Here is a 521,852-nt window from a genome sequence, read left to right on the forward strand (position 1 = left end):
GAAGCACTTAAAGTTCACTTTTTACAGGGTTTTATTTTAAGTGCTTTAAAGATTTAGAAGCTAATTCTCATTTTCTAAAGGGATGCCTGAATTTAGCAACTTTGTTCAGTATCGTGGGCTTTGCTGTGTGTGAGAGGGCCAGGCCCTTGCAGTTTGGGGGTTAAATACCAGAAGCTGAGTGTCTCAACTCTGGGACTTTCACAGGAGCGTAAGGAAATTGGAGCCAAATCCATGTCAGATTTTAGGATTTCAGGGGTCCGTTTGCTGAGGGTACTTTGAAAATCCTTAGGGGCCCACAGATCCCTTAGCTGTTGAGTCCAGCCAAGATTTTATAATGCAGAGATGGGTCCTTGATGTAAAGTTGAAGTGCTATTTTTAATTTTTTTCCTGAGTGGGAGAGCTGGGCTCCATCTCTTCTTGGCCATTCTCCCTGGATAGTTAATGCAGCTCTACTGCCTGTGTCACATCGGGGTCAAGGCAGAGGTGATGGGGCAATGTGCGTGGTTAATGCAGAGGTGACAGAGCAACGTACATGGTATGAACGTTTCTTGTAAGGTGCAAGCAGGGAGGGGCTGGGGCAGGCCTGAGCTCGCTGCTGGAGTACGCAGAAAGCACCAAGAAGCTTGGAACCACTTGGTGTTTGTGCCCTTGGTGATTTATGTTAGGGCCCTTGACACTGGAGAGAGCTGAATCTTCTTTAATCTTCACTCATGTCATGTAGATCATGTACTTGCATGGATTTGCACTACAACCAACTGCAGGGAAAACTGTGGAGAAAGATTTTTGCCCCAAAATGCCAGTGTTTTCCTTCTGAGTTTGTCAAAGAATTTAAGGGGAAAAGGCAAGGAACGAGCTTCAGTTTCCTGGCATTGGTGCTGCCTCCTTCCTGTGCTTCTGTGTGATCCTGGGTGCTGCGTGCCCCTGGAAGGACGCAAGTCCTGGTGAGAGGCTCTTTACAGTGCGAAGGAGCAGTCGGACCCGTAAGGGTTAGCTGGCATTTCATATAAGCCCCGGTCCACCGTGCTTCTTGGGAGCAGAGATGGGAAGAACAGACTTGAAATATGCAACTGGAGCGTACTGGAGCATAGACATGCGTGAATTTTTATATTCCTGGTGGAGTGAGAGTGTAGTGTTTTCTGTAAATCAATCGTAGGGATTAAAAAACACTGCTCAGAGAGCTGGAACACAGCATATCAAAAGCAGAGTGAGCCTGAGGATCAGAGGGACTTTGCTGGAGCTTGGCAATGGAGCGCGTTGGTACTCGGGTCACGTTTGTGGGTAGCTGGGGAGAGCAGCGAGCTCAGAGAGAAATGTGGGTCTTCAGGGGAATAGGGTACTGTGGGCAGAGAAGCGGCAGCTTTGCAGCCTGCAAAACGAACAAGAAGAAAGTGAAGTGCTACGTGTTAGAGTCTGTGTGAAAAAGCCACTGTATTTTGACAGGAGCTGAGGGCCACCAGGCAGTAAGTCAGAACGCATGTTCTGCTTTTCAGAATGGAGCCCAATTGGTGAGAAGGCCGTTTCCCCAAGCCTAATTACTATAGTTTCTTATTCTGTCAAGTGTGCTGTCCAAAAAAGGAAAGGTTTGTGATTTTTTTTTTGCTTTGAGCAAGGCAAATTTCTATAAAACTTTGCCTTTATACTTCTCACATGAAATTGATAGTAGGTGTAAGATCAATCAATTACCACTTTGGAGGAGAAAATGAAAGTATCTACTCCCTGCTGCAGTGAGAATTCCTCCATTTCCCAGCTTTTATTCTTCTCTCCCACTCATGCAGGAGTATTTCAATAGTGATCCCATTCTGTCAGGTGTATTTTGTATTATAATTTTGCATTATTAAAGAGCAAGCCTGTTAGTTTTACTGTGCTGGCTGTTTTAAGTATGTTTGTGTTAGGTTTTTTTTATCCATTCCAAGTCTGATTCTTGGGCTTCGCTAGCATTTCTCCTGCCCTAATTTGGACAGCCGGGCACGTTTCACCTGGCAAGGCAGATAGACTCAGTTTCCTTTGTTAGTTGTTCCGTTACCCAAGCGTGAGCTGAATGAGGCAGGATCATCTTCCTTCAGCAAAGCGACTCTGCTGTGTGATTTAAAATTCAGTTGGTTTAACTTCAGCTGTTTGATATGAAAGTGCAAGAGGGGAGAAACAACAGCTGGAAGGTGACGTTGGCCTTAGCCAGAAAGCAGGAACGAGTAGTACAGCCCCTGTATGGTGTGGGTACGCCCGAGACATGGGGCTCCCTCCTCCTAGAAGCCAGACCTTGTGGTGTGAGTGAAGAGTGAGTGCTTCAGTAACTGCACCTGTGATTTCTGCCACAACCCTTTTTAGATGGTTACTGAACCTTAGGTCAAATGTTTTGAGAACTTTGGCTTGAAGCCTGTCCAGTATCAAAGAACCTGTAGTGTGTGTACAGCGTAGCACACAGCTGCCTCAGACTGAGTTTAACAGAATAGGGGCAAGGTAAGGAGTGTTCATCTTGAAATCTGTTAGGATTTAGTCTGTTTAACAATTAACTTCTCAGGTGACATTGGGACAGCACTTTGCAGAATGCTCCAGGGTGATAAAGAGACTCTGAATTCCTAACTTTGTAACTATACTTTCCTCTGTTTGTTGTTATTAGGAGATGTAATCTCTAGGTCAGGAGAAAATGAGTTACTTAAATCCCTTTCTGATGAAATGCGATTTTCCTTCAGAACACAGAGATATCCCATCTGACACAAAAAAGAACAAAGAGATGCCAGGGGATGTACAGTGTATTACTTGACTCAGGTAATTAATTTGATCAAACAAAAAAGTCAAAATTTGAGTTTAATGTTAAGTTTAATCTGAACAAATTGATTTAAAAATACAGTATAAATAATTCTTAACTTATATAAAACTTGATTAAGAATTAATTTTTTGGTTTTTGGTTTTTTTTTTAACTAACTTTACAAAAGAGCATTACTGAACATAGAAGCAAGACATTTTAACTGTGGCCTTTTTGTTAAGACATAAAATATGTACACACTCACAGTACTTTTCTTTGTGCAAAACATGTACTGACTGATAGACTGTACCTTTCTGTACAAAGACAATTTCAGCTTACTTTGCATAGTATAAAAGCAACACAAAAAACCACTGGATACATAACTTTGTTGCTACAATACTTCAGGTAAACCTTTTGTAAAAATTATTAGACATAAAATTTCTCCTTAAGAGCCAGTTTTAATTCTAAAGCAATTAATAAAGGATATTCCAGTATAGAGATCTTGCCAATAATGTCCAGAGCACACACTGTTCATCATACAATCCAAGATGTGTGCAGTGTGATATCAGTAATTATGGCTGCTGACAACATTCAGCAATTTGATATTCCCAAATTAGTCTTCTGACACTTCAAGTTTTCTTTGAGGAATATACAGAGTTCCTTGAGAGACTTGATTGGCGCCATCTGAATTTGCAGATGGTGAAGACACTGTGTTTGGCCCTCCCGGTGTGCGGAAAAAGTTCTCTGTAACTCTTTGGGGCTCGTGGGATTCCTTTGGAATAGAGGGCTAGAGAGAAGAGAGAAAATCACTTTCATTTAAGGGGAAGGAAAAAAAAAAGTGAATTCTAGTTTTAGGTTTCTCCAGGACATTAACAAACACTTTTTCCCGAAATTTAAAAATGGAAAAACTTTTTATCAATAAGAATACACCTGTATTCCTTGATATATCTATAAACATATATAGATATAAATAATTAAATAAAAATATTTTTTAGGTCCCTCTTAACTCCTTTTTTAATACAAAGAGATCTTGGGCAATAAAGTATTACACAAAATACACAGAGAAAGTACCTTTTGAAAAAAAATATTCTTTGAAAATCCTCTACAATCCTATTAAAAATCCCTAACATTAAATGCAAGAACTTGGGCAGATTAGGAAGGAAAAATCAAGTAACACATGGATAATTTGTTAATAAGTGTCATCTCAGATCTATGCCAAATCCTCCCTCAAACAGTTGTCTCTTGGTATCTTGTAGTCTTCCAGCTGGCTCCACTTCCACAAAAAGCCACTTGTTCTTCCTTTCTAACCTCCCAGTTATATTGTACTAGTGCCTGGCCTTCACCACCAGCTCTTTTTGGGCAGTGCTCATTTATAGAGATTTAAAAAAAAAAAGTTTCTTTGAAAATTTTACCTGCTGTAAAGGAATTACTGCACTATACTTCCTACTCATTCCACCGTGGTCAAGAAGTTGCAATTTATTTTTATTTACCTCTTCTTCCTGCAAGTTTGTGTTTTCTGAGCCATGGCTAACACTTTTTGGTTGTGAAGAGACTGGCACGTGCTGAAGAACAGGATTTGCAGGAACTTGCACACCAGCAGGTATTAGTCCTACGTGCTGCAGCGTGAAGTTCAGAACTGACGAACTTGGACTTTGGGCAGGGCAGGTATTACTCGAATTGAGACAGGAGTTGCTCAGTACAGGTGCAGCAGCTATAGAAGTTGGTGACAGCATTATATTCAAGGGTGTTACGTGAAAAGCAGGAATGTTAACTGCTTTCAGTTCAGACGCTGGCACTGGAATAACACCTGAAACAGAAAAGTCAAGGGTTGAAGCGGTTAAAGAAACTGAGGCTCAAGGCATTGCACTGTAATATCATGAGCTCGGTCGGATGAATCTGGCCTGTGACCCCTGAAGGCAGACAACTGTATGCCTATTCTACGTAATACTCACCGGTAATGGGTGAGCTGTAGGTAGTGTGCTGCACTGAGCATATCCCAGCTTTCTCTTTGTTAAGAAAGCCTGCCTTGTTGCCCTGGGTGCACTGAGTAAGAGGAATAAGATAACCAGATGGAAAAAAAGTCTGAAAAAGAAAAAGACAATACAACTTTACCCCAAACATGTAATAAAGAAAAAAAAAAAATCATCAAGGTTTTCTCCAAAGTTGCACCCCCCTTGCCTGCCTTGTTCTTATTCCATGCCTGTACTACTGTCTGTGTGAAATTAGACCCAAGTGACTCAAGGACACACTCTTGATAGTAATACTGCCCTACTGCACTGAAATCAGTTGGCTCCACTTCCAACTGATATCCTCAGTGAAGAACTGGAAGTCTATCTGGGATTAACACAGTGCAATTAGAGCAGACTAAAGAGAAATCCTGATACTGAATACTCTTCCCCCCTCCCCCCCCCCCTCCCCGGAAGAAACATCTGGACCCAGTAATCATCGTGTCACCTCATTCTTAGATTGTGTTTTTTTGTAAAAAAAATATTTGAAGGCAATCCTTTTGCATTTACAAGTTCTGGGTTTTTGTCAACAGAACTATTCTTCATTCAGGTTCTCTATAGTAATAAGTTTTCACTGCAAAATGCCGAATTTTATTGACGAAGGGAGTTTCATGTGATTCTGTTTCAAAGTATTTGAAAGTAAATAAACACAACGGATGGACAGGTAAGGGATCTCAACGTGGCCTTATTCTACTTAGTCTTAGTTGCAATCATCCCAATTGAAACCTGAAAGCCACTTTCTGTCCTCTTATTTCTGTATTTAATGCAGAAACAGAAGTCTTACATTCCTACAAAATAAGGTTTTAAAAGTGCACTAAAAATAATCCAACTAAAGACAATCTATGTATGTGTACTTCATTATAGCTTTGTTTCTTTTGCAAAGACTGTAACTGATGTTTTCCCAGGTAATGGCAAGATGTGCTTTAGAGTCTGACAAAGCTTACCTCGTGAGCAGGAATGGCAAGTGTTACAGGTATGTCTTGTTTAGTTTGGATTTTGTCCTCTCCTTCCAGAACATCTTCTCTTTTACACTGGTCATAGCAACTTGCCATGTTTTGATCTAACGTTTCAGTTTTGTTCTGTCTCTCTTCCTGGACATTGTCCATTTTGTAATTCGTTTGTGAGCTACTGGAAGATGGTCTTTCATTTTTCATGGATACTCCCTTTAAAAAAAGTAGATATAAAAACAAAGGCAGTCATTGTAAGACTTAACATTCTCAATTACAGGTCTACAATGATATTTATACTTTTAAAAAATTCGGAAAGCAAGCTTTCTCATTGCTCCTGATTCCCAAGTTTGTGTTATAAAAACTTCAATAAGACAACCTGTTCCAGGTTATCCCCTCTCGCTCCTTTACAGCTAGTGGATGTTTGACACCACGTTGTCACAACACGCTGACAACATTTCACAACTGTTTTGGCAAGGACAATTTAAACCAGCCTAATAATTTAAAGAGACGTAACGCATTCAACAACCAAGGAGTAGGAAGCGATCCAGACCCAGTTTCTCCATACGCATCAAGTATATCTGAAAGTCTTATCATCTTCATGTGCTACATTATTGTACACCAATCCAACATTAACAGTCTGCAACTGTTAGAAATACTTAGAAGGTATCAGGATTTTGGGATGTTTCATGTTCAGCGACTTTTATGTGTCCACTTTCCCTCCTGACACCTCTAAAGCAAAGTATGAACGCCAGCAAGATTATCAACCTGAACTGCTCCGGAATCACTGTATAAATAGGTGAGTCTTGACACAATGTTCTGGGAGTTGTTTTACTTCGACTAACGTGTACATTTTGACATGTCTTCTTGGAAATAAATATATGAAAGAAAGATAAGGGAACAAGGAGAAAAGTACAGCCTGATCCTAGGTTGGTGTTTCAAAGGTATGTTATATTGCATACTATATATTCTGCCTGATGTTTTCATATACCAGTGAGATTATGTGAAATTTGAGATATAGGTAGATATATGTGTGTAAAAGAACAAAAACCAGCCTCCCGAACATCAGCAAGAGCAACAAACGAACATCATCCTTTCAAGCATGATGTTATTTAAAACACCTAAATGCAGTGGTAGACTCCTCAATCCCTTTAAAAATGAGTAGGTGGCCACATTATTAAGCTATAAAATGGCATTTTAAAGATAATTTAACTTACCAGAGAAGTATCAAGACTTTCCTCATCGCTTCTATATCTCTTAATTAAATTATTCTCTGGTAATGCTTGTGATCTTTTAAGGCACCGCTGTGAAGAAGTTTGTGATTTTGTACTCGGTCTTTCTTTAGCTGTCAAGGACTTTGTTGGATCACGTGCAGCTATCTGATTGTCCCTTCCCTCAGTGGTTATTTGGTGTAGTACCTCTGAATTAATTCCAGTTACATTAGCACACGGTAGAGGCTGCAACATGATACTGGGGCTGTACGTCGTCACAGTGTGGGCTTGGGAAGGGTGCAGATATATTGCATATGAAACACCAGAAGGAGCGTGAGGTAGTATTACTGGTGAGACAGAGCTGTGGCTTGGAGGACAGACACCGAGCAGCTGCGTGAGAGCTGGCTGCTGAGAGGGGGCTGCCATGCAAGGAGGTTCGTGGCTGGGGGCTACCGCAGGTGAGGACAGACTACATTGCAAAGCTGGTCTTGACAACTTCATCTCTGTTGCTTTCCTAAAGAAAAACAAAACAAAACAAAAACACACACACCAAAACAAACAAACAAAAAAGCCCAAACATCTTTTAATACTTTCCTGCAGAAATTAATGCCTCAACAAAGTATTTGCTGCAATACAAAGCCTTAACACAAACTTGTACTTCTCAATCCACTACAGAGAATATAAGTGGAGGAAAAAAAAAATAGCCTGCAGTATCGGGGATTACCAGTGTTTGCAGACTGTGCCCAGCTCAAGCTGAGCATAGCTTTTATTTAATGGCCAGTGACAAAACAAAGCTTCCCACCTTAACGCTTGCGCAAACTTACTTTGATTGTCCTTCCAGCTGATGTTTAGCGACTGCTGGAAGCTGAGCCATTTTACTTGGGAAGGCTGATAAATTTTGATCCGTACCTGGTTGGCGGGGGAAAACAAAACAAAACTGTTAGTACATCAAAAGTAGAAGTTAAATTTTGTCTTGCAGAGACTACGCTGTTTAATGTGGCATACATAATTAATGAGAAGACATTAAGACTCCATGTTATCTGCAAATAACAGCCATGATTTGATCAATTGGATGGTAGTTTACATGAAACTAATTTTAAAGCCTCTGCTCCACTGTTTTTTTTCCCCTCCGAAGAGAATACCTGAGAACAACATCAACATCGATAGGTAATTTTCTGGCAGTTTTATAGCACGCAGAACTGCTTAGATAGTAAGACCTACAGCACCCTTTTCACAACAAACCAAGGTTGAGGCAGTTCATAAAGATACAATATCCAGAGAATCAGCTATTTTACACAAACAGAAGGTTTGTAGCCAATGAACCATCACATGAAGTCAAAACAGTGATATGTAAAAAAGGATTTCATGTTCTTCTTAAATCCAAATCAGTAATATGCCACTCCTCGTGTCTTTGCTGTGAAAGAGGAGGCTAGAGTCTCCTACCTCATGCAGAATGTAGTCCAGATCTCACGGGATCTATTTCTTTTGCTGCAACTGTACAAGCTGTGACTAGATTTGGTTCCCCAAACTGGAAAGAGCTTCGACTAATCGCAGAGCTTATGCACTGAACACAGATCAATTTAGCTTTGTTTTCACTATGGATCCTGTAAGGCCATAGGATGTACTGGCAAAACATATTTTCCCCTGTCCTGTCTACTTTTGACATGACAGGTTTCTTACCAGCAGGCATACTCATGCATCCGTATCTCCTATGAGAAGATGGCAAACCTGAACATTTAAAGCAAGACTACTTCCAAGTTAAAAACAAACTTAAAAAAAGATACGTACTTGGGCTTATTTTAACTGGACTGGTCGGAGCGGACTGGATCTTTCTTCTGTCATTTTCTATACTTTTAACTAACTTTATTAGAGATGGATGTCGAGTGAAGTTTTGCTTTCCTTTTGAAGGAAAAAGGTTTTTTGAACACTGCTCTTTGGAAGGGATGGATTCTGACATAGGTGGGGTCGTAGAAACTGGTTCAAGTTTTGTATCTGAAAAGCAGAAAAAAACCCCTAAGAGTAAGTACATCTCATATGCAGTCAGTAATTAAAAGCAGTTATTTGAGCCTGGCTTATTATTGAAGTCCTAGCAGCAGCAAAAACGGGAACACGAGAGTCTCAGTACGAGTTCATCTGCTACCTGGAAACAAATGCAGGTGTGCTACGCTGCCACGGAGCAACGGCAGTGATGTGAGTGGCAAAGACTTTCTGCTTAGTTTACTCTGTCTTTTGGTCAAAAAAATTCTAACAGAGAAAACAAACAAACAAATGAAAATTATGATCAGAAAAAAAGTGACCCATACACCTACCCTGAATATTTGGCAAGATCTCAGGTCCTGTCCACTTGAATGCTGGTTTTCTTCCTCTCTCCTCTGTAACATGAACTTTCTTGATAAGCTCAAGGCTACTGAGAACATTCGCTATGTCATAAAGTCTCCTAATTTTGGCTGAAATAAAATGAACAAATGTAAAGTATAGCAATTCTGATGAATAAGTTAACGTATATCAGATTTAAAATGTTGTGATGCCCTTTTAGCAGCTACAAAGAAAAACCTCTATCTTTTCTTTATAACAACAATTTTGTGGGACAGATATATGAAATAACATACCTTATCACAAGATAAAGTTTATGTGTAAAATACTATGACAGAGACAAATCTAGAAAAGAAAATACTGCTAAGTATATTATGCTAAATATAGGGGAAAAAAATATTTTCAAAACAAGTTCTGTGCAGTGACCAAACCTATACAAATTCTGAGTGGAAATAAGTAGCTTAAAAAGGAGGTATGCACATGCAACGGCGAACATGGGCAATAGGGGAATAAACACACTAAAATCCATCAGGACAAATACCCTGCATGTTCTTAACTTCTTAACTGGTTCGAGATCAAGCTGTTAGGGGAAAGGTTTAGGCAGCAGTCAAATTACAAGTGAATTCTGGACTGCAAAGTGAACCTGCTTAGGCCAAAGCTGCTGCTACGGAAAATTTAAATTAAACACTTTGGTGTTCCCAAAGGGAACTTGGGACTGCGCTTGTTAGTTAAGAAGGTGGTAAAACATGCGATACCTGAAGTACAGACATAGGGATGGAATGCCCTGAAAATGCTTGTATTGCGATACAGACATTATGGAGGAAGAAGAAAGAATGAAAACAAACAAACCCCCCAGCTGACTACCCACCCACCCTCTCTATGTTGCCATGATGCAGTGGGAAGGAAATTATGAACTGAAACCAGCGAGGATCAGTTTTCCTTTTGCATAGATATGGTTCCACAAAAAAAAAATAATCTAAGGAGTCTATCTGAGAATCAAGGAAGGGTGCAATTTTCAATGAAATCCACAATTAATTCTTGATCCCTCAAGAGTGAGCACATTTTTGGTTATTACAGATGTACAGGGCTAGACCTAGAAGCGCCTTTTCATTTGAATGGAGAGGACGAGGAGGAAATGTGCAGGGAACTGAGAGCAGGGTAAAAACGAAGAAATAATGGGCAGTTGCAGTATTGGGTTTCACTTCTTCTCATATCGAAGTTATTAACAGGGCTTTTACAGAATTTTTTTAGATTTCCAACAAGTAAGTTATATGACTAGAGCACAGATTTGCATGATACTGGGGCATCTTTGAGGAGATGACGCCGAAATCTTTGAAAGACTGCTTGAGGAAAGAGAAATTGTTACTAATAAGCAGCCTTGTGACATCATTTCAGGAGAGAGGATTTAGTGGACTTTTTCCTCTTATGTGGTCATTTTGTCATTATGTAGCAATGACTACGCACAAGCGGGTCCCTGTTAAAAACCATGCAAGGCGTTCAGTGAGTTTTTGGAGGCTCAAATGTATTTATGGCAGGAAGATGATGGTATTTTACACCGTATGAACTAGTAGTAACATAGCTCATTTAGCTTATGCTTGATAGTTTACTTACTTTTAAACTTGCTTTTATCTAAGTCTTCTAACTGGTCTTCTCCAATCAAGATTTTAGCGGCAACTTCAAGGCTTACTATTTTAGGAGTCGATACAAGAAACAGCATCACAAATTTCTGACTCATCACTCGTAAAGACTTGTCTTTCCTGCTGTTCACTGATGCTGCAGCAGACAGGAGAAAGGATTAAAGCATAAAGTGACTTGGCAGCTACAAATGTTTTTAAAACAATTCCTTTAAAAAAGAAATTTGTCAGTAATAATTATAAGAACAAACAACACAACAACTAGGCAGGGCTGACGTGGACTGAAGTCATTTTTCTACATGGCAAGAATCAGGTAATTAGATAGATACCAAGTCGAACTACAAAGAAGAGGGTGATGTTTCCCCCTGTGTATGTTTCCTGTTGCCTGACAAGTTGTACTCTTAAAGATGCCTAACTGCAGGTTACACAATGTATTTAACAACCCTTAATTAACATTTCTTCCATGAATCAAAGCTAAATTAATAAATAAATGAATAAATTTATGCTTTTGGCTTCTGTAACATTCAATGGTGACAAATGCTGCAACTGGATTTATGTTGGGTATGTTTTGATAGTTTCACCTGATGCCCCCTTGTTCTTGCACTGTAAAACCAAAATCCATGTGAGAGAATTGAACGAATTAGAGAACTGGAAAAGTGCTGTGCACTTTTTCTCACCACAACCAGTTGCGGTGTCTTTCAGGCTGTACCATTTCAGGAAAAAAAAAAGTCCAATAAATATCTATGAACTTGGAAAAAATGGTTATCATTATAAGCACATATTGTTCTTGGCATTATAGAGAATTATTACCAGCACGAAATTCCATTCCTGGGAGCTCAACAAAAGACATTTCTGAGTGGTCATTTGAGCCAAACGATCTTGCCATTTCTTCGTTTCTTTCACCGTTGAGATCAAATTCATGCTCATACTCTCTTTTCTTGATCATCTGTATTTGCTGTGTGTATTTGTTCTCTTCTCCAACTCTTTTCAATGCCTGCAGGGTTTTGGAGAGATTATGTCGCCCGTGCCAAGCGTATTTGTTTTTGGCGAGGCGGCTCACCATGTGTAGGCTCTCTAGCACGTTCACGATATCATATATGCGTCGACGTTCGACATCTGAAAAAGAAAGATTAAATTGACCATAACACATTTTATGTAGTAGAGATGTCATGTCACACGTTTACCTGAAACGTGGTTTGCCCAGAGAAGGGATCCGTTTCCTGTACTCCCCCTCCTCTTAATATACTTCTAAGCCATTTTCGCCAATTCCTCATTACAAAGGTCTCTGAAAACAGCCCTCACAGATCTCACCAGCAAGGAAAAGAAAACCTTCTGGCTTTAAAAACGGAAGAGCTTGCTTGTCCAGTTATACTTGGTTTACAGCATTCCTTCAGAAAAAGAACTTACTGTTGCCAGAAGAGCCATTAGATGAGTTTCAATACAGCTTTAAAAAAACCCAAAGCATTTTTAATTATTCATTGCATCAGTTTTAGATTGCCTCATTAAATAACCTTGGAAACTCCTGGTAGCAACTGTTTGTAACGTGTTTTTATATGTTATTGTATTAACATGCTGTCCTTTTTCTTTTGTTGAATTCTTGGTTTTGACTAGGCATTTTCCAAAAGTTGTTACTTTGTACAAAGTATAAGTAGAATAGACATTTTTTTAATTTGCAAGTCATCCCTCTTCTGTGTCCCCCAACATATTCTGAAGATATGACACCGAAAATTTTATAGCAGGATTATTTATAACTGTTGTCAGTGCCATAATCTGTAGAATACTGTTATGTCATAGTTGTCATTAAAAAACCTTCAGCTTAATGTTAGCAACTTAAAACTCTTGGTAGATCGTTGGTGCACTATAAAAATAGTGATATAAAGTGAGAAAGTTACATTTTAGAGAGCAGAAAATAGTTTCTTGCTTTGATGTCACGACTGGACAGGAAGCTGTGGGTTCAGCTTGAGAAACGCTAGGTCCTGCCACAAAAACCCAACCACTAATCTTAGGCACCACCTCTAGATCCAAAAAAGTGCATCTAGTTATTTGTAGTATCGGCAATAATTGAGATGTTAAATCATAAACAAAATTCAGGGTTTCTCAATTCAGCTCACTGAAGAAACGTTAGCTTTTTAAAATAATTGCTCTAAGAATGAAAAGCTTAAAGCTGGGTTTAAGTGAGTCTGACAGCACTAAGTAGACATTCAGCATTTCAGGGAGCAAAAAAAGTACTAACACAAGTGGTAGGTTATTGGTACATTTGTATGAAGAAATATATAATAGCATATCTGCCAACTTACTAAGCTCTTCAGCTACTTCATCAAGGCAAATGAAATTATCTGCTGCAGCACTGGCGTGATCAGTATATCGAGCTAAGAATTTATGACACAGTAATCCTAGGCTTTTCTCTTTGCGACTCGGTTGAGATTTTTCATATTCATCTCCTGGTAAGTGCTCCTACACGGGAATAAGAAAAAAGACATTTTGAAATCTTCGACAGTATGTAAAGGTAGATATTTAACAGCTTGATTGTGAGCCACTGTCCAAGGTCCAGGGTCCTCCTTTTGTCCTTCACACCTGTGAAATAAAAGCAGCAAAACGCTACCTGTATGAAACTAGAAGATATCCTTAGTTACACTTGCTAAACCCTCCAAAATCAAAACTTAAAAAAACCCCAGTTGCAGTCTGTTAACGTATAACTTTTTCTAGAGAATAGACAGCCTTCAGCCAACTTTCAAAAAGAAGAAGCAAACAAAGATGACACCTTTACAGCGTACCGGCAAACAGTGTTTTGCCTGTAGAATCTGCCTTGCAGTGTTTGACAGTTCCCTCCGCCGCTCCCTGCTCCTGATCTCGGGGCTAGCTGCGCTGATCAGCATTTTCAGGTTGGCAGTGGGCGTCCATGGCTCAGTGGGCAGGAGTTCTTGGGGTTTCGGGGGGGTGGCGAGTGGCTGACAGCCGGGCTGTATCTCTGCCAGCACCGAAGGCGAGGCAGCTCCTTGCTTCAGTGGCGTTCGCAAGGCGCTTCTGCACAGCTCGGGAGGGTGATTTTCCTGTACCGAGAAAAAGGAAAGGGAGATGTTGGAAAGGAGTAGGGCTGCGGTGCACCGCGGGGGGACAGGGACAGCAGGCTGCGGGCAGGGGGACAGGGGCAGCGGGCCGGGGATAGGGGACCAGGGCAGTGGGACAGGGGCAGCAGGCCGGGGACTGGGGACCAGGGCAGGGGGACAGGGGCAGCGGGCCGGGGAGAGGGGACCAGGGCAGGGGGACAGGGGCAGCAGGCCGGGAGCAGGGGTACAGGGACAGCGGGATGGGAGCAGGGGTCTGGGGGCAGCGGTGACTTTTGGGTGTCTGAAGTCAAAGGCCACAGTTTTAGCCTGAACTGACGGATCGGTCCCTGGGACCTTTAGCTTAATTCACCTTTTCGTATTTTATTTTTTTTCGTCTCTGGGGAGGGCGCAGAGCACACGTTAATGTCTGGCAGAAAGCTATAAAGGCCGATGGGAAGATGGGAATAGCTTTGTTAATAAAACAGAGGAGGCGCGGTGGGAGAAAAGCGGGCTGTTGCGTGGCCGGGCACGGCGCGGCGGCCGCGCACGACGAGGGGAGCCGGGCACGGCGTGGGGCTCGGCCGCTCGGTTACCGCCACCCCACGCTTTCACACGCGTCCTCCCGCACCGAGCCCCGCCGCCCGGCCCCGCGGGCTGTCAGCGGCCGCGGAGCGGAGGGATTACCTTGTCGCCGGTGCCCATCTCCCGGCCCGCCTGCTGCATCCTCCCGCCGGCGCGAAGCCTCAGGAGCCGTCGGTCGCCGGTCCTTCCGCGGCGCTCCGCATCGCACGGCCCACCGGTTCTGCGGGACCGGGGCAGCCAGCGGCGCGTTAGCGGGGACCCCGGTGCCGGGCGGGTGGCGCCACCCCGGCCGCTTCCCGCCGCGCTCCTCCCGCCTCCCGCCTCTCGGCCCGCGCGCGCCCACCGCCCAACGGCCCGGCCCCGCCCCGCCCATTGGCCGCCGGCGGCGGCGGCGGTGGGCGGGGCCCTTCCGGGATCCCGTTTAAACATTTGGCGCCACCGTCGCGTCCCGTGAGCTGCCGCGCCGCGCCCGGCCGTGTCTCGCCCCGCCACCCATCCCGCCCCGCGACGGCGAAAGCCGGCACCCACCGGCTGCCCCGCGCGCCCGCCCTGCGCCGCCGCTCCCGGGGCCGGTTTGAATTCGACCCGCTGCGCCGCCGGCGGGGGGGAGGGCGGCCCAGCCAATCAGCTCGCGGCATTCCGCCCAGCGCAGCCAATCGGAGCGCGGCGTTGCCCAGCCGTTCCCTCCTCTCCCTCCCGCCGCTGCCGGCGGGGCTCGCGCCGGGGCCTTTGGCGGGTTCGCGGCGGTGGAGCCGGGGCGCGCGCCGCCTCCTTCCCTCCTTCCCTCCCCGCCCCAACGGCCGCCGCCGTGAGGGGAGCGGGCGGCAGGACCCGGGCCGCGGTTGCTAATTGGATTAGCGCGGTTAATTATCGAATTATTTGCCGCAGGCCGAGCAGATCGGTCGTCCCTCGCGGCCGCTGCGTCCCGTGGCTTTTCCGCTCCTTTAAAGCACCGAAATAACAGCGCCGTATCCCGTCCCGCGGACGGCGGGGCGGGGGATGGCAGCCCGCCCTCACCTGCGGTGGGCGCAGCTTCCTGGGAACACACTGAAGTCACTGGTGTGCTCCGAGCTGTGAGCAAAGCCCTTATCAAACGGGGGGGGGCGGGGGAAGGACCTTGCTACCTGGCCGGCCGCATGGCTCGGTGCGCGGTGGGCGCCCCGGGTGCTCGCTGCCTGGCCGAGGGGCCCCCGGAGATAAAATCCAGCAGCTGCCTGAGATGCTTATCGCAGGTGTTACGACACGGCTGGTTTGCAGGTACGCGTTTGGGACTGAGGATCAGTTGACTCTGGACATTCATTATGCTAGACTTGGGGTAGCACCACGGCTAAACCTCTTGATTTAACTGTAAAATCTTCCGAAAGAAAGTCTTTGAAAGCACGGACATTCAAATCGAGAAGTTGCCCATGTAACTTTCACTCTGGTAGGCTAGCCGCAGGGCAGCTGAAGCCTGTTCCCTTGCAGAACACATATACCTCACCCTAAAAAGTGATGTTTAGCTTTGGGTTGACATTGGCTCTTTCCCCTTGTTTGTGCTTCAATGTAATTTACCGTGCTTTGGCCTCTTGTAGAGGGTGCGCTAGAAGGTGTAGTTGTGTGTTCTGGGAACTTGGAATTGGTGCATCGCTCACAAGAAGTTCAAATCATGAATACTGAAAAATAGTGGTGGGTTTTTCCCCCAGGGATGAACACATGTGATACCATTTTTGCTGGAATCTGAGTTGTTTAAATGAGGAGCAAATACATTTGCGTGTTTCAGAAACCAAACTGGGGGAAAAATAATCGGGCTTTTATATTCAAGCTGTAGTTTGATTATTTTTTTTTCCTTCATGCAAAGCTTTGACAATTACCTTTATCCCCTAATCAAGAAGCCGTTATCTCTGTTCAAACACACTGTAATATCCCTCGTGCCTTTTGCTCAGGGGTGATCTTTCCTAGTCTCAAAGTTAGTCTTAAATCTGTCCTGACAGTATCAGATATTTTAAAGCAAAGGTTAAAAGAACTGCTGACATTATTGCAGTTACTGAGATAATTGTTCTGTTAGCAACTTGTGTGCCTCTTCTGTGGTCTTCCTCACTATGCTACTGCCTTCACCTTTCTGAGATGATAGAAAGACATGGAGCAGCCCATCGCTGTGCTCCTTTGCAGCCATCTATTTAAGCTGTGTTGCCTTCTGCTCTTGCTTGTGTTTCTCTGTAGCACTAGGGATTAGAAGCAGTGCTTACGTTCCCTGCCAGGTACCTTTTTAAAGAGAAAAGCATAAGGATTAAAAATTGTATGGCCCTGATGTGGGAACCAGAGGCACCAGTACCAAGATCAGAATAGCTCTTAATGCATAACCTTGAAGCCTTTTGCCTGATGATTGTGTGCTGTTTGCTAGTTTCAAGTGCTGAATCAAGATACCACCTGATGCCAGAAATCAATGTTCTGTGTGATAAGTCATTTTATCTATGCTAGTTCAACTAAAGAGTTTCTTGAAGCATAGTAATGTGGATTGAAGAGTATGTGTGTAAGTATCCTAGTGGTTTTGCCAAATCTAATGAATGGTAAACTAGGATTATATGTAAGGTGGTTAATAAGTAAAGGATATGTTAATTGAAGTGCTTCTACTGCCTGTATTCTAGTTAAGCATGCCTCCTTATCTTGTCCATACTTTCCTCTTTCAGTAACAGCACTTGCCATTCTGAAGAAAGCACTAATCTGGTTTGCTCTGCACGCTCCGCTCAGAGTTGTACATCTTCTATGAACATCTGTTGTCAATAATGGATTTGTTTCAGCATGAACCCAAGGCAGCACACTTCAACATCTTGAGCTTGTGCGCTTCATGGATGTGGTGCTGTACTTCTGTCAGGCGGAATTGTAATAAATGGCTCACATAAAATCACATACTTAAAGAATTTTACTGAAATTGTTGTTACCATGTATAAGGTCACTTGCAGGCTGCCCAGGGAGATGGTGGAATCTCCATCCTTGAAGGTATTCAAAAGCTGGCTGCATGTGGTCTTGGGCAAGGGGCTTCAGGTAGCCCTGCTTGAGCAGGGGGTTGGACAGGATGAAATCCAGAGGTCCCTTCCAGCCTCAGCGGTTCTGTGATTCTGCAAGATGAATAGTGATTACATCCCTGAATGTAATCTGTTGTAAGGTTGGGGAAGGAAAAAAAAAAATACCTATGGTATGTGAATTTAAAAGATTCTGGTTTGTACAGCCTTCAGAAAATTGACCTTTCTGTGCTGCTGCCTGATTGTTCAGACTATTTTAGGCTGCTTTCCTCAAGGAACTAATTTGTGATAACTCTTTCTAGGACTGGAATTGTAAATTTGTAAACAATAGTCGCCTGTGGGAGCTTTGTGGGAAAGTGCCTCCAGTTAGGCATCTGAGTCCCTTGTTGAAATACTGCTTGTGGGAATCCTTGCTAGTGCTGCTATTTATTGCATGCATCTCCTCCCATTGTCATGTTTTCTTGCAATGTTTCTTTTACTCAAGTGAATTTTTAAGGAAATGGTTATCTTTCTTTATTATACCTTAATTCTAATATCTGATGGGTATAGAGGAGAAACTGCAGTCTTCCGCAGGTCTAGTCAAAAAGTTCATGATACAAGCGCACCCTGGAATATCTCAGAAATCTATCAGTAGACTGGGTTAAATATGTTATTTACTTACATTTTAAGTGTAAATAATGCAACTATTTTATTCAATAGAAATGAAAAGGAAGGCAGAGGAGATTAAGAAGTACCATGTAGTAGTCAGAAACCACAGCTTTTTCCTTATTCAGATGCTTCTGTAATGTTAATCTCTCCAGTCACTTCAAAATTCTGTAGTAATTAGGATTATAATATTTATCCTCATCTTCACTCTAGGTTATGTTGTAATAAAAATATATCTTTTTTGGACCTATGAATAAAGTTTTCCAGAGCATGAAGATGACTTAAGACTCTGCCTCTCGCAGAAGTGGTGTAAGCTCTTGGGTTCACTAGAGGTCAGACTTCTTTTACTCCTTTGTATCTACAAGACAAGACTGCTGTTCAGTCATGGAGATGTGCTTCCTGCCTGTACTCACGCCATGCTATTTACTCAGCAAAGTGACGTGTAATTTTGTACAGTATATAACAGCACTAAATGGCTTTTAAATTATTTTAAAAACCCCCAAACTTATAAAGATTAAATGTATACCTCAGGGAAATGATGGCAAATACAGGGATATGTGGAAGACTAAAAAATAGACAGTGTCTAAAGGTGAGCTCATGTGTTTTTGCCATCTAATGCCGCTGCAGACGGCAGCATGCAGTTTGCATCGCCTGGGTGGTCGGTAGTATCAGCTCTGCAGTAGATGTACGTGGCCTTAGTTGCATGTAGGTACCCAAAGGAATCGCTGCTGCCACTGGCTGCCCCGGGAACTGGTGTGCTTGCAGGGAGAAACGATGGGGGAAGAAATAACTGGCGACCCCAAATCCAGGTGCGGGAGCAGCACGGAGTGGCCGCAGCAGCAGGATGGGAACAGCGCCGGGGGCAGGAGCGGTGGCAGCGCCTGGTCTAGAAGGCACTGGGGAGTGCTTTACTGCAGCCTCACCTAATTTTCTATTCATTAGTCTGCATACAATTAAATTGTATTAGGACATATTATTGAATAAGTTGATTCAATTTAACTTCAGTTTATTTGCTTTCAGTTGTTACATTATCTTTTAATATTAGGCAATTTAAATCAGCTGGTCAAACCCTGAGGTGAAGGGCTGGGAAGGCAACAAAAAAACCCACCCACGATGGAAACCTGAATTCCTAAACAAACAAATGCCTTTTTCAGGCATGCTAATTTCAGGGAATGCTAATTAAAACTTAATGCATGCACTAGAAACTACACTGCAAGAATATTAATGGCATGATACAAAGAAGAATAGAGATGTAGCATTTTGGTGCTTCACTTTTGTTGGTATATTCTTTCTATTAAGATGGATTCCTAGGAAAAGAAGATAAAGGCACATAAATGTGTCTATATTCAAGATTAAACACGTCTGAGGTTCAACAGGACACATTCTTAGAGGTGCTGAGCATATAGGGCTAAGAGCGTGTTTCTACTTCAAATGCTTTCTAATTGTAGTCAAACATTTTACAGGTAATAACATCTAAACTATTTTAGTGTGTTGTAAATTTCATTCCTTCAACGTTTTAGAGACGAGCCATCTCTACGAAGAGTAGAGACTCGTGGCCACCTAAGTGAATCAATTTTTTTGAGGAATGAAGAGGAATTCTGCTTGCATACAGACAAGTCTTTCACTGAGATGTTATTTCCTGATCCAAATCTAAAGTGTAAGTTGGAGCAAAGACCCGTTTCCTTCATGTCCTTGAACTAGATGATTAGATAATTTTTTTTTACTTCCTTGTGTGCTTTTCACTTAATGCACTGAAGTCAGAAATTCATGGGCCAGCTAAAACACAGGGTAAGCTGTGATCTTGAAAACAGGTTATAGTCATATTGACAAAACCCACATTTATATATATATATATACAGGGAAAAAAATAGCATTTCTACACAAGCTGCAGATCCACTGCATATTGCATGCCTTGGTCTTACAGGGAGCTACACTGCAAGCCTCAGTGTCCATCAGCCCAAGCTTCTTTGTGTCAGATATTCTCCCATCTCTGCCTTTTGCTTGTGACTGACAGGAAAATGAGAAGATGAATGCTTGGAGAGGATGAGAGAGAGATGATGGAGAGGGGCAATAAAGAAGAGGGGTAGATAAATGTCTCGGAGATGAGAAGTGTCAGTAGTGCTTGTGTACAAACCAAGCAGTTGTGAAGGGCTGTGCTGGTATCCATTCTCAGCTCGCTGCTATTGGAAAGAGGTGCTCTTTTCATGCTACTTTGATAGTACCAGGCAGTGTTGTTCTAGATAATGTTAGATAGTTATAGATAATGTCACGAGCTCCATTGTGATATTGCGGAGGTTACTGCTGTGTATGGGTCAAGCGCACATGATAGTATTAAGTAGTATCTGATATTACTGCTTGACCGAAAACTCAGAATGATGGTACAATAAAAGAAGTTAATTCCCAGTTAATTCCCTGCCAAAATGTTCTATGTGGTGGAGTAAAAAAAAAAAAAAGCTTGCTATTATATTGTTATCTGCAGGAGCCCTTGGAAGATCTTATTTCCCTAAGTGACAGTGATACTGAAACAACTCTCTTTTGTATTTCGTCTGTTATATATTTATAGTGGAATCTAGTATGGATTCTTAAAGCCAGCCTAAGAAGCATTTTTCTTAAGACCTAATTTTATGAGGCTCTTGCCAATAAGCAGCATCTAAGTTCTTCAAAAGGATTCCTACTGCACAGACACACCCTAAAGTTAATGTTAGTTCAAAACGCAGATTCTTACACAAATTCCATCCTCCCTCAGTGCTTTAGCTGAGAAATGACACATGTAATGTTAAATGGCATGTCAATAGCAGAATACTTTGTACTGTAGGATTAACAAAACAGACTAAACTGACATTGTACAGACATACTTTACTCCTCTGGTTCAACTGAATAGATTCACAATAATCTTCTGTTGAATTATTTAGCTTAACTCATCAAGTTGGAAGAATGTTGTATTCACACCAAGGAATAAATTTTTCTCTAGTATAAACTGACTGGTTTCAGAGAATTTCCATCAGGAATTGATTTGGTTCAAGAATGTTAATAGTATTTTCTATTTGAAGAATTTTCTCCGTTTGAATGGAATTCTCCTTTCCCTGAATTTTTGTACCACGTTACATTTTGGTGCTGTTTTTCTCTGAGTTTGCTCTTCTCATGTCTTGCTTTAAACCTTCTGGCCAGCTCTGCCTTTGGAACTTGAGCTGCCTTTTCAACACAGGGTGCTTCTTGCTCTGTAGGTTCTCTTGCTGTAACTTCTGACAGCTCCTCTGTTTCACACTAGCTCTCTTTTAAGCTCATTTTTGGCTAAGCCCATCCAGAAGAGGTGTGTTCTTGCAGGCTGTCAGGTACCACAGTGACAGGTACGTGACAGGCACCAGCACTGGGACCTGAGTGTGCACTATAGTTATCTCTTAAGTTTGTGATGTAGTGATAAACGCATTGAACAAGGACTCAGCATTCTTTCTTCCTTCTTTCTTCCATCTTTCCAGCTGAAAGGATTACTTACTGAAAGACCTTCTTGCAATTTGAGAACTCTGACTTTTTAAGAGGTACTCAGCACCATATGCCCTGTGTCCCGTCTTCCTTGTAGTAAGTACATCTGAAAGTCAGACTATTAGTCTGTGCTGTGGATTCCACCATGTGGAATGGGTAATAAAAATTCCTTACTTCTTGGAAATCGCATGCATTATGATGGCATAAAGGGAACAGGGACTTCTGAGTTTCTTCCTTGTACTGTTAAAAGCCAAATTCTGTTATGAGTTGAATACAGACTTTTCTTTCCATTACCTAGTTTTCCTGTGTCTTCTGCGTGTAGAGGAAGTTATCCACCACTGCACAGATAACCTTTTTCTTTTTTCCCCTAAGAGGATGCTGCTTGAGTGTGCTAAATCCATGACAAAGCCCATAATATCTGAAATAAACTTTACTTGCACCTGCCGTATTCTGTTCCAAATGCCATCTCTATTGAAACACTCCTCTATATTCTGTGTATAGAATCTTAACCAAGCTGAATCATTTCATCTGCCACAAAGGGATTAAACATGTCAACAGTAATTATCTCTGCCTTATTCTCTGGCAGTTGTTTTTCCTTAAATGCGCTCAGAGGTTCATTATAACTTTCTCACTAAATCTCATGCCACATAAATATATCAAGGTATCATTTGCTGGCATAGCAAGTGCTGACACCTGTGTCCACTCTTGCAACCAGAAGGTGGTCAGGAGGGTTTTACTCATAAATTATAGTCTGTGTTGTTCTAGTTAAAATCCCAGCTGAGCTTGCACTCTGCTTGGAAGCCTGTTGGGCTGCTGCTAGGACGTGATTCTAACTGGGGAGAGGACTCAGGTTTATTTGCAAAGTTTTGTGTTCTTAACAGAAAGTACTCAGTGCTTTAAATTCTAATGACAGTTGAGCTGTACTTGTAACTAGAAGAATTGGCAGAGGTGAGTGAAGACAGCAGGCAAGAAGAATGACTAAACTGATCTTCAAGTTCAGTAGCCTGTTTAAAGATGTACCACCTGCCAGCCATGGGCTCCTGAGCCTCATATATTTCAGTTTACAAAATAACAGAGTAATATTTTGTAGACAAAGTATTTCAACTGCTATTTTTCAAAACCTGTTTGTCATTCTTATTGTTACAAAAGGCTTAATTTGATGTTGTGATTAATTAACAATTTTCATTACTTAAAATGACTGTAAAGTATCATTTAGCGAAGCCTCGCAATGAAGGTTTTGATTAAAATATCACAGAAGTCAAGATAAATGAAAAATGTTGTTAATGTCAAGTTTTTAAGGGTGGGTGGTTTTTTTCCAGAAGATTCAAGCCATGTTTTGCTCTTTTGAAATATTTTTATTGGAAAAAAAGTATGTAGTCAAATATACAGTAAGCTGGAACTGCATGAGAAAATAGCTTACAGCCCTCTATTATTAAAGGACTAATATAAAATGTATTAACTCTTCGCTGTATTCCTGCTGGAAGCCTAGTAATTAGGGCTAATAACTAGACAAATACGTTTAGGGTGCTCTCTGGGCATTATAATATTCCAGATGAGGTTGTTGGCATAGGCAGTATAACGCAGTAATATTCACACTCCTAGGAGGCACAGAGGATGATAAATACACATTGTGGTGTGCCCATCAAAACACAATCCAGTTTGCTTTGCTTGGCAGCCTTGCCAATTCTTCACAGAAATGATAATTCTCTGAGGATATTTTCTTGTGAAGATACAAAAGAAAAAAAGAAACTTAAATGCGTTTGAATATTCATTTCTTAGCTATCTTGTTCTGTTTTGTTTCTTCCCCCTCGGAGAATGCAGGAAAATGTGTGGTGCTCTAACAAAGAGCCTTTTTTTCTTCTAAATTATCTGACACGGGAAGATTTTGCATCCAGTGAAGATTGTGGCGAGCTGGGCTTTTCACCATGAATTCCCTCCTGGCTGTACTCCAGAACTTGGCCTGTCAGTCAGGTACACACGATTTGCAGAGTTTGCTCCTTTTTCCCCTGAAGGGACTGATGCAGTGTTTAGCCACAATGGAGAGTTGTCCATTAAAATGACAGGGGTCTGGAAAGACACTCGGCATGCTGCACTCGTGAGATGAAGTATAATGGGCTGTTAACAGTCATGTAGGCACCTTTTTCAAGGGCCGTTTATCCTGAAGGAAGCTTGCTGTGTGTCCTCTCAAGTAAGGGATGCCTTTTCGTTGTTACTTTCAAAAAGGGAAGCCTCCTCTTTTGAGAGCTTTGTCATGTGAACTGATGCTCTGCGGTGTGTACGTGCACCCGGCAGGTCCAGCTCCTCTGGGGCGGTGGGAGACTGGTGACAGGGTGGGACAGCAGCCAGTTGTTTTTATACCTATTTGCTATTGCCATATCTTGCTGAATTACAGTAGCATCCAGGAGCACCAGCTGAAATAAAGACTCTATTCTGATATTTTGTGCAAAACCATAAAATACACAAGGAAGAATTTTCCAGTAATTAGGGTGCTTATTCGAAAACCGGGCTTCAATTTTCCAAAATCCTACTCAACCTAGTTGATAGCAGACTTTAGATCCTGAGCCTCTTCTCTCTAGCCAAGTCCCCTCCAGCTTCCCAGACACTCAAATAGCTGCCTCTGGCCATGCCTGGGATTATTTTAAATTTTCTGCATGAGGAATATTGCAGATAAGCAAACCTTTATCAGGTCAGAGAGTGAAAAAGAACTAAATCTGTCACAGCACATTCATCTGTGAGAAGGTACTCCCGGTGTCTGCAGTGAGAATTTCACTTAAAATACCTCTGTATTGTTTGGTGTAGGGCAAGAATGGCAGGTGGATGCCCTCACTTTTCAGTTGCTATGTCTTTCTTTTCTAGCCTAATAAGAAGTCAATTATGCTCTTCATGTGAAAGACCTTCAGTGGAAGAATTGGGAAGATTCTCCTGGTGGTTAGGGTCACGCTAGGGGAGATGGGACAGAGAAGATACAATCCCCCTGTGTAGAGAAGGACTTCAGCTATTTTACTAGGGAGGAGTTCCAGTTTGGCTTTGTGGGATGGAACAGAGGTAGCTAATTCTAGAAGATGGTGTAGACTAACAAATCCTGAGGGGAAGATAAGGGTGCTCCTTATCAAAATCACACAGGCCAGAGAGGGGTGGGTATGAAGCTTGTTGACTATGTTAACAGCTCAGCTTTTTGTCATCTTGAGTTTGTAGGAGCAAGAACATGCCACCTTCATGCATTTAGCCAGCATATCCATTGCTTTCTCAGTCTTTCTGAATTACTATTTTTATATCAAGTAAAGGTAGAATCTGGGGTGTGTTTTATCTAGACAGGAAAAAAAAAGCAAGGATCAGGCACATAGTCTTCTTCATTCCCCCAGAATCAAGAAATCCGCGGCAAAACAGAAAAGCCAGCATCACTGCTGTTTTTTAGTTCACTGCTCTACAGCTGGATTTCATATGAAAGCGTGATTAAAGAGAGACTATCAGGTAAGTAAGGTTCAATATTTTTCCTTTAGAACTCACAGTGTGCACAAACTAGCATTGACAGACAAGTTTTAAGCAATTAAATACATGAATCAAAACCAGAGATACCAGGGTTACATCCTGGCTTACATGCGAGGTTTGGGTGGACTCAGAAGGCAGGGTCAGGTTCATTCAATCATGAAAAGACAAAAGCTCCATGTTCTGGGAGCTTAGCGGAAGGGAGATGTGGCTCAGAAAGAAACTGGACTCAGACGATAGATGGGATATTGGCATGGAAAGCTACCGTTTATATTGGGAAAGACATGATGGAAGCTTGGATGTACTGAAAAGTAGGGGCCTCTGCAATGACCTTGGAGGCAGCATGAGCAGTGCCCTGAGTGACCTTTCTATATGGGCCAGATAGCTCTTGGGAATTTTGTTTTCCTTCACGTAATTGCTTGAATGAGGCTGCAGAGGTACAAAGCCAGTTCTCTGCTGTTGATACGGGGATGGTTTGCGGGAATGACTGACAGCCTATTGGGTTGGAGATAAACATGTTTCTCCAGTTGTTTGCAGAAACTCTTGCCTTATGTTAAATCATTTATTTCTGTAGTCAGTGAATCACAGATCAAGATAAACACTTGTGCAGAGTCAATAAACCTGATTTTTATTTTTATAATTAAATCTTAAGAGCCACCTGATTTTGCATGGAACCAAGTGTATAATTTCAGCAGTAAACATCTGATATTTTATTGTAATGAAGAAGCTAAGAATGAATAGAGACACATTTTTGATTAATTAGAATTTTGTTGCCAAGGAATTAATCTGTTTTCCCTTCTCTGTGGAAAAAAACCCAACAACCAACCTCTCTAAAATGAGTTTCTCAGCAGGGATAATTATAGAAATGTTGAGTGAACTCCAGCAGCAGATATGTTTCACCGTGCCTTTATTCTCCTGGATTACGGGGGCTAATGGGAGAAAACAGATGACTCTTAAATGCTGAACATGGCTATTAATTTTCCTGAACATAAAGTAAGAGAAAAAGCTAGCCCTGGACCTAAGACTTCCTGGTCACTAGCTATTTCTGGGTGAGATAAGAGGAAGTTTAACTCTGACTGTAATAATTCAGACCTGTATTCATGTAGAAATGGCTCCAGGGTGGAAGTCTATACTAGTTAGCTGCTGCTGTATCAACTGAGGCGTTGCTGTAGTAATGCCTTATAGGACTATGCTTCCTTAGATGATCCTTTGGACTGATTCCCATCTTCTTCTGAGGCAGTGGAGGTGATGCTAACAGAACTGATAAGCCCCCAAAATGAGTTAACTGTACCGCAGTAAACTTTACTCGGTTACTTGCCATTTATAGATGTGAATGCATTTGTGCACACAGCAAGCTAACATGTAATTTCTGTGGGTATGAATAAATAGAGCAACCACTTAGTATTTTAAAAGGTTGCTTTCTGTCGTTACTTGTGGCGGCAGGGGATGCATTTCATTTCTTCTAAGTTTAAAGGAAGAAATGCTTTTTTTTTTGCTAAGAAAAGCTACCACACTTACGTGATTTGTAATAAGTAATGTGTCAGTTGCCATATTCCTGCTTTAATATGTCTCTTTAGGATGCAGAAAGGTATGTTCAAAGCAGTGATAACCAGACAGCATTAGAAAATTTGTCTCTGTATCAGAAGGGGGATCCAAATGTCGCAGTTCAGGCTCATCAATATTGGTAAGTGTTTTAGATGTGAATAATTGAAACTTGCTGTTACTGTGTGCTTCTAGCAAGGTGTGAAATTGAGGAACCAGAAGACAATACCCAAATGCACAGATGCATGACTGCAGTTTGAATGCTTTCCTTGTGGGTGACTGAAGCATTTTATTGCCTAGTTACAGAAACACTTTGGGTCCTAAACTTCACTTCTTCATTTTACTGTTAGCTAAAAAAAGAGAAAAAGCCCAAAGTCCTGTATAAGACTGATTAATGGTGTAGTAAAATGTTAGGTCTTGCTATTAGCACATTTGAAACTGTACTGATGATATTTTTCAATTACTTTCTCTGGAAGTGGTGTAGTGTAATTTTTCTTGTGCGAGTGATGATGTATATGGATTGAAAACTCAAATATGCTGATCTGGACTATTCCTTAAGAAAATCTTTCGTAGTTAAATGAGGCCTGGGTTGTTTTGTTCTCCAGCTTATGCTAAGCAGTGGCTAAAGAACTCTCCCCACATAGAGGAACTTCTTTTTGAAAATTGTCTCCTCTATTAATCATCTCTCCAGCTGTAGGGAGAGGAATGAAGAAGGAAGGGTCCCTTTTCCCATCAAAAGCCATGTAAAAGAGCGGTAAATAAGTCTGCTCAGTAAACAGACTTCATGTCAATGTGATATTAGTTCTTGTGCACTAGGTTCTTAAATAGGGGATGGAAAATGTAGTATCTGTATTAAAAGGTAATAATAAGGTACTTATATCATAGCTCAAAAAATGAAAACTGTTTTCTGAAAATGATTCAGTGTGCAGAGCCCTTCCTAATTGGGAAAATTGGTTCAGCAGTCAGCATGCCAAAAGAAGGAGGGAAGGAAGAGAGACCATGGCTGAGCTGGGTTGTGTCTGATCTTCCAGTTGGGAAGGGAAATTGGTTCAGCAGTCAGCATGCCAAAAGAAGGAGGGAAGGAAGAGAGACCATGGCTGAGCTGGGTTGTGTCTGATCTTCCAGTTATTTGAGGTAGAAGACCCTGAATATAGCAACCTGATCAGAATTTACCCCCAAAGGTAATTTATAGCTTGCCTATTTGAACCAGCAGCCTATGGTATACTTTTGAGCTACAGATTTTTATGTAAACCCAACTTTGTCTCCTTCTAGGGTAGGCGTAGCTGTTTTTTCCCTGTCTGGTCAGCTACATTTATGTTTCATGGAAGCAGTGAACAAATGTTATTTTGAGTACCTCAATATATACATTTATCATTTACATGAATTGCTTTTTAAAAGAGAATAAAACATTGTACACATACTGGAAATTGCAGCCAAAGCATCTTTTCACTTGAAGAGGAACTAGTGAATACAGTGAATCCAAATTTCTTTGTGTTTCTTCTCTGGTGAGTGTATCAGTTCAACAAAATTCAGGTATCCCACTTAAATCCATAGTCTGCCTTAAGTCTGAAACCTTGTGAATATTCAGTTATGAAGTGAAGCAAACAGTAGGCTGAGCCTGACTGCTAACTCATGGATATATTCTATCTTCTTGCTTGCTGTATCCTACTAGTATCCTACTCTTTAAACAGTGCTGCAAACACCACTGTGACTATATATGAGCTATAATACGAAAGAATGACAGACTGTGCAGGAGGAGGACCTTTTCCATAAATAATTTCCCTTTGCAATGATTCTATTTTCTCCTCTGTAAACTAGTTAGGGAAAAATACTACTATATTCTTCCTGGTACTAATAAGAAAAATCATAAAGCAAAGGAATTCTTTGACTCCAGGCAGTTGTGTTTTATGAACCAGCCCTCAAAATACAAAAAAGGTGTCAGAAGCTTGAATTGGTGTCCCTTCCTGCTTGCTAACAAATCTGCTTCTTTCCCACTTTCATCATAGATATGGGCTTTAACCTTTCCAGTGTTAATATTGAAATTGTGGTTTTTGGTTTAAAAAAAAAAAAAAAAGGATACTTTCAGTGTATTGGAGTGTTAAAGTATCATTTCATTTCACAGCATTCCTCCATAAAAGGTTGTCACAGCAGCAGTAAACCAAAGATTAGTTAAAAGCCATGACAAAATTGTAATTTTATTCTTAACATTCCTATATATAAGAAAACAGGTGACAAGAGCTTTCCACCCCACTGAAAATTCCTGCTCTCTTACATCTTCTTAACTGACACTTAGTGCTTGGATAATAGTGAGAACATAGGAAAAAAAGATTATAGCTATACATTAGTGACACTAGAGTTATGGCTGAAGAGGCACTTTCATTCTCAGCCTTCATTTTCAGGCACTTAAAGCTTTCTGAATATATTACCCTTTGGGCTCCCATTACACATGCTTGCTTTCATCCCAAAAGGTGGTTTGTGGCTTTTTTGTTTAGTCTTTTTCTTTATTCTTTCATTACATTTTTCTTGGCTCTTTATTTGATACCTAACTATGTGGAAAAGTATCTTCATCATTTCATCGATAGTTCAGATTTATTTCCCCCACTACCAGCACATTGGTGTTGACGCTTCTACGGAACAGCTGCCTTTGATACAGCAGAGAAAATTTCTGCTATAGATAACTATTCAAAGTTCTTAAAACCTGCCACTCCTTCTTGTTTTTTACTTCTTGAAATAACCAGTGAGTTTTTCCTTAAAAAAGAATCCTGAAGTGTGATATCATGGTTAAAAATGTAAATATGTACTAGCTTATTCATGAAATTGCTCTGTGTGAATGGTGGCTACACATATCTGAGTAATAAGAATAGATGATTTCTGATGGTTTAGAGCAGGATTCCACTCTCCTTTATGATGTGGTGGGGAAAAAAGCATCTGTTTCACCAACAAATGCCATAAATAAAAGCCAGAGTTTATATACAGCTTCAGTTTCGACTTCCCTAACACTCACGGCCGATCCCCCCTCCCCCCTTTGTTTATGTACAGTTTAGATCAGCAGATTTGATGTGGGAAAATGTTGAAGAACCAGGAGAGTCAAATCCACTGCTATGGCTTCCTGACAGAGCCCCTAGCTGTCAGTCCACAACAATAATAATTTCAGTCTCTTGGCTTTCATTGTGAATGGATTAACTCAAAAGACAAATTAACATTGAGGGTTTTGTATTTCAGTGAGAAACTACTCTGTGTGCCTGTGCACATGCACAAAAAGAATGAAAGATCAGCAAAAAGAACCAAAGATCATTAAACACAAACAAAACCCAAATCCTGAGTGGGAAGTTTCTCTAACACAACCGTGCCTCATCTACAGTCATTCTTAAGTTATTTAAGATGGTGAATGTTGTTTATTTGAGACTGCATATAGGCAATTTATTATGTTTATAAGTAGCATTAGGTGCAGATCCAAAAATACACCAATATTGTACTTCTGAAAGAAAAGCGGTTTTGTACAGAAAAAGCATTTGTAGAAAGCAAATAGTTAATAAGTGCACTGTCTGTGTTCCTAGGGTCGACTTTGCTGTAGTGCTCGTCCCACCTGGTACTGGTAGTAGCATCTTGAAGCAACACACACAAAATGTGTCTGAGCAAGGTCCTCCTTGCCCTCAGAGTCTCTATAAGGCCACAATTTCATGGTGAAAGTAGTCCTGGCGATGCTGGCTGTTGCTAATCTTATTAAGACTGGGAATATGTTTTGGTTGGCACTTCCCCTCTACCACCGCCAGCTTTTTTTTTTTTTGAAGTATATGTGAAGACTTCATAATTCCTATGTCTCAGACAGCAGCCTTTTACTGAAAAGAGAGAGCCCCCGAAGAAGGATGTTAACTGATACTAAGTTTACAGAAATACTGTCTTGTTTTTCAAAGCTGCCATAGGGCATTATAAGGAGAGACAACAGATCAGGGAAAATCCAAGGCTATGTAGCACTGCATGCTGTGAGCAAAATCCTGCAGCCATGAGGCTAAGCGTGCTGTCTGAGCGCCCCTGAAACCAAGCCCTTCTTTGGAACGAGCGTGAGTTACGGTAGAGATGATGTGTAAGTGATGGCCTTGCAAGTGTGTGGCTTTCTTTTAAAGGAAATAGCAAATATGAGTGTAAGGCATAGTTTCAGCCTTTCTCCTCCTTCTTCTCCATCCTTCCCCCCCCCCCCCCCCTCCCTCAACTCTCTCACAATAGCTTGGGCAACAGCATTTTCTTGCTTCATTGGTTTTGAAAAGGACTTGCTGTTCCCTGCTGTTAGATTATTTCCAGGAGACCGTCTCAGGTCAATAGTCATAACATTCTTTGCTCAATTCCCTCTTTCCCCCCCCCCCAGACAAAAAAAAAATATGAAACAAAAATAATTAAAAAAATGGGAAGCGGGAAAGGGAAGCAGTTACTTACATGATTGATCTAGAGTATTTTTGGTAAGGAACCTTCTTTTTCTTTACATGTAGCTGGTCACACACAATGCCCATAGAGAAATTTCTCCTGCGAGGCCTAAGCAGTAGCAGCTAGGTTTCGGTGAAATTGCCGAAAAATAAATGAATCTTCTATCGGTATTAATTTTACTGCAGTCTTCGAAAGAAGATTCCTTGCTCCAAGAACTGTAGAAGACATTGAATCTAAAGAAGAAATAAGCCAAAATAAACATAATCCAGCTGTGGTTACCTTAGAAATTAGTTCTTCAGGTTTTGTTTCTACTGTCCTTCAGCTTTGTTTTAACAGTTTATAAAAAGGCAGAAAGCTGTTCACCTGAGGTGCATGTTGCCACCAAACCGATGCCTCTTTTGGTTCATCCACAGCAGCTGAGCACTGCAGAGTTGTGGTATCAACTGTTTTATATACAAAGGTGGTAGGTGCAGACTTCACAACTGTGGTTCATCTGCAACTGTTCTTCCCCCAGTCTTCTCCTTCCCCTGAAAATATTTTACATAGTTCAAGGTGTCAGGTTAGGCCTGCCAGTATGAAATAATTGTATTAGGTTTGTTTTGCGTGCTGTAAATTTTGGCTCATGTTAGGATGGATTTTCATTTTCTGGAACTGCTTGAACCCATTAAGTTCATGGGAGTAGATACTTGCAAACGAAGTAAAGACAGTCCCTGTTAACTGCAATGAAAATTTGTTTAAGTGGTGTTTAAATAGAACACTATGTGATAACTAGCAGTCATTGATAGTTTTACAGTATACAAAAAGGGAAAAGACTGTAGCAGGTTGATTTGACAACAGCAGAAGCGAACAAGAAGACAACTCAGTATTGTGCTAGCCTGTCTTGGGAACAAACATGTTTCCTTTATTCTTCATGGGATTTTTTGTAGATCTGATTTAAACTCTCTCTGGTGTGCACCTAACATTGCTGTTATTGGTACGTGGCACCGTAGGGTCATGCAGTTAGGCAGCGGCCAAGCTGCACGCCTCACTGAGATGCTGAATGCCTCAGCTTGGACCAAGAACTGCCTGAATTCTACTCAGTCATATTCTTGCTTTTTTGAGTTTGCTTGGCCAGCTTGGGGCACCCAAGGCAGCAGGGGAACTTATAGTGTCCGTTGTATCTTAGAACTAGTGTCTGAATTAGTACTTAGTAGTGTCAGTGTCATGGAAGTAATTAGAATAGAATTATTAGCTCTATGAGTAACACAAGCAAAATCAATGCATTTTCATCAGCTCTCTAGAATTATAGGCTAGCAGTGAAGCCAGTCTTAGCAGTAAATGAACAAAGGCATACTCTGTGGAGCTAGAGCTTGGTTTTGAAAGTGTTATACAAGATAAGGTGTTATTTACTTTTTTCCATCTGGAAAGGTGATCTTCCCAGTATCTGAATGTTTGGATTTGTGAATTTGGTTTAAAGTCTTTTTAAAAAACAAATAATACAGGGAGAATGTGTTGCACTCTGTCAGAGGAAACACTGACTTCTTGGATATAAGTAGCTTCTGTCAAGACAGACGGATTGAGCCATCCTTAGGCTTCCTTACACATTTCTTTTTGAATAGACATTATTCAGTTTAGATGCATCAGTTTAAATACCTTTGCTTCAGTGCTTTAGGGGAGCAATTTTGAAAGTGAAAAACATAGGTGATGGAGCAGCTTGTCAGAAAGTAAGAATTTAGCACTTAAACACTCTAAACGCATTTCCACATATGACAGCGAACAAACTACTGTTGAGATCTAAAAATCTTCTACCTTCAGTGTTTTTCAGCTCTGGGTAAAAAAGCCTTCCTGAGCTGATGGGTGTTGTCTGAGCTCTGTCAGCCTGGGATAAGCAGCATCTTGCCCCAGTTCTTGGGGTACTGAAAAGTAAAATGCTGTGGTGTGTGTATGGCACATAAGCAATACATTGAGAGAGAGTCCAGACAATTTCTAGAAGAAAGAACTACATGTATCTTGATGCTGCACATCATTACAGAGTTTGGATTAACAAGTAAAATTTTACTGTTCATCCAGATCCATTAATAGTAACGGAAATAAATGCCACTCTTAATAGCAATGCCATAGAGAAGATAAAGGCTGTTGCTACTCACGAAAGATAAAATAACCTTCAACTGAGAGAAGCCTGTGCTGAAGAAACTGGAGGTTTAAGCTCTTAATCTGTTAATGATGTGTGTGTGAAGATTTTTGAGATGAAGGCCAGTTTGGCAGCTAAAATTTTGCAGACCTCTCAAACCCTTCCGTGCCTTTCCTTCTATACTGAGATGCATGGTCCCTTGGCGTGACTCGGTGCATCAGCTTTTACTTTCTAAGGCTGTAGGGTAGTTTTAGAGGGATAGATGCAGCTGGCTTGCTACTACAGTGCTGCTATTCCTGGTCAGTCTGCATAATGATGCTGATTTGGGGGCTGGACATTTTTTCAGCTTGCCATACTCTCTACAGAGGTGGAAGTATGTTGCAGCGCAAAGCAAAAGGGAGGATGACCTTTAAATTATGCTCTTCTTTTGAACAAAGTGGTTGCTGGCCAAAGTGACTCAGGAGCGCTTATAGGTGAACACTTGGAATAGTGATCTCCTACAGGGGAAAAAAATTTGCTCCTAGATATTTATCTTGAAGCTTGATTATCATCATTCTAAATAAAGGCTAACATGCACATATTATAACTCAGGTCTTTGCTTTTTATAGAGTGTGAAATGACCTCCCACTTGTAATTGCAGGTATTCTTGACTGATGTGAAGCTATTTTCTCTGTAAGCAGATACTTCCCCATTTCTAGCTCTGTTCAATTTATGAATAATCAATTAAAACAAACTTTGGGAAGAAAAATCAAATTGCAAAAAGGTTCATTTCCTAATGCCCCAGGCAGTAAGAACTTCTGAGGTAGGAAATTACATGCCCTTAACAGGACCTTTGTCTCTTCTGTTGAATGAAAGCCATACACCAAGAGACATCTCTCATTAACGATTACAGCACATATTCTCCCTGGAAGATACAAGGCACTTTCCCTTTGGGTCTTGCTTATGAATTTTTACAGCTTGGAGAACGCAAATATGCTTGAAAGGAAAGTGTATCTGTGACCAATGGAAACATAAAAGGGGAAGAAAAGTTGCAAAACTTCATAGAATACTGCTCACCTCCTGAAATGCCACGTCCCTGTGCATCAAAGGCTATGCTTGCTTTCTGAAAACTGCTATTTTTATCATCGCACATGACATTGCATGCTTTGGGATGAATTCTGCTAAGTATCAATAGAATTATTTATATCTGAAACTTGTCAGGTTAACAGAGGCACAGGAATTTGGCTAGTTATTAAAGATGTGAGTGCATTCTAATGTTTTGTATACTGTGCCTTCCAATAAGTGCCAAGATTCCTTCCTTCTGCCGTGACCTCTGTGTTCAGAGATTGGGTTTGATTCTGAGGAGGAAGGCGTTCTCTAACTACTGGCTTGGTTATTTCATACAATCCTGAATGCTCTAATTTGCAAAGCAAATTCTTTTCAATATAACAGTATTCTGCAATATCTGTTACCTCTATAGGCTGAAACTAAGTTTTACACGTTCAAAACAACCTGGGTTTTTTTCAGTCTGATCTATTCCCTGTTCATTTCTGCTAGTACTGTTATTGTGTCCAGACTGTCTGTATGTATGTAGTAGTAAACACTTCTTAACAATTTTTCCAGTCCTGTGATTTGGCTTGAAGGCACGTAGGATATAAATGAAGAGGAAAATAGTGGATTTTCCATATGGTCTAAGTTCTAGATGAAGTTTTAGGTGCGCTATTTCCCCTTTATATACATTCATCTCTTTGAATTTCAGTCTTTAAATCATTATCTTTTCTCTCAGACTGCTGTGAGACTTAATTCATTAATGTCTATGGAGTGCTTTGAAATCCTTAGATGAAAGAGATTATAGAAGTGCAAAAATGTGAACCCACAACCTCTCTCCTTCTCTCTCTTAGCTCACCTGTTCATGAAGATCTTTGTAATCATATAAACTTACCTTAGAATTGAGGAAAATATGTTTTCTTTTGATGTACAGATAATGTGAGGTTGTAAATGCCCACTTTTTTCAAGAATCTTTTTCATATTAACAAATTCAATGTAAAAACTTCTTAGCAGTGTTTTTAATCTTCTATTCACCCTCTCTGTGCTTCCCCAATTAAAATGTGGTCCTGGTTAAATCCAGCTGAATCTTGCAGGACTGCATCAGTGCTGAAAGATTCATGCTGCTCTCTTCATAGGCTTATATTAGGAAACCAGAAGTTCCTCTATCGGTTTATGTAACTTTAGATTGTAATGTAACTGGCATAACACAATCTTTTAAAAATGTGTAATTTCTTTTCTAGATGGGAACCATCTTCTCTGTCCTAACATCTGCATTGGTTTCTGTAAAGCAGATCCTCTATTTTCATAGGATGATAGGATAATTCAGGTTAGAATGACCTTGGAAGATCTCTAGTCCAACCTTCTGCTCAAAGCAAGGTCAGCTATGAGATCAGACCAGGTTTCTCAGGGCCTTACCCAGTCAGAGAGCATCTTAGCCTACCAACTTCTATCTGGAACTGCTAAATCATCCGCGAACACAGCTGCTTCTGTTTCTGTTACAATCTAAAACCTATAGAAGCCTTTAATAATATTACTGAAATTAATACCCCAAACCCCAACATCCCAGACTAACATTCACAAAAAACTGTTGCAGGTGTTACTGTTGGGACACAAGGAATTCATTTTTTTTCCCCCACCCCACCTTAACAATTTATCTCTGTAGCCACAAGATTGTCTATGGACCTTCCCAGTAATTTCTTTTTCCCTGCAAAGAAAATTGGAGAAGGGTAAGAGCTGTTAGTGAGCCTGCGGGAGGTAAGCCAACAGCCTTTTCAAGACATTGGAATGCTGCACATTTAAGGACAGAGTTAGAATAAGTAAGGAAGGGCTGCCATCTAAGCTTCTTGATTTGGACGTTGAAAGTCCCCCTCTTCTAGCCTGCTAAGATAAGAAATTCCCTCTCTGCTGTAGCCACTAGTTAAAATCTGTAGAAAGTTACTTTTCTCAGGCATTCATGACTGCCCTTTTAATCCATACTGGGCATCCCACACTGTCTTTCACGGTCTCCAAGAGGAAAGGCTCAGTTTCCTGCCTTCTGAGTCAGTGTGAAAAGACTGACCTTATGCAGGTTTCAGTTTTCTCTCTGGTGCTGGTCTTATGGCTCCCAGCAGGGTAATGCTTTGTGTTACTGCAGTCTTTACTGACAAATAGGATGGAGAACTTGTTATCACTGGGGAGACACCCCCCCCCCCCCCCCCCCCAAACCTGCATTCAAAGCTCAGTTACAACATTCATGATGTTGATTGCCCGAGATGGAACAGCTACTCACGTTTTTAACAAGATACCATTGTAGTGTCTCTCATCATCCCACTGGAGTTCATATGAACCTTTCTGACAACAGCCAATGTATTTCAGAGTTGCTTCGTTCTGCTGCTGCTGTGACACTATCCTGCTCTTCCAGTTCAGCCACTTGAAGTCAGTAGAAAACTCTAGTGACCTCTTTGTTTGCAGACAGAGTAGATATCTACAAGCCAATTGTGGAGAGTAGCTAGTTTGAATCTATATTTAAATACTCACATCAGCATATATTTATTCAGATTTCTCTTTAAAGTTTAGGCTCTGAAAGTTTCTCCTGTATTACATATGCATGTGTTGATATGATCTGGAATTTTGAGTTGATTGTAATATTGCTACTAGATATTAGACTAGAGTTGTTTTACCACCACTTCTCAAAGACGAATTAATCATTGACTTAACTAGAATGCTAATATGAATTATGGTGTTGTTATGCATATGTTTGTTTGTTTAATCTTTTCAGCCTTCTAGGTCCCTTCTGAAAACAAGCTAAGCCAACCAAACTTAACAAGCTTTCACTTGAGTGTGTATAAATGTTAAGTAAACAAAATATTTCTGCTGCTTATGCTTGCAGTATTCAGCTTCATTAAACAAGTTTATATGCAGCCTAAAACCTTTTACAGTATACATGACTAACTGGTAAGACAGATTCCATTCAGATAAATGCCAACGTGGAAGATGTGTTCTGGAGAACTTGTTTGAATGTGGGTCTCCTGAGACACTCTCAAGGTGTCTTGTTCAAGCAAAACAAAGGTCTCAAATCTTGAAAAGTGTGCAGTGTGTAACAGGTCAGGCGGGCTTCTTGTAGATGGACTTTGCACCAAACAATGATGCCCATTCTGCACTGTGAAGTTGCCCATGGTTAGCAGTGTCCCCACTGCCAAGGAGGAATCCCCGGGTCACACAGCGGTTGCAGGCTGAGGCGAGCATGGTGTGAGGGTTAGTACATCCCACTTCCTTTGGCAGCCTGAGAAAGGGTTTGTTTCCAATTAGGCGGCCAGGCTTCAGAGGCCAGGGAGACACTAACAGCAAAGAGAATTTTAAGAATGCCACCACATCTGGCAGATGTTCAGGGAAGACCCTGGGAATGCACACAAAATACTGGGGTCTGCTCCTAGCCTCACCTCCCAAAGCAAGGATTAAACAAATGTGATCAAATTGCTTCTTCCTACTTCTGTTTTATCTTAAAGCACATAAGGCAGTACCATGAGTTTGATGCCTTGATGCAACTGAAGTGCTTGACAGTGATGGAATCACAGTGCGGCGAGATGCCACTTTCTAAAAAATTCTGGTATCCTGAGAGAACATACGTGCTGGGTAAAGGAGAGAGAAGGTTGCTTTGGTAGAATGGGAGTACCGTTAAAATCTTGGGACAAGGGCTTAATGCAATTCTAATGCTTGCAAAGTTTTTTTACTGTAGTAATGAGTGACCATGGAAGATGCTGGCTGACCATGGGTACGAGCCACAGGTGAAGTTAGCAGCGACACATTCTAACCATGGAAATACAGTGACAACTCTGAGGAGCTGGATAACAATACTGACAGTTGATAGAGGGTTGTCTTAGAATATTTACGCTGTAAATACAAGGCACTGTGAAGCAAATCCTTAGCTCAGGTAAACTGCTGTAGAGACATGGTTTTGTGACGTTTTACTCATCTAAACAACTGCCCTTGTGAGCTGCGAGTGAGGAATCTACATATTTCTCACCAAAGAAGTAGGGATACCCACCTTTTACCAAGTGCAGGGTGGGTGGACATAATTCTTAGAGAACAGCTGTCCTTTTTCTTTTAAAACTGTCATTTAAATTTAGCATTTGAACTTCCTCTTTAGTCTAATGGTTTTCAGATCACATGAGATGTAAATGGGTGAAGCAGTTGTTGGGATATTATATACCTGTCTTGTCCCAGTGATCAAATGAGCACTTGATTTCATTTGCCAAACCTCAATTTTATTCAAAGAAATCTTTATTATTCAAAAAAACAAAGCAATCAGCCCCCTGCCAGAGAATACAACAAAGAATGGCAGCATCTGGCTGTCCTAGAGGAAACCTATTAGCTATCTCAAGAGTTAAGCTTTCAAAGGTTATATTGGATTTCATTGAGGGAAATAGATTTTCAGGAGGCATTCTATCCCCAAGATCAAAAATGCAAAATAAGACATTTTTAAGAATGCATTGCTTTAAGTCAGAGCTTATATGAACATTCAATTTGATTATCCAAAAGCTAAAAGGTACATAACAGAGCCTGAAAAATTAATGAAAGCTTTGCTATTTTAGTTTAACATCCCTGTTTTTCTGCTCCCTAAACACTCCTGCCATTGCAGCCATCAGTTTCGTAACAGAATGGTTTACCAGACCCTGCAGCAGATACACAGACAAATGAATTCAAGATTGTCCTGAAAAGTCTGTGAAAACACCTCAGGAAATGTTGACTCTTACAGTCTAAGGATCAAAGCTGAATTATCTGAAGTTAAATGATTTAAACTCTTTAGATGATGAATTGTATGTAGCTGTTTATGAATGTTTTGTTTTCTAATTATGAAACTGATATTTCACTTACTATAAAATCTAGTTCTTCAAGAATATGAATAATATTCAGTATTTTTAGGCATCTTTTACTGTTTTAGAACTGAACTTTCAGTGACATTTTGCTGTGTCAGAAAAAAACCACTTTGCAAAAGAGGCCTCATATTTTCAAATGGTTATGGTGAAGAGCGTGATCATGGGATCTTGGCCTTCACAGCATTTAAGTGGCCTTGTATTGCAGTGGTAATTAAAACGCGTTGGGCCAGATCCTGCTGTCTTTGCTGAGATCACAACTTCAAGGCACGTTCAGTATTAGTGTGCGCTTAATCATTGTGGACGTGGTATCTCAAAGTTCCAGCTAAGATCAAGGGCTCATTTTGTTAGAATTTCCGTGGAAATTGTGGTAAAAGGCAATCTTTGATTTAATGCATTTACAATGCATGGCTGGCATTTAGTTTTTATCCTGTGGGAACCCAGCATGCTTCCACAGTACCTGGTGTGAGCTTAGATGACAGTTGACAGATTCAGGAGTCCTGAGTCCCCAGCTGGCGCTCCTACCCCACCATCATTTCATTTCTGTGAACATACTAAATGGCTTTTTCATGGGAATCATATTGGGATTTGAATGACATTATCACTAGACTAAAGGTGTGCATTTGAAGTGTTTTGTTACTGATTTTTGTAGGACAATGACTGTTACCTGCTGGTATATAAGCATTCTTAAATTAAGAGAGAATTATTACTGTACTAATGTCCAACAAAGTCATCAAAATGCTCCTGGTTTCATTTTTCATCACCAAGATGAGAAAGTGGGCTTTGATCACTGTCTTTTTAGAGTCCAAGCCTGTAACTTCACACATGATTACTTTTACCTATCTAACAGGCTGGAACACATCAAAAGGCTAAGTACCAACAAGAGGGGGAATAGCTTGTGGTTAACACGCTGAAGTCAGTTGGGAGACCTGATTTTGGCAAATTCCTCTCAGCAGCTCTGTGCCTGAAATAGACATTAAAATGTTGGCTTTTTAATCTTGCATTTTGTCCTTCCAGATTGTAAGTGTTGGTGAGGGTACACATGTGCAACAGTTTGTACATTAGTGCTTCTTACTATAACTGTAACATTTAATCAACAAAAACATGCCCTAGACTTCTTTGATTGGTAAAATGCTGCATGTCTCGCTCATCTGAGCCAGAGAGGAACATGTATTTGCAGATGACCTTTAACTGGAAAAAGTAGAAGCTCACAGTCCTTGCCTTTCAGTAGGGGAGCATGAACCCAGTGATGCAAATTTCCAGGCTCTTGGCATGCAAATTAACAAAAGAGGTGGCGGTACACCCGTCTTTTCAAAGCTCAAAGCATCACACATGCACAGGAAAAAAATAAAAAAGGTTACACTTCTGTAGTTCTCTACAGTCAAGCATTCTTTCAAAGGCAAAATCCATCACTTTGAAGAATTTACAGAAGAAAACCTCCACAGCAACCAAAGCTGCAGGCAAGCTAGTGAAAAGCAAAATGCAACTGCTGAGAAAAATAAATAAGGGTCTTTACAGCAGTCCCATTGAATTGAAATTTTCCTTTATCACAGACTAGGCTGTTATAATCTTCTTTTCTACCTCTAGCCACATATTTTAAAAGATGATTTTTTAAATATAAAAACGTTACAGCAGAGGCTGAGTTTCTTACTGGTATATTATAAACCATCTCTTTCCGTACTAAAACGCCACCTGAAATTACCAAAGAACCAATTTGGCTTAATCTTTCATTGCTGTTGTCTGCATGTGAAACATTGATCAGATAGAAAAAATGGCAGCTCACGTACCGAGTGACAGAAATGTCATTTTCCATAGGAGCTGGCATTCAGCAAGCACACTGAATGCTTGCAAAGGCCTTAGGGCATGGGCGAGACCGAGCGTCGCGGTGAAGCCTTCTGCCAGCCACGATGCCCTTAAAGGTCCCAAGAGCCACAGCAGCCCAGGTGCTGGCAGCATCTTGTTTTTCCAGGTAAATTTAAGCAAAACCTCAGGCACTGTAAGTTCATAGACTTCTTTTTACAGAGACCACATACTTTAACATTTAAACTAAAGAAACAGTCTAGATGAGATGTAAATTTTATTTACTGGTGTTCCATGTTAGCAGACATCCTGGATACTGGGCTGAAAGCTGTAGCTCTGCTGAATCAGCAATCCTGAGGATAAAGCTAAAAGCAAGGTGAAACTGCAGTCGTATTTTTATCTGGGGGGAGAACTGAATTTTCTTTCCTCAAGAATGAGGTGCCACAGGAGGAGTCACATACAGGATTTGCTAAAGTTTATACAGAAAATTAGGTAAATGCCTTGAGATCTTGGGCTGGTGCCATGATCCTGCTGAATATATCCTCCTGAGGAACTGGGTCCACTCCTCTCTGTGCTGGCCTCTCCCTAAAGGTGGCAGGCAGTAGCCATCCTGGGTTTCTTGGACTGCAGACAGAGCAGGTGGTGAGCCATGAGCGGCTGGCTGCCTTCAGAAATCCATGGTCCCTTGACACTACCCGCTTCCGTGGCCTCCAGCCAGCCTTGACTTTGACACTCCTGTTCTCTAAACACGAGGTGTCACAGCACCGTCTCTCCCTATAAAAAGCACATTTCAGTTTGAGGCCAAATCTCTCCACGTAAACCCCACGTATTTTGCATCGGTGACGGTACCTGGTATTTCTTTTGCTTGCCCCCAGCAGCGGTGTGGCTCAGGCAGGGCTTGCTCAGCAACGGGGAGGCCGAGGGAACACCTCGTGCTGCGGAGCCCTGCCGGGGCCCAGGCACGGCCATGGCACGGCCACAGCTCCCGCCGGGCTGGAGCCTGCCCACGCCTCGGGCTAAACCTACATCCCAGTGGCCTTGTTAGCGCTGGTTCGTTAACGCCGGCAAGGCTCTGGCGCAGGCTGGCTCTGCTCCATGCCATCGACGCACCTGTGCTAAGAGGAGGCTGGTGCCATGTTTGTCACATCAGGCAGTGCCTGGCACCAGCCGTGCCCTGCATTAGCAGTGCAGGGCAAGCTACACTGCCTGGCGCCGTGGCCTCCCTGCCCGTGCACCCGTCTGCCCTCACCGCACCGGGCTGAGGGGGCGGCAAGGCAGGCGATACGGGACAGCCTAAGGGGCTTGCCCGGGGATCGGGCAGCCGCGGCTGGAGCCCGGCGCTTGGCCCGGCCCGGCCACCCCGTCCCGCCACACGCAGCTGGCTCCCGGCCGCCATCTTCCGCCGCAGGGCTGAGGGGAGGGGCGGGGCCAGGACGAAGAGGCGGGGCTAGTGGCAGCCCCGCCCTGAGGGCCGCTTCCCGCCAGGGCGGGGCCGCGCCCTTCTACCGCCCCTCACACCCTGCTCCCGCCTGGGAAGAGGCTCTTCATTGACTTCGCCGGCCGCGGCCCCCGCCTCCCATTGGTCCGCCGGCCCCACGTGGGCACGGCGGGCGCCCTGTGGTTGGCTACCGCGGGCGGAGCCGTGAGGAGGGAGGGGATGAGGCGGAGAGGGGCGGGAGGCAGTTGCCGGGGCAACGGGAGAGTGAGTAGCGGCAGCGCGGAGCGGCGGGGCCGCAGCCGGAGCCGCAGTCGCAGCCGGAGCCGGGCGTGCAGGGGCGGCCCCCGGCCCTGCCCCGGGCGCATGGGCCGCCGGCCCGCGGGAAGAGCAGCGCGCCCAGCCGCCCGCCCCGCCGCAGCAGCGCCAGGTACCGGCGGGAGCCCGCCCGGCTCGCAGGCGGGATGCGAAAGTTTGGTCCCGGCGGCGGGAGAGCCGCGGCCCTCCGCGCCCCGCCGGCGGCGAGGGGCCGGCGGCCGGCCGTGCCTCGCTGGGCTCGGGCCGGTCCTCCCGGTGGGGCTGTGCCCCGGCCGCCGCGCCGCCCGCCCCTGCCGCCGCGCTGGGCGGGAGCGGCTCCTGCGCGCATCGCTCGGGCGGGTGGGGGGCGGCGGGGGGGGCCGCTGCCGCCGCTCCCCCCGGGGGGGGCTCTCCTGGCGGTAATGGTGATGGTGGTGATGTTCATTGTGTGCTGGGGCAGAGGGGTGCTCGCCCTTCCCGGGGAGCGCGGGTGGTCCGTGGGGGTGCCCCCGCGGGGCTGTGTCACCGGCCGGGAAACTTGCTGCTGTGCTTTTATTATTTTCATTATTATTTAAAACCTACGCACAAGAAAAAACAAAAAAGCCCCGAACCCACAGTAACTTGTGGAGAAAGACCCGCGAATGCGTTTGGTATCGCGGTGTGCCTGTCTGCGGGGAGCCCTGGGCAGCTGCGGGAATGAAACGTTTCCGACGCTGCCGGCTTGTTTGTTGTTTTAGGAGGGGAAGGGATGATAACAACGCAGCGGCGGGCCCGCGGGGGGGCTGCCCGGGGGCGCCTGCTCGTGGGGCGGGGGCGCGGTGTTCCCGCGGGGGTTGCCAGCCCGTCCCCGGGGTGTCGCCGCCTGCCCCAGCCCAGCCGGGCCGAGGGTCCCAGCTCCTCGGTGTGTTTTTTCCGGGGGGGGTCCCCAGTCCGGTCCCACCTGGAGCCTCGGGGTGCTGCAGCCATGAGAAAAGGGGGTGCCGGGGTTCTGGGTGCTTGACATTCTGCTGGGTTTCACGTCTGATGGCTGTATGTGGGGTTGGGCGGCCAGCTTTACTCTTTTCTTTTTTTTCCTTTTTCTTCTAAAAGTTTCTATTTTGTTTTTAATGTCTCTTCTGTTAACAAACCCATCTTTGCAAATAGGCATGCCACAGAGATAAAAAGTGAAACTTCTTTTTGTTGGAGGGAATAAGAATAAATTCAATCAAGATACTTAATATTTTGTTTTGTGGCCAGTTTGAATTAAATAGCTTTTCAAGCTTCAGGATAAACTTGAATGTAATTTGTTTTAGACGAAGCTTGGTGTGGCTAACTCACGCAGTGACACTGCATAGCCGGCAATGCGTGCTCTGAGGTTACCGGCACAGACGGAGTGCTGTATACAAGTAGACATTTGTGCATTTCCCCAGAGAGCCTGTCTGTTTCCACGATGGTTAAAGCCATGACATCAAATGCTCAGGACCTTCCAAAGGGGTTGCACTTTCTTCCTTTTTTTATTTTTCTTTAAATTTTTTTTTCTGGTTCAGGAGACCTTTTCACGCAGAGAGACGGCGTCCTTAGTTGCACCGGTTATGTCATGCTATTCCAGCATGGCATTACACGATGTGACTGATGCAGCCTTGTGTGTCACATCACAGTGAAATCACTGGAGGGAAAAAGTTTTCGTTGGTGGGACTTGAGGATATTTATAAAAGTTGGCTGTGGCTTTTTTTGCATTGATACTTGTTGCAAAGGTCAAAGGTCCTTTATTGCCTTCAGGCTACCTGTATGATTTCCATGGATATCGTCAGCAGGTGTGAAACCACAGACCAGGAGGAGGTGGTTGTTCAAAATAAAATTTGAAACATCTTGTTTCTCTGTAAAACAGGTTAATGTGTTTTTAGATCATTCTCAAATGGCAAAGCACAGCAGCAACACTGTGATCAGTCACATCCTTTCCTATACTCGGCAGAAGAAAAAGAACTGCATTAACGACCTACTGCTTTGCTGTGAGGAGCAGTGAAGGGGTGTTTCAAGTGATAGGCAAAAGCAGTATTTCTACCTGTTGTCTTGTGGCTTTTATTTTTTTACCTTGGAATAACAAGGGAATGGGGCATGTAGAGCAAACCTGTTTATGCATTTGACCAAAAATCCCAGTTGGATCCAAGGCAGGTATTTGATGCAGGTATTGAGTTCAGGTAGTGCTGAAGCTTTGTAGAAAGATGGGGGTGGGGCAGAGATATCCAGTTTCTACTGTGTTTACAGAAGCATTCATTTTTCATGCTATCCATCCTTTAGTGATGGGTGAATACCTGATTATTAAGACTGCCTTCTTTTTTATCATCTTCTTTGGTTACATAGGATACTTGGCTTTGGGTTTTTTTGGTGCTTATGACCAGAGCTTGTATCGACAGCATGCAGCTAAGTAGGTGGTCTTAAACCATGCTTGACGAAGGTTGCTAAAAATCTTTTAATATTTAGCCTTTTTTAGATATGGAATCCAGCTTAATAAATGTGCTTTTGCTGGTGCCTGCCTATTGAATCCAGCTGATATTGATCCCACCTTACAAGTTAGCTCGGGAAGCGATTTGTCTCTGTGGTATACTTGGGCTTCTAAGTACAAAACCCCCAATATTATATGGTGGTTGAGTTGCTAACCTGTAATTTCAGGTGCTGCTTTCTTTCCCAAGTGTAACAGTGTAACCCGTTTGTTGATGTATTCCGGTACCCAGGATTTTGGGAGGTGGCACACAATAACCAAATAAAAGAAAGATCCCTGGGTAAGAGACCCCAGAAGAGTAATGAATTAGGCTGTAGATCCAGAAGCTGAATCCTTGCAGGCTTCAGTCGGCATCACAGTAGGCTCGACTCTGATGTACAGTGCTGTCGTTCTGGGGTGGTTTCATGTGAGATGCTCCAGAGGCAAGGTAACATGCTAAATAGGCATCAGAGCATTTTGAGAGGCTTTGTATGTACAAAATAGGCAATTATTGTATCGGTTTTGACCTGTGGCTTCTGGTGGTGGGCAAAGGATATCAGTAGCTCTATGTTTTCTTTCAAGGTGGTAAAAACTGCTTTTTTCCTCCCCTTTTAGGTATTTGGTTGAATACATGGAAGAAGATGACAAGCATGCATGGATGATTTTACGTAATTAACACCTGCTAGATATGCAAAAGGCAATTATCGCTGTGAAGTGTTTACATTGATTTATGGGAGGAAGGTGGCCCAAGAGAGGGATGCTGATAATATCAACACAGTGGATTAAATGCACATTTACACCTTTATTGACATATAAATTATCTGTGCCAGGAATGCACTGAAAAGGCTGCTGATGGAGCAATAATGTGGCACAAACTACTGGGTTTGGATTCAGCTCTGTCATCCTTCTGTAAGGCACGTAAATGGAAACCTTCATCTGAGCTAAAATAGGATATAGAGGCTCACAGAATGGCTGCTTGTTAAGATAATGAGCAGTGATGGCAAACCAGAATTTAGAAGGATGATAAAAAGGATGGACGAGATTTGAAGGAATTTGCTTGCCTTTTTTTATTATTTTTAGATTTTTGTTGTTCATACTATGGATTTTTAGGGAAAGCTTAAAGACGCTGGAAGAGTCCTTGTAGCTGGGAAATGGAACCTGGCTCTGAATCCAGCCAACATCAGAAAAGAAAGCCTGTGACACATGGACTGGAAGATCAAAAAAGGGTAAGTGACAAAAGGCAGAAGCACTTTCTGCTTAACTTGCTGAATGAGGTACAAGTGGCAGAAGAGCTCCTTATAACTCTTTTATCAATTGCAGTTGCTGCATGCCACGCTTAGCTGGCCGTAGATCTCTTTTGGTTATGGATATTTCTTTTTTTAAAAATGTTTGTCTCTCTGTTCAGGCTTATTTCAGTGTGTGGAACGGAGCGCTGAGGGAAGGGAGGATTGTAATATGAGTGAAAGAAGGGAAAAACTGCCAGAATTTTGGATAGTTGTTGATGAAGAGACATACAGTGTAAATGGATGACTGATGTACTGACTCTTACTGAGTCTGGTGAGGTTATTGATTTATTTTAGCTTCAGCTTTTTTATTGGTATCATTAGAGAGCTTAAAATTGCTTTCTTGGGATTTGGTGATTAAATCTGCTGAAAGTGTTGTATGCTTGTCAGCATCCTCCTTGTCCTGATGGTAGCATTCACATTTTACTGTAGTTTCCAGATGTGACTTTGCCTTGAAAACAAACAAAATGCACAGTGGAACGTGCTTAATGTCAGCTGGCGGACCGTATTTTGTACAAGTGCTTTGTGGAAGCTCTGTGTGTCAAGGTAGCATTGTATTATTTAATACTGATGCATTGGTGCATTAAGTTGACCTAAATGAAGTTGCAATCTCAAACTGTGGCTTGTGAACAACTGGGACTTCAAAGTTGTTTTCTTGGCACCAGTCAGGCAAACGGTAATACTTGACATGTTTCTACCGTATAAATCATTTATATAGTTTTCCACGCAGATTTGATGGGTGATAGAAAACAGTGTGTTCAGCTTTGTGTGGCGAGCTCCCTTTTCCTGTAGCTTTCACAGATGATTTTTTTCAGCTGCAAAGTGAGTTGGAACCCCCCCCCCCCTTGACCGCCACCTATTATTTTTGCTGTTCAACAACGCTGTCTAATTTTGGAGAGGGGGAGGTTTGTGTCACAATTTCATCAAGTCTGCTGAAGAATAAAAGTGGTTTCCCTGTCACCCCATTAGAAATCTAAGCAGCTTGGAAAACTTTCAGGAATCGGATAAAATGCAGCTGTTTCCTTGGAGAGAAATGACATTTAGGGAACACTTAGTTGGGGGAACCAAAGAGAAGTCCTAAATGTATTTTAATTGCAGCAAGTGTGATCTATTAACTGATAAGCTGCCAAGGTCTTCCTTTTAGTTTTTTTTTCAAGGAAGCATTTTGGGGCTGAAGTAGATGAGTAAGGGTTGAAACAAAATCCTTCTGTTGACTCAATTTCTGGAGGCTGCTAGTATGCTTTTTTCCCTCCTTAAAGTACACAACCTTATACTACATATAGGGTATGATGGGAAAACCATGTGCGAGCTGTGACACCACAGTATACTGTAATTGTTCTGATGCACCAAAATTAATATGCAATTATGTGTGTCCCTCCTTGCTGATAGGTATAGAAGCCTACATCTCCCATCTGCTCCTGCTCCGGGTATTTGGTGCACATGTAATGTGGGGCCTCTGAATGTATAATATAACCCCAAGTGAGGCTCAGTGGCAGCTGGGATAACATCAATTGGTCATGCTTTGCTGACATTCATTTTAACTTGAACTCTAGCCGTCATGGAGATTATTAAATTTATAATGATATATGTAAGATCCATTTTAATGACTCTGCATGCTTGGGTGATCTCTCTCACTTCTGTTTGCAAAACAAGTCTTAATAGAGTATTACATTTCATTTCCTATAGAATTTTCCAGGGAAAGGTTACTGACGAGAGCTTTGCTTAGACTTGTGTTTACTGGGGAAAATAAGTTTGGAATAAAACTGTTGATGCAACTCGGTCGTTACTGTGGAGTTGAATAGTAGTATAAACTTTGGTGTTCTTAAGCTTCAAAGTCTGAGATTTCTGATGGGGAGAAGTGGATGTGTGATTAAGGACCATTAAAATTAATCATCAGTAGACACTTTTGTTACTGGAAATGTGGCTTGTGCTGGAAGAAATAAGGCCAAGATCATCATGAATTAGGCAAGTGCATTCTCCTTTTTATGAAAATCTATTTTATAAAGTCAACTGTTGTTTAGTGTTTTTGAAGCAGTAAGAAATCAGCATGTATATGTACGCCATTGAAGGATGCATCTGGCCTGTCTTTGCCAAGTAAAATACAGAAAGATAGGTTTGCATTTGTTGTGTACAAATAAAGCTTTATTTGCCCCCCTTTTTTTCTGTAAGTGTTTCTTTAGCTATCTACTTAGTAGCTATATTGCTTAAAGCAAGACAAGATTTAGTACTTTTGCTTACTTTTCAGAGGTATGGAGTTCTGCTTTTCGTGTGTTGGCTGATCTTCAAGAACTAGAAACGGGCTGCGTCTGACATTGCTGAAATCAGTAAAAGCAGGTTCTTTTCACTTGTTGCTGTGTTAGCTTTGCAGGCAGAGTTGAAGAGGAGACGATCTAGTATTAACGTTTAGGATAGCATCACATCTGTCTGCGTAACTGACATTGACTCTGGTGGGAATTACATAGCCAAATTCCATGCAACTTGTAATACATGAGTGAAAAATTTGATCAGGTTTAACCATGTAAGTGGACCATCTGAAGGTAGTAGGATTACTAACGTGAATACTAATGTGAATAACGTGAACAGGCTTTATGCCAGTATATGACCTTGGCAACAAAGTCTTCAAATACAAGAGTGATACAGGTGATGCTATAGACTTGTGAAGTTTTTGTGTAGGCTATTGTTTTGATACCAAAAATGGATGATTGGTCATGGCCATTAAATTCACAGATTATTTTTTTTTCTTGGAGAGGAGACTTGAGGAAATCACTGTAAAGCAGTAAAAACTGCTACTAAAATAGTCTAGTTAGGTACATTTCAGTTGTCCTGTGTCACAAAAAGTGTTCTGATTAAATGCATTTTCTGCTGATGGGTGAAACGGAGTATTTCGTCAGTTGACTTCCGTCCTTCATTCCCACTCTCCCTGACTTCGCATTTGGATCTGTAGTGGGTCACAGTAAAGAAATGTGTATGTGTAATAGTGACAGAAGTGTCTTCTGCTCTGCATAAATGAACCCTCTTTGATTAAACAATGAGTAAAATATAATTGTGAAATGAATTTAGATCTTGGAAGGATCTCTATATGTGTGTGTATTATGCTTATAAATGATCTGTTGTCCAACTAAATTTTTGGCTCTGATAAAACCCCAAAATGGCAAGATAAGCAGAGATTTATGTGTACCTACCTGGTGTATTGGGTTAGTAGATTTTGGGAAGGACTGTCTTCGTCGTCAGCAGTGCAGAAAACAGCATGCTGATACTGCATCTCATAGGACTTAGAGGTGGTTGGTTGCTTTTGTGTGTGTTGTTTATTTGACTGCAGAAAAAATGTCACCCTGGACTTTGAAGTGCTGGTTCAAGCTACCTAGACATGCTACCACACATGCACAGTGGATCTGGCACTGTAAAACCAAACTGATGATGGTCTGCCAGGACTGGGTTTTTCCCCCCCTTCCTTCTATTTGATAGAAAACTTTCTCTTTTTTTCTTTTCTTTCTTTTTTTTTTTTTTCTTTTTTTTTTTTTTTTAAATGAGGAATGTGCAAGCTGCAGTTTCGCAGTGTTAAAAGCAGGCTAACACTTTTTTTGAGGGTGTCTTCTCTCTTGACTTGTTTTTATTGAAACAGTCATCATGGTACACATGACTGAAGCCATATGTTGTAGCTTTCTCTTTGGCTTGTGTTATGTTTTTCCTGGGTTATTATTGATAAGCTTTAGCATCGCTTCAGGATACTTTGCTGCCACCTTTCTATCAAAGTCATTTTAAAGAGCATAAGTGGTCTCGCATGTGTTGACCTTCTCATGTTGAGAACCTGTGTTGTTTAAAGTGGAGTAATGTTGGCCGAGTACCATATTTATTAGTAGATTCATTTTTTTTTTTTCTTCCGAGACATTAATGCAGTTGATGGGTGCTGTGCTGTTGAGCCGGTGTGAGGGCACTCAAGTATAGCCACTTATAAATTGCAGCAAAGCTTACTGTATGAAATTACGGCAAGCTGCAATGTGGTGTTTTGGTAATGGAACTAACTGGGCTTTTATGAAAAAGAAATGCAATAAAAAATCCACTGAGCAAGAGAACTGAGAAAAATGCCATAACCTGTCCTTTGTTTTGCAAATATTGAAAGCCTTCTGTAAACGTAACCATCTGTAAGTGTTTAGTTCCTGGCTATAGGCTTTATGTTTTTATTCTTGTAATTACAAGATTGTTAATAAGTCTACTTTAAACCTGATATTCAGAGAGTCAGATTAGGGAGACTTAAGTGTCGTGATTTAACCCTGGCAGGCAACCAAGCCCCACGCAGCGGCTTGCTCATTCCCCCTCACCCAGAGGGATGGGGAAGAGAATCGAAAAGGAATGTAAAACTCAAGGGTTGAGATAAGAACGATTTAATAGGTAAAGCAAAAGCTGCACACACAAGCAAAGCAAAGCAAGGAATCCATTCCCTACTTGCCATGGGCAGGCAGGTGTTCGGCCATCCCCGGGGAAGCCGGGCTCCATCACAGTAATGGTTACTTGAGAAGACAGAAGCTGTAATGCCAAATGTCCCCACTTTCCTCCTTCTTCCCGAGTTTATACACTCAGCATGACACCATATGGTATGGAATGTCCCTTTGGCTAGCCTGGGTCACCTGTCCTGGCTGTGTCCCCTCCCAGTTTCCTGTGCCCCCCCCCCCCCCCCCAGCCCTCTGGCTGGCAGGGCCCAAGGAACTGACAAGTCCTTGATTTAGTATAGTTATCACCCAGCAATAACTGAAAACATCAGTGTGCTATCAACGTTGTTCTCATGTCACAGCCAAAACACAGCACTGTACTAACGACTAAGAAGAAAATTAACTCTATCCCAGCTGAAACCAGGACACTGAAGTTACACGGATGGGCCCTGGTGATCTGTCCAAGGCTCAGCTTCTGCTTTAATGTCTTAAGTATTCTGCTTTTAATATGCTCTTGAAACCCATTTTGTAGATGTGCTGTCTGTGACTATTATAAATCATTCTCTGTTAAGAAATTGGCTCAAAGAAACAATCTGTTTGTTTTGGTGACACAGATTTGCACCTTGATGATTATTACAAGGTGCTCTGTTCTATTTTCCGTTAAAAGTTCTTTCTGCAAGAGTGAGAGCTGTATGTGAGAGTGTGGTTTCGTTATTTTAGTCCTCTCACAGTCAGACTGTGGTCTACCAGAAATTTCCTGAATGAAGGAACAGGGCTTCCTATGACTGTCAAAAATGTTTACGTAAGGTAAACAGCGAATCGTGCTTTTTGAGCTGACATCTGTTGTAATAATTCTCTAATTAAAGTAATTTTGCAAGCTCTTTAAAATTAGAGGGTGATTTTTTTTTTCCAACTTGTGTATATTTACCTTAGGATGTGATACAAAGGATCTGTGGTGATGTAGATGAGTTGAAGATTAGGCTGCAAGTAGTGAACCTTGAGGTCTCGGTGGTACAGTCTCAGCTAGAATTGACTCACCTGTAATTCAGGCAGTTTTTCATCTCCCCCCCCCCCCCCCCCCGCCCCGAATCTCGGCTACTGAGAAATGAAAAAAGCTTGTGTTGGATTTCTTGAGGTCTTACGCTTGCACAAACTGTTGGGTTTTACCTCTGTCTTATAAAGAGAGTAAACCTTACGCAGCGTATGTGCCTAAGCCGTGACTTGTTAAGCAGCGACAGATACAGAGGTAGATGTATGGCTCCTGAAACAAATAGATGGAGTAGGTATGGATGGGCTCTGTAAGGTAGATGTGCTGGATTATTTATTTCTGTTCCTGTTGGTGGTCAGCTGGACATGAAGACATTTAGGAAGCTGAGTGTTTCCGTGGCTCTGCAGGTAGGTTGCTTTTTTATGTCTGGAAAGCCAGCTTCACTTCAAGTTGAACCGAAGCAGATCTGTTCGTGTCAGGGATTAGGACTGTCGTCGGTCTTATTGTCACACTTGGCGTGCCAGGCTACTTTTGTGACAATCTTCTGTATTGAGTATGATATTTTTTTTTTTTCCTATTCTTCAGTTGTTAATGTTCTGGAGCCTCCTTCCAAACAATTGTCCCTAAAGGACTCCATCCTAAGATATCCTAGATGATGTTAATTATGTGATGTCATCGGAAGGGGAGACTTTAGTGCAGCTAACCAAGTTCAAATAATGACTTCTGCCTGATGAGGAGTGGCTGTCTCGTATCTGTCAGTTGTTCGTATTGCTAGGTATGCAACTTTTGTTAAATGACATGTACATCAGAGTCAATTTAGCTTTAAAAAACTCCTCTACGTTGGTGTATTGGCACACTTCTGTCCTCTCTGGTTGAGAATGCTAGATTGAACTCTTAAATCGTTTTGGCTGAACCAGCACAACACTTCTTTCACTTAACAAGAATAGAATAAGGAACAAAATATTCTGTAGTCACTGAAGGCTGTATTTCTCTTCCTCATAGTGAATGAAGTTTGTTATCTTGAAAATAACTTTGCCTTGACTAAAGGGTTTTTTCTGAGGTTCTAAGGATGTGGAAAAAAACACCCATGTGTAAGCACAATAGCATTCCAAGACAACATAGCGTACCTTTCAAAATCATTTGGGTGTGCTTGGAAAATTCTGATGTTATGGGTGGGTTAAGTGATGAAGGGCAATGTTGGCTCTCCACATGAACACTGACTTAAAGCCTTTGTTAGCGGAGGGAAGTAAAGTTGAACTGGAGATGCAGCTGAGTAGGTGATGAGATAGCTAAACAACTGCTACTTGTGTCGTGGCTATGGGATAATTAAGAATGAAACATTACACTATGAAGGATAGGATTCTGGAAGTCTTTGTTAAAGACATTTATACCATCTTCTACAAGCTTGCTGATGGCACTGTCTTAGCAGAATGCCCACTTCTGGATCTTTACCTTAACCAAGAACAGAGCATGGGGACGAGTTACACCGTGCTCAAATACCCTGACACCCGCTTTCCCCCATGTGTACAAAAACCAGAACAATTATTCTTGTGGGCTTATTCCAAAATCCTGGAAAGCATGTCTCTGAAAATGCTTGTATGGAGGAGTATTTACATGGTAGATGAGTACAGATGCCGTATTTAATGGAACTGTGAAAAATCAGGTAGAAATAATTTCTGTTTGCTGAAACTGTGTTGAACAATATGGAACAGCTGGTAATTTCCAGTCCTAAAGGAGTGAAGGTTAATGCTGATTGGGTATTTTTAAGACATCCTTAATGCTGCTCTTGTCTGCAAGAGAGTGTCCCTGCTTGCGTATGTGTTTATCTACGTAGCATCTAGTTTTAAAGATGGAAAAAAAAGATTTTTTTTCTCTGCCTCTTCTGTGATGGTAGATTAAGAACACACTGGTGTGATGTGCTCGGACAAATCCTACAACAGGCTGTCTAGCATGCTGTACCGCCTGTGGCACTGATCGATATCTGATGTTTCAGAGCTGGAGAGAAACCTAACAATATGATGCATCAGCTGGTCGCCTTGCGCAGAGGGAAGAAATCCAGCCCTTGCTCCAGCTGCTGCTGACAATGGGCTTAACGCCCTGTGGTGTTAGAGACGATTATCGTTCTTCTCTTGAACGACTACAAGTATTAACAGTCAGAAATTAGGGGGGGGGATATTTTAGAATTCAGCCAGACAGCTTGATTCGGTGGAAAAGGTCCAGTTGGTGGTGGATTGTACAGAGGGGGGGTATGCTGCACGGAATGCTGGTGTCTTTAGCTGGTTTGGTGGTTCCTTGTCTGGGGATGGTGAACCCAAGTGTGGGCTGAGGAGCAGAAGCCCCCTGACGGGCCTTGGTGCTGCAGCTGTGTCTCAGTGCGTTAGTGAGCCTGTTATTCTAGTTTTGCACATCCCATGGTATAAATGAGGATTTGATAGCTAAGGTTCTAACTGGGCTTCACCAATCTAATATCAAAGGTGATGAAACCAAAAGGCTCAAGCAGTAAATACAGGTAAGTGCTGTGCAGTATAGTATATTTTCTTTAAAGAACAGTTGTTTGAAAATTAAGTGAATTTCAGATGCTAAGAGGAAAAGCCTGCTATACTAGTATCAAACGTGGATTATAGGATGCTATGGAGGACTCCCTGCCTAATAAGAAAATTTCTTCTGTTACTGGATAGTTTCTATAAAAATTACTCCTGACATGTCAGATCCAACGTGTTCTTGGAAGAGCTTTTTTCTCCAGCTGTGAAATACCCTTTCCCTCTTCTTCAGTGATTTAGCAGAAATGGGTGTGTGTATTTCCCTCATGCTTTCTGTGACTGAGATATAGCAAACCCATGTTTTCTGTGCTATAGGATGCATTTCCCCTGATGCACAGCTTCAGAAGCCAGCCCACTCCTGCAGTCCTTACATGTGTGAACAGTCCAGCGTTAATTACTGAGTTGGAGTGACTTGGTATTGCAAAAATTAGTCCTGTGTGTTCTTCTTCATTTAACAGGACAGGTGCCTCTCTGTCTGTTACATAAAAGGTACAGGTAGCTAAACATTAGAGGTCGTGGGTTTAATTATTTTTATGAAGCAAATGTGACTTTCAGATAATACACGCTAGAACCCATTAGCACGTAGTTTCCTGCACACCTCTTAAGGAAAAATGTTCATTATTATGCAAATGGATAGCCTCTGGCTTTGAAGTAATTGTTATATGGAATAATGTGTGGGCCATGACATAAAGTTCTTTGAAAACTAAATAGCTGGGAAATTCATACTGCACAGTCAGATACTGCCTCTCATGATGCCTGTGCCTGGAAGCAAGTTTGATATCCCCCAGGTCTGCTATCTATTTTGATATTCCTGGTGAGGGGAGTGGTAGGAAATGGAATGGGAAAAAAGGGGAAGGAGTGTAAAGGAAATAGCCTCTCTGATAATTCAGACTGATGTACTTATTTTAGGGCGTATTGCAAAGCTAAGAGTACCTCAAGGGCCTTTCAGAACGGGAGGCATTAGGGAGAGACAGACATGCATTTGTTGGTATTTATTTTTAGGCACCAAGCGTTAGGGTTTTTTCTGGTTGATTATAGTCTAGTTTGACAGATGTGCTGTAGATTTGTTTATGCTTGCATACTACAGCAATTCACAACAACTTTAACAAACATTAGTGACACTTCCCAGTAGCAGTGAGGCTATAGGATATACCTTCTTTAACAAAGAAATTAGATTTCTGTGTTAAGGTATAGATCCAGTATGACAGAAAACTTAAAGCATATTTACTGGTGCTGGTTGTGGCTCTGTAATAGGTTGCAGTGCAGATGAAGGAGCTTCTAGTGAGCATGAGAGGTGTTTGTTCCCTAGCTAGGTATTGCTCTTCAAAAGCATCCTATGTCTGTGTATGCATTGAAATTCATGGATTATTTTCACAGGACTGCTAAAAGGAATATTGAGGATGTAACAGAACCTGGTGGTAAAACAGATGTTACAGATGAAAGCTGATACTTTTCTTCTAAAATTGCTTAAGATTACATTGGTCTAACTGTAAAATAACTGGTAGGAGACTGCTGGACTAAGTTATCTTAACTTATTCTCCTGACCTGTAATCCTCTTGTTAGGGCAGTGTATTACTGTTCTTTGTCACCTAGACCAAGTTGTAATTGCTCATTTATTTGCAGAGAAAAATGGGAAGGGAGAGCACAGCTGGTTGCTTGCCTCTTCTTGCATGGAGGTTTTTGCCCATTGAACAGTTCTCGTGTGATTTCTGCTCTTTTTCTGGCGACATGGAGCACCCCTGAGGTAGGACGTGACAGAACCGTAGGCTGAGATGAAACGGCGTGTGTGCAGTGTTCTAGGGGAGACGGAGCCAGTGTACGTACCTAGACCTTTCTCCCACTCCTCAGGAGCTTGTCACCCCTTCTGATGGGGAGCAGGCCTGTTTTGGGAGCCTCCTGAGGGGCTCCTCTGTGTTCCCATGGCAGTACAACAGTACAAGTTGGTGAGAGCATGGTCTTTGGGGTTTTCTCCTTTACCAAAGTATGTCCTTCGTCCTTTGGAAAGGAATGATGTGGCTCACAAATTAGCTTGTCCTTGCAGCATTAGGAAAAAATAGCACGGTATTGAAGGCTGTGATTCCTTTTCTCGCTAACAGAGTATGATGCGTGGATGTCTCTTGAGGCTATCGCACATTGATGGTAATAAATATGTACTCAGACTTGTGTAGCTATTTTTCAAGTGTTCTGCACTAAAAAAGGAGTTGGATTCAAGGGAGCTGAGGGGCAGGAGAGTATCTTCTGAGATCTGATAATAGGGTGAGTTGAAAAATCGATAGAGACAAGGTAAGCTTGTTATGAAAAACCATTTATAGGTGGAAAATGAGCTCTACGTGCTGCAAGCGTTCAGTTTGCAGTTTATTTTCTAAAGTCTTTCAGTTCTTCATTGTGGTGACAGCAGTGACTATCAGATCTTAGTAACTTGGAGGATTTGTTTTGGATAAACAACATACATCTGATACGACTATTCCAAAAATGTAATGAGGCAGATGGAATTGCCTATGCTATTTCGGTGTCTCTCTTTGAGTTTTTCTAATTCAGATGTCTCGTTCTCTTCATTGATTTATTTTTTTTTTGGTGTATCATGTCAAAGAAGGTAATGATTTTTTTTGAAAGTCTTCGATTCAAATCACTTAGAAATATTCAAAATTTCTAAGTAAATCCTGTAAACACACTAGAAATAGGGGAGATCAGAAAGGGGAGGCACTGCAGAATTGCTAGGCTTTGTGTAAGGGAAATTAGATTGTCGTGAAAATTTCCGAGAGATGGGCAGGAACTGGGCTTTGGTTCCATTATTGTTCCGTTGCTCCACAACAGGAATGTTAAAAAACCCAAACAACACATCAAAACCAGATGATGCTAGTTCAGTTAGCAGAAGCATGTCCTTTCCATATCAGCCCTGATCACAATCAATGTAAGATATTAGAAATGAGTGAAAGTTGCGTCATCTATCCCTTAGTTGCATAAGGTGGTGCTTCAAAGTTATGTAGCAAAAAGCTATATATGATAGCTCACATCCTAGTGAAGGGGAAAATAATCACCAAACACCAGAAAGATCTTTTTTTTAAACACTTAACTTTTGCAGGTTTTAAGTACTTGCAGCACTGCACTGTTGAGAAACTCATGTAAATCTCGTGCTGGGTTTTGTTGTTGTTGTCTTTTTAATTTGCCTTCCAGACAGGCATCATTTTGCTTAATGTGCTGCCTTCTGGAGCTCAGGCTGGGCAATAGGCATAGCCTGTCTTCAAACTAGTTTTCCTCTAACATGCTTGACTACATAAAAGGAAGATTAGTTATAATATGTGTGTGTTAGGACTGGAGTAAAATCTTCATAAATATTTATCAGGTGGGAAAAATAAATACATGGACGCATCCTTTTAAAACTCAAATGATACGACATAATAGACCAGCTGGCGGAGGATGAAAGTTGTGTATGGGGGAGATTTTTCACATTGTATAAAGTGCCTGTGAACTCTGAGTGCCGTGCAGCACATTGAAGTGCTAAAATAGATGGAAGCATGTACAGACAAGGGCCCTTCTAGATAGGCAGATGATGGCTTTCCTGAGAGCTTGGAACTTGAAATCTTGCTGGTGGGTGGTCTCGTGTCATTTCATTGCATTTGCTGTAGCTGAATCTGAAGTGAAGGTGTTTAATGCTTTGACAGAATCAAAATGAGCCAGGAGATAGATACTGCATAATGATAGTGTCGTAACTGTTGCCTGTGTAATTGTGGAGGCAATGTTGCTGAAAGGTAAGGTGTCATATACAAATCTACATAATTCTCTTTGCTCTCCTAGCCCACGATATGTTTTTGTGGGAGAGTTTGTAAGAGAAAGTGTGAGAACATCGCCTCTCGGTCTTTCCTACCTGTAACGTGGGGTCATACTTCACAAAACGTTTTGGGACCTCCAGCTGACAGAGTTGAGTGACGTTAGCACGAAGTCCAGGTTACTTAACATACATTGTAATCAATAATAGCATAAACACAGTGTATTGTTGATAGACTTCTGTACTCAGCTGTCTTTGTTTGACTTAGAGGTCATATTTTCAGCTTGTAGATGTAGCTATTAGTTTTTTCTGTGTGTATAAGCTTGTGTCTTCATAGAGTGGAATATTAGTTTTTGGTGATTGGGAATAACAGGAGGAAAGATGTAGCGCTTCGGTTTGGAGGAGCGCTCGGTCAAGTGCTGAGGTGTGGAAGGAGACCCTAACTCCCTTGCTCACTGCATTGGTGTCACAGCACCTGAAGTGTCCTTTGGTGTTGCCCTACACGGATGAGAATAGCTGAGACAGACAGCTCACGCTATTGGACTTTCTTTGGGTTAAGATAATTTTTGTGTGTGTGTTTGGAGGGGGCGCATTATTTTCAAATGAATCCAGCTGGTAGCATGGTTTCTTGTGGCTTTTGGGCAATGGGGCTCCAAGATCCTGGATTGATATTGGAATCAGGCAGAACGGGAGGGTGATGGACTGTGGGAAGGTGGAGGAGCATTGGCTTGTTCTTGCTTTTCCTCTTGTTCCTGCAAGTTCTTGCAATGCTGGTTTAATTTTTTTGTTTCTTTTGTTGCTATAAATAAAATGGAAGTTAGAAATGGATAATCTATATGAATGATGAGAAATACTTACTCAAGCCTTGCAGACTAGAACACAAGGTAAGCAACACAAAAGCAAATGTAGTGCAAGCATTCGCTTCATGTGAGGAAATCTGCTTAAAGATTCAGGTATATGCTTGTCCTTATTTCTAAAAAAAATAAACCCACAACCAAACCCAAAACAAATCCCAAAACCCCAGCACCCCCCCCCCCCCCCCAAAAAAAAAAAAAAAAAAAAAAGGTTTACGCAGCCTGTAAATGACTGTTACTGTTGTATAGAAGGCTTTTCATTTGTGGATTGAAGTTTTGATGGTTCTGAACGTGGTGGCTGGGCTGAGGGCGATGTCAGGCAGAGCCGGGGGTGTGTGGCAGTGGAGCTGAGTCTGCCCGTGCACCGCCCTGAGCTCTTGGGGAACAGCCCTAGAACTTTCTCTATTCCTCATCACTTGAACGTGTTGTTGAAGATGAAGAACAATAACTGCGCTCCCCGTCTGTTTCTCTCTTCATTTCTTCTGCCTGAAGGTGATGCATCATGCTGAATAACCTGTGCCGTGCGATGAACGCTAGTGCCTGTGAAGTGCAGAAGGACTTCTTTAATGACCAAGGCTTTGGTCCAAGGCGTCTTGAATGTGTCTAAAGAGGTGCATGCATAAACTAATTAAACACACTAATTAGGTTATGAGGTGTCTTCTAAGTAAGCATCTAACTTACTTCATACATTTCATGATTTTAGATGAGGGAGTAGTGTAAAGGTCTCGTGTCCTGCTTCTATGAACTCCAGCAGCACTTAGAATTGCAACTTCTACGGTAAGCCTTTTCAGTAGGTGTACTTGGGATATTCAGAGCAGAGGAATATTTTTTAATTTTAATTTTTTTTTTGTCAGTGAATCTTGTCTGAGTGAGAGGGTCTAAATTAGGGAATGGGTAGAGGAGGGCAGAGTCCATTTGTTTTCAGCCCTGGCAAGTACTGTGTGCGCCACATCTAGTGCTGGTACACGTACTTCATTTCCCTCGGAGTTTCTCAGGCTTGCGTCTGTTCTGGGGTCAGGAAGGCAACCCCCCATCCCTGATGAACCTCCATATATACTATTAACAACCTCACGCTGCATGAAGTGCTCCAGAGTGTATTGTAACTGCTGCCCTGGCTGACCAGCTGAGGATGTGGCTTTTAAAGAGAGGTAATACAAAGACTGTTAGTGTGGTCCTTGGAGGATACAACAGGATGTAATTATGTTTCCTTAAAGCTTGCACATGTTTTTAGCAAACTTAAAAATGTCCAGATATTATGCCCAAATTCTTTTGGGAGTTTGGAATGACTGATTTTCTTCTGAAAGGAAATAGCATGCTGAAATTATGCCATTGCAAGTCAATTCCTATAACGAACTTTAATGATATCTATTGTTGCCAATTAAGATTACTAATATCTAGAGTGCTTTTTACATTATTACAGTTAATTTCTATTCTTATACCCGTTCTTACTAAACTAGAATGTGGTTTTCAATTTAGGATTTTTTTTTGTGGCATCTAAGTAATGAAAACAGCCCATCTTGACTCCTATTTAATGGCTGGATAAACACTGGTTTTATTTATAATATAGCGTCTTCTCCTTTGCAGATAATGTTAAAGATGTGGTAAAACATCATTGTGACTGCTTAACAGGTTAGTTGCATCGTTAATGCTTGAGAGGAAAACGTGACTGTGCACTTAAGCAAATTGTTCAAAATCAAGCCTTAGACTCGGGTGTCTTAACTTACTGCGTGTCTAGAATCCAAGCACATTGTCAAAGTGCATTTCCACATACACTGCGTTGCCAGAGAGCATTGTGCAGTTCAACCCTGCTGACGTCAAGGCTTTGATGAGGCAGACCTAGGCAGTATGTCAGACCTTTGAGTGGTGAACTTTGGAAGCCAAAAACTATTCATAACCATTGATGATAACTTAATATCCATGGGTTCTTTTCTTTTTGGCCACCTGCCCAGATTCTGTAATGATGAGTAGTTATCTTTGCAACCTTTCACATTGTTGACAGTGATTAATAACGTGTTGTGCACACTTCTATTGCATGAAATACCAATTTTTTGGGTAATGGGAAAAAGAATATCTAATTAGGGGACTAATGTAATTCACTTCACACATTATAATTTGAGTACTGCTTTTGAAAAAGCGAGGATATGAGTAGTTTATGATTTTTATGTAGTTAGGGAAGTAGATTATTAGATTGCTTCAATATGATTTTATGTTCATATGCTCATATTTCAGTCACTACACAATGGGAAAAATGATAGAAATGAACATATTTTTAAAGGATTTTACTGCGAGGGAGAAAATCTTCTTTTAAATCACTAGGTGCCTCATATACCCTTTTAAATGTTAAATCTCAAAGTGATAAAGATGGCAAATGCTTATAAAAATGGGATGGCTGCAGCTCAGAAATCTTGTTTCTGTAGGCAAAACTGCTTTAAATTGCCGGTGTCTGCACTGATAAGCACTAGATAATTATCTCTCTGGCACTGTATAGAAAGTGTAAAGCTGCTGATTGGAAATTAAAAGATGGGTACTATTCTCATACTTGGGTAACTTTCATGTGATTACACTTCCTTCAGTTGCTGTAATTCTTTTTTTATTATTGATGGCATTTAACCTGAAGCTTACTACTTTTTTCTTTCTTTCTAATAGTACTGAAGTAGATTGCACCTCAGTGAATCTACTCAAGAGAAACTGAACTGTCAATCAGGTCACTTAGGCTAATGTGTTTTCCACACCAGTTTTTTTTCCTGAAATGAAGTTAACAACAGATTTCCTACTGGTCGTGTAGTTGTGTGTTAAACTTTTTCACCTTTCCGAATTCGGGGGTTTTTTTTTTGTGTTGTTACAGCTGCACTCTTTGCTAATGCAGAGCCTGTAGTTGTTTCATAATTTAGATAATATCTTTATGTATATATTAATTTCTATTCATGTGGCTAAGGCCTGACATATTTAACTGGTATTCTTTCTGGTTTGTGTCATGGTTACTTCATTAACCATGTTGAATTATGCTGTAAATGTTTGCAGGAGCCCAGTCTTTGTGCTCATTCTCTTTGGGGAATTTGCATGGAAATTGATGGGGGATCTGAGTGTTGTAAAGTGGCTCAAGTGGGCATCATCTGCTCTTTCAGGCAGGCAAGCTTAAGTGGTAGAATATATTTATATATTTAACTGCTAATGTACTGTTATGGCAATCAAGGGGATGATTCCTTTGGTGATGTAAGTGATTAGGCAGGATGGGGATATCTATTTACTCGGAAACAGTGGAGATATTTGTCCAGAAAACCTCTGGATAAAAGCAGGGGCCAACAGAGAAAATGCAGGAAAATTTCAGTAAAACTACATAAGATGTGATGGGAAGGATGCAAGTTCAATAAAACAGGATTGTGACACTATAAAAGGCTTTCACTTGCTCCTTCCTCTTAAGTGTTCTGAGCCTACTATGAGTATTGTACTAAAGGTGACATGATTCTGAAAGTTTGCTCTGGAGTTGCTGTATGCTAGGATATATGCTCACATACAGCTACAGGACCAGAGGAAATTACTTTTGAAAATTAAGCAAAATTCACACTACAGTGAAAATCTTTATACGAGGAAGTGTAAGTGACAGGGGAAAATGACATAAATTTGCTCCTTTTTCTCACTGCAACCTTGGAAAGGAAAGGTTGTTGAATAACAAATCTTGTGCCACATGGAGAGAAAGCGCAGTTGGAACAAGTTGGTTTTGCAGATGCACAATAACAGCAGAGAAACACTATAGTGGTCTCATAAAAATGATACAAACTTATTTACTCTTACGTTGACTATTTGGCTCTGACCTGTATTTCAAAACCGTACATGCAAGGGGAATGAAAGCCTGTACTGGATTGTTGAACAATCAGCCTTAACAGTTGGCATCTTTCCGTTTTGTTACATACACAACCTTCATCCTTAGGTTTTTCTGAATAGATGGTAAGATCTCTGGGACAGGAACTCGTTGTGGATTTCTTTGTGATTTCTTTGTGGAATGGCACACAGCAACCTTAAGCCATAAATAAAATTGGTGGTTTTGCCTGGATCTTTCTGTCCATCCTGATTTTCCCTCTCCATTGAGGCTATGAAATCAGAAGCGAGAAGCTTGGTGCAGAACAGCTTTGTGATGGCTTGCTGTATTTTGGGTAGACCCTTTCCTGTTTTCGGATGAGGCAGGTTGGCCATATATACTGCACTACCTCAGTGCTCCACCCAAGACTTAGCAACGAGGCATGATGACTAGTGAAAGCAATGGAAAAAAAGCTGAGGAATTGTTGTTTCGGTTGATTTTCAGTGGAGGGGAAGTGGTTTGTAGTCTTTTTCACAATCTAGTTTGCATTTCACTGGAGACTGCCAGCGGTGATATTAAGGCCTGTGTTATTTCCCTGGGTGTTTGGAATTTGTAAGTCTGAGTTAGACTTTTCTTATTCTGCCCTGACTTTCCCTGTGTGATCACTAGGAGAATTTTTGGTTCAACAACACTAAGGTCTCATGATTATGCTAATACTCTCTAAAGAAAAAATGGATTTTCTCATTTGAGATCTTGCTTAAGGAGCTTTATTTTGCTCTTTGTTCCTTTTAAACTTGTACTTGAAGCATCCTTGCCATTTTACACCCAGGGTAAGATTCTAAAATATACGTAGAGAATGCTGAAGAAGGTGATGCACAGTGGTCATGCTTGCTGAAGACCTGCTAGCATGCAAATAGGAAAAATACTTGCCATAAAACATTAGGGGTTTCCAGTCTTGCATTTCCAAAGCTTTCCAAAGTGTTTTCCATAGCTGCAGTACAGTTGTTTCCAAGTAATAGCTTAGAAGCAAGGAGCGAAACGCAGAATAACAAAGGAAGTCCTGTGAATATCAACAATGAAACAGTGCAAGCGTCTTCCATCAGAAATACTCAGATTTCCATTAAATTGCATGGAGATAAGTACCATTGGTCATGGGAACGAGTCCAACAGTGATTTGGAAACCAGGACTGGCCTACTGCACTGTATTAACAAACTGCACAACGGTCATGTTGCTTTGAAAGTGATACTAGGGGGCTTGCTATCCTTAGCCTCTTCGAGCTGATACTTAGTCTTCGACTCAGTATTAATATTTCAAAGGGTTCCTATCAGATAGTGGATTGCTTATTTGTGATGTTGATGCTGATAACTTTTTTTTTTTTTAAAAAAAAAGGTAATTCTTTGCTTCCTTGGTGACTTAAAGGAGTGGGTGTGATGCCACTGGAAAATGAGCGCCGTGTCTATTGCCAGTTTGAGCATTCAAATGGTTGTACTAGGGGCACCTTTCCTAGTAAAGAAAGTTCAGTGCATCATTATTTGTATTACTTCACCACATAAAGGAATCTCTTTTAGTACTGTGAGTTCACTTAAAATACACCCTGGTGAGAGAATAATGGAAAAGCCAGGAGACAGAGGGAAAGCAGCGCTTTCTACTTGCCTAACCTGTGTAGTTGGAAGCTGAAATACCCGTCTTGGCCAAGAACAACCTGTAGGACTCGTCCTTGAATGTGCTTTTTGAAAGGTAGCCCAAAAGTTTAATCAGCGAGTGCATGTTTTGATCCTGTGCTGTTGTCAAGTTCCCCATCAGATACTCGTGGCTACTCCTGCCTGCTCTAACATGCAGTCCTTGCACCTCTGTTGCGTAGGGGTGAGTTCTAGTGTAGGCATAGGACCAGTGGTTGTGGGCTGGCAGGAGAAAGCCAGGATAAGTAGTTTCTGGGCCATATGTTACATAGCTTGATGCAAACATTGGATATTTTGAGATTAGATTAAAACCTTTACCCCACAATTTCTTTCTTAATTGTATTTTGGTTTTATTGGATCCTCATTCCAGACCTTTGAACAATGGGAATGAATATTTGACTAAGTAGCATGGAAAATACCAGGATGATCATAGAAACTTTTGAGGTTGGAAAAGAGCTTTAAGATCATGGAGTCCAACCATTAAATCAGCACTGCCAAGGACAACACTGAACCATGTCCCCAGGCACCGCATCTACATGCTTTTTGAAACACCCCCAGGGACGGTGACCCCACCACCCCCTGGGCAGCCTGCCCCACTGCCTGGCCACCCTCCCAGTGAAGACATTTTCCCTGACCCCCAACCTGAACCTCCCCTGGTGCCACCTGAGGCCGTTCCCTCTGGTCCTGTCGCTGTTCCCTGGGAGCAGAGACCGACCCCCCCCAGCCCCCGCCAGGCAGCTGTCGGGAGCCATCAGGTCCCCCCTGAACCCCCTCCTCTCCAGGCTGAGCGCTCCCAGCTGCCCCCCATCAGCCTTGTGTCCCAGCCCTGCTGCCCATATCTGGGGATACTCCAGCACCTCGGTGTCTTATGTATATAAAGATACAGGACCATATCTAGAACCACTTTGCCGGTGATTGTTGGCAACGAGGTTCACGGTGTAACCATTGCTACAAGGTTTGAGCCTATAAATAGTCTGAAATTAAGCTTTTTGAGGTACCTCTGAATTGCATGATTGGTTGATAGCTGTCATTCCATGGCTAGGTAATGGCGAAGAGGAACCACATCAGACCTTAATTAGCACTTCTATATCCTTTCATTGAAGCCCAGTAGATGCTTTGTATGTCAGGGTCCTGTGTTCAAGGGGACAGGCTCGTAAGTGCATTTAGCCTGGTTTGATAATGATAGTAAAACTTGTGCATTTGTGAACTGATGGACCGCGTTCCCTTAACCTTTGCATCAAGAGAATTTGACACGGTTCACAGATAGTCTTACTTTCCATCTAGAAGCCAAATTAAGTGCCTTACCTGTCCAACAGGTTTCAGCCAGAGATGTATCTTTTAAAGACTAGAAATGTCAACCACAAAATATGAATGTGAAACTGAATGATTGTAGCAGTTCGTCTGCTCTTGAAGGTGAGTAACGTTTCAGTATGTTGTGAAAACCTTGAGATTCGAGGCTCAGCTTCAGTAAACAGGGGGTGGGGTTGGAAGCAGCTCTTCTGACCACCGTTCTGTGACAATCTGACTGTTCCCTGACCTTCAGTCTGACCGAGATCTGAGCTCACCTTTGCAAAACTTAGTGCCACCTGAAGGAAAGCTCTGGCTCCTTAAGAAACACCTGTAAAGCTGTTGGGAGTGCTTTAATGGCAGTCATCCTTTTCAGAGATGACTTTGTGCTTTCAGCTGAAGTGGAAACGTCTGGCTGGTTTGGTCACCCTAATAGTAAGTGAAGTTCAAAGTTTTGTTGATGAATCTACTTAAAATAGGTCACGACCCATTTAACAGGTTTGTCTTTGAAATGCCTCTTAAAAACTGGAGGTTCTTGTGGAACTATTTCCTGTCCAAAGCTCGAAGGTGGGAATTATTTGGGCTTTTTGGGGAGAGAGAGATCTTTTGTCATTAGGGTGGTTCATCTCTGTTTTCTCCTCTTTTGCCGCTTACAGAAAGGTGGGGGTGGTCTTGGACAGGCCACGTGCTTTTCATGGGCTGTCCTACACGTCCCCAGTTCTCTTCTGTGTCTTCTAATAACGTCTATTCTGTTCTGGTGATCTCCAAGGTGTCTGGCCAAGCTGCACAACAGCTGCTGCCTTCTGTTGGGATCTTTCCTAGGTCTTTGCTTTGGTAGTGAAACTCAAGGCTTCTGTCTTTTTGAGACACTTACTCCTTTTTTTGGTTAAAACTGAACTGAGGGGTTAGAAACTTATTAAGGGAAGGAAGGGTGACAAGCTAGGCTGAGTACATGCTGACAGAAGGTGTCTTCCTGCAAGAAATAACGTGAAAAAATTTTGTTCGGTGGTGCATCCAAATCAGTCAAACTTGTTAATGCTCATCTGAAGTAATGAGATAAGACTGGGAGCTCTTAACCAAACATTGTGTCATTAGGAATATTGTATTTTCCTTGACTGGTGTGATAAGGATGTATTCCTGGAGGGAATGTTGTTGAAAGAATATTTTTTTCAATGGACTTGTAAGAGCAGGAAAACATCTTACTTGTAACTTTCCATTAAAGGGTAAGTTGATAAAAACTGTCTAGTGATACTCATGTAGGTACAAGTAGAAGCCCAAAATTTTGGTTTTGAAGGTTTGGATGAATTTGCAGTACCACAGGAAAAAACAACAACCCTCTTTGGCAACAAATGTCAGTAGAGCCGGGACTGCGTCTTTGGGGCTGGAACCCCTTATTCTCATGGTGAGATTTGACCCCTTGGCCGTCCGTGTTGAAAATGATAAAGAAGGCTGTTCTGAGGCAACTTTGCCAACAACTTGAGGTTTCCCAGGCTCCTTGCAGTGTGCTCAGTGCTGGGTCTCATCCAGAAGCTGAAACCTTAGCAGCAATGGCCTAAGGCAGAGTGGGGTGACACCAAAGTGACTAAACTCAAGTCTTTCCCTCTGAATGCACAGAGGGTCTTGCCAGGCAGCTGGTCTCCATACCCGATGTTCTTCTTATGCTGGGTCCTGCAAGGGTCTCTGCCAATAAAACTAATGATACTTAGCTCCAAATGTCCCATTTAGTCTGTGTTCTCTAGTGTGACTGCATGAAGAGCACATGCAGGGTTGCAGTCATTCCTCCTGTGTGTGGTTTCAGCTGTATCTTCTGAAGTGGTTGATGACTTCTGGTGAAATGTCTTTTTCCTCTTATGACAAAGCACTGCATATCCCTGTGCACCATAAATTGCTTGGCCCATGTAAATTGATTGCCCAGACGAAATTAAAATGGTGGCTTTCCAGAAGAAAAAAAAATGCTGAATTTTCACTTGATTTACATGACTTTATAAAAGCATTTCAAACAATACAAGCAAGTCTTGGAAGCTGTCCGTGCCTGCACAGATGTAGGAGCGTAACAACCTGACGTGGGTGGTACATGCGACGTGTAGGCCAGGGCTTTCTCATAAAGTGTAGAAGATGAAGAAGGTGAATGTGGTAGTCACTGAGGTCTTCTGGGGGTCGGTAACGTGTGGTTCGCCAACAGAGGAACAAGCGATTGATGTGGATGTTACGCAGAACTGGGTTTGTGTGTCCTGAGCGCTTGGGTCTGTATCTGTGGTGTGACTGTGCTGGGCTCGGTGCTGCCTGGGGGGGAGGCTGGGGCTGAGGGGGTCGGGGTTTCGGAGGAGAAGGGTGCGGGGAGTGCGGTACCCGCTGGGCTCAGTGCTGCGGCACGGCGGCAGAAGTGTGGTGGCTTGTGAAGATGGATCTGGGGGGGGGGGGAGGGGGAAGAGTTAGTGGAGTATGAAATGAAATGGATACATTCATAGCACACAGAACTAATGGGTGTGATGTGCACGTATATACACAAATACAAACTGGAACTATAAACTCCCCTGTTCTTTTATAAATATTTGTATGTTTCAGACTTTCATTTTGGTTTAAAATATGTAATCTACCCTAGCAAATACAAGTGTTTATTTTTTTAGCCCTTGACAGACCTTGCCAAATGATTGCTTTTACCAGCCGTTCCAAATAGTAGAAGAAACGATGCGCTTAAAATAAAATAAAATTGGAGCTTGTGGCTTCTTCATTTCAGCATCACTAGAAGATTTGGACAGTAGCTCTGTAATTAAGTACCTACTTTTTTTAAAGGCTATAGCTGCAATGAAAATAATACATTTGCCGTTTAAGTTTGTACTTGAAAATCTCTCACATCCCTTTTGAGGGAAGACGGTCGTCCCCACTCATGTAAACCATATATACAGTTAAGAGACAAGTACTGTCCCAAGAATAGAAAAATGCTCAAATTGCCCCCACTCCCCTCCAAAATGGAAGAAAATCTAGTATTCTTGATGATAGTTTTCATATGCTTCTTCTGTGCAGCTGGTTTCTTGAAGCTTTTTGTTTCCGTTTTATTTAAGATAAGGTTCGCTCCTGAAAGCAGTAGAGCCCACCTTGGTGAAGGCAGGCAGTGGTGGTGTGTTTTCACCTCTTCTTGGCTAGCATGTGTATTCTAAAGGCTATGCTGTGGGGTGTTTGGATTGTGGGTTCCCGAGAGTTTGTGGATTTTTGAAATTTCCTTCCATGCTAAATTAGCCCCTTCTTTGAAATATGAACAACAGCTGTGTTGGTGTTCATTGGGAACATGACTGTAATTGGAAGCCTAGGGTTTAATGTCGATTTTTCTAAGCTTCAAGGTGAACTGAGTCATGTTCTCAGTGATGAAGAGTCACTGCTCATAGCGCTCATAGATGTCTAATCAAATTGCGACGCTTACATACATACATGTACTCAGTTCAAGTGACTAAGTTGGAGAAGTATCTCTAGAGTAGGTCCTTCTTGCTGTAGGCAGTTCAAGGTAAACTATGTATTTCAATACTTTTTTTTTTCCTCTTTCCAAGGAGTTACATATCTTTTCCTGCTGATACTGGTGGTGGGGTCTTTTTTTGTTTGTTTTGGGGTTTTTTTTGTGTTTGTGGTGTGTTGGGTTTTTTTTGGTCCTTTTTCTTTTCGGTTGAGCTTGTTGAGGATTTGCTGGGTGGTTATTTCCCCTGGTATTTTCCTTGCTTGTATTAGCAAAAACCTAAAGGCTGGCTGGACTACTTTGTCTCCTGCTTTTGATGTTAGCCTGTGGTCTGTTGCATACAAAATTACTAGGTGTAGAAACAAACTAATCCCGTCATTGATGGTTTTTGCTAATGGGTTGTGTGTGTGCTTCTTCCCGTGAATGGAAGAAATATGCAGATGCCCGTTGGAAGAGCTGGGGGAATCTGGAAGATAACGTCACTGGTCACTATGTGGGTAACTTGTTTTGGCACATATTTTCCTGGGAAGTTTCTTGTGCTGCAAAGCTAATCTGCTGCTTACAGAAGAGTCTGTCTGATACTTAAGGGAGATCAAGGGGCTGTTTAGGTTTTTGTTGGTGTGCACGAGTCATTTTTTTGGCTAGCATCGTGCTTATTTTCCAGTTGCATTTACATGCAAGTGTTTGCGATATCTTTCTTTGTAGTTTGTTTTTTATGGTTTATGTCATAAATACTTGTAGTAGCTTACACTTATTTCGACCCCCAGCAAGGAGTAAGGGTTAAGAACAGTAAGTCTTGTTCCTTCTGTGAAGAATTCCCAGTTCCTAGGGGAAAATAACACATCTGTTCCTTCCTGGGGTGTCTCTTCCAGATGAAACTGCTATTCTGTATAGATGGCTAACCCTATAAATGAGACTGTGGAATAGGGGCTGGCCTTGAAAATAATTAAAGGATTCAAGTTTTATCTAAAATGCTTCTTCTGTGAGAGAGACGCAGAGTCAGAAGTAGACTGGGGCGATTGTTGAACGTCTTTTATTCTCTTTCCAATATAGGCCGAGTTACGAATTTGAAATATCTTCGGTATTCTTCTTTGCACAACAATCATTGAAAGTAGGGCAGGTGCTCTGCTTTTGTCTTTTTAAGCTTATTTAAGATAAATAGTGCTTCTGTCTGGTATAAGTATGGACTTGAAGATCAAATGCACAGATTGAAGAAACCTCTGCAGCTGCCCTTAAACTTTGTAACTGTAGTTGCTCCAACTGTCAGGTTAAAATAATTATTTCTCATCATAGGAGTTAAAATAGCTTTGGTGGAAAAACTACAAGCAAGAGCGATATAATAGGTTTGGCACCCCAAGGTCTTTTACTTAGTGAGCTTTCCCAGTTTGGCCTCCGCAATATGGCTTATCTATGTGTTAGATCCCGAATGTGCAATGAATAGTCCTTTGTGTAAACACCAATAGATAAAATTTTATCACTTAAAACAGCTATTTTCATGTAGCGAGTTGCATCCAAAATCCAAAACAACTGATGAAGGAGAAGATAAGTTTGAAGATGTTAGCAACAGCTTATGAGCAAAAACGTTAACAGAGCTCTGCAGTAGTGAAGGAAGGACTGTAAGCAATTAGGGTATCCGAAGGTCAAGATAAAGTTATAAAGAAGCTGGAAACAAGGGAACTGGCCATAATATTGGAAGTGCCTAGTCCTGCTGCCTTCCGATGTGTTCTGGCATGGCCTCTTCCTGACGGATTCTTTGCTTGTGTATTTGGTAGGACCCTGGGAACCCTGTTTCTTCCCATCCCACTTAAACGTCTCATGAAGTTGCCGTCCTTGACTTTCTTTTCATGGAGTTTGAACTTACCTCACTTGCAATTTTTAGATATGGTCTCTGTGGTTTTGGTTTTCTGTTGTGGAGTGGTAATATACTTTAAGAGGGCAGTGGTGTGATGCCCTGCACCGTGTCAGTATGGTTTACACCACGCTAAGGCTGCTCCATCATTGGAAGGTCCTGCCTGTTGGTATGAAAGAGAGTGTGGTCAACCCCAGTATAGCCCTAGATCACTGGGATTCTGCTGGCAGCTAGCGGAACATGTAGTTCCTGGGGCAAAAGGCAGTATGATGTGGGACTGTGAATGCTGCTTGAATATCAAAAGTATCTAAGTATCTTGTGCATGTTTACCCCAGGACAGAGATGCACAGGCATCTAGCTGCTGATGCTGGGGGGTAGGTAGTCACTGCTGTGAGGCAGTGTTCAAGGAGGCTGTGAAAGAGGCTGTGGTGTAGATGGTTCCAAAATAGGAATGAAGGCACCCTTTTCCCACCGTGGAACACCTTCTCCCAGTCTATTTTATTTATTCATTTTATTTTCCCCTAGCCTTCCCCCCATCACCCCTAAATAACCTTTAAGCACAGGCTTTTTAGTCAAAGTATAAATAAAGCATTAGTTTGACAAACACCTTTCTTAAAGCGGTTTAATGCTTCTTGGTTCTGTCTTGGCTGTGATGAGGCAGGTAAAAAGTGCAGGTCCTCCAAATGCTGGTACTTCCCTTGGCCTTTACCATGGTCCTTCCTGACTTGGCCCCTCGTTCTTGACTGACAGCTGACAAAGGAAGAATCCTAGAACATCTCAGCATTTAAGAAAGAAACGGGTGTTTTGAGGCATTTTGAAGCTGATGCCAAGTTGCTGTTGAGGATATGTTACCAGAAGCTGGACTCTGCCTTGGGAATACTCTCTATGAATTAAATTGCTGCTAGTGCCTAGTAGTATCTACTACCTAATTGTGCAGAGTAGACGGATAACAGACACCTGAACAAGCATTTGAGACAGAGGCACTTCTGGGTAACACAGATAGCTTTTTCTCCTATTTACCGCCGTGTTAGCTTCTGTGGTTCACATGTGTACACAGGTATTCCCTGTTGAACTGGGTATTTACAGGCCTGTAGAAATATTTGCAAAGCACTTGAATTTGCTGCTCTCCCAACAGCTTGGCGCGAGCCCTCGGGAAACACTGCTGCTCGGAGCAGTAGGTTGCCTTCTTCCTTGGATTTAGTGATTCACTAAATGTCTCAACCTTAAAGTCCATTACAGTAATAGAAATAACAATGCTACCTGGCTTCAAAAATTATTTTCTCTTGTTTGTTTAGTAAATACTACTCCCTGCTTCCTGTGGGTAAACCAAAACAGCAATCCTGGCTCTGTACGAGAAACTTTTCTCCATTTCTTTTCTCTCGTTGCTCTCTAGTTCCTTACTGATTTGTTGGATAGCATGTGGGTCGTCTTAGTCCTTGAGAAAAAAACTTTTTTTTTCTCCTTTAGCTGTTTTTTTTAGAAAATAATGCTTTGCACTTTCAGAGCACTTAAAGCTGTCACCTTCATGCTTCTACCCAATATTTCAGATGTCTCAAGCTTGCTAAGTCTAAAAGCAGCACCTTGCCCTTCTGAGGGAGGAAATTAATGAAGAGCTGAGTAAGTTCAATGGTACTAAGCTGTATCCAAGGTTACATGGGGATGGAGGTTAGACCAGTGCTGAGTTTCCCTGGTTTGTGAGCCCTGATTGCTTAATTTAATTGTGTATGTGTGTGTATATACATGACAAAATAAATTTCTTGATTATAATTAACAAGGCTATACATGCTTTTAAAAATTAACCCCCTCTTTCTTCCCAGAGGTATTTCTAGGTGACTTTTCCCTCTGCAAGGGAAGATAGCCTCAAGCCTAGTCTCATCTCCGAACTTTTTCTCTCTGACCTTTTCTTCCCTGCTGTGTGCAATCTCTTCTCTCCACACTGCCCTTGCTCGGAAGGAAAAGCCCTATCTGAGTAGCTGGCATGATAGCAACTGACTTGACTCTCTCTTGTGTTTCGCTGCCAACGTGGATAATTCAATGTGCTCTGCAGGAGGATATAGAAACCTCTTGGTTTGAGTTGCAAAGGTTGCAACAACAGACCTGCCATTTTTAACCCCTGGCACCACTTAAGCTGAAATTCAGCCCTACTCTGAGACGTTGCTACACTTACAGTTAGATTTCTGCTGTGTTAAATGAGAAGGGGACGTAATCTGTGAGGAGGACTGTGAGTCTTACTGAAGAAAACATTTTGCAAGAAACGGAGCTTTGAAGTGATGGATATACCTTACGCTAAATTATTTGAAGGCAGAACTTAACAAGAGTAGCTTAATGGGAATGTTTTAGCCTAAACACAGGCAGGAGTTTGTGTTCAGTGTCTGGGCTGTAGTGATGCAACAAAAAACCCAAATGTGGATATATCTTATGCGTGTGTGTTATGTAGTAAAAGCCTCCACAGTGTGGGTCTACTGCAGATTTGGAGCATGATGTCTTAGGATGCGGTTTGGGTAGTGCTTTACGGGTCATAGATTGGGTAGTCGGCAGGTAAACTGATAGTCAGCACTCTTCCAAGCTGCTCACACCTGGAAGATCAAAAATGTTATCAGTATAGTTAACAGGCTTGTAGATATTTTGTTTATTTTTGAAAGTAACTTTTTCCCTCAATTTTTCTTGGTACCCACACGTGAGAACAGAATTGGTTTTGCCCATAGCTTGTATTGCCACCGGAGTCCTGACGTTTGAGTAGTTGTGTGTCGGCCACATTCCAGGTAGCTGGTTGTAGTATTGCAGATACAGTCAGAGGGGAGCAAAACAGGGTGAGATGGTGCCCACTGGCAATCTGGAGACCCCCATACAGAATACAAGACAAGGTACATCTGTACACAGTGTGTATCAGGCATTGCAGGGCCTGATACACCTTTTCATTTACTTTGAAAATTCTCCTAAGCTTTTGTGATCCCAGTGTGACGGATGGCTTCTGCTTCGAAACAGAGGCTTTCTTCAGCAGCGTTTGGCAGAGTAACAGCATAGGAAATGTTGTAGCAGAAGGAGAGGGAAATGGGGGAGGGAGGCCTTTCCAGCTCTAGTCCAAGAGGTGGCCCTCGGAGCAGTGTGGCGGGGAAGGCTTTCTCTGCTGTAGGGCAAGAGTGGGAGTTAGACTGCACATCATCTTTAACAAGTTGTAACTTGTTTGGCTTGTGTGTGTATAAAGCTTCATTCTCACAGGAACCGTAAAGCTTAGGTGCACACTGTACGTCCGCTATATGTTTCCTATAGGGGGGTCAAAAGAGAACAAGCAATAGAGAGTCAAAGAGTTCAGCTTTGTATGAGCCTGGAAATCCCATCTCTATCAGAATGCCTGAGCAGTGCGATAAAACCCAAATACAATAAACCCCAAGCTTATCCACCTGGATTCAGGCATCTTTTGTTGTAACTCAACGTGAATGCAATTAAAATGTCTGGAGAGTTTGAAAATAAATGTTTAGGGCAGCTGGTATAGTTGTCTTTGTAAATCAGTGGTTTCAGTGTTTTATACCATGGTTTATGGTCCCTCAGTACTGGAACAACTCTGTGCAGGAAATGTATATTTTGAAAAGGAGTAAACTGGGCGGACTGTGGGTCTCGGTGCTGTGATGGCGTGACGTGGTCAGTGCTTCTAACTGGTGACTAGCTGTAGGTCTGCTCAGAAAGCACATGCCACTGTCACCAGTGGCAGCGTAAAGAAAATCTCGAGCTTGCTTGTTAGTTCGTGGCAGCGTGGACTCAAAACCACACTTGTGTAGTTCGCTTTGAGCAGGTGGCTGTATTGCACTGAAGTAGTGTGAGCTGAACTATCGGAATAGATCTGTTTTTCTGGTTGGAGATCTCACAAGAGAGCCTGTTTCGAGGCACACAAAGCTTTTGTTTAATGACCAGCTTCATCCTCTGTGCTTTTTGTAAGCAGAGTCAATTTCTTAATTAGTATTTCTGCCATTTCCATAAAAATTGGGAGTGAATATTGGCACAGTGTAGACAATGTGAAAGTAGAGGTAGAAATCTCATTAGCAGTTACTGTACTTTTTTTCATCTTAGTACTACGCAGGACTCTGCCTTTATATTCAGGGTGTGTTAAACGCAAATGGGATTGCTCTGTCACCGTTTCAAAGTGGCATTTGTTGTAACTTTTTTATATGGACTTGTAGCAAAATTTGTTCTTTTCAGTTTCTGTCAAACACCTGTGACTTGGAGCAGACCAGCTCGTGTAGTGATGTTTTCTGAAGAGGGAAACCTGTGCTGGCACAGCCCTGGGACGGCAGCACCTGTGTGGTGGAGATTTTCTGATTAGGCAGGATTCCAGCCAAGGTGAGCACTAGGAGCTGAAGTCAAATGCCTTTTAGGCACTTACAGAAATAATGGTATATCTTTGGAGAACATGAAATACAAATCCTCTGTGCTGAGCAACTGCAGTTAAGATGCAGCAGGTAGTTTTCAACAAACTGTGTGCTTAAAATGTTATTAAACCTACTTGGTGTCAGCTCAGCATTTTTGTTCCACTTTAAGGCTGGCAAAAAAAAGCCCTTTCAAGTCCTTGTTTTTAACCTTATAAACTAGACTTTTCCTGGGGCTTGCTGGGTATTTTGTTTTGCATTAGATATCTTGATTTTTACTAAGTCCTCAGCAAAAGGAAACTCTGGGTCATGGTCAGCCGCGCAGCGTGGCTGTTGAAGTTATCAGTGGTGAGGAAGACGTGTGCAAACAGTTGTTCTGAAAGGTTATTTTGAAAAAAAAAAAAACAAACCACCTGAGACTTTTATGTGTATGGATGCAGCACCTGTAAGTAGTGTGCTGTGTTAGGATTTTTCCCGGTAGAATCTCAGACTGCTCAGAGCTAGGAGAGGAAAAAGAAAAATGCAATTGCTCCTTGTTATGGAGGCAACTGCTACACCTGTGGGGTTTTTTGGCTTTTATCTGCTTTTTGGGTTTAAGGTTTTGAAGTTCTTATCATAAATTGCTTTCCAGATGTGTTTGGAATATACATTGTGCTGTGATTAAATTGATCCTCTGCTCTGGAGGGACAGATGAAGGCATTTTTGTAACCTGGAAGCGGGAGATGTTACACTTGTTTTGCTGCAGTAGTGCACTGCTTTTTCTTGCTTTACTGTGATAAAGGGTGACTATGAATTTCAAGAAACTTGTTTCGGTACCTTTTGGATGTTAATCTTACCAAGATATCTAATGCATACTACCAGTTCTCTGATTGCATAGAACAAATCCAGTTGTCCCAGGCTGCCCTACTGGTAATTTGGTGGAAGCAGTTCCGTCTGCCTGTGGTGGCTTTTTTCTCTGGCGGTGTGAGGCTGGCACCCTCTCCTCGCACCGTGCTGCCGCGTCTCCTCTGCCTTGCGGCGAGGCAAACTGAGCAGCTGTAGGGGAGATCTTTCTAAGTATTTCTAACGCCTTTTTTTTTAATGTGTTCTGGGTTTTTTTCTCCAAATCTAGGCTAATATTATTATTAATGACTTTTCCAGGCTGTGTTTTTTGTGGGGAAATCACTTATTCACCTTTCCTGTGTTGGTAAAAGCGTGAGATTGCAGGTTCCCTTTGCTAGGTACTGGTAATCAATTAGCTGTAGGTCAGACACACACAGCAGTAGGGGCACACAGACTGTACTACTCAAAGTAATGTGACTTTTAAGATTTTTTTTTCCTAGTTACTGTGTAGTACTCTTATCTTAAGAATAATTCTTGTCTCTGGAAGAATGATGTGGAGCTTTTCTTCTAAGGATGAGAAGAAGGGCTGTATGTAGAGGGAACCCCCCTCAAACTAGCTCCTGAAATACATGTGCTTGCCTTAATGTCTTATAAAGGAAGGCTTTCAAAAGAATTAGTTACTGAGATGCTCAACTTCACTGAAGGCTCAAGGGACCTAAACCCTGATGGATTTGTGTGGCTCCCAGTAAGGCAGGTGGCAGACTTTCTGTTCTTTTACTGGGATTTGGTGTACACCCTTGGTTTGCTGTGTTTTTTTCTTTAAAATGAACTACACAACTGCCAAGCTAACAAACAAACAAAAAAAACCCCAACAAACCCAAACCACCAAATCTGTGTGAATATATCTACGCTCTTCAAGAGCTTCATTTTGGTCATGCGAAAGAAGGGCTTTGGCATATATTATCTGTAGGACTAAATACTTGCCCGGTCAAAGCATGGACAACAATTGCTGCCTTGATTTTCTCCAAGGCATAGAACAATGAGAAGTTATTTTGCATTCAGAGTATTTGAAAGAATGAGTTTCATGCATATACCATATTTCATATTCACTCCAACTTTCAATTCAGGAAGAAAGTGAGGATGTCAATTACAGATATTCAGTGTATTAGAATTAACACTTTTAATTTTTAGGAAGAAGTTTGGTGTTGATGTTCCTTGTTCACGAAGTGGAAATGTGGTCATTGTTTCCTCCTGTTAAAAGTAAATCTTGGCGAATTGGTAGTCAAAATATAGTGTAGTGAGCTACTACCTCTGTCTTGGTCCCAGTTGTGCTGTAATCTGGTTTTGCTGCTAGAAGCAAACTCGAAGTCTTACCTTCAGCGATTTCTGGACAAAAGTAAGCAGAAATGACACAGTAAGAAAACTCATGCTATAACTTTTAAGGTTGTCTTTTGGTCTGTAAGAAGTGGACTCAAACATGTTTAGATCAGGGGAAAAAAAAGGAAATACAAGATGGAACACAATCTTTTGGACATAGCTGTTAGAGCAGCTATTGTTTACTGATTAGAGGCTTCTAAAATACAAACTTCATTAATGGTAATAACTGCTGAAAAATTGCTTGCTCTCAAAATAACTATTACCACTTAGGTTGATTCTCTTTGCAGATATCTCTAGCTATTTAAGATCAAAATAGCACTTAATGGGTTTAAGTAATCAATAGTCCTAAAGTCTTCTGAAGATCTTGGTACATAAAATATTAATACTTTGTCTTTGTCTTTTAAGAATCAACTCAGCATTGTTAACACATTACAAAGTACTAAGATTGCAAAGTGCTTCTACTAAATGATGTTAAAACGCTCTACAACAAGCACAAGATGCTTGTTTTATGTATCAATGTAAACAAATGCTGTTTCTGTTCTGTTGAAGTACAGAGTTACTTTGAGGTTCAGTGTCGAGTTTGATTTGCCGACAGGCTCGTTTTACTGCAGGATGGAAAGGTACCTCTTCCAAAATGTCATATTTCTGCAGTCTTTATATTTTAAACTAGATAATATTTCTCACCTAAAAGAAGATCTTTGGCACACTTACTGGACAAGTTTACAGGAAAATATCTGTTCAACTCAATCTTATTTAATCCGGGGCAAGAGTAAGGTGTGCGGTTATTACCTGTAGCTGCTTAAGGCACTGTGAGCTGGGCAGGAGAAGTGTCAGCTGCAGTGCAGGCTGATGGATCTCGAGGTGCACTTCTGAATTCCCACAGCAGCCCAGAATTAACAACCTGTTGCAGCTATTAAACATTTCAGTAGAAATTGGAATTTCAAGTGGAATTTAGAAAAGGAGACTGTGGTAGATATTTAGTGATGCTCTGCCAGCCCCTTTGGTATGAGGAAAAGTGGTACCCGCGCGGTAACTTACTGAAACGCAATTTGACTTTGCAGAGACAACTTGTTAGGTGTTATTTGGAACGGTAACAGTCTGCCATTCCCACCTCTTCCGCTGTGTTTTGTTGTTATATAAGCTAAGCTGGCTGGTGTGTGCTTGGCATGTACATTAGCAGGAGCAAGAAAAAATTGTTCTGTAGCTCCCTGTCTCTGTGTGTGTATGAAAAGCAGATGGATGAGATAGCTACAATGACTGCAGAAGAATGGGTAAAAGTGAACTACAGTAAGGATGTTTTTAAGAAACAAATTATAATTGCTTTAGATGAGCAGTTCAGGTGTATCTGTTAGTTTTCATTGGGAAAGGTAGATCCCCTGATGTATTTAAGGGGAGAAAAAAGAAACTAAGAACTTGAGATTGTCAGGAACACGTGTGAATCTTGACCTGCTTGTCTCAGGGAGGCAAGGTTGTTGTAGATCTCACTACAACGAGCTCATTCCTTTCTAGCAACCCATGTCTAGTAAATGAGACTGTTTACACCCTACTAAAACAGGACACACCATTTTCTCTACTGGAGGCTGAACGTCTCAAAGAAGTGTCTTTGTCTTTAAAACCATACGTGCATAAACATTCAACGGAAATTGCTATTGATCAAAAGGGCAAGTTGTTTCTATCTGGTCAGCTTTATGCATTACTAGAACAGCTATTTTAGTCACTTTGGCAGTTTTTATTTAGTGGTCTCTCAATCTTCATGCTCTATACAGAAAATGAAAGTAGTTATGATATTTTTGTTTCATTGATACTCAGCTGCTTTCAAGGTGGAAGTGGGGATGGGAGGAGGAAAAAAAAAAGAAAATTCACAGCTCCTGTCAGACACAGCTTGACTGTGGGAGTACTTGAAGACCTTCACTGGTAGCATATGGTATGAAATTGTGGCTGATAGGGATGTCTGGAGTTTAAGCATAGAAAGAGTCAGGTAATGTCAGTCAGTGGCTGCCAAGAATTGGAATTTAATGAAGCGAGCTTTAACCTGCATACCTAGTGAGTGCCTGTCTCTCAAACATCACCTGCACAGAAGATTAAAGATATCTTTTTTTTTTTTCTAGTGGCAGATTGGTACTGAAATCCAAAAAACCCTTTAAGCTTTACCATCCCCCCTCCCCTAAAAAATTGCATAATATTATTTATATTGAATTGCACTTTGGGAAGAATAGGAGAAGGTGGGTGAGAGACTGTGCCATCCATCTTTCGGGAGCAGTCTGTTTTGAAAGGCAGTCTGATAATTTAAAACATCACTTGACTGTGCAGCAGTCATGATGCCAGGTTCCTTCTGAACAGCTGTTTATAGGAAACTTTAAGGGCACCACTAAATTTTCATCTAATCTGTCCTCTCTCCCCACCCCTTATTAAGGCAAAGAAAGTGCTTGTCTGCCAGCTGAATTTCTGTGTGCTGTAATCCTTCCCTCACTGCTCCGGATTGTAAACACCTGGGTTCTTGTTATCTCCCTCATGCTGACAGTGCCATTAGAGGGGTTTTAAATAGTGCCAGTGCGATGCTGGCGGCTGTTGAGATTCAGAATCCTGTTATGACTGTAAACCGTGAACCGTGAAATCTTGGAGGACAGAGATGGGGAGAATATTCTGCTTGTCTACCTCAGATCTGCCTTTCCTTTTGCTCTGGAAGAAAAGGGGTTAACTCTCTTAGTCGAAAAAGAGAAAACCCCCAAACAATAAAAGGTAGAGGAAAACCCCTGTATGTGTGTGGTACAGAAATGGATTGAATCAAGCCCCTAATAAATTTCCTTTCTTGTGTATTAGGCTGTTTCTGAGTGATGTGCAGAGGAAACACGGGTTTTGGAGCACAGTAGTAAGCGCTGCAATCTATCCTCTTGATGTCCAAGAGCAGTCCTTGTGTGAACCAGTTACAGAATATAACCCCCTCATATTCCTATTTTATATTATCAGAGGAGCTCCCTTCCTTGCTAGCTGTTGCCTGTCTCTACCAGTAAGGAAATAGTAAATAACGCTTAGTGGAGGCCTTGGCTCTTATTTCTGCTGAGAAAATCCTCTGTTTCCTTTTAGGAGGGGTCTATGCAAAAGGCTGAGGTTTGTCTCAATAAGGATTTTTGTTTTTAAACAATATAGTTTAGCTGGATCACTGTGCATCCGCAATTGTGTAATATTTTTTCAACCAGTTGAGCTTTTCTTGATAGCGCTGTGTGTTTCACTTATTCTGCTTTTCTTGTGTTTTCTAATGCAAAGATATCAGCAGTTGCTTGAGCCTCTGCTGTCGAGTTGTCCTGCCAACTTGTCTGGCTGACGAGAATCTCCTTCAGACCAGTTCAGTGTTTGTAAATAGGCTTGATGTAAGTCATGTCACAGTAAAAATAATGAGAAACCCTGTATGAAGTGCTACGCTAGTCCACTGGTCCCGATAAGATCGGTTCATCCCTGCATCAATGTAATTTAGAGAAATAGCTGTGTTGTGAAAGGAATTTAACTAAGAAGTCCCCGCGGAAGAAGGGTGGTTAAATTAAAATGGTGTTTAAATCAGAGTAGCACAGAGAAGACGTCAAATATAAATCAGCTACATTAATGGCAAACAAAGCTAATTTTGGAAAGCCTGGTGTAAGTGGGAAGGTTCTGCCTTGGTTTTCTTTGTACCTATGCATTTGTAACAGTTTTAAACACACTGTAAAACATTTGAATTTTCTCCCTGCGTGGACTTGATGTCAAGATTAAATAACACCACATTTTTTTACGTGTCAAAAGTCAGCTTGACCACAAAACTGAAGAGGTACTATAGTGCAAACAGGGGAGAAAAAAACTCTGTATACAAAGAAACAATAGGCATTAATGCACTGCAGGATCTTTAATTCTGTAATATTTTTTATTTCTTGGTTAGTTTCTTTTTGTATTTGACATATTCTTATCTGAGCAGGGAGGTGACATGAATTGTTTGGTTGTGAAATAAACCTGTACTGTATCTTGAATGTAATATGAACACCCCCACTTCCCCGCTCCAGATCAAAAACAGGGGACCCAGGTTTGCCTTGATTGTTCAGAAGCCAAGTGAGGCAGAGGGACTTGGAAAGGTACGTGGAAAATACCTGCAGCAAGAGAAAGTGTCCTTCGTGTCTGCTGTGACAGACGGCTTGCCGGTCGCTGTATACACCAGATACTTGCACATCGGTAGTGGAGCAGGATGGGGCTGAGGATGACGGTGATGGTGTGCCACCCTGGCAGCTCTGCTGGTCCCTCTGCAGCCCTGGTCCTGGCTTCTGGTTTTATCAGAGAGGATCACAGTCACTGCACATCAACTCTTGCCTCTGCTAGGCTTGTGGAAAGGTCTCTCTCTGCCCGCTGGTTGAAATGGCTTCAGCTGAACCACAGACGTGAGCCAACAAAACTCGGTGTTGATAATTCTGGCCTTGTTGTTCTAAACACAGTGCTCAAGCCAAGCACTGAGAGCTCCAGCTCGTTCCTGATCAGGTCTTGTCTTGGAAGAGTCTAGAAACACTGGGCTGCTGGAGAAAGGAGGCAGCTGTGCACAGTGGGGGGCCCTGGGTGTCGCAGGGCATCTTGGCTCCCCGCTTGAGCCCTTACTATGCTGATGTGCAAAAAGAAATCACGGGGACTACTTTTTAGGCTTCATCTTGCAAGTGATATGGGGTCAACATCTCTGTCAATACTTAGGTTAGTAGATGTGACGGACGCTGTACTGAGGGAGCAGGGGGTTGTGTTCCTTTAGTCCTTTCCCTGAATATTCCTTGCGCTGTGGCATGAGTTACCAGATTGACAGTATCTTACTGACTTGGGGGAGGAAGGGAATGTTTGGTCACGATATAGGTGTAATGATAAGCGGTAAAATTTATTGTCTATATGTAATCAATACCTAGCTCTCCCATGGTTGATTAGATATCCAAATGCTGAGTTTGACTTGTACACGTATGTTATCTCCTGTAGAAGTGCAATGCAGTTGGCTCCCAAATACAAATGAACTATAATTGCAGCTGAAGAGCTCTGAACGTGGATGCTGAATGCACCATCCTGACTGATTTGTTGTGAGAGCTGGGGGTTTCTTTGTTAACCCATCGGGTGACATTTTGCTTTTTTAGCTCTGGTATGCTCAAGACTCCAGGTTTAATAGTACAGCAAGCTAATATTTTGCACTGTGGCCGATCAGAAGCGTAACTTGTCAGTGGGTATCAGTATTTCAGTGAATAATAGTGAATAATAAGACACTCCTTGAGCCTTTCAGTATCTTGTTGGCTCAAAAGGTTTTGTCTAGTCCACTTTAATAGAAGCATTTTTTTACCTAACGATTATTTTTTTTTTTTTTTTGCTAGAAACTTTAGCTAGAAATAGTTGTACTTTTGGAAACAAAGATGCTAAAAGCAAACAGCTGTCCAGGGACTCTTATTGATGTCCTTCAAGCCTGTTACTGATTTATGTATCTCAGTGCATTCGCCACTTCTTGTCCTTGCTGTAGTTTGACTCATTTCTGTCTTCTCACCTTCTCCTGGTTTCACACAGCCAGCAGTGCCTTCCGTCGGGAGCGCCTGTGGTGCCGGTGCCCAGCTGGTCCGAGGGGCCACTGCCGAGTCCTGCTGAGCAGCACCTCCCCGAGGACTGTGGTTCTGCTTCTGCTTGAACCTCTGTGTGCAGGAGGCTTTACCATCAGGTTATATCTGAAAGACTGTGGAAAGCTTTGCTACCATTAGAAATTAAGAAATAAATATTTGACAAATGTACCTTTCTGTAAATCTAATTTGAAGCTCACGCGTCCCGAGTAGCGTAGTGCCTAGAGAAAGGACAATGGGATATGGGACAAGGCAGCAGAATGACCTGAACTACCAGTGGATGCTCTGATGGATCTCACCGTTCATCTTTCAGTACACCGTTTGAATTTAAAGTAAATCAAGAATCTGAATCTGCCTCTTTGGTCTGAGTCCAGAGGATCCTAAAAGCCTTAACTGCCAACAGCAAGAGCGGGGACTGAGGCTGACAAGAGACAAGCCGATGGCCGCTGGCAACTCTTAAAAGGATGGTGGTAACTTGCAGCGTCTGCCCCTTCATTTGTCTTTGGATGCTTTCCCTGTTTGTCTGGTGAAAATGAGAGACATGGTTGCAGAGGATATTTAGGATCATCAGCCTGTCAGAGGTTAAGCCCTGCACAGAGGTTAAAATCTGGATGCTAGCAGCTCTCTGCCCTGAGAGCAAATATATAATGAACAAGCTGGTCCTTCATTTCTATTTAGATGTTTTGTTTATTCGTGAAGACTTCATTTCATGCTTCAGACTGCAACTAGGGGATGAATCCTGAATTGGTGAAACGGCGAAGGTGGCCCTGATCTGGCTGAGGAGAGATTTTTTTGTACCAGTTTTTGGGTGTTTACTCCACTTCAGTTTAAATGGAATCTAGCAATGTCTTCCCTAGTGCATGTCGTGGTGTGCTCCTGAGCCTAAATGTATGAGTTTTGGGTGAAAAAAGCCTATATTTGGCTGGGCATTCCTCTGTGATGCATCTCCTATGGATATGACCTTTTAGATAACCAGAAATATTGCTGTATGTTGCCATCTTAATATTTCAGTCTGTCAAATGGCGATGGATATTAATACCCTTCATTATTCAATCAAATGGTAAAAGTCACTGCAGGAAGTTTGAACACTTGCTGTTGGACCTTCATTTATTCCTTTTAGGAGCTCTCCACCATTTTTCTGATGCTAATCTTGAATTCTTAAAGCCTTGTCAACATCCTTTATGTTTTCGTATACTTATTTACTATGCTTTTCAGTGCATCCAATTCACGGATTTTTTTCAAAGCGAAAGAATGCTTAAATTCATTAAAGCTGTTGAGACAAGAAATATAACTTCAGAAGGGGTAAAAACATAGACAAAAAGCACCTTATGCGTTCAGAGATGCCAGGATGTTCTCCACTGAGGCTGTAGTGTGGCTGTGTAAAAACTCCTCTATTAAGGAGCGATGCCTGAAGCTGTGCCTGGCTGCCGCATACATGCTTTCTAGAAGCTAGTGTTGAATAAGTGTTTCCTCATCTTTTTTTATGCGTAGTGGTGTATATATATAGCTGAAAAAAACTTGTAGCTTAATTCTTTAGAGCTGTTGTGGAAACTTGCTGTCCTGAGTAAGCTGATATGAGAAGCCTGAGAGGTAGGAAACTAAATATGGGGGTTTCTGAGTACTTATGCTAATGCCTTGTTGGCCTTTACTGCAACTCTTGCATTTCTGGGATCTGGCGGTTTTTTATAAACAGTGTGGGTTTTTTTCACGTACTGGAGAGTAGGGACCATATCTTGGCAGAGATTGTTGGGAGCTGTTGTTGAAGATCAAAGTTAGGGCTGGCACCTCCTTTCTGACTGCAAGGATGTCTGCTGGTGCTGTGGATGCTGGCTGAGCCCGCATGTTGCTGAAGAGCTCTAACCGAGCTTTCCCACAGCGATCCGGCAGGATTTTCACTTCATCTCTACAGTGTGTGTTGAAGGCTTACTCGGGAGTGGAATTCAGGGAGAAAGAAAATGTATTAAATGTGCTAAGTGTGTTTTAGTTTGGATGTCATTTAATCACAGTTGCTTCTGCCATGTTTTCCTTTTTAACTTCTGAAAATTTGGAGGAGAAAAGCTCAAGTATAATCAGGAATGACTCAGTCATTGAATGTTCCAAGGCTTTTAAATGTAGGTTTACTGAATTTGGCATTTTCAAGCCTTGATCAAATATTCTTTTCCTCTGACAGTGACCAGTCACCATGAGAACCTTCCTTACATGTTGTATTTTATAAGAGAAATCTAAAATCCCCTTAGTCTCAAGAGCTTAAAGACAAAGGTTTTAAGAGAGAGGCAAGATCCTTCCTTAAAGAGAAGGTCTGAGATCTGGGGAGAGGCTGAGTGGTGTAATTTTTATAAAACTCGTTCTCAGGTGACTATAATGCTGGTGCAATTGAATGTCATCCTGATGTTAATATCTGCCTTCACTATTAGATTATTACTTTTATTTATTTATTTTTTTAGCAAAAAAATTCCTGGCTTAGGAGCAAGGCGGGGCTGGTGTGGCAGTAGCAGGAGCTTGTGCTGGACAACAGCAGTTTAGCAGAGGATGCAGGCAGCGAACATAACTTATGCCAATCTAGATTCCCAGGGGATAAATCCTCGGCTGGTATGAATTACCATAGCTTCATTAGTGCGGGTGAGTGATGTCAGGCTGTACCCAGCTGCTGATGCAGCCGTGTGGCTGTAATACCTTCGGTGGACAATATGGCTTGGGCGGTTGCCTGTGTGTTGGTGTATACACACACTTAACGTATAAAACGTGGGTGCGTTGAACTTGGCATGACTCCGCAGTCGTGGAAGGGCAGCCCGAGGATTTTTGTGAGCAGGGTGTTCACGCAGAGCAGAATGGATGCTGCAGCTCTCCTGGATCCTTTCCAGCTTGAGATACTCTGTCGCTCTTCGAGCCTTTTTGGAAGCTCTAGCTTGGCTGGTGCACTTCTGCTCTTCCCTGGTGCACTGCTGCACCTTTGGAAGAAGAGCCTGGTGCTGTGGCGCTTCAGAAGCCCCCATTTTTGGCTGAACGCTAGAGGAATCAGATTGCTCTGTACACCTGCCCTCTGACAGCACCTTTTTTACTGGCTGTTGCAGGAAACTGCAAAGGGCATTGACTTGCACTTCAAAAATTCAGGCTCGGGCTGTGGCATGGCTCCAGCTGTTTGGGACATCCCTTCTAGGCTCCTGCGACGTGCCAGTAGATAGCACTGAAGGAGATGCAGACACAGATCTAATCTGGCCAGAGCTAAAATGCTTTGATGAACTATTTCCCTAGAGATGAGAAGCTAATGGTTTGTCCACAAAGCCACACAGCTTTTCCCATTTCTTTTGGAAATGAATAGAGCTGGAACAGAATCATATGCTGCATTGTGATAGCCTAATGCTCTTACAGAGCTGTGTGTTATTACCCGAGCTGCTTTAGTGGACAAATTAGACATGCAGAATTTCCAGATTTTACTTTATTTAGATTTTAATTAACTCGGTGTAATAAGCTGTAAGCACATTAATAGCAACAAAATACTTTGTACTGTATCTGTTAATATTCAGATGAAAAAGCCAGAAGTACTGTTTTCATACAAAGACCGGTGAAGCTAGAAATAATGGAGATCTTTTTTAGGAACTTGGAACATGCTTTTGAAATAATCCTGCATTTTCAATGGTAGATCTCAAATAATAGCTCTGCAGCGGAAGGTACTTTTATGGATTTTTTTAGTATCACAAGCATATTTTTTTTTAAAGCTTATATTTTAAAAATTGATAGATTCATTTGCATTCACTAGCGTGGACAGATGGTGTGATCTGTTACAAAATACTCAACAGCATACTAAAAAGGATCATTTCAGCACCTATCCCCTGGCAAGCAGCTTTTGTCCAAATAACAAGACAAAAGCTTTCAAAACACAGCATCCTCATGCAGGCCTTTCTGAGGTGAAAACGTTACCTGGGCACTCGCAGGTGGACGCTTGCAGAGGTCCTGCCTAAGCTGGAGTCCAGGCTGCAGCATCGCTCTTGGTCCCTGCTGTCCGCTGTCAGCGGATGCACATTTGCACCTGCTTGGGCATCTGCATTGGGAAAGGTTAGAAAATATCAGCTGTATTTATTGAAAAACCTTTTTTTGGGAATAGGGATTTCCTCACCTGCCACTGGCATTGTTTCTGGATGCAGCTAACCCTGCGGCAGGAGATGCACAGCACACCGCTGTGCGCAGGAATAGGTAACTGGGGGGGGGATCCGGCTTCCCAAGAGCCTGTGAGGTGCTGAGCACCACTGTGGGTAGCTGTGCTCCGTCGTGTATCCTGACGGGAATGTGGCCATCCTTTGATGAGCTCTTTTGGCTGTGTGTACAAAACTAATTTTATGGAAATGTTCAGCTTTTTTTTTTTTTTAAAGCCACCTTTATGTTCTGATTAGAAGATGAGCAAAACAATATTATATTTTCCACCATCTATTTACGCTAGCATGGTTTACTGGTTTTAACCATCTGGAGGCCATGGAATAACTGTCCATTTGGAACTGGAGCAGTAACCTCCATTCTGTGTCACTTGCATTGTGTCTTCATCTTACAGGGAGACCAGGGAAAGACTTGACCATCAGGATTTTTGAAGAAAATTCGTTGGAGAGGACAATTATTTTAGTAATAATTGGAACTTATTTGAGTTAAAATACCACTGGAATTCTACTAAAGAGGACATCTGTGGTTGCACATTAGGAGAAAAAAAATTTCAGATACTGCCAACTGAGCAAAGCTGCAATATGTTCTAAAAGTCAAGCTGTGTTTTCTCATTTTTGCACATCATAACCAGTAATAAAAGTCTTTGGGGCTAAATTAGGTTTTCTGTTTCGCTTCCGAAACCTCAGTTGCTTTTATATGGTCAGCACCAGCACAAACATAGAAAATAGGATTTCAGCAAGGTTCGGTGCAGGGATAATTACAGAATCACTTGGAAAAGTCCCCACTGGTACAGCACCACTTCTTAAGAGAAATTTTACACCCCTCAAAGCTTCTTAGTACCCTGCAAACAGTAGAGCTTTGAAGCCTCAAAGCATTGTCTGAAAGAAATGGGCTGTTATGTTTAAGGTATGAATCGGCCCTGAAAAGCAGCATACCCAAACAAATGTATGTTTTGGCATCTGTTTTTTTGGGGTTTTTTCTTTTTTTTTTTTTGGGGGGGGGGGGGGGGGGAGGGGGAGGAGCAGAGGGTTAATCCCTAAATATTTATTTTGTGCCACCGTTTGAGGGGAATTAGCAGCTGTTGCTCACCTTCCTGTTCAGCCTGGCAGTTGTGCTGCTGAGCAAGGCATGTCACAACATACCCTACAGAACTTCAGGATGTGCTGGATCCACGTGTGGTGAGGGTGGGACAGGGGAGCTTCCCGGTTCAGCTGGAGCAGCCCGCGCTGCGTGTTTGAGCTGAGAGGTGCTGGCCGGGTTGCTGCTGCTGCAGCTGGGCTAGCTTTTTTGGACGATGGGATTCTAAAAAATAGAGGCAAGTTCAGTGTTTGCCAGATAAGCATCACTAACCAAAGGTGAAGGCTGCCATTGCACAGATCCAGGGGGCCTTTCAGATGGTAAAATTTTCCATTATTTGGGGTGGCTGTTTATGTTCTGTAGTTGCTCGAAGTAGCATTTCTTAGTGGCAGGTTGAGATCAGAATTGTTGTACTTTGTTAGAAAGGAATTGTCTTGGTTAAGGAATAACCACTGGACAGTATGATGACAGCAGTTGTTCACCCATCAGTATAGCTTGCTGGGATAACTAGTCATGGAAATATTTTTTTCATCGGAAATTTTTGAGCAGAAATATTGAGAGCTGGGAAACTGTTGTTCTACAGATGCATAAACCGAAGCATTTAGGTTTGGGGGAGGAAATCTGGAGAAAGGTTTTTATTTGCAGGAATGTGGGTGCAGGTACTGAGGAAGAAGCAGTCTGTAATGTTGAGCAGTGATATGGGGTTGTGTTTGAAAAGTAGTTCAGTGTATATGGAGGGATGACACTTAATCATTTTGTTTTAAGAGAGACAGTTCTGGAGTCTTAATGCTGGTCCTGAAACTGGTTTCATTTGTAACATGGGCTCTTCATAGGTTGGAGGGCTTGATGGGATTGTATCCTAACAAGATGATGATTTTTGCCATCCTGCGGGCTTCTGCTCTACCTCTGTCTTGCTTTCTCCGGCTTTAAGTTGGAAGTTCAGCCACTGGGCTCATCCACAGGTTTGTGCTTGTGTGCGCTAATTGTAATGAACTGCTTTGGCAAAGGAAACGCTTAAGTCGGTGCGAGATACTAATTTATCACGCAGATGTCATCAGCTTGCTGTATGTGCAAATACAAAAAATGAGTATTACGCTTGCTGTGCAAAGACCAGCCTCTCCGAAGTTGTCCCAGGATGTTGGATGCCGTGTGGCTGCTGTGGGGCTTGTCTGAGCTTCCCCGATGGAGAGCAAAAGCCAGCCTTGGCACCGTAGCCTGGACTCAGGGTGACAAATGCAAAGCATTGCGTTCATGCAAAGAAGTCAGATCTTCTTGGTATGTCAAATATCCGTAGAAGAGTCATTTTGGAGAGGGATTGGTTCATCTTTCTGGCTGTGAGACACCAGGGTTGACTGGGAAGGGCTGATGAGAAGGTCCCAGTGCCACCCTGCTGCAGGGTGCCCAGCTCGTAGCATTCGTCACCTGCCTGTGCTTGAGCCTGCTACATGGGCTTTGAGTGTTTTCATTTGAGACATGCTTTTTGTAAACTGTTACAATGGTAATAGGGACTTACGTTACTATATTGCTTAAATTTGATTTATTTACTTATTTATTAAGAAAGGATGTTTTTGTAAATCACAAAAACTGTCGCTTGCGTCTCCGCTGGCTGGCCCTGGAGTGTAGGGACCACTGTGAAGTCTGGGGCACTTAAGAGAATTTGTTTGTAGGGTTTCTGTACTTTGTTAAATGGGTTTTTATATAGAAAACAATACATTTTTGCGACATAATGGTATTTTGTGTGACATATAATTTTGATGTGACATATAATGGTAATTTAATGTGAGAACAAGATACAGAATATAAAGTGATGGAGGCTTTTACTGTGTTCTGAGCCTCTGGTTTCAGCTGGGCTGCACTGGTTCCTGTAAAGATGTGCTGCCTCTCCTGTCTGATGCCAGGCACTGTCCTTTGGGCTTCTAGATGGGAACTGAAACCCAGAGTAGAAAGTGCGCCTAAAAATAAACTTTTCTTAGTAACATCATGTAACCTCAAATTAAAGATGACAGATAGTCCATAAAAATGAAAAATGAGCGTCAGTCATGCTCTTTAGACTAGATTGTATTAAGCTTTTAGACCATTCAGTTAATGAATCCTTTGATTAATCCCTCAATTGCTGAGTTCAGTTCAGCTGGCTAAATGATAAGGACATTTGTTTTAAATGAAAATACCTATCTTTGCCTTTTTGAATTTTTTTTCTACTTGTTGTTTTCAGTTCAGTGTAAGGAACCGGGTAACTCCATCTCCCCCGGAGTGCAGTTTCAGTGTTACGGTTAGGCCAGTGGGTTCAGGGGATCTGGGGCCATTTCTTTCTTCTGTCACAGGCTTCGTGTGTGACTGAATGAAGTGCTTTATGCTCCTGCACTTGGGTTCCCGGTCAGCAATTGCGTACCGCAGCGCTGGCTGCCCTGTGCCTGTGCGTGTTGCCAGCTGGCTGGCCAAGGTACGGGTTGTCACACATTGTCAGTGCCTGATCCCTTCTGACCCCAGCCTGAGACCCCCTTTGCCTCTGGCCTTCAGTACAGCCATGAGCAGGAAAAAATGGTGAACACCACAAATCTGCAACCTACCTGCTTTAGGACTGTCTAGAGTGCTTGGGCACTTGGGCATCAGCTCGCATACTGTATCCTGAGGGGGAAGTACGTTGCTGCTTTTCCCATCTCCCCGCCCCCCACCCCCCACCCCCCTCAGAAAAATACGTTCTTCACTGTTGATCTTACCTGCTTGATGTCGCTGATAAAATCTTTATTTGCGGATTGATGCAATTCTGGCTCACAATGTAAACAAGCCTATAGCATATTGCTTTTTCAGAGTATCTTCTTTGATATAAAGATTTGGTAATCATTTGGTAGTACATTTCCAGGTGAATATATTGAACAGCCCTTAATCTGAAAACCCATCTAGGTAGGCTGTCACCTACTGCTGATGCCCACATCAGTAGTTGTGGGGTTTTTTTTTGCTTTGTTTGTTCCTCTTGATAGCTGCAGCTCCTGAGAAGCATGGTGGGCTAAATGTTCTAGTGCTTCCTCATGCCGCCCAAGAGAAATAATTTTGGACGGGTACAACAAGCTATACTGAATTTAGTCTGAAGGCAGAGCAACTTCTCAGCTTTTGAAACAATGCACCTACAGATGGAAGGATAAAGTTACTGAACACTGCTTCATTCTTGAGTCGTTGAGCTGGTTTTATGGTGAAGTGGTAGATGCTTTAGATGCTCCTGAGTGGGATGGTGGCAATCCTCTGCTGGTTGCCATAGTGGTCCTGCCCCGGAGAGGCAGGCAGCTCAGCCTTTCCCGCTCCCAGGTCGGTGACAAGGCCACCGCTGAGCCGTCATTTCATTTACGGTGCCTGATTGTGACTCAGGTGACACCGGCTTATTACTATAGCGTATTATTATAGCAATAATCGCCTGGTGATTTTGAAACTGAACATTGTGAGATTAATACTTTGTGTGAAGAGGGGCTGTCATGTCAACATAGTATTATAAAGTCATGGTTAGTTTTACTGTTTTCTCTCCTGAAAGGAAGGAGGCAACTGTCCTGGAGCCTGGAGTCATGTCAAAACCCAGAACTCCCACCCAAGGACATGTAGCTTAAATTTGCCATCCTAGTAAGATTTGGAAATAAGAATTCTGTATTGACTAAACAACATGTCAAAGATGGGACGGGCTTTTTGCCTTTTTCCACTGGAAATCCCTGAGATAACACTGCTTTATTCCCTGATTTCAGTGTTAGGTTTCTCCTCTGCAAGCAGTTGGCGAGGTGGGTCTGGTGTGTGTGTGGCGACTTCATTCCTGGCTTCTCTCCAAAATGCACTGTGAGAAGTAAGAGATGCTCAGTGCCCTGTAAAGCATGCCAGGGTCAAAAACTGATGTTAATAAATTTTCAATTGATAGAACGGTTCTACCAGGCAGGCGATTTGGGATCTTTAACTTCTAATTAGTGACCTGGATCTGAAAGAGAACATTTAGGTTAAAATAAAGCACAATGTTTGTGTCTCAAACAGATGGAAGCTGTGCTTATCCTTTCTTAAGGTAGGCAGAGCTTGTTTCTACCATTGTTCAGCGATACAGAAAATGTACGTGTCGGGCTGAAATGCTTTCAAAGCAGCTGGGGTGAATGTAGTGTTATACTTGCTAGTAGCAGCAGAGCATAAAGACTGATTAGAGCAGTTATCCAAGATAGATCCAGATTATTAAGTAATGTATGGAGCAAACGTAAACAAAAATAAGATTAATATCTACAGGAATATCCTGACAGTGATTTATTAGACCCTCAAGTGTCGTCGACTGCTAATAATCTCCCACGGGGTGGTGGTCTGCTCCCCCTTTAGAACATTTACAGGTGGGTCAGTGGCAGTGTCAGCAAATTGGCAGGAGACCTGCTGTCCCTTGTGTCTGCTTGCCATCATTCCTTAACTTGATGCTAAATGGGCTACTAATAAATACTTCAACTATTTTTTCATAAATGTCATCAGCTTGAAAGTAGCCTTGCAGGTGCAGCTATCACCTACAGGTGATAAAACCACAGTACTTTGTTTCTCAAAGACATCCAAAGGATGCTTAAAACGTGTTCGCTGTGTCTTCCGGTAGAAACTGAGAGCCGTTGGAATAATTTTGACTTCTAAACAGTGCATGCACTTTAGCTCTCACTGGCCCTCTGTTTAAGACTCTAAAAATTGTGGTTGAAAAATATGATTTCTATTGAAACCTTAAAAGAGAGTGAGACCTCCTGGTTGGGATTGTGATAATGCTTCTGAATTGTAACCACAGCAGGGATTTTTGTTTCATTTGTAATTACTTACTTTCATTATTATTTTTTTCTTTTAAGAAAATACCTTTTTTAAGAAAATATGGAAGGGGTTTTTGGTGTGGTTCATATCATAAGTGTCATAGTCTGGGCAAGCCTAAGAGTATCTTGTGTTATTTTTCCATGGTAGTTAATGCTTTGACGATAAAATCTTTCAAGATCCTGATGTTTGTGTAATGCAGCATTTTGGTTGTCAGGAAAGTGAGAAATATATCCTATTCTTGAAGGAAACAGCATCATACTCTCCAAAATGTAAGCTCTTCTTGATGTATCAGTAAGGTCCTTCTGTAGTTTGAAGTCCTAGTTAGTGGTGCTCCTGCTATAGAGAGTGGCTGAGGAATCTGAAATTACCTCTTTAAAAAGAACAAGCCCTCTTCTAAACCTCATGTATTAGTAAGGAATGAAGGGGAGATGGACTAATAAATGGATATTCAAAATTGGGCGTAAGTCTTACTCATGAGTTAATCATTGCTGTGATACGGTGGAAGGTGTTTTGGCAAGCTGGAGTGTCGGGTGCTTGAGCTAGTCTGTGGGTAGCATAGCCCACTGCTGGGAGGCTTGAGAAATATTAGGGTGAGAGACCTCTGATGTGACAGACCCTGAGGGAGATGCTCTCAAAAGGCTGATAGGCTTCACGTTCAGCTTCATTTCAGGATGCCTGGTTGACCTTGTCTCATCAGTGCTTGTGGTAAGCTCTGTTCATCTAACTGGGGTGCCGTTGCCACAAAGTGTTGGGTTAGGTTTTTTTTCCCAGGAGGAGGTTTGTGGTTTGAGGCTTGAAGTTGTTGCAAGAAAGAATTCGTAAAATCAAACTTTAAGAAACGTTGGAATATAATACAGGGGTTTTTTTTGTGCTGCTGCTTCTCTGCCAGGGATGTTCTCGTCAGCATGAAGTTTGTTTCCGTATGATACAGCTGTTTCTGCTTTTGGTTCAGTGCAGTAAGACAGTGCTTCTTGTATGGGTGTTCATGGGGTTTGCTTTTGTGGGCTTTCTTCCTTGTAATGTGTGTGTCAGAATTAGGGAGAGTTTTCCTATTTAGTCCATGTTTACCAGAGTGCCACATTTGAACCTGCTCTCATTGGACTTTAATGCAGCCTTGAGGCATCAAAGTCTTCTGTAGCTACTAGTGAGGGAAATGTCATCATTTTCAGTAACATGGTGTTTTATATGTCGTTTTGCTGACTCCTAACAGTTTCTACAAACTAGATTTGATATACATCTCGGTTCTCAGTAATTAAAAAAAAAAAAAATTAAAATATCCAAAACCCCACACCAAATCCAAACACAGAAGACATTCTTTTTTCCTTCACGGAATGCTGTGGCTTAATTCAGGGCGAGATCACTTGCTGTGTTTGCATGCTGTATGTATAGCTAATTCAGCTCGTTTGGGAACCCAGCATGAGGTGCGGGGTCCGATTCCAGTTGCCTTAATTTTCATGTCACTCTCAGATATGTGGTTACTTCTGTGGCTAAATGCAACTCATCGGAAAACAAAACATCCACGTTGTTCTCTGATGGCCGTGTGTGGGCTGACGGTAAAAGCTGTATTTTTGTGTTGCTGTAATTAGTTGGGGGTGAGTGACTTCCTGGAATAAGTAATTTTTCAGAGGGAGAAATGTGAAGTCAGTAGTCTGTCTTGGACAGAAGGTATGGGCCAACTAGCCACGGGCTTGCCGAGGGCTGGAGGAACCCGGACCTGCAGACCTGCTCTTAACTCTAGCAGAGCTGAAAGCCCCTGACCTTTAATTCCCCCTGTCTCCTGCAATGTGCTTTTATTCTCTCCTTGCTGGCAACGTAGCCTTTTTATTTTTTAGCTAAATCTGTCTTGCAAAACACGATGGTTGGGTAAGACGCAATTTTGCTTTAATTATGATTAAATTACTTTATGAATTAACCGGAGGATCTCATGGGACTGGAATCTTTTGACACATGAGAAAATTGCCTTTCTTTAACAAGCTGCTTCAAGCATGCATGGTAATATTAGCATTTTTCAGTTATAGCTTCAGGGGATTAAATAATAAGGGGAAGTATTGAACCTACAATTACATGGTGTGCGTGTGTGTAAAAAGTCTTAAAACCAAGTAGAAACTGAAGGAATCAGTTGAATTGCTGAACCTGTGATATTGCGCAGTCCGAGTGTGAGTAGGGATTTTTTATTTTTCTTTATGAAATGGCTTGTAAGATGGATTTTTAAGAAAACCTGCAGGTATCTGAAGAACTTTAGTTCATAGATTTGCAAAGGTTGGTTATCATTTGAATATATTGAGAATAAAAGCATCCTAAACTCGATACACCTGTTTCACTTGAAGGATAATGACCCGAATGCAATAAAGGGAGTGAATGGTAAATTTTTTTTTGTGTGTGTGTGTGTTTTACTTAGTGGAGGTGGGAATTGTGCTAAAGTCAGTAATTTGATGTTAAAAGATGTATTGCATGATTAAGCTTCTCTTGAAGTACACCTAATAGTACATGCTCTCCATACAGCTCTATATATAATATATATGATACGTGTGATGGGGTCTCCCAACTATGATATTCTTCTCTTTTAATGCCTCTAAATGCATGCATAAAGTTAAGTGTTTTTCAAGGTATGCTGTGTCTGATGGGTTGCAATTGTTCGAGACGATAGAAATTGAGTTGGGTTTTCTTAGGAAAAAAAAAAAGGGAGGTGGAGGAAATAGTACAACAGCTTGTGCCAAATTGAGAAGGAATGGGACAAGTTAAGCTGTATGACCTCTGCATATGTTGTATTCAATGTGGGCTTGCACCTGCACGACCCTATTTGGTTTCAGAGGGTTGCCACTGGCTTGTGGTATCAAATCCAATGAAGTGGAAAATTGACAATAAGGGATTTAAGCTATTGTTGTCCTTGCCCCAGCTGTTCGGTTGTTGTTTTGATGACAGGATTCATTCATGTTCTACACAAATCCATAAGGTAACAGTAATTAGTGGGACCCATAGAAGTTGGGGGGGATTTTACAAGGTTATGAAACCGTATAACAAACAGAAAATGCTAAAGTGTTGCGGCAGTTCTGTTGTTGTAAAAGGAAGGTATGCGCTTAATACGTACTTTATAGGTTAATAAATGTGTGCTACAAAAGGCAAATAATTTGTTTTAATAACAGTCAACGACTGAAACCCAACACCTTCATCTCTAGATGTGAGATGAAACTGTGCCTGTGTAGTAACAACCAAAAGTAATGCTAGTGTATGTAAATGCTCTCAGTAAGGCAGGCTTTTATTCGAATAGATTTGTCATGTCTTATTTTAATTTAAGATTAAATGCGCACTAGCCATTGCAGCTATTGTACCATAATATAACTAGCCTCTCTACATTGACAGTCCAAAGACTAAATGAGGTTGGTAATTTTAAACCTAAACCTGTTCTGTGCTGGCAGAATAGTGCAGTAGGTGACGGTCATAAGGCTGTAGTTTACACCGTTTACCTTACGCAGGCAAGATCCATTCAGTGTTGATAGTCTCTTGATCACATGTGGCTGAACTGTATCTGAAAAATTGAGAAATTCTTTTGAAGATTGCCTGATTATTAGAATTTTTTAATGGTAACTGTGGAGATGACAGAGAAAGTTCACATGGAGGAACAACCAAGCTCTGCACTGTGGTTGCGATGTAAAACAACTTTTTAACTTCTGAATTTCCTTCTGTTTGTTGGTTGTCACTAAAGAGTCAGTTGATGCTGAATGGAACTTTATGCTATGTACAGGTTCAACCCAGGGCTCCAGAAATTTGCAATCAAAAAAGTAAATCATCTGTTACTTTGGATAAGTATTAGCTCTGACAAATTAAAAATGCATTTGTCTGGTGTGCATTACACCTCATCTCACGAAATGATAATTGTTGTTACTGTTATTGCTCATGCTTGTAGTGAGGCGCATCTGTTTCTTGTGTAATTGCTAGTGTTCAAATCACAGTCAGTTTAAAATAACTTTTCAGGACTTTACGGTAGCATATCCAAAACATCACAGGTGTTCCCGATTCATACTTTTGGGCTTTTCTTTTTTGATGTAATTGCATTTTAAAAAAAAAAAAAAAACCCAAACAAAAAACCCCAACAATAATAAAAAACAAACACCAAAAACCCCCCAACAAATAAGAAAAACAACAAAACCCCGAAAAAGGCAGTGGTTGGACTGAGATAGTAGTGCCTTGTGCTGTACTCGAGGGCAGTACTCCGCAGAAACAAGAAATACTCTGAGGTGGTTGAGCTGCCTTTTGCCATCAGCAACTACGCCACTGGCGAGCCTGGCCACAGGTTAGGGAGCCTGGAGCCCACCGCTGCCACTGCCTTAGTCGCTTGAAGGTAGAAATGTGTTAAATGACTTTGTACACTCTTGACATGGCCTGGTGTGAGTTATTGGTGACAAAACTGTTTTTATTTTTTCCTCTTTGACAGTTGATCTTTGGGTTTTTTTCAAGCTGGAATAATCATCTTCCTTCGTACTTGTCCCATGCAGCAGGTGTCCTGCTGCTTTGCTTTTCCATGTCCCTTGGCTGTTGTTTTAAAAATCCTCTTTAGGGTTTCGAGGCTCTGTACAACCAGCTGGGAGCTGTATCTTTTTCCAGTCCTCCTTCAACAGCAAATTCTCACACCTGCTGAGAGGATAATGATGATACAAGAACAGAGGCACCAGTTTTTCCTGCATTCTCCGGAATCAGCATGGGGATTTTTAAACTTCCATTACTGTTGTCATCTTTCCCCTCGTCTCCCATCAATAAAACAAGAAAATGCAAAACATAAAGAATAAAAAAATCTCCATCAGAAGAGATGAAAACATGCCTAATAACCAGATGAGGAGCACTGCAGAGCTGCTGGGGGGATGGGGGGTGGGCTGTGCAGAGGGAAGGGTTTGTTTGTGTCGTCTTCAGAGATTTTCCAGTGGTGCTGTACCGACTGTAGTGTAACTGCTTATCAGCCTTACCTCGGGGTGGGGGGTGGTGGTGGTGATGGATCACCTTTAGCAGGAGTTCCTACATCGCTTTTGGGGGACATCCTGTGGTCTCTGCCCTTCAGGCTTCAATCCGCAGCTTGGCTGCGGGGCAGTAGCCTTGCTTGCCATGACCCCTGGCGCTGCCTGGTCCCAGCAGTGCTCCTGATGCTCTGGCATGATCCTCGTGCCTGCCATGGGCTCCTCTTCACGTTTCCCTGCCTCTTGTGCGACTGTGAGGTCACTTATAACCGCTCACGCCGCGGTGTATGTTCATGACGTACGCCAAATCAGTCCTGGCTGTTTCCTTGGAAGGGGCAGGCATAGCTGCAGGGTCTCGCTTAAAGGAAAAATGCTGTGAAAATGCCACGTTGAGCAAAGGTTTGTTTAATACGGATTCCTCAGAGTGATCTGTGCTCCTGTGCAGTGTATTCTGGTTGGCAGGTTGTTGCAGCAATTCCTTGTGCATTTTTCTGTAGTAAACACCTGAGCTCTATGTTGTTATGGCTTTAGGATGAACTTGTTCTGAGAGATGCACCCTAATTATATTTTTATATATATAAAATATATAAATATTCTATAACTAATAACTCTTAGGCGATCTTATGGGAAAATTTGTACATGTTGTGTTCAGTTTAAGTTTTTACACTGTTTTAGAGTGTGTGTGCGGTACAGGAAGGCAGACATGCATGCACCTTGGGTTTTGCTGCTGATGTGGTGAGAGAGGTGGAAGAAGAGCGGTGGCTGCCAGGCGTGGCTGTGGGTGCTGGGGAAAGCCTGTTTGTGTGAGCAGGATGCTTGACGTGCGTCGTGACTTGGTGGAAGTTCTTTATAAACATGTATTTTTTGTCCACTGTCATAGGGCTGCCCACCAGGGTGCCACAAAAAAAGGAAAGATTGCAACTGTTTGGTGATGACTCGGCTGTGTCACTCGTTATGTTTATCCCATAATGATGCTGGGATTCGGGCTACAGCAGAACTTTTAGCTTATTGCATAACACGTCCCCTCCCTGACCTCTTCTTGTTAACGTTTTTGTGATACCATTGCCTGACTTAATTGGAACTAATAGCACACAACACTTCATTAGGTTTTCAGTAGGAATTTTACGCTTGGGGGAAAAACTGAAGGAATTAAGGGATAAGCTCACTTTTAGCTCCTGCTAACCGCTTCTGAACCTCTCCTGCTTGGAGTTAGGTAGGAAATCTGAAACAGCTGTTCACATCTCCATCTGCAACATCCAGCAGCACATGGGGCATTTCTAGCGGGGGTCTCTGCAACTGTCGTGATCTCTGGTAATGGCCAACAAAACCTTCAGTAGATTTTTGTTCCTCCCTTTCCTCACTGCTGCTTTGCGTAGTAGTGATTACGCACCTCAGCCGAGAAGTCCTAAGAATTTGGTAAGCACATTCCTCAAGTAATAGTCGATACAGTTGTAAGCAGTGATTTATTTTATAATAGGAGTAGTAAGTGGGTTTGATCTGAACGGAATAGGGATGGTTTCCTCCTCAGCCGCATGCTATATGATGGTAGCTTCGTGAAGAGTTTCACTGTTTGCATCTCGCCTAGTGAAAACTAAGAAAAAAAAAAAGTGACACGTGCTGTGTATCAGCTCTCTGGATATGAAACAGAAGATGGCTTTTCTATCAGCAGCAAGGTTTTAGTCACTGGTAGCTGTAAATACTCTTCTCCAAAGTTTGCTGGATGCCGCAGCTGAGCACCGTTGGCTTTAGGTCAGGTCAAAGGGGATAAATAACTTCTGAGGCAGTTACCTTCCTGGCTGTTAAGCGTACAGGCAGGCTGTGAAATCTGTGTGTGCTTTGCTGGGAAGCACAAGGGAGCCTGTCCCAAGCCAACGTGTGGTTCCAGTGCCACGGCCATTGCCTTGGGTGGCAAAGAGCCGCTGGAAATGGGGCTGGGCAGCTCTCAGGTGTGGCATGGCTTAGGGTTGTTGGGGTTTTTTTCATTAGTTTCTTATGCTTCTGGAGCGAACTGTGAAACTTAATGTATGCTCTAAGCTCACGTGAGGTTATGAATTTGTATAAGGGACTTGTGAAACTTTTGTATGAAGCAACCAGAAGCACTGCTTAGGAGACATCAGATGCTTTTAAAATGAGTCCTGGCACTGTGAACGCCGTATCTTTTGTGAGAATATTAAAGGGAGCATTTTTATGGTATTTCCATGGGGGACCCAAGGATAAAAAAAGGTCTTGAAACGTAGCGTGATGTATCAAGCTGCCTGCAAAGAGCCCTTGCCATTAGGACTTGCAACAGAACTAGCCCGTGTCTGGGCAGTGTTTGGTGTACAGTTGTAACTTGGGTGTTGTGTCCAGAGATACTCTCTAGCGTTTGACAAATTAACAGATGGTTTTAGTGACAATAGTGTCATGGTTTCTGGTGGTGGCAGAAAGACTGCCTGGACCTAAGAATCTGTGGGTAGTCTTGAGTCCAAGCCTTCCAACAAACCACAACTTGCATTTTCAAACCAATCACCGCCATGCCAAGTAATGACTCATGTGCTGTTTCACCTGTGCCTAAAGGAGTTCTTCCCTCCTTGGGTTAATCATCAAATTAGGTTAATTATGCTGATTAGGCACCAACCCTGACTCGTGTAACTCATCACTTCCTTCATAACTGTCCGGAATGGGATGATTAAACTCTTTCCAAACTCAGCTGGAACAAGTTGAGATCTTGCAGCACCAAGTCATTACCACATGTTAAAGCTGCCTGGAACTCTAAACTTTTCGTTTAGAAAAACCTAAGCGTAAACTCTGTGTATTTCTTCTCCCAATTATGTCTCCCCTATTAGCACCTTCCTCTATTAAACCTGGTTTATGAAATCCCTTTGCCTCTGCTTGGTTGTGGTGATGGTGATCGGTCCTGGGCAGGCTTTGGTGTTACTGGCCCTGCGCTAGTTTTGAATCCCTGTACAAGAATGACACCTGCAAGCCCACTTGGACAAATAGGAATTATTTTTTTCCCCCAGCCTATGTATGAAAGTATTTTTCCATGTAACTTTGTGTAAAAGAAGGCTCTTGAAAAGCAATTGTTGTATTGCCAAGTCAAAGTCCCCAAGAGATGTACAACGTGTGCTGCTGTTGTGACTGGCACTGGTAGAGGTGCTTCTGCTTCGTTCCGCTGCTGGGCTCCTCCTGGCTGATGCTGGGCTGGTTGCCACCTCCCTTGTGTGAGCACAAGCCACCCTTTGGGGACATATGGAGAATTGGTCTTTGTTCTCAGCCTGTCCGCGTGAACGTTGGTCTGCAAAGGATGGGAGGAGCAGGAATGAGCAGCTGTGGGCTTCTGTAGCTCCCTGTGGCTTTTGCACCCTCGGTGCACTTGTGCCAAAGAAAGGTACTGCTGATGCCAGGTTTTTGAAAGGCAGTGTTCGCAGCCTGTGGTATATCTCACTGTTTTCAGGACTACCACATGATATTTTAACGTTATTTCAAAAAAACCCAACCAACCAGCCAAAAAACTAAAAACAACAGTAACAACAAAAAAAAACCCCACCCTGAGTCCCCAAAACACGCGGAAGCATCCAGAATTCTTTCTGTTTGCCTTCCAAATTGTGAATCACGGGAGTCCTGTGTGTGCCTCCAGGGTCTGAGCTGTGGCTGGAAGGCCTGCGAGCCTGATTCCTAGCTCTGCCCTGGGTGAAATCAAGTGTGTTCGCAAGACTTGGGTGGGGGGAGAAAAAAAACCAAACCATAAAAAAGGACTTTGTGAAACCTTGGAGGATGTCAGGACTTGAACTTAAAATCAGGAGACTTAATGCTAAAGTAACCCAATAGGCAATGAGGCATATTTCCCACATTTTTCTGTGGATTCTCCTCCCTTCTGTGCACACATTTCTTCTACAACTAAAAATCCTTTGTGAAAAGGGAAAAACAATATATGTTTCAAAACCCAGGTCGATATATCTGAAGATTTATGTCTGTGGTATCTGAACTGGGTTCAGGTTATATTGTAAAGCTTTGATATCTAAGTCACTTCAGGGAGGGAGCAGGGAGAAACTGTGAAACAGCCATGCTTTTACAGATGAACAGACTTGTGAAGTGCAGTTCAGTACCTGTTTGGTTCCGTTTTTCTTCAGCCTGTGCGGAGACTTTATGTCCTCCAATTCCTACCCAGTGATCTGTGTCAGCCTTTTGGCGAATTTAGCCTTGATGGGCTTGTATCTTGTCATCTCAGTCTTGTTTTAAAAGTCTGGAGGAATGGAGCTCTAATAAAAGCTACCTTGAAATAAGAGTTCTGTGTGTTTGTCCTAATTATTCACAGTAAAACATATGCCAGATTTCTCTTCGTAAATGTGCCAGACAGGCACAGACTGTTGTTATTTGCGCGCAGGATAGTATCGGGGTATAGCAGGCTGCGTGACTGCTGATCTGTTGCTTGTCCAAAAAAGGTTTCTCTTCGCTTTGTGTCTGTGCCTGGCTGCCCTGGGAAGCGTAATTAATCCAACTTCAATGATCTGCTTTGCTGTAAGTTAATATTCCATAAAGTCAAGTAACAAACAATAGCTGCTCATCTGATGGATGGAGGTAGATCAGGGGGAATGGTTTCAACTTGGAGTGTGGGCATAAATACGGGATAATGGGAAGACATGGGAGACGTTTCGGTTCAGAAAATGCCGCCTGCTTATGGGGAGCACCTTAGGGACTGCTGAAGAGACAAGTCATGGCGTTTCTCAGAGGTTTTGGGTAGTAATTCCCTAGCTCCAAAAAGAGATGCTAAAACTACAAGCCCCTTGCTCTGTTCCCCATATATGAGGCGTAAGTAACGTTTATAGTCTTCAAGACAGTGCAGCATGTGTCTCTCTTCATTTACCTCCCGTGTGTGTATTGGATGGTACGTGACATTGATTTCTCTAGATTAGTTTTACTTTTGGATTTCCTGTTAGATTAATCTTTTTTCCACCCACGCTCCTCTTTCTAAAAATCTCTAACTTGTAGTTGGATGTGTTTTTACTGCTGTGTTGCAGACCGATGTTTATTTCTTCAATAGATAAGTCTTAACGTTTTTACAGCTCATAGCCTCTTGCTATTCAAGTCCATAAAGCAGAGGAACAGCAGAAAGCATCCATCTGGCCTGATGCCAAAGGCTGGTGTCCAAAGGTTGGCATCCTCACTTGGGAACACACGGAACAGGAGCACGTTTGCTCCACAGCTCATGGAGAACGCTGCCAAGAGAGCAGCGGTGATGTGGCTGGCAAGAGCTGCTGTACCAGTTGAGGGCAGCTACAAGGGCTGGAGCAGCAGTATCGTTGGGAGCCGGGTACCAGTATCTATGTACGCCATATGCTGCAGTTGGGCTGCAAGGGGCAGGAGCGTAGGAAAGGTATCGCTTGTGAGGGAGTGGAACAGTTTAAGCAGATAAGCCTCCTCTAGTGATGCTTGTGTGGCTTGCGTGATTAAGAATGTGTCATTTAAGTTGTGGAAGGACTTTTGTACTCTGGTGTCAAGTTTGGTGCAACATGAAACATGAATTCTCATTCTGCCTCTTGCTATTTTATTCTGTGCTGTTGGGTGTAGTTTAGAGTGTGATTTTTTTTTTTAATTTTTTTTTACTTTTCATTGGTTTGATTTAGATTAGGAGGTGTCATCTAGGGTAAGGATATCCTTGGATGTTGTAGACATGGTTGCTCTGGGTGATGGATACAAGATTATTTTCTCTTTAAGAAAAACAGTAATGAGTTTTTTTGTCTTCTGGTGTTCCGTTTGGTATGAATACAGCTTCAAGGCTGAAAGTTTCCCTTCATATCTGTGCAGAAATTACTATTTGGCAGTTAGGTAACACGTGGGTCAAATACAATTTATTATTGCTTTCAGATGGTTTATCTATTCAGGGAAAAAAGAATGAGGGGAAATAGCTGTGGTCCTTCAAAAAACAAACCCACCACTAACTCTGTAGCACTATTAGCTAATGTCCTGTAACACTACTGTTCAATAATCCATAGCATCCTCTTCAAACCATCACTGTTGGTACTTCCAGTATCTATTTTGAGCCCTAGCTTGGGAGGAGTTAGTTGCTCACTGCCATGCGTGAATGGCACAGACCTTGGAGCTGCAGTGAGCCAAAGGAGGGTTTGCGTTGTGGGTTTTTTTTCTGCCCTCCTTGGAGACAGTTACAGTATTCTGTGTTAAATTGGTTTGATTTGTGATCAGTAAAGTCCAAAAGGTAGAGACAGATGATTAATTACTTAAAAAATATTTACAAGAATCATCAACCAAGGGTCAGCAGCGTAGAAGAGCACAAAGAATGAGTATTAATATTCTATGGAAAAATCGTAAAAATCCAAAACCAACAACACCAAAAAGGTGAAGCACCACAAACCAAAAAAAGGAAGGGCAAATAAGATGGTTGTTTTTAACTGAAAATGCAGTTTCTGTGTATTCATTACGTCCTTTTTGCTTTCTGCAGTGCTTTGGAAATGAAGCAGCTGTGTACGTGGATCATACCTAATGCTGTGATAGCTAATGCTGGTAGCTTGATAGTAATCTAAGAATGGAGCGTGTTTATTCATAAAACACCAAAACATATTTTTTCTTTATGGAAGACAGTTATTTTACATTCATAAGATAATAAATTATCTTTTAGGGCCAATACTCGTAGGTCTGAAAGGTAGTCCTGCAGCTCAAGGACGGAGTGTTACTGTTATTTCCCGCTCCCATCATTGTTCTGCCTTTTTCCTTCAGTTCTTCACTACCTCCTCCTCTCATTTACTTTGATATAAATCAGGATCAAGTCTTTTGAAATTGGCAGACTGAGGCTGGTGTAAGACTTGCGTAGGAAACATTTTAATCAGGGCAGGATATGTTGCCTCTAATGGGAGCCCTGATAGTAATAGGGGAGGAGCAGCTGGGACCTGGGGGAGCCTGGTGGCCTGCTCTCCTGCCAGCTGAGCAATTAATCTCGCAGCTCAAAATCTGCCTATTGGATATCTCTGTGAAAGAGGGTAAAGGAGAGTGATGAGCAGGCCAGATATGTTTACAAGGTCTGTGCTGAATTTTTCCTTTCTCGTGTCAACTAATTCTGTTATCCTTTAACACCTCAAATACCTGGATTTTGGAAAAGTGCTGGAGCCGTACTGGAGAGATGTACAGTAACTGATGAAGGCGATTTAGAATCGGGACCAGTAGTGAGGGTTGAGGCTTCTAGGGTCCTTGTAGCTGGATACCGAGTGACACCACGGTGGCTGGCCAGAAAGAGAAGTGCTGCCCTGACTGAAGCCCCTTGTAGACATGGAGGGGACCAGCTCCTCTCCCTATTTGCGGCACAAGAGCCAGAGGAGAAATGTTCTGAAAGTTGCAGCATAACTTGCTAAACTTATGGCCGTATTATCCCTCCATCATCTCTTTTACTTAAGTTCTAAATCCCACATATTCCTGCTGCTTCAGCACCTGATTTCACACATGGGTATTTCTGTGCGTTGTCCCTTCTCTTCCACTCCATTTCTGTGCTAGCTGGCTGGCTGTCCCTTCCCACCTTACCTGTACTCCTTCACTGCCCTTGTATTCTCACCCCTACACCCCGGACTCCTGCAGTTGTAGCTCCCTCTCCCACAACATTCCTTGCTGCTCCCTGGCTGCCTCACCTCTCTTGGATCCGCAAGCCCTGAAGTAAGAGAGCTGCTACCTTGCTTGAGACAAGTGTGACGCTGCAGTTGCTCCTTTCATTTTCAGTCTTCACAGCTGCAGACCAAATAATTAAGGACACCTTGTGTGTGCTTTTTCGACGACTTAATAAAAAGAAAGGCAATGGATCTTCTCCTTGCATCTTGCTGTGTTACATTCCAGTGATCTTGTGTTCAACTTTGAACTTCCAAAACGTGAGCAGAGTATAGGCATTGCCTTTGGCTTTCGAAGCGCGTACTTTAGAGATGTGCTTCCTACATGTGGAGTGTTCTGTCTTGCACTTCTGAACACTGAGCCCCAAAGCCGTTTCTACCAGCTGTCGAAAATACTTTGGCCTCTTTTTCTTTAAACAAAAGCCTGTAATAGCTTAGTTACACCATTTCTTCTAGTCCCCTTCAGCTGGCCTTTGTTGGCTTTGTTTGGAGTTAGCCACTCTGGTGACATGAGACCAGCTTACTTAGGAGGTCCCAAACCCAGCCAGTTTTTAGATGAAGCAGTAGCAATACTGTGTGGGTACCGAGGACGGATGAAGCGCCGTGGAGGAGAGCTCTGCTGTTGGGGTTAGCGGTTCAGTCGAGCTTTGGAAGAGCTCTGGTCCTCACGTGGGAGGGAGTGGGATTGTGCAGCCGGGATGTGGGGAGGCGGCGGGACCTCACCATTCTGATGGCAGCAAGGTAGTGTATCTCAACCCGCTATTAATAGCAAAGAGGGCAGATGAGCCTTCTCCTCTTCTGCCACGTGACCCCATGTTCTTCCCTGTGCCACAGCTAGAACCCATGTACTGCTGAAATCCATGCGGGGTCTTAGAGCGATTTCAGCTGCTTAAGGATCAACCCCTACCTGAATTTTTAAAGTACGGCTGAACTGACCTTGTGGCCGGCTGCTGCCAAAAATGTTGGTGTTGATCTTTCCTCCCTGACTAGAGACTCCTCATAGGGTTTTTTTGCTCCCGGGTAAAAAAACCTGAAGCCTAGTGCTGGTTTAGTTTTTTAAGCTTGGTTCCCATAAGGGTGAGGTGAGAGCACCAGGCACAGGGGAGGTGGGAGGCTGTGGCCAGGGTTATGGGGACAGGACCACCTCTTCTGGCAGCACCCACCTGTTTGTTGATATGAGAATTTGATTTGCTGTCCCGTTAGCCAGCTGCCTAATTTTACTTTGCCGGACAGTTTCATCAAAAGTGGTTGGCTTGTTTCTTTTTCCCTTTCAGAGCTGGCTCCTGCCACGGAGCTGCCTTGCTGGAGCAGGAAGGTTGGGGGCTTTTGTCCTGTAGCCTGCCTTGCACACAGGGTAGGGGATGGACGGGGAGGGTTTTCATTCTGGGCTTGCCTTGCTGCTCTGAGGCGTACGTGCGTGAAATTAGGAAGAATTCAGGAACTGTACATATGCAAATTCCCTCAATCACTTATCTTGATTTTATTGTCTTAGTGTTGTGATCTCATGGCTAAAAATCCATTTTCTCCTGCCGGTATCATTTGTTTCCTCCATGTCAAATGCCATTTATGTGTGGCAGAAAGCCACTAATGCGAGTTAGATGTACTGAACCTGTGAAGAGATAGTATTTCAGGCAAAGCAGCTTAGAATTTATTGGCTTTGTTCTTTTTAGAAACCTTGTTGTTATTTTTCTCTAGAGCTGTCGAAGAGAAGGTGAAAGATTCTGTGCAGCTTCCATGAGCGCGGTCATGCTGAGAGCAGATGGTCCGTTCTTGGAAACTCTCCCAAACGATGGATTACTCATCTGATGCAGAATGATGCACCAGAAAATTGCAGGTTCATTGGGACCACTCTTTGACTCTTCTGAAGCTTTGATTCCTTTAAATTTTCGGGTTTACTTGTCTGCCTGTTTTGTTGCTCAAAAAAACCTTCAAGCCAGAGCCACAGACATTTATAATTTAGAAGGGAAACTAGTACAATGTGTCTGTATGTATTGAGGGGAGGAAAGACTTTGGAAGTATGGTTTCTTGTATTGTGCAGTTGAAAAGAACAACAACAAAAAATCAATTTTCGTTAAGGGTTGCCAGTGAAAAAGAAGCTGCGCCCAAGTATAATAGGCCTCTTATGCACTTGTCAGCGGTATCAATTAATAACATTTCACTTAAACTTACTGCCAGGATCATTTCTTAGGTATGCATTATTTCATGTTTGCATGTGATCCTCGCTTTTAGGCCATGTTAACAGAAAAAAACACGTGTTTGATGAATTCTGATACAGGATGAAGGAATAAAAAGCAAGTCATAAGAAGCTGAGAAGTTGATTGTTATTCATTGTAAATGTATTCAGTGAACCCATCGTTTTGGAAGCTGATGGCTCGGGGTGTTGCAGAAACTAATCTGGCAGGAGTGTTTCTAGCTAAGTCCCTGACTGTTGAAGGATATATATTTATTTTTTTTCCTTCCTGTCTATCGCACTGATTTGTCACATTGTTACTGAGTATTGTCTTCTCTGCAGAGCGCCCCATTCCTACTGCTCACTGTGCAGCTGCCAGTAAAATGACCCTGGATCCACCTCGGAGAGCGCGGAGCTCCCTTTGTCAGCCGCTCCGGTGTCACAGAGTGATGTAAATGGGGGTTTTCAGCCTGATGGAATTATTCCTCCAGAATATATTGAGATTCTGCTGGTCTAGAAGGGCAGGAATCGGGAGCAGGTTTTCATGATAGTTTGATGAAATCATCTAGGCGGTGGAGGAAGCAGCCGTGTAACTCCATATCGAAGTCCAGCCTTGGCCATCCTGTGGTTTGATGGCACTGCTAAAAGCGCTGCAGAGTGGTTGCATGGGTGGGTGTTCTCCTTACTGTGCTGAGCAGTGGTTGGGAGCAGAGTCCTGCGCCCGGCTTGCAGACCCTCGGCACGAGGGGGGACTCTGCTGTCACGGCCTCCTGTTCCGCAGGGGACCGCGGTGTCAGCGCGACCAGAGTTAGTAAGGCTTTGCTCCCACCTTCTTTGTACTCTTCTGCAAAAAACGCTTTCATTTAACAAATCAAAGGTATGAAAAGAGCAATGGTGATCCGGAATTGCTCGGTGTTGGTTTTCTTTCATTGTTTCCCCGTTCATTTAATGGCACCAGTCGTCTTGGTTTTTGGAGACCGACCGATGCACACGAGCGATCACACTGGCCTTCCTGGAAGGATCTTGTTTTCCCAGGAGTGAGGCGCTCGAATGGTCTCTGTTAGCACTGGGGTGACACAAGCTTTGTTGTGCCCACACAAACACCAGCGAATGGGCCTCATTTTGCTGCCATTTACCCTGAGTTAACTCTGTTAACAAGAACAGAATCGCCTCTCTTCTCTGTCAGAAGCAGATTTAACGGTAGTATTTTTGATCCAGTGAGAATCAAACTCTTCAGGCCCATGTATTAATGCCACTCTACTTGATTAGAAGACCCAAGAGCAGAACCACTTGAAATGCCTTAATTATCTTTATCTGTAAATTTTCACAAATGCTTTTTAAAATGAGCCATAATGCTATTTAAAGTTGTAGCTTCATGTTCATCTGTACCGTTCTTTTTACTGTAGTACATGGGAGGTTGAGGCATACGTGTTCATATATTTTATGCGTGTATTAAGTTGTGTGTGAAGAAGCTTTGAAGTCTCTTATGGTTCTTGCTGTTAGCATCTTGGTTGGTTGTGGCGTAGAAAGGAATTGCTATCATTTAATCGAGTTCCTAAATGTTTATGTAGTACTGACTTCATAAATGGGTTTGAGGTGTTAATTTCTTGAAAGAGTGCAGTTCCTTGCGAAGCAGCCAGCAATAGGGTGAGAGCCGGGACAACGGAGCATCCTGCGAACTGTGGGGTTTGTGTTGCAGTGCCTCCACTCATCTCACCTAACATAATTTTCAGTCCTGTTAGTTCACGGGGGGTAAGTGCTGGGGAAGGAATCTGGGAGGTATCTTAACAGCCACTCTATTTAGAATTGTCAGCTCAAACGTCACGACCATAAGCAGGCATGTATTTGAGCAAACATTATAATAATTTAGATTTTTTTAATTAGATGTTGATGAGAATTTTTGCTTTATTTGGTGTTTTGTTATATCCAGAAATCATCCTATTGTAATCCATCACATGCTTATGACCTTGGAAAGAACAAAGGATGGTGAGGGCAAGACTATTTTTCAGGAGTAGGGTATGAGCAAATTTCATCATTAATGTTTGAATCTCTACTGTGTAAGATTATGCATATTGCATGAGGTTATATTACACTGTGTTCATACCGTGCTAGATGCAGAATAAAAACCCTCCAGGACTATCAGAGGGAAGTAAAGCTCTGGTGATACCTAGCAGTGCAGTTATTGGTTGGAGTTACTAAAATCGTGGCTTGCCATCTGTCAGAAGAGTCTTGCCCCTTTTCCAAACCTGATGAAGTATTTTTACTGTTTTCTCTTTCATGTTTAGTAACTTTAAGGTAAGTCAGATCCATTATATAGCCATTTTTCTTCATTTAATTTCCAGTTTCTTCATTAGTTGGATGAGGAAGCGGATCTGGCTTGGGGACGTGGCTCTGTTAAGATCAGAGTCATTGAGGTTGGAAAAGACCTTTAGGATCATGGAGTCCTACCGTAAACCTAGCGCAGCCAAGTCGGTCACTAAACCATGCCTCTAAGCACCACATCTATGTGTTTTTTGAACACTTCCAGGGACGGTGACCCCACCGCCTACCTGGGCAGCCTGTCCCAGTGCCTGGCCACCCTCCCAGTGAAGACATTTTCCCTGACCCCCAACCTGAACCGCCCCTGGCACCACCTGAGGCCATTTCCTCGCCGCAAAGGGAATGGTAACGGTGCAGGTGACTTGGAGGAAAGAAAAAAATATATATTTTTTTTTTCTTTCTGGTGTCGGCACCGCATTGTCATACGTTGTGGTTGAACTAGGACATCTTAAAATCAAAAATGATTATGCGCTCTAAAAGTGAAAGTCATCCAACCTAGGGGGAAGAAACCCCCTGTGTGATGTTCCAATTGAATTAACAACTCTAGCTGAGTTGTTACTACTTGTAATAGTACTTTTAGTTGAGGAACTGCTAATAGTTCAGTTAGGATCTGTGGTGGTGTTATCCACAAAGTGTGGATAAACTAAAATCCATTATTGGTATCTAAGAAATTTATCCTATAAATTATTCATCTGGATTCTTGAACAGAAAAGTGATCCAAATACTGAATTTCTTTTGTTTGGACCAGTTTACTTATAGTGATAATTTAATGAAATGAGAAATGTTTTTCCATGTTTTTCACTTAGTTTAGCCAATATAAACATAAACACAGTTAGTATGTTGTGTTTCTTCTAATGGACTTGCAATCATTTGGTCAAGATGTCGTGGGCTGCTCCAGTCCTGTACCGTTCAGCTCAGTGCTGGGAGCTGCTGGGATCTTTTATGTTAAAAAGAAAAAGGGAATAACCAATATCAGAAGAATGAAAAGACCTGAGTTTATGAAATGTGTGTTCCAAGCTGCTTTTGAATCAGTTCAGACATGGGGCCACATAGCCACATTAGCACATTACCCAAATTTTAGGCACTATTGAATTTTTGTGTATTTAAAGTAAAAAAAAAATAAACCCATTGTATGCTGCTACCCGGTTTCTGAGGGATAATTTAATGAAGGCTTGTTTGCCCAAAGGAGCTATGGAAAGCAAACTGGTAAAGCACAATCCTTTTTGTTCAAAACAGTCTCGTGCCTGGACTTCTTGATCCATACACTGGGCTGAGTGCCCTGCTGCTGACATTGGCGTGTTCTTGGCAGTTTTTGCCTTCTCATTGTTAAACTCAGATCTGTTTCCTTTCATGCTGGAGTGAGAGAGATTGTGACAGCTGAACTGCTGGAGAAAAAAAAAAAAAGAGAGAGAGAGAGATGGCAAAACACGATAGGGTGTATATAAATGTATAATTTCACTTCAGGGAGTAAATGTCACTTAGATCTCTACTCAAGTTGGTTACAGAACCTAATACGTATTAATGTAATGCTGCTGCCCATGGAAGGAAATGTGGTTATAGGGGAAGTTTGGACGTGTCTATGCCTGGGATCTGTAATTTATGCACGGCAGGTAGTAAAGTGAAGCATTTTCCAGACAGATTTAGGAAGATGTGCGAGGGCAGGTGGTACCTGCCCGTTCCCCTGACAACTGTAAGGGGAGGGAGGACCCTGCTCCAAGCACATCTGAGATCCCAGTCTTCTCCAGCTTCTCTCCAGCACCCCTTAGGACACCCTCAAAACCAGGAGCATCAACAGTCTGCTTTTCTTGGCACCTCACTGTGGCAGATCACTGTCTTTTGGAGTCCAAGGACAACATCGGCGTGTAGACCGGTGGAAGTGTTTAGTATTCAAGGACGCACTAGGTGAAGCTTCTGGCTCTGTTCTGTGTGTCGCAGGGAAATAAGTCTTTAAAATCCGTGGTAGTGATAGTGGGATAGAGGGGGTTCTCTTTTGGCTGGTAACAAAGTCAAAAGATTTGGCACTGACAAGGTGAAGATACGTGTATTAACCTTTTCTGGTGCTATGCAGAGTAGTTTCAGTGATGTAAGCGATGCTGAGGTTTCGTCAGTCTTTGTCTCCAATAGCGATGATGGCGTGCACTGTAGTTAAAACAAAACCACAAAACATCTGTATTTTTTTTTTTTTACTTGAAAATGATCACTTATCATAGCAAATTCCTTTGTTAAAGTAATATGGACTTTTCAGCATCCTAACTTTGTGGTTGTTTTCTCCCCCCCCCCCAATTACTTTTTGCTTAGATCCAGGCAGCAGCAGCACTGGTAGGTACTTTTTTTTGTCTGCTGAATGTGCTTCCCTTGTCAGACCAGCAGTTCTCATTCAGCTGTAATGTTGTCTTTAAATATGAGATAATTAAATGAAATAATGGCACTGGTGACCAAGGAAGGGAAAGAAGATTTTGTTCAAGTTGAAAAGAGTTGTTTTTTAATCATAAACAAGTGCACGTTCTCAGGAAATTTCCATATTAAATCCGGTAGTGATTGTGAGGGTTATTAAATTCAACAGCAAGTCAATGTTGACAGTGAAATGTCTAAATAAGTGGGAAGGAAGTCAGAGCTGTCATGTTTGCTGATTATTTTAAACTAAGCCATAAATAAAACCTAATACTTCCTTTCAGCTACCCTGTTTACTTCTCTCCTGATGGGTATAAATTAAAGTCGCTGAATCCCTGCCTGAGCCCAAGTGAGCACGCCTCTTTGTAACGTGCTAAAATGGCCAGCCCTAATGTTTTCCAGGGCTGTTCCTCCTAATGGATGTGGACTTTACATTATTTTCTTCCTTGGCCAAGTATGTTTCCATTTGTGTAAGACAACTGCATCTTTATATGGCTCACTTGTTTCCACTTCCTAAGTGGAGGAGGAATAATAATAATAATAATAATAAAAGTGTCAGTTTTAATCAATATCATCAGACATTATGGGAATTGAATTCTACCTTGCTGCTAATATATTAGGTGTATTCTGCTTTATCTTCTTCTGCAGAATTGATTTGCCACTATTCAGTTCGCTTCACCGTTGTCATGCAAATTTTGGCATTTCTCCCCCATTGACTGCACAAACCGAGATTAGACTTGAAAATCGAGTCTCACTGACCAGCTGCTGCGTTATTTTTCATTTGATTTCTCCTTCCCTTCCCTTCCCAGTCCCCTTCCCTTGTTTTCACCTTCTCGGCTGGCAAGGCGTTGATAATGCCGTCCTGGGGGAGCAGGGTGGGAATCGGCTGCGTGCAGCTGGGGCTGCAGCCCAAGAGCAAGCCGGGGATGCGCTGCTCTTTTCAAGTAGCTCTTGCTCATGGCCCTCTGAAGTTGGAGGGAAGGGGAGAGGGGAAGAGTATCAATGGTTCTTCGTATTACAGTGGGGGGTAGGGGATATTCGGAGCGGCCGGCTAGGTGGCGAGCAGTGGGGTTTACCTTGTCTCCTGTCAGTGGATGTGGAGTTAGGATGTGGAAGAGCTTGCTGTCCTCACTGGGTGACCTTGCATGTCAAGCAGGTCATTTGACATCACACAGAAATGGAAGCTATGGATGCCCCATCCCTGGAAGCGTTCAGAGCCAGGTTGGATGAGTCTTTGAGGAACCTGGTCTGGTGGAAGGTGTCCCTGCCCATAGCAGGGGATTGAAGCTGGATGGTCATTAAGGTCCCTTCCAACCTAAACCACCCTGATTCTAAATTCAAACAGGGGTAGCTGAATACGAAGTAAGTATTAGAACAGGGTCTGTGCTTATAAGTTTATTGTATTTTGACTGCTTTGTCAGAGCACTGATGGCAGTGTTTAATATCAGTGTTCTCATGTAGTGGTTACTGATGTTCAGGGTAGTTGGTAGATAAAGTATTTGGTCTAGGAGCAACAATTACCATAGACTGAGTTCGCTGTGATCTGAGCTTTCATCAGCTCCAAAAAGCAGAGGTCAGTGGTTTAGTGACTCATGACAGTAGATGTTGTTTCCAATGACTGAGACCAGGGAAGGAAGGGAAACCAGGTGGGTTTCTTAATTTACATGCATGTTACTGAGCCCGTTGCAGCAAGAAAAATGTTCAAGTAACTTGAGGAAAGGGGCAGGGAGGAAGAGACTTACAAAAAAGGGGGGGGGGGGGGGGGGGGGGGGGAAAGGCAGACAAGAAGAACAAGCAGGACAGAACTTCTCGTGCTGATGAAATCTTAATTTTAATCTTAGCTGTGTTTGGTTACTTACTGTAACATCTGCACACTGCAGAACCCTTCATTTATTTATCCTTCGTGTTTCTGCAAGAGCAGTAAAGAAATTTTTTTCTCTTACATTTTTTTCTTAAACAGAAGGACAGTAAGATCTGTGCAAACCGGGACCAAATTATTTCCTTTTCCCCCAAAAAATAAAATATTGTAGATCTGAACTGATTCTAGACTTAAAGGTACTTATTTTAATATCAAGTCCTAGTGGAGACAAAGCACAAATAGTTTGTACTTCAATTGTAGTTGTATAGTTGTAGTTGCTTGTCATGTTATCGTTGGCCAGGTTAGAAGTACGATGTATCGTGTATCTCCTTGGGTTTTAGTGCAAAGTAGCAAAGTCAAATTGGATGTTTCTGTGCAGTGTGCTTTCTGGCAGTGAAGGTGCTGTCTAAATAACCTGACTAAGGCTTGAAGGCAGGAGTAGCAGGCAGAAGGGTATCCGCATCTCATGGTGCTCCCCGCTGCTGGCCCAGCCTTCAAGCAAGGTTGACCAGGGACACCCAGTTCACATCGAAGAGCAGGATGTGGCAATACCTGCGACAGCCCTTTGGGCCCTTATTTAGCTCTCTGCTTTCTAGGTGAACTGGGATTCCTTTGGCAATGTATGGACTCAGATCCGATGGAGGAGTACAGTAAGACCTGGTACATACTCGGGTGGTTGCCTGATTCCACCAGTTGTGGCAACAGCTATTCAAGGAGTTAGGGTCTTACCTTGAACGCTCTTCATCAGCACATGTCTTTGCCTTGGTACTTTGCTGTCTTGTACTACTTGTTTTTAGCCTTCAATATTTGTAGTCTCAAAATTGAGACAATGTTCAAAACACTGTTTTTTTCTCTTTTTTTTTTTTTTTGTGGTCTTTTATGGTATAGACATCAGCATGATTAACATAATAGGGATGTCTTGAAGATTTTGCTTTCACTAGTGAAAACATTTCAGATGGGAACAGATTTAAGACCTAATACTAACTTTCACAGAAGACTAAATTGCTGTTAATCATGCGTTTCTGTATACATTTTAAAAGGAAACTCACTTGCTACATACATAGTAAATTTAGAGCAGAGAAGAGTATATATCTTTTTTTAATAAAAAAAAAAATAGCTCTGATCCCTGCATAAAGTATGGTGGAATTAATTCTTACTGAAGGCAGAGCAACCCATGCTTTTTGTAAGATAAATAATCCTGTATATAATGTATTATTACTGTATCTCCACTTTCAGGTAAGTGATGTGTCCCTTAGCTCGTTCTTGGATTTTCTTACAGTAAATAGGTACTTGGGGTGTTAAATGAACGAGTTAAATGAATGAGCAAGTCTTTGTAGGGGTGGGTTGTGCAAGCCCTGGTGACCCAGTGGGAAGGAGTCGTCTTGACCTGGAGAGACCAATGCCCTGCTTGCAGCATCTGCAACTACTTATTTTAAAAAATATTTGGACTATGGTCAGTCTTAGACCAATGTTTCTTTACCCTTCATTCTCCCTAGGAAAAGGTAACCCGGTAGATGTTGGAAGCAAAGTGAGTGGCACCATCCTCTTGCCTGGACTTGCTGCTCCTGAATTAGCAGTCCAGAAGTTGCTTTTCACTTAAAAGATGCTCACTCAGGTTTCTAGGCAACCGAGCCCATTTTCACTTCCCCCCACTGAGAGATAAGAGCTGACTCCTCATGCAGGGAGGCGAGACCATGATGGATTTCGGCAGCCTTTAATTTGAGCTGAAGATAAAATGTAGACCTTGAACGTCAGGGCGAGTCAGCTTTAAAACAAGACAAAACAAACAAACCAACAACAACAAAAAAAACCCTAACCAAAAAAACCCCAAACCAAGCAACAAAAAAATAACCCAGCACAGTGCTGGGAGTGATGAGAAGCAAATTGGCGCTGCTAATTAGGGAGCTGTAAGAGGTATCTGCGGCACTGGTGCCTGCAAGCAGGAGCTGCGTGCTCCTCAGGCCTGCTGCGAAGGGCTGCCATGTCTCAGTCTGGGTGTCCAAGGGAGGCTGGAAGAGAGTGATTTCCTTCCAGCTGGACTCTTCTCATCCGGTGCTTGGATCAAACAAAGGCAACTTTCCTCCCCATCCCTGAAATCCGGTGGCCAGCTGCTGGTGCTCCCTCATTTCTCATGCACCCAAGCAGAAGATGCTAAGACCTGGCTTCCACGGCATCACAGATTAAACAAAAACTTGATAATGGCAGAATGAAAGAGGAGTTTGAGGAGACCTGTGCGTCTCACAGCAGCATTTGGGCAGGCGTGTGATAGATGTTTAAGCAGCTTCTAATAGTCATGTTTGGAAGAAGAGATTTGGCACTGTCCACTGCCTTCGGGAGCGCGGCAGGCCAAAAAGTGGAGTGGGTGTTGGAGGTGTTAGCAATTTTACTCTTGGGGATGTTAAGACAATTCAACCCTTAACTGAAATTTTTCTCTGCCCTGGACTCTGTTCTGTGTACCGGTGCTTCACCCTTAATTCCCATCAATCTGAGACTTTCATTCTAACGTTGTGGTCTTTGTACTTGTCCCAAGTTGCCCAAATTCTGCTGTGTCCCCATGGGCAAAGTGAAGGGAAGCTGGCCTGATTCTCTGTCCTGCCTTCTGCCCAGTGTCTGTGTCTAGGTAAATCCATTTATTATCTCAAACTCCTCGCTGCCTGTGTTCAGTTTATGTCCTGCATATTTTATAAACCCTTCCATAACAAGGAATTATTTTATCCCTGCCAACTGCTGTGTAATACAGCTGCAGTGGTGACAGATATTGGCTTGGTGCTAGCAGCCAGATTTTATGGTGGTTTTTTTTGTTTTCTTTTTAAATTTTTTTTTTAAAGTGCAGTGACCTGCAGGGCTGCTGTGTGGGGAGAGCAGATGAGCGCTGCCGCAGGTGTGGCTGGCTCTGCCTGCTTTAACTCTTCCCCGGCAGCTTTTGCCTGTGGATTAAAGACTTCTGATTCTGTGATTTCTCCTGTTATATGGAAGACAAAGAGGGATGGATGCTGTTAGGGGCAGGGGTTTTGTTGTTCTGCCTGGGCTTGTGTTTGTCCTGGTTTATTGACATATTGGTATTCATTTAATGTCTTAGAGAGTCTAAATTGAGGGCAGAGGGTTAAATGTTATCACAAATTGTAGCTGTGTTCCAGTATTCATCACCCTTCTAAGGTCCTCCTCCACCCTCCCTCTTCAGCTCCCGCTGTTGTGTGCATCCCTTCGGTGGTATTCCTCTGGATGCCTCTTATTTGTCTGCACTGGATGTTCTTCCCTCTAATTAGGAAAACTGTATTTTGGACCTTGCCCAAAATGTATGGTTTAAATTCATTTCGGCGCTGCAAGAAGCAAGACAAAAATAGCTGTAAATAATGTTAAATTACTGTATTGGTAAGCCTTGCAGCCTCTTGTACCTGCAGTGCAAGGAACTGTAGCTGATAGCCTTGTGTAAATGAATTTTTACTGACAAGTGTTATTGTAGCTTTGGAATTAAGTCAGGTACCTTGTTTTGTATAACCTCGTGTGTTTATGTTTTTTGATACTGTGTTGCGAGTGTAATTGGCAAAACATTCACAAGAACATAAGCTATCTTTGTTAGAGAAGTTGGTTTTACTGTGATGTCTTTTCTTGGCTTTAATGTGAATTATATCTTAGTTTTTGAAGCTAAACAAAGCCATTCTTCTCCCCCTCTATTAGTCAGTACTTCATTATGTCTCAGATTAAAAATATTTTCTTGTTCTAACCTTAGCCCCTAACTTTTATTACAACTTGAAATGTGCTTCCTACATCACCTTGTTTTTCTGAGGTTACATTGAATAACTGAGTGAAAAGCATTGATTCTGATACGGTAATTGTATTTAACTAAGATCTTAAAAATAACACTCTCTTGTTAGCAGAGACAGAGAAGCCTATTAGTTTACTTGAATTTTCACAGCAGGAAAGCAAATGGAGTTAGGGACTGGGCTGTGTAGAAAGACTAGTAGGCAAAATTGGGCAATTAAATGCTACGTGTGGGAATTGCTTTTTAGTTACCTGTTTCATGGGTAAGTTTTTTCATATAACAGCGACTAGAGGAAAGTAATGCCAAGGGAACCAGTGTGAGATAAGCTCAATGATATTTTAAATTACAGTGTTTGACACGCAAGATCAGACTCTATGAATAAATAATTTTTCTTGTATTTCAATACTGTTTTATCCTGTTGTCAGTGGTTTTGGTATTGGATGTTGAATGGAGTTGAAATTGTGCGTTTGGTGACAGATGGAGTGATTTTCAGATGTGTATTTCAGATTAGTAGGTTTAATTATTTATACTTACATTTCCAGTACGCGTACTAAATCATTATGACAACGGAACTCCTGCTTTCCAGCATTATTTTATTAATCTTACAGTAAGAACACATGAAGTGGGACTTCTTGAGATGCAAAACTTAATAAATAGCCCTAACATGTTGCATGTGGGGTTGTGGGCAGATGTCAGCCCAAGATGCTCCACTAAATGCAAAGTCTGCAGGAAGAGACAGACGGTTGGGTTTTGTGGCAGGTATGTGGGAAAGAGAGTTAAAAAAATACCTACCTGTAACTCATTAGGACACAAATTGCTGATTTCTCAGAATTGCAAGGCTCTTGTTGAGGCCGATTGCAGTGAAGATTTGATGATGCCCAGGCACAAGGCTGAACAGGTCTTGACTTCCTGGCAGCACCTGGACCTTTTGGCTTCTCTGAATCCCAACTCTGATGTTTCGGTTGGTTCCAGGTTTTTTATCTAAGTTGCAAAATAGGACAAGGAGTTGATTGGGAAAGTTCGGAGTACTTCTGGGCAGCACTGAAGCCACAGGTCATTGACCTTGGCAGGAACACTGAAGTGTTGCGCTTCTGCAAGCTGAGCAAGCGTGAGTAGTTGTGCGACAAAACGCCTATGAAATAGCGTTACAGTTCTCTGCGGTCTGACATGCATATACAATCAGGGTGAAAACTGCTTGTTCTTTCACTTTCTCTCTGCTGCAAGAGCTGCAGCTCTCCCAGTGCCTCTGTCTTGTGTAGCATCAGCATAGATCAACTTGCTGACCATGCTGTTTGATGTGCCTATATGTATAGGCATTTTGCTTGATCGTATATACATAGGTATTAAATACCAATTTAATATGCTATAATACAGTATGTGTGGGTATATAAAAGCCTTTGATTGATGTGGCACTGGTGATCTGATGGTAGTCCTTCATGAAAATGGCTGAGATGCCATTTGATAGAATCGTAGAATCATTTAGGTTGGAAAAGACTTTCAGGATCATGGAGCTCCAGCTATAAACCCAGTGCTGCCAAGGCCACCACTAAACCGTGTCCCCAAGCACCACATCCAAGTGTTTTTTAAACGTCCCCAGGGACGGTGACCCCACCACTCCCTGGGCAGCCTGTCCCAGTGCCTGGCCACCCTCCCAGTGAAGACATTTTCCCTGAACCTCCCCTGGTGCCACCTGAGGCTGTTCCCTCTTGTCCTGTCGCTGTTCCCTGGGAGCAGAGACCAACCCCCCCTGCCCACAGCCCCCGCCAGGCAGCTGTCGGGAGCCATCAGGTCCCCCCTGAACCCCCAGCCCTTTCCCCAGCTTTGTTCGCCCTCTCCGGACATGCTCCAGCCCCCTACGTCCCTGTGGAGTGAGGAGCCTGGAGCACACATTACTGAATGTGATGAGCAGTTTTGTTTTATCAGGTGTGCAAACTAAATTAGTATTTTAAAATTCTTTTTCTGTTCACGTTTTCTTCTATTTGTACCTTTTCCCCTTCCCTGACTGTAGCTATTAAATGATGGGAATTGGAGGTAATATATCATTATCCTGGAATTGCTTCCTTACTCCTTTTCTTTTTCAGTAAATAGAGTGGAATAATACAGAGACGGGGTTTCTTGTGTTTTGTCCCCTTCCTTAAGGTTTTTTTTCTCTCCAGGAATGGTAAATACACACTGGTGCTTTGCTGTTTTAGATCTCAGACCCACTTTTCAAAGCTTTGCCTGAAGGTAAGTACAATTTTCATAGACTTGCTACTGCTAGTGACAAGACTGGCAACAAGACTTCTGCAAATTACCCATTTTTATTTACAGCTACAGAAACCTACCTTTGTGGTGAAAAATCTTAGGCCGTGTTACTTCCAGGTGGTATTCACGTCCCGTTCACAAGAGTGCAATTTCAAAGGCAGTGACCAGAAAAGAAGAGTTTGCACTCTTTCCTGATGTTTTATTAGTGTTGGGGAAATTTTGTTTTCAGCATCTATTATGTTTCAGTTTTCCCTGGCTTTATGAGGTAGGGCTGATGATTCACAGCTTTACTCCTCTCGGTGAAAGCTGGGCTATATTCTCTGCTTACATGAGGCAAATGTCTTTTTTTTTTTTTTTTTTTTTTTCTTTCTTTGGGCAGAGAAAAGCAAGTGGGTTGGTAACACAACACATTCAGCAAAGACCGCAAATCCTATCTGTGCACAATGATAAAACATATCCCTAAAAATGTAAATTAGCCCTCTTAGTCTCTAAGCTAATTTTCATGTGTATAGTGGAAACAAAAACATAATAAGGAAAGATGTAGCTGTTTAACCAGATTATCTTTAAAAAGTGACAGAGATATATGCTGGCTAATAGCCAGCTCCTGGTGAAATGCCTGCCGTACAAAGCACGTTAAGGCCTTTCGTTCTCCCAGCAGCGCTGTGCTTTTTAATCAGGGAAAGACAAAGAGTTTAATTCTGTTTTGTTATGCTGCGATAAACTGGACCGCGCGATTCAGCCACCCTGTTCTTCAGATGCCTCTGGGGGCCGTTTGGCTGCTTGAATGGGAGCTAGAAGAGGTCTTGCTGTGTCAGGACCTCCAATTACAGTCGTGTTAACAAAGGTTATGATTGACTGCTCTGCTTTTTGGACAATGATTTCTCTTCATTCCCTATTAATCAAAGTATTTCTAGACATTTTAAATGTAAAAAGGAACTAAGAGTTCATCTTGGCTTTGGGCTTTATCAACTGGAAAGATCACTTAATAATTTGTTGTTAATGAGGCTTTGACAACTTCTGCGGCAGTTTTGCTTGGGTAGGTAGAGCTATTTTGCTTCTGGTGGAGGTGATGGAGGGATGCTCTGTATTGACTAGAAGAAAGGAGTCTCCTCCTTATAGTAGCGTCTTCCATTTGGGGCTAAAGCTTCATGGTACAGGGGATGGGTCTGATCTAGCCTGGCCTGACTGCAGCGAGCATTTGTGTGTGTGCTGCTGGAGGGGGGAGTAGCTTTGCCTTCCTGGTTGCTTTCTTACGGAGGCTCAGCCCTACTGAGTGAAAGAACCCACCTGCTAACTCCGTATGTGCGTTGCCTCGCCTATGCTGTGTGCTATTACAGTACAGCATGCTGGTATTGGTAACGAACCTATGCTAATCAGACTTACTTAGGAGTAAATAAGTGTGCGAGGGTGCTTTGTCCCACCAGAAGGCAGTCTTTACTCAGAGACGCCGTTATCGTGGTTCTTACAGCCAGCTACGGGCACGGGCCAAGGTCTGCTCCACGACACCGGCGGTGGTCACCCTACAGCTACTGTATGTAAGGGGAGGCAGAGCAAAACTTCCCTGATATAAATTACGCGGAGTAAAGGACTAGGACCAGCTTCTGCCCGTTACATTTGTTAGCTCAGAGGCTCTGACCGTGAGGTACTTTATTTGCTCTGGCAGGTGGATAACGTATTTTGGATCATGTACATTTTAATGAGGCTGGAATGGGAAAAGTACAGGTATGGAAAGGAGTTGGTATGAAGAGATGGTGATGGCAATAATTAATGTTTGGTAGAAGTCTGGCCCAAACTGTGGGGATCTGCATGAACTCACTTGTATCTGAAGATCTCTACTTTTTGCGGGCTTTGCTGCTGCTGGCATTAACATGCTGCTGCCATCGTTCCCCCGCATCTTTCAGGGTACAGACGGTGGAGGACTGAGCTATTAGGATCTTAACACCTTAATTGCACACTACTGTCAGAAGTATGCTAGACAAGGGAAAGCTCAATTTCACATCTTATCTCCCATAATCCTAGGCAATACTTTACCTAGGTTTTTAGGTAATCAGATTGGTAAAAATGTATTTTCGGTGTTATACTTACTCAGATGAATTTTTAGTTGATTTGCTAATTTCCGGACACTTGTGAACTGGTTTCATTTTGGTCATTCCTAGTTTGGGTGCCTTCTTGCAGTACCGCATGCTAGAATGGCAAGTCTGGTTAAACTGAAGAGGGGGTGGAAACCCCCCGAAAGCTTCATACCCTCAGTCCTCTGAATCTGTTGTATCTGTAGGTTGTTAGTTTTGACTTGATCATCCTGACGCTGATTTCTACATTGCCATATGAAACTGACCTCAGTTTAGATGTATTTTTCTAACTTGGTTATTGTAGCTGATTTTTGAACTGAAAGTGGCATAAAGTTGTTGGAGGAGTACTTGGAAGCATGTTGATCTGTAACACTGTGAAAGTACTATGAATGCTAGCTTACATACAGAGTATTTTAAATGCTCATTACGTTTTGCAGATTTTGCACTGCCTGCGAATTCTGTTGCTTTTAAGCTGTCTGTAATACCTTTCTTGCAAAGCAGACTCTACTTGACTCTAATGACTTCTGTAGATCATGAATTAATGACTCAATACTGCTTAAAAAAAGGTCTAAAGCTATTAATGTGCACGTATATTACCCGCATTTATAAACTGGCAAGTGTAATTCTTTTAGCATTTGATAGGCTCTGCTTATAGATTTGCTTAAAAATAGAAAAATTAATGTACTGGAACAATTTTGAAAGGCCCATAAATAATGAGCTGAGAACCAAAAGCTTGAAACATATCTAAGGTTATGTTAATTATGATAAATTACTTCGAGAGGTTTGTTAGAAGCCTTGTAGCAACTATGAACCGTAATTACTGCACATCAGTGAAAGCACAGAGACTACAACTGATGCATCTCTCCCTGGCTGAAGGTTTATTTTTGCAACTTTTGTTGTAATGTGCCTTAAATAGAGTACACACAAGCTTAGTGCCTGGCTGGGGCTTGGCTTAGAAACTCAAATGGGAAAGGTTCCATCGCTGACTCTGTGAAGCTGCTCCAGTCGTGGTTCGCGCGTAGTGGTAGACCTACGTGACAGCTGGTAGTCAAAGACCTTGCAGCACCAGACCAAATTCAGCCTGGTGATGTTTCTCTCTGATCTGTTGTCATCTTCTCAGAGTAAACTGAAAGTACTTGTTTGGGTTGTTTTTTAAAGCAATCAATAGGCATCTTTCATGTGTATGCAGTTAAAACACGATGCAGAAGCTGTGACCCCAGGGGAAAGCTGCAGAATATCAAAACCTAGATGGGTTCCCTGTGATTATGGATGTTCGGGTGGTCTAGAATATGAGGAGAGGAAGAATAATCTGTGGTTTCTGAGCTGTGTTTGGCTTCTGACGCTGCCAGCACACCCTGCAGCCATCAGAGCGGCTGCGTTCATGGTCAGTCAGCTCGAGTTGAGGAAAGCCAGCTTTTCATAGCTGGCTTCATCTTTGCAAAGACTTCTCTTTCCCAAGCTGCGCTATTATCTTCTGAACTAGAGACAAGGCATGGTGCCAGAGACAGTCAGGAAGAAATACAAGAAAAAAGATTCAGAGCTGTCATTCATTATTTAAACAGTGGTAACACCAATCCACATACATGAAGAGCACGACATGTTGTGGTTTTTTTCCTTTTACACCAGTGTTGCTTATCTGAATCTTCACTGGGGAGTTGTTTTTGGTTTTGTTTTTTTTTTCATGAAATTGGTTTTTCCAAACCAAGTGAGTTAAATTGGTGCAAACCCATTTATTAAGCCCTCTTTACATCACTGAAAAAACAGCTAGGATCCTTAGAGAAATTGAAAAGAAGGGAGATAAAGGTTGCATGTGACTTAGAGTGGTGCAGGAATTGTGTAGCGTAAAAATGCTAAAAATTGTACCTGAAGAGAAGATTACTGGAGTCTTAAAATTCACTGCTACTAAAAATGTGATTCACGCATGTGAAACGTTCAGCTAGAGATTAAAGTAATCCCACTCCCAGCTCATGAAATGCTGTTTTCTCCGCTGTGCCAGCACACCTTTCAGGGACGAGGCTATGGATGGTATCGAGGGATCGGCGATGTTTGGCTCTGAGCACGGCCCCGCAAGCACCTCGTGCTCTCCCAGCTGAGGGGTGGTCAGCTATATGTGATCTGGTGGAGGAAAACGGGGTGGGATGAAGGCAGGGTAAATATTTCTTACACTGGTATTACTGCTAAGCTCTTTGCGCTGTGAACCTATGGTTAACGTGCGGATTTGGGTGTAGTTTTACTCAAACTGAATAAAAAAAAAAAAATGGTGATATTGCATACTTAGCGCAAACAAGACGGTTATAAGTCAGCCCCATGGTGAAATGTCAAACCCTGTTTCTGCTCAAAGAAAAGCATGAATGTGATTATATCTTGTTCCATTAAAGCTGCTGTTTAAAGGTACCTATAATACAAAAAAAATTAAGGTGTGCGGTTGCGGGAGGTGGAGTAGTGCAGTTAGTGTTTCATGGGCTGTTGCATGGATGGGTGATGAAGATGGGTGATGAAGCTTCATCTGGAGCTGGATGCTCGCTATTGCACGTCTCTCAGAAAACAGCTAGAAGGAGTAAAGAAAAGTTGAAGAAAATATTCAAAGACACGAAAAAAATCTCTTCAAGAGGAAACTGGTGAAGGTTGGGATGCTTCCCTTTGCAAAGCTGGAAATGGGAGGATCTGGGAAAAGTATGAGGCACCTAACTAGTGGGACAAAAAAAAAAAGTAAGTAGGATTTTCTGTTGAGAAGTAAAGACTGAGAAGCCAGAATTTACCCTTAGAGCTTTTGTTTCTGTAAAAATGGATTAGCTGGTTTAACTTGAGTTGGAATCCAACCTTTCTCCCACCAAAAATAATGGCAAACTTCGAACTTTTGCTTCTGACGTGTATTCGCTCCTATGAGCTTGTTTCACTCAGATGTCTTTGCGCTCTGTGCGCAATTCCCATTAACGTTAATGGGACTTCAACGGGCAAATCCCTTGGGAAGCGCTGTGTTTACAGCCTGTGACTAGATCACCTCTTTGCTAGCCTGTGATATGATGGCGTTTCTGACAGTATTTGGCAGTCTTCTTAAATTAGCGCACCAAGTGACGACTGCATCGCTCTTTGACAAGGTGCCTCCTCGCCCATGGATGAACAGAGAGCAGAGGTAACCCACGGTGGCCCATGTTGCCGTTGCAGCTTGGCTTGGCCAGGGCTGCCTTGCCAGACCCCAACAGCAGTGGCTTTGCGTGACAGTGGGAGCCTCTAAGCAACACATCTGAATCCAGGGAAGGGGGGAAAAAATCCCCCCAGACTTGCTTTGGTTGGGACCGTGAGAGAGAACGTGGCATTTCCCAATGCCATGAGGTTGGGAGATTGATGGGTGTTGGGTGCTGTGGAGGAGATGATCTGCAGCGTTTGCCGCTGCCACCCCAGGATGCTATAAGCTTATCTTCCTTAGTACTGGCAAAAACAAGGGGAAGCACATGGCTGTCGAAATGAGAATTCCCTGAACTGTGTAAGAGTCATTTATTATCATCACCTTTGTGTGTGCATGTGTGTGTGTATATATATCTATATGTATTTTATTATTTTTTTCCTCCTGTTGAACCAAATTCGGTGTACTTACAGTGGTGTTGCTATGGTGACCCGAAATGACAGCTGTTTTGTGCTTCTCAGAGGACTATGTGATAATGATGGCTGTTTTCCCGAGGGGAATGGGTTGGTATTAAAAACAAATCTGAAAATACATTAACAGGTAGTGTGTTTAAGAAAAATAAATAAAAGAATCCATTCTCATTAGCAGTAATTAACCAAGCCCTATAGGATTCTAATGGGGGGGAAATGCCAGTTTTAGAGGAAAATATCTTGTGTTATGTGAGTGTAAATAAGCATTATATTTGGTGCAAGGAGGATGCAAAACCCTTCATGTTTCATTATGGTAATTTTCTGCTTACACTTGACTGCCCAGTCCCAATGTCGGGAATGTTACTCTTTGGGCTGAATCCTCAGGCATTCAAAAACCCACATTGTCATCCTTACAGATGAGGCTGTTTGAAAGAAAAATATTTTTTTTTTAAAAATAATAAAATGTAGTCCTACCGTTTTTGAGCCATAAACGCACATATGTATACTTGCAAACTTTTCTCTGCTTCTCAGGTAGTGCTGAAACTGTTTAAGTGTACAAATTCCAACACATCACGCGACTGAGGACGGAAAGCACTGTTACTAGCTGCTGTGACTTTGTCCTTCTCTTGAAGGAAACCTCAGTATTGACTGGTTCTTGTCTTCCTGCCATTGATTAAGTGTATGTGAACTTTTGAGTCAAAAAGAATCTTTCAGTGGGTAGTGAGGAAATGTTTGATGCTGTAAGCAGCTTTAATTTCAATGAAAAACCCCGCCGTGTTGCCTGCCTGTGCTGTCATTTTGTCACACGTGGTCGCTGTGCACCATGTGCCTGCGGGCTGTCCTGCCGTGCGCTGCCGCTGCCTGCCCCAGTTAGCCCGGTTAACCTGGTTAGTTGGCTGTGCCGTGGTTTTGTGCCTCTCTTGAGCTCCAGCCTCGCCTACGGGCTTTATCTTTTTCCCTGCCACATGGCTCTCCAAGAGGAGTGTCTCTCCTTCGTTTCTCATGGCAGGACGGGCTCCCGCAGGCTGGACCCCCGGCACAGCTCCCCTTTCCCTGGTGGCTGCTGTTCCCATCGGAGGGCGGCTGTGAATGAAAGGGGTGCAGGAGTTGAAAATACCTATTCATAGAATCACAGGGTGGTTTGGGGTGGAAGATCAGCACGTTCCACCCCCCCTGCCAGGGGCAGGGACACCTTCCACCAGCCCAGGCTGCTCCCAGCCCCGTCCAGCCTGGCCCTGAGCACTGCCAGGGATGGGGCACCCACAGCTGCTCTGGGCAGCCTCTGCCAGTGTCCCACCACCCTCACAGGGAAGAAGTTCTGCCAAATATATCATCTAAATCTACCCTCTTACAGTTTAAAACCATTCTCTTTGCTCTTATCACTACCTGCCCTGGTAAAACACCCCTCTCCAGCTTTTTTGTCGGCCCCTTTAGGTACTGGAAGATGCTGTGTGGTGTCCCTGGAGCCTTCTCCAGGTGGAACAACCCCAACTCTCAGCCTGTCTTTACAGGAGAGGTGCTCCAGCCTCTGATCATCTTTGTGGCCTCCTCTGGACCTGCTCCAGCAGGAGTGTCTCCACAAAGGTGGTCTTCATAGCTCGGTCTGACGACTTGGAGTCCGAGATGTTTGCTACGTCACCCTGTATAAATGGGCAATAAAAAGACAAAGGTCTGTATTTATATTTATCCTAATTGAAGCTGGGAATCTGACAACTGTAATAAAACATAACTGTTCCCAGCTGCCCCACATGGGTTACGTTCCTCTGCGCTCCAAGGTGTAACTAAACATTTATACAGCCGTAAGCAGTTTACCTTTGGCTATGGGTATTGTTAAATATTTTATGTCAATGGCGATATCGTAGACATCGGTTTACAAAGGAGTTGGTAACACTGTGACTCTTCACGTAGTGAGGCTATATCAAGCTGTAGCACTATATATAGTACCAATAAAAAAAGGACTTGTGAATATTAGGCTGAAATATTTAGCCCTTCAGCTTTGATATTATGCAAATAACACGGCAGTTATCTCAGTGTGAGGTGAGGAGATAAAAAAATCTGTTCTTTTCTAGCGAACCTGTTAAGTTTTTGGTCAGTGCTGGGGAAGCAGTGGTGCTCGTGGGTTGTTTTGTCAGATAGGTTTGATGTTCTGCCTATCAAAAGGAATAAATAAAGGTGGCTTGATTAGAGTATATTGATAACTTCACTGCGAGAAAATACTGAATAGCAGAAAAGCTGTAACAAACGTCAAGCCCTGGAGACTGAAGCCAGGTAACCGCAGTGTGAAATGAACAGCGTTTTCAAAAGAGAGGGTGTTAAATGTTGCAGAAGTCTTACCGAAGCTGGCAGCACCTCTCTTGGTGCTTGTAATTCCGTACTTGGATGGCTCTGAGAGAGGTCGCTTTAATCTATTACAAGTTAGTGGGCTCAGCTTGAAGCTTACTGGCCACGGTTTGAGTGGGAACACAGAAGGGACAAGTGATCCCTCTGTCCTTCAGCTGGGAGAAGCCCCCTCTCCTCACTCTGGTTTTCTTCCCCATGCTGCGAGTCGTAGCGTGGGTTTTGCTCAGTCCTGTGTATGTGCTTTCTGCCAGCAATTTGTGCTTTCTGCCTCTGCTGTTTCCAAAGGCTGGAGGGAAACTGTGCAGAGCACCATCCTGTTCCGAGGGGGGAGCAGCCGCTGACGGGAGGTTGTTGCTCAAATGGGTATCTTGTCAAGACTGTTCACTGCGTGCTTGTGGAAGGGGAAGTACTTTGTGCTATTTAAAAACAAATGAACAAAAATAGTTCTAAACTCCTGTATTTAAGCCTATGAAAATGAGCCATATAATGATGCTACAAATGTTTAGGCCAAAATCTGATGGGAGAAGTTACAGTTGTCTCCCGGGGTGCAACTGCCGGCAGGTGGTGATGCTCTTGATAATGTGTTTTATGTCCTGGCTTGTGCTTATTAGGCTGGAGTGTGGGTTTTTTGCCTCAAAAAGCACATTTGTTTGAGGTCTTAAGTTCTTGATATCTGTGATGGCACTGAAGGAATTTTGTGGTAACACAACCATTTATGAAGTGTATGTTTGAGGCACAAGCTGTAATGCACAGCTCTAATTTTCTTTTGGTAAGATAGATGAAAAGCTGAAATGATTGGGTTTGGGGTTTTTTTTGGTGGTTTGGTTGGTTCTTTTGGGATGTTTTTGTTGGGGATGTTGTGGGGTTTTCTGTTATTCTTTTTCTGATTAATTTTGTTGGGACCACTCAACAAGTTTTAGTATTAAATGCCTTCTATTAAGATAGGGAATAGTGTTTCAATGGAGAAAAAAAAAACCACCATCAGCTGTGAAGTCTGTAAACTAATGTAGCTTCATCAGTCTGTAGCACTGTCTTAAGTATTTGTGATGGGTGATTGACAACATAAAGTCTTCTCTTAGAGTGCAACCCAGAGCTGACAAGAGGACCTGGGGGTCCCTGTGGCTGAGCAGCAAGGCTGGCTGAGCACCTGTTGATGTGGTGTGCTCATCAACTTCCATTTCTGAACAAGGAGCTGACAACTGCCCCACTGAACTACTTACCAGCACCTCTGTAAAACGCTTTGCTCATATATTATTTTCTTTTTAATACCATGGATAACAAACAAAAACATGAATTATTTGGCATTTTAGAAGGAATAAAACATTGACTTAATGCTATTGAAGCAGAACTGCTTCTACTTGGCAGTGTGTGTGTGCCTAGCGTTGCTTCTGTGCATTACAGCTTTTTGACTTCGGCGAATCTTTGTTGCTTTATGGCATTCACGGTTCTACGGTAACCTTAATTAGGTGTTTTCCTCATTGATTTTCAGTTAACCGGGGGCGTCTGTTTCTCTGGCTGAGAGATGATTTACGCAGGCAGTCAAAAACCTCTTCAAACATGTGAAATTTGCCTGTTGTGCGGCGGCTGCCTGTGAGACACTATCCTGAGATCCGTAGGTGGCAACTTCATAAGTGAGCATTTTACGCTCTATTGCAATTCAACTTTATTGAGCAATTTAAACTAGCTACTTGGTATTTTGTTTGGTTTCACACCTGAGAGGTAGCATTTAATGGGCAGAGCTAAAATATAAAGTAAAAATAAAATTTCACCCTTGACTCAATGTCCAGAATCAGTCACTGGAAACACACGAGATTTTACCTTCACCGAGATGGATAGTTAATTCCTATTTGAATTATAAAACCTCCCACCCTTTTGATTATTATTTTAATGACCGATTAGGTACTTTGCAAATGAGTATGTACAAAATTTTCTGTAAGTTGAAGTAAAGACCATATAAAAAGGCTGAATTGCAGTGAATGGTTTCAGATTTAAGAACTAAATGGTTCCTCAGTGCCAAAGAGGGTTTTTGTATGTTTTGTAATGTACACTAGTGGAAAAAGTTATGAAAACACAAAGAACTGCAAAGCTCATGAGATACCAGGATTCCTCTAGCAAGTTCATCATTGGCGACGTTGCATACACATTCAGGAATTTATGGGAGTATTCAAAGTTGCATGGTATATTGCACGAGATATAAAATAGGGAAGATTACAGTTCCTCCAGGAGCTTCCTAGTTCTAATATTTTAACTTCTCTGTGCCCGATTTCTTCATGTTTATGTTGACTAATATACATTTTTGGTAAATAACTGTGATAAAGATTGACATTTATCATATTTAATAGTCTTGAGGTAATATGCTCAGTAAAGCCTGCGTTGTAAATGCTGAAATTGTTAATAAAGCTTTACTGTTTTACAATTATGAAAGTATATCGCCAGGGGAGAAATAGGTTTTTATTCTTCCTAGCATCTGACTTAAGTAAAAAAATAGTGTGTGGAGCAGAGCACTTCATCCTTTGCCCGGGGAATAGCTTGAATTTTCAGAGATTTAAAGGGACCGCGTAGCATTTAGGATGTTGTGAAGATTTCAGAACGTATTATGTCAGTAAAAGTCTTTTCTGGAAATACACAAAATAAGTGTTGCTGCTAAATTTCCCATATCTGATACATAATGTTATGAATAGCAGCTAAACTTCCTTCTACCTTAGTCTTAACTGAAGACTGTCAAAATGTTTTGGCTCTTACTGCTTGGCTATGGAGAATATGAAAATATTGTTTTGAAATGTGCTAGCTTTTCATACCTTCCTTCAAACAGTGAGTAACGATCTAATTTTCTGAGAATTGCAATGTATGGCAGACATGCCTACTGCATCTCTTAGTATTGGCGGAATTAAGCCCCAGCGTTACCCGGCTGCACTTGGCTTATTTTAAGAACGCAATTCTTTAAGAGGAAAAAGCCAGTTGAGCAAGATGGGCACAGTGTTCCCGGTCAGCTGGGGGATACACCTGGCAGGTTCATTGCTCAGCTGCTAATTGTGGTAAATGATAATTTTCTAGATTCCAGGGTATGTGCTCTATGGACTGCCAGCACTCAGGGGAAATACAGAAGATTTGAAGAAATGTCTTGTGTGTTCGGGGAGAGGAATAGGTGCACCCCAAGCTTTTTAGGGACAACTTTACTCATTTCTGTGATTCACAAATGGTGTTGAGCGTGATGGCAATCACTGCCTACTCCTGCACCGGGTGGGTGGAAAATAACAGCAGTGGCAGACGGTGTGAGGAAAGGGCTGGAATGCAAAGCCAAGCCATGCTGTATCCCTGTGCTCGTCTTGGAAGAGAGAGAAGGCGAATGGGGCTGCGAGCTACTGCACTGGTCTAAAACGAACCTGGGTATTTTCTTTTTCAAGTAGGCTTGCGACAATATTGTGGAAAGAGCAAACAAGAACTCCGTTCTTGTCTTCTAATGTAATAGGCAGAATATGTCCAGGGGAACATCCAAATTTCTATGGTTACAGGATTGTGTCCTGTTGTGGACTGGAAGGATGATGACACGTGGATCCGATGATCCCACACTACACCTGGAATGCCATGAGGGAAGCAGGAACATGTCAGGGGTTTACAAAATCCTTGTTGTCTTGGACCTGGGAGCACCTTGAGAATTCCCTTGCTGTTCTTGGACTATCCTGAAGGAGCTTTTCATAAAGAATATGAACAACTAGAAAACATAGCACATAAATAATAAAAGCTAATAAATGCATTCTTTCTTAAAAGGTCATATTTCTGGTAACTAAATAAAAAAATGTTGAGGTTATTTTGTTTGCTTCTGTTAGCTTAAGTGAAATGAGAAAAAAATCACTGGAAGAAATTATGAAAATGGGATCAAAACCTTGGGAAACTGAAGTTTACTGCCTGCATGAATGTTGTAGTGGTTTCTTAGCCCTCCAAACAGGAATGATCTTTTTTCCTTAGTCTGATAGTGGCATTAGCAATTAAAGCTTTTTTTTATTTCATTCAGTGGCTAGAGTGTTTCAGGGCCTTGGGACAGCTGACAGTGTATCCCCATCGGGTACAATCCATCAATTAGCTCCGTATAATACTTTAGTTCATTTGTCATGCCTAAAATTCAGATGCTATCTGTTAAACTTCCAATTAATAAAGTCTTTCAGACAATAGAGTTCACTGCTCAAATACATGTTTTTTTTCTGTTTAGCTTGAAACAGCATGATTAGAGCTGGGACCCTTCTAGAAGTGGTAAGAAAGAGCCACAAACTGCACACGGCTGTGTGTAGTACCCAGCCCTAGAATGCGCTCAGGGAAGGCGGGTGGGATGGCAGCCCGATGCGGATGGAAATGATCACGATGTAACCTGGTTGGGGAGGATTCAGGTAGCTGTGGTACCCACATAGCAGAAATGCAAAGAATCCAGGGCTGTGTCTGGTTAAAGCTGTGTTTCCCCCTGCCCGAGAGTGTTTTGGGTGAAGGTGGAGAAGACTTCAGCAGCACAAATTCATAGATCACCTCCTCCGAAACCGCCAGGAATACACACAAACAGTAGTAGTACGTAATCAGCTGTTTAGTCCATAAAGTGTACCATGGGGTGTAGCTTTATGGGCTATTTACTACTTCCATAAAAAAAATGAGGTGGAGGAGGAGGCAAAAGAAAGTCAGCTATGAAAAGAAACCCAGTTGCAGAGCTCTTGGCCTCTGAGGAGTGTCTTCACAGTTCACTGATAACCCAACTGAATTTTGTTTTTTCAGTGGAATTAGAGGTGTAACTCAAGCCAAATTACTGTCTGCATGATGCCAGGTATTTCATTTCCTTAGAAACAGCTGGAGAAGTTTAATTTTTTTTTTTACTCCATATAAAACAGAGAGACATGGAAGATGTGCTCTGTCTTTCTAATGTGGTTAAGCCAGCTGCAGATGAATCCAGAATAAAGCCGGATCAAGGGTAGGATTTTTTTTTTTTTTTTTTTTTTTTTCCCTGGAAATAAGAGGTAGTGCTGCTCTTTCCCAGAATGAAATATTGACAGGGTTACAGTGTTGACAGAGGGAGCTGACATGATGCTACCGAGGTTGATTGGATTATAAAGGGCTTAACTAGTAATGGGATTGGAAGATATACTTCTTGAATGAAAAGACAGCTGTAGAGGGTTTTGAAAGGAAGGTTTATAGGGTAGAGTCGGTTCGTGTGGTCATTGCCTTGCCTTCAGGCGGGCGCTGTACGGGGGCAGGAAGCTCACAGTTTGCAAAGCCCCAGAGGTAGAAATACAAGCAAAACCAGAACCTGAGCCCTTTGTTCAGGGGCTTACGTGGACTTCAAGTGTTCATATAAATGCTTCAGGAAAAAGAGAAGTCTGCCCTATGAAGTTTTGTTTCCTAAGCAAGGGTGAAAATGTTACATGCCTATGGTAACGTGTTGCAGAAGGTCTGTGCTGATTGATACATTACCCTGCTTTCACTGCCACCGTTGTTAAACAGTTGTAGTAATGCAAAAAAAATTTATTCCTGCAACAAAACCATAACAAAAAGGAGTTGACAGAGGAACAAGCACCAAAGCACATGTACCATATATATGCTCTTTCCCTCTGAGAAGATTTGTGTGGGGCAGAAATATCTGTGAAAGTTGTAGGTAAGACTCCTTTTACCCTTACCCTGTGCTTGCAGGAACCCCACATGTTTGACCGGGTACAATTTTAAGAGAAAAGGAGAAGGTGGAGTAGGGATTAGATTTTCAAGCACTATAAGAGATTTAAAAGTTTATGGATTCCGAACATGGTCCAGGTGGTGGGATGTGGAAGAGGTTGTGGGGTTTTTGACTGACTGGATGAACAGCTTTAATTGGCACTAATGAGTCTAGCATCAGCCAGATGATAAATCGTGAGTGAGATGACACATCTTAACCCTTTCTGCAGAAAAAAATAGGCAACTGCAGCGTTGGAGAGACCTTGCAGAGAGAAGTATGTGTCTCCTCCTACCCTGTGGTCAATTTTATGGCCAATTGGAGGGAGAAGAAAGTATTTTTGAGTATTTTTAGCTGTTTGAGGCCACAGTCCATTGAAAATGTAAATACTTAGCAGATATGTGAACATGTGCCTTCATTTCGGTTAACAGCTATGAACTTTGTTCATTTCTTTCTATTTTCTTCTTCAGACCAGCATTTACCTTGCATTGATTAAGTTTGTAACCAGCCAGTATCCTCATTGGTCTGCACTGTAAGCTTAGGTACTAAAAAGCGATGGATATTCTCCTTCGGGGAGGTGCATGCATGGTTTTGAAGGAACCTGTCACTGTCTGTTCTCTTTTGGCAACCAGTGATGTGAGGTTCAATTTTTCAAGTCATTTATTGCATTCAACTCAAATTATGGCTTGAAATTGTGGGCGATCTGTCCACTGGAGACAAGATCTCTGCCTTCCAAGGTTAGGGCTCTTTCTGAAATTGCTCCAGTTCCAATCAGTTTTTCAGTACCAGGTAGGAGTTCACACTGGAATGGGAAAAGTGCTCATCTTCTGTATCCTTTGGATACCGTGTTAACAAAATTAGCTTTCTGTCAAGAAAACTCTGCTGAAGAGGCACCTATATTACTGCAGGAGCAGTTGCTGAGAGCCCGTTTCTGTTGCTTATATACTTCCTTCGATAATTCAAAACACTCGAAAACCCTAATTTTCAGTGACAGATGTTTTACTAAGCACAATTCAAGGAATTTTATCATGTCATATTCCTGTTCATTCAAGTTAGCCAACTGGTTATTGGCTATAAATGCTTATCTCTTTTCTTATATTTATTTTTAATAGAGGTAAATCAACTGTGTCTAGCCTGGGAGATGATGAAATGTAGCACCGGATATCAGGTTTTTGATCTCAGGGACCCGCTGTGGAAACAAGTAATATAGGTGGAATTTTTGTTGGAAATCTGAGGTCAGTTTGCAATTTTAGTCTTAGAACTTTACTAAATGTCCCTCTGTGTATTCTCAGAGGACAAGCAGCAGCCCTGTGTGTTGGGCACGAGCTGCTGGGTCTGTTTCTTATCGTTCCCTTCTGGATTTTCTCTTTCACCTATAGAAGCTCACTCTTGCAGAAATCCTTTGTGGACAATTGATTATATATGTTACAATGCTATGGTAAGTTAGAGAAAACGTCTTATTAGTAGTGGGCTTCTGAATGTGACATACAATCAGGGTTTGGTGGTGATCAGGACTGAAATTCCTACCACAGCTGTACCTCAGGCATCGTCTCCCACATACTCTGTAAATTATTTTTGGCTTCGATATGGTGACGTTTTGAAAAATAAAATTACTGGGACCACATCCATGAGTAATTCTTTTGCGATATGTCCTTAGAATACAGAAGAAAAGGCTATGGGGGTGTGATTTAGGGTTGCCTAACCGTAGCAGAGGGGGTGTCTGTACTTGACTGTCATTATTGCTATTAGTGTGACGAACCAAAACAATTATGTTCTGTGGTTGTTATGTGACAACTGAATTTTTGCCACGGCTGGTAAGCTGGCGATAAAACAAAAGGTGAGAATAGCTATAGCCCCCCCGGTAAACATAAGATTTAAGTAATATAGTGGGTATACGAAATATGGTTGCATCAGTGTTTCTGTTCTCTTTCAATATTTCTCTGAATATGTCCTTACTTCACCAAATTATCTTGTTGGGGTTTTTTAATTACTATTTTTAAAAAGTCTGTGGCTTTGTACAAAATGACATTTAAGAATCATTTACTTATACTCCCCATGTATGCGTTGTGGGGATTGTTTTTTTATTTTAACAAATATTTTCGATATTTGGGATGGGGATGCACGCCAATTACAATTTAACTGAAGGCTTTGAAATTATTATTACTATTATACAAATACAGAGTGTGTGGATGGAAAAGGGATGAAAAAATGTTTGCCACCTTTCTGACAGATTGATGCATGTCTCACATAACCTTTAGGCCAGGCAGCTTGGAAGTTTAATGAACCTGAATTATTCAGAAGCCAGTGAAGATTAGTTTGATAGTGAGAGTAAGTATTGATCTGCCAGCATTCTTTCTGCAGTGTTGAGCTTCCAAAATATTTAGTAACTTTTAAAACGGGCTGTTACTTTGACAAAAAAATTTGGCCGGTGTTTTTGCAGAAAAGTTGTGGGGTTTTTGGTAGATGTTTGCTGCATGTGAATCTTAAAAAAACCCAAACCACTTGATTATTTGTTAAAATTTTTAATTATTTTTTTTTTACCAGAGTGTTTAACACCACATCTGACAGTGTCTTCTATCCTTCCGCAACAAGATCCATTTCTTTCAGGCAATTACCGGCTTCTCTTTCAGATAAGATATAGGTTTATTGAGTTTCCCACTGTGCAATTACAGTTCTTGAGAACAGATTACTACGTATGAGCAGTCTGGGTGATGGAGCTGATTGCAGTGGAAAGTAGGAGAAAGGTGCTGCAGCGTGGTGGGTTTTTTGGTGGTGGTTGGGAATATATAGGGAGAAACTTTGGTGGTGTTACTGATGCATTTTACTTCATGGCCAGACGGAGCCAGCCTAATTCTTGCACAAACTAGTGATGTGTGGGGCTGCAAAATGAATTTATTTCTTTAATATAGAAAATACAAAGACCCACCATTAGCTTAAAACACGCTTTCAATTTTCCAGCCTGTAATAGGAAAGACAATGTTCATTTCTACAGCGATTTCTGCAAAATAAATTTTCCTTGTACGATCTGCCAACGCTTCAGAAAATGTTTTTCAGATTTCAGTGGCATTGCATAAAATGCTCTTGCTCCTTGCATTTAGCAATGATTATTATGTTAGGGACCCAAAGAGGGGCTCATTCATATGCAGACACTGTGCTTCTAGGATTAGCATTCCATTCCCAACACCAACCGCACTAGGATTGCCTTGTGGGATTGTTGCTTTTGGAAGGTGAGGACAATTAATTTAAAGCATGTAGCAGGGATACATATTTTTTTTTTAAACTATATCAGCTTAAGTGACTTCTTGGGATGTATATCTTCTTTTTATAATTAATATGTAGCTCTGTGTTTTAGAATAACTGTGTCTCAGTGAAAACTGCTTTGTATTCCCATGCTTAGCCCGTGTTATGCTTGCTCAAGTTACAAGCTTATGCAAATATTTTTCATTCTGTCATTACTCTGCAAGGCTGAAGATTTAGTCAGGCTTTAGAAGCCCAGCTTAGCTGTTCGTGCAGGAGGTATGCCTCTGCTGTGGGTAACTGCAAATTCCAGGGCACGACACATTTTAATATACAGCATTTCATTCGAATTTTGGTTTATGCCCCTTGTCTTAATTAATTACTTGATGGACTGTGGTTTTAAGTGCTGTCGTTGTAGAAAGCAGGAAAAAGGTGTCTCTCTCAGCAAAATGGTGCAGCAGGAGTCTACTGCCATTACACTATCTAAGATGAATCTGTTAGAGCCAAATGACCTTAAATTAATGACCATTTTTGCCAGTAAAATAAGCAAGTCTGGACAATTGTGGAAGATGGATATTGTTCCACAGAAGTCAGCTGTACTGTGCTTTAATTAAAAATAAGCCGGTTGAAGAATTTTATCTTGCGTTGGCACCCTTATTATTTCTGTGTCGTTGAGGCATAAAATAGGTACAAAATCTCTGCTTACCTTTATTACAGGGTAGGAGATATTGCCAAAACGTTGTACATGTGACTGTAGTCAACTGTAAATGTCAAATACAACGACGTTGAATCTGGCTAATGATTCTGTGCCCCTCGACTAAGCAATAATACCGCCTGTGTGAGCCGTAGTGTTGCCGGTGTGCACTGCGAGGGGCGCAGCGGTGGTCCCGTGGTTGGTCTAGCTCTAAGGCAAAGTCTCCTGGGGAGCTAGTGTCTTTGCTAAAAGCACGTACTGCCGCATAGTTCTTCGTGAAAGTAGTTTTGATCTAAAGGAAAGAAAATGGATTTTGTGTAATTAATCCAGTACGTGTATTCTTCTGGTCTACTTGGTTCCACTCGAGTGTTTCATACCACCTCTTGGAGATTCTGGTGGTTTGTAAACCATCCTGGGCTGAGAGAGTTCTCGCTGCAATTGTCAGGGGATTTCTTGGCGTTCTCTTTTTTTTTTTTTTTTTTTAATTATTTTTTTGTGTGTATTGATTATTTTTCCCCATCTTTGTTCTGTACTGTTGGGGCCCAGTGTCTCCACAGTAATGCCTTAACATGAGAGGAAGGTCTAGGATGCTGGTCTGCATTTCTGTAGGTGTGTGCCTGAAGCTGACCGGATGAGCAATTGCCTTTATGAAATACAGTGCTTAAAATTAGATGCAGGCCTTAATATCTCATTCAGTCAATACCTAGTTGGTGGAATTCAAATCAGTAAATACATTTTCTCCTGAATTAGGCAGTATATGTGGTTGAACTTGTTTTCCCTCAAAGTACTACGCTTCAGTGAACGTGGAGAGGGATGCACTGCTGCTCTGCGCGTAGTGCCTTTGTTCGTCACCCACAAATGCTGCTGGAATGGGAGGGATTGACCCTGCAGTACTTGGCGCCTGCTACTAGCTGGACCGGACTGGCACTCCGGATGCCACCAAAATGGAGAAAATATTTCAGTGGGTCTTAGCAGGTTTGTAGCAATTCAAGAGCTGGCTCAGTAAACCTGTCTACTTAAAGAAGGAAAAATTACAGTTGAAGTCTCTGTTACACGCTGCCCTCGTGTATAGAACTTTCTCCTATGCATAGACAGTACATCGACGTGTGTTCTGACTGTTCAGTGCTGCTGGCATCCCCTGAGCATCGGCTTCATCCACTTCCAGAGAATTTTTTCCATTTACTGTAATGATAAAACATAATTATTTGAAATAATCTTGCTGCTTCTGGAAATAGATTTTTTTTTCCATCGATTTGTGAATTTTTGAACATCAGTAGAATATGTGAGTGCAGAGTAAATGATTGATCTGTCAAAAAGAAGTGGTAGAGCTGAGAAGTGAACTTTATGCACCATCGCGTGGGATCCACGAAAGCCCACTGGAGAGAAGTTTGTGCTGTGCAGGGGCAGTGTGACTATTCTCTGTGGATAGTATGGAATTGTCTAAATGCTGGAGATGCTTTGTATTTTTAGGTTCAGCACACGCCACCTGACTCCTGCTGCTGACAAACCAAGCACGCAGGCCGTCTGTATTTTAAATATTAACTGCTCTGAAGTTGGCTATCAGGCCGTTGGTATGTGGCTCTGTGTTCCTCATGATATGTATAATCATTTGAACATTGCTCAAAAGTTTTACTTTGGGAATTTGGCTCTTAAAAGTCCCATTTTATAATTAGTTTATTTGCATTCTTTTTATTCCTTATTAATAAATCATGGTTCAGCAGTTTGAGCCGACTACTTTGATGGCAGTATCTGGTGATTCACACACAGTTTCATTCCCTGTTGGCATTTAAAATGCGCTGTTGTGGCAATGCAAACAAGCGCACGTGGCTACAGTTTGAAGAATTAGCAATTCTGCGTATCGAAACATCCTAATGAGTGACTCGCTCCTGTTCATATGTGGTTGTTCATTAAGTGAGCGAGGTGGGGTCATTAGCTGGCGAATCCCTGGTGGCATGACCTCATGGTGGAGCTCTGGCAGTGGATATCTGTGCTTTATGGCATCTGTTACCATTGTTGTTATTTATTTTTTTTAACTCCAGGAAACATGTTTCAACAAAGGAAGAAGGAAAGAAACTTTTTTCTTCTAGGAAACTGCGATGTGGGAAACGTTTTGCAACTAAGGGAAAAATAGAAAACCAGCAAATAAAGAGACAACTCGTGGGAATCAAAGAACTTAATGAGATAACACTGATTTTTGTTGTATAATTTGACAGCGGCTTTGACTTGTTCTAGGCAGGTATGTTTCAGAGCACTGAAATTTCAGCTGCCTCCTTTTGGACCCATCTTCTTTCCTTATGGTACGGGAAGGAGGTGCTTCTCATCACCTGTGATACATAGGATTGAAACCTCCTCTCAAGCAAACTGGTTGCAGTGGAAGTAGGATGTGTTTATAGTACTGGAGTCTTTGCTATCCCAGTTGGTTCCGCAGAGGTGCAGATGGTGGAAACATCCCTCCCTTTTGCTGTAGACAAGAGGGACCCATCTTCTTAGTATGCATTCTGCAATGCTAGAAGTAGAAATTAATTCTGTTCTTTTCCTTAGATTCAAATGCCACCACTTGCAGGGAAAGAAATCACTCCAGTAAAAAGGTCTCTGTGGCTTGAAATAGTTTAAGGGCTATAAATCCTTAGAGATCAGATTCGTTTACCTGAGTATACTCCATATTTAATAAGACTTGCCTCATAACACTTCTTGCACTTGAGGCAAGAGGAACACGTAGGACTCTGCTACATCAATGAACTTCTGTCTGACCTTTGATGTAATCTTTCTTGGCTATAGCTTCATTGTATATGGAACAGGAAAAATACCAAGTGCTGTGTCTCATTCACAGAAGCACTTTGAAGTTAAATTCCCCATTAAAAAACATTTTTAGATCCCTGGAGGGAAGATGGTAGAGCTGCAAGCTGCTCGTCGCTTACATATTTCATATGTGAAGGAGAAGGGAAATTACATATACATTGTATTATGTACTTTATCCAATGGACTGAGTCTAAATATAGTAGCTGAGCAAAAATGTGTTAGCTCATTATGGCTACATGGTAAAAAACTGGGTTGGAAGTATTTTTTGGAAGAGTTTGAAATGAAACCACTTTGGTATGAGATGCTGACCGAAGGGAAGACCTGAACAAGTGCAGGAAGGTTTGGATGTGCAGACAGAAAGCACATACCTTTCCTTCCCCGCGTTCTGAGTGAAAACTGTTTTCTGCAAACAAGTTTACAAATGCTGTAACTGTATCCTGGTGCCTAAAACCCTAAGAACAAATATTCTCAATGTGGGGGGGGGGGTACATGTCACACCGTCCGTGCCGCAGTTTGGGTTTATAGAGGTATTAGGGCAGTGAGCAGTCAGGAAGGCTGCATCTGTGCTGGATGGGCTTTGTGCATTTGGGGTGACTGGAAAGCCAAGAGCATGATCTGTAACGTCACCCACAGTGTTGCTACGAGGTGCAATGTCTGCAGCAAAAGGTAGGTAGCTGTGCCGGCTGTCCGCCTGAACCGCCTCCCCGCTGGCCCACTGCAGCCGCAAAGGGAGAAGGCAGGAGGAACTTCAGAATTCCGCTCGGTTTCTGCGAGTTGTGTACGTCAGCGGCTTGGCAGGAGGAGCAGACCCGAACGAGCCCCTCTGTGGAAGAAAGGCTCTGTGGAAGAAAAGGGAGGGTTCGGCTGCCAGGCACCTTGTCTGTGCGGACAGAGCAGAAGTCAGGGGCAGGGGCTGACCCGCAGTGGTGTGTGTGCCTGTGCCTAGGGGGGCACACGGCGGGCAAGGGGAAGAGGCAGGGGCACCCACAGCACAAGCCCACACGCAGTACTCCTTGTACAGCTCATCGAACTGATGTTTCAAAGCCTTGAATAGCACGTTCTGTGCACGGAGAAGGTTTTGGAATCTCTGTAGCTGAGTGGGAAGAAAAGCCATCGTGCAGCCTTGGTTTTATCTCCTTGCCTCACTGCTGCGTGCGTTTTAATGGCTTTGAGCGGCTTCATATGTTAATGCTAAAATGAGCAATGGAACAGTACGAACAACTTAAATTTAATTCACTTAAATGATTAATGCGTAATTTGTTCTTGCAATTAACTCATTCCCAGTGGCAGTGGTTCTGAGATAAGGCTTGTTTGTATCATTGAACTGTTGGTGTTTGTTGCCATAAAATGCAGTAAGAGATGATGTGTTCTTGAGTAAAAATAGATGAGCTTGACTCTCTGCATACTGCGAAAGTTCAGTATGGTTGTAGTATTGCTTTCTAAACAGGAACTGGTTCACAAAACTCCAGTTAGTTATTTAATAGCTATATTTATTGTTGGGGAATACAAAAATTCAAGTACTAACAAAACCCAAATAATGATGTTTTTTTTTAAACAGCAATCAATTCAGGATTTTTTTTTTCTCCATCTGATTTCACTGGAACTACTTAAGGAATCAAATCATCTGGTGATAGAAATTTGCCCTTTGGAGGCAGTGTGAGTCCCTGGTCAAACTAAGATGCTGAAATATGCTATAAACCCAGGCCTTGCTGCCCTGCCGTGCAGTGAGAGGAACCTCTTTCTGTACTGCTGTAATAATTCTTTTCACTTACGGAGTGGGACTGTTTTCTTTTTCGGGTTTTTTTTTCCCCTCTTTATACTGAATTTTAAATCTGTTCTTTCCGGTCTGTATCAGGAGAATCTTACTGGTGCCAGCAGCCATTGGCTTCACCAGTGATGAGCTGAGCTGATACGATACCCTGAGCCTTAGCCCTGAATGAATATTGGAGCAAAGGGAAATTGTGACCTATGATAGTTGGTTTTTTCCACTTAAATGATTCTCAGTCGGCTTCTACCAAACCTTAAAATTTCTGTAGAAGGCTTTAAGTTGCTGTCTGTTTAATTGATTTGTGTAGTACCTTGGCGAGAATTCTTGATTTTGTAGGTAAGCATGAAACTTTTCAGGCTGTTGGAGCCACTGCCCTTCCCTTTATAGCATAGACATGTACAACTTTGAAGCATTTCCTATTATGTGCCTGCAGCAAAAAGGGATCCTGTAGCCACAGAAGTGAGAGAGAGCCACATTGCTGAGGGATCACCTGCTTTACTGGAAAGTAGAGGGACAATCTGTGAAAACTGCCGGTATCCTTTCAGTATCCTGGAAATGTAAGTGCCTGCTGTATATATTATATCTCCAAGAATTCCAGCTGGTACAGAAGTAATGTAGGGGAGCGGTCAGCTTTTTTCGTAGTTGTAAATGAAACTAAAAAGCAGATGTGCCGTTATAATGAAAAGAATTTATTAAACCTGCAATGTGGTCATTTGGAGATGGCAAAAATGGATATGCATAATATGCTTGCTCACGAATTCGTGGGTGCTTTCAGCAGGTAAGCATCATCCGTTCTTGTGCAGGAACAGGATGACAGTTCATAGTAACATTTATAGGGAATTAAAATGCAGAACATGCCAGAAGAAAACATGTCCCTCTGATTTGTGGTGCCCATGGGAGCCATTTTCTTCAGTAGGTCATTTTATTTTGTAATAATTGGATGCTATCATTGATTTGAGCTGCAAGCCACCTGGTATCTTACTTAAGGACCACGTTTACTGTCTTGGATGACACAATCTTTCCCATTTGGGCTGCCTGCTGAAAGTCAGCTGGTTAGCTTATATGAGAAAGCACTGCTTATATAAAATGCCTGTGCAGTTCAGTGTTCTCTAAGAAAATTGTCTTTATATAAAAAGCATAAATTTTATGGCTTTAGTCATTCTCGGAATGCTTTCCTTCTACACAGAAATACTGCTCTTGCTCTAATACAATATTAAAAATAAATGAAATAAATCTGCCCTCATCTCAAAGCTCCGCATTAAATAATGTTTTACCTTGGTTGAGCAGTTTCTCCACTGACATCAGGCCTCTGAAGCTTGTCCTTGCAAAGGAGTCCTTTTTCTGAAAAAGGGTAGAAATAAAGATTTTAAAGAAATACTGAGATCAGTAGACTTTGCCGTAGAATCAAATGAACACTGCCTGGCTTGATTTGGTCTGTGGTCCAATAAATGACTTGCTCTTTGAAACTATGATGATGGATGTAGAAAGTGATTAGCCAACTAATTAACAAGCCGTCATACTTATTAATCACAGAAAGACTTAGTAAGTCACCAAAAGGTTGGCTTCATGCTGCTGATGAAAACCAGCATGATACATTTTTTAAAACATTTTTTTTAATTGATGAAGAGTAGGATTAATGTATGTAGGCTGAAGCAGAGGACAGCCACAGCATCTCTCTCACAGCTGAGTAGTTAGGTAGCTGTAGTGGCAATCAAGTCCCCAGATTTATGTGGATCTAAACAATTTCAGGTATGGCCAAATGAAAACTTAATAATAAAAAGGAATTCAGCTGTGAAATGAACTTCCAGAAATGAGCTAAGCCACAGTTTCCCTGCCTTCAGTCCATGCTGCAGCAGCCACCTCTTTCTCTTTGTGTTATAAGTCCTTATTTATGGATTTAAAAGATAGAGACAAGAGTAGATGACCCAGACATGCACACGGATTAGAGGATTTTCTCTTATTTTCCTTTTTTTTATTTCCCCTTTTGCAATAATTTCAGGAAATAGAAAGAAATAATCTTTCAAATGCAACAAACAGCAATATATCCCTTTTACAGGTATTCTCTCTACGGCACGAAGCAGCGTTCAGTCATTGAAATAGAAACCCCTTTGAGCAAAACGAGAAGGAATTACTGAGTTTTGTCTTGCGTAGCACAAACCGAAAGCTTTGTCACTTACAGTGTGCTACAAAGTAAAAAAATATAATTGCAAAATTGTCTGGGCATTTTGCTGAGCTGAGACATAGCGCTTACCCAATCTGGTACTTAAAGCAACTCCTTCCCGTGGCTCCTGCAGGCACTCAAGGTCAGCCGCATTCATTTGATGTTAATGGGCTTTAGAAACCGATGCAATCAATATTAGCTCCCGTGCTTATCTCCTGCCATGGAGTTCCCTGTGCAATTTCCATTCCGTCTTACTTTTCTTGAGCGAGTTTGATGCAAAAACAATACATCTTGTGGAAATGTGGATGCGTAAGGAAACAATCGCTGACTAATTTTGCAGTGATTGTCTGTTGTTTACTGTTCTGATGGTAATCATCTGCTTAACAATGTACATGGCACTGCTGTTTACAAAGAACAAAACCAGGCGGTTGATGCTGCCAGACTAATTTATATCGGCAGCGTTAATTTTTCAGGCTACCTGGAAACTGCTGAGGGCAGCCTTAATTAAAAGTGCTGAGCGTCTTTTTAAAAATACACGTTTAATGGCCTCGAGTATTCAATGCCACGATCATTCTCTTGGCCTGATGCTCTGCCAGCAGGAGAGGACTAACCTATTTAAAACCTCCCAGGGTGTGTTTTGCCTGGTTCCCTCAAGAGGCCCTTCAGGACAAGCTAGGCATGGGGATTTTGCTGGAAGGCTGAAGATCCAGAGGCTGGATAGTAAAGAGCCCCAGGCAGTGCCCAGCGGAGAGTCAGGTTTTCTGGGTAGGTAGAACCTGGGGTGGTCAGGAAGGTCCAGTTCCTGCCACAGGGTTTCTGGCTTTTGTACGTCTACAGAAGTTCCTGACTCTGGGTGGCTCTTACCAGAGGGAAGGATGAGGTGACACCAGCTTAATCTCTACCCACCCCAGCCTCCTGCACGTGGGGCAGATGCAGGTGTCCCTGGCTGGGATGCTCACCAGAGCGAGTTGGGGGGCTGGAGAGCCCCTTACTGCTCTTACCTTCACAGAGGTCTCCATCTTCAGCCTTTTGCTGAAAATAGTCTTTTGCTATCTACAGTGAAACAAACGAATTATTGATGCCCAAGGGTCAAGTTGGACTGGGTTTTTTATAAAAGGAACCAAAAATGATCAGTGGGATGGAGCATGTCTCCTGTGAGGACAGGCTGAGAGGGTTGGGGTTGTCCAGCCCGGAGAAGGCTCCAGGGAGACCCCACAGCAGCCCTTCAGTGCTCGCAGGGGGCTTCTATGAAAGATGGGGACAGAGTTTTTAGTAGGGTCTGTAGCGGTAGGACAAGGGCTAATGGTTTTAAACTGAAAGAGAGATTCAGATTAGATGCAAGCAACATATTTTTTTTACGATGAGGGTGGTGAAACACTGGAGCAGGTTGCCCACAGGGTTGGTAGGTGCCCCATCCACTGAAACGTTCAAGGCCAGGTTGGATGGGGCTCTGAGCAACCACATCTAGTGGAAGGACACCCTGCCCGTGGCAGGGGGTTTAGACTAGATGGCCTTTAAAGGTCTCTTCCAACCCAAACTGTTCTGTGAAAATCTGTATGGTGAAAGGCTGACGGTGGATGTGTCTGGAGTGAGTCACTTGGCTGGAGAAGGTAACGCATGAAATCTGGTATCGCTACCAAAGGTGATTTAGCTTTACGTACTGTAGATGTTTTATTGCAGTATAGTTTTTATATCCTAAATCTGTTAAAATCCTAAAGGGCGGGTGCTGACTACTTGACTAATTTGAGGGTGTTGCAAGGAACATCTCATTGCAGTACTGTGCTGTGTCTATTGCTTGTCTTCCTGCATGGGCTGTTTCAGAAAGCTGGCCAAACTCCAGAAAGACCAAGGTAGGAGTCTGAAGGAATATCTGTTTTCGCCCATGCCATCCATAGAGGCATTTTAGAGGATATTACATCCCTGTGTGTTGGGGACAGACTTGGGCTTTGAGTGGTATCAAGCCCAGTGTATGATGCGGTTGCCTGTCAGTTTGATGCAACATTGCTCTTTTGCAGCACCCTTTCCTACGGAAAACTGCTCCTTGACCAAATTAGTTTCACCTGCAAGAGTTGAAGGAACTGGCTGCTGTGGAGATTGGAGGATAATTTCCTCTTGAAGGGTTTGCTGGTATGTCTACACAAGTATACTACTGTAAAAGCTTCCTTACAGCTCTTCAGAATTTGTGTCTTCAAGATGTTTGACTCCAGGATGCACGACATCCTGACACCGTGCGTGGACATTTGGTCACTGCTCTGAGGGAAACGTGCCATCTGCTGAAGCAAAACCAGTTCCTCCAGGTTTTCTTGATGGTCTCTCATGCATGTAATGGTTGAGTCCAACTCTACTTAGTACAGCACATCTAATGGGATCTGCAGGTCATAGCCTGTAGCAATCTTCCAAGCCCATGTAATTAAAAACTAAACATTTGTGTTGTCTCTAGTTTCTAGTCGCAACTGAGGTGTCAGATTTTCCCTTTCCCTGGTCTGTCATCTCTGGCAATTCCTAAGAACCTCCTAGCCAGCCTAATTAAATAATCAAAAGTGCTGTTTCCCTCTCCGTGGCTTCTTCTCATTCCTTTATTCAGTATTTTCCAGAACTTAACAAAGCAGTAAAAACAGTAATTAGTGCTCTAATTGGTTATAAATAATAATATAACAGACTAACTGTCACAGTAACAACCACAAAGCAATCTGCTCTTTGAGAATCTTTCAAATTCGCAGCACCACGGCATTCAAAGTAGTAAATTATATTACAGTAATTTGCTTAAAAAACCAAAACCCCGTAAATTTATTTTATCCTGACAGCTGTGACAAGCTGCACTCCTAAGCATGTATCTGTTTCAGGTCTGGTTGCTCACCTCTCTCCTGATGCATAGTGCTGCTTGAAGGATCATGTCTGCTCCTAATTCTGTATTTTTACTATTTGAGGTGCATCAAATTTGTAAGCTCTGTGTTTCTGTGATTTTTTTCCCCCGTCCACTTTGCAATCCTGGCAAAAATCTTACCAGCCTTGCCGTAGTGTTACTGGACTGTTTTCTTTGTCTCTCGCAGCTGGTAAATTATTAATGAAGCTGTGAAAGGGGCGCAGGGTGCTCGGGCGGGGCGGGTAGGTTAGCTGGTGGGAGAAGCTGGGCAGAGGGATGTTGGGGGAGCCCCAGGCAGCTGCTGGGGGTGCAGATGGGGGGAATGCACAGATCGGTGACCACCAGGTTTCCCCACATTGAATTTTTTTCCTGCCTTGAGGGCAGAACAAAAGGGTACTTTACAACAGCAGCGATGGAAAGAAAACAGATGGGTGGAATACGCGAGAAGAGCTTGTGGCAGTGAGAATTTGCACTTTATTGGTATCGTTCAGCATTCGTAATCTTTTTGTTCTTACTCAAGACCCTGAAAACTGATGAAAATGTTATTTGGAGTCTCCCCTTACAAAATTAATAGAAAAACAGTGGGGGGAAATGCATCTAATATTCCATACTTGCATGCTGGTTTAGGTGCTGTGTAGTGCTGATGTCTTTTATTGACATACAGCATTCCCTGCGATTCATGAGTGATGATGAGGTAATCTAGGGACGGGTCTCTTTCCGCCCACCCAAAAGTGATAAATACAACCTTTGGCAGAATCCTCAGCTTGCTCATTTGCCATAAACCCCTTGAGAAATCCCTGATGTATATGAGACACAGCTGCAACAAACAGCAATATTATTTTTTTTATTATTTTCTGGTTTTAGGGAAAGGGTGACAGTGCTTACTGAATTATTTAATGCTACAGGGATCTTACAAATTTATAGACCTTCTCGGTAAGCTGCTAAGATTTGATAATGTGTTTGAAGAGGGGGGTTAGTTTAAAAGTATGCAGAGTTTATCGTGCAACCTCCTAGGAAAGGGGAGGGAGGCATTTTTCCCCCCTCAGCACTCCTGTAGGTGCTGGCACTGAATCTCTAGTCATCGTGGCTATTATGCGGGGAGGGGAAGAAAAAAACCAGCAGTAAGTCACGGCTAAAAGGCATCATCTCAGTTTAGAGCTGTTTCTTTTTCCAAAATATGCTGACTGGGAATGAAATGCAAAATGTGCCCACGAAGGTTGATTCAGCTCTTCCTTCTTCCAAGGCAACATACCCCAGAGGGTATCCCATCACAATAGGATTTTATTCTCAATATTGAAACGAAGGTTTTTGTTTGCTTGACATAATCACTGCGACTTGGTGTGCTTCCCAAGGCTTCTGGAAGTGGGAGTCAGAATGTTCTGACTTGTCTGCTGAAGCGTGTGCTATCGCTTTCTGCCCCAGCCTTGGCAGGGGCTGTGTTTCACTAATGCTGCAGGCATTTTCAGGTACTTTGTCACCTTCTTTGCTGGTTTTTGTTGTTGTTGTTTTTTGGGTTTTTTTTAATAGAAGTTACTTCTTTTGGGAATTTGTATGCAAATACTTACTTGAACATTTTTACAAAACTTTTTTGTCAGGCTAAATAGGAGATGATTGCATTCAAAATTACACAATAAACATTAACTCAAGAAGAGAGAGTACTTGCTGCGTGGTGCTGATTCTGGGAGAAAGCCCCAGGCACCCAAAAAAGAAAGATCCAGAGGGGCATGTTTGATCCGGTGGATTTGTCAAACACCTTTGTAATTTCTGTAGCATGCTTTTTCTCAATAACGCTGTTCTCAGGATATTTGGCGCTTTATACATGCGCGAGTGGGTTACTGCAGGCAAAGCCTGGTGAGCAGTGTGTCAGAGGGGAAGTACAAGGCAGGTGACTTGAACAAGTGGGATGAAGTTGCCCTCTTGGTGTCTTGGCTTCCCTCGTGTCCTAGCGCAGGTAGTAGTGTGCAGGGTAGCGCTGGCATAGGAAAATGCCTGTTAAGGAGAGGCATATACCCATTAAGTATTGATTCTGTTTGCCCTCACCACACACACATCCTATGCGTATCTAACTGGAGGTTGTCCTTCCTTATAAGACATGTTCGTTACCTAATAAAAACTCATTAATTGTGATGGTACGTGTCAAAGATGATCCCTTCTTGCTAAAGGTTACGGGGCAGGGGAGTGTGTATATCCTCCATCCTCTCCATTCCCCCCGCCAGGATTTTGCTGAAAAGGACACTTGGTCAATATATTTATAATTAATATTTGGATGCAAAATTTGTCTGTTGATAGAGCTACATCATACAGTTAACTGCATTTGTAGCTCTCGCTTTGGTTTGACTCACAAGCCCGTTGAAGTGGATCTAAGATAAGCAGTTTGTCTTGTAAATCGGCCAGAACGCAGCTGCAGGTAGATACTGGGCTATTAAAGGACATGTTTAGTTGCCGTATTTTTCCCAGTGCCCGTCGGGGTTGTGGATGCTGACCTGCTGGGGGGTTGTTGTCCCGCTGAAGCAGGGCCGGGTCCCCGGGTGGGCTTCGCGGCTCCTTGGCAGGGCAGAACCTGCCCTCTGCTGGGTGCTGCAGGAACTGACACACGGGTGACTCCCAGCTTGGCGTGACGCTAATAAATCAATCGTGTATTTAGCTTTAATCCGCTTTCGCTAGTCTGTCCCAAAGCTCCCGCGTTGTTCTGTGTGTTTCGGCACGCTGACACCTTACAGACGCCTTAAACTAACCCGCTGGTAGTGCACGGGCAAAGGAAAGCACCGTGGTGCCTCACGGGTGGCTTCAGTTGTAAAATAAAGGTTAAATCTGGATATTTGAGTTTTAACTAGAAGGTGCTGAGGGTGACTTGATAGAGCAGGCAGTGGGGAGGCGTTCGTGTGGGTTTGGTCTGGAAGGCGTGTGCAGCGCTGGAGCTGAGGGTCTCTTAGGAATGGATACCGAAACCAACCCCAAGGAGCCGTGCGCCGGGCCTGACATACAGGTGGGGCGTGAGGAGCGAAGGGCCAGCTGGGCATGGGTCTGGCGTGTCCTTGTCCCCCCTGAGGCGCTCTCTGTCCCCTGAGTCGTTTGCGTGAGCAGGTGCGTAGTTACTACACGGGAAGCTGGGTTAGGCTCATTGCTGGGAACGGTGGGTGCCCTTGGAAGCTCAAAGCGGGTTAAAAGGGGAAGGCTGGCCAGAGGCTTGAGAAGCAAATATTTTTTTATGGGAACCAGGTTTTCCTTCAGGAAGGAGCCTGTGGTAGATGGCTCCCCCGTCTCTCTGAGGTGCTCCTTTTCCAGGGGTGGCTGTATCACATCGCTCACTTGCCTTCTAACCAGAAATCACCTTTTGAAGTCAAAACTAAGAAAGAGATCTGGGGAGCTGAACCCAGCCTGGCTGGATATTTAAGGATCGTGACTGAACGTTTGTTTCAGCAGTGGGAGGTGTTATTGTCATACAAACCCTATTTATTTATCAGCCATTAAAACTAGGGACAGAAGCCTGCGCTGGCCCTCAGTATGAAAAAGAAAAATTACTTTGTGAGAAGTGGGTTGGTGATGCATAAGAGGAAGGGGACAAGTTGGGGACACTAGGCAGTATTGCATGGGTCTCAAAACAGGCTGCTTGGCAGAGGGACATGGTGCTTGAATATTTCTTCTCTGTTACGTCGTAAATGAAAATTTTAATTCCAAATCGAACTGCCCAGATAGATTTGCAGTGGGGACACTATTGGCTTTATACTAGGCTTGTTAGATAGGACAAAAGAAATTGAATTGAATAAACCCTAGACCTGTACAAAGTAGCCCAGCTCCTCAGTTTTTGGTTGGCTTCAATAGCTGCCAAGCAGAGAGGAGCCCACGTCAAGCAGGTTTGAGGCGGCAGCTGTAGCAGCAATTGATGTTAAGTAGCTATTTCAGTAACTCATTCACTAAACTCAATAAAGTAGTTTTTAAATGGCTTCTATAACCTCTTACACAATAGTGTCCTCCTTGGTGTTTCACAAATGAGCTTGTTCGACAGATATCCCGGGAAGCAACCCAGGGCTGGATCCTAAAGCCAGGGGTTGTGGCCGTGGTCTGGCCAAACCTGAGGACCTCCGTATGGCAAAGGTTAAAGGGTGTCCTTGTGTGATCTCCTTGACGGGGTTTGGAAGATGTGGCACCTTAGAGGAGAAATCTTCAGTTGTGAGTTGTGTTAAATTAAAGCTCCCGGGGAATTACAGGAGGTTCTGAGTGGCTGAAGGATCGTGGTGGAAGGCAGAGGGGTGGTCAGGGATGCCAGGATGAAGTGGCTTTTCTCGATGCTCTGGTTGTGTGTCACTGGTGCATCGCATCTGAGGTGCATTGCAAGTCTTCAGATTTGACCAGAGAACTTTACAGTGACTTGAAATCCCAGTGGTGCTAGATGCTAAACCTTTTCTAGATTTTTTTCCCCGCTCTTAAATTACTAGAGGAAAAACAACCAAGCAAACGGTACAGAACAACCAGCTGATGTCTGTGGCTAGTCATCTGATTTATGGTATTATGGATTAAGACTTTCCTTTACGTAGAAGATGGGAAGAATTAAGGGCTTTTCTGAATGGATTGTACTTTTTTTTTCTGCTCCTCCAACAGCGTTGTTTGTATTAAGTTTTAATTTAGTTGATCTCTGAAGTGATCTTTTAACCAACTCATTAAATCAGTGTCTCTTCACAATGCCATTATAATTACTTTAAACTGGTGTGCGCTGTTTATGTACGTCTGCCCTTGCGTCTGTAGGGTTCAACGCCTCAGTCTTTGCAGTGATCCATGCAGATGTTTGGCTGGCAATACCTCTTCAGGATGAATGCTCGGCTCTGCAGGACTGAGACAGCGTTTGCTAATAGCAGCACAAATGTTTCTGGTATCTAGCTGTGGGGAGAGATAATAATGATTTCCTCCGCTTGCTTCGGCGTTATTCCCAGGACAGAAGTTAATGACGAGCAAACAGCATCGCAGGGGATAGGGAATGTAGAAGTCCTGCCTGTGTGTCTCTGTTGGGAATCCCATATAAAGCTATTCTGTTGACTTAATTTGATAAATACTTTAGGAAATTCCAATTGGGAAATTACAGTATGCGTAATGTCTCTATGCAACACGCAGTGAGCTGGGTTTGACTCTTTGTCTGCCTTTGGCAGCTGCAGGAACAAACCAGCACCCTCAGCCCAGTTTTCCTTCCCATTTACTGAAGTGTCTCGGAAATGAGATGGAAGGGGCCGCGGGGCAAACTGGTGCCAGAAATACTTCAATAAGAGCATCAAAGTATGGATGAGAAATGGTTTTGAGTGTGATCGAGAGAATGTTTTGAACAGGTAAATTAATTAATATATTGGGTTAAAATGAATCTAGTCAAAAACAGCCCTTTCAGCTGGAAATACCTGAATTTTAGACCTGTGGAATGGTTATAATTAGTCCTGGGCTGGCAGAATTACTGGAGTGGCAGCCGTAAGTCACAAACTGTATTAACAGGTAGTTCAGAACCAGCATCGAAGTCTGTTTTTATTTTATTTTACTTCTTTGTCAACAACCAGTTCCCTATTTTGAATTATGGTTCCCCATCCTGGAAGGAAGCAGTCCTGTGTGCTTCGCTTCCCTAGGGAGAGCGGGGGTGAGTCCTGTGGTGTCACGGCTCAGGGGACCAGGCGCCTGCATCCCAACCGAGCGGGGGATGCAGGCTCCTCGGGGCTGAGCCACCCTCATCGCCAGCTTTGAAGGACACAGTAGCTCTGATGCGGAAACATGGAGGTTTCTTGTTAAAGGTTCTGATTCGTGTACTTGAGCAGGAGTGTGTTAAACTAAGTTGAGTTAAAGGAGTGGTAGTGGGGGTCTTAATAGACATGTCTGATATTTAAGACGATACATGAGGACCCTCTTAGCAGCCAGCCACACAGTTTTAAAATGTAATTTTTCCTCTAAAAATGCACAAATAAACGTGGCCAGCTAATTGATTTGCAGCAACAGCCACAAACCCAGAGGTGTCTCTGTCCCATTGCCTACTTACGGTGTTGTCATTCAAGGTTTCCATCCCAGTGGCTGAAAAAAGAGAAGCCAGCCAGGGACTTGTGTGAATGCTTTCTTGCCAGATTCATCATTCAGATTTTAGGGCAATTGAGATTTTAGGGCCATTCAGACATTTCGCAATTAAAGGTAAGGACTGCATGTAGTCAGGGATACCTGCTCAATTTTCCTCCTCCATCAACCCACCTCTTCCTCTGCAGTAGCTTTCTAAAGTTAGGCTTCCGTGGAGGGACTGATGTTTATTCCGAGTATCAGGCAGAGTTTGCTGTACGCGTGTTTTATAACCAGCAAATGCACAGGGTGAGAGAGCAGGATGATAGCGGAGCTCTTGCCCGTTATGCTGTGGATCTTTTCTAAATGTCCCTTTGAAAAGAGTGTTTCAGCTGAAAATGCATGGAGGGGAAAAATCCTTCCTTCTATGCAAACAGTGGACTCGTACATTAAAATATTTATCCCGTCTCCACTCTGTTTTCTGGTCAGTGAACTAGAAGGTGCTTGGCCTCTGTCTCCTGCCAGGGTTTATTTCAAGATGGGGAAATAAGCACCACAACTGCTACTGAGTGCCAGATGTTGGGAAGGGAAAAATCATACACAAGACCTGGAGCAATTGTTTTCATATTTATAAACATTTTAACAGGCAAAGCCAGAACATGCTTCTTCGTGATACTTCAGATTCTTCCTGTTCTCATGTAAGAAAGCATTCAAACGCAGAATAAACTTCTTAAAAGCAGATATTCGTAGATGAATAGAAAGTAGACATCAGTTGCTTCTCCAACATCATTTCATTTTGTTTTGTTTTCCATGATTGTGTTATTTCTTCTTTTGTTAGGTGCAATTTCACAAAGTAACATTGATCAAAAATCACTGGCCAAAATGCAGCTTGTGAGGATGCTTGTAAGTAAAGATACGGAGATACTAGTCCTGCTCTGGAGCACACGCATGATTTCACAGGGAGCAAGTCCAGTGGCTTTAAAATAATGTATCAGTAAAATTTAGTAGTGTTTGCAGAGAATGGAGGCTGAATACTGAAAGCAAAATAATTTGCAGCTGCTTCCAAGGTGAAGGAATAGTAGTTGAGGGGAAAAAAACCCCTGTAACCAGAAGATATATTTTTGGGCATTGGGCAAACCTTAATTTTTGGGATAGACATAACTGATTCCGAATTGCTCAAGTGGGCTATAAAAAGTCTCCTTTTCCATTGCACCATCTGAAGGCCACAGCAATCCCTGAACCGCATAGTGTCCGCTGCCTGCAATTCATCTGCTCTGTCCTGGAAAGGAGAAGAGCAAATTCACCCTGCTGGCATTTGAACCTGTGGATTTAAGGAATATTTTACTGGAGATTAGACCGCTAAACCATTCCTTCTGGCTGTTTAAACAGTTTTATTCTCAGAAGGACATGGGAGTGCAAATATTATTGTTAACTCTACTTGGAGGTAGGAACTGTGTATTTCTATCGCTGGTGAGTTTGTTTGATCTGCCACTTCGTTTTTGGAGGGATAGAAACGTGTTGGTTAGGAATGCCTTATGGCTGCTGCTTAGATTTTGGTTATCTTTTTCTGTTGGATCATTTTTGATCTCCAGAAAGTTTTCTTTGTCCTTAGGTTTTCGTGCTCTCCCCCAGGTGCCGGGGAAGGTCAGAGTAGCTCAGGAGCTCCTCAGGCTTCCTGGGGTGCCCTGATGGCTGCGGATCTGTTTGTAATCTCCTCAGCACAGGTTGGCTACAGCAAATTTGCATGGTGTGGTGATAGGGAAAAATGTCAGTGACCAATTGCTGCCTTCATTTCGCTTATCAAAAGTGGGATATGAACTCACACTAAGAAGCTGGATGGCTGAACTCATAGCACTGATCTTTGCCTTACTCAGTATAAGCATTCGGAGGTAAAGGAGAAAGCTTCTGAACTTTGATGAAACTGGTCTTTAATTCCTTCAAATATTTTCTTCTTTCTTTTTTCCCTTCCCCCTTTTTTTTTTTTTTCCTTTCCCCTTCCCAGCACAGCTAGTTTTCCTTAATACCCAAAACACTGGCCACTTGGTATACATTTGGTTTCATATTCATGATAATACTTTCCAAAAATAATAATATATCGAGCAGAGAAAATAAACTGCCTCAAACATGCAGATAATAATTCGGGAACGTTTTTCACTGTGCGGCAACATATTCCTAAAATACCTTTGCGGCAGGCTGCCTTTTGTTTTAAATAATTCTCGCTATTTCAGTCATTCGGTCCCGCTGTTCGCCTGTTGCTGCAGGGTACCGTGTGTAATTTGCTGACAACAGGGGGCAGAGCGAGTTTATGTTTTAAAGGATGAGAAATCACTGTCAGAGGAGTCAATGATTATTTTTTTTCAAATGTAAGCCTCATCTTATTGAAAGAGATAATAGCACAAGTACTTCTCTGTTTAAATCGGCTCTGCACAACTCAGGGATGTCTAAGCATTTCAAGGGCTTGGTTGCTATCTTAGATCCTCTTTTATAAAGCAGATAAGGCAGTTAATCTATAAGTTTGTATTTATTTAGATTGATTCAAACTCTTTTTATTAACTGTTTATTTAATTTTAGCCACCCAATATGGCTCTGGCAAGCTCTCAGCATACTTCTGGCTGCCTTGACTGTCTAAAGAGACATTTGGCAGGGTCTTAGGTCTGGGATTTGCACGCTTTTTCCATCCTAACAAGCATGCTTGAGGCGCCTAACCATACTTAGAAAATAAAAAAGGAACAAACTTCACTTAACCATGAAAGGAGTAGGAAGGGAATCTGTTGCTGCCGTTATTACCTCTGCACGCCTTGATCCAATTCAGACTTTGATGCTGAAGAAGTGGCAACCTGGTTTCTGGAGCACTTAAAGAAAGGCACAAAAGTATCCTAAACTGTCTTTGTCATTATTGCTTTATTTTATTTAAAGGGGTAAAGCACAAATTGGAGGGTATAGTTGTCATGTTTTGCAAGTGTTCATAGTTATCTGGCAAGGTAACACGTTGCTTTTGGAATGGACTGCAATACTAGCTTCATATTTTGAAGGCTTTTTCTAAATTTATTAGTTGCTTACTGTGAATTCAGCGCTACTGGCCTGGGTTTCGTATTGATCTGTATATGGATAATCACCAATGGAAAATACTTGCAGGTCCCATCAGAGCTGTGAATTACATCTCACAGATAACTCGGTACTTCACAGCAAGTACGTGGTCTTGAGTTTTCCCTCTCCTGATGGTGCACTTGAGTTTCCCAGTACATCTGATGCGTAGACAGAACATAGACTACTTCTGGTTTTAGCTGTTCCCAGCTGAATTATTAGGGACATAGTTAAGCCAGTGGCTAAGGACTGTCTTCGTTTAGAATAAGACATTGGAAATTCCATGTACATCCTTTATATGGAAATGTTTATCCAATATAAACTTCTGCTTAGTAAAGCAACTCTTTTTCATCTGGACAGTCTCTCCATACAATGCATCATGCCAGACAATAGATGAAGTGTTTTAGTGGTGGTAAGCAGTGTGTGTGTGTATGTGTATACATATTAAAAATATATATTTATATATATTCAACCACATGTGAAATGTCCTTTCATTTCCAGCCTTTTAAGGGGAGATTGTATCACACAGCTACCTAACGCCAGCAGGATGTTTAGCTCCCACGTTCGAACGCCTCAGAGCTCATGTTTGGAAATGGGAGGAAGGCAAATCACCTACATCTTATGAATGGGCCAGTCTATCCCTTAGAAGCTGTAATTAAAGCTCTGCTACGTGTCGCAAAAAATACAGGGAAATCACTTCAAAATGGTGATCGTGTGAATAGTAGCTGCTTAAAATACTGCTACTAATAAAAAATTCCTGAAGACAATATTCATCTAATGTCTAAACTTTTGCAGGGTCTCTTTGTGGCAGCAGACACACAGTGTTGCCCAAAATAAGTTTTACTGTTTCAAATGACTGCAAATAAAAATTGCAAACGCCTTTGTCATTTGTGCTTACGGATACATGCTCAAAAAGATCTATTCTAAAACTATATGTCGTACAACTGCTTTTAGGGATGAAAGGAAGGCAAAGGCAGCACAACAGAATGCTCTTTCTGTAATACTTGTAACTATGATGTAAATAATTTAGTCTAGATTATATTCCAGTATTTCCTTCTCGCTTCAAAGGAGACATAGGAACAGCCTGTCTTCCTTACTTACCACATGCACTGTCCAAACGTGGATTCTGTGTGTTTAACTGTCAAGTTTCCAGCTCCCCGTTTCCCGTGCCGTGAGATGGCCGCCTTGCTGCAGTTCACAACGCCAAGGTACCCAGGAACCCAGATGGCACATGGGCCTTCGTTTTGATCTGTGTATGTATCTACACACAGACACACACACACACATATATATATATATATAACACAACTTAATCAGCGCAACATACATTGACCTGAGGAGTTGGAGCAGCTCCTGCAGCTCAGATAGGGATTAAAAAAATACAAGTATGCGAAATAATGTATGCCCAAGTATGACTGTCTTTGGCATGAATTACTCTGCTGAAGGATTCCCTCCAGAGGGGCTTTTCTCAAATAGAGAAAGTTATCACATAAGGGACCGCAGCGTCTATGCTATAGGTGAAATGGTTCCAGGTGAGCAAAGCCACACTGGCTGTTCAGTGCCTGGGTGAGAGCTGCTTGTCCCATGTTCTCGTTCAGCTGTCATGCCAATATTACTTTTGTTCAGGAAATGCTTTGCAGTTTTACACTCTTTTATTCATGCCTGGACACTGTGAAAATTCAAATGTGGCTTAAAGATACGTGCTGCAAGTGTTACACTCAAAGGGTGAATTGTTGGAATTGGTTCTGTAGAGCCACAGCCATTAGGTGGATCCTTGCTGGTTGTACGTTCAGCTCTGATAATTTTTAGTTCAAAGGCAATGCTCAGGGGGGACCTGATGGCTCCCGACAGCTGCCTGGCGGGGGCTGTGGGCAGGGGGGGTCGGTCTCTGCTCCCAGGGAACAGCGACAGGACAAGAGGGAACGGCCTCAGGTGGCACCAGGGGAGGTTCAGGTTGGGGGTCAGGGAAAATGTCTTCACTGGGAGGGTGGCCAGGCACTGGGACAGGCTGCCCGGGGGGTGGTGGGGTCACTATCCCTGGGGGTGTTTTAAAAAGCATGTAGATGCGGTGCCTGGGGACATGATTTAGTGGTGGCCTTGGCAGCGCTGGGTTTGTAGTTGGAGCTCCACGATCGCAAAGGCCTTTTCCAACCTAAATGATTCTATTAAAAGGTTTCTTAAATAAAGCATTAATATGTCCCCAAATATTAACAAGTTCAGCTGTGAATTTTGAATGTATGCCATTCTAAACAATTTCAAAATGCAGTGTGTAATTGTGCTTTGGAAATAGAAGTGCTAAATGCAACTAGAGGAAATGGAGGGTTTTATTTGAGCGGCACAGTGCTGCTCCTCACGGGCTTCCTTCAGGGGAAGACTAGAAAAGTTCTCATCAAGTTCCAGTTGGGCCAAGTGAGAGCAGCTTTTATTTCTGCTGTTGGGCTCTTAATAGTTATAGTCACAGATTTGGTTGCCTGTATCATTTCCTGGTGTTGGGGTAATTTGAAATAATGAAGTCAAATGCTCAGTGGCACAGGTGAGGCCAATTACCCACGGTTTTGGTACGACCTGTCATGTATTTGGGAGTTTTTGGTGGATCCACAACTTGCCGTGCCGTTCGTTCGGCATGGCTGGTAGATGAGTAAAACTCCTCTGGGCTTCATTTGAAGTTTGTTACTGCATTGTCTTGTGAAGCTGTGGCTGAATCTGGATAATACCGACTTGAAAATGAGCAAGCGAGATGGCACGGCTGTGTCGTGGTGTTCAGGTGGCCCTTGAGCCCCTCACCCCCTGCAGCAGAAAGGATCGCTGCTACGTGTAACTGTGAAAAATGGCTATCGTAAGTGTGAAATGTTTCCTGACGTTCAGTCTGAGCTTTCTTTTTAGTGATTTTCCTTCTGCATACTCTTACACTACACAATTTTTACCTTCCTGATGACCTGGATGCCATTTTTTTGGTGATTCCCTTGGGCTTTCTGCAGCAGCGTGTTGGAAGGTGGCTGTCTGCACCTAGGACTTCATCAGAACATACAGGGAGCTGTAGGAATAACTTGGTAGGGTTGATGTCCCTCTGTGGGCAAACTGGAAAGGCTGAAGGGGTCAGGGGTGTTTCCAGAGCTTCATTTAGTAGCTTCTGATGAGTTGGCATATTCCTGGTTGAAATCTTGATCTGGGATGGACAACCAGCAAAGGCCAGTTTTGTGTCTTACCAGAGCATGTGGTGTATATTGTTTAATACAAAATGTCTCATTTATGACGCTGGGTCTTTCTAAAAATACGGTTTTTTTCAGACAGTGTTTATTGATGTAGATATAAGTGAAAGTCATGCAGCCTGTTTTCACAGCATCTCAAAACAAATACTCAGTGACTGAATCTGACTTTAATATGTGGGTCTATAAAATAATAGAAGAGAGCAAACCTTACAGTATTACCTATTCTCTAGTGTGTGTTTGCTCAGAAGTGTTTTGCAGTCAGCAGGTGGTATATTTTATGCCCTTAATTTTCTCTTCCAATATGAAGGCACCTTGCCATTTCACTTCTACAGCAGTAAATGTATCTTACTGTTGCTTGTGGAAGGTACTGAAGTCACCATTTTCATTTTTACCTTTAAAAAGTCAATGTTCAAAAACAAGAGGCAAAAATAATCTGCTTGTTTGCCTAATACGGACATGGATATTATTAGCCAAATAAGTGATTTAATTTCAGATGAAGTAAGCACCTGTATTTCTGTCCCTGTATTGCTGGGTGCTTTTTTTTTTTTCCCCCCTTCACTGTTTTTATTATTTTCTCCCGCACAGAGAGCCTGGATGCCAACAAAATAGCCTGGAAGGGTATTAATCTTCTTCTCCATAAGCTGTCAGATCCTCAAATATGTTTTATTTGAAATGCAGAAGATTCCCTAATGAAGCTCCCGGGCTGCAGTAGAGACCAGAGCACACCCATGGGTTTTATCGTGCATCCCAGAGGTAGGCGTACGTGTTTGACTTCCTGGTTCTGGGAGCACGGTGAATGGCAGAGCTATGTAAGGCAAAGTCTTAGCGTTGGGCCTTCTGTCAAGGGGAGCTCGCTTGCTTTGGAGCCGGCCCAGCCGTCGGTGTAAACTGCAGCGTGTGAGTGCAGCAGAGGAAAAAATGCATCGCCTCTGCCAGATCTCCCGCTGCAACGAAAGGAATATTTCCCCCCTTCTGTGTCTTGCTCCATGTTCTATCTTTTTAACAGCTTCATTTCCTTTCTTTTCAACATATCTATCAACGAAATGCTTTCCATCATTTCAGGCTATTTTTATCCTCTTATCGTAGTTATTTCCTTGGGTAAATAGTTTCCTGGCGGTGCTGCTGGAGTATGCTGCTGGGAGCTGGAAGGGGCGTTGTGGTGCAGTAGGTACGGGCTGTGTGGGAGGTGAGAGGCAGCACTACAGCAATCCTTGGCTTTTTTTGCCTGCTGCAAATAAAACAGCTCCCATATCAGCAGGATGGTGCCTTGAAGGAAGAAAAAAAGAAAACAAAGAAAAGGAAAGAAAGCCACTAAAACCAAAGCCCAGAAAACCCACTAAATTTTATGGATGTAAAATATATTCAAGGAGTCAAAAGGCAGAATAACTAATTTTTCCAGTTTGTCTGGCTGTGCAATCAGCTGTGTGCTCTTTGCTGGCTTGTAGATATATTCCCCTCCACCCTGCAGTTGATTGAGAGTGACAGATCTAAGTACCCACAGGGAGAAGGTGGCAGGGCATGGAGGCTGTAGCACAGACCTTTGATTACTGTCTTGAGAGATGATGATATTTTGCCTAAAAAAAATAAAAAGTCACTGTAAACAAGTGGGGACTGGCAATCTCCGCTATGCGCAGCAGGAGTATGGAAACCATGGTACCTGTTGTTCAAGCTCTTGCAAGCTTGTGATCCCATACGTGCCTCTTTATATGCCATTTGTTATGAGTGTATTCTGGCTTGGTCTTCTCAGTTCAGTTATTTTGAGGGGTTCTGCATGCTGTCCCATCTGTGAGGAAGTTAATTGTTTCCCCACATGCCTTTTGGGGGGGATTTTTATCAAGATTCCCTGGAAGCATTTGTTCTGTTTTCTTACTGAGGTTTTACTGAATTTATAATCCCTTGAAATTTAATAGGCATATGGAGGAGCGAATTACACAGGTGTCTCTGCACATCACTGGAATGAGCAGTTCTGTAAGTCTTGAAAACTTTTTCTAGAAAATGCTATCGTTTTCCCTAGATTTTAATACAAACTGAACACATGAAGTAGTAGCAGAGCAGGTACTGCTTTAAAACAATGTATATGTTGTCAAACTACTGTGTAAAGGGAAGAAAAATATATAAGTGCTTTTTTAATTTTAAAAAAAGCCCCTGATTTTGTTGGGGCTTATGTTAACATTGAAACGCATTAGCTGTATGGCTTCTTAGCGTTACACTGGAGAAAAGGTATTTTAATCATTTCTGTTACTGGGTCATTTCTCGTGCACACTATATTCAAACTTGTAAATTTAAAATCTTGAAAATACTCTTGCCTTCCTTAAACACACAGAGGATGACTTGAAAAGATGCTGGTGAGTATCCTTAAGACAGAAGCAAGTTTTTTAGGTCCTCTGTTGTCAAAAAGGGCTGCCTTGAAGTGAATACAGACTCCTCTGTCGTACAAGTTCCAAAATGGCTCTATTGGAAACTTAACCTTTGTTGTGTTTTAAATTCAGCCAGTCTGGATACTCCTTTTTTTCCTTCCCTATGTTTGTAGCCAAACGAATGTCCTGGGCCAGTTGAAATATAGCTAGGGCAAACGGGTTTTAGAAGTTGTCTGGTAACTTCCTTGGAGCTGCAAGATATATTTGATATTCAGTGCTGCCTGTGAAAAATGAGTTTCCCAACTGAAAGGCTTGAGTCCAGGTGAGGTTCCCAGGGGCTAGGAGCGGAGCTGTGAATCTCATGGAAGTCAATTTGGTCATGGTTGAATTTGAAGGTCATTTGAAACAATTTGGCTGCAGGTGAAGTTAGAAAAAAATTTAGAAAAAAGTACAGTTGCCTTGGCGGTGTGGTGAGATACTGCTCCGTGACGGCAGGCAAACCGTATCCATATTTACACTGCAGCTTCCCTTTTATTGCCACCTTCGTTTGTAACTGGATGTTAACGTTGGAAAAGTTATGTCGTGAAGCTGAGGAGCTGGTGTGATGCCACTGCAGTTCCCCTGCCCTCGGGGTTCCTCCCCATCAATTCCCACACTGCCAAGAACTCGGTTTCTGGTTGCTTTTTGTTTCTTCCCCTTGATTTGTGCCTTTGAGTTATGCCATGCTCTTACTATTCAAGATTAAGGCTTAAAACTCAGCTTTATCTTTGATTGCAGCATTCTCATATCCATTTTGTGCTTTTTTGTGTTGTTGGCTTTTTAACAATAGGTTTCTAATTTTGTCTTCTATTCTATCAGTTATAATAGCATTTATTACCTGGTTTGACTTAATGAAATAATGATCATTACCTAAAAATAACTCTCCAGTGGAAATGTCTAGTTATCACTTCTTTGCCTTTAGGCACACTGGCATTTGATGCCTCTTTTTTTAAAATTTATTTTTGTATTATTATTCCAGTAAGTTACATTTATTAATATCTTAGAAATAAATGCCATAACATTGTCTTTGCATGGTTTTGATTGCAATAGGATTACGGCTCTGAAAGGTTATTACTTGTAAAATTATACTGCTCTAATTGGCAGTTGGTATTAATTAGTAATGAATGTTAGGAGTAAGAGGACCCTTGGTCTGTTCCCAAAATCTCTGCAGGTAGGTTAGGGTCAAATCTGTTTTTCCTATTAATGTCTTTCTAGTGCAAGTACCGTTAAGGAAGATGAAGGCGTCCTTCTGTCCTGCTGCCTCTTCGGGCTTCAGTAGCACATGAACTGCTCAAAGCTTTTATTTTGAATCCCTGAGCAGGCACTGCTGTACTCGTCTTACATCAAGCTTGTAGGATATTAGGGATCATTAAGGAAAATGTGTGATACTCAATGGCAAGAAACCACAGTGGGGTGCAAATTGCTTTTAATTGAGACTTTCCCCCCCCCCCCCCCCCTCTCTTTTGAGCAGGACAGATCAATTTTAGACAAATTTGAATCAACCACTGCATAAGCATCTACCAACAGCAAGAATTTTGGGTATTACAGAGCTGCTCATTGCACTGAGCACCAGATCACCACCCATGTCCTAGCCCCGGGAGAAATCAAAGATGATTTTGAAATGCTTCTGTGTGAGCTGCACCTGATGATCTACTCTTGTTCAACCTGAATAACCTTCAAATAGCAGTGGGCTTTCTTCTGTCAGGTGACTAAAAAAAAGCTGTGCGTGTTTTTTTACCTGTTTACTGATACTCGGGTGCTTTGTCGTGTATTTCATACCGCAAAGAATTCTCTCTCAAATCTGCCATTTGACCTGAAAGTGTTACTAAAGGGAGCCCTTAAACTTATAAAACAACTTCCCAAATGCATCCTACAGCTCACAGCAGTCACATTTTCACATCATGAAACACACAAGCTAAAGGGCGGTAGGAATAAAATTAATTAGCAGAACTGTGGGGAATTAGATATTTCTTTTTTATTATTTTTATTTTAATTTTTCTGTTAATCCCACTCCAAAACTTTAATTATGCCATGGCTTGCAACTAATGGAGGCTAACTTCCCGGCTTTATCACTGTTTTGCACTAGCATGTGTCTCTTATCTAGGGCATGGAAGACAAATGACACCAGTTTGGAAGAAAGCCAAAATTATTTGTACCATGGGGTGTGAATTAAAGCAGACTCTTTTAAATCGGGGTTGTCAAGTCGGGGCGTGAAGAGAACATTGAGCTTTCTCTTGGGTAAATACATTACTTTAATTCTGCCTCAGAAACCTAAACAAATGATGGTACAACCACCGTTTTTCATAAAAAAAAAAAAAAAAAAACACCAAACAACGGTGAGGTGGAACACGAGGTTGCCTGTCACTACACTAGTGGTTGCTTTCCCAGTCCGCGGGAGAGCCAGGGTTGGATCCCCATCCCCAGGGGATGAGGTGTGAACCTGCATCTCTTACTGGAGTGGTCCAGGAGCATTTGGTTGCAATATTCAGGATAGGGGTTACCTCATCCTCTTTTTTTCTACATCCTTGGAAAACAAACATAAATCCGAGGTGCTCCTTGGCACGAGAATGTGCTGCCTTGCCTCTGGGTCAGTGTTGTAGCCAGCACACACTCGAGCTTCTCGTTACTTTCTGCCCAAAGCCAGGGCAGGAATTTTGTATGAAATGAAATACTGACAAGAGGAGAGGAGCCACCTTGGCATGGGGTAGGAGCTGGCGATTGCGACATGCTGCGGGCTTGGGCAAAGGTTTACTTCAAGTAACAGCCTGGGACGGGGCCAGCAGGAGGCTGAGCTGCAGTGCTGCTGTGGACTCCAAAACCTCTGCTGCTTCAGGTTTTTTTTCTTAGATTTGCCCATGAAAAAAAACCCAAACATGTTTTTTAAATTTATACTGCTTAGTACATTCAATTGAAACTCATTCCCAGGGATAGTTTAACCAAAATTAGGTTTTAATGGATAATTTAGTTGCCGAAAAAACTGTGCAGCTCTGATGATCGGAATTTTCCAGTCATCATTAGGTAACTTGTTTGTGGCAGTGAGGTCTGTGAAATGACGGAATGATGCAGTTGTGTTTCTGGCACTGATATTGGCTACTGTTTTCTCGGTTATCGTGAAATCTGCAGGTATCGCAGCTGTGGGGTGAAAGAGCAGCACTGTGTATGAAGTCTGCATATCAAGGCCTTTTAAAAACTGTCAAGTAATCATGGATAAATAGAAAATGCTGTCGTAGATGGAACATATTGGCCTATCAGGTGTTCTAAGAATAGCACTACAGGAAGCACTACAGAAAATACTATCAATGTTCAGTGGAAAAACGTCTGCCTGTACCTGAACTGATATATTTACTATTCAACGTCACCGAGAGCCAAAGTTTTGTGGTTTAAGACCAAACTTCTGATTTGTAAGCAAAATTATCTGTACATCCTATTGCCTGGCTTTCTAGCAAAATGAGCCGTATTGTAATTAAGCTGCTGCATCAGCACTGAGTAGGGCTTTTTGCCTGCCTTTATTAGCAGCAAGTTATGGAAAATCAAATTAGCAACAATTCTGCTTCTGGATAAGAAATTAATTTTGAAGTAAGTAGGAAGTAGGTAAAGAATAGCAACTCGAGCTGAGTTCTCATGAGTGATTTCGACCTCCTGTGTGAATTCCCAGCAAAATACCACGTAAAGGAAGCACTGGAGTTACAGGGTAGAGATCCCTGAGGTTCCTTACCAGACCAAAGGGAGTAATAGAGGACTTACACAAATGTACTGTAATAATAAAAATGTAAATGGGTTTTCAACACTTTTAATTGACAGCGCTCACTTGATTTGGCAATATATTTCACAGCATTTAATCCCAGGTACAATTTAACGAGTAAGATGGCAGCCAGAGCGGCTGGGCAAACAAGTTGTTAAAGTTCCTGGTTGCCATCGGTGTATTTGTTTTCAAACTGGGTCTCTCAGTCTGTTTCCCGTCACAACGTCCTCAGAAGACCTTGCTCTAGCTTTTTAAAAAAGCTTTGGTATGTGTTCTTCCCACAATACGTACAAGTATTTCCATTAGAGTTAATCAATCAACACCAAATAACAAATGCTTTTACCATTAATGGGAGCAATGGGCCTGCGAGGAGGACGGAACCGTGGTGTAAAGGCAGCACAAAGAACAGGAGGAAGGGCTGGGGGGGATTTTCTGTTTGATAATATCCCAGGCAGGTCTCGTGTCGGATTTGTATGGTTGCCTGTTGAGGTAGAGCTGGATTAGGGGGTCGTAAAATGTGCAGCTTGTCTTCCAGTTATTTACTTAGCCAGGTAATGGAAGTGGGAACGAGATATTAAAGAATTTAGGGATGGGAGGAAGAGAAAAGAATAATTCATTTATCCATAAATAATTCAATTTTTCCATTTATCTATGTAACATACTGGATGCACGTTTTCAGCACATTGCCCCTGTGGTACTTGGTAGTTCAAACAGCAATTTCTGCTTTTCTGGTAGCAGCGGTCAGGTCTGGTGCATTTGCAGATCTCTAATTAAGCATAAGGACATGTGTAATTAGCTGGTACCAGTTCCCGACCTTTTACATGAACCTGTAATTGGTAAAGGGCCGTGACACATGGAGGCCAGCAGGTGCGAGGTGTTTGCTGGGCACTGGGCAGAGCTGGTGGGTGCAGGGGACACCCTGAGCTCCTGTGGGTGCAGGGGACACCCCGAGCTCCTGTGGCCACCCCCAAGTGACCCTTGGTGCCTGATGGTGATGGTTAGCGATGTGAACATACGCAGGTCTTGCCACAGTAGTAAGTAAGGGAAGTAGTAAGTAAGGAAGAGGTGACTTAAAATACATGATCGATGGGTCAGGGGACATCTGAACACGTAGCGGCTGTGACCGGTGACGCGTGTGCTGAGGGCTCCGCGCAATGCCCCGTCTCACCCGGGGCTGTGCCCCTCTGCCTCCCGCCGCCGAAGCCCACGTGGCTGGGCCATGGGGGGGGCCGGCTGGGGAGGAGAGGTGTGTGCACGTGCTGCTCCGCCTGGCGTACGGTGGGTTATTTTTCCAGTCGTGTCATTTTCTCCTCCTTTCTTTTAGCTGAGAGACGCCCTAAGCTACGGTTTGCAGCAGTGAGCACTCCAGCTTTTCTTTGACAGCAGCAAGGTGCGAGCTTAGAAGTAGCTAATTACATATTCCTGGGATTAGGGGGGTTGTATACACAATTAGTGCAAGTTTCTTAGCCTGATTTGTAGGCAGTTGCTCCGCATTGTTGGTGCACAAAGAAAAATGGATCAGTGTTCAGCCAGTGATGCTTTGTTTTTTGCAATCACTATTGTAGCATTCAAGCAAGTATTATGTATTTTTCCAAAGTAGTAATAAACTTAGTGATAAGTAGTATGTGTATTTTTTAGATTATCTGAAGCTAGTGGTAGCTTTTGTTTAAAAAAAAAAAGGTTATCTTAAGAAACACATTTCATGTGTATTAAGAACTTTTTTTCTTGAGTTTCAGTATATAACACTTCACCTTGGGGAAGAAAACTACAGGATTAGACCGGATCTTTTAATTCTATAATCTCCAATTTTAAAAAGTTACAGCAAGTATAATGTTTGGGGTTTTTATGAAACTATGTTCATTTTAATGGAAAATATTAATTTTATTAACACATTTCACTGTGAAATTTTAGGGAGTAATTCAATTGACTAGGTGAATAAGAGTCTTTTCTTCGTTATTTAACCCCGGTCTCAAGTAAGGGTAACGTGTCCTGTGGAGCACTTTTTGTTTCATGTTAAGCTGAAACATCATCTGAATTTCAGGTCCTTTTCTTTTAAGCAAACCCTTGTGTATTGCTTCATGCAGGTGTTCTTATTACAAACTTCCCTTGAACTGCACATGGATGACTTGAATATGTAGCTCCCACATGATACTGTGAGGAATTCCTGTATAATCTTAAACAGTAAATTCTTAGAATGCGATATACAGCATGAGTAAAAAGTCACTGGTGTAGGCTAAGGATAATGGTGTTGCCACTAATACTTTAACTAAATTCACAAAAGAGTGTTCTTACAGCCTTTCCCAATTTAGTTCTTGTTAAGTTTTGGATTAGTGACGTATATTTGGTGCTGTTCACAGCAAATGAAACGTTGTACTAGAGAGGTTTTTCACTTGGTAGAAAAGCAATTGTTTAGGAAAAGAACTACATTTAAAAAACCCACCCAACCAACCAACAAAACTACACCCTTCCAAACTGGGAGTATCTTATAAAGCACAAAAATCTGATTCCTGCTGAGAGCCTTTTTGTTCAGTAACCTTAAATGATGTAGGTTCAAAATATGCTGTGGGCTCTGATGACTGTTTTGTAAATGCATCACACATTAAAATTTCTGGGAGTAGTTCAGATTTATTTGCTTTTTTTGTTGTTCTCAGGACAATAATTCCCTATAGGATAAAACAGCATTATTAATACCTTCAAAGCTATGTTGGCTTTACCAGGCTTCCAGGTGGAGTGAGGGAAGAAGGGAGGAAAATCTCTGCTTTTTCCCCTGTTTTCTTCCTCTGTCTTGCTTAATGGGCCACATACGTTTCAAATCAGTTTTGCAGATGTAAGTTTAAAGAAAAATACACATTCAGAGTATTCTTCAACTATAATTAATAACAAGCATCATGAGTCATTTATTGTTTGCAAAGGCGTTGAGACATTTATTAATGTCACATTTTACTAATGGTTTAAGAAAGGATAAGTTAATAACTCTGAGTTAGGACCCATAGATGATATTGACTCATTTAGTATTTTGTAATGTTGCCTTGAGTATACTTCTGTATGTTAAATGCTCTGGCCTGGATTTGATATAATATTCACACACACGCTTAATTTGGGATGTTATGGAGAGGCTTAATCCTATTCACACATTTGTGATCGCTGCATTTGCTGGGGAACATCACGCAGTCATAATTGGAAGGATGTTCATTAAGCATATTTCATTAATATATAATGAGTGCCATAAATATAGTGACCTTTGAGATAATTGTCACTTACATGTTTTGATTCATTACTGCATTTTCCTCTTGTTTATTCATCAGGCATGAAAATGTGTGAATTCCTTAGCTTCCCGATGCCTAGCAATATATCATGTGTTCTGTGAGAACTTCTACGGGATTTTACGGAGACCCTTGTGCTAGCTCTGGTTTCAGTACAAGAGACGACAGAAAGATGGAATTAAGCGCTTTGGTTAGCATGGCAGTGATTATCCATCACTTCATCTTTATGAATTTAAATGTAAATATGTCAACAGACTTCATATTCCTTGCAGACGTGTCGATGCAGGTAGGCATACCCCAGCCTACCCTGATGCTCCGCAGTGTTCCCGCTGATTGGAGAGCAGCAGCACTAGCACAAGGCTCACGGCATCTCTGCTGCTGCTGGGGCGAATGCCGTGGCCTGTGCCAAGCGCGACGCTGCCGATCGCTATCACGCTGGTGTAAAGCCAGTGTGGGCATGTCTACGTGAGCCGTAGTCGCAGCTTATTGCCAAGGCAACTCTTGATGTAATCCCTGTATTCCTGTTGAACTTGGCAGATGTGTATGTTGTTGTGTATTGGGGGGGGGGATACGACACAGTGACACACAGACAAACAAACAAACCCCCAAACACAAATCAATTTTTTTTTAAAAAAAAAAGGAATCAAGAATATTTTTAGTACATAAATTTCTGAAATTACATTTGAGGTGTGATCCTTTCAGTTTAAGTCATCCTCAAACCATTTGCGAAGCTGGTTCAATTTCCTTTAGCCTTCTTTTCACAATGCATGACATGCGGGGTCTTCTGAAGATTTTGAGGTCAAGTTTAATTTTACTGTCTGCAGATAATTAAAGGATGATCACTAGAAATGCTTTTTATTTTCTAATGAGCATTAGAGATGGCATATAACAGTTGAAGAACGAGGCCTGTCAAGAACGCGAGGCGTGTGCGTAGTATATTTACAGTGAACAGTCAGTTGTGACAGGACTGTTTCTATCCAAATGCAATACTTAGTCACTTCCTCTTAAAAAATTGAATTATGATGCAACAAACCTAAAGGGTGTATCAATTGGTTTGCCATTGCAATGGCTTGAGTTAAAAAATAAAGCTTCCATTTTCTTTTCCCTACCTTTTTCTATTAAGCTTGCATGTACCCAAAGCAGCAAAATGTTCTAATCCTTTCTATGTCCTCTACCCCAACAATTTGAATCACTTCCAAACTATTGATTGATGGTGGATCTCATTTTATTAACTCACCATGTTGACTTTTCCTAATGGAGCACTTCTCCTGATGCTCTGATTCAGCAGTTGCTTCTAATGCACAGGCATTCCTTTGATTCAATTTCTCTGAAATAAGAGGGCAACTTTGTTGGGGAAGGTTTTATGTCTGTCACTCTGGATTTGTACTGATGAGCTCTATGAGAAACTTCAGCTCACAGAGTCCTTTGAATTAATCTCTGGAAGTTCTGCTTCCCTCTTTAGGTTAAGTGCTTTGGTGGACAACAAAGTGGTGTATGCTCTATTTTTGTCAGTAATGCACCCATAAAACTCATCTAGAGTAGCAATCTCGAGTTGTTAAGGGCACCTTCGGTCTGTTCTCTGCTTGCTTGTGGCTGAGAAGAGCCTGGTCCTTTATATGTGTGTGGCTTCTGGAAAGGTTTTTTAGCCTTTTGGAGCTCTCTTGAAATTCAGCTCGCTACACCAAGGAAGCAGTCACACAAACTACAATTAAGATCGTATTGTTGCTGCTTATATCTTCTTTTTTTTTTTTAAAAAAAATAAAGTATGTGCCTAATGCCTAAAATATTAAGCGACAGCAATTTAAATTCTAATATACCTCTTAAGAGAAAAACCCTGGGTGAGAAAAAAGGAATGCAGAGGGACAGAATCCCCAAGAGCTGGCTACCCTAGTGGTGTTTCACACATCTCCAATCTTATTTTTAACTTTATTTGTACCTAAAGTAAGTTCTTCCAGTCTTACTAATTTCCCTGTCCCTCTATACACCCTCCCACCCAAAAAAAACCCAACCCACCCCCAGCACAGAGCTTTCTTGCTTTGAGTTCCCCCAGTACAGCAGCCTTGCCCTTCTTTCATTATTGTTTCTTGTGAGCTTTAATCTGAAAACCCATCACACGGAGCCCTTGGAGGCTTCTTTTGGAGCCATGGAGAATAGGAGTAATTATCAAGCCTATGATAATCTGTTCCAATATTAATAACTTGCATTACAAGAAATAAAGATGAAATTTTGACTCATAGGATTAAATCCTGAGAGGCGGACGGGTTCGGATTGGCCTTTACCCTGAATACAGTTGGCTGTGTTGTCTGGCCCCTTCGGTCTGTCCCTAGGTTGATGACTAAGACAGTGATTCCACTTGCAGTGGGAATAGCAGACGTTTCTCAACAGCCATGACTTCAGAGATATTCCAATAATAGTGTTTTTGTGGTTTGGGTTTTTTTTGTTGTTTGTTTTTTGTTGCCTTTTTTCCCCCTGCATGTCATTGTATCTACGAGAAGGTCTGAATTTTCAGCAAGTAGTCATTAAAATGCTGTTCGTTCTGTGCTTTCATTAAAATGCTGATTCATACCCAGACTCTTAATGAGAGTCTGGATACAATAAATGGACAGAGAACTGCTGGAAGCTGTGACTGGGATGGACTAGCCTAGCCTAGAGTTTCCTGCAGTAAGAAGAGAATTTTCCATCTGAATCAAGGAGGAAGAGAAATGCAAGTGAGATGATACGTTGCATCTTTTATAGCGGAAGACTCAGAACCATACCCTGTTAAAAAAAAAAATTGATTTGCTTCACAGTACCAGGCTACACCATAGCTTTTCTAGGATTTTGCACCTTGTGAAGGTAAATGTTGACTTTTTCTATTTTCTGAAGTCTGTATTCTTGGATAAGCTTGATCACGTGTTGTGGCAACAGCAGGTTTCAGTGTCTCAGAACAAAGCCTTACGGTATCTTCCTACTGCTGGTGATAGCATTTATCAGATGGAAGTGATTTCGAAGTCTAGAGCAGACAGGAATTGTTTTGCATTTGGATATCTTGCCATCAGAAATTTTTATCCCTTAAGCCTATTGCTATGCTAACATGTAATCTATCTGCACACAACTAATATCATCTTTTCTTCACACCCTAATTATTTAAGTTTCTATCAGCATTTTATGGTTGATGGAAAACTGGCAGAGCTAGATCTGGCAGAGCTAGACCAGTTCAAGACTATCAGTTTGCGTGTTTGGCATTCTTGGCCTGTGAAGTGTTCTATTTTACACTTAATACTTCAAGATTAGCGTGATAGATTAGAGTGCTTAGTTAAATGTTTTTACAATTTATGCTCTTATTAACTGTCCTGTTGATCCTAGGAAATAGGTGGGGTTTTTTTCCTGATGGATGTCACCTCACAGTAATACCTCAACTTGTAAATCAGGTGTTGCTTTTTGCTATCATGATGTTGTGTTAGCACCAATTTCAGATGGAAAATACTGAGATATATAGATATATAAACATCAGCAAGTGCAAAAACTCCGTCTGCTGACATGTGATAGAAATTCACAAACTGTTGTCTGCCTTGCAAGCTTTGTTACTGTAGTGTGATCCACAGGCACAACTGAATTTACTGAAGAGAAAAAGAAGGAGCCTGGCAAGTCCAAGAGGCATCAGAGTTCAAGCGATACCAAGAGCTTACGCATCCGCATGCTTAAAACCAGTATGTGTGAAACTCCAGGACCAGGAACAAGCAAGGCTGTTTAACCCTTGGTCTAAAGGCTGTACATGATCTCACACAGATGTGCATATCGTATCTGAGAGCTTGGATGCTCCCTATGATACTACATTCAGGAAGTTCTGAGGTTTATTTTATATATGTAGACACTATACAACATCTATGTTTCTTTTTCAGTCCACGTTCTGGGATATGGTATCCCTTGGAAAGCAGCTGGAGATATGAGAGAATTTTGGATAACACTTCCTTCAGATTTTTTCCCTCGATACTCTGTTTTTCTCAGTTTCCTCTTGTGCCAGTCGTTGGTCCCTCTCATCGCTTCTAGTTAGGTTGTAGAATTGTAGCATGCATATATACACATATATATATAAAAATAGAAAAATACCTGCGTGCATATATATGTCAGAAAACTAAAAGCTGTGCTCTACCTTGGTCTTTTATCATGATCACTGAAGTTGCAGTTCTCTTCCAATAGAAAAAGGTGATCAAATCTTCATTGCTAACTGTATAAATAACTTAGTTATGTGTTTAATGGTTTTCCAGGGATAACCTCTGGCTTGTTTTGCACCTGCTCTGAGCTGGTTAAGTGTGAGGCAGATCCAACCCAAAACTTCTATACAGCTGCATTAGCGTGTTAGCATACCTGAGCTGGGGAGCCAAGGCTCTTTGCTTTGAACTTCAGCTGGCTCCAGCAGATACGGCTCTGAACATAAGCTGAATAAGAAACGCAAACACTGATAGCATAAATCTCACCCTGTGGGCCCAGGGATCATTCTGTCCTCTTTTAAGTGCCAAACACATAAAACTTTTATGTCCTTCAAAAAAATCTTTTTTTAAGCAGGCTTGATTCCAACCTTCCCTTCAAGAAGAATGTTGCTGAATGCAAGTTAAATAGCAATTCTGAGTGTGAAATGGAACGGGAAGCATTGGCGGCTGTGGGTGTCTTTCAAAACGGAATTACTGAATGATTAATTACTGTTCTGCATGAATAATTGCTGAATTATTAACACCTTTAAAAAAAGACAGCTCCACAGATACCAACTTTTTCATGTGAAAATCTCTAGCATGTAGCTTAAAGGTACAAGCTTGTGTAACAGACAGTGGGAGCCTGTGGTTGTACTTGTGCTAGATGGTCCACACCTTGTCATCAGGCATCTGAAAGGTGTGGCCAGCACCCGAAGGGGCTGCATCAGCTACCCACTGATGGCTGGGCTCGCCTGGGTTACTCTCAGTTGTGTAGCAATAAGTGCTAGTGTAGATTAATGCTAAAGCTCTCTGTGGCATTTTCAAAATTGCCCAGGGAAAGAGTTCCCATCAATATATATTTTTTTTTTTCTTTTAGCAGTGATTTTTTTTTTTTTTTTTAACTAAAGATAGATTTTTATGTCTAGGTCTTCCTTAGATGGAGGAACTAAAGATCTTTGTTACAAGGTTAGGTCCTTAAAAGGAACAGATAAATCCTCTAATGAGCGTGGTGTGGGTAGGTATTTGTAAGCTACTTTTTCAGATACCACAGCGAGGGGTTTTGTGGAATTGTGTAGTGATGTTTTCTTTGCTCTCGCCATTCTGTTTGCCCTCCTCCTTTCCATTCTTCTAAACAGTAATTAATGCCTAGGATCAGCATGGTTGCTGCTGCCACGAGAATATACTGCAGGAGGAACAAAAGGATGACGTACACTTTGAAAAGGAGCCAGATAGTGAAAAATGATTACAGCCTGCTTAATTACGGGCTTTTTCAGAGCAGTGTGTTTAGTTTTGCATCACTTAAAAAACTAATAGTTTCATGTCTTTTTGAAAACAAGATAGGGAAAAGAAATCTGATATAGGTTATAAAAAGAGCAGTGATTATTTATTTTCTCTAGTGTAACATCTGGAAAAGTTGAGGCTCAAGAACAGCTTTAAATAAATCGTTGCATAAAAATATCACTTAAAAATACAGAAGATGTGATTTGCTGTTTGCACGCAGCGGGAGATATTTGTTGAAGCCGTGTCGCCTGCTGCTGTGGCAGTTGTCACCTGCAGTTTCAGTGCTGGGGCAGCAGCACCTGCCTGCGCCTGCGGTCCTCCGTCCTTGCCACCTTGCTTAGCAGTCCGTCCTCTTCTGCAGTCTGTGCCTGCTCATCGGGGGGGGGTGCAAGGTGGTCTCACTGCATGCCTCCTCTGCTCAGGTTTGTGTGGGGTTTGCATGGGTTCTGTTCCTATTAGGACACGGCTGTTGGAGGGCTGCTAGGGCATCGTTGCCAGCCAGCACGTTCCAGCAGCTTGCCCATCTTCCTTGCGCCTCAGGGGAGGCTCTGCTGCCCTGGGGCTTGCACGGGGAGAGTCTGGAGTGGAACCAGCCTGAGCTCAGGGAGAGCCCACTCCGGCTTTGGGCTCCTCTCCTGGCCATGCTTCTGTCCCTTGCCTGCTGCCAGTGCCGCCAGTGCCTCTTGGCTCGTGCTACCTCGTCCTTCCAGAAATAACATTTCCTTCAGACTTGCAGGTGGAGCGGGAGATGACGTCTCAGTTGTCTAGCAGATACTCTTCCAAAGTGCTCGATCTTCCTCCCACGCCACAGGCAGGCCAGCACCTGTATTGAACTTGCTTAGGTGAATTGCTTTCCAGATGAGAAATGCAAAAGAGGGGGAAAAAAAGTGCAATTCTTCAAATATAATGGTTCCCAGGTAGAGCTATTCTGATCAACCAGATTAGAGATTGTAGCTGATGGTTGTTGAACTTGTCTGACCTAATCCTCTTGAGGTGGGCTCTTGGGCCTTCAGATGTAACCCATTGTTTGGAGTCAGCTATCAAAGGCATGAGCTGGCAAATTTTCCCTCGTGGAGCAGGTGGCAGCATGAGATAGTACATACAGCGCACGCACAACCCCCCCGATGGGTCTGTATATCGTAGATCAGGTACAACTGATGAACTTAAATGTGCCTTTGTGCATTCAGGTGTGCCTTTCAGAAATACCCTGGGTTTTATTTTTGTAACCGCTTGAGGACATGGAACATCTTCAGTTGTCCTCTTTGAACAAGAAATGTTAAGCCTTATCATTATCCGAAGATGGGTTTTAACAAGTCGTCTTTTGCCAATATCTGAATCCTAAGGTAGCATTCGTCTTATATTAAAAAACAATAGTGATGAATGGAGGACTCTTGCTGTCCTCAAAAGCTGAAATTTTGCTGTTTTATTTCACACAGCTTGCTGGAGTTACGCAGGCAAGCGTCGTGGCAAATATGAAACTACTGATTTTTGTATTGATTGTCTGATCAGATCGATCGTGTGCACTGTGATCTGAACCGAATGGGGTATATTGCAGATATGAGTCAGTTCCAAACTTATCCTATAAATGGTGGGAATTAAATTATCTGAGAGTTGAAAGATTATTTTGATAGCTGTTTCAATTGAGGAATTTCCTCCTGTTTAGTATTAGCATCTGAAAAACACTTTGCAAAAAAGGTTGGATGAGTAAGGAAGCAGTTCAGTTTGTATTTGATAACCTCCCTCAAGGCTTTTCAGGAAAGGTTTATGTCAAGAAGGTTTCTAAGGACTGAGTAGCTAGGCTAGATGTAAAATTGCTGATATTTCTATGGTAAAGGATGACAGAGGGGATTATATAGTATTAATCCTTAAACATAATAAAGGGAATAAAAGTGCAGCATTTGTCCTGTGTCTCTGATGCATTTTTTAAAATCTAAACATTGTTTTAATAGCTTTGCATCTTGTTACCTACTTCTGTCACCATCATGCATGTTTTCATGTATAGGGAAGCCAGTATTTCCCTTGTACTGAATGTGCAGAATTTCTTATTTACCCTGAGCTTACATGAGGTGAATGTCAAGATAGTACTAAGACACTTTCACACTAGTTCTAAAATGGCAGGTTGATTTACATGTTTATTTTTATAATTTGAGTGAAAAAGTAGTTAAACACCACTGTTTTGTATGCAAGAAGAGAATACGTCGTATGCTACGCTTCTGTTATCTGAAAGTGCCTAAATTGCTTTTGGCAAGTAGAGAACTTAGAAAGAAATTGCTTTAGTGACAGAAGTGTTTTGGAAATAAACCTTGAAAGTGAGAATATGAAACCTGTAATTATCTAATGGAAGACAGAAAAGGTTTTTAAAAGCAAACCAAAATGTAAACACTAGAGTTGCTGCAGTTATCTGACCTCTCCACATGCCCTGTCTGTGTGCTGTGGATTTGTAGGGTGTGATGTTTCAGATTCCCGTTAGCCACAAAATGTCTTGGGTGAGGCACTGGGATCACAAAAACAGCGGAAAGCGCTCATGCAGAAAGCGTCCTTGCTTTGCAGGTAGTGCAATTTGTGAAGGCACCAAGTTTTTAGAAGACTTCAGTAAGTTCTTCCTGAATTTCTTTACCGCCTCCGTATTTTTTTCAGTTTTGTGGCCACCCTGTTGACTTTCTGCCCAGGATTGGGGCATGTATTTCACATGAGAGGCTGATGTGTTGCTGTGCTTGGGGTTTTGTTGTGGCTAAACACCCACTGCATGCTCACCGTTGGGCTGGGATGAGCCGCGCTGCTGCAGGGCTCGGTACACCAGGGTCAAACCTGCCCCCTCCACAGGGCTTTGCTGGCGGTCGGGTTTGACTCTTGTGAAAAGTAGGTCACAAAAAACCTGCTGGGGTCACAGGTAAAGAAAGGTGTGAAGATCCCTCTGAGATCTCCAGGACTCTGGGAGCAGAAGGAGGTCTCCCACAACCTGCCCATCTTGACACTTTGGCTGCCAAGCTTAGAGTCCTTTCTTGGTTTTCATGACTGCTGCTCGCCGGTGGTGTCACTGCCGGAGATGAGTGTAGGCCTCTTTATTCGTGAGGAACTCTTGTTATTCTGTACACATAACTTGTGACCTCTGAGAATTTGAATTCTTGGAAAACTTTGGTAAGAAAAGGAACTAGATGGAGAAAAGGTTTGATGGATCCTGTTCCCATTGATGCCCACAGAAATTTGGGATTTTTTTAAGTCACAAATGTCATGCTTGACTGTGATTGAGACTGGATGATGACTTCACCTCCTTGTTACTGGCATCTCAAAAATCCTACATCAGTCAGAGGAAACAAAATAAACATCTTTGCTGTTGCAGCACACGGTTTACATTAATTGCTATGGCACTTCAGCAAACGTGCCTGTTGCTGTGGGCATCTGGCTACATCATGACAAGTTTAGGTCACAGTGTCGGTGTCGCTGTAGGGGAACGGCTCTTGCATATATGCCTGCATAGGAAATATTAGTGTCAGGAAGCTCAGTAAATCCTTATTCAAACTGATACATATAGCTTTAAAAATGACTCTGTAATGTATTTAGTCTCTGAGGGAAATCAGAAGAATTTTTGGTCTATGAAAGACATGAATTTCTTTACTTCCAAAATGCAACTGATTGAGCTAGTGATAGGTTGCTACCAGTGATTGCAATGACAGTGTGTGGCAACACCCAGAATAAAATGTGGATAAGAGAGAGTATAAAGAACTTTGTTAATCTGTTTTGTAGTCCCATCCAGGATAAGGCGGGGATCGGTTTCTGCTGGTACTCTGATGCTGGATTAATCCTTTTGAGCAGTTACAGTTAAGAGCTCTGAGATGCTGCTTTCATGCTTCATATGGTGTGAAGAGTCCCTTTTGGTACTGGAAGTAAGTTCTGCATTTTAAAAAGTAGCTGGGAAGATTTACTTCTCATCCTCAAGGCATCCTGCCAGGGAGGTCGTATGTGACACTGCTGATGGCTGAAAGGACATGTCTGATTTCAGAGTAACTCAAGGGAAGGACTCCAGTGGGTTATTTTTTATTAAACTCTTGACTTTTGTATTCTTTCAGCTCAAACAAAATTAGAAAATAAAAAATCCCAAAAAATACTTCAACTTGCGATTATTATAGCAATAAACGATAGTTACTTTTACCTGGCACACGTTGGCATGGCTGCCAAGAGAAACAGTCCCACCTTCCCCTGGCAACTGGTTCACATTCCTCCACCGGTGCCGCCTCCCCGGTGCCAGCATGAGGGTATGCACAGCTGTGCGTTGACATGGGCTGAGGAACCAGCACAAGGTAACTTTAATCCAGGAGAGGTTGCTGTCTTTTTGTGTTTCTGTTTGATCTGGGGCGCATTAGCCACTGGGGCTTGCAGCCCGTGCCGGCATGGTGGGAGGGAGAACGCGGGGCAGGAGCACAGGATGGAGAGCAGCTTCTGCTCTTGGGGTGACAGTGTGGCACTGCAGGAGAGCTGTGCTGGCTGACCTGAGGGGAGCATAAATAGTTAAAACGTGAAGTTTTTGGATTTGCCACCTTTTAAGTCCCATGTTTTGCAGGACAGCGAAGAGCAGTAGCAACTAATGTGCAAAGTGCCGTGGTACGAGGGTGTGAAGCATTGTTATTTTTCTGCATTTGAATTGTCAGCCCTCAGTGACCTCACAATGCTCCACAAAGGTCTTGCAAGCTATTGTTGTATGAAATAGCCTTTAACATCCCATTTATGGGTAGGTAGTGCACATGGGATCCTGTTATACTGTGGATGCAGCGAAACTTCTCTGTTTTATAGAGGATTTTTTTCAATGGGTTTCCTCCGGTTTGGTTTTGGTGTGTAATTCTCTGTCAAAGTACTTTGCTTAGCGCTGCTGCAATGGGGTTGATTTTAATGCTGGTTTTAACTGCAGTGATGTGTGTACAAAGGTCATCAGAAATAGTTAAGCAAAGATTAATACTGTCTCTGAAGCTGTTTTCTCCTTGGTTGAAGAGAAAACAAAGTGAATTGCATGTGAGTGGTTGTGAAGAAGCTAAGGAAAATTTTCTGATAGGCCTCGATATATGCGTTGGATGTTTGCTTCATTGTGCAACTCTACTGACTCTTATCCAATTCTTTTTTAATCATGAAGTGAACTTGTACAGGCATATATTTATTTATCATAAACAACTTAGGAGCTCTTTTCTATCTGTCATCCGTTTGAATTACGTATCCTTTTCATAAACAACTGTGCGGTCTTCCATACATTGTGCCATAGTTTGCTTATGTAGCTGAACTGAGGACAAAAAGGTCTTTTAACACATTTGGGATGAATGGAAAATGCAGCTTTACTGCCCTTACGAACCCACCTTCTGCTTTTTCTCAACGGCATTAAGAAAAATGATGCAGTTCATGAAGTATTAATTACTGGAGGTGCTCCTGTATGTGACTTGTTCGGTTACTGCTGTTGATGGTGACGGCAGCTTCTGCCTTGCTCCTGGACGTCCCACGCGTGCAGAAGGATGCTTCTCTTCATTCTTTTCCCTTCTTTTCTTTCTTCCCACCTACTGGGCACAGCCTTCCTAAAGACGCCAACACAACCTCCTTTTCCATTCTGAGGCAAAACGTTGTGGGGTGCCTGGGTCCCCTGCAGCCCCTCCATGAGAGCTCTGCTCTAGGGCAGAACTGGGGGGGTCTTGCTCCCTGCACCTCTAGGACACCTTGGTCCCCCTTGCTGCTGTTCTTGTGACCCCCTGGCTCTCTTGGAGCTGCTTTGCAGCTGCAGGAAGAAAGAGGGAGGCCATGAAATAGCAATGGAGGGATGTTTTGTGATGTGTAGAGTGGGAGTTTCTAAATAGGAAAAAAAGAAAAATAATCCTCCTTCTCTCACAAACTGGGATCCCAGCCTCACCTGCTGGCTATTCTAGCCTTTGCTGCGTTACCAGCTTTGATTCCCTTACCTCCAAGGGACTTGCTTCATTTCTCTGACTGGTGTTGGAAGTATCAGTCCAGCTGTTACCTGGTTTTGGCAGACACTTTGGAAAACCGCGAGGGAACCTTGGAGCTGGGAATTCCTCTTCTTTGTATGAATAAACTGCTGCCAGTCAGCTCTTAACGTCTGTTTAAACTTCTCTGTCCCAGTGGGAATTGGGGGCTGCTCCCACCCAGCACAAGCAGAGCACTGCACTGCTCCACGCGCCGTGTGTGTGTTACAGCTTGGGAACTGCCGTGTGTAGTGGTACTGGGAAAAGGTGGGTTACAGTGGGGTGAAAGGGATGCTGGTGGCCTCTTCCCAGCTGTAATCTGGTCTAGAATGTGCCGCCTCCTGCATCTGCACAGCTGCCTGCAGTAAATTTTGAAAACCCATATGAGGATAAATGCAACAGAATGAGCCTTAGTCCGTAACTGAAGAAAAATCTGAGGTTTTAGACCTTTTGTGGTTTATGTCCGTTTAATTAAAAATTCACTTTTAAAACTTGATCTTAATTGTGCTGGAAGCATCTTCCCTTGCAGCAGACGTTCAATAAAACATAAGCTGGGCTTTCAGCATGTACATTTCTGGTTGTGATGTCTTTGTTGTGAAAATGTGTCACTGGTCTGAGCACATCTCTTGGCGAGCCACCTGCCTGTTCTTTTACCCACTGGTTTCCCTTTGAGGTTGATACTGAAAAGCACAAACCTGAAGAAGGCCTCCCTTCTCAAAATTTGCTTCTCACATTGTGTTCTCCTGCTAATGCTTATTTTATTAGCCCCCTTCTTACTCTGGCAGCAAACGCAGTGACGTAGCATTCAAGGCACTGGTCCAAACTCTGAAATTTTACAAGCAGTACACAGTGGAAACATTTACAAATCTGTTCCAAGATACATATACACTCGGTGTATATATCCAAACGTAAATATTCAGATCTGTTTGTTAAGTTTTCAGTTTGCTAACTGCTTAAAGGTTTATGTTCACGTGTCCACGGAGAATCTCTGTGGTCAAAATGACAGCAGGTTTCCTAGGGGGGGAAACAGCCGTTTTCTTATCTTTATGTTCCCCGTGGCTTATCTGGAACCTTCCAGCATCCACGTAGTGGCTGTTGACAAGGAGAGAACTGGCAGCTCAACCAGGTCTGCATTGCTGACTAGTCCTTGATTCTTAGTTATCCATTTGAAGCGATGGGCTGCTGCGGCTCTTTGAGGTGCTGACTTGGGTCTTGAGCCTTTTTCATCTCTGAAGGGGACTGGTTTCAGTTGTTTTGGTAAATCATAACTTTTTTTGAAGGACGGGTTCTTCTGGAGTCCCTCACTTGCTGGATGGAAAGCTGTAGCTCTTAACATTTTTCAGAACAGGAGATGGAGAGGCAGTGGCAGTTTTAATAACTGATGCTCTGTCCTCCACAAGGGAAAAATGATACTGGTTTTCTAACTGTAAGGTTAGATAAGTCTTAATGGTTTAAAATTCAGTTCTTATTCCTTGCTGTAATTGAACTATTTTTTTTTTCTGAATTGCAAGTAAGGTGTTGACCTGTAGGCAAAATCCACTTATGATCGTTAATACCTGGTCAGATTGTCTTGGAAAATGTCATTTTCCAGTATGGATAAATTCCATGGCTGATCAAAGATGGTGATCAAACTGTGTGTCTGAAGAAAACCCAAACCTTGCAAAACTTCAACATTGATGACTTGCATCTAGATTTGAACTAAATGGATTTTTATAAAAGCAAACCTCTCCTAATACTGTAACCAGAAGTTCAGAGTCCTGCAAATTCCTGGTCGTGATTTTTACTCTTAGGTTTATTCCCATTCCTAGGACTTGGTATCGGAGAAATTAACTTTAGCTGATATAAAACCCTTAGGATGTGATCATATTCCAGGGATCATCCCATGAAATGACAGTGAAGGCAAAAGTACACTCTTGGAAGCAAATGTCTTGTTTTAATGATTTAGATATTTATTTTTTTTTACATTACAAATAACTTAATTTGAATCCATCTGTGGTAAGGACATAAATCTTGCAGCATCTAAATAAATGGAACTTGTCAGAAACCCCTTACCAGCGTTGACTTGCTTTTCTGCTTAAGGTTGTTACCTGTTCTGTGCCTGTAAGTCTGTGCTTTAACATTCCAGTGAATTCAAAATCAGATAAACTTTGAAGGAGTTAGAAGTTATATTAACAGTACTGGGCATGTTTTCAGTAACAGTTTCTCAATTTCTGTTTTATATACCGTATTTAATTTGGTAATGCCTTTCAAACATGCTGCAAAGTGTTTGGGGGGGCTTCCCACAGCAGGGTGCTACGTGATGTTGTTATCTGCTTGTAAGGAGGAAAGACTTGGCCATCCAGTGTCACTCACTAGGTCTGTGGTTTCACAGCTGGGTAAGCCCGCTGGAGTGGATGGGCTACCTTTGAGAAAGCTCCTCTGGTTCCTCTGAGGTGGCTGTGCTCTCTCTGGTGATGGTGTGAGCAAACTGGAGAACAGCCTCCCTTTGTCAGGCTGCGTTTCAGCTGGATTTAGTGCCCTTATCTAGCTCATTGCATGAGATGCACAGCTGCTGCTAAGGGCCCTGAAGCGGGGCTGGGATCACAGGATTTGTCTTTTCCTGACAGCCTGCGCTGACATTGACTTAAAATGCTCGTGAAACCCGAGGACCAGTGGCTTTACAACTCACCGAGGGCAGGATTATCCCCCCGTGTTCTGGCGTGATACCTGCCTGGCATGGCAGGGTGATGCTTACACCCCTCCCTGCTACGCACATGCGTTCTGTGTGTCTTAATAATACTGAATGGCATTTTTCAGATTACTCTGTCTGCAATATTATGATATCTGTAACTACAGTAGCAATGGCAACTTACGGAAGTTTGCAGATGCGCTGTTTGAATTCCAGCTCTTTGCCTTACGAAACTATTAAATACATTTGCCTAAAAGAACCATTTGGTATCAGTGTAGCAGAAAAGCATGAAGAGGTCCAAAGGTGTCCTTTGTCAGGTCAGCCAAGCCAGGGAGGGAAATATTGCCCTTGCTTTATGATGGACGTGCCTGTGCCCATTGCTTCCTTTTGAATTGGTATTTTGAGCATATGCTTCACAGTAAGCATGTGTTCAAATACATTCTTGTGCCCCGCGAGGAGGAGAGTGCTCTCTAATTGCTCATCGACCTTCCTAACCACCACAGAAACGTTAGCCTAACTGCCAAAGCACTATTTGGCTTTCCTGCCTGCCAGACAGGTGAATCTTGAGAGTATTCCTTGGAGAAACTGTTGTGGACAAGAGTGGGATGAGGCAGAGCCCAGAGCCCGTATGTTTGGCCAGACATCCCATTGGATGCACTTTTCTTGGTACCTGGCTGTGTTGCTAAATTTTTGCGTAATTTATGCAACTGCAAGCAAGATCTACTTTTTTCTTGCCCTTTTCTTAAAGTTACACGCTGCTGTTGGTCATGTATAAATTCTTACTGCAGCTACAGCTGGTGGAAGACACCGTGAGAAGGCTATGACGCAGGAACTATAAATGAGTAGAAAAGATCAAGTCACAGTAAATAAAACAAGGCAGTATTTTTTACATCAAAGACAAGTTATGCAGAACCATAGCCATTTGGTAGCCCAAGCAACCCAGCTATCTCAACTTAGGTTTTCCTACATCATCGCCATTCAAATTGCCATAATACTTTGTAGTAAGCTTTGGAAATTTTAATAAATTATTTGCAGGAATAAAAAAATGCATCATTAGATTTGAAGGATCAAGCTGAGTCTCCCCAGTTCAGCATGAAACACAGTAAGTACTTGTGTTCCCTGTCTGGATTATTGTCCCTTTACGTGAATAATGAAAGCTGCAGGTGTTTTCATATGAACAAGTAAAACAAGCAGAAAAGTACTGGATTTTGCAGGGTGAACGGCCATAGTTACAACAGAAATAAGGAGATACTAGAATTTTGAGGAACAACCCAGAAACAATTTCTATTGAATTCATCTATATATGAGTAGCGCACAGTCATGGCAAAGAGTATGAATGTACCATGTTCTTAAATAACATTTCTCATTTGTAACTTAAGTGGCTTTTTACAAAGGACTAAAGTATTTCGGCTTTTACCAGATTCAATTCTCAATAAAAACTTTTTTCCTAGCTGGCTTCTGTTCCCCTTCAGTGGCTGTAGTGCCCAACTGTACAGTTGCTGCTTGTGATGAGCAAATCAATAAAGTCTTATTAGTGTGCTCTGCTGCTTCTCATTGCCATCCCCACTGCAGTGCCCGTCCTTTGACGAAGGGATGCTGGGATGTTGTGTTCCCAACGTCCTCTGATTTGTGGTTAGCGAGGCAGGAAGGTGAAAAGGGATACAGGATTGGAACAGTTCAAATATCTATTAAAACAAGCCCTTCTGTGAGCAGCAGAGCCATGAAAGCCTGGTTCCCCCTGGAGTCGTCTCTTGTTTAGATTTTCTGGTGCCAAATAAAACATCAATTTCAGCGTTGCTGGTTTTGAAGCCTTCGTGACTAAATTCTGGTGCCTGGTATCGGTGGTTCCAGCTGCAGCCCTGTCCTCGGTGGGAGCGTTACTCTAGTCCATAAACCCTGTCGGACCTTGATACGTTTGAAGGCTTTGCTAATACAGCAGCTAAACGTAGCTGAGGGCATTCAGAGTTGTTAAAGAAGAAACAAATGCACAGAGTGACAAGATTTGCCTTCCCCCCCCCCCCCCCCCCCCCCCCTTTAATTCAGGCAAAAATTCAGGAGCTGGTGAACTGCTGTGTGTATTAAGGAAGGCTGATCCCAGCCAGCAATGGCTACCAGTGCCAACACGGCCGCTTTCAAAATTTACAGCAAGTTTTGGTTTTATTTAATTTCTTTTAAAAGTTGAATTTTAGATAGAGATCACTTGGGGTCAGACTATCATAACAAATAGCAGAGTATGGTATCACACAGTGACAAATGACGAGAGATACACCTACTGGAAACACTAACAAAAATATGCCTAGTAAAACTAGACACCGTAATCCTTTCTGATAATCCACGTGATCCTAAACCCGTCTATTCAAAAGAAAAACAAATTGCCACTTGTAAATGAAGTGAATCTTAAGATGTCTTTCCCAGACCTTCACCTTTTAATAAATAGCTTCTAAATATAGCATCGGATCAAATACTTGAGCAGAGCATTTGTGTTTCCACAGCAGTGCTGCAAACGTCCGTCTCCAGTGCTTTATACAACTTGCGTCTCTGGGTTGTGCAAAATGCATTGCTAATAACAGTGCTTCTTATTTATGAAATATTCTTGTGGCTGGTCATTTGGCTCTAGTGGTATCAAATTATAATCCCATTTTTCCAGGTGCTGTAGTCAAAGATGCGGCTTACGGTGTATGGCAGGCTTTGCAGATAAACTACCATTAGTCTTGATGGTTGGCAGATTGTTTAACCTGCCCTCCAGGTACAGTATCCTCGGGAAAGCTTGTGAGTGTTGTTACCAAACCAGGGATAAACGGGGTGAGGAGATGTACCAGAATGTGAAGGCTGATGTTTAAAACCAAAATTTTCTGCATGAGATTATGCATTTTAATAGCCTTTGTCTCAGAACTCTCGAGTTTCACAGACGTGCAAATATTTCTAAATGCAAATACAAATGCTAAATATATTAAGTCATTTAAAAGGAAAATGGTTAAAAAAGAAACAATCTAGGGGATATGAAAAAATGAAGTCAGCAGGTAGGAGTTTTAAAATAAGGAGGAGATGATTTCTAGCCACAGTATGTGGTTAAAGTCAGAAACTGCCTGCCGGATGGTGCAGAAGACATCTCTTCAGGGTTACTAAATATGCAGCAAATCCCCCTAGCTCAGGAGGGTCCCTGGTAAGATGGGGAGGTGTGACAGTCTGTTGTCCTGCTCTTGCAGCCTTCTCTGGGCAGCTGCTTTTGGCACCATTTGGGACCCGAGATGGGACCAAACTGCCCTGTGGTCTAACCTGGTACGTCGGCTCTTCAGTGCCTGCGCTGAAATTCTCACTATAGAGAGGGAAGCAGAGGAATGGAGGGGACGTGTCTTTTGAGGTGGTAACTGCCTCAAGACTAATTAGGGAATGAAAACAGCCTTTGTAGTTAGCCTTGGCAGAGCTTTTCTATGTTGTGTAGAAGAGAGAGGTGACTGAAGACCACCAGCGATATGATTGCAGTATGAATGCTACACACATCTTAAATTTTCCCTCCAGTTATCTTCCCATCACCACTAAGGCAGCCGGTACCTGTACGTAAAAAGGATCTTGTTGTTAGTGCTGTTTCAAGGTGTCTTTACGCAATTCTTTAGGTCATTTTTAACATACTGGAACGACAGGCTGAATTATGCTTTGGCCTCTCTTAAAACTCCTGAAATTCTCTTCTGTTTTTCCCTCTCTCAGATGCTGAGTCGTGATGGTGTTTATCAAAACCTTAACTCATTACCTAGAAATCATGTAACTTATTTAGAAATGCTGACTTCCACATTTTATCTGCTAAACTAAGCAAGTACTAAACTGGCCTTGATCAATGTGCTTCAGTCAAGGGTGCAGGCAGTTTACTGGCCCTGACCTTCCCTGTGTGTTTAAGAGACAAGACAGGGAGGGTCAGTGGCAATTACACCATTTAAGAAATTCATGGAGAGTTAGGCAGCTAAATAACTCCAAGGATTTATAACAAAGCTTTATGTACTACTACTACCTTTTTTTTTTTTTTTAGTATCAATATCAGCACTTAGTCAAAGGTTCATTCATTTATGGTGAATGAATAAGGTAGATCTGACAGCAGTGGGTTCAAATAAATAAATAAACTCTGCCTTTGCGCTTCTGAAAATCAACTTTTAGGTCCTCTAGAGAACATTATTAAAAAAGAATTACCTAGTCGGTCAGTTAAAAGATCTACATAACACTAGTACAGGCTGTGATACTACTCTTCATGTATTGGACCAGCCTAATAAAATTTAATCCTGTTTTGTGACTCCAAAACTCTTAACTTTGGCTAACAAATGTTTAAATATAGAGTACGTTGTAAGTGCATACATCTCTATAAAACATTTTTGCAATGTTTAATAATATTGTCATTAGTGTGTGTGAACTAGCATTAGTGTTCCCTGCCTTGTAGGGGTGACATCAGGATGGTTGCTACTTTTTCCAAGTCACTGTGATATTAGCTGAAAATTAACATTTTCATTGGAAATCCTCAGTTAAACGCCCATCTTTGTATGTGATGGGCACGGTCACGTGCGACTGATGCCATGGTATTTAATGTAATGGCATTTTGAACTGTAAGGCATTATTTTTGCCCTGGCTTAGCCCCTGGCGTGGGCGTTGTGTCGTCTCCAGCCTTCTCCATGCTTCCCAGTGATGACAGACTGAAAAAGACAGTCATTATCTTCTGCTCTCCGGGTCCCAGAATGGAGCAGGATTTGCAGCCTGGTGTTTCTCTAAGATGCTTTTGTTCACTTAGAGGACTTTCATCATCTGAATATTCATTCGTGCATCAAATTGCACATTTCTTCAGAAAGATGAGGACTAAAGCTTTTCAGTGCTGTAAATTGAGATGCAAAAATGCGTCATAAATCACTTGAAGAATTTTGTCTTTAAATTCCCATATTGCAGTTTATATAAGAACATGTATTTAAACAACCGTCATCAGTGTTCTTTGACATAGGCCGTGCTTACCACAGTGAAACTGTGAGCACCTGCGTGAGGGGGATGTACAGGAAAAAATGTTTAAGATCATTTGAGATTCCTCTCAGAGCACTGCCCTTCTACTTTGTCGTTGCCTTTGGGTTTATATTTGCAGTGAGATTTTCAGGAGCGAGGAGACCTTCATTTATGTTTGTTATTAGGAATTGTAATGTGGGCATCACCTTCAAATGGTTCGTAAGAAAGTGGTTTGATTCCCCCCTGCCCAAGTTGTGTGGTTCAAGGCTTTCTGCGAGTACTCAGACGTAGAGAGATACATAAATGGATCTCTGCATACCAAATACTGGCTCTGTTTCTATCAACAGTTCCATTCTCATGCCAACATCTGGCTTTTATCTCGAGCAGTGCTGTGGCAGGTTGACCCTGCCTGCAGGCGAGGTGCCCACCAAAGCCGCTCCATCACTCCCCTCCTCAGCTGGATGGGGCAGAGAAAACACCATGAAGGGCTGGTGGGTCGAGATGAGGGTGGGGGAGATCGCTCAGCAACTACTGTCACGGGCAAAACAGGTTTGACTCGGGGAAATTAGTTTATTACCTGTCAAATCAGAGCAGGGTAATGAGAAATACAACCAAATCATAAAACAAATTCTACCCACTGCTCCCTTCTTCCAGATTTCCCTCCCGCCTCCCCCGAGCGGCGCAGGGGGATGGGAATGGGGGCTGCGGTCAGTCCATCCCACCCCACGGTGTCTCCGCCGCTCCTTCCTCCTCACGCCCTGCCCCTGCTCCAGCCTGGGGTCCCTCCCACGGGAGACAATCCTCTACACACTCCTCCGGCGTGAGCCCTTCCCCCGGCCGCAGCCCCTCACCCCCTGCCCCGGCGTGGGTCCCCCCCGGTGGGTGCCGTCCTTCAGGCCCAGCCTGCTCCGGCGTGGGCCCCCCCGGGTCACGCGTCCTGCCAGCGACCCTGCCCCAGCCTGGGCTGCCCAGGGGGTCACAGCCCCGTCGGGCACCCCCTGCCCCGGCGTGGGGCTCTGCCCCCCCCGGTACCCTCCGTGGGCTGGGGGCACAGCCTGCCCCGCCGGGGGCTTCCCATGGGCTGCCGGGAACCTCTGCTGCGGCGCCTGGAGCCCTCCTGCTCCTGCTGCACCGGCCTGGGGGGCGGCGGGGGAGTTGCTCTCACACGGTCCCCTCCTCTCTCCGGCTGCAGTTGTGCAGGCTTCTCCCCTCCTTTTAAAATATATTATTCTCGAGGTGCTACCACGGCCGTTGATGGGCTCAGCCTTGGCCAGCGGTGGGTCCCTCTTGGCACTGGCTCCGTGTGACGTGGGAGAAGCTTTTGGCAGCTTCTGGCAGAAGAAGGGAAAACTCAAGATAACTGCAGCTAGTGTGGTTTTGTCCTCACAAAACATTCAGCTCTGTAACCTCTGTGGTCCTCGAGGTCTGCACCCAGATTTTGGTGGTGTCAGGGTTGGTAGCAGAGGTATCTTTGGGTATGGTCATGTGGTGTGAGCTCAGAGGCAGAGTTCAGGAGCCGCCCTGTGATGCAGGTTACACCGATGGTGTCCTGCTAACTATTTTTCTGCAATGAACTTTTAATTTTTCTTACAGTGAATGGAAAATACTGGCATCTCGTGCAGATGTCAAGGACTAGTTACTTGTTGTGCATACATTTAATTCTACTAAGCTATGAACACTATTTAAATTTGTTTAGAAATAAATTAACTGAGGAAATAATTAACTATAATCTGGAATGATCTGAAAAATGTGCCATTACTGCCAAGACATGTTCTTCGTATGACAAATCCTATAGTTTTTTTGAAAGGGATGATGAAGAGGAGGCAGAATTATTCTGCTCTTCCTTCTTTTATTAGCACTACAAATGCATCTTTCTTATACTAAAATGCTGACAGTGAACTTTAATAAATCAATTTCATGGATGCAGAACACTGTCTAGGGGACAGTGGTTAATGTAGGGAAATGAATGCACTTCAGTAGACATGTGCTTTGGAAAATTGTGACTGGAAAGAGGTGCAGAAGTGGAATCAACTTGCATAGTTCCCTGTGAATAGCAAAAACATCTCGGTGAACCGCGAAAATAACTTAGAGGGAACTCTGAACCCAGTAATTTCAGCCTGATTGGAAATACCTGCAAGTTAATTTGAGGTGATAGTGAAGTTGCTGAAGGAATGAATGAGTGTGCCTGGGAAATCCCTGATGGCATGTCCTCTGGTAGGCACGGCGGGCAGCTGTGCAGGGACTGTTTTCTCTCAAGCCTGTGGGGTTCAGGTTCATTCCTGGCATACATGTGGTGAGTTTTTACAGCGATTGCAGGCAGGGGAGAGGAGTCGAAGCAGGAACGTGCTGCAGAAGGAGGTGTTTTGGAGGAGATCGGTAATGTGAGTGCATACAAAAGACACTGCCTTTAAGGAGGGAGACTATAGGAAAGCATTATTAGTATGTATTTGAGAAAACCAGAAACAGTTTTTGTTGGGCTTTTAAATTTAATTTTATTTTCTGTGAGAAAAAGGTAATTTTATCCCAAAGTGATTTTTTTCCATTTGTTTCCAGATGCCAGTTGTCCTTTGGTCTGCTGCCTCTGTTGAGCTGGCTGGTGTTTTGGGTTCTTCGCTGTTTCTTAAGTAGCATGTTTATTGCCTTTTGCATTACACTTTAAATGTTAGCAAGGGCATAAACATTTAGGTCAGGTCAGGCTGAGGTCTTCCGTTACTGCTTAATATCCTCCCTTGAGTAGTTACATTCTGCTTTTGTGTGCCGTCTCAGAGGAACTTTGTGTTGGTGGGAATGAAAATGAAGCAAAGCCAACACATTTTTTAAAGGAGGTTGATTAGACATAGACAAGAAAACTGCTCTGGGAACTGTAGAGAGAGAGGATTTAGACACGGAGGGATCGTAGGAGTATTGAATCCTCTTTATTTCTTGTAGCCTCATGAATGAAATCTTCACAACTCAAAGCTCGGACAGTAATATTTAATATGCTGCTCTGCTGAACAACAGCCCAGTTCCAAAAAGCAGTATTCCAACTGACATGTTTTGAAAGAGAAATTAGTTTAGCCTATTAATAATCATGAGTGAGAAAACATTTTTCTGCAGTCGTTATGGATTGTAGTCATCAGTTACGGGCGTTTTTTATGTGTCTTCTTTAGCTTTCCCCATGGTAGCCTTTTTTTCGTTCCAAAGTCATGTATTTTAATCTAGGAAGGTGGAACTTGCATGATTTATTTCACTCTGGTCATCTTTTCCCCTGCTTGCCTGTGGTTTCCAGCCTCATTGCCCCAGTCCTCTTCACAGCTTCTGAATCCTCTGACCCATTTTAACCATTATCTCAGCAGTGCGCTGTAAGGTTCTTGCAAGTTTGGTGAATATTACCACCCAGGTGGAAGAGATAAATCAGATTAATTATTTTGCTAACAGAAGATTTGCAGTGGGGAGCCCATTTCCTCTTAAACCTGCAAAAGGAGAAATGCTGTCAAGGCATCTACCACATAAAAACAAGAAGTCAAAGGAAACTCATGTTTTACTAAACTCCAGCAACTGCAACCACTACACAAAAAGCCATAGGAAAGCAGCTTCATTAGTGCTTCATTAGCTCTACTTAACAGACTCAAAGGGAAATGAGCACTATACACGAGCTGAATACTGTTCCACATGCTCCAGATTATTTTCTAGCTTGTAGTTCTTGTGAGCTGTTCAAATTGGCCAACATCTGCGAAGATACTAAAAAATGGTTCTGCTATTGGAAAATTAGAATATTCCCCTTCTGCAACCCGCATCGCTGCTTCTCCCTCTCTTTTACCCTGCTGAGCCGGCTCCCATCTGCGTTTAGGTGATGTTAGCACAATTCAGACTGTCCAGAACTGCTGAACTTTGTCATACATGGTAATCTGTATAACCAGGACACTCTTTCATGTCTAGAGCATTATTTTTATATATATATATATATTTATGTATATATGTATGTATGTATGTATTCCTTATACCAGAACTGTTGGATAGACATGTAATGTCTTTTTTTTTTTTTTCTTCTGCTGAGACCCTTGCATATTTATGGTTGTTCTTAGCTATATTTAGTTTGTATGATTGAGTTCTTTCAATTTAAACAAGAAGTGTTTAGAAAGAAAATGTTCCAAAGTGGACCACGTGCTTTCCTCTTGTATGGCATTTTTGTTCGATTGTACAGCAGCCGGTGTCAGTGGAACTGAGGCATTTATAGAAAACACACATTACAAACTGCAGAGGGTATTGACTTAGGCAGTAATGCTAATGCTTAACAAATGCCTTTCCTGATCACAAGTAAATAGGAATTTTGGAGATCTGTGTGTACTTTCTTGACAACTGCCGAGTGTGTGTGATAGTGCCTCTTTGTCCTGTGCTGAATTTTTATGAAGAAAAGAGCTGGGCTTTTTCAAGGCAAGACATAATGAATTCTGGTACTACTTTACTTTATATTTTTAGATCACAAAGGATAATTTACTTGTCCTTTTCTTACAGCTCTTGTCGGAATTCATGTTGCTTAATCTCCTTGCTCTGCTATTAAAACTCACCTTTGTGTTTTCCGCATGCTAGGATAGACTAATCTTAGCTCCTGGTAATTAGTGCTTATTTAGTTCTTTGTGCTCCATGGGTGGCCAACAAAGGCCTAATACAGAATGTGCATATTTTATCTTCACAGTAAGCTAAGAATCCAATCAATGAAAAGGCTTTTTTTTTTCCTCCATAATTTGTATCTTGCCCTTCCCCCCCCCGCCCCCCCCCCCGCCCCTTACCATGTAGACCTGTGGATGTATTGAGATAATAACGCTAAGAATCAATTTAACCCTGCTGCTGTGGTAAGAGCAAGAAGCAAGAGCTGACACTCAGAGTACTTCTGCAGAGGCCGAGCTGAAGTGTGACAGCAGCGTGTTTCAAAGGAGCAGTGTTTTCAGCTGCTGCCAGAAGGTAGCTCTTCCCAGGGCTGCGTTAAGCAGCTGCTAGCACGACAGACAGCTGCCTTCCAGGACAGCTTTTGAAGAGTACGTCCAAACGGGATGAAGATCCAGCTCGGACTCTTGCTTTTGACACCCCTCTTTCCCCCACAACCCCAACCACATCAGTAGCCTTCTTGCTTTTTAGAAGCTCATCCTGCAGAAAGGATCTGTTCCTTCCTTGAGGTTAGCATGTTAAGCTGGTGGTACCTCCTGAAGGAAGCCAGCAGTCTCACAGTATTTCTGTGGTATTTCTGCGCTCACAGAAGTCTGATGGCAGGTCAGTGGCAGGTCTGCCAGGCAAAACAAAGTGCTGTTGGGGGATGCAGGTGCTATAGAAAGGATGTATATGGCTGACAACCATGTTCAGTGCACCCTAAAGGTAGAGCATGTCATGTAAATTCCTGACTTATGTATGTGTGTCAATATGGTGGGATCATTTTTACTTAAATAAATCCTTCTTAGTTTAAGACTGTGCTGGGGATCTAAGACAGGGAGAATTAAACGGTTCAAGTTGATGCAGTTTGGGAATATATTTAAAGTAGTAAGTTCATTGCTTTTTAATAGGTGATATTCAAACGAGTTAGAAAGGCTTGCTGCTGAAGACTGCCTTAGATGTAGATCTGAAACATAGGTAGGTAATTTTAAGAAAGATGTGGAGGACCACAGCTTTAATCCGAGACAGCAGTTATCAAACATCAGTAATGGCTTCCTGCCTTTAGCAGGGCAGAATGTCTGCTGTGGTTTTCTGCCTTGGAGTTCAAAGCTTGAATGTCTGTGCTCTGAAGCTAAACGGACAGGGAAAGCAGTGAGTGCTCCAGTAGAAACGCTGCTTAAAATTTTGGATTTCATTTCCCTTTCCTGTACAGCTGTGAGCACCCAAAAACATTCCCATTGTTTTCTTGGGTTTGGGTTTTCAGTGGCAGCGAAGGATGAATTGTTTCCTGAGGTGGCTCCAGTACTGCCTTTGGATTGCACGGCAGAGGCATCTGCTGGTGCTCAGAGTCAGACAGACCGATAAGTCATAGATAAGCCCTTGTATTTACTCTTGCCGGTAAGCAAAGAATGGAAATGGTTCTCCTGCCCCTTCTCTTACCGGCGATTGCATTTTGTGATGCAGAATGGATTCAGGAGCTGGACTTCTACTCATGCTGCACCTTGACAAAGACCTGTGGCGTTGCCAAGTTGTGGGATGGCACAAGTCATCGCCTCGGGTACAAATCCTCCCCAATTGATGGGCAGAATTGCAAAGATTATAAAAAGATTTAAGATAGGCACACTTCGCTGTTTCAGAACTGATATGCTTGAATGACAAGAAAGTGTCAGAACAAGCTGAATATTTCCAAGTAAAAGTAGAAAAAACCTGCAAAGTTCCTAATTGCAAATACTCAGATTGAGTGTTTCTGTCTTTTGCATGCATGAAAGTACAGCAATGCATTAATAAATCTGGTGGAATAAGATAGGAGCCGTACTGTTTAGGTCAGTGGCTTTGAAACCTCAGAAAAAAATGTTCCTGAGATAGTTCTGGTTCTTCCAAGCCTTGTGCTTAGGGAGTCTCCCTTCTCATGATGTGTTTTTGTTTTACTGGGAAGTGGTGTGTTACTGATTCACTCTCCCTTCGCTTCCTTTTGTGTATTTAAGCTACTTCCCTAAAGAACTTAAATGTTTTTTGATGATTCCGTTGCTCCTTTTGTCTGCTAGTTCATCTTCTCTACCTCCTTCCAGTACCTTTTGAACCCATTTACCAATTTCTGTAATTGAAGGAACTGTACGTGCATTGAATCTCTACAAATGGCTCAGTGAGGCTAATGAAAATCTCTAGCTGCCCAGAGGAAAGGCGTTCAAACGGAGCCTCTGATGGAGGGAAGTGCATCCTCAAGCTGTGGTGAGAACATTGGAGGTTGTTCAAGAACATCTGGAAGAAACTCTGGATCTTTTAGGGGAAATAAAGATACTCACAGGGAAAGGGATGGCAACAGGAGTAGCAAGGTAGTAGTGAGGTGGTAAGTCTTCAGGAACTTGGGGGAAGCAGGGGGGTATGGTGGAACGAGTGATTACTGGGAATATGTCATTTAGAAGGGCAAAGAGCAAGGATTGTTCGTGATGGATGGAGGCACGTTTATGGGATGTAGGGCACAAATCCACAGGAGATGCTTTCTTGTTCCAGTGTGGGCAGGAGAACTTTCCTCTGGTGGCACCCAATTAATTGTGGTTCTGTTTGATAAATGTTAATATATTCCTGTCTCATAAAACTGCTGTGTTAGCATGTGTCTGGCTGCCATTTGTGAATTCAAACCAGCAGTTTTGCTGTGCAAGTAGGTCTGCTTTTCAAAAGATGGTAAATGAACTCGTGCTGACTTTTCCACTTCAGGTCAGCCTGCGACTGCGTTTGTACAAAAGCATTGTGTTGGCAAATCAAGAAATTAATTCTCTAAACAGTTTGCTGCTACAAAAAAAAAAAAAAAAAAAAAAGTGTTTGGACATAGCTGGTTTTAGGATGTAAGCTTTCTAAAAATATAATGTTCCCTGGAATTATTACAGGTACTGCATCATTCCCGTCGGTTGTACAAATCCATTTTTATATGTCTTCATTGCAGTGGCTGCTTTAACTGCTAAATACTGATTAAAGCATTTTGATATAAAGATGAGCTGCTAGCGAATTGTCTGTATGCAAAAATTAAGTAAAATTAAGCTTAACTGAATTAAAGTCAAGATGGCTGTGCTCAGTCAATTTACATTTGCAGAAAAACTGTGCTGCAGTATGTATTTCTAGAATGTGCTAAGACTTACATATGTTTTATAGTCCAGTAAAAAGAAGTAGCATTTGGTGATTACTTAAATAATTTAATCTGGCCGATTTGATAAATCTTTGTTAATGCTGTTATTTTGAAGCTTCTTGCATTGACTTTGGCAGTCTAAACTAAAAATAGGGCAAACAGGACTTGCAGATTTCAAGCTGCAAGTCATTATGTAGTTAATGCACATAATTGATGAACAAATGGGAAAAGCATACATCTGATAAATAATATATGCATAGAAATTGTAGCCTGCCTACAAAGAACTGTGAAACTGAACTGAATAAGCCACAAAATTGGAAATGTATTCAGTGTTATTTGAATTATTTTTGCAAGCAACCAAGATCAATAAGGGCATATACTAGAGATTAGAGCATTACATTAGTGTTAATAGAATGCCCTTCACTTTATGTTTAAAAGCAGTTGCCATATGGTTATTTCTGAGTCCTGCTGTGAATCTGGTTTTGATGAAGCATATGTTTTTGCTTCCTATCTCCTTTGGTTCAGGCATGCAGCAAACTGAACTGGTTTCCTAGCAGCTGGATGCCTATGGCTGGTATCTCAGCAGGATAGCCTACCCAAGGACTCCTTGTATCACTTGATGGAATCTTCTTAGCTGTTTGCAGATTTTTTTGGTGTGAGCACTCTTCTGAGGATCTGAGTGTTTCTACATCAGGTGAAGAGACCACAAAGATGCCCTTTGCTTGGATGCATCACTCTGTTCGCAGTTCTCGTGCCCCTCATATGTCTTTCCATTTAGTGACCTTTTTCCAGCTGTCCTGGTGGAGGGATAGGTGAGCACAGCTCATTCCAGAATTCATTAGTGCTGCTCCAAGCATCAATTAGTAGTGAAATAGGTGGTGGTTGTGGGGTAGCGGTAGTTCCACAAAATGAATCATTTTCATCTGCCCTAGGGACATGAGGAATTGCCTCCAAAACGCTTCCACTGTAAACTCAGATGAAATCACTGTTCTCTGTCATAGCAGCGTGTTCTGCAGTAAGTAAATCACCTGCTCAGTCTATGCTGTTATATCTGTAACAGTTAACCAAGAGTGTGCTGCTGAGGCCCCGAGTCCTATTGTAAACCAAAACAAAACAACAAAACCCTCTGACAAACCTAGCCTCAAAATAAAGAACACAGATACAGAGCTGCATCTGTATTTGCCAAATGAAAGTGAAGAGCCCTGTAGTTAAATTTCTGCATTTGAAGGAGTATTAGATGTGAAAGCTTGTGCAACTGAGTACAGGAGTCTGACTGACTGTCAGCTTTCGTTTATCAGTCAAAGGATATTTCTCTATTCATGTAGTATAGATCAGAGTGGCTGCAACCCAGGGGGGCCACTTTAAATCAGTCTGGGTATTCATGACAGTAGGAGAGAGTGCTGTGGAGGAATGCTTGTGCTCAGCACGCGATGTGGGTTGGTGCCAACCACTGAAGTGGGGGAGTCTCCCTGGGTCTCCTCCGAGTAACAACATCGTAAAAGTATTCAGAGGAAGAACTTGGGTGTAAATATCTGGAAGTTACAATACTGTATGTTTAAAGTGCAAGCTCTTTTCAATGATGCTGCAGGTCATGCTTCGTTTCTGGCAAACACCAGCATGAATGGTTGGTTCTTCCACTGACATGAGCTTTTCAAGGAGAATGGTTTTCAGGTGGCTTTTCTGCACGTCTCGAAGCACTGTCTGTTCCTTCTGTACCGTGTTTTTCCCATCCCTTGTCTCTTGTGTCTTTCTGTATTGCATGCTGTTTGTGGCAGATAAAAATCTCTCATGAGTGTGCAAAAACCCCACCTGGATTGCCAGGTTTGGCTGGGGCTGCCGAGTGCTAATAAAAAGGCTGATCAGAACTATTTCTGTATATACAGTTGAGGCTGTGGTCCTATGAATTTTCCTTTGGGAGTCTGTTTTCTATGAAGAAACTGTCCCAGTAAAAACAAGCAAACCCCTGCAAAAAGATGCTCAAAAATGTAAATGTGGTTACTTAACAATTTTGGTACCTTCTCAGCAGACTTTGTAGTGAGTTCCCAATAGCGGTCAATGCAAATATGGTTATGGACCAACAGCAAACTCAGATTCGCCCCCTAGAATAAATTAATTCTTCCAGTCCTTCTGGAACACAGTAGGTGATGAACAGAAGGAAACTGAATCCCATTTGCTACTTTCTGAGTGGTTGGTTGATTGGTTTGGGGTTTTATTTTTTGTTTGTTTGTGGTTTTTTTCCCCCAAAAGATACATCCTAGTTGTATGCACTGACAAATTTTAAAACCAAAGTTATCCCCAATATACCTCAATTAGATACAATTATGGGGATTAAGAGGGGCTTTAGTCTCAGCTCGTTAATTGCGCAGTCTAGGGATATATAAGCAGTGTTTTTGTATCTTACCTTCCCCACAGTGTGGGCTGAAAAAGCCTCAAGCTACTCTGTGTAGTAAATGTTGCAGACGTTCTTTAATGCTTGTAACATACATAGAAATCTTGGGCAAATAGTATTTTACAGTATTTTGATGAAAAACTGAATTCATTGAAGTTGTTCCTGTAGTTTGGAAGGTGACAGACTTGATCATAAGGAGAGCTAGGTACAGCACCTGTAGAGAGTAGGTTACTACACTACTACAGTCCTTTGTTTCCTACCAAGAATTAAGAATTATATGTGAGCATATTTAAAAATTAAAAATCCATCAATTAATCAGAAGTGATAAAATATTTAACAAGTGTACTGCAGAGTGCAGATCCTTCAGACTAATGCAATAAATATGTTCACAATATTTCAGTTTTCCTACCCTGCTGAGGATGTCGGGAGGACCTCCGTGCCAGGCTAGGCTTGCCTCAGCACCTGGCAGGGAGGAATTCAAGCTGGGCTTTGGCTGTGGGCCATTTCTCCGCTCCCATGTGTAAAGAGCAACCCCTGCTCCTTTCCTTGTTAAAGTAATGCTCTTTCCCTTTTCACAGCAGAAAAAGCAGCTCAGCACAATAAACCTCATCCCCATCCCAGTAAGGCAGTGGCCCCTGGTGACCTCCTTCCCTGAATCTGCTGCAGAGAAGCTGGCTGGTTGCAGTGGTGAGGTGTGGGAGGAAGAGACAGCCTGACCCGGAGAAGTAGGTTAATGCAGCTTTCCCAGGGAATAGCTCAGACAGTCGGCACGCTGCAGGTGCTCCGGTCACAGCAGCAACACCGTGCCTGAAGGCTGCCCCTGGTTTTCTCCTGCCTTTTCTCCTGCCACTGCTTTTACAGTGAGGAGTCATGTTCTGCTGCAAACCAGCACGTAATTATTTGATCTTAAAAAAAAAGAAAAGAAAAAATGGTCTTGTTAGCATATACTGTAGAACAATAAAATAGTAAATACTCTGCACAGAAAAAAAACCTATAGTAAACAGAAATAATAATAATTTAATCCTGTTTAGCATTAGGAATTTTTTTAAATTACTAGCCTGTTTTGTGACCAGTCAGGAAAATTAAGTGTCTGATCTCTCTCACTGCTGAGTAATGAAATGCCTGATTATTAATTGCTAGAAAGTTTTTGATGGGTCACGTTGGAAAAATCTTTTGTGTTTTGCCATTCATGGTGCAAGTGGGCTTTTAATACCACAAGCACGTCAGTCCTAACAAGTTCCCTGGAAAGTGTTAGGCTTTCTGTAAGACTGAGCTTGGCCTTATAAGCTCTCCGTGAGCTGTAATGCAGCCGGGTGGCTGTAGCTGTCAGGATGTCCCAGTTTACTTGTATATCAATTGGCTATATCCAAGCACCATCTGCTTGAGACCTGCTGCTGCAAGTGGAAGTTTACACTTGAAACGGTACTAGATCAGATCAATGTATTGCTGTGCATCTTGATTGTTAAGTAGTTAGGAAGCAGAAGGAAAAATAGTGGGATATTTTATCTTTGGATACAAATTTGCAGGTAGATGAATAGTAGTCTTCTGAAAAAAAAAAATTGCGTATATAGGTTAAAATACTGTGTCTCTTTTTCAGCACCCTAAAATGTTTGTCTTTTATTATATACTATAATAATTTTTAACAAAGAAATATTGAGATTTTAAAGCTGTATTCTAGGATATGCTGACTGAGAATTAGCCAAAACCAGTGAGATAAAGTGTGCAGCAAACTCAGTTAATCTTCTTTACTTTTTGCTGCAGTGGTTTAAAATAAAAACCCCAAACTATCCCATGATCTTTAAGAAAAATGCTCCCACATCAGGGACTTCAGAAGTAAAACTCTTATTGCTAGCTCACAGCAGGGGATAAACTCCCAGCAGGCCAGCAGGATAATACTATAGGTAAATTGAGCAAATGTCCTTGCCTTTCCAATCAGCTAGTATTTGAAGGGTATTATCCTTGCTAAACTTGTCATCCACTTTAAATGGAAGTTGGACTGCAAATGTACGTACTCAGCATGACTTTTGAGTTGCCTCTGCAGTTTAGGGCTTGGATTTAATTCTTAAGGACATAACTCTGCTGCAGCTTTATTTAATCTCCGTTTCTTTGCTTTACTGTTCTTCAGTGTGTAAGGAAACTACTAATGAATAAGCAAAGTAAATAAGCAACATCTTGGAGGGAAGAAAAAAAGTTGAAAAGCTGAGTATCAATTAGATTCAGTAAATTTATTTCTTAAAGTAGACAGAAAATAACTGTAACTACTGTATGTTGAGGAGAAGAAGTAACCTTTCTGGCATGGAATTGAAGGATTGATGTGCTAGAATATTTAGTGAAATTGTGGGTTGTCCTCTCTAGCCAGTGCATTCCACGTAACTAGAAGTTGAATTGTGAAAGCTTCTGTTTGTTGTTGCTGTTGGTTGCCCATTTGACTCCCCTGTTTTGTCCTATTATAGTCATTTTAAAGGCAGATGAACCCAAATATTTGTTAGTCACATAAATGCCATTGCTTCCTCATCCAAAGCCCAGTCTCCTGCAACCATTAAATAGGAACTGCAGTCTTCAACAGCTTCAGCCATGTTAACTGGTACAGTATACAAGGCACGTTTTCCCCTTTTAACAAGTATATAGTAAATCTCTCTCTAAATAGGTAAATATATACATTATAGATATATATATGAAAGACATGAGTGGAGGAAGAATGCACGGAGGAAGAACAAATGAATAATCTCTAAATCCTGCTGAATTTAATATCTTCACGAAAGTTCTTAAGATTGTCTGAATAGCAGTGGTTGTATTAAACTGAGCTTGTTTTGATCGGTACCAAGTGTGAAATTTTGTCACCCGATAAATACCTTGCTCTGCCACAGGTGTGAATAGCAAAGCAACTGAAAATGTTTCCTAGAGACCGGGCATGTTGTCTCAGCTGCAAACTTCACTATCTTCATGTGTGCTTTTTCTCCTCTTTAGGGAGGAAGAGTCTGATGCTACAGGGAGAATAGCGTTGTTAGGCATGACACCTATAATGAGGGGGGTTGCCCATTAGTTTAGTCTACTTTGAAAGGAAGAGAAGGGAAAACACAAATAATAGCAATATCATAAATACAATGTTTTTCATATCTCATGCTGTCAGCTCAGCCTGAAGGATAGCTGCAGTGTCTGTTGAAGGCAGTGCTGAGGAACTGGAGGTTTCACCTTGTTACACACCAGCGCTATTGCTTTAGTGGTCCATCAGTCTGGCTTGCTTACATGAGGACAGCGCAGATGCTATAGCATGGGCGCCAGTTTCTTAGTTTCTCACTGTCAGAGCAAGGGAGATGCAATTCAGATTATGAATGACCATTTACAGGCCCATTTAGAATATGGAAATCAGTGTAAGGTTTTATTAAAAAAACAACCAAACAACAATGATCTATATCTTTTAATAAAAGTAGTCATATTTTTATGTGAAACCAATGTTTCCCTGAAGCCACAGACAATAGGAGAGAGATACTGTGGCGATGTCTGACATGTTAACTGTATTAAGTCTTGTGAAAATACACCCAAAGGGCAGTACTGGAGACCTAGTAACCTAGAAAATGTAGCGGGTATCCTTTGACAAAGTCAGGAAGTACGACACTGTGTGGCAAAAGGCTTGGAGGTTTTAAAATGAAAAGTAATTGAAACAGACTTGCCCTCAGATGACCTGGCTAACCATGTGTTTGGAAGTCCCTGTTGCTCCATGAGAAAACACTTCCAGTTTCTGACTCTGTGGATGGAGAGGGTGAAGTTTGCAGCTGAGACAACATGCCCGGTCTCTAGGAAACTTTTTCAGTTGCTTTGCTGTTCACGCCTGTGGCAGAGCGAGGTATTTATCGGGTGACAAAAGTTCACACTTAGTACCGATCAGAACAAGCTCAGTTTAATACAATTACTGCTATTCAGACAATCTTAAGAACTTTTGTGAAGATATTTAATTCAGCTGTTGTATGCACTGGCTGAGATAAAGATGGAGCTTTCTAGGAGTACACGTGAGCCTGCATGTGTGAACGGCAGAGGAGGAGAGGAAGGGGTGGCATTATGAACCCCCAAGAGAGAGGGATGAATATCTCATATGGCCTGGACTAGCGTGTGTTTGTCTGGTGTTTTTCTCGCTTACAGGACAGATGATGATTTTCTCATATTCTGTAGGAAAAAATGACAATCAAATCCACAAGACAAAAAAAGACAGCCTGAAAACCCAGATAATTATTTCAAAAAAATTTCAGCGACGTGCAGCTTGCAAGTATGCTTTTGATAGAATGGAGCCCCTCAGACTGCGTTTTCTTAACCGGGTCTATAGAGCTATTTCATAGCTATTATTATAGCTATAGCTGCTGCATTTATGATCTCCCAACAAACAGCAGAGACACAGTATAGTGTGGACAATGAGTTCGTAACATGAACTGGATTTTGGAAAATAGCAGTTGAAGAAGGATTTAGTCTTTGGAACTACAGTGTTCAAAAGATGCTTTCCAGGTAAAGTGTTGGCATTGGATGACATACCATAAAATTAGACGTTACCTACCTGATCAGGAATGAACCAACAAGGAAAGACTTATTGGAGAGAATTTTGTGTGAAGCACTCTCCCTGTCACAGTGCTTACGCAGTTGAACTACCAGATGCCCAATTACAGAGCTTTTAGTCCAGTGCAGGGATTTGAGTTGGGCTTTGTGATATGTCTTCTACAGTTGGCAAAAATCATGCTCACTCCTCCTCTATAAAAATCTCTGCATCTATAAAAGTCGATGCTATACTGTAAGAACTGTTAAGAATTACAGGTGGCTGAGGCAATATCTATTTTTCAGCATTTCTTGCAGGAACATGGAAGCTCAAGCCTAATGAAATTTGTGTTTCTTTTGGATCATCCTTGAGTTTTTTTGAAACGAAGTGACCTTACTTAAATCCATGTAATCTGAATACATGGTCACTCCAAGCGCTCTGGATGATGTCCCAGAACATTTTATCTTTTTGTATTGCAAGAAAAGACTTTCTCATTTCTTTCATTGCTGATAATACTTGTACTGCAACAGTTTGGGAGTATTTTGTTTGATGGAGCCCATGTTTACGTGAGAAAGTTTTGTTAATTTAGTTCACAGCAGATATAATAGTGACCTCCTCCTGCCGAATGTGTACTGCTTCTACTTGTAAAAGCTCTGTGATCCAGAAGCAATGCTCAGTTTATATAGGCAGTTCATTTCTTCTGAGCATCTCAGGTGCCAAAAGTGGCTGTCAGCCTCCGTGCAGTCTGGGGTACTTTTCACGATAAAGTTAACTTCCGTGCATCTGTGGATTTGCATTAGCTTCCAGTATAGCTCCCTGTGACATTTAAGCAGGATTGTTTCCCTTTATATTTAGGTGCTTGGCTGAGAGCAAATAATTCAGTGTGTTACTTCGTGATCTGTTGCTTCTAGAGTGGGTGGATTTAAATTCCTGTTAAAAAAGAGAGGAACCAATTACTATTCAAAATTACTGTGTCAGCCTCTTTGCGGTAGAGCGATGGCTGATGAAAGTACAGCCTTGACAGTCTGAGGTCTGGGTTTGAAAACTTGCAAGTGTTCCTGGGGAGGAAGTCATTATTGCTGGAGGCTTTTTTTTATATCTCTCTACTGTTCTGATTGTGGGTCAACTCTGTTCTCTGTTTGAAGTCACAAGATTGAATGCTGAGCTGAAAAAAACCAGTTTGCATACCACCTTGGGATTGTTGAAAGGAAGTGCTGTAGTTCTCTGACATTTGTATTTTATAAACATTGCAGTGAGGTCAAACGTAGGCAAGTGTGTTGTAAAAATATATGGCAAAGTTTTAGAGATTTCCTGGCAATAATTGTAACATGTCCTGTTTTATTAGTTCTCATGTAGTTGTTTCTCAAGAGATTGCTTCATTCATGCACAGTACTAGTTTTCTATGGATACAGAATTAATTAGGTGAGGATGGTGTAGGAAAGTTGTGTGCGACTTGCTCTTCGGAACTTGTTTTCCTCAAAAATCCCATTATAATACTGTTTTCCTGCTCTGAGGCTTTACATACTTCATTTGGTTTGCATAAAAAGACTTACTGATGTGGACGGTTAGAAGAATGCATCAATAGGTTTTTTTCTTTCTCTTTCAGTTCATGTTCATTGAAACGTAGGACTTAAGCAAAAACGTGGTTTGGCCATCTGGATTTATTTGAAATAGGAATAAACTACTCAGTTTCAGAACAGGAAGAAAAACAGTTGGTATTTTTTTTTCCTTTTTATTATAGGAAAACTGATTCAAATTATTATTTCTTGTGGGAAGGGGTTTTTGTCACCTCAAGGTTTTGGGGCTGTTCTTATTGTGTCCTTAAGTAGCTGATGAGACCCTGAAACTGAAATTAAGCTGAGGCGTGGGATGAGGCTGTCTTTACAATGGGAGCTATTTAACCCAGTAAGCAAAAGTAACTTTGGGGTTTGGAGTGCGAGGTGTTGATTCAGAAGCCAGGTTTTCATTGCTGACCATCGCTGCCTCACTGGTGGGACTTAAGAGTCCCCAGGTCCATCAGCTCTTATCTTCAGATTTAGCACTCGGGGGAGATGGTCTGTTGCTTTGCACTCACACAGGCTACATTTATGCTTCTAAATAGAATTCAGGGAGTGAACTCAGCCATGGTACTGCCAATGTCCATCCTCCCTGGTAGCTGGTCCTGAGGCACTTTATCCCTCTGATGTGCTGAGGCAACATATGCCAGGGACCATTTTTGCCTGGCTCCCTTTGTCCTGCATTGTCCTTTAGCACTACTTCAATGCAGTTGGAAACCCCAGACACCCCGTGATGCCCTTTATGCTACAGCCCAGGGCATGAAACACATATCCCAAAAATCCCTGCCATAAAACTTCCTGGCTGCAATGCAGTCATCGCGTTATTTCAGGCACTTAATTGCCAACGAATGATTCCTGACCCTGTTTTATTTAGCTGTAGTCAAGGAGACTAGAAAGATTGGGCTGCGATTCATCAACAGAGATAAAGCTGGCAGGGTCTGGTTTTTCCTCGTCCCCAGAGAAACAGAAAGCAGCATGAAGTGAATGGGCAATTTCTGGTCAAGGTGGAAGTTCATTGGTACTGAAAAATGCAGCATCACTGAGGGCTTCCACTGTGGCCCTCCACAAAGCAGCCATAGCCATGGCTTTTCCCAAATCATGATCTACCATGACAGAGGTTCATACAGTTTTGGGCAGTTGGCAGTGATTTCTACAAGCAGCCCACGACAAGCTGGGTTTGGAAGAACTCAAAATAGAAATAGGAGCTTGTTGCTTTGTAGCCTGTGCAAACGATGTCAAGGAAATCTCATGTCTGTTTTCTTGCCTAGTATTGGTGTGCTCTCCTGCTAGCCGCTGTCTGGGAATTCCTGGGAATAAGGATTTTGCATGATGTGGCTAAATTCAGCAGAAGCTCCCCAAATTCTTACTACCTGGTACAGCAAAATGTCCCTGTCTCTGTTCTTCACAGGCTCTGAAACAAGAGCACTAGACTTTCAGTTTGTCTGTGTGTGACACAATTTTTAACTCTGGTAAAATAGAAGATATTCTGGTCAGTTCATAGTCTATTGTTTTGAGAGAATGAAAGCCTCTTCCACCCTTTCCTTCCTCCCCAAGTTAGGAAAAGCATAAAGCAAACAGCTTAATTTGAGACAGGCCCTTAGAAGGGAAAAGTCCTTGCTCATGGTAAAGAATTGAGCAGATCCCCAGGCTAAGCTTAGTTAGTAAGCCTGACTTGGTATCTGTAGGCTGACTGAGTTGTCAGAAGGCTGTTTGGTGGCCGTTCATCATTTCAAGGTTAATGCTTTTGATCTGCAGAGGCCGGATGCTTTTGCCTTGTGCAGCATGACAAGTCCTGTGCATTTTATGAAAACGAAAGCATGTGCTGCGTGTCGGCATGGTGACTCCTCCAATGAGTCAGAGGATTTGCTGGTTAACTGACGAACCGAGTGCATGCTGCTCAGATGTTTCCAGTTCAGTTTCTGTCTGACTCGCCTTCCTGAATAATTGTTTACTTTTGAATTACAGGAACATGCCTTAGCATCCAAAAAGTATTAGAGAGAGACAGAGTTGCTGGGAATTAACCAAGCACATGCAGTCAATTCAGTGTATTTTTTATTTCCTAGTAGTATTTTTTAATTGTGCTAGTACTTAGGAAATTTAATGCTTGTGAGAGTTACCAGGCTTGGAAACTCTGGAACCTGGATTGAAACGCATAGCACAAGCAGCAGCAGCAATGTTCTCTTCCCGTTCATTGACCTCATTGTAGAGCTAAGGGCTTCAAGATGGGTGCTGTTCACTTCCTTTAATCAGTCTGTATTTATTATGAGGTGGACAGTTTTGCATTAAGAACTGCATTTATCTCAAAGAAATGTTCAGTAGCTTTCTAGAATGTTGTATTGTTTTCTCCTTTAAGTCTCCTGTTTGTTACTTATTTTGGGAGAGTGGAAATGGTAACTTCACTGAGAGCATTTCCCTGTAGTAGAACCAAGTAATCCAGTTCCTTCCATATAGGCAATTGCCCTTTTTGTATAGTAATACTGTGATAACTTAATTTTTTTAAACATGAGTGGAGATGAGTTGAATAGCTATTTGTATTATTATCAGAAAAGTGGACCCCATTTCCAGTCTCTGGGTAGTAATTTCCTCAGGTCTCTCAACACTGCATAATTTTAAAGAACCTTATGTGATTCAGTATAGAATCTCTTTCAATGAGAAATTAATGCATCTTTCTGTAGACCTTTGCAGTGTAGACGTATACATTTGAACTGATTGCCTTAGGCTCCTTTTGTAGTTAAAGGACAGAAATAAGCATTTTTAGGATGTGATTCACCTGAACTATTTTAGGTACACGCTGTGGGATGAGCTCAAGTATAGTATAGCAGTGCTTTCTCCCCTGTGATGGCAAAGGGAATTCTGGCTGGTCCTGGCTTTCACCATACCGTAATCATTCTTTCTGTATACAGCCTGTGTCCTGTATGGATATTCATTATGTGCAAGGTGATCTTTTGTCAAGCTAACTTCTCGCCCGATACAGCCTTCAAATATCTTGGGCATCTGTTGTTGTGCTTGCAAGTAGAGTAAAACTAGTACTATTTTTCTTCTTCTCTACTTTTTTTTAAAACTTTTCTGCTTTTCACACTTCTTCAGCATAGCAAAAGGAGGATTATAGACCAGCTCTGTCTGCCTTGTATGGCTGAATCCTTCAAGTTCCTTCAAACCATTGAAATTCTAGTGTGGAGTTGCCTTGGAAATAGCAAATAGAGAATGATGTGTAGAAACGGCAGAAAAAATGTGAGAAAATGTCTTGAGTGGTTGAAAGAATTAGTCATTTCAATCAAAAATATGGGAAGAAATTAAGCTTGTGTGGTGCTTTTTTGTTTTTAGTGTCAGTTTTGGCTAGTAACAGCTGATGGTAGGTGAGATGAAATCATGTGTGTGCCTGGGTTGTTGCAGTTTTCCTGTCTTAATCAACCTGTTAGGTACTCCTCAAGTAAACCATGCATTTTTAAAAAGGGCTACCTGGTGGCTTGCCTGTAGGCTGGGGCATCAAACTCTCTAATTCCCTTCTCAGTAGACCTAAAGATCTTACCATGCTCACACAAGTCTGAAAATGCTGTAATTGGTCCAAAGAGGTGGCCCAATAACACTGTTTAGGTTAGGTTGTATTGCAAAGTTTAGATATTTTTTTATCCATGTGTCATGCAGCTGTCCATTGGTTTCTCTGTAGAAGTGCATAGCAGTTCAGCTAGAAATGGTAGGCAGGCTTCTGACTCTGCCCAGTAAAGACCAATGAGGAGCACATGTTGTCTGAGAATAACTAAAGTATTTGGTTTGGCTTTAATAATCTGGATATCTAAATGATGATATTATAAAATGGAAAGAATGATGATAAGAAAATGTCTTCTGTGCATGAACAGACAAGGAAAAAAATTTTTTGCTTTTTATCTGTTTTCCTAGCTAGACTGACAGCTGGCTGAGAGTTGTTGGATGTGTTGCATTGCCACTCTTAATTTCCTTCATCTGAAATTTACAGACTTGTTTATACAGGAACATGTTTCTTCTTCAAACACGGTGGACATCAGTGTTTCTTCTCCATAGAGAGATAGTACATTGTTATATCCCAAAGGCTATAAATATGCTACAGTCTACAGCATATTGCTGAAGCCTTGATTTAGTTGCTGGGTGAGCAAGTCAGTCATCCGTAATGTCTGCATAAGATGCTGTGGCTTGTATTCTGAAATTGGAAAAGAAATTAAATTGTGATATTAATAATCCACTGGCTCAGGTCTGGGCTTAGCTGCCTTTGGCAGAGCAAGGAAACACTGTACCTTGCCTCGTACCCACCAGGTGACTGAGAGAGCGTTTGTCACTGCTCTGACATACCGGCTTCTTCCAGAGACCAGCAGTTCCCCAGGGCCGAAATTGCCAAGGAGCTACTGTTAGTTTAGCCTGAGATTTGATCCTTATCTTTTGTTTGGACTGACCTTTGCTCTTGCATATTATGAATAGGATCTGTTTTAGTCCAGCCGCATCCATGGAGGACAGCAGTAGCGCTTCCATTAGCCTGTAATTGCACTCCCATGCTAGTGTGTTCCTTCAGATACCCTTCTGCGTTTGTACATGCAGGTGAGGTTATGGAGCTCAGTGGATGCAGCAAAGGGGTCAGTCCTAAACTCAGAAAACCTGTCGTGCTTTTTTTACCAGCTGAGACAGAAACCTCAGTGACTTTCGATGTGTGCAGGGCAGTAGCCATTCTGTCTTCTACTCTCTGTTTAAAATTAATGGCTCCATGCTCTCAGCTTAATATAGCTCAGTTTTTATCACTGCACAATCCCAGAATGACTTCGGCTATTGTCAGCCGCAAACACAGGAAATAATCCCTCATTAAGCTGAATTATCTAGACACAGCACAGGCTAGCTAGGCTAGTGCTTAAATAGCATTGTATTGGTGAGGGCTTCCCGTTCTGTGCAGGAGAGCTGAAGCGCCCGCTGTGAAACGGCGGCAGCAGGCCCAGTTGAGGTTCTGTCTCGACTGCTGTAAGGAGCTGTTGTAAAACTCCCCATCCAACAAAAATAAAAACCCAGCTTTTGGGCTACACTGGCAAGAGTTTCCCTTAAGAAAGGTATCCAGTGAGTTGCTCTGTACATGGTGTGTAATATTTTCAGCCTTTTGGGGTTTTTGAGGGGAGAAATGATAGGCTTCAAGATTGCTTCTGCTTTTGCTTAGCAACACAGGCTAGACATTCAGTAAAAATGCGTTAAGAACGTTTACAAGGTGCAGCTAAAAGCTTCAGCGTGTTTTGCTGCAGCTGTGGTGCTCGGTGCTCAGAGATGAGGGAGTAGCATGCTGTGAGGGAGAAGGTGGTGTCACCAAAACCGGGAGTAAAGCTTGTAACTCCATTGCAGCATGAAGCAGCAGGCATGCTCTTCATTTACAGCACTGGATGCAGGGGGGACCGCTCCGCCCGACAAGTCACCCGAGGGTGCACGTTCTATACAGCTACACCATTGCACATTCAGTGTATAACATATTCATTCATGTACAGGGTTGATTCCAAGTTGCTTGCTCCTAACGTAACCCAGCGGGCACCCTCAGAGGGCACTGCCCAAGGGTTTTACCCACTGGGTGGGCTCCCCAGGCGGGGCTTGCCTCTCTCCAGGGCTGTTTGAGCCGCAGATCCCGATGTCCCACTTCCACAATTACCTTTGTCCTACTTTCAACCAGTTTGCTGTGACCTGCAGCGCTTTATCAGCTTGTCTCCTCTTGCGACCAGAGCTTCCTCACTCGGGGGCCCTTTGCTGCGTAACGGATAGCGGCATTCTCTCCCCCATCCATTCTTTGTTCCCCGGCCTTCCTGAGGCTGCCTCCCTTGGTTAGAAATCCCTATATTTTAACAACGTGGCCTAAACTTTGTGCAGTGATTTGGTTATTGTATAGCCAAGCACTAAATCAGAGCTTGGCAATTCGGGAGTGGGGGCCTGCGCACCCAGGCAGGCCTGGTCGGTCTCTGAGAAGATGGCGGACAAGATGGCAGCCGGGCAGGGCTGAGCACACCTGAGGGACATGGTCTCTCCTAAAGGTAACACACTTCACACGGCTCCCTGTGTTTATGTTTAAAGGTGGCTGATCCTGTGCGGTGGTAACGAGGTAGAGGTTTCTCTATGTCAAGGTGTATGTGGTGCTTTGGTTTGGAAGATTGGAAGGAAAGCTTGAGTTTGTTTCTGGAAGAATAGAGCAGCCCTGGAGCAACGCTCTCAGTCATGTGCGGTTGGTTCACTGTGTGGGATGTGCTGTGATCAGGTAACTGTAGTTTCTGAAGAATTTTCCTGCGAGAGGGTTAGTTTTTAAATGGCCATTAACCACCCAGGAGGACAGGGCGGCCCCAGCCCCTCCTCACAGAGCCCCCCACCGCTGAGGGCGCCCAGGCCAGTTCATATACCAAGCCCTGCTGTAGTGGCATGCTGGTGGGTTATACCTTTCTCTATCTCCTTTACGCTGCTTGTTTCACATATTTAGAGCCTGCTGGTTTGAGGCAAGATCGTATTCTGATGAGTGGGCATAACTTCCAGCTGGCCTCCGTGAAGGCGCAGCTCTGTCTCTGCTGGCAGCTGGCAGATGAGATGGTGGACATGGGGATAGGTCTTTCTGCTTCAGTGATGGTTGCAAAACAGTTGCGTTGAGGAGAGTGAACCTGGAGCCTGACCGAATCTGGCACCAATTTGTACTGGCCTCACTTTCTGCAGAATTTGTGGGTGTTTTTTTAGACACGATTTGGGTTTGGTACTTTTCATGTGAGACATTTTGCATGAAATCTCACAATCTGAAGTCTAGCCTTTGCCTTTAAAATCATTTTGGTCATGTACAAACCTGCCAGTAAAAGAGAAATATAAGAGCTTCTAGGTGATGGAATCCCAACCCTTGGGAGATGCCTGTTAGAGCTCTCTGCTCCCCTTTCCAAGGGGGAATCCTGAATTTCTAAATTCAGCTTTTAACCTGTGCTGCTCTAACTTTTAGAGTACATTGGGAACAGAATCGTGAGGTTTTTGGGCAGATCCCACAGTACAGAGGTAGTGGCAGGGGTCAGGAACCAGGGAGGGGTCCCCCTGCCCCTTAGCTTAGACTCTGACAGGCAAGCAAGTGACGCTTCAGCTTCTTGCTCTCCCATTCTGTCATTGAAGAATGGTGCAATAAGTATGTCCTTGATGTTTCTGTATGCGTGTTAGAAATTATTCTGTATGGTTGGGCACTAGAAAAAACGTTCCACATAATCTGTACGTCAAGGCTATGTCCATTTTTTTCCTTACCATCTCTTTGAAGTTGCCATCTCTCCAAGTCCCTGTAGTAACCTGAAAGAAAGGATATTGCTTACTAATGCTAAACATAAGCCTTGTGCATAAGCAAAATTATCATGTTTAAGCATCTAATCCCATACATATCCATAGATATCACTGGTATCCAAGCAATCTGTTTTTATTTTCTTGGCTCTTGCATTATTTATATGCTGCAGAGGTCTCCTGGACAAAAAATTCCACATGGCTAGGTAGCAGCCCACTGGATAAATCACCACAGTTTTGTTTAATATAAACGACTTCTATTTTAAAGCCTAGGATTTCCCACATGTTTTTCTGTTGCTGCTTAGTTCAAATTTATCCATCCCCCAGATCCTTGTGATCCCCTTTAAGGTACTTACACAGCGCAAGAAGATCTCCCCTGTAGCCTTCTCATCTTCAAATACATACGCTTAAGCGCCTCATCCTGTCATCTTAGCAAAGCCCTCTCTACTTTTGGCCAGACTCATACCTCCCTTACAGATTTTCTCTAGAATGTGTATATTGCTTATATGAAGATAAGATGTGCCTAGCCTCAGCTTTTGCCCCAAAATGGCTGTTTATAATGGCATGGTCATTGGATTTTTTTCATGTGTAGAAATCATCCTTTGCCAAGTTGTAGAACCCAGCGCATGGCTCTTCCCCTGGAAGAAGTGTGCTCCAAGGCTGGCTCTGGGGAGTGTGATGAGGGAAGCTTTGCTCACGTGGCTGTCGGGGAGGAAGGAGAAGTCTTGCAAAAAGTGATGGCAGTGATTCTGTCATCCCATGATGAGAAGAGCCATCGACTGACATAGTGACTGCTTTAACACAGGATGCAAGATCAGCTAGCTTCGCAGCAGAGGCTGAGTTACGGTGTGCAAGGTACCTGCCGAGAGCAATATAAATAGCTGGCTAGGCTCAGAATATATGGATTGCAGTGAAGGTGATAGAGAGAAGCCACGCTTTTTGCAAAACTCTAGCAATTAATGTTTTTTATTCTCTTTCTTTCAGCTTGGGGGCAAAAAATTACTGGTATTGAAACGTTTCCTTGCAGTATTCACAGTCTGAATCACTTGACTATTCATGTCTGCCAGGAAGTGAATCTGGGAAGCCTGTTTCCTTTGGACAACCCTGGGTAAAATGCATTGAGGAATAAATAGGCAAACAGTGATGGAGTCTGTGGAGGTGTAATTTGTATTATTGCAGGCCAGGAAAGAAATGTTAGCCCAACCTTATGCCATTTGTTAATGACAGCATGGCATGAGGATCAGCGATTTATCTGGGGATCAAAGAGTGACAGCAAATGGACTAGACATAGGAGAAGACAAACCTGTGTGGTCTGGTACAGAATTGTGGAGTTGAGCTAAATGTATGAAAGAGAGATCTGCATATATTTATCAGTTGTGCCATTTCTAGTCATTTCAGTGCCATGAGACTATCCCTTTAGCATAACATTTGATTTAAAAGCACGATTTAAAAAAAAAAAAATCTTATATCTTGGAACTTTTTTCCTTTGGTTCTTGAACCTTTTTAAAAACATCTTTTGCCTCAGAGGGAGAGAATTGGTCCTGTACAATATCTCTTCTCCTTTGATACCTCTCGTGTTGATCCTGCACTTACCTGATGTTATAGCTAGGTGTCAGCCTCAGATGTGAATCAGAGGCTTGTCAGTCAGGATCAGATTTATTTTTGCTTGTTGTCTCTCCATACGTGAGACTGCACAGAGAGCATGATAACTGGGACTTGCCTCCTTCCCAGAAACATGGCCTAGGAGGTTAATTATTAAATTTATCAGACCCATTAGTAAGGATTTGCTTTTAATGGACTTGGAGGACTATCTATGCCCATAGAAAAGTTGAGTTTTCTGTTGACTTTGCTTTGGAGTCTGGTGGACTTCTTACTTTGCAGGTGATGTCCTCTGCCCATAAAGCTCTGGTCACAGCCCTCTCTCTGAATGCCTTCCCTCAGTAACGTGGCCTTAATGGGTGCCAGCAGCTTCAACACTAGCTCTGCACAGGCTGACGTGGTAAGCTACTGAGGCAAGGACAGTTTCAGACCTGTGACAATGACAGCAGCAAGTGTGCTGGAAAACGGGTGATTCAGCTATTCCAGTAATTTGTCATGGTGACCTGACAGCCTAATAATACAGCAGGTCATGTTTCGGAGGATTTGGGGACATACCAGCTAATGAAGGGTTGTGACTCATGGGGTGACTTATGCTGGGAGCAGTAGAGGGTCACAACTGCAGAACTGGTTTGCAATGGCGTAGCTGAGGTGGACAGGCAGAGGCTGGACCACTGCAGTTCAGAGCAGCACTGATTTTGGCTTTGTCTGTGTGGGGCTTGCTGTGAACTGCAGCAACCTGAGGCCTGTTTTATGGGAAGCTGGAGCCATATGTGCATTAGAGATTGCGCGCACAGCAGGTCCTAGTGACTTGTCAGTCTTTCCAGTGTGTCAGTCCTGCCTGTGAGTCAGCATCATGAGATGGGATAGACATCCAGATTGTTATTAGATTTTCTTGCAAAAGACCTTGGTAAGAAAATGTTAAATTATGGAGTATAAGGATTGTATATCCATTATTAAAAGTAGGTAGGCAAGCATAAAAAGCCCTTGTCTTTCTGTGCTAGCCTTTAGAGAAGACTACTTAAAGTCTGTGTTGCTGGGAGCTTACTGAGTTACTACAGGCATTTAAATGCAGGTGATTACCTGAGGGCTTACTAAGCTCTGGTCCCTCCCTGTCTCTAATGCAGTTCAATTTACCTGATTAATCTTGTTGCCCCATCTTCTCTTTCCAGGAAGGACAAAAATTGAGAGAATTCTCTGCTGCAAGTCACCACGTTTCTTCCCACACTTCAGTAGGTTTAAAGCTAAAATAATTAGCTCCTTAATGCATAGATTTGCAGGATAGATATGGTGATGTATCCTAAAAGTAATATCTTGGAAAGAAAATGTCCTGAACGATAGATTCTCAAGCTTAATGGAACTCGTCACTAAGTGGGGTTGAAGCTCTGTAGCTGCCTTAGAGGAGTCCCACTACGATCTTCCAAATTGTAAGCAAACAACAAAATACAAATCCCAACATGAGAGCTTGCTGTCCAACGAGCTGGAAATGTTAGCTTTTAGTTTGCCCATGACATCACCCATGTCTTTCGTTGCGCTGTTGCTTCTCTTGTTCCCATTAATTTCAGCTGCTTGTCTGCTCACAAATTATTTCAATTTCTGCTTTTGTTGCCTGCCAAACTCAGGGCAAGGAAAAGCAGCAGGTGTAAACACAGAGCTGTCAGCAGAACAAACTCATGGGTGGTATTTTGAATGTTTAGGTGACTTGCTGTAGGAACATGAATATTTTATTATGATTATTTTTGGTTTTGGAGGGACACTTGTCTATTTATTTTTTTTTTTTTTTTTGCCTTTTACAAGAAGACGGAGAGTTGCACTCCTTACTGGGAGGCAAAGATTTGGGCTCTGTGGCTTAATTACTAATATCCTAAAATAATCTTTGTTGGAAGGGACGTTTGGAGGCCATCTGGGAGTGGGAGTGTGCGTGGTAGTGTACTGCAGTGTGCCAGGGCTGTCCCCTGGCAGGGTGCAACCTTCCAGCCCTACTCTGCACAGGTGGCTGGGACGTGGGCATGCAATCTGGTCATGGTGTTCCCGTCTCCTTCCCGTTCACCAAAACTTAGAGCTACTCTGTGCTGCTCAAGAGTGGCAGCAGCTAGACCTCTCTAGTCCCCTTAATTTAGGAATCTCAGCAGATATCAACCCTTTCATAACAGATACAAAGAATGTAAGAGTCCTGTCACTCCGTTGCTCAGTACTTGCTATATCTCATGAAGGACATCTCTGATAAGAGCAATTCCTTTGCAAATACTGAGTCAGCCTTGTGAAGTGCTTCCAGACACTGAGCTAAAAGAACCAATGGAAGCACAAAGGTCTTGATTTCGGTTTTCTATACATCTTCATTCAAATCTAGGAGCTACTGCCTGAGGATTTTGTTTCCTTTTACCTATATTTTAAAATACTTTATCCCAAGGTAAACATGTTATTCCCTAGCTCTTGAAAGTGCCTAGCCTAATTTTGACTGTGAGGCAAGTTAGCATGTTGGTGGTTTTTGTTTTTCTTTAGGAGGCAAGTAAGACGATAGATACCTTTATGGTTAGCAGCCATATTTTGCAGTGTTCACTTATGATCTCCTGCGTTTTGTAGCAGCTACTTTATAGTTGGCACCCGTTTTGGACCTTCATTCATGGCTACCACAACTACACCCAGTATAAATAAAAATAACCACTGGGTTGTCAGAGACATAACTGTATCTAATACCCAAACCCAGGGTAATGTAAAAGATGTTTATTTCTTTCTCACTCAGTGGCTTCTTACTTACTTGAGGTAATGAATGCAGATAATTATCTTACAGAATGCTTAGGATTATTAATAATATGTAACAGGGCAGCAGTTAAAATTCACAACTGACTACATGTAATTTTTGGTGGAAATTCTTCAAACATCTAGGTTTGTGTTAATGTTGGTACTGATTAACATTTGCTGCTATGTCATAGAGTTAAACTAGGACAGCAAACAAGGTTTACTGCTCCGCATCGGTTCACAAATACTGGAAGGATGCTTGATTGTATCTCTGATAGCCAGAGTGAAGTCAGGTGAGGATGAGGGCAATCCTTGTGTAACAGAAGTGGACGGGAAATGCACAGAAGTAGGAGGTTTGGCAATGCCACTCTTGCTTCTGAGTCACTAGTGAACTAAAAATCTGGGCAGTGTGAGGGGGTGTATTGACAGGGTAAGCTAATTGCTGTCACAACAGTTGCCTCTAATCTTATTTTCATGTATTTATAGTATGTAAGATAACATTTTCTCTCAGCTGAGCCCTCTTGCAGGCCCCTTGGCACAAAGGGACCGTTTTCTATCAGCATCTTATGAAGCAATACTCTGATTACTCAAAGGGGATCATTATTGCTGCCTTGCCAGGTTTTGCTGAGTATGTCTTCAGGTTGAATTCAAGAGCTCTAATGACCTTGATTACAGACTAATAATGAGCTTTGGTGCCATGCTTAAACCCTGAGTGGGAAGAATAGCAAGCAAAGAGGGAGCTGAAATATGGGACCATTGGGACAGTTTCCAGCTTTGACTTGTGATCTTTCTTTGTCCTCCCAGGCTTTGCCCTGTCCATGACTCAATTACTTATTTTATACAAGTATGAAAGATTGCTGTAATGTGGCTGGTTCTTTGTTTCTGAGGTCTGTTTTCAGCCAATGTCCTAAGCAATTGAATTTGCCTCCACATTGTTATATTCAGAGATGCCTTTTATTTGCCTTAATTATCTGTTCCTAGCACAGCTCTGCCACACAAAGGTTCATGTGTGTGTGCCTGTATACACACACATTGGAAACCACTGCCCTTTGTGCTCTGACTCTAGGTGGTAAAGTGTAATACGGAAAGGAGGATGAACATTTTGTGGGGTTTTTGGATCAGGAAACAGAACTAAGTTTTCAAAGTTGCAAACAGCATTAGAGTTCTGTCACTCTCCTGTTCAAGGGGCAGGGACTCAAAATAATGAGAGTAAAAGGAAAGATAAACAGTACCTTCCTTTATTTCTTCCGTCAACATTGTTATCTTCATAACCCTCCCCGCTTTTTATCTGATTTGTTTGGGGTTTGGTAGTGCTGTAAACATGAAATCAAAACAGATATTCACATCAAAAGAGAAAGCTGTTATTTCAGACTGATTTATATATTTATTAGACTTTATTTCTTTGTTTCTACTCTTCATTAGCTTGCTTACATATCCCGAAGGGTTTTTTCCAGTGGTTTTGTCTTTTCCATTTGTCAGACTTTGGTCTCTATCCCCAGTTCCAACTGCTCCCCTGTTGCGATTTATACAGGTTTGGAAGTAATTAGAGCCGTTTCCTGTAACTGCTGCATCCATGTGTGTAAGTCTCTAGACAGGTCAAAGAGCCCTTGCTTGTAGACTAGCGTAGAGAACTGATGTTAGCTGTACCCTTCAGGAAATATAAAATCAATGGTTGTGCTCTGGATTTTTTAGTTTTGTCTTGCTAAGGAGCCCAAAACATGACTTTAAACTTTTTTTGTTTGTTTCCTAATTCCAGTTGAGGCTGGTAAAAGATGACACATTTAATAGTCTGTTCTTTACTGGAACAGTTGCTGCCTTTGCCTTCCTTTTGGATTTGCCCACATACCAGTAAAGGCCTCTCCACACCCCCTGTAATGCAGAGGAACTAGACTGTAGGTATGTTACACAAACATAGATCAGCATTAACCACACAGTGGAGATTCCATGTTTAAGTGAAATCTGTATCTGGTAACATCTCAGTATCTGAGGGCCTCCTGTTAACATAGCTGTCACATTTCCCTGGACAGTGTGAAGACATTTTTATCTGGTTTTACAGTTCATAAAAAGAAAACGAAGAAATACATTTCCAAAGCAGCAACTGATTTTACTTGTTTCTATTTTGGGAAGCCTGGTTTGAGGCATTTGCCAAGCTGCCAGGCCAGCTTGCCTACGTTTGCAGGGGAGCTCAGTGGCGGCACTGGGCGCTCATCCCATGCTCTTGACTTCCAATGTCACAACTCTCCTGTAGTTTAAAGTGCTTTTCCTTTTTCCTGAACTGGCCAGATCTGTCATACTCTGTTCTTTCTTTGAAGTTCAAATTGAGAAAGCGTAGCTTGTGTCCTGGTTGCAGACTCTTAAAACGCTTCCTGAGAAGTGCAGCCTGGCCGGTCGCAAGGGCTGCCCTTGGAAAGGAGCAGCTTGCTCACCTTGCAGTGTGGCTGGCGAGGCGCTGTAGATGGCATGGAGCACATCAGTGTCGTCAAGACCGCTGTGATTAAATTGTTGGGGAGATAGGGAAAGCCATCTGCTATTTGTTCCCCCTGCCTGCTTGCTATTCAGAAAGCTGGTGCCAGACATGACTGCCAAGCCTGGCTGACTAGATGCCAGGCTGTCATGTGGAGTAGGCCTGGCTGCTGCTGAGACTGGGTCAAAGGTTTGGTGACCCATTTGCAGGTGACATTGTACGTACGTGTGGAAAAGCCTTGGCTGTCAGTTGATGGAAGGAAGTTGTGGCGAAGGGTGTGATGGTGGCTGGAGCGCGCCTTCTACAGCTGGTGGCTTTGCAGCACTGGGTGGTGATCCTAGCTGAGCTGATAATGTGTTCTCGCTCTCTTCAGATATATGGCTGTGGGAGTTGGTCTTGTGCCTGCTCCCGCCCTGGAGAAGGAGAGGTGTGTGGGACTTATCCCAGCATCGCTGCAAGGTGATGACCTTGGGGTTGCTGCTGTGCCTACACCAGGATGGTTACCAGAGAGGAGGTGTGCATCCCATCTACACTGACAGGGTTGGGGCAGGCTGCAGGGCTGTTTGTGTGGGGCACGGGGGCGGACTGTGTGGGCTCTGTGCAGTTCTGCTGATTTCCCAGGTAGCGAATAGTCACTGTGAGTTTTCTGTGCAAGTGTCCAAAGCTTTTTGATATACTGTCTAATATACATTGGGAAACTGTCAAATTCCTTAATCAACAACAACAAAAGTGTTAAAAGAATATTAGAATCATTGAGGTACTAAGGTTAAGGATTCAAAGTTTAGGAAATGCCAGAAGCAACATCCTAGGTGTCTGTTTTTTGCCATTTGTGATATAAAGTCTTTTTGTCATGATGATACAGTTTTTAAGGGCATGATCATATACTGCTTTTTCCTGTGTTGGACTTATACAGCAGTGAGTTAACAGGCAGTTATTTAATAGTATGTTTTATTAAAAAAGAATGCTATATGAGACTCTAAGCTGCATTTGCTCTGTTTAACGAAATTCTTCTCTAAACACAAAATACTTACTTTCTCTTCCTCCTTGTGCCCCCATGGATTTTTCCGCTTGGGTTCTTCACAGTGAATAGTGCTGATCAGTATAATACCTAAATACTATACTGGCAGTAATGCACCTTCGCCTCATCCCGGGATGAGATTTGGTGGATTGTGGGGATAGTATGACCTCTATTATGTAAATAAGGGACTGAAACACTGGAAAAGTGAAAATGAGTACTTTGCTGCCTTTGTGCATAAAATACAAATCTGATTTTGGAGCATATGCTGTGTAGCATTTTATAGGTTCAGAGCTTCCATATCTTAATATCTTCCAATTCTCTTTTTCATTTGTGGGTGTTCATCCCAGTCCTGTTCCTGTTGCTGGCTCCGCTCTTCAGACCTTCCTCTTTGCAACCAGTTTCCATTTTCACGTTGTTCCTTAGGCCAATCTCTCAGCCCCACTTACAGGTTTCCTCCTTAAACTTTGTTATGTTCCCCTTTTGTTAGGTTCCTCCTTTTGCTCATTCTGCTGTGGTCCAGCTCAGCTTTTGAGTTAGGCACAGGTAGTGTTGTCACCAACAGGAATGTTGCTGGCAGTACTGGGAAGAGAGCGGGGGTTTATATGCAACTACCCCAAATCCCAGTTACAGTGCAGGGTGGCTCTTCTCCTCTCTCTGTGCTGGGGAGTGCCCAGTTCAGCCGTGGGTATGGTACCCAAGCAGCACCCTCACTTCTGGGAACAGTGAGGGATAGTGTTCAGGAGGATGGGCTTGGCAGATCTTAGCTGCTGAATGTCAATGTTCTTACGGAGCATGTGTAAAATGAAGTGTTTTTTACATTGGCTGTGTTTTGTGCATTTTCAGAGAAACCATGTTAAACTTACTTCTGGCAGAAGCATCACTATCTTGCTTAACGGAGAGTTCTTGTTCAAAGTTCTGGAGTGCCAGAGCTTGTTAAAGCAGAGGTCACTGGTGCTTTTTTACGTGGTTGTGTAATGATGTATTGTTCTACCTTGGTTCTGGCATTTTGGCTAAAACGTTTGAAAATTTTCAGCCTGAGGTGGGCTCTGGCATGGTATGCTGCGTACTGGAGTATTAAAGTTTGACGAAATGTTCAGCATCTGACACCGAGGTATTAGAGTGGGAGATCTCAGTCAGCTTTAACAAAATGATGGTGATGTTTACAAAATTTATACCTGATATTTAATTATTCCCTAATGGGGTTTAAAGCTTCCTGTGAGCAACACAAGTGGCACAGGCAACAGTGCTGCCTATCCCAGCGCTCCCAGTGTGTTTGAGCAGCAAGTGCTTGTGGTGGGCTTACAGTGATGAATTCTCATTGATCTTTGCTAATGCAAGGTTAAAGCTTTGGTATTTGCTAGTGCTCTAATTTTTATATGGTATGCTAATTACTCTTTTGAATTGGAAATGCTTGTTCAGCACAGTGTAAGAGATTGGAATTGGCTTCGTGATGCTGTGTTGCAAGTAGTGTCGAACCTTTTCCTGTTTATGTAGAAATGCTGTTCTGGTTTTCTCAGGCCAAATTAGAGATCACCCCGTTTTTATTCAGCTCAACAATATGTGTGCATGTGCACGCATGCATATGCATACGCATACACAGTTGTAATTTTTTATTGTTGTACTAGCAGCGATACTGTCCAGAAGAATTTTTTTTCCTAACAACATGGTGGAAGCATGATGATGATTTTGGAAACAGATGCAGCTGTCTGAAAATGAAAAAGAAAAGACAAAATAGAAACACAAATATTTTGTGTCTGTGCAGAGGGACTAAAAGGTAATTAGCCAAAGATAAATGAGTTAGTTTATTTTGAAAGACCCAAAATGGTGACCCAAAATGTTTTGAAAGGTTTTCTGCATGATGGCATTTCCATGTTCAAAGTTTCAGTCCAGGAACCCTCAGACAAAAGTGATAACTGTTGGCAGGGGAGAGCAATGGAAAGTTATGCCTGTGACAGGAAATCATCCTACTTTTAAAAGTGAACATTGCTATTTCAATTTTTAATTCTCATAATGAGCAGTAGCAGCTCATCCTCAAATTGCTTTTCTAACATTAGGTGGTCCAGAACTGCATGAGGTAACTTAATGTGCCATTTTATCCTGAGTCTGTAATTGGAAAAAAAAAGACAGGAACAGCTAACTGCTATTAATTGCACAAGCTATTTACAGCAACAAAAATTTTGTTTCTCATTTATATACGTATAGAACAGTGTTAGTGCTGCTAAGTGGTGCGCTTCAAAGGTTTTGCTTTAATATTGTGTATCAAATACTAATTTCTGTTACTGAAAGTCTGTCTCTGCCTATACTTCATGTGCATTTAGCCAGAGTACCTCTCTTGCTTTCCAACTTGTTGTTAATGTATTCCCCAGTGGCTGCCTTGCTTGTGTGTCCTTTTACACCCTCCTCACCTCTCAAGTAGATATGGCAGACACCTTGGGTGCAATCTCTGGTATCTTGCTGTGTTCTTACCAGCCTTTCTGGTGGCCACTAATAAGTGGAAGATGCATCAGTGTTTCCTGTCCTATGTTATGCCAACTCTTAACCTGCAGATGAAATTGGGATACCTGAAGAACATTACTGAGAATGCAGTGGGTAGCAAAGGAACATACTGAGATGTCCTGGTGCTACAGTTTACACATATATTATACCCTAGGGTGAAAAAACGCATTGTGGCTTGCATTTTGTGTTGAAATTGCTGTTGATGCAGGCTAGGGTAATGTAAATTGCAAATGTAAGCATCTGTTCACATAAATCAAAGTGATAACACATTTGTGTTTGAGAGAGATGTGGGAGAAGAACTGAAAGAAAAATCACACTTAAACATGTGCTGCGGTTTTCTTCCTAAAATCTGATCTACTGGTATTTTCTTCTGGACCTCCTGCATAAGCATTTGTTTGTGATTGATCAGATCATTGTTTATAGCAGATTTCCCCTTCAGGTTCTTCCAGTGGAGCCCGATGGATATTATTATTTATCTATTTATCTATTATTTATTATTATTATTATTTACTACTACTACTACTATTACTATTATTACTATTATATCTTTTATTTTATTCAGGAATCATTGGGGTAATTCAGATTGGAAGGGCCCTCAGGAGGTCTCCAGTCTAACCTTCTACTCAAAGCAGGGTCAGCTGTGAGATCAGATATGTTATTAAAGGCTTGATTGAGTTGGGTCTTGAAAACGTCCAAGGACAGAGACACAACCTCTTTGGGCAGACTGTGCCACTGCCTGAGTCTCCTTGCAGTGAAAGGTTCTCCTTGTACCCAGTCTGAATCTCTTGTTGCAGTTTATGGCTGTTGTCCCTTGCCCTTCTGTTGTGTAAAGCCTGGTTCTGTCTTCTTGATAACCTCCCCACAGGTAGCAGGGGCTGCTGCTATGTGCCCCCAGACCATATCTTCTCCAGGCTGGATGACCCCCATTCCTCAGCCTCTCCTCCCAGAGTAAGTGCTCCAGGCCCAACTGTCCTGCTGATCTTCACTGGACTCCCTCCAGTTTGTATAGTGAGAGTGGAATAGAGTAGTTTCTTCTCAATTAAAATTAACGTTTCGCTTCTTAGAAATGCAGTTGTCATCTCCTATACTTGACTGGCTCATTAATGACTCCTTGCCACCAGGCTGCTGGGGGGTGTTTGCCTGAGGTCCTTCTGTTAACAAACGGACTTGTGTGGCTCCATGCTGGATTGTGTTTCAGAGGAGGTGTAGTATATGCTTTATTTTTTGGGGGGTGGGGCGTGTGTGACATGGTTGAGTAGATGGATGCCCAGTGGCATTTTCCTGGACAATCTCTTACCGGTGAGATGAGGAGATACAGAGCTGGTTACGCCCAAGGACAGGACTTGCCTTGATTCTTCAGGAAGCTAGAGGTGCAAAGCCTCGAGGTAATTGAAGGTGGAACAGATGTTACATCTATATTGAAACTTAGTTGTGGATCGCTCTCCGAAAAGGTTTATAATTTGCCAGTTATTTTCCAGATGATCATCTTTAATGTGCTGAGGTAGCAGATGTGTTTGTTGTATCCAACTCTTTAAAGTCATTTTAGGAAGTTAAACAGATGGATGCATTTTGAAATTCGGCAGCATCTCTTTCAGCATCTGTAACGTCATCGTTTCATGTGCCAACCGGGATAGAAGGAAACAGAGCATCTCATAAGTACTTTGCCTATGACAAGCTGACCCAACAGCCAATAATATACTAATGTTGTGACAGGAATGATTGACTACTACTGCTTTTACAGCAGGGTGATTTGAGTTTCCAGACAGTTGTCTTTTTTTTTTTTTTGTCTTTTTTTTTTAATCTTTGAGTAGCTTGAATACAGGTTGTTTTACTGCTGGAATAAACAAAGCTCATGTTGATTCTCATACAGGAGGTGATTGTGTCTCAGAACACAGAAAATCATTCCATCAATTGAATTCCATCTGTCTAAAAAAAAGGTTGTTTATTACAATTTTCCTACTGCTAAAATGGCAAGAGGAAATATGAAATACATAAAAATTATCTCTCAGTGCTATGCCTTCTGTTTGTTTTCCAATGGTAAACATCAGCCAGACCTTCCTTGGGGTGATACAGCATATTAAGGCTGGGTGGTGTTTTGACATTGACACCTTCCAAAAATATTCCAAACACTGAGAGTGGCATTATTAAAAATCATATGACAGGCTATGTAAATTAAATGCAATGCTGTTAGATCTTTAAACAGTGTGGGTTCAACTCAGCGTCATGAGTAAAATTCAGGATGGCAGGAAACCTTAGGATGTAATAATATCCTGCCACCTTAAAAAAGTAAAATTGATTAAATGTTGAAATATCAAAGTTGTTTATGGCAACAAACGTGTCATTAATCATTGCACTGGGAAACTCCTTTGTTTTGGTATGAAACAAAATACTAGGACAACATTTAGGGTTTTTTTTAAATGTTATTTTTGGGTGGTGGATATTACAAAAGCTTGAAAAAATCAGTATGAAAACAGTAGGAGGCTAGTTATCAGTTTGCTAATGGGAGAGTGAGAACAAAGGAACTCTAAGGATATTCGAGAAGGGAAGCTTGATACTGCCATGCATGATGCTGCCTGGTGGCCCTGCAGCACTTTAGTTTTGAGTATTCTGTGTTAGACTAATAGAGATTAAAGATTAACTGTTTCCTGTACATTTCCTTGCAGAGTGATCTTTCAGACTTTCTGGTTTAAAACTGAGCATGATGTTTGGCAGGTGCAAGTAAACCCCTTGAATGTACACATGATTTTTAAATATAAAATTATTTGTACTTTCTGTTGTTTTTCCACAGTTCATGGGGTAATCCTCTTCAAATTGCCTTGTCACAGATTATCACATTGGAGATGGCAGATCAGTTTTTTTGGACATTGACTCTCCAGAATGGCCACAGCTGTTGGGCTGAAGGTTGACTGGAGTTATGACTGTGTAAATCTGGAGAAGTTTCGCTGAAATTCCTGACTTAAGAATTTCAGTAGGGCCATTAGTATACCCAAAATTTTAGCCTCTAAGGATGTGCTTTTATTTTCCCTGAAATTCAAATCCTTTCTTTAAAGGAGCTGTGGAGGTAGGCAACATTTGTATCAGGGCATTGTGTTAAGCACTTTCTGTGTTTCCTTTATGTGATTGTGAACAACCTAGGTGGTTTTTTTTTTCTTTCTTTTTTTTCTTTTTTTTTTTTTTTTTGGTAACACATTCAGAAATAGCTGGTGCTTGTAACATTGCAGTTAATCATTGTGACATTATATGGTGCATTGCAGGTGACCTCCAGCAGCAAACCACTCCTGAATGGTTGCCCTGTGGGAACGCTCTCTTTTTTTGGCTTCTAGGGAAGAGCAGCTGCCTGCAGGCTTTGGTTGTGAAGTGTGCTTGGCAAAGCCTGCAAGTGTGGGACGATATTTGTTGTTCTCTGATATCTAGTTGGCAGTTGGTGAGCACCACAACCACTGCTTCCATGGTTCCAGAACTGCACTGTGCATCATCAGCTGAACTGGATGCATGGGCTGAGTATACAAGATGATTTTTTTAATACAAATCGATTGGTAATGTGTACTAATGAGAAGGGAAATAACGTGAGTATAGGATAGGATTGGAATAGTTATCTAAGGAAGATTTTGATAAGTACTTCTAATTTGGAAGTCAAATCCTGATGTTGGCTGTAGAGAAACTGCATTGATTCAGTGCAGGTGAAAATCTGATTCTCACTATTTAGTTTGAATACTGATACTTGGCTCTTTACAAAATAGCTGAAGTTGCTTAATGATAATCTGGCCAATTTGTGTTTGTTCAAAACTGCTGATGTGGGAGAGATTGATGGCAGCTGAGGCTGGGTTGGAATGCTTAAGCAGATCCAGTTGGAAAAAGGGCTTTGAAATATAGCCTGTTCTTCCAATCTGCTTCTCAGATGGTTTCTACCATTAGGCTCTGACAAGTCTTTCAGATGATGGAGCAGGTGTATTTGAAACGTGCCGGTAAGGGACAGTGATGTTACAGAAGGTGGCTACCTGGTGTCGTGAGATTGTTAGCGTGTAAGTAGTGGATTTTTTTCTCCTTGCCACTTCTTGAGAAGGTAGGAAGAATAACAGCACGGGGAAGAGAGCATTTTTTTAGGTCTTTTTTACATATTTCATCTTAACTTGATGGTTGTGCAAGTCAAGAGTAGATTGTGGTATTTGGATCATCATCACCTTCCTTCTGTGATATTCTCATTAGTCACAGATGTTTTCTTTACTTTTCCAAATACGTGAAGCTATAGGTAATGTCAGATGAGGCATAAAATAATACAGAAGCTAGTACTGTTAACCTTGCAGAAACAAAGGACACATGAAGAGATTAAGAATACCCAGATGCACATCTCTGTTGGGGTACGCAAGGATCTTGCTAAAATGGTATTGAAATTTTTATTCCAGGTGCTGTTATTGGCATGGAAAGATGATGTCCCTTCTTATGGTCACAGGCGTTAAGAGATACTTAAGTCAAGGTGAGCTATAGGTTGGCATGACAAGGCTAGTCTGTTAGGAGCATCAAGATTATTCATGCATATATATTTTATGCAGTCGTCACTGCTGTGACCACAGTATAGACATACAATATGCATCTAAATCTTACAACAGTGCAGAAAGCATTAATTGAAATAAGCTTTTGCATTCCTTGTTCCTTTTTACTCCCGATCCTGATGAGTTTAAGTCTGAGGAATGAATTTTGCATATGAGAACAGAGATGGACCTTTTCAAAGCAAATCACAGAACCGCTGTCAGTATGTCAGTCTCCAGCCAGCTGAGCCCAATTTTTATTAGATTCTGAGAAACTGATACAGGTACAGATCCAAAAGCAATGGAAACATAATGAAATCAAAGATGTGGATGATAATCAAAATGCATTTGCTATGGCAATAGAAACTTACGTAGCTTTTGAGTGAAGCACTACCAGAGTTAGTCCAATGATAAATGAATCATGAAATAAAAAAAATGCCAGTCTGGAATGAGGTAGGAAAAGTTATTTCAGTGCAGTTGTGATGCCAGCTCCTACTGTCCATGCTTACATTACAAAACCATGAAGTGTCCTGGTACAGAAACTGGATTAAATATGAGCATTGTTCAGAAGATGCTCATTTAAAATGCTGCCTTTTTGTGTCACCATGTAAAAGTGTCTGCCTGTGTCACTAGTGCACCTAGTGAAACTTTCTATGTATCTTTAAAAATGAGTGTAGAGGGTGTTCTTGTCCAGGTGGAACTTAGCTTGTGTACTTGTTAAAATCTGACACTGTTATAAAATAAGGTGAAATTAAACCCAGTGTGAATTAGAGAAGTGTCAGGGGATTACAGAAGGGTTTTTAGACCAGAATTAGTGTAATGCAGACAAGATTTCTGTGAAAAGAACTGGGAACAGAACCAAGGTTTCCTCCTTTTCTCTCTGCTCTATATAAAGAACTCACATGTACAGATTATAATTGCTGTGGTGAGAGGATGCCAAATTATATAATGCTTCTACCAACATTCCTCTTTTCTAGTATCTACCATTCCTCTTGTGAGAACACAACAAAAAAATTAGGAGTTTGATCCAATGTACACCTTTATGGGCTCTTTCCTGAAATGGTACCGTAAATCTGTGGATGGGATCAGACTTTTATATACTCGATACTCTGATCAGGGACAAAAGATGGATATGAATGTGCAAAATGTCTGCAGTACCAAAAATAGGTCTATATTTATTCCTGTCATAACTTCACTTAAGTTGATGGAATCGCGCCAAGGCTGAATATGCCCACAGTCTATAGGACAGCTGGCGGCCTGGCAGTAGTAAAGTTCGATGAGAATGGTTTTGCAAGATTAATTCTGCTGATACTGACAGTACATAGTGACATTTTAGGACTATTCACCTCAGCTTAAAATGATTTTCTGGGAGATTTCAGACACATCTGTAATGCTTAAAAGACAAGGATAGCATTGATCAAGGTATTTTTGAGCTTTGAGTTTAGTTCCATCAGCAGTTCTGAATCACCAGACCAGTTAATGACGTGTTCTAATTGATATAGTAATTCTACATAGTTTTTTCACTTACACTAATGTAATACTTGGCTTCGTTCAGGATGGATATTAACCACAAGTTGAAGGGAAGGTCTGATTGTCTGATCCTTTGCTACATTTCATAAAGCTTTTAATTTTACTTGCAATACTCACATGTGATCCGTATAGGTATTTTCTTTCCACTTGGGTCTAGAGAGCCTGTTCAGTTATTAATTGTTAGTGTACGAGCAATGAAGGCAGCTTCAATGGTTTCACTGTTCCAGAAACATTCATCTCACTCCATAACGATCATCTGTTCAAGAGCAGTCGACCCTGGTTTTTGTTGTTTACTGCCTTTGTTTTGGGCAATGTGCTGACTTGCCTACAAGCTCTTGAGCTACAGAGTGTTCAAACGTTTTCTACTGATGTGTTAAGCACTCCAGTTCACATGAGTCTGCTCACTAAAATTTTGAAAATATTAAGCCAGTTCTCGACACCGGAGTCTTGGCCCTTGAGATGATGCTACGTGGTGCTCAGTAGCCACAGCTTAAATCCTGAGCAATGGCATCTCCTGAGCTTAGAAATCAGTCCTATGAACCAAGTCACAAGCTTTTTGTGTGTGGTGGGTTGTTTGTTTGTTTTCTTCTAACAGGGAAGCAGAGAGCTTGTTTATAGCATTTTTCCCTCCATATTCCCCCATCTGGGGAGTGGGTGGCTGGATTATAAGCAGATAAGGGGGGATGTTGTGATTATTCAGGCCAAGATACTCATCAGACTTAAAGCTCCAAGGGAATATTCCCCTAGTTAGTGGCTTGTCTGACATTTGTGGCAGGAAGGAATGAAGCTCTTGCTTTTTGTTTAGGTAATTTGCCTGCTTTTTAATATTACTCATCTTATACAGATACAGAAATTTGCATTATTCAAAACAGGGGAAGAGAAACATTTGTTTGGGCTTTTCAAAGAAGAGAAGGAAGATGGGCTTCCAGATCCCATCAGCTGTCCAAGAGAAGTAGTTTCTTTTAAATATTGTAGTCTTAAAACTGGGTTAAATCAATTTACTTATTAAAAAAAAAAAACAAACCAATAAACAAACCAACCACACAAACAAAAAATTAGTCATTTCCAAAGATAGACCAGAACTGATGTTGCCCATCTTTGCAGATATAGCCTGTATGTGGTGTGTTAACAATTTATGACCTCATGGTATGGCTGCACTGCCACTGCATACGGTATGTTGCATTTCAGTGGCATTGTGCTGTAGTATTTGGATATATAAAACAAAATATGCATAACATAACCCCTCCCAGGTATTAGATGACAATTGATAATTAATGCAAACTTTTCTCTTAAATATAGCTGCTCTTTACTGAACTCATAAGAGAAGCAGTAATTCTAGGTCACTCTTCAAATGTGTCATCAGGAATTCACATTAAGCTTTGGTAAAGAAGGGGTCCACGTTACTGATTTGGCGAAATAACTGCAGGGGCACAGACTGAGCGCATTCAGAAGACACCATCTTCATCCTCCCTTCAGTAGGCAGGGCTGCACACCAAGAAATCAAATCGTTTCCTCTAGCTGTGGAATATTCAATCCACCATCAAAGAATCAGGTTCAATAATTGTTAAAGGAGCAGTGGAAGAAATCCTTTTCTTTTGCTCAGATTAACTGTGTGACTGTTTTGGTATCCTGTAACCTAGCCAGTTTTCCAAAATGAAAACAGAACAACAAAAACTGGCAAGTTCTGTGCATCTGGGATTGGTGGCCTGAACCTCATAAAACATGTAAGTGAAGAACAGAACATAAAGCTGTCAATTAGATCTTCTAATAGCTTTTAAACATTACTATATTTTATTACAGACCTAAAATTAGCCTTGTTTTCAGACTTGGATCTTTTTCAAGTTTTTCATACCTCAGCTCAACCTTCTTTTAGCTAGCAAGGCTGAGTTTTCAGCACAGAACAATGGAAATGGTGTCAAAGCATTTGACACATTTCTGCTCCCATAACTACCAGTCCTTTCATATGGTAAATCTGACTTTTTTCATCAGGTTGCAGGGCTTTGAAATTTTCTGTATAGTTGTGTTTAAGCTGATGCTGTGCATGGTGTTACGACAAGGGTGTAAACATTAGAAGATCCATCTCAGCTGAGCAGAGATGTGCAGTTTCCAATCTGAGATTAGTGGATAAAGAGACTAGGGTGAAAGCAGTTACTTGTAAAAACAACAACAACAACAAAAATTACTCTCTTTGAGTTAATACAAACCACCCTGCAGAGCTGGTCTATGTGAAGGCGGATGTGCTGAAAGATCCCAGCAATAACCAAAACTGTGGTTGACGTGAGCTTCATGTGTACTGTAGGAATTTGAGGTGCTCAAATCAGGGCAGTGCTAAGTGAGTGAGGTGGCAGACTGCAGTGACAGTGTGTCCAGACTTTGCTTTTGAGTTTAAATAATCTAGTTAATGTGGGCTATCTGAAAAAGAAAAAAAAAAAGAGGAAAAAAAAAGGGCAAACAAAAAACCCCAATCCAGCAACAACAACAAACTACACCACGTAGTACAGCTAGTGTCTTCTGGAACTGTGTTCTGTTAATGGAGAGGGACTGTTTGACATTGTGATGTTGAGGAAGAGTAGTACTTTATAATGGGTAGAACACAAGTTCTACTTGATTTGATTTCCAGTTCTGCCACTTACTTACTATGTAACCCTGGATAAATCATTGAAGATGACATCTACAGAAGGATGCAGCATGCAGGTCTCATCCGATTTCCATTTCCATGTCCTAAAATGCTATCCCAATCCTGCCGCCTAATCCTGGAGGATTGTAGGTTCAGAAACATCTACATTTCTACAATCCAGAAATGCCTCGTTTTTCTGTCTGAAAGAGTCTCAGGTGTAAAAACCTGGGTTTTGGACATTTAAGTTTTTCCCAAAAGTCAGGGTGTCAAAGAGGCAGGATACAGCTCCCCTTGGAATGGGTCACGGAGCGTGCTTCAGCCTTCCTTCTCTGAGTGCTCCTCGCAGCTTAGGTGGGGCAGGGTGATGGGGCTGTGCTTCCTCTGTCGCGCCGAGTAGCTCCATGCGTTGGAAGCTGAGCCAGTGTGTATTTCAAATATTTCGAGGTTAGGTTCATTGCTTCACTCTGCTTGCTGGGATCGCTATTGTCCCTACCTCAGGCAGTGGGTGAGGTGAGAATGCAGAGCTGAAGGAGGTGCCCCTGCTTGGGGAATAAAGTGATACCTGGGGCTGTGATGAGGATGTGATTTAAATGCACCTTTCTCTTCCACATCTTGTGTTGGCTTTGTGAATATTATTCTGAGGCGCCCTCCCCTCCCTGTGTATAATGTTAAGAAGCCGATGTGGTAGCTCAAAACCTTTGGCTTCCATTACAGGCTACCTGAAAATGAGGCATTGTGGCCCTGCATATCACGGTGCTAAGACCCCGCTATGAGTCCAGAGGCACCGATCTCCTGGTGCCTCGAGTTGCCACGCTGATAACGCTCTGCTGGCCAGGACGGTGCTCTGTGGGCGGAAAGAGAGATACGTGCAGCTCTGAAATGTGTAATGCCTCGCAGGAATGAGGGATCTGGGGGCTGTAACGGATCAGGGCATCTGCAGAGCAGCGTGAGGAGGAACCTGTGACGCCAAAAGAAAGACTCCTAAAAGCCAAGTGTTGCTATAATAGGGCTGGATTACTCACTGCGCTTATTCAAATTCCTGTTGATGCTGGCAGCGGGAGTTTTCCCGAATAGCAACGAACAATGAGTCATCTCCAGGTGTTTTTATTTGAAAGTGCTTTATTTCCTTTTTTTTTAAGAATTTCAAAAAGAAACCGGCGCGCAGCTCACTCCGCGCAGCCCCAGGGGCATCTCGCCACCGCCACAGCCGCGCAGCCCCCGCCGACCCGCGGAGTTCCCTGCCCGCCGCGGGAGTTGAAACCGCTCCTCCCCCTGCGGAGAAAGAGATTTGATTTTTTTATTTATTTATTTTTTTGTTCCTGCTTGCAGCAGGCAGGACCAATCGGGAGGCCGCCCTGCCTGCACCGTGCCGGCAAGGCAGCCGCCCCCCGCCCGGCTGCCCCCCCGCCCGCGGAGCCTGCCCGGGAGAGGCGCAGGATGCGCTGAGCAGCGCATCGCGGGGACCCGCTCCACTGCGGGAGGGGAACATGAGGTGGCAGCTGCTTTCCTTTCCCTCTGACAGCTAAATGATTTTTTTTTTTAATATTGGTTTTTTTTTTCCCTCCATGTTTTCATGATCAGCACTGAGGGAGCCGGGAAATTCTGTGGCCACTGGCATATTTTGATTTAAAATTGCTGTCAGTGGACGTTTCTCCTTCAGCTCCAGCATCGTTGTCCTGTTCACAGCTCTTAAGGCTTAAGAAGCTTGATTCTCTAAGGCTGGTATCCAAGGGCATCAGTCATTAACACACTGAGCTACATCTGCTTCTTGGCTAAGACTGAAGAAAGACATCTTAAGCTGGAAATCCTGCTTGCTTGCTCACTCGCTCGCTCTCTAGTGCATACGGAAGGGGAAGCATATGCAGCAGCAGGTTCGGGTTTTTTTTATTCCAAAAGGCTGCCTCACTTTGGAGATGCAGTGACAAGATAATGGAGTGAAAGTCTCCCATTTCCAGGGAAGAAAATTACAGGAGTCAGCCAGAGAAAGGAAGGAGCAAGTTAAATAACAGCAGAAATAGGAAAGAGGACAGTGGTGAAGAACTGAAAATAAAATTAGAGGAAACAGGTGGAAGGCTGGCATAAAGCTGAGAGATATTTTAGGCTGAAAGTGGTGTGTTGTTTTTCTGTCTGTCTTCTTTTTTTTCCTTTTTTTTTTTTTTTTTTTAATTGGTTTTAAATGCTAAGCTGGTTTTGGAGATCCCTGCAGTAAACCAGGCTGCTTTAGTGTAGAGCTGCTTCCCCAACCTGTGCTTTTCTCTCTCCCTGCCTGCTGTCTCTGCTGGTGCTGCTGCTGACAGAAACGTGTTAGGAAAGCAGAAAGAGAAAATGCCAGCCATCCTGGTAGCCTCCAAAATGAAATCGGGACTACCTAAACCCGTACACAGTGCTGCTCCAATCCTGCATGTCCCAACAGCCAGGACCATCCCGCAGCCCTGTTACCTGAAGTTTGGGAACAAGGTGGAGGTGACGAAGCCATTGTATTCCAGCCAGATTCCTCTCAAATCTCCTAATGGACAAGAAAACGCAGGAGATGGACTCCCACCAAGGAAGAGTAGCTCGGTAGAAAATGGATTTGACACACAGGTTAGAAGGCAGCAAATGTTGGGGAGGTGTATGTGAAGATTTGTTTCTATATTGAATGCGTGCAGCAGGTTTTCTGAGGGAGATAGCAGTGGTGTGAACAGCAGTGAGAGAGGGGGTATAATCTGTGTGTGTGTAATAACATCTGTCTACAGCGGTGGGATGTTTTATATTCCACACAGTGGCATGTGTTACCAAGGGATGATTTTGTAATTTTGTCAGCGTGGTGGAGCTGATGGTGGGGTGGTGAGGGATGGTACTCTCTGTGCTGTTTGCCTGCGTTGCCATCTCTATTGCCTTTGGTTGAACTTGGGGGATTTTCGGAAGGGAGATGGTAGCGATGTTGTTTATGGGGTGTGTTCTTTGTGTTTTTTCTGTAGGTGCTAATTGTAATGGCTGGGTTGTGTGCCCGGGGTGGGGAAAGATTGCTGGTTGTCATGACTGTGTTTTGTGTTTGATCATGTACTGTACTGGAGCATTAGTTGTGTGAACGTTGTGTATTTGTAGTTGTGTGGGGAGTGAATGGAAGGCAGTGTTTGATGTTAAATTACAATATGCATGTCATTCTCCGTGCAGCTAAATTATATAGATCATGTAGGAAATGAACACTCAAGTGGAATTGTCTGTTTTAATGCTGTATGTGCATGACATCGCAGATGCAGCACACTATCAATATGCATTTTTTAGATTTCCCTTTAATGTGTGTTAGCTTTCTAACATTTTTATATATGCTGCTTCCTGTATAGGGAGCTCTTCAGCTCGTTCAATTATTGTCAGCACAGTAACATTTTTGGCATGGCTCGGATTGCCTTGTACCGCTGATGCCCCAGTGTGCTCAACAGCAGTGTAAGCAGATAGTATGTGTTAGCGTACTATGGTGTGAGCAAAGCAGATGGTATGCTGCAGCAAGCAGAATTGATGACCATTATATAGAGATGCTGTATAGCAGCGTGATGCACTTTGGCAACAGCCATGTACATTGCAAGCTGATTCTACCAGTATCTGAGCCCAGTAGAAGGTGATACCATTATACTGGGATAGGGAAAAGATGACAGATACTTTTTTTTTCCCACCCTTCTTCTTTTTCTTCCTCAAGGAATAATGGATCATCCCTACCATCTAGATTTTGATCTGTATGGCCTGGTAACCCTATTTTCTTAAGACAAGTGTGACTACTGATTGGGCATGTTTGGCCCTGTGCCCTGAATTTTAGGATGCGCTGCACTTTCATTGCTGGTAGGCACAGTGACGTATTGGGCTGCTCAGGCCAGATATGAATATGACTGTAGCAGTTCCTGAGGGACTCAGAGCAGGAAAAGGAGGCAGACAAGTATTGGTGGTAGGGTGGTAGCAACAGACAAACTGACCTGTGCATCACATCTTGTTCTTAGAGAAACAAGTATTATTTTTTTTTCTTTGTGCAAGGAGTCTTTCCTTGTGATTGTGAAATGTCAGCAAAATCACATTATATGCTGCTCTTTCTCTCAGACACACCTTGGTTTCTGCATAGAAATTTACATTCCTGCAAAAGTGATTGTTATTCATAAATACTTTTCTGTCTTATAACATTATAATCCAAGAGATCCTGCCTAGTGGTAGCTGTTTGCATCAGTAGGGGGAATACTGTGTTGTTTTTAACTCTTATACAGACATGGAACAAACCCCATTTTTTCCTATCCTGATGATGAAAGGGTCTTCATGCAGACTTGTTATATTTAAAGAAGGAGTGATTCTGGGTCAAAGAATTTCAGATTATTTTGCATTTTGGGTAACTTCAGCAGCTGGAGAAATCCTAAGCTTTGTCACTCTCGGTAACCTCATTTGGGTAGCAGTCTTAGCAGATGACCAGCACCTTTTAAGGTGTGAACCAGTGATATTTGTTTTACTATCCATTATCTTGAATAAACACAGTCCTTTTTTGTTATTCTTATTGATCCAACTTTGATCCCTCTGCCCACATAAGCATGCAGGTTTTTGCCATTCAAGGTAGTAATTTGAAACGTCAGTCTATATCTAAAGGGAGATTTTTCCAGATCAGTTCTGTCAAGGACACTGTTCTTTTCTTTTTCTGCCGTCCCTCCCTCCCAAGGGAGGAGGAACAGGATTGATGGACAGCTGCCAGATAGTATGTCAGCAGCTGAAGCATTTTTATCTTGGAAAACCTTCAGCTACATTCAGGTATAGAGGTGCTTTCTCATAATAAGCTTAGTAAGGTTTAATCTTAGACACTGCACTAGGACTAAATATCTCAAGAATCATAGCATCATTTAGCTTGGAAAAGATCTTTAAGATCATCAGGTCCAACCATTAACCTAACACTGCCAAGTCCACCACTAAACCATGTCCCTAAGTGCCATGTCGACATGTCTTTTAAATACCTCCAGGGATGGCGACATGTCCTATGAGGGTGATCACCTGCTTGTCTGGATATTTTATCTTAAGCATTGCTGTGGCCCTCACCATTTTACGTTGCAGGCATCTGGCATCCCCTGTAAGCGACGGAAGTTATATTCTTGTTGTGGCAATTTGACTTTAGATCTACAGGTTGGACTGATACTGAATGGTTTGGCACCTGTCTTTTCTAGATCTTGGTCTCCACATGGAGTTTGCAGCCCACAAGGAAAGACATAGGGTGTAATATGCTCCTAGGTGGGTGGAGGGAGAATTAAAGAGAGACTGGGATCAAAAAACCGAAGAGAAGAAACAAAAATTACTGAAATCTGTTTAACTTGTGCTGTATTCCTTACTGAGGCTGAACTTGGAATTTGCATCCCCAAGCTCTCTCTTACAGTTAGAGGTATAAGCTCTATCTATCAAAACCAGGGGTGATATCAGGCCACTTTCAACACAAGTGGCAGGGAAGCGTTGCTTTTGTACAACTGCTTAGCGGTTAGAGCATTCGCTCAGAGAGTAGGCTATCTGAGTTCAGATTCTATTTCAACACGAGGGAATTCAGACTCCTGTTGTATCTCTGAAGGGTTTCATAATCAGCAAGCCACAGGATGTTCTGGGAGTATTTTAGGGAGTTACTTTTAATCCTGTTGAAGTTGGTGCTTTGCACTACATAACATACGTTCAGCTGCCTGCACAGAATAAGGAGAGAGAGAGAGTAACTTGACCTAATATTTAGGACATCTGCTTGTAGGGACGGAGGTGGTGGGAGCGATAAAACAGATTATTTGTACATACAACTTTTTCTCTTCCATCATGGTGTATATACATTTCCACTTTGAATTTGTGGATGCCTTTCTCCCTGCACTGTTTACCGACTATTCTGGAGAAGAGGCTGTATCTAAGACGTAGGCCAGAAGTCACAATGTGAAGATGCTAGACCAAATCCTAATGCTGTTTTAGCATGTTTCAAGCCACTTACACACCAGTGCTAGGTTCATGAGCTTTTCTTGGTACCAGGTGGTACCTGTCTTGAGCCTGATTGTTCAGAGAACATGGGTACTGCAGGTGGTATTCATTAAAGTACTCATTTTTTTAAAACCTGCTGACAATTAATGTGTCCCACTTGAGAAATATGGTATCAGTGAAAACTTCTCAATATCTTGCTTTTTGGTGCTGTTGTTCTTGATATGGTTTTACATGTGTAAGCTGGATTTTATAGTAACTGTAAGTTTTGTGCCTTAATGCCATATGAGGGCAATGTGTTCCTTAAAATGCTGTGCAATTTATAAAAAGCATTCCTCAGAGTATTTCAGAGGCACTTTCCAGAGAAAGGTCTGAAGGTTTTACCATCAAACCTGTTGTAAATGCTAGTCGGAAATCTTAGGTTGGTGAATCATGTCTGTATCATTCCTAATTTATTGTTACTGATATACACACTCCATTCATTTTTCCATATTAAATCCCCTGTGTTGTGCCCAACAGTATCCTACTGTTGCACTGGTGCTTATTTTATCTAATTTGAAAACACCGCCAATAAATTGTACCCGTATTTAGAGAGCATTGTTTTGGAAATATTTAACTTTGTTACCAGAGAAACTTCCGTCAAGTAGATAGCAAGATAGTGATCTCTCATATACAAAATGGTGTTTGTTAGTTATTCTGAAAAACTCATATGTATTTGGCTACTAAATTTGCATTAGTTATTTAAGACAGAAGTAATTGCCAATTAGAAGTCCATGAGCATGGTAAAATCGTTTGTGCAGGATGCAAGAACAAAGATACCATTCCAGGAATACAGTCTATTGCCATGTTATGTGGAAGCCACCGAAGGAGATAGAGGATTTAATTACTATCTTTATTACTGCTATGTTGTATTCTCTAGCTTCTTGATTTTCATTCTCTGGAGAACCTAAGAAGTCATTACTGTATCTTAACAAACTGTAGCAGTCCTGAAAGCACCGGGACCTTACCAAGTCATCGGTCCCACCCTTCTACGAAACCTCTTCAAGTTGACAGGCATCTGTGTAACCTGGTATTAAAGTATATGTATTCAGGAGGTACCTATAACTGTCCTTAACATTTGGCAAGACGAGGGGGGACTCATCATTTCTTTGCAAACTTCTTAGCAATATTCATTTGCTGAAAGTTTGACAGTTATTCTCTCCTGGTGGACATGGGAGGCAGGTACTCGCTCGGTGTTAAGTTCTCCCTCACTTCTCTTTTTCTCTACATTAGGCAAACCTAATTCTTTTAACCTTTTCTCTCAGGATTTCCTGAACGCTTACAACTCTTTGTGCTATCTACTGAACTCTTTTCATTTTGCCTAGACCTTTTTTAAGAATTCAGTTCAAAACTGGGTATCTTTGTCTGCAATACACTAGAAATTCAGGAGATTCTTTCATCATTGGGTTTTCATTTAGAATATGCAAAGGGTCACTTGGATGCAAAGTTCCATTCAGTTTTGGAAAATGAGTGAAAAATTTTTTTGCTCTGATTTCACTTTGTGACAGTTCTTGAGTAAAAGAGCATTTGGTCATCATGTAATGTTCCTTCCCAAGTTCAGTACCTTTATTGTTGAATTGCCCAAGATACGATTCCCAAAGATACTGATAGTTGTGCTAATAACGCTGCTGTTGAATTCACCCAAGTTTTTACAGTCCATAGTAGTGTTTTTGAAGTACTCGTTTCATATGACCTTTTTTTCTTGCTTTTGATTTATGCATTTTTTATGCTATTTCTCTGATCTCTGCTAATACTTTATATCTAAGGGGCTTCCGAATTTTAATATACTTAACCTAAGAGCACTACTTAGAGGTAGGGATATTGTTCTTATTTTGTAAATGAAGACCTAAGGCACAAAGAAACTTACTCAAGGTCATAAAGCCTGCAGTGCTATAGAGAATAACTGGCTAGTCCCCTGGCTATCAGATTATCTTTCTCCTTTGCAGCTACTTGTTAATCAGTTCCAAATGCTTATGCATATGGTGTTCATGTTCTCTCTGTGTCCTTGAAACTCTTAGTTTACTCCAAAAAATTGCATTTCTTAAGTGAAAACTCTCTCTTTCTTTGTCCCTGTTTTAGCAAGTAATTTTTATCACCTTCTTTTCTGACAGGAGATGTATGGCAACACCCAAGCAGGACACTTTGGTCCAGCTGTCCTCTAACCAGAAAAAGTTTAATTTTTTTTTATTTTAGTTGTTTTCCTTGCTGTCCCTCCCTGCCTGCTTTTGCCTCCCTGGCTGCACTTGTGAATTTCTTTAACAGCTTTTAGAATTTTGCTTCTTATTCTTCCTAGATGGTTTGTCCATTGTGTGTTCCATAGAACTTCTCTTTCTTGATGCATGTGTTGGGTTTCAGTTCTGTTAGACACTTTGTCTCTGCTGGAGGCTTGTTTGAGCTGAAACTGGCTTCAGTAGAGAAGCATTAAGTTTTTCTACCTGTCCAGCTGGTAGCTGAAATATCTAACTTGTCAATCTACAAATATGGATAAAATAATTTTAATTTGAAAAGCAAGTGTAATGTGAGGAAGCTGAAAGGCAAAAGCATCTGTGTGTGTCATAGCCTGAGCACAGGCACCACTGGAGCTGTGCAAGTGTTCTTAGTGGCTGAAAACCACGCTGGCATGCTTTATGGAGCTCATCAGAAAGTAATTCTCTACTCTTCTGCAAAACACTCTCATCAAAAATCAGGTGATATGAAATAGGAAACCTATCCTAAAGGAGTCTCCTGGAGATGCAGAGAGGGTCATGGATATTAGTAAAGGAGAACAACACATACTGCTCTTTAAAATTCCTAGCACTAAGCCTGAGTTTTACTTCAAAAAAAAAAAAAAATCAAATTGGATAGAGGGGTCTGGTAAACAAAACGTGAACCTTTCCAAAGTTTCAAGCATCTGAGAAGTGCCAAAAAGAAAGAAAATTACCAGACCAAAACCACCTGTGCTCTTTTTTTTCTCTCCAGAGGGAATCGGAAAAGAAAGCCTTTATTTTATTGAGATAGGAAGGGTGGATTGGATTCAGTTCTTAGTTTTGGAAATTGAGAGCTGGTTTTGACTATTTTTTATTTCCTTTGAGAAACGTTGTCTGCTCTGTAATATCGGTTTCTAGATTATCTCACCACTAGATTTAAATTTCTTTAATTTGTATTGTAATGCTTTTAGCCTACAACTCCCTTTTTCCTACCAAGGTGGAAGAAATTAAGGAGGGATTTCAGTCACTAATTATTTTGTCTAATCTCCCCAAACTTGAAACACAGAATAAAGATTGTAAGTGCTGCTTAAGAAGATACAGTTTTGAATGAAGCGATAGCTGGGCCTTTAATGGAAGGATGCGTGTTCTGTCCTTGCATTTTTTTTTTCCCTTTTGCTTACTGCTTATTTAAGCTTTGGGGCAAAACCTTCTATTTCTATTCTGGTATAAATCAAGAGATGCTCTTAAAATTTAACCCATTAATTTATTTTTTCCTTGCAGCAAACACTAGAATTTCATTCTTCTGAGAAGTTCACCTGGCTAAAAATACCCTTCTTGAATATTATTTTTAGAAACATCTATATTTGAAGTATATAAATGGTCAGATTTTATGTGTATTATTAGACATGAACTGTTGGTACATTTTGTAACAGGAAGCTGCTGGTTTTCCATTCACCAAGAACTGGAATTCAGTCAAACACTTGGCACTTACTTGTATGCCTCTAATTTTATCTGGAAATTGTTTTTTTCTGAAATAGTTTGTGGAAACATTCTCAGTTTCTTCAGTTTTGCAAAGCATAGGCATGGAAATAACGGCTAAAACTTAAAACAAATAAACCATTTATCAAAACAAATAATTGAGAAAACAGGTCACTTATTTTAAAACAGGCTGAGATCTGAAGTTTTACTCTGATTCCACCTTTTTTTTCCTCTTGAAAGTATTTTTAGGTGTGTTATCCTTGGATTATTTTTCAATTTACTTTTGGATTATTTTAGAATTGGAAGCAATGTGTGGGAAAACAATACATGAAAGGAAAAAATATCTAACTTCTGGATTTCAAAATACACTTTTACCAGGACTTTTTCCCCTGTGTGTGTTCAGTTTTGGACCATAATACCATCATATTTTGACAATGTCTTGTTTACTCCCATGGCCTCTTAAATTTTACCCTGTGTCTGTCCCTTGTCTTGAAAGTTTTCTTACATCCTCTTTGCAGTCTCAGCTTGTGTGGGTTCTTTCTCTACAGCTATGGTTAGAAGTTGCCATATTATCTCTGTCATAGTTGGAAAGAGTCCCTAAATCTTCATATTTTACCTGTTCTGTCACTAATATTGGTCCATTTCTTCTGTCTTGTCTTTTATGTAATGACCACCGTGGTATAATACAAAAGTGTGTAGTAGTGAGTTCATGTTTGTGGTGTAGATTTCAGAATTGCCTGTAGGTATCAGACAGTAGCAAGGCTTTAGTGGAGGAACTAGTAGCTGTAAAGAGAGTCCATGTGCTGCTTTCCAATAGTAGTTGTTGAGATTTTATTTTATACATACAAGAAGGAACACCTATGGACTGCAGAGACCAAGGAGCTAGGGATTAGCAGGAGCTGGGTTGGTAGCACTAGTGCTATGCCTGACGAGAAAACATGGTCCAGAGTCTGTGAAACATGAACTCTTGGGCAGTAAGTTGATGGATTCATCAGCGTTTCCTTTTAAAGTGGAAGTCTGCCTCTTCATAAGACTTGTAAATACTGTTAGTTGTTCCTTCGAGCTCCAGAAGCTTACAGGAGTGGAGGCTGAGGTACTTGATGTGCTGTTCCCTCCATGCCTTGGGTGGGAGAAGGATGGGTTCTTAGATGTGATGGTCCCAGGGGCATAGAGGACTGGGCTGTAAAGCCTTCTTGGAGAAACCCACAGATGTTGGTCTCGCCTGCCTGACAACAATGTTACTTAGTTATACACATCCAGGCTTTCTCATTAAATAAACAAACAAATAAATAAATAAACAGCCAAACAAAATCCCCCCAAAACCTAAACCAACCTTTGACAGGCAGAATTAGCTGTTGTCGGTGCTCAGATCTTGTTGATCTGCTATACTTTCTCCAAACAGAAGCCCTCAACTGACTTCCTCAATCATGTCCATGTACTTCCTTGTCTCCGTAGTAACGCTGTAGAAGCTGACAAGGCCTTTTTGCTAATAGGCAACTACATTTTTTAGACTTGTATAGGAAGAAAATTTTCTAGGATGGCTATCTGAGGACACCCATGCTTTGTTCTTGGGAGAAGTGGAAGAGGTGTGCGACAGGCTGGAATTGTAATTTTATGTATTATGTGACTGTCATGGAGCTCTTTAGAGGCTTTTCTTCAAACTAAGGGGATTTTGAGTGTGGTTGCCACAACATGTGAGGATCTGTAATTTTTCCTGGCATCTCTGCCTCCTTGTAACCCATTTGAGGGTAGATCTGTCATTTGGACAATAGAGAAATGTTCTCAGTGGTGAAGACTGTTTTAGTAATACCTTTTTGTTTCATGTGATGAGATGAATCTTCCCTGATAAGATCACCTATATTCTACTACAAGTGCTGACCAGAAATTATTTTTATATGGTATTTTTACCATCTATTAATTCCATATACTTGCCCATTGGTAGAACAAAATTAATACCACAGTAGGATTTTGTGTTGCTGGTCTAGCTTGTGTGACATTTTATGGTGAGCATGGATACTGAGACTTCATTACACTTGTATATCTTGAAACAAATATCTAGAAGTGGATTCCTTTTTCTTTAGCCATGTCCACTGTTAGAAACTACAGGTAACTTTAGTACCAATAAGCTAAATACTGCTTTTGTATAAGTAGTTCTAAAAGACTGTAACAGCTGTCTTTCCACGTCATATCTATTTTGGCTGTTTCTCAGATTATGACACTAATTACCAGGAAGTAATTTCTAATCAACTTGTACAAGGGGTCTAGCAAGTCTGTTTCTTCTGGCAGATACGGAACTATCAGGCATAGTATTGTAAAATCAAGCCGATAAAAAGATTTGTGTCATGTCTTTTGGAGTCAGAAATCCTCCTTAAGCTAATGTAGCATGATGAAAAGTTGTATTTCCTCAGAGAAATCTAATCTGAGACCGGGATGTGTATGTGTGTGTCAGAGGTTAAATACCTGGAGCAGTTGTAGAGGACACATTTGCATCCACAAAGATCAGTACGCAACTTTGATGATAGCTGGTAGACACCATAATTAATGGATTGGTCTGGTAAGACAGATTTGATTCAGTTATAAACTGTTCTTCATTTCAAAGAATCTTACGGATATTTAAGTCTTCAAAACTAATTTTAAAAATGTCATGTGTGTTTCAAGATCAAATGTGTATTAGCTATTTGAAGCAATAGCTTAGAAACGCGTTTCTTTTTCTTGCTCAAAAACCATGGGTCAGTCTGCTTCTCAGGACAGCCATATGTATTCCAGACTTCGTGGCTTAACTGGGATGGATTATTTTGGGAAGCAGTATTTTCAGCATTGCTGCATCTTACTCCTCCGGGATGGGCTCTGGAGCACACAGGGGTCTGATCCTCCAGGGTAACATACCAAACAAGTACTGCCAAGGAAAGCTGGCAAAAAGGTGCTATCCTCTAGCATGGAGCTGGAAAGCGGAGGCAGCGGCATCCCATTTATCCCTACACAACCTCACCAGGGGAATTCTAATGAATTTGCTTTAATTTACAAAACAAAACCACTTTCTGCTTTTCAAGAGGGAAGAGCAGCCGTTGCCTGGGATCCTGTTTCCAAGCAGTCGGATCCAAACTTCCCTCACTGCAGCAATGAAGATTTTAATTTTGGTTGCCTGAAAGAGATAGCCTTTTGGCCTTTCACCTGGACCGCATCGAGTGATTTCTGGTGCACACACAGTATTGGGCAGTGGGATGTCATACCACCGGCGGTTTGGTTTGGCAGGTTGGATAGCAAGGCAGCTGTACCTTATTTTTAACTTGAGAATCAGTTCCAGCTGCCCCTTGTTGAGCAAGGTTACTCTCTGCAGTAGGCACTTGAAAAAGGAGAAAAAAAGAAGAGGGGGGGAGCAAAAAAAGCATATGAGAGAACCTGAAATCAAAAAACCAGTCTTTAAAGCTCCTAGACTACTTAATAGCAGATCCTTTACTCTCCTATTGCAGTTTCAGATTTGTGCTGAAACTTAATCTCTTGGCTACATCAACCTGAACTAGATAAGGTTTAGTCCTCTATTGCCTCCTGAGCTCTCTGAGATTCAGCAGAAAAGGGGTTTGCATTGAACAAACGCATATTTTTATCTATTATCTTCATAGTGTAAGAAATGCCTGTTGGTGTGAGACATTATGGTGGGGACTGATGCCACCCTCGGCTCCCCGTACACTGCAGTGTCAGCATTTCTGAGCTGATGGCCCGTCACATTCACTCAGCGTTTATTATACAGCATTAAGCAAAGAGAGATTTTAAATGTAAGTGTTCCACGGCAAATAATGTAATTTTAGAAAATTTTGCTGCGCTTCTTCTCAGTTTATATAAATGGATTTTCAACAATTAAAAGCCTCAGGCTTCCCATGCACATGTGCACGTTTCAGTCATGCAAACAATACCTGTGGTAGAAGGAGTCTCTTGTAAACCATCTTGTGAATAGCTGTAGCATCACTCGGTGCCATTACCCTCCCTCCTTCTTTCTTCTCTGACAGCAGCTGAAATGGCAGGGCTTGGTTTGGCCAGTACTTTGCATCATTTACAGCAATAGTGTTAAATGCTGGGCTGAAACGGATGGTAGCTCAGCTAATTTGCATGATTTAAAATGCCAGCTCGGTTTAATGTAGAGCAGCTGGTATATACTTAACTCCTTCAGGAGAAAACTTAATACCAGCAGATCGCATTATCCAGGACTGTGCTGCGTTTATTTATTTATTTATTCTGTCTCTTCACTGCTTCCTGGAACATTTGTAGAGATCATTTATGCGTCGCCAGGGAAGGGCTTTGCTCTCTGTTGATATTTCTGTGTCTCGCAGAGTTCACAGAGGAAATAATTGGTGTTACTGTGTGACAAGTACTTGTTGCGATTTCCTGAGCATCCACTTACGCTGACCTTAGCAGATAGGACTCTGAATTAAGATGTGACATGATGAAGGATGGCGAGATTAGTTGGACGAGGGACAGGTGTAGAGGCCTGGATTACGTGGATTACTGCATACTCAATTTCTTAGGGTTAAATTTCAAGGTTGAAAATGGCTAATGCCACAATTATGGAATTAGGACGTGCCATGCCGTTCCTCTGGGTGCTGTGCTGGCAGATGGAGTCACCTTGTAAGGGAAGGGAGAGTTGGAGGATCAAATAATTCCTTTGCTCCCCTGAAATAATTAGCATAGCCTCAGTGAGAGGATGGAGGGACCATAATCTTTTAATACCAACCCTTCTCAAAATTGACCTTGTCACAGGCAGATTCAGCTTCTCGCAGAGGAGCAGACATGTGATAGAGTCACACAGAGTCATTACTGCATCAGAAATGCAGGCACAGTATTTCATCTTCTGCCAAAATTCTCTTGTCTTTCCACGGGCAATGGGCCTCGTGTGCCAAAGAGCTCTGCCTTTGAACTAACCGTAGTGTATTGTGCGGTGAGGATGGACTTTTCTTCCTTAAGGCAGTTATGGTGGAGCTTTCTCTTCCTCTGGAAATGTTTTATTCTCTCAAGTCATGACTTGAGCTTAAGTAACAGCAGTTTCAAATGGTCAGTTCTGAAGACCCTTACTAGTTTCAAGCACAAGTCATTAAGCTATAGAGAAAACTTATCTGTTAAGTTCTTCTGACATGTGTAAATCCTTAAATATTGTGTATGAAGTTTAAGCATTTCTATTCTTTATAAACCTTTGTGTTAGAACATACTATGTAGTTACTCAATTGACTTCAGTGTTGTATTTAGTGTATAGGACATGAAAGTCACATTGGTACAACAGAAAGGACAGTTCTTCCCTAATGAAAACTGATTACTGTCATTTTTGTTGTGAAAGGAAAGCCACTAAGAAGATGATGTCCTATAATCATCTTCCATGAATGTAGACAAGATGAATTGCCCTCAGTGATAAAACACTTCATTATTTCATCCTGTGTTGTCCATGTGTAAGATCATTAGCATTCCTGCATGCTGTGGTAGATTATAGCCCTGTATTGTATGGGCAAATCATTTACATTGTAGTGTATGTGTACCATAACTGGGCTCAATATCTGAATGTTTTTGATGTATAATATGCAAATAATTTTATCCATTTGAGGAAAAGGCTTGCTGATGATTACTCTTAAAGGCAGTAAATATATTAAGCAACATGTATCCATCCTTTAAATAGACAAGAAACCATTTTGTGAGGCAGTTCAGAAGGTTCCTTTACAACTGAGGTAGTGTGGTTTAGGAATTGGTTGTCAGGCACTAGGTCAAAACTTCCAACAATTGATGCTATTTGTGTTTATCAAGTCTGACTCTAGGCTCCTGGAACGGGAGCAAATTCGCCAGGTTTTAATTTATGCTGTGTGAGAGCTGACTGCAAGCTAGTAAATCCTCATCAGCCATGTCACTTGAGTGTTTTAAGTATTGTTTGTTTTCTTTTTATAACTAAGGGATAAGTTTATTTCTTTTAATCCTTTTCCATTGGTTAATACAAACTTTTCAGGGATCGAGGCTTGATCTCTAATGCTTATTATTTCATTCCTTGCTATTTTCCACCACATGTATTTTTAGCTCGATGTTTTTAGGACTTTTCCAACTGGTCAGAAGGTTAGGAAAGCCAGTTCCACCAGACTGGACATGCTGTGAAAAAGCTTGAAAAAATGGTAAGACTAGCTTTTCTGGCACCTTCCTTTTGAGCTGTGCCTCCCTGTCAGGAAGGGTTTCAGTCGTCAGAGGGGAGGGAGGATGGAGTGGTGAGTGTGTGAGCTGTCAAGACCCACTGGCCATCAGTGCAGCTTCAGATGAGTCACTTCACTTCCCGCTGCAGTTGGTCTGCAGCAACTGCCTTGTCTCACAGGTGTTCTGCAGAGATAAATCCATTATAATTCCAAGCAGCTCAGGTAAAGTGATACCTGGAGCCATGAAATGACCTTAAATAGCTAACTGTGTGGCTCCTAAGCCTTCATGCCTCGATATGATCTCCTTTTTCCTTATTTTTTTCTTAAAGTAATACTTGAATTAAAGTAAGAGATACTTGATATAAAATCCTTTCCACTAACTATTTATAGATTTTATTAAAACTTGTGAAGATAGAAGGCACATCATTGCTTCTGTTAGAGGAAGGTTCTCAGCTATAGACAGGTATCATTGCTTTTGACTGTGCCTTCTGAAAAAAGCAATTTATCTTCTAATGCTGAAGAGGATTTAAAGAGAAGAACTGAAAAGCTGCACATACACTATTTCAAATTATAATGAGGAGTTGTGGGCTGTGGGTTACCATCTGCACTCCACTTTGATGCCATCTGCCCACAAGGAGAAGATCACCAGCGGAGAAAATAGTAGGATGTCCTGCCATTACGAAGCCTCATAACCACCAGTTACACATGAAGACCTTGGGAGATATGTAATGAAACTCCAAGCCTTCAATAGTTCTGCTCTGAAAAGGAAGAAAGAAGTGTAAAAATGGCCGTTGAGGTTTTTGGAGTGCTGAAAAAGAGGATTTTAAGCCCCATGAATCGCATGATTGACCGTGTTAGTAGAAGCAAGGAATCTGCAGAGTATTAATTCGTACCATGTAACACAGTCAACGGAGAACTCTCTGTGAAGGCTGCAATTATGCTAATTTATGCAGTTCACATTGCTACTGCAGTTTAAAGATAGCTTCTTTTCTAGAGAACTAGAGCTACTGTATTGCTGTGTGCAGCAGGTTGACTTAGTGTTCAGCTTTGCAAATTTTACCGTTTTGAACACAGAGCAAACCCCTACTTACATGGTCTTTTTATGGGGAGGGCCGGCTGGTTAGAAACTGAAAGGAAAATGTTAGTCCTCCTTCTGAGGAATGGTGTAGAAGTATTAGTGGATGCTGTGAATAGCTGCAGTGTTAGGCCTGGGGCTGAATGCCCAGAAGAATAGTTGAGATCAAAGTGTGTTTTGGGTTTCTTGGTATCTGGTTTTGTTTTGCAGAGCTTGCTGCCTGTTGCTCAGATGTGTGGTGCTTTGGAGTACCTTCAGGAGGTAATTGACTCTCCTTCCACCACTCTACACATCACTGGTTTTGGTGCTGATGAGATATAAGGAACAAAAAAGGGAGTGGGGGGACACCTCCACGTATTAGTTGTGATTAAAACCAATTTTCAAGTTGTCATGTTTGAACTGAATTGGCAATGAGTGCAGGTGAAAGTGTGAAATAACAAGTATATTACAGCTGGAGTCAGTGGGTAATTTCATGTTCTGATTTCTTATTTTAAATTCTGATGGAGCCAGAATATATCTTGCAGTTAAAGTCATAATTTAGCTTTATGAATAAAATTGCAGACAGTACTGGAAGTGGTTTTAAAGCCCAAAGCAAGTTGAGACAAGAAGTCCTGGTGTGTAACTTGCATTTAAACAGCTGTTCTTCTGACAAGAAGATGGCAACTGGTTTTACCTACCACAAGATAAATCCTTTACATCCTAAGAATGAACGTGCTCAGTTCTGGAAGTCCACAGTGATGGGTGGAAAGCAAGAAAATAAAATTCCCTTTCCTCCTTTTCTTTCCAACACCTTCTGTTGTCTTCAGTCACATTTTTTTTCCCCAGTCTTGGGATAAGACTTTTGATAAAGTGTTAATGCTTCAACCACTCCCTTGGTTAGTGGACCAGCCTTAACATTTTGCAGCTGGCTTCTTCTCTTTCCCTCCCAGCCAGCTAACAGCTCTTCCTGATTAAGCTGGGTGGGACTGGCTGCTGTTGTTAATCAGCCTTAAGGAGCTGCACATGGAAGTGGGCTGCCTCCCTTCTGCTTCCCAGTGTATCTCCACAGCAGGAAAGTGGGGGAGGGGGGGCTTGTGCTGGAAGAAGTGGGAGGCTTCAGGTAGGCATTCCTTCTGGAGGGGGGTGAGGTCCGAGCTCTTTTCTAGGTCATTGTGTTGTGTGGAACTGGCAGGGTTTTGTGGTTTATCATGTGCATCTGAATTGGTGAAGATCTTGTAGGTGAAGCAACACGCAGGAGAGAGGTTGTCTGTGAGATAGCTGGTTTGAAATAATCAGGTGGTGTGTTTTGCTAAAATGGTTTCTCTAGTTCAGGTCAGGAAGGACTGATAACTCCTGAGACCTGGGTGTTTATGCTGTCTCTAAAGTAGCTGATGTGGAAAGAGATATGGGTGCAGATTCAGCTCATTTAACAGAAGAATCTTAGCAGAGAGTAGTAGCTACAGTGCAAATTATTAAAGGTCTGCTTTAGGGTCATATAAAATGTTTCTTGATTTGCTCAGTGAGTTAATCCATGCAAGCCAGAAGCATGGCTGCTAGGGAAGGAGTGCCCTGTTGATCTTTGTGGAGGTGGAAGTTACTGGCAGTCTTAAGTCACTCAGTGCTCAGGATCATCCTGTAAGTAGGTCTGAAAAGCAGGTGGAGATCAATGACTATGATTGTTGCCTACCTTATTGTAATTCCAAATGGGATACTGGTGAGGCCAGACTGCTTTTGGATTTACAGCATCAGAATCTGGTGTGATGCTTGCGACTATATTTGTGTTTGCAATGGGAATTAATTTCAGTACACCAAGCCACGTCTGCTTCTTGATCAAACTTAAACAAAATAATTGGTAAAACAAGATTATTGGGTCCTAACTCACATGGAAAACCCATTGAAAGCTGAGGAATATAAGCATCCTTTCTGATCTAGCTTTCGAAGTACAGTCCTGGAATACATCTATTGATCTCAGGTCATCAAAAACACCTTCTTTTTCTGCTTTCCCAGGTGTCCTCTGGTTTTGAGCATAGATGCAGCATTTGGTAGAAGTGTGTTGTGTGCGATTACATGAGGGCATGTAGCATTGTTTCATAAGCAAGTTCCATGAAGATATAAAACAGTAATGGTGTCCTGTGGTAGCAGAAAATTATCGAGTGGCCTACAGGTACTGGGAGATTCAGGGCCACACTGTCACCTGTCTGAACCAAAATACACAGAAGGGGAGGTGGTTTGCAGGAGTGAACCCAGCAGACAGCCTGCATGAGGCAGCTATGCCTTCTGCACAGCGAGAGCAGGATTTGCAAGGTTGGAAGCGATTGTTCATGGATTCTCGGGAGCTGTTTAGATTTGACCTAATCTTTGGACTCTCTCATTAAACAGGAATAGCTGTGGTTGTTCTTATTATTATACATGGTTAGTCTGACACCGAATTGAAGTGCTGGCGAATTAAAAAAAGCTCGGGGTAGTGCTGAGTGGCAGGAGGAAGGGCAGGAAGCGGCTCCCGCAGCTGGCGGCTGCTGGGCCGGTTAGCTGGGCTGCTGCTGCCACCTGGTGGTGTGAGCGAAGCACACGGGATCGCATTTTCCTTCGGAGGCTCCAGGTGAGTTTCATGGGATTAAGTAGCTGTTGGGTATCAATCATTATTGTTATAGATGCGCTGTTTTCCCAGATAATTCTTTCAACGAGGAAAAAAAAATCCATTGTATTTTATGACCAACATTTATTTGGGGCATAGAGAGTGTTGTCGAAAAAGATAAAAATAATTCAACTTGAGCATCATCAGTTTCTGAATAGCAGCAAGTTTTGGGGGAGTTAGTTGCTGTGTGAGAGGCGGTTTGTGTGGGCAGCCCTTTGCTGTGTGGGTTGGGTGATGTATGGCACGTATAGCTGTTGTCGCTCTGGCACAGCTAAGGCAGAGATAGGCCAGTGGTTAGCATTTTAATTTCTCTTAACTGTTAATTAAATTTAATTGTAGCAGGTTCAATACTGGTGGTTAGCTTCAGCAAGCACCTGATTTCTTTTTGATTGCCGGACGGGAGTACTTGTCTGGCTGGAAACCCATAAAATAAGCTTGATTTGTGAATCCAGAATCTGCCTTTCCTGGTACAGAGTGACATGACAGAAATCAGACAAGAGGTAACGAAATCTCCTCCCAGCCTCAGAGCATCTCAGCCAGAAACACACTGTGAGTTGGTAGCATATGGAAGCAGAGTTAATGAACATCTCTGAATTGCTTCAGCATGGCCCAGTCACCGCATTACCAGTGCAAATTTGATTTCTGTGGGTGATTAGTGTCTTATTTTGCTGAAATTAGTAGATCATTATCAAATTGTGACTTTTTGCACTTAACATAAGTGACTTAATTGTTCTTTCATTATATAGAGCTTTATTGCAATCCTTCTAGTAGGAGAATACAGATTAAGTTGTAGTTGCTAAGAAAAGAGGAGGTCCCTGTTCAGTGACAAAGCCACACTCTAGCTTTATCTGTAGATTCTCTGTCTCTGCAAAACATCTGCTGGAATATTTCAGAGCTTCGTAACATTCTCCAATGAAGTACTGGCATAGGTTATTTGCTATGAATCTTTCAGGAAGCACTTAGGAGCTAAGGTCATCTTTGTTGCATATGGAGATTTGATCTGAGCTGTGGTAGGGGTCTGACCTAAATGTCTCTTCCCCTCTGTTGTATCTGTCATGTGCTATGCTACAAAGTCTCTACTTCAGGGAAAAATGTAAATCCATCCAACTCAATTCAATTCAGGGCGTACCTCACAGGACTGGGTGAAATAGATGCTTTGGTGTATTTCCATAGATGATATTTTCAAAGAGAGAGGTACAAAATGTAAATGCTGACTTGGACATTATGGAGGACTAATGGAGTTTAAAAAGTAAACAAAACAAATAATGAGTCTGGTTTATACCTCATTAGTGGCCTGATTCCATATCATTGCTTGTCAATATATGTACTATAAGAAGTGTAGTGGAGAAGAGGAATATGTCTGAGCACTTTATGAAGATACATTTTTATCAGCAACATGGAGTATGTGATGAGTAGCACTGCTAAAATCAATGTAAACCGCATTTTTATAATGTCAGACTTGGGCAGATTATTTCAGCAGCGCTGTTTCTGTTAGTCGGGCAGATTTCATTGCGGTTATTTTCATTTAGACAATTGTGTTGAGGCCTCTCAAAGTTCTGCTGTGTGATGTCAACAGAAAATAATTGAAGCACAAAGATTCTATTGACACTCCTTCAAAAAGCTACACATTCCCTTCAGTTCGGGAGCTAAAGCTTTTTTTTAATTTATTTTCAATATACCGGAACAGGCAGCTAGCTTATTGAAAATCAGTTAATCAATCATAGAAAGCCACCTCCTGTTGGAAATACAGAAAACATTGCCGATTAGGCGTTAGATTTTTGTCTTTGCAGGAACCAATTTCATGCCATGATTTGTATTCTGCTTAGTGGGTTCCTTATGTATAATTTCATCCTTGTTACAGTGCGTTCAAGAGTGCCTGACAGTAAAAGCAGGCTTGAAGAGTGGAGAACAGGAGCTCATCTCGTGATTTCTGCGGAGAGTTTGTACATATCTCTGCTTAGTCTTTTGGGAAGGTGAAGGATTGAAGTTGTATGGAAACCAAGGCTTGGCTGGCTGAAAAATTTTGGAAAAAAACCCCATTGAGTCAGCAAAGCATCCTCGTAACTGAGGCAGAGGTTGCTACAGGTATTAGGTCCAACTTGGTGTTTGAATCTGCGGGCACCACCCTTGTTTTGGCAGTTTTTCACTGGCATAATGCGGTGTATTTTGGATAGACACGTTTGAGATCTGCTTCTTGCTTCCTGTCATAGTAAATACTGCTGTAGCATACAAGGCTTACCAGGGAATGAGCCGAAGGTTTATTATTTATTTAACTTGTAAACTAACTTTAAAAAAATAACATTGTGGTTGCAACTAGCACATTCTAGGATATTGAAAGTATAGTTTGACCCTGGTTTAAAATCTGTTCAGTAGCTTAAAAGTAGTACTAAAATCTCCTCCTTGCAGCGTGGCCTGACATCAATGAAAGAATGTGTAATAGAAATAAGAACGTTTAATGTAATGTAATAAACCAAGTCTGATTCTGTTCTGCCTTGCAGCTTATGCCATGGATAGCTACACAAGTTGAATATGAAGGTGAAATGTTAAGTTATATGGTCAAACTTCAAGGCATAGAAGAGTCAGATCCAATGTATCTTAATTGGATATTAATTTTTTTGATCATCATATTAAGGTACATTCAAAACTGGCCAGTAATAATTTTAGTACTAAGTTATATAGCTAATTAGACACCCAAGTGATGTGAAATGGTGCAATTAGGGGCTAAAAAAATTGCCTTGTATTCTAAGATGATCTATAACTATTAACTGTTTGAGTGAACCCTAAACAAAATGCTGATGTTATGCTCATGGAAAGGCATCTTAAATTGGTATTGATTAATAAGGTTTTTTTAGTAAATTCTTACCACTTTGCTCAAATCAGGCTAGGCTGCAAATCACAGTCCAGATTCAGCCTATGTGGGGAGTGAATTAAAACAATTAGCACTTTCTTTGCCACCATCATGTAAATATAGACCAACTCCTTTTAGAATAATTTGAAGTAGACTGAAAGCAGTATTAAAACCTCTTTTGACATTCATGGGGTCAGGACGTGGTCTGTTCACTAGTGCAATATAAAATAAACTCAGCAAAATGCTGCTGGTTGTTTACCATGGGGCATATATACATAAATATATAAATAAAAAATAAGGTTTTGGGTTTTTCTGTATGATAATGCCAGTAACCTGTGGGAGTAATCCTTAATAATGAAAATATATGGGAAAATAAAATAAAATTTAAAATCTATATGCATACCTCTGCGCTATTTTAATAATCCACCAAAAACATAAACCAAGATGATTTTACTGTAGAATTTTTGTGTTTGTTTTCAAGCAAGTGATAATCCCTTTAGAAGACCAAGTGCATTAATTCAGCATCAACTTCAGTGACTAGAAAAGATTTGCTTTGATAAAATGTGTTTTCAAGATCCCTACCTAGGCAGCTTATCATTTGTTTATCCTTCAGGGAAATCTCCCTCTTCTAAAGGAGTAGGGCTACATTGAGATTTGGATGTATGTATCCGTGATCATGAATTGCAATTTGCATTTCTGTTTCATATATCCTAGAGCACTCCTTGGTGATAAATATCATCTTCATTTCTTTCTTTGTCATTATTATTTCTTCTTCTGTCCTTAATACTGGTCCCTCCAGCCTACAGAGACAGAGCAGCTAAGTCATGCCTTTAGCTGATTTGTAGTCTGCTGCAAACGCTTCTGAGTTTGTAGTTATCTCGATGTTTTCTTAACTGACAAGACTGATGATACAGCAGGATGAAAATTGAGACAGAGGCTGAAAGCAAGTGGCAAGGGTGAATTCCAAATGCTCTTGAAAAAAATGTGGAAATTTTTAAGCAAAATTTGTTTCCCAGTCATTGGACTTAATCTATCATGTATAGAGAAAAAATCTCAAAAAAATTAATTTGCAGAATAGGGAAAAAATGTGGTAAGTACTTAATTCTTTGTTTCTTCAGCTGTTATCAAACTGTTCCTTTGCATGAGCAGTAGTACAGTGAGGAAAACTGCAGCTACCCAGAAATGCAGTGAGTCAAGGGGAGGCTGGCAGAGGAGGTGAGAAAATAACAGCTGGAAGTGAGACAAAGAAAAGCAGAAGCAGCCCAGACAACAGAGACAGAAGTTTTTGCTTTAGCAGAGTAATCTTTTAAGATGTTGAAATACTATGGAACTATAATGTGTTTAACTACACTTTGAACCTTTCAGTTACTGCATATCTTGTATGCAGGTTTCAACTCTGCTTTTACCTTCAGAGTTCAAGAGATTATCAAAGGAGACATGCATTGTGCTCTGTCATTAAGGCTCTAATTATTTAATTCCTTGTATCTTTGTTTTGTAGTGTCAAATTAGTGCTCTTGTGACTGCAGCCTGCCATACCACCATGACATGCACAACTAGTATTTCTCTGTGTGAAGACAAAGAATCTGTGCATTCACCTCTGAAGAGTCTGGGTATGCAAGGATGAAGAAATCATTCCTGCTATGTATGATCATATCTAGTAATCGTGTTTTTCACACCAGTATTCCCAGTATCAAAAAACCCAAGGGTTTCTCAGTTCGTCACTATAAAGCTCAGGGTAAACAGTTCACTGGTGGTACAGAAATCTTAACTTTTTAAAATCCATTTGATTGAGCTACTGAAGGAAGCGCGAATTTATTTAGGAGAGAGAGGAGGGCCATAGCATCCTTGTTGCCAATTTAAGCATCCCCAGCACAGGACCAGGGTTTTTCCTCTGTTTCCATGTGTCCAGTTTATGATATGTAGGCGCTGAAAAACAAACGTTACTGTGCAGCCGCTGGGAATGTGCCTTTTTCTAGTTACAAGCCTGCACCAAGAGCTTTCCCTCATCGTGTGACTTGACATTTTGGGTAAGAGATCGAGATCTGTCCCAACCACTGTCCTTGGCAGTGTTGGTCCTTGACCAGCACTCTTGCAGAGTAAGCAGTATTTTTTCATGAAAATACAGATTGCTTTTCATAACCTATGGTTATATCTCCAAGCTGTGGTCTTCAGGGGACTGATTATGGCTAATGACTGAGATGGACATGATGCATCCCTGACGACACGTCACCTTTACCTTAGAGGCTGGGGAAGGGGACGAACAGAGGGCAGTTTTGTGGGGGTGGCAGCAGCTGTGCCCCGCCTCTTGGTTGAGCAGGGGAGGCAAGGGGAACTGTCCAAGGCTGCCCATGCTGATGGCAGCCCCCAACTCAGAGATGCACAGTGAGGAAAGCAGGACAGTATTGAAAGTTTTCAAAGGTAATGCTCTAATAAGCAACCAAAAATTAATGGGATGGCCCTATTGATTAATTAACGTTGTTCTGTGCCATCGTCAAGGAGGATGGAACCAGGCTGGCATTGTACTGACTTGTTTAGTGTTGAAGATGCAAGTTCAGAAGGCAGTGATGGAAGCAAGAGTAGTAGAGTCCCACCCAGAAGCTTCTGTGGACACCAGGAATGCTGCTTTGAAATCAAATTAGTTGGGAAGTCTGTGATTATGGCACTTCCGTCAATAGTAAATTGCTTACAACACTTATGGGCAAACTACTGTAGGGATTCAACTCTAAATGTAGCCTTTTAGTTAGTACAAGTGGCTATAGATCTATATATATATGAAAGTGTGTATTTCTATATGTGTATGCATACATAATTCAGAATATGCATTTTGGCTCAAATCTACAATATAGGCCGTTTAGTTCACAGAATTTTGTGCTCTTGGGTTAACAACTGCATCCTTTAAGTTAATGAAAAGTATAAAGGGAAAGATTTTGGCAAGAGGAACTGGTGGATGCCATTTATTACCAAGTGTTCCAGGTACTAATCAAGGCTAGGAGTATCAGCTATTTTTTAATGAAATCTTAGTTTGCATTCTTTCATGGGAAAGGTTTCAGAAGTTTTTGTGAGGGATCTGTTGTTAAGTACCGAGCAGCTTCATCCACAGACTGTAATTTAAACACTTTTTCATACTGTTGTGCATCTGCCTAAGAAGGCTTGCGTAGTTAATTTTAAATTATTGTTGATGTTAAGGGCACTTGGTAGAAACCCAGCAGAAACAGAGTAACTAACTCTTTCCTGGCTGTATTTTCATTTTTCTATCAAAGTAACCTGAATTGAGAACATAGTAAGTAAATATATTTTTGGTTGACATTATTATTAAGGTTTTTTCTACAGGAAAGTTTACCATTAGTTTTTAGACTTTAAAAGGGGTTGCTTTCGTGCAAGTTATACTGAGTGTTACCTCCTGGGAAAAAAAAGCTGGTTGACGGAAGTGCTTAGTCACTAAATGACTTTCTGTGCACTGTAGCACTTCATGGTATATATAGCTCTTGATTGTATGTAGAATCATCTATTACGGATGTGACTGTGCCTAAAGCAGATGGTAGCTCAGTCTGTGCACCTGGACAAGGTTCTCTTCACAAATATTACCAGTATATTTAAGAATATTTTCTTATTCTTTTCCTCCGCCCTCACTGATCTGAAGGAAAGCAGAGGGTTCATTGCACTTGTGAAAAGTCAAAAAGCTTAAACAATGTTGTGCTTCAGTAGTACTCGGATTTCCCCCTGGTTTTATTTGAGTAGGTGACAGTTATGTCTTTCCATCATTTTTTACAAATACAGTTTCACTTATGAGTTTTAGTTCTGTATCTCTTTTAGTGGCTGCACAAAGTATTTGAAGTTTTTGAATCCTGTGTAAATGACCCATCCTCTTATTAGCCAGGTCTCTGGCCTTTGGAGGTGACCACAGCGAGTTGCCAAAGGAGGAGGACAGCTCCTTGGCCTCTTTATTTTGGCCAGTAGTATGGATGTATGGTGCATATGGCTTATGAAAAGACATGGAAATTATGAGATGTAAACGTCTTTGGTGCATTCTGTCACCTGTAGAACAATATCTTTGGCAGAAGCTGCCCATCTGTACCATTCCTCAGCATACTATTCCTTCAACTATTGAAACTTCCCCAAGTCTCTTAAACTTGTTAACTATTCTGTGCTTGTACATGTTGGGAAACCAGGTGCAAGGCATATCAGGTCACAGTGCTGGGAGCGTGAGCTGGGATTGCATTCGGAAAGTCGTAAGCCCTAAGGGATTTTTGGAATAGGATCTTTAGAAGGTTTCCTTGGCAAAGCTGACCCCTGGATTATTGTCCTCTTTGGACTGTTATGAGGTCATAATTATGTGATTATATATATATATCTCATAATAATGAGGTCATCATAATCTAATGATTTTGTTTTTCAGTTGCTGTGCTTCTCTAGCGGCGTTGTGTTATGGCAAAAGCTAGCAAGAAAGCTACCTTCTTTCATTTCTCACTTTTTTTTTTTCCTTTGGCTGTAGTGAGGAAACAAATACCTGCCTTAGTTAAATAACCTGTAAAAGATGAATAAATAGTGAGTGGCCTTGGGGATTTTTTAACATTTGTAGAACAGCAGAATGTGTTTGGTGATAGTAGTGCTTGACTAAAGAGTTTTTCTCCTTTGCTCTCATACTTGACCACAGTGGGTAAAAATGAATTGCTTATTTGTCCCCCCAGCTCAGGGGCTGGGCCCTGCTGGATGCTTACTGAGATTTAATTGCATGGGTGATATTGCAGACAGAGAGTGTGTCTTGTGAACAAAATATTCTGTCTGGAAATGTCTACAAGTAGACAGATGCTCTTGTGAAGCATGTCTTCGCTTGTGCTCTTGGGTAGTGAGCAGAAGAGAGGGAGATGTGGAGAGTCGGGGCTGTTAGGTGAGGATGGTTGGAAGAGGCTCCTTTCAGCAACTGGTTTGTTTGCTGTGGTTGTGGCACTTGGCTCCCTCAGATTGCGGTGGGAATTTACTGCTCTCCATCACTGGGCAGTCTGGTTAATACTGTCAGCATTGCTTAACCAGTTGTTCAGTGTACTGTTTGGGTTTTTTTTTTTAATTTTATTTATCAGCTTTTTCTATCACATTGTGTATTGAATCAAGAAACTAATGATTAAAAAAAACCAAAAAACAAAAAACAAAAAACCCAAACAAACAAACAAAAAAGTCACAACCACCCAAAACCCACAGCCCCCACCTATTTCTTGGTGCACTGGTGAGCTGTTGAGTACAATCAGGCTGGAACGTGGGGTGGAGCATAAGAAACTTTCCACTACTTTTGTGTTCTTTTAATCCTTAAAGGCTGCTGGATGTTACATGGGTTGCTGGCAAAAGCCAGATGATAGTATCAGTTCTAGCAGTGTTTATACTGCTTTAACTTGTATTGGTGAACACGTGGGAGGCAGTGAGGCCAAAGTGCATTAAAACACCTAGTGATCTGGCCCTAATAGTAGAATTATCAAGCAGACATCAAAAGCTAACTAAATCGGTGATGCCTGAATTTTAAATTTTTTTTAATATTTTCTGTTTATAAATGTTGGGGATAGGGGTGGTTCTGATTTGTTCCGGGGTTTGTTAGATGATTACATAGGAATGTGTCCTTTTGCCTGGCTACCCTTCTCTGCAAGAGTTACGGTTGCAGCAGTGCTTTCTTCATAAGCCTCCTATTCCTCAAGAGGCTTAAAATTTACACCGAGACATATTCTCATATCAGATTGGGCTGCAAGGTAGGTTACTGCGTTTGTGTGTTCTCTCTCAGAAGCGATCTCAGTCTTACCTGATAGTGGGGTCAGTGGTTTCTTTGGCCGGTAAGACTTACTGTTGTAATGCCATTTTTGCTTAGACCTCTGTCATGCTTTAACCCTGGACAGCAACCAAGCCCCACGCAGCCGCTCACATACTTCCCTCCCAGTGGGATGGTGGAGAGAATTGGAAGGGTAGAAGTGAGAAAACTCACGGGTTGAGATAAAATCAGTTTAAGAAGTAAAGCAAAAGCTGTACATGCAAGCAAAGCCAAGCAAGGAATTCCTTCACCCCTTCCCAGGGGCAGGCAGGTGCTCAGCCATCCCCAGGACAGCAGGGCTCTGTCACACATAACAGTGACATGAGAAGACAAACGTCTTCACTCCAAGCAGCCCCCCTTTCCTTCTTCCCCCAGCTTTACATGCTGAGCATGATATCATATGCTATGGAATATCCCTTTGGCCAGTTCAGGTCAGCCGTCCTGGCTGTGTCCCCTCCCAGTTTCTTGTCCCCCAGCCCTTTTAACTTGCAGGGCCTGAGAAGCTAAAAAGTCCTTGACTTAATATAAACATTACTTAGCAACGGGTAAAAACATCAATGTGTTATCAACGTTATTCTCATACCAAATCCCAAACACAGCATTGTACCAGCTACTGAGAAGAAAACTAACTCTATCCCAGCTGAAAACAGGACAACCTCCTTGAGTCTTTCTGAAACCAGTGAGCTACAACTATGTGTAAAGGTTGGCAGGAACAGATTTGTAGCTGATACACTTCCATGGGGAATGTAGAAATAGCCTTTAATGATAAAGATAACCATAAATGTGATAATTCACTGACTTCCTCCATGAAACAGTCCACATGACTCTTCCTGAATTACTTCATTTTTTTAATTAGTATGTTATGATCATGTATTTGCCCTTACTCTTCTCTGACAAATCAAATAGAGCTTTGTGAATTCCAGTCCATAACTCGTTCTTGTGGCTCTTCTCTGAAGCCTCTCCAAAGGTTCATAAACCTGTTGAACTGTTGCATGCAAACCAGCATTAAAACCAGCAGGTGACAAAGCCTATCCTTATTTGATAACCACCTGTTCTTATGTACAAGAACTGCCTCATGCCACAAACCCGGGCCTTGCGGTGGCGCATCGTGGCAATGATGCTCCTTCCAGAACCCCAAGTCTTTCAGATGCACTGAATTCGTGGAGAGTCCTTTTCTCTGTGACTTTCTTAGTTTCTCATTGATTATACCTGCTGTATTGAAACACGCTTTCATGGTTCCAGTCAGCATATATGAACTTCTTTCACTTTGATCTTACTCTCTTTTTGTCACACTTCTCCCGTTACTGATGATGTGCCGTCTGCAAATTTTGTAACTGTTCATGCCCCCTTCTAGGGCTTTCTCAGGGAAGTAGGGCTGAAAATGATCCCTGTGAACCACAGTCAAGCTATGTATTTTCTTAATGATAGTTTCTCATTTATAATGTATTTTTAAACCAGTTAGCTCATTTTCAGTCCAGCTGATGTATGTCAGGTTGATTTGCTGTTACTCTGTTTTTTGATGCGTCAGGAGACATGAAGGCAAGAGCCTCTTCGTGGAATCGCATCTGCGTTATCGCTGTCGTAAGCATCTGCAAACTCAGCAGAAAATACCCATTTAGCAAGACACATTTTCCAGAGAGGGATGCTCATTTGCCAGTAATGATACTATCTGCTCAGCTGTTGATTAATTGAGTTGCTATCCCTCGCTGTGTACTTCTGTCTGGGACTGGTGGGAGGCTGATAGGCCTGGGACTATCAAGACCATCGCATTCTCACTCTTTGAACACTGGTACCCAGCAAAAGCTCTCTCTGTGTCCTCCAGAACCTCCCAACAACTGCTGAAACAACCACGATTAACCATTTGGGTAGCTCCTTTGTTGGGTGCCCTAACACTACTCAATATAATGTTTACTTCAGAGGAGGCTGCTATTCAACACCATTTTGAGAACTTGTCTTGAATGAAAATTATTGTTTAGCATCTGTTATGGTTCTGTGAGCTAGTCTCTCCTTCTCTCCCACATCATACATCGCAAAATATTGTTACTGACAACTTCAAGTTTTTGAACCAGTATTTTAATTTTGTAGATGTTTCTATTTTGTAAAGCATGAAAGGAAAACCTAAGTGGTTATTGGCATTTGGTAAAAATAAATAAAAAACCAGCTTTCAGTGAATTGAAAATTTCAGTATTTTTGACTAAAATGCATTGAAGAGCAGAATCAAATTTTCTGATAATATGCTCCCTTTTCCAAATAATAGCCAAGACAAACTGTTATGTGATTAAAAAGCAAAAGTAATGGGTAAGTACATGAGTGTGACTTTGTTTAATAATTGCGGAGCAGGCTGTTAGCACACATATTTTTCAGAGGCAAACAATGGATTATTAGTGAACGGATTTCCCCAAGCTTTCTTCATAGTAAATGTGGCACAGACAATGACTGTAGGCACTGAGTTCATTCATAATGTCTCCAACACCTGTTTCCTCCTGTTTTTCCAACAGTTTTATTTGGAAAGTGTTGAGAACTGGAATGATGTCTCATTAGAGAGCGGGGTATGCCAGGGACACACGTGTTTCTCTGTCATTGAAGACTCGCTAGCGAATAACAAGTGTATTGTTTAGCACTTTAATAGGGATGTTTAGATGCCCATTAGTGCTGTAAATAATGTCCTTCTTTGAAGGTTCAACTTAACACTGTCTCCATGTCATCATGTATGGATTGTCAAAGTTCATAAAAAAAGCTTGCTAGAGAGTTCGAATGCTTTATGGTTAAAGAATTCAAATAAAGCAAATATCCCATCCTTGTTCTCTTTTGAAATCGGACATTGTATGTGCAAGGCATCTCTGAGATCTGTCAGCAAAGCCCGGGCACAGCAATCAGGGAAGAACTCCCGCCGCGATGCTGCCAGGGGGCAAGAGGTCATGCAGGGATTTTACCAACTTCAATCCCAATCTTATCTCTTTCATTCACCCTGTCGAGGGAGCCTAACGGAGAGATAGGAGGATGAAAGGCAGCTCCAAATTCTTACTTTTTAATGGAAGAAATAAATTCCAGTTACACCTGGCAACGCTATCAGAACTCGGGGGATCTTCATCCCAAATCAAGGCTATCTTAGGAAAATCCATTAAATAAAAGCAACACAGATTTTAATTAAGGATATTAATTAATTGTAAAAGTGATTGGGAGGCACAGAACTTACTCTTCAACCTCAGGAGCTTTGCTTCATTAATATTTCAGGCTGATTACGGGTGAGCTTCTCTGTCCGTGTTCAGCACGTTCTGTTGGCCCTTAAGGGATAAAATGAGCAAACATTCCAAATGTGAGCCGCACTTCAGTTAATGTGAAAACAGATGGCAAACTGTGTTCAGAGGAACGAGACTGGTGGGCTGAAGAGCAACTGAAGCCTACACCCTTCCATCCGTATCTGGTCTTTTAGCCTGCCGGTTTGTAACTGGGCACCCCTCGGAGGGGCAGGTTTGGCTCTACCCTGTTGGGCACTGAAGCAGCATGAGGAGGGTCCCAAAGGTGGTGTTTTCCTCTGCAATGGTAGACAAGGACCTGGCATTTTCTGGGACCTTTCCTTTGCTTCTTGCAGTCCCCAGTTTCGGCACCAGGTTGAGGGTTGAATGAAAGCATTTGGCTGCTCAAACTGGCAAAGCAGATCATCAACAACCATTTAAGAGGCTTAGGAGATGTCTGAGCCTACCCTGACTTGTGCTGTGGGTTGTCTTGGCCCTTTGTGTGGACCCTAATCCTGCAAGTGTAAAGCTCCTTGTGTCTCAGCTCCCTTGCTTTTTGTCTGAAGTTGGTGTGTTTTTTGGAAGCCGAGCACAATCTTTGAGTCATGGTATTTCGGCAGATGCCAGCACGTTGGTGGGAAGGCCTTGTGATGTTTCCACTGTGTCAGCAGCAGGGAAGCGACAAATTTAAGCTTGGTAAGGAGCATGCACTACAGGCACTGGCAGCTCCTCTGAGGTGCTGGTAAGATGCTCTTACAAAATCCTTTTGGCGTCACACCCAGGCTTCTTCCAAGTGCATGCATTCATTCTTTCATTCATGGGTCTGTCAGCAGGTTATTGTTTCTGCCTGTGACCCTCCTGAAAACCATACATCTTATGTTCAAGCCCTCAAATGGGCTATGACCTTCTCCTCTTTTGAATGTTGTAGGAATGACCTTTCAGCAGGGTACTTGCTTGTATAGAGGGCTGACTGGGAAGATTTGGCTGTGTTAGAGGCTTTGGTCCACATTGGCCTGAAGTGAAAGAACAAGAGTTCTTTATTCTCAGGAAGGGATTCAAATTTTACTCTTATGGTTTGAATGTAACCTGTATGCATAAAGTCTTTAACTGCTTTCAGCATTGCAGTTCTTTCTCTATGTGCATCTATTCAGGCTACCAAAATTGGTAGGGGAATTCTTTTTACAGTGAAAGAAAATTATTATTGTTTGTTTTGATAACTATTCCTTTTTTCTTACCATATACTTAAAAAAAAACCCAGAACACACAAAAAAATTACAGACTTAAGGAACGAAATCCAAGTCATAGAAGTATAACTCTATAGGGAAAGACTTCAATAAGTGTGTACATGCATTTTTTTCTTACTGAAGTGTGTACATGCAGATTTCCAAATGCTTATTTGCTGATTTATTGTAGTATTTCTTCAGCAACATGCTGAATTGGGTACATGAAACAACCTAGCTAGTAAAATCCTGCAATAGGGGAACTTTTAGCGAAGGAAGCAATCAGTTTTGTTACAATTTTGTCCTTTTTTTGTAATGTCTTGGCTGTATTGTGAGAACAAATAACGTTGTATTTACTCCTTTTGGTCTCTGAAGCCAGCTGTGGGCCTTTAGAAGGGATGTTACAAGCACAGGATTGTGGATTCAACTTTTGCAGGCATAAAATGCATCCTGAAAAAGAGACTCAAGCGCTGTAGCTAAGAAGCAGCCACTTTAAGGCTGAAACCTCCAGTGCCTCAGTGGCAGAAAGTGTATGCTGGGTGCTTTTGTTTAAGGATTGTATCTTTTTAAAGGAAATTTAAGTGGTTAACACTTAGAAAATGATGGCAAGCTGACAGGGGCTGCCTGTGGGCTCCTGGTCTGTTAATCACAGGTTATGCCAGTGGTCATTTCTTGCCTCCCCTCCTGCAGCTGGCACTTTGTGTATAAGACTCACAATCTATATTCAGAGAGAGAGTAGGAAGAGGGCGGCCTGGGGAATTGCTTCAGTTGTTGGTTGGGTTTTTTGATACTTCCCTGTCACTCATTTGTGGGCTGGCGAAGTCAAAGGGACCAAAGAAATGACTACCCAAACCCAGGCTTGGAGAGCGCTGGATGGGGATGCACCTGCACTGCAAGCTGCTGGGTGCGTGGAGCTGCTGTGGCCTCCTGTGCCGCCATGGCGCCTCATTTGATCAGGTACAGTGCCCTCGCCAGAGCAGAAGGGTGAGGAGCAACAGCCAAGTGCGTGGTGTGAGGCTCCTTTCCCACTAGTGATTTCAGAGGACCTTGGGCAGGACCAGACAGGACTCTTCCCACAGCTGAGTATCTGGGCTGGACTGCTCTGCAGGGCAAGATGCTGCTGTTGTGGGAAATTTCAGGAGGATGCGAGAAAGCAGCTGTGGAGTGGTCTGGCATTTACATATATGTTTAATAGCTGTAGCTTAAGTACAGACCATGTGGCAAACTGGTATTTATTGCCATTAAATACAGCTATTCTGGATATTCTAACGATTCTTACTGATGTCTTGAAATGTGAAGTCTATGTTCCTGAAGTTCATCTGTGATGTTCCACGTGTTGAATCATTTTTAAGGCTGTATATTCTGGTCTGGTTTTAAGGGAATTTTACTATGGAAAAGTTTAGTCCTTTCCCATCTAGCAGACTTTAAGTATAAATGAAAGCCGGGGCCGGGGGCAGCCGGGGGTGCATTCGGTGGTGCTAACACAAGCCAGCTTTGGAAGACGAACTCTTTACAGCATCAGGCTGTCAAATCTGGGAGAAGCCCCTGCAATGTACCGCTTTGCTCTAAGCCGTGCCGGGTAACTTGGGGCATCTTCCTAAAGCACTGACTGCTCCCTGGGAACTCTTCTTCACTTCTGTTTTCAAAGATTGCTTTTTGCAAAGCGATCCCTTCCACCTTCCCTGTGTACTTCGTTCCCTATTCCCCCCCTCCCCCCCCTTTCCTCGCTGGGCCGGCCGAGCGGAGCCCCCCGCCCCCCGAAGGGTTAAGGGCGAGCCTTCGCCGGGAGCCGGGGCGGGGGGAGCCCGCCCGCCGCCTGCCCGGGCCCGCAGCGCGGAGCGGCCGCCATGTAGCGCGGAGCGGCCGCCTGGTAGCGCGGTGCCGCCGCCTTGCAGCGCGGTGCCAGCCCTGCTGCCCGCGGCAGGGGGGCCATGGCCGCGTAGCGCCGCCGGCAGGTGCTCGGCGGGGACCATGAGCGTGATGCTGTGGCGCTGGGAGCAGAACAACAGCACCATGAAGCTGGTAAGGGTCGCGGAGCAGGACCTGCGGCAGCCGGGTGGTAACTGATGGGGTTTCCCTTGCCTCTTTCTCCTTAGCAAGCAGGAGCTGGTGTCCGGGTGAGGTACTGAAGTATCTAATTAACAATGAACCAGGTGGGCTGGAAGGGCTGGTGCTGAAACGATGTGCTCTCCCGCTGGAATGCTGTTTTGCAATAGAGTTGCAGCCGGATCTGTTACTCATTAGTTCATCTTTCGGACTGCTTTAAGTTGTTTTGCGTGTTGTTTGATCTCTGTAGTTAAGCGCACTTAAAAGCAAGGATAGAAACGTCGATCTCATGTTTAGTTTCCCCCTCACCTTCCTTTATTTATTGTCTCTTTCACTTTTTTCCTGGGAAACAGTTTTCTCTTTTCTAGTCTTGCTAGAATAATTTTGTAGCTGGGAGCATTTGGGGGTTTTGTTTGCTCAGCAGTTCGTTTTGCAGTTCCCCCCATTTTTTATTTCCTTCAGAGGAAAGTAAAAAAAACCCACTAGTCCCTGTAAGCAGTAAGTGTGTGGCTGCTTCATTCCTCCAGCATAAATGAGATCAGGAAACCCACGTATCTGCCTGTCTGTTTGAATTACGGTCCATACCAAGATTTAAACTCTGGTTAAAACTTAGAGAGACTTCTTGTGAGCAGCTTTTTTTTTTTTTTTTTTTTATTAAAGCTATTAGATGTAAAGAATATCAAGGCAGTGGCTGGCTGAGATAGCTTTAAATTTGTTTTCTCTGCCTCTCTGGCAGATTATTTAAACAAAGAAAATTACATTTCTATGCATTTTTTATAGGAAAGATTTCTTTTCATGAGAAATAATCAAAACCAAGGATTTGCTACAGGTCTAATCCTTTAGCCTATATTTATGAAAACTCTGTTGAAATCCATGTGGGAGTCTGAGGTACCCAGCACCTCTTTGTATCAGGCTCTGTGATCATAGAAATTTATAGTGCATCTAGTAATGTAACAATCTCTTGTTTTTACATACTTTCCTTGCAAGGAATGAGGTGATAAACACGTGCTATTTAAGGAGTATTCTGTTCTAGATAGAAAAGCAGCTCTTCACGTGGGAGCAGATAGTTTTGGATATTTCATGCATGAGTAGCCCCTGGAATAATGAATTTGTGAGCTGGTGGTGAAAATGTGCGGCTTAGTGTGGGGGTTGCCCAAGCTAGGTTCCAGCTGAAGCCAAGTATTTTGGAAAGAGAGCTTAAAGGGAGCCCTCCCTCCCTTTTCATATGCAAAGATCTCTTCAGGAAGCAGAGCCAGCTATGTACACAGGTGTATGAAAAAGTCCTTGCATATACATTGGCTTTTAAACCGCCTGCAAATGGACTTTACAAACAGGCTAAGCATCTGTGAGAACTGAGCGTATTAAATCGAGTAGAGAAAAGGAGATGTGAGGTGAGAAATGAAAGAAGTGAACTAGCTGCTAGTAATCCAGGCACAACAAACTCTAACCAATGCTCAGACTGCCAGTGCTGGACTTACCAGCTTCTTTGGCAGAAGGAGAAAAGTATTAAAACTTTCATCCCATGCCTTACTCCTGACTCACTCTCCCTGTAAAGTGGTGGACTTTTATTGCCCCCTGTAATCTGGGAATTGTAGAGATTGCTCTCGTGGGGGTGCCACCTGCCTGGTAGTGGCTGGCTGGGTGCTGGGGCAGGGAGAGCCCTGGGTGCTACTGAGTCTTGGGGGCCTAGCAGGTCTCTGCCTGAGGGGCTCGGGTGGGCCGAGCTTTGTGCAGTGCTCTTCACAGGCCTTGGCTGTTCTGTAGTGATAAAGTGGATCAAAGAAAGCCAGCTTTATAATGATAATTTAAAAAAAAAAATAATCCCCAGCTAAGTGAGTATTAGGGTAAATAGACCAGAGGATGCCCGATGAAAGTGTCTTGGGTATATGAAAATACAAAAAAAAAAAAAAAAAGTTTTTAATTGGCCACAACTAAAAAGAGGAACTGAAGACCTGAATGAAATATTTAAAATAAATAAAATATTAAATCTATAACTGCATATCTTGCAGGAAATAAGATGGGATTAGACTTCCTCAGTTGTTTGTCACAGCTTTTAGCTGCAAATGACAATTTACCTTTTATAACAATCAGTGAAGCTGTACTTTTCTGTTCATTCTCTGGCCATGAAGTTTTATGCGACATAAATTTATTGAACACAGAATTTCATACAATTGTCCCTGTTTCTCTGGCACAACTTTTCAAAGGATTTCAAAGTACTTCATCAGCAGTTCACAGAGTCTTAATGTAATTTCTCCTGGTTCCCTGCGAGTGAGAAAGACGTCATGACTCCTTACCTTGCTGCTGAAAGGCAGGCATGGGCTCCATCACCATCTAGGAGTGGGCAGCAGGGCTTTTGCAATAGCTGAGGGCAGGAACTGAATCAACATTTTGCTGGATTGAGTCGGAGATGGAGGGTGTTGGTGTTATTGGTGGAGCTGGTGAGTACTGAAGGGGCCCAAAGGACGCCTACAAAGCACTGTGCCCTACCGATTCCATTCTGCCTTCTCTCCGTCCCCCTCCCTTTGGTCCCATGAAGTTTCTGTGGAGGAAAGAAAGAGAAAATGCTTGTCAGCGTTTACTTAGGGTGAGCTGATTGTGGCTGGTATACCAAAAATAACTAAATACCTACTGTTGAGTGTTTTGGGTGGTGACAAGCAAGAATCACTTTGTGGCTGAACGCATAAGATTCAGAGTATGGAAACTTAAGGTTTTTTCTGATTTGTAAGGCAGGACTTTTCAGGTGACCAGGGATAAACCCGTTTGCTTGCTGTTGTCACAGAGTCCCCAAATATCAGATCCTGCAAGACTTAAATTTGCAAATATTGGGATGTTGCCGTAAGTACGATGCAAAAATAGGTGTCTAACTCTGCTTGAAACTCAGTGTTGGTAGCTCCTCTTCTGAAATACTGCCCTTGAATCATCGAAGAGAGGGGATTTGCCTGATTTCTGTCACATACTGCTATGCAATCCATTTAGCACCCATTTCATTTGTGTGTTTGCTTTAGCTCTATGAAAAGTGTATCAGGGGGATTCTGATGTTTAAGGCACATCTTTGTTACTTGTAGCCATGGGACTTAACCATAAGCTAGTTGAAAAGACAGTTGTAGAGGATTAGCAAGTCCTCTGCAGGTCCAGCTCTGATCAGGTTATTGAAAATGGGCTTTCCCCTTCTGTGGACATAGAAATATATTATAAAATAAAAAGTTTCTAAGTAGAGCAGTATAAAAACAGAGTGAAGAGGGTTCAGGTGACTTCTGCAAGAGTCCTTAGTTGAGGTACTGCCAGAAGCCTCTGACCCTTTTCATTTTTCGGGGTTGGGGGTGTTTGCATAATACCAAACTGTGCTGCAGCATCTGTACAAGTGTTTTCCAGTCCTATTCTGGAGTGATGCTCTTTGTTTAGTACACTTGTCTTGAGGCTTGACGGTTTGGCTGTTGATGCTTCTGTTAGACTTTCCACCACTTCACGGCTTCTCTTTTAGGTACTTATCATGCCGCTCTTAACACTTCAGAAAAGAATTGTATATATTTAGAAACAATTGTTTCAGAAATATTTGGCAAGCATTGCGATTTTGGATGTAGTGTTGTACACTATTGAGTTGAGGGTAAACCAGCCAGACATAAGGAGGCTGTATGTAAATTGTGTTTTCTTCACAGTCAGAATTGCATTTTAGACATTTTATCTGTTAATTAAGCTTGGGAACCAAGATGATGACATCTGAAAGATACAGAAGGCAAATTGTGGTGTTTGTTAAGAAAGTGTAATTAAGATCTGGAGGTGACTGACTGATCCCTACGGAGTACTTAAGAGTAACCTTAACTATCACAACTATTTTTCTAAATAGGATCACAAAATAATTTAGGTTGGAAAGGACCTCTGGAACTGATCTAGACCAACTCATTGCTCAAAGTAGAGCAGCTCACTTAAAAGAAACATCAGGTTGCCATGGGCCAGTTGATTTTGATAAGCTCAAAGAACATACTGCTTCTATTCCAGTGTTTCACCACTTCCATTGAGAGATTTTTTTCCCTAAATCCACCCAGAATTACCCTTGATTCTACCAGTGATGCTTGCTTGTCTCTTGCTATGCAACTGCCTTCACCCACCTTCTCTGGATGTTTGAAGGTGGGGACCAGAGGCCCCCACCCCATCTCTTATGTTTCAGAGGCTGAACAAACTTGTCTCCTTCTCCTCCTAGCAGTTTCCCTTCCTTGCTTGCATTGCTTGTAACCTAGCGAGCACTGGCATCTAGTTCCTGAAATGTTCCAGACTTGATTCTGGAAAACTTGAAAAATCTTAGGGTTTATGTTAATCACCTCTTTGGGAAGGTGGGAAAAATTACCTGACAAAATGTTGGTACAAATCTGTTTGTCATCTTGAATCACCTGCATAATACAAGGTTGCTTTTATTGCTGGATATATTTCCTGGGCAACCATGGCAAACTTCTCGCCAGTCTTTCTGGAGCATATTGATGTTGTTCCTGGACATTGAGAGGAATGGCCAGACCATAACCAAGATAGCTTTTTTGCTGAATAGACTCTGCCTATTTTCCCAAGGTGTTGCCAACTCCCAGGAGACAAAAATTGCATTTTGGTAGTTTGCTCCTCCTTTTCGTGGTGACTTGTGCAAGGCTGTTAACCTACCTAGTCTGTCACCAGAGTTCCTTATTCCTAGACTTTTAAAAGCAAATGCTTATTTCTGATTTTCTTTCTGCTTTGCATTTGAGACTAGCAGAACAAAGTTTCAACACAGAGTCTAAAACCTTCCTCTTTGCTTAACTGTTATGAGTCAGCTACACACCTTATGCAAACACCTTTTTTTTAATGTAATCAAAACAAGGACCTTTCCCACTCACTGTTTTATGGCTTAGGGAATTTGCAAGGGGTAATGTATTGGTTTTGTGATGATTGCAGGTTGTAAAAAGCATATGATACTTTCTCTTTAGGCAAGGTTTAAATTGTGTGGTTTTGAGCTGCCCCCCAGCCTTGTAGCACGTGTATACAACTGTGAAATCTGGGAATGTTCCAGCCTTTTACAAGACCTTCCCTACTACTATATCAGTAGAAACATGGTAACTAACCTATCTGGATATAACTAGCACTAGATAACCTTTCCAGGTTTTTTGGTTGGGGTTGGGGTTTTTTTTCAGCCTACAAGCAACTAATGAATGAAAATGGTTTGTATGTCTTCTCAAGAGGAAATATTGTGGGTCTGACGTGGAATAATGAATGACCTCAGATTAAGCCCATATTGTAAGTTTTGTTTCTTTAGATGGAATAAAAGAAACTTGATTGAAGAGCCACAGTAGTGTCAGCAGGAGCTAGCATTTTATTGTGAAATGTACCATAAATAACAGTGTTTCAAAACCAACTTTCAGATGCACAAGTATTTGAGCTTGTTAGGATTTTATTTAATATAGGTTTTGTGGGGTTTTTGGTTGGGTTTCTCTGTTGTTGGTTTGGTTGTTTTTTTTAGGGAGTAGCTTTTGTCTTTTCTCAGTTGGGCTTAGATTTATGGGATATACAGAGCTGGATAAAACTGAACAGAGGATTGCTCAGCTTTCCTTGTTCACCTCTATTCTTTCTATTTCAGTTTATAAAACTTGAATGGTACTTACTATTAAGCAGATAGAATACTGTTTTGATTTTTCTTCCCCCATAATTTTTTTCTGTTTAGATTTTAACATGTTGAATAACATGAGAGAAAAGAAATGTGCATGTCTTTGCCATAAGCACTTTACATATAGGTACTGTAACTTATGAATAGGACCAGGTTCTCATTTTCATAGTAGCAACCAGACTCTGGGTGTAGATGTCCCTTAGTGTACATCCGGCCAGAATCTTATCCTTATTGCAAAGAGAACTCTGTGAGGACTATTTGCACTTGCATTTGCTCAAGCATGTGGGCTGAGGGGAGGGAAATTTCAAGCAAGGATGGTTTTCCCATCCTTGCCCTTGCACCATAAAAGACCCTGAGCTGCAGGGAGTGGGAGACTTGCTCTGGCTGAGATCACTGCTGAGCATCAGGAGGTGCAGGAAAGAGTTGGGCCATGTCTTCGTCCCATACCCCTGTGGCTGGTGGAAAATGATGCTCCAGATGGGCTAGGTAAGGAGGAGTGATGTCTCCTCATACAGCGTAGCTCAGCACCACCCCAAATGGGTGCCAGGAGGTGGATGGTCCCAACTAGACCAGCACATGAATTTTGTCAAAGGTAGTGGGCCATTGGGTAAACCATTGGCATTTTTTTAAAAAACGTTCTTAAAAAAAATATATAGTTGTTATAAAATTGTCAGTTAATTCATAATTTTCCATGTGAAGAGAGTGTTAAAAGATTTATCACTATGTATAAAATTTCTGTCCTGGTTTACACGTGGGTTCTTCTATTAAACTTTTCCTCTTAATGCTGTTATCTCAGTGTGCCTTCTGGACTAATGTGTAGCATAGAGCAAAGAAAATATACTTATTTGGAAGAAACACTTCATTCTGGAAGAGATTTTCGCGTGCTTAACTTAAAAACTGCAATAGAAGAATTGTCTGGGATGATAAAAGCTGTGAAAAGTTACAGTTTGATAGATCTATTTTTGCTAGCTCGTTTAGCTATACTTTTCATTAAGTAAGGGAAAGAATCACTGCAGTTCCCTAAGCTTTTGCCATCTATATTAGTGACTTATAAGCAGTTTATTTGAATCATCAAAGCATTATCTTGCGGCTGATAATTGACTTGATGTTGGAATCGGATCACTGCCTATTACAGAGTTTTTCCAAGCTGAAAAGTTTGGAACCTCAGCCAGTTAGTAGATGTCTAGATTGAAGGCTTAGTCTCTGGCACTCTACCAAGATTAAAATAAATAGCAAAGCACCATTCTGTATTCCATAGGTTAGGATATTTCTGAAAGACACTAATGCATATAATCATACATTTCCCACCCTTCTGTTTAATCACAGTTAAGAAAATGTTCTTTTGACACAGAAGCCTGTGAGTGTACAGTGTGTTTAAAGGACTCATGCATCTTTTTCCTGAGGAGGATCTGTCAAGAGAGGACATAGCAACTCTGAACTGCAGCATCATAAGGCTGTGAAAAAGGCGAATTTGTTCCTAAGAAGTATCAGGAAAGATACTTGCAGTAGAGATAAGGAAGTGTGAATGCAGTGAAACCACCAAAAGGCAGGAGAAACCTTGTACAGAATATTATAAACAGTTGTGGTATCATTTATGAAAGGTCAGTTCAAAGGAAACAAAGGCTGTTGTGTTGACCAAGGGAAAGAAAAATCTGTCTCCTTGACACTTGTGACCAGGAAAACAATGATAATGTGGGCATATGAGTATTCTCTGTAAAGACACCAAACACAGCAGAGCATTTCTAATCAATGCAGGCAGGTACTGAAGCAGGCTCTTTTGAAAAGGTAGACTTCAACGTACCTTTTAGGAGAGACTTTGATCAATTTATGACAGCAGTGGTATCATATAGTTAGTTAAATTGCTAGATAGATGTACTTACCATGCTGTTTTCCTGTTTAACTCTAGGAGCTCTGCATTTTGTAAATAGCATGTGTGTGTGTACTGGGACCAGCTGGGATGGAGTTAAGTTTCTTCAGAGCAACCCATGCTCTTAGCTGCTGGCCAAGGTCAACCCATCCCAGTGTGTATTTGTTCTGTACAATATTTAAATATTATATAAATGCTGCAGTTGTATGAGGCAAAGTTCTTTGTTTAAAGTAAGGAGTTGACATCATCACAGAAATCAAAGAAACTAGAAAACAATTTTAATAATGTATAAATGCTTTAATGTGTGTTTTCAGTTGTTTATATCTCAGTGTAAATAAATACCGTATTATAACTGTTTTGTTACAAGCTGTACGTGTCGCACGTCAGTGCAGATATCATTAAAAAATTGCTTCTTTATATAAGGAACTTCAGAAGTGAGTCTAAAAATAAATGTTGGTGCTAGATGTTGCTTGTTTTAGGCCTTCTGAAATAGTCCAGATTAATCTGTTTGTCTGCCTTAATTGAGAATTGAGATATGGAGATTTGAGCCTCATTTAATTTTGCTCTGTGATTATGGCAGTAAACAGACTGGAAAGGGAAAGGCTGTCCTTCAAAACACATTCCTTTTCTGGTACAGGATGTCTTTTTGGGAGTGCAACTTGATTTTAGTTTATTTACTTCTGCCCTCACAGGACACCAAGGGAAGATTAAAAATCATATACACTGTTCTAAAAACCTCATTATTTCTTATACTCCCAATGACATGTATTTCTGTGCTAACTTCTTCGTTGTAGAGCATAGAGGGATAGATGCAGATGGTGGATACTTAATGGCATGTGAGAGAGGGATTTTTTTTTCACCCTCAGTGTCAGACTTTACTGTTACGATTTACTGATTAACATAATGATATCACCCTGTTAGGGGATATAAAGTCTGAAAACTAATTGGCTTGCATTCTTTTACTCTTCCTGGAAGACTGACCCCAAATTTTTCTCCAGCCTCATCTGCTTTGAACATATGCATAGCCTATTCATATGCATTTGGGGAGATTTTGCCAGCGTGTCTGTTAACTGTTCTGCTCCTCTTCCCCCATGTTCCTAGGCAAAGAGCATCTTACTCTGTGAAGTTTAAATAAGCCAGATTCTTTCTTTCACAAGTCTTTTTTCACAAGACAGTTTCTTAACTTGCTGAGTCCTTTTCTGTACCGTTTCTAGTCAGATTTCCTTCTCCTTGAACACAGGTGACAAGAACTGCACAAGATTTTTCAGGTGAAGTCTTCCCAGGGCATTGTACAAGGTCTTTAATATGTCTTCATTTGCATAGAAATTTTACATGTGAGTAAGCATTCAGCCTTTCAGCCAGCTACTACTTGCATTTTTTACTAGCAGATTGCTCATGATTAGGTCATTATGGTGAAGCTATGACCTATCAGGTTCTGTGCTGCCTTTCTGTTTGCAAAGCCTTACTTCAAATATTCACCATGCCCTTTCAATACACTTGTTTATGGTCATAATGGATCTGCTTTTTCGTTTTGAGATGTGCAAAGTTTCATTTGACAAACATTATTCCTTACAGATTATCTGGGCAGTTACTAGATTTTATTATACTGATCCTGGTGATGTTGGCTCAGGAAAACGACCCTACACAACTTGTGTGTTTCTTGTATTTTATTTCTTGTATTTCTTCAGGGTAATGCTGTGGAAGTGGAGGGAAGATGATTTTGGTGCAGAAGCACATTGTACTTTTGAAGAGGCTTCTGAACTGAGAAGTAGTTATGTATCTTTTTTTTTTTTTTTGGGATAGGTATCTTTTTAACTTCAAAAGTGCTCCTTGAGTATGTGATTTCAATTAGTTGAGTGCATTTCACTGTTTCTAGTACCTTACCATCATGCCTACATTGTAATGTGATTGATAATCACCTGTGAAATAGTTGGGCATTGGAAAGCAAGTTGATTTTCTCCTCTGTGGTGCTTTACATTTAGAGGTTTGCTGTAAGGGCTGTTTCCTTTTTTTTTTCTTTCTTTTTTTTTTTAAATTTTTTGAATTCTTTTTTAACCACCGAAATGCACATAAAATAGCCTGAGCTGAGAATTAGGCTTCCATTGGATTCAGTACAGAGTATATGAAGAGGTCAGTATTTTCTAAGGTGTACCTGAATTCTGGCTTGGTTTTGGCAGAGGCTTCCAAAACCACGCACATGCTACCTTGCTCTCCTGAGTTCTGTGATACGAGTTTTAGTATTCAGAAGGTAAAAATATCTGTTGTTTGATTTTGGTTTAAGATATTCTAGTGGAAAATTTACATTAGGAGAGGATCTACAATATAGGATCCCAGGATTTCTAATGATGAGATGTCTTTTGAAGAATCAGTCTGTTCTGGACATTTTATTGTTATGACTAAGTGTGGATTTCGGATGCAAATTTTTGACCTTTTGAAAAACATTATTTAGATCTTGAGATAGCTGAGATTCATTTACTGAGATCACAACCCTGCTGTGTGAGGTGCTACTGAAACATAAAGCGGCATCTCTTGTCCTGGAGGTATGTAGCATAAATATGTGTAAGCATATTCATCTAAATAAGACAAGGGGTGGGAGGGGTGACAGGCATGCAGAGAGATGAAGAGATTTACTCAGGGCTGAAAACTATTTTCAAGGAGTAAGAAGAGGGAAATGCACCTGCCATTCTGTGCGCCTTGGTCTCATGCAGATAGGGCTCTTTTCTTGTCACTTCAACAGCCTGTGTTGAAAATATTGGAAATACTCGTTGGTTGGCTTTGTACTTAGTTGAGAGCAAATGAATGTATGCAATGAGGTACCCTGCCCCCACATCACATGCAACTCTATATCTCTGTCCCCAGATAACCTGTTGTTAACTGATTAACAGCTACAGCATTGAATGGCCTTTGCTGCCAGAGAGGAAGCCATCAGGCTTCTTGCTTTCTTTAATGCATTTATATTGCATGTCACTCGATTTTTCTGCTCTGAAGTCATCAGTTGCTGAGCCAAATCCTGTTTCCACTGAGGTCCGTGGCAAGGCTGGAGAATGCATGTGCCCTTGAGGGAGGCATATGTTGACGTGGGCGTTGGTGGGACAATCTGAAATCATTTTTTTGGGAGAAGCAACTGAAAGATGCTGTTAATTATCGGGTCATTTTAGGGCTCCCCTGTACTGCTAAGCCCAGCTAATTTCAGATGAGAGCTGTGGGACCCAGGAGAGTTGTTACCTTGCCCCTTAAATCACGTCCTCCCTTGGGCTCGCCAAGGTACACGATGAGCGTGTGTTGTGGCTCTCAGCCGTTCAGGGATTTTGAGCTGTAGTTCTTCAGGTGAGGAATGATGGCTGCTTCCATTAGAAGATTGTTTAAGACTGTACCTTCGACTGTTGTTTCTTAGATGCGTCTATGAATAATCTACTTTGAAGACTGGAATTAATGAAGGGATAACACTGTACCGCTGCAAACATAACTTATTTCCTCATCCAGGGAACCTGACTCTATGAAGTAGGCAGAAAATTTAATACAGACTTGAGTGGGTGCTTGGGAGGCCTTTGTGTAAGATTATACTGTTTGTATGCAAATAGAAGGATACAGAAATATATTGAGGGTCTCTTTGAGCTAAAGAGAAAATGCTTAATAAATGTAGTTACTACTTGGAGGTAAACCAGCACCTTGAATCCAAACAGCATGAAAGCAATGCCTTATTTTTTATGGTGGTACTTAATATTAGGCTTACTATCCATTCTCAAGCACATTTTATCAGTTTATAAAATAAAGATCCTTTAATGTAATTTCAAAGGTAGAGGGATTGGAGGACTGGCTACATGCATTTAACAATAATGTGAATGGGGCCATGTGTTGGGTTCAGTTTGGTGTCAGCTGTTCATTGCTGATCTTTGACTGTTTAATTTAATTTTATCTGACATTTGCTCAACAAGCTTTTTTGTTGTGGGTTTGTTTTTGGTTGGGTTTTTTTTTGCTGACAAGTGATTGCCAATGAGTTGACTGATTGGGAAATAAAGCGAGTCTCAAGGTAGCATAAAGCAGTATGCAAATACATTTGGGGGTCCATGGATCTTTTGCTCTATATTGGAAAGGAGAGGGAAATTTTTAACCCCATGGAAAAATTACAAGTTTATTACTTTGTTAGACATCTGCTTTACTGGTTAGCCACAACTGATGCTGACTGTGTTTAATCCTGTGGGGGTGGAGGCTGGTCACAGGGATAGTAAGTACTTTTACGAGGTCTGCTACTCTTTGCTGCGCCCATGGAAATATCCGTCTGCTAATCTGATCTTTGGCTTATTTGCTTTTTGAGACAAGCATCTGCAGAGAGTTGGGAAGAGAAAACGTCAGCAGCATGAAGCAGGTGTCCCTGAAACATTTGCAAAGCCCTCCCTTATCCTGATCCCTTACCCGAGCATTGTCACATTGTAGTTCATAAAGAGAAAATGTAAAGGATCATACTAAATAGACATGAGTGTTAAAATACTACAAAGACTAATTCATTTAGATTGTCAGAATACTTTAATGTGCTATTTAATACAAGTTATACTAAAAAAGGAAAAATCTATAATGTAGAAGTACAGAAACGTGCTAAATGCAGTTATATGTAAATGTTTCATTTGAGAGTTGTATTGCTAAGAGCTTATTTTCTGCATTATTGGTTTGCAAAACGCTGGACAAATGTCAGCATATAAAACTGCATAGACTTTGCCCCTTATACAACAGGCAAATGCTAACAGCTTCTCCTTTGGACTGTGGCTTGGCTTTCCTGCTAATGAATTCATGGAGATGGGTTAAGTCCAGTTTAGCTTATCAAACGTCAGCATTATTTCATGCCATGTTTTATACCACGTACGCTCTTGGGGTTTTTAATTTGCTGATTACAATCTCAACATCTAAGATTGCTTGATTTGAAAGTAATCACAATTTCTACCAGTTACTGCCTAAGATAGTTCATAGTCAATAATTATTTCTTAGGTCAACTATGCTGTAGCAGTAGTAAATTTTTGCTTTATGCGCTAATAAGAGGAGCTTTGAGGACTTAATGGCTTACACCAAAGCATGCATCCATCCTTCAAAACCTTTAGGAATTTCTGAACCCTTGCAATGAGATCTGTTTCTTTTGTCGGCACTGTTGTACCAGCTCATCAGTATTCTTTACAGTGTGTGTTGGGAAATGTTAGTTTCTCTGTGCTCTGCAAAACTGTCTCTGCATGACTCTTCTGAATGTGCCTGTGGACTTAAACATGAACATGTTTTTTAAGTGCAGGAAAATAGTCCTTCAGGGGTAGTGTCTGGCATGGTTGTCATCACTGCTATTTAGTGTACCTTTTAAATAGGCATGGCAGAGGATAATTTTCCTGGTAGATGATAGTTTCACCAGAGTAGTAGAAGTATCTAGTGAGCATGTGTTGTGTGCTTCAGCCACTCCTGGTGTTATGGCACTGAACTGAAAGGTTGGTGGCTTCATGAAATGTTGAGAGCACTTAACATAATACTTCTGTATGGATTTGGTTCTTTGTGTCTTCAATGTAATTGTTGCTAAAGCTGATAAGATGTTGATGTGTTTGGAGTTACTTTGTAATTAAATCTGAATACTTTTTTTATGGCCATGGTCACTTTGTGATGACCTTGAGGTCGGAAACTTGAAGATTCCTTATAATGTAACTTTAAAAAAAAAAAAAAAAAGTGTTTGGCCAATCTATTTTTCGCTATATAAATGAAATCAGTGAGAATCTCGTTGAATTTAGATCCTTCTCATGTTTTAAAAATGAAATAATGAAATTGTGCTCTAATTTACTTACAGTTTTTTCTGGAATATTTGGGTCTCCTGGATAGCGTTGGGGCCAGAGTGGATGAATGGAAACTAATTTCTATAAGGATCTATTTTTCCCAACTCCTACTCTAAATATAAATTTGCCCTGTGGAGAGAGCAGCTGCTGCCTTTGTCAGCTCTTATATAGTTCAGTAGGAATTCTTTTCTTTATTGGCTTTTGTGTCAGAATCGCAGTGATAAGGACAAGCACGTGCTCCTTTAATTCATGCCTATAAGTGTCACTCACCTCACTGAGGTCCTTAAGATGATGTCCATGTCCAAGCTGCGATGCAACTGGCCCAGAACCACACACTAATTGTCAGTTGCCTGAATCTATCCTGATTCTCACAGAGTGTGACCAGCTTACATGCTTTGAAATGCATTTGTTGTTTTGCTGAGGCTGCCGTGCCTGTTTTAGTGATAAATGCAATCACAAGTAAAAGCCTAATGCCAAGCAGTCTTGCTCTTCAAGAGTCCAACAGTGATGGCTCAGGAGAAAACCTACAAGAGATATCTGGGAAGTTATTTGTAGAGATAAAAATGGATAATCCATAGCATCCTAGTGATTATGACATGGAACAAACAAAAGTTGCAACAAAAGTGTTGCCAAAGGTGTTAAGAACAACACTGCAAAAATGATAGTACCAGGGACTTAGGCAGTAGGATCACCACTGTTTTTAAAAGAAAAAAAACGAGCTGCCTTTTCCTTTTAGGTTGTTTTAATAGTAGTTTTAGATTTCATTTGCAACTCAATCTTCTGCCTGTGGTTTAGTTAATTTGTGACAATCCCAAGTTTTAGACAGTGCTCTTAGCCTGCCTTTTGAAAAAAATGGCCTGTAACCTAAAATCTCAACATTGTGCTGCAACAGCTATTGCAACTCCGGGTTTTTTCTTTTTTTTTTTTTTTGGGGGGGGGACGGGGGACGGGAGCTATTTCTAAAGTTAATGCAGATTGAACTATAGGTGACAAAGAACTGGAGAAAGTAATCCTATAAGTATTGGTTGTGTTTGAGCAGGAAAATAGACAACTAGTCCTGATAGCTCTTTTTTTCCTCTTAGTATTGGTATCTCTGTGGTTAATTTCTGAATTAAATTTTTAGGCTATATGTATGCATGTGCCCTTTTTTTCCCCTTTTTTCTTTCCTTTTTTTTTTTTTTAAACTAGCAGCCTGGTCTTTGTTCCACATTCCTCCAACCCTTGCTCCAGGCAAAACAGAATAACTGATTTTGCTGATGTCCCTAAGCTTTGTTTCTATGCCAGGAGGCTCTGTCCTCCCGAATGATTACCAGTAAATTGCTCTTATTTTATCTGCAGCTAAGCCCTATTCTTATCTGATGTTACTGTAGACCATACTCAGTTTCACCCATAGATGTGCTTTCACCTATCCTGTGTGAACATTCGACCATATCTGTAGCATGGATCAAAGTGAATGTTCTTCTCTGAAGGAAAACTAAGAGTTGACAAAGTAAAAAAAAAAAAAAAAAAAGTCAAATGTTTAATATCTATGGTCTCCGGTAAAGTGACCACAATGGATTATTTACAGGGGTTTATTCCCTATAAATTCCCTATTATCAATCTTCTCATTAAACCTGTTACTCAGCTAATTTTAAGAACTTAAGTTTGCTGGAGTAACACTCCTAGGTGTAGCTGTTCAGAAAGAAGCAGGATTTAAATGCAGGATCTCAGCCAGAGAAAGGGATTATGTAGGTGTGCATAAAATTACATAGGAATTTGAGTGATGGAGGCCCCTGGGAGGATAGTCTGCTGTCACTGCCTTGTGCTTCTTGAATTTTCCAGAGTTTGCAGGTCTTTTGATCAAGCTTCTTGCTGCCATATAATTCTTTAAAAAGTATTATTAATAATAATAGAATTTTTTCAACCATCTGCATTTTAAAGAGATGGGTATCTACAGAGATCACAAGGAACTAAAATCATAGCCCTAGCCAGGAAGGTCATGCTGGTTGAGACTTAGCAATTTCCATTAAATATCTGTATGCTAAACCCCTTTGCACTGAAAATAGATTAAATGTACAATTGATCTGCCTCATGACAGTGCTGTTAAAGGACTGTGCTATATATATTTCTGAATAAAGCTTCAGGAGCAGTGCAAAAGTTATTTCCTTTGCTTGAATGAATTTTTCAGGAAGGTGCAGGAGGCCTTTAAGTGGCCGCTAGCTATGCAGGGAGGCTCTCAAGAGGAGATGCCTGAACCTGCTACCCTTGTGGGAATTGTGCTTGTATTTTCATTTCTTGATCAACCATAAAATATTATTTTAAATTATTAATCACTAGCCTGATAAAAATTTTTACTTTACTGGATTTATTTTTTTTCTTGTTTAGAAGGCTGTAGTAGAGGCTCAGTATCAGAAATTTCCGTAAAACCCTACAGCATTGATTTTAATCACTAGATCAATGAAAGCATAGGCTAGTGTCACTTTAGTGAACCTCTCTAATTAGGAGCATAGGATTTGCCATCGCAGATCAGGCCAATGGTCTACTGAGCCTATGAGCCTAGCATCGTGCCTCCAGCAGCGCCCGTGCGGGCTGGCTTGGATGGAAGTAAGCCTCCCCCCTCCCTCCTTCCCCAATAATACATAAGGTCAGTAGGGAGCGAAGCAGCAGAATTTTCCTCTTGTAACGTGCAAAGTGTCATTCTTCATCTCAAAGACAGTGAACTGGGGTCTTTGCCAGCATGTCTGTAAATGGCCTTTAGGGTTAAAAATACTCATCCTTCTGTATTAGCCATAAAATCTAATTATTTACAGAGGTTAGCTGTTTCCTGCTGGAGGGGTATTTCTTACATTCTTCATAAATATACAAATACGTTTTGATTGAAAAGGTATTTCTTTGTGACACAGACCATAGTGGAGGAAGGGGAACTAAGGAGTTTTTACTGTAACCTCTGTACTCTAGAACTTTTTTCTTATATCCCCTTAGCCTGCATCATATGAGGATGCTACACGTCTGAGTTGGATCTGTTGCCAAATGTGCAGCTTTAACCCTTACCAATTGTCTTCTAACTATATAATTGGCATGTGGATCATTATATAGAAAGTGCTCCAAACCCTTTAAATGGAAACAGGAGGAACTAAGCTGAAAGCAGGGTCAGCACAGACAATTTAATTTAGAAAGTTATCAGTCATTGGAAGATTCAGTTAGATTCGTATCTGTGAAACAGATGGCCAACTGCAAGATGATTATATTAGGTTTGTAGCATTTGTGGAAATTAATTCAGCACTTTATTTTTTGTGTGTTTGGAAATAAAGCAACCAATGTTTATGATTTAGTAACTGCTTAGCAGGAACAATTTATGAAGACCACCTTATTCTTTTGTGTAAAATATGGCAAAACACTGGTGAACCCTGGGTATGCAGAAAGTTCATTGCTATAGCCTGATTTCTAGGATGTGTAGCAATATAATAAATGACATCACAACACCAGAAATACTGCCACCTATGGATAAATGCTTGTTAGTATTTCCAAATGCAAGAATTTTATCCTGAGTTCTCATTAGCAAAACATTTAGGGTGAGACACCTGTGTGGGCTGTCCCTTCCCCCCATCTGTGTGTTGATACAAATACATATAGGTATGTATATATATTCCTTCTTCCCTATTGAAGAGTGAGGATCAGGTTTTAAAAATGCTGGAAATCTAGCCCTTGTTTAGGATTTTAAAAAGTATCTGAAGTTTCTGACAATTTGGTTGTTTATTTTGATGGGTACATGGAAGTGATAATCTGGCTCTTAATTGGGATGCTGAAACTTTTTGAGGTTCTTAGTCTTTTTACACGTCTTTGGGATCGACTCTTTGCCACACAAGTTAATGCTCAGCTGTCACAAAGTATTTTTCACTATCTTAAAAATGCAGCTTAAAATAAAAATAGGTCTTTCAAAAGTAGGTCAAACCTAATATTTGTCTAGCCAACTGTCCAACTTCTGACAGTGCCCGAGAGCAGGAGGAATGTTAGAAATAGAAGCATGGGTAGAATATATAGAAGCTTTTTGAAAGATAATTGGCCCCTTCTCAGTCTTACTCTCACCACAAATAATCTTTAGAAACAGTAGAATAAATATGTAATTCTTTAATGACAACTTGAGTACAGTATTCCTGTTCAGAAGAGTTAAACGTTTGCTAACTTGTTGAGACTTGAGTACATGCTTGAAGCAAGTGTGTGGTCAAGTGCTTCCTCATGTTTGGCTCTTGTTTCCTCCTCCATTTGTTCTTTCCATCTCCATATCTTGCATTCACCTTGTTTGGCAGACACCGTGATGATCAGGCGGTTGGCCTTCATAACTCAGTTGCACTGATCTTTTTCATCCATGTCTTGGTTGCATCTTGCTTTATGTCATTTCAAGTGTTTGGGGAGCACTACCTCTCATCAACTTCTGGCAACTTCAGAAGCGTTGCCTCTTAGGATAAATTATGGACACTGACCTAAATTACATGTTTACAGAGTGAGAAAGGCAGTGCAGATGATTTATTGTTTTTTTGAGTGACATTAGGCATCCTATTCATGGGAGTGGAGGATAGTGTGCTGGTGACTTCAGGGTCTTGGTAGGGACACAACCTACCCAGCTCTTGGTTTTGAAGACTTAGTTTTTTCAATCGAGCACTAAGTAGACCCTAAAGGGAAAGCTGTCTTGTCCCTCTTAGCTAAAAGAGAGTTGGTGTTTGGTCTCTTGGGTGAGACAGAGGCCAATTTCTGTGATTCCCTGATCCCCACAGTAAATTGCTTTTGTTTAAAAATTAAGAAAAGTGCTTGCAATGTTTCTGGCGTCACAGTTTGAATCAGGTAACACTCATCTTCACGCATTGCTAGGAGTTGAAATCATTTAGAGCCTTTTGCCTTTGGGATTCATTTTACTTTCAATTGGAGTTACTTCACAACTGTGAACGTTGTTTTGGTGAAGTAAATGGAGCAGAGGAATGAGTCTGTGTTTGAGATGCTACACGGCAAGTCAGGTTTTATTTCCAGCCTTCTTCAGATTGTTAATATCTCTTGGAGTTTTTTTCTTACACTTTCTTTCTCAGAATCCAGTACAGCAGTGATAGTTTGTCTGGTTTCATCCCTCATGTGGCCGTGGCACTCTGCCCAGAGGAGATGATACTGAAACCATACAGCTTTGTGACCCCAGGTGAAAAATACCAATTAAATTATAACAGCTGTTTGGAACAGTCTGACACACCTTTTCCAAATAGAGAAATTAGAAAAGTTTAGAAGACTTATTTGCTGTCACAGGCCAAGTGTGCCAAAATTACATTGAGTTTTGGGACCTGCCTCGTTGAGTATTGCAGTACTGGGTGCTTATAGCAGAAAGCTGTATTTTAAGACTGTAGCTGCCCGAAGTTAGATCTCCCTCCCGTCCCCAGTAGTCAGGGTTTTTGGTGGGGGGAACATGTGCAAACCTCCCCCCTGTCTCACACTCAACGCGGTGCCTGTCTTTGGTGGTAGGGCTGTGGAGTGTTCCTGGGCACATCAGAGACACAGTGCTTAGTGCTGTGTAGGTAAAGCAGCTACTTACGTCTGGGATAGTCACAGTACAGGGTGTTCTCTTCAAACTCCATCAAAGCCCTGCTCACCCCTCACCTCCCCAAAACAAACACACACCTCCGCTGCACTGAGTAGCCTTTGCTGGAGGGGAGAGCTGATGTGGAGACACTGTGGCTACCAACTTATTTACTTTCCATGGACCGGTTAAAAGACCCCTATAGATTTTACTCTGGCAGAAGTGTGCCTTTTGAAAAATTAACAGTTCAAATGTCAGAAGTCAATCCTTCAGCTTGGTGAGAGGGTAAGTAGAGCAGTCGTCGCTTCTCACCTTGTCAACGTTGGTAACGTTATTTTTTTTAATATAAAAAATTTCAAGCAAAGCAGCTTACAAGGGCCAATTCTGTGTATTTTAAAGGAGTGGCAGCAGCATGGTCAGACCGTGGGATTTAGGGTGACTTGCATGGGAATCTGGATTTTTATGGCACGCAAAATTTTGGATTTCTGTTCAGAGCATAAATCCCCACAGACACTGGGAGCATTTAGATGAAGGGGTTGTCTTCTATAGTGGGTAGAAAGTCTTTGGATTTGTGTAAAAACAAACAAAAAAAAACCCAAAACAAACAAACAAGCAAAACAAAAAGCTAACAAAAAAAACCCCAACAACCCCAAAACAGCAACAAAAAACCCAACAAACAAAAATCCCACAATAATTCTGGTAATTCTGTTTTAATGCCTACAGCATCTCATGCAAAACACCTGCCAAACTTTATGCTTGCTGTGAATAGCTTCATTATTTAAGAGTGCATGTGTAAAATATATCGATCCTATTTGGTGTGAACCATTGAAACTCTGTTACAGAGAATAGTGAGAGAAGCGAGCAGTGGGGCTGTAAGGGGAGAGTGGCAGGAGGGGTGGGAGTTGTAAAATGTGACAGTGTAGAAATCTGAGCGCTGTGCATGCGTGACTTCAGCTAAAATTAACCATCCAAGCTTTGCATGCCAGCGTATATGTCATCATTTAACTGTAGACCCCTTGAGAAGAAAGAGCAAGCTGGACTTGAGCAGCATACATTAATGTTAAATATGCCAATAAGTAGTACAACCTTTCGGGTCCCTGCTCGTGGGAGAAGTAAATTTTCCTGTGACCATTATAAAACAGTAAGCAGCTCTGGGCTCCTTGATAATGGCAGCGGTGCTGTTGAACAGTAACTAACTTCAGTCTCAGAAGTCGTGTTTGGTTTTTTTCTTTTTTCCCTTTCTTCTGCAGCTTGCAGCTTCTTAAGATTTTCTGTGATTTGTCTTCGGAGTAGAAATGTATCACCTTTGCAGATAAGCCCTTTTCTGTTGATATTTGTGTGTGATAGTAGATGTAAATGGGTTTGTTTCATGTATGACAACTGTGATATTTGACAATATTGGTGTGCGCTTTAGGTGACTTTTTAGAAAACGCTGAAAAAAACAGTACGTTTGCCTCCCTTGCTCGCTGAGGTCAGTTAAACTTCATTGGCGTGAGATCAAATCAGTTGATTCACTGTGGCCAGGTATGACTTGGAGTGAGTTTTGCTGATCAGCTCAGCGATCTAAACTCTCTTTCACTTACAGATATGCAAAGGAATTGATGCAGGTGTGAATGTAATCTCATTTCTATTCGGGACTTAAAATGTTTTGCAAGGGGGAACAAGAGTGGCCACCTGCTTGGCTTAGTGTGTGGTTCCAGCTTGAAGGGGATTTGTACGTGGGCAATGTGTATAATGGGAGCAGAGCCTGGTGATACAGCACAACTGCTCGCCTTGCTTCACTCTCTGCTGCTGGGAAATGCTGCTTTGGTGGGAAATCCTGACCTCGCTGCCTGTCTGTAACGGGGCTCGGAACCTGTCCTGCTGGCGGGGGGGAATACCTCTCTCCTCCTTTTGTTATATTTAATGTGGTAAAATCTTCAGTAGGGTAAGAGTAAGAAAGGTGCCAGCTAGGCAGTTGAAAGCGTATTATTTGTTTAACACCTACCAAAGCCGCGCTTTGCCCAAGTCAGAGGCAGCAGTGCCTGAAGTGTGGGTAATCCAAGGCTCTATTACTGGGCAGGCTTGCAAGCATGCTCAAATTTACACACATGCTTGGCTGTGTGTGCTGTGAGTCAGGCCATTGCTTTTGAATAGCAGTCATATGCATGAGAATAGGTCTCTCCAGTCGGGAATAAGGCTTTAAAGAGAGAGAAATAAATAGTCCCGGTGGTGTTTGCTTAAATTACCCATTTCTCTATTTAACTTCCAAAGGGTAGTTAATGCAGTAAGCTCCAGTAAAATGTAATATTCAGCAGAATACCTCCCACCAACTGACTAATAATTTAAAGCTGTTCCAACAAACATTTGCACATGCGAGTAGAATAAGTCATGTAGTTTAGTTCTGCTTGACAATAAAAAATAAGCCAAGTTACCTCTGTCTCCCTAAAGAAGTGGGAACCAAGACTTCGGCTGATTACAGCATTCCCAGTAGCCGATAACTGGGAAGTCCCAGAACTTCAGATAATCAATAGTATTTTATGGGCATCGTATTTGATACTAATTAGTAGCTAATTATTGTGACAGCTATTTTTAGGGGATTGCGAAAGTATGGATTCCTTTCAGGAAGGTCACCTATCTGTCAGGAGGCCACCTGCAATCTGGTCCAACATCACCTGAGACTTGGAGATTCTGGTGGTTTCCTCCCTTTTGGCTGGTGCTGGGCACCAAGGTGCTGGTAGGATGGAGTAAACTAGTCCCCAGGCTCCCACCCTGACTTTCAGGGTGCTTGGGAGAGAAGACATGTAGCCTAAGGCTGGTGTCTGTGCCCACTGCACCATTCACTGCCTGTCCCATATGTCCACCACTCCCTCCAAGTTGGGGATCACTGGGGACCTGCATGTATCCCTCAGGACAGTGTATTATTGCTTCGTATTCTACTGTGTACTTAACTTTAGCTGTATCCTTAAAGAAAAGGAGCAGACAGAACTCTTTCCTCAAAGCCCACTCATACCTTTTATGTAACACAGAGAAATGTGGGCACACATCAATTCTGTGCCCTGCTTTTTAAGCCTTTTTTATTTTTTTTTTTTTTTTTCTCTTGCAAGAACTTACATTGGGGAGGAAACCCCCAACAGCCTTTTGGATAGCAGCACAAAGGTGTACTCCTTCTAGAAGAGCCAGTACTGTCTGTTTAGTGGGATTTGTGTCATGGTACAGATGTATGGGTACGGACTTCCTACAGGATTTAAGAAGCACGTGGGTGCAAGTAAGGCAACAAGTTGTAAGAAATCTCTGAAAAAATGTCTGTGACAAATGCTGTTACACTTTATTTTTATTTTTCTTTTAACCATGTGCCGCTTAGTTGTCCTTCTGCCAGTAACCTGGCAAAATATCAGCCATGTTATTGTCAGGGCCATAATCTCTATGCACTTTCAAAATAGCTGTTATCCTTAGTGTGTTTCCTTGGAGCCAGAGGTGCTTCTGAGGGATGAGTTTTTTGGCTAAACCTTTGGTTTCAGCTATTTACCTCTGGGCTTTGCAGTGTGATATCTATTAAGAAGATCATTGTGTTGGAGAGTAGCATGGATCAACATGAGACTGCAATTAACGTTTACCAGTCAAAAATTGTGATTTCATGACACTCTGTGTGTGTAAACCCCATTACGTGGGGTAGCAATGAGTATCTGATGGGCTTTCCTTCCCTCATAGCATTGTAACAACTGCAGGCATTGCCATTAGGATCATCTCAATCTGTTGGGTCTATTTTTAGGTTTCAGGGGGATTTTTTCCCCTGTGAACTTCAGCAGGCAGTGTGGTTTGGTTGGCAGGAACACAGGCGTTGCATTCTAATGGGTGTTCTGATGGAGTTCATCGATGTGACTAACCCTGCTATTCAATCATGAAAAAAGCCTTGCTCTGCTCTAATTATGCTACATGATATCAAAAAGATGCTCTTCAGCTGTTACAAAATTCACCAGATCCTGATTCATGATAATTATTGGAAGAAAACAATCAGTCTCTGATTAGTTAGGAACTGACATGGTGAAGGAGGGAAAGAACAATTTGAAAATATACTTGGACATTTATTATAATCAGATTTATTCTTTTGGTGAAAATGCGTAACAACAGGTTCAGGCATATTTTCTGCTTGTGTAGAAAAGGAGAATTCTTTTCAACTAGTTTTGTGTGAACCCTTTTCATAACAAGCGTACTTTAGAATACCAATGGGGAGGCAAAAAACATTGGGTATGGCTTGCCCTTCCCATTTGGAACTGAATTACATTTAAAGGAGACCCTGGAATACATGATAATACCTGGAACCTTAATCTGGTTGCAGCTCCATGGGTACACTGCGGCTCCTTTATGATCTTTAAAGAGTCTTCCTGGATGCATTGCTCTCATGACTTTATTCATGCTCAGTTTCCTGGGTTTGACTGACTGTGGGAACAGAGGAATATAGTCCTGTAGATGCTGTGTGTGGCCCTATCTGCCAGCAGATCGAGAAGAACCTGAAGACTGCAGCGTGTCTGAGCACCCAGGTATCAGCTTATTGCCTCCAAAAATGGTATCTGGAGAAGGGAATAGTGTGGTTTGAGATGCCAGCTTCAGATTGTTATGGCTAGCTAGGCAAGTTCTAGTTTATTTGCCTTCTGGGTTGATTTTTCCCAGGTTAAAAAGACTGTATAAATTACATTTTAAGTGGACAGAAACGTCAGGGGTTTTGCTTTTTTACTGGGCAGTATGTTCCCCAGCCCTCCCCAAGTGCTTAGTGGTAGCTGTGTGGTCTCGAAGAAAGTACCCATTCTGCAGAAGGCACCTTTTCTGCTGAAGCTAAGGGGCGCAGGGAGAAACCCCCCCCCCCTAAATCTCGAAATGCAGTGTTCTTACTCATGGAACACTTAACTGATCATCAGTCCTTTTTCATTCAAAAGCTTTAGAATTTGGGGTTGTTGCGTTTTTGTTTGGGTTGGGTTTTTGTTTTTTTTTGTTTTGTTTTGTTTGGGTTTTTTTTTTTTTTTTTTTGCTTAAAGCCTTGCTATTTAGTGCAATAGTGTTTTGGCTGTGACTCACAATGTACTGAATTTTTCCAAAATCATTATTTACCTGTACTGTTCTTAATTCAAACCTGATGGATTGAAGGGGAGTGGGGGAGAGAGTGAAGAAAAAGATCTTTCACATTTGTTTTTAATTTGTTCCTAGATAATTGGATTCCTAAGATCATAGTCTACAGAGGAAAAAAGCTACCAAAAAGCTGAGTCCACCTTTATCAAAACCCAGAATTTAGCCCCGAGTTAAAAATTAAACTGATTGGTCTCAGGCACAAAGACCTGCTTAAAGGTGATAATGCCCAAATCATGTTGTTTTGTTAAGTAACATAATGAAGCTGCTTCCAGTGATTTTCATACTGTGGGAAATCACTGAATGTTTTTTAAAGCCCATGCTGGAATATATAATAAGGCATTATCTGTTTGCTTGTAGTGGATCGAATATTTCATATTGCAAGGTTTGGGGGTTTTTAACTAGATAATTGTTTCGGTAATTTTCATGTGAATTTTCAAATGTGTGACTTGAACCCATTTGCTGAAAATACCTAAGGAACACTCAAAATTCACGTGCGTAGATAGGCATATATGAATGGAAAGTTTCTCAGCAGTGTTTTCCTAGTTCTTTTATTGTTTTCCCAATTATTTGCCTAGTTTTGAACGTTTGAAAACACTGTGTGCTTTGAAACACTTCTAATGTGTCTAGAAATAGCAACCATTGTACACTTGTATTTTTTTCACTTGTTTGTATGGAAAAGGAAAAGAAACATTAGGAATCATATTTGTGTAGTACATTACAAAGACTTGCAACAAACAGTTTTAGAAAACATCCTGGAAAGTTTCCATAATTAGCTTAATATATGCCATAAAAATGAGCAGTGACCATGAAGATCTCCTACAATAAGCCTGGATAATACTGTATGCGTAAGATTGCTTCAGGGCTTGTAAATATATAGCCCAGTCAGTTTAAAAAATATCTTTTTGCATGTTACGCGTATTGCAAAATAATATAGTATGATAAAGTTTTTAAGAGCAGCACAGATTCCTTATACCTGAATTTTCCTGCAAAAGGCATCCCTAATCAACTAGTTGAATGAAATGATATTCCACCCCCCCTAAATACCCCAGAAACAAATATTTTCTCCATACTGGCATGCATTATTGATGCATTTAATGGAATATTTTATGAGCATGAAAACTACTTGCAAACACAGGAATTCACTTCAGCACAGCAAGTAGGCATGACAGGAATAATTTGCCGACAGAGGGAGTTTCTTTATGTGTAATTGGAGACAGTGATTCAGACAGTGGGTATTTGGGGGTGTTTCAAGTTGTCTCCTTTACCAGGAGGATTTGTTAAGGGGGGTAGGGATTTCTTTGATGCAATTTATTTGCAGGGTATAGATGTAAGATCTAGCGTTCCTGGATGCAGCAGGAATTAGTGCAGTAGGAAATGTCAACAAAATAGCAGTTTTGTCATGCCAGTCACGCATTATCATGCTGTTGTTTAACTTAAAAAATCAATCCAGCTAGCTCTCAGGGTCTTGCTGATGCTGTATTTCAGACTCTGCCAGGAGGGGTCTGCTCTGCCTATTCTCTGGCCTTGGGGTGTCTCAACTCTAGGGCTGATCCCAGCACATGTTTGATTGCATGATGAGCTCCACCATGGAAATGAGCCAGGCTGGAACTGATGCATCAAAGTATTATCCTACATTTGCTGGAAGTCCTTCTGTGATAAATCAGGACTTTCATCATAGCCCTCCCATTAAAAGAAACATAGGTATTGTATTTGATATGTTGCTGGTCAGCTAAAGCACAGTAATGGTGTAGGGGTGCGTGTGGACCCTTGTGCTGGTGAAGTAGTTTTCAACCTGTTTCCCGATCTGTCTTTACTTGTAGATAAGCTACAACCATGTGGCAGAAAAATAGGTGAAGTCAACCTTAGTTCCTTGAAGTTGTTGGATCTTTAAAACTATTTTCCTGTTATGGAAAATGTTTTCTTGTAAAGAGCTAAGGAACACAATGTCTGGTTTGTGCAAAGTGTGGGGGATTTTTTTCCCTTTTCTTTTTTTCAGCCAGCTAGGGAAATCACTCGTGTACTCAGCATTTATTTCATTGAGATGTTTGTCATTGAGATGTTTTTCAGCTCTGTTTTTCTTCACGGAGGTGTTCCAGCATGTTTTTCTGTCCAAGTCTGTGACGTTGTTGGCATAGGAAATGCACATCCTGCTGCTCTGAAGATGAAATTAGAGGATAAATGATGGAAAATAGGGACATATGTTTCAGGTTATAAGTGACTTGTTCATTGCTGCTACCAGTAGTGTTCTACAGGTTTAAAAAAACAAAACAAAACAAAAACCAAATGATGAAGACTTTGTAACTGAAATCACTCTAGTCAAAATATCTGTTCTTCATTTTCATATTAACATTGAATCAGCGAGTGCAAGAGGAGCATGAAGTTACAATCCTATTATTTCCAGGTTCCTCTGTCTTGTGTAGCAAATACTTGACTCTTAGACTTGGCAGTTGGCTTTTGACTCCCACAGAGGAGGACATAAGCCTTGCATTTTCAATGTGATGCTGAGGATGCTGCTGGGATTAGTAGCCATGGCTATGCTCGGTGATACTAGTAATGTAAAGTATCCACGCTGATATACAATGATGGGGGGGGTTGCATAGCTCGGGAGAGCGGTAGTGGAGGGGGAATGGCTCTAAACCCATATTTTGTTCCAACATTGTGTTGTCAGCAGAGAAAATCCGATTTTAATGGCCATGGTTTACATCTGCTTCCTTAAGGCTGGGGTTAGGAATCTTCATAGCTGGTGATCACAGCCCCGAGGGCTAGGGCCCTTCGCCTTGGCCTCTCCCCATCTGTAGATGTGAAGGAAAACAGCAGTTCCTGGGCAATGCACAGGGAGAGCTTTCCCTGGGCTCCTGGGGACTGATCCCTCCAGGTCAGTGATTCACCCGCTAGTGCGAGGCATTTGTCACCAGCATAGCGCTTGAATTTAAAAACTACAAAAACCCCCACAAGCCAGTACATGGTGGTTTATAGGGGCGGAGGATTGGCATGTGTTATGCTCTAGAAAACGCGTTGAATCTACTGCTGCTTACTAACAGACTGAGTTGGGATGAGTGTATTTCTAATATGCTAGACACTCTTAAGAGCAGGGATGAACCTTAATATATTTCTGTGTATGTAGAAGGTAAAATCCTGATATTTAGTTGTTTTTACTTTATTTTTTGGAATATATATAGATCATATAAAAAAAACTTCCCATAGATTTTGTTCTATATGAAGAACAAGAAATACTACTTAATTCATAAGCAGAAATTCCTAATCAAGTATTTTTTCCTTCGTTTTGATAACATAGCTTAAAAAGGTTTTACAAGTTTCCTGGTGATCTTTGATAAGTTGTGCTAGCATGTAGTGAGCAATACTTAAGGCAAATTCAAGAGGGATTTTGACTGCTTCGTTGGCTTAGTTTTCAGATAATAGTTTTAAAATAAATCCCAACGGTTAGAAGTTTGCGTGAGAGATTAAAATCAACTTAATAGACCTGTTTAACCTGTGAATGGGATTCATTAAATCAGTAGATTTTTAAGACCTTTAAAAGGCTTGTTGATTAATATAACAAAGGAGTTTCCTGAAAATGAAATTACTATATGGCTAATATCTACCAGAAGTGGTTCTTGGAAAAGAATCTTTAAAATTTCTCAATAGCAAATATAAAAAAGAAATGTCAAAGGGGGGAGAAGTGCAAAAAAATAGTTGAGTGGAGAATGAAATCTCATCCACACACTTGTTAGTGCCGTAGAATATTTAGCTGTCCACCCAGTGATCCAGTCAAGCTGTATCATGTTCAGGAGTTTACTATCATCTTCTGCAAGCTTTGATGTCAGATTTCTGAATAGGAAAAGCCATGCTATTGTAAGCTGAATACTTGATCTGCACAATGCCTTGAATTTTAATATTGTTGACTTGTTTCAAAGAGCAAAAAAGCAGTGATCTTAAATCAGCCTCCCGGATACTGAGAGAAACAAAGAAGTCACATTTTTAAGGTTGATGTTATGACTAACAGTTTATTTTTGTGTATCTTTGTCCTAACAGATTTATACGGATTGGGCTAATCACTATCTGGCAAAATCTGGTCACAAGAGATTGATAAAGGATCTGCAGCAAGATGTGACTGATGGAGTCTTATTAGCTGAAATAATCCAGGTTGTAGGTGAGTGACTTTCTGGTTTTGTACCGGGTATCCACCAACTCCCTTAGAAACTCACTGTCTTTTATCTCCTGTATAAACACAGGAGGGGAAATCCATCAAACTGCATGGAATTATGTAGTTTATTTTCCTTTAGGGACTTCACTAATTAATTAACTAAAGCCTTGTTTTAAAGCATATTGGAAAAATATTTGATGTTGCTGAAAAGATCTCCTGACATAGCAATATTGCTCCGCACAGCTGGATGTCAAAAAAGCAACTGATGAGGGATTTTTATTTTTTTTTCCTGCTGGGATTCACTGTGTCTATTTCTGATACCTTTGGGGGTTTGGTCTGAACATAATTCACAGTGATACTGACCTGCTGTGTTCAACCTCCTGTCTCCAGCTGGATTTAGAAAATCCATATAAGCAGCCAGGAAAGGAGGAGGAGTATAATTTTTGTGTGGCAGAAAAAAATACCTTTCATAATGAGTTTTCAAATGAGGAAAATAATTTGTCATTAGGACAAATCTGAAATATAGGCAGGGTTCTACAAAGCCTGTAGTTCTCTCAGTTTGCGCCGTTTGTAGATAATGAAGGTTCTGAACCATTTTCTCCATTAGTCCCATGTAAAGCCACATACTGTCCCTCTTCCCTTCGGCCTGGATCCTTCATTAGTTCCTTCAGAGGCTCATCCATCTGGTACTTGGGATGCCACAAAACACATGCATGAGCCAATGGAGATTGATGGAATCGGAAAGCCTGCTAATGAGAATTAGGACAACTATTATTAGAAGCGAACTGACAGATTTGAGATGCAAATTAAGAAGACGGCAGTGAAGTAACAAGACATCAGTGCATGCATATTTATATGTGTTTGAGATGCTAGTTCCTTGATTTAAGGTACAAATCTGCAAGCACTCCTCATCCTCAGATGAAATTGTGAGGCATCATTCCAATGACTCTGCTAGCACGCTGGAATACATCAAAAAAGATTTTGTTTGTGTTGTAGAGCAATGTTATATCTCACTAGTATTCTGGAGACCTGCCGTGCAGCTACAGATGTATAAAAACAGGCTGTGAATTGATTGTGTGTTGACAGGTATTCACCATGAACAATGCTTCATCTTATAGCTGTTTCCTTTAATTGGGAAAAATTTTGTAAACCTAGGAAAAGTGCACAAAAGGAATCAACACCTAATAACATCTAGCTGCCCTGCATTAACACTGTTGTAGAAAAGTTTCGCGTGAGAATGTGCATGTAAGAATACCACCATCAAAATGTGAACCCAGTTCTATCAAATATTTCAATGTAGCTGTTTGAGTATAGACTTGTGAAAACTCTTACAAAATTGACGTCACTCCCTCTAAAATACACAGAAATAATATTGCTTCCTCTATTTTGCTTTGGCTCACCTTTGCATTTCTTTTCAGCCATTCTTAGAGCTGCCTTTTGGCTAATATTTAAGATTAGGTCTGTTAGCTTTCAAGAGTTGAAGTAAAAGGTAAAGGATTTAATTTTCTGAGAATGTTTTCCAGGTGAAAGGAAGTTCATATTTAAACATTCTCAGCTTAATCCTCCAAATTAACAGTGAAGAAAGTAATTTGTATCTGCTGTGCATGGCCTTAGGCATGCTGCATCTCATTGTCACAAAGATGGCGGTAACTTTCACACCTAGAAGCAGCTGTAACTGTAGCCTACAGAATACAAGCTTTTTTCCTAACAAACAAGACTGCATACTGAGAAAGCTTCCATATGCAGCGCAGGAGGGGTTTTTCTTTTTTATGTTGTGGTGTGCTATGTGGAAAAGCAGCCATGAAGATCCTTCCTCCTTTTTGTCGTGTGCCTGGAGTATCTGGAGGTTATCCAAAGTCATCAAAATTGATTCAGGTTTTATTATTAGTGACACAGTTTTTCTTGTGTTCACCATCTGAGATTTAAATCACAGCTGTTGAATCTTGAAATACTATTTAATATCCAAAGCTGGAAAAAGAATGAATGTGTTTATTATTTTTTAATGAAGACTCGCTAGGAGTTAATGATTATACAGAGACGGTGCTTGCAGTCCTTTCTGCTTACGTTTCTTAAGTGAAATAGTTAAATATTTTAATATTATTAATAACTATAGGTAGTTCTTTTACCTTAGGATCCAAACAAGGAGCAATTCTAAAAAGACATGAAACTGAGTATCACTGCACTCGACTTCATAGGAAATAATCTTCAGGCTTTAAAACTGCTAATGATGATATGGAAGCATTATACGATGACAGGTTTTTTTTCTATTTGCAAGTCTATTGAAATGCATTAATAGTATTCTTGTTTATTTCAGTTCAAAATTTATGAGTCTATAAAAGAATACATAAGTAATATGCTGTACTAATGCCATATAAACATAGTAGTAGCCATATTTAAATTCAGGAATGCAGATACATTGGGTCTGTGCATGTCCTGAAATTGGTTGTATATCAAATTGTTTGTTGTTCCCTGTAAGAACGTTCAATTTTCAAGACTTAGAATCGATGCTAAAATAAAACTTACTAAACTTCAACCCAGTCCAATAGGAGTTTTCCTGCTGATGCTTAGGATATTTTATGGAATATTTTAATTGACTAGATAAAACCGAAGTCAGATCAGATACAAAAGCTGTGGCTTTATACATAGCTTTTGTCTGCTTTCATGAAAATTGTGTTACTACGTTTGCAGGGAAAGGCTACAGGCTTATGTTTCAAACCAGAACCTTGGGATCAAGCCTAGCAGTACTCTCTAGTGATAACTCTTACCATATTTTGAGTGGGACATTACCCAAAGGTTCATTTTACTAATATTTGAGTGGCTGTACAGTTAAAAGCTGCAGGTGAAAGTTCCTACGCAAATGTAGGAATTTTATTGAACAGTATTCATTCATATGTTCAAGAAAAGTCATCCCTTTTCCAAGGGTATGCCTAAAGTACAGAGTAATGCAGAACAGCTGCTAAGGTTGTAACAGAAGGCTTAATTCATTATTATGAAGAGCATGGACTTACTCTTTTGGATGGTTAAACCATCCATCCATAGCCAATTTTATTTGGTATAATGCTTAATGAAATGCTTTTGATTTGTTCTGATTATAATTTTTCATGCACTCGACGGAATGTCGTTTGCTGAAGATTTTTCCCACCAGGAATGCGTAGCTGTACCTATATAAACAGGACACTGATGGCTGATGGGCCAGTAGTTTTAAAGTATTCTGTGCAACTTTTTGTGCTAAAGGTTCCTTTTCATTTGTGTTTTCATATAATTTGCCTTGCAGTTTCATAATATACATCCTGTCAAAATAAATAAACCCAAATATTCTTTTTAAGTACCATTTTCCAATCCTTGGTTCAGATCCAGCTAAAGAAAGCTCAATGTCATTTGTTGCTGCTTTCATTGAACAGCACAGCTGGTTTCTTCTGTCTCCTTAGTACACCCCTCAGTCTGTGTACAAATGGGAAAAGTTTGCAAACTCTTTAAAGCATTTGAACGAAATTCACTGTATTCACAGTGAAGGGAAAAAAAAAAAGTGACGATGGAATTTGTGTGGACTCGCTGTCAGTTTAGGGAAAATCTCCAGCATTTCACATTTCTTTGGTTGTGTATTTACATCTTGCTTAAGGCTGAGAAAGCCGTGAGAGCTTTTATGATTGCCAGTGACTTCCAGTTTATGCTAAATGATGCAGTATTCCTATGTGGCAAATAGAACCGGTAGCTGTGAGCTGCTGTTTACCTCAGGCAGAAATCCGTGCTTGTGCAGCTGTGAGATGGGACACATTCCCAAGATCCCCTATGTTCAGTGACTTGTGCTGGGAGCTGGACCATCATGCTGCCTATGGGCACACCGCATCCTTGCCTCATTCACTGCTGGCTCTTGCCAATCATCTCCGCAAGATGGGCAGCCGACCTCCTGCCTGCTGGAAGCACTGTTGCCTGGAGCTAGGTGGAAGGGTGGAAGATAGGGTCCAGCTTATGGCCAAGGAATGGGAGCATCAAAACAATTGCCTGGTGAATTAGGAGATTCCTGCAAAGTGACAAATATGCCTGGGGGCCACTTGGATCCATCTTCCCAGCCTAGGCTGAACTGCCGAAGTCTTGCCCTCCTGGGCTTAATGGAGAGGTGTGAGTTACAGTTCAGCCCCACTGCCAGCTCTTCTGGTTGCTTTTTATTCCACCTGCTCTTCATTGCTCTTGCACCAGCAGGGAGGGGTTGATAATTGCATTAATCTAGTGAAAGGACTAACTAAGGGCCATAGGTGAGTTGACAGTGGATTAGAAGGTGAAAAGGTAGGGCATAAACTTACCCATGGAAAGGTGATTTTTTTTGTTTGCCCAGGAGTAAGCAGAAACAGCACCTGATGGAGCAGAAACTCCAGTTCTTGTTACTTCTCTGATTCCCACCAACTATTTCTGGTCATCTGCATCCTAAATCACCTGTGATAGAGAAGGTCAACAGCATGAAAGGAAGTGATGAGTCACTGGAAACTGATGAAGAATCATCATCTGGGGGGAAAAAAACCCTCCAGGTTCACAGGTGGGAGGGAAGGTTGCCTTGCTTTGACCTAGCTTTGGAGAGGAAGTAAAAACAACTGTCTAAAAACAACAACAAAAAGGTGGAGCCCAGAAAATGCAGAAGACTGATAGTAATGAAATAAGCTGCAAATCAGTTGATCAGAAGAGTACAAGGATAGCTGATGAAATCTTGTAAGTTGATAAAAAGGCACAAGGGCAAAAGGAATGATTTCTAGGTGAGAATGGTAATATAACCACAGTGTAAAAAAGCAAGAGGATAAAGAGGTAACATCCCAAACAGCTGGTGTGTTGGATGTAAATTTCTCCTGACAGAAAAATTTAAGGTGGCTTACATCTTCATTCACCATTTATTTTCCCCTGTTACAGAAGGCTGTATTAGTTAGTTTAGAGGGTTTATAGGATTAACCTTTAGTGTACAGCTGTAGAACCAAGCTTGTACTCCAAGCCTGTAGCAATACCCACAAAATATCAGTGTTGAGTAAATATTTTGATTTTACATTTGCATAGTAAAAAAAACCAACCCAAACCCCCCCAAAACCAAAACAACTCAGAAAAAGTCAAACACTGTATTGCAGCAGAATTTTGGAAACAAGTCACTAACAGTTAAGGCAGTTTCAGGTAGGTGAGTCTAGGTAGTTAGTGTGCAAAAGCGTAAAAGAGCCGGGTAATACTATTATAAAAATTATGGTTTGCTAGCACTGGTTTTAAAGGCATCATGTAATGTTTTGGAAGTTCTGGAGGACTAGGGAAAAACCTGCTCTTTTTGAAGGAAGGTAAACAAAATGACTTGGGTTGTTAGAGATATCTCTGTTTGTGTCCCCCGAACAACAGAAAGCTCAGAAGTTCACTAGTTCTTTCAAGTAGTAATTATGAATGGTGCAAATTTGTAGGGATATAGCTATCAGTTTTTTAAAGTACTATAAATATAGTTGATAAAGATATTGGATGATACTAAACTGAGAGATGATAAATATTAAAAGCATAGGATTTGTAAATGGGATTTAAATAAATTATTTTTGTTTCAGTATGACCAAATCTGAGATGACGTTCCTGGAAGAACTTGGTGCTCTCTGTGTGTAGAGGCTGATAGGCCACTCTGGGAACAGTACGGTGGATTTAGCTGCAATCTTTTTCAAATTAACATCAGTTCTTAAGTGCATTCCTGGTGTATAAAGGTGTACTGTGATACTTCTGTGTGTACAAAGGGGCATACCAGGCAAGAGGGAAGTTATCTTACTTCTTTGTAATTTTTATGACTGTTGTTGGAATAGTATGCCAAATTTGACACTCCTAAACGAGGACAGACATGAAATGAGATGGGAATTCTGACTGATGTTGGGAGTATGTGAGACTGGTAAAAATACAGTTTTAAATATAAGAATCAATGGGAGGTGAATCGTTTTGGTTTATCAGATGGGATGTGGACGCATACCTCTATTACAGTGAAAAACTGTGGGAACCTGAACTTTGATTATAACTGGTTTTTGAGCCTAGCACTAGCACACCTCGGGGTCCAAGACTGAAACATGAAACAGAGCAAAGGCGCTAAGGCAGACATTTAACTACCGCAGCAACTTGGGACTTTAAAGATTGAAGCGGTATCTTTTTCTGCAAGTAGGGTTGCATGTAAGCCAACGGCAAGATGCTTGTAAAGTAGTCTTGTGGTTTGTGATTTAAAACAAACAAACAAAAAAAAATGGACTTATTGATAAAGAATTTCCCATCTAGATTAAAAACTTGTATTCACTGTACGAGCAACTCCACTGACGTGCACTTGCGTAGCATTTGCTTTTCTACCCAGCATTGCTGCAGCTTCCAGTGTTTATATCTTTTTTGTAGTTTAAAGGCGTTATCCGTCACTGTGTAAGATGATGTCGGAGCAGTTGTTTTCTGCCCCCAGCTGTCTCTAGAGGCATGACACACCAGAAAACTCCAGCTGCTTTTTTTTTTTTTTTTTTTAATGATGGGTCTCAGTGTTTCACATATTCACTTTGACTGGACAACTACAATCTGAAACCCCTTTATTTAGCTAGCAGCAAGTGCTGTGAAAATTACTGAAATTAACAACTTCAGTATAGTTTTTTGCTTAATTTCCTCTTTCTTTTTTTTTCTTCTTTTCAGCAAATGAAAAGATTGAGGACATAAATGGCTGCCCAAAAAATAGGTCTCAGATGGTAAGTAGTAAAGTCTTCTGTTGGTTGTGTGTAGGTGGTTGAGAACTGAGTGAGAGTATGTGACTTCGATGTCTGAGACATCTAGTAACAATTTTTAATTAGTTTTTCACAGTAGTGAGAACAAAGGTATAATCTGAAGAACATTAATATTACAGTTCTTGCCCTGTTGTACTTCCCAGTAGTTGAATTAGGCCTTATAATTTATCACATACTTAAACAATATTATTCTTACATTGGTACTTTTATATTTCTGAAATAACACATAGTTAAACAGGAATGTATAAAAATAAAATCTTGTTCTTTTATATAGACAGCAGTATTAAAAATACAGAATTACATATTTAATTTGAAGTTGGATTGAGAGTTCCTATAGCCTTTGAAAAGAAAATAAATGAGCAAAATGCACTAACTGAAAAAATCTGAAATTGTAAACCTCAAGACGGTTTATGTATGCAACTTGGGTTTAACTGGTAAGGTTTAATTTGCAAAAAAAGCTGGTTTATATCTTGCTTGTATATAATATTTAAAAAAAGTTTTAAATTTAAAAATGAATGTAAAATTAAAGGCATATAGTATCTCAAGAGTACATCTGGTATGAGTGTTGCTGAAGCTAAAATTATAGGCAGAACTTTACTAAGAACATAAATAATAAGAAACTGATTATTCAAATGCATCTTAGGAGAGGAGCATTTAAATTCTATGATACTTTAAAAGGTTATTTCCTTCTGTATCTTGAGAAAAAACTCGTTTTAGAATATAAACTCTTAAATCTCTCCTTTGCATTGCAAATGCTCGCTTTGGGATACGTGAAGTTGTTTTAATGTTTGTCATTTTTATGACTCTGTTCCCAGCTGCCCCTGCCTCCACAATGGCAACCTGTGCACCACCACTCCCATAATTAAATGAAAGATTAAAGGTTGGATGAGAGTTTGCTATCTTACATCAGAAACTGCACTGCATCCTGTTGTTCTGTTTTGGGTTTTTGTTGGTTTTTGGAAGTTACCAATCTTGCTTAAACCCACAGAGCAAGCGCTCTGTAAAAATAAAGCCATCTAAAAGATTTGCCATTGCTACTTCATACTACTTTGAAGCAATTGGTTGCTATTCTTGCTGTACCCACAGCAGCTGTCTAGAGTATAAATAATTGAGGAAATTTTGACAATTACACTTGTGGAACGTTAAATTATAGTATCATAAGAACCGAATTTCAGGACTGGAGTCTATAACAAATTCCAGGACATTGTAACTAAGTCACTTGAAGTCATTATTCTCAATGAAGGAACAAGCGCAGTTCTGTTGGACAGTCAGGTGCACGTTGTAGCTTGCTTCTAGAAGTCAGATCTGTTTATAGGCAGAGGTATGCAGGGGGCATGTGCTGGGTCAGGAGTTGTGAACAGTGCTGGAAAGAAGTGTTTGCTCTGCGCTGTCTCCTCTGATGTTATTCCAGCCACTCATTTGGGAGGGTGGACTGAGCAGCACTGTGTCCCCTGCTCATGAGACCTAGTGCATCAGTCATAGCTAGGGACACCAAGTGGTTTTCCTCACATGAGAAAAGCCAGGATTACGCTTATGGCTTGCGTTTATTAAGTGCATGTGCTTAGAGCTCTTTATCATCTTACAGTAAAGATACTATGGCAAAAACGTAAGTATCTTCATAGAGGCGGTGATCATGCAATTGCTTGCAGTGTTTAAGGAGACAACCCTTTTGCAGATCTTTTGTGTTCTAGGAAGAATGTGCGTGTTACAGTCTTTGTTTAGATACAGCAGCCTTCATCCCTTGCATTTCAATGCACTTTCCTCTGGAGAATGCTTGTGAGCTATATTAAGCGGGTGGGAGCCGGTGTTTGTGTCTGGTACTTCTGGTTCAGAAAGGCAGCAGAGGCTATCCAGTCAGTTCAAACACTCAATCAGGTGATGTCTAGTCTTATTTTTTCAAATTAATCTTTCAGGTACAGGTATCCATATCTGTATTGTTTTGTCTGTAAGGTGGGCACCGCAAATGAAGAGGGTTGGGGGGGGGGGGGGGGGAACCAAACCAAAACCAACACAAAAAGACAGTATAAATGAAGATTTAATTTTGCTTATGAAATAGAAATATAACAGAAGCCTCCTACTATCATCTTTTCCCCTGTGGGCAGTTTTCTCCTTTGTAGGCTCAGGATGCCATGGGCAGACACACGCGTGAGCTGAATTGTGAAGAGCCAGCTCATGTCCAGCCAGATGTATCAGCTTAGAAAGCTGCAGCAAATTGGTATCCTCCAAGCCCATTGAAGGGGGTGTGAAAGCAACTATACATGCTTCCATGTGGCGCAGGCCTAGGCCAGTAAAGCCTGCCAAACCCTAGTGAGCTCAACCCAGAGCCAGATTGGGTTGCTTTGCATTGTTGTTCCCATTGCTACAGTGTTGGAAAGCATCATACAAATTTGCCCAAATTGAGCGTTAGGGACAGCTTGGGTCTGTCAGGCTCAAAGCCAGCGCTAATAAGCCTTGTCAAATCAAGTTCAGTACTGCAGAACCATTTGGGACCATCAGTGCTTATCGACCTAGTCCCAGTGCCAGAAATGGCATGACAAGGACCCCCGCTGGCTTTATGAAAAATCAGTTAGGTGAGAACCTATCGGCCATCGTCATCTTGTCTGGGTTTCTCTGCTGTGGGGAGGATCCCTGTCTTCCTCTGCTCCAGATAAGAGTTGGCTGGCTTTCATATAATTTATTATAGACTATTCTATATCTTGTTCTCTGCGTAAGACGCGTTTCAGGAGTTTCTTTTCCAAATCTCTCTGTTTTTATTCTGTAGATACTCCTCTAAACAAAAGCCTGTAATTGTGATGATTAATTCCAGCTGGCATGCAGAAAATCCTGTGGTTAAATAGAGGATGTAGTGTTACGGAGCACAGGCTCTGGGACCAGGAACGTTTGGAGACCATCACCACAACTGCATTTCAGTTTTTAGGATGAAGGCCCAGATAATATTGGCATAGTTCTTTATAACTGGGCAAAAGAGAGTAACATAAGACCAATTTCCTCTCCTACATGCTTCTTAAAAAAAAAAAAAAAAAAAAAAAAAAAAGCCCGAGGTCAATAAACTCGAGTAGGGCTATCTCTGCTAATTTTTTGTTTGGTTATAGAAAAGAGATATTTTTTTTTTCTTTTTTTCAATTTGCCTTTTGTTTTGGGGGTGATATTCTGCAGGATGCTGAATGTTGAGCTCTACTCTGGACTATATAGAAGGTATTGTTTAATACCTGCCCTTGTAGATTATTCTTACTGATGTGGGTGCCTTTACAAGTGCTGAACGTGACCTATTGTAAAAGGGTTCACATCACTTATATTAGTAAAATGACACAGTAAACAAAAAATAGAGTACTTAAGTGCATTGTTATAGGCTATACGTTATATATCAAGTCTGACTGTAATGGCAGCCTATACAAATTCTGCTTTGTAGGGGCTGTGTTCTGTCTGTGAGGAAATATGTTGTGTAAAATGCTCACAGGTTCTGAAGGACGTTTCCCAGTGACGTTTTAGCACAGTGTGATAGCTTAGCGTTTTATTACCTTCTATATTAATATAGCCTTTTTGTATAGCATGGCAAGGAGGGAGAGAGAGGGAGGTTGTCACCACCTATGATGTGATCATAGCAGATGAGATGTCATAACAGATGAGATAATGGTAAAATTTAGATTATATTAAAAAAAAAAAAGGCGAAGAAGAAGGTGTTTGAAAGATCAGAGCGTTAAAGTAGAGAGCCCCTGGAAGTGAAGGAAAGAGAAGCTCCATATCAGCTAGACTAGAAGTGACTGGGGGGAGAGAGACAAGTAAAGAAAAATAATTTTGAAAATGTGGACATGAAAATAAAGAAGAGAGGGCTTATACTTGCCAGTGAAGGGGTATGTTGGCAGACATGAGCAACTATTGAAGCGTAACTGAAGATGGGACTGGAAGAGGCAATAAAAGAAGTAGCAGCAAAGTGTCTTATAGAAGAGGTAGAGGGGATTTTGCCCCTTGAATGTAAAGGTAAGAAATACTGAATGTGACCTTGGAAAGAGATAGGACATGTCCCTATATATATGAGAAAGAAGTATGAGAAGAGGCTAATGAGAAAACAAATTTATTTTTTCCAAGGTTCAAAATAAAATGAAAAAAATCATCATAGATTATGATGCTATAGAAGAGCTGGAGTGTTAAGTGTGAAAGTCTGAGAAGTGATGGTATGTTACCCTTGTTACTGAAGTGTGAAGGAGTAGGGTGGCAGCAAAGCTGTCAGTGCTGGAGGGAAGGGGATGGGGGAATCTGTAGGTGGATACACCAGACTCTTTCATCTTTCCATGCTAAGCCTGGGGAAGTTGTGGGACACCCAAGACAAGAATTCAGAGCAACAGAAAAGCATGTAGGCTGAACCGACACCACAGTTCCCTCCTATAAATAGAGGAGGAAATAACTGTGGTTTGCATGTAGGTTTCTGGCTGCGTGTCATTATTTTTAAGGATGATTTCTTTGTGTACATAAGTATCTGTGTTATCAAATAACAAAAAGGAGATTGGGGGGTTTTGTGTGTTGACCAGAAGTTTTTAAAGAATCATCTCTTTCTGATGTGGCTATCAAGCTGTCCTAGTAAAATAATGCTGCTCAGTCTTTCTACTACTGTTTGTTTTGCAAACAAAGAATCTCGTACTGTAGCATGGGGCAGAGCTTGCATTTGTCCCCAAGGACTTTGAGATTGAGGTGAAGGCTGTGTTTTTGATGTGATGACTTGATTTGCAAGGAAACCTTACTCTAGTGATGGCAATTTGACTATTCTTTTAGTATTCAGCTGATTTTTTGTATTCTGAAAATGAGCTGTTCTGTAATGTTTGTGACACCCAAAGTCAAAGAACAGTTGGTATGAAAATTCCCCAACCTGGTAGGGACCCTGGTTTGGAAGGGAGCAGCGCAGGGAGTTTTATTTCCGTTGTTGGAGCCAGGTGTTCGCTTCCCTCCTCCGTGTGACCCTTGCCAGCTCCAACCCCTGCTCTGTGAATCTTATCGGTAAAAAAAGCATTAGATGTTGAAATCTTCATTGTTTGTGTGTATGGCACGTCCTATACATATTTGTGTCCTTTTTCTCAAAGAACACTTTAATGAATTGAAATAAACGTGAGTGCTGCTGTGATACGGCCCATACTTAAAGGGTACAGTTGGTTACACATTAGTGAGTTGACTGGTAGGAATAATACGAGCTGAGCAACTAACTGTGTTTGTGTTAATATTCACTAAGTGGGTGAGCTGATGTGTTTTGTACCAATGACTAAAAATGGCTGCTGTATTTGAAAAATAGATAAATTCTTAGTTGCTTGTATTTTTCTCACAGAAAAATTATTCTGTCTCTGCTCTTCAAGAGCAGGCATCCATTTTAATCTGCTCCCCTAAGCATTTTGAGTATTTTTATATGCCCTGTGTTGTCTAAACGTGCCATAGCTAGGTGCAATAAATCTGGAAGGCTGTTGCTCCGGCTCCCTCTGGGTTGCTGGGGCTGAAGCCTGGTCCATTCCCCAAAGCTGAGGAGGACTCTGCTGCCTGGACATGTGCTGCTAATTCAGGGGAGCAGCTCTACTGGAAAGATCAAAAGCATCACAAGCATGTTTTTCCTTTGCAAAATCCTAGCGTGGGATTTTTGGAATCATATCCCAGTGGTTAAATATAGCCATATATTTCCAAGTAATCCTACTCCGAGGTTGCTCTGAGCAATGTAGTAAAGGGAGCTTTTCTGGTATGCCTTCCCCCTGCTTTGCTCGGGGAGTTTGTGTCTTGCTGGCAGTATTTATTTAGAAATTCAATCTGTTTTAATGTTACTGCAGTAACAAAAGGGTCTCTTTCAGCCCTAACCCGTGGTACCTTTCTTCACAGCTGAAGGTTAGCTGTGGGGGGAAGATGTTACCTGGAGCTGTGCCAGACACCGGCTTAGCTCTCTCAGCTTGGCTGGGGGGGGGGGGGGGGCACTTGGCCAAATACTGAGTTTACAAACATTTAAAGCATTTTCTCTAAGCTTCCTGGGTTTCCGTTGATCACATGTGAACTAGTGCTGTCATGTAGACAAGAATGATTAACTACAGAGGTGATCTGCCATGTTGCTTGTACTTAGATGTCCTTCTTATTCACTTAAATAACGACTGTTGCTCCTAGATGAGATTCATTTTACTGCCTCTATTTTTCTTCCAGAGATCCAGACTGTGGTTACGCTGTGACGCTTACCGCTTGTGTATTGTTTTTTGTATTGTGTGTATTGTTGTGTATTGTGTATTGTGAGACAGGCATGGTCGGATCATAGGTTTCTGCGTTGCAGAGCTTGCAGTCTAAATAAAACCACAAGCCACCCTTCCACTCCTGCCCTCATCCTACACAGAAAATAACATGATAAACAGAGCTCGACTGGATTGGGAAAGGCCAATATATACATCTCCCTGCCATAAGGCATCATAAAGTGTCACCAAACAGATACTTGTTTCGTTTCTGGAGGGAAGGGCTTCTAAAACTCTCCTGCATGCAGAGGTGGGAGATAAGGCAGTGCATACGTACTGTCTGCCCGTTAGGTGGTATGTGGTACCTTCAGAGACATTGCTGATGGCAGTCTGTCCTTTCTGTAAGGGGATCATCTTTGCGGTCCCCAACCTATTTCTTTGCCCTTTTCAGTGATGCAAGAACTTAGACATCATTTGTCCCTGAAACAGTATAAGGTTCAATACAAAGCAATAGAGAAAAAGTTATTTTAATGGAAAAACTGGAAGATGTGAGCTTAACTGTAAAAACAGAATTAGTTTCTATTTGATCATTTATTTTGCTGTTAAACTGAATTATCACATCTAAAATACCTATGGTTCTGCCTCCCATGTGGACTAAATACATGAAACAGCAGATGTGTTAAGGGGCCGGGGTCGGTGCACATACGTACGTGGCGATTGCTGTATCTTTCACTTAGGTGTTTACAGCTGCTCCGAAGTCTAGAAAAATAACTCTGTTTGCCATGTCTATTATTTATGCAAAATTATTACATGAATATACCTTTTATGCAATACTTTACAAACATACAGCTTCTTGCTGTTTTGCATAAATGGGGGGAAATGGGAAATCACGGATGACAGTCTGTAGCTTCCTCCGCCTGTGCGTCAGGCACGTGCCGTGTCTGAAACGGTGTCCCTGGTGAGGCCGGAGTAGGTGCCGTAGAGTTCATTAGTTTCCCTGAGACTCTGCTGGTGTTGAGCTTGGTACCATGAGCCAAAATTGTGCTCGGACTAAATTTTGTGTGGAGTCTGTCAGGGATCACTTCTGGTTTTAATACAGGGCTAATGTTATCTGAGCCTTTACTAAAGAAAGAAGGTTGATGGAAGGACAGGTGGAAGTAAACATTCATTTTTTTTTCTATTTTCTGGGAAATTAATTATTTTTTCTCAATGCTGGTGACAAAGACAACTTTTTGCTGCCATTTTGGACGACTACGGTCACAGTCACCTGAGTTTAAAGCTTAGGTCAATAACAAGAGTATCTGCTCATGTCTGCAAGCTTATTCGTGGTTTCAGAGTTGTGCATTGTTGCTTTGCTTTCTCAACTGAAACTCCACTGTCTGCTGCACTGCTTGAAAACAGTACACTGACACTTAATATTAAACAAGAATGTTTTAAATTTCTCTGTCAGGTTTGTGATGTAAGAATGCGAGATGTAAGAATGATGTGAGATGCTGTTTGTATGGTGGTTTCTTCTGGTACCTAGGTCTTTGCTGCTTTTTACAGGATATGTAGTACTAAACTCTTCACTCTTGAGTATCTGAAACAGATCGTAGCTTTTATGAAGCGTTATATGGCCCAGAGAAATAAACTTTTTGTTCAAGTGTCTTGTCATAGATCTTCGATTTCCAGCCATTGCTTATATACTGTTATTTTAATTAGTCTGTGAAGGTAATACATACCCAGATAACTTTATTTTGCTTTTTATGTAGGATTATGAAATATATTTAAACAGCACTATTGTACTTGTCCTAAGCAATTATGCAGGTGAATTTCAGTAAGAGATGTTACTCAGTATCCAGGTGCAAAGGAGAGGGCATATATGTGGTGGTGCCCCTCCAGCCACCAGAATAAATCCATTGGGAGCAGGTGGAGCTGTGACCCTCAGCCCTCGGGACATAAGTATGCATGTTGGCCAGGGCAGAGAGGGTACGCTGTGCCTGGGAACAGGCTGGGGCGGTAGCTCCCTTCCCATGGATCTTTTTTAGAAACAAACAACTGTCAACAGCTATATTGCAAGAGGTCCTTCACGTGACACACAGTTGTATGTATTTGAGTAAACGAAACCAGATCATTTGCTGATGTACTGTCACCTCGCGATAATTGACAATCTGTAATTTATTTGCATTACTTAAATTGTTGATAGGTAGGTTGTTTGATTTTTGTAATTAATGATTTAATAGAGTGCAGCAGTATTAATACAAAACTTTTCTGAGCTAAAAGCTGTTTGTGATAAAACATTCTGCATTGTTCTTTCTACATGAGTTTTGTGAAATTCTGGATTCCTGCTGCAAATTGAAGTTAATGATATACAGAGCCGTCAACACCTGAGCTGGTATTTGAGGAAATACAACAGCGTACAAGAGCCAGCGCTTACTGCATTGAGTGGGTTTAGTGTCAGTCCTTCCTTTGAAGTATTTATGCTTTTTAAAAAAATATTCTTTTAATGTAGAGTTGAAGGATGTTTTGGGAAGAAGTTCATCTTCACTAGGTATTGATGTTTTTAATTTCATTCCAGCTGCACGGCACTAGACACCTAACTTTCAGTCTGTAAGCCCCAGATAGAAGAGGGTCTCCTGCAAGCAACTGAGGAGGGTGGAAATGAAGCATTCATGGGACTTGCTACCTTCCCCATGTGTGTTCACTGAGCACAGCCGTGGCTTCTCCCCATCTGTTCCTGTCTTCAGTTACATATAAGCTGAGATGTAGTGCCAGTAATGTACAGTTGGTGTGCTATGTGCTGAAATCTAGTCAAGTGTCTATCGAGACCAGCAAAGAGTTTCATCTGTACCCTAAATGAATGATTCTCCAGAGGCAGGATACTCTTGATGGCTGTTTTGCAAAGTTGAACTTGTTGCTTAACTAATGATAATTTAGGATGTCTGAAGTTTTCAAATTATACACAAATTATCCACTTCAACTTTTCAAATATATTTAAGGCCTGATCCTGAAAAGCTGATCCAAAAATAATATTTCCAGGGATAGTTTTCAAAGAAATTACCCTTTACTTTTTTTTTTCCCCCATAGGAAGGTTTCAGTTTTGAATAAATAAACATGAAAAAGCCTTGAAAAGCTGAATTTCAAAATAAACTAAAGAATTCTACAACCCTTCCATCTATCTCTCTCAGACCAGATCAGCTTTGGCAAGCTCTGTGAGCCATGCAGGATTGTCTGAAACCATTCACAATAGGGGATGCCCTTTGGATGCTCTTTGATGTAATTAGAAATTTTGGCAATAATGAATCACAGCTTTCTCTGTGGTGCTGACTGCCCCCATTTCTATTTATATTAGGCACTTTATGAGTGAATATGGAATATTTGTCCCGTTCTTTTCAGAGCAAGAGCTGAGGCACAGGAAAGTTTTATCCAGGGTCACAGAGAAGGGGATGCAAGAGATGAGGCTTACGCTAGTTCTTTAGCCTTAGATTAGTGCCCAAACTGTACTTTTCTTAGAAAAATAGAGATCATACATTTGTAACAGAGAGAGTCAACTCTTCACATAGATATGAAAACAGTGTACCTGTGATAACAGATTTTTGTTTCTGTGACTAGGTCGGTTACAGCCTGGGTTCAGCATATGGATTAGCTTAGTTCGCCCTTATGTTACATGTCTGTTACTTCTAAGATAACCACCAAGTTCTGTTAAAATCCTGAAACTTAATTTTGAGAGACATTTTTATCCAAATAGTCAGGAGCAGCATATGAACACTAGGAGCAACGTATTATTTTCTTTAAAAATGCCAACATTTTGATTGCGATAACTACTAATGGAAGATTTATTTTAAACAAAGCGATAATAGTTAGTGCCTCTCCTTCTGGGGAAGATGGAATTTGCAGCTTTGCCTTGGTATTTTTCACATATAATTATGTTTAGGAAATAGTGCGAATGAGACATTATTTGAAGGGAGAACCCCTTCCTCCCCCAAATCTCCAGGGTTTTAAGGATTGTCAATGCAATGCTTAAGATTTTAAGGCTCTTCCAAAGCTTTATGATACAGAAATATTGAGTGTAAAAGCTTGATCTGAAAATACAGACAAGGAATAGATTTTTCCTTATGAAACAGCTTGCTGAAAACAGCTTGAGATAGGCTCCTTCCTCGTTTCCACATTGTATGTGAAGTCTGCCAGAATATTGCATAAGGGTTTGTGAAACTTCAAAAACTTTCACATTAAATCAATCATCATCTTCTTTGAAAACTAATATACTGTACATAACATGGAGGCTCAAGTTAAATGGAAAGCACCGTTTTCAATATAAATAGTGGGTTTTCTGGATAAGCTCATAAAAACTCCACGTCTATCACTGTGAAAGCTGGGAGCAGACGACTTGCATCATAACATGAGAAACTTCCCATGGTTTCTATGTAAAGGAACCTACAGTAAGTGATTCTGACTTCTGTTTGAGAAAAACATCTGTATCTGTCACATGGCAGCACTAGTGTTATGGTTTACCCTGTCTGTTTGACTTGGCAGACTTGGACAGACAGCTTTGGCTGTAGACCATTTCCATATTCAAGCCTTTGATATAGTCAAGGTTCAACATGTATCGGTACCCACCTATAGGTCTACTTTTACTGGCTACAGGATGGGGATATTTGGGTGTTTGGTGCTTTTTTGTTTCTGGCATGCCCTTTTCTGCTCGTACAGGCCAGGACATGTTTTCTTTCTAGCACAGACAAGAATAGAAATTGAAATTGCTATTACATGACAAGTGCAAAAACCTGTGTGGGTCTGGTGGCCAGTGTTGCCGGAAATACATAATTACTGTAGTGTACTGCTGAGAATAGAAGGAAATCTGAGTCATATACCTGGGAAAGTCATAGTTAAATAAGAATTAAATAAATGTATTCTGATCCACACATAGGAATTCAGTGAAGCTGTTAAATTTGTGTGTACTTGAGTTTCATATGTGTAGGAGCTAGGAAGGAATGAGGAGTGTGCAGGTCTGGTGGGAATGCAAACGATGATGTGCAGTATGTCCTTAACAAAGGTACTTAGAAATCATTAATTACCTGTGACCACTAGCTTTTAATTCTGCTTTTCCAGCAAGAGGCTGATGGTCTTATTGGTGTAGCAAAGCAACTGCTGCTGGTCTGGCATTGGAAAGTTAGGCATGTGTAATAAATATTACTTAGCCATGATGCCTTCTGCTCCCATCTTGCCAAGTGCCACCCAGAGATTTGTGTTAAGAGGAAAGGTGATCGATGACTAGACCTGAAATAGTTTATATGTGGCCATTCAAAAATACAAATTCATTTGGGGCTTTTGGCCGTGAATTAACAAGGCAAGGCTCAGTTTTGGATGCTCCCAGTAATGGCATCCGAGTAAAATAATCACTGTGTATATGTTTCCTTGGTTTTCCTTCTTTTATACAGCTTTCCCCTGTTTTGGGTAGGCGGGAAATGAAAGTGTCCAACTACCATCTTTCCTGCTTTGCTTCTGCTGTGTTAAACATTGCTGGCAAAGCAAATGAGAAATCAGAATTGTCAGCCAAAAAAAAAATTGTAGTTTACAATGAAAAAGGTTATATATGCTCCCCTCTGGCAAATCCAGTCAGTTCCTATCTGCTTAAGGAGTTTAAGCAATGCGAGGACTTGGCCAAGAAACGGCCTATAGAGTCTCGGTGATGATTTGCTGCTGAATGCTGTAATTTCAAGGAGGAGCTGCACTTTGTGTTGGAAGTCACCGTGACACAGGGTCATTAGGCATTTTCTTAGGTGAGATCTATCCAGGAACTTCACTTCTGTCCTAGGTCCATATATCTAAGTGGTCTAACTACCATGCTACTACTTCAGAATAGCTTGTTAGCTCCAGCTCTGTATGCACTGGGGGATCTTTCTCCATAAAACAATATTTGCGGGTTATAAATAATTAGTTTTGCTGTTAATATAGCAGGGGCTAGAGACAGAAGCCTTCCCTGGAGCTTTTATAGGTGAACTTTGTTAAATGTTACACTGTTGGAAATGCTTCTTTCTAGTGCATGTTTGTTGAGAGTAATTTAGCCAAGGGTAGGGCTCTTCACTCAGGCCAGTGGCCACAAAATAGTATTAATACCTTAAGCTATTTGACATATGAAGATTTCAGTCGCTTTCTTAACTTTAGTTTTTACAACAGGAAAAATTGATGATTGCTTCCCTCATGCATCCCAGCATCACATCTTTCATTCTTGGCACCTCACCGGGGTTAGCAGACAGCTCTGGTCGAGCATTCAGGGCTTTTGCCTCTTCAGAGGCTCAAGTGCCAAATGAGCATGAGCCCTTTTCCCCTGGAGCTGGATAGCAGTCCTAAACCACTTTCATGTGGGCCACCAGCCAGTCATTGTGTGGGAAGCACCTTGAATTCCTACCAACACTAAATTTGAATCATCTCAGCTATAGACCTGCATTCTGTGTTTCAATTTCTTCTTGAAAGTCCCCAAATTTCTTTCCATTTTCCTTTTCAGGCTTTATTTTTCCTTCAAAATCAACTAATTGCTCACATTCCTGTCATTCTGCCAAGTAACGCTGTTGTTATCGTTACAGATACTGCATAAATGTTAACAGAATCATTGATGCGTTTTTATCCTTCATTTGTTTGTTTTTTTAGTGAATTCCATGTATGTGCAATGCTGTACTTCTCCATAGGATCTTATCGTAGCACTTCATGTTCTGAATGTAAGAGGTTTGCTTTTGCAAGCCTCTGTTATTACCACTTTATTTCATTGTGCTTGGTTTTAAGTACGGAAATGGGACACTTTCCTGTTTCTAGAAGGTTTTGATTATTATGAGTTCTTGACTGTAATGCACCAGAGATTTTTGACAGTCCAAGTTCTGTATCTTTTTTACTGCATCTTTATTTTTTAATATCGTCATTCTTTTTCTATACCAGTCTAGCACCAAGCCCTGTTTTTCACAGCCTTTAGCTAGGCATTACAGCTGGTGTGGCGAGGTAGCCATCTGTGCCTTCGTACGGCAGCGAGGTCCAGGGCACTCACCCTGTGGGCCAAATTCACACCTCAGGCATTGGCGCTTGAAGTCATCCCCCGGGAGGTGGGAGCGGTGTATCTTAATTAAGTGGCTAAAGTGCTCAGTAAAAACTGCGTCGTTGTCCCAGGGAAGAAGTGGAGTTGACTTTAAAGGGGACTCCTGAATCTGAATCTGATCTGCAATGAGCATGAGATGAAGTAGTCAGCAAGGACTACTCTGTAGCACCAAGAGTGAGGGCACGGGTGAGGAGGCACTTGCTACCCAGAAGTAGATTTTAATCCTCTGGTCACTCTGGCCTCCAGGACAGTTTGAGCCAAGATGAGGGACCTGGGAAGAAAAGCAAAGCAGGACTGAAAGAGCTCCTTGGAGCTTTTACAGCTGCAGATCTGGAGTGGAGATGAGATATTGCTTATCTTTACTCACTAACCTGAGGAATCCTCCTGATTAACAGAGGAGACGTCTACTCACAGCTGTGGAAGTCTGGAGATGTTCTTGTAATGATGCAGCTTGTTAAGTGGAGGTAGTAGAAATGGATTGATGCTTTTATGTGATGTTTATTCTTGCAAAGGTGAACCTTGGCTTTCTGGCAAAATCCCAATCACCTCAATAAAAGAGCGGTGTTGGAAACTTGAAAGGGTTGTTGAGTGCTGAGGAAGGAAATGGGTAGAGATGGGCTGTCGTGTCGTATTGAACTGTGGATAAATGAACCTTTGAACTGCACCCTGCTACGGGCTGTAAGTTCTGAATGTTACAGGAAATGTGTTCTTCGGTATCTATCTGGGTTTGAAAGTATATAGTATATCTCAAAGTGTAATGAGGTTGATAGAAGTTTTGAGCATGTCGGTGTTTCTAATTGTCGAAATCACAGGTAATGCCAGTAACTTTCTCCCCCCCCCCCAATAGAAAAGAATGTTTTTATTGTTATAGTTATAGACAATAAATGGAAGTACCTTGAGAGTAATCCGTGCTGGAGGATCTCTGGCAGCTTCCCTGGTACTATTTTATTACTTTGAGAAGGAAGGGAAGTGAAGTCAGGTGCTGGGAGCTCAGCCTCCAGAACACCACGCAGCCCTCACAGTGTATTTTTTTTGAGGGCAGGCAGGAGCTGACAGGGAAGCTGGATCTTTAACCTTCCCTTTTGATGTCTCCAAACTTCACAGAAGAAAGGTAGTTACGTGAGAGCAAGCGTGGGGGCCTCATGTCTGTCTCCTTCCTTACCTATAAAGTAGAAGCAGTGTTTGGTTGTGATACTTTAGGAATTAGTAAGTTAATGTTTGCAAGATGTTGAGACGTGGAGACCCTGTTTTATCACTTAGTGATTACTATGATGAAATAAAAAATGGTTCAGTGGTATTATCCAAAAGTCTTCTGTGTAACCACACATGAAACATGGTATTTCCTAAAATGCTGTTGCTTGCAGCCTCCCAAGGTGTCTAAGCTTGCTTTTGTATAGAAGTGCTTTGGTCTGGGAGGGGCTGGCAGCTCTCTGCATCATTGTCTGAATATGACAGCAGGGCTTCAGTGGGAGCTTGGTGGCAAAGTTAAGTGTGAAGCTACTGCAAGATTGCGATATTCAGGTATGGTAGAAAAAATGCCATGCCTGACTCATCCAGCCTTTCTGGAGTTCACTTTGTTAGCTGGGATTTGAGTCCGGTCTGTATATAGCAGCTGTAGTCACTACCAGTCGGACTTGTTGTGCAGAAGACCCCTACCTACTTAGAATTAATTTTATCCTGTGCAATTTAGTACCATTGTACCACCTCTCTGAAGGGCAGGATTTGTCCCACAGTGAGGGGCCAAGGTTGCCTGTCCTTTCTGACACGTGGAGAATGTTGCGAGGGAACATTTTTTGGATTCCGGCTGGGGTTTCCAGTTACAGTTTTTATATTTGACTGCTTTTGTGGCTGGAAACTTTTGCCAGCTGTCAACTTAAGAGCAAGTGGCTATCTGCCTCCTCCAGCAAATGTGGCCTCCGTGTTTATTTTTGGTTTTGTGTTTGTTATACATATTGTAGGTTAAAAATCCTGGCATAACATCCTTGACCCTTTAGTAAGATATGTAGTGATCGCCTTTCATGGTTAGAGTATTAACTAACTCATTTCATACAAGTGCAAATAACAGAAAGTCCTGAGTCCTGACCCATGTAGTACTCTGTTTAGGACCTTAGTAACTGAGGAGGTTTCAGATTATGGATTCCATACAGTGAGAAATGAGACTTTTTGTGTGATACAAAGGCTGAGTGCAATAAAGGGTGGCAGGAGATGAAAGTAAACAATTATTACAATGCATTTTATTTCTGTGTGTCTCGTTTGTTTGTTTGTTCCTGAACAGATTGAAAACATAGATGCATGCCTCAGTTTCTTGGCTGCTAAGGGGATTAACATACAGGGGCTGTCTGCAGAAGGTGAGTCAATTGATTGTTTAAAATTTAATTTTAAATGAGGAACCTGAATTACTACTTGTGATTGTAACCAGAACATGGAGTGTAATGGAATATCAATATGGATAATTTACATTTTTTACAGTCTTTACTACTTTTTCCCTCATCTCGGTGTGAAAGGTAGGTAAAATACGTATCTAATCTCCACACAGGTGGCTTTTAAAAATAATCAGTGAGAACAAATTAGAATTCAGTCACTTCTTTGTTTCCTTCTGTTAAAAACCAGAAATTTCTCATCTAAGTTCTATAACTGGCACATGTATCAGAGTGTAGATTTTGCAGATATTTAAAATTAATTGCTGGTTGTTGTTTGCCTTTTGAGAGAGATATTTATTTCCTCATTCTTCAGTTACTCTTTTACCTGAAGAAGTATCCTGCTTGATTTTCTTTTTTAAGGAAGATTTTTTTTTTAAAGCTTGTTTCCGTTTGCATGGAACAATAAAATCTGAGTGTTTATAACAAAAACAAAAAAGATGTTTTGACCTCTAATTAATCACTCTGCTTTTGAGGAGCACCAGCATTTTTCTGAAATCCAAACATGACTCTGTGTACTATATTCCTTTATGCCAGTACATGATATCTGTCAGGAGGTATGGTACCTGTTGGCTCAGAAACTGTTTAACTGTTGTCTTATTAAGAGATTGAATAGATTTCTGTCATCCTCAGCACCAACTTTCATTTACGTTTGCATGTAAATAACAATTCAAAAAAAGCAATTGGATTCAGTAGCTGCTAAGGCAAACTTTGAATATACTGTGTGCCACCTCCTTCAGAGCTCCACAGAACAAATAATTGAATGTGTGGCATCAGGTGAGACTTCAAGTTAGGTTTGGTGACTAAGTGTCTTTGCAAACTTAATTTTGAGGCAGTAATAGTGTTGTAGATATATATATATATATATTTATTTTTTTATATATATAAAACAGTTTATATATACTGTATATAAACAGTACATGCCATGTACTGTTACTTGTGTGTGAATAACTTAATTACCTGTACGTTTAAAGCCATGTTTTCTTCCTCTGAAGGAATCCTATAGTTCAAACAAGGAAGGCAAGGAAGGGTGTGTAGATGTGGTGGGCTGACCCCAGCCAGCAGCTAAGCCCTGCACCGCTGCTTGCTCACTCCTAGCGGGATGAGAGAGGGAATACTAAGAGAAAAAGTGACAAAACAGCTGGATCAAGATAAAGATAGTCTAATGGGTGAAGGAAAGAGGAAGAAAAAAACCAAAACAAGTGATGCAAAGGCAATCACTTGCCACCTCCCACAAGCAGACAGATGCCCAGCCCATTTCCCAACAATAGCTGCCTCCCCACCACCCTCCCACCACCAACCTCAGTTTTTATTGTTGAGAGTGATCTTAATATGGCATGGGATATCTCTTCAGTCAGCTGTCCAGGTCGTGTCCCCTCCCAGGTTCTTGCCCACCCCTGTCTGCACACTGGGGGAAGGCAGTGTGGGAAAAAGAGAAAGCCTTGGCGCTGTGCAAGCATCACTCGGCAACAACAAAACAGCGGTGCCTTATCAACACTGGTGTAGTCACAAATCCAAAACGCAGCACCGTGCACATTATCATCATGGTCTGAAGTCTCAGCTTTGAATTGAAGATTTGAAGCCTTTTCTTTATTGTTGGTAAATGATGTTTATGAAGTGAATGCTAGATACCCACTGTGGATGAACTCTGTGGTGAAACCATCATGTACATGGGTTTTGTATATGTGTGCTACATTAAAAAAGTTACAGAAATATTAAAAACTTCTGTAACTCCCCTATAAAACTACAGCTATTATTTTTTAAAAACTTATTAAATATTACAATTTAAAAATACATTTTCACAATTTGGAAAGTAGCTTAAAGAATTCCTTGCTGTCCTCAAAAATAAGCCTCCTACCTCATCCTAGTCTATGAGATCTTACAAGGCACTTTAAAATGTGTATTTGAAATGTCATTACACTAATTTTGACATGGTTCGTAAGTGTGGGAAGCAAAGAGGCAGATATTTAGTACACATTGTTCTAACCTGCTTATGCCACCACTAGTAGGGAAAGAGGAGGCTGAACATTAGCTGTTGTCTTCTGTGGTATATCCTTTAAGCTGGGTTAGAACAGCAATAACGTATTTTCTTCCAAAGCAAAGCTTTAATATAGTCAGCCCAAGTACTGCCTGCATTATATACCTCAATAGCTCGGTTAGAATCAGGATTCTCATGTCAAGAAAACAAAAGTATGAGCTAAAACTTCTAACAGCAAAAAGTTTGTTTACCAGGAAACGGTTAAAAAGAAAATGCAACTGAATCCATTGTAAAAGCCAGTTTTGACCTCGATATGATATGTAAAACTACAATAAACGTCACGTCATTTACCTGTCTTTATACAATGCAAAATATAAGAAAAAAAGCAGATTATAAGAAAACTTCCTGGCTGTGCAAAGTTGGCAGTGCTGTGTTGTTCGCACTGGGGCAGCGACAGCATGATTAATGTTCGTTCGTTGCTCTCCCGCCAAATCGCAAGTCAGACTCTGTAGGATATAGGTTATCCCATGGCTTCACTGGGTTTGTATTTCTTCCCTTCTTTTACGCTGTCTAGGAATTAACATTTTAAATCATACAGAAGCTAGGAAGAGACCAGTAATGTGTGCTGCCAGCATATGAATGAGAGAATGTACTGGCTCCACCACTAACATTGAAGGAAAAAAGTGACAGCAGGAGGGGGAAGAAGCATTTTTTGTAAAATGAAGTTAAAGGACTTGAATACAACAAGGAATTCAGTTTCTGTTCTCAGTCCCTCCTTAATGGTGCTGATGAAGGAGGGGGAAACTAAACAGGAGAGAACACAGAACCACTTAAAGTGAAGAGTGCCTTAACCAAACAAGCCAGTGTTTCTGCGCAAGTTGCCAAGACCTGCTAGGTCCACTGCAAACAACTTTGTTTACTTCGCTGGCAGATCCTCATCGAGGAGGAAGGAGAAGATTGTGATTGCTTCCAAATGGGAGTAAACATTGAAGTCTCTCCTGGGTTGCTTGAGAACACGTATTTTTCAATAGTGCAGTTTTAGTGTGGGAGGAAGTTAATGATTCAAAACCGGGATTTGAATGACTCCTACATGTTGAAACAATTTGGGAGTTCATGTGTCATGTCCTTCCAGTGAAAAGAACCTGCTCTGATACATATGTGCCATTTAGACATGGCCTTTTGCTACAGATTTATGCAGTGAATATGCTAAAGATCTGCAGTCACTGATGGTGACCATACGGTGCTGTTTTAAGCACAAGTAGGGCACTTACCAGGCTACCAGAGTTCAATGATACCACTGAGTACACTTAAGTATAGTCTTCAAAAAATTACTCTTTAATTATCAAAAACTGCCTGCAGATCAAGTGTGTGTGGTGGAAATTAACTCCTTGCATTTCCCTTCCTTGTTTTTATAAAATTCCCAGTATCGTTCACATTCAGATCATGTTCCGCAGTAGAGTCTGCAAAGTTCATCCCAGGGCTGTTGTGGTACCTTTGGGTCCCTGAAGTCAGATAGACCCCGTCAGCCTAGAGCATGTGCAGGCGGGTTTTGAGTCAGTCCGCCTGGACTTCGGGATGTGCCCTGGATCAGCTCGAAGTATATCTGCTTCTCAACATTTTGACTGAATTCAAACCTGCTTGTAGTTATTTTCACCCTTTCTCTCCTCTTCTGTCATTCGCTGTGAACAGAATTTCCTGCTTTTTTTTTTTTTTTTTCCATTTTGTTCTGGTCAGCAGACCATCTTGCCTCACCTCTTACACGCACTAAGCAGGGCTGATGGGGACTGCACACGGAATCCCTTGGGGGTCAGCCCTAAGAAGCTAGTGCAAAATGACAGAAGCAGACACCTGCTATCTTTAGGGGTGAATAGTACATATATATGACAGCCCTGTTTTCTGGCAGGATAGGTGCAAGCTAAGGAATGTGCAGTGATTCTTAATTTGTATGCCTAGTAGCCAGTTTGGCTAACCAGTCCAGTCCATGTAAACTAGTTCTGTTTGCTCTAGTCCCACGTGCTTTAAAGAATCAGATGCAAAGTAAGGTTTACAGAAGCAGATGCAAACAAATGACTAAACAGCGACAGGCTATTTTTCTTCATTGGTTCGCATTGATCTGTATTCTGCACACAATGAGTAGTTTTGATTGGCAGAAATTTCATTCACAACTGTTAGAGGAATCAGATAATGATATTTCTCCAGTGATTTATCCAGCAGACCTTTTTCTTTACCTTTTTTTTCCTGAACTGATTTTTTTTCTTTTCGATTTCCACTGAGTCCAGCTTATTTTTGTGAAGACCAGTGAAGGATGATTGGCAAGCTACAGTAGTGAAAGTTCTACCTGTAGGGGAAACAAGTATCAAGTGAGGTATTCCAGGAGGGAAATTTCCCAAGGGTAGGTTTGTGGGGGTTCTCTGAACACCAAATTCCAGTTTCCTCTCAAATGTCTAGAGTGTTTGTTTCTAACATACAAGTCATTTTTGGCTCCAGATTTAAAATAGGTGGATGACGTGCTTGCCCTTATCAAAGTTAATATACATATTTAAGCTGACACATGGGCTGGAGGGGACTTGAAGCAGGAAGCAGCTGAGACTGCAGTGATGGGCAGGACCTGGTGCGGGTGAAGTACTCTTTGAAATAACTTTTTGTACAAAGTGCAAGGGCAAACTGCCAGGTGAATTACCTCAGTCTAAGATAAGAGAAACAGAACTACCTCTGAAAGCCCTGATTGAAATATTTTGCTTAAAATCCTGAGGGAAAGAGACTGCTTCTTTTGAAAGTCAGTAAAGATGTTTTCCCTTTGATTATCACTTTTTGGTCAGCTTAGAAAAATGCCCAAAGCAGGTTGGTCTTCTGATAAATGCAGTAGAAGACAGACAGCCATAGAAAGCGACAGGTTTAGGTGGGTTATAATACCCTCTCACCTCACATGGAAATCAAGTCCCCCTTTGCACATGCATATAGCTTTGCTAAGTTTAAACATGCCGACCCCTGGTAATTTCTTTTATCTCCTGGCCTGTATTTGTGCAGTTAAGCTTCCCAGTGCCTCTGGGTCTGTTTAGTTATGCTTCAGCTTGTGATTAAGTGCTACTTTCTTTACAATTCCCATGAGTAACTTGAGTTCTTTACTGAAGATAAGGACATCCTTTTCACTGTGCTTTGCTGTCTTTTGTGTTTCTTTTACTTTATTGTCTACTCCCATCCCTGTCCTCCTTAGCTGAACACTGGCAGATTATAGAAGGAACCTGCCTGACGGGCAGAGGGAGAAGCTGGGTTTGTGGCATGAGGCTGCATGGGAGCAGGAGCAGACTGGTAAAAGGGGCAACAGCCAGGGTACATTGGGACCCATGGTCCAGAAAGAGACTAAAATTGGCTCAGAAAACAAGGGAAAACAGAAAATGGTTGCTTACGGGCCCTGGGATTGATAGTCATTTAAACAAGGGAATGGGGGCAGTGATGGGAGAGAGCACTGGTGGGGGGGCCAGACTGCAAGAAGGAAAAAATGGCTAAGGAGATTCAGTCAGGAGAAGAAAGGAAGGGGGTATCCTTGGCCTGGGTGATGACCCAGACCGCTTAGATAAGGTCTAGGAGTCTCTGAGAACATGGGCATTGACCGAAACAAAACTAAGGAAGAAGATAGATTAGTGGCAGGAAGAAACAGTAGACTGAGGCACAGCTAGGCAAGGAGACCAAAGCTGGCAGCTGGTATAGTAAAGAGGAGCAAAATTTTTAAGTCATGAACCTGAGATTTTGTGGATAAAGGGCTTGAAGTTCAGAACAGAAGTTTGTTACACAGCAAAGATAAGCAGTGTGAGCAGAAATGTGGGTGGGAGAGGGAACAGAGGATAGAACAGGGCCCATTACAAAGTCGGAGCAACCCTTCAGCCAGAACTGGGGAGAGAAATTAAAACTCTGGTTCTCACCTTTGTGCTTGGCCACTGTTTTGCCACATCCTTTTCTTCCCCTCTTGAACTAATCCATGTAGAAGGATTTAAAAGCTTAGGGCAACAGGAAGTTTTATTAGTTCAAGCGGTCTATATAGTGCATGTAAAAGTTCAACTGTTTGATGTAGCCTTTTTAATTCACTTTTTTAATTTAAGAAATTAAACATGCTAAATAATTAAGTCACAGCACATTTTTAAGGTTGTCTGCAAGATTGAATTGGTGCTCTTGCATTTTAATTATAACAACAGTGCATAACAGCATGGCCTGACACGTGTCTTTATCTTTGTATTTCTGTTTGGTTTTGTTTTGGCATTTGATAGGATGACTTTTAGGAATTGAAATGTTTTTCATTCACTGTCAAGCTGTCTTTAGGTACTTTGGGTATCCATTCTTTATTGTCTTGTGATAGTATCAGACTGGTAATTATCTTTTTTAATACAGCCATTTCACCCAATAATCGTATTTTCTAGCGCAAAGCTTGCATCATTGTCGTATGGGAAACGATCAGTTTGATATTCCAGAAATGACATAATACTGTGTGATAACTTATTAGTTTCTCTTCCTTAGGCAAATTTAGGACTGAGAAATCATTTTCAGTGTACTGTTGTTAATACACGTGTCATTGTGGGGGTTTTTGTTTTGGTTTTTTTAGTTACTTTAAAGGAACTCTCTTTTTAAGCACACTGGCAATAACACACAGGCTACGGCAGAAATGCGAGACATAGTGTAGTCACCACGGGGAAGAAATTAGTTACTTATTTGTAGCTGGTGCTCACTGGTGATCAGCTGTAGCGCTGATTAGATGTGCAGAAAGCCTGTCATATCCTAAAGGAACGGAGTTCAGATGGCGTTATGAAGAGTGCAGTGGCTGACCCATTGTGCTGTCGGAGAGAAACAGTGACTGGTGGCTGACAAGTTCTGAACATTGCCTTACAGAAATCAGGAATGGGAATCTAAAGGCCATCTTGGGCCTTTTCTTCAGTTTATCTCGATACAAGCAACAGCAACAGCAGCCACAGAAACAGCAACCACACCACCATCCGTCCCAGCAGCCTCCCTCAGTATCTCAGCCAGCAGGGACTCCATCCCAGTGCCAGGTCGGGGTACCACAGCAGCAGGTACCAGCTTCACTCCAGACTCCGTGCCAACAGCCCCTGCAAGCTGCACAGCATCAGTTCAAAGCACAACCAGAAATGCAGTCCAGGTGGGGAAATTTCCTTTAAGTTTGTTTTTTTCCAATGTTTATTTATTTTTTTCTTCTTGTTAAAGGTCTTCAAAAGCCAAATAAACTTCTTTCTTTAGTTCTACTCTGGAATAAAGAGTATATTGGAAATTGAATGCTGGGTAGCAGTTGACTTCATGCCTTTGGAAATCAAAACAGATGTGCTTAAATATGTTCTCGGTGCTGGAAATATGCAGTCCAATGGGTGTAAAATACCTGCTACACCAAGTAACCACAGTATTTCTTAAGGGTGTTTTTCTCACTATTCCTTTTGCTTCTTTCTACTCACAAAGCATGTAGATTGTTGCCATTACAGAATATGTACTTGGGGCATGTGAAAACCAGCTTTGGTTCTCAGTTTATAAGAATTTCAGTCCTCACTAAGAAGTAGAAGGCTCTAGCAGTGGTAAAAGAAATGGAGCTTATCATGGTTGGTGACAGTGAAAATTAAATCTAGGCTTACCGCTCAAAATAAAATATGGCTTAGATGAAAAATAATTTTTGCAATTGGTGTTTGTTGGCACTCCTAGATCAGAATATTATAAATAGAGGGGGTCTTTGTCCCCTAAATGTCTTAAATCCTAGTGCTGCTCTTGCCAGGTTAGAATAAAAGCAGTTTATGAGGGCGGTACCACTGTGAATGCATGGACAGCCTTCTTGTCTGACCCTTCCACTGCAAAGAGAGTGAGGGTTTTAGTGGGGATAAGTGGGCAGCATTAAAGGATGAATCCATATTTGCATAATTACTGAAGTATGAAGGCTTTTTATTTAATATTTCAAGTTAAGGCTTATTTGTGTTAAAATAACACATTTTAAGGTGAACACTTATCTTAAGCACTTTTTATGAGGGATATAAACAGTTTAAATTAAGCCTTCCAAGTGAGGCTACCCAGAGCTTATTTGGGTTTTGCTTATGTCTTTCCTCATGAATGATACTCATTTTGGGTATAAACAATATTTTTGTATAATTAAAAAAAAACAGTGTTGCTACAGAATGTATAAACTCATAGAGGAAATAATTACTGTAAAACAAAGATGTATTTTAACATATTTATGTGACTTCCCGGTCAAAAACATGCAGAGATACATGGGACAATTTGAATATTGCTTTGGTGTTTTCAGTCCTTGTGCTGGGTTTCAAATAATCTAAAAAATATCAAACCTGAAGTTCTTAAATCTCATGTTTTCTTAGCGTATGCTAAAGTTCAGTTGCTCAGATTCTGTAGGAATTACATATAATAAAGGATTGAGAAGGAAAGAGTAATAAAGTTGAGGTTTGCATGCAGAATTGCATATTTATTACTCTATAAAAATTAATTCCTTTCAGATTGTAGGAATTTTGACCTGGAGTCATACTTCAGTAAGAAGCTTTTTTGCCTGTGAAATTCTTAAAAACTCTTTCCTCCCTAAATCTACTTACTAAATTCAGTGGTTTAAAATAATAAAAAAAAAAGTTTCTTTGTTCAATGTTATCTTCCACTTTTTCTTTCCTATCACAGTGCTTCTCCCAGGGACTCATCTCAAAGCAAAATCATCCGATTCACTCTTGGTCAGAAAAAGTCTTCTAGGTTAGCATTTCTTCATCTTCTGCAAAGCATGAATAAACCTTTTGCATTGTTTCTGGATGCATGTTTAGGGTTCCTGTTGAAAACAGTTTGTAACAAGGCATTTTACAAACAGCTGAAATGTGGAAATGTTAGATGGATTTTAATTTGTTCTTTTTTTTCAAGGTGTGGAATGCATTCTGGCCCGCAAGAAAATAATTGGGTTTTCTTGTCCTTTTGAGCTTTTGCTTTTGAGAACAAAACATGGTTCTGGGAGTTCCCTCCCCACTGTACATATCTGTATGAGTTGTGTTTACATTTGCCTCTTTGAAAGGACTAGCATCAGGCTCATGCCTTAGCTGGTAAGGCGAGCATCACATGCACCCTGTGAGCCCGAACAGCACCGTGTGGGTCTGTCTCACCAGAGCACCGGCACTTCCCAGTGCTCTGAAGCTGAGCGCGTCTAATCTCCCTGAAAATGATTAATAGGTACTTCAGTAAATTTTTTCTCCTGAATCCCAGCGTGGCTTGCTTGGCAGCTTGTATGGCCATCTCATCGCAGTGATCATAAGGGTTGCTGTGTTATTAATGTGGTTATTAATCATGTTTACTTCTAGTACGATTATAGATTAAAATATTTTACTAGAAAATTTTATATAGTTTTATATTGGTAAATTATACAATACCATTTTTACTAAGCTTATGACCTATTACTTCTGATTTTTATTCAGCTTGACATGTTAGTGTAGATTGTTAGTTCTGCTGTATAATTCGGTTTTATTTCCCCCATCTTATTTCTTTCATGACAACAGTGAAGGTCTGCAATATAACTCCTGTTAAAATGTTCCATGTTCCCTTTTCATGTAATTGTGGCTTGACAGTTTGTATTTGCCTAGAAGAGGTGCTGCAGAGTGGTAAAGGAGAGCATTCTCTGAGCTCAGTACCTTGTCTCTAAGAGCAGGAAGCTAGAAATGACTCCCTGAACCTATTTTTTTTCCGCCCCTAGATTTCACAGGGACTACTGTGAAATGTATTGGCCTAATACCAAAAGCAGGAGCTTAAAATCAGTGAATTAAACTACAGGGGGTGGAAAAACGTCTAACAGAAATACCTTCGTCGAGAGTGTTTTTAGCACGTATGTTTTTTACTCTCAGTATGTTTTTATTGGCAGTGACAATACTGACTTGAATTGAAAACTTGTCACTTCTTGAGTGGTCACATGGTTTGGGCAGCTTTATTTAATTTTAAATGTGACAGATTTGCAGAAGCTGTGTGGGCATGCGTGGGAAGACTTTTCTTACCCATCGGTACAAGAACATTATCCCTTCCCTCCTGCCAAGCCCTGCTAGAAAACTCCCCTCCCAGTACTGGGGGCTCTGGGTACCCTTCATGAGGTGGCTGGCCCGGACTCTCAGTGTTTTATCACTGGGTAGAAACTTTCAGGTGAAGTATCTTGTACCTTCCTGCCTATAGGAAACCTAACTTGTTTCCTGTTAAGTAAAACAAACTTTTAATGAACTTTCTTGTCTTGGTGACTTCCAAGTTCTCAAGAAAAGGGTTTATCCCTGGTTTGCCTCTGCTGCTTCCCATGTAGTCTGCTCTACAGTGGATGAAGCATCTCTGGGGTGTTCTTATTTACACCTTGCTGCAATGATGAGTATGTACAACTTTCTAGCACCCCTCCGTGTTGAAAAAGGCTGGATAAATTAAGGGACTTTCTAAATGGCTTCGGCAAAGTCAACCTCAGAACCATGATGTGTTGTGCCAAATCTGTGGTGGTTTGAGTTTGTAAATTAGTTTTTGGTTTTGTATTTGAATTATGCCCTTATGTCTTACCCTCTTTTGAGCTTTGAAAGCATGTGCATGCAGCTGCTGACATTTTTGTTCTCATCCTTCATGTTTCTTTTCGTATTTCTTATTTCTTCACTAGTCTTGGAGAGGTCAGTTTATTTAGGAAGCCCTGCCAGACTCCTTCCTGGCTTCTCTTCCTTCCCAGCGGCACAATGGTGATTTGGTCGGCTGCATCCCTGTTCTTTCTGACAACTGGGACTTTTTCATTTTAGCCTATTATAGGCACGAATTATTGAAGACAGATTTTTGTGTTTTATATAAAGAGGTTTTAAAGAGATTCTACCATAAAAAAAAAAAAAGTCAGCAAAGAGCGGTCCCTTTCAGGGCTACTGTAACTGGTTCTGTCTTTTAGTGTTTAGTGTGATGTCCTTGCTTTTCAAAACAGGGAGCTGTTTCACTAACTCTGCAGTGTGCATTTTGAGCAACTAAAACAGTTGCTCAATTTAGTCAATTTTTAGTATTTCATCTATTTGGAATGTGGAAATCCGTGTTCATTTGTGCACCAAATGCAGTACCAACATGGAAACTTTGATGGACTCAAGTACACATATTGTTGAGATGTGATGTCGGTGACTTTCCTAAATCTGTCGGGCTTTACAGAAAAGTCTTCCCCCTCCCCTTTTGCCTGAAAAGCATGATAGTAGTATTCTTCCCTGTCTACTTACTTCAGAATCCTAACTACATTTTTTTCCTATTTTACACAGCTAAATCTTGTAAATACAGGCTATGGTAAGGAAATGCTGGAAGAGATTGACCAAGGTTGAATGAGAGGCTTACACCAACTCGCCAATAATGTGGTTGCCCTAAGAGGGGGCACTTAAGCTTTGTGTGATTTTTTTATAGGCTCAAATAATTAAACCAAGGTGAAGTTCCATTGGGCTTGGTTACTAGGCTTGCAGCTTTCAGAGCAGAGATGGGATGTGCTTCTCTACCAGGGAAAAGGCAGCCATGTTCTCTCATTATTACTTCCAAAATACAGGTAGCCCTTCTGCATCCAGCGTATAAAAGTGTCCAGCAATCTGGTTTAAGAACAGTCTCACTTAACCTTAACCTTGTACCAGTGGTACTGCTCTACTGAATTTACTTGCAACTATTTCTGATTCACAAGATTTGTAGCAATTTGATGTGTGTTTTTCATCTAGGATGATTTATTTTTCTGTTGTTCTTCTAAAAGAACAAAGACCCTTGTGAGTACGTACTTGTGATACTGATCCTGTTCTTTTCAGCTTAGGCATGGTATTCCACAGTTTCTTTCCTAGAGTGCTTTTTAATATATTTATTTGTACTGTAATTCTTTCATCAGACTTCCAGGCCCCACCACGAGGGTGTCCGCTGCAGGCAGTGAGGCCAAAGCTCGTGGTTCTATTAGTGCCAACAATCGACGCAGCCAGAGCTTTAACAATTATGACAAATCTAAGCCTGGACTTCCCCCTCCGACACCAACAAGTAGCAATGACAAAGGTAAGCACCTGAGATTTTGCCATCCTCAGATTTTTCTTAATAGTGGCTTCGTTCAGGGGAAATTGAGTTTTCCATTAAGCTCCAGAAGTTGTAAGACTATCCCAAAACTGTATGTTGTAAACATGACATTTACAATCCAAAACCCAGCTGGCTTCTCTTGAAAAAGGTATAATCCTCCTTTAATGTAACTGCAGTAGTGACTTGCTGTCCTGGAGGTACTTGGAAAAAATAACTTCAAGAAAAGCGGGCACTGGTGAAACACATTTTTTCATTTTGCTTCAAACACAGATAAGGGGGAGTAAATTAATCAAAAATAAGACATTTTAGTGAGTAGTTTGACAGGAATGGAAACCAGCCACTAAAGATTTCTTCAATATTTTTATCTGATAAATTGTACTATTTGCTTTCTTTTCCTCCACTATTGTGGGAGGTCCTTTAAGTTACAAAAGTACATGCTCTAAATCTAATTTCAGGATTTGTATAACGTAGGGTTTGAAGGTGGGAACATGTTATGGTTTTATAAATATTGCAGTGAAACTGTGTCTGTGGCAATGCATCAGAAATGCCAAGTACCGTATTCTGTCTGAAGTGATGCTTTTCTGAATGACATGTACTGACTTTGTGTGCATTCACTAAGCTGGTAATCTGACAGCTTTCATTAGCTTGAGTTTGTAGCTCTGAGCTCTATAATGCAGCATTTACCAGTGGAGTTCTGGGGGATGTGGCTGGTGAGGACTGAGCACATCGCTCCAGTCTGATATGGTCAAATTGCCGGCACAGGCCAGCAGCTAATTCAGTATCCTTATCAAAGTCATTGCACTTACAGGATAGATCAGCACTGGATTTCAGCACAGTCGTCTTGCAGTGACTTGGCAGTCACACCCTTTAGACTCAAGTCTCCTTCTTCTCCGTGTGTAACTTCTAATAACAGTGATGAGGATTTTCCTTGAGGGAAAAATACCGGTCTGGTTCAGCTTACCAGTGGTTCTTGTTTCTTTTCTGGAAATTGTGTTTTTCCTTCTCTGGAAACTGTTGTCCTGTGACTGCATGTCATGAGATTTTGGAACGTTACCCCATCTAGCCGTCACAGCCCAAAACCTCATCTCGTGATGATGGCAAGGGAGGGTCCTCAGCATCCTCCAGGGACACTGAATCACCCCGATCAGACCTTGTATAAGAAGAAAATTAAATTCACAGTTTAATAATATAATTATTATATTATAATAGCATAATATGCTAATAAATTTGCAACATTCTATGTTGGTAATACCATGCATACTATTTTAGAAGATACACTATGTAAATAGTGATTTAACTAATATCAGCATGTCATAATCATCTCTAAATCTGAATTAGATCTGACTTTCATTTAAAAGAACAAGCTGGCAAGTTCTGGCATGAGTAGCAGAACTGATGAAACCTTGTTTTCCTGTGTCATGTTTCCTCTGTCTCCTCCTTTTCAGTACTCTCCTCTTTTGCTCATGTCCCGTAACTACTGGACTCGGGAGACGCAGTGTGGGATGCATCTCGTCCTGCAGCATTTGCTGGCTGGCTAGATGATCCCTACCTCCATGTGGGTGATGTGCTGTTAGGCTCATGGAAGACAGAACTTGAACTATCTTGGCTTTTTCTCAGTTTACCAAGATTACTAAATAAGGAAAGTAAAGTACTTATTTCAGTCTTTAAAAAAAAAAAAAAGAGAGAGAGAAAAAAGAAAAAATAGAAAGGAAAAAGAAGTCTTCACACACCTCATGCATACAGAAAAAAACCCAATAATTTGTCAACTGAGTAACTAAAATACCAGCTGCTTTTAGGCAGATAGTTCTGTGAACCCTCATTTCTCATTGTAATCCATCTCTTCAGAAAGACAAAGTGGTTGCTGAAGAAGCATACAAGATCATCTGCTTCCTAAAATATTGAAAATGACTGAAAGAAACAAGGTTGCTTTTTAAGCTGACAGCCTACAGAAGTTGCATTGAATACTCAGAATTTTGTTCTGGTTGAAATTTCCAGTCATAAATTATGGTCTTGAAAAAAAAAACAACATAATGAGGGCTTATGTAAGTTGAACTTGAACCTCACTTAAAAATACAGTCATGACACAAAGTTGGTCCTCATCCATGAGAAACAAAAGCAGTTGGTCTGACAAATTTTTGGCTTTTTTTAAGTTAATTGTAGCGTTGCCAGGCAAAGTTTATTGTCAATGTGCTGAGACAATTCAAGTTTTCTGACCCATATCCTGTATTTTGCCTAAGGAAATGAGACTTGCATGACCATGTTGTATGCCAGTCTTGGTAAGTTCTCATCTCCTTACCCAGTACTAGCTCTGATGTGTGTTTTTGGAGAAGGAAACGGGAGAAAGAGAAATCTGCCTGTTTTGGCGGACTGTTTTGGCACGAGTGGTCACTTTGTGATAGAAAGTAGCCTTTGCTGTACTATGTTTCAATCATTTACAAAGTAGGTTGCAATTTTCAGCTTTTATTAATCTGTGGCCTTTCCCTCCAAATGTGAATTGTCTTGTTAGTCAATCGTCTGTGTCTTGTGGCAATGAAAGTGCATTAATTGAAACAGAATACATCAGAAATGAAAGGGACAGTAAATGGAGCATGGAGGAATAGCTAGCTACTGGGAAATAAATAACCTAGATTTTTTGAAAGATTCCATTAATCAGTTCATGATGAGACCATTGGTTTTCTAGAAATCTTGGGGAAAGGATTTATGTAACATCAAAAACGATTACACTATTCCATAAAAGTAAAAGATTCCTGGATACATGCACATGTTTGTTGTGAGATGTGTACGTACTCTTAGCAAAGGAGTGCACATGAAGAGATGCAAATCTCACTTCCCCATAGTTTACATGGTGTGTTCAGTATTTCATTTTGCTTTCTCAGTCTCTGCATGTTGTCTGACACTGGTTTCAAGATGTGGAGAAGAGATACATCTCTAGTGCAGATGACTTACACAGCTAGTTCAGTCCTGTGGACACTTTTGAGGTTAGGGCATGATCGGTTTAACTTGCCTTTTGAGTTAGCCCAACAGTTTATATGCAACACTCCCTTCAAAATTACAGGAATTTCAGTGCCCTAATTCCCCATGTCATAAAATGGTAACACGCTGTGATAAGTTTTATTTTTATTTATTGTCACAGTGATTAGCCATTTATAATTGGAGTAACATTCTAGGCAGGGTATTTTAATGTGTGTAATTGCTGTTGCGGGCATTTTTTCTTAAGAAAAATCCAATTAAAGTCTAATTGCATTTTTGGATTGTGGGAAAATAAAGAGCCATTCAGGCTTGTGACTTTTTTTATGTCATCGTAATCCTTTCATACAGTTGGAGCCTTTTAATTCACTTCTGAATTGTCGGAGTTATTTAGTCCATGCATATGTAAGTATACCTTGGTTTACTTCCTTGACCTTTAATATCCTATAACACCACAAGCGTACTATGGCATTAAAAGCATCAGCCACCTCCCAGGTTCACTATTGAACTCATCTAAATTATCAAAAACATTTCTAAGGAATGTAAACAGACAAATGAGCTTTGCATTTCTGTGCCTGCATTTAAATTATTAGTTACTAGTTATCTTAAGGCTCCACGTTACCATGCCCCTCTAATTGCCTAATATGATAATGAAATAAGAAATAGCCAACATTTTAACAGAGTGTGTAATTTAAAGAGGTCTATTTTTTGTCCATGGCAAGAAGGAGCAGAATCATGTCCCAGGTAGTATCAAGAATGAAACCTAAATATTGAAGCCTACAACTTCAGTAAAAACTTTGATACAGTAGATTTTCTCATGAATTTATTTCAGTGTTTTGCTTAGCTACACACAATGGAGAGTCTTTTGAGACATGCTTTAAAAGCAATCTGCAGTTCTGCAAAATGGTGGGTATTTTTGACTAGCTCTGAACACCTTCATATATCCACTGTCTTGGCTGATTTTCAGGTACTCAAGTTTTCATTCTGCAGTCTCAAATGTCTGGTAACATTGTATGGGCATATTCTGCCTATTACTATCTGATTTGGATCCACAGCCTATTATAAAATCCCTGAATTTATGAAATAGGAAATACCAATTTAATACACCATCTCCAATATGTTTATGAAGTGCGATAGTAACGTGACAGGTTTACATCCTTTCTTTTTAGGTTTTTCTTCTACTTTGTTCCTAATATTTTATTTAAAATAATCCTACAGAGGGCACTAGCAGTCTGGGAAAAATGACACTTATTCTTTGGATTGAATCTTGGGTTAAATGTCAGCAGAAAAAAACCACTACCAGACTTTGACCATTTCCACATGAGATCAAAGGAAATGTTTATTCTTCAGATTTATGAAGAAGGCAGTGCTAATAATGTCAGGTTTCTCTTAAATATGTAAAAGGATATATGCATACGGTTTCATGCCCTCTGTTGAAATAAATAGCAGTGTACTTACAAGCTTACTTGATACAAGTCTCATGAGAGGGTTCTGAAACCAGATCCTGCTGACTCAGCTGTAATCTTGGCTCTGCATGCCTTCATTTTTCAGGTAGGGATGCGCTATTTGGGCAGGAGTGTAAAAAAAGAGTGTGCTGCTCTGGTTGATGCTCCTTCTATTTCTTTCAAATTTAGGGTAATCCCTTTTAACTTGGAACACAGTCTATATTTAATCACTATCTTTCAATATGTAAATGGTAGTCACTCTGTTCTGGAGAATAAATGGTGACAGGATGGAAGGCACGCGATCCTTTAATTTCTGTCTGGCAATAGGAATAAAATTCTTCACTATGAGAAGAAATAAACATTGGAGAAGTTCGTCTAGAGAAGAAGTGGAATCTCCCTTGCCGGAGGTATTCGGGACTTGCCTTAACAGAGCCCTGGATAACCTCATCTAAGGCCCTGCTTTCAGGTGAAGGTTGGAAGGAATGATCTCAGAGGTTTCCTCCAACCTCGACTGTTCTGTGATTTCTACAGTTTAAATGTATGGTTATTTTCTTAAGAGTGTTAAAAGTGTACAGGACATTGACTTAACAGTTATCAGTACTTTATGTAAGGAACACAATATTTAAGGGTGACAAACTGGATTGTGCTTCAGGACTGATAGTTCTACCTTTTCAGAAAAATCTCAGATGTAAGTGTCTTATGTGCCTGCCCTATTTAAATGTCCCACGTTTTCCCTCCCTTTATGCTGATGTTCCATTCTGGTCTGTTGTGCAGAGCTGTGCGTATTGCGATGTGATGCAGTGATACTCCAACAAGTCCGTGTTATACCCATCACAGATATATTAACCTTGCTGACACAGCCAAAATACTTCCAGTACAGAGGGTGGTGCAGAGACAGAGGGAAGTACTGGGGGGACTTGCAGATCCCAAATAGACAGGCTCTCATAGCAGTGACAATTTCATGTGGATCAGACCATTATGGAACCAGCAGTAATGGGCTAATATTACTTGAGTCCAGCTCTGAGCTCTGGCAGGTATAAAATTACCATATCTTGATACCTTTAAATTTTATTTCCTTTAAAAATTTTTATTCAGTATAAACTAGTTAAATAGGAAGAGATATTAAGGAATTTCAAAGGACAGTTAAGGAATTTCTTTCCTATAACCTTTTAAATTTGTGTTATCAAAATAGGATAGACTACCAAACTAGTAAAGTGTTAGCAAGGAAATGTAAACCTCTGCTCCGCTGAGCAAATAATTTTTATTGGTGTATGGTTACATATGCCAAATGTGTGCTAAAAATGCACACACTTTATATCTAGGTAGTTATATTTATCATACAGTTCAAGAGGGCATGGCTTACCTTGTCATAGCTTTTGTAGGAATGACTCTTCAGTTTAAATCGGTATAGCTGCAATGAGATTTTTGCACTAGATGCAGAATCCAGGTATCCCAGTGGTACTGATTCCTGGAGGTGCTCTGCTTGGAAAACCACTGGGGGATTCTGTAGGGTGCTTACTTGTACGTTCCTGTTGTCTGAATTAAATAGCATACATCAGTTGGGGGGGGGGGGGGGGGGGGGGAAGGGGCGGAGATAGTATTTGTCCAGAATCGGTTTACAAAATAATCTTTTATTTTACTGAAGTTGGTGTAAACCATGGTTTTCCATGTCAACTTTACTGTGAAATCCAGATTTATTTATTTAAACATCCTCTTGTGTAAAGAGCAGAAAATCCTAAATCTGGAACTGAAGCACTTGAAATTTCTCCTCCTAATGACTCAAATGTTTCATATTAAATCCTGCATTGATATTAAAAGTAGATGGGAATACGGTCTTATGGCTTGGTTCTATGTGATATGGAGCTTGTCTTGAGCTCAGCATCGCTTAAGGTCATTTAAAAGTGGCAGTTTTGGATTATGTCAAACCCTCAAATTCTATTTCAAAATATGAATATAGAAATAGAGAGAAAAACTCTCATCCTTATGAGGAGCAAGTGCATAATGAGATCAAAACTCGGAGTTCGTGTGGGTAATATCTTGAAGGCTAAAATTTTCAGTGGTATTCAAATGGGCTGTGAAAAAGAGGGGTGCTGATAAAACAGAAGAGCACTGCACAATTAGAGCTGTGGGAAAACTTTACAGTTAGGTGTTTAAAAGGTTAATTTCTATGCTTTTCTAAAAGAAAGGTTACTTCCTTGTTATCTATAAGATACCTGTAGGTAGAGACATTCATAGTAATGAGAATTCTTTATTACCTCAGTAGATAGCATGGGAGTATCCATTTGTTTGGAATTTGAAATTAGCCCAATTCCGACCACAAACTGGATGGAAATTTTAAGAATGAGGATGATTAGCCATTTAAAGAGATTAAATCAGACATAGTGAGTTAAAAATTAATATTTGCGCGGCGCTGATGTTCAGACAGAGGTTACAGTTTTGGCTCAGAAACTATCGAGTGAAATTCTTTGAACCATGTTAAGATCAACTCAGATGGTCCTAGTAATTTTCTTGAATGAAAAATCTTTCATTTAAGCACATGGAAATGGAGGACAAGACCTCTTCTCTAGCTGCACATAAAATCAGATGAAATATTGGTTGGCCTGAATGGCTGGATTTGGCTCTTGTACCAAGTACAGGATGGTCAAGTGACGTGGTGCAAGCTTCCTCACAGGAACCCTTATGTTCTGTATAACATCATGCAGTTTTTCCACTCCAAATAAATAATTAGTAATAAGCAGAGACAAAACGCAGGCTTTTGCCTTTATGCCAAGTAATAGTATAAGAATTATATAAAAAAAAAAAGTACTGAAAAAAAGAGCTCTGAGACTTGTAAAGCATGATAGAGATTCCTGTTAGTTAACATTGTAATTTTTTTTTACCCATTTATAGTAGCATTCTGCGTAGAAGCCTGAATGTGAAAGCAAAGGCATTTTCTGGCCGCAGGTACAGGGACAGTTATCACGACAGCTATGGAAGAGGAGCTGAGACATCATATTCAATTCCCGTGGCATTAAGCCAGCTTTGACTTAGGCCTGGCAAAAGATTGCTGGGGTGGCTGAGCAGTCAGTCTGTTCCAAGTGGAAGCTATATATATGGTCAGCCTGTTCCAGTGCTCAGTGCCACCTCGTCTCACCCTTTCCTGGCCATTGAAAAAGCCATTCTTTTGGATATTTAATGGTTGAGATGATCAGGATAACAAGTGTTAGGTTTAAAGCAATCAAAACCCCTAGATGTATTTCTTCATTTGGTGGTTAGCGAGTTGTCAGCTAGGGTGTGGAAGTTTCAGAGCTGGGCATGTTAATGACCAGCCTGGGCTGATGTGAACTCGTTTCAAGTTACTATTGTCCTCTGGAAGAAAAAAGTTTAAATAAACAAATTTTATTGTCACTAGTTCATACCAGCTCGATTTGTATCTATGGCCTATAACCACCTTATAAAATTTTCTTTCAGCTGTAGGAGACAATAATAACACTCTAGTGTTGGTAAATAAATATTTTTGGGGCTAAAATAGCAGTTGTCCTTTGTGGTTTTGTCAATTTTAGTAATCAGACTAGAGGAGTTACTAGGCAGGATTGTTTGGCTAAATAAGAAAAGTTAAAACAAAAGCAGGACCTCTAGATTTGCTCTCACAGGTGGCTTACTGCACAGCCTGTGCTGGTCAACTTCTTTTAAGCATTGATGAAAGTTCTTTTATTGGTGTTGTGCTGAACATCTCCAGTTTTCGAGGTTCGTCAGGGTCTGTGGCTAATTACCCTCAAGTTCAGAGACTGTCTTGAAGTAACAAAGGCGGGTGCTTTTCAGAGAGCCCAGTGGGGGCTTTTTCTTTAAACCAATCTGAAACCCACTTGTGATATCCTCCTGGTTTGCTTAAAAAGCTGTTGTGATGTTGGTTACTAGTAGAAGCTACGAACAATATAGCAACAAATTGTAACAGTTCTTAGAATTACAATATATATGTGTGTATATATATATATAAAAAATTTGTAATAAGTCTCAGCATTTTGAATGATGTCTCTTACTAATCAAAGACTGAATCATCCTGAAGTGTTCAGGTACGTGGTGTCTTACAGAAGAGTTCATACAAACCCACAAAGTTAATTTGCAGCTGGGAGGACTCCCTGTTTTTACAGCGCTCCCTGCCAAGTCGGTGACTGCAACATCTGGTAGCACACAGACATGTTGCTAAATAAGACAGAAATGTGAAATATGAAGCCTGGTATCTCAACCAGTGTCCTTCACAGGCTGTGACTTCTGCCTGCGAACTGTGATTAATACTACAGTTGAAATTGGAAAGGCTCAGTGCCTTTGGACCCTTTGGTGCAAAGTTCCAGGTCATCACTGAAATCGGTGTTGACTGTGCCAATGGACTAGCTGTGAGCCCAGCTCTGCGAGGCTGCCGAGAGATGGGGGAGAGAGGGATTTTTGAAATTAGGAGCAGCAGAAAGATTTAACTGTTCACCAGAGACTGGCAAAAATAAGCAGAGTTCCTGAGATGGAAAGATTCCTCTCCGTATCGATGAACAGTGTATGGATGTCAGAAAGTTGGGAAGTGATTTTATAGAATGAAACAGTTGGCTCGTCCAACAGTTTCAAGCGGTACTTTAAAGGTATTTTTTTGGGCAGCTATAACTTTCTTCGTGACAGAAAATTGTGTCTGTATAGATAGAGAAAAAAATTCTTTGACTTTTTGGAGCAGTTACTTTCACTCTTTTTCTACATCCATCTCAATTATAGTTTTCTTTTTAAGTTTCTCTTTAGAAAATTGAATGCATCTAATGTGTACTTTTGAAGTGTTTACTTGATAAGACTGCGAAAGTCACTGAGATTAAAATGACTGCAAAAGTGGAAATGGTTTTATGTTTTTGGAAGCATAAGTCTGTAAAGTTTGAAACCAGTGTACCCCACACTTTCAGATTTTCACTGTGAAGTAAATGTGATTGGCTCAAAGTGTGAGAATGATAATTTCATAAGTTTCAGTCATTCCACCCTTGAAAAATGCGCAAGTGTTCAATTTAGGTCAAGTATGAAGCAAACAGCGTTATTTTGCTTCGTGTTTAGGATGCTGCCTCTGTGCTCATCTGTGCTGGCAGCTGAGAGATGCTGTCTGTTTTAACTGACTGAGAGTTTTCCCTGGAAGTCAGATTGATGATCAGATAAGTTTACATAATTTGTCTTGACAAATCTATAACTGGAGTGGCTGGTATTTTCTGCCATTCTGCTGTATGCACTACCAAAAAGTAGGTGCTGGAACAATCCTGTTCAGTTTTTGAAATTTAATTTGTACTGAAGGTATTTACCAAATGTTTGGTATGATTTATTTTGCCTTGAGTATAGTGACCATGGATTTGATGTGGCAGGAGAAAAAAAAAATAAAAACAGAGAGGAAGGGAGGAGTGTGGGATAATCTGAAAGATGCTCTGAGAAACTGGTGGTTGTTTTTTTGTTTTCTTCCTTGGAGAACCTCTAGGTTGTTGCTTGCCCCTTAGTCTAAAACTACGTTCAATGTCCTTAGAAAAATTTGAGTCATAACGTTGCAGTATAGATGTGTCCTCTGCTTTTAACTCCATTTAGATCAAAGAATCGTTAAGGTTGGAAAAGACCTTTGAGATTGTTGAGTCCAACCATTAGCCCAGGACTGCCAAGTCCATCTCTAAACTGTATCCCCAAGCACCTCATGCCACATTTTTTTAAAACACCCCCAGGGACGGTGACCCCACCACCCCCCGGGCAGCCTGTCCCAGTGCCTGGCCACCCTCCCAGTGAAGACATTTTCCCTGACCCCCACCCTGAACCTCCCCTGGTGCCACCTGAGGCTGTTCCCTCTTGTCCTGTCGCTGTTCCCTGGGAGCAGAGACCGACCCCCCCTGCCCACAGCCCCCGCCAGGCAGCTGTCGGGAGCCATCAGGTCCCCCCTGACCCCCAGCCCCTTCCCCAGCTTTGTTCTCCCTCTCTGGACATGCTCCAGCCCCTCCGTGTCCCCCTGGCACGAGGGGCCCAGAGCTGAGCCCAGGGCTCGAGGGGCGGCCGCCCCAGTGCCCAGCGCAGGCGGACGGGCACTGGCCCTGTTGGCCATGCTGGTTTGACTACCAGCCAGGAGACTGCTGGCCGCCGTGGCCACCCAGGCACAATTGGCCTTAGCCCATGGCCCCGGCCTGCCCAGCCCCCCTTGCAGAGCCCCCCTCAGGCCAGCACTCCCCGGCCGGGTGTCACCTGCAGGCTGGCTAAGGGTGGAACTGTTTGAAATGATGACAAGTTTGCAGCGTATATTATATATTTATAGAATTGCATCTGTAAATAACCAGGGGAGTCTGTGCTCAAACTCTGAAGGAAAATCGACTGCACCTGTACCGGAGAGGTGTTTGCTACTCAGTTCCGAAATCTCGTGACAGGGATTTGACAATCTCCTTAAGTGTATCCCTTCCAGTGTCCATTTGGTCTTAAAGCTAGCTTTTTTAAAACAAACAAACAAACAACAAAAAAACAAAACAAACCACCAGGATTCTACTTGGCTAAGAATTAAACACTTCGTTACTCTTCCTTGACCTCTCTCCTGTTTATAGCACTCTTCATATATCTGAATGCTTACAGTGTTTCCCCTCAGTCTTCTCTCATACAGACTAAACAGTCTCTACTATTTCATCCTTCTTCTCATAGGTTCCTTCTGATAAATCTCTTGCGTGTCTTGGTGATCTCCTCTGGCCTCTTTCCTGCCTGTTGGTCTCTTTTAGGGGGGTGCTGGAGCTGGACACTGCACTCTACCTGATGCCTTACTCTAGTGCTGAGCAGGAAGGAATAATTACATTCTCTGTCTTATACTCTATGTTTCTATATATGATACTCATAACGCATTCCTAAAAGGTGTTTGGTTTTCCTTAGTGTCACATTATAGAGGTGTGCAGCTGCCATCTGCTGTAATTCCTATTTCTGTTCTGCAGTACACTTACGTAGTTGGTTGTTTGACCTTTTATATTTAGCCATTCCGTTTCTCCTTCCTAAGCACAGAACTTTTGAGTCAACTTCAATGAATATTATCTTATTGACTCATTCTGTTTTTCTGGTTTACCAAATGTATTAATGCCTTGGTGTTCCCGAAACGTAAGGTTACTGGCCTATGTCAGAAGATGACCCTCGTGAGAGTCATTAGTGTCAAACAAAATACTGTTCTTCAGGCAACTGATATATTTAGGAGTGTGTGTGTATATATATCCTGGGGTATTGCTTGCACCCGTTCACTTTTCTAATCAAATATATTTTTTGAAAGACTGGCTCATCTTCGTGAATCTTTAGTGACATATTTATGTTGACTGTGCGCCCATAAAACAGCCTAAAGCCTGTCAGAATAGAACGAGCAGTATGGCATGTTTACAGTATAGTATGCAGTAAATCATGTTTGTGCTTAATTTTACAACTGTTCAACTGGCTGAATTTGGCATTTAAAAATATGTCCTCTTTCACCTAAACAAAGGCTGGCTGAAGGCTTAATAATGCCTGAAGCAGAGCTTTATAAGGCCACAGAACTTTGCCATACTTGGTATAAGCTTTAGGAATATCTAAAAGAAGAAAAAATTTATTTAAATAAAGTTTTTTGGAGAAAAAAACTCACCAACAACTAACTACAGAAGTAGCCAATGACATGTTCTTAACTGTACCATTCATGAAGATAAAAATCGTGAGCTTTGAAGTAAAATGTAACCTTGAGAAGCAGCTTCTTGCCCCATGTACATCTGCATAGCTGCACTGGAGTCAGTGGAACCAGGCTGATTTATACCAGCTGAAGAGCTGGCTGAGCATTTCATGGCCTTTACAGTTCTTAGATGTTTCCTTTTAAAATAAATATTTACAATTTCTTGCAAATTTATTGCTGCGTGAATTGTGCCAGAAGAACAGCCATGGAAATGAAAGTTCAGTATTAAATCATAGGAAAGCAAACAGCAGTGGTGCTACGTCCGAGACTTCTGTAAGTGCCAGCACGTTTCTACCACACCTGTATTAGCCTCCTCTTCTTGGGGAAGAGCATCATCCAGCCTCTCTGGTCCCTTCCATTTTATTTTTTGCCTGTTGCTCATCCATAACCAATATACCTGAAGAATCTGTGACTGGTGCCAGAGAACTGCCAGCACCTCTGAAGTGGCTGATGAGCAAAAAGCCATGGCACAACCCATCGTTACTGTCATGAATAGTAGATTGTTACCTGCATGTTGGCTGGGTTTGAATGATCTGCTGCTACAGATTGTAGAGTAGTTTCATTGACCAGAAAGAGAAAATGGAAAAGACCCAAGTATAAATGTCTGTATGTGTGTCAGCTGTTTTTGATGTAAAAATGTAATAGATTTCCACATATTTATGTATGTTCATATATAGGTGTAAATATAGAGGATGGTAAAGTGCTCGTATTTCTGTATGGTTTGGTTCAGCTCCTCAGTTTAAACAGAGAATATCCATGTTTGAGAGTGTGTTGCTATTTGCCACTTGACTGTGTTCAGCTGGGCAGTTGTTCGACTGCTCACTGAGCAGAGTAAGACACTTCTGAGTTAAAATGTAGTTTACCTTGGCATACTGACTGATCAGTGGGAGTTTTCTCAGATATTTTTTCCTATTGCCTGTCCCTTCTTCTAAAAATCTGTCTCCGTTTCTACCTCTGTGGTCATTCCAAGCCCTGACTAGAGCCAGTATTAACAGTCAAAATAGGCCAATGGACAATATTCTTTAAGTGCAGTTCTCAGACCACTAACGTGCATGTGGCGTATTTCATATACCCTACCTGTAGGAGAGGTGTGCCAGATCAAGGCTGCTAAATCTACATACTGTCCACTCCAGCTACGTATAAAATCTAATGAAAGACTCTGCAACACCTCCCTGCCTGGAATTCATTAATGCTTTTGAATAACTCTGTTATGAGAAATCTTGGGGGATTTGGTTGTACAAATAACGAGAGGAAAATGGAGAGTCATGAACAAGAATGGTATTTGTCTAGTATTAAATGGAGAGTGCGACTTGTTTTGAAAGGCACAGTGAACTTGGTTTCGTTATTTTTATCATCATCTAACTGGTATGTGGTCGGTAGAGGTCCTCCAACCCCTTTCTTAGGCAGTCATGTGGACAGCATTTTGAATTTTACAGTAACTAAACAAAAACAACAACGAATTCAAGTGTCTTAGTCAGTTATGTCAAGACAATGAGAAAAGGATCGCCTGTGCTCCAGTTGTATTTCCCTTCACCTCAGCAAAATCGCCGAGCCTTGGCAATGTAAACCAGTCAACAGCAGAACTGTTGTTTTATATGCTGGAACTCTGTGTGGAAGAAGGCAACTTCACAGAAACGTGGAAGTTGAGTTACTGACATATTCATGGGCTTCAGTACGGGTTTTCAGAGGTACAGCGTGTTTCTGTGAACACACAGAACTGCTACTGGAGCAACAGTTTACAGCACTGGGATTGAAGAAGTAGGTATGATGGAAGGAAAGAAAAATATCAAGGAGTAAAGGTAATTTTTGTCTTGTGCTACAACAAATGAAATCTCCCCTAAAGGGAAAGCCAGAGGACAGAAGCTGAAGGAACCCATTCAGCTCAGCTTGGTGAAGTTTTTGTCCTCAGTGAACTATAATGTTTCCTATCTGGGCTTTTCTTAGATTATGCAGAATTTTCCTATCTGGTAATCTCTGCTTTAAGAAAACATTTTTGTTGCTATTTGTTGTGGTCCAGAGTAGAAGAGACAACACAGAGCTTCAGTCATCTTGTGGGTGGAGGCCATGCCTCTTGCCCATCCCGAGCTGGTAACTCGATCAGTCCCTTCTACCTAGTTCTCTCCAGTCAGTGGCATTACAATTGAAAGAGAAACTTCTGTGGGCCAGAAGAGTTGCCCTTACTTTCAGAAAGGGCTGCGTGCCAGGTTGCTCTTGTTGGAAATGTTCTGCTCTACCTGCTCGTGCTTTGGATTGCGGGAAGATTGTGATTTTTGTAGGCAGCTCCTGGCAGAAATGCAGGCATTCCCATACTTCAGGGTTTTGCTGAGCATAATAAATCATTACTGAAGAAGGGAATAGCACAGCTAAAAAACATTTCTCTGTAGTACTCTTATTTGTAGTGCTTTGAAAGAGAGTCTTCTGGTGGATGGATAGGAAAGGTCAAGACTCACCACTTTATTCCTCTAGATGGGAAACGATGAAACTGCCGCAGTGATTTCTGCAATTCTGACACTATAATGTCATAGAGCCAATCTGCTTTTACTTCCTAAATTAGAATTTGGTTGTAGATCTTCTTTTAACTTGGTTATCTAATCTATGGGCTGGACTGCAAGATATTTCTCTTCATGAGAACTTCTTATTTTTCCCATAGCTGTGAAATAAAAAATGACAGCTTGTTCATTTTAAAATGAATTAAAATGCTGTTAAGTTCTTGACCCTCCTAAGGAGAAGTAACTGTGAGAACATCCTTTGTCTTTGTGTTGCCTTTCATGCTTATGGTGATTGGTTTTTGAAAGTTTTAAGTTATAGCAAATTGAAGTCCACTTGCTTAGAGTCAACATGACAAATGACAGTAAATTGCGTATATTTTCTCCTGACCTTATTATAGCATAAGCTCTCAAAGACTTCAGTGGAAGAATTAAATCATAAGTCTTGAGATTCTTTCTTTTTATTTAAAAAAAAAAAATTTTTTCACAAATGGGTAGGTTTGCAGATGCAGTTTGGGCTTTGCAGGAGCAGCTGAAATCAGATTTGCCCATGCTACAGTGAGTATTGGCATCGGAACTAGACCACCAACATCTTTTTTAACAGGAACACTAGGAACAAAATAGATTTCAGGCCAAGATTTGACTTTGAAAGGAGGAAAGCGATCATTATTTATTGTAGACTGTAGCTTGGGTTTGAAAACATTTCTTTTATAGTCAGTTTTAGTTAATGCAGTTTGCTGAAGAAAGAAAATATCTCCCTCACAAAGGAACACATGGGAAATAATAAGCTTATTAATCGAATGCATGAAACATGCTCTCCTTTTTCATGAAAAAAGGGCCTATGCTACACTGAATAAAACTTTCCCCTTTGCATGCTGATGTGTTATGCACGTATTGATGTTACTGCTTCATTAGGAAACCTAGCATTTGAATCTGTATTCTGGCAGCAGAACCTCTTTCGTTTACCAGGATTGGTCTGAGGAGTAAAAGAGCCAGCAGACTTGTTTGTAAGAAAGAAATGGAGAATTTTAAAGACTGAAGTTTTCTTAAGCTGAGGCCTTTTTTTTTGTGAGTGTGTTTTATGGTGGACCTTTTATTTCCTGCGTTAACTTTGCATGGTCCAATGTAACAAAAAGTTGAGGATTTAGAATTTCCAGTTTCACTGTATTTGACCCACATATGTATCAAGGTCTACTGTACTGGGTAAGAAAAGATCTCCTTTCCCGAAGTGTCGCTGCTTAACATGTGTATTTAAGAGTTTGTAAATATTTTTCCTTAATTTCAGATGTGTAGCATCCAGCACTCACAGAATTCACTTACTGGAAAATGTTAGGTAGAGACTGAAAATCACATCAATGTCCCAATATATTCATTTTTTACAATGTTACAGTCATAGTATTGTTGTCCTATTTCTGGTTTTTTCGATGTGTCTGTAACTGAGAAGCAACTCTCTGAATGGAGTTAAATTGTACTCATCCTACGGCACTGGCAACATACGCACAACCAAGTTTCAAACCAGGAGTGTGTATGCGGGGGAGTTGGAGTTGAAGTGAACGCTGTGTTTAAAAACAAAGTGTGAATTTGTTCAGTGGCCAAACAGAATTTTAAAAAGAAAATCAATAAAAATATTGTCAAAGCATTCACAGAAAGGGGAAGAGGAAAAGTTCTGGATTTTGGGGGGGAGATATATTTTGAGCAATGCTTTTGTATATGGGAAACAAGCCATTTCACTTGATCCAAGCAAAGCCTTTCCTGAAGAATATGTGGACTTGGAGCACTCACCTGGGCTATTAGGATGAAGTTGATGTCCCAAACAAACCAACACCTTCCATTCACTTCCAGGAAAACATTGCAGAGCTGGTAGGAGCACTGCTTTGCTGTAGGTTGCCTCTGGTTTCTGCTCCCATTGCTGACCTGCGGTGTGTCAACAGCTAGCTCAGCGTTTGAGGTGGAGTCGGACTTCACAGCTGGGTTATGGACCACAGCCTGCGGTACTGGGGTGGCCTTGTCTCAGGTGTGTGTGCCTCAGCCTGTGGGTCAGGGCTCACGCGATATCTCTGCATAGGCTCTGAGTTGTGGGGAATGCAGGATGGCTTTGTTTGTACCAATACACACACCTGTATTTTTTTCAAAGTGTTGTCAAGAACCTGTTTGAGAAGGACGCAGGTTTCTTTTCCAAGTCTGTTAAGTTGGCTGCATGCTCAGACTGAATGGCGTTTCATCTCAAGCTGGGTTTGTGTTGCTGCATATGTTGTACTGAGCGTGCAACCAGCTCTTCTACTTCGTAGTTGCATCCCTTACCAGTTATTTTCAGTTTGTCACTCTGAGATTGTGCCAGTCCCGTTACTCCTTGCAGCTCTCTTCTTCTGAGAAAGTAAAGGGTTCCCTGCCCATATGGATTAGTACATTAGGTTCATCTCTGGACCTGGTTGTATATTCGTCCTCGGCGTGTTCATGAATCACAGGCAGCTCTGATGATTTATGGGCATGAGTACAGTCTGTGTTGAGATTTGTTCAGTATGATTAGGCCAGATGCGTTTGGATTAGGAACTTGGTGCTGCAAGTGCTGTGACTCTCTGGTTACTGTCAAAGTATCCCGATATTGAGATGGGCAATTAATAATTTTTTTAGAAGAAGCTATACAAATTATTTGCAAATGATGTACAATTGGGATTTTCATGAAGCTTTCATTGCAGTGCTGGACGTCTTCTGTGGAAAGCAGGCTGAGACAAAAGCTTGCTTGTCCTGAGTTTACAAAAGGAGCATGGTGCAGCGTTGCAATGGGAAGTAGGTTGTGATGGGTAGGAGGGCTTCAGGAAATAAAAATAACAACAAAGCGGGAGCGTACAGTAAGAGGCATGAAGGAAAAGGCGATGGTGCACAGCCTTTGAAAGCAGAGGGAGTAACATTTGCAGCAGCTTCTGAAGTAGTTGTGACCTTCCTTCCTCTCCCTTGTCTGTGGGCAGGGTGCTAGGATGCTGGGTCGCTGCTTCCCCTTGCTTTGGGAGTCACTGTGACTCCTACGCTGTCACTTCTTCAGTCCTCCTTAACCCATCAGGTTGAGTTTAGCAGGCTTGAGCAGAGCAGCTGGAGGACCAGGTGGCATTGCCGTCTGGGACATGGGGTGGCTTGATTCTCCTTCTCTGCTAAAGCGGGAGTAATGCCCTGGAAGTCAGCAGACTGGCACTACTTTAAAAGAAGTACAATTCCTTTCTGTGTCTGTAATCCAGCTCTTGCTTCCTTCCAGCTCCATGTGGGTAGTTTGCCATAGGAAAAGGACTAGCACAACCAGCCAGTATAATAGTTATTGGTTAATAACGGAGTCCTGGAAATCTTCTGACTTCAGTAATATTTTTTTAAAGTATCGTTAATTCCTGCTATCCCACTTTATCCCTAACCACGTGAAATGACTGGGTTTATTATTAAGGAGTTTCTAAAACTCTTAGAAACCAGATTTTACGCTAGGTCAGGAAGATGTATGTGCTTTAAATCTTTAGTAGATCTGTTTTGGATCAGATGAAGAAGGTTAACAGAGCTGTATCTTCACTGAGCAGCTGAAAGTGAAGTAAAACAGTCCCTGTGTGGTTGCAGTGGCTCGTGATTTACAGGGCTGAATTCACAGGCTGCTCCTGCTGCCGAAAACGCACGCTCTCAACCGCTGTTGATTTTTGAATTAAAATAATGCAGCTCTATACACAGTTTACTTTATTGCTAGAGGGCAGGGAAATATAGGTAAGAGCCGTTAATCCCCAGCAGGCTGCTGGGCAGGCGAACAGTCATAGATGACAAAAGTTAATTGGAAACATGAGCAGTTTAACAGAAAACATATTTGTGATAATTGAGAGAGTAACGTCTCCAGAAAGGAAACTCTGCAAAGAGAAACTTCAGAGGAGAAGTGGCCGCTGGTAGGTGAGTGTGATTTTTCAAGCTCTCTTTAAGCTCTGAACTGATTTCTTGACAAGAACAAGTAACATTAAAAGGAACTAAATAAATAAAATATTTGCTTTCTCTGAGTTGGGGGGTGGGGGAGGCTGTACAGCTCCTGCACTAGTTTCTCTTACAGCTGGACTAAGATACGTGGTAATACTTAATTTAGGTTCATCGCATAAGGACAGGGTTTTATTTTTGTACATGGATTTTTCTTCTACCTTTTGCATATGAAGATCTCATCCCCACACGCACACCCCAGTAACTGAAAGGACTTCAGTTTTAATTTTTTCCTTACTCCTGTATTTTTTATACGTTGGACATTTTTCTAAGAATTGCACTTGGACAGCAAGTATTTTGCCAAAAGCAGAGGGAATGCTTAGTTAGACAATAGTGCTGTGTTTTTGCTAATGAAATATTATGAACTTCATAAGGGAGAATACATTGCAAAACACGTTTTGGTTTGAATTGGAGGAGTTTCTTTCCCCTGGAAACAGCAAGTAAACGTAAATTACATAGTAGAAGCTCGTTGCTGTTCTGCTGGGTAGGAAAAGAAAATTGGCTTTTATTTTCTTTAAGTGATGCTGATGTTGAAAATACTACTATGTGTCTATCTTTTAAATGCTGTTAGTGTAAAGTTCCTTATGTTTCATTACAGAAAGAAGCCCAGACTAGCTACAATTATCAGGTACTACTGTTTTGGTTTTTGGGGTTGTTTTTGTTTTTTTTTCCAGAGCCTGCAGACAGTACAGCCTCCCAGCCCACAGGAATGAATGAAAATGTCTCATCCTCAGTTCAGAGCTGCAGCAGTACTGTTAGTTGCAATAACTCATCAGCCATCCCTCAGCCAAGCTCTGCTATTAAACCTTGGCGCAGCAAGTCCCTCAGTGCTAAGCACACAGCTACGTCTTCCATGTTATCTGTAAAGCAGCCTATATCGGAGCCTCCAAAGCCACCTTCAGAAATCGCCAAAACAACTCCCAACGGTCAAAAATCCATGCTTGAAAAATTAAAACTCTTCAATAGCAAAGGAGGCTCGAAAGCAGGAGGGACGACGCTCGAGTGTCCGGGGTCTCGGGACAACAGCTGTGAAAAGCTCGAGATGCTTCTCAGCTTTGAGGAAAGCGAAGAAACTGATGCCGCAAATCAGAATGTCAACAATCCAGGATCGATGTCCAGTAGTCCCAAAATTGCACTCAAGGGAATTGCACAGAGGACTTTTAGCCGGGCACTAACTAATAAGAAAAGTTCTCCAAAGGGTAATGAGAAGGACAAAGACAAACAGAAAGAGAAAGAAAAGGACAAGAGTAAAGACACTGCAAAGAGAACATCTATCACTGAAAAGCTGGACCTGAAAGAGGAACCAAAAGAAGACCAGACGGCACTAGCAACAACAGAGATGCCAAAAAAGTCCTCCAAGATCGCAAGCTTTATCCCTAAAGGAGGAAAACTGAATAGTGCCAAGAAGGAGGCCTCTGCCCCGTCGCACAGTGGAATACCAAAACCAGGAATGAAAAACACCACAGGGAAATCCTCAAGTGCCCCCGTTCCTGCAAAGGAAGGCGAGAGAAGCCGCAGCGGGAAAGCCGGCTCGGGGCTTTCTCATCAGAAGTCTCAGCTGGACAGCAGGCATTCCAGCTCCTCATCCAGCCTGGCTTCTTCAGAAGGAAAAGGCGTAGGAGGCCTCAACAGCAGCAGCAGCAGCCAAGCTGTCAACGGACCCACCGCCACGACACACACCACAGGGAGCAACACTGTGAGTGTTCAGCTACCTCATCCCCAGCAGCAATACAGCCACCCGAACACTGCCACGGTAGCTCCCTTCATGTACAGGTACGGTGAACTTCTCCGGCGGACTGCTTTGAACATGACGCTTAGATAGGGAGATTTGTTTTGGACACTCGCTCTGTCAGGGGGCTGAGTGAGGCAGCAAGGTGAATGCCATGACGTGTCAAAGCTTTGTGCTTTAAGAGAGTAGAGAATTTATACATTTACACAAAAACTGTTGGTGAAGGCCATCGGACTAAGATGTATAAGGAGTTGTAATAGGTGGGAGGGTAAGTATTTGTTGTATCCGATCCTGCTAACAGTTAAGATGGGAATGCTAGCACCTTCTTGACCAGGTACTGCTCTTACCTGGGCTTTTACCCTATGGATTAGGTTTGGTTTGTGCATCATAGCTCTAAAAGTTGTAACAATGCCATTTTATGACATAGCTATGCTCGTTCTCTTCAGTGTGGCTAACAGTGGTGGAGCTGCCTTGCTATAAATAGTAATGGGGAATCTTGGAAAACAAAAATAAAAATTCCTTAGTACAGGTAAGGCACCAAGTCTGCTGTTCTGTGCATTAACCCTGAATGAGTTAAGCAAAAGAGCAGCCGTATGGGGTCACAATTAACCTCCATCTAGTCCAGCATCTTCTGTTGGGCAATGGCAGTAGAGGCTACGTACAGAAGAGTAACAAGAGGGAAACTGACAACAAAGCTTCCTAAGAACATGCTCCCCAGTCTGACCATGACACAAGAAATTCCTCAGTCACATGGTGGGATTTTTGATTTTGACAGCCATCTCCTAGTTTTCTTTTGACACCATTTAATTCTTTCAGAGGAAAAGAATGAAAGCAGTTATTCCATCTTCATGGTCTTCCTGCTGCTGATGATTTGAGTGACCTCTGTCATATCCTTCCCTCCCTTAAGATGTTTCTTTTCTAGGCTAAGGTGTCCTAGCCTGTGTGGTTTCACTTGTGGAGATGCTGTTCATAACCTTTGGTCATCTTTGTGGCCCTTTCCCCTCATTTTTTTTCAGTTCTACTATATTAATTTTTGCCTTTCATCTTTTGGCACATGTAGCATAAGAAATGGTTGGCCACATTTTTTAAATAAATGTGTATGTACATGCAATGAGCCTGAAGGAGGGGGACGCCAAAGGCCTGTGCAGGAATGCAAAATGGGAAGAGTCTTCTTTCTGTGTGTGTGTAGAATAAAATGCCAGGCGTCTTTTCTGGCATGAGGTCACATGAAAAGGAACCAGTTGAGAAAAATTCATTTGTCTCAAACTTGTATAAATAGTACATGTTCTTGATTTCTCTTGCTCTTGCATTCATCGGTACTACTTTGGCTGAAGGCGGGGTTTACTACTAGTGATTTTTAGGGATTTGGTTTGAGTTAAAAACTGCCAGTGCAGTTTGCACTGTTTTAGTCCATAACTAAATAGAAAATAGTGGTTGCAAACTGATTGTATTGGTGTTTATCCCTCATAACCTCCAAAAATGCATTCGTGATGCTTTGGGTTGTTAAGTTTATCACTGCAGTGTCCTATCAAAAGATAAAGTGAAAAGCACTCTAGTTAGTGTTCATCTTCCTTTGAACTTAGGTATCGGCATCTAAAGTGTAAAAGCAGATGCAGTCCATATGTTTTCTGTAATCTAAACATACTGTTAAACCCTAGGCAGTATTTATTTAACTTTTTACAAAAAACAGTAATGAAACTACCTATTGGCAGCTGCAGAAAATGCTAAGAAATTGAAAAAATAACTCTTTTACAACATTGGAGGAAAAAAGGGCCAAACTGTGTAATCTTGCCAGCTTTAAAAGGAAAGAGAAAAGTGAAATTTTATTGATTTGCAAGGCAAATGTATAGCATTATTATAGATTTAGTATCGAGACACTTTCCGAATCTACAAAATGCACTTGTTAATGCGTTGCAGTGGTAGTCTCAGGTTTTTTCTGCTATCAGTTGAGGTTACTTTAATCTAAACTTCTCAGCTGCCTGTAGACTTACTTTTTGTTTGTTTTTTTAAATATTGTTTTTTAAGTAAAAGACAGGAGAAATTGTTCTACATTTCATTTGGAGTTAACTGAAATTAAGAATATTGCAATAGTAATTCCTTGCTGTGTCTTCACTTACGTGCAGCACTTACTCTTTGGACAGGAGAACTTGCAGCCTTTTGTTGGTGTGGCTCTACAAGCAAAACACAGCGCAGCTAGTAAAATTAATTAAGTCAATACATTTTTCAAATCTGACAGTAGATTCTTACATCACCTTTAATTACCTGACAGCCACAATGTCATACAATAAATTGGAGTTTGAAGCTGGTTTTACCAGTCAGTAATTTTAAAATACAAATGAGTGACATGGCTAGTTATTGAAGGGAAAGTAGCAGGAGTGTAACATGCCCTCATGCACTACCTGCTTTATATTAGTGCAATACAGACTTTATTAGAGAGGATCAGATTAGTCACAAAACCTGATGTTATTGATAATTACAGTTTAGCTGGAAATCCAAGTGTCTCAAGAGCCTGTCTGAAGAGCTATGAAGCCTATCTTTGACTATGAATTTTTTATTTTTTACAGCTGAGTGCTTGTTTCCATTTCTAGGACATAATTCAACATGGGACTAATGAATTATGTAAAATCAGTCTGCTGGTCTGTTCTGGAGAGAGGGACAGAGCAGCTGATGGCAGGTGCAATTGTCTCCTTGTTATACTTGAGCTACTTTGGATGGAGAGTGACTACGCATCTCTGTTGTGTGTTGCCTTCCAGATCACAGACGGACAATGAAGGGAACGTAACAGCTGAGGCCAGCACAGGAGGGGTCAGCATGGATTCTGCTCTTTATGTCAAAACTGGACAGCCTACTCTTGAAGACCTCTCAGGTATGTCTTGCAACCTACTGACTGCGGTCTGGTCAAATAAGAATTGGCTAAGGCAAGCCTGAAATCAGGAGCTCCCTCTTTAGGGGCACATTTAATTTGGTTTTATTCCTGTTGCTTTTGTTCTTACTAGTTACGGTATTTCTTTCAGCTCTTCAGCAATGGACACTGGGTGTCAATAATCTGAATACTAGATGCTCAAGTTCTGCACAGCGATGTGCCCCCCAAATTTCTTGAAAGCGTTAGGAATTCTGGGTGCTTAATCTCTTTTTAGGAGACGTCCAGCACCTTTTAGGATTAAGCTGTTATAAGGATCCTAAGTATTCTCAAGCATTTGATATTTATTTTTTACTGTTTAAAACTTCGCTTCAGAATTTACAGAAGAGATTAAATTAATTTCCTTGATGTTTTACTTTGTTTATAGGTTTTTTGGGTTCATATTTAAATTTGAGAGCCAGTTTAAAGTAAGAAACGCAGTGTCCAGCTGCATAAACCTTTTCAGTATTACCTCTTAAGCATCAATTTGCCTAGCCTAGATGTATTTCAGCCTGTCAACTGAGAAGTGTTTCTGAATCACAAAAGGTCTTTAGTTTTTTAATGACAGCTGTGATGTAAATGCAAACTGTTCTTCAAGTAGAATGTGTAAGTTTTGGGATCCAAGAATGGAGGACAGCTGACAACCTCGGAGATGGAGATGGAAAACCCAGCTGTGTGCCACCAGACCCCGCAGACAGCAGCAGTCCTTAAAGGGGTCTTAGGGGAAAAGGAGCAAAGAAAACAAAATGTTCCCTCAACCCAAATACATTAGAAGAAATAAGGGACAGATTTCTTCTCTCCCTACATAGCAGCTGTTGATGCTTTTAATTTAAAAGCACATATAAAACAAATGAGAGCATAGGTAGGGAAAACTGGAAGCTGAATAGTTTAATGACGCTGCCTGTTCATGAAGAGCTGATTTAATAATTAAGCTCTAGTAGCACTATCCAATGTCTGCCTTTTAAGTGTACTTATATTTTAAGTAATTGAATGTCATTTAAGTAAAAAATCTGCTATCAGTTTAGGCATGAGAGTGATCTCAGAAGAAATTGGTTTAGCTTGTCTCATGTATGTTCTCTTAAGAAGTCAACTACTGTTTGCCTTCGTACCTATGAGAGAAATGATCTGTGAAAGAGCACTGTGACCTTTGTTAGGCTACAGACCTATAAATGTTTTATGTTCTTTGCTGCAAAAATTTGTAGATCCGTGAGTGTAGAAAATATTTTCTGTCCCAGAGACCCGCTGGCTAAAGGAATTGGTCTTGTTAGGGAGCTATATCCAGTCCAGCCAGATCATAATTGTTTGACCATTTGGCCTAAGTGAATTGTATCTCAGGGAGATTATTTCCCAGGGCATAGAGAGCCATTAAAAAAAAATTGCTAACATGGACACTACCTGAGCCATTGTTTTTTCTCAGAAAGGCTAATGATTGTATAAACATTAAAGTCTATCTTCCCCTCCCTAGAAGGTTCCCCATAGCTGGGGCTCCAGCACTTCGGTGAGTAGTTGGGGCCGCTGCTGCTTTGCAGGCAAGAGTATGTGACTTGGGCTTTCTGTGCCACCAACCTGGCATCTTTCAGAAACATGAAGTTTAAATCCAAGAATGTGGAAGGTTACAAAAACAGCTTATTTATCTGGATCTTAACACTTCTGATTTGTGTAATAAGTAGATAGCCATTTAAGCTAGCGATCATTGCGATGACCAGTATCCTGGCAGCTTAAGAATTAATCACTTGTACAAAGAAGGCGGATACAAAATTTGAAGTTTTAAATCTGCTGTAGTATTTTCTTTAGTCATGAGCTGTAGGCCCGTTAGAATGAAATCATTTCCTTCTGTGCCCAACAGAAGCTTTGTGATGGCTTTTTGGTGGTGTTCTGTTTCAGCATTCGGCTTATAAAAAGAATACATTGGCACTACTAGGAATTCACTTCTTCTCAACCTTTTAGAAAGTTTAACTATATTAAGCTCCACCAAGTTAGCAACCAAAGCATTTCTTAATTGACAGCTGAGAGCAAGTAAATAAATTATGCTGAGGCACTAATTAAATTATTAATTTTATAAAAATAAATTATGCTGACACACTGGGAGGACTTTTCTATTTATATAAACTCTACTTCTAGAGTTAAAGAACAGGACATAAATGTGTTTTAGAAGAGAATATTTAAAGAACGGGATTTCTATATGCCAGGGAAACTGAAAGTCATCCCCCAGCTTTGTGTCATGTAGCACATTTAAGTAAAGATGTTGTGATGTTGACAAGCAAAAACTTTTGCTATTTTACCTAAAACATCACTTAGCATGGAGCACCCAGTCAACACACTTTAGTTTATTGACAGTCTGCTGTTGTAGAATGGGATCTATTTAAAATGGGGGAAAAGAAGATCTAGAGAAAATATAGAATTAGAGAAACTGGCTGTGTCAGATAGATGTTAATTGTGTCAATATATAAGATAGGAAGGGTGGTATTGATGGGTTATATTTTCTAATGAGATTGAAAGTTAACTGGAATTTAAATGGGGTCATATGGGGAAACAATACAGAAACATCTGGTGCAAAGGCAGACTGTGCAATGAAGTTAACAGTACAGAGCTCATTCTTGGTCCAGCTGCGGCAATGGCAGGTGCCTGCTCTGGGGGAGTGGGATCTCCATCGTAGTCGGTTTAGCGTGTTAAATAAGAGAAAGTCAGGGGAAAAAAGGGTGTTTGAGTCAAATTCGGAGTCAGATTCAGGCAGAGGTAACAGCTCAGTTATGTGCTGTGTCCTGCCATACCCTTTCTCATGGTTTATTTTCCCCGTAGGAGAGGATCCAGAAACTCGGCGGTTGCGAACTGTGAAAAACATTGCCGATCTTCGGCAGAACTTGGAGGAGACGATGTCCAGTTTACGGGGAACCCAGGTCACTCACAGGTAATGGCATGACTTAGCTTATAATAAAAAGGAAGTCATTGTGGTCTTACTTTTACATCTCTTGGATCTGGCTGGGTTGTATCGAGATTAACACTGGCAGTGAAAGATACTGATCTTGTGCTTCTTGTCTTTAAAGCACAGATTGTGAATCATGTTCATTGTTTATTGAGATATATGATGGGTAATTGATGGTGGTGGGTTGTGTATAGAATCAAAGGTGGAGAATGATTAGTGCTTGTTGAATGTGTTGGGTGATGTTTGAATATAGGTTACAGTTCAAAAAGTTTCTTCATCTTACTCTTGAACAACTTCAGTGCGTGACACCACTCTCCCCCAATGTGTAATATTTTGTTTAAAAAAGCAGGTGAACTGTGCTTGACCCACGTTATCAAGTGCATAACTTGAATTCCTGGCCAATCTTTGGACAAACAAATTTTTCTAATATTCTTAGCCATCCATGTATATAACTGCTTTTTCTTTGTAAAGCAACGTTTGGAAATTTCAGCAATATTTAAGATATGCTCTAAATAAATAAAGACATTTAAACATTCTGTGACTTGTATCTTCTCAATGTTGAACAGGAGGCCTGGGAGAATAAGCTGTTTGTCCCCTGCTGAGGTCGGGGTCCTAGTTAGAGCTCAGTGCTTTATGGACTCCAGCCCTAAATGAGTTCATTGGGAGAACATTTTGTGTTTTGGCTTTGTATCTAAAACTGAGGCAGAGCTTGCAGAGATGAACTCCCCATGCTATTTTTCTTTTCAAATTTCAATTAATGTGACTGCTCGTTGTGATTTAATTACTATAACCGGAGGACACATAGGTTTTTGCAGCATACATGTGACATTATATTGTGAATAGTACAATGCTGCTTATTTTAACAATTATCCACAATAATAAAAAAAAAAGTAACACTGTTGAGCAGGAAAGGAAAAGAGGAGTGCATGTGGGTAAGACAAGTTGCAGCTATGGATTAACTGCAAATAAATCAGCTGCCACTAAGCTGCGAGTGTTCATTGTGTAGCCTTGCAATCTATACCTGAAATCTCATGCTGTAGCAGTCCCATTTTTAAGGTTCCTTATAGCAGTCTACATTTAGTCAAACGCACTTATTTTTTGAAGCACATTGGAAACTATTTTTGACACCAATGTCACTACTGAGATAAGTGGTTGCAGCGTTCTCAGACTGTATGCAGGCCGTACCAGCAATACTGTTGGAAAGGATAAACATATTCACACACGTGAGATGCGGAAAATGAAAGATTTCATGTAGCTGATGCTTGTCAAAAACTGTATTTACAGGCTGTGACCTCAAATGCTTTGGTAACCAGAGCTCTGTATAAATATTAGCAATATTTTGAAAAATATATTCAAATCATAAGTATATAAAATGTGTTTTGAAAAATAAATTTCGTTTTACTTTTTTATTATTTTTTTCATTTAATCCTTTCCACAGTGTAAAAATAGCTACCACCTTGGTGCTGAACACATCTCCAGAGTATTAGGGCTTTCATGAATGCAGGCAAAAAAAGAAAATATATCAGAAAAATAGTCCTTGAGTTGGTTTTCCCTTTAGTCAGCTTAATATCCTACTCCCTTGCTCAGAGTGGCAAAACGGTGGTATCACAGAGTTATAAATGATTTAACATGAAGAAGTTATGCTTTCATACTGTGGATAATCCATTAAAAAGTTCCTGCTTAAGTCTTCTAACATATATATTGAACACTTGGCAGCCTGGGTGCAAGACTATCATTATTTAAGAACAGTGTTGGAGGAATGGACCTAACTGTCTCCAGGCATCGTAGCAGGTAAATTCTGTCCATGCTGTCATTTAGGGTCTGTAACTTGCTGACTGTTCAGGGTGTAGGGTCTTGCAATCACCTGAAATCCCATGGCACTCCATGTAGCTGGCTGCATTTAATCAAATGCATTTCTGTTTTTTAAGCACATTGGAAACTACATTTGACACCAATGTCACTACCGAGATAAGCGGCCGCAGCATCCTCAGCTTGACGGGACGACCGACCCCCTTATCGTGGAGACTGGGGCAGTCCAGCCCTCGCCTGCAGGCAGGCGACGCTCCATCGATGGGAAACGGGTATCCTCCGCGAGGGAACGCCAGCCGCTTCATCAACACAGAGTCGGGACGTTACATGTATTCGGCACCTTTGCGGAGGCAACTGGCGTCTCGCGGCAGCAGCGTCTGCCACGTGGACATCTCGGACAAGGGAAGTGACGAAATGGATCTGGAAGGCATCACCATGGATGCCACCGGCTACATGAGCGATGGCGATGTGCTGGGCAAGAATATCAGAGCTGACGACATCACGAGTGGGTAAGTGCTTTTACTTCGCAAATACTGTACTTCGTGTGGCTCTTCAGTTGCATTTAGTGATGCTGTATTCCTCTGATTGTTTGGAGGAAGAAAAAAACCACACCAACAAACCCAAAGATATTCTGCTAGTTCTAATAAGTGTTTGGAGGGACAGCTCGTTATTATAGTTAATTTCGTCAGTGGGATTTAAGCACGTGCTGTAAGTTTTATGTGCATATGAAGAAAATATTCCTATATATGAACATACTCTAGCACATGATGAAATGTTTTCTTGCAGCAGGGCTCCTTGCGGGCGTCAGACACATGCTGCTGCAATATGCATTTACGCCGCAAGATGGCGAGTGAGGCGTGTCCTGTACCTGACTGAACCGTTTTCTGAACTTTTAGGGGACGGTTCACTGGAAGGAAATCAGTTCACATCTCTGTGTAGGGTAAAATAGTCGTACGCGCAAAATAAAGTCTAAAGAACACGTTAGTGTGCAGAAATGTGAACTGACAGACAGTTATCAACAAGGTATTACATCAGCATTTTACTTCTGCCTTGACTGGAAAACAGCATTTGCTCTTTATTCCAGGATCAGCGTTCCGTTCAATATGTCCATTTTCAATTCCTGCTAGAATGGTCATTTTTTTTCTTAGCTCAAGTATATCGGCATTAGATTGATGTCAGAACTGATCTTTGAGATGTAAATGGCATATTTATTTCTGCGGCAGCCTTTTCCCTGTCTGGCTATCTTACATCCTTTGCTTTTCTCTAGCTTCTTTATAAGTGACATTTCTTGTAGCATTGGCTTATTTGGAAGATTTAGGGCCTCTTACTGAAATAGAAAGCTGGAATCCAGCTGCTGCTTTGTTACTAACTTAACCAATTCAGTTATGCAATCTGGAAATCTGTGAATATTTGGGTGTTTTCACATTGTCCTTTTTGAAAAGTTGGACACTTTCTTTCTAATTCTTTGTTAGAGAAGCATATAATAAAGAAGCTGATGCAATACCCAGTATAAAATGCTGTTTCAAATAAAGCACCGGTAGCTGCTGCTGCATTGACAATGCATTGTATCCTAAAGCACAAGTAGTGCCATGTTTTCTATAGAACACCAAGAAGTGTCCCTGACAGAATAGTGTCAGTTCAGGCTTCTGCTGCTCATAACTAGGGGAGCCCCAATCTTTGCAGATCTTTACTTTGGGTATAAAGTTCAGAGTCCAGGTTGATGAAAAGGAATTAATAAGAAAGCTGTTGAGTTTATGAATGATATTTCAGGGACGTCCGTGCCTTTGTTCATCTGTGTATAGTTTCCTTTTCTGTGTCTTCTCTGGTGATCCTGTAGGGTAAAAAATGGAAGTCTCCATAGTCTGAAAATACAAGAGTGCTCTTTAGATTCTGGGTCTAAGGAACTAACAATGTAATAAAATATTTTTGCCCGTTTGTGGAGAGTAATTGTGTGTAGAGATTCCCTGAGAAGGCTGTATTGCAGTATTGGATTGCAATAACGGCATTGGACATAATCCCAATATTAACATTGGTGAATCTCCACTGACATCTAATAATGCTGGATTGCCATCCACAGTACTGATGAGATATTTGGTAGCCTGTTTTCTAAGTTATCTTTCCCAATGTCAATTTATTCCCAATAATAAGAGAACAGGATAGCATTGCATCTTTGTGGGAGAGGAATAATACATCACTTAGAAATCTGGGAGGATGCTTGTAAAGAAAGCATCCGTGTGGCTTGCTGCAGCCCAGATCTCCTGAGATCAGTGTTAGGGCGAACAGGCCCGATACTTCCAGAAACTGAGTTACAGTATGTGGAAGGCAGCACAAGAGGGCATTTATAGCATGAATAGCTCTTTATTAGCTGGTATGTGTTTCACTTTGTCATTTTGCAGAATTGCTACAATCCTGCAGTCTGAAAACCTTGGATCTGTGTTTTCATTGGCAAACTGATAGGGAAGGAAGCCAAAATATTTGTTACAGCCAAAATAAATCCAATAGCCAAGATAAACTATTTTAGCCCTGTGATCCTGATGCTTTCTCTGAAATGTACTGGGTCATGGGAAGTTTCATTTGGCCTCCTTTAGCGAGGCTGCTCAAGCAGAGCTCTGGCAGACACCGGGATTACTTTCATAGGGTTAGAAAGAGTATCTTTTCTGAACGGGCAGAAGTTATCTCTCAAACTAAGAAAGTCTCCAGGGGGTGGATCAAAGGTAAGAATTTGTCTTATTGTGGGAGCTAAAACATCAACTGAAGGACAAAGCAACAGGTCTAGGGTATGTGTGAGGTGGGCAGGACGCACCCCACGCACCTCCTGCCGTGGCTGGCGGAGCTCGAGGCGTCAGAAAGGGCACCCTGGAGCCCAGAACTGCCTCCCCTGTCCACCCTAAAGATTGTCCCAGGTGGGGACATGCTCTTGTGGCTTCTGGGGTATTTTTCAGAAGGCATGGTCCACTTCAGTCTCCCTCTGGCTACTAACACACACATTCCTACCTCTTTTCGGCCAGTTCCCCGCTGCCCACCTCCCCCTTTCCTCCATTCTCTCTAATGAGATGTAGAGCTGATTTCCTTTTTATCTGTCCTTGAAATGGACCAACAGAGCTGTTGATCAGAAAGGCCTTTTAAAATTCTTTTCTCTTAATTTAATTAGTCCTCTGCCCCTGTTTTCATTGCCCTAGTGTGCAGATTTCTATGCAGAATTAACAGTGTGAATATACCGATTGGTGCTGGTCACAAATTTTCTCAGGAAATCGCTCTGGGTCCGCAGACACCGCTTGTCAAAACACTCTTTTGCAGAAGCATGGCTGTTCCAGCTACCTTCTAACAAAATGTAGATTTGATGATTTGACAGCTCAGCCACCCCAGAGCCTGAACGTTGAGGCAGGGCAGATGTAAGTGGCCCCATGCGTGGACCATGGGTCTGCTGTGGGGCATGCCCAGCTCATTTTTTTGTGTGTATCTCATTAAGGAACGTTACCTAGTGACTCATACCTCGCCTAGCCCGCTGAGCAGTGAACTGCTCCCTCAGCTATTAGGTGAGGACAACAGGGCTCAGCCTGCACGTAATGTTCAGGGGCCCTGGGCTAAGATTCTCCTTGCAGTAGCCTCCCACAGGCGCAGTGGCTGTTAGGGGCAGGGGTAGGACTTTTAACCATTTTATTAACCTCTGCTTTTATTTGGCGCTTTGGGGTCAATACGTTCCCATTACAGATCTCTATTTTCCTCTTAATGTGTTTGTGTGCATGATGCTCATGGGATGATTCCTTCTTGTTTATTCAACCCTTTATGCTCCTTGGGGATCTTTCTACAAGCATTACAAGCAGGTGAATTTGTAATGTGGATGAAAGGATGCTAGAAGGGAGAGAGCAGGCCACTCTGGGCTGGGGAATCGGGTTTTACCCCCTGCTTCTGCTCAGGTCAGTCAAACCCACACAAAAGCTTTGTGCCCAAGGTAGAAACCATCTTTGTGGTGCAGAGGCCTGTCTACCTTTGAGTAACATCGACCAAAACGATCATTGAAGGAAGAGTTCTGTTGTCAGCTGAAATTTAGGAGTTATATCTTTCAGGAGGCAAAGAAGAGTTTGATATGAAGAGCTGGAATTGAGCACTGATTTCATTTAACGTTGATGGGTAACTTTATTTGTAGGATTCTTGCAGCTCAGTTGCTTAATTTTCTTCTATGTGTCAGTCAGACAGACAGAGATCTTTTTCAGATGTCAGGCTCATGTGTGGCGTAACAGACCTTCACTTGGGCTAAGGTTTTAGAGAAAGGAAGGGAGGACTATGCAGCTTACCGCTAATGAGAATTTGTTCTTGCTAACAGTAGTTAAGAGGAGCCGTTTCTTTCTGAGGTGTCTGCAGCAGGAGTGGTTGCTGCTCCAGGTAACGCGTGGCTAGCTAGGAATCAAGAGTGGCTGAGCTAATCGTGGTCTGCATGAGAACCTGCTCACCCTGTATGCTGAATCAATGCTAGCAGTAGTCTTTTCTGACCTATTTTTTGCCATGGAAAAAAAATACGTGGTTGTGGTAGTTCGGTTTTGGGGTTTTTGTACACTTCAAGTTAGTGGGTTAGACATTTTACTAGACACTGCTCTTTAAATGGTATGATGGTGTGGTAAGATTTCATCTAAATACAGTGAATGGGTAAAATTACATTCCTTATACGGCTACAACACTTCAACATGACTAAGAATCATTAGGAGGTTTATTTTATTTTTCTTCTCTGTTTGGGCAGAGTGTTTATTTGAACTGCCTTCTGTCTTGCTAGGATTGGCTTCTTAGATTTTGATCTTTTCAGCATTGCAGAAGAGCAGCTATATGTGGCAAACAGATAATTTGCACAAATAATGAAGAGGTCAGGCAAGCAAACGCAAAATTTTTACTTTTTATAAAAGGGTATTAGGAAACCTTGACTTCTGACTTCTTAGTGAACTCTGTTGAAGGTGGTGCAGAACTAGCTTTTGGATTTAAAGACAACTATGGTACTGTGAGAGTCAAAAGAAAAAATTATGGCAATGTTTAAGTCAAACTAATAGTCTTACTCCAAGAATCATACTTAAACATCTCTACAGGAGACATGTCTAGAGTATAACATTAGTATTGTCAATATTATTAATGTTCTATATTATTTAAATAGTATTAAATATGGCACTCAGTTCAGGAGTAGTTCTGGTGTCAGCTTCATCAATAAAACAGTGTTTGATTATTTATTACAAATGATACCTCGAATAACATGCTGTCATAGAACTTTCTTGCAGTGTAGGCTTTGGCACAAGAAGACACCATAGGCCTGTAAGTCCGAACCTTAAGAGATCAGCTGGAATTGAGCTTTTTGTTCGGTGTAAGTGAAAAGAGCCACTTTAGGTCATATGTACTGTTTGTCAGTAAAGTTGTAGTGTGTTGTATTTTTTGCTTACTCTACGTACTCTGCTATTGTCAGTGACTACCAAAATATCATTTAATGGCCATTTTCCCACTCTGGACTTTTCTGTAATAAACACCTCATTTAACTGCTGCTTCAGCACCAACAGGTTTTGTAACTTGAGCAAAAGACAGCTTCCAAAGGACAGAATAGGGTCCCACTCTGGGGCTAGCCAGCAGAGGGGGATGCAGTCATACACACTTTGTCGATATGGATCATCTGCAGGAAAGGAGTAGGCATGAGGGAGCCGAAAGTTGCTGTGGAGTAACTCTTCCCCCGCTGCTGATCCTGCTGGGAAGCTGCTGGGAAGGTTGGTCACACACCGTTCCTCTCCATTCAGTTCATTCCTTTCATTCAGTAGTTTGTTAATTGCAGGTAGTTACTAATTGTTAGCAAAAGTCTATTGAATTATAAATTACAGACTGCCTTAAATATAAAATTAAATTTTAAATGCAATGAACAATAGGTTTGTAGTTTTATGAACCTGAAAGGTAATATTTGGTCTAATGTTAGGGATTTGGGCATTGTATTAGCAGTCCCAGCCTGAAAGTTCAGGACCTAATCTTGTTCCTCAATGCCTTTGTTGAAATTCACGTGGATCAAAGATTGGAATTTAAACTAGCCACGGGCTTGTAGACGGGGTATATATTGAACCCTTTGGTCAGAGAGATCAAGTATTGTGCCGATGTGGTGGGCGTTGTAACAGAGTGGGCAGGTGAGAATAACAGATGGAAAGACTTTGGGGGGAAACACAGGGAAAGATCATACGGTCTAATTCCAATATCATGATGGAAAATGCAGGCTAAATTCATATTAAACAAAGAATTTTGGCATTGCCATCATGCTGCCGTTAGGCTGGCATTTCTTTTTAAGTCAGATTTAGAATATATTCCTGGTTGAAATAACAGGATCATTTTGATTTTGATCCTTGTATTTCAGAAAAAGCAATGGAGAATGTTCTGCTGGTGGTGTTTAGTAACTGGCAAAGTGAGACTCCTTCTTTGATACTCAAAGTGTTAAGCCTCTTGATCTCATTTAACTGACTGTAATGATGAGGCAGATGAAGCCTAGCGAAAATAAATGTTTAAAAGAAAACATTAAGGATAACAGTGTTACTGCTGCAGCTAAAAGAGAACGCTTTTGCGTGTCAAAGCGGATGTTGATGCACAGAATAGTCCAAATGCTGTAATTCCTACAAGGATTTTGTTTCTTTAAGTTTCAAGGGCTTGGTTGCTGGGCAAGTCTTCAGCCAGGAGGCACGTGGGCAGCTGTTTCCAAACCAACCTTGAATCCAAAGCACCAAGAGGAAGGCAGGAGCACCTGGCCTGCCAGAGTCAGCACCAGCTTTTGGGCACGTTGCTCCTGTCCTGCTTGTGGGTTTGGGATTATGGAGCCGCGTGATGCTGAGCAGATCAGGGTAGGATTGCCCCGTCTGTTGGGCGCTGCTGACTTACCTGCTGCTCCTTCTCTTCGTAGTGCTTCAGTAAAGACTGCCTGTCCCTTGGCTATCTATTTTCAAAATTGGAAAATTCACATTCATACGTTAAGTAGTGAAATGAATATATATGAAGTGGTAGAGTTGTCAGACCATAAAAGTAGGTGTGCTGTTGGCTGGCTGTGTACATGGCTAAGTAGGGAGTGCGGACAGAAGTCAAGTGACTCAGACCGCTGGATTTTACTGATCCCTGGCATAACCCATTCCTGCTTCTTCAGCATGCCTTGCAGGAAAGGGAAATAAATCACTTCAGCATCAGAAATACCCTAAAAATATTGCACTTGGAAGCACTTATTACAGCAGTCAAAATTTCAGAGGCACAGAAAGGGTGTATTTGGCTAAAGAAAAGAGAAGTTTAAAGGTCCAGGTTGTCCAGGGAACTCCAAAGCAAGTTACTTTATGCCTCTAATACAGGGCAGGGAGCCACCTTCTTACAGAAGAAAAGTGTCACCTAGAAAGTGGGCTGTATGTTCCAGTTGTCTGTTAGAAGTGCATAATACTGCTCTTGTTTAACCTGAGCCTTTTCAAATTCAAAGAAAATTGGATAATTTTGTTTCCCTGCTGCTGAAGAGTGAAACTGTAGCGATGAGTATTAAGTATTAATTCCTGAAAAATATTAGAAACTTCTTTTTAACCAATGTCATCACTGTCTCGTCCATTCACTAAGTGTTTCTATATTCAGCTTCATTAAAGCAATCATTCCCCATGGGCTGTTGGTACCATTCCTAAAGCATCTGAGCTATTAATTTTTTTGAACAAGTAGAATTTGTGCTTCTGTATAGAAGTCACAGAGTCTGGATACTATGCATTTTCCCAGATCATATATATAAACTTTCTTCTTTTGGGGCAGGTAGTACTTCAGAGTACTTGTTTGTGCCCTGAATCTGCTTGCAGAATTATTATGACTCATGATTCTAGCAAGGCATCTAGTACAAGTTTGTCATGTTCTTTGATTAGAAAAGTCAAAGATACTGCACCTAATCGATAACCAGCCTAATCGAATTGTTTGGGCTGTGATGGGTCGTTGTAGAGGAGAGGCTTGTATACTGGCATTCCATATCATCTAGCTGTATGACAAGGCAATAAATTCCGGTAACGTTGAGTACTGTTAGAATTATACACGTGCAAGATATTTCCTGGGTTTATTCCTCCTAGAGTAAAACCTTGTAAGATTGTCTTTAGATAAATAGATCTTCATTGTAGTTTCCTTTCTTGTAAAGCAAAAATCTGCAGCAATAATAACACTGTATTCATAAAAGCAAGATGGTTTCTGAGAATTATTGCAGAGAATTATTTTTTTCATATATTTTCAAATGTATTTATTGCAAATGCATTTTTCTTGACAGATTTTAGAAGCTAGTACCTTTCTTTCTTTCACCTCAGGGTTGCATGCAGGACTTCAGGCATCATTGGTTTTGGCATCTTTTTGGAATTAAACTTTCCTGGGTAGAGGACATTGTGTGTAATATAAATAGGATAAAGCTTTCAGTCTGTGATTACACAAACCTGTTTCGAAATACACAAATCTGTCTTGCGTTGTTCTGGCATGTGAGAAACTTGTCCTATTGGTATAGCAAGTACAAGTCATCATCTATGACTCTGCTTTTTTCCAGGGTCTTGCTTAGAAAAAACTCATGATCTACTTGTCAGCGATGGCAAAGGCATCCAGCTTCTGCTGACTTTATGTAAGATTTATGAGTGCTTAAAACTAATGAAAATCTGACTGTTAGTATTCAGTTTGATGCAATTGAAGAATTATTCTAATGTATCAGCTTGCTGAGCTTCTATGTAGAGGACGAGATCTGTTGATGCTAGTGAGAAGGCTTTCCTTTGACTTCAGTGTGGCTAACTCTTATGAGTAATGTATTTCATTTCACATATTCCAAGTAATAAGTATGGAGAGCAATCTGTTTCAGCTGTAGTTGATCTATTTCTATCAAAGAACTAGTCATATGCCAGAAATCTGACAGCAAAGGCAAAAGCTGCATTTTCCAGTATGTGTGCAATGGAGACTCATACAGAAACATGTTCTGTGTGCAGACAAGTATCTGCAATAAACCAATTAGCATATGCACATTAGATGTTTTTGCAAAAAGCTGTTTGTATAACAATATGGTCTTAAGCTCCACTTTCTTTTCCCTTGCTTTTATTTTAGTAGCTTAAGGAAAAAAATATTCTTCCACGATAAAGTATTTATAAACTGTGTCAAAGACAAGTTAGAACAGTAGACCTAAGGCAAATTCCACATGGTTACAGTGCAACTGCTCCTCTTGCTTCTTACAGTCTTTGTTTATGAGTTTGGAGAATTGTGTCCCCACAGATTAGCTGAACGGAGAATACTCCTGTGTCTGACTCGTTGGGCTTAGCAACCTCTTTGTTAGACTCCCCGGAGAGACCCCATGGCTGTTCCTGGGAAGGCCCCATCAGATTTATATATACATCTAACTGAAATGCTAACCAGCAGATTGTGCAGGGCTTCTTGACTCTTACCAGTCCCATTTTTATAAATGCAGTCATCGAATTTGACTCAGGTAAAGTACATCTCTTGCAGCAGCATCTCGCCAGCAGAGGCATTGCTGGCTGCAGCTAGGACCATCTGTCCTTTCTTGCTGTGGGTGAGGGTGTCTTGCTGTTAGGGAACCAGCTCGGTGCCTTATTAAGCAAGAGGAAGGTATCCTGTGTGTCTGGAAACTGTCCTGCGGGCTGCTGGCGATTTGCTAAGAGTGGCTAAAGGATTAAGAGGATGCAATCCCATCAGCTCCTAACTCGGTGAGGTATGTTACGTGTCCAGCGGTATGCCTCAGACAGCAGCTGGGTTGCTCGAGCTGTTAAGAGTTATTTCAGTCTCAGGTGTGTGAAAATCTTTATGGTGTGTTTACACAGCTGTCAGTGCTGACGAACTGGTGGTGGTAGCACAGAGCTCACTCCATACCATTGGGAGGCAAATGGGACTTACCTTTCCAGTTTAAAGCTAGCTCGCGTATACCTGTGGCCACAAGTGCTTTAAGAAATGAAGCTAAACAAAGAGAAAAATCCTCCTGTTTTATTTTGACACTTGGAACTTGTTGACCTACTACTGTCATGAAATGCCATAAAATATTTTAAAGCGCTATTGAGATATTGATGTAGGGCAGCTCATGGAGAAGCTGTTCAAGAATGAAATACTGAAATTAAGCTGTTACTTCAGTCTTCCTAAATATTTTATTCATAATCCAAAGTGCTGGGTAGTTGTACAGTTTTTAAAATTTGGTTTCCTTGGTTACCACCACATCCTGAAGTTGTATTAGATGATGTCTGTTGCTGTCTGCATCAGCACAGCTGTCAGCAAAAATGCTGGATGACAGAATCTGCATTATCGTGAGGGATTGTTCCTGCTGATCAACAACATCTACCTATTCTTCTCCACCATGTGTCATCTCTGTTCTATTTAAGATTCATTTTTTATTTGTCTGAACTACAAAGTAAGAAATGTGCTATCTTAGCGATTTGTGAAGTATCATATATACACCTGGCACTTCTTACTATCCAAGAGTATAACACTTTTTAAATGCGGATGCCTCTAGGTCACAGTTGCAGACCAAGTACAATGTAGGAGCCAAAACATAATTGAAAAAAACTTTTCATTCGTGCTGCAGCTTTAGTTTCTCACAATAAATCTTGGGATGCTCATTGTTCATGGATCACTGACGAAATCTATGTGATTTTTGTAGTTAACTTGTAAAAGGGTTGAGATTTCCATGGTGTTGTTTTAGCCCACACAAAGTAGTTCAGAATGGTATCAACCATGCATTTTTTGGACAGGAAGGAGTCATTCATGATATCATTCACAAATATCAAATTACTTCCATCTAGGCATCCTTAATGAAAGTTAAGTATTCTTCCTTTGTCACAGTTATATTGAAATTCAGTTCTTATTGATGAGAGTGAGTGCAGGATGTAACGGAGAACGATGAGAGGCAAAAAATACCTCTGATCTAATCAAGAATAAAGTTTTACTTGCTGCATAGTTTGGGTAGTAGTTCTTAACTTAAAAGTAGGAAAATACCAATATACAGTTAAAAATGTGCAGAAGCTAGGAGCTCAAATAACACTTAAAACTTTTATTGTTTTACTAAACGTGATGTTTTGTTTTGCTGTTTTAAAGGTATATGACCGATGGTGGCCTGGGCCTCTATACGCGAAGGCTAAACCGGCTGCCCGATGGCATGGCTGCAGTGCGGGAGACAATGCAGCGCAATACGTCACTGGGCCTCGGAGATGCTGACAGGTGAGGTCTCGTCCAGCAAATGCTTGCGTGTAACAGTGCGTTCGATTCACGCTGTGTCTAATACGGATTTGATCTCTAAGATGAAATGGCTTTAGGAATTCAGATTCTGAGTACATGGATATAAGCTTCTCCAGAGTATTTCAGATGTCAGGATAAATGCTGACTTTATGTCTTCGGATTGCTTTGCTGAAATCTTGTCTGGGTTTTTGTAGACAGGATGCAACACAAGAAAATGTAAAACTTCTATTTTTAATAGTGTTTGAACTAAAAAAGACTTCGTTCTCTTCTCATTTCCACTGATTCTTCAAAGTCGGATGATTCTGTTTGAACGGTCAAGGCCAAAGATCAAGAATTAGGGGACTAAAAATCCATGATTTATGGGAATATGATAATAAGGGAAGATGGGAGATGGACAGTAATGAGACTGTATTCTGTTAGAGCTGAGGTAAATGGGTTAAATACTTTTGCTTTTAATGGCATCAGCCTATAGCTGCTTCTTTTCCTTCCAAACCCAAAGCGTGGTGAGTGTTACTGTTGATGTAGTAAGTGAACCGTATCCTTTCCCTTCCGTGAGGGGCCCCTAAGTATGTACAAACCATGGATTTTGAAGTACAGGTTTGAACCAATTTCTGAACTAGAAGGTTTGTGGGTTTTCTCTTTGTTTTGTTATCCATAGCTCTTTCCTGGGACATAACACAGCTGACTGAGTTTGATATGACTGATACTTTCTTAATAGTGATGCGTGGATTACTAGGGAAATACAAGTGATGGAGAATCTAGCCTTGTTTTCAAAGCAAGCCGTACTAAATTTGCTTTGGTGTTCTCTTGGTATTAGTAAAGAGCAGGATAGTGAATCTAAACAAAAGAACTAAAACCTCTCTGAGAATCTCGGCTCGGTTTCAGTTACTAAGCCAACATATGTTCGCCAGTTATAAAATAAAAAGTGCTTGCTCCTGGTTGACTGGGTGAAGGCATTGCCACCTGGTGATGCAATGGAGGAGTAATTAAGTGTCATCCTCATCTGTTGCTGTGTCTTCTGAACATTGTCACATTAACAGAAGCTATCCGTTTACAATACTGAATTGGTTGAATATAGATTATATTATTGTTTAAGTAACAGCCAGCTTTCTGGAGAGCTAGTAATACATTCCTTATCGTTGATTCCTTCCCCTCTCTGAAATATCAGATTTTCTGTGAAATATCAGAAATTCTGTGCTTGCAACACTTTTTCTTGGCATGTAAATTATTCTCACATTTTATTTGGTAACCTCCTTCCCTGAAGACGCCACACATCAGGGTGAATTACGTACATTCAACAAGAAAGAGTATTTGTGTGTTTAAATATATTCCAATTAGAATAGGACTGTGACACACTGAAATGCAATCCCGAGTTTAAGTCAATTGTTTCAGCTTTGAAAATCGTCATTCTTTCAGTTCACATGGAGGGGATGGACTTTACACACAATAAAGACTCTGTGGCTGGCAATTTAGCTGCAACACGGGATCACAGAAAAATTACCCTTGATCCCACATTTGGTGACATTACATTATTATGTGATGTTTTGATTTAGTCTTTTCTGTTTAGAATATAAGCCTACTCACCTTACACAGGCAATCAGAATTTTCTGACAACAGGGCAGTGACTTAAAAATCGCTCCACTTGGGTTGCTGGGTGATCATGACGTGCAGTTTAAACAAAAACTTAATCTTGGTTTCAGCAGCAGTTTTCCAGGGTGCAAATTGGCGTAAGGAAAAGGAGTTGAATAAAACGGTGCAGTAATGAATTGCTTTCTTCATGCTGTGAATGGAGGCAACGAGCAGGATTGCTGAGTTTCTTTATTGGTACACCTAGAAAACCTAAGATTACATTTAACTTGTTCAAAGCAGATGTTAATTGAACGCATGGGAGAATGACTGTGAAAGGCTATGAACCTTGGAGTATAAAGTTAATCATTAAAAAGTTACCAGAGGAATTTTTGCAATATGCTTACTTGTTTAGTTTCTTGTGTTATTTATTGTAGAAGTTTAGTTGTGAAGCTTTTACTCGTTGGCTCTGCTAACATAAAGCACAGACCTTAGAAGGTCCATTTCCCCCTGCAGCAGGGAAATCCAAAGAAGGCAGTTTAATTTAATGCTTGATTGCAAGGTTAATGGAATCGTTGTACAACACAGCTGAGCTTATGTATTCACTTCAAGACAATTTGTGTTTGCATAGAACAAAGATATTTTTAGTGAAAAAGGCATTAAAAATGCCCTTTTTAATTTTTTTTTTTTAGGTTTATGTTTTATTTAATTTTTTTTTAAGGTTGCAGTTAGCCACCTATGATTTTGTCTCTTCTGTATGTATGGACTTGGTGTGTACCATGTGGTTGTTTAAATTGATTTCACATTGTTAGGTGTGGCTGCTTGATCTGAGACTAAATTCTGCCCTTACTTCCGTATATGTAACTTGCATTTATGAGTGCCTATAGGTAAGAAGGAAGAAATTTGAAACTTAGATATGGGTAAATCTTTCTGTAGTTGCTTACTTGTTCAACCTATTTTTCAGACAACATTATGCAGACCTGTGCTGATTTATCATATCCCTGTGAATAGGACAGGAGACTGTGTTAACGAATGTGAGCTTGTCAAGAGTAATTTTAATGCCGTTATTAGGGCAATGTCTATATGACTTTTTAAAAAATCCTCAGTGATGAAGTGCTACTTCCAAGCATGATTAACTTGGATCGTTTCACCTTACAATTTAATTTGAGGTTGCTTGAATTACATGTCTTTGCATAAGCGTGTAAGGCATCCAAAGGTCTTCCCAGCTTTCGACACTTAAGGACCTTTCTCATCAGACAGCAAATTGCATTGCCTTGGTGCTTCCAACAGCTATGGCATCGGTGCGCTGCAGGTCAAACATGGCTCAGGTGCTGAGTGTGCTCTTGAAGGAGTGTTTCTGTATCACGGTTCAGATCTGTGCTGACTCTGGTAACAGTCTTGTCACACTGCTGGTTGAAAACAAGACCGTATTCAGTTTAACTCTTAGAAGAACTTGTAACTGCAACTGGCTCCTGGCAGTCAGTAACAATTTGATAGTATTTTCTGCTTCTGGCAAGATTTTTGGGTAATCCCAGAGGAGACTGTAGAACCAGGAGAGGAGATGGACAAGAAAGAATTGTAAGTGAAGCAGAAACCAAGCATGGAGTCAGAGGACATTCCATGCAGAACACAGCTATCTCATTATTAATAATGAAGTCATTGAATGCAGATTTTTTTCAGATGCTGTGGTTTATAGTAATTTCTACAAAAGGTAAAAATTATGGCTTTCCAAAATAGCTGAAGAGTATAATTTTGCTGTTATTTTGCATTTTATAAGAACAGATTAAGGCTATTTATATGTCTCTTGGCTCTGGTAGTAGACAACATTTCACATTCATTCACGGAGTAAAACCCTTTGACTGGAATATGTTTAAATTCAATAGCTGCAATTTAATTTCTTGAATCCTGCTACAGTGATGAGATAACTAAAAAATGAGTTAGAGTTAGGCGCTGGAGGGAGATTGTTGGATTGCCTTCATAACCATGGGAACTTGGATCACACTTCAGAAGAGCTGAAAAGCAAGTTGATGCAAGTCATCTAGTTGGGGGCAATGTTGGCCTGTTCTGAAAGGTGGGGATGAAGCAGATGTCACTGCTTTTGGAAGGAGGCAGGTTCCACTGAAAGCAGAATTACAATGTGCTGATGAGTATCACATAAGAAGCTGCACCGAATTTTCTTCTTTTTAGCCTATTTGTAGTCTACTTTATCGTAGACAATAGAAAAACGCTACAATACAAGAAAAAAGAAAATGGAATTTTTTGTTAAGGTATTCTTTATGTAGTTTTATAGTAGGATAAGATAGCTTTAAGTCCTGAACATGTATTTTCAGTTTTACTGAGACAGTGCACCTAAAATTAAATTAAGGTAGCTGCAGTTCCTGGCTTTGCAGGTGAGGAGTTAAGTCATCCATTCACAGAGAATATCCATTAGCAATACTACCCCATTATTACTCAGCTCATCATTATTGTAGTTTTGCTGCTCTAGCAATGGTAGCATGATGCATAAGAAAAGGGGGAAAACAGAAAATGTCTTTGGAATAGACACACAGACCGGATAGTCTTTGTTTTAAAATGTTAAAACATGACTGGGTTATATCTTAAACTTCAGATGGGCCCAACTGTTGTAAAAACACATGGAAATAGATACTCCTGCATTGTAATCGCAGTGGAATTCCCATCATCTCCTTCCCCCGCAGCATCTCCTGTTCCTGCAGTGGTCCCTCAGGACTGTTGACATAAGTGTTTGTGGAGTTACACAGTAAATGAACTTGCAGGGAGATTCATTCATCTGGTATTTTATGTGAATGGGTTTGTGGAGGGAGGATGTCCATTCTGTCAAGAGAAGGAGTAACTGTATCCATTGAAATCATCTACAGACCTCAGATCTCCTCTAAGAAAGCTGTTGCCAAGCTGTTACAGCTCTAGCAGGAGGATTTTGTGCCATCAGTTCACAGCTCCTTCACTTCAGAAAGCCCTGGCAATTGTTCTTGCATTCAGTTGTTACAATGAATTTATAAATTCTACTTTTACCATATTTTACGTTGCTAGGACAGTGGAGCACCCCTGTTTAAGGGTCCTATATACTAAATAAGCACGGTTTTCTAGAAAACAGTCTAAAAGTCTCTAAATTGGTTTAAGGTAACGTCAATCAAAAAGTAAGTGCCAACACCCAAGCTTTCATTGTTCGCTGTATCTTTGCTGTCTGTCAGTCACTGCAGTCGATAAATGTAATGCCCACGTATAGTTGCTTAAGAGCAATGTCACAGGGCTGATGAAATTATTCATGCCTAACCAATCTACTCTGCTTGACCATCTGTTTGGATTTTATCACCAAGTTTGAAGAAATACTACTGCTTCTAAACATGCACGTTGTACCTTGGTACCTGTAGATACCTATCTCTGTCTTTGAAAGAGCCCACATTTATCTTGAAGAACTGACTCACAGAAACAGGGAAATTCACATTGCAAAGATTCTTTCAAGTTTATGGCATTGGAATCTGCTGATTAGAGCCACAATACCATATACTTTTATTTTCCAAGGAATCTTTTTACAAGCTGTAATCCAAAGTGGTTTTAGGTTACACAAAGTAATTGCAAAGTTAAGCAACAAATAGTAGTTGAAAGCAAAGGTATAGTAGCTATAGCCGAGGGCTAAAATTAGCAGTAACAAAAGGGGGGTAAAAAAACATTCTGCATTCAAACAAGGCAAGGTTAGTCAAGGGAAGCAATGTCTTTTGGCGGATTTGTTTCAGTGGGCTAAAGATGACAAACTTCTGAGCATGTAAGCTTTTCTTCAGGTCTAAAACAGAAGCAAGAATTTACATTACTAAACACAAGGTAAAGAACACTCGCTTTACATATACCAAGATGTATTAGTTTAGACTAACTCTTAAAGGCAGACAGTACCTACAAAGCAGAGGAAGATTTAGCAGGGAAAGTCATGATACGATGTTTCTGTGCTGTAGAAAAAAAGCAATTGCAATGTGTAATGTAAATTGTAATGTATAATGTAAATTGTAGTGTGTAATGTGGAGGGATTAACTGGGGAGAGGGAGCAAATTACAACAGGCTGTAAAGGCTATCTCTTTATTGAATCTCTGGTTTTTAATATCCACCAGAGTTGTTATTTTAATACTCTGGTTTATTCTTTGAAGATGCTTTATAGAACTCCCTTGAAGATGAGAAGGAAGAAGTTAGAGATGAAGTGGCCGTGTGAGAATTGCCCCCCTTGGGTAACCAGGTTTTTCTTAACTTTGTGGCTTGCACATGCATTCATTCAGTGGGTGCAGTAATGGGGGGGTGGGGGGGTGTGTTTCCTTTTTTTCCACACGCATACTTTTGGGGATACATATGATACGCTGGATAAGGTATACTGTGTTCTGGGAAGTACTTCTGTAGGATTTGGTGATAGTGTCTGTTCTGTTTAGAGAGGCATGATGGAATGGGGCTATGTTGGGAAGTTTTGTTTGTTTCTCAGGCGTGGTCTAATTTTACTAATTGCATGATGGTCAGCAAAGAGTTTGCTTCCAACAGTCAACTTAGTGAGGCTGGGAGCTGTTTGAAGGCTAGAAAGAGTTTTGAGGAGGGAATGACTTAAGGAAGTAGATCATTTTTCAGCAGAGATTGGATTTGTTTAAAAATTTCTATCCAGGCTCTAGATGATCATATCATGTAGCACTAGCAGATGTATGATTGATGGGGGGCAGAGGGGTTGGTAATTGAAGCAGTTCTGTGCCTTAGTTAATTGACTCTGAAAAAATACAATTCATTTTCCTGTGGGAGAGTCCCTTTTGCATGTATCCATGGCCACTAACAAAGGCAGGGTTTACTGCAGTTAGGAGCTATGTGCACCCAAGAAGCCAAGAATGATCCTGTTCTCTTGTGACTAATACCTGGTTTAGTAGCTCTGCAGGCTGGCAAGGCAGTTGAGTGCAATTCTCCGCCTTTTTCAATAACTTCTTTCCAATGTGGACGTACAGTTCTACCACTTGACACTAAAAAGTAACCAACCAAGCCAAACACCCCACAGTTGCAAGCTGTTCCCTCCAAAACGGGTGGATTAGGCAATCTTCATGTGCTTGACTTGCTGAGAATTGCTTTTTTGCCTAGATGGAAACACTGAAAAGAGGCTGGATCTAGGCTTTAGGAACCGCATTTCTTGTTGAGACTTTTTTCCTCGTGTCATGCCACTTGCTTTTGTTGTTGTCATTCTGGGGGGTACTTACCCCTCTGCTTTAGCATCTAATTAAAATGCTTAAGCCAGGAGCCAAATTTCATTACAAAGCTAGTGGAAGGTGGCAGGTTGCCCTCGAGGGAGCAACTCGTGGCAGAGTCAGAACTTTCTTGTTGCCTGTATATTCCGATGTGGACAGTTTGTCAATTCCTCTAAAAGGTTGCACTGCAGCATGCATACAGGCAAAGGGAATTTAGCTTTTCCAGAATAGTGGATACGGATTCTGTGGAAACAGGAAAAACTGCCTAGGGATGGCAAAGTCGTCATCCTGTACCACTGGAACTAGATTTTCCTGAAGTGACATTTCCTTTCATGCCCACCCACTCTATAAGTATAAAGTTGATCTAACTGCTGATTTGGAGGCTTTTCTGAAACCCTCGATATTTCTGGTTCCATTGCCAGAGATTAGCACTGTCTTCTCTGTTGTATGAAGTGGCTTTTAAAACACTTTAGGCATGTGGGAAATGAAGCTTGTATTCCAAGGGTAAACAAGATTGTAGATACAAAGACCATTTTGAACTGTATCAGGGGCTTTGTGCTTTGCATGACAAACCGAAGAATGTGAAATGCTTGCTGACATAGTGCAGACTTTGTTATTTGGTTTTCCATGTCGAATGGTAAGAGAGTCAACATAGTCTCACAACTGACCTACACCAGTAACCTCTGAGTTTGGGATTTGGAGATTGAATAGATAAAACTAATAGCAGACAGCTGTCAGATTCCAAAAGAAGGATCCCAGTTTGGGGCTCTGTGATGAGTGTGGAAGCTCATTGTGGCTGTAAAGCAGATTTCAAGACAGATGATGTGTGTGTGTATGTGTATATATATATATATATATATACACATATAGTGCGTATCACTAAACATGTCATTACCATAAAATCTAAAGATTCTCCCATTGGTCTTTGTTTGCCCTTCTGAGTTTGTTGGGGCTTTGGAGTTGTCCAGAATAGTACATTTCATTACAATTTTTCATAATGTTTTTTTGCTTCTGTTCTACAGCTATGTATTCTCTTGTGATGATAATAATAGTCTATTAGTATTAGCTTACATGTCAATAGAAACATTAGTGTTAATAGTCAGGATCTAAGCTTTTTGTTTAGAGGCTGAATGTTTCCTTTAATTGTCTTGTTTGGAAAATGGTATCAGAACTGTGAGTCCAAATGTAAGGTGCACGTGTCTTCCTGCACGTTCATCTGAGCTTCGCTGAAGTTCTTTGTTTCTTTTTCTTTACTCTATTGATTACATTTATTGAATATTCAGTCATTTATTCCCAGTTTTGGGACAAAACTCCAGTGAAGAGCTTTCAAACATTGTAGTGCAGATGGGGTGAGGGGACACTCTGTATCATCAATGAGAACCCTCCAAGGAATGTAGGATATCCAGATGCATTGATCCATTGCCTATACAGGGAAATGGGACTCCTCATTTGGACAGCCAACTAAAACGTTTAAAGTTGGATGGTACTAACAGACCGGTATATCCAATACACGTCCGTGTCTGAGCATAGCGGGAGAAGCTGCAAGGTATCCACAAGTTTGAGCTCGTATTTAAACCACTCTGTATTTCATAAGCCATCATCTCCTACTGTCCTGAGTGGCAACTCCCATATTAAGAAGGTACTAAAGTAAGGGGGATACTTTTCGTCCATTCCCTTCTTATCCGTAAGTCCTGTTCTGCTCTTCTCCATTCCTCAGCTTCCTCGTGGTATAGGGATTTCCCAGCAGTACGATAAGGCGACTTTGTGACCTTGTTTATGACAGCTCACAGGGTTCAGAGTGGAGCTGAGGCTCCACAGAACAAGTAGTCACTTTGCTCATGATCTGTCAGAGCTGAGCCCCAACATCCTGAGGCTTAAACGCCCCAGTGTTAATGCAGCTCCATGGGGTTTAAAAATGCTCTGCTGTTATATAAACAGGCATTAAGGCTTTCACGTGATAGTTCTTATGTTGCTTAAGTATATACAGTTAAATATACATTTGGCCAGCATAAATAATTGCATACTCTACAGTGGAAACACTTGGAGCTACATTGTGCTATTACAGCAGTATTATGAGAATGTGGGTAATTTGGTTTTATTAGTAGAAGTTTTTTATATTCTCCCTAAAAATAAAACATCTAATTTTATTAGCACTGATTGCTGCAACTTGAAACTAATTAATTTCATGTAAGTGGCATTGGAACACTGTGAAACCTGTGCACTGGGAACCTGAGTAACTGCCACGCTGCTGGAGGCTATATTTATGTGTGTCCAGGTATATGTGGTCAATAAGTAGCCAGAGGATCGGCACTAAGCATTGCAAGTCTGATTAGTGACTTTGCCTGAGCAAAGTCCAAGGGCTGAGGTCAGCTCTTTTTTAACTATATGATTTTTTTTGTTGCTGTTTCTTAACTGACAAAGGTTCAGCTCAGCAGCTACTGTGGACTTACCATGTGCTCTCATCAGCCCCAAGTAATATTTTTATCTTTTTAATCTAATTTTCACTTTAAAGTTTATCTTCTCTGATTATGTTGTTAGTTTAAGCTAATTTTCATATATATCAACTAATTCATTTGTTTTGGTTTGGGGGAAATGAGCAAACCACCTTGAGTGTTCAAAAAGGTTTTATTCCCTCTTTCATGTTCATTGTCAAGATTGATTTAGTCTTGTTATGAAACTTGCAGCTAGAAATACTCTTCCTAACATGACTTAATGCTTTAAACATCTCTTTGAAAATATTGCTGTTATTTGATACTATCTGATGTGCACATGCATAGTTTTATCTTTCATTTGCATTTTAATGCAAACATTTAATTTTTATTTTCAGAGGTGACTGAAACAATGTTACATTTGCAAAACTGGAGCTGTTTTTTGAATGCAGAAGGGGTGAACAGAATATTATCGGGGAAATAGCTAGAGCTGTATTTGTAGACAACTGTATGTCTCTATGGAGAAAGGAGAGAAAGAAGAATCAAGAGTGTCCTGTGCCAGCTGAAGTTCACAGAGGTTATGTTCATCCAGGAAAACCTTATGTTCTGCTTAATCTCTATTTTGGGACTGTGTGCATTCTCTGTCTCCTCTTAGATAGAGAATTTATCCATCTTTGCTTTTAGACTGTTTCTGAACCAAAGGACTCATGAGATGGATCAGGTGGTGGCAAGAAATCTGCATTTATACATAGCGAATCTCTTAAAGGGGTGTGCACACACAAAAGAGATTTTCTGAAATCAGAAGATTGTGATTTCAGACTGAAGTCAGGATATGCATTCTGTGCTCTAACTTCTGTTGGAATTCTTTGTTTGCTTCTAACGATAACCACTAAGCCCCCCTTTGTTTGCTAAAATAGATTAAAAGCAAATATGCCACACAGCAACACGAAGTTGCTTGTCATTCCTGTTGGTCAGAGCGTGCTGGTGGTTTGGCCTCCCAACACCAACATCCAGAGGGTAGAATCAGAGGTGTCTTCAGCACTGTGGTTTAGAGTTTGGGTCCATTTCTGCAATAGTTTCTGACCAATTCTTGACTTCAGTGACATTCTGCTTTGCTCTCTCACCATGTTTTTATGTAATGGCTGACCTTGCAAGAGCTGTAATGAGCTAAACATGTGACTGATAAAATAATCATTCTCTCCTGTGAGTCATACCATATGTTGCCCCCTCTCTACTACCATAATTCAAGGCATGCTTGACCCAGTTATTTTGCCTTTCCTACATCATCCCCTCTGTGCTACCATATTGTTTTCTCTTGTAGCCATTTCTTTATTTCCTAGCAGTGTGTTGTGCTTTCAATGGTGGGCTTTCATTTGGTCTACCTTTGTCCTCAACAAATTACTGAAACCCAACTTTGTCCAGGAAATGTGTTTGAATCTTAACATTGCTCCCCACTTTGGATGCATTCTCCTCTTATTTAATGGCATCAGTATCTGATTTCACTTTTAGATTTTAACACCATTGGAATGAGGGAGCTTGCAATACATGGCAATGTGGTTAAGTTTTTTATGGCAATGTATATGTTATCGAATCATTTAGGAACAAGGGATTATTTTAGAAAGAAAAAAATGAGAGCCAAAGGTAACTTACAATTTGGCTAAGCAAGCCTGGGTGAGATCATGGGAGGAAAACAAACTTTCTTTGGACATTTTCAGGAATAATAGTGAATTGTAGCTATAATTTAAGTAGAATGGATTCAAGGGAAGACAGGCAGAACATGGAGTGATTATAAGGAAAACGTCTCTGGCACTTACTGACTTTTACACTAGCCTCTGGGAAGTCTGTTCTTTGTGTTTTTGAAAAATGTGTATGAACCAAAGCACAATTGCACGTTAGAGGGAAAGTGGTGTGAATAACCAAAGAGGGGGTTTCCACGTGAATCTTTATTTCTTTCTTACTACTGAAGGCAAGGATTTTCCTTGTGGTTTTTTAGGTGTTCATGTTACAATGCAAAATATGAATGCTTGCATTAATCTAACTAGTAATCTGGGCTTTTTTCTATGTGGGGTTTTTTCCTTAGGGGCAAGGGGGCATATGCTTCTAGTGATTTTTATCCTTTCATCCTATCATCCCTTGTGCAGTTCAGTTCATTAAAGTTTCTAAACAAAGATACACAGTGACCACTCCTTAATTCTAGAGGAATTCAGTGAAATAGAGCTGTCTTTGTCCGTACTAGTTTGTGTTAAGTCTCTGGTAGCGAAGTGAGGCACCATCTCACAGCTCAGCTTTAACGAGATGGCCACATTCTGCCAATGTTGAAACAGGACAGAGAGATGAGAGGCTGGGTTACGATTATTTTCATTTCATGATTTCACTGGGATAAAAAAATAAAATAAGGGTTTGGGTTTCATTCTTGTTTTTTCCTTATGGACTGGTGATGCAGTTCTAATAGAAAAAGTCAAGTTGAGGTCTCTGTTGTGCCTGACTGCAGCAGGGAACTCAGTTTTGGCCTCCTGTATTTGGGTTGTTTCTTTAAGAATATTTCTCTCTGTTGCTCCTGCCAAATTATTTGCTGGAAATAATATCAACACAAGATAATGAAAGGTGTTAATTGGACTCTTGGCTATTGAGGAGCTATCAGGTCACAGAAGTGGGATGGAAGGAATTACGGCTGAAGTCCTTTAACTCTCACATTCCTCCCCTGGATAATTTAACTATGAAAATTAATAGAGGTCCAAGGGAGTCTTCTTAGTGTTGGGAAGAGTTACATTTTTTTATAAACCAACAGGATATTTAATGATATTTACTCAAAGAAATCCAAACCATCTCTAAGACGTTGCTATGGCTGTAGCAGAACTGCCATTTTGGGAGTTTTATCTAAAGCTTGCGAAAGTACCGGGAGCGAAGAGAGTGCCTTACAACCTCTTCTTAAGAAAATAAATTTCCAACTGGATTCTAGTTATTGCTTCAAAGCTGCTTTTGTGTCACCGCTGTGGTGAAAGGGTGTTGTGTTCGGTTAGAAGGTAGACCTGCAAAGCTCTCAGGATCTCAAAGGAAGAGTGAGTGGCAGGGAACAGTCTGGGTCTCTATATGTACTGCATATGAAAAATGGCATTAACAGCAAACGGAGGCTTTGCATGGTCCATCTGCTGCACCAAGCGGGCAGGGGTTCCTCAGGTTAAGAGCCGACATCATGGTGGAGCAGTGACCCACCTCTGCAGCAGATCTGTCTCCTGCAGTCCGATAGGAGTCATAAGAACAGACACAAAGAAACCCAACAAACCCAAAACAAACATCATGAAAGGATGTATCACATGTTTATTTACACACAATTTCAGTTCTGGTATTTCCCATCCAGTTTGTCCCACATGTATTTTTTCCTTCTCCTACTTGAGGCTTCTTGTGTCCCAGTTGTGTTGTTCTTGTGCAGCAGGTCCCAGCCTTGGACTTCAGAAGTTCCATCTAAATTAGTTTTCCCTTTCCTTTTCTTTTTTCCGCTTCTTCTCCAAGTAAAATCTCGGCTTTCTTTCTTGACTTACTGTCCCTGTTCTCCAGGGCCCTCCAGAACCAAATAAAAAAATTACATTGTGAGACGAGGTTTCTCAGGGAAGATACTTAATAACATAGTAGTAAAATCACATATATTTTCTAATGATACTCGGGAATTGTTGTGCTGTTTTTTCAACTGAGGTTAAAAACATCCATCCTTAGGTTGGCATGCAGCTTGGAAAACTTCAGGCCAAACAGCTCAATTTTGGCAAAATGATAAATAATTGAAATCATTTCCCCTGCTAATTATTTCATTACTGTAACACAGCCATATCTGAAGCTGAGGGTGTAGCCTCAGAGAGAACAAATATGCAGTCTAAAACCCAGCAGGGCTGGGGCTGGGGAAGGAGATACTGGGCAGGGAACAGCTTTGCAAGTTTTTGCTCTTACAAAAATGCTAGGAAAGGTTAGAGAGTCCTGCAGAGACCCTGGGACCTCAGGACCTTCTACAGGGTAGGGAGCAGCGCAAGGAAGCAGGGCCAGCATCAGTGATACAGACCTTGCAGCTGATGGAACTGGTCCAGCAAGAAAGCTTTGTGCAGAGCTACCGGGAAAAAAAAATAAAATTGTGCTTTTCTGTTACATTTCATGGCTGGAATGATTAAAAGGTAAAATTCATCTGAAGTACAATAGGATAAGGGTGGCAGGAGATTAAAAAGGTTTATGGCTTTGCACAGTTGAGCTTTTGTTTTCTCCCACTTTATTCCCATTTTATTCCTTTAAAAAAAAAAAAAAAAGAAAAAGAAGCCTAACTGCTTTAACTTTCTTATCAGTAAAGAAGTAGAGAGAGAATGCAGATGAAGTTGCATATATCAAGAGATCGGTTGAACAGGCTGCAGTTCAGTGATGATGGGGGTGGGAGGGGAATGCAGCACCATAGCAGAGGCTCGGCTGAGCTTTGAACTGGATCAGATGCTCGAGGGCAATTAAACACACAAGATTTCCCCCTTTAAACAAAGGCACAGAAGGGAGTCTCCCTGTTTTCTGTGCTGTTAATCATCAAGAGGAGAGAAGAACGTGAAAACGATGAAAGAAACGATGGTGCTGTTTAAAGGAAGGATGTTAGACCCCAGCAGGATGCTTGCTTGAGTTGCATCTCAATAAATAATAAGCAGTTGTTATGCTAATAGTTACTATTTTCAATAGCATGATTTGCATACAGATCATATGCATGTTAATTACACTGCACACACAGCCAATAACGCACATCTCAGGTTTTGTCCTTAGCATTTTCATGTGTAAAATGATGCATCACGTTACTTAATATTGCAAAGTTTTGGAGTGCAAATGAGTTGCTAATACAATGGGGAGCAGCATACCGAGCTAGATACGGCCCGAAGATAACCGCATACCAGAGCCGGGGATGGGAGAAGCCCAGGATTAGTGTCACTTCTGGTTCTGACAACAACTGTCCTTGCACCTGATTATAATGAAAATAAAAGTGAAACAAAAGGGTGCATGAATGCATGATAATGCAATGATGCGTGATAATAACTAACCCCTTGTTGTCTAATCACTGGGTGCATGCTTGTGGATATTGCTGTGGTTTTATACTGGAGCACAAAGTTTACTGGTTTTCTACTGACTTCATGCCATCTGGGGAGTGAGGACAGGCAAGACCTGGCTCTGTGGAGAGGTAGAATAGTGCGGGCAGAGCTAGTCCTTGAAACATTATTGAATTTTTGCCATGAATCAGAGCCATGTTTATGTTACATCAGTGCTTTGCATCTTGTGTCTATAGCATTTCTGACCATTAAGGAAGGCGGAGCTTTTTGAGCTGGATCTGAAGGGCAGCTCCACAGTCGTTCTTCTCTCCTTTCCCACGCATGTTCTGGATGCCTAGCATTTCTCATTTCATTATGTCTAATTGAAAGTTCCCACTTGTCCTCCTGACCTATTAACTTAAATGAATAAGACCAGTAGAAATTAGCCCATAGGATGAGAGCACCTAACACCAGAAATGAATGATGCCCTATAAAATGTAACAATGTGACAGCTGAGGATGTGTCATGACGAATCTGCATTGCATCCAGACCCAATTTTGTATCTTCAGATGTGCTTCTGTAAAGCATAATGCAGCAATGGTTCAGGAATCTCTGAACCATGTTTCATACCACCGTGTAGCTTTCTGTATTCATAGCTGTACTGATTTTTTTCTTATACTGTTTTGACACCACTGAAATCTGCTTTCAGCTTAGTACTTACAATGAAATTAAAAAAAAAAAAAAAACAAAAAACAAACCTACAGTATCTTGGGAAAAGATCTAAGAGTTGTTATCTAGTGTTCCAGACTAAATATTTAACATAGTTCATAAGGTATCTAATAGAAATATTTACCTGTTAGGAAACTGTAAGAATATAATTTACAAGTTATTACCAGATTAATTTTTCAGGTATCAGATAACGATATCAGGTATCAGATAATCTGGGCCCTATAAGGCACAGATGTTTGGAATTAGTTGTTCAGTTTCAAAAGAAAATAATTGCTAAATGCAATAGCTCGCCCCATCAGTGTTCAGTTGTTACTGCCATTGGTGTTCCCAGTTGGTGTTCCACGTCCCACTGCAGCTTGCTCTGCATGGTTTATACTTACAGTATCTAATAGCAATTTAAGGGATTTGCTTTTCTACAGAGAAATTAATGGGTTTAATAATTTTGAAGAGGTGCTGCTCTCTCAAGTTCCCTCAGCATAGGCAGAAATGTTGTGCAGCCTCTGGTTCCCTCTGCAGCCTGCTCCCTGCGGGGAGCGGTGAGGGGGTGATGCACACCCTTGCAGAAGCATGGACCGAGTTGTGTGCAGCAGCCTGCAGCCAGCAGTGCGCTCGCTCTGGCTGTGCGCGCTCCGGCACCGCCACGGCTGAACGTGCAGGTGTAGGATCTGCAGGAAGTTTTGTTATGCCAGCCCGGTTATCCATCCGTTCAACTTTGCCGTTCCTTCTGCAGCTCCTCTGCTTCCCAAGCCCCACGCTCTTGTGCACTGTAATTGCAGTCAGCAGTCAACTCTGTCTATATTGACCTTCATCCCTGGTATGGAAAACATGACATGAATTTGCCAGTCGTGTACTAATTGCAGTCTCTGCTTTGAGTAGTTTGCCATGGGGAAGAAACCTTATGTCCCTTGCCAGTAGGCTCACGGTCACTACTGTAATTCTGAGGTAGCTTCTGCTGAGCATCTGTGACAGGCCAGAGACGTAGGTAGCACTGAACCAGCAGTTAATGTTATTTAGGAGCACGGGCCACCATGGGAAAGCCAATTGGCACACTGCAGAGTGTGCTGTCATCTTGTCTTTCTGGTGGAATAAAAGCAGAACATTTCACCCTTAGAGGCTTTTTGTGTTTGCAAGGAGAAGAGTGTTTTCTCTGTAAGTGAATAATTTTTGAGCAATGGAAAATAAGTTTTTGGTGTACGGTCTAAAACACTGACCCTTTGATGAGAGCAAATTTACCAGCTGAAATTTCCTCTTGTCAGGCTTCTACAAAGCTGATATGTTAGCTACCTGAAAGGCATGCTGTGATACTTTAATCTGGAGAGCCATTAGCCTTCTCAGGTGATCTACAGCTACAATTTTATTAGGGCTTAGTGAAGGTCGGAAGTTCAGGTGGGCAAGGTGTGATTGCCACAGGTGTTTGAGATAAGGAGTTATGTGGAGGGCATACTTCTCAGCTGCTGCAATTTGCAAATATTAGTTTAAATCCAGTGTTCTATCTGAAGAGCTTGGGGTTTTCTTGCTGCATATTTAACAATTTCTATCTCTGAATGAGCTAAATTCTGAGTCTGTAAGAGCTGCCAGCATTATTCACCAAACCATGAAATGCAGAGCTAGGAAAGACTTGTTTAAAAGCATGCACTGGTTAGAGCTGCTGTCTTGTAGGTAAGTGGATTGATTCAGTTACTTTTTGTGTTAGGAAGATTATAAATTTAAAGAAAACTTGCGTAGTTTTCTTAACCAGGCACAGGTAACAGTGGCAGGGAGCAGAAATGTCTGAAATTCTATATTGCATTAATAGCCTACAGTGAATTTGGCAATGGCCGGTTGGTCTGTTTGATGGACAGTACCAGTGAGAGTAAGAAAAAAGCAATTCACATGGAAAACCGTGTTCAAGAGAGTGGAAAGATTTTGCAAGGTAACCTGAGAAAGAGGCATGTCTGTTGGCTTGGATACAATCTTTGGAACATCCTAGTGTTGGACAGGCAAAGTAGATCCCTTTGTTTTATTAGAAAAATGCAGATGGATTCTCAAAATGAAGGAAGATTTAATTTTTGTTGAAGTTGAGAGTTTGCATCTTTGTTCTTTGCTCATTACTCCGTAAAAATGTTTATGTGGTTTGAATGTCAGACTCAGTAACACAGAGAATTTGCAAACACTGAAGATCAAGCTATAATGACGCTAGCTGGATTTAATAGTTCTACTTTAATTAGGATAAATGAGTTTACTTTTCTAGTGGGATGTATTAGCGTTTTTAACAGCTACAGCAACGATAAAACAGCTGTAAATGCAGAGATGTATCTAATTAGGGGGGGGCCAAAGCAATTAAGACGGGCATACTCTGTTGATCGTAACTGAACAGGATTTGACAAAGACAGATAGAGTTGACAGCAGTGCTTTTAGTGTGGATGCCATGAGATGGTTGGTGACCGCAGTGAGATGGTTTAATGACTGCAGCTGATGAAGCACTAACGATTTTAGTATTTTCTTGAGGGGGTGTGGGAGGGGAGGGTGAATCAAGTTTTACAGGACTTTTCAAAACCATAGCAGAAATATTTGGAGAGCTGCTTATTCAATCAGAAGGATCTGAGCCTGGTTCTGTAGATACCATACTTGGCGTGTCCTTCTTGGGCCTGAATGCATCCTCTGACATAGTCCCCTGGTCCCACTGGCTGGAACAGAACCTGTAATTCACGTTTTAGCTCTTTCTGAGCTGTTCTCTACCTCAGTGGCCATAAAGAACTTTGCTTCTAGATTACCTTTGTATAGCTTCTTTCATATCTGATGTTTCTGTTCTCTACTGTATTGCTTGTTGACAAAGAAAATATCTTAGAGAGCTCAGAAAACAAACTGTGCATCATATATGGACATCTGTCATACATTCATCCCAAGGCGTTTTTCAGAGTCCTGAAAAGAAAGCAGTGGTGCCAGCTGCACTAGTTTTGTAACTTAATATGTTAGGGATCAGGCTGCAAATTGTAACTGTTGCAGATGACAGGAAAGTCTTACAACAATGAAGTAGTAAACTGTTATTCTATTCAGTGGTTGAGATGGGAAGAATTAAATTTTTTGTCCTTGGTCAGTGGCATGTGTTTTAAAATTGGTGATTGTTGTGCTCTTTGGGAAGAGGGCTGCTTTTTACAGTTTGGAGAAGGACACAAAACTGCATTTAAAACAATGGGACTGGCATTTCAATCTTGCATTTCACTTCATTAACTGTTTGCATTTTAAGATCAGATTTTCTTCCATTTTGTATAGACTGTTCTTACTAATGAGCTATTTGCCATGTTACATATATATATATGTTCGATTTGATTATTGTTCAATTTGATTATATTTGATTGCTGATACTATATCAGAAAAAAATGAGCCTAGAAAATGTATATACAAAAGCATATATATGGTATGTCGTAAATATGTTGATAACATTTTTCACTCAAGGAGTTTGAGACTTGGCAATGTGTTTAAATTTAGAAACAAATGTTTGGATCATCCCAGTACAACCTCTGGATTCAGCGCTCATATGGAATTCCTCTAGGATAATAGCATGCAAGCTGCGTCACTGCCCAGCATCCCCCAGTTTTATCGGATTATCTCCAGTTGCCTGCCTTTTTCTTTCTCCGCTGCCACTGGAAAGTAGCCGTTGGTGTTTATTCACTCTGATGTGCTTATTCATTTGAAGTGGGTACAGTGACAAGTATGTATCACCCTTGTGTCAACACAAATGCTCCGTGTAGGCTACTGGTATTTTTTAAACAAACTTTGAAGTAAATACAAAATGTTATAAACCCACTTTTTATCGTATATTACACATGCATAAATAGCCCTTTCTTCTCCATCAGGCATGCATGTCACCTTGTTGGAGGAAGAAGCTGTGGTTTTCTTTAGTGGTTGGTCTGTGAAAAGAAATTCCTAGGAGTTACATGCTGAGTCTGTCTCATGCTATTTTCCTGACGCATTATCAATGCAATAATCATTAATCTTATTGCAAATCATTAATCTTATCCCATATTTGGCTTTTCTGTGTATGCACAGTCTTTGCAGGGCCAAAATCCCTACTCTTCAAGTCAAGTCAAGTTTTGCCATTGACTAAAGTAGTGAGGGACTTGCCTTGGGTCTGTAAAAATCTCACCATCTTTCCCTAAATCTGTGATTGTTTAGTTCCTCTGCGTTGCATAGGTACCTATGCAGTAGCGCATGCTGATGGCTCCTTATTACTTTCTTCTGTACAACACTACCCATATGAGTAGTTTTAACAAAATCCTGAAATATTCACGTGTTCACTTCTAAAAATACATAAATGCAGACAGCACCATCATAATAGAATTGTCTGCTCTCCGGGAAGTCTCTGTGGCAAGAGAGTACTGTCACCCTCAAGGTTTAAGAATGCGCAGGAGAGTGTTTCATAGCATGTATCCCTCATCAGTCTGCAAACGTAGTGCCTTTTTCATTCAGCAGAATGGGGGGAATTAAAAAATGGATCTTCATTTTTCCAGACCCGCTCGTCCTGGCTCCCAAGCTCTTTTTGGAACCACACTGAAAAATCACAACTTCACAGGACTGTGGCAGCTAGCGTCAATTTTCTACCACATCTCTTACCGTGGGTTTATGGTGCTTCCAGTGTTCCTCTGGTTTTAACTGGAAATACCTTCCCAGGATTGACAATTACATATGAGTTCAAGGAGCTGGGGGTGTGTGTGTGTTTAAATGTACTTTAACACAAAACTTAGTTTGTTTAGGTTGATACATAGAACTTTAGCCCTGTAGTGTGATGCATAATACCTGTAATGGTGCAGCAGTGTTGCTGTGTTCCTGCTTTTATTATCTCACGTGTATCTTTAATCAATGAATGTACTTGAAAAAGGTGTATTTTTCATGTGCTCAAGTTAAAAGGATAGAAGTATATTCAGAACCACATTTGCGTCCATTCAGAATATGTTTTGGCTTTAAAAAATTTTTTCCCCCTTCTTTAAATGATCTTGGTGTTCTTTTAGGAGGAAAGAAAGGGAAAAGAAGTCTGAAAAAATTACTGTTGAGATTATTTTAGGACATCAGTTCTCCTAGTTGTAACGGACTCTCTTCCAGGGTGAGATGTGGCAGACGCTTCATACCACACATTATAAAACAGCTTACAAAGCCTGTGAAGCGTGATGTCTTTACAGCCTACACTGCTTGCATTACTTGTACAATCATTGCAGTCATCAAATGCAGACATTTTATAAGCTCCTAAGTGACATACCTCAGCTAAGGAGAAAAAATATAAAATGAATTAACATACTCATGTAAACCCCCAATTTTCAGGCATTTTGGTGTTCTCTTCAGGCAGAATTTGAAAGGCAGCAAGATTTGTGCTGCTTTAACCTAGAATGCAAACCTGTAATTATGGTTTGGGGCCTTTTCAAATGAGAATCAAACTACACGTTTCTTTGATAAGTCTTTTTTTGTTGCGTACAGTTTTAGCTCAGTTCAGACCATGAACACAATTCTTACCGAGGTTAATGGGAATAGCACACCAGTATGGGGAGAAAGAACAGCAATTGGAGGTGCAATGATTTCATTACGCTGAGTATTAGGACACTTAGCAGCCTTTTCTAAGCAGCTGTTCTTTAGGGAAATTAATACCTGGGGTCTCTTTACTTCTCCTCAACTTTAACTACCATAAAAGAACTTAATGTAAAGCTGTTTGCAGTTTATCTCACCCGATTGCTATGCGAAACTTCTAACACAAACGCTTTTATAAACTGCAGCCATAACACACTAATCTTCTGAACTTCCTGACCCATAAAACTATGATTATTGCTACATGTAAAATTCATCTGGAAGTATCCCTCTGTATTTAGTGTTATGGATATTATGTTGCAAAATCCCTCCTCCTTTGCAGTGTAAGGGCTGCCAGGAAAGCAAAGGACAATGGAGCTGTAGATGGGTGTAGAGAAAATAACACTGTACCTTAATCTCGTGATTTCGGTTGTATTTGGAGCTGGTGATCTAACAGATGAGATGTTCTGATTTTTATTTTTTTTTTCCCTAGGTTATAATTTCAGCATATACTTTTTTGATTAGAATATTTCTGGCTGTTCTTACTTACCATTAGGCACAGGTCAGTCACTAATTTCCTATACCACTCTGTGGGCAGGTAATTAAGAAACATCAAGTTTATAGGAGCTATTTTGATGAAGACAGGAAGGATGTTAGAGATGAGAAGAAATCTTTGCTATTCCAGGTGTGATTCTTTTAAGTATCTGTAATATCTGAGAGTTATCTCTAGTAACTCTTCTGTGATTGAAGTAATGAATGTGAACAAGAAGCAGTTTGCAGGATATCTTTTTAGTAAAGGACACTGGTTAAAATCAGCAGAAGCAAAAAGGGATTAATAATAGTTCACAAGCACCTTTACCCTCACTCTAATTATCGGTAACACATACTTTTATTTTTTAAAAAAGCTACATGATTCTTGTCTGATCTACAGCAAAGATAATGACATCGACAGTTTCGCATTTATACACATGCACATTGCAAGGGGGGTGGGATAACTGTGCTCTGGGGTACAGACCTACCAAAAAGTAGAAGAGTCACGTTTCTATCATTTATTTGCTACCAGATTAACTTAATATAGATAATCATCCAATTGGGGGGTGGGCCAAAAAAAAAAAAAAAAAAAAGGCATTAAATGAACAGCCTTTTTTCATTTTAAAACACAAACATTTGTATTAAATGATGCTTTTCCCAAGCAGCTTTTATTAGTAGTATTGTTCTAAATTGCAAGTTGTCACATCCACCAGCCTCTAAATTACCAGTCCTCTGTGTTGCTATAGTAACACTGTGGCCACTAAAATACAGACTCTGGCATAGAAAGGCAAGCTCAGACTGCGACTCATTTATTTGAAGGTTTTGGCAGCAGAATATCTCCACGAGGTCTTTATTTTATAACCTTTGAATACTTGCATTTTAACTCTTTCAACCACAAATGCAGCATTGTGCTAAAAGATGTGTTTTAAGACGGGGTACCGAAGCTGAACAGGGTTAATACATACACGGGGATAGTTGACTTCTGACTACTCTTCCCTTCTCTTCTCTTCTCTTTGGTTTTGGGCTGGATGATTGATGGCTTTCTTGAGGTGAGGCTAAGGCAACAGTGCAGTATTGTCTTCTCCACTTCCTCCATCTCAAAGGCTGCCCATCTCCTTTTCACGATGTCTTGGTGACTTTTCAATGGGATCCCTCACTGGTAACCTGGACAACGGAAATTACCCTGGTTGGATTAGAAATGCAGTTTCTTGCTTAGTGAACAAATCTTTCTGTAATAATGGAAATGGACTTGTGTATTGCCACTTGGCTGCAAGTCAGTGTGTTAGTGCTGGTGACTGCATAAACTGCAGTAACAGTATTTTGTGTGTGTCCCCGTTTAAGTAACAAAATATGATAAACACTATAGGTTCTATCTTGAACTTAATCCCTTCTCCTTCTGCGTGTTACTGTGATATGCTCTTAATTTTGTGAGCTCAGACTTTTTTTCCCAATCTGTTTTCTCTGTTTTGCAGTCCAACTCCCTGACTTTCAACTGCTTGTCAAGTTCATCTGGCCTCCTCACGGTGGCTTTAGATCTGATGGATGTTTCTTTTCAGCCTCAGAACATCTTCCCAGACCACACCCCTAACCTCAGTTTCCCTCTTTCAACTCCTTGTCCCCAGACTCTTTCCACATCTACTTGTAGTGTTTCTCCCACCAACTTTGTTCTGCTTGTAGTGACCTTGAACCAGTCCCTTGGTTCTTCATCCCCCCATGGGCTCCTTGACCTCTCCCAACAGCCTCCTACTCCGAGCTCCAGTGCTGCCTTCCATGCAAAACTGGTCATGGCTGCTGAACAGCACTGTGTTTTCCATCCTCTTATGTTGTTATTAGCACCATTCCTCTTGTATTTCTAGCAATTCTCTTTTTTGGGTACATGTATGGTTTCTTGCTCTGCCCACTAGCCCACAGGACACACCGTGAGTGATGAGTCTACGCGGGCTATAAGTGACCAGCCTTCCAGTTCTCACTGTCTTAAAAGTTTTCTAATGTTTACAGTTAAGTTCGTGCAGCATCTAGCACAAGGGTAATTAGTGCCTCTGAGCATTACTACCCACGGTAAATAGAGCTGGTATAATTTTGCATAGTAGAATAAAAAAATCCCACATGTATGGCAGAATGCAGAGGTGTAGGAAGAATCCTGTCAGAAAGTATTTATATTAGGCTAAAATAAGAGTTTTGAATGCTAAAACCATAAATTTTTATTAGCCAAATATGTATTTATACCCATCTCTACTCGAAATAAAGAGAAGTAATAAGCCCCTTACTTTACAGCTGTAAATAAGAATTGGTGTTTTTAATCCCTACTCAGATAAATATTAACATAACTTGTCCCAGTTTCACAAGGACTTTACTTAGGATACCAGTAGATATCCTAAGATACCGTTGGTATTGAAAATGTTTTCCTACACCTCCAAAAAAAAGAATTTTGTATTTTACCAGTATTCCAATATTTTATGGCAAAACGTTTGGGGTATGTCTCCTGCTACATTCTTGTAAAACTCTAGTTGCTTTAGCAGTCACCTTGTTGAATCCCTCTATAAAAGCAGGGTAGGAAACATGCTTTTCGAGATTGTAGTCTTTTAGCTGAGATCAAATACTGTCATTTAGTACCTTCAAGTACAGGGTTGCTGACATGAGCTTTTCCTTCATGCGATGCGGTATGTGATCCGGAGGCACCCAGGCTGCCTGCTCTGTGCCACCGGGTTACAGCTTTTCACAGATGACCCAGTCCCAGCAGAAAATCTTGACCTCTCCCTTTTTCAGCACTTCAGAGGTTAATTTTGTTGAGGGATCAGATTTCTTTCTAAGGGGAAGTTTCTGATGATCACCTTCTAGCTGAGGCTTTACTTGCCAGTGTCTTTCCGAGCTGCTGAATGTTGAGGGCTCTGTTGGAAAACAACCTTGCTCCAACTTTCTTTCAAGCCTCTTCCTAGACAGTCAAGTTACAAGCTGTTTTATTTAGGGGGGTGTTGGATGGTAGCCTAATGAAGGTATCAACCTGCAAAATAAACCTCAGCCCTTTTGCTGGAATTCTTCATGGGCAACAAGGTGGAGAAGTGCTTTGGCCTGGGAATATTGCAAGGTAAGAGATTTTTCTGCTCTTTTGAAAAACGTGGAAATGTGTTGTGTTACACCTTTGTGTAAGTAGGTTTAGCTTTGTAAATAGTGGCAGCAATGGAAATCCATTAGATGATGGAGTAAATCTGAGAAGTTTTCTCCCTGCGCTATTTCATTTGACTTGTTGTACGCTACATGAAATCAATATGTGTTCAGTAGATTACAAATATTTGAATAACATAATAGGAAATTCCCCGTAAGGAACTGACAGCTATTACTGTATTTGTTTTTTCTGGCTTCGCTTCAGGTTTCTGTGAGGTTTATCAGTATTTTTTTGCGTCTCATACCTTGCAGTCTAACCGGCGATCTTTCCGCTAGTGTTACAGGCTTGTAGCCTCGGAAAACTATGGGGCTTTGTTATATTTTAGCTCTGTAAGTTTGCTTTCTGCGCAAACCAGGAACCTCTATGGGAATGAGCTCACTCTGCAGGGAAACAAAGGCGTGTGTGAGACTGTTTGAGGCCAGATCGCAGCCCAGAGTGCACTTGCTTTTTGGGACATAATGTGCACATCGTATCCCTGCTCCTGTGCAAATCTCTGCCGGCTCCCAGATTTCTCTGAGCAAGGTTAGAAGATCTTTTCCCTTTTCAGGCTTTCTTTCAAATAAGCCTGATTTTAAAGGCTGGAATAAACCAGGAGTTGTTGGTACTGCTTAGAATGTGGCAGTTCTGCTAGGAAAAAAAACTGCATTCGGAATTGGTAGTAGCTGACATCTTCTTCGCATCTCCACATTACAAAGGATAAAGTGCTTCACTTGGTTATTGTGTCTGTCTGTCGTATAAATCTCTGGCCTGATAAGGACGGTTGTTTTCTATGGCTTGGCTTCCTGAGGGACAGTGCTGTGCCCTGTGATCAAATTAACACCTTTTATTGCCAAGGTCAGCTTTATTTGAAGACGTGTCAGCAGGCTGTAATGCGTTCAGAAAGACCAATTTTGTGGTTTTCTCCTTTTTTCTGATGGGCAAAGAGTGTGCAAACGTATGCATTATCTTTGTGTCCATGTGCTTAGCTGCAGCAGACGGTGCTGTGTGAGAGGGGCACTTCTCATGTGTGAAATCTCGGGTTTGCTGTGCACGGCCTTTTGCCTTGATCAGTTTATGTAGAAGCTTTACAGCCTATTCTGAATAGGGAAGAACTTAACAGTGCCTGTGAATTGCTTGAAGTCTTCGTGTGTATCTATCACTTCTTCATGTTGTGCCTGCACATTTCCTGCTGGGGATTACAGCCGGCAACCCTTAAAAGATTTGCATTGGGGTCACTAGTGGAGTTACACTGTCAGGAGGGATTAAAACAGGACTGGGAAACGGAGGAGCCACATTCTACCTGCCAGCTGCTGGAGGGTTTGGCTCAGTGGTATGCTTAGTAGCCACCTTTCCCTGCGTGAGGCTGCCCAGTGGTCCCAGTTGGCCATTTGTGCTGGGGGAGTGGGTGGGCAAGTGGCCACACAGGGGCAGGTGGGTCCAGCCCCATGAGTCTTTCAAAAGCACACCCAGAAGTAGAGAACTTAAATGTCTTGCATAGTGTTGTTTCCATACTGCAGCTCATTCCTTTCCTTCCACATTTTAGTTATGTCAGGCCTGTAAGAATTTAGCTAATCTTTTTCTTCTTGGTGTTTAAGCCTGTTTTTATTGTGGGTTGGAACCTTGGACAAGAGGCACTTCCAGGTACCAGTAAGTGCTGGTGTGCTGCTGAGCTCTCACCAGCTCGGTCCAGGCAGATGGGAGGTGGTGTTGGAAAGCAGCTCAGTGTTCTCAGTAAGTGCCACCCCTTCTTTAAGTTGTAACTTAAATAGCGCCTTCCTATGAGGAGGCGAGGTGATCCCGAAGGTACCTGCTTCTGGGGGAGGAGGAGGTATGGGTGGGTAAGGCAGGCAGGGGGAAGGAGCCTGCACAGTCTGGTGTTAGGCTGTCACAACCCACCACCCCATGGGCTGGGCACCTGCTGCTGCCTGGAGGAGGGAGGGAGGTGTTTGGGCTGGGGCCTGGCGGGAGGGAGGAGGAGGAGGAGGCAGCATGTTGCAGTGGTGATCCATACCCAGGGCTTTGCCAGGGAGCCCCATTGCCTCACCCCAGAGGGACTGCAGGGAGCTGGGGCTGTCCCTCAAGCACCTCCAGCATCCCCAGTGGCTTTGGCTTGACCTCTGGGTTTGTTCAGTCCATCGCTGTCATGTGCAGGCTGTGCACTTCACAGGGGTTTATTTTCTGGAGAGCACCAGAGACTTTGTAGGTAAATGAGGATTTCTGACTCCCATTAGAAGACTTTCCTCAGCACTTCTTACTGTCTTGGAAACAAAGGCATAACAAACAAGGCTTTTTTTTTTTTTTTTTTTTTTCTCATAATAACAACTAGGATTAAATGCTGACCTGGCTATGATATGAAGACACTGATTTTCTTTCCAGCTTTTGCTGGTGCAGGTCGGTTGGAGTCAATGGAGCCACATCAGGGATGAGTATCAATCCCATGGCCTTCAAAGCAGGGAGGTGAGGGTGCCACTGGCTGTAGGGGTGCTCTGTGCACCCACTGCAGGGCTGCTCAGTAAACTGCTTTGTAAACACACTAAGTCTTCAGACAGAACAGTAAATGGGGAGCACCAAAATTACAGTTTATAGGTCATGAGCCCAGGAAAAAGGGGTTGGTAGCTGGCTGGAGGTGTTTGACGCTGATTTTTTCAGACCTAGCTGGGAATTTGTGTTCCTCCAGCACCTGGGTCAAAGGCAGTGCCTTGCTCTGGTTTCTTGCCTTCCCCCGAGGCTGTGCAATGCCAGAGGAACCATTGTGGTGAACAATGGCCAAAAAAACAAGTTCCACCAGTCAGGCATTTTGCAACTGAATACGGTTGTGCTGGCTGCTGTGTTTAGTGACTCCAGACAGTGAGGGACTGGAGGGTCCTGAGCAGGTGAAGAAGGCGCCTTTGGAATTCCTGCTTTGGAGCAGGAGATGCTGAGTTTCGGTAGAAAGTCAGATTGCTTTCATGAAGCTTTAGAGTGTTTCAAATGGTAAACTCCCTGAGATTAGCTGGGTTTAGCAGCTCCTGTACATGTGTGCTCAGCTGTGTTCAAGTTTGTTATGAGCTTGGTCAAATTCCTGGTCAGATTTTAAGGGACAAAATAAAATCCAGTGTTATTTTTATAAGGTTATTAGCACTGATATAAAAATATTAAATCAAAAGAGCGTGTGCAGTTTTCTAGCTTATAGAAATCTTTTCTTACCCAAACTTTTTCGATGCTAATTGATACTTTTCTTCTGCGAGTTATTCTTTTTTACAAAGAGGTATTTTAAATGTAAATTCTGGAACTTTACCTTGGATGAATTCTAAAGAGAGCTTTGACAGGGAGCTGCATTTCAGCTTGGTGGTGGTAAACCGAACAGTCGCTACACATGAAAACGGTCTGAACAGCTCACAGCACACTTAGAGCAGCTGGAAATGGTCTATATTCATTTTGCTTGGTTTACTTTTCACTTTTCATGGTCTGGCCTTACAAAGTGTTTCAAGGTAACAGTCCTGTCCCTGGGCTCCACCTTCAGTTAGAAACAAAGTGGTTTATTTTAAAATACCTATAATGAGATGTAATGAGAAGAAAGTAACTGAAGTCATGGAGAAGTGGGGGATTAATAACCATGTAAAATATATTAATTAAATTCACTTCTCTTGAAGTAGATTTCCATCCATTCTCTTGCAAATGGTTATTTGTCACCTTTCATAACAATTTGAAAGGAAAACCATGCAAGGGTCTGTATATGGTTTTTGGATTTCTGACACAGTGATGTCAGTATCATAGGAAATCCCAGAAGAAAACAGCGGAAACTGCAGTATTTGGTATCTCATCTTACAGCACATCTACATGTATCTGGCTTTTTTATTTCTTTTTTTAATTCTTTGAGGATGCTGTGAAGTTTCAAATCACTTTGCACCTTGATATTTTTTTGTTTGTTTGCTCGTTCTATCAACTCATAAATAGTTAATTTTTTAGGTAGAAGAGGATAATTACCATGTTTCCACTTGAAATATTGTAAAGCCCCAAGGCCCTATCTTGGACAAATGTATTTTTCAGCAGCTCATTGTAATTTTGGTTTTGAGTGAAGATCCAGCAAAGTTAAAATCCACACCCATCTGTAGAGAAGGGTGCATTTTCAGCCTTTAACAATACCTTTATTTAGTAGGATTTTAATGACTCGTTTGCTTTGGACTTGCATTGGGGAGGATATCTGCAGTGAGGGGGGCTGTCCTGAGGATCACAGGATGGTTTCTGTGCCTTCCAAGTTGACAAAGAAGAGCCAATTCTGTGGATGATGATTATGCAAGATGGAAAAGTGCTGATAGACTGTGGAAAAATACAAGTCTGAGCCTAACCTCTTTACAAACCTGTTTCAAAAAGCAGCTTTGGGTAGTTGACCTGGTGCTGTATGTGGGCCATCTATAGTAGCGAGGTTGTTAGTCGCATTAGGGCACGTAGTCTGAGATGGGGAGGGAGAGGGAGGGGGCTTAGGGGGGCTTGGTTTTATAGAGAGCAGGAGGCAGCTTTGTGGGAGTTTTTAAATGTTGTTGGTGGTAGTTTTTAAGTGGGTGGGTGTATAATTAAGAAATTTTTTTGTAATTTTCAGTAATCAAAGTAAAGTTTCAGGTGATTGATCAAATAGAGAGAGGAAAGCCCAAACATTTCAGCTTCAGGTTATGGTTGAGTAGACTTCTGCTGACATCAGAAATTATTAATTGCACCAGCTAAATTACAAAGATGTTATCTTGGCTCTGGGAGCCAAAAACACTGTAATTATGGCTGTTAGATCCCCGATTCTGCTTCCTTGCTTTTGAATTTAACCATCAAGGCACTGGATCAAGGTAAAAGCGAACCAATTTGTGTGGAGGGTTTGGGGTTATTTCAAGAACAGTGTGAACTAGAGATACTTTAATTTGTTACCAGATGCTGTCCTGGCACGAAGCTGCACTCTTCACCCGTGTGCAGATATGGACACGGAGCAGCCTGTCCTGTGCTGTTGCGTATTACACCAAATACTGTATGATGGGCTGCTTGGGGGAAGAGCTTTTAGTGTAATAGATCACTGACAGCAGGTTAAACAGTATATGTGCTTTAATAGCATTACTTTCGAGCAGCTTATGCGGTATGTTTGTAAAGCAGCTTGCATTGGCATCTAATTTACACAGTTCAGTGAATTCTGCAGGCATCTCACTTGCATCAAAACCACCTCCAAAGGACAGCATCAATAGTTTTTTATGTCGGTTTTCAAAATTATTTTAAATTTCTGGAGATGTTGTGTTTCCTTGTGTTTCTTCTTTCTCTTACATCTTACTGTTCTTCTAGGTGGAGCCTGACCCCTCCCACCCTCCAACTGAAGTGATTTTTTTTTTAAATAATGCTAAACCTGAGATGTCTGGTGTTGGCTGACACAGCATCTTGCCTTGTCAGAGCAGCCGTGTTCATCAGCATCATCGCTTGGTGGCATCGGTACCATTGCTCGGTGGCATCAGCATGTCTACAAGAGCTATGTTGCTTAACTGCTAGCAACCAAAACACTAGTTGTCTATCTTTGGACCTCAGAATAGCTAATCTATTTTAATTTAGTATTAAAACAGAGTATTAGAAGTGTGTGTGTGTATATATATATATAAGTATTAAAAAGGATTAGTGAACTTGAAAACACAGAGCTGGAGTTGTTTGTTTCCCTGAGAACATAAGAGACTGCAAGCCCAGGATATACTTAAGGGGAAGCCACAACCATCAATGTATTCAGGTGCATGCTTCTACCTCTGTCCTCAGGCGCGTGTCCCAGTTCAGAAGGGCACTCAAATATTTCCATAATGCCTGGGATTGCCCAACTGCAGTCAGCGGGGCTGGCTGATGCCAGTAAAACTACTTGTGACACATTCTTTAGATGCTGATGAACTGGGAGCTGTGATGGTTTAAGGATGGTGAATGGCTGGAGATGTAATGTTTCTGTATGTTCAAGGTGGACCTATGGGTCCTGCAGAAGAACGTTATTGGGGAGGGGGTGGGGAGGCATTGCCGAATCTCCATAAGAAGGAAATTAAACTGTTAAACATGGAAAACATTGCTGTTGCTGATACTGTTATTATTAGGATTTTATTATAGGTTCAGCAATAAAAAGATGATGCTAGTTGCTGCACAAAACTTTGGAAAATGAGAAGCATATTCTTTTATGCATTTATTTCAGTAACTGTCGTGTAACTTTATAGACTTGTAAAATCTAGGTATAGTAATTGCTTTATGTTACAGGTTTTGAAACAGAAGTAAAATATCAGTTATAAACTGAAATTGAGAGGTAATATAACTTTAAATATTTTGCATTATAATACTTAATTGCCTACTCTTAAAAAAAACAACAACCAAAACAACGTTTCAAAGAGGTCTTTCAATTCTTTTCCAAGTTATCAATGTTTTTCCATACTCTAGGCACTGAGGGGGGAAATAAGATTCCACACACACCCCCCAACCCCAAGACCCATTGATTTCTTTTCATGGTTAGCACATCTTTCATCCAGTTATGCTGAGGAAGATTTTGGAAAATAGCAAACAAAATGGTTGTGTCGAATCTGGCTGGCTGGCTGGCTTTCCCAGACTCAACAGGTCTTACATTGTGTATGGAGTTTTATTTTAACATATGCTTTTATTTTGTATTATGGCAGATTGCTCTCTAAAAATACCCAGATGAAGGCACATCTAGAAAAAAAAAATTACATCTTTCATTTAAATTGTAGCATCACCAACACTGTAGATTACAGCATTTCATTCTGATCTGGAGAGCTGGTGTGCCTGTGGATTTAGGAAACGGCATTTAGAAAACCTTTCTGCAAAGCCAGGGCTTTGCCTGTAACTGGGGCACACCTGGAAGTCAGCCAGAACTGGCAGGAGTGTGGTTTGTAAGCTGGAGGACACCACATGAAGGGCCACCCCAAGGCTCCATGAAACGGAGCCTGCAGCAGCAGGGGTCAGCGGTTGGTCCCGGTGTCTGTCCCAGTGCATCCCTGTCCTCCACCAGCAGAGCAGCCTGGCTGAGCACTCCCAAATTTCCTGAAGACAAAATCAATCCAGCTTGCTGAAGCTGTTGAACTGAGCTTCCCAGCTGGCTTTGTCTGTGATGGTATGGGGAGAACTGGCACAAATGCCTGTGCTGGCAGATTGATGAGGACAGTAACTGGGACCAAGGCAGTAGCAAGGAGCAGCTGTGAGCAATAACCCTTTCTGCAGGCACACAGGGGAGCGCGTCCCTGCGGCCGCTGCTCTTCATGTGCCTCAGTCAACTGTGCTGCTCTTGAGCTCTGCTCAACTCCCTGAAAGGCCTTAGGTAGACGTGGGTGAACAAAATATTGCCAAGTAAGAAAAATGCAATTAAAAATTGTTAAAGCATCGTTAAAACTCACACAGGTAGCAGTTTTGTAGCACTAAGTGAGAAAAATAAAACGCTTTTCATTTCAGAGTTGCCGAAGGTTATATAGTAAGGCTGTCTAGTAAATCGGTGGTGGAGCTATGAATAAAATTCAAGAAACCAGACAGAGATTGCCTTTCTTTACATAGTTTGATTATGTAAGATGCAATTCAATTTCAAGTGCATTATTAAATGTCCAGTATATCAGTATGTGAATGGCTTTCAGTCTGTGGTCAAAAAACTCACTGCGATCTCGTTGCTACAAGTTATAAAGCCAACAGAAATGCAATAGGAAAGAGAGTGGAGCTCCCAAAATCTGAAGCTGTTGTAATAAATAGATAGTGAACTGCCAGGAGATGGGCTCTTAACTCTAGCTTTCACATATGATCTATGAAATACATACTCATGCGTTTCCAGCAGTAGTTATTGATCAGTGGACTGAAATGTCTTCACAGAGCTACTTACAGGACAGTGTTTCAATCTCAGCTTTATTGTTCTTGGAGATGGAGCACTTGTGAGCCAGTTCATGAATCTCTTCCTTAAACAGCTTATTTTTATGGGCATTTTAGGAGTGGAGCATCTGGCTTGACTTTTAGATCATTTTGATTCTGTCTGTTCTAACATTCAAATCGCTTCAGGCATCATGGGCATTTTTTGTTGGTGCTTTCAGTGTCCTGAATTTCCAGTTACATGTTTCTCATTTACTAGAAAATATTGAAGCTATCACACGCTGGAAGCAGGTAGTCCTGAATAGTAACCTGTTCATAGATCTCCTTGAAAAGGATGTCTGGTACAGCTCGGGAGGGTTTTGTACCATCTGAACAACTAAACTTTCCATTACTAAGGTTTTCGGAGACCGCTAATGCTGTCGATGTTAGATCCAGGTTGTTGCCCAGGTCTTTGTAACAGCCAGGTACAAAAGATTACTTCAGGATGATATTTTTCTTTGCTTTTAAGTTCCTTTTCTGCGTTATGGCTCCGCAAGTCAGTGCTATGCCAACCTGGAGACGCCTTCTTACCACAACCTTCCCCTGCTCTGGCACTGCAGGCATAAATTTCGAGAGTCACTGGAAAGTTTGTTTATTCATACAGACTTTCAGCTGAGCCAGGAAGAGTTGCATCCTTGGTGCTGTTGGCTTGATGATGGTATACGTTAGGCTTTGTGGCGACCATGTAGTTAATAAGCTGTATGAATTTAGACTTGAAATACAAAGAAGATAAGTTAGGAGAATGAGCAGGCCGTTTTCATTTTGCAGCTGCAAGTAGGGTAAGGCTTGTAGAAATAATACTTTACCTTTTGAATGACATTTCGTCTTTTGACCCTTGTTTTCTACCTTTGCTGTGCTTTCTCTCCAGCTGGGATGACAGCAGCTCTGTCAGCAGTGGGATCAGTGACACCATAGATAATCTCAGTACCGATGACATAAACACTAGCTCCTCTATCAGCTCCTATGCCAACACACCTGCCTCCTCCCGCAAAAACTTAGATGCACAGGTAAGATTTCTAATTTAGACGAGGAACATTCATATTTGTTATTTTGTCTCTGCAGTAGGTATAATTATTTTAAGTTGGATGAATTTGAACCCACAGCTGGCCTTCAGTACAGACAGTATCACTGAAAGGGCAATGTCGAGCAGTAGTAACCACCGCCTCATACGTGGCATTTGTGAATATTTCCTCTGTGCGTGGGATACATGGCATCTCTGCCGTGGTGGTGTGGCAACAAACGCCTCCTTAGCAGCACTGCTGTATAGAAAACATGCTTCAGTAGAAGGGATTTATTTTATTTTATTAATTTTTTTTAGCTCTAGAAAAGGTATTAAGCTATTGTGATTTTTCTTAAAGAATAAAATTTAATTAAGTCAACATTGAAGTTTAAAGATTATTTACACTTCCATCGGAAATGTAAGCATGCAAAGGAAGTTAAATAGATTATTTAAAACTTCTTGGGCTGCATGTTACTGCAGGCTTTCTTGTTTGGCGGCATTTCACAGGAGGATAAATTTTATGTCCGTTGGCAGCATACATGTATATTTTGTGCTCAGACACACACATCCAAAGAGGGTAAAATGTGTGAAGGTATCCAGCAGTTTTTCATTCATCAGTTAGAGTGTATAATACAGAGATTTGCAGTAGTATAAACTGCTTTTCCCCCCATTTATATAGAATTTTGTTTGGAAAAAAGCGGCACTAAGAAGTCCAGCTTTGTTCTTTGTACACCCACCTGCCCAGGGGACTCAGGTGTTGTGTGTCAAAGCAGCTGGGATGCAGTGACTTGGCATTGCAGCAGGTAGAGGGATGTAGGTATGACCTTCACCTCTGTTTCTTTCCTCTTTTATTCTTCTCCAGTCCTTTTCATGACTGGACTCTGTATCTGTTTTTAATATCAGTTTTAATGTAGACGTGTGGTTGCTGTGAAGTGTTACCCTGCCTACAGAGCCATGGTGCAAGCATGTATTAGTCTTTGTTCGCTTGCCACGAAGTGCATATTTGAGCCTACATTAAAGATTTCCAGTTAGCCTCTGGTTGTGTATCGGCGATTGCATGTGTGCTCGAAACTGCTAATACAAGTCCCATACAAGTTGAGAGGAGTTAAGATCTATCGAGCATGTTTTTCAGTATGTAACAGTAACATACACAACTAGAAGTATTTTTTGACAGTTCTTACTGTTTCAGCACTGTAATACTCTTGGGGGGAAAAAAAACCAAACCAAAACCCAAAGAAAGAGGGAGACATGACTAAACATCAACCTAAGGAAAAAAAATAGAAACTCATTTGACTTCTATCTTCTGATGGATCTGATTCTTGGAAACACCTCTGAGAGATCAAAATCTGTGTTGATGAACTCCTCTTCCTCCTCCACAACTATTGCAGCATCCAAGCGGGTGCAGACATACAGCAGAAGAAAAGCAGCTGAAGCTTGTGCAGACAGTAGAGCACAGTCATTAGAAGAGGAAGCTGGGAGCCAAAACGTACACGTTTTGTTTGCAGTTTTTTGATGTGTGTCTGTGACCTGCTTCTCTCCTCAGTTTCCATGGCTGACAATATTTATTGTAGCTACTACTATTATCTGCCAATTATTATCCGTGAAACACTTTGTTTTCATTTGAAAAGAATAGCCTAATCTTGTCAACCAAGGGAATGAAAATAGCTTGGAGTGATGGAACCATGTGTAGCTCGCAGGGTTGATTTTTTTGCTGGCCAAAGTACTCCTCAGAGCTCATGGCACAGTGAACACTGCCTATATGCCCTTTCCATCTTACCTGCAATATTGTATGGTGGCCTGTGCCCAGATTTGCGTTCCACTGGGTGGTGAGCCACAAAGGACTGGCAGACATCTGCAGAGGGACGTGGACTTTTCCTCCCAGGTGACCCACTGCTTTGGTTCTCCTGAATAGTAAGTGCTTAACTTTTAAGCTGCTGTGACTCTGCCACATCTCATTGAGTTGGTACAGAAGTTGAATTTCAGATAATCAAAGAGGGAGCTTGAAGCTAATACATGTGCAGCTGGGAGTCCAGACAAATAATACAGCAACATCAAAGGGAGAGAGCCCTGCCATGTCAGTGTCTGCTGATAAAATCAGTTACTTATGCAGAGTCATCTCTGCAAAGGGAGAACGCGTGGTTGCAGTAGGAAAAAACTCGCTGCTAAGAAACTGATTTTCAGAGCTGCCGAGTACCCTGCACTCCAGAAGCTGTCGTTTCTCCATCTTTGGGAAGCAGGACTTAAATAAATATGGTATTAACTGCATCCTCGCAGACGTTAATAGTTGTAGCCCCTTTCTGTAACAGTGCTATGAAGGTGTTAGTGTTCGTTCTGAACAAGCTAGTGATGGGGACCAGAATTTGCGTTACCATGTTGCTCTGATGACGCCAAGTACCAGACCACTTCATGGCGCTGTACAACTTCTGGGGCCCTGATATTTTTCCCTTACATCGCACAGACATAGACAAGTTACCTTTTACCCAGCGCTGCATGTAGTACACCTTTAAAGTCACATCATACACGTATTTTAATGAGAAATTAAGACCTGGTGGACATTTGGAAATAAATTATTTAACTGATATAAGATGGAAGAGAGGAAGAGGACAAGTAATAAACTCGTTCGTGTAATACTAAAAAGACCAGGAGACAGAAAGGAAACAATTCCTTTAAACAGAAACAGCAGCATCTTTAAGCAGTTGGATGAAGACAATGTCTCAGTTTTGTGGATGAAGACAATGTCTCAGTTTTGTTGAAGCAGAGGTGGGTTTTGTCTGTTCACAGCTTCGTTAATAGATTTACAAGACCATCAGACTAAGTTAAGAAATGCTGGTTATTGCTACTCCCAGCTAAATCCCAGGGTGGCAGGCTTTGCTCCCAGCACACACTCGCTAGGTCGTGCCATGACCTCCAGCCAGCAGCATTTCCACTTTCACCCTTCCAGGCAGGTGCAGTTTCAGCTGCAATCCCGAAGCCAGGTTTCACCATGTTTTGGTTTTGATTCCTTAGTCATGTTTCTGCTGTTCGGAGTGTTTACCATTAAACAGAAACATCTCTGGCCAGAGGGCTTCTAGGGTGGATGTGCGGCATTTCAAAAGCTACAGAAAAACTTTAGCCATGGGTGTACTAATGGAATGAAATGGAAGAGAGCGAAGAAAGAGGACTTACTGTAATGTTTTTCTCTCTGTTGAGACTGCATTATCCTTACAGATGTAAAGGAGGAGAAATAGAAGGTACAGGAATATTTCGTAGTCAGCTAAAACCAGAATAAACCCTTTACTCACTCTTGAACGCTAACAGTGTAAATACACAATTCCAGACAAGGTACTTGAAGCAAGATACTAATGAGAGCATGTGAGGCATGATGTTGAGGTGGGTTTGTTGGTCAATTATTTATTGCTTCTTGCATGTGCTCTCTTCCAAGATCTGTAAATGTAGAAGTTTAGAGAAACATGGGACATGGAAACAGTCACACTGTGAATTTATTGCACACCTACCGGCGGTCATAAATAGAAAGGTAACCACCCTCAAGCCTTGCAGCCACGCGAAGAGAGTTAGAAAGCAGTGTTTCATTCAAGCCTACGCTGAGTTCCTGTCTTTGAATGGAGAGGCAAGGAAACAACATTTGCATAGCACGAGGAAAGTGCAAGAAGATAATGCCTAAATCTGTAATTCAGCAAATGCTTGTTAGTCTAATGACTCAATATGCAGACAAATAATTCAGGTCCTGACTATTTCACATGGCTGAAGAAAGACCGTTGTGATGTGTAGCATCAGCTTACATGTACTGATTGCTTAACTAGTTTTTCAGGCTTTTAAAATAAAATTAATTACAGCAAAAAGCAGAGGAAATGAAGCTGCAATTCCCCTGGGTTCTTTAATATTAATGGTGTGATCTGGTAGGAAAAGTGAAGTCACGAACTTGAAATATACTTTAGGAACGTAAAAATAAAGTACAGCATTTTGCTGAAAGCATCATATATGGTCATGTGTCCTTTCCTGTGCTGTGCTTTTCTGATTATCGAAAGGTAGTAAAAAGTTGTGAGTTTTATAATGCTTCGGGTTATTTAAAATAATTATCTTTTAAATGATATTGCCATTCAACTACTGCACGGTGCTGAGCACATTCATCTGCTGCTGAGGCTGCAGGGAACAGATCAACATGTTACCAAAATTTTCCAACCCTTCTTTGGGAGCTTCATGATCAAGGATTGAATTGTCAGTCGCTTTCATAGTACCATGATGGTTGGAGAGCACTTAAACTATAGTATTTTTACCTGGATGAAGATCAGATGTGTAGATGTTTGTCGTTTGTGTCTGGTCACAAAATAGTTGGTTGTGGTTTACAAAATTTGTCTAAATTAATCAACAGCATTTGACAGAAGTCAGATTCTGCAAGAGTGATCATTAGCAATAGAAAATGCTATCATATAGGGAATATATATTGTTATATATATATCTCCTAATAGATTTACTTTAAGTGTTTCTGGGAATTTGGCAAAGACTTAATAATGAGAAAATTCTGTATCTGATGTTGGGCTTTGCAAAATTCTCCACAGAAGACTGATAGCACAATCAGTCTGTGCAAAGAACAGGGAAAAAAACAGTAGTGAGAGTTGAACATCAATTAAGAAAGGAGGTAATTTCTGTATTTAAGTCAGTCTTGAATATTGTTAGAAGGTTGTTGGGGATTCATTTTCCTTCAGTTCTTGGGTGTCCTTCTACTGTGTTAATTAGAATGAACAGCATTGCACATCTTCAAATGTGCTCAGAAAGCTGCCTCCTCGTGCTCTGGAGATCAGATTGCCAGACAAGAGGTAGGAAAGCAGCAAGAACAAAGGAAAACTGGGTTTGAAATGATTTTTGGCATTGCAGTAAAAGGGTTCATCAGAAATTTGAGATGGAGGATTATAAATGTCATGGAGCTGAATACGTCCTTTATAAATCAAGTGGGTTTTTTTATTGGTTTGGGGTTTTTTGGGTTGTTTTGGTTTTTTTTTTTTTATTCTAAGGGGCATGGCTGTTATGTTTTTTGTATTTTTCCCCTAGCATATTTTTTTAAAAAAAGATGTCATTGCTGGGGTTCATTTCTTGCTGTGATGTTTCTTTAAGGCGTGTTACATTTGTTGGTACTCAGAGATGACTGCTGAGTTGATTAATCAGTTTGATGGTTCTTGCTTATGAAGCTTCTTAAAAGAAGGGCTTGCTCTGAAGGTTATATTGCAATTCCTTATCTGTCCTAGACTGATGCAGAAAAGCATTCCCAGGTTGAGAGGAATTCCTTGTGGTCCAGTGATGAAGTCAAGAAATCGGATGGAGGATCTGATAGCGGCATAAAAATGGAGCCAGGATCTAAATGGAGGCGGAATCCCTCTGATGTGTCAGATGAATCTGATAAAAGTACTTCTGGTAGGAAGAACACTGTTATTTCACAGACGGGCTCCTGGCGACGGGGCATGTCAGCTCAGGTTGGCATTACCACACCAAGGACTAAACCTTCAACCACCTCAGGCACATTAAAGACACCTGGAACAGGTGAGAATTAGGTGTAAGATACAAACAAGCCCAAAAGTGTGTTCGGTATGAAAACAGTTTAAATACTTTCCAGAGGCAGAACCTGAACTTCAGGTAATCCTGTCTTTATTTTTAGGTATTGTTTTAACTTCTGCAGTATCCCGTACGTCCAGTTTTCTATTTCTGTCATTTGAAAATGCATATTTTGGATTAGTACATCGTGAAAGTTGTTTTCATGACAACTAAGCCAAGCTATTAATTGAGCACAGTATTGCCATATGAAAAGAATGAATAATATAATTTCTGCTTTTGAACTCACGGTTAACTTTAAGAACATAACAGTATGTGTGGTTAAGGTGATTTTTACTTACCCCCCGCCCCCATACTAAACCAGCATGTTAATTTATACTAATAGTTCTGGCTTTTCTTATAAATGTATCAGTGATTTTAGCACTTGCAGATGTGTGAATGAAAATTGATTGAATTTGTATAATCAAGTAATGTAAGTTAATACCTCTCTTATTTAGTCGTGTACACGATTGTACATGAAACAGTTGATGAATGCCTTTTAGGAAAATCATACTAATGGCCTAACACTACTTCTGTCTAATGACGAAGGATCGATCTGTGATAGCTACAGAGGGAAACATATTTTCTTGTCTGTCACTATTACATAAGACTGTTCTGCTTTTCATATTCTTGAGGGCAAACACACCACGTACTTTCTCTGGCAAGTCTGCATGTATAACTCATTAGAGTGGCATGTAAGTTCAGTGCAGACTAGATCATAACTTTTAACCACACTGTGGTGGCTAGCACGCTTTTGCTTTTCATGCTGCTTTGAGTTTCATCATTTGCTTGACGTTTTCAAGTCATTAAATATTAGAATTCTTTTTCTATTTTTGTAGGGAAAACTGATGACGCCAAGGTATCAGAAAAGGGTAGACTATCTCCTAAAGCTGGACATGTTAAACGTTCCCCATCAGATGCAGGACGCAGCAGTGGTGATGAATCCAAAAAGCTTCCCACAAGTAACTCTAGAACAACTGCTGCTAATGCTAATACATTTGGATTTAAGAAACAGAGCGGGTCAGCTGTAGGCATGACTATAATCACTGCCAGTGGGGCAACAATCACCAGTAGATCGGCTACCTTGGGAAAAATCCCAAAGTCATCTGGACTCATGGGTAGGACCACTGGTCGGAAGACTAGTGTTGATGGCTCTCAGAACCAGGATGATGGCTACTTAGCACTTAGTGCCCGAACTAATCTTCAGTATCGTAGTTTGCCCCGGCCCAGTAAGTCCAGTAGCAGAAGTGGAGCTGGGAATAGATCTAGCACAAGTAGCATAGACTCCAACATAAGCAGCAAGTCAGCTGGGCTGCCTGTCCCTAAAATGAGAGAGCCGGCCAAGGTAATCCTTGGAAACTCTCTGACAGGATTAGTCAATCAGACAGATAAAGAGAAAGGGATTTCGTCTGACAACGAAAGCGTGGCCTCATGTAATTCTGTTAAAGTGAACCCTGCATCACAGACTGCTTCTAGCGGAGCTCAGAGTTCTCACCAGCAAGGAGCCAAGTACCCCGATGTGGCCTCTCCCACTTTGCGCAGGTAGGCAACAAATTCGTTGATTGTGCAATGATGTTAGTCGGAGCTGAATGATCAGGACTCTTCAAGCCAGGCCTGGCTGGGTTTTGTGGAGCACTTACTATTTAGTGTCCTACATCAAAGTCATTGTATTTACATTTAATTTCACCTAAACAGGTTGGCCAGTGTTGTAAATGCTCAGTACCTCCAGCAACAGCAGCAAAAAATTAACATTTGGAAAAAAAACAACTGTCTGGCAGAAAGTTTGGCAATTGTGATATGAGTCTTTGTTACAAAAATCATACCTGGAGGCTTTATCCATCCAGATATCACAGGAATAAGAGTTTTCTTATCTGAAGGTTACTGAAGAGTTCTTTCACCAATGTATTTGTAACAAAACTGGAAATACTCCAATGGTGGATCAAATTATAAATTGACAATAGGAGCATTATTCCAGATTTTCATGATCATAATGGTATGGTTTGACCTGCCATGCTTAGATTCACGTGCCTAACCCAAACCGACCTTTCAGATGTGTGGATTAGGCCAGTGTGGTGTGAGATTCAGCATCAGGTTATTCACCTGTGTAGAAGAACCCTGAGTAAAGTTACCGTCTAAGATGGGTTGAATTTTCTTATTTGAGTAATATTTTTTTAAAACAAAAATCTTATCTGTCTTCTCTTTCTCCACAAGTACCACACACATTATTTTAACATTAACATCAAGTTGGTCAGGAATTAATTTGTCGATGCATGTGCATCAAAGCCTCGATATTGGTGAAAGGTTCTGTTAATATTATTTTTCAATTGAATTTGACATTGAGTAGCTTGTCTGTTTCAAGTTGCAGTGTTTTGCATTTCATTTGTCTTGACGCCCATAATATCCATACAGTTATGCTGCATCATCCTGCTTCCAGTGACGTGAGAAAGCCACATTCCATCTGAAGCACCAGTGCAAGCATAATGGCTGTGATGGCAGCTTAGGCTAACGCTGTAAAGAGCTGTGAAGTGTTTCTTAGATGGGTGGTTTTATTTGAAGAGCCTGTGTGACCATAATTCAGACTACTTCCTTTATTTTATTCCTGGTTATCATTAGATGAGCCATGTCCTTTAGAACATAGAATGTTCCTCAATGGCTACTTAAAAACTCCAACAGACCTTTCGTATCTGTAGTATACCCCATGAGAAATACAGGGTTTCAGTGTTGCAAGCCTCAGGCGCATAAATCTTGAATTTTCATCGTTTATATTTATTTATTTATTTTTACTAGAAAGCCACATTGCTGGCTATGTAGTTGAAATACTACATTAGAAATACATGGACATTCAAAGAGAAGACCCTGAGGCTCAATTTAACTATTCTGTCATTCGATATACAATTTTGCTCTTGAATTTTCACCAGACTGTCTAAATTATCATGTATTGAAATGCATCAGAGTTGAATTGGGCCCTGTCTGCTTATTACTGATTTTTAGACTGACGAGAAAGAAGATTTTGAGCTTAATTTTCATAGTCAGTTGGGATGAGTTGCACATGTTTTTTGCATGTTTCCTCTTGGCCCTGTAATTTTTTAATATTCAATAATAACTTAGAATCCATACCTTTGTAATGATACAGATTTATCTGTAAGTCTATGAATATATGTAACTTTTATGTTGCCATAAACAGTGAGATTTTGTAATTCTGCTATGAGGGCCATCCCTGTCTCTGTTCTCTCAGTATTGCCTTTAACTCCAGTTGTATGTAACTGGCCTGTCCCTTAAGTGAAGCCATCATTCATCTTGATATATTTTACTATTAAATGGGGCCTTCATGCTCTGCAGTATATAATATGCTCCCTTTCTGTTGATGGGAGACATGCATGACCCAAGAGCCAGCTCAGATACATCAATCTCTTGTCAGTAATAGTAGATAGGAGTAAATAGATGTCCTCCCTCATGGGGTATGTCCTTCCTTGTCCTTCCTCGTGGGGTATGTCCTTCCAGAATTAATCTCTGTGTTGATGTGACTGTCTTGCTGGGCTGGATTTTCCTGGACTGAGAGGTGTGCTCCCCAGACCACATCCTCTTCTGAAGGCGCTTGTTAGAAGGTTGTGGTTCAACCAGACGCTGCCTTTAGCGTTTCTGTTTGTGCCACAGTGCAGCATCCTTTCAGTTGTATTAGAGGTGCTGTGAAACAGTTTGGGGAAGACTGCAGAGCTTAAAAACAGCTTGTAAAACTGTTGGGTGGGATTGTTTTAAGCCCTGGGATCCTGCCTCTAAGAGTGCAGCTCCCCCAGTACAACTGAAGAGGTGGTATGCAATGGCACAGGAGCAGGGATATCCTAAGGTGGTGTTGCTGCTGAAGGCCATGTGTCATTGCAGTACAGTTTGCCATTTTCCTTCGTACTTGCTCTAATAACATTAACTAAATAAAAGCTAGACCCTAAATTCTCTCAGTCTCTGTAGGAATGGGTTTTATCATTCAGTCTGACTTGTCTAAGTGAGTGTTTCCTAATCAGCGAGGTGTGGTGTCCAGATGAACCAAGTTTGCCAGGTCTCTGCCTGTTTGTGAATGTCTGTCTGCACCGGGTGCTGAGAGGATCATGGCACAGAGCAGTGCTGGATTATGACCTAGATGCAGATGAGCATCTTAGCCTGGTCCAGCAGTGTTGTCCAGGTGCTTTGTGGCAAGTGTGCAACAGCAACCATCCAGCCGAGCTGTGTTCCAGGCATCTTGCACAGGTACACTGGAGCTGCAGGTAGCACGTGCACCATCACTACAGTGCTTCTCGGCATCACTGGGCTTAACCACACACGTGCCGTAGGGTGCCCAGCTATATTACACAGTCTGTGTTTCTGGGAAGTGTTGGACAAAGTGACTTAGTGTGCATGTGTTGTACAACCAACCTGGACATACTCGGAAGCAGAGGAAGTTCCTGGTTGGTGCATACCCACCCGTAAGTCTTCAGGAACTCTTGCACAGAAGCGCTGTAGTCCTCTGTGCTGCGGACTACAGTCCGATAGATACCTGCTTTGAAAGGTTTCATCCCCAATACTCCACACTGTTGGTAAGAAAAAAGCAAATCCATATAGGCATGTGTGAGGAAAACTAGGGTTCCAAAGGCAGTTGCAGGAGCTTAGTGGCAGAAACAGAAGCAATTTTGGGGTGGATGTTAGAAGCTAGACTTGAAAGATATTTTTTCATAATTTTGAGGATCAGTTTTAGGATGATTGAGAGTCTAGTTTTAGGTATGTTTATTTCTAAAACACTTCTGCACTTCTGAGAACTTCCCAGGTGACTGTTAATGGGGGAACTGAAGTGCCTTCCTTGATGGCAGTGCATTGCCATCAGAGGCAACAGTGAGGCAAACTGGAGATGCTGCAGTCATCCTCCTCCAGCTGTGCTTTTGTATCCCCTCCCGTGCACTAGTTCTGGCACTCAGCTAGTCTTTTACTGAGCCAGTTCTAGGTGCCAAAGCAGGTAAAATCTCATTTTACAGTAAAAGAAAAAGAAGTAGTTTCCAGCCAGCTTGGCTCCTGAAATGAGACAAACCTGTATTTGATATCAGTAAATACTTTTCCTGTTACATCCCAGCAAATGCTGCTTCTGTGCGGCGCATTTGGTGGTTTGCAAAGAATTTACCCAGACAACAAGCTTTCAACCTCTAATATCCCATCCTTTGGATTAATCAATGCAGTACTTCTCTGGTATCCTTTTTCCTTAAGGAGCAGAAGATGGTATGGCTGTATTGTAGTTCTGTTAAGCTTTCTTTTAGCTTTATGAAAGTAGCACTTGCTGATTCAGAGAAGACACACCTAAGATAGATTGGAAGTTATCGTTACTGTCTTGGGCTTTATTGAAGGAGGAGTGAACACAAGGAGATTCATGAAATTTATAGTTGTGTATGTCTAATCTAGGATCATTTACTTAATGCTGGTTTTCTGAAGATATGTATGGTCTAGATATAAAACACCCTTGCACTTAATATTCCATTTTATGGATCTTTCATGTTGTCTTTTTTTACAGACTTTTTGGTGGCAAGCCTAGTAAACAAGTTCCCATCACAACAGTTGAAAATATGAAAAATTCAGTAGTCATCTCCAATCCTCACGCTACTATGAACCAGCAGGGTAATCTTGATTCACCATCTGGCAGTGGTATGCTGAGCAGTGGGGGCAGCAGTCCTCTGTATAGTAAAAACCCAGATATGAACCAATCTCCACTAGCTTCTAGTCCCAGTTCAGCACATTCAGCTCCTTCCAACAGCTTAACGTGGGGTACCAACGCGAGTAGCTCTTCTGCTGTTAGCAAGGATGGCATTGGATATCAGTCTGTCAGCAGTCTTCATACCAGCTGTGAATCCATTGATATCTCTCTGAGCAGTGGAGGTGGGCTGAGCCATAACTCCTCCAGTGGCTTGATTCCAGCCTCTAAAGATGATTCTCTGACTCCCTTTGTCCGAACCAACAGTGTTAAGACTACGTTGTCTGAAAGGTTAGTGGGTTTTTTTCTCTCATTTCCATATGTTTGTATATATCTCAAATGTGAATGAAGTGCTGGCAGCAGTAACTGACGCTGCAGGTATAAATCAAGTTGTGCTTCTGGCAAGATAAGACTGGATATTACTGCTACATAGAAAATATTACTAGAACAGACAAAAAAGCCATTCCAGGCAAGGAGCCCAGTTCAGAGCAAGAGGATGGCTTCAGGTGAGTTTTTTAATTTGCTATGGTAGCCAGCGTGGCAACTTCTCTCGCTACTATATTATACCTAATATTTGAATTTGGCATCATATATTATGCTTCCAGAGATCTCCGGTTAGTTGATCTGATAGTGATACTCCAAAAGACCTCCATCATTATACCATTTTGATTTGAGAAGCCAACTGTTTCCTGTTAAAACTCTCGTTGATAACATTTGACAAGCGTTTAAACTGGAGGTCATGCTGAAAAGAGAAGTCCCTGTCTCAGCCACTTGATCCCTTCTTGGCCTCTCCCTGCTGTCCTGTCCCATCTCCAGCTGCTCCTGACAATGTTTTGATACAGGCATTCCTGTGAATGCTTTGTGCGCCTGCCTGGGAGGTGGATCCAGCTGAAGAATGATCACCTGAATTGTGTTTCGGTCACCTGAATTGTCTTTCGGACCGGTCACTTCCCCAGCTCCTTACACGATGAGCTTCGTCGGTATCTGTGTGGACACAGAGTAGGAGCTGGGGACAGGCTGAGTGGGGGCGAGGGAATGGGGCTGCTTTTTCAGTGTCAGAGCTGCATTAACGGCACGTTGAGCTAACCTCGGGATAAACCAGACAATGACTTGCAGTGCATGGTCTCCGAGCGACCCTTTGCAGTAGGCTGCAGTACCCTTGCAAGCTTTTGAAATCAGCTACATCCTGATGTGCAGTTATGTAGTCAGGTGGCAAAATGTTTGTAGTTGCATCTCAATGGAGAAAATTAGCATCGAATATAATGTTCTGACAGTTTGGGTTTCTGTTTGTGTTTTATTGTAACTCCTTTTTGTTCTCTCCTCTTTTCATTCTAATGTTCCTTCTCTTGTTTTCTGTCTTGTTGGACTGATTCTTCTAGCCCTCTTTCTTCCCCTGCTGCTAGCCCCAAATTCTGCCGAAATACTTTGCCCAGGAGACAGGACAGGTAATGCTGTCTCAGGACAGGAGTACGCACAAGGCCGTAGGTTTTGTTGCCCATCTCAGTGAAGCAAATTGTTTTGTGACAAACTGTGCTCAGTTGAGTCCTCTGCTGTGTTCATCGTTCAGGTGTGAACTGACACAAAGACATGCCAGTGAGAGTCCCCTCAAACACCCCATCATTCCACCTAAATCAATCTGGAGAATGGCATACAGCAGAGTTGGCATGTTTTTGGTGTTGTTACTGGGAACGTCTTTTGGTTTGTGGGGGTATTTTTTCCTCCCCCTTCATTTCTTTGCCAAAGGCAATTTGAAAACCTTGCCATTTTTTTCTACCAATCTAAACTCTCACTAGCATTTCAGCATTCCTCTGGCATGCTGCTTTCCCCACTGCCTTTCAGGCCTGTCCTTTTTGTCGTGAAGTCCCCGTGTCATTCAGTGTCGTCAGTCTTTTATTGCAGTTTGGCTCATGAGTGTTTTGCAGGGACTTGGGTACATCCATCCTTGTAAAGGCAAATGCTAAAGTTAGGAAAAGGTGACCCAAATCGAAACATTCTAGCTCACTTTTGCTCACCGCTGTAATTTTAATCAGTCCCATGCTGTAACTTCTAGCTGTAAAGATTGTCATTAAATTAATTTATTTAAGCACGTGGATATTGTCTTTAAAAACGAATTAACAGACTCTGCGCAGTTACAAGTTCATCAGTTGTAAAAACAGAAACTTGATTATATGAGTTTTGGACAACTAATAGGTTCCTTTTACTTCACTAAGGGAATTTAAGCTAAGGTTTGAAAATTTGAACAGTCTGGGCTCAATACTTTTACTGATGCACATTGCAGCTGCCTAGCGGTAATTAGCTGCATTCCCTAAATGGTGTCTGCTGAAAGAAATGACGGCAAGGTTGGACTTGAAGATTCTCATCAGTTTTCACAAATAGTCTGCCTCGTGCCTGCTGAGAAACATATTTTTAAGCATTCATTGGACATTTAAAGAGCCATTTGTTTTTTTTCACTGTGGGTAGGAGAAATAGCAAAATCACATTGTGAGCAGATGAGATTCATTGGCATGGTACCAGATGCATGTTTGTGCAAATCCACACCTGGGTAAGGAGGTTTTTGCATGTTTCTGTAGGAAGGGCTCAGCACCTTTTCCTCTGAAAAGGTGATGCAGATGTTTGTCCGTCCTTCGTCCTGATCTTACTCCTTCCCTTTTGTTCTTCTCTGAAGTTCTTTTCTTTTAACTTTTCTGCAGCGACCCACATCTTGATAGGAACACTTTGCCTAAGAAGGGACTCAGGTATTGGTGTTTCCACACGGTTTAACAGCTTTTGTTGTGGCTTTGGAGTTTGCTTTGTGTTTCTGTTGTGGCTGGTGGTGATGGTCTCAGTTTGCAAGAGGTGGCAACAATATTGTTTCTTTCTTTCTTTCTTTCTCTCTTTCTTTAATCCTCTAAAGCGGCCATTGACCACTGTGGTTGTTTTTTTTTCATTCAGTGGCTTCTCTGCTTGAGCAGGAACTGTGGCTTTTGCTGGCTGAATTGCTGAAAAGCATCTCATAAACCACCACTGGGCTTGACTTGAAAACAATAATTTTGCAGCTTCTATGGCTATTACATGGAATGACTTGAGATCATTTTCACCCCAGGAACCTTGGTGTTGATAGGCAAATAGAAGAGATTTCCAATATCATGCCAAACCTTTTAGGATGAGATTGGGCATATTAATTTGAAAAAAAAATTTTTTTTGCAGAATATCTAAATATATAGGGCTCTTAGAGATGATTTCTACTCCTCTAGGAAAGAACAAAACAATCCCCAAACTAACTCTTGTCAATTGTCTTCTTATACATTTTCTGTATCTGTAAAGCTGTGATTTTTATAACATAAAAAAACTGCACTGAAAAAGATTTTTCCATTGATAGAAGCAATTCTAGCAAGATCGTCAACATTAGTGTATTAATTAAATGCTGTAAGTATTACAGAATCTACAGAAGATATCTTAGACAATTTAGATAAAAAATTGCTTAATGCAACTTCTGGGACCACTGAGTCACTGCCTTGAAGTTGCAGCTGCAATTTATTCTGTACTATAGACAATGTTCTTCACAGCAGCCTTGGCCCATGAAGCTGAGAGCCAAAAGCCTTTCTTAAAATGGCACTTTGTTTAAAATGTTTCTGTGGTTCTCAAGCATGTCTCTAATAAATATAGATTTTCTTTTATGACTAAAACATTTAAGTGCTGAAGAGGTAGGTATTAAAGCTGCAAAAATAATAATAAAAAAGAAATCCTTAGTGTGTTAAAGTAAAATGACTGTTTGAAGCCCCTTTCTTAATAAACTGATACATGTGCAAAGTTTAAGAGATGCAGATAGTCGGAGTCTGTTGCTTAAGTGTTGAAGCCTAAGCAGAAGAATGAATGTATTTTTTGAAAGCAGTGTGAGTTTTTGCAACATTAGTTGTTGTAGTGTTCACGTAGATCTAGAAGTCTCAGTAAGTGATATCTTACTGCAGAGCATTTATTTGGAGGGAATCTAACTAAATAGATAATATTGGCTAATAATGGGCTCCAAGTGTTTAGTTTTTGGAATGAGAACCAGTAAGAGAAAAAGCAGATGGCATAAGACAAACACTGAAATCCATCAGCAGACAAGTGTTTCCATGATGCTGTTTCTGTCGATACCTGTACCCTATCATGTATTTCACATAACCCCTGTGGTAACATTCCTATTTTTCAGGCATATACAGGAGCAGGTTTAAAACTTTGCTTAAGCTGAAGCCAGCGGGTGTTTTGCCAGTGATGTTGGCATAGACAACATTTCCACTATTTTCTGTGCCCACAGAAAAGGCTAAACATAGTCTTCTTTATGATGATTTAATGCTATTAGTTTTGAACTAAATGGGATAAACCTCCACAGGCCTCTATATTAATGTCTCTGGAATATGAGTTATTGGGTCACAACTCGTTGAAAAATCTGATAATGGCTGTGTTGACTTGAATTTAGTTATAATATGACAAAAAGCTAGCTAAGCGTAGCCATGCACCAAAACATTAAAATAGTGATGGAATTTTGGCATAACCTAAGGAAAGGAAAGGATTTCCAAAGTATGGTTTTATGTTTAAGTTGTACATACGTAATACACACTATATTTTATGCTACAGTGTTACAGTGCTCGAGTTCTGTCTTTAGCTTTTTAGTCACTACTAGTTTGGCTGTTACTGTGGGAGGTTTTTTCCCCATACAGAGGTGGAATGAATTAGGAACAGCTTAGAACAGCTTGGAGTAGCTCCTTAAATCAGAATTTTGTTGGGTTTATCTAATTTTGATCCTTAAATTTCATACGAGTCTTATTCCATCTTTCTTTCCTTCTCTCCCTTCCCAAGTCTTGTGATATTTCGTGGTTGGTTTGGGGGCTTTTTTTGAATTTATTTATTTTAAATAACTGTCAAAGTTCATTTTGAAAAAACTGTTTGGTTTTGCAGGTATACTCCATCCTCCCAACTCCGTAATCAGGAAGATGCAAAAGAATGGCTACGGTCCCATTCAGCAGGAGGACTTCAGGATACTGCTGGCAATTCTCCATTTTCATCTGGATCCAGCATAACATCACCCTCTGGAACCAGATTTAACTTCTCACAGCTTGGTGAATAATTATCCGTTTAAATAATCATAGCAATACAGTGTGTGTCTTAAAAATAGCATATTACACAATATGATTTTCTTTCAGCAGCTCCAAGTCCCACATTCAGCTTCAGGAAGCACTTTCACTGAAATGAGTGTGACTAATTAGCATTATTATCTTGTATGCCCAAAGGTGGCATACTTGCAGTAGCTCTTTGAAAATACTTCTCTGGGAGTAATCAGATGCCTTAATATAAATTGTGAACTCTTCAGCAGAGCTATTTGTTAGTATCACACATTGGTGTGCTTAAAGGACTTAAATCTTAAAATTAAGAGTTGCCTACCTGTTTAGTAATACCACTTTAAAATCCAAGCATATTACTTACTACACGTGCCAGTTTCATCAGTGTAAGATATTTTATCTTTGTATGTATGCGCAGGTGGCTTGTTGGGAAATCACAGAAAGCACAGTCTGAAATAATATGTAAAAGTCAGAGTCATTTAAAGTCAGAAAAAATGCCATTCCTTCACTGAACTACATTGATAAAAGTAAACACTTCTTAAATGAAGGAAACGATAAAAGTTGATGGACAGGATCAATAAAACATTGCAGGTCTTAGTTGGCCGTATCAGCAGTTGAAATAACCTAATTAAAAGTGCCAGCAGACCTCATCTCTGGTGTGCTCGTTAAATATTACTTAGTTGCCTTTGCCATTTGTTTAAGTAGGGAAATCAATCTTAACAGTATATATATTGTCTTTAAGTTCAGTGACTTTTGGAAAATACTATGTAAGCCAGACATTTTCTTTTTGACTTTGAAGCCCTCCGTCTTTTCTAGAATGATAAAGAAATGCTCTACAAGACAGTTAAGCCTATACTTGTGCACTTCTTGTGTTGTGTGAATTTGCAGCAGCTTACACAGTCGCTTATTTCTAGTGCAGTTTTTGAGTTGCAGCAGTGGCATTTTCGAGCCTTTCTTTGAGTATGCTGAAAAAACCCAGATTAAATAAACAGCTTTAAATAAACCGACACTTAACAGAATTTCAGCTGAACGTACACACAGTGTAATTACATTGCCAACAGCTAACAGACTGTCATGAAAGTTCATGAAAGTACTTCAGTGGTCAAAAGAAAAAAAAAGGTTACAATAGGCTTATGAAGTTTATGAAGTTAACTCTTTATGGAGAATTTTGAGGATTATTTACATTATTAAGCTTCAAAAGCTGTTTGGTCACAAGCAATTAACAAAAAAGTAAGAAAAAGATATTTTTATGTATTCTTAAGGAAAGAGCTTGCAGAGACGGGGTCAAGAGAGATCACTGCATTTAATTTAATTTAATTAATTAAATTTAATTTAATAGCAAATGTTGATATGAAAGTTGAGCACCTTTAAACTGAGTTATGGTATCTTCTACAATAGTCCGTATCAGTTGATGGTGTATGTAGCAACAGGCACCGACAGTACACCAAGAGGAACCTGCCAGTTGAACAGCAATTTTGTTGTTCTCTTTTTTTTTTTTGCCGCGAATCAACTTGTTCTTAGTAAATAGCAGGTATAATTTTAGCACAGCAGTTCTTCAAGAAAATGTGAAACTGGAGTAAACGTTTTGTACTCTAAACACTGGCTGGAAGAATCTTGGCTTTTGAGGCAGAATTTATATTTTATAATTCTTAGGACTTCATGGTAGAAGGAAACAATTCTGAAATACATAACTATCAGGAAACCAAAGCTCTTAAAATTTGTGACTTAAATACACAGAAAAATATAATTTTTTGAGAGCTTTGAAGGAGGCAGTTCATAAGGCCTTTTCTATATAGGCAAAATACTAGTTTAAATTCCTTCAGGCACTTCAGTCCTTTCTGAGTTCTGTTTTGACTGTTCCAAATTAAGTGATGGTTAATTAGTTCATGCCTACAAGGTGTTAGTGAATTGACTGAGCTTGTCTGTAGAAGCATAGGCATATCACTCAGTGCTTAAAATGACTTTATTTACTTGAGTTTTCTTATTCACTAGCTTAATTTGCATACCATATATTTGAGTTCATTGAATTTAGGAAAACAGTGAAGCCTGGAGAGGACAACATAAAAATTTTGTGTCTTAAAAAAATACTTTTTTTGGTAGTTGCACAAAAATTAGGTATGACGTTTTGTGGTCACGCAAATAAATAGGTGTTTATTCTTCGCTTTATAGCAAGCCCAACCACAGCAGCCCAGATGAGTCTGTCGAACCCAACTATGCTGCGGACCCACAGCCTTTCCAATGCAGATGGTCCTTATGACCCCTACAGTGATACGCGCTTCAGGAACAGCTCAATGTCCCTGGACGAGAAAAGCAGAACAATGAGCCGGTCTGGCTCTTTCCGCGATGGCTTTGAAGAAGGTCAGTAAAGCATGTGATGGTGCTGGAGATGATCAGAAGATGACGTTCACACATAAACCTGATAGGAATTTGGTACTTTTCAGTTCAGCATAGTGGTCATTTCAGAGCACAGTTCTCTCTGTGTGGAGCTCTCAGTGTTAGATAAGACTTTAGTCCTAGTCATCATTGTTCTGATGATATTCATTCAGTGTTTCTTCTGGCAAGACATAGGAAAGCATGTAAGTGTTGTACCTAGACCATCACTGTTCAAGAAGATGTTTAAACGCATCCTGTGCTTCATTTTTAGTGATCTCAGTTCTTCTGAACCTGGAGCTCCACACTTCTGTTGTGGTATAAATAATTGATATCAGCCAGACTGTTGTTTCTGTCCCGGTTAATTTTCCCAGCATTTAATCTGTATTCAAATGTCTTTACTTTTTATTTCTGCCGAATAGCCTGGGTTGATATCACACAGCTTCCACAGAAGGTACCTACGTAGTTCTTCAAAATATCTAGGCCCTTCTTTTTAATTCCTCATCATCTTTTCAAATATGTAGTCATACCTAATAAAAGAAACCCGTGTAAATGTAAGAAGAAAAAGTCATTTACCTATAAATAAACGTTCCATTTGGTTGCTGCTGATGAAGTGACCTTACGGCTGGAGTGGCTATATGAGCACAAGCTAAAACCCTCAAGCATGGCGCATTGGGAAGTCGAGCACAGGGTGAGCTCTGGGAGCAGTTCATGGGAAGGTCATAGGACTCTTTCAGCAGTAGCTCTTTGAGTCTGAAATCTCCTTTCTGGCAAGGATTGGGAGCTTGGTTGGCTATGAAATACTTTATCGCTGCAGGTCACACAAGCTCTTGCCAGTTTGCTTCCTCCACTGCTGCAGACCTGCCCTTAGCATTTAATGCCAGTATACTTAGCAGCATATAATACCAGTGCCCCATTGCTGCTGCTCCCCTAGAGCCCAGCATGCGTGGAAGCCACCCTCAAGTACTTGTAGAGGCCTTTAAGAGCCACAAGGTGCCTTCTGGAGATACTGGTTAGCCCATCAATTTTCTGCCATTGGAAGAGGTAGAAAATGTGTATTGACTATGGCTTCAGAAAGATTCAGGGCTAATTCATTATTGAATGTAGTCAATCTAACTCCATTACATTTAATTGTATTTGAGAGCCCCGTGGCTGAGGATCTTCATTAGAGGTTGAAAATCATTAGAATAATGCTGTAGGGCTGAAAACAGTGTCGTTGCGGGAGTTAACCTCTCTTTGTGCCGTGCTCTCCGAAAGCTAGGTGGTGAACAGTCAAAGACTGCCAGATACTTAAGGCAGTTGATCTCCATTCTGTGATGAACTGTCCTGCTCTAACTAAAGAGTTCCTTAATATAATCTGTGAAGGAATTTAAATAACTGCACCTGTGTTATACTTAAATGATTTACTGAAAGGGCTATTACAGCAAAACTTAATCAGGCTTTATTGAAGACATCCTCAAAAAGATTGTAACTGTAGTCTTTTAAAGTGCACTTAACATGGCAACAAATCCGTTTGGGCATGTGGGAGGTTAAACTATCTTTTATAATTCAGAAATTCTTGTCCAGGAGAGAGGCTAGTTTGGAAGAATGTTTCATAAGTATTACATGTTTGAGGACAAACCATTTTAAAGGAAAGGATAGGAAAATGGAAGAGTTAGGTGAAATGTTCTACAAAGTGCTTTTCCTTCGTTTAAAAAAAGTAATAAAAATTAAGTCCAAGAAAAATTTACCAAGTTATGGACTTGAAAGCAGTGGAAAAGTATCACTTTTGTACGCAAGGAAGGAATTTGACCCTAAGTGGACTTGCTGAAGAAGTGCCTTTTAGATTTTCCTAAATTTTTGGTACCTAAAAAAATAATAATATTTTACCAGATGGGATGAATGTTTAGATTAGGTCTCTGTATTTTTGTGTTCAGGTTAAGGTGTTGTGCCGCTTCTCTGGCCATACAGAAGGCAGGGATAACCTGCTTATTAGCTCCTGCTTATTTCTCAGGGAGTCACAAGTTACAAGTGAGCAGCAAGGTGTTCTGAATGGGGCATATGTGTTCAGACCTGTGGATCTATAGATATTCACCTTCACCTTGAAAGACTAGATCAAAAAGTAATCTAGAAATTAATGAACAAATTGATTTTATGTAATCAGCCAATGTCAAATGAAGCATAAATCCAGGTCTTAAGCGAAGCTCACCAACCTACTTATTAGCACATAAGATTGTAAGACATTTGTTTCTTATCAGCTTCAGCAGGGCTAGGATTTATCCTTAAAAGCCTTTTTCTATTTTGTCTCTGGAGTGTGAAGTACAGTCATGTTCTGGCACAGCACAGCATGTAGGTCAGAATGTTAGCCAGCCTTGCGGTACATAATGCTTTTGATAGGAACGGTTTCAGGGCTGGGGAGATGCCAGCAGGAACAGTCTCCAAATTATCTAGAACTTCAGGGGAAAAACCAGCCTAAAATGTAAGTGGTCTCTGGGCTATCCAGTGGCCCCGCTTCCCTGGTCATCGGTCTTCCCAGGAGCTGTGCTGCCACTGGCTCCACCGTGAGACTTCGACCTCCTGGAGAGAAAGGAATTAAATTCATTGTCATCAGGATATACATTTTTATTCCTTTTTGTGCTACTGACTGCAATACCTGTTGTTCTTTCTGCTCTTTGGACAGTTGATCACAGCTAGACCATTTCTTTTCTAACATTAAAAATGATACATGCTTGCATATGCATTTATAGTGCTTTAAAATACTAGCCCCGGAACAATTTGGGTTTGTAGCCTGCATGCAGATGCATGTTAACTGCAAAAAACAGGAATCACATCAAGAGCATAACTGCCTTCAGGCTTCTAATTAAATAGCCTTAAAGTAGCCATCTGCAGATACTTTAAAATGAAATTGCACAAAAATATTAACTCCTTAGTTGTCCTGGAAATCAGAAATCTCAAGTCATATACACATTCAAACGATGCAGTGGTAATGTTTTACAAGGCAAGAGTGTGATTCCCAGAGTTATGTGTTCTTTCCCTGTTTTCATTTTGAGCTTGATTTCCTCCTTTAAAGCCCCAATGTGATCTTAAAAATTCCAGTTGATGCTAACTCAAAAATGCGCATGTCCCAGTCCAGTGTAAGATCTGTTTCTTCTCTGGCCAGTTGGTATGGTTGCTTTTTTGAATACATCTCTGTTAGTAAAAACTGCACAAATGAAGAATATAGAGAGGCAAGCCAGCAAATCATATTATGTTCTCTGTGTGAGTCCATTGGTGGCCCTGCACAATATTGCCTATGCTTTGGGCTTTCCATCCTTAAAAAGGCGGTCCGAAGGGTAAAATGCAGGTAAAAAGAAAAACAATTAGGAGATCTTAAGTGCATAACATCTGTTACATGAGGAGGGTTGAAATAGCTTAGGAATCTTCGGCTTGGAAAATTGATGACTGAAGGGTGATAATATATAATTTAGTGCCTTATAAAGAGGTTAGTTATCCATCACCTCTCATATCACAGGGTTGTGGAGACACGCAAGGAACTTACTGACTGATTCAGCAGCAGAATGAGATTTCTAAACACAAGAGGAGATTTTTGTTACAGGCAAATGTGTTGGTAGATTCAGAAGCAGTTAAGCAAGGTAATGGTAGAGACATCACGGTGACTGAAAAATAGTGGGCTGACTGCAGTTTCCATCTCAGGAATTTCCATCTCTGCTGATTCCCAGCAGATGCAAAGGTCTACCCAGGGAAAAATCACTGGTTATCTGCCGCCTCCTTGCATTCTTTTCCATAAACATGCACTGTGGTTGCAGCCAGCGATGGAGCACACGATTAGACAGACCCTGGGTCTGACTCACGCTGCTTAATTTTATGTACTTAATACAGTACAGTCCTTAACATCTAACTATAAAGATCACTTTAATTGAAAATATGATTAACCAGAAAAAGCAAATGGCTGTGAGGTTTTTTTACTTTCTTGTGGGTTTTTTAAATAGTCTTAAACTCCTCCAGAAGACAACTTAGACTTTGTTTACTTCTTATTCCAGCCTTGCCTTAGGATATAATGTCAGTGGGAAAGCAGAGCCCATTTATTATGAATGTAGGAGAATTGCAGTAGGTAATTAGAGCAAAATGGCAGTTTCTCTAAACTTTTTTTTGGGCTGCAGGATTTACATGAAAGAAAAAGTGATTTAACACGATTTCATATGATTTGTATGAAGTTACCTGAAGTTTGAATGAAAGTTTCAGTTTAAATGTATCTTTTTCCTAAAAATAAAAGTAAAGGAAAGTAATTTTGCGTGTTTCAGTAGCAGAAAGAATAGCTTTAGGTAGTTGTTTTTTTTAATAGCATGATCAAAAGTAAAGTATGTTACACATAAATCCTAACACACCAGGGTGATGGTGACAGCCTTGAGAACAACAATGTATATGTATATCTTTTACTGGATATATATTTAAATGCAAAAACTGCTTGAAATGGATTCTTTTCCAGAAGAAGTTTTATAGCTATGTTTTCACTCCAGTAATTTTCCTATGAGAGAATGAACTTTGCCTTGTTAAAGAAATGTCATTGCTTTAAAGAAGGACCAAAAAGCCCTGCAGGGACAGGGAATGTTCAGCTCCTCCATTCCCGTGATACAGCTCCCTTGTAGTCAACAGAAGGAAGATACAGCTAAATTCAGAGGACACTTCAGAGCTCCAAAATTAGAAAACGGTTTGTGCCCTGGGTGCTCCACGTGTTCTCCTGGAGCATCTGGTTGCATACTGGAGCCTGGGTATTGTGGTCATCTTGGGACATCTCCATCTCGGTCTGCTGCCTAAACAAAACAACCCGACCCCTCAATCTATCTAAAATTGATGATGAAGTACTTAAATTTACTTTTGTCATCTCTTCTGCATTTCAGTTCATTTGTGGTTTTTTTTAATCTTGAGTGAGACCTTTTGCAAGAGTCTTAAGATAAGCTGTCCAGAGAAATACTTATTTCTGAACAAATCTTTATCAAAAATTCTAATCCTCTTGACCATACCTCATTTTCCCAAAGAACAAGGATTATTAAATTGTTAAAACAGCTTTACCAAATCAATATGGGTTCTATTACCTAGCCATGCAGTCTTCAAACCGTACATTATTGGTGCAATAATATAATTTAGTTTATGATAGATGATGAAATTCATGGAAGTATTTCTTCAGTAGGCTGGTTGTTGGCAGTGGATGATCTATGATGATCCCACTGTGTTTACTGTGTTTATATTCACTGTGTTTATTTTCTTTCCTTTAGTGCATGGTTCTTCTCTCTCTTTGGTATCCAGTACATCATCTATTTATTCAACAGTGAGTATAATGAAATGAACAATTTGGGTTTACTGATCAAAATTATTGAACTGACTGGTCTTACTGTGCTAATTATTTTTACCATTCAAGGGGGAAGGGAAAAAAAGCACTTTTCATTTGGTTATGTTCTGAATACTAGCAACAAAAGAAATTTTTACATTCATAGAGATGTCTGTGGATATTTAGCAGTGTCTTCATTAAACACAGACATCAGTGGCCTAGAAGCAGCAGTTTATTTTCTGAGTCAATATTTTACAACTACACTAAACAAGTTTTGCCTCAAAGGACCTTGGTAGATTTGAACATTACCTACAGCATCCCAGAATTTCCTGGATAAAGTCATTCCAGCCTTGTATTAATGATTTCCTACTAAAGAATTTTTGAGTAGGTTTTTTAATGAACAGACTTTAATAATTCTATAGAAGCCATTTGTTCACTCTACCAGTAATATTTTCTCCAAAAGTATGTATTTTTGGGGGTTATCTGATCCTAAAATAAAGCTTTACTGGAGTTTGAAAATACGGGGCGGGTGGGGTGGGGAGGGGGTGGTGGCAGTTAATTGCATGTTGCATTTGCTTATTTTCTTCTAATAGCCTCACAGAGCATTTTCCATTTAAACCAACACTGTGGAAGACATTGTAAGGCTCTACCTGTGCTGTACTGGGAGGTGAGGTGGCTGCAACGTGCAGACCCCATCTCACCTAGCTCTCCTCTAGCTCGGGGGGGTGTGTGTGCAGCAGGCTCCAGCCCAGAAGTGTTTGGCACTGATGGTTCATTCCCAGTGGCTTTGCTGCTGTTAATATCCAAGCTAGCCAGATTAAAGGTGGCTCGTGTATTCCTTGGATGATCTGGTCACGCTTCTGGGCGTTTCTTAAAGCACAACCTTTTTAAAAAACATTGCACAATAAATTCTTCTGAAATACGTGTTAATTGAACAGGATCTTCTATTTCAAATTCTTGTGCAAGTATGATGCATCTTCACGCTTACTACACATCCCCAGCTGAAAGAAGCGTGTGTGATACCAGAGTACATGGAAGACCTTGTACAACTGGCTATGAAGTCTGTCAAGACAGCATAGTGTTACTTAGCGTTATTTCACATACATGTTTCACTGTCAGGCAGCTACACGTGTAACATTCCCTTAAGACCTTGATAACAATTTGAAGATACCACCTTTCATTATTGACCTCGCCTCAAGCAAGGCTCATAGGAAGCCAAAACAGATAATGTATTGGAAGGATGGAAACCAGGTCTTTTGCTCTGGGCTGTTGCTCATAACCATGAGAGCCACAAGGAGAGCGCTCAGCAGCTGCTGTCTGAGCTTCTGGTTTATGTGCTTGCTGCCCAGGCACAAGTGGCTCTTAGTAGCGTGGTTTGATGGGTATAATTTTCATGGGGGCTGGTAGTGGACATGTTTACGTAACGACAATGGAGTGTGTAACTTTCTACCATATACTTCTCTCTAGCTGATAACTGTGGTTAGAAAGAAGCCATGGTAGCCACAGTTTTACCATGCAGACCACAACGGGTGGTCAGTACATCCACTTTGCATCCTTGGATAACTAGCGGTGTGTCCTCAGTTTTTCATCACTACAGTGCCTAGGCAGCACTCAAGTGAGAGCAATTTTTTTTTTTCCCGCATCACTTTGGAATGCAAAAATATCATCTCAGTCATGGGAGGAAGGGAATTGCCTAGGATCAGCCATGTTCTGTGGCAGGCCTGGCTCTTCAGAGCCTCAGGCAGGCCCTTGGGACCAGAGCTGGGGCTTCACCCTTCCGCAGCGCAGAGCAGAGGTGTGCTGGCTGGGGCTGTGACGTGGAGCCCAGACGCCTTCTGTGGGGAGAAGCACTGTACAAGCAGCCTGCCTGCTTTTTCCTGAAGGGTAAATAAATGAGGAAAATATCTTAGATTCAATATTGATGTGAGAATCCAAAATAAGGAATTCACATTCGAGTTCTTGAAACACAAAAAAGAGTACTGAACTGTTTTATAAATTTGTCAGGCTGGTTGTGCTGTAGTATCCTCATGTATTTTCCTCTATTTTTATTTTACAGCCTGAAGAGAAGTGCCAGTCAGAGGTAAGAACACATCATGTTTGACAGGCATTACTGTTCTGTCAAGACACTCTGCATTTCATGTCTTGCTATTTTATTTCTCCATGTTACGGTGCAGTAAAGTGCTCTCTTAAAATATGTAGATTCGCAAGCTACGAAGAGAGTTGGATGCATCTCAAGAAAAAGTGTCAGCTCTGACAACTCAGTTGACTGCCAATGTGAGTACAACTCTGAGAACAAACACTAATAGGGAATGCATTTAATGCACCAATTAACACCCCAATTTTTCTAGGTGACAAAAAGATTTCAGGTGTATGACATAGGGTTTGCGTTACCTGTGTGTTTAGAAAAATAACAGCATGCATGTGGGACCTTTCCAAAAATAGCATCCTCTGTCCTTCTGAGTTGTCTTCTGCCTTTCTTTAACTACTGAATTATAATATTCATTTGGCTTTATATACATGTAAACCATCTTCAGATCTGAGGAAATCATTGAAGGACAGGGTCTTTTTTTATGAAGAGTGTCTTACTTTGACATTTAGGTGGGATGAGGTTATAACTGGTAGGAATAAAAGTCGGTAGAAATGTGGCTTGAAATGCATTATATTTTGCTGTTGCATAAAGATGTTGGCTAGTGGTGTGATAGGTAATAGTAGCATAAGGGGCTCCGAGAACTAATTTAAAGTTATGCCTTAAGAGTAGAAATACCTGATTTTTAACCAATGTAGACAATACTTCTGCTTGTTTCCTCTGAGGAATTTGATGGATAAGTAATAAGTAAGACGCTTGGAAAAAAAAAAAAAGATTTGGAAGCCAGGAGGTGTTGAAGCAACACTGTGTGTGACCCTGAGCAAGTTTATTTATGCATTCTGTGCTGTAGTCACAGATAGCAGAAACCTGCAAAACAGGAGCTTGCTAGAAAAATAAGCAATTCTAGAGTAAATAAGCTACAAATGACTAGTCATCAAATCGGATCATACTGACATCCTAGTTTGTGGGAATGAATAAACATCGGAACACATGCTACTGAAGAGGGCATTGCTGTCCCTCAGTTCTCTGAATAGGTGGAACAGGAAACTTGGCACAGTAAAGGGCAGCTTCCACCTGAGCCCTAACACCCATCACAAGAAGAATTCAATGGGAAATCTACTGTGGTGTTCACAGAACATCACAGAAGCGGGCTTCCAAAATGGAAAGGGAAAACCAAGAACACCGTTAACAGAGAGGTCAAATAAAAGAGCTTTGACTGCATGTATTCAATCAGTCACTTCCCCAAGAGTAAAAGAAAAAATTTTCCGAAGAAGAATCTTCCAAAAATTAAATCTTATGTTTGCCATTCAAATATAAAAGGGACTGGATACGTTAGTTGGTTTTCATCCAGAAGCCTTTTTTACACAGGAGAAAGCAGGACCAGACTCTCTTGCATACTTTTTTTTATCGTGTTGTTTAATAACCCAGCTTGTGTCCTTCAAACAAAAGACTTGTCAGCTGTGCGACTCCTCCAGCTCTGCCACAGTTTTGTTGCATTCACCTACACATGATGCTGACATGCAGCAGGCTGCCACTCGGCGCGGAGGTAGCAGCCCAACTCCAAGAGCAGTGAGTAGCACAGGCTACTCCCCAGCTGCTGTTTATTTGCCCAAATACTTGCATCGTTACTACCACTATCTTCGCAAGGAATACTTTTTAACATATGCTGCTGTTCATCTTCGTTTATTTGGGGGTCTTTTTGTCATTTATTATTTTGATAATACACCATTTTTTTGCTTCATTCGCTTTGCTAACATTTTGTAGGTTTTTTTATTCATGCTATTTAAACTTCTTAGACTTGGACCTGCCCCTTATTTCTCCAGGAATCAGCAACAGCCTGCTGCAGAGATGTTGCTAGAGCTGTCCTAGTAACTTAATTCAGTATCTATCCACCTCTTTTCAGAGAACATGCTCTTTTTCCATGTAAAAAAACAGGTCTGTTTTAAAGAAAAGGTTAAGACTAATAAATGCTGTTTGTTAAAACACTGCCTTATGGATATTTCCTTTACACATAGTTTTTTTTTAATAAAATGCTTTTAAGTTAGTTAGTTTGAATTAATCTCTTTAATTTACTATTTTTTTTCCTGAATTTTCCTGTATAGACACTGCAGCTTTTGATGCTTCTCAGGCCATCAGGGGCAAAAATTTGAAAAGATTTTGCTCCAACCAGGAAGTGAAGATAACTCTTTTCCATAGCTCACTGAACAATTTCCAGAGAGGAATAATTTCAAGGTGCCTGATGTGGTTTTGAAAGAGCAAGTTTTCCTTAAGGTTCAGGTCAAAGCATTAGGGGTTTGTATCCCATTATTAATTCATGAGGTCCTGCTTGCCCATTTATCTTTAGCTTTTGCAAAATATTGCTGAGGATTCATGAATACCAGTTTTGTTGTTCCCTGTTCATCCTCCCCAACAGAGGCTTTGCAGCCTGTGTTTTTAAAATAAATATTTAGCTTTTCATACATGTGTAGCGTGAGGGTTTAAATTACTTTTCCCGATTTTCTCACAGTCTCAGCTCTGCTTGTTTTTATAGGGGCTGACGGGAACAAGAGATGCACATCCCCGTGTTATTGTACTGCTTGTGTTTGTTTTCACTGCGAATGTGAGAACAGTTATTTAGGATAAATCAGCTGTGTACTGCTGATGAATAAGTCTGGAACAGCTCTGTGAAAGGTTTTGCTATAGAGAATGTCCTTTTCCGCTTGGAAAGGTTGTGCACAATTTTACTTGTTGTGTGTATAGAATTACATTTAACAGAGGAATAAAATATTATTTTCTATCGTTAGCGTAGAATATTATGACTAATGAGGCAAATATATATTGAACTATGCCTATGTTCAGCTATTTGTGCACAAGTGTGTACATATACATGTATGTCTATAAAACAGTGCCATGTCATGGCGCTAGAAACCTCGTCCCCTTTCATCAGGTTCCTTTCCATCTTCTCAATCTACTTTTCCTTCCTCTTATTTATCATTTTCAATACCCAGCTGATGTCCTTAGTATAACCAACTTAGGGTTCTCAGTGCTTCATGGGAAAAGAAAAAAGGGGAGTTGGCCAAGCACCAGGAGGTTTTGGATGATATTTCACAGATGGGCCTTGATTGCAAGCAAGCTGCACTCAAATAATATTGGAGAAGCCTTTGAGTTAGGTGCAGGCATATCAGCTGGTAAAGCCTCTGGCAGGCTGGCTACCATGCGGCAGTGGTCCTGTCTCCATCATCCTTACCCTTCTCTGTGCAGAGGAGACATCGCTGGACTGAACTCACTGACTTTGCTTTCCATTCTGCTGTTGGGGTAGCACAGCGAGAATCTTCATCTCTGTGACTTCCAGCATCTTTTTGCCTTAACTGTCCCCAAGGGAACCTAGTTGGAAGGAAGTTTCTGCCTGGCTTTCCTCTATCTAAAAATTTGCTGTATATTTTATTTACTGTTTTCTATTTTATTTTACTTAGGAGGGTACTTAGGTATCTTTCTAAAACTTAGGAGTGATGTTTTAGGTTTTTTCATATTTTTGGGGAAAAGATTTTAACTTTTTGTGAAAAGCTTTGTGGCGAGAGTTACCTTAACTGTGTGAGGGTACCTGCAAACCATCACTAACCTTCCACATGCTAATGATGGCCCACATAAAAAGTCAAAGATTGTCTGATTTCAGAAAAGAATGGCAGGAGATGTTTAGAAATATGGATGGATTTGCCTCTTTTTCCCCTCTACATTTTTTGTGATAACAGATCATTTCATGTCACTGTTTGCTGTAGTTTGGAGACATGGCTAGATAACCAAGGACATCTTTCCATGCCTTTTTGGTATCATGAATACTTTCAGATGACAAGGTGTATTCCCTGTATCATCCTTCAAAAGCCTCAGTTAGTTAATCTGTGAGATGTTTCCCCAAAAAATTGATTCTCGTATGTCTTTCTATTTCAATAAAGTGGCAAAATATGTTTTCCTTTGGTCACCAGATCTGAGCAGCTTTAAACAATTGAGCAAAGTGCATGAACTAGGTTAATTTGAGATGTGGCTCTTCAAAGGACCTTAACTCGTAGGGACCCAGGAGGTGATTTTGTTCTTGATGTATTCTGGACATAGGGTGCACATTTTACAGAATACATGAGAATTCCAAACTCAAAAAAAAATCCCCCTTTGCTGCTCTGTTAGAGTATGTATGAGATAACTGCCCTGGCCATTGAAATCATGGCATCAAAGAAGTGGATGTAGCAGCTGACTGAGGAGCCACCTCCAGGAAATCTCCCACCAGTGTGCCAGCTCACAGTATTACTCCTACGTCTGTGTTTTCTAAAGCGTTTGGTAACAGCTGCTGCCGAGCAGGGCATGGTTTATAGCCTAAAACTGCATCATTTTATGGTGTGCTGCTAGTAGTAGTTACACATGAAAGGGCTGTAATTTTCTAAGATTTTGAAATTGGTCTGTTACCTTTGGCATTTCTAGTTTTCCACAATTAAATTGTTCCCAGTAATTTGTTTGCAAGCATTTTCACAATGTATGCTCTGCTCGTTTGACCTTTTCTCATCAGTGTTATTTCCTCCGTATCACTTAAGCAACAAACGATGCAATGCGCTAGGTGGTCCAGGTCACTACCTGTAGAAGAATTCTTGTTTGGAGGGAGAGAACAAACTACTTAGTTACGGTTTGACTTTCAGGCTCACCTGGTGGCAGCATTTGAGCAGAGCCTGGGGAACATGACGATCAGACTGCAGAGCCTGACAATGACAGCGGAGCAAAAGGCAAGGTTGAAAAGTACTTGGGGGAGTCATAACTTATGTTTCCAGCATTGCTGCTCGTGCTCCTTCCATAGGTGTGAGGGACGGGGGAAGTCACATACGCTGTTGGCCCTAGTTTCCTCAATTGTGGTGAAGGAGTAAAATGTAATAAAAATTTTGTGTAAAACACTCATTTTCGCAGTGGGCTGTTGTGGCAACTGATCAGCTTATTCATATAAATTGTTGCTTTGGATGCAAGTCTTCGGTATTGCATTTTTTTAAATAAATTTCTTCCCAATGCATCCACGCATGTGCATGTTGAAGAGAAACACCAAAAAAAATCCTTGTAATACAGGCAACATTGGGAGTTTGGACAGTATACTTGAATATATGTTATTTCTGTATTACACAGGATGTACTTTCTTGGGGGAGGGCTATCATAATAACCAACCTGTTTTGCAGCCTACTGAGGGTGTGTGCTTCCCCAGGTATACCAAACCTCATTTACATCTCCTTGTACATACACATTCCATAAATTCTCTATCAGCTACCAATACTCAGATTGAAATGTGGCTTCTCTGGAGCAGTTCGGTATCATCTGCATTTTCCAGCATATCACTGTTATTTTTTCCTTATCCAAGGACTCAGAACTGAATGAGTTAAGGAAGACAATTGAACTACTGAAGAAGCAAAATGCTGCTGCCCAGGCTGCCATCAACGGAGTCATCAACACCCCTGAGCTCAACTGCAAAGGTGAGAAGCAAGCACCACATAGAGCAACTGTGCTGTGCTCATGAGACTTTAAGCCTCTCGGTAATAGCTGATGTAACCGTCAGAGATCAGCTTTGTCTCATGACCGTGCTCTAGGTAATTCTTGGGTACCAGGTGGGGATTTGAGATGAGTGTCTCTGTAAATAGTGTGATAAATTCTATAGAAGTAAACGGATGCGTTAGACACATGGGAAGGCGTTTTAACAAAGCTTTTCCACCTTCAGTGTGAGCTCACTGAATTTACTGTGAGTGTTTAGTAACCCACCCATCTTGACACTGGTGTGAAACAGCAGGGAGCAAAGATCTGCAGTTAGGGCTGTCAGACACTTGGCTTTATTTTCCTTCATGTTGGCTTTATTTTCTTTCATGTTTTCAGTAATTTCCAATATAAAGTCTGCATGCAGGCCTGTCTTATCACACCTCTTACAGTTATCCCAGTAATTTACACTGGGATAAATTGCTGAGGAAAGGTTTGAAGGGTCTGGGTCTGAGATTTTAATCTCTTCACGAGAGACAAGGATTAGCAGCACTGCTTCAAAATACGCGGTGCATCCATTGGAGTAAAGCAATTGGCAAGGGCTTATTGCCCTAAATGTGTCTTTGAGATTGTGTTATTAATACCAAATATCAAATTTTGACAAATGTAATTCTGACACCATCCCCATTCATATTCAGGACCTGGAGCTGCTCAGCCCACAGACCTGCGGATCCGAAGGCAGCACTCTTCGGATAGTGTCTCCAGTATTAACAGTGCTACCAGTCACTCCAGTGTGGGAAGCAACATCGAGAGCGATTCAAAGAAAAAGAAGAGGAAGAACTGGGTGAGTGTATTTTAACAGATTGTGTGAGCTTTATATCAAATTGTCAGAACATGCAGGGTGAAATCTAGCTGCTCCACTCCTCCTTCCTCCCCTCGCGCAACAGGTCAGCACAAGGACTATGCGCTCTTTAAATCCTGTGTAAACTCTCTTTTGAAGGCTTAATTGAATCACAAGTGATGTATATGCTTGTGTTGACTCTGCATAGGATTGAATTTTAGCTTAACAGCCAAAAGGCCAGTCTTAAATTAGGAATAGCTGTCAAAGATCAGTTCTGGCTAAAAGTAATGTGGTGTCCAACCCCTTAGGGAAAACTCAACGTCTGTCATTAAAGTAAAACAAATCCACAATGAGAGATCATTCTTGCCTTTTTTTTTTTTTTTTTTTTGGCTCATAGAGCTTTCTTTTAAGTGAACATGTTAAATGCTTTAAGAACTCTGTTTTCAGCATTACTGTGAAGTTCTGCAACAAAAAAAATATCAATCTTAAAAAATGTATTGTGATGGACATTTATTTTGCAAGATTTTGCAGTACTTACTTGTCATTTCCCATTTTTCCTTCTTTGCTGATCATGTACTATGTACAAGGTACCCTGTACTGGAGGAAAGGTACATTATATTAAACTCCATTTTCAATTAGACCAGAACTGCCTTAGTGACCTAGTCTGATTGTAGTTTGGACTAAAGTCCCTAGGTGCTTTATTGTAGCCAGTAAAGCAATCCACCCCTTCCTTCCCACTGAATTTAAATCTCCCTGGATCTTTTGGGTGGACAGATAAATCTGTACAGATACAAAATGTGGTTTGAGCTGGTAAAAGCTTGATTTGTATTCGCACAATATCCTCTCAGAAATGTTTAATGAAACTCCTGAATGGTAAGAAACAGCTTCCTGAGCAGGTTCTTGTTCTATTTTCTCTCTTATCCCAGTGGTTCCATTTTGATATCTTACCAGCTCCCTCGTAACAGCAGAGTTTCCACTCTGCCCCTTAAATAATTGGTTGAACGGAAACAATGCCATCTCTAAATCCTTCTTGTGCTGGATTATACATTAGTTACAAAGTAAATTGCTGTAACTTTTAAATTGCTAGTAACTCTTAATATGTGACACAAACCTTTGTAATGGTTAAGCCTTAGTTAAGGTACACACTTAAATTTTTCCTTAGCTCCTATTCTTTGTGATTGTAGCCTAGTAGATACCGTCCTACGTCAGCTTACACTTCTTATTCATCAAATGACTATTTTTAAAGAGGGTTAGGGAAACATTTCCTTAATATAAAAAGAAATAAATGAAGTTTTCATGAGGTAGAAGAAACAGGACGGTATTTTTATGGTGTTATTAAAAATTAACACGTCATTTCTGTAAAATGAAGATTGGGAATTAAATCAGTAATTTACTGAGAAAAATAGGTAATTTTCTCTGATTCACATATTGTTTATTCCACAAATACTGAGGAAGTTCTCAGCCAAGATCTTTTTGTTATATATAGAAACAACGCAGCTGTCCATTCAGAGTTTTCATTCATTCAACCAGTTTTCAACATTTGTCACTGTAGGAGTCTGTAAAAATAACTTTCAGCTCATATTAAGCCAGCCTGTTTAGAACATGCAATTTGCATTAGCATTTAACAGTGTTCATAGAGTGTTCTGAGTTGGAAGGGACCGGTGACAATCATCAAGTCTAAACCTTGACTCCACACAGGACAACCTAAAAGCTAAACCATATATCTAAGAACATTGTCCAAACACTTCTTGAACACTAACCAAAGTTTGGGGATAACGTTAGTTTAACCACGTGAATGTTCATTCTTTTTGTTGTTTGAGAATGGCTGTCGCATGAAAAAAAGGGGGTTTTAGCTGCAGGTAGGTAGAGAAGATGCAGTCTTTTCACCTGGTGAAATACCTGTTCCTGCAGGGAAAATCAGTGTTAACTTGGCTGTTAGCCAAAACATTCTGTGTGAGCTAGGGAGAAAACACAGTTTTAATAGTTGAGAGATTTGGGTCCAGTGTCTCCCTCAAGTAATGCAAAAAATGACTGTATGTCCTTTGAACACCTGGTTTTGGAAAATACAGGGTTCCAGTTTTAAAGCAACCGTTGGTCTTTCTGGATTACTGGTCATGTTTGTCTTAGAAATCCAAAGCTTTCCTTATCACTGGCTTTATCTGGTAAAACATGTCTTTTTTCCTTCCCCTACTTCCTTTTGCTTGCGCTTCTTCCGGCAGGTCAATGAGGTAAGGAAGACCTACTTTAAATTACGAGATACGAAGCTAACCCATCCATTTACATCACTAACCATTTCACCATCATTAACCTTGTCTGAGCCACATTACGTTATGTCTGCAAGTTGTTACATCACTGTAAAGCTCATTGCACTGAACAGAATTTGCTATAAAATAGTTACCTTAAAAATAGGAAGCATTGATAGCCTGTCCTATTGACCTTATTAATCTCAAAAATACTTAAGGAAAAAAAGCTTTTTTTTATTCTTTCTTACCTGTATTAAAACATATGGCTGTATCACTTGGAGCATTTGCATGTTAGAGTTTTTTTACTCTGTGTCTTCTTTTGCCTGGTTTCGGTCTTAATGATGTGCCGACTGTTGTGGTCTTGTTTTTTCAGTTACGCAGCTCCTTCAAGCAAGCTTTTGGTAAAAAGAAATCTCCCAAGTCAGCATCTTCTCATTCAGATATTGAGGAGATGACTGATTCGTCATTACCTTCTTCACCAAAGCTGCCACACCATAACTCCACTGTTTCAACACCGTTGCTGAGAGCTTCTCATCCCAATTCTCTGTAAGTGATTTCTTTACATTTTTTAATAGAAAATGGAGGGGAGAAGCTTCTCACTGCATTGGTAGAGGAAAGGAGAAATACCATGCTTTGGAAAGATCCAGTGTTTTCCATGCTAGCTTTACAGGACATCTCTAGGCCGCTTTACAGAGAGAAGCAGAGGTCAAATGTACCCTACACCATCCTGTCTCCTTTGGTTCCTCTAAGATTCTGCACATTTGTATGAGCATGACGAGAGTCTTCCAGCTGTTCAGCCACATGCACTGCTAACAGCGGCTCTTTACTATGAGGCCACAACACAAGACACAGTGGGTCAAACAGATCGCACTTTCAACTATCCTGCCTATTGTGAATGTTTGGTAGTTGAATGAGATAACAGGCAGAGGACAGAAAGGTTGAATTTGTATGTTCAGGGAATTAAAGATATGTATGCTTGCTCCCAACCCAGTACCTTTGCATTAGTGTCCAGAACCCAGTCTCATTTCATCTACTGTAGTATAATTTAATATTTCATTGGGCTGCTCTTTCAGCAGAACATATTGAGTATGAGGAGTATTTATAACCAGGGTGACTTTGAAGTGCAGAATTAATTGGATCTCTCGCTGTTAATGAAACAAGCCAGGCCAAGTCTGGGATTTTGTTTTCCCTGCTGGCTAAAGACAGCACATATTGTACTAATCTGCCATGATGAGCTCCCAATTAAGTTGACAAATTCAGATAAAGGTAAAGATGTACTGGAAGTCAAACAGGGTGGTTTAGTGATACAGCTGAACTCGTCTAACAGCTTGTGCCTGATGAGTGGAGATGATCCTCTCCACATCTGTACCTCCCTCGCCACCTGTGCCTGGTCCTTCCCTTGCACTGGCTCCGCTACTTCTCGGACAACTCCGTGGAGCCAGTGTGACAAGCTAAATTATGTGAAAAATAATCTGACAGAAACATCAGCATGGAGGTTTTTATTCCCTGAGTTGCTGGGTTGGCTCAGCTCAGGGGTCTGATCAGACTGATGAGCACCAGAGCTGGCACGAGCACAGGGGCATGACAGCAGCACAGCTGGGGGAAGAGGAGGGAGAAATAAATACGCTCCTGTGAGTAGCAGCGAGCTCTTGTATGGGCTCATCTGTATGGCCAAACCATACCCTTCAGCTTGTATGTTTGTATGAGAATGAGGTGTAGACTCCAAAGCCAGGACTTCTGCTCTGTGCTTAACTCACTTGGTGTTCATGGGGAAGGTCACAGGCAGTCTTCCAGCTTTGTTTTGACCAAGTTAAAGAATTGCCTTACCGCACTGTCCTGAGCCTAAACTCACATTTTAGAATGTGCTTGGAAAACTTTGTAAAACTGATTTTACGTTAATTCTATGAGTAGCTTCGTCACTTGAGGAAAAAAAAAATATACAGAAAGTTGTAAGAGGCAGTATTGTGCAACATGTAATTGCCAGACAGCCGTGTGACCTTGTAGATGGCATGCAAAGCTTCCAGCCTGATTTCAGATCAAATGCATTTGAGTAAGTACCCAGACTTGAATTTTTGCCCATCGCTCGTTTTCACATGAAGAGGTGAAAACAATAGCAATAGTTTCCAGCCATATAATAGCGATGAAATGTTAGTAACAGAAGATAATCCCCCATGTTTTGTGGGTTTTTTTAAGTTTCTCCAGTTTCTTGAGCCTAACTCACTGAGGTTTTGGTGACTAGAGCAAATTGTGCTTCAGAAATCTAAGGCCAGAAGCTTGTCAAATGATGATCCCATCTATCGTCAGTTAAAATGCTACGTGCATACATCTCTTGACAGGAGAAAAGAGTAAATATGTGAACTGGAGGAAGGATAGAGCACAAATAAAACTTGTGTGTTTTGGCTTATTGGGTTTCTGGTGGGGAAAGCGTCTCTCATTAACCTGATTTAGGGAGAGACATTTTAAATGGTATCTCCCTCAAAGCATGCAGCTGTGTAGTTGATCTTTATATAGATACTTATGAATGTGCTGAAATGTTACTCACCCAGAATCTTTTTTTGTGGGAGTAGGGAAGAAAAATGCCACCAAAAAATTTTTAAGCATGAGTGCTTTAAAGCAAGCAGGAATTTATCACGCTTGAATAGGTGTAGAGTTCCAAAGCCCTCCAGAACAGTTCAGGGAAACCCAGCTGTGCACACCTGGTGAGCTTTAAATCTGTCTGTAAACTCATCAATCTCCAACCAGCTGCTGTTACTGCCTGCACCCCCTTAATTTATTTAGATTTTGGCTTTAGAAGTTCTCCTTTATGGTGACTGCCATGAAAAAAAAATGAAGATTATCCAGCAGAAGATGATTTCCCGAATTCTGTTTCAGATGCTGATTAAAGAAAAATAACCCTCAGACATATATATTTCACTAGTCTCTAATATTTCCATGACCTATTTAATATCTGATTTATGGTATCACAAATTCAATAAGCCAAAACTGTTGCCTGCTTCCTGCAGAATAAAAAGGTTTTCTTTCTCCTTTACTAATAAAAGCTGGAGAAGCACCACCTGAAAAGTAACAAATGGTCTTGTTCAGCGTCTGTTTTTCAATCTTCTCCAGTATTTCTGAATGCACTGACAGTGAAGCTGAAACAGTCATGCAGTTACGAAACGAGCTGAGAGACAAGGAGATGAAGTTGACTGATATTCGTCTAGAAGCCCTTAGCTCTGCTCATCAGCTCGACCAGCTTCGGGAGGCAATGAACAGAATGCAGGTAAGGCATAACCGCCCCAAATGCTGCGGTCTGTGGCGGTGTGTTAAAGGCTGGCCAGCCTGCTGCACAGTAGAGAACTGCAAGAAGGTAAATCTGAAGTTTTTGAATGGTTACTAAATAGTTGTGTTTAGCTTTGTGCCAGTGTTAAACATATTGTACCTTCATTAAAAGTCAGCTGGAACACATGAATTCTGGTGCCCTCAACTCTGCAGCTCTGTTCCAACCCTAAAGACCTTCAGGGAGATCATTTTGTCGATTATCAGCAACCTCTTAAAATGCTCCCGTGCTCTCTCCCATAATGTAGCTGCATTTCAGTACTTAGTGAACTCCCCCCTATTTACGCTTCCTATACTTTGAAAAGTTTCATGGAAGGGACATTGTAAGAATTAAAATCATTAACTTGTTAAAAATATATTATGAAATGGCATTTCTGCTAAACGATTTTTTATTCTTAAGTTAGTTATGTTGTTGTCGTCTTTCACTGTGCCTTCTAACTGCTGACTTGTCTTTTCAAGAGTGAGATTGAAAAACTAAAAGCAGAAAACGATCGGCTGAAATCTGAAAACCATGGCAGCTGTAGCAGGGCTCAATCTCAGGTTTCCATTTCATCCTCCCCAAGACATTCAGTGGGTCTCTCTCAACACAGTTTGAACCTGACGGAGTCAACCAGTCTTGGTGAGTTTAATGAGCAAGGCTGTGGGCAGGTTTTATCCTGCACTGGGAAGATTTGCTTTGGTTAGCCATGGAAAAATGAAAGCATGAAAATTATTAACAGTTGAGGTGTGGAAATATGTCAGGAGCTGGCACGAAGCTGTCTTTTAAAATGTCGTCATAGTTCTGCTACGCCCTAGGTTGGAGTTGTCCAATTATGACCTCAGCTGCGGAGAGTCATGTTTAAAGCCATTTAATGGTGCACTTTCGCCAGGGGATATATCATCGGAAGGAAAATACAGAGTAACTGACTAATAATTTTCAATGACCTTCACTTTTTAGGAGTGATACTGGTAGTTGGGAGGGAAGTCAGTAAACATGGTTCTTGTGTTTTACCTGGGGGCACGCGAAGCCCAGATGTGTCGTGGTTGACTGCAATAAATGTGTTGGTGTAAACCAGAATAGTCTTCGTTGTTATTAAGATACAGCTGTGAAGCTGTTGATGTTTTCTGTTCGCAGACATGCTGTTAGATGACACTGGAGATGGCTCTGCCCGGAAAGAAGGAGGCAGGCACGTCAAAATAGTCGTCAGCTTTCAAGATGAAATGAAATGGAAGGAGGTGAGTTGTGTTTCGTCCCCAGCTTTAAGATGTAAGTGACTTTGGCACGTGCCAGAGAATTCAAATCCAATTTGTTTAGGAGGCTTTTATTTGCAAAAGGCTTTTCAAAATTTTCTCGGCAAAATAGTTCATTGATGTATCACTAGTGATAGACAAGGCACTTGGCTCCCTCCCACCTGAATGGAACTGCTGAGAGTCAGCGCTGCTGGTTCAGGTTGTCTCATGGACTCGTAGCTTTTTATTTTGCAGTTTCTTTTTGGTGCATCAGCGCTGGCCATGAACTGTGTCAGTAACACAGGATTGCTAGACTAGACTGTGTATCGGAGGCGTAGGTGATAATGTAAAATTTAAGCCTTTCAGTAGTAACTCTGAGAACTTGAAAGGCCACTCTTTCGGCATCAAGGAAGTTAGCAGGCTAATCTGTGCCTTGGGATAACACCTGGTTAAGATATCTCAGAAACTGCACAAAGCTCTTGGGTCCTTCTGTTAAACTTCAATAAAATTTAACTAATAATGAAAATGATCCAATGTGTCGATAGAAGGTGCACCAACATGCTAGAAGCGCTAATATTCTAGAAGAACTTAATGGATTTAGACTGGGAGATCCGTACCTTACCGTTCTAGTTCAAGTTGTCCTCTCTGGTACAAGTATCCCATTTGGAATGCCATCTTTCAGACATTCTCCATTCACAAGTAATGGAAAGAATACTGAGTACCCAAATACATTTCAGATATTGCAAAATTGCAGCCCACCTCACGTGTGTACTGCATGCATACGTGCTGCACAATCTTCACGAAGCGCTGACCTCGCCGTCTCACTTCATGAGTACCTGTAGAAGTGTGTTCAAGAAATAATTTGGTGTCTTTTGCAAGGGGAGGACAAAAATTTGAATAATCTGTAATAAAATGACTCAGCAGCTCTTTCCATCAAATACCAATTTTGTATTAATAATGACAGCCTGTGACAAGCCAATTAACAGGAAAACTATATTGCTAATTCTGTTGGACTCCACTGTGCCCGCAGTCAGTAAAGGTGCCATGTGGAAATGATTCCTTATGTTTTAGTTGAACTTGAAGTCTTACGATAAAAATCAGGTTTTCTTCATTGAATGTTTCACAGTGAATGCAGCTGAAGGACAATAGAAAAACAAGGTACATTTGGGTTTTTTATCTGCCTTAGAAATCAGAAACAAAATTATCAACTAAAATGCTGTGATGTACCAAACATAACAAAGAAGTTGTTCTATATAAGCTGCCTCTATTTTATTACACTATTTATTATTTTATTATACTATTCATACATATAACCATATATAATTTATATTTGTTTGTGTACATGTAGAGAGATATATATATAGATATACACACACATTTATCTATGTTCACAGCAGCATTTCTTGAAGTAAATAAGATAAACCTTGCAAATGCAACATACTTGATTGTGAAGGCGTGGAAAAGTGAACGTGCCATGAGCTTTTTCTGCCTAGAATTTTCCTAAGAGTCTTTCTGTCTTTTTGCTAAGCTGTAATCCTCTCGGAGATCTTTGAATTGTTCATGGGTTGGTTAATAAATACCTTTTACTTAACATCAGTACTACTTAAGTATCCTTTAGATTTTTTTACTCCAACACTGTAGAAAACGTCTAGTAGAAAAGGAGGATTTCATGTAGCATTCAGAATTCACCATATAGAGTGGTAAAGATGCACCGTGATCAAAAAAAAAAAAAAGAAAGAGAGGAAAAAAAAAGCAGCAGCATTTTAATTACATTAAACAGACTTGTCTGATATGTTTAGGATTTTATTAACTTAAATTCACATTTCTGTGCATTCAGGATTCGAGGCCTCGCACCTTCCTCATAGGCTGCATCGGGGTCAGTGGCAAGACCAAATGGGATGTTCTGGACGGGGTTGTAAGACGGCTGTTTAAGGTTAGCGAGTACAATTCACTGTGTGCCTGCATTCAGCGAGTACATTTTGGTGGTACCCAGCAATATTTAACTTGCTGTGATTGTTACTATTATAACCTAGAGCAAAGTCACAGAGATTTCAGTGCTGGGTAACTTTTCGTGTCTCTTTCTCATCCTAGGAGTATATCATTCACGTGGATCCCGTCAGCCAGCTGGGACTGAATTCAGACAGTGTTCTGGGCTACAGCATTGGAGAAATCAAACGCACTAATAGTGCAGAGACACCTGAGCTGTTGCCCTGTGGCTATCTAGTTGGAGAAAACAACACTATTTCTGTTACCATCAAAGGTAATTACGCTTGACCTGTCTGTTGTAGTTCTCACTAATTACAGTTTTATCAAAGCTTGCTGTGTCAAGAAGCTCAGAGGAGTAGAAACGTTTTATTGTGTTTCTTTTTCCCGTCCCTACCTTTTATTTATTGGTCCTTCTATTTTTACTTGATAAAGACAGCCCTTTGAGTATGCTAAGTCCATAAATTGAGCAAATTTTCGGTCTGTAACAGTAGGAATAATCACACGCACAGCAGTTTTCTCCACATACCTTGAACTGATGCCTGGAGTTGTCCTAGCAAAGATATCACACCGCAAGGGATGTAGTGGAGTTTGAGCAGCAAAGTTCCTTCCAAATGAATGAAGCCTCAGAAATTCATTACCTCTTTGTAACAGCTATAGTTTTTATTTCCTTCATGCAGAGTAAAAAAAATCCTGATTTATCTTGTTTGATTGGTCTCGCTGAAGAGTCCCCCCTTAGGCACTAGTAAGGAGGCATCCCAGAATTCATGGGACACCTAAAAATCTGGATTTTTTTCAAAATGTGTGGTTTTCAGAACTCTCATCATTTTCATTATCTCATACTGATAAGCATTTAATGCTTGTATTTCTCATGTGGTTTCTCATTTGATTTCCAGAGAACCATTCTTATATGAAATCTGTACTTTGAAACTAGGTTTGAGGGGGAAAACCCTCAGCTGCTGCAGTTTGAATGTACATAGTTTGCTCAAAGTTACACCAGTGAAATCTACACCATAGATCTGCCTCCCGGTGGTAGCATGTTTGAGAGCATTGCCAAACACGCTGCAGCTCAACTTGGAAATTTGGCTGTGGCATTTGACTGAAAGCAGTTGGATTTTTGAAAGTTGGCGTAAAAAAACCCAGTTACCTTGGGTAGCAAATCAGTGGGCAGGAAGACAAAATAAGCCATGAAATATCTCAATTTACTGAGGCTTGCTGTGAACCCGGGGTATTTTGCTTGCTTACAATATACATTGTCTGATAGTAAATCCCAGTTGACATACTACTTGAGTTCTGGGCATATCTGTAAAGCTGCGATCTGATTTTATGTTTAACTTGCATTGGCTTGAGTTCTACTTTGAAGGCTCGTATGTGATAACAGTTTTCAATAAAATAGAAACATATTTAATCAATTTATGGAGAATCAGTTACATATACCTTTGAGATATAAAGCTGCCTACATAAATATTTAATATTCCAAGTAACCATTGAGGTGCAAACATTTCTACGTGTGATCTGCCAACTTCCCTTGCTGCTGTTTATTTTGAAGCACTGTGTATTTTCCCTGAGCCAATTCTGCCTAAAGTGACTGCTGACATTGCGTAAATGCTTATCAGCAGGAGTTTTATGTTAGAAGCGATAACTATCAGCATACAGAGAAGGAGTTTAATTACGAGCGTTTGGGAAAGTAGGGGGAGTTGATGATAGCTGGGGTTTTTTGCCTAGCAATTCAAAAGTAAACAGGTAAATTCTGGATGAATGCGCACTGTACGTGGCAAAATACCATAAAATGGATGGGTTGTGTGTGAAAAACGTGGCCTGGAATCATTTAGTGTGGCAGATTGCCTAGGGCCTTAGACATGGTAGGGTGCAGCTGAGTCTTTGCAAACAGAAAGCTGAAGGAGGATCCGGGCTAAGCCCACAGGTCATCTCTGAAATTGTTTCACCAGCTTTATGTGTGCTCCTCTGCACCGCGAGGGGTACCAGAGCGGGAGGGGATTTGTCTCTGAAGTGAGATACGGCTTGGTCAGGTCAGGTCTAAATCTGCTGGTTCTGAGAGTTATTTTGGGGGGTTCTCCTACTATTGCTGGGACCAGGTACATTCACAAAATCACATTTTTCAGTTCTTGGTTTGGCTATCTAGTCATTTTAACTAATTTTGATTTCTTCAGACTCCACTAATGGGATTGCTTTGCAGCATTGCAACTGTTTAGTAAAAAGAAAAAAAAAACAAACTGTAACCTTTTAAAAACACAGGTGATTTGGATAAAAATTGGGAATCCCTCTAAATGAGGAATCTTTTCCTGTTGCAGGTATCTGCGAGAACAGTTTGGACGGTCTGGTGTTTGAATCACTGATCCCAAAGCCTATACTGCAGCGTTATATCTCTCTCCTGATGGAACACAGACGGATTATCTTATCCGGTCCCAGTGGCACTGGCAAAACATATCTTGCAAACCGTCTGTCTGAGTACATGGTCCTTCGAGAGGGCAGGGAGCTGGCCGAGGGCATTATTGCAACCTTCAATGTGGACCACAAATCCAGTAAGGTGAGGACACAGAAACCGTCTTTGCACAATTAATGCTACCATATATCAAAAATGAGAGGCTCCTCCTTTATTAATCCACCAAAAGCTGGTTTTAAATTTGCCTTTCTTTTTAAAGCATGATGTTAATCCTGAAGGGAATATTTTTAAGGTTTTCAGAACGACAGATTCACCTGATTATGGGCCTGAAACAGCAGGCTTCCAGGTGTATATCGAAACACCTAAAGGTGTTAGGATTTTTCAAGTGGTTAGGAGCCTGAGGATTGCCCAGGAAGTTAAAACACCTGCATAAAAATTCCCAGCAACTTAAGCAATCCCTATTGCATGTGGGCATTTTTCCAAAAACCCTCAAATGCATCTCTAGGCTGTCAGGAGTTTCTGCAGCTGCAAGTATCAGCAGCTGTAATCTGTGTGTGCTGGGTTTGAAGTGACTGTTGTCCAGACACATTCCTGTGCCGGTAAGGCATGTCTCTGGTTTTTTATGTGCTGCTGGTTTTGCTGAATATACCTCCATGAACATCTAGATTAAAGAAGAAGAAAAAAAAAAAAAGCTGTGTATTTTATGGCCTTAGGCACATTTTCCTCTGGAGGAAAGGGATGGTTGAAATTGTGGTTGTAGGCCAGCGGTATAATTTGAGGCATGCTATGGAATAAATGCTTTAAAGCTGCTGAGAGCATTTCAACCACACCCAGGCAGGCAGCAGCCCCGCAAGCTCATCCCTCTTTCATGGCATTAAGGAAGGCATCTGAATTTGGCCTCTGCCGAGGGATGCTGTATTCCAGATTAATGTTATCGGCTGTGTTTTGATGGAAACACAATTGCAAGAAGCTATAACAAACGTAGCTCGAAGGCGAAGTTTGATTTGGTATATAGAGAGTTGAACAAGTTCCTGAAAATAAAGAAAAATACGTTTCAGACACCTCTGTGTCAGATTAGGACAGCACAAATGAAAAAACATAAATCAAATGACAAAATCTTACCCTTCTTTAAAGCACTTTTCTCACTCAGGTTTTCTGATATAGTCTTGGAATCGTCAGCATAACCTACAAAAGAGAAAGTAAACCCTGTTCCTTTGTTTTCCTATGGAAAATGTGTGCATTTGTAACATACCAGGCACCTTTGCTTCAGATTTCGTTACAAAGCCATAGCTTATATATCTTAACTGAATTTTCAAGGAATATGAAGAAAACTCTTTCTTTTTTTTTTCTTTTTTTTTTTTTTTTCTCTTTTCTTTATATATGCTTTGCAGGAACTCCGCCAATACCTGTCCAACCTAGCAGACCAGTGTAACAGTGAAAATAACGCTGTGGATATGCCTCTTGTAATCATCCTGGATAATTTGCATCACGTTAGCTCCCTAGGAGAGATCTTTAATGGACTTCTAAACTGCAAGTACCACAAATGGTAAAGAAATAATATGAGAACACACTCCCAGTTTCAGTGCTGCAGTCAGACCAGTGCCACTGCAAAATGTGACCGCAAAACCCGACTCTGGGTTGCTTGTAAAGCAGACTGAGGTGGCTGGATTGTCTGTATCACAGACAGCGCTTCAGAGGAGGGTTTTTTTTCCTTCATGAAATGATCGATTCCTCTGAAATCAGTAATAAAAAAGTCCTAGAGGGTTTAGGTAATTTGCATTCTCTGCCTGCAGAAGATATTCAGTACTAACCACCCATTTTTAGTGAAAGATCCTGCTTTGAGAATTCTGTTCTGCTTTCAGAATTTGATGTTCTCAGAAGTCAGATCCTCAGTGAAGGATTTGGTTATAAGTAGCTACAAAAACCTTCTTTGACAAAAGACGTTTGAGTAACTTCTTTTAATGTTGAGATCTTGCTGAAAAGTTGCTTTTCAAAATTTACAGGTTTGATTTGCTTGACTTTTTTTTTTTTTTTTGATAGTCCGTATATTATTGGCACAATGAACCAAGCCACCTCCTCAACACCTAATCTTCAACTTCACCATAATTTCAGGTACTGTTTATTCATGTTTCTCATTTATGTTTGTGGGCTGGCAAGGGAGTAAGGGCTACTGAGGCATCTGAAATTATTCTTACCAGCTGAAATAGCAAACCGAGGGAGAAATACTGTTTGCTATTAGTTGCTGCCCAAACATGTGCAGCTTTGTTACGATGCTGTTACTGAAGTAAATGTGGTTCGTAAAACTTTCACTTTTCAGAGGATTGTTAAGATATTTGATCTTCTAACAAATTTTAAATAAGACAATATTTAGGCAAGGTGGATACCAAATGAAAAATAAGCTGAAACAACGCACAATACAAATTATTTCATCTAGTGAACTCATCATTCCAAAATAACTTCTCCTAGGAAACATAAGGGACTGAGCTAGCTATTTTTGATGATCAGCAGTGCAACAGCAGCAATAAATAATAAGAAAAATTTAGTCCAGAATAATTACATTCAGTAGCATGAAGGAGGAGTAATGGACTTTTCTGTTGTTCTGCCATAGATGGGTGCTATGTGCTAACCACACTGAGCCGGTCAAAGGCTTTCTCGGCCGTTTCTTGAGAAGAAAGCTCATTGAAACAGAGATCAGCGGCAGGATGAGAAATGCAGAGCTGGTTAAAATTATTGATTGGATTCCCAAGGTCTGGCAACATCTGAACAAATTCTTGGAGGCTCACAGCTCCTCTGATGTTACTATTGGTAAGTGCTCTGCCCATACGCCCAGGCAGATGTAAATAGGTGTATTTTATTTCCTTGTGCCTCATCAGGTAAAAAATGTTTCTTTAAAAGCCCCACTTTTAGATGGCAGTGTACTCTCAGGCAAACGGTACGAGAAGTTTCTTTTTTTTCCTTTTTCTAAGTCCTGGGTACGAACTGTGTTATGAAATCTGGTTAATTGTTTTCACCTTGAAGGCTGTAGTTTTTCAAGTTGATTCAGAGCATTTTTGAGCTCTCAGGAAGAGCAATTCACCAGCTGGCTACTTATGTTCTTTCATTCTTGGCTGCTTTTTCCAGAGAACTGGAAGTTGTTCTTTGATCCTATTTTTGATACGTATCATGATTTGAGTGTAATATCTTGATTTCCCTCTCCAGGTCCACGGCTCTTCCTCTCCTGTCCGATAGATGTAGATGGTTCTAGAGTCTGGTTTACTGACTTGTGGAACTACTCCATCATCCCCTATCTTCTGGAGGCAGTTAGAGAAGGGCTGCAGGTGAGCAGGCAAAGTGAGAAATCACAGCTCTTTTGTCTATTCAAAAGGCAGCAGAGCATCAGGCAAAACTGAGTAATGGCAACGTGTTCTCTAGCTATAACTTTACATACCGAATACCTGAATTTCTGTGAAAATGTAACCTAAATTGTCATTAATTTCAGGCAGAATTATTCTCTTCAAACTGTTTTGAAATATGGAGTGGAAGCACTGAAAATCCCGGCTAGATGTTTTGAAAAGTGTTCCCATGCCAAATTACTGACGGGGGGGGCAGTGTTAGACACCCAAATACCTTTCAATAACCTGTTCCAGAAGCATGCCTGAAAATTGTACTGTGAATATGAAAAACATGTTTGTGGCTATTAACTTAGTTATGCAGGATTTTCCTTTGTAAATCAAATCTTTCAACAGAGTAGAAACAAAGCTGTGCATGGAGAGAAACATTAATGAGTGACAGGATCAGTGGCGGTGACATTTTGATTACTTCTCAGTCTACAGGATTAATGTTCTAGTAGATTGCTTCATAATTCTTTCAGAGACCATAGTGAAATCATTGATTGCCCGTACTTAGTAACTGATTCATCTCTTAGCAGTTTGGATGGTTCTAAGCATTGCCGCACAATTCTCAGTATCTGTATGAGTACAGAGCTTGTTGGAATCAGGAGAAGGGTTCAGCTGAGGATTGCTGTGGACTTGGCATGCAACTGTGGGGGAAAAAGGGCTGTTTTCTTCTTCAGTCCCCTGCTCACAGGGTAAGCAGGGCAGCACATGATTTAAAAGCCGGTTTTGGCGATAGCGTAGTCCAATATCAGTAAGTTCTGGTCACTGCATGCCTGAAAGCTGAACACGAGATCACACATACAGAAATGAAAGGTGGATTGCAGTGAGAGGCTAGAAGATTGAAGAAGGGCTAAAGGTGGATGGAGAATAGGAAATTACAGCAATGCATTGGGAGCTTGTGTTTTGCGAAGAAGACAAATGCCATTTTGAGAGCATAAGCTATAATTACATCTGCTAGAAATAGGAAGAGGTTAGTACATCATGTAAAAACAGTCATTAGAAAGAAATGTGGAAAGGGTTCAGAAAAGAACAATATCATTAAGTATTATGGTACAGGAACCATTATTCAATGGGAAAGATGAGAAGCTCAGACTACTCAGTTTATTCAAGAGGAAGCTAAAATATTACTCGGTCTATGGGAGTCTCTTCTGCTTTAGTTTTGCAGGGAAAAAAGTCAAGTGGATGTCTGACAAGTTTGGACTAGTAAAATTCAAACTATAAGCAAGACATGGCTTGTTATTATTGGTAAAATTAATTAACAGTTGGGAAATTTTACTTATGGTAGTAATAGGTTCTCTATCACATACGTCTCTGTGTCTCACGTGTTTCTGAATCATAAAATAACTCCTAAGTACAAGGTCCGTAGAGCAGCCGTTGTAGTGCAGCGTGGTTCCTTCATGTTTGTGAAAAACAGTTCTCTCCGTTCTGCTACCGCTTGCGGCTCAGCATTGCTGTGTTTGTCAGGATGCCTTGCCAGTAAGATACATGTAAAAAAAAAAAAAAGCATGCAAGACCTCTTGGGAAAATACAGGGATTTTGTTTTGTTTTGCTTGTTTATTGCATTTCTTTTCAATGCAATACCCTTTTGAGGTTCAGCTCCTGTCCGCATGGGAGTACTCTGCAGAGTGGGGAACTTGTGAAGATGCAGCGGTCTGAGGATTTGAAGAAGTACTTAAAAGAAAAAGGGGAGGGAGGTGGAATTTTACATTGTGCCGTTAAGCCACCTTGGGTTTCATCGGCTAGCTAGACAGCAGAAACTTACAGATGTTTACAGAGAAGAGAGGGGAGACAACCCTGTCATAGAAAACTGAGCTTTTACTAATGGCTTCTTCCAAATCTAGGAAATACATGAATTCTTCAGTAAGTTTTGGTTAAAAGTTGGACAAACTGCGACTGCCATTTGAAATTTCCCAGTGCCTGGAGACCTCATTTTCTTTGGGACGATTGTGATAGACTCTTAGACATGTGGAAAACGATAGGTCCTAGGTACAAAACACACAGAGGAACTTTGCTAGAAATAAAACGGGAGAGCCATTTTCCATAAAACTTCCTATAAAGGAAGGTCATGGCAGCCAATAATCTTTTTAGACCTAAAATGAGAAAGGAGAGCATGTGACACTGTTTCCTTCTGAAATGGAGAAGACTGATGCTCTCGGTGATGCTTGGGCTCCTTGTGCTGTGTTTTGAAGCTCATATCACTGATCAGTAGGTGTGGAAAGCATTGAAAAATTACTAATGGAAATGAAGCGAAAGAAAACCATTAGTAAAACCATCATTTGTGCTTGCGTGTTTTGCCTGATACCTGCCTCTTCCCTTAGGTTGTCTGAATGGCTTGCATTCCAGGTGGAAGGATTTCAGTTTCTCACTTTATGCTTTAGACTCTTTATCCACTTCGGTCCCATTTTCCCAAACCCCACTAACTCATTTCCATTTAAGTAATGTCTCTTTTTTTTCTAGTCAATGGATAAGGATAAGGCTTAAGTACTTGAAGAGCAGCCAGAGTTGTGCTTAACAAGCTAATGCTAGAAATGTGTGTTTCATTTTGGGCTGTTTTCTGTCCCCCACACCCACAAAGGCTCCTCTGAGAACACATCTTCTCTCACCAAAGTGCCTGCCAGAAAGGAAGGGCGGACTGCTGATTTCACTCTGATCTCTGCGGATCTAAACTGAACTATTTTTATATTCCTGTTTCTCATTTAGAGAACTATTTCGGGTCAAAGACAAATGAGCCAAATGGATCCTTAACAATAATTGCTCCCATTGGAGCTAAGTATTTTTGTTCTTCAAAACAGGGATGTGAAAATTAAAGGGTTATATAAAACCCCAAGTTCTTCCTGCTTGGCGTATCGATACAGAATGCAGCAGCAGCAAAAAGAGGACCCAGAGTCCCTGCAGCTCCCTGCCACCATCGCTCGTACTCCATCACATCTCTGTGGTGCTTTGTGAAGGAACCTGTTTGTGCCTTCCCCCTTAATTGCTTCCTAGAAAACATGAACGGGATGGACAGAGCTGGTTGCTGCAGAAGGGAGTAGTGAGTTAGTTGTTCAGCCTCTCATCTGCTGAAGATAGGTGGGGATTTCGTGTATTGAAATGGGAATTGTACTTACAAGCTCATTTTCAGAAACGAGCTAGGACCCACACAGACCTTCTAGGCAGCAAAGACCTGCGAAAAGGGTGAAATCCTTCTCCACTTGGCAACCGACAGGTATTGCTGTAAATTCAGGAACAAGGTGAAAATAGGAGAACTGGTTTACCACAGCTTGAAGACGTTATGCTGGGGCAATAATATAGTACAGCTCAAGGATGGAGAGTGTTTAGGTTGTGGAAGAGGCTGTGTGAGATGACCTAGCACCATCTGCTGGGCACCTCTCTGTGGGCTGGGACCTGCTCCGCTGTGCTGCAGAATGAAGCAATATTGGTATTTAGGGTGATTTAATACTTTGGGCATGTGAAAAATTAAACCACAAAAAAAAGCCAAGAAGAAATAATGATGAGAAAAATAAAATAGTCTTAGATTCATCAGAGTGCTGATGAATTTCTTGGTTAGGCTGCTGCTTTTCCCCCTGCACGTTGTGCAGGAGAGTTTTCTGAGTTCAAGTGATGAAACGCCAGTGACCAAATCGAGTTGCTGAAGGATATGAAGGATATTTAGGCTAAAATCTGTAAAGTGGGAGTAAACATTTGCAAGTCACTTGAAGCTGTGTGTTTGCTGTTGCAAGTCCTGTGGCATTGAAATGAATGTATTAGCCAATTAAGGCAAACCAAATATAACAAGGAGAAGAATACGCTGGGATTTGGTAGCACAGCCTGTTCAACACAGAAAAAGTTTTTGAAACAGAGCTTGCTTATTGGAGATAGGAACATGACCACAGACAAATTGTGTCGGCACTTTTTCTGAGTTGACTAGAAAGAAATTCTCCCAACTTGAGAGCCTTTCACCGTGACATCTGTCATTGTTGCCTGGTGACAGGTCTGACATTTCCTCTTACACGTTCCACTGATGGCAGTTTTGTGACGACAGCAAACACAGATAAAGCAGTTGCTGGTATGATCCGGATGTCAACATTGATGGCCTGTTCTGTATATTCGCTTTATTTAAGTTAACTTGATTAGGCGACGTGGTTTTCAGGTCTCCCTTTCTTCAGCTGGTGCCAGGAGAAGGGCACTGCGGTCTCACAGGAGCTGGTCAGCCCCTTCCAAACCAGGTGCCACTAAAAATAGCTTTGTGTGTCATTAGGGTAAGGAAAATCTCACTTGTTTGTGTTCAGCCCGGCTTGCAAGTGTTTTCTGCCACCCAAGAATCACGGCACATGCCTTTTGGTGAGGGAGGCACTGACTGGAGCGGTTGACTAACAGGAATGTTTTACATGTGGTTTTGTTCTTCCAGTTGTACGGGAGGAGAGCGCCCTGGGAGGACCCTGCCAAGTGGGTGATGGACACCTACCCCTGGGCAGCCACCCCCCAGCACCATGAGTGGCCACCTCTGCTGCAGCTGCGGCCTGAAGACGTGGGCTTTGATGGCTACTCGATGTCACGGGAGGGCTCAACCAGCAAACAGGTCCCAGTGAGTGATGCTGAAGGAGATCCTTTGGTGAGTTCTCGTTTTTGAAACCGCAGAACTGCTTTGTTTCCCTTGTTTCTAAGGACTAGAAACAGGACTAAAAAAGTAAAGGACCGCTGAGGAGTGATGAAAAGTTTCAGAGTGAGAAGGCAGTGTTTCTGGGGAAGTCATCAAGTCAGCCTGGGGAAAGCATTCGCACAGAAAGCCCGCACAGTTTTGCGAGAGACAGCGGCAGAAGCTTTTCGCATTTGTTGGGGGTACTTTGAGGATTCATTTTTTGAGGAGTGACTGAGGATGTGTGTACTAAACTTAATTTCTATGCTGTGGAATTCAATATGTGATGTTGTTACACGTGCCTGAATTACACGGTGGAACCAATTTGTTGAGCTTGTTTTGCCACAATTGCAAAATAGGCTTGTTGCTTTACTTCACGTGTAAGCTATGCTCTTGACCCAAATGAGAAATGAGATTTCGAAGGAGTATATGAACTAACGGTGTTCATGAGTGGTGTCTAATTTATTAGTCAGGCATACCTCACAAGCATACAGGGAAATGTTATACATTCTGTAGAAGTACAAGTTCAATTGAGCTTTCCAGTGGGAAAAGGTTACTGGAGCTGCTGTGCAAACTGAATGCCCTGAAGCTGTTCTGTGGAGATGTACATTTTTCTGGACAGCTGGGAGTACTGGATGTGTGTTACAGGTTTTTACTAGCTCGTATATACTATGCAAATGTCAAGCTAGCTATTAGGACATTCAGATTTGCCTCTTTTGACTGATCTGTCCATGTTTCCATGGGTCAGAGGAAGAGGGGGTAGGATGCTTGCAGAATCCTGTCGAGCAAGGCCGTGGAGTAATCCCTTCGATCTTTGCATCTTCAATTTTACTGGAAAAGCATGCTTGTTATGACTCACTTGCATGCTGCTGTAATCTGACTTACAGTTAATGTCTCTTTTCAGAGACTCGGTATTAATTAGTCTGCTTGTTCCTGCCTTTTTCACCCACTGGCAAAGTGAATGCTGCTGTAGCTTTCCTATGGAGTTGATATTCTTTCTGCCTCCGAATACAAATAATTGTGAACTTCTGTGCCTTTGCAGATGAACATGCTCATGAGACTGCAAGAAGCAGCCAACTACTCAAGTCCTCAGAGTTATGACAGTGACTCTAACAGCAACAGCCATCACGATGACATCCTTGATTCATCTCTGGAGTCAACATTGTGATCTTGTTCAGATAGAAACAGGCTGTTTCCATATTGCTCTCCCACTTGGCAAGAACCCTGATCACAGACTCATGAAAAGAACACGTTCCTGGGCTGGGCTGGGATCTCAGTATTAGAGCTGCAAGAACAACAAGACACTTGGAGTCAGTCTTGAACCTGGGTGCGGGCAACCCAAGCAGCCTTTGTATTGTTTTTCTTTTAACAATGATGAGAACTGCACTATTCCTTGGTTTTCTTCTGTTTAGTTGCTGTAAGCTCTCATGCCTAAGATACTGAAGATGTTCAAAATAATCATCGTTACTAAAAGTTGAAGGGGTGGGAGGGGAACTTCCCAACTGTGAAGCGAATAGCTTTGTGCCATGTACTGTCCGGAAGGAGAGGGGAGAGGAAATATTTGCCTATGCTGCTTCTGACCAAACACATTTAGGTGAGGGCTGGACTTTTACCGATCAGCTTTTAGGAGTAAACTCAGCTTCATATAGTTCTGGTGCTATAACAGTATCGCTTGCCTTGGAAATAATACTCAATAAAGGCAAAGCTGCAAAACAGGGATGTTTGAATAAATATCAAAAAAGAGGGGGGGGGGGGGGAGGGGAAGCAAAAGTGCTGCTCTCCTTGCCAGTCTGAGACCTTGGCTTTCTTTCATTGTGTGTTTATAAAGATATATATATAAATAGGAATATATAAAAATATATATACAGTCTGAACAGATCAGGTTTTTTCAAACACTGTGTAACAATCAGTCCTACTACAAGTGAAAGATCAGGTAGCCCTTGGCTAGTCAGGGCCTGATTCTCTTCCCACTGACATCCACATAACCAACTTGGTTGACTTCATTGGCATTAAAACCGATTTATTTCCGCGAGGGGAGTGAGTGTCCCTCCTCTGCAGCGAAAGGGCCGTGCCCCATCGAGTCGTGCAGCTCCACAGGACCCTTGGCAGTGCACAGGCGTGGAGAGCCCTGCACACGGAGGTGAGCTACACCCCTGGCAAGGGATCAATCACACTTCCCAGTTTTTAATTCTTGCCATGAAATGTTACAGCTGTTTTCTAAAAACTTTGACTTTTGTTCAGAGGTTTCGTTCCAATCAGCATAACTATAAATGGATTAATTAGAACTCTGTGACAGTTCCAGTGCTGCTCCGGTTGCAACATTTACTTCCATGGTTTTTCATTTTAATTGGGGGAAAAAAAATAATAAATGAATCTTTTAGCAGTATTCAGGTCTGGAAAAAAAGGAGGGAAGGCACTGTGTCTTTTTAAGTTTAGCTGGGCCATGCTTTTTGAGTTTTGGCAGAGCCGTGAACCTGGTTTTATTTCTCCTCCTCTCTGAACGCACACACCTACACTCGCAGTGTTAAGGCTCGTACTTGGTTGGGGAAGCAGAATGCCTCCCAGAGGGTTGCGCTTCCCTTGGTACGGAAGCAGATGCTCACACCACCATCACCGCGATGTTGGCTGTACCTCAGCGACAACATCACTCCTTGATATGGATCCGTACTAGCCTTTCCAGCTATCTTTTGGTGCTGAACTTTAAAGCGATGCCTTATTTTGTACTAATTGTGTTTGATTAAATTAGTGCTGTATATTACAGGATTTTATTTAAAGAAACAGGGCTAAAGTCATCTCTTGGAATATCATAAGTTGCTGTGAATATTGTTTGTATGAAATACTAGAATTTGTTTAAATGTGACAAAAAAGGAGGGAAATGAGATAACTTTTCAGGTTCATATCAATCCGCAGCTAATAAATCACTGAAGAGCTGTTTTATCTACCCATGCAGGAGGAAGGAAGGAAAAAAAAAAAAGAAAGCTTTTCAACTGTAATGAATGCTGTCATTAATAAATTGCAGGAATATGCTGGTTTTTCAATGTACAGAAAGAAAACTTATTACAAACACTTTTTTAAGAGCTTGTGGGTTTCAAGTAATATAACAGACAAGTTCATGCTTCTGTGACTCAGCTTGAGAGGATGGTTTTATTATACCTCATGACTTTCTGTAACATAACTGTACTTTGTCTTACTGAGCTGGTCTTGAATCTGCTCCTGTTACAACTTTTAAGTGCTGATGACTTTTTTTTTTAAGAAGAAAAATATTGTAAAAGAAAAATTTAAATATTTTAATGACGGGGGGGGGGGGCGGGGGGAAGAGCTTGGTGTTGTTACTGTTTTAACCTTATGAACTCTATTTCATGATTTCACTGAATGAAATACCAAGGGTTACTCAGCTAACGTTCCTAATCCAGTTCTTGGTACTGTAAAAATGGGATAAATCTGTGTGGAATCAAATAGATAGCATGCTGATGATGAGTTTGAGAGAGGTTACTTTTTCCAGTAGTCTGGACAATTCTGCTTCCCAGCACTGACTTTACCTGCTACTACTGTGAATTTTGGTATCTAATCCCCCAACTGAATCCGTGCAGATAGAGCATGTGCCTGTAAAAAAAAATCCAGTTGCAGGACTAGGGCTTTAAATGGACTTTATCTCCTAGAAAACGTCTCGGTTAACCTTTAACTGAGTGCTGTAAGACATGTTTAAAACGGTGTTTTATTTGTGGGGAACGGGGTTTTTTTCTTTTCTTCTCATTTTTAATCCTGAGCTGAAGCTCAGGAAGGAATTTCAGTTACTTTTTATTGACACGAGCTTGCATTACAGTGAGAGAGGCAATTTTGGCTAGGATAGGCATTCTAAGCATCACGATATTCAGTGTCTTTTCTGAAACTTCGGGAAGCAGGGTTACCTGTTGTGCACATGTCTTCATTTTTATCAAGACTTCCTGTAGATTAGATTAAGTCTTTCTTTAAGTGGCTTAGTTCACGTTTAAGGCTTTTTCAAAACACTTCCTTGTTTTTGCTTTTTTTCCTGACAAAGTTGGCTTGTTTAATAAAAAGAAAATCAAGAAAGAAATGCAAGATTCTATGCAACATTCATGTTGAATTATAAATTGGAAGTATAAACAGTTTTCTTTCCTTCAGAACTGCCAAGAATGATACAGGCCATAAATGAGATGTGGTTTATTTGGGGAAGGGGGGCGGGGGGGGGGGGGGGGGGGGGGTTGGTTGGCCTTTTTGTACATTTTGGAAGAAGCAAACTGATATTTCATTGTTGATGCTTAACTTCGGTATTATGTGTATGAAATCTTGTCTAAATGTGGCGATTTTCTTTCAAGAAAAAAATACAAAAACGGAGCAAAAAAATCTTTCTTTGTCGATACTAAATGGAAGGTTGCTGTTTTGATCTAGTCATTTCCAGTGGAACAGTTTATGAAATATGTTCTATAAGATGTACATTTTTTCATTGTAACATAGAAATGTAAATAATTGATTAAAAGTGCTGCATTTTGATGAATTTTTTCTAGCCATTTTTAAAGAGAAAAACTAGGAATTGAGTATTTTGTGTACGTTTTATGATGTTTTCCATTTGCTCCTCTCCCTATTTAATTTTCAGTTCTCATTTAGGATTGGAATTTGTGAATGGTCTGTTTGAGATCATGCCTCCCCTTTCTCACCCTCCCCGTTTCTCCCCCACCCCCTGTGTCATGGAGAATAAAGCTGATGATTGTACCAGTCTTAAATTATTCATGATTCAATAAAATTGATGCTTATTTATTCAGATTTCTGGTTTCCCAGAACTTTTTGTCCCTTCCTAATCAAATTTTTTTTTTTTTTTTTAAGATTGCGGGGTTCGCTTCTTGGGTTTATTGGCTTCTTAAAAGTACTTCTGAAAAGATGCCAACAGCCCTTGCCCACATCCAGGAGGAAATTCAGCAGAGGGACTACACCGATACCACACTCCCCCATAGCTACTCCTTGCACACAGCATCCATCAGGATCTGCTCAAGGCTGGCCTGTCCACTTAAGAGTGTCTCTGTGTAAAGCTGTCAGTCAGTAGGTGGCCAGCAGGCTGGACATATCCTGATGGCAGGTGGTGCCAGCTGCTTCTTCAAGAGAAGCCCCTGTAGGTGACGAGGGCTGCAGGCGGTGTGTGTTCGCCTTATTCCGAACGTGCTTTGCAGGGTGAACCTCATAGAATGGGTTGGGTTGGAAGGGACCTTTAGATGTCGTCTAGTCCAACTCCCCTGCAAGGAGCAGGGCCATCTTCAACTGGATCTGTGATTACACAGTAATAAATTTATGTGGGTCAGTAAGAGAAGGTAGGGATCTATTCTTCTTTCTTTCAAATAAATAACTAAAAAAAAATAAGTACTTTCTTCAGAAAGGATAACTGTGCAACCCTGCACTTAAAGCCTAAGGGAAACTTTTCACCAGTAGTAACTTTTTCCTTGGAAGCTATTTTCTTATTTCTCCTGGGTTTTGGCAGTTCCTTGTAGTTATCTTGTCCTCTACTCACTGATTCAAACTATTGATGTCAGTAGGACAGATTCACCTGTACCAAAGAGAACGTTTTGAAAAAGAAGAAATTCCGCTAAAAATTGATGATCTGTGTTCAAGTTAGTTTAATCTAAAAATACTCTGCAACTTTAATAATGCAGCAGTGCAAACCCTAGCTCAGAGCCGATCTTTGCAACGTGGGCTTCATCCGTCCCTCCGCCATGGTTTTCCAGAGGCAGGATAGTTTTGGATGTGCTCGAGCAGATTTTTCAGTGTTCTGTAAACTTCCTTTGATTCGCAGAACTGCATGTTTTAGAATTGGCCCTGGGAAGCACCTCAGCCCTGATTTTGGGTAATGTTTGAATCAATTCTGGACTGGCACCAAAATGCTGAATCTCTCAGGAACTCTTCCTCCTTTCCATCCTTTTTTTGGCTGCCCCGTCCCTTCCCTGTGCTCTTCTCTGTTCTGTGCACACCAGCTTGAACACTCATCTTCACTTTTTTTTTTTTTCCTTTACCTCATCTTCTCTTTAACCTTTATTGCCCTGCTTTTCTGTTTCCAACATCCTATTTCATTCTTATTTTATACCCTTCCTGGCTCCACCCCATCACTCCTCAGTGCTGTAGGATCAATGCTGAATTCCTTCCTGCAGTGGAAAGGGAAATTCCCTTGAGTCATTTTATGAACTCAGTCTGCAGCCTGTGACTTACACTCTTCACTTTCTGCTAACCTTTTCCACCAGTATCTTGAAGCAGTCATGCCAAGAACCAGAGAGGAAAAACCTCCTGGTACCCTTCAGGCTGCCATCCTCTCTTCTGCACAGCCTCATTTTACCACCTACAGGTGCTGAGGATTCTGGCGTTAATCATGCTGTTAGGTGTTATAAGCGAGGGCTGATGGTATGGAAACACCTACTCTTCATTGGTTTCTAGCTTTTCACGTGGACTATCAGTCTGGTTCTCTCTGCTCCGAGATTATAGCCCCCACTTGGCATGGGGAGGACCCCCATGAGGTTGCTTTCCATAGCACACATTTGCAGTGTGTCGGCAGGAGAGGAGCAGCTGTGCAGGGACCCTAAAAGCCCACAGTCGTTCCCATCCCCTCCTTATTTATCAGAAGACTTTTGGGGCTCAGAGCAGAGCACAGCAGCTGAGGACAGCTCTCATCTGTGCCAATGGCAGCAGGACGGACTGCACACAAATACTTTCCCATCAACATCTCTGTTTGCTTAGGCACACAAAGAAATCAGAGTTCCTCTCTCCTTCCTTGATCATGGAATAGTTTGGGTTGGAAGGGACCTTTACAGGCCATCTAATCCAACCCCCCTGCAAAATGAGCAGGAACATCTTCAACTAGATCAGGTTGCCCAGATTCTTCTGGTTTCCTCAGTTGCTGGAGACTCAAGGAGAGCAAGGTGGTTACAGAGGATGGAGACCATGGGCTCACCATGGGTCATTCCTCCTGCTCCTGCAAGAGGCTCACTATGTGGAGCTAGGCAACGGGAGGTCTGAAGCACCTTAACATAAGGTGGGATCCACAGGGAGATGGGAAGAGGTTGTGCTTCCAGTGAGATCTTGTGGTAATCCTAACAGAAAGACTTGTACACCAGGGAGCTGGTGAACCACAGAACAGTTACCCTGAGCACGCCCAGGCCTGTGCTGCATTCTGCCCTATGCTGCAAGGCCAGCCTGGCCTTCAGACCGGTGCTGGGCTGCAAAGAGCCCTTCTCCATGGGGTAGACTCAGCCAGCCATTCCAAGGCAGCTCCTGCTGGGTACTGGGGTTAAGCCACCCGTGTGTCCCTGCCTTTATCTAACCCTGCAGCAAGAAGTTCTCACGAGTACATCCCTGGTATATGTCTGGACAGCAGAAATGATGAATAGAGTTGTTTTCGTGTAAGAATAACCCCCTATAACAGCTCCAATAGTAGGGGGTGACTGGAGGCCCCTTTGATGCTACACCACTCGGGGGTCCCACGGTCTAAGGGGATTGTCTCAGATATTCTCTAAGATATCTCTGCTTTCCTCATCTTACCGTGTTAGCTCTTATAAAGAGCGCTTCGATACCTCACTGAGCCCGAGCACCTTTTTTACTGGGATCATAATGAACCAGCACCACCCAGTGCAAAACAGATGTTAGGACATCGAGCCTGAGCCCAGCGGGGGAGGAACAACACAGGCTCGAGTCTGTGTGAGCCACTAAACCTCATCCACAACAGTATTTCTGGCAACATTATTCCACCACTTCCAGCCTCCCGCTCCCTGCCCACCCCGGCATCAGTCCTGACCGTTAAATCAATCATTTCTGCACAGCCATGCAAGGTCGTCTATCGGGTTCCTGGATGGCACTGAGGGGGACAAGGACCCTGTATTTCAGACAGGCCAGCTTCAACAAGCTCCAAGCCCAGCTGTGAGAGTCTGTGGGCAGCATCCGTGGGGGGCAAAGGGGCTGCTGAGTGCTGGGAGTTATTCAAGAACATCCTCCTGGAAGCACAAGAACAGCCTGTCCCCTACAAAGGGCAAGGGAGAAGGCAGAACAAGAGACCACCCTGGCTTAGCAATGAGTTGGGGTGTGCCTAAACAAAAAAAAAAAACAACAAACAAGCAAACAAAAAAACCCAAACAAAAAAACCCCAGAAAAACAAACAAAAAAAACCAACAAACAAACAGGAAAAAAAAGAGACATACTGGTTATGGGAAGGTGGCCAAATGCCCATCAAGGACTACAGGAACCTCGCTGGGGCGTGCAGAGATGCAGTTAGGAAGGCTATGGCTCAGCTAGTACTGAAACCGGCCAAAGATGTCAACACCAAGAACAGGTTCTTCAGCTTCGTGAGCAGCAGGCAGGAGCACAGGGAGGGCAGAGGTCCAGGGCTAAACAGGGCAGGGAAACTAGTTACAAATAATGCTGGGCAGGCAGATGTTCTCAAGAACATCTTTACCTCTATTTTTACCAGCATAGCTGGACGCCAGATCACAGCGACAAGTAGATACAACGTACGTGTCAACCCACCGGCAGTGGAGGGAGGCGGTCTGTGTCCTTTTGCCAGGGCTCAACCCACACAGACCTGAGGGCCCGGGCAGAATCCGCCCCAGGGTGTTCAGAGAAGTGGCTGCCACTGCTGCGAGGCCAGTGCCTGTAAACTTGGACAAGTTGTGGCCATCAGGGGACATCCCTGATGACTGGCAGAAGGCAAACGTCAAACCCATTTACAGGAAGGGCCCAAAAGAGGAGTCGGGGAACTGCTGACCCATTAGCATTGCTTCAGTCCCTGGGGAAGTAACGGAGCGAGCCCTCCCAGAAGCTATGGCAAACCAAATAAAGCAGGTGATGGGCAAAAGCCAGCATGGATTTACCAAAGGCAAATCATACCAGCCTAGTCTGATCACCTTCCACAGTAAACCGACATTTTCTGTCTACATGGGGAACACGTTAGCTGTTGTTTACCTGGACTTCAGCAAAGTGTTTGACACTGTTTCCCACAGTCTTCTCCTGGACAAACTGTCAAAATACAGCTTGGTCAGGCGATCAGTTCAGAAACTGGGTGACAGGCAGCACTCAGAGGGTGGTGATCAACACTTTTTACTCCAGGTGACAGCCTGTCACAAGTGGGGTCCTCCAGGGATCAGTGCTGTGCCCCATGATGTTCAACGTCTTCACATAGCTCTTCTGGATGATGTGGTTGACAGGGCGCTCACCAAGTGATGCCACTGAAGCAGGTGGTGAGATGGACACAGCAGATATAGGCCTGGACAGGCTGGGAGAGTGGGCTGGCAAGAACAGTGTGAAGTTTAACAATGACATAACCAAAGACCCCAGGATGGGCTCGGAGCAGAGTGGCTGGGAAGCACCTTGCTGAAGGGGCCTGGGGACCCTGGACAAGGAGCCAAATGTGAGCCAGCAGCTCAACAAAGGCAAGTTGGACCCCGGGCTGCATGCACGTGGGCATTACTGGCAGAGGGAAGAGACATCATCATCCCACCCTACTCAGCACTTGTCAAGCCACACCTGTGTCCAATTCTGTTCCCCCACCCCAGTTAAAAAGTAATGTGGACAGACTGGAAGGGGTCCAAGGGATGGCCATGAAGATGACCAAAATGGTGGAGAACCTGCCCTATGAGGAAAGCAGTTAGGTCTCTTCTCCTGGAGAGAAGACTTGGGGACGACCTCATCACAGTATTCCAGTACTTAAAGGGCAGTTACAAGGAAGATGGATGTCCTCTCCTCACAAAGAGCCACACGGAGAAGACAAGGGGCAAGAGGTACAAGTTGCACCAGGAGAAGTTTCACCTTGAAATAAGGAAGAAATTTTTTACAGTGAGAAAAATCATTCACTGGAACAACCTTCCCAGGGATGTGGCAGGATGCCCATCAATGGAGGTTTTTCAAGATGTGATTGAACAAGGTAACAGTTCTCATCTAGGCTCCCTTTCCCATGAAAGGCTGGACCAGAGGATGGATTTTTCCAGGTTCTTTCCAGCATGGGCTGTTCTGTGAGTCTATGAAGTATTTTAGCTCTTTCCTGATTACAAGGAAGGGAAAACCAGGTGAAAGTAGCACACCTGGCACTTCTGCATGTTCAGGAAAGGCACTCCTGTGAGGTCCTGGCTACTCTGCTGGGATTTCCCTGGTGTTATAGCCCTGATATTAGATTGGGAAAGGGATGCTAATACATTTTTCAGAGTTTGAAGGATTTTATTTATCTAGATCACGTTTAATCTTCGCTGAAAAATACAAGAGCCCTAAAGATGTACAATTAAGATCATTTAATAATAAGGTCTGGCAGGAGGGATGATCTTCTGCACCTCTTTCCCATCCTCGCTGAGCATTTCTGCCATGGCAGTGAGGCAGTTCAAGTGCTAGACCAGCTGAAATCAAAGCAAATCAAGAAAACAGCTTTCTGCTCTTCAAACTGATCACTTCAGGCCCAGCATGTGTGCACGGGTCGGGGAGGAGGAGGGGAAACAACGAGAAGTGAGATGCTGCCTTGTTCCTCTGACCACAGCAGAGCCCACAGCTGGTGTGTCACACTCAGCCTTAAACTTCCCAGGCAGAGATTTTTAAATGCCATCAGTATTTTTGAGGACCAAACCTGGGTCTCTTCAAAGAAGTCTGTTTTTTCCTTAAGGTGGGGGTTTAGCACTGGTGGGTATTTTGCCTTTCATGAGCCTCAGCCTCCACTGGTTGCTTCTGGGAACCAAGGAGCCTTGCTCCTTGGGCTGTGTTGTTTTATGATGATCGTAACGTTCAAATGTCCTTGGAGGACAGGTGTTCTTCAAAAGAGGGAATTTTTTTTTTTTTTGGTTCAGCTGTGGCATTCTGAAGCTCTATGGCACTGCAATGCCAGTAGCTGGCGAGGATTTCTTGCTTACTGTTGTTAGAAAAGACAGTATTTCATACAGACGAGATAAACGTGCTTTCCTGTGCTGTTAACATCTGTGGCTTATGAGATGATTTCTACACGTATGGATAAGCATGTTTTCAATGGTGTACGGCTGCCTGCCCTGTCTGCCCCAGCTGTGGCACAGGTGGGAATGCTTCCAGCCCCCCGGGGGGGAGCAGCCTGCCAGCTGGGGAAGGGGACCCCAGAGGCACACTCCAGGGCTGCTGCCAGAGGATGCTGCCTACAGCTCTGCAGGTAACAGCACAACTCCCTGAGAAAATGGTTTATTTTCTTTTCTTCCCCTGTCCAGAAGCCACTCTTGCATGCTGGGGGAGATCAGAGTTACAGCAGGCACAGACGTGGAACCAGCTGGTTTCTTAAGGGGTTAAATCATTGAGAATTTGCTGCCCCGAGCTCACAGTCTGCAGAGATAAATCCCCCTCCTGCCGTACCCCTTTCCCACTGTCAGATATTTCCATCCTGGCTGGGAGAAGGAAGAACAGCTGTACAGGACCGCTCCAGACCACCGGCTCTTTAGCAAGAGCACTTTAATATCACAAAGCAACAGTTATGGGAGTGCATTACATACAGGATCACTTTGTTCCAAAACTATGGATGCTACTGGTCATTTTGGAAATCTTGCCATCTCCCTGAAGGCAGGAAAGGCTTCTGACCACCTTTCCTCCTTTCCCAAAGCATGCAGAGAGCTGCATTACAAAATAAAGAAATAATTTCCAGGGCCAGCAGTTTTGCATTAGCCTCACCAAGATCAGCTCGTTTCAGGGAACAGGGGCAGGTGGCCTTTGACACTCCTTATGTGAACAGCAAATTATGAAGCATTTTGCTCTCAGAAATACACTCCAGCTGAACTCCCAGTGTCATGCACAGCAGGGACAAACCCAAGGGTCATCAGGTCCTCCTAAAGCAACTGAAATCTCTCCCCATCCGAGGTAAGAAAATCAGTTTATGCCTCTGACATTAGACCTGAGGAACAGTAGCTGCTTCTACAGGACTTCTCTTGGCACAGGTAACTCGCATAAGCCATCACCTTCCAGGGTATAAAAAGGAAGCCTTGGAGAGGTTGGGGTTTTTTCCTGGGTGTCACAGGTGCAGTTTGGCAGCCGTTGGTGAGTAAAAAACCCAGCTTTTTAATATCTTATTAAGGTATCCCTGAATCTTAAATGGTTGTGCTTGGTGGTTGTATGGTGCTTTTTTTCCTGTAAGAGAAAAGAAAAAAAAAAAAAGACCCTTGAAAAGAGGGGGGGAAAAAAGAAAAAGTAAGGTTGATCAATGTCACGTTTCAAGTAAGGGGTTTTCCCTGTTAAATGGTATTCCAAGGTTATTTTTCCTTTAGTAAGACTATTTGTCTAGCAGAATAAGATGTATTAGCACTCAGGCTGAAAAAAGTAGTCTGGAATAATTGGTTTTGGTAACATTTTAAATGCAGACAAGCTGTAAAGAGCAGAGGGTTAGCAGCTTCTGTTGAACACTGAATTATGTACATTATATATATAAATATATATAGGCATTATGTATAAGCGATACCTGTTCTTGTTTTGGATGGGTTCTGTTCTTGGGTGTTGTAATGTGTGTGATGGTACCTGGGGTCTCTGAATTAGCCTGTGAATTTTAAATCAAAATAAGTATTATGTATTAGATCCCTCTTTAGAGGCTACTTAACTGTGGTTTTATGCTTACTGAACTAGTAAAATTTAAATTACAAATAACTGTCATGGGGTACTTGATCGCTTAGGGAGTTCGTAGGTGGATAACAATACATTCTCCAGCATACAGACTGCTGATAGTGCACGTAACAGCTCTTTTGTTTGACCCTGGATGAGCACTCAGGTACATGGTACCAGTTGCTGTTTAATGTGTGTTTGTAGGATAGTTGAGGTATGCTTGGGAGGTGTGCTGCTTCATTGGAAAAGCTTTCTTTAAAAAAAAACAAAACAAACACACACAAACAACAAAAAAAAACAACCTAATGATTAAACTCAACAAACACTTATGCTGTTTTGCTGTATTCTGTGGGATAAATATTTTATGTGCCTTATCCATTCTCTGCCCTCTCTCAGGTGTATGTTAAAATTGCTGATGGCTCTAAGGTGTTGGAGAGGTAGAAGATGATTAAATTGATGATGTGTCCTGGCTTCTGGCTTAGGTGTGTCCAATTACCTAATCAGAAAGTAGCTGAGACCTGGAACACGCTTCCTAGGGGGGTGGTCAGTGCCACATGCCTGGCAGTGTTCCGGGGGCTTTTGGACAATGCCCTTTAATAACATGTTTTAATCTGTGGATATTGCTGAAGCAGTCAGGCAGTTGGACTAGATGATTGCTGTAGGTCTCTTCCAGCCAGATCGTTCTCTTCTTCCTGTCGTGCCTTTCCTCATGGCTGCGGCAGCGTGGTAAAGTGGAGCATACCGAGACAGTTGTGTTCAGGTGGCATCTGCTGCGTTTGTGTCTTTTGGTTTGGCATGTTGTGAGTGCTGGGTGTTAGTCAGAGCCTATGGAGTAGAGAATAAGCTAACTTTATGGTGAGATCTGTTTCAGCAGAATGCTGCTACTGGTGAACATTGACACTTCTGTAGTGCGTATTTGCATCTAAAAAAATGCACAGATGGTTAGGGATTTGCCTCTGTTGCAGGAGTGATCCTTCGCTGGACTGAAGCTGAAGAGCTGTCCCAGGCTCTCTCTTCCACGCTGTTTCTCTACTGTATAAGACTATTCTGATTGCGTGCTCCCAGCCTTCACACTGCAGCATCTCAGCAGGGTGATGCGGGGCGAGTATCTGTGCCCTGACCTACCTGGGCAATAACTGGAAGGAAGGAGGGTCAGAAGGGCTTCAGAGGGGAGCACAGGGTAGCATCAGTGGAAATATAAGTTGCATTTAAATGCAAGGAGGGAGAACGTGTATTCATTTTAACTGCAAGGAAACTTTTAATCCTTCGGTTCAATTACTCTAGTTAAAAGGCTGGTCAATATTCTTGTAAGGTTATTTTATTTGAAGCTCATAAATTCTTATTGAATCCCTATACTGCTGATAAAAGGTACTTTTCTTTCCCTGCTTGGCCCCAGACACAACCTGTAAACCAGAACCAAGTATTACTGAATTATCAGACTTGGAAATCTACTTTTTTTTTTTATTTGACAATCATTCACTTTATTATATATACATATTTAAAGTCTGTACATGGTAAAATACAAAATAAAAGTGTTTCTTTATAAGTTACACAATTGAACAGCTACATTTGCCTGTAGTTTAGCTGTCACTTAATTAAAAAAAGGAGAGAACCTTGTTGAGCCATCGTTATATTCATTCACAATAACCTTGGTATAAAACATCCATACAGAGTAAGTGTACAAAATAGCGTACAGTTCATATAAGCTGTGCAAAGACAGCAAAGTTCAGTCAAAAATCAAAGAGGTGTACCCACTTTCCTCTGTCCACACCATGGATAGCAGAAGCAAAGTGGAAATTAAGCACAAGCCTGTGGGCAAAAAGGTGGCTTAGACAGTGCTTTGTATGTAATATTGATGCGTAAGTTAAAATGAAAACCATAAATACTCTGTTACAGTGTTCTACCTTAGAAGTCATTGCAGGGATTTCGGGGGGCTGCTGCACAAGCATTGTGCTGGTTGGGGTGAGGGGGGAAGCAGCGGTTGGGCTGTGCCCTTCCTTGCTGTTGCCTTTCAGAGGAAAGGGTTGCTATGTCAGACCAGTCATCAGGGGCTGAAATCTTAATAGTACGTGGAAATTCCCTTGAGAGGCAGTAAAAATGGCCACAGCATCTATATTGGGGTTTTCTGTTGTATCTTACCTGGGGGGAAAAACGTTTCCCTTCCAACAGGCTGTGCTTTCCTCCCTGCTGCAAAGCAAGGAGAGCTGCCTGTTGCCTGATTTTAGGAGAAGGCAGCTAATCGAGCCAGTGCTGCTGGTTAAGCAGAGAGAGTTACAACAGCATTAGCAAATGCTGTGAATGTGAAAACCTCCCCATGGGGCAAAGAATCGGAAACACCTATGAGTAGTAGGTCTTGCAGCTATGTGATAAAGAACCTGCAGTGAAGAAGTATGTGGACATTTGAGTGGGACATCACCTCTTCAATTTATAGCGCTCTGTTTTATTTACATCTTTGTAGTGTCCCCATGTGATGGTAGGGGCGGGTGGGTGATCTAAGAGACTGTTATCTCCTCCTCTTCTTCTTCCCCTTCATCATCCTCTTCCTCTGAGTCTGAGAAGTCTGAAGGTTTGCTGGGGCTGCTAGAATGGGATGGAGACATCTGGGAGTCCAGTCTGTCCCTCAAGTGTAGATGTTCTGGGGACTGGTGGTAGGTTAAGGGATGCCGGGGGCTGGGTGGGCACTCAGGGGGGACCTCCTCCTCCTCCTCCTCCTCCTCTCCTGAACATTTCTTGCCTACGTCACTGAGGTCTGGGTGAGGGTTAAACTTGGTGGGTAGGGTCTGTTCTCTGCAGCCACCAGAAGAGAGGAGCTCTCTTTCTTTGGAGTTCCTCCACTTCATCCTCCTGTTCTGGAACCAGATCTTCACCTGTGGGGTGAAGCAACATAGAAATGAAATGGTTCAGTGAAACAGGGAGCAGGGATGGCCTTTGGATTGCACCCTCAAAACCATGCTCATGCCTGTTCCAAAGCCAGCAGGAACCGCAGACTCTGACCTTCGGGGACCCTAGGAGAGGGGTCAGGGAGGCAATAAGGTCGTGATCTGTCCTGTCCTGCTCACCCAGCTGGGAACTGTGCTGCTCTCTTGGCTCTGATGCTCGCAGCCTTGTAACTTGCGTTGGGCTTCCTCCTGGCTGTGAGCAGTTCTCCTTGCTCCTGCCTCCTCCCCTTCTCTCCAGCTGCCTCTTGGGTGGGTGGCCCAGCTCCCCATACCCTCTCTGCCCTCCTCACCCAGTGCCCCCCTCACCTGTGAGTCCTTGAGGCCCAGTTTGGCCGCCAACTTCTTCCTATCGGGCTTGCTGATGTACTTCTGCTTCTGGAACATCTTCTCCAGCGCCTTGCGCTGCACGTCAGAGAAGACGGCCCGACGCAGCATGCCACGGCGGGGCTTGCCGCGGGCGGCCAGTGGCCAGGAGAAGGTGCCAGGGATGGGGACCACGGTGGAGGTGGCTGTGGGGGACACACGGTGCTGAGCAGAGAGGGACTGGCCCCTACCACCCCCTCCCTGCCCTTCGAGTGGGCACCCACCAACCTGGGGCCGCGCAAAGGAGCTTTAGGCTGGAGTGCCCCCCTTTGAGCCAGCGATCTCTGGGATTAGATCTATGAACTCAAACGTGTAAAATGGATCAATAGTGGCCGGTTTTGTTGGGAGATTCAAAGGTCTCTGGCCTGAAAAGGGAAAGCGAGGCGTACTGACTAAGATAAAGGTATAATAAAAAAGCTTTTCCTCCAGCTCAGAAGCATTTGATTTTTTTTTCCAGGCGCTTTTATAGTTTCAGACTCTTTATTATGCTGGAGATGAAAATGAGGACTTTTCTGATTCTGAACAAAACAGCTCCTCTTCAGATGCAGTTCTGATCAATCAGTATTCATCTTTTTATATTAATCTCTTCTCTCCTCCCTCCAAAGTTGGAGAATTCAATCCAAAGACATGAAAAGTAACAGCTAATTAGCACATTGCCTGGTTCCCAATGACATTGGTATGATAAAAAGGGCAGAGTTTCGCCTTAAAAAAAAAAAAAAAAAAAAAAAAAGGTGGGGGGGGGAACCTCCCCAAGAGAGACAGAGATGCTAATGAAGCGTGAATGGTAATTGTGTAGTAATGAACTAACAGAAAAAGACTGAGGACAAGCAGCTAACGCCATATATTATTGGAACAAAAGAGATTTACACTTTCAAACTAAACACAACGGCATGCCAGGCTCCTCGGGAGAATACTGATGGCACAATCGTCTCTTTCCCCAAATCATTTTCATTAAATGGACATGAAAAGCTATTTATAAAGCTCAAGTTGTTTTTGTTAGGCTATTCACATGCTGGAGAAAGGAAGCAAATTCCATTATCCGGAGGATGAATGGAAGAGCTTGGGTTATTTTTTTTTCCTCTCTCCCTTCCCCTGTTTTCTTTTTAAATTAATAGCTTGTTTGTGTAATTAGATTTTTTTTTTAATTGTTCTCTCGGCATCCTAATACTTCAGCGCTGTAAGAACCGTACCCCGCAGCCTGCTTTCTGGCTGAGACCACGTCGTTTGAGTCCCACTGACGGTCTAAACGAGAAGGGGTGAGGTGGGAGACCCGGGGTGAAGGAGGGGTGGGCTAGTACGGGGGAGGGGGACGGGACACACGAAGCCGCGCCCGCGGGACCCTCCACCCGCCTGTAAACGCCAGCACCGGGTGGGATACGGACACAGACGGGACGCGGAGCAGCCGTGCCGGGCAGCCTGCGCGGAGCGTGTCCGCGCTGCGCGGGAGTTGCGCGGGCGGGAGCTGACCGCTCCCCGCGTGGTGCTGAAAGCGGCGGGGAGGGGCGGGGGGGGAACCCGCCTGGCCCCGGGACCGTGACAATCCCGGCTAATTTGCCGATCGGCGGGGGGAGCGAGCAGGGAGTGTCAGGCGGTCGCTGCCTGTGCTAAATCGGGCAGCAAATTGGCGCGACTGATGCGTGCCTGTTGTACTCCCCCCAACCTCTGAACTACAGCCTAACCCCGGGGGGGGGGGGGGGGGGGGGGGGGGGGCGGTGCGCTGGGAGATACCGCCGGGCTGTGCCTGGGGAGGGGTCCGCCCGCCGGGAGAGGGGCTTTGGGAGACCTACCTGGGAAATAGGAAGATCTGATAAAGGGCTGGAAGGATCCTTCAAAGTACGGGAAGGAGAAAGTCTTTGGAGGGACGCTCTGGAGCAGCGCAGGGGAGGTTTCTAGTAAATAAATGCAATGAAAGTAAGCAGAGGGTTACTGCGGGTTGGGCTCGACCGACGGCACGGCTGGGGCTGTCGTGTGGTTGGGGGACCGGCACGGTAGTACTACCCCCTCCCCCACCAAAAAAATCAAAAAGCTCCGGAGTGATCTCGGGCAGCGGCGCTGCTGCTGCGACGGCTTTGGCGGCAGAGCGGCACCCGGGGGACCCCCCGTCTGCGGGACACCCCGTCTGCGGGACCCCCGCCCTCCCGCCCCGCGGCAGCCTGCCGGCGCCCCCCCGCCTGTAGATCGGAGCGATGCCGGCGGGTCCTGCAGCCCGGTGCTGGGGGCTCCCTCCCCTCCCTCCCCCGTGTCCCCCCCGCCCCGCTCCTGCGGGCAGGGGGCTCCGGGAGCCGCTTACCGGCGCGGGGGGCGGAGGAGAGGATGGCGTTGACGCCGAACTTGAGGAAAGTGGAGTCGCCGCTGGAAGCCTGGGGCGAACAGATCCTGCGGGAGCCGGCGGTGGAGCTGGGCAGCTCGGGGGTCCCCGCGTCCGTCCTGGCCGCCGAGGTCGGGGGGGACATGCTAGGCGGGGGGGCAGTCCTGGGCAGGTAACCGGTGGGTCTGCTGATCCGGATCAAATCTTCCACCAGGAAGCTGGAATGGCTGGAAAAAGCCGACTGCAGCGACTGAGGCAAGGTGAGGGTGGGAGTGGGGCGCAGCAGGCTGGGGTAGACGGCCGGCGGCGCGATGAGGCTGGGGAACATCATGGCAGGGGCCGTCCGGGCCGGGCTGGGGCCGCCGCCGTGTTTGTTTGTTTGTTGGCTTTTGTTTTCTGCTTTGCAAACCTCGCTCGGTAAAGATCCGGCCAGGCAGCCTGGCGGGGTTCTCTCTGCCCCTTCCTCCTGGACCGAGGGTTTTATAGTGGTCAGCCCCGCTGAGGCTCTTTCAAAAGTGACAGCCCCAACAATGGGGTTCAACAAAGTTCTCCACTTGAGCTTCATTCAGGGCCAGCTCCCGGCTCCTCCATTGGTCCCGGGCTGCAATTTATGATTGGATTAGACTTCATAAGCAACCGGGGCACAATGGCCCCGCCACAAAGAAAGTGTAGTCATCAATTTTGCATATTGACCGCCTCTTTGGAATACAGCGCTCCAAAGGCTCCCAGCAGGGTTTTGTTCAGAGGCAACACACACAGGCTAATTAAATGCCTATTTAAAAGTTTCGAATGAATCTTGCCTCGTAGAAAGGGAATTATTTAAAGAAAGCACTAAATTTATTTGCCGCTCCCCTGCTGAGTTTAGGAAACAAATCAATAAATATTCATATAAACTGATCTGCGGGCCCGCAGAAAAGCACGGGTTTTCTGGAATGGAAAATACAAATTAGAGAACGTGGAACTAAGCTCCGTTGGGGAGTGTGTGTGTGTGTAATGTTGGGAGAGCGGACCCCATCGTGGTTTGAGCGTGTTCTGCCCCCTGCTATTAGCCTGCAGCAGAATTGGTGCTTGTCGTTGGGGTTATTTTTCTATCTGTGCGTCAAAGGTCCGGCAGAAAGGGAATTGGCGGTGTTAACCTCTGCTCCCGGGGTCCGAGCTGGTGCCAGTCTCGTGTACGCGTGCTCGGGCGAGAGGCTGGGGATTTTTTCGAAGGAAATTCCGGACCGAGGTGTGAGCCCCGGCGCAGCCGGTGGGAGCTCCGCTCCCAGGAAGGCGCAACACTGGCCGCAGGGAAGATGCCAACAGCTTTGCGGGACCCGAGCATCCCGCTCAGGTTCTCGGTCTCTCGGTCCTTTCAAGATCATCTACGTTAAAAATAGTGGAAATCGCTACCCGCCCCGACCGTGAAAATGAGGTCAATGTGGTAGCGTTCGGACCTAAGGTGGCCCGGGCTAGTCCCGGGTTTATCAGCACGGGTGGCTCGGAGCCTGCCCGCCGCAGCCGCCCGCTCCCTGCGTGCCTGCGCAGCGGGTGCGGGGGTGCGGAGCCCTGGCTCCCCTAGCTTCGGTCCCAGGGGCAAGCGTCATCGTCTAACGGGAAAGTACAACCGGGGATTTTTCTGGCAAAGATGTTTTGTTTGTGGTGGTGAAGATGGAAATTGGCGGCAAGTGCGGTTAATTTCCTTTGGAGCTGGGTGATGAAAGGGACTATTGAGAGTGGGTTTACCTGATTTCTCTGTTACAGACTGTAACAGATGTGTTAAATGTCCTATGTTTTAAAAGCACCCTATTCAGCCCTTTGGTGTGGCTGAACCTTTGCAAGCAGAAGTGTGCAGCTCAACCATGCAGCCTTTATCCTATTAACCATGAACTAACTGTCACCTTCAGCTGTTTTCCCTTTTTACTTTTTAACACAAAGCTTTCTCAAAAATCTTATTAACCAGCTTTATTTCTCTCGATGGTTTTTGTCCGGACGTTTTGTGTTGATTATCTCCATGTCGATGCTTTAACCATTCAATAAAAGTGCATCTGCGATTTATATCACATTAGGGAAGAAAGAAAGTCTGTTAAACCTCTCCCTTGGTTCAAATCAAAAAGTTATTTATTAGAGAGGACGGAATCAGCCCTCCAAATTGTATGATCCTGACAAGCTTTCCCGGCGCTGTACGCCGGCCCCCAGCAGATGAGCATCTGCAGAAGGCTGGCTTGGAAGATCCGCTGTCTGAAAGTATCACTTTGAAATCAAACCTGGCTGGAGTGTCCCCCCTCCTCTCCCCTCCCCAGTTTTGTTAATCTGGGTGTTTAGCAGGTACAGAAGGAAGGGGAGGCAGGCGCGGGCAGAGCCCGAGGGGCTGGGGGTGTTGCCGGGCACTGCGGTCCTGCCCCCTGCCCACACCGCTGGTGCACTACGGCGGGGGTCGAGGGCTGGGGAGGTGTGTGTGTGTGTGTGTGTGAGAATCGGGGGGCTGTCCCGTCCTGCTCCCGGTTTAGCTTTCCTCCCGCCCGGAGCGCTGCAGGCTCCGCTGAAGCTCGTTTGTACACATGGCTGCGCGCAAGGTGTTACTTGGCAGGCGAGCGGGACGGGAGCGAATGGATAAGGCAAACGGGGTTTTCCCAATAAAATAACTGACTGGCACCCCCTGCGCCCCCCCACCCCCCCATATCCCCTCCCCTCCTGCAGCCGCGCTCCTGCGCTGACACACCACCACCCCCGGCATTTCCCAGCGCAGCCCCGCCCGGGCTGCTCCCGCACCGCTGCGGTTTGTACAGTCATTGTACGTTCCCTTTGAGATGATTTACTCCTTTCTTTACATATACATCGGGGGCATTTTGCCTGACTATAGACCAACTGCTGCTAATTTCTCTGGGTTTAAAAAAGAGGGGCTGACATTTTCTGGAAGGTTGGGTCAAACGCATGCTGGGGCACACGTGGACCCAGTTCCTTGTGATGGGGCTGAGCACACTCGTAAAGAATTCCTTAAGCACCAAGGCAAAAGAGACTAGACATCTATTGAAAGGGAAGATAGACCATAAGAAACCAAGAAATCAGACGAAAGGATCTTATTTTAAGTGATCTCCTTTGGAAGTTTCTTTTCAAAGGCAGTGATCATTTAAGAGAAAGGGAATTCTAATGTCTCGGGATAAAACCTGTGACTAATGCCGTTTGACCCATGCTCACGCCGTTTTGTGCTTCCTGCCATTCATTTTAATGTCGTTATCTTCAAATTTATTTCTTAAAAGTCACTCACTTTCTTTGTCGCTAAAAACAAAAAAAAAGGAGGGGGGGCAACCCAAAATCCAAGCCCCAAACTGCCGGGAGCAGGGGGAGGGGGAGGGGGGATAGGGCTTGGAGCCTGCGTGTGTCCCGGTCCGGGGCTGTAATCCGCATGAAATCGGGAGAGCCCGCACTGCCAGTGCGGAGAGCAGAGGGCTCGCCGGGGCCGGGCCAGCCGCTGCCCGGAGGTGCGGAGCCGCCCCGCTCCGCACCCCCGCCCCGCAGGACGGACGTCTCAATCATCGCCGGGACACCCACACCCCCCGAGGGACACCCACACCCCCCGAGGGACACCCCCCGGGCCGCCCCCCGCTTCCCGCAGCCAGGTGAAAGCCGAACTTCCCCCGCCCGCCCCTCCCCCCCTTCCCGCCCCTCCCCCCCTTCCCGCCCCGCTCCATCCCCATCCTCAAGCTGGGAAGGGTTCTGGGCTCTGGGGGCTGCGGGGATCGGGGCTGGTGGTGCTCTCCGCTCCCGGGGAGGGGGCGGCGGGAGGGATGCTCCGGTCCCGGCGCATCCCGTCTCCCTAACGCTGCCGGGGGACCGCGCCGGGAGCCTGGACGGAGGCGGCGGGGGCGAGGCGATATTAAGACACCTCAGGCTTCACCTTTAGAATTGAGGCACAAGGAACAGTAACTGCTGGTTCGTTCAAAGCTCTTCTAGATCTCCCCCCCCCCCCCCCCACCCCCCCCCCCTTCCTTTTCTTGAAAATCCTTCTATTGTGCCAATCAAGCAGATGGTTTGCAGGAAATATAGCTTGGCCCCAGTGACCGAAACTAATTTTAACTAGCTTTCCAAGCCTGGCACGTTTGTTTTGCTCTTAGAAAATAGCTAAAAAAACAGCTGGCAAGGGTGAATTAAACCCATTAAAGACACATTTATAAGAAATTATATTCACATAGGTTGCTTGAAACCCCCCTAAGAGGGGAGAGATGAGCGTATTGAAATGAAAATGTCCCTGAACACACTACCCTCCTTAACATCGCCTGAGAGTCTCAAAACATTTTACTAAATAGATTAACTTGACTATTGTTTCGCATCACATTTATCAGCTTCATTAAGTGAATAGCTGAACAAATATATTACGCATGCATGAAAAGCTCTTTTGGGGGCTGCCTTATTGTGTCCTCAGCCCTGACAGGTGGTTAACTGTGTTTCTCTCTCCTCTCCCCCCCTCTCTCTCTCTGCGCAAAGAAAGAGGGATCTCGGACAGAGCGCGCAGCCCAGACTTGGCAAAGGGACCTAGAGGGGAGAGTTACTTTCTTTTCCCTCGCCATTCATGCTGGCCAGCCTAGAGCGCACACAGCCTGAAATGCAACCAGATGATCTGATCATGTCAAAAGTAATTAACTTTAGTTTAGTCTCTGTGTCTTGCTCGCGCTTTACTAACTCCTTCCAAGCCTGTTCAATTTGCATCCTTTCTTCCAAATTTGATTATTTTTGTCCACTTTGTCCTTTTATCCTTGCCCAGCCTCCACCTTTGTCTTAAAAAAAAAATAATCTGGGGACGATCAGTCCCTCTGCTTTCTTCTCCACTGATCTGTCTAATAAACAACCAACCACACAACCTCCCTACAAACAAGTCTTTTCACGAGCTAAGATTTGCATGGTTTGGAGAGCTAGGATTTGCAAAATGCAATGTGGTGTTTTATTTGTTGCCTTAATTTCACGATTCTTTAGCACAGTGGAAACTAGCTGGGCATTGGGCAGTGGCTGCTTGGATTCTCAGATGCTGGAGGCCAAGGTCCTGCTTGTTTCAGTCGTGGTCTCTGCCCCAAGAGTTTCCAAGTTGGACAGCGCAGATGAAGTGGATGAGAGAGCATGATACTTTGATGTTTATTTCCTTCAATACATATTTCTCTCATCTTACTTTAGTAGGTAAGAGGAATTGAAAATCCTTTTGTCTTTTAAACCAGGTCTTAAATCTACCCCTGCCACCACAACAGAAACCACAGAGGCGATCCTTTGCTTGTGGTGGTGGCAAATTTCTCTTCTTACTGGTTCACAGAAGTCTCCAGGCAGTGGGCGATTTTAAGCACTGGGAGCTGAGGATCCAATTACTGTTGCACTTCTGAAGCCCCAGTTCTCTTCCCCATTCTCTAGGCTATGTCAGGAAGGACAACCTTCCTTGGAGGAAAGGCCTCTGTCTCGGTAAGTTAACAGGAGCATGAATTTGTCCTGGGGCAGATGTCAGCGAACCTGACAGTTTCCTGTCACCTTAGCAGAGGGTCCTCGAGCCCACGCGCTCTGTCGGTGCTTGTTGCAAGAGCGGGCGCAGCCGTTTACAAGCTGCTTTCCATCCCTCTGCCCGCTGAGGCAGGGCGTAGGGACCTCTGTCTCTCAGAGAGAGCAGAATTAGTATTTAATTACCCTGTAGGATTAAACTGGTACCTTCTCCTGTTTCTGAACCTTTTTTTAAAAGGGCCTGACCGTTAGCCCTCAATCCCTCAACTTTTACCGTGCCAACTGACTGATAATGCACTTCCTTGGGGGTTAAGCCTCTCTGGAAAGTTTTAAGAGAGAGGCTCGGAACAGAGATGCTGATGAGAGCCTGAGTACTTGGAGATGCTTTGCCCAGTGGAAAGTCTTCCCTAACGTACGTGCTGGTAGCCGGAAGGATGCTGATGTGCCGAGAGGCTCGCTTTGCTCCTTCTAGGTGAAAATACCTTCAGGTGCTGTGATCTGGTGGGAGAAATGGCTGTTGTGGAGGCAGCAGAGAGGGTTTAATGAATTGCTCACCTGCGCTGTGGTGTATCACCCTGTCTGGAAAGTCACGCTGTTCCTCCTGGTGCAAATGCTCTGGCCATGCGCATTATCAACTGCTTGGCACAAGCTAATTGTTGCAAGAACATTCCTGATTTGAGGGGGTGGAGGTACCTTCTTCAAAACTCAGTGTTTTTCTCTGAGTCCTATGTGAAAGTGCTGGAAGTTTTTTTGACAGGGATTAACCTATACATCTTCTTGGTGGGACCAAAAGCCATGTGATAAGGAAGGAAGAGAAATGTAAATACTCTGTAACAGTTACTTAGCAAGAAAAAAAGTGCAGCATTTCTTGCTGGGATACTGCAATGCTCTGAAAACTGAAATGGGGGAGTAAAAAAAAATATTTGTGAGGGCTGGGGTTTTTTTGATGATTGAATTCCCTGGGTATTTAGTGATCTCATCTTAGAAGCGTTACATTGGTGACCTTGTCTGTTGAGGCAGTGGATTCATGGTTAAATGGTTCCATTCCAGACCGTGCCCTGACTATCACTATGTTCACACCTGTGGGTTGCTGGCAAGCTGTATTGCGTCCTTAGAGCAAGAGGCTGTATGTGTGAGCCTCCCTGGAGAAGGTGCAATGTTTGCTGTTTCCATAAATACAAAGCTATTCTTGCAGATGTTGATATGGAGTATGTTTGATTTCTGGAGCTCTGATGGAAGAAGAGGACTTCCAAACCTTGTCCCTCAGGGTTTACCTTTGTAGAGCTACTGAGAAAGGAGTTAGCAAGCACTGGTCTGTGTGCTCCACTCCCGGGTACTTTATGTAAACTGGAAAGTCAGAGGAAAGAAGGTAGCTGTATATCTGTTGTCCCTTGGTGATGCTTTTTATCAAGTGGGGTGCTTCAGGTAAAGAAAACCACGGAGAGTGGATTAATGATGCCTGAGGAATGAATACTTTGTAGTCAGGCATCATGGACATCTCTTCAGGATTCTCAGATGTAGGTCCCTGATTGCAGGGTGATTGGCTCCCTGCAGAGCCGATAGACTTTACGCTGGGTGTCCACTTGTGAGAAAGAGCTGTTCTCTTTAGAAAACTTTTGGCTCGTTGTGGAAACTAGAACAGGACCCCCCTTCTTCTAGGTTTAACTTGGCAAGCAGTGCAGCCTCATGGATGTTCAGAGATGAAGGGCTCTTCCCTTTTTATCACTGGGAAAAGCTGATGAGGTCCTGATTTTCCTTGCAATTGTAATATTTTCTTGAAATAGGAAAGACCAGAACCTTTCTCATGGGAGCTTCCCCAACCTGTAGAAAGTACGTTCCTTCTCAGAAAATTGTGTTTCTTTCTGACAAACAGCAAAAAATGCCTTGGTTCCCACCAGCCATGAGATCGGAGAGATGCATGGTGGGACGTGTTGCCCATTTATGCCTTCAGCTTTCTGAAAGCAAATGGAAATCTCTAGGACTAAGGAGAGTGCAAGCATTTAAAGAAAGTTGTAGAAAAGCTTTTCCCTATGCCTTTGGTCTGAGAATGTTGCTACTTCTGTCAGGGCTGAAGTCAGGGGCAAAACTCATGCTAATTTCAATGCGGTGGGGTTAAGCCCTAGAAGAATTTGAATGTACTTGTCTCTTTTCAGTACTTTGTCAGGGGTGTTTTGATACCGCAGGGGGAAATATCAAAGACAACTGAAGTTGGGAATTAGACAGCCAGGATGTTTGAATGGGATCTTCATAGTCTGAAACAGGTTTTCTCAGGTTTCTTTTCATGCCTGTGGAAATGAAAACTACTTAATGGAAATCATGTTTTAGTGGTTGCATTCACAGTGTTGACATTTCACATCATGATGCTTTATCTTTTTTTTTCCCCTTCTGTGTTTTTAATTTCCGTTAAAAGTGTAGAAGGGTGGAGACCATCCAATCTTGTTTCTCTAGAAAGGTCTTGAGGGGCATTGGATGGGATTTAGCAGACTTAAAAATTGACTTGAGGAAACCAGGTAAAGTCAGGTTGTCCTGGCACAGGACATGGCTTTTTTGGAGGAACCATGCTCTGGCTGCTGCTCATCAGACCCAGAAAGGTCAGGAGACAGGAGGTTAACGTAGCTTTAAGATATATTGGCATGCTCCAGATTGATGCATGTCCTGAGATAAGGGGTAGTTCTCTAGCATTTTTTAAATAGTTCTGCTTTAAGTCTTAAATGGAAATTTATTCCCTCACCTATTAACCTTCCTGGGGCTGTCAGTGCCAAGGGCTTCTCCCTGCTGCTGGGCTTAGAGCAGAAGCAGGAAGGGGTAGGACAGCTACTGAAACACAGGAAAGTTCTCATTCACCATGGTCTGTGACAGCTGTGTGTACAGCAAGAGTCTCCAGATTTGTGAGAGGAAGGATGGAGGATGTTCTCTGGTGTTCTTGTGCTATTTCCAGTGTCCTTTAGCCAAAAAGAAGGGGGTTTTGATCTCAGTTCTGGTGCTCCAGCCCTAATATTTAAAAGGCTGTTTTGAGAAGGATGAAATACCCATGGGATTTATGAGGTGTACTGATCTGAGCAGAAGGAGCCTGTAATTTGATATCTTTCTTTGGAAAAATTGATTCATACAAGGGACTGACTCTGGACTGGGCTGAGATCAAAATTCCAAACTGGGATATTTGCATCTGGGCAGATGGCACAGAACTGTGAATAAGACTTACTCTTTCCAAGAAAAATATATGGCCTTTGTATGAAAGCTTAGGAAGAATATTGTCTTGGCTTATTTCCCATTTACCATCACGTGTTATCACAAGCCCTTCCCTCGCAGGAGCAGGTAGGGATGATGGGCTCCAACACACCGCAGGTCCTTCTCACCCCACTTTTAGTGTCTCTGAGGAGTCTGTATGCTTCAGACTGGCTCTTTACTTTGGGAAATGGGCTCCAGTACACAGCTAGGTTGTCAGGCCACATGGAAAAATCCACAAAGACAGATAACTAAAGTCATCTTCCAGGGGTGGGGACTTCTTAGCTTTCATGCCAGGGATCCGGGATGTTTCCTGGAGCCAGGGCCATGTGGCCAAAGAGGACTGTCCTCCTCCTCCTTCCCCAGCCTGTTCGCTGTGAAGGATGTCCTTAAGACAAAAAATACATCTTGAACTCTCTAGCTTAGATGTGGTTTAAGTGGTGCTCTCCTGAAGAGCTGCCGTTAAATCATAGGGTTTGTTTTATGGCATATTTTCAAATAAAGCTTTGTTTAAGCAAGACAGCCAAGTAATTACTTCCAACATTTTAAGAAAGTGCACTTTGTTTTCTTTTCCTCTTCATTTAAATTCTAGAGTGCGCAGGACTCCCATTTTTAAGTAGATTTTAACCATGGCTAGAGAAGCTTAGTTATCAGTTATGCACTATAAACAATATGTGGGGAGGGGGAAGATGTTTCGATCAGAGCTATTCAGCCCTTGCTTGCTAATCTAATTACAAAGTGTAGGTTTCCTGACACAGAGCTGCTTGCATAGAAAGGGCTTTTCTCACACCTGGTGGATTGTTTAGCCAAGCTTTTTCAATGCTTACAGTTTTAAAGAAAAAAAACACTTTAAAAAAACCCCACAAGTTCCTCTGCAGGGCAATAGAAAGAATTTAGTGGTTGTCAACATGAGTTTAGTATAAGGGTGCTGCGTAAAATGTGGGTTCACTTTACATTGACCTTTGGACATAGTAGCCCAAAACATTGTTTTACTTGTTGGTGTGTTTTGGTGTTTTTTTTAAGGGTTAAAGAGAGTATGAAAGATAACAGATGTCGGTGGCTGTATTAAATTAAGTGTGTGCATGCATGTGTATGTATCTGTGTAGGGACAGACATGATGCGCCCGTATTTTTGGGTGTTTATTGTTCGTGCCTCAAGTGCTCCACAGCTCTGAAAGGGCAGCTTTGAGTCGCAGTCCCAGCAAAACCGTATTTTTGTGTTGTTTAGTGCCCCGATTCCTACAAACAAAATAGAGTACCTTGTTGAATAAGGGCCATTGAGCAGGGATGATGGGTTAAGAGTGGGGGTCTGAGGTGGCGGCGTGGGTGCTTGTTTATCAGGGAGGAGTTGTCAGTTGTTGGCTGCGCGGGTGAAAGGAGGGACGCTAGAGGCTGATGGCTGGGAGAGCATTGATGTGAGGTAACGGGGTAATCGGATTGAAAGTTAGCCATGGTATTTATGTCAGTTCACATTTCGTCAAATGAATAATATGAGGTTGCTACCTAGCCCAGGCCTTGGCCCGGGGGTTGGGTTATAAAGAATCTAAGGCCTCATTTGATTCAAATATAAATTAATTCTCACTGGAGCGTTGGCTGATTAATCTATTTGCATAATAGTAGAAAAACTGCAGTGTGGTTACTTTTGCGGGGATTTGGACAAGAAAAGCTTTAAATTCATTTGAAAGAATATTGTGTGAGAAGTCAGGGAAGCAAAAGCACTTCTATAGGGCTCCTGAAGCCATTTCTTTTTCCCCCAACCCTGATGGGCAAAACCGAAGACTGAACTTGTTCACATGGAAGTCTGACACCCTCCATAATTTTCTTTCAGTTCTAATGTCTAGTTGCACTTAGATTTTTGTGTTTGATGTAAATAGCATCACTTTCAGTAGTCAGAATGATGGCATCCTTTACCATTTTTGGTATCTAACAAAAATAAAGCCAAAATAAAAAAGTCATGCTGTGTAGGTGGGGTAAATGTTGAGCAGCACTGAAGCTATGTGGGGAGATAAAGAACTAGGGGTCCCAAACTGGCTGGGAATGTAAAGGCTAATGGTGTGTAAGCCTGGTTATCATTTGCTAGAAGGGAGTGAAAGATCACAGTTCTGCTGGCCACACGCATCTCAACAGCGCAACCAGGGAAAGAGAGCGAGCGGGTCTCGGTGCTGTCACCGAGCAGAGGCTCGAAGAGACGAAGGGCGTCCCCCTGCCCCCCGCAACAAGTCTTTCCAGTGTTTCACTTGTGGAGGTGACACCTGAAGCACGCCCTTATAGAGGGCAGCACACGAGGGGGTGTGCACCCATACGCACACAGTCATGCAAACCTCTTATTCTATCACATCCCATTTTTACTTAAATTTTCAGGTGAAATACTGTGCATCTCTATTGCCTATAGAAAATGTTATGTAGGGTTTGGTTTTGTTTTGGTTTTTGTTTGTTTGTTTGTTTGTTTGTTTCCTCGTTATCCACATGACTGTAGTATTTGGCTGTTTGGCAAAGGATTTTATGTTTGTGCACAGATATTGGGGCTGTTTCGTGACTCATATTTGGGTCCATTGAGTGAATAGAACTGTGTAAAAATTCACAAAATGCAGCAGCAAGGAGTTTAAAGAAATAATCCAAATCCTCATTGAGGTCTATAGACATTTAGCCAGTGAGAAAAAAAACATGCTCTGATTAAGCAAAACGCAAAGCTCCCAGCAAAGATGATAGGATGCAGTTAGAGTGGATCCACGTGCACATGTCTAGTGACACCCTCCAGGTCCATATTCTCTAGATCTCAGGAAAGTTGGGTGGTTACGTGGACTCACTTGAGTTTTAAAGTGTCCCCTAAGATTAAAGATGTCAGGACTTTGTAGTGAACATGTCTCTGCTGCAGACCACCAAAGTTTTCACTTTCTTCACGTTCAGAAAGTTGATAGTGAAGGACTTCAAGCACAGACAGTGGCAGCAGATGTGCCACCTGCCCGCTTCAGCTAAGGGCTGAGAAAGCTTGCAGGGCTGTTCCCAGTGAAACCTTTGAATCCAGGTACTTGGGAAGAGTCAAATTGGTGTTGCGGATTATAGTTAGGCTAAAGCAAATGACACTGTAAAAATTGCTCATGTTCTAGGTAGGAATATTGTAATTTGTGGCTCACCTGTGAGTACGTTCATGCACAGAAGGTGGGGGTTTGTAGGGGTGTTGTCAGGTGCACATGAACTTGAGTATTTGTGGGTGTCCCAGGCACGCACATTTCGGGTCAGATATTGTGCTGAGGCTTCCTTACAGCACCAGTGGCATTGTACCGCCTTACTTGCTGGACCTGTTGCTGGAGAAGGTCTGGTTCCTCCTGCCTCACCCCCTTGTTGCTGCTGGCTGTGTAAGCCCATGGGTCCTGTGTCAGCCCTGGAGCCTGACCCTGTGCCAGCCTGTCCCGGTGTCCTGGCCGAAAGTTAAGCGGGGAAACCAACCCAGGTGGTTTTCAGGTGTAGCCTAGTGCAGGGTGCCAGGGGTTGGCTAAAGCCCATGCGGTGGAGAGGGGACTGCAGGGCCACCAGTGGTGGCGGGGATGTGGCAGCTTCACCAACTTGTGCTGTGTGCAAGGCATGACGTGAGCTCAGGTTGGAATGTGTAACTTCCTATTTATTTATTAAATTCTTTGCTTGCTGTTTCTAACTTTTGAGTTGTGTGTTGCCTTTTTTCTTTTTTTTTTTTTTCTCTTTCCTTAGATTAGCCCACCAATACTGTGCATCAAGCATAATTATTATTTTGACCTGGCTTTCACCCTGTTGATTGCTTTTCAGAGCAATTTGGGAAGGATGTGCTGTTCCTTAGTTGAATGCTGTGGTTTTTTCTGAGCTGGGAATTAGGCAAAACATCTTGACAAACTGCCACTGAAAAAGGAAAGACGGTGGTCAAAACGTCTTATTTATGTAAAAAAACCACCCCTGCTGTAGTGTCTGTAGGTTCACTGTGGCAAGATCAGTGTCTGAAAGCACAAAACAAATTGATCCTAGCCATGGTCATAAAGCAGCTACACTGCAGTATTTTTGTGGTTAATTCTTGTGGAAGGGGAATGTCTGGGATCTGCAGAAGGTTGGGCCATACAAGCAAATGACATGCCTGATTAACAGAACGTTGTTACGAGATAATAGTGACTCTGCTGTCTTGCTCTGGTATTTATGAAGAATAAACAAGACCAAGAAAAAGCCAAGACATCTGCTTTCTGAACAGAAGCCCTCAGTCTGTTGACAACCTTCTAGTCCAATTACTCCATGTCTTTTACACCCAATGATTGATGTAGGTCTGATCGTTTAATCTGGGGGAAATTGAAGGCAAATGAAATGGAGCCTCTGTGCTTGTCGGACTGACCTGGGTAATATACCCATTTGAATTAGATGCTGAGTACTTAAGAGAAATACAGGACTTGTATGTACCTTGATGCAGAGTAGGGAAGAGGTGCCTGACACACAGAAGACAGTATAAGGCACCAAGGCTCCTGGGTTCTTTTCATGGTCCTATCTGCAAAGCAAAATGGTTTAAGTTGATTAACTCCACTGAGCCTCTCTTATTCCTTCCAGCATGTTTGGCTACGCTGTTCATAGCACTTAATTCAAGAAGGGTTTTTGACACTTAAGACATGGATTTACTTCGTTTTCCTGTACTTTGCCAGAAATATACATTAAATTACTTATGCTTACCTCTTAAAGGAAAGCTTTATCTTTGAATATTTCTCATTTCTCCATTGTACCTTTGGTACTTGCTATATAATTTTTGCAGTTTAGATATTATTGATTTGTGCTTCCAGTAACTCACAGTGCATTAAAAGAGAGTAGCAGAAAAGAAAAAAGGCATCTCTTTCTTCCGTGCCCTGCTGTGATGTCAAATTTGCGAAATAATATTCCATTTGACAACAATAAGGACAAAAAAAAAGCTGTTGGGTAGACACTGCTGATTTGTCAAAGTTGTTTTGCGCATTTACAATAAACCTATCTGTCCAGGTTGCACAAATGAAGCTAAAAATGATGCTTAGAGGGGGCTGTCAGACCAAGAGGCTGAGCTCTGTCTGGCAGCCTGCGGCTGCTGGAAGGTGCAGTTTCTCTCCTGTCTGTTTTGACCACGAGTCCATGGTTTCACTTGTGGCACTTCTGGCACTCCTTTGACCTCTTTGTGAACAGGTTTCAGTGGGAAGTTCACCAAGGGGGAAAAAAAAAAAAAAAGTAATTTTTCGAACTGGGGTTTATTGTTGAATGAAAGGAATTAGTAGGGACTTGTATATTAGGGACTTACATACTAGGGACGTATATATATATTTAATTACTTTCAGTTACGGTGCCAGAGAGAAGCACATCAGGAAATGAAAAGAAAGAATCCTTCTCCAAAGTTAGAATGGGCTGAGTCTGACCTTCTCCAACCAGATGTATCAGTCAGAAATATTTGGTCCAGGGTAAGTTTGAAAGCAGTGAGCTTTGCCTGCTTTCTTTCTGGTTTTTTCCTTTCTTTATTCACTTTATGCCTTTCTATCCCAGACCAAGAGGCTAAGGTGAGCGTAACAAATCCAGAGCGAAGAGCCAGGTGGACATTTCTGGACTAGAAACCATAAGTACAGACTGCATAGAAATCCTATTTGTATGCTGTGCGAGCTGTTTGATCACATTTGCCTTCGGTAAAGGCTTAGGCTGGTTAAGCAGGCAGGTCAGCTTAGGAAACTGCAGAAGGAAAAGTAGGTCTTTGCTTCTTTCTGGAGCTTTTTGAATATAGAAACACCGTTACAAGCTGTCTCATCACCAGTGACAAAGCCAAGCTTGTAGCCAGGCTTCCTCGCTGGTCTCTGTCCACCCGCACTTTTATGTTTCACATTGTTTGTTGGTCGGGGTTGAACAAACCTGTGTTTGACATTTCTAGCACAGCTCATTACTGGTAAAAAGGAAACAAGGAGCTTTTCGTGTCTGCTGGGTAAGTCAGATATATGACACGGAGAGAAATGATCTTCCTCTCAGAGCTGTAGAAAGTTGAACGGCAGAAGTAAATAACCAACAATGGGATATGCTCAACAATATTTATGTCAGCCTTGTGTTCTCAGATACACTTGGATGGCGGTGAATCGTCAGTTACTATATCAATCTGCCAAGTATGAATAGCTCTCAAAGAGCTTGAGCATTCTCAGGTTAAGGCATCTGTAAAGCTGATAGAGATCATGCATGATATTGATATGACCTCATTCTGAGGGCATATAAATTATACCATTCCTAAGTGAGGGCATTGGCTCGCTCAGCAGTGTTCACATGGAAACATGAGACATTTTGCAAATAGGCAGATACCCTGGTACTCGCCTGTCAGCTCAGGCATGGTTCAGTCAGTCGTTATCTATCACTTCTATACTGCGCTCATCACCATGGCTGACACGGAGAGCTTCAGAGCTTGCACTAAACTGTCCTTATTTGACAGAGGATCTTTTTGGGAGGGAGTGCAATTAGTATCATTCCTGTGGCATGATCTTAGCTAAAATATTGTGCCTGCGCAAAATGGAAAAGTGCCGTTCACTGCTTAAGTATGTAGGAGCCAGAAAAGTGTAAGGGTTGTACTGATCACATCCAGCGAGGAGGTTTTGGCAGTGCTCTTTAAGTTGTGGCTAAATGGGGGTCTAAAGTCCTAGCCATAGACTGCAGATCATTTACTTAGTTACAAATAATTAGTTGAGCTCTAGGTGGATTCTAGGTTTCTCAGTTGAACCACACAGTTTTAAGATGTGATACTAATACTTCCCACATTTCTCGTAGGCTTCTGGGGCAGGTTGACAGCTAGTCCATGATACTAATTTCAGAATCTTGGGTAGCTTTGATCAAGCCAAAGGTGCTCTTGATTCTCTGTCCGCCTTCAGTCAAATAGCCACAGCTGATCAAACTCGCTTCTGAGAGAAGATCAGGTAGTAGTTCAAGAAGCAGTCTGCAAACCTTTCTCTTTGGTGAACAGGACCTTGTTTCAGTTGGTTTTCAGTGTTCTTGCTGACAAAAAGATGATCTTCCATGCTGAGTATCGTGTGGGTGTCTTCCATGCCATGCTTCCTGACAAGCACCGTGCTTGTGCTGCTAGCGCATTCTGTGTTACTGTCCCAGTAAATGTGTACTGGTGATTATTTTAATCTGTTTTCAAGGAAATGCTATGGGTGCAGCTCTCAGTTGGCACCTTTGTAGCGCATCAGAGCTTTGCACTGGTGCAGTTGAACAGGTACTTTGTTTTTTTCCAGGAGTCTTCATGCTCACAGGTATGAAGATAGATGATAGGCATGAAGATAAATGCATAAAGTAACCCTGTGGTATGCTCGTGGCTTGCGAGCTGGATGGGCTCCAGCAGTAGGAAGCTCCAGGGTGATGTATTTGGGGAAAGAGGTCTGCAGCTCCTGTCTCTGAGGCCCTGCTCCCCATTTTTCTGTTGCATAGTGGAGCCACGCTGTTCTCCGTATGCAGAAGAATGTGCGTACCCTCTTGTGCTACCAGAAATTCACACAGATACCTGCATTTGCTGCTTCATGGCATCGTCTCCTCAGGACTCTGTGACCTCTCAGCTGACTTCTAGACACAAACTTCTGAAACTTCTGGGTTTGACGCCACATCCCCTGTAGACAGATGCTCAAAAGCTTTAGAAAAAAGAACTTACAGGAGTGACATTTAGGATATTACTGCCGAATCTAATCTTCATATCCTGTTAGTTGACTAATTCCAGTTTTCTGTGGGCCAAAACTAATTGGGCAAGATCTGTAATAAAATTTTATGGTGGTGTGACTTTCACTGAGATCTAAATCATCTATTGAAATCTGGTAAAAGTGTTCCTGTAGAGATACACTGTGAGATTTTTTTTTTTCCCTAGCAGGATGAAAGGTCTGTTTTTAGTGTAAAAGATCTGTTAAAATCCTACCATAGGGCCAGGCGAGATGTTGTAATTTTAGCTCTCACAGCTGCTTTGCTAGGGCATATCTCAGCTAATCCAGCTTTGCTGAAATGGTATCTTTCCTCCTAGGATATTCATGACCTGTATGGAGGTTTTGAGTTAGCTGTAGTAACCAGTGACCCATTACAACTGTGTTTACATCAAAACTCCCAGATCCATTAATCAGCAACTTCATTGTCAAACCAAGACCTCAAAACTCCTTGTGATTAACCACTGGCCTCAGAGGGTACTTTTTATATTCAGGTTAATGAATCTGTGTTACACAATTAGAGACTTGCTGATAAAGGACAGCAAATGCAAACTAACAGGATCACAACACACAGCTCAGCCTGGGAGTACTTTTATCAGCTATTAAAGGTAATTGTTGATTCTTAATGGTGTCTGATAAATTCAGGATCTAGAAAGGACATAGGATGGAATGAGAAGTTTAAATTGCATCTCCAAACTGACCAGAAAAACTTTCTGTTTGGTTCTTACAGAGTTATAGAAGCTATGAAGAAAGAGAAAGCAAAAGAGGTTTTCTCCCTCTGTGTTGCTCTTTGACACACACAGGCTCAAGCCATGCCACCATACTTGGAGTATTGTCTCCACCACCTCTGTTAGCCACCAGTGTGGACCATCAAGGCAGATGTGGTGCATACACTCCTTCTGCACCCTCAGTGCTCCTGCCTTAATATTGCAGTCTCCTCTGCTGTGCAAAGAGCACGTCAGAGGCCACGCTGTAGGCTGTACGGCACTCAGCTGTGGGCTTTATATGCTGTTAAAATACTCACATTTTGGCCGTGATTGACAAGGACACTGTAAGAAAACATGCCGTAGAAAGATAGGTGAGACAACAATCTTGACCAAGTAAAAACGATCAAACAAAATGACCAAGGATCCCATTCAGTAGTGTGCATAAACCAGTTTTAACTCATTCCATGCAGCTGTTCCTCCAATGAACAAAGTTCTCAGAGAGTGTTGCACTAAAATTAATTGTTGTGACATCTAATCGTAGGACTTAAGTGCATGGGGCCAGGTCCTGTATTGACTTCTACCACATCAAGTCTCACTCATTAGCGCTGCCAGTCACAGGACAAATTTAAAACCAGTTGTTTTGATCCGGTTGCAAGGTACTGAACCAGTAACTGGCTCAGGCAAAGGCAAGGATGGCTCGGAGTCCATAGGAATAACAGTGGGAGGAAGGAACACGCGTCTTTAACTCAAGCCTGGAGAGTAGTTTCTTTCCTTATACACTGAAGACTGTAGTATTTGCCAGAATCCACTTATCTCCCTGGCTTAAAATCCTTCTGATTTGTCTGTCTAGTACAGTTCATTGCCAAGCACAAAGAAATTGATTTGCAGTTCCTGTGGCCCCATAGCTATTCCTTTAACATTTGTGGGGAGTCCAGGCTCCCATGTGCAATTAACTCATCTTTCAAAAAATCCCCTGACTGCCATTTGCTACATACAGCACCTGACACAGTGAACCATTATCTAATTGAGGCCTCCAGACTCCTCTTTCTTTCCTTCCCCCCCCATTTGTCTGTGCAATGGGAGTGAAAGGAGTTTTTTAACTCCTCTGATTTCTGTGCTCTGGTGTTTACTGAACGTTTGACAGTTTGGCAGTGATATTGCTGACTCCCATCCAGTGCTAGCTGGCCACGGCTGCGTAGTTTTCTAAATCAGCTAAAAGCAACTGCCTTTGGTTACCCTTAGTTTCAGGTTTGCATAGTAAAATACTTTGTTACTATGGCAAATGACATGACAAAATTGTTATCTGTAGTAATTAATTTTCATATTATTAAAAAGGATATTTTATTATTATTATATATATCATTATTTCATTATATGTTAATATTATTAAAGGAAAAGAAAGGCAAAAAAAGACTTTGCTATCATATAGGCCATCACAGCAACTCCTGTTGACCGATTTTTGTAGTACAATTATTTTGCACTCATTGTATCTAGTATAAAGCACGTTGCCTTGGCCATCAGTAGAAAATGGCTGCAACCTGATAGACACTTGCATTAAATGATCCTGTCTTACTGGATTCACTACAGTGTGATTATAGCTGTGCTAGTTCAGTGTCTTAATGCAGTCGGAATCTCTCAAGCTAAATAAAAGAATGAAAATCCTCCACAGTGTTTATTTTCCCTTTACCCTGGTGATGATAATCTTTACTTTTGCATTTTCCCCCCCAAAAATTATACTTTATTACTAATAATGTAGTAAAAGCAATTAATTGATCTTAGAGATTGGCTTGCCAGAAATGAATGACATTTTTTTTATCCCATTATTATATGATCCTGTTCACTGAAGCAAACTTTAAAATCAAAACTTCCTAGTGAAAGGTGGCCGATGTAATACTGGGAGGTGTGGGGGGGTACTTGGTGTATATCTGTGATAAATAAAGTGTGATGATAAAATGCAATTGAAAATCTAATGGCTCTGCACCAACAGCAAATAAAGCAGAAAGGAGACAAGATGATGGGTGAAGCTGGGAAGGGGTTTAGTTAATTTTTTTTTATACTTCCCCCCCCCCCCCCTTTTTTTTTTTCATAGACTTTAATGTGTAAAGGGCCATACTGCTGCTTTGGAATTTGATCCTGTTCAGTATGGCACAAATCTCAGGGCAAAAAGGTCGTTAACAGCCTGTTAGGACCTTTTGAACTCTGTCTGCTCTGCAAAAACATCCTCTGAAAAGAGGTGAGCCACTGTCCAAGTAGGGCAATACTAAATTAAAACACTCATAAAGTCTGGCTTGGCCAGTGATCGCTCCTCTAGCTGCGGTTTCAGTTACTGCTGGGTGAACAGGAGGTGCCATTCCCGAAGCCTGAGTTGCCCTCTCATATAACAGGAAAAGTCCAAGGACATATTAATTAATTAAACAGAATTTCCTCTTCCCTCCCCGAAGAAGATGGGTGCTTTCCCATCCTTCCAGGGCAAACAACTAATATAATTTAGCTATAAACAGCCAAACAAAAAAGAACAAACTGTGAAGAGAGACAAAACCCTACGACATTTGCTCTCCTTTCTCCACCTCTCATTAATTGCTGGGATCTGTGAGGGGAAGGACTCCAGCCCCGAGCTTTGCACAAAACTCATCCAAGAGTGAAGAGGGCAAGGCGAACACTGAGCCTCTCCAGCTGCCTTGGAGTGAATGGCTTTCTGAGGGGTATGAATGCTCGCTGTCTCTCCCCATACAATGTAGGTGTTGCTGCTCACGAGGAGAAAAAACCAAAACAATAATCACTTGAAGGGGAGGGAAGGCTGTCCTGGGCAGCGGGGGAAGCGCTGGCTCCCCAAAGGGTATAAAATCGTGCCGTCTTGGTTTTGGGAAGAGGGAGCGGGCGCAGAAGGTGAGGCAGGGTGGTGCTCTCTTAGCCTGGGGGCACTGGGAAGAAATGTTCCCCTCTGAGTAAAGGGGGATTAAAAGTGTGTTTTGCAGCGAAATAGCAAAAAAACCCTCCCCAAACCCCAAAAGACAGAGCAGCACACCTGAAGGTGCATACTCTGCTGGGCATGGTTTCACGAGCGCTTTCTTCTGGCTTTCTGAATCTTCCCACACGATTCACGTGTCTGCACGTGGCCTAGCAAGTGGTTCACGAAATCACACCCTTTGCCGTTTTCCTTCATTCATAAAACAGAATATGAAATTAAATTGTTAGTTGTAAGCGACTTCTGCTCACATGGAGAGGAAAGCAGCTGGCACCGTGGGGACAGCAGCCGTTCTGGGCTTTCCAATAGCCTTTGTGGATGTGCACCTGTACGTATGAAAGAGACTTGGAGAGAGGTGGAGACATAGAGGTCGTGGTGTAACGTGGCTTTTCTGTCTTCATCTTCCGGCTTTATCAGACCCGGCCACTTTCTCAACATTTGTTTTGCTCCGCTCATCTTCATTTTTAACGTGGGCTTTTGGAAGAAGAGGCGAGAGGGAGGCAGGCAAGCTGGGCGAGATCAGATGCCTGCACTTTTAACTCTGATCTTGTTCAGTTTGTATTTAGACCCTCTGAAGGCCTTTTGCATGAGTTACTTTTGGTCCGAGCAGACCTTTACTCTTATGTCAGCACAAAGGGGTTAGGTGCAGCGCTTTCTATGGCAAAAAGCCCTCGCTGAGGCTGAGCAAAATCTCAGCTTTTTCAGGAGCACAGCGACACAAAAGATTTAAGGGGGGAAATTGTTAAAAGGGAAGCCCTTTTCTCTTTGGGTTGAATGCAGTGGGGAGATTAAAACTTTCATTTGAGATTTTGCTGTATTCATAGTAGTGAGGCCATGAATAGGTCTAAGTCAGAGCCCACAGTGGTTGTGGTGTGCCCTTTTATTCTCTGGCACATCTTCAGACACAGGTTGTTTTGCACTTGAAAGAGGTGAAAGAGGGGAATGTGGGATTTTGACAGCTGATATTGGCCTCTGAGCTCTTGATGGGGATTTTCTAATTAACCCCAAGGGCCCATCAGGTGGTCAAAATGGAATGATTTCTGTCAGAAAGGGCAAAAAGTTGGGATTTTCTGTTTTTTTTTAATTTCAGACAAATAAACTGGGGATGATTTTAAATGTCATATATATGATGAAACCAACTATGAGGAGGATTTTGGAAATTTTTAGGGCACGAATACCCCTAAAGCTCAAAATTTCTAGAACTTCCTTGGTTGTGAAGATTTCTTGGACTTTCTGTAATAATAATGCTAATTTAAGCAAATGCCTTTTGATCCCAATGTATTTCCTGCCAATCTGTAACAGTGAGACAGCCTGAGGTGGCACACTCACCCTGTCCACTCCAGCTTTGGGAACTGGGGGTGGTGAGTCCAAGGAAACCAGCTACGGGATCCTTATGGCATGTTTGCAGCTGGCAAAGCTGCTTAGGAAACCTGTCCCAACACAGAAAGATTGGACTCAAAGTGCGATGGTTTGTATACCGCATAGAGCTGGCAAAACTTTCTCCTGAAGTTTTAAATGGCAAAACGTGAGCAAACCTGCACATATGCATTTGCACTGTTTTTACAGTATTGAAGGTTGTGCAATACACAAGCACGAGAAGTTTAAAGGCAGCCCCCCTCCTTACCTAGTCTCCTACTACATCCACCATGCAGACAGAAGCTTAAGATGCTAGGGAAAAAAAATCTTGAAAGTTGTGATACCTGTAGAGTAGGGGAAGGGAACAGAAAGGATTTGTTATGGATTTCTTTATGCTAGTGGTGCTGAAAGAAGAATGGCATTAAAGCTTCATAATATGTGACTTTATACAGACATTTATAATGGGCTGGATAGCTAGATCGGGTCTAAGAACTAGTGTAGAAACCTGAGCGACTTGTCCAAGACAACATTAATTTACTTCTTTCTGTTTGGGGTATTTGAGAGTCGTAAAGGAAAAACTGCATAGTGAAGGAAAGGAGCAAAAGGCAGAATGAAAGTGGAGGGTGAAAAGAATCGACTGAATTAATTAATCCAGAGTAATAACAAATCTAGCTAGATCAGGAGATGTCTTTCTCTATTCCTCTGCTTGTCCAAGGCACGCCCTACATTTCTTCTGCACCTCAGAACCAAGGGCAAGAAATGGCAATGGTTTCTCCTTCTAGTCGTGGAAAAGGTCACACGGGACATCAGCTCTCAAACTAGAGGTATGCCTCATCCACCCTTCCTTATCAGCCAAGTCCAAATTTATGATTTGAAACTCAGTTGAAAGTAGCACCCTGGACCACCCTTAGGTTTGTGCCGGGCAGCAACAGATGGGCTGAGGAAGGGAGTAAGATAATGAAGCTGAATAGACATCAATAGTAAATTTATCAGAATGCTGCTAGCAAAGGGTAGTCGTTGAGGGGAGAAAACAGAAAATTTGAGGATTGCAGAACCAGACCAAATGTTTCAAAACAAAACTTAAAACCAAGCAAAACTTGGTTTCGCTCACATTTGGCCACAAGATGTTTGGTACAGGTCCAGAACCATTTTTTTCTGGAATGCACTGAGTGTGTTTTGAGTGAACAGAGCCAAAAGCTGTGGAAACTGAGCTGTTTTGGGTCTTATTTAATGCTGGGAGGCAAATAGAAGTGTATGTTAACTTCCATAAAGTAAAAGATATGCCCTGTCCTCTGCTTTTACAGAACCATAGTTACTCTGCTACGATGGATGGTAATTAAACTTAAAAGCCTGCTAGACAGGGTGAGAAAAATCTAATTTGGCTATTGAGACCCAAGATCAGTTTGTACAACTGTGTAGGGCTAGTACCTAGCAATTAAAATGGATGCTAAATAACTGCAAGAAAATAAGTATGAAATCCAAAGATATACTCGGCGAGCCCTTTGGAGAGTCCAATTCCTCTACAAATGTTACAAAGAGGTAGCCACCCCAGTGGAGATGTCTGGATGTTTGGATAAAACCTGCCTAAATATTATTTAATAGTCTTGAGAATATGAATAAACAGACTTGACTTCGGGCAGGCATTTTATGCTTTACTTAGCCAGGGATTATTTTAAGAAACCTGATGAGGTAGAGTCATTGATCCATCTTCACTGAAGTTAATAGTATTTCTTCTTGCCTAACACATGCTGGAAACGGACTGATTTTTTTTTTCTCTTCCCTCCATTCCCAATCAGCATTGCCATGTGGACGAACAAGACATTCATCTTGCTGACACATCTTGTTTCAGCTGTTGCTGTGACAAATTGTTTTTGCTATAGTTCAGCCGAAGTGCTGGGAGTGCCTACTGTATCCCAGGGGTTGTTCATAATGGGTTTAAAATTGGTTTTTTTTTTTTTGGAGGACAGCTTTAAATCAAAATCAAAGTGAGTATTACAAAGCACTGCCAACCACAGATGACTTTACACAGAGAGAGCTACTGCTAGAGGGACAAAAAAGTGCAGGGTGGTTCTCGGTCCTCATGAATCTGCAAAATCCACCCAGTTTCTCAGTCATGTTATGCACAGTAATTTTTTGCCAGAACGTGTAAGAAAGGAATGTTTCCTCTTGTGGGGAAGGATTTGGTTCCTGAAACAAAATCCCACTTCCACTACCTCTCAATAAAATGCATTGTTTGGGAACTGGCCTATATATACATTAGGAATGCTCCAGTGCTTCCCCACCACTGATGGCTTCAGATTATGAGATTAAATTTCATATGTTTTGGCAGGGGCAGAGAAAATAATTTTACCATGATGGTAACGATGTTATGTGATATTAAAGACATCCCATGATCGCTCTAAACGCACCAATTTTCTTCTCACGCTTAAGAGGAGCGGAAAGGCCATATCTCTAGTTTGAATGATTTATTAGGGGAGGGTTATCATCTTGAACCTACAAGAGCTTGCCAGGGCACTCCATGTTTATGGTTGCTTTCTTGCTACTGGTGACCCTTGTTTCTGCAATGTGCTCCTCCTCCAACTGAATTACCTTGTCACTCTTGGTAGACTTCATTCAGGTTTTAATTAGTAATCCATGAGGAAAAAAAATCCATCGGCTCACAGCATAACAGCACAGCGTCAAAAAGGAAAGCTTGTTTTCTAGGGAGCAGTTGTTACACGTTCTGTTTCACCTCCCAGTGAGTTTGGATAAAGCCATGGACTTGTGATCCTGAACATTGGAATGTGTCATAAACATGAACACGTTTGAATATGGCCAGCTAATTAACAAGATAAATTTATCCCCCCAAAAAATCATCAACTGCTTTTGAAATGAACTGAGAAGACTTGAGACACTTTCTAATTCCTCTTCCATCTTTCTAGACCAAAAAGGCTTGGTCCAGTTTACTGTCCTTAAGCACCTGCTGTGCACCTCTTCGTGCATTTGCAGAAGGGAGAGCTCCAAGAGATGACAACCTCTACAGGCAGAAATGCTGACAAGGGAATTTTGGAGTGGAAACTCTTGCAGTTAATTTTCTGTTTTTCAAGTTTTAAGCAATGCTGGAATCAAAAGCTAAATGATATCTGCCTGGTGGCTTAAGAAGTAGTGGCTGTAATACTGCTTTAGCACCTATATGAAGGGTTTCTTCGTTACACATTAGTTTTGCATGGGGATATAAATAAATGTGCTTTCATACCTGTTTTCTATGTGCATTTTTTTGTCTTGGTGTCACACAGCACAGGAGGTGCTTATTTGTGAACAGTGTTACTTATTTTCTTTCTTTGTGTGTACAGAGAGAAATGCAAGAGCATCTGCTTTAGAAACAGTTGGGGGAAAATAGTTTCAATATATTCTCAGGTCTCAAGACAGATGGAGAGTGCTTTTTGTCTAGTTCTGACAGTGTGATGTTTTTTTGGCTCCTTCTTTTTCTGGCACTCTGTCAGTTAATGGGAATTATCAATCTTCCTGAATTAACTTAAATAGCTTTTAATAACAACTAAACCCCCTTGCAAATGAAACTGTCTTTTTATTTATTCCTTTTTTCTAAGCACTACATCCTGATGCTCTTCTTGTTGGTGAAACAGTTTAGTTTATTCTTGAATACAGTATCTGTGCCTCATGTATATTAAATGTTCTTCCTTACCACACCTTCTGATTATAAGAGCTTATCCACACTTTCTAGCTTAATCACTGAATCACCAGGAGATTAAGGCTCATCTCTAGAGTATTTAGTAAGCCAGCTAATTGCGGGTGAAATCAGTGGGCATTAGAGAAAGCTGTACGGCTTTGGGAGCTTGGGCTTGAACGGCTTGGGACAGGGGAGGGTGGCAGTCACTGCCCGACTCTGCCCCTGGGGACCCTGCCTGCGGCAGCAAGTCATCGCATAGTGGCAGCACCCTCATGGACCAGGCGTTCTTCTGACTTTTGTGGGGTCTCCCATCTGACTGTCCTTTCAGCGGCTTCACACCTGTACAGCAAAGTGGAACTTGGGTAGGGAGTTTGTGGGGCTTCTCGTGCTCAGACTTGATCTCAGGAAACTCACTGACATCAGTAAGAGAAGCCTTTAAATTTTCTTGCTGAGATACAGCAGTGGAGCAAACCCAGAAAATATATACAAATGTGTTTAATGTGCTATGTAATGTAAGAACACCAGTGCTGCGCGTGTGTGGAAGCAGATACAAGCTGGGATGGGGAGGGATGCTTGGAAAGCCCAGAGGGAAACCCTTCCTTGCTGCGAGAAGAGCAGGCGAGTCGTACCTTGGTGGTGCTTGGGCTGTGCTGGGGAGACAGTGAGGACTGTGATGGCCTGAACAATAAATGTGGCCTTCAGCTTCCCCTCCTCCTCCTCCCCCCTATCAGGAAAGGCGGGCAGGCAGCAGAGCGAGGTTCAATGTCACGCAGGAGCCTGCAGGGTCGGAGCTGGAGGTGGCAGGGGGCTTGCTCATCACCGCCTCCTGCGCCGTTGGACTTGGTAGCGATTAGGACTTGATAGTTGAATACGTAAGGATGTTGCCAGAATTAACAGAATAAAAACTCTTGCTATAGTGGATCACCCTTAGGGATAAAACGCTGGTCTTAAACTTCCAAAAATACATTTGTCATCCCGGATCGGTCCGGAGTGGACGGAGATGGATCCTGCTTTTTCAGGGAAGCAGCCACGAGAGGGCAACATGAGCATGAGCTCAACAAAGAGGCGATGCTAAGGCAGAAATCGGTGATGTAAACATGGCTTGCGATTCGTGCAGCTCGCCTTACCTGTGGCTCGTGTGCCGGGACATTAGGACAGGACCTGTTCTCCCTGTTCAGCACTTGCCTCGATCTTTGCAGAGCTCCTCAATGCCGGGGGGAGGTAATGCATGACAGTTACACGGCTTTTTCCAAGTGCAGAGATTGTGTAAGGCTTTGGGATCTGGAGTGGTGTTACTGCTTCTCCCAGCTTTAAGGCAGACCTTGAAACGTGAGGTACATCTGCTTCTGGACCGATCTAAATACAGATGAACCTCTGCCTTTAAAAAAAGGTAGACTCACGGGGAAAACCATTAATATGTGACTTTTCACTAAAAAGCGAGCAGAAAGGGTTTATGATTTTACAAGAGTGGTAGTATGATGGCAGCTGCCAGTGAATGAGCCCTGTTTGTTTGGCTGGGGAGTTCAGGAAGATACCCCCAGCCAGGGAACCTCAGGATGTGTCAGACCCAGGTGGCTGATTCTGGAGAGCGGATGGAAGCTGGGCTGGGAAAGAGCAGCTTTTGCTGCCAGGCCCGTGCCCCAAACTGAACCAGAAGCACACTGGTGGCAAAGGAGGTGCTGCCTTACACCAAAACTGAATCTTAGGTTTGTGTCAACCTGCAGCGGCTAAATCCAGGGGGCAATTCAGAGTCATGGTTTACTTTCACATTAATGATAGTCTCGAGGTCCAGTGACCAAGTCTTGCTTTCAGATCCCAAGGACAAGCCAAGCGGTGGCGGTTTGCCTTGGGCTATGCTTTCGTTAGCTGCTGCTGAGCTCTCCAGGGCCTGGGGGGAGAGGTCTGCTCCGGCACTGCCCCTTCGTACGTACCTGTATACCTGCCGCGTTGGTAGGACACGTGAAAGATGTGTGTTCTGTCTACCTGGGGAAAAAAAAGACACATTTGTAGAAGAGCTGAAAGCTTGAAGTTCATGTAAGATTGAAAAAAAATGTGTAAGAAACTACAAATTATTATCAGGATTTCAAAGAATTAGTTGGAAGCATTCCCTGCTCTGATCAATTGGACTTAGAAGGTAGTTTGGAAATGGCATTAATAATGGATTGCTTTTAGGTTTCCAGCACGGTCATTGTGATTCTTTGCAGCTGTTCCTTTAAAAACAGGGTATGGCCTTAATGGAAAGAACAATTTAAGAAAGAAAACAAGAGAGAGCAGATTTTCCCAGGGTACCCTTGGAGGAGGAGCTCCTGCCTCTGTAAGTGTCAGAAATCAGTGTGACGGGTGTCTTCCAGCAAAGCATTCCCATTCTGGAAGGGGTAATATTTCTATCCATGGCCAAGCACTCTAACACTGGTCTGTGCTGAAAGCTCAGCAAGGGCCAGAAGGTGACAGAGCTTGTGGGCTTGGCTCTCTATCAGAGGAACGTCTGCCCCCAGGGAGAGTGCAGCTCACACAGGTACTTGTGCACACGCGCAGTGCACCCGTGCGTGCCCCTTGGCTCCCCTGGGGAAGCGCTGCTGTAAGCAGCAGAGCTGGCTCAAGAGTTAAGCGAGGGCTCTCCCTGATCTGAGGTGGTGCTGGCAGGCTGTACAGTAGGGTCTTCACCTGTATTCGTTCTCTCCAGTTTGCTTTCTTGTTTCATTTAACCTTGTTTTTTGGCCTAGTTTTCCCATTTAAATTTCATCTTTCCATTTTACTGATGAAATTCTTCAGATAGCCACCGCTTTCCTCAGGAGAGGAAACTGCCTTTTTAAAGCGATTCTTGATTCTTTCAAGAACTACCTGAGGTGTTGTCATGTCTGACCTTTGGGCTTTGTGTATTTATTTGTTTATTCACCCGGCCACTCTATGGGAGCAATAGGTGTGAAGACCCCACTGTAGCTGCAGGACCAAAGCTGGGACCGGCCAAGAGCAACCAAGGAGGTGGGGAACGTGGGTTGGGAGGCTTCTAGATGGTCCCTGATAGGTTGTGGGGAGCTCTGGAAGAGGGCTGCCCTGCTATCCATACTCTGTCTTTCCTGGTTTTTGGCAATAATTAGACCAGCTCATTGTTTTCCATTTTTGTAGAACCTTGTACACACTATCTTGTGTCAAGCTGCAAGGCGCACCTCAACCAAACAAGACAGTGGAAAGCATTAATGAACTTAATACATGGTCTCTTCATATCTTAATTATTTGTGTGACTATTTCCCTTTGACCTTTCTCCCTGGGCATCTATTTGATGCATTCATGGAAAGAGATGTTTTGCACAGAGGGAGGAAAAAAATGTTCACCTGTTCAAAAAGCTGCCACCAGGACGCAGATACAAGCAGAGATTCTTTCTCTCATCACCGTATTATTTTCCTGAACACACTGTAATTTCATCAATTTTCCATGCTTATGGTCATGAATGCTTGACATTACCATGTCTTTGCGTTAACAAAAAAGAAATTTCATGGCTTAAGATTTCACTAGAAGAATAGGGAAAGCGTGAAAAGCCGGCCAAATTACGGAGCGCTACAGTGTCCTTTGTTCCACGGCAAGATTGTCTTGTGAAGAAATTTGTATTGTACATTTTGGGTTGCTTATTAGTTACATGTTTTTAACTAGAACTCGTACAGGTTTCTTCTATTGTAACTGTTCACTGGTTTGCATTGAAGTGGTGGTTTATTCATTTCAGGGTATTAGGATTAAAGGTGAACACAATGTTTAAGTCTTTGGGAATTTGGAAGACACAAATATCTGCCAGGCTAGATCTTCAGTCGGTTTGAATGAATGCAGTCCTCTGTTGGTTAGCACTAGGCAGAGATGTAACTCCAAATATTTCTAGGTTACAGTTTTTTCCAATATATTACTTGGACCACTTGCAAACAGCATCCTAACACACAGGCAGGTAGGTTAGCCATCCTTTACTTTAAAATGTTCATTTCATGCACCAGGTAGATGTGACCATGACCTGATCCCAGGATATGTAACGGGATGTTTCTGGGCAACCTTGGAAAACTTGTGACTTCTTGTAGCCGAATTTACACTCTTTCCTTTTTGCTGACCTCTGGCTCAGAGGTGACGATGATTCTACCAGCAGTTGCCACTGCATTTCCCTGTGGCTCTGTGAAGGGAGCACATTGCATTGTACTGGGTTGCATTTGGGCTTAATGAAATACATACCCTGGCTGCCTGACGCATTGAGTAAACTGAGCCAGATTTGGAGAACTTTCCCCTCTATTTATACGGGGAAGCCACAGTGGAGCCTGTGGAGCCTTATTTGCCAGTGGGGATGTGATAATACAGAGTGGCTTCCCCAAGCTGCTGGACTTTTTTGTGTCAAAGGATGGCCAAGCCAAGCTAAGACCTCAGTAAGTCCTTTTCAGAATGTGTTACAGGTTTTCTTTGCCGAATACCAGTTTGTTCTACACATTTCATGTTTGATATGCCTTTCAGCTACGAGAAATGTCAGTTAAAATAGCACCGATAAAATAGGTTTAGGCTGGGGAGCCTGTAGATGTGGTGATTAGGTTTTCAAGTTCCAGGTGATGCTGTAACTGCTGCACAAACGTCCTCACTTGCACTATCCCATCAACGGGCTGAACAACAAACACGAGGATGTTGGGTGTTCCTACAGAAGTTTAATGTAGTTAATGAGTTCAAGTTTGAACTGTGAAATACTTTTGGCTGTTGATTGAAAGGATGGACTGCTCTGAGCAAGAGAGGAAGAAATGGCATCTGGCTTTTCTGAGGCAACAACACAGGCCTAGCAGGGATGAGATGGTGGCTGCTGCTCTGTTTGCTGGTCGACAGCCATTTATTTCTTCCCATGGAGCCCTTCCAGTTGAGACTGGAACGAATGAAGTTGGCTGTCTATGCAGCTATGCTAGTGTGCATCAGGAGTAACTTCACTCCAGTCAGCAGCCGCTAAAGCATAAAGCTGGCGTAAGTGAAAGCGTTGCAGGACCCAACAGATGTCTCCTAAGGGAAGACTTTAGCTACTAAATTACATAGCAGTTTTACTCTCCATGAAAATGAAATTAAATCAGACTCCCATATTCATTCCTCGAGTCTGACAGCCAAGTCTTGATTCATATACTCTTTCTTCCCTTTCCATAAGCTTTCAGCACACTGCAAAAATGCTAATGGAAAACAGAACCTGACCGGACAGCTACTCTTGTGCTTTATTAATACTAATGTCACCAAAGCTCTATTAGGCACAGTGGGAAGTGTACAGTGCTGCAGATGATTGTACATACCTCCACTAGCTGTTGCCATCTTTTGCTTCAGAGTGCAGATAATAGAGGAAGGTTTTAGTATTCTGTCTTTAGACTTAAATGATTGCTATTTCGCTTTAGGCTAGTATAACCAGATTTACTTTTGCCTTGTGCATTTGCTTGGAATTTCTTGTTATTGGACTTGCCAGATGCAAAGGAAGATGTCTTAAGATCAGGGTGGGAACATTGCTAGAAGTGCTTTGTAAATGTTTGCTGTAAAGCTGCTACTATTTGTTATCAACCAGGTTTGATACCAGTATAAGGAATATGCAGTGCTTGGGAAAGTTGCATTTTTGGCCCTTGAGAATGAAATGTGTTGATGTACAACAGCTCCAGGTGCAGCGTGATGTGAATGGAGGATGACCCACTGCCTTTTCCCTGCTCATCCTCTCCACTCCAGTGAGAGCAGCAAGGCAGGGGTTCACCCTGTGCTGGGTTTTGAGCTGAAGAAAATAGATGACGTGAAACTAGGGGCTGAGATATTCACAAAGAGAACGAACAGGAAGTAACAAAAGGTTTGTTCAGTCACTTCTTAAACAGGGTAGCTTGAATTGATAAGATGGATGTTAGAAAAAAGCCACCTTGTGTCTCCCTGAACAATGCAGTGCCCCAGAAATTAAGATTTGTCTTAATCTTTCTCAGCTGTCCGGTAACATGTATGTATGTGTATGTATGGAAGTATGCAAAGTGCTGCTCAGAAGTCACTGTAAAGTACATAATACACAATTAGACTCTGTTGGATGACAGTGTGACATGACTACAAGGATATAAAAGCATTTTTTTAAAGTTATTGACTCATATTGTGAGTTACAGTTAGTAAGTACTCTGTGCTTGTGTTACAAGCTGACACATCGAGAGACTCAAGCAACACAATTGTATTCTAAACCAGCAGGCACGTGCAGAGGTGCTGCCAGCAAAACACAACCAGATTAAAAATGTATCCATCAGGAAAAATCTCTGGATTTTACATTTTAGAAAGGAAAATGGAAATTTTCTGGGAAAACTTTTTCCATACATTAGGAAGTAGTATCAGTTGAGTCTTTGGCATATTCTGATCAATGGGGAATCACAGCACTGGCAAGCTGCTCTTTACTGGTGTAAATGACTGTCTCACTTCCCACATTCAAAGCAGAATCTTTTCTAATCCAAATATTTATGTCGGGTGAATTCTGCCTGATTTGAATTCTCATGTAATAGTACGTTAAAGATGTGAGTGTATGTTTAGCAATTATTTTTAATTATGAAATTAACTTTTTGTTTCCTATTTTATTAACTTCCCTTCAATTTATTTCTTTTTGTAGCAAGGACTGAATGTATCCTATACTGTGTTTTTCTGTAGGTTCTATTATGGAAAGATAACTGTTTTTTTTATTTTTAAGGGCATTTACAATGTTTGCAGCTAAAACATCAGGTGAATTATTTACCTTCATGTGTATTATTCGCACACTCGTATTTTGTGACCTTCACTTGAATTTCACAGCCCATATGGACCTGATGGTCCACATGGTGCTAATTTTTTTTGTTATTATTAGCTCTTCATTGCTGACTATAATTATTTATTACTTATGTCATCAATTTAAATTAAGAACCAGATTTAAAATAAACTTTACATGGTTGACCATTTCATACTCTGTTGCATAGAATTTGAGGCCTGTGCCTGATCATCAGCTTTGTTGTCTTTGTTTCTTTTTCCTTCCTTTTTGTGTATTAGTCTCATGCTTTGTAACAAACCAGAACAGCCAAGCTGCCGAGAAGATGGCTCGCTGCTGCCAGTGACTTGCTCCGTCCTTTATCTCGATAGGTAGAATTACATCAGCAGTGTCTGAGAAACATAAAGTTGTGTGAATTTTGTTTTTTGATTGTTTGTGGGGTTTTGTTTGTTTGCTTGGGGGTTTTATGATAGCTTTGTGAGGTCTGTGAATTTATTCCTTTCTCCCAAGAAGCATAAAGATATAAAAAGTCCAGTAAAAAATCTTAAAACCCTTCAAGCCTAGAATGATCAAAATTGGAGATTTTTATCAGGCTCTTCAGGTTCTAAAATCCTGTGACTTTCAGCATAAGACAGTTTTGTGGATTTTTTTTTTTCAGTAAATTTAAGAAATGTCATTTAATTTGCTGGCATTAATTGAATTAGATTCATTTGAAATAAAAATTTCAGTTTTGTTGAGCCTTCAAATGTTGAGCCAACTTAACTACCGCCTCCGGAATGACAACAGCGGGACAGGGCGCTCCTGTGGGAAATGGTCTCTCGGTTTTCTAGCACTGCTGTGCCCCGATCTGAAGGCTGTTCTTGCCATAAACAAGCACTGCATCAAGACTTCCCAGAATTAAATGTTTGCAGAATTAACAATTCCATACAGTCTCTCTGACCATGTAATTTTCAAAGCGGGCTCCTGTTGTGCCGACAGCCCCAGTAAGTACTACAGCACGCTTGTCTGAGTAGGAGTTATCAAGTTATGGCTATTGTTTCACTTATTTCTAAAGGCTGTAGCATATTGTAGATGCTGTAGTAATATATTTATTCTTCCTTTCATGGCTGTCGAATACCCTGGGCTGCATAATATTCATTTCCCTACTGATGGTGCTGTTCTTTTGCTCTCGGTTACGATGAGACCAGATGCAGGGAAGCAAAACCTGCCGTGTATTTTAGGGGGCATTGAAATATGCTCCAAGCAAGAAGAAGATAGGTAGAAATAGAGCTAGGTGCCAATTCTCTACTGTACTCTAAATAGCGTTGCAGTGGTTTTGCTTTTATGACATATCAGACAGAACAATGTGAAGTTTCTTAAATGTACACGTGGTAGCATCTCTGTATTTATAAGCACAGCCAGCAAAAATGGCAATGGTTTACCGCTGTGACACGGGTAGGGAGAAACAAAACATGTTTGTACTCATCTGATGGCACTTTCTAACAATTCATTAGCAGCTGACAATTATTGTGGCCTAATATTCTTATAGCAAAAATCAAATTAACGTGACTGAGCTGTCTGTAATCATATCTGTAAGGCTGAGAAGTTCAGTTGCGTATGTCGGCATGAAATTAGCTCAGTCTACGGCTGGAAAATGATGGGACTGAGGTGGAGGTTTATTGCATAATTAGTTAAACAATATTTCATCCGTGGCTCTTATCAAGCTGTAAGATAGGCATATCTGTTGTAATTATATTTTACATTGGTAATGGGACACATTAATGAAATGTGTCACTACGCTAGTGTTAGGATACATTTCATTAATGCAAAATACTTTTGTTGTATGCTTTACATTTGGAAACAGATTTAAGTATTAAGTGGCTAATGTCTGCAGTCAGGGAATCCTTTCCGAATTTGTAACACTGACCAGAACAGACCGCATTACACTCTCCAAATGGTGCATTTTTGCATTTGAATGTCTGAATTATCCTGGTTTCTTAGAGACGACCACAACACCAACATCTTAAATCCTCAAAATATTGTCCGCTTCATTGAATGCTCGTGATCTAAGCATATGTGTAATTATTCTGTAATTCTCCCCAAAATGTGATTCCTTGGAAATGCATACTAGATTTCCCCTATTGTAGCTGCAATGACTATTTCTTTGTGCCCGCTTCTTTAAATACGGTCACAAGGAAGTCTGTGTGCCTTGGTGCACCGCATGTGTAATGATGATTTTTTTTTTTCCCCCTCCTCCCCCCTCCTAGTATGCCCTTCAGGAGGGGGGGGGGGGGACGGACCCAACCAAAAACCTGCTTCATTTGTTTTAGGGTACAGAGCGAGGTCACAAAAAGACTATTTAAGATAGTATACATACAACGGTAATCTTTCTGACAAGAAATGGCCCTAATACCACATACAATGGGCTTAGAGTTAGGCAAGTATACAAAATTAGAATTTGCAAGAGTTACCAAACCTGGCTCCGATAACATATGCATGTGCACACTTTGGAAGAGGGCAAAGGGGAATCCCATGTACCTTAAGCAGATTCAGGACACATCATGCATCAGTGAAGATGATTTTTCAGAAACTGCTGCTAGTGCAATGTATATAGACTCTTAAAAAAAAAAAAGAAAAAAAGCTCATTTATCTGTGGGAAAATCATTTTGTTCATTTTAAAAATTACAGTTTATTCAGTAATGCAAAGAAAATGCATATGTTGGTTTTACTGAACCATTACTTGCTTTTCAATCAGGGAAAGAAAGTTCTCTAGCGACACGAGTTGTGCAGACACCAGGGGTGCAGAGGCTGAGATCTCATCTTGTTACTTGTTCTAGTTCACAGGTGTCTTTCTAAGGGAGCTGTAGGGAAGATGTCTGTCTTTCATAGTACATTCTCTTAACAGCTTCCATTTTAAAAAATGTTATCTGGATCTCTAGTACTTATTTGATAAAACTCGATAGTTAATTCTTCCATTTCAAAGGAGCCAAAGTCAACCAGAATTGGAAATCCATGAAAGCAATGCCTTTTTAAATAAAATCAATTCATCACAACATTTGCTGCAATTTTTGAGTTTTGTTTGTATAGAAATGTGCCTTGACAAACACATTTCTCCCACATTTTTTAGTTGAAAAAAAGACTAAAGGTGTGAAAACATTTTATGGAATGAAATTAAAGGATTTTTCTGAGAAGGATTTATAAAACTATGCTTGCTAGATTTTCAAAATGGAGATGTTATTTGGGATAAATACAGAGTGAAATCTTCCATAGCAAGAAAGGTACAGACTTGCAGTTCATTTTTACCTTTTATGCCAATAAACCATAAAGCTCTGAGATGAGGAAAACAGAAATAAAATTAAGCACTGATGCATGCAAAGAAATTCACATAAGATGAGGAAATTAAGCCCATGTGAAATAGTTACTACCTCGATTCAGTGTAATAACTCTCAGCAAGTGGTGCAGTGTTTGGTCCCTTGCACCACTTCATCTTATTAGTGTACCAGTTGAGTGTGTTCATCCATTTTCAGCTTTCCACTGTTAGATTTTCACAACTAGAATTGAAATAAAAAATGCCCTTCTAAGGTTCAACCAGGAAAGAAATCCCAAGATTGAAGAGGTGCAATAAACAATTTAGTATTGCTCTGTTTTTTTACTCTTTAATTAAAAAGACCTGATATTTACTGGTTAGGACAAGTTGTACAAAATTGGGATGAGGTAGACTGTTACAGTTCAATAATTGTCTGAGGCCCAAAAATAGGTGCTACACCCAGAGAGTCAAGCTCCCTGTGGCTGTATCCTCAACTCCAACTTGCAAGGCAGGTGGGTTTCCACATGTGCTTTCCTCCTGGTGGCAGTCATCGCTGTCATCCTTCAGGTTTCCACCAGAATAGATGAGGTATGAATTTGTACAAAGCACGTGTGGAGTTCGTAGCCCTGACGCAGGTCTCTGAAATGCCACTGACTCATTAAGTGTGGGCGCAATCCCCCTTGCTGCCCAAACGGCATTTATTTCTCCCGTATATGTTGGTGATGCGGCACCTGAGTTGGCAGAAGTCAACCAAGAAAGGGTCCCCAGCAAGTCACCCCCTGCCACATCTTCATCCTCTGCCGAAGTGCAGGGAAGTCCCCAGTGCAAGCATCTAGCGATTTCAAACATATATTTTGTTTTGGAGCCGTGAGGTAAAATCCTGACCCCGTGAAGTGGATGGCAAAATGCCGAGTGGTTCGAGAGCTGCTTGGGTTTGGCTTCATAAAACTGCTCCCCGCTGAATTAAAACCACTAGGACGGAGAGTGCCGTTACAGGTCTGCAGGGCGCACATGGGAGAACACATCTCACTCCTTCAGGGATAAAAATATTGAAATAAATATATGAAGTGCCAGACTGCAAATTAATTTTTATATCAGGTCTAGATCTGGGTTTATTATGGAGTGAAATAGTGCCTGGGAAGTGACTTACATTTTAACTTGAACAAAAAAGAGCACTTTTTTGTTGCTGCAACTGTGTTTGTCCTCTCACACTTCCTCCTCTATTATTATTTGCCATATTTTTTTTTTTTCCCTAAAACTCTGAAATGTCATCTGAATGAAAATGATCTGGACAACTATGAAAAGTACCTATAAATAAACATTTGGCAGAGAATCTTTGATACTGTGTGAATGTTGATTGCAAACATTTTAATGAGGCCAGCCTTGTTTTTTGAAAAAAAAAAAAAAGAAAAAAGAAAAAAAGTTGATTGTAAATCAGCAAAATGTGCTGGGCTTTCTAAGCTCTGACTTGGCAACAGCTTGTTGAGAGTAAATCCTCTCATGGAAGGTTTTGCTAATCTGAATAAATTCAATTTCAAAATCCTTCCTTGATCTAAGCTTGCTTAAGCTCTCACCAAGGCCTAAGGACCCTGAGGGTCAATTCCAATAACAAAAGATAAGAAAAATCTGCCCTTTCTCATATCTCTTTGCAATACACTATAAGCTGTTACCTCACTGCAAAAAATCTTTAGGTTTAATGAAGTCGCCTTTTGATACTTTTTGAAGATGAAGTTCAACGTTTCCCACCCTGGTGCATGGCTGTTCCGCATGCCACCCAGCACCGATGGAGGGGACCTGGCCGGCTCCTTCCCCGAGCCCTGCCCACGCTGCAGCGGAGAAGTCCTTGAAATCGCTGCGCTGAGATATGTAGCTCTAGGAAAGGATGATAAATGGGGCTTTACAAATTCGGCGGAGGTTTTTTTCAGGGGTGTGCATGACTGATATCAGAATGGGTATCTGCACTTCTTAGACAAGTCTGGTTAAAAAGGCATAAAGAGAAAGTTTAGCTCAAAACCTGAACAGATTCTGGGTCTGGGCTGTGACTCTGCACCTCCTACAGCCACCGTGCAGGTGTACGGCAGCTGAGACGCCCGTTACTTCCGAACGCTGCACATATGGTTGGAGAGCCAGAGGTGCAGACAGCATTTGTGTTATTTTTCTTCCCAACGGTCCTCTGTTCCGTTTTCCTCGTAGTTGAGATGCCTTGTGTTGAGCAGTAGTTCATGCAAAGACTGTGAGACTTCAGCTCGTTGCACTAATTGGATAAGTAATGCAAAAATCAGCAGAACTGGAGCTTTTGAAGAGCATTAGATACTGGGCAGCTGTGAGCTGATCGCAATCTGGCCATGCTGTTTGTTTCAGTTGGGTTTCTTGGGCAAGCATGCTTCCAAAATCAGCTCTGTTATGATAATTAAACTTGCATAAAGGAAAGTACCAGAAGAATTTGGTTTCTTGCTCTGATATTCTATCACAAAACATAACTTCAGATGGTAGAGAGGGGAAAGACTACAGGCAATGGCAGGCAAAAGGAAGTTTTACTGGCAAAGCAAAGAGAGTCTATAGATGGCTGTGACCTATCTATGGGGCAGAGCGACCTCGCAGAAGTTACAAATCTGCCCTGCCTCCAAGTGAAGCTGTTGGAAAACCGAGCTCGCTCCAGCTGTGTTTAGCTAAAGAAAATGGATTTAAAAGCCTAACAATTTACAGCAATATGAAATAAAATTTTCTACTGCTTCATTTGACGGGGTGTTGGAGAGGAAAGGCTGTGCAGAATCGAGGTAGATTTGCGTGTTCCTGGATAGGATCTTATTATTTTTATGCTGCTATTATTCTCAGATAATTTCCTCCATATTTTTAGGAGGCTGAGTTATTTTAGTTCAGTCGTATGAGGCTGTGCTTGTGTTTGTTATTTGGTCTGATGAGCCCAACTGTGAAACAACTCTTATGGCTTGTGTTTGGTGTTGGCAGCACCTGGGTGCTTGTCGTGCCTCTCACTCATGCTGTGACATTAGGATGGGCCCTTAGACACTCTGGCTACTTAACTGGTGAAAGGTAGTAATAAATCTACGTAATAATGTCAAAAGATTAGTAGGGGAGTGTGTTGTTTATCCTGTGAGAGAGAACAGAGTGTCTTCAGGTGAAGCCCTGAAAAACTGAGGTCTGGCAAGCAAAGAGAAATGAAGAGGCACAGGGCTTAAGAAGAGAACCAACCCATTTTATGGGCTCCCCAAAACCATTTAATGGGCTCCCTTTTAACTCCAGTGGGGATCTCTCTGAGGAGGAGATGTGTAAACGCTTTTTTCACAAAGATATTCCTTTACTGGAATTTGAATTTTCTACTGAAATTACCATCTACCTTGTCAGCTCCACCCTGCACATCTCTGCTGCTCTGCCAGTTCTGACCTTCACCGTGTTTGTTCCAGCTCCAGAAATCGACTGGGTTTGCCATGGCTGGAGATGAACAAGGGGTATTTGATTTGATGTGGGGCTTCCCAGAGGGTTTCTGCACTGCGCTTAGGGAAAGAAAGCCAGCTTGTGTGTAAATGCAATGAATGGTCCTTACAGGAGCAGTGGCAAATACTCATATGAGTAAAGCTCAGGAGTGAGTAAAGCACGTGACTGGACCATAATGTCAATCGTCATTGTTGGGGACGTTTTCATAAATTCACCAACAGCATTGCAGTATCACAACAAAGGTTAGGGGTTTGTTTTTGTTTAGGTTTGGGCGCTTTTTTCTTTTTTCTTTTTTTAAAAAGAATTGCATGGTTTTCTGTGATTTCTTTCTGCCACTTTTAACAAAAGTTATGCAGGAAAGTCAGTTACATAGAAAAGGAAAAATTCATACCACCAAGATAAAACAGTCTACTTGAAAGAATCCCATATGTCAAATATTCAGACGCAGTACTACTTCATAGCAAACGGCACGGGATGTGTAACATAAGCTGTTGTGCTGACCTATATAGCAACTCCGTACATAACACTTATTTGCTAGTTTGGCAAAGTGGCAACTTGATAGCAGTTTCACAAAGTCCATATTTTGAATTTTAGCGCAATGGATGTTTTCCTTACATTTTTATTATTTCCTTTATGAAATTGCGTGCATTAAACTGACTTCTGTCTCTGTAGATATCAACTTTAGCTTACATTTAGGTTTTAAAACATTCCCTTGGAGCCTAGAAATGCTTGTGTTTAAAGTTATGCAGTGAGACAGATAGTATTACCAGTTATTACACAGTATAACCAGCTATTCTCATAGGCTGGATAATTTGTTGGAAGTGGTGTTTTTTGTCAGAGCCACAGCTCCTGGAGTTATATCATTACATAAGAATATCAGGTTTCTTTAAAATAATAATAAAAAAAGAATCGGTCTCCTTGGTAGCCAAGAGAAAAGATGAAAAATGGCTTAAATGCCGTAGAAAGATTTGATTTTGAAAGTCAAATAAAAGATCAAATGTAGGTTTTAAAGCAGGTTGGGAAAAAAATACAATTGGCATATGTTATTTGAAAGTTTTTCAGTTAGTAATACAATTAATTCAAGCCTGTACTTCACCTAGCATCTTTTTTTTCCAAGTTCACAAATTTAACTTAAAGTAATTGTAAATAACTTGTATATAAAAAAATAAATGAAGGTTTAAATAGGAAGGACGTAGACGATGGTACTGACTGATCACGGTGCATGTGAGTAATGCGACTAATATTCCTATATCCCATCTCAGCTGCTGTTTCCACTTCCTCAGATTCTAGCACTATTTGTTTTGAGATCCTTACGTCGGCTGTGCTTGCCCTATAGACTATGCGCTTCCTTCCACATTTGTTTTGCAGCTCAGCAGCCTGCAAGCGACAAATAGGGTTTTAAAAACAAACTTAATTGGAGATTTTAGATTAAACTTTTCTTATAGCATAAGGATTTCCATAGTCTCTGGTGCATGTACCTTAATATCTTTATTTAAGAGGTTTCTTTGTGCCTCAAAATGCCTTTATGTCAGCTATACAGTGCAGTTGTTGGTGTGAAGCTATCAGATTCAAATTGCAATGTTCCTACAGTGCCAGTTCTGTTTTCCAATTTTGAGCTGACTACAGCTACTGAAGAAAATTATTTTGCCTCCATGCTTAACAATTCAGGGAGCGTCCTGGAGCTGTTTATACATAGCAAAAATAGCATTGTAGCTGAATCTGCTGATTTTTGTAAAATCCTAGGCAAATTTGAGCAAGTGTTGAACCTTTCTTTATTCACAAATCTTTTCGGATTCAACCAATTCATTTTGAAAAAAAATAATTTAAAAAGAAGGATTAATGCAGACAAACATAGATGTAGAGCTTTTCCTTGTTAGGGATATTGATAGTGTTTGGTACAGGCATGCAGATGAGATGCAAGACTCTCCTGAGATGGTCAGTGCAAAATGAGTAAAAATGGTCATGCAAGGCACTAAGATTATACACCTAAATCTGAGCATGGGAAACCCCCGGCAGCTTGTTGTAACTGTCTCTGTGTCACAGATAACGCTTCTGTGTCTATTTGTACTTTCATGTACTAAATGTACTGTGTCTATTTGCAGCTTTCAAAAAATGAGACGATTAGCAATGATATGTGAAGACTTCACTTTCTGGTTTGTCCTTCTAGGTGGATAAGCATGTGTGTTTCAATTTTTGAAACTTCTGACATGCAGAATTAGTTGTTAAAGGTGTTGGTCAATTGAAAAATCTTACCTATACACAGGTATGGCAGTATCATGAGAAGAACTGTATGATTTTATTCCCTGCCACTAGTTGTTGCATTGGGCTCTAAGGCAAGGGAATAGATTAATTGACTTTTCAAGCTACTTAATGTCAGCTCAGAAATCTTCTTTTTTTTTTATGATTGTTTTTCTAGTCCCCAGCTCTTGGAGCTCATATAGTTACAAAGAAGTTGCAGCCGCCTTTCTTTTTTCATTTAGATGTATGCTTTTGGCTCTCTTGAATGTGAAAGAAATCTTGAAAAGATTTATTGAAAGTGTCTTTTAAGGGTAAAAATCAAAAGGCAAATAATCAGAACTCTTAGATGATTTTTTTTTAAAGCGTATAATTTTGATGGCAGTCTCTAATTTTTGTAATTGTTGCATGTACAGAGTAGATGACATTTTCTTATGATTTTATCAGTTTTGTATTCAGATAAAGGTAGAGCAGCATAGTAGAAGAGTTTGAGCAGTTAACTAAAAGTCATCTTTTCTTGCACAATGAGGACTGGGCAAAGATTTGATGCAAATTGAACAGTGAAAGGAAGCCAAACAGTGGCTTGTGCCTTGGGAGGTAGATCATGGTAAGCACTTATCTTCTGATACAGACAAATAACCAAATATGAGAAAAGCTTTTTTGCCTTTTTTTTTTTTTTTGTTAGCCGAAAAAAGATCCATCAAGTAACTGAATATTTACTGCTATAAAAGAATTGAAATACTTTTCACTGTGATGGAAGAAAACCTTTGGGATGTGTGAACAGTGAATACAGGGGGGGAATAAACAGGCATTGGGTGGAAGCGCTGGCATTAGAAGTGTTACCTGGCTAAAAGCAACGCATGTACCGTGGAAAGCTGTTTCATGTAATAGGTTACCAGAAGAAAGAGAAGGAGTAAGGATTTCCTGTAAGTTGCCTTGTTTGTTCATATAGTTTATATGACTCTTTGGCTCCTACTCAGCCCACTGCTGTGCTGAACAACACACAGCAGCTCTTCCTGGAGACTACCCAAGATAAAACAGGGTCTCTTGGGATTCAGGATAACAAATAAACAATTTTTTCTCAAAGTTGTTAGATTAGGTGAATTAAAGCGTCCTTGCCCCAGACATCTTAATTGGGAGAGAAGGGGCACAGTGAGAGGCTTCTCTGATCGGTTAGGACTTAGAATTTGCTGGGTTGGTTTCCCAGGTCCTTGCACAGTTCCATCCCCTCTGTGATAAGCGAGGCTGTCAACCTTCATTCATCTTCAGCCTCACTGACATGGAGCCAGTGTGACTCCCACATACATAGTATCTACCAGCAAACAGTTTGATTTTTGACTGCAGGTCTTCCACTTCCAGGATGAGGATCTGCATACATATACAGGCACGTATTTATGTGTCTGGCATGTTATGCATCTCTGCAGGACGTGAGCAGACTTGGGTGTATCAAACAAGGTAGCAGAAAGAGTAACGAGGCTTCATCAGTGAAGATTTTCAGGTCAGCTTGTGTAAATACTTTCCACACATTATGTACATATTCAGACTCAAAAGTCTTAAGAAATGATCACAAAAAACCCTGCAGAAATCTTAGCTTTCTTTGTCCAAGGTGTAGCTCGAGAAGGAAAACAGGTTGTGTTGTCTGTACTGCAAAGACTTCGTTATACTCAAAGTCACTTACGAAGAAAAAGGATCTGTAAACATACTGGGCTCTCTGGCAAGTGCTCCTGTCACAGTATAACATATGGCTACAAACAAGATTCATTATCAGCTTGTACCTTCATGTTTTGTCTTTTTCTTTTCCCATGAATTCCCCTTCAGGACCTCTTCCCCAGCACTGTAAATGTATTAATTTTTCTTTCAGACCCAACATACTGGCATTTTGCTTGCATACTCCTATGAAGTGTTGGTATTTGGAAAAATCAAGTGGCATGAACACTCAAAAAATTCAAACTTGAATTAACCATAGCTTTCCGTGAGTCTTAGGTACTGTTTGTTCTTTGCAGCCTTCTTGGACACACAATATAACTTTTGCCCTAACTTCCCTATCACCGTCCTTTAACAGTCGTGGGTTTTTTATAGTTCTGAGATCTTGGGAAATCACACAATGGCCTGATTCTCCCTAGAGGTATTTTAGTTACACATAGCTCCCTTATTGCTGAAAATCCACCTTCTCTTCCATCTCTAAAGAAATTTAGTTCCTTCTCTGTCATGTCTTCTCTCTGTGGAAATTCATATCCTATTTCTAAGCTATGGCAAATTGATTTTGCTTTTCCCTTACACTATGCAAAAGGGAAGCAACAGCGTCTCCCAGCTAATAAAGTGAAAGCTCGATACGTGTCAGGCAGCGCTCAGAACCCAACCCAGTTAACTCTGCCAGACCCGTGCTTATAGCCCAGCATGATTTTCATGGCAAGGAAGAGAGGCAGATACTAGGAAACTCTTTTAACTGTATTATTAATGAGGCCTTTCCTCATTAATTAGAAACTTTGTACTGTTAGACCCTTAAAGCATTAATCTGACTGTCAATAATGCAAGAAGATTTTAAGTGCAACATCCTAGCAAACATGACTGTCTCTACACCAAGTCTGTAGAGCTAAAAGTGTTGGGGAGCAATACCAACACTTGTTCATGGGTGGCATTTACAGCACGTGAGAGACTGGATTCGTCAGTCTAAAGAGTGACAGGGTAGATGTCTGAGATGTCTCAATTGTCTTTATAGCTGTTGAAGAGACATAAACATGTCTAAGGTGTGTGACTCATCATCTCTCCCCGAGGCTGACATTTAAAACAGATCAGCTCAGTAATGCCTTAAAAGATATTTCTTTCCACAGACTAGGCTAATTCAGACAGAGTGCTGTGTCCTACAGACCTCTCAAGTTAGATGAGGTGACCCTCATCCTAAATCCTTTGCTAAGGATGGCACCTAGGGAGACTCCATATTTTAAACAAAGACTAAAATCACAAAAAGACATGTACATTTTTGAGCATTTTACAGTTAACTCTGCAACTTGGCACTTTGTTACATATAGGTTTAGCAAATAGTTTTCCAGCGAAAACAGTAGGAAAGCATATAGGCACATAAGGATTATTTCAGTTGGTTGCTGACAATTCAGGTAGAATCAATGTTCATTTATTAAAAAAAAATAATTAAAATAATAGCTTGAATTTCAATCATAAACTTGTATTATTGAATCTTGACTGTGAGGCTGAGAGATCTTTGTTGTTGAGCGTCTGGTACATCATAAGAGAAATCAGAAGGACTACTTTTTTCTTTTTTTTTTTTTAAAGAGAAAAAAAAAAAGAAAAAAAGAGAGATCAGCACTGAAGTTCATCCCATTGCCTTTATTATTTTACCACCATTCAAGTATGATGAGAAAGGCCAAAAAGCTTGCATGACAACCAGAGTGGGTAATACATGAATAGGAAGCCTAGTTTCTTTACTTCTCCATGACAGAGCTGAACAGTAGGCTAGGGAGATTTGGGGCTTTTTTTCTGTTCGTTTTTTTCCTTTCTTTTTCCTGATTCCATTCTTCTGTATAACTTCTGTCAGAGAAATCCCCCACCAGGACAAAGGTTTGCTACAAGTGTCACTCATTTTGTGCTAACATTTACCAAGAAGTCAAGATTCTACCAGATACATGCTTTCTATGTAATAAATACTTCAGAAATAGTGTGTGTGTACAGCATGTAATTCTGGTTCCCTTTAGATGCACAACAAATTCTATACTAATTCCAATACTGTTTTTCCCTTTGCAACTGATATTTTGGTTTTATTCCAGAAGTTTTTAGCAGTTCTCCTTTTATTTTAAAAGTCATTTACAATAGATGACACTATGCTATTCTTTTGGTTTGGTTTGTTGTTTTTTTTTAGTGAATCAGTCTTGTGTAAAGACTTTGGTGTGTGGATGTACCAGTAAAGAATAATTAATGATGAAATTTGTATTATTATTTTCTTTTGTCACAGCAACAAATTGATAGGGTAGGAAATGTCTCTTTGTATTTGCTAGATACCTCAGAAATTATTTCTTGGACTTCTCTTAATTTTGTTGGATGCATTTCATAGTTTTGCAGCAGTATCTGAGCAGGACTGTAATGAACATTTATTCCCCTGAGTTTAAAGTTAATTTTATTGTCAATGTTAACTGTTTCAAGGAACAGATAATTTACCAGTCATTCTCAAGATAAATGCTAACTGTGCTGACATAGTGGAATAGTTTGACCTGTGCAAGATGAATTTTAAAGAGCAAATTAATTGAGAGCATCAAATAGTTAAGAGTTTTCAGGGTTGTTTTTTTTTCCTAAGTTTGTATGTGTTACAAATTGCATATCAAATAGGATATGATAATCTTAGATTTTTGAAGTTACGAGTAGTAGTCTTTCAAAATCTTAAAAGCAATTTTTGGTAAAGATCTTGCACCTTCTTCAAGACTCCCATTTGTCTCAGTCTTTAAAATATGGAGGTTTGCACATGCACGTTGGAGCACTGAAGCCAGCTACCTGATGACCTCTCCTTAAAGAACCATTTTGAACCTTCTCTGCAGTGATGCTGTGCGATTTACTGGTATGTTCCTAAAAAGCAATTAGTGAGTTTTGAAATAGTTTCTTATATTTATTTTTTAAATGGGGATTGATACAAGGAAATGTATACACAGATGTTGTGAGAGTTTCCAAAAAAAAAAAAAGGGGGGGGGGGGGGGGGGGGAAGCCCGTACGTAGCTGACAGCCCGACAACTTTGCATATGTGTGTTAACAGGAGAATGCGCTGTGTTTAGGATGAATGGAGAAGCGGGCCTAAATGACTTTCAGATTAGCTGGAACAGATGGAAGGGTCACAGTTGAACAACTTTACACAGGAACATAAAGGCAATGTTCAAGTGGAGTTCATTGCCTCTGACAGATACTGTCAATCAAAGAGGGGACTCTCAGTTAACCAGCAGCCTGTCCTTTTAAAGATTAAATTAAAAAAAAACAGTATTGTGAGGCGATGACTGGAGTTTATCTGGTCTATGTCGGGCATAAACTCCACCCCAAGTGACTAGCGTTTTCAAATGAAGCACAATAGGATGTGGATATTTTGAAGACAAGTGAGTTACAGGCTACACTGAGAGGCAGGACCACGATATCATTTCTGCAAATGTGAGATCCGAGTCATGCCATTCCAAGGGCGTAGATCAGGTTTTGGTAGCTAAGAATCTCTTACTGATGTCCCGTGTGTCGGAAATGAAAATATCCCAGTGTAAAGCAGATGAGCACACCGAGAGGCAAATGAGTTCAGCAGGGAGGATGGAGATGGAGATGGGTCGGGAGACAGAGTTCTTCTTTTCTTTGCTTGAAAACAGGCACTTGAAAATGCTTCACATGTGAAGCTTCTCAGATTCAGAAGCTGACACACACACTCACCCTTTCCTTCCTCCTTTCCAAATAATTGGAGACAAATGGAGCAATGCAGGTCCCTTGGATATATATGTGAGGAAATATTCAGAAGCAGAACCTGTTTATACAGCTCCCTCCAGCTCAGTCAAAAAGAAAAGTTATGAAAGCAGCAGCAGATGAAACTTAGCAAAAGTGACTTCTAGCAGGTGAAGACAAAAGCTGCACAGTTCACATCTTTGCCTGCAAAGGCCCATCCAGACATTGGGTCTTTTTCCTACAACATAGTTCTTGGTAGTTCACTTCTCCAGATGAGTCTGTAGACTCAAGTCAGGAAACCAAGACTCGAGGAAATGGGCTATATTATTTGTATGATCCCTGACTGTAGCCTGAAGTGTTTGTGAAAGAAGTACTCAGCTCTGCGAGACACCTGATCCTAGCTTTATCCTCAGCAGCTGGCTTGCTCACAAAAACTATATTAAAGCAGAGATCCAAACCCTGCTGATCCTTAGGCAAATAAGCTGCGCCTTCTTCATTGATCATTGTATTCCACAAAATAACTAGTTTAGTAGCAAATTCTTGGTGTTTTACTACAGAGCTAGGCCAAAATAACATTTCTTGTTATCTGTCCCAGAAATACTCCTTGTGGGATCTCAACAGCATACAAAATCAAGGGCAGAAGCGTATGTGCTTTCCTCACTAGGATCACTGCCTGAATGGCTGATCTGATTGTCAAATCTGAGATTTCAAAAAAGTTCTTAAAAGTTAATAGTTTTATAGCGTGTGTCAGCAGCCTCTTCAGCTCTTCCTGCATTTCTGGGCTATTTCCTTTGAATTGTTTTGTCTCTAGCAGATGGTGGTGTGTTTGATGACTGTTTGCTTTGTTTTGCACCGAAGACAGCACCAGCCCTTTCCATCTCTGTTTTGAAGGAAACCTGTCATCTGCTCTCTGTCAAAAAATCATTGCATGACTTAAAAACAGGAGACTGCTAGGGGTGCTCTTATATTCTCCTGAAGGCACCCACTCTTTGCTTTTGTTAGGGACCAAATCTTGGGTTGGTTAGAGCGGGGTAATCCAGTCAGTCGTGCACTTTTACAGCAAGGCAGGGGGCTGAGAAGTAAAAGCATCTGACAGGGCAAATCTCAGCAAAGTCTAAACCTTGCAGATAGCACTGCAATCAAAAAACCCCAGAACACTGAAGTGGTGTTGCATCAGGAAGATGCCATATTTCATTTTACTAAGACAATATATCTGCAAATCCCAGTATCACATCACTTAGGTATTTCGTACTGACTAATTACAGCTGAGTGCCAGCAGGTAACTAGCTAGTAAGACCAGCTAGTCTGCTCTTATCCTGCAGTAACCGGATGGAAAACATCATCAATATTTTTCAAGGGAAAATTGAGCTTTCCCTATTTTTCAGGTGGGAAATGAGGTTTTGTTAAAGAAAATGTTTTATTTTCTTGGGCTATTTTTAGTTCTCAAACTTTTTATGATTTGACATTTAAGTATATAGACTCAAAGCTCTGCCCTATATGCCACTTGTAAATTTTCTTTTTGAAAAATATTAAAATCTTTCGTAAATGAACTACTACAGATCTTTGATAATGCTAATGAAGTACTATTATTCTGTAGCAGACAACATGCCATTCATCTATGCACCTGTAAATTATTCCTACAATTCCTCTTAAGATCACTGTTTGGCCTATATCCTATTAATGAAATCAAGAGTTATAATTGATAGGAAGTATGTGGCATTTATTAAGGCAAGTATAATGGCTGATTAAAAAAAACCCAACAACACCTTGATATATATGGCACAACAGTTGGCAATTACCGTGCTATTATAATTGTAATATACTACAGGAGATACACTATTTAATTGTGGAAGCGAGGAGAGATTCCCACACCACTATGTATAGCATTGAAAAATGTGTACTAGTCTTTCATTCCTTTGACTAAAGCACTGCAGAAGATACCAGCAATGTGGAAAATGGTTTGAGGAGTCAAGTCAAATTTTACACATGTAAATTTTGCTTCGTGGCTGTGTCTGGAAGAAGAGGGAGCACCAGGAGCAATATACCTTCTCTTGCTCTGTGGAGTTGAACTTTTAGTTGGCAAGCCATAATTCTTTCCATTTTCCACCACTGCCATATTGATACACAAAGCCTTTTTTTAGGTCAAAAACTCATGAGTCTCACAATTCAGAAAGATACTGAAATTGGGCAGTTGTGGTTTTTTCACCATTGTTTTCAAACGGAGTGTCCCCACTAATTTGATGTTTGCTTATTTATAGTGATAACTGTGGCTTCTTAGAGTCTGAGCTTGTCACTGAAATCCGAGGCTCACTGATTTCATTAGTGAAGGTTTCCATTGATTTTAATGAAGTCGTGATTACACTCAAAGAGTGTGACCACCTAGAAAAATTCCATGCATGTTACATCCTACATACCTGATTGCCCCCCTAATTTATTTTGGTGTAAACACATTGAGTTGAATTATTCCTGGTTTATATGCTTAACTAGAGCAATGAATCAAATTGTACATGGCTTTTGAGCTTGTTCAAATGGGAATCAACTCCCCACCCCCCACACCCCCCACCCCCCAGATCACATGGAAGTAATATAAATTAGAAAATGATTGCTAAAACAGAGAAATATTCACTGAGCTAGGAGGACGTTTAACTGTTCGAAGAACTAATGTGACACATCCCTCTTTTATTCTGCATGACACTGGCCTTATTAATCAGACAAGCAAGCTTTGAAAACAAACAAACATCCAAACAAAGAGTTGCAGAGATAAAGCAAAGCACCCATTTTCCATTTAGATTCCCTGACACAGCATGAAAACAAACCGGGCATGGATTAATAAATGATCCCCAGATACGTCATTTAAAAGCTTTGTGTCAACCGCAAATAAAACCAGCCATGTCATGCATCCTTTTAGATGTTCATTAATGGATCGCAGTTCTGCTTTTTTGATATAATCGTGACAACTGGGCAAGATGCTTAACAAATCAACTTTTGTTTGGTCAAAGTTTTAAACCTCACTCTTTTGTATGGTTGCCTGTTTGGTGGTTGTTTTGGTTTTAGGGTTTTTTGTTTTGTGGTGGATTTTTTTTGGTTGTTTTTTTTTGTTTTTTTTTTTTTTGTTTTTGTTTTTGGGTTTTTTTTTGTTGTTTTTTTGTTTTTTTTAACAAACTAGGTATTGGCTTGAACTGGAGAAGAGCTACCAGATAAGCTATATTAGCTGAAGACTTCTTATATTTGATCTTTCCTTATGGCTAATGTTTTCCATTCTTTTCTTCTCTTTGCTTTGGGTTAGTGCCTGTCAGAACACCAGTTCTGTTGTGGACTGCAGTGTTAATGCAAGTTGCCTCGCATAATGCTGACCATTGTCTAGCAAGTTGCCACACCAACTCAGCAGATCAAGGAGACATGCAAATGGGTCAGGAACACACACAGAGGTTTTCTCCTCACCTAAGAGGATAAGAGCTACGGAGAGCTAAGGCAGTGAGTTCATCATTGGTGGCTGTGCGCTACAGAAAGTTATTTACATTTGAACTTTGCTAGAAAGCAACCTTCCTTAATCAGTAGAAAGCCACTAATTGAACACCACAATTTAATAGCTGCATACAGGTGCTTCAGAGAAATTATTAGTATCCTTGAAGCTGAAGGAAGAGGTGGTGGAAATTTCTGGGCTAGTAGGCAATACTCTTTGGGATGCACTTTGCTGTACGGCTTTAACTTTCAGTTTTATGAGCTCCCCAACTGTGAAAATGTGTCTTTTGAGCCCTTGCTGTAAGGCTTGTTGCCATTTTTTAACTAACTAGTGTAAGCCACTTTGAGATACCAGAATAAAGAGTAACACAGAGTACAAAATACTATTATATGAATTAATTTTAAAACCAGTGTAAATCTGCCTAGAAATATGACCTTATCTGCACTAGCAGTAGCTGTTAAAAGAACTTAGCCTGTTCTTGTGCTACTTTTTGGGTGGACTTTATTGTCTGCTTTGCCACAAGCTGTCATATGACCTAGGGAAAATTACTCTTCCTCCCTGCTGTTTCTTCCCCCCCCAGTCATACAGGCGATGCCTAGGCTTGTTGGAGAGCAGGTTGTAGAGAACCTAACAAGTCAGGACTCACGTTACCTGCTTCTTAAGGCTTCAAATAGTAGCAAGGTTTGTGCCAACGTTGACAGTTAGAAGACAGAGGGTAATTAGAAACCAAGTTGCCTCTGCAGGTATAAAAAAGACATCTCTAAATTTCTAGAAACTTTGACTTTTTGAATGGGATTAGATTTAGGTTTGACTCCTACACAAGCCATCTGGCTTGCTCCTTACCCCAGCTGGGACACTGGCAAAACTATGGTTCTCTGTGAAAAACATGGTGTGGACTTCTTCTGTTCCAAGTCTTTGGTTCAAGGCAGCAGATGACTTTATGCCCAGGGTGAGACCCTGCAGGGCCTGGAGGGGTTAAACCCCTCCCAGGGAGCATAATGCATGTCTGCTCGCATGACGTAATGCTGCAGGGAGGGTTTTGGTGACCCCACCTTCCCTCTCTGGGGCTAGCAAGCTTTCCCTAAGAATTTACTAGGTAGATTTAATCAGCAACATGTTAGACAGTATTAGGCACTTAGAACCTCCTGCATGATGAAGACTTTCCAGAAAGCATGTTCTCAGGAGGCTGATTGAGCTTGATGGTGGTTTTGAAGCATTGCCCCCCAGGAAAGGATTTTCCCATAGCTCAGCCTCCAACTACTAATTTTATTTAGCATTAAGAGCTTCAGTATCTGCCCAGAGTGTTGCAGCAACAGATCCGGGCATTTGTGATGCTGACATATTGATTCTGAAAACAGTGACTAAAATGTTGCTTGTCCACTACTTCAGTAGCTGACCTGTAATTAATATTAATTTGTTGAGGACGAGCATTCATTTCAACACTATAGGACACAAAAGAAAATATAGCTCCTGCCCCTGTTGTTAAGAAGAGTTGCGTGTTTTGAAGATCTGAATGCCAGCTAGAAGAAGTGGAAAAAGGAACTGTAGGATTGGTCTCATTGTAAACTAGCAATACCAATTACACGTGAAAAGTAGGTGACCAGAAATCAGATTACATTATGCAGACATCTCTTTTTTGTTGGTGACCAGCACCAACTGTGATGGCAGATGCACAAATCTTGACTTGTCTGCTGTGCCACTAATCCCTTTTGTTGAATACTTTTTACATGTTTACTGTGGTTGACTGGTGGTTTGGTTGTCAGGATTTTGAAATATTATTGATACACCATTAGAAATTGAAAGAGAAATTGTTTCAGTTAGAGTGCAACCTGAATTGTTTTCCCTCATTGGTGCTTTTTAGAAGGGACTTGGGAAAATGATAAAGAATGGTTGGATAAAAAATGCCTGGAAATAATGAAGTTTTACTATTGTTCTTTTGACAGTGGTTCCATGTATCATTTTAAAACATGTCCTAATACACTGTAAGTAGTTTTTACAACCCCTGTGGAAATATGTTTTGTTTTGTTTTTTTAAGAATCTTGATTGGTTGGATTATTGGAAGTATGGGGCTGCGTCATTCGGGATCAGTCTGAACAAGGTACATTCAGATATACAAGATTTTGCAGGCAGAGCCCTACACAGATGAGAAAATTAGATGTCACGCCACTCCTGGCCTAATGAAACTATATTTGTCTTGGGAATAATGCCAATAGAATTTCCCCTGTTAAACAGAAACTCAAATTTTAAAGGCTATGCATGCACTTGGCGTAATCTCAAGTCACTCAAAAAAGCACGTAGAAGGACTAGAAGTACCATAAAGTACGTTTTACGGGAAGGCACAATGTAGCGTCCAGCAGAGACAACAAAGCGCAAGTGTTTAAAAGCAGAGTGCAGTCTCTCCCTTGCTTTCACACAC

General features: G+C 41.6%; 3 protein-coding genes and 1 long non-coding RNA gene across 14 annotated transcripts; 1 reads left to right on the forward strand and 3 right to left on the reverse strand.

Moving 5' to 3' along the window:
* Positions 1-2,798: 2,798 nt before the first annotated feature.
* On the reverse strand, positions 2,799-15,047 carry E2F8 (E2F transcription factor 8). 3 transcript variants are annotated; one of them, XM_055722770.1, is made up of 14 exons: positions 15,012-15,047; positions 14,586-14,703; positions 13,629-13,904; positions 13,152-13,308; positions 11,665-11,970; positions 10,832-10,993; positions 9,217-9,354; positions 8,696-8,899; positions 7,732-7,816; positions 6,914-7,421; positions 5,694-5,912; positions 4,696-4,825; positions 4,234-4,550; positions 2,799-3,530 (listed from the first exon to the last, which is right to left on the reverse strand). In XM_055722770.1, exons 2-14 carry the CDS (start codon positions 14,622-14,624, stop codon positions 3,357-3,359), a joined length of 2,715 nt encoding a protein of 904 aa, XP_055578745.1. In that variant the 5' UTR covers positions 14,625-14,703; positions 15,012-15,047; the 3' UTR covers positions 2,799-3,356. The 3 variants fall into 3 exon arrangements, with proteins under 3 accessions (XP_055578745.1, XP_055578744.1, XP_055578743.1); XM_055722769.1 differs by lacking the exon at positions 15,012-15,047 and having other exon boundaries at positions 6,914-7,321; positions 7,352-7,421; positions 14,586-14,949; XM_055722768.1 differs by lacking the exon at positions 15,012-15,047 and having other exon boundaries at positions 14,586-14,949.
* A 30,983-nt stretch (positions 15,048-46,030) lies between these two features.
* NAV2 (neuron navigator 2) lies at positions 46,031-456,422 on the forward strand. 8 transcript variants are annotated; one of them, XM_055721720.1, is made up of 39 exons: positions 233,085-233,387; positions 293,375-293,492; positions 300,138-300,190; positions 315,741-315,813; positions 322,739-323,006; positions 327,723-327,880; positions 347,142-348,240; positions 350,950-351,062; positions 353,895-354,003; positions 355,947-356,336; positions 366,889-367,011; positions 399,939-400,077; positions 403,492-403,584; positions 405,311-405,602; positions 406,490-407,192; positions 411,175-411,642; positions 412,731-412,796; positions 414,042-414,086; positions 416,269-416,429; positions 418,599-418,787; positions 424,052-424,104; positions 426,161-426,184; positions 426,304-426,378; positions 430,849-430,932; positions 431,550-431,661; positions 432,355-432,500; positions 435,114-435,286; positions 437,846-437,999; positions 438,515-438,674; positions 439,170-439,270; positions 441,102-441,197; positions 441,356-441,524; positions 443,560-443,795; positions 445,043-445,197; positions 445,692-445,763; positions 446,260-446,456; positions 446,850-446,968; positions 451,413-451,616; positions 452,683-456,422. In XM_055721720.1, exons 1-39 carry the CDS (start codon positions 233,130-233,132, stop codon positions 452,806-452,808), a joined length of 7,374 nt encoding a protein of 2,457 aa, XP_055577695.1. In that variant the 5' UTR covers positions 233,085-233,129; the 3' UTR covers positions 452,809-456,422. The 8 variants fall into 8 exon arrangements, with proteins under 8 accessions (XP_055577700.1, XP_055577701.1, XP_055577695.1 ...); XM_055721725.1 differs by lacking the exons at positions 233,085-233,387; positions 403,492-403,584 and adding an exon at positions 46,031-46,259; XM_055721721.1 differs by lacking the exon at positions 412,731-412,796 and having other exon boundaries at positions 233,086-233,387.
* On the reverse strand, positions 259,395-273,037 carry LOC114017769 (uncharacterized). 2 transcript variants are annotated; one of them, XR_003563013.2, is made up of 4 exons: positions 272,925-273,037; positions 267,719-267,963; positions 262,119-262,206; positions 259,395-260,518 (listed from the first exon to the last, which is right to left on the reverse strand). It is a non-coding gene; the product is annotated as an uncharacterized LOC114017769 (long non-coding RNA). The 2 variants fall into 2 exon arrangements; XR_003563012.2 differs by having other exon boundaries at positions 259,396-260,511; positions 272,925-273,036.
* Positions 456,423-466,696: 10,274 nt separating the features above from the next.
* DBX1 (developing brain homeobox 1) lies at positions 466,697-470,145 on the reverse strand. Its single transcript, XM_055721534.1, has 4 exons — positions 469,797-470,145; positions 469,294-469,395; positions 467,450-467,652; positions 466,697-467,071 (listed from the first exon to the last, which is right to left on the reverse strand). The coding sequence occupies exons 1-4, from the start codon at positions 470,143-470,145 to the stop codon at positions 466,697-466,699; spliced, it is 1,029 nt and encodes a 342-aa protein (XP_055577509.1).
* Between the last annotated feature and the right edge of the window lie 51,707 nt (positions 470,146-521,852).

The sequence above is a fragment of the Falco cherrug genome, chromosome 10, assembly GCF_023634085.1.
Source record: "Falco cherrug isolate bFalChe1 chromosome 10, bFalChe1.pri, whole genome shotgun sequence".
NCBI lineage: Eukaryota > Metazoa > Chordata > Aves > Falconiformes > Falconidae > Falco > Falco cherrug.

What these genes read in the sequence shown, in the direction of transcription:
- E2F8 (XM_055722768.1), bottom strand. Translation starts at nt 14,912, where the DNA reads ATGTTTAAACGGGATCCCGGAAGGGCCCCGCCCACCGCCGCCGCCGCC. An exon ending in CAGCTGGAAGGACAATCAAA is followed by an intron (nt 7,422 to 7,731) that starts GTAAGTTTGCGC and finishes GTTTTTCTTTAG; the next exon opens with GAAAGCAACAGAGATGAAGT. An exon ending in AAAGTCTTGATACTTCTCTG is followed by an intron (nt 5,913 to 6,913) that starts GTAAGTTAAATT and finishes CTTTTTTTAAAG; the next exon opens with GGAGTATCCATGAAAAATGA.
- NAV2 (XM_055721720.1), top strand. Translation starts at nt 233,130, where the DNA reads ATGCCAGCCATCCTGGTAGCCTCCAAAATGAAATCGGGACTACCTAAA. An exon ending in TACTCTTGAAGACCTCTCAG is followed by an intron (nt 351,063 to 353,894) that starts GTATGTCTTGCA and finishes TTTTCCCCGTAG; the next exon opens with GAGAGGATCCAGAAACTCGG. An exon ending in GACGGAGTCAACCAGTCTTG is followed by an intron (nt 438,675 to 439,169) that starts GTGAGTTTAATG and finishes TTCTGTTCGCAG; the next exon opens with ACATGCTGTTAGATGACACT.
- DBX1 (XM_055721534.1), bottom strand. Translation starts at nt 470,145, where the DNA reads ATGATGTTCCCCAGCCTCATCGCGCCGCCGGCCGTCTACCCCAGCCTG. An exon ending in CTCCTCCGCCCCCCGCGCCG is followed by an intron (nt 469,396 to 469,796) that starts GTAAGCGGCTCC and finishes TTTATTTACTAG; the next exon opens with AAACCTCCCCTGCGCTGCTC. An exon ending in CAGATCTTCCTATTTCCCAG is followed by an intron (nt 467,653 to 469,293) that starts GTAGGTCTCCCA and finishes TGTCCCCCACAG; the next exon opens with CCACCTCCACCGTGGTCCCC.